Source organism: Bubalus kerabau, chromosome 14 (genome assembly GCF_029407905.1).
Source record: "Bubalus kerabau isolate K-KA32 ecotype Philippines breed swamp buffalo chromosome 14, PCC_UOA_SB_1v2, whole genome shotgun sequence".
Lineage (NCBI taxonomy): Eukaryota > Metazoa > Chordata > Mammalia > Artiodactyla > Bovidae > Bubalus > Bubalus kerabau.
The window spans coordinates 95,534-638,719 of NC_073637.1; the positions used below are offsets into that span (position 1 = coordinate 95,534).

A 543,186-nucleotide genomic window follows, 5' to 3' on the forward strand; every position below is an offset into this window, starting at 1 on the left:
TGTCCCTCTCCTGCTCCCAGCCCGCTGGCCGAGCACTCCTGGGCCTTCCCGCAGGACTGGGGTGGCCGTGCTCCAGTTCAGGCGGCTCAGTGCCCAGGAGCCCTTCTGCTGGGCACAGCAGAGCAGCGCCGTCCCCCTGGGGTTGGTGACCTGGGCGTGCCGCTCGCCCACTCTGTGGCCTGCTTTGCCCTCCTGTTCAGGGAGGACACAGCACTGCCCTTCCTAGCCACATGTGGCACCAGTGGGGCAGCTCCCATCCTGGGGGAGGGCAGCCAGGCTGCAGACCCAGAGGCCTTCCTCAGGAGGAGGCCCGGGGGAAGGGGCTGGCCTGGGCCCTGACTCCGAGGCAGGTGTTTGTCTCCACTGAGTCCATAGTCAACCCAGGTGTGTCACTTCCCTGCTCTGTTGGTTGTTGTTTTCTGATTTTTATAAATGCTTATTTTAACTTGAATTTGAGATTGATCCCTGTTCAGTTCCATGTGGAAAATTTCTAGCCTTTGTAGCCTTCTGTTGTCTGAGGGTTCTTGTCAGAGCTCAGGGGAGGGAGCCCAGTTTATCCAGCTGCTGTTAAATGAGTTCAGCTGTATTTTGCACTGTTACTTTGTTGTCACCAAGCTCCTCTGGGGCTGCATGGCATCAGTATTCTTTACAGAATCCCACCAAAAAGGCACAGGTTAGTTGGTTAAGACAACGCACTCATTGTTTATAACAATACATGCCATGCATGTTTCCTAAAACCTCCCCAGGTTTAGCCACACACCAAAATGTATCAGTGAGACCTGTTTGGACCCTGCAGGGTTAATCTGTTCCCACACTGTCTTTCCTTTCCTCACACCCAGGACCAGCGGAAACGCTGGGAGTCCAAGAGAGATCATCTTCTTCTTTTTTTTTTTTTTTAATTAGTTTATTTTTTAATTGAAAGATAATTGCTTTACAGAATTTTCTTTTCTGTCAAACCTCAACATGAATCAGCCATAGGTATCCATATATCTCCTCCCTTTTGAACCTCCCACCGCTCTAGGGTGATACAAGATCATCTGTTAGTGAAGACCTGGGGGTGCCTTATGGAAACCACTGTGAGCAAATGACACTCGAACGGCGTGTAAGTACTTCAGTGGGTAGTCCCCAGTCTGTATGTTACCGAGAAATACGATCCAGGCACATGGTGTTCGCGTGGAGGGGTTAGGTACCTTTTCTGTGTTTCCCTTGTTGTCATGGGTTCCAGTAACCTGCATCATCACTACAAATGATCTTGGATGGTGGCACAAGCTGTGTCTTTTTCTCCTTCAAACAGAAAGGTCTGGACGGCTTTGCTGAGAGGTTTCGTACTCTAGCTGTGGTGCTTCTGAGCAGCATCTGGCGATGAGCACAGTCCTGTCATCAGGGCAGTTCATGCCGTACAGGATCCACGGTGCCAGCATCGCTCTGCTGTCCTGCCCCGCAGGGCCATCTGGTCGCTGGATTCCAGGGAGGGCCGAGGCCGACTGCAGGGAGGCTCCCGTCCGGGGTCTCTGCACTCAGTCAGATGCTCTCGCTGCCCCATAGCCCCACTTTTTTTGAACAAGACAGTCCTTTAAGATGGCATTAAGCTATAACAAGGGTTTTTTTGTACTTGGGGGAAAGCATAGCTAATAGATTTTCAAATAAGTTTCTGGTTATAATGTAAAGCCTGTGTGATTGCCTTTTTCAGAACAGTCTATTGTTAGCCAATTTGACACTTAGCTCACTCCCTCAGCTGCCAGCTTTACGGGAAGAGGTAGAAGATGACAAGACCGCCATCAGATGTGAACCCTCGACCCTCGCCTGGCCGCGGTCCCTTCGGCTGGGCCGCCTGCACACGGGGGCGCTGCGCACAGCCACCCACGAGGACCTCAGGGACGCCCACAAGTAAGCGGCCTGTGTGTGCGTCGTCAGTTTCAGGAGCCCTGCGCCTCTTGTCTTGAAAGAGTTGCAAGGATGATTTTAAAGGAATACCACTGAGTTCGGTGCCTGTGTTTAGTGGTGAACTTCAGGTGCTGGGGAAGAAGAGCTCAGTGACCTCAGTGATTTTAGAAAACGTCCATCTCTACAGATTGACTCCTGTGGGAGCTTTCTTCCTGCTCTTGGTAGAGGTCTGCCCGGCCTGGGGCACGTTCCTGACGGTGACGGCCCCGTGCCTCTCGGGTTCGCTCTTGAGGGTCCCTCCCTTTCCTGCAGGGGTCTCCTCTCAGGAGACCCTGTCCCCTCCTGTGACTGACACTGTCCTCATTCAGACCACCACTTGCTGAGCTCCCGTCCTGAGCCAGGCAGCACTCGATGGAGGGCACATGTGGTCACCTGACCAGCGGCCCTGCACGGTGACCGTCGATCTCCTGCCACGGCCGGGGATGGTTACCCTGTGGGAGGCGGGGGGATCTACCCAGAGCAGGGGAGCTCGTCTTCTCCTGGAGCGTCGTCACCTGCCGAGCAGCGACCCTAAGGGAGGGTCAGAGCGCCCTCTGCACCAGCTGGCCTGGAGTCAAGCCCTCCTCGCGGGAGAGCTCGAGGCAGAGAATCTCAGCTTCCCAGTGCGGTTGTCTGACGCCGGGAGCCTGCATTGCTTGTGTGGAGTGTGGTTGGTGAAGGAGACTCCAACTGTCAGCTGCGAGGTTGAGGCGCGGGTGTTGCTGGGTGCCCGTTTCTATCAGTAGCTCTTGTGGAGGGGTGTGTGTTTGCACAAGGGTGCCAGTTAAAGGTCGTTTTCTCTCCCCGAAGCTCCACAGGCTCTCAGGACAGCCCCGGGAACAACCCCAGCAGCAGCACCAGCAGCCAGGGCTCGCTGCACAAAGCCCCAAAGAAGAAGGGCATCAAGTCCTCCATCAGCCGCTTGTTTCGCAAGAAGGAAAAGGACCGGCCTGAACACCCCAGCAAGGAGGCGTTAGGACCAGGTGGGTGCTTCACCGTTCAGAGGGAGGAGGGCCTGCAGGCATCTCCCTTCTGTGTCTCCCCCGTCGTCCCCACGAGGCTCCTGTCAATCACGCTGGGGGTCCTCCTGGGAGCAGGAGTGGAGGAGGCGTCTGTCTTCTCAATGGGTCTGAGATGATCGGCTGAGTTAATGAGTGGATGGTTGGGTGGATGGATGGATGGATGGATTAGTGAGGGGTGGATGGATGAACAGATGGCTGGCTGGATGGGTGGATGAATGGAGCATGGAATGAATAAAGCAGATGATTGTACTCCAGTGCTAGAAACATATTCTACGCAATTGATTGAGTAGGAGCTGGGCAATGATTGTTTCATCCTAGCAGTGACATGTGTTTGGAAACGGCCTAAGTGGTCCTCAGTGAGGGGTGAGGTACAATCTGTGGACACCCCACAAGGAACAGCCCGCCCTCCTTCCTGCCACCTTCCCCATCCCCAGGAGCTCATCAGGGGTTCTGCCCATGCCCCCACCCCACCCCACAGCCACACAGGTCCTCCTGGGGTCCCCTCATCACACAGGGTTATCATCAGGCCCCCATATCACTCAGCTTCCTCTCCTTGAGGACAGACAGCGTATGTTCCTGCCTCTTCAGCCACAAATTTGTTGAGTCTTGTTTGTGCTGGGTGTGGGATGTACAGGGGTAAGTAAAGCAGATGTGGTCTGGAGCACAGCTAAGTGACAAGAGAGAAAAAGGAGCAGATTATTAAATGCTATCCCTATTATTAGTAAATACAATGCTGAGATGGATGGTGCATTGATTATGTACCAGATGCTGTGTGTGCCTCTTAGCAAGCAGGTGCTGCCCCCTCCCGATTCACAGAGGAGGACACAGTGACAGTCACGTGGTTAGGGAGCGGTGAGGGCAGGTTCACACCCACCCAGTGGGACCAGGCACTTTGCCGAGCCCCAGCCACCTCTCTCGTGGATGAAACAGGAATGAGATGGGTCTATGGCATGATGGTTCAATGGACATGAGTTGGAGCAAACTCCAGGAGATAGTGAAGGACAGGAAAGCCTGGAGTGCTGCAATCCAAGGAGTGACAAGAGTCGGACACAACTGAGCGACTGAACTAAAACCTGAGTGTGTGCTAACCTGCTTCAGTCGTGTCTGACTCTGCGACCCCAGGGACTGTAGCCCGCTAGCTCCTCTGTCCATGGGATTCTCCAGGCAAGAAGACTGGAGTGGGTTGCCATGCTCTCTTCCAGGGCATCTTCTCAACCCAGGGATCGAACCCACATCTCTCGTTATCTATTGCATTGGCAGGCAGGATCTTTACCCCTAGCGCCACCTGGAAATCCCCAGTGAATGCTGACAACTAGAAACGCAGAACATAAGGGCCGCTCCTAAGTTAAACTGGAAGAGCAGCAAGCACAGGTTGTAAAGAGGAAAACACACGATGAGCGACAACAGCGAAGTATCTGTGCCATTCGGAAGAGGAGCCCGTCAGCCCTTGGAGGGACAGGGGAACCAGAATGAAAACCAAGGCCATGGTCAGCAGTGCCCACCACACGGCCTGGGTGGCGTGGTGTCACTCACCGGGCTTCCTGCATCCCCAGAGCTGCTGGCAGTAACCTCTCTGAGTGCCAGGCCGGGCAGCGTCCTCAAGTGAGCTCAGGCATCACCGCTCTCCTTCCAGTGCTGTTCCGGGGCCCTCTGTGGGCGGCCACCCTCATGCCCTGCCCTGCCACTTGCTGGGGCCCGGCTGTCCCCCTGGGATCCTTTCAGCCCTTGAGCTTGGGTGTTCCCAGCCCTCTGCCACACCGGACTGGGACGCAACTCAGGACTTGGGCTTGAGATATCAAGGAGACCGTGAATCTGGAAGGACACCACCCTGGGGCCTGTGAGAGAGCAGGAGAGCAAAGCCCCTACGGGGAGGAAGCAGAGCTGGGGAACGTGCACACAACGTCCACTGCCTCCTGCACAAGTGCCTTTTCTTTGTCTCTCCTTGACCTGAAACAAACGCCAGCTGCTGCTGCTCCGCAGGTGATTCCTAAAGATGCACCTCCTGCCAGAGCTATTGTCCTGCTGCTCTGGGGCTGCCTGAGTGTGCTCAGGAGTACCAGACAAGTTAGGGCTGCCACACCTCATACTGGAGGTGGGGGGCCTGATACTGGGGAAGGGTCGGAGGTGGGGGGAGGGTCTGAGGGTGGGGGAGGGCCTGATGCTGGACTGGGATCTGATGCTGGACTGGGGTCTGATGCTGGACTAGGGTCTGATGCTGAGGGAGGACCTGATGCTGGACTAGGGTGCATCATTCGGGTCCCCGTCAAGGTTGCCCTCGGACACCCCGCCCTGTGACCGATGGCGAGCCTCGACACCTGCACTTTGTTCCCACCCTCGGCCCGCTGCCCACGCCTCAGCAGCAGAGGGGCCCTGTCCCCGCAGATGCTGAAGTGATGGAGCCTCTTGTCTCCGGAGCCAAGGGAATGAACACACCGTCGGGCGCCCTCTAGGGACACCTATGCTTCCGCCTTCTGGCCTTTCCATTGCATCCGTCCGTTTCTCTTAAGAGAATGTCCGTGTGATGACACGGGCTCCCTTTACCAGCTCTGGTCTGTTCTCAGTGAGAGTACAGCTTACCCTCGGCACTCTTTATTGGCCCTGGGAAATTTTGCTTCAGTACTTGATTGAAAGAAAGCAATAAATAATACTGTGATAAAAATAGTTCAAAAGTAGACTGTACATACTTTGTCACATATTCGGGAAGTTCACAAAAGATTAATAGGAAAATAGAATGATAACAATGAATTGTACAAGTAAATTAAAGGCGGAACCCACATGTAAAGAGACATGCTGTCTCTGTCTACCAAGATACCAGCTGCATAATAAATATCACACTGTGACCTGAAAGCATCTCTTGCTGGCTTTTTTAATGTGCTGCTGAAAAAGTAAAGATTACATTTGCTATTTATACAATCCAGAATGGCTATGTCATCACAATCTAAAAATGTACGCCTAGGTCCATTCTTTACACGTTTACAAACATGTAAAAAGATGATTTACATAAAAATAAGGCCTTTGTCAGAGCTGCACTACCCTGTCTGTCTGGGAAGTGGCACCTTCACTGTCCAGCTCGATGGCTCTGCAGCAGGTGCAGGGCATCGCGATTGGTCCCCAAAGAGTCTCACGGGAGAGGAGGGATCCGGGTCCACAGAGACTAGGTTACAGGAGAGATCTTCATAGTCGTCTTCTAGGCATCCTTTCAGCCCAAATTTCATTAGAAGCTCACATTTAACACCCAGTACTTTTAAATCACTTCACGCTGTGGACAAAAACCATTTCTTGCTAGAAAAAGTACAGTTTAGGCCAGTCGTTAACATCCACCAACAATTGGTTGAAATTAAGTTTGCTTATTTCAGAGTGATTGTTGGAGAGCTTGGTTACATTCTGGAAGGATAATAATGCACACCGTGTCATGATGATTTTACCATCGCAGGAAAACCCCTTCTCTCATGGTTTAACATTGAAAAACAAGAATAATGACAATAAATGCATCATTTACAAAAGCCCTGTGTTTGTTCATAGGATTTATACAGACAAGCACTACAGTACATTCATTTGAAAGACTGAAATCAGGTATCAGAACATGAATGGATCTGAAAGGATATTCATAGCCTGAATATACAAGAAAAAGGAAGTAATTCTATAAATGAAGTCATAAGTTTACATAAATATCAGAAACATTAAATTCTAAAATATTTTTTCTCTATGGTCTTCATGAATTTTTCACTAATTAAAAACCCTGTAATATCTTCGGATCCATGTAACAAGTATTAACAGAGTAAAGATGACATCGAGTTCAAAATGTAGTCTTTGTTGTATACTGGATGCTGTATAAACATCTGGAGAATTCGTGCAGGTGAACTGGAAACAAACACACAGAAAAGTCAGTCCTGGGATGGCAGCTGGTGCCCCAGCCCCTGCCCCTCCTGACACCCCCACCCCCTACCCCATTTGGGGCTTCAGCTGCTTTGAGAATTCAGAGAAACATGGAGGACCAAGCAGATCAAGGAGAGAACTCTGTGGCTGACTTGATTCTGACATATAGCTAAAAGCTGCTGGTAAAAAAAAACCCTCAAAAGCCCAATCCAGCTTTCTAGCTGAGATGTGAACAGGACAGAGCAGACAGCCTCCTGCCCTCAGAGTTGCTCGAGCAGGGCTGGGCCCCAGGGCCGGACCCACCAGAGGACCACCCAGAGCAGTACCTGCAAGGGAGGGTGGCCCCTTAGTGGCCGCCGAGCCCCAGATGCCGGTGCACCTCCGTGTGAAATGCTGGCCTCTGCACGGAGAGGTCCAGGGCAGGGCAGCCTCGTGAACCCTGACGGTCTGGGCCCTGTTCCCTCCGAGAACGTGCACGCAGGGCGTGGCCGGCAGCACTGCCGCTGTGGGAGGGATACCCACGCGTCCCTATGCGAGGGGCCTTGGCCATGCTCTGACCACTCCGGCGGCAGTGGGGCGCCAAGGTCACGTTCTCTGCTGTGAGGGTTCTCCCAGGCTAACCTCCGGAGACCCGCTGACCCTCCACTCCCTGGGGCGTGGGCTCCGTGCCCCCGCAGGACCAGGCCGGCCTGTACTCACCCCGAAGCACATCAGGAGCAAGTCCTGACTGTAGCAGAATCCAGCCCCTGCATTCCCGCCACGCTGCCTGGTCCCATGAGTGCGGGAGGAAGGGTGCAAACACAGAGTGCGGTTAGTCGTGCAACGTCACATGGGGCACGAGGACACACAACGCACACCCGCAGCAGTGCCCACTCCTACTGAGGGTCTGGGGAAACTTGTAGAGGGTGGATGAGCTGGAGAGAGCGAGCCTGGAGGCTGCCACGTGGGGGTCCCTGCCCCCCGGGGTGGGGGGAGGGCGGTCAATGGCACATTTGATAACGTAAACGTGGTCATGGAGACAGATACTCCACATCGGCAGCTGCCAGTCTCTCCTTAGACCTACGGATTCACAGAGCTCCAGAATCACAGATTCCACATAGTCTATTGTTATTCAATTTTACACTTCCCTCATTCCCTCAGCTGCCAGCTTTACGAGAAAGAGGTACGCGATGACAAGCCCACCATCAAATGTGAGCCCTCGAGATCAGACGAGATCAGGCGCCTTCAGGGTGGTATGGCCGTAGACGGAGGCGGCTGCCGCCGGGCGCCCTAAGAGCCCTGCGCTGCGCCTCCCTTTCGCTCTGACCTGCCGGTCGGGCCAGCCGGCCGCACCTCTCCACGGGGGCGCGCGCTGTACCTGAGCTGAAGGACCCGCGACCAGACTCCGGCCGGCCAATGCCGCCACGCCCCCGAACACCGCCGCCCCGTGGCCAGCAAACGCCTGGCCAGGTTCGGCAGCCCGGAGGGCTTCCAGGACCCCCAGCGGCATGCCGGGCGTGCGTGCGTGCGTGCGTGCGGGGCCTGGGGGGTGGGCTGAGGGGCGCGGAGGTCTCGGTGCCCTCCCACCCCGGGCCTCTCCAGGCCCGGCTGCGCTCGGCGAACCGGGCCTCCCCGGATCCCGTTCGCTGCTCAGGGCCGTGCGGCCCAGAGGTGTCTGGCTTTCGGACCCGCCGCCACCCGCTCCCCCGCGGCCCGCGGGCCTCTGAGCCTCCTGTGGGCCTAGGCGCAGCCCAGCCAGGGCCCTGAGCGCCCATCCTGCCGGACACCTGCCCGGTGCCCAAACCCACCGGGAGCCACGGAGGCGCAGTCCTCCCGAGCGCCTCAGTCCCGCCCCTTCGCCCTACCGAGCCCCCCCCCACTTTCCCCCACGCCGCCGGACAAGCACACAACCTTCCTGAGAGAGCAAACGAGCGACAGGCAGTCACACGGACAGACACACAGACAGTCGACAGCCCGCCGTCGCAAGCTCGTCAGTCAGAGCCATAGCACCTGTGAGAGGCTGGGGCCAGAGGAACGGACGGGCCGCCGGGTGTCAGGAGAGACAGAGGCAGAAAGAGATGAAAGTTCAGAGACAGACTCCAAGACTGCGAGAGGGAGATACAGACAGACAGACAGACAGATGCATGCGCACGCGCGTGCACACACACACACACACACACACACACACACACGGAGGCAGAGACAGATGGAGACACAGAGCGAGTGACAGAGAGACAGCAAACAGGAGACAGGGGAGAGAGGATGGCATCGGATCTGAGACAGACACACTGGCACAGCCCGTGACGCACCTCAGAGGAAGGCCACGCAGAAGAAGCAGCTTCCCCAAGGGAGGGGGCGTCAGCCTTGGGCCGGGCCCCGGCTGGACGCAGTGCCCTGGGGCTGGCGGTCACCCGTGGGGACCCCAAGACTTCCTCGAAGCCGAGGTCTCAAAGGTCCCCTTCGGCCTGGCTACCTAAGGCGAGACCCAGCCCCCACCCCCAGGCCAGAGGGTGAGTGTGTGAGAGTGTGTGTGAGTGTGTCGGTGGGTGAGGGTGGGGTCGGGTCGACTTGGGGCCGGGTGGATACCCAGAGTGGAGGGGGAGGGTGTGGAGGCCGGGGGTTGGGAAGCTTGCGTGTCCTCTTGCTGTCTCTCTCTCCCTCTTTCTCCGTCTCCCTTACCTGTGGTTTCTAGCTCTTGACCTGTCTCGGCAGCAGGGTGTGTGTGTGTGTGTGTACCTCCAAACCCAAAGCAACTTTCTATGGAGACATAGTGAAGGGTAAATGCACTCTGACTCATCTGATATATGAGTCTAAAACACTGGACATGTCTGGACTCAAACTTCCAGGGCCGCCTTCCTGCCACCTCTGGCAAGCATTGATGGTGCCACTGTAATCCTCTAAAGGACCGAAAGTCCTGTACAAGTCCAGACATCTGCTCTGTACAGTCTCTTCCTACAGTACAGAAAAGTATAGAACAGAATGACACATTCTTTTTTAATTGTACAGATGAATCAGCTGCTATCTGCTGCCTAGTCAACATGGTCAACATGAGGGAGTCAAGCAAGAGTTCCAAATCTCTTGAATGTGGCCCTTGGAAATACTTCTGCTCTTAGTTGCTCAGTTGTGCCCAACTTTTATGCTACCCATGGACTGTGGCCCGTCAGGCTCCTCTGTCCGTGGCATTTCCCAGTCAAGAATACTGGAGTGGGTTGCCATTTCTTTCTCCAGGGGATCTTCCCGACCCAGGGATCAAACCTGAGTCTCCTGCAGGTGGATGCCTTCCCATCTGAGCCACAACTAATTGCCTACTCAAAATAGAAAGAAAAGAGCTAGTGTTCTACTAAGTGGAAAGATGATTTAAGAAACGGAAGCTTTCCTTTGTTGGTATATTTGAATCTTCATTTAGTTTTATTTTATTTTTACGATTAAGGCTACTTGAATTCACCGAAAAAAAAAAAAGGCTACTTGAACAAGGCAATGGAGAAACCCCAGAGTTGAAAAGCAATTGACTTTTTAAAAGAAACATGTGGCAGGTGAAACTTTCTTCATTTTTTAGAGTTGGTTCAATGCAAAATCTTTATTCGACAAATATGACTCTTGTGAACTTTATTTCAAATCTCCACGATGAATCACTAAGGCATCAAGGAAGAAAGGAGTAGAGGTGGAGAAAAAAAGAGCAACCTTTCCCCTTGGCTCCATCTCAACCAGCTGCTTAGTTCCTTCATCTCATGGACTATGATCTGGGATAATCTTGTTTGTCTGATTTTTGTTTGGGGACCATTTCTAGTCACAGGGCTAGAAACAGTGGAGGGAGTAAGCCCTTCTTTCCATTCCACATCAGAGACCCAGTGGGCAGTCCAGGCCCTGCCCACTGCATTGAGTCTGTAGCAACAGAATCACCAGTGATGTTGGTTAACAATGCATGTTCCTGGAATCCACTCCATTCTCTACTGACTCTTTGAGGTGGTGGTCTGGAACCTATACCTGGAAGCTTTCTTAATGATTCCAAATGACACCAAAGTCTGAGGACTATGGAAGATCTTCACATTTCTGGAAGAGCCACACACCTCCAGAAGGAACCACAAGACTTGCCTGAAATGGTAAAGGTATAAGTATTGGGCTGAAAGTTGGAAGGTCTCCACCTTTGCTATGTAAGAAAAATGATCTTTCTTTGAAATGAAAATGGATAATACTAAAAGTTCACATTGTTCTAGAGCATTAAAAAAAACCCTGAATTATAGAAATATGATGTACGAGTTCCTGGAAAGCAAGAACCTATATTTATTGATATGTCTTCATGCCTTAGATCGTGCCTTGAATATAGTGTGCACATCAACAGAAGAAAGAAAAGAACTGAATCGACAAAGATACAAAGAGATCAAAAGTGCTGAGCCAAGTGAAAAGTTGAGGCTTCACAGAACTTTTCCGTCTTTCACACACTGAATAAATATTGAGCACCTACTATGAGCTAGTAGGCATGCAATATGTTTCTGGAAATAGAATGCGGAGAGAAGAAGAAACACAGTTCCTTCTTTCCCTGCGACTAATCTAATGATAAATAACAGGCAGATCCTTTGAGAACTTCTATAGGAGCCTCTTCCCTCACCAAAAACTGGGTGTCAGAGAAGGCTTTTCAGACTAATAATTGAGTTGAGATCCATAGGTTGAACCAACGTAAACCAGGGTTGAGATGCAGGAAGAATTTCAGGCAGGTAAAATAGCATCTTGGAAGGCTACGTGACAAGGGAACCTTAGTACATTCAAGAAATGAAAAATGCCCTATGGGATGGAACCAAAAGAGTGCAGAGGGCATTCCAGTGAAAAGAAATCAGAGAAGAAAGTGGGGACCAAGCAATGAAGGGATTTGGTCATATCTTCACTATGATGGGAAAATACAAGAGCAGTTGGAGCAGGGAGGTGATAGAATTGCATCTGCATTTTAAAAAGGTCATCTTGCTCCACATCAGTCATGATTGGACAGACTCAACTCCAAACTACAACGAGGTACCACTTCACATTAGTCAGAATGATCCTCATGGAAAAGTCTGTAGATAACAAATGCTGGAGAGGATGTGGAGAAAAGGGAACTCGCCTCCACCGTTAGTAGGAATGTGAGTTGGTAGAGCCACTATGGAAAAGAGTATGGAGGTTCCTGAAGGAACTAAACCTAGAAGTACCATATGATTCAGCAGTCCCACTCCCAGGCACATATCCACCAAAAGTATAACTGAACAAGATACATGCACCGTCTGTGCACATATATCTGTGTGTGCACGCAGATGCGCGCGAGCTCGGGCGTTCGCCTGCGAGGATGGGGGGTGGGGGTGGGGCTGGGGGTAGGGCTGGGGCTGGGTCTGGGGCTGGAGCTGGTGCAGCCTCCCGGGGATTGCCTGAGGCACGCCAAGGGAGCCCCAGACGGAGACCCGCGGGACGGTCGTCTGGTTTCCTGGAAGCCAAATGCGGAGGGGCTCGCGGGCCGCGCGGAGGCACCCCAGGTCTGCAGCGGGAGTCGGTGCCCTGGCCACCCACCCCCAGGAGGGGTTGGGGTGCGGGAGCCCAAGAGTTGGGACGTGGGGGTGGGGGCTAAAGGAGAGGGAAGGCAAAGAGCCTACAGCATCCGGTATTCCCAGGCGGTCTCCCATCCAAGTAAGAACCAGGCCCGACCCTGCTTAGCTTCCCAGATCAGACGAGATCGGGCGCCTTCAGGCCCATACGGCCGGAGAGGGACGCGGCTGCCGCGGGGCGCCCTAAGAGCCCTGCGCTGCGCCTCCCTTTCGCTCTGACCTGCCGGTCAGCCATTCCGTCTACAAGTAATTTTACTCCCTCCCCTTTCTCTCCCTGCTTTCTGAGAGTCTCTCTCCTTCCATACTCGATGGTGTAATGAATGGATGCCTTAGATCATTTTCCCTCAACATTTTTTTCTCTTTATTTTTACATTGATTTCTATGAATTCATCTTCAAGTTTATGGATTATTTCTGCCAGCATCTCATATGTGCTATTGAACCTATCAATTTTTCATTTCAATTATTTTCGTTTTCAAATCCAGAATTTATGTTAGTTTCCTTTAAAAAAAATAATTTGTAGCTCTTCATTGGGTCTCTCTGTTTGTTGACTTAGTATCATACTGTCATCTAATTCTTCAAACATGGTTCCATTATTTCATTTTGTAGTTATCATTACATTGATATTTTATCTTTTGACCTTCATACTGAATTTATAAGTGATATACTTATATGAGTTATCAGTGGTATGTTATACAAATGCTTTACTCACCACCATTACAACATTAGAGTTTTCTGATTTTAACTGTATACTTACCTGTCCCAGCAGGTTGATAAAGAGTCCAAGCCTAAAGCCCCTTTAAGGAGGAGGCAAGCTTGCTTGCTTTTTCACATTCTTTGGCCTAAGACAAGTAGGCATTGTAGGGAGCAGTATCTCAGGTTCAAGGACATTCCTCTTTTTGAGCTTTGGATGTATGCTATAGGAAAGGGTCTGGGCAAAACGCTCACATCCTTGAGATGTTTTTTGTCTATTCTCAGAGGCTAGTTGAGACGTATATATGGCCCCACTTAAATTAGTGAGCCCCTTCTGATGTCTGTGTCAGAAGCTTTTTCTGTCACCTTCACTTTAAATAAAATATACACAAAGCTCTGAGTGACTGAGACTGTCTTTGGCCCCAGAGTAATATCTTCTTCTTCAGACACCATGAATCCAGTGGCATCGGTCACCGTTGACTGCTAGGTTATCATCTTGGGGGCTTGTCCAAGATCTTCAAGACAAGGTAAGAACACTCAGAGTTGAGATTCTTTTGCTCGTTTACTGTGGTCTCTACTTTACTACGGAGAAGGCAATGGCACCCCACTCCAGTACTCTTGCCTGGAAAATCCCATGGGCGGAGGAGCCTGGTAGGCTGCAGTCCATGGGGTCGCTAAGAGTTGGACACGACTGAGTGACTTCACTTTCCCTTTTTACTTTCCTGCATTGGAGAAGGAAAGGGCAATCCACTACAGTACTCTTGCCTGGAGAATCCCAGGGGCGGGGGAGCCTGGTGGGCTGCCAACTCTGGGGTCTCACAGAGTCGGACACGACTGAAGCAACTTAGCAGCAGCAGCAGCAGCAGCAGCTACTTTACTAAATCAGAAGCATGTGGACTGAACTTCTTTTCCCCAGTCAGCTTTTCCTGGTCCCTCTGACCATTTCATATCTGCTTGGGGAATTAAAGTTATTAACCTCGTGTGCCGGATTGTAGACTTTCAAGGGACTTGCAATCCATGCTGTTATTGTGCTTTTCTAGCAAGGCCCCCATTCCAAGTTTTACAGGACACTGCAGACAGGAGCACTTTAGGGAGCGAGCTGGAGCTCTAGCTCCAGGGACATCTCTCAGACTGGAAATCACCATCCTGACCCCACAGACACACAGGCAAGTTCTTGTCGTGGCTATGCCTCTGGACTATATGGATTGAGGCATTGCTGGTGAGCATGAGATTCCTGAGGACACAGATTGGGACACCCCAGATTTGGGCAGATTGAAAGTGCATTGGGCTTCTTCCCTTAGTAGCGCTAGCTCTTAGCAGAGCAGACGAAGCCCTCCAGTGGCTCTTGTCTCAACTCCTTAGGTATTCTTTTTGTACAGTCTGAGGGACAGGAATCAAAAGGATGATGTTGGCACTCCATGCATATGAAGGATTAGTTTTTCCTCGCAGGCGGGCCCTCCATCGCCTCCTTTGTTATTAAATAGACTCGTGTGGCCACTCTCAGGAGGATGTCTTGGGTTTTCTGTTCATCCCTTTATGACTTGCCACCTATACTGTTATGAGGAATGTGCGCAGGTACACAGAAGTTGGGTGCTTCCCCTAGTGGTCTTGGCTCGGCGAGCATCCGGAAAACTACTCTGTTCCACCCCAGGTGGTGCCGGAATAAAAGGGAAATCAAACCAAGGTTTTAATGGTGAGGACCTGGACATCAATCTGGGATGCCATCAGGTCTAACCCTGGTGCATCTCCACCATGCCTGGGTGGTAGAATGGGGGGGGTGGGAGTAGGACACCTTCACCTGTAAGAGACAGGTTAGCTCTGGCCAGGGAAGGAAGCTTAGGTGGAAAATCAGTCTCCAACCCCGTCTAGAGCAGGGGCAGACACCTCTGGTAGAAAAAAGCCATGGCACTGGGCACTGCTTTTTTCTCTCTTACAGATGGGGCTTAACAGTCCAGAACCACTCCCCCCCTTGAATAATATCTTGAAAAACTGGGATAATTTTGATCCTCAAGGCCTAAAAATCCCTTATATATGGGGTTTCTTTGCTTTAAGAGACGACCTCACCTGCCCAGAGAGATAATCCCTGCTGGGACATCTTCTCGATCAGTCTACCCCTGTCATCAGAGCCAATTTGAGCACTCTATGTTTTAAATTTTAGCTATGAAGCTATGACTACATGAAGGAGAAATGACATTTTGAACCCTGAATGGCCATGTGTATTCTTTAGACTCTGGAGAAAACTAGGTAAAATGGAATCTTTTTGAAATTGCAAAACTGGTTCCTTTTGCACATGTAATTACTAAAAGTTTGACTTGTGAAAATACTCTTTTGGGGAGCTCTGATCCTGCCTGAGAAACAGAAACATGCCTGGGGAAAAACCTGAGTTAACTCTTATCATGTCCTTGAGATACACAGCCCACTCGATCCGGGACTCCAGCCATGAGCTGGAACTCAAGCCAAGAAAATAAAAGGGACAAAGAGACAATTTAAATTTCAGGTGGAAAACTGTGAGGTTTCTGTCTGTCCAGATTTGTGTGTGTCTCGGTGTATGTCTCCATCCTTGGAAAAAATTGCTAAAGGCTATGTTGTTCAATGAGCTCTAATTAATTGGCCTAAAGAGAAGTAAGTGCTTACAAATCAAACAATTCTAAATTCAAGGAAATTAAAGTAAATGAATTTGAGGCTTGTGTGAACTGGGAAATAATCATTATTGTATTGATACATGATACTGATGTTTGTTTATTGATCTAATTAACAGAGACATTGTGCAGATACTTTTATAAATGATATAACTTTGGGTGATTTATCCTTACCAATCGACAGAATGATGATGTAAAGTACAAGTCATGGTTTCTGAAGAAAAGTAAGATGTGTGTTTTTAATAAAAAGTAATAAGGAATGGAATTACATTCTATTAAGGAAAAGCAAAGTAAGTCTAAACGTACAGGTGGCTGTCCTCTTAAGTGGACAAATGAAGTGACGAATACAGAAAGTGCAAAAAGGTGTGTTGCAAGTGAAAGAAGAGTTTTGTGCATGCTACAAGTTTGTTAAGACATTAAACTGCCTTTGAAGTCTTATTGTGACTATGACTAAGTGAATAACTATTGTTTCACAGTGAATATAAGCTGTTACCAAACTGGAATTTGGTTTTCTCTCACTGATTAAAAGAACAAAGTTTTCTTGGAATGTGGCTTTTGATAACAGACTACAGCACATATGAACAAAGCTCATTCTGCTTCTACAAAAGTTAACGCCTCTTCAGGGAATTTAAAATGGATTAAAAATGGCCATAAACCAAAGAGTTGGGGCTATGAGAGGTCCAACGTGGCCACTTGGCTTTTCCTGGCTCCCTGACAAACCTCATTTTTATTTGATAATGCCTTTCCTGGCTTCAGAATTAATATCTCAGAATAGAAAAAAATGGTTAAAAGGTGCTTTCCACAATCTCCAGTGATCAGGGCACCCACTTTGCTGGACAGGTCATACAGACATTCACAAAAGCTTCATGAGTTTCTTCGCGACTACTGCTTTCACTGATGTCCTTGGCCATTGGGCAAGGACAGCAGAACAAAGGGATCAATTGCATGGGATGGAGTAGACTGCTAAATATGACCGCAATTTTCACGACTTTTTGTCTGACATATTGTTGATTTTTACTCTGTGTTTTCAGATATAAAGAAGCACTTCTCCTCGAGTTACTGGTCATTTAAAACAATCTAGTGATTTACTCCTACGGGTAAAATTATACCTTTTTTCTCTCTGCCTCATCCCTCCAGAAGCTGGAGACACTTGGGTTCTGAACAGCCTTCTCAGGTAAATAAAAAGACTGTCTCCCGACATATACAGAAATCTCAACGTATACTGGGGAGCTCTAAAAGAAAAATCCACCTAACTGATGTCAGGCCTATGGCATCTATTACGTTTCACTGAATATTAAGTTCCAGTTTTTTAAGTTAAGGTCTGTATTTACTAAGACGCACTCCTTAGATAGTTCCTTGTGGTTATGTTACATTGCTAAGAGGTTTAATTAAGTTGTTAAAAAGGACATTCTGAGTTTGTTTCTAAAGCTTATCTCAATAACCAGTCTTTGAATCAAGATCAGATGCTCAGGATCTACAACCAGGATATCAACAGCAAGCTATAGTCATTTAGCAAACTAAGTCAGATGACATGGAGATGTCACTGGGCTACACCTACTAGAAGTTCTTGACTTAACTTCTTACTTATGATTCTACTATTACTGCTATTGTTTTCTATATTGCCTGTTTCAAGAAGTGTTGTTCCTTACATTATCAAGTGTGTGACTGAGCCACTAAGTGAGTCACTGTATGACTTAGCTGGAAAAAGAAGAGAAGTGAAAAGCAAAGGAGATAAGGAAAGATATAAGCATCTGAATGCAGAGTTCCAAAGAACAGCAAGGAGAGATAAGTGAAAGGTTGTTGTTGAATCACGCGAATACACCAGGATTCTTGGCTCCCGGAGGAGAAGAATTCAATCCGGGGCCAGAGACAAGGCTTGATTGCTCAGAGCTTTTGTGTAATAAAGTTTTTTTATTAAAGTATAAAGGAGATAGAGAAAGCTTCTGACATAGGCATCAGAAGGGGGCAGAAAGAGCACCCCCCTGCTAGTCTTCAGCTGGATGTTATATAGTCACTAGCAGTCTGTTAATGAAAGAAAGGAATGTCTTAAAATTTAGAATGGCACCAAATGGTTTATCTTGGGCCATAAAATAATTAACTTGAATCTTAAAGAAGGACAGACCACCATACAAATAGTTTCATTTACATAGATTAGGGGAACAATATCTGAGTATAACATACTGGTTTGTCAAGTAGGTTTTGGGCCAAGAGGCGGAACCGACTTGGAGACAGAGTTTGGGGTAAAGGCGTAGTACATTAGCATAGCTTAAGACAAACATTTCCATAAGAAAAAGGCATTGGTTATCTCTAGGCTCAAGAATAGCTAACTTCAGGTGAAACCAGGTGTCATTATGGCAACACAGTATTTTAAGAGAAACCTCTCTTTAAATTTGTATAGAGAAGGAAAAAAATATTGTTAGTTTGTTTCTTCCTGCCGCTTAAGAGAGATAAAAATGTCTGACACTTGCAGGCTATTTCCTCCATTTGGAGACCCCTGGCCTTCCTGCCTGTTACCCTCTCATTCCCCCCTTTTCTTTTAGGAGAATTATGTTGTCTAGGGAAAAGGGGCGTCGTTCTCATTCCATAACTACTTCCGAGCTGACAAGGGGCGTTGTCCCTAAATTGGTGAGGCAACATATTCTCCTAATCCTCATATTGAGGATATCTGATCCAGGGGCCCCAAATAGTAGTCGGAGGAAGCTACAGCAGTAGCAGGAGTTTGAGCAACCATTTGTAACTTAAAAGCTTTCATGCGGCTAGAAACAAATCCAGTTATACAATTACAGATGCAGGGAGCAAACAGCAAGAACAAAACAACCAGAATTATTAAAAGTCACATTATGTCCATAGTTAAAGTGCAAAGTGTTGCACCAGTCCATTTTAGGGTTGGTAGATGTCATCAGATGAAGAAGAGGCATCGCATGTGATTGTTGTCGAAGGTATTCACAGACTTGGAGAAAGTCTTTTCCTTGAAGTGGGGACGTCCACCACGGGAAGCCTTCCATTGACGAAGAGGGGAGTGCTCCACAGACCCAGCAGTTAGACCGATTGTGGAATGCAGCATAGGAGTGAGCCCAGGACAGGAAGACATTGTCTTGAGGATCCAACGGCAGACTCAGGATATTTGGAGTCAGCAGAAGTAAGCTCGCATAGGTTATCAGGTACATCTAAAAGGTACAAAGTCAGAGCATAGAAAGTAAAGACATAAAATGAAGTCACTTAATTTTGGTCAGGGTGCCACCTCTTAACTCGAGTATGATGTACCCACGAATCAATTTCTGGCACTTTGACAGCTGTGGGAGAAGAAAGAATAACCTGGTAAGGACCTTCCCAGAGAGGCTCGAGGGATGGGCCCCCAGATCCCAATGTTTTTATGAGGACCTCGGTTCCTGGCTCAAATAGAGGCTTGTTTGTCTCGGAGGCTGGGTCAGGAGTTGTCTCCCGGAGTTCTGTTAATGCCTGTTGAAAAGCTGAGAGCTGAGTTACATAATTAGTTAATTTCAAGGCTTCAGGGTCTATAACAATGTCTGTGCGTAAGAAAGGCCTTCCATAAATACATTTAAAGGGGGACAGTCCCTTCTTTTGGGGTGTAGTTCAAGCCCTCATTAAAGCTATGGGTAGGACTTTAATCCATTTGTCCTGCGTCTCTTGAGTTAATTTGCGCAGATGTCTTTTGATAATGTCATTTGTTTTTTCAACTTTTCCGGAGGATTGGGGTCTCCAGGAACAGTGTAAGTGATATTCTATTCCTAGAGCTTTAGACACCCCCTGAGTTACAGCAGCTTTAAAGGCGGAGCCATTGTCACTCTGAAGGCTCCGTGGCAGCCCAAACCTGGGGATAATTTCATGGATTAAAATCTTTATAACCTCCTTAGCCTGTTCACTACGACTGGGAAAAGCCTCAATCCATCCAGTAAAGGTATCTACCCAAACTTGTAAGCAAGAATATCCATTAGCTTTTGGCATGTGAGTAAAATCAATTTTCCAATCTTCTCCAGGATACTTCCCACTTCGTTGTAATCCAGATTTTGTTAGCTTTTCAGTCTTTGGGTTATTTTTTTGACAAATCTCACACCTTTTGATAATATTCTTTAAAGTTTTCATTACATTTTTACCTTCAAACAAACGAGAAACCATTTGGTAAGTACTCTCGGCACCCAAATGAAAACTCTGATGTAAACCCTTAAGAATTTTTCACTGAGCATTTTCAGGAATTATTAATTGTCCATCCTCAGACTGTAACCATCTTTTATCAGTAATCTTTGTTCCTCGTTTTTCATATCTTTTTAATTCTTCTTCAGTATATTGTGGTCTTTTCTGTTCCACAGGACCTGTCCAGATCAAAGGCGTCTGTAGTGAAGGGGTTTCGTAAAGTGCCGCTTTTCTGGCTTGGCAGTCAGCCAGATGATTACCTTCGGCTATTTTACTCCCATCCCTGCTGTGCCCTTTGCAGTGCATAACAGCTACTTCTTTAGGACAATATATAGCAGTTAAAAGTCTCTCGATCTCTCTGAAATGTTTAATAGGTTCTCCTGTTGCTGTTTTAAAGTGTCTCTCTTTCCATATTGCAGCATGAGCATGTAAAGTCAAATAGGCATACTTAGAATCTGTGTAGATATTTACCCGCTGCCCTTTGCTTAACTCTAGAGCTCGGGTCAGGGCCACAAGCTCCGCTAACTGAGCACTGGTTCCCTGGGGGAGAGATTTTGCTTCCAAAACCTGTTCAGCAGTCACCACGGCGTAACCTGCTTTACGCTTTCCATCCTGAACAAAAGAACTGCCATCTGTAAATATTTCCATGTCAGGATTGTCTAATGGGGTATCCTTTAGATCCTCTCGAGCTGCATAGTTTAAAGTTAGGAATTGAGAACAATCGTGATCAGGTGTTTCATTTTCCTTCTCAGGAAGGAAAGTGGCAGGATTTAAATTTTCACAAACTTTAAGCTTAGTTACTGGTCCTTCTAACAACAATGACTGATACTTAAGAAGCCTACTGTCTGTCATCCAAATATTAACCTTAGAATTTAAGATTCCACTCACATCATGAGAAGTCAGGACAGTAAGGTTTCGTCCATTAATTATTTTTAAAGCTTCAGGTGCTAATAAAGCCGCTGCCCCAATTACTCTTAGGCAGTGGGGCCACCCACGTGAAACTACATCTAATTCTCTGCTTAGATAAGCTACAGGTTGCTGGTGAGGCCCTCGGGGTTGTGTCAAAACTCCCAATGCCACACCTTTTCTTTCAGTGACAAACAAATTAAATTCTGACCCTGTGGGCAAGCTCAGAGCTGGAGCTTGCAGGAGAGCAGTCTGAAGAACCTTAAAAGCCTTTTGAGTTTCTGGAGACCAAACCGGTTTGTCGGTTTGGGCCTGCTGAGTTTCAGCTATAAGTTTATATAAAGGCCGGGCAAGTTCCCCGTAACCTGGAATCCAAATGCCACAGTAACCTGTGATTCCCAAAAATCCTCTCAATTGTCTTAAAGTCATAGGTAGGGGGTGATTTAGTATAGGTTTAATTTTCTCAGGGCCTATGGCCCTAGTCCCTTCTGATATGATTAGGCCCAGATATCTAACCGATTGTTGACAAAGCTGAGCCTTTTCTCTTGATGCCTTGTAACCACAGTCCGCCAGAAAGTTTAAGAAATCTTCAGAGGCTCGCGAACAAGCTTCCTCTGTCTCAGCACAGAGCAAAATATCATCTACATATTGTAACACCACTGTTTCAGAGCTATTAAAGTTTTGTAGATCTCGTGACAAACTTTGTCCGAATAAGTGAGGACTGTCACGAAATCCCTGGGGCAAAACTGTCCAGGTTAATTGAGAAGCTGGCTGCGTAGGGTCTTCAAAGGCAAATAGGAATTGACTTTCTTCCGCCAAAGGCACTGAATAGAAGGCATCTTTTAAATCAATTACTGAGAAATATTTGGCCCGTTCAGGAATTTCAGACAATAGAGTATAAGGATTAGGCACTACGGGGTGTAAAGGAACTACAGCCTCATTTATTATTCGTAAATCTTGAACTAGTCTCCATTTACCATTCGATTTCTTTATACCCAAAATAGGAGTGTTGCAAGGACTGTTACAGGAAATTAATAGTCCCTGTTCCTTTAAATTTTCAATGATGGGTTTTAACCCTTCCTTAACTTCAGGTTTCAGTGGATACTGCTTCTTATGTGGAAATACGTGCGGGTCTTTGAGCTTAACAACTACAGGAATAGCATTTTGAGCTCGACCCACAGATTTTCCATCCGCCCATACTCTAGGATTTACATTTTGTTCAACTAAAGGGAGAGAAAGGGAGGGCTCCATATTCATGAAAACAGAGGCATGGACCTTGCTCAGTATATCCCTTCCCAAGAGGGGTGAGGGAGATTCTGGCACAATCAGAAACTCGTGTGAAAACAGCACAGAATCCCAGTTGCAAGATAAAGAATAACTGAAATAATACCTTTTGGCTCGTCCAGACAGTCCCATTACGGAAGCGGATCGGGAAGAAAGTGGGCCAGGGGCTTCAGTGAGCACAGAATAAGTTGCCCCAGTATCTAAAAGGAAATCGACGGATTGGCCCCCCACAACTATTAATACCCAGGGTTCCTCAGGTGTAATTAGGACGGGAGCTTGTGTGGCGACCCCCGGGCACCTTCAGTCCTGATTGTCTTGAGAGTCCGACCCGGGAGACCTACGCCTCTGGGGGCAGTCTCTCTTCCAGTGTGGTCCTTTGCAGACCGGACATGGAGCCGGGGGCAGCTTAGATGCCTGAGGGCAATCCCGCTTGAGGTGTCCCCCCTTTCCACAGTAGTAGCAAGCCCATCTGTTTTCACCTGGGCCCCTCTGGGCACTTTTCTCAGGCTGTTTAAGAACGTTTTTCATAGCCATGGCGAAGGCTTCCGCCTTTTCCTTTGTCTTTTTTTGTCTTTTTTTCTTTTCCTCATATTCTCTACCGTAATAGACTGTCTGAGCCAGTTGTAACAGAGTATCTAAAGACTGATTTGGTCCATACGCCTGTTTTAATAGCTTACGGCGGATATCTGGAGCCGACTGAGTGAGAAATCTATCTTTTAAGATCACTTTTTTCTCTTCACTTTCGGGATCAATCTCAGTGAATCTGCGAAGGCCTTCTCTCAGTCTATCTAGGAATTTACCAGGAGCTTCTTTTTCCTCCTGTTCTATATCTGCCAATTTGCCATAGTTTAAAGGCTTAGAACGTGCCTGTCTAAGTCCTTCAGGAATACATCTAACAAAATGATTCTGATCCCATCTTCCTTTAGCTGTGTTGTAGTCCCAGTCTGGTTCTATAGTTGGGACCGCCTGATTCTCAGTGGGGAGGGCCGCTATCTCGTTCTCCCTCTTCTCTACTGATTCATTACCAAGCCATTCATCTCCATAAGCAACCGCTTTTCCCAAAACTCGAGTCTTTGACTCGGGAGTCAGCGTTTGTCCCAAGATATACATCACATCCTTCCAGGTGAGGTCATAAAGCAGAGTAACACCTTTGAAAGCTCTAATATATTTTTCTGGGTCATCTAAATAGTCTCCCAGATCTTCCTTGATTCTTTGTATTTCTTGATAAGAGAAAGGCTTATTAACTCTCACAGACTGATTATTTTTCCCGGTGGGTGTTTTATAAAGAGGCAACAGCTTTTGTGGCTGTTCCTCAGTCTCTCTGGCTGTTCTGCGCATATGATCCCAGGGATAGATTGGAGAAACCTGTTTTTCCTCTTCTCTTTGTCTCCTGTCCTCCATCTCATCTCTTACTTCGATGGTCTGAGTTTCTACTGAAACCAGAGTAGTCTGAGGTCGTACTGAGACAGGAGATGTTTGGACCTCCATGTGGGCAGTTTGAATCCCAGTTTGGAGTCCCCAGCACGGGGGCAAAGTAAGAGGACAGGAGGGAGCTGAAGGTTTCACGCCCAAATCTATACCCTTAGGACATAAGTCTGGCATATTTCGCAGAGAGTAAAAGGGCAACACATATGCTACTTCTACCCATTTCCCTTGTTCCTTACAGAACCGGTCTAATTGTAGAACAGTATTATACTTAAGAGACCCTCCAACCGGCCACCGTTCGCCGTCCTCCAATGGATACCGTGGCCATGCAGTATCACATAGGAAGACCAGGTGTGTCTTCTTTAAGCCCTGGGGATCAAATCTATCCCAGTTTTTCAGGATACAGTTCAAAGGAGTGAGGCTGGAATTGTTAGCTCCCATCTGTAAGAGAGAAAAAAAGCGACCAGCGCCATTTTTTCTACCGGAGGCGTCCCTCCCTGCTCTAGATGGGGGTGTAGACAGACGTTACACCAAAAGCTTTTCCTTCCTGGTCGGACTTAGTCTGTCCCTTACCGACGCAGGCGCCGTACTCGTCCCTCCCGGTTCTACCACCGAGATGGGGTGGGGATGTACCAGGGGTAGACTTGATAGCATCCCTATTTGACGTCCAGCTCTTCACCCTTAACCTTGCTTGTCTCTGATGTCACCCGGGGTGAATCAGAGTAACCTTCTGGAATGCCTCCCAAGCTAAGACCGCTGTGGGAAACATTTGTCACCTGAGTGCCTGTGCACGACCCTGAGCATTTCCTGACTACAATAAGACCGACGCGAACATAAAACTGAGATGTTCTTTTCAAGCATCACCACACCAGTATAACAGCCTCCTCTGATCCACTAAGAGCCGGCGTTACCCATCGCAGTCCCAATCTGCGTAACCTTTAACCTCAGAGATGTTCTGGGGGCTAGAGCTCCATCTAGCTTCCGAACTTTCGATTTCTAGCGAGGCTAGGCGCTTTCTTGAATTACCAGTCTAAGTTTGGGACCTAAGCCACAGTATACAGTAACAATATAGATCACAAGTCTCTCGAAAGTCTATGATCCGATAGATTAGGTTAGTACTTCTAATTCTCAAAGAGTTATGAAATGGTCAAAGAGACCGAAAAGTTTGACCGAGAAAGGAGAGTTCGGTCCACACGCTTTGCCCATTTCTGGTCGGTTCCCGAAGGAGACATTGAGTGCCTCTTGGCATTGGCAGGTCGGTATAACACCCCAACAGGTTTTTCCCATAAGCCCTATGAGATCACTGTGGAACCGCAGAGCAGGGCCCCTTACTTGCTTCACGCAGGGCCTGTCATTCATTCACACAAGCACACGGTAGAGTTAGTAAAGCACAGCAGAAAACGTGTTCGCTAAGAGAACAAAGAACTAAAGCTCTAAGCATCCTTACCTTGTCCTGAAGGATCCCGGACGAGCCCCCAAGATGAAAGGTTGTTGTTGAATCACGCGAATACACCAGGATTCTTGGCTCCCGGAGGAGAAGAATTCAATCCGGGGCCAGAGACAAGGCTTGATTGCTCAGAGCTTTTGTGTAATAAAGTTTTTTATTAAAGTATAAAGGAGATAGAGAAAGCTTCTGACATAGGCATCAGAAGGGGGCAGAAAGAGCACCCCCCTGCTAGTCTTCAGCTGGATGTTATATAGTCACTAGCAGTCTGTTAATGAAAGAAAGGAATGTCTTAAAATTTAGAATGGCACCAAATGGTTTATCTTGGGCCATAAAATAATTAACTTGAATCTTAAAGAAGGACAGACCACCATACAAATAGTTTCATTTACATAGATTAGGGGAACAATATCTGAGTATAACATACTGGTTTGTCAAGTAGGTTTTGGGCCAAGAGGCGGAACCGACTTGGAGACAGAGTTTGGGGTAAAGGCGTAGTACATTAGCATAGCTTAAGACAAACATTTCCATAAGAAAAAGGCATTGGTTATCTCTAGGCTCAAGAATAGCTAACTTCAGGTGAAACCAGGTGTCATTATGGCAACACAGTATTTTAAGAGAAACCTCTCTTTAAATTTGTATAGAGAAGGAAAAAAAATTATTAGTTTGTTTCTTCCTGCCGCTTAAGAGAGATAAAAATCTCTGACACTTGCAGGCTATTTCCTCCATTTGGAGACCCCTGGCCTTCCTGCCTGTTACCCTCTCATAAGCAAGCCTTCCTCAGCGATCAATGCAAAGAAATAGAGGAAAACAACAGAATGGGAAAGACTAGAGATCTCTTCAAGAAAATTAGAGATACCAAGGGGACATTTCATGCAAAGATGGGCTCGATAAAGGACAGAAATGGTATGGACCTAACAGAAGCAGCAGATATTAAGAAGAGGGGGCAAGAATACACAGAAGAACTGTGCAGAAAAGATCTTCACGACCCAGATAATCACGACGGTGTGATCACTGACCTAGAGCCAGACATGCTGGAATGTGAAGTCAAGTGGGCCTTAGAAAGCATCACTACGAACAAAGCTAGTGGAGGTGATGGAATTCCAGAGGAGCTGTTTCAAATCCTGAAAGATGATGCTGTGAAAGTGCTGCACTCAATATGCCAGCAAATTTGGAAAACGCAGCAGTGGCCTCAGGACTGGAAAAGGTCAGTTTTCATTCCAATCCCAAAGAAAGCAATGCCAAAGAATGCTCAGACTACCGCACAATTGCACTCATCTCACATGCTAGTAAAGTAATGCTCAAAATTCTCCAAGCCAGGCTTCAGCGATACACGAACCGTGAACTTCCAGATGTTCAAGCTGGTTTTAGAAAAGGCAGAGGAACCAGAGATCAAATTGCCAACATCTGCTGGATCATGGAAAAAGCAAGAGAGTTCCAGAAAAACATCTATTTCTGCTTTATTGACGATGCCAAAGCCTTTGACTGCATGGATCACAATAAACTGTATAAAATTCTGAAAGAGATGGGAATACCAGAACACCTGACCTGCCTCTTGAGAAATCTGTATGCAGGTCAGGAAGCAACAGTTAGAACTGGACATGGGAAAACAGACTGGGTCCAAATAAGAAAAGGAGTTCGTCAAGGCTGTATATTGTCACCCTGCTTATTTAATTTCTATGCAGAATACATCATGAGAAACGCTGGACTGGAAGAAACACAAGCTGGAATCAAGATTGCCGGGATAATATCAATAACCTCAGATATGCAGATGACACCACCCTTATGGCAGAAAGTGAAGAGGAACTCAAAAGCCTCTTGATGAAAGTGAAAGTGGAGAGTGAAAAACTTGGCTTAAAGCTCGACACGCAGAAAACGAAGATCACGGCATCTGGTCCCATCGCTTCATGGGAACTAGATGGGGAAATAGTGGAAACAGTATCAGACTTTATTTTGGGGGGCTCCAAAATCACTGCAGATGGTGACTGCGGCCATGAAATTAAAAGACGCTTACTCCTTGGAAGAAAAGTTATGAACAACCTAGATAGCATATTCAAAAGCAGAGACATTACTTTGCCAACAAAGGTCCGTCTAGTCAAGGCTATGGTTTTTCCAGTGGTCATATATGGATGTGAGAGTTGGACTGTGAAGAAGGCTGAGCACCGAAGAACTGATGCTTTTGAACTGTGGTGTTGGAGAAGACTCCTGAGAGTCCCTTGGACTGCAAGGAGATGCAACCAGTCCATTCTGAAGGAGATCAGCCCTGGGATTTCTTTGGAAGGAATGATGCTGAAGCTGAAACTCCAGTACTTTGGCCACCTCATGCAAAGAGTTGACTCTTTGGAAAAGACCCTGATGCTGGGAGGGATTGGGGGCAAGAGGAGAAGGGGACGACAGAGGATGAGATGGCTGGATGGCATCACTGACTCGATGGGCGTGAGTCTGAGTGAAGTCCAGGAGTTGGTGATGGAGAGGGAGGCCTGGCGTGCTGCGATTCATGGGGTCACGAAGAGTCGGACACGACTGAGCGACTGAACTGAACTGAACTGACATAACATAAGAAATCCCCACATAATAGGAATTAAACTCAATATATGAGTTTTCTCATACAGTGTGATTTACTAGCGAAAAGCAACCACCACCCCACAACCTGAACTGCTCATGAATCCAGACTGAATGAGGCAGGCAGAATAATGTCTTATTTTAAGCCTCATTCCGAGAGAGAGAGATTTGTATGAATGATGTCTCTGTGAAATGAAGCAATATATTCTGGCCTCTTTATTTCCTAGTACTTGTATTTATTAACAGGAGAGATAAGAATGGCATATATTGTAAGCATCTTTTTTAAAAATTCCTCACCCAAAATATCTGGTATTAAACTCCGTAGTTCATGGCTGAAGGTCATGGATTATGGTTTCTGCTTAATTTACACATGAAGGCAGAGCTGAGGTCTCTATGGAAGGCTGTTAAACACTATAAGCAAACATGGGGGGATGGGGATATTGAAAAATATCAGTTATTACCAGATATTCGCAACTATCTGGGAAGACGAATGGATGATCTTTATGAAAATGTAACTCCAAACAACTGATCCACTTGAGGAGATAATTCAATTGGGAAATTAAGTAAGATTTGGTTGATTTACATTATTTACAACATATTCATTCAGTTACTTTGATAACTTCTGCCTCCTTAAGATTATTATTTACAATTCTGAAACACCATTCTTTTTTGACATTTAAATATTCAGCAAAATATGCAAAATAATATTTGCAAAGTATCTTGCAAGTACAAAAATAAGACACATACATATTCAGTTCAGTTCAGGCCCTCAGTCGTGTCTGACTCTTTGAGACCCCATGTACTGCAGCACACCAGGCCTCCCCGTCCATCACCAACTCCCGGAGTCCACCCAAACCCATGTCCATTGAGTCAGTGATGCCATCCAGCCATCTCATCCTCTGTTGTCCCCTTCTCCTCCTCCCCTCAACCTTTCCAAGCATCAGGGTCTTTTCAAATGCGTCAGCTCTTCTCATCAGGTGGCCAAAGTGTTGGAGTTTTAGCTTCAACATCAGTCCTTCCAATGAACACCCAGGACTGATCTCCTTTAGGATGGACTGGTTGGATCTCCTTGCAGTCCAAGGGACTCTCAAGAGTCTTCTCCAACACCACAGTTCAAAAGCATCAATCCTTCGGCCCTCAGCTTTCTTTATAGTCCAACTCTCACATCCATACATGACTGCTGGAAAAACTATAGCTTTGACTAGACAGATCTTTGTTGCTCGTAAAGTAATGCTCAAAATTCTCCAAGCCAGGCTTCAGCAATACGTGCGCCATGAACTTCCAGATGTTCAAGCTGGTTTTAGAAAAGGCAGAGGAACCAGAGATCAAATTGCCAACACCTGCTGGATCATCGAAAAAGCAAGAGAGTTCCAGAAAAACGTCTATTTCTGCTTTATTGACTATGCCATAGCCTTTGACTGTGTGGGTCACAATAAACTGTGGAAAATTCTGAAGGAGACACACACATAATATAGCCAAATATTAATATGGCCTATCTTTGTGTGGAGAACAGTTAACAACATTTTTATGACATAGTAATAATATGATTCTTTAAAATCCATCATCTGTCCTATTAATTCTAAAAAATATTACATTATTTGAGAGAGAAACATTAGAAAATATCCTATTACCTAAAATAAATCTATAGTATTAAATATAGTTTAACTCATTATATAGAATACAAATCTATACTATTAATAGTTACATTTTATATCCAAAACTATGCACATTTTCATAAGAAAATGCAGCAATCTTAAAAATGTATTTCAAACAAAATGTATACTTTGCCCTAGAAAATCATGAAAATCCTATAGGTATGGATGTATACACATTAGACTTCCCTGGTAGCTCAACTGGTAAAGAATCCACCTGCAATGCAGGAGACCCCTGGTTGATTCCTGGGTCGGGAAAATCCCCTGGGGAAGAGATAGGCTACCCACTCCAGTATACTTGGGCTTCCCTGATGGCTCAGTTGGTAACGAGTCTGCCTGCAATGTGGGAGACCTGGGTTCAGTCCCTGGCTTGGGAAGATCCCCTGGAGGAGAACATGGCAACCCACTCCGATATTTGTGCCTGGAGAATCCCCATGGACAGAGAAGCCTGGTGGGCTACAGTCCATGTGGCCACAGAGTCAGAAACACCTAAGCACAGCAGCAGAATATATATATATATATATATATATATATATATATATATATATTCCCATCACTGAGTCTGATCTATATTTTGTCAAATATTATTTTAGGATTATTCTACACTTGAATTTAGATAGTAAGTGAAAGTCTTTTACTTTGAGATAAATCATCTGTTTTGAGGAACTAAAGGATTTATATTTTCTTCTGTTTTGTAGCAAAGTCAGTTGTAGTTTATTTATTCCTTGATCATGTATACTTAATGTCAAACCCAGTTCAAATAGCATGAGTTTGTGTATATATATATATATATATATATATATATATATATATACACACATATATTTCCCCCAATACTTACAATGTTACTTCACAAACAGATCACACAGTGACTTGCTTTTCAGACTGTAAGACTTGCCATGTCGACTATAAGGCTGGACTTTACACTATGTTGTATTTAGATCTATATATTCTTTTCACTTAAGTAAAATAATAGCAGTTCACAAATACACACAAAAAAATCTCTAGGTACTTGATTAAAAGAAATCTAGAGTTGTAGGATACGAGGCTAGGTATATAGTTCTGAAAGGAGTTTGCAGTATGTGATTGTTCTTATTTTCCTATAACTGCCTTTTTGTTTTTGTTTAGTCGCTGAATCATGTCCAGCTGTTTTGCATCCCCATGGGCTGTAGCCCACCAGATTCCTCTCTCCATGGGATTTCCCAGGCAAAAACACTGGAGTGGGTAGCCATTTCCTTCTCCAGAGGATCTTCCTGGCCCAAGGATTGAACATGTGTCTCCTGCATTAGCAGGTGGATTCTTTAACTGTCTTTTACCTTGTAACATATTATTACCTTTTATACCTTGAGGCCAAGTATTTTGAGAGCGAAGTCTCCCCCAGGTTTAGCCTTCAATACAGGCAGGATCACTCTCCCTCCAGATTTTTCAGTGTGTTTTTACTCTGTAAAAAGTTTCCTTTTCTTTTTTTTTTAAACAAAGGGGATTATTAGTGAAAAGTGAAATCAAGGAAAACGCATTGAGAGGAAAATAAAGAAGGAACCACTGAAGGCAAGCTGTTGTTGGAGGCTTGGCTTTTACACATTCTGCCTGATGTTCCCATTAGCAGGAGAGACTCAGCAACAGAGGGAGTGATGAGAAGACAGTCACTGGCGTCAGAGATGAATGACCTTCAGATCATTAAGCTCCCTTCCCAGAACCTTTTATTGCACCAAACTCTTCTTATGGAATTTTTCATCTCCATGTTTCTAAGTGTGTAGATAAGCGGGTTGAGCATGGGGACAATAATTGTGTAGAAGAGCGTAAACACTTTATCCTCTGGTAATGTTGTGGCAGGTCTAATGTAAACAAAGATGACAGGTGTGAAAAAGAGGATCACGGACTGTGATGTGGGAACTACAGGTGGAAAGTGCTTTATGGCGGCTTTCTGCAGAATATGTGCACACATTATACAGAATCAAAATGTAGGAGGCCATCAAAACCACAAAGAGCACCAGTCCCATCAAGCCAGAATTGGCAATGACAAAAAAGCCAATTTTGTGTGTATCAGTGCAGGCTAGTTTCAACAAAAGATATGCATCACAGAAATAGTGGTCTATTTCACTGGGGCCACAGAAAGGTAAAACAATCGCAAGAAGAAAGAGACCAAGAGAATGAAGACGTCCCCCTGCACACGACGCTATGAGAACTGAGTGACGTTTTTGCCTGTTCGTGGTGATGGCGTCGTGGAGAGGTTTGCTGATGACCACATAGCAGTCACAGGCCATCCCTGTGAGGGTGAAGACCTCATTCCCCCCTCCCCAAAGAAGTGGGTGGTGAAAAGCTGTGTCATGCAGTTTTTATAGGAAATGGCCTTTTTCTCCATCAGTAAGTCAGTCATGAGTTTGGGTGTCACAGTGGAGGTGTAGAAGAGATCTGAGAGTGCAAGGCAATTAAGGAAGAAGTACATGGGCTGGGTGATTAGCTGACTGCATGTAATAGAAATCACAATGATCAAATTCCCCAACCAAATAGCCAGGTAACAGAATAAGAAAAATAAAAAGCAGAGGATCTGGACTTTCTTGTCCATAGAGAGTTCTAAGAGGATAAATTCAGTAACATTATTTCTATCTTCCATGATCTGATGTTCAAGAAAGTTATCTGAAATGACAAAACCAATGAAACGAATCATTGATGAGAAAATGGAAACCTAATATCTACTTTAAATGGCACCAATGTGCCGGTGCTAGACGGCAAAGTCGATCAGGTCCCGAGAACGTGCACGGCGGGGCTGAGAAAAGAAACGAAAGCAAGAGAAATCTCCAACAAAGATGGGGTCGAGAGGTTCAGACACGTCTCCACGAAGGGACGCAGTCTGACACCAACTTTATTCAGCATCTCACATTTATACAGAAGAGCGTGAGAAAGACAAGACAGTTAACATTTTCTTTGTTTGACCTACACATCTTACAAACAGTCACAAGAAATCTTGAGAGCATGGGAATGGCACCCTGTTATTATTTCTTACACCAGATAATATTTCTCTGTGCGTGAGAAGTTTGCACAGAACTCCAGGTGCCTGCAGTAAATAAGCGCCTAATCTCTGGGGTGGCGGGACAGAGAGCTATGTTTGCAAGCAAACCCTCAAGGACTGAGGCAGCTCCCAGAGCTGTGTCCTTCGGACAAAGGACCCCGTTCTGACGGGCAGCTCCCCGCACCAATGCCTTTTAAAGACAAGTTCTTTTGAGACCCACTGAAATCATTTTCATTTAATACGAGTCTTTTGAATATCTAGTACTAATATTCCTCGAAGAGCTAAGAATACAGTGATAAATTAGACAAAGTTCCAGTTTTTATATAATTTAAATTATTTTGTGAGGAAGCCAGGAATTATGTTTATCAAGAATTTTTAAAAAAGAGATAATCTTAATAGTGTTAAGTAGGGCGACATATAATGTGCCAATTTAGGATGTAAAATAGAGGTAACTGTAGAATTTGCTTGATTAAGTGGTTTCTAATGAAGTCACAAAATTGGTGTAGGGTGTGTGGGTGGGCTTTGCAGTGCTGGCACAGAGTCAATGTTAAATAAATATCAATTAAATAAAAATCTGGAAAGTGAACAATGTGCTATAATTTTGAAGGAATAATACAATACATAATCATCCTTTAGTCAGGTAATTCATGATAAAACTGAAGAACAAATCATTTTTATGAGTGGACTCATGATCCTTTTTGACTTTTAAGGTAGTTAAGTTGCTCAGTAGTATCTGACTCTTCGCGACCCAGTGGACTGTAGCCCACCAGGCTCCTCCATCCATGGGATTCTCCAGGCAAGAATACTGGAGTGGGTTGCCATTTCCTTCTCCAGGGGATCTTTCTGACTCAGGGATCAAACCCAGGTCTTCTGCATTGCAGGCAGATGCTTTAACCTCTGAGCCACCAGGGAAGCCCTTTTGACTTTTAAGAGGAAATAATTCCTTCATGCGAAATACTCCATGAAACTTTCATATTTCTTAAACAATATTTGTACCATCTCTAGGTTAATATATTGACAACTATGCTTTTCCTGTTTGTCTATATTTCTCTTGCAAGATTATTTCCTCTTTCAAAATCAATTAACATTCAGAAGTTATTTGAGTTACATCTTATCAGACTGTAATTATACTTGCCTAGTTTGGAAATCATATACTGAGGAATGGGCTCCTCTAATTCCAAAATAGTTCCCCCAAAACACAATACAACAAACAAGATGTAGCACTCCTTCCCTTAATTTCTTAGAGAATTCACCCACACAATCTGCATGTGGAGTAGAGTTCCCTTTGGTCACATCTCCTCTAGCATTCGTTATTGACAGACTTTGCAATGAGGACTATTCGAACTCGTGGAAGTGGTCCCTCCTTGTAACTTGGAGTTGAGTCGCTCCAAATATTAGTGTTATGGAACAAGATGACATTTTGGAAATGCAGAGAAATTCTATCATCTCCCTGCCCCAACTGCTCTTGTATTTTTCCATCATATTGAATATATGATCACATCCCTTCATGCTTGTTCCCCACGTTAGTCTCTGATGTCTTTTAACTGGAATGCCCTCTGCACTCTTTGGCTTCCATCCCATAGGGCATTTTTCATTTCTTGAATGTTCTAAGTTTCCCTGGTCGCATAGCCTTCCAAGATGCTATTTTCCCTGCCTGAAATTCTTCCTGCATCTTAACCCTGGTTTACGTAGGTTCAACCTATGGACCTCAACTCAATTGTTACTCTGAAAAGCCTTCCCTGACACCCAGGTTTTGGTGAGACAAGAGGCCCCTCGATAAGTTCTCAAAGGATCTGCCTGTGATGTATCATTAGATTCGTCTCAGTGAAAGCAGGAACTCTGTGTCTGCTTCTCTCCGCCTTCTAGTTCCAGAAACTTATTACATGCCTCCCAGCTCATCGTAGGTGCTCAGGATTTACTTAGTGTGTGAAACACAGAAAAGTTCTTGGAAGCGTCAAGGTGTCACTTGGCTCGGCACTTTTGATCTCTTTGTATATTTGGCGATTCAATTCTTTATTTCCTGGGTTGACGTGTACACTATAATCAAGGCACAATCTAAGGCACTAAGACATATCCATAAATATAGGTTCTTGCTTTCAAGGAACTCGTACAGCAGATTTCTACAATTTAGGTTCTTGCTTTCAAGGAACTCGTACAGCAGATTTCTACAATTTAGGGCTTTTCAAATGCTCTACAAGAACGTGAACGTTGAGTATGATCCATTTTCACTTCAAAGAAAGATATTTTGATTTCCATAGAAAAGGTGGAGACCTTGCAACCTTTAGTCCAATACTTATACCTTGACCATTTCAAGCAAGTCTTGTGGTTCCTTCTGGAGGTGTGTGGCTCTTGCAGAAATGTGAAGATCTTCCATCGTCCTCAGACTTTGGTGTCATTTGCAATCATAAAGAAAGCTTCCAGATATAGGTTCCAGACCACCACCACACACAGTCAGTAGCCAAAGGAGTAGATTCCAGGAATATGCGTTGTTAACCAGCATCACCGTTGATATTTCTGCTGCACACTCAATGCAGTAGCAAGGGCCTGGATTGTCCACTGGGTCTCATGTGGAATGGAAAGAAGGGCTTCCCCCCCCTCCCAAACATCCACCCCACTCTTGACAGCCTTGTGACTAGAAACGGGCCCCAAAACAAGAATCAGACAAACCAGATAAGCCCAGATGGTAGTCCATGAGATGAAGGAACTAAGCAGCTGGTTGGGATGGCGCCAAGGGGAAAGGTTGCTCTTTTTGTCTCCCGCTCTACTCCTTTCTTCCTGGACGCCTTAGGGGTTCATCATGGAGATTTGAAATAAAGTTCACCAAAGTCATATGTGTTGAATCAAGATTTTGCGTTTCACCATCTCTCAAAAACGAAGAGTGCTTAACCTGCACAGGTTTCTTTCAAAAAAGTCAATTGCTTTTCAGTTCTGGGGTTTCTCTCTTGCCTTGTTCAAGTAGCCTTAAGAGTAAAAATCAACGAAAACTAAAGAAAGATTCAAAAATACCAACAAAGGACACCTTCTGTTTCTTCAATCATCTTTCCACTTAGTAGCACACGAGCTCTTTTCTTTGTATTTTGCCTAGGGAATTCGCAATGTGCTGGTTCAGATGGCAAGGCATCCGCCCGCAGGAGACTCGGGTTTGATCCCTGGGTCGGGAAGATCCCCTGGAGAAGGCAATGGCAACCCACTCCAGTATTCTCGCCTGGGAAATGCCACGGACAGAGGAGCCTGATGGGCCGCACTCCATGGGTCCTATAAGAGTTGGGCTCAACCCAGCAACTACGAACAGAAGTATTTCCAAAGACCACACTCGTGTGTGTGTGTGTGTGTGTCTGTCTGTGTGCCTGCCTGTGGTTCGTCTGCTCTCTCAGGAAGGTCGGGTGCTTGGCAGGAGGCGTGGGGACAAGGGGGGCGCCTCGGTAGGGCAAAGGGGCGGGGCTGAGGCGCTCCGGTCGACCGCGCCTCCGTGGCTCCCGGTGGGTTTGGGCAGCGGGCAGGTGCCGGGCAAGTTGGGCGCTCAAGATTCGCTGCGCCTAGGCCCGCAGGAGGTTCAGAGGCCCCCGGGCCGCGGGGATCGGGAGGCGGCGGGCCCCGAAGACCGACACCTCCGGGGTCGCGCGGCCCTGGACAGCGAACGGGATGGGGGGGGGGAGGCCCCGCTCAGCCAGCGCGGCCGGGTCTGGAGTGGCCGGGGGTGGGAGGGCGCCGAGACCTCCGCACCCCTCAGCCCACCCCCCAGGCCCCGCGCGCACGCACGCACGCCCTCCCGGTCACTGGGGGGTCCTGGAAGCCCATCGGGCCCCCGGGCCCGGCCAGGCGGTTGCTGGTCTGGTGTTGGCGGTGTTCGGGGGCCGGGCCGGCGTCAGCAGGCTGGAGTGCGGTCGCGGGTCGTGCGGCTCAAGTACAGCACGGCCCCCCGAGGAGAGGGCCGGCCCGTTGGCCCGACCTGCAGGTCAGAGCGAAAGGGAGGCGAAGCGCAAGGCTCTTAGGGCGCCCCGCGGCGGCCGCGGCCGTCTCCGGCCCTACCGGCCTGAAGGCGCCCGATCTCGTCTGATCTCGGAAGCTAAGCAGGGTCGGGCCTGTTTAGTATCTTGGATGGGAGACCACCTGGGAATTCCGGGTGCTGGAGGCTTTTTTGCCTACCAGAAGAGGTCCTTTAGCCCCCGCCCCGCGTCCCAATTCTTGGACCCACACCCCCCTCGCCCCCCCGCCCCCCCCGCAGCCCCAGCCCCTCCCGGGGCGGGGGGAGTGAGTGGGTGGCCGGGGCCCCGACTCCCGCTGCAGACCTGGGTTGCCTCCCCGCGGCCCGCGAGCCCCTCCGCATTCGCATTCGGCTTTCAGGAAACCAGACGACCGGCCGTCCCGTCTCCCTCTGGGGCTCCTTTGGCTTGCCTCAGGCAATCCCGGGGCTTGCACCGACTCCAGCCAGAGCCCCAGCCCCCGCCCCACCCCCAGCCTCGCAGGCGATCGCGCATGCGCATGCGAGCGCGCGCACAGATCGATGTGCCCAAACGGGGCATCTGGCTTGTTGGCTTGGACTGGGGGTGGATCTATGCCTGGGAGTGGGACTGCTGAACCATAGGCTACTTCTACTTTTAGTTCCTTCGCGAACCTCCATACTCTTTTCCATCCCGGCTGTACCAACTCCCATTCCTACTCAGCGTGGAGGAGAGTTCCCTTTGCTCCACAGCTTCTCCAGCATCTGCTATGGACAGACATTGCAATGAGGCCCAGTCGGACTCGGGCGAAGTGGTCCCTCCTTGGCGTTTGGAGTTGAGTCTCTCCAATCATTAGTGACGTGGAGCAAGATGACCGTTTGGAAATGCAGATGCAATTCTGTCACCATCCTGCTCCAACGGCTCTTGTATTTTCCCATCATATTGAAGATACGACCAATTCCCTTCATGCCTGCTCCTCACGTTCTTCTCGGATGTCTTTTCCCTGGAATGCCCTCTGCACTCTTTGGCTTCCATCCCATAGGGCATTTTCATTTCTTGAACGTCCTAAGTTTCCCTGGTCACGTAGACTTCCAGGATGCTGTTTTCCCTGCCTGAAATTCTTCCTGCATCTCAACCCTGGTTTACGTAGGTTCCACCTATGGACCTCAACGCAATGGTTACTCTGAAAAGCCTTCCCTGACACCCAGGTTTTGGTGAGGGTAGAGGCCCCTCGACAAGTTCTCCAAGGATCTGCCTGTGATGTATCATTAGATTCGTCTCAGTGAAAGCAGGAACTCTGTGTCTGCTTCTCTCCGCCTTCTAGTTCCAGAAACTTATTACATGCCTCCCAGCTCATCGTAGGTGCTCAGGATTTACTTAGCGTGTGAAAGACAGAAAAGTTCTTGGAAGCCTCAAGGTGTCACTTGGCTCGGCACTTTTGATCTCTTTGTATATTTGGCGATTCCATTCTTTCCTTTCCTGGGTTCATGTGTACGCTATATTCAAGGCACAATCTAAGGCACTAAGACATATCCATCAGTATGGGTTCTTGCTTTCAAGGAACTCGTACAGCAGATTTCTACAGTTTAGGGCTTTTCAAATGCTCTAGAAGAATGTGAACGTTCAGTGTGATCCATTTTCATTTCCAAGAAAGATCGTTTGACTTCCATAGCAAAGGTGGAGACCTTCCGACGTGTAGTCCAATACTTAGACCTTGACCATGTCAGGCAAGTCTTGCGGTTCCTTCTGGAGGTGTGTGGCTCTTGCAGAAACGTGAAGATCTTCCATCGTCCTCGGACTTTGGTGTCATTTACAATCATCAAGAAAGCTTCCAGGTATAGGTTCCAGACCACCACCGCACACACTCAGTAGCCAACGGAGTGGATTCCAGGAATATGCGTTGTTAACCAGCATCACCGTTGATATTGTTGCTGCACGCTCTATGCAGTGGCCAGGGCCTGGATTGTCCACTGGGTCTCATGTGGAATGGAAAGAAGGGCTTCCCCCACCCCCCACCCCACCCCCCACTCTTGACAGCCTTGTGACTAGAAACGGGCCCCGAAACAAGAATCAGACAAACCAGATAAGCCCAGATGGTAGTCCATGAGATGAAGGAACTAAGCAGCTGGTTGGGATGGCGCCAAGGGGAAAGGTTGCTCTTTTTGTCTCCCGCTCTACTCCTTTCTTCCTGGACGCCTTAGGGGTTCATCATGGAGATTTGAAATAAAGTTCACCAAAGTCATATGTGTTGAATCAAGATTTTGCGTTTCACCATCTCTCAAAAACGAAGAGTGCTTAACCTGCACAGGTTTCTTTCAAAAAAGTCAATTGCTTTTCAGTTCTGGGGTTTCTCTCTTGCCTTGTTCAAGTAGCCTTAAGAGTAAAAATCAACGAAAACTAAAGAAAGATTCAAAGATACCAACAAAGGACACCTTCTGTTTCTTCAATCATCTTTCCACTTAGTAGCACACGAGCCCTTTTCTTTGTATTTTGCCTAGGGAATTCGCAATGTGCTGGTTCAGATGGCAAGGCATCCGCCCGCAGGAGACTCGGGTTTGATCCCTGGGTCGGGAAGATCCCCTGGAGAAGGTAATGGCAACCCACTCCAGTATTCTCGCCTGGGAAATGCCACGGACAGAGGAGCCTGATGGGCCGCACTCCATGGGTCCTATAAGAGTTGGGCTCAACCCAGCAACTACGAACAGAAGTATTTCCAAAGACCACACTCGTGTGTGTGTGTGTGTGTGTGTGTCTGTCTGTGTGCCTGCCTGTGGTTCGTCTGCTCTCTCAGGAAGGTCGGGTGCTTGGCGGGCGGCGTGGGGACAAGGGGGGCGCCTCGGTAGGGCAAAGGGGCGGGGCTGAGGCGCTCCGGTCGACCGCGCCTCCGTGGCTCCCGGTGGGTTTGGGCAGCGGGCAGGTGCCGGGCAAGTTGGGCGCTCAAGATTCGCTGCGCCTAGGCCCGCAGGAGGTTCAGAGGCCCCCGGGCCGCGGGGATCGGGAGGCGGCGGGCCCCGAAGACCGACACCTCCGGGGTCGCGCGGCCCTGGACAGCGAACGGGATGGGGGGGGGGAGGCCCCGCTCAGCCAGCGCGGCCGGGTCTGGAGTGGCCGGGGGTGGGAGGGCGCCGAGACCTCCGCACCCCTCAGCCCACCCCCCAGGCCCCGCGCGCACGCACGCACGCCCTCCCGGTCACTGGGGGGTCCTGGAAGCCCATCGGGCCCCCGGGCCCGGCCAGGCGGTTGCTGGTCTGGTGTTGGCGGTGTTCGGGGGCCGGGCCGGCGTCAGCAGGCTGGAGTGCGGTCGCGGGTCGTGCGGCTCAAGTACAGCACGGCCCCCCGAGGAGAGGGCCGGCCCGTTGGCCCGACCTGCAGGTCAGAGCGAAAGGGAGGCGAAGCGCAAGGCTCTTAGGGCGCCCCGCGGCGGCCGCGTCCGTCTCCGGCCCTACCGGCCTGAAGGCGCCCGATCTCGTCTGATCTCGGAAGCTAAGCAGGGTCGGGCCTGTTTAGTATCTTGGATGGGAGACCACCTGGGAATTCCGGGTGCTGGAGGCTTTTTTGCCTACCAGAAGAGGTCCTTTAGCCCCCGCCCCGCGTCCCAATTCTTGGACCCACACCCCCCTCGCCCCCCCGCCCCCCCCGCAGCCCCAGCCCCTCCCGGGGCGGGGGGAGTGAGTGGGTGGCCGGGGCCCCGACTCCCGCTGCAGACCTGGGTTGCCTCCCCGCGGCCCGCGAGCCCCTCCGCATTCGCATTCGGCTTTCAGGAAACCAGACGACCGGCCGTCCCGTCTCCCTCTGGGGCTCCTTTGGCTTGCCTCAGGCAATCCCGGGGCTTGCACCGACTCCAGCCAGAGCCCCAGCCCCCGCCCCACCCCCAGCCTCGCAGGCGATCGCGCATGCGCATGCGAGCGCGCGCACAGATCGATGTGCCCAAACGGGGCATCTGGCTTGTTGGCTTGGACTGGGGGTGGATCTATGCCTGGGAGTGGGACTGCTGAACCATAGGCTACTTCTACTTTTAGTTCCTTCGCGAACCTCCATACTCTTTTCCATCCCGGCTGTACCAACTCCCATTCCTACTCAGCGTGGAGGAGAGTTCCCTTTGCTCCACAGCTTCTCCAGCATCTGCTATGGACAGACATTGCAATGAGGCCCAGTCGGACTCGGGCGAAGTGGTCCCTCCTTGGCGTTTGGAGTTGAGTCTCTCCAATCATTAGTGACGTGGAGCAAGATGACCGTTTGGAAATGCAGATGCAATTCTGTCACCATCCTGCTCCAACGGCTCTTGTATTTTCCCATCATATTGAAGATACGACCAATTCCCTTCATGCCTGCTCCTCACGTTCTTCTCGGATGTCTTTTCCCTGGAATGCCCTCTGCACTCTTTGGCTTCCATCCCATAGGGCATTTTCATTTCTTGAACGTCCTAAGTTTCCCTGGTCACGTAGACTTCCAGGATGCTGTTTTCCCTGCCTGAAATTCTTCCTGCATCTCAACCCTGGTTTACGTAGGTTCCACCTATGGACCTCAACGCAATGGTTACTCTGAAAAGCCTTCCCTGACACCCAGGTTTTGGTGAGGGTAGAGGCCCCTCGACAAGTTCTCCAAGGATCTGCCTGTGATGTATCATTAGATTCGTCTCAGTGAAAGCAGGAACTCTGTGTCTGCTTCTCTCCGCCTTCTAGTTCCAGAAACTTATTACATGCCTCCCAGCTCATCGTAGGTGCTCAGGATTTACTTAGCGTGTGAAAGACAGAAAAGTTCTTGGAAGCCTCAAGGTGTCACTTGGCTCGGCACTTTTGATCTCTTTGTATATTTGGCGATTCCATTCTTTCCTTTCCTGGGTTCATGTGTACGCTATATTCAAGGCACAATCTAAGGCACTAAGACATATCCATCAGTATGGGTTCTTGCTTTCAAGGAACTCGTACAGCAGATTTCTACAGTTTAGGGCTTTTCAAATGCTCTAGAAGAATGTGAACGTTCAGTGTGATCCATTTTCATTTCCAAGAAAGATCGTTTGACTTCCATAGCAAAGGTGGAGACCTTCCGACGTGTAGTCCAATACTTAGACCTTGACCATGTCAGGCAAGTCTTGCGGTTCCTTCTGGAGGTGTGTGGCTCTTGCAGAAACGTGAAGATCTTCCATCGTCCTCGGACTTTGGTGTCATTTACAATCATCAAGAAAGCTTCCAGGTATAGGTTCCAGACCACCACCGCACACACTCAGTAGCCAACGGAGTGGATTCCAGGAATATGCGTTGTTAACCAGCATCACCGTTGATATTGTTGCTGCACGCTCTATGCAGTGGCCAGGGCCTGGATTGTCCACTGGGTCTCATGTGGAATGGAAAGAAGGGCTTCCCCCACCCCCCACCCCACCCCCCACTCTTGACAGCCTTGTGACTAGAAACGGGCCCCGAAACAAGAATCAGACAAACCAGATAAGCCCAGATGGTAGTCCATGAGATGAAGGAACTAAGCAGCTGGTTGGGATGGCGCCAAGGGGAAAGGTTGCTCTTTTTGTCTCCCGCTCTACTCCTTTCTTCCTGGACGCCTTAGGGGTTCATCATGGAGATTTGAAATAAAGTTCACCAAAGTCATATGTGTTGAATCAAGATTTTGCGTTTCACCATCTCTCAAAAACGAAGAGTGCTTAACCTGCACAGGTTTCTTTCAAAAAAGTCAATTGCTTTTCAGTTCTGGGGTTTCTCTCTTGCCTTGTTCAAGTAGCCTTAAGAGTAAAAATCAACGAAAACTAAAGAAAGATTCAAAGATACCAACAAAGGACACCTTCTGTTTCTTCAATCATCTTTCCACTTAGTAGCACACGAGCCCTTTTCTTTGTATTTTGCCTAGGGAATTCGCAATGTGCTGGTTCAGATGGCAAGGCATCCGCCCGCAGGAGACTCGGGTTTGATCCCTGGGTCGGGAAGATCCCCTGGAGAAGGCAATGGCAACCCACTCCAGTATTCTCGCCTGGGAAATGCCACGGACAGAGGAGCCTGATGGGCCGCACTCCATGGGTCCTATAAGAGTTGGGCTCAACCCAGCAACTACGAACAGAAGTATTTCCAAAGACCACACTCGTGTGTGTGTGTGTGTGTGTCTGTCTGTGTGCCTGCCTGTGGTTCGTCTGCTCTCTCAGGAAGGTCGGGTGCTTGGCGGGCGGCGTGGGGACAAGGGGGGCGCCTCGGTAGGGCAAAGGGGCGGGGCTGAGGCGCTCCGGTCGACCGCGCCTCCGTGGCTCCCGGTGGGTTTGGGCAGCGGGCAGGTGCCGGGCAAGTTGGGCGCTCAAGATTCGCTGCGCCTAGGCCCGCAGGAGGTTCAGAGGCCCCCGGGCCGCGGGGATCGGGAGGCGGCGGGCCCCGAAGACCGACACCTCCGGGGTCGCGCGGCCCTGGACAGCGAACGGGATGGGGGGGGGGGAGGCCCCGCTCAGCCAGCGCGGCCGGGTCTGGAGTGGCCGGGGGTGGGAGGGCGCCGAGACCTCCGCACCCCTCAGCCCACCCCCCAGGCCCCGCGCGCACGCACGCACGCCCTCCCGGTCACTGGGGGGTCCTGGAAGCCCATCGGGCCCCCGGGCCCGGCCAGGCGGTTGCTGGTCTGGTGTTGGCGGTGTTCGGGGGCCGGGCCGGCGTCAGCAGGCTGGAGTGCGGTCGCGGGTCGTGCGGCTCAAGTACAGCACGGCCCCCCGAGGAGAGGGCCGGCCCGTTGGCCCGACCTGCAGGTCAGAGCGAAAGGGAGGCGAAGCGCAAGGCTCTTAGGGCGCCCCGCGGCGGCCGCGTCCGTCTCCGGCCCTACCGGCCTGAAGGCGCCCGATCTCGTCTGATCTCGGAAGCTAAGCAGGGTCGGGCCTGTTTAGTATCTTGGATGGGAGACCACCTGGGAATTCCGGGTGCTGGAGGCTTTTTTGCCTACCAGAAGAGGTCCTTTAGCCCCCGCCCCGCGTCCCAATTCTTGGACCCACACCCCCCTCGCCCCCCCGCCCCCCCCGCAGCCCCAGCCCCTCCCGGGGCGGGGGGAGTGAGTGGGTGGCCGGGGCCCCGACTCCCGCTGCAGACCTGGGTTGCCTCCCCGCGGCCCGCGAGCCCCTCCGCATTCGCATTCGGCTTTCAGGAAACCAGACGACCGGCCGTCCCGTCTCCCTCTGGGGCTCCTTTGGCTTGCCTCAGGCAATCCCGGGGCTTGCACCGACTCCAGCCAGAGCCCCAGCCCCCGCCCCACCCCCAGCCTCGCAGGCGATCGCGCATGCGCATGCGAGCGCGCGCACAGATCGATGTGCCCAAACGGGGCATCTGGCTTGTTGGCTTGGACTGGGGGTGGATCTATGCCTGGGAGTGGGACTGCTGAACCATAGGCTACTTCTACTTTTAGTTCCTTCGCGAACCTCCATACTCTTTTCCATCCCGGCTGTACCAACTCCCATTCCTACTCAGCGTGGAGGAGAGTTCCCTTTGCTCCACAGCTTCTCCAGCATCTGCTATGGACAGACATTGCAATGAGGCCCAGTCGGACTCGGGCGAAGTGGTCCCTCCTTGGCGTTTGGAGTTGAGTCTCTCCAATCATTAGTGACGTGGAGCAAGATGACCGTTTGGAAATGCAGATGCAATTCTGTCACCATCCTGCTCCAACGGCTCTTGTATTTTCCCATCATATTGAAGATACGACCAATTCCCTTCATGCCTGCTCCTCACGTTCTTCTCGGATGTCTTTTCCCTGGAATGCCCTCTGCACTCTTTGGCTTCCATCCCATAGGGCATTTTCATTTCTTGAACGTCCTAAGTTTCCCTGGTCACGTAGACTTCCAGGATGCTGTTTTCCCTGCCTGAAATTCTTCCTGCATCTCAACCCTGGTTTACGTAGGTTCCACCTATGGACCTCAACGCAATGGTTACTCTGAAAAGCCTTCCCTGACACCCAGGTTTTGGTGAGGGTAGAGGCCCCTCGACAAGTTCTCCAAGGATCTGCCTGTGATGTATCATTAGATTCGTCTCAGTGAAAGCAGGAACTCTGTGTCTGCTTCTCTCCGCCTTCTAGTTCCAGAAACTTATTACATGCCTCCCAGCTCATCGTAGGTGCTCAGGATTTACTTAGCGTGTGAAAGACAGAAAAGTTCTTGGAAGCCTCAAGGTGTCACTTGGCTCGGCACTTTTGATCTCTTTGTATATTTGGCGATTCCATTCTTTCCTTTCCTGGGTTCATGTGTACGCTATATTCAAGGCACAATCTAAGGCACTAAGACATATCCATCAGTATGGGTTCTTGCTTTCAAGGAACTCGTACAGCAGATTTCTACAGTTTAGGGCTTTTCAAATGCTCTAGAAGAATGTGAACGTTCAGTGTGATCCATTTTCATTTCCAAGAAAGATCGTTTGACTTCCATAGCAAAGGTGGAGACCTTCCGACGTGTAGTCCAATACTTAGACCTTGACCATGTCAGGCAAGTCTTGCGGTTCCTTCTGGAGGTGTGTGGCTCTTGCAGAAACGTGAAGATCTTCCATCGTCCTCGGACTTTGGTGTCATTTACAATCATCAAGAAAGCTTCCAGGTATAGGTTCCAGACCACCACCGCACACACTCAGTAGCCAACGGAGTGGATTCCAGGAATATGCGTTGTTAACCAGCATCACCGTTGATATTGTTGCTGCACGCTCTATGCAGTGGCCAGGGCCTGGATTGTCCACTGGGTCTCATGTGGAATGGAAAGAAGGGCTTCCCCCACCCCCCACCCCACCCCCCACTCTTGACAGCCTTGTGACTAGAAACGGGCCCCGAAACAAGAATCAGACAAACCAGATAAGCCCAGATGGTAGTCCATGAGATGAAGGAACTAAGCAGCTGGTTGGGATGGCGCCAAGGGGAAAGGTTGCTCTTTTTGTCTCCCGCTCTACTCCTTTCTTCCTGGACGCCTTAGGGGTTCATCATGGAGATTTGAAATAAAGTTCACCAAAGTCATATGTGTTGAATCAAGATTTTGCGTTTCACCATCTCTCAAAAACGAAGAGTGCTTAACCTGCACAGGTTTCTTTCAAAAAAGTCAATTGCTTTTCAGTTCTGGGGTTTCTCTCTTGCCTTGTTCAAGTAGCCTTAAGAGTAAAAATCAACGAAAACTAAAGAAAGATTCAAAGATACCAACAAAGGACACCTTCTGTTTCTTCAATCATCTTTCCACTTAGTAGCACACGAGCCCTTTTCTTTGTATTTTGCCTAGGGAATTCGCAATGTGCTGGTTCAGATGGCAAGGCATCCGCCCGCAGGAGACTCGGGTTTGATCCCTGGGTCGGGAAGATCCCCTGGAGAAGGTAATGGCAACCCACTCCAGTATTCTCGCCTGGGAAATGCCACGGACAGAGGAGCCTGATGGGCCGCACTCCATGGGTCCTATAAGAGTTGGGCTCAACCCAGCAACTACGAACAGAAGTATTTCCAAAGACCACACTCGTGTGTGTGTGTGTGTGTGTGTGTCTGTCTGTGTGCCTGCCTGTGGTTCGTCTGCTCTCTCAGGAAGGTCGGGTGCTTGGCGGGCGGCGTGGGGACAAGGGGGGCGCCTCGGTAGGGCAAAGGGGCGGGGCTGAGGCGCTCCGGTCGACCGCGCCTCCGTGGCTCCCGGTGGGTTTGGGCAGCGGGCAGGTGCCGGGCAAGTTGGGCGCTCAAGATTCGCTGCGCCTAGGCCCGCAGGAGGTTCAGAGGCCCCCGGGCCGCGGGGATCGGGAGGCGGCGGGCCCCGAAGACCGACACCTCCGGGGTCGCGCGGCCCTGGACAGCGAACGGGATGGGGGGGGGGGAGGCCCCGCTCAGCCAGCGCGGCCGGGTCTGGAGTGGCCGGGGGTGGGAGGGCGCCGAGACCTCCGCACCCCTCAGCCCACCCCCCAGGCCCCGCGCGCACGCACGCACGCCCTCCCGGTCACTGGGGGGTCCTGGAAGCCCATCGGGCCCCCGGGCCCGGCCAGGCGGTTGCTGGTCTGGTGTTGGCGGTGTTCGGGGGCCGGGCCGGCGTCAGCAGGCTGGAGTGCGGTCGCGGGTCGTGCGGCTCAAGTACAGCACGGCCCCCCGAGGAGAGGGCCGGCCCATTGGCCCGACCTGCAGGTCAGAGCGAAAGGGAGGCGAAGCGCAAGGCTCTTAGGGCGCCCCGCGGCGGCCGCGTCCGTCTCCGGCCCTACCGGCCTGAAGGCGCCCGATCTCGTCTGATCTCGGAAGCTAAGCAGGGTCGGGCCTGTTTAGTATCTTGGATGGGAGACCACCTGGGAATTCCGGGTGCTGGAGGCTTTTTTGCCTACCAGAAGAGGTCCTTTAGCCCCCGCCCCGCGTCCCAATTCTTGGACCCACACCCCCCTCGCCCCCCCGCCACCCCCGCAGCCCCAGCCCCTCCCGGGGCGGGGGGAGTGAGTGGGTGGCCGGGGCCCCGACTCCCGCTGCAGACCTGGGTTGCCTCCCCGCGGCCCGCGAGCCCCTCCGCATTCGCATTCGGCTTTCAGGAAACCAGACGACCGGCCGTCCCGTCTCCCTCTGGGGCTCCTTTGGCTTGCCTCAGGCAATCCCGGGGCTTGCACCGACTCCAGCCAGAGCCCCAGCCCCCGCCCCACCCCCAGCCTCGCAGGCGATCGCGCATGCGCATGCGAGCGCGCGCACAGATCGATGTGCCCAAACGGGGCATCTGGCTTGTTGGCTTGGACTGGGGGTGGATCTATGCCTGGGAGTGGGACTGCTGAACCATAGGCTACTTCTACTTTTAGTTCCTTCGCGAACCTCCATACTCTTTTCCATCCCGGCTGTACCAACTCCCATTCCTACTCAGCGTGGAGGAGAGTTCCCTTTGCTCCACAGCTTCTCCAGCATCTGCTATGGACAGACATTGCAATGAGGCCCAGTCGGACTCGGGCGAAGTGGTCCCTCCTTGGCGTTTGGAGTTGAGTCTCTCCAATCATTAGTGACGTGGAGCAAGATGACCGTTTGGAAATGCAGATGCAATTCTGTCACCATCCTGCTCCAACGGCTCTTGTATTTTCCCATCATATTGAAGATACGACCAATTCCCTTCATGCCTGCTCCTCACGTTCTTCTCGGATGTCTTTTCCCTGGAATGCCCTCTGCACTCTTTGGCTTCCATCCCATAGGGCATTTTCATTTCTTGAACGTCCTAAGTTTCCCTGGTCACGTAGACTTCCAGGATGCTGTTTTCCCTGCCTGAAATTCTTCCTGCATCTCAACCCTGGTTTACGTAGGTTCCACCTATGGACCTCAACGCAATGGTTACTCTGAAAAGCCTTCCCTGACACCCAGGTTTTGGTGAGGGTAGAGGCCCCTCGACAAGTTCTCCAAGGATCTGCCTGTGATGTATCATTAGATTCGTCTCAGTGAAAGCAGGAACTCTGTGTCTGCTTCTCTCCGCCTTCTAGTTCCAGAAACTTATTACATGCCTCCCAGCTCATCGTAGGTGCTCAGGATTTACTTAGCGTGTGAAAGACAGAAAAGTTCTTGGAAGCCTCAAGGTGTCACTTGGCTCGGCACTTTTGATCTCTTTGTATATTTGGCGATTCCATTCTTTCCTTTCCTGGGTTCATGTGTACGCTATATTCAAGGCACAATCTAAGGCACTAAGACATATCCATCAGTATGGGTTCTTGCTTTCAAGGAACTCGTACAGCAGATTTCTACAGTTTAGGGCTTTTCAAATGCTCTAGAAGAATGTGAACGTTCAGTGTGATCCATTTTCATTTCCAAGAAAGATCGTTTGACTTCCATAGCAAAGGTGGAGACCTTCCGACGTGTAGTCCAATACTTAGACCTTGACCATGTCAGGCAAGTCTTGCGGTTCCTTCTGGAGGTGTGTGGCTCTTGCAGAAACGTGAAGATCTTCCATCGTCCTCGGACTTTGGTGTCATTTACAATCATCAAGAAAGCTTCCAGGTATAGGTTCCAGACCACCACCGCACACACTCAGTAGCCAACGGAGTGGATTCCAGGAATATGCGTTGTTAACCAGCATCACCGTTGATATTGTTGCTGCACGCTCTATGCAGTGGCCAGGGCCTGGATTGTCCACTGGGTCTCATGTGGAATGGAAAGAAGGGCTTCCCCCACCCCCCACCCCACCCCCCACTCTTGACAGCCTTGTGACTAGAAACGGGCCCCGAAACAAGAATCAGACAAACCAGATAAGCCCAGATGGTAGTCCATGAGATGAAGGAACTAAGCAGCTGGTTGGGATGGCGCCAAGGGGAAAGGTTGCTCTTTTTGTCTCCCGCTCTACTCCTTTCTTCCTGGACGCCTTAGGGGTTCATCATGGAGATTTGAAATAAAGTTCACCAAAGTCATATGTGTTGAATCAAGATTTTGCGTTTCACCATCTCTCAAAAACGAAGAGTGCTTAACCTGCACAGGTTTCTTTCAAAAAAGTCAATTGCTTTTCAGTTCTGGGGTTTCTCTCTTGCCTTGTTCAAGTAGCCTTAAGAGTAAAAATCAACGAAAACTAAAGAAAGATTCAAAGATACCAACAAAGGACACCTTCTGTTTCTTCAATCATCTTTCCACTTAGTAGCACACGAGCCCTTTTCTTTGTATTTTGCCTAGGGAATTCGCAATGTGCTGGTTCAGATGGCAAGGCATCCGCCCGCAGGAGACTCGGGTTTGATCCCTGGGTCGGGAAGATCCCCTGGAGAAGGCAATGGCAACCCACTCCAGTATTCTCGCCTGGGAAATGCCACGGACAGAGGAGCCTGATGGGCCGCACTCCATGGGTCCTATAAGAGTTGGGCTCAACCCAGCAACTACGAACAGAAGTATTTCCAAAGACCACACTCGTGTGTGTGTGTGTGTGTGTCTGTCTGTGTGCCTGCCTGTGGTTCGTCTGCTCTCTCAGGAAGGTCGGGTGCTTGGCGGGCGGCGTGGGGACAAGGGGGGCGCCTCGGTAGGGCAAAGGGGCGGGGCTGAGGCGCTCCGGTCGACCGCGCCTCCGTGGCTCCCGGTGGGTTTGGGCAGCGGGCAGGTGCCGGGCAAGTTGGGCGCTCAAGATTCGCTGCGCCTAGGCCCGCAGGAGGTTCAGAGGCCCCCGGGCCGCGGGGATCGGGAGGCGGCGGGCCCCGAAGACCGACACCTCCGGGGTCGCGCGGCCCTGGACAGCGAACGGGATGGGGGGGGGGAGGCCCCGCTCAGCCAGCGCGGCCGGGTCTGGAGTGGCCGGGGGTGGGAGGGCGCCGAGACCTCCGCACCCCTCAGCCCACCCCCCAGGCCCCGCGCGCACGCACGCACGCCCTCCCGGTCACTGGGGGGTCCTGGAAGCCCATCGGGCCCCCGGGCCCGGCCAGGCGGTTGCTGGTCTGGTGTTGGCGGTGTTCGGGGGCCGGGCCGGCGTCAGCAGGCTGGAGTGCGGTCGCGGGTCGTGCGGCTCAAGTACAGCACGGCCCCCCGAGGAGAGGGCCGGCCCGTTGGCCCGACCTGCAGGTCAGAGCGAAAGGGAGGCGAAGCGCAAGGCTCTTAGGGCGCCCCGCGGCGGCCGCGGCCGTCTCCGGCCCTACCGGCCTGAAGGCGCCCGATCTCGTCTGATCTCGGAAGCTAAGCAGGGTCGGGCCTGTTTAGTATCTTGGATGGGAGACCACCTGGGAATTCCGGGTGCTGGAGGCTTTTTTGCCTACCAGAAGAGGTCCTTTAGCCCCCGCCCCGCGTCCCAATTCTTGGACCCACACCCCCCTCGCCCCCCCGCCCCCCCCGCAGCCCCAGCCCCTCCCGGGGCGGGGGGAGTGAGTGGGTGGCCGGGGCCCCGACTCCCGCTGCAGACCTGGGTTGCCTCCCCGCGGCCCGCGAGCCCCTCCGCATTCGCATTCGGCTTTCAGGAAACCAGACGACCGGCCGTCCCGTCTCCCTCTGGGGCTCCTTTGGCTTGCCTCAGGCAATCCCGGGGCTTGCACCGACTCCAGCCAGAGCCCCAGCCCCCGCCCCACCCCCAGCCTCGCAGGCGATCGCGCATGCGCATGCGAGCGCGCGCACAGATCGATGTGCCCAAACGGGGCATCTGGCTTGTTGGCTTGGACTGGGGGTGGATCTATGCCTGGGAGTGGGACTGCTGAACCATAGGCTACTTCTACTTTTAGTTCCTTCGCGAACCTCCATACTCTTTTCCATCCCGGCTGTACCAACTCCCATTCCTACTCAGCGTGGAGGAGAGTTCCCTTTGCTCCACAGCTTCTCCAGCATCTGCTATGGACAGACATTGCAATGAGGCCCAGTCGGACTCGGGCGAAGTGGTCCCTCCTTGGCGTTTGGAGTTGAGTCTCTCCAATCATTAGTGACGTGGAGCAAGATGACCGTTTGGAAATGCAGATGCAATTCTGTCACCATCCTGCTCCAACGGCTCTTGTATTTTCCCATCATATTGAAGATACGACCAATTCCCTTCATGCCTGCTCCTCACGTTCTTCTCGGATGTCTTTTCCCTGGAATGCCCTCTGCACTCTTTGGCTTCCATCCCATAGGGCATTTTCATTTCTTGAACGTCCTAAGTTTCCCTGGTCACGTAGACTTCCAGGATGCTGTTTTCCCTGCCTGAAATTCTTCCTGCATCTCAACCCTGGTTTACGTAGGTTCCACCTATGGACCTCAACGCAATGGTTACTCTGAAAAGCCTTCCCTGACACCCAGGTTTTGGTGAGGGTAGAGGCCCCTCGACAAGTTCTCCAAGGATCTGCCTGTGATGTATCATTAGATTCGTCTCAGTGAAAGCAGGAACTCTGTGTCTGCTTCTCTCCGCCTTCTAGTTCCAGAAACTTATTACATGCCTCCCAGCTCATCGTAGGTGCTCAGGATTTACTTAGCGTGTGAAAGACAGAAAAGTTCTTGGAAGCCTCAAGGTGTCACTTGGCTCGGCACTTTTGATCTCTTTGTATATTTGGCGATTCCATTCTTTCCTTTCCTGGGTTCATGTGTACGCTATATTCAAGGCACAATCTAAGGCACTAAGACATATCCATCAGTATGGGTTCTTGCTTTCAAGGAACTCGTACAGCAGATTTCTACAGTTTAGGGCTTTTCAAATGCTCTAGAAGAATGTGAACGTTCAGTGTGATCCATTTTCATTTCCAAGAAAGATCGTTTGACTTCCATAGCAAAGGTGGAGACCTTCCGACGTGTAGTCCAATACTTAGACCTTGACCATGTCAGGCAAGTCTTGCGGTTCCTTCTGGAGGTGTGTGGCTCTTGCAGAAACGTGAAGATCTTCCATCGTCCTCGGACTTTGGTGTCATTTACAATCATCAAGAAAGCTTCCAGGTATAGGTTCCAGACCACCACCGCACACACTCAGTAGCCAACGGAGTGGATTCCAGGAATATGCGTTGTTAACCAGCATCACCGTTGATATTGTTGCTGCACGCTCTATGCAGTGGCCAGGGCCTGGATTGTCCACTGGGTCTCATGTGGAATGGAAAGAAGGGCTTCCCCCACCCCCCACCCCACCCCCCACTCTTGACAGCCTTGTGACTAGAAACGGGCCCCGAAACAAGAATCAGACAAACCAGATAAGCCCAGATGGTAGTCCATGAGATGAAGGAACTAAGCAGCTGGTTGGGATGGCGCCAAGGGGAAAGGTTGCTCTTTTTGTCTCCCGCTCTACTCCTTTCTTCCTGGACGCCTTAGGGGTTCATCATGGAGATTTGAAATAAAGTTCACCAAAGTCATATGTGTTGAATCAAGATTTTGCGTTTCACCATCTCTCAAAAACGAAGAGTGCTTAACCTGCACAGGTTTCTTTCAAAAAAGTCAATTGCTTTTCAGTTCTGGGGTTTCTCTCTTGCCTTGTTCAAGTAGCCTTAAGAGTAAAAATCAACGAAAACTAAAGAAAGATTCAAAGATACCAACAAAGGACACCTTCTGTTTCTTCAATCATCTTTCCACTTAGTAGCACACGAGCCCTTTTCTTTGTATTTTGCCTAGGGAATTCGCAATGTGCTGGTTCAGATGGCAAGGCATCCGCCCGCAGGAGACTCGGGTTTGATCCCTGGGTCGGGAAGATCCCCTGGAGAAGGCAATGGCAACCCACTCCAGTATTCTCGCCTGGGAAATGCCACGGACAGAGGAGCCTGATGGGCCGCACTCCATGGGTCCTATAAGAGTTGGGCTCAACCCAGCAACTACGAACAGAAGTATTTCCAAAGACCACACTCGTGTGTGTGTGTGTGTGTGTCTGTCTGTGTGCCTGCCTGTGGTTCGTCTGCTCTCTCAGGAAGGTCGGGTGCTTGGCGGGCGGCGTGGGGACAAGGGGGGCGCCTCGGTAGGGCAAAGGGGCGGGGCTGAGGCGCTCCGGTCGACCGCGCCTCCGTGGCTCCCGGTGGGTTTGGGCAGCGGGCAGGTGCCGGGCAAGTTGGGCGCTCAAGATTCGCTGCGCCTAGGCCCGCAGGAGGTTCAGAGGCCCCCGGGCCGCGGGGATCGGGAGGCGGCGGGCCCCGAAGACCGACACCTCCGGGGTCGCGCGGCCCTGGACAGCGAACGGGATGGGGGGGGGGAGGCCCCGCTCAGCCAGCGCGGCCGGGTCTGGAGTGGCCGGGGGTGGGAGGGCGCCGAGACCTCCGCACCCCTCAGCCCACCCCCCAGGCCCCGCGCGCACGCACGCACGCCCTCCCGGTCACTGGGGGGTCCTGGAAGCCCATCGGGCCCCCGGGCCCGGCCAGGCGGTTGCTGGTCTGGTGTTGGCGGTGTTCGGGGGCCGGGCCGGCGTCAGCAGGCTGGAGTGCGGTCGCGGGTCGTGCGGCTCAAGTACAGCACGGCCCCCCGAGGAGAGGGCCGGCCCGTTGGCCCGACCTGCAGGTCAGAGCGAAAGGGAGGCGAAGCGCAAGGCTCTTAGGGCGCCCCGCGGCGGCCGCGGCCGTCTCCGGCCCTACCGGCCTGAAGGCGCCCGATCTCGTCTGATCTCGGAAGCTAAGCAGGGTCGGGCCTGTTTAGTATCTTGGATGGGAGACCACCTGGGAATTCCGGGTGCTGGAGGCTTTTTTGCCTACCAGAAGAGGTCCTTTAGCCCCCGCCCCGCGTCCCAATTCTTGGACCCACACCCCCCTCGCCCCCCCGCCCCCCCCGCAGCCCCAGCCCCTCCCGGGGCGGGGGGAGTGAGTGGGTGGCCGGGGCCCCGACTCCCGCTGCAGACCTGGGTTGCCTCCCCGCGGCCCGCGAGCCCCTCCGCATTCGCATTCGGCTTTCAGGAAACCAGACGACCGGCCGTCCCGTCTCCCTCTGGGGCTCCTTTGGCTTGCCTCAGGCAATCCCGGGGCTTGCACCGACTCCAGCCAGAGCCCCAGCCCCCGCCCCACCCCCAGCCTCGCAGGCGATCGCGCATGCGCATGCGAGCGCGCGCACAGATCGATGTGCCCAAACGGGGCATCTGGCTTGTTGGCTTGGACTGGGGGTGGATCTATGCCTGGGAGTGGGACTGCTGAACCATAGGCTACTTCTACTTTTAGTTCCTTCGCGAACCTCCATACTCTTTTCCATCCCGGCTGTACCAACTCCCATTCCTACTCAGCGTGGAGGAGAGTTCCCTTTGCTCCACAGCTTCTCCAGCATCTGCTATGGACAGACATTGCAATGAGGCCCAGTCGGACTCGGGCGAAGTGGTCCCTCCTTGGCGTTTGGAGTTGAGTCTCTCCAATCATTAGTGACGTGGAGCAAGATGACCGTTTGGAAATGCAGATGCAATTCTGTCACCATCCTGCTCCAACGGCTCTTGTATTTTCCCATCATATTGAAGATACGACCAATTCCCTTCATGCCTGCTCCTCACGTTCTTCTCGGATGTCTTTTCCCTGGAATGCCCTCTGCACTCTTTGGCTTCCATCCCATAGGGCATTTTCATTTCTTGAACGTCCTAAGGTTCCCTGGTCACGTAGACTTCCAGGATGCTGTTTTCCCTGCCTGAAATTCTTCCTGCATCTCAACCCTGGTTTACGTAGGTTCCACCTATGGACCTCAACGCAATGGTTACTCTGAAAAGCCTTCCCTGACACCCAGGTTTTGGTGAGGGTAGAGGCCCCTCGACAAGTTCTCCAAGGATCTGCCTGTGATGTATCATTAGATTCGTCTCAGTGAAAGCAGGAACTCTGTGTCTGCTTCTCTCCGCCTTCTAGTTCCAGAAACTTATTACATGCCTCCCAGCTCATCGTAGGTGCTCAGGATTTACTTAGCGTGTGAAAGACAGAAAAGTTCTTGGAAGCCTCAAGGTGTCACTTGGCTCGGCACTTTTGATCTCTTTGTATATTTGGCGATTCCATTCTTTCCTTTCCTGGGTTCATGTGTACGCTATATTCAAGGCACAATCTAAGGCACTAAGACATATCCATCAGTATGGGTTCTTGCTTTCAAGGAACTCGTACAGCAGATTTCTACAGTTTAGGGCTTTTCAAATGCTCTAGAAGAATGTGAACGTTCAGTGTGATCCATTTTCATTTCCAAGAAAGATCGTTTGACTTCCATAGCAAAGGTGGAGACCTTCCGACGTGTAGTCCAATACTTAGACCTTGACCATGTCAGGCAAGTCTTGCGGTTCCTTCTGGAGGTGTGTGGCTCTTGCAGAAACGTGAAGATCTTCCATCGTCCTCGGACTTTGGTGTCATTTACAATCATCAAGAAAGCTTCCAGGTATAGGTTCCAGACCACCACCGCACACACTCAGTAGCCAACGGAGTGGATTCCAGGAATATGCGTTGTTAACCAGCATCACCGTTGATATTGTTGCTGCACGCTCTATGCAGTGGCCAGGGCCTGGATTGTCCACTGGGTCTCATGTGGAATGGAAAGAAGGGCTTCCCCCACCCCCCACCCCACCCCCCACTCTTGACAGCCTTGTGACTAGAAACGGGCCCCGAAACAAGAATCAGACAAACCAGATAAGCCCAGATGGTAGTCCATGAGATGAAGGAACTAAGCAGCTGGTTGGGATGGCGCCAAGGGGAAAGGTTGCTCTTTTTGTCTCCCGCTCTACTCCTTTCTTCCTGGACGCCTTAGGGGTTCATCATGGAGATTTGAAATAAAGTTCACCAAAGTCATATGTGTTGAATCAAGATTTTGCGTTTCACCATCTCTCAAAAACGAAGAGTGCTTAACCTGCACAGGTTTCTTTCAAAAAAGTCAATTGCTTTTCAGTTCTGGGGTTTCTCTCTTGCCTTGTTCAAGTAGCCTTAAGAGTAAAAATCAACGAAAACTAAAGAAAGATTCAAAGATACCAACAAAGGACACCTTCTGTTTCTTCAATCATCTTTCCACTTAGTAGCACACGAGCCCTTTTCTTTGTATTTTGCCTAGGGAATTCGCAATGTGCTGGTTCAGATGGCAAGGCATCCGCCCGCAGGAGACTCGGGTTTGATCCCTGGGTCGGGAAGATCCCCTGGAGAAGGCAATGGCAACCCACTCCAGTATTCTCGCCTGGGAAATGCCACGGACAGAGGAGCCTGATGGGCCGCACTCCATGGGTCCTATAAGAGTTGGGCTCAACCCAGCAACTACGAACAGAAGTATTTCCAAAGACCACACTCGTGTGTGTGTGTGTGTGTGTCTGTCTGTGTGCCTGCCTGTGGTTCGTCTGCTCTCTCAGGAAGGTCGGGTGCTTGGCGGGCGGCGTGGGGACAAGGGGGGCGCCTCGGTAGGGCAAAGGGGCGGGGCTGAGGCGCTCCGGTCGACCGCGCCTCCGTGGCTCCCGGTGGGTTTGGGCAGCGGGCAGGTGCCGGGCAAGTTGGGCGCTCAAGATTCGCTGCGCCTAGGCCCGCAGGAGGTTCAGAGGCCCCCGGGCCGCGGGGATCGGGAGGCGGCGGGCCCCGAAGACCGACACCTCCGGGGTCGCGCGGCCCTGGACAGCGAACGGGATGGGGGGGGGGGAGGCCCCGCTCAGCCAGCGCGGCCGGGTCTGGAGTGGCCGGGGGTGGGAGGGCGCCGAGACCTCCGCACCCCTCAGCCCACCCCCCAGGCCCCGCGCGCACGCACGCACGCCCTCCCGGTCACTGGGGGGTCCTGGAAGCCCATCGGGCCCCCGGGCCCGGCCAGGCGGTTGCTGGTCTGGTGTTGGCGGTGTTCGGGGGCCGGGCCGGCGTCAGCAGGCTGGAGTGCGGTCGCGGGTCGTGCGGCTCAAGTACAGCACGGCCCCCCGAGGAGAGGGCCGGCCCGTTGGCCCGACCTGCAGGTCAGAGCGAAAGGGAGGCGAAGCGCAAGGCTCTTAGGGCGCCCCGCGGCGGCCGCGTCCGTCTCCGGCCCTACCGGCCTGAAGGCGCCCGATCTCGTCTGATCTCGGAAGCTAAGCAGGGTCGGGCCTGTTTAGTATCTTGGATGGGAGACCACCTGGGAATTCCGGGTGCTGGAGGCTTTTTTGCCTACCAGAAGAGGTCCTTTAGCCCCCGCCCCGCGTCCCAATTCTTGGACCCACACCCCCCTCGCCCCCCCGCCACCCCCGCAGCCCCAGCCCCTCCCGGGGCGGGGGGAGTGAGTGGGTGGCCGGGGCCCCGACTCCCGCTGCAGACCTGGGTTGCCTCCCCGCGGCCCGCGAGCCCCTCCGCATTCGCATTCGGCTTTCAGGAAACCAGACGACCGGCCGTCCCGTCTCCCTCTGGGGCTCCTTTGGCTTGCCTCAGGCAATCCCGGGGCTTGCACCGACTCCGGCCAGAGCCCCAGCCCCCGCCCCACCCCCAGCCTCGCAGGCGATCGCGCATGCGCATGCGAGCGCGCGCACAGATCGATGTGCCCAAACGGGGCATCTGGCTTGTTGGCTTGGACTGGGGGTGGATCTATGCCTGGGAGTGGGACTGCTGAACCATAGGCTACTTCTACTTTTAGTTCCTTCGCGAACCTCCATACTCTTTTCCATCCCGGCTGTACCAACTCCCATTCCTACTCAGCGTGGAGGAGAGTTCCCTTTGCTCCACAGCTTCTCCAGCATCTGCTATGGACAGACATTGCAATGAGGCCCAGTCGGACTCGGGCGAAGTGGTCCCTCCTTGGCGTTTGGAGTTGAGTCTCTCCAATCATTAGTGACGTGGAGCAAGATGACCGTTTGGAAATGCAGATGCAATTCTGTCACCATCCTGCTCCAACGGCTCTTGTATTTTCCCATCATATTGAAGATACGACCAATTCCCTTCATGCCTGCTCCTCACGTTCTTCTCGGATGTCTTTTCCCTGGAATGCCCTCTGCACTCTTTGGCTTCCATCCCATAGGGCATTTTCATTTCTTGAACGTCCTAAGGTTCCCTGGTCACGTAGACTTCCAGGATGCTGTTTTCCCTGCCTGAAATTCTTCCTGCATCTCAACCCTGGTTTACGTAGGTTCAACCTATGGACCTCAACGCAATGGTTACTCTGAAAAGCCTTCCCTGACACCCAGGTTTTGGTGAGGGTAGAGGCCCCTCGACAAGTTCTCCAAGGATCTGCCTGTGATGTATCATTAGATTCGTCTCAGTGAAAGCAGGAACTCTGTGTCTGCTTCTCTCCGCCTTCTAGTTCCAGAAACTTATTACATGCCTCCCAGCTCATCATAGGTGCTCAGGATTTACTTAGCGTGTGAAAGACAGAAAAGTTCTTGGAAGCCTCAAGGTGTCACTTGGCTCGGCACTTTTGATCTCTTTGTATATTTGGCGATTCCATTCTTTCCTTTCCTGGGTTCATGTGTACGCTATATTCAAGGCACAATCTAAGGCACTAAGACATATCCATCAGTATGGGTTCTTGCTTTCAAGGAACTCGTACAGCAGATTTCTACAGTTTAGGGCTTTTCAAATGCTCTAGAAGAATGTGAACGTTCAGTGTGATCCATTTTCATTTCCAAGAAAGATCGTTTGACTTCCATAGCAAAGGTGGAGACCTTCCGACGTGTAGTCCAATACTTAGACCTTGACCATGTCAGGCAAGTCTTGCGGTTCCTTCTGGAGGTGTGTGGCTCTTGCAGAAACGTGAAGATCTTCCATCGTCCTCGGACTTTGGTGTCATTTACAATCATCAAGAAAGCTTCCAGGTATAGGTTCCAGACCACCACCGCACACACTCAGTAGCCAACGGAGTGGATTCCAGGAATATGCGTTGTTAACCAGCATCACCGTTGATATTGTTGCTGCACGCTCTATGCAGTGGCCAGGGCCTGGATTGTCCACTGGGTCTCATGTGGAATGGAAAGAAGGGCTTCCCCCACCCCCCACCCCACCCCCCACTCTTGACAGCCTTGTGACTAGAAACGGGCCCCGAAACAAGAATCAGACAAACCAGATAAGCCCAGATGGTAGTCCATGAGATGAAGGAACTAAGCAGCTGGTTGGGATGGCGCCAAGGGGAAAGGTTGCTCTTTTTGTCTCCCGCTCTACTCCTTTCTTCCTGGACGCCTTAGGGGTTCATCATGGAGATTTGAAATAAAGTTCACCAAAGTCATATGTGTTGAATCAAGATTTTGCGTTTCACCATCTCTCAAAAACGAAGAGTGCTTAACCTGCACAGGTTTCTTTCAAAAAAGTCAATTGCTTTTCAGTTCTGGGGTTTCTCTCTTGCCTTGTTCAAGTAGCCTTAAGAGTAAAAATCAACGAAAACTAAAGAAAGATTCAAAGATACCAACAAAGGACACCTTCTGTTTCTTCAATCATCTTTCCACTTAGTAGCACACGAGCCCTTTTCTTTGTATTTTGCCTAGGGAATTCGCAATGTGCTGGTTCAGATGGCAAGGCATCCGCCCGCAGGAGACTCGGGTTTGATCCCTGGGTCGGGAAGATCCCCTGGAGAAGGTAATGGCAACCCACTCCAGTATTCTCGCCTGGGAAATGCCACGGACAGAGGAGCCTGATGGGCCGCACTCCATGGGTCCTATAAGAGTTGGGCTCAACCCAGCAACTACGAACAGAAGTATTTCCAAAGACCACACTCGTGTGTGTGTGTGTGTGTGTCTGTCTGTGTGCCTGCCTGTGGTTCGTCTGCTCTCTCAGGAAGGTCGGGTGCTTGGCGGGCGGCGTGGGGACAAGGGGGGCGCCTCGGTAGGGCAAAGGGGCGGGGCTGAGGCGCTCCGGTCGACCGCGCCTCCGTGGCTCCCGGTGGGTTTGGGCAGCGGGCAGGTGCCGGGCAAGTTGGGCGCTCAAGATTCGCTGCGCCTAGGCCCGCAGGAGGTTCAGAGGCCCCCGGGCCGCGGGGATCGGGAGGCGGCGGGCCCCGAAGACCGACACCTCCGGGGTCGCGCGGCCCTGGACAGCGAACGGGATGGGGGGGGGGGGAGGCCCCGCTCAGCCAGCGCGGCCGGGTCTGGAGTGGCCGGGGGTGGGAGGGCGCCGAGACCTCCGCACCCCTCAGCCCACCCCCCAGGCCCCGCGCGCACGCACGCACGCCCTCCCGGTCACTGGGGGGTCCTGGAAGCCCATCGGGCCCCCGGGCCCGGCCAGGCGGTTGCTGGTCTGGTGTTGGCGGTGTTCGGGGGCCGGGCCGGCGTCAGCAGGCTGGAGTGCGGTCGCGGGTCGTGCGGCTCAAGTACAGCACGGCCCCCCGAGGAGAGGGCCGGCCCGTTGGCCCGACCTGCAGGTCAGAGCGAAAGGGAGGCGAAGCGCAAGGCTCTTAGGGCGCCCCGCGGCGGCCGCGTCCGTCTCCGGCCCTACCGGCCTGAAGGCGCCCGATCTCGTCTGATCTCGGAAGCTAAGCAGGGTCGGGCCTGTTCAGTATCTTGGATGGGAGACCACCTGGGAATTCCGGGTGCTGGAGGCTTTTTTGCCTACCAGAAGAGGTCCTTTAGCCCCCGCCCCGCGTCCCAATTCTTGGACCCACACCCCCCTCGCCCCCCCGCCACCCCCGCAGCCCCAGCCCCTCCCGGGGCGGGGGGAGTGAGTGGGTGGCCGGGGCCCCGACTCCCGCTGCAGACCTGGGTTGCCTCCCCGCGGCCCGCGAGCCCCTCCGCATTCGCATTCGGCTTTCAGGAAACCAGACGACCGGCCGTCCCGTCTCCCTCTGGGGCTCCTTTGGCTTGCCTCAGGCAATCCCGGGGCTTGCACCGACTCCAGCCAGAGCCCCAGCCCCCGCCCCACCCCCAGCCTCGCAGGCGATCGCGCATGCGCATGCGAGCGCGCGCACAGATCGATGTGCCCAAACGGGGCATCTGGCTTGTTGGCTTGGACTGGGGGTGGATCTATGCCTGGGAGTGGGACTGCTGAACCATAGGCTACTTCTACTTTTAGTTCCTTCGCGAACCTCCATACTCTTTTCCATCCCGGCTGTACCAACTCCCATTCCTACTCAGCGTGGAGGAGAGTTCCCTTTGCTCCACAGCTTCTCCAGCATCTGCTATGGACAGACATTGCAATGAGGCCCAGTCGGACTCGGGCGAAGTGGTCCCTCCTTGGCGTTTGGAGTTGAGTCTCTCCAATCATTAGTGACGTGGAGCAAGATGACCGTTTGGAAATGCAGATGCAATTCTGTCACCATCCTGCTCCAATGGCTCTTGTATTTTCCCATCATATTGAAGATACGACCAATTCCCTTCATGCCTGCTCCTCACGTTCTTCTCGGATGTCTTTTCCCTGGAATGCCCTCTGCACTCTTTGGCTTCCATCCCATAGGGCATTTTCATTTCTTGAACGTCCTAAGGTTCCCTGGTCACGTAGACTTCCAGGATGCTGTTTTCCCTGCCTGAAATTCTTCCTGCATCTCAACCCTGGTTTACGTAGGTTCCACCTATGGACCTCAACGCAATGGTTACTCTGAAAAGCCTTCCCTGACACCCAGGTTTTGGTGAGGGTAGAGGCCCCTCGACAAGTTCTCCAAGGATCTGCCTGTGATGTATCATTAGATCCGTCTCAGTGAAAGCAGGAACTCTGTGTCTGCTTCTCTCCGCCTTCTAGTTCCAGAAACTTATTACATGCCTCCCAGCTCATCGTAGGTGCTCAGGATTTACTTAGCGTGTGAAAGACAGAAAAGTTCTTGGAAGCCTCAAGGTGTCACTTGGCTCGGCACTTTTGATCTCTTTGTATATTTGGCGATTCCATTCTTTCCTTTCCTGGGTTCATGTGTACGCTATATTCAAGGCACAATCTAAGGCATTAAGACATATCCATCAGTATGGGTTCTTGCTTTCAAGGAACTCGTACAGCAGATTTCTACAGTTTAGGGCTTTTCAAATGCTCTAGAAGAATGTGAACGTTCAGTGTGATCCATTTTCATTTCCAAGAAAGATCATTTGACTTCCATAGCAAAGGTGGAGACCTTCCGACGTGTAGTCCAATACTTAGACCTTGACCATGTCAGGCAAGTCTTGCGGTTCCTTCTGGAGGTGTGTGGCTCTTGCAGAAACGTGAAGATCTTCCATCGTCCTCGGACTTTGGTGTCATTTGCAATCATCAAGAAAGCTTCCAGGTATAGGTTCCAGACCACCACCGCACACACTCAGTAGCCAACGGAGTGGATTCCAGGAATATGCGTTGTTAACCAGCATCACCGTTGATATTGTTGCTGCACGCTCTATGCAGTGGCCAGGGCCTGGGTTGTCCACTGGGTCTCATGTGGAATGGAAAGAAGGGCTTCCCCCCCACCCCACCCCACCCCCCACTCTTGACAGCCTTGTGACTAGAAACGGGCCCCGAAACAAGAATCAGACAAACCAGATAAGCCCAGATGGTAGTCCATGAGATGAAGGAACTAAGCAGCTGGTTGGGATGGCGCCAAGGGGAAAGGTTGCTCTTTTTGTCTCCCGCTCTACTCCTTTCTTCCTGGACGCCTTAGGGGTTCATCATGGAGATTTGAAATAAAGTTCACCAAAGTCATATGTGTTGAATCAAGATTTTGCGTTTCACCATCTCTCAAAAACGAAGAGTGCTTAACCTGCACAGGTTTCTTTCAAAAAAGTCAATTGCTTTTCAGTTCTGGGGTTTCTCTCTTGCCTTGTTCAAGTAGCCTTAAGAGTAAAAATCAACGAAAACTAAAGAAAGATTCAAAGATACCAACAAAGGACACCTTCTGTTTCTTCAATCATCTTTCCACTTAGTAGCACACGAGCTCTTTTCTTTGTATTTTGCCTAGGGAATTCGCAATGTGCTGGTTCAGATGGCAAGGCATCCGCCCGCAGGAGACTCGGGTTTGATCCCTGGGTTGGGAAGATCCCCTGGAGAAAGAAATGGCAACCCACTCCAGTATTCTCGCCTGGGAAATGCCACGGACAGAGGAGCCTGATGGGCCGCACTCCATGGGGCCTATAAAAGTTGGGCTCAACCCAGCAACTACGAACAGAAGAATTTCCAAAGACCACACTCGTGTGTGTGTGTGTGTGTGTGTGTGTGTGTGTGTATCTCCCTCTCGCCGTCTTGGAGTCTGTCTCGGAAGCTTCATGGATTTCTTCCTCTGTCTCTCCCGACAGCCATCCGCCGGGCCTTTGGTCTGGCCCCGGCCTCTCCCTGGTGCTATGGCTCTGGCTGAGGAGCTCGCGCAGGCCAGCTGTCTCCCATGGCGTGGGTGCGTGCGAGTGTGTGTGTCTGTCTGTGTGCCTGCCTGTGGTTCGTCTGCTCTCTCAGGAAGGTCGGGTGCTTGGCGGGCGGCGTGGGGACAAGGGGGGCGCCTCGGTAGGGCAAAGGGGCGGGGCTGAGGCGCTCCGGTCGACCGCGCCTCCGTGGCTCCCGGTGGGTTTGGGCAGCGGGCAGGTGCCGGGCAAGTTGGGCGCTCAAGATTCGCTGCGCCTAGGCCCGCAGGAGGTTCAGAGGCCCCCGGGCCGCGGGGATCGGGAGGCGGCGGGCCCCGAAGACCGACACCTCCGGGGTCGCGCGGCCCTGAGCAGCGAAGGGGATGGGGGGGGAAGCCCCGCTCAGCCAGCGCGGCCGGGTCTGGAGTGGCCGGGGGTGGGAGGGCGCCGAGACCTCCGCACCCCTCAGCCCACCCCCCAGGCCCCGCGCGCACGCACGCACGCCCTCCCGGTCACTGGGGGGTCCTGGAAGCCCATCGGGCCCCCGGGCCCGGCCAGGCGGTTGCTGGTCTGGTGTTGGCGGTGTTCGGGGGCCGGGCCGGCGTCAGCAGGCTGGAGTGCGGTCGCGGGTCGTGCGGCTCAAGTACAGCACGGCCCCCCGAGGAGAGGGCCGGCCCGTTGGCCCGACCTGCAGGTCAGAGCGAAAGGGAGGCGAAGCGCAAGGCTCTTAGGGCGCCCCGCGGCGGCCGCGTCCGTCTCCGGCCCTACCGGCCTGAAGGCGCTCGATCTCGTCTGATCTCGGAAGCTAAGCAGGGTCGGGTCTGTTTAGTATCTTGGATGGGAGACCACCTGGGAATTCCGGGTGCTGGAGGCTTTTTTGCCTACCAGAAGAGGTCCTTTAGCCCCCGCCCCGCGTCCCAATTCTTGGACCCACACCCCCCTCGCCCCCCCGCCCCCCCCGCAGCCCCAGCCCCTCCCGGGGCGGGGGGAGTGAGTGGGTGGCCGGGGCCCCGACTCCCGCTGCAGACCTGGGTTGCCTCCCCGCGGCCCGCGAGCCCCTCCGCATTCGCATTCGGCTTTCAGGAAACCAGACGACCGGCCGTCCCGTCTCCCTCTGGGGCTCCTTTGGCTTGCCTCAGGCAATCCCGGGGCTTGCACCGACTCCAGCCAGAGCCCCAGCCCCCGCCCCACCCCCAGCCTCGCAGGCGATCGCGCATGCGCATGCGAGCGCGCGCACAGATCGATGTGCCCAAACGGGGCATCTGGCTTGTTGGCTTGGACTGCGGGTGGATCTATGCCTGGGAGTGGGACTACTGAACCATAGGCTACTTCTACTTTTAGTTCCTTCACGAACCTCCGTACTCTTTTCCATCCCGGCTGTACCAACTCCCATTCCTACTCAGCGTGGAGGAGAGTTCCCTTTGCTCCACAGCTTCTCCAGCATCTGCTATGGACAGACATTGCAATGAGGCCCAGTCGGACTCGGGCGAAGTGGTCCCTCCTTGGCGTTTGGAGTTGAGTCTCTCCAATCATTAGTGACGTGGAGCAAGATGACCGTTTGGAAATGCAGATGCAATTCTGTCACCATCCTGCTCCAACGGCTCTTGTATTTTCCCACCATATTGAAAATATGACCAATTCCCTTCATGCTTGCTCCTCACGTTCTTCTCGGATGTCTTTTCCCTGGAGATTATTTAGTATAGCTGATCTGGAACCCTTGTTTTTTAATTCTCAGCATTACTGTTCTTTGCTCGCTTTTACTTATATTTGTTTTTTAAATGGTTAAATATTGCAGTGTATAGGGTAAAAAAAAAAAAAAAAACTCTCTCTTCCAACAGACTTCCCTCCCACTCTTCCATGTTGTCCAACATTGTAGGGGAAACCACTATTGATAGTTGGGCTTCTCTGGTGGCTCAACCGGTAAAGAACCCACCTGCTGATGCAGGAGACATAAAGAGACGTGGGTTTAATCCCTGGGATGGGAAGATTCCCTGGAGGAGGGCATGGCGACCCACTCTAATATTCTTGCCTGGAAAATTCCACGGACAGAGGAGCCTGGAGGCCTACAGTCTGTGGAGTTGCAAAGAGTCAGACAAGACTGGGCACTTGTGCACTCACTATTATCAGTTTGCTGTATACATATGCAATTTCCATGTGTGTGTCTTAAGTACTGATACATTCATTCACATACATATGGGTATATACACGGTCCAAGATTTTTTAAATTTGTATTATATTTAATTTTTATTGAATTATAATTGACATACAATATAATGTTAGTTTCAGGTGTACAACATAGTGATTTGACAGTTTTTTAATTTTAATTATTTTTTTATTGAAGGATTTTGCTTGACAGAATTTTGTTGTTTTCTATCAAACCTCAACATGAATCAGCCATAGGTATGCATATATCCCCTCCCTTTGGAACCTCCCTCCCCTCTCTCTTGGAGAAGGCGATGGCACCCCACTCCAGTACTCTTGCCTGGAGAATCCCATGGACGGAGGAGCCTGGTAGGCTGCAGTCCATGGGGTCGCGAAGAGTCGAACACGACTGAGCGACTTCACTTTCACTTTTCACTTGCATGCATTGGAGAAGGAAATGGCAACCCACTCCAGTGTTCTTGCCTGGAGAATCCCAGGGACCGGGGAGCCTGTTGGGCTGCCGTCTATGGGGTCGCAGAGTCGGACACGACTGAAGTGACTTGGCAGCCCCTCTCTCTCCCCACCCCACCCCTCTAGGTTGATACAGTGCCCCTGTGTGAGTTTCCTGAGCCATGCAGCAAATTCCCATTGCCTATCTATTTTACATATGGCAGGCTAAGATTTTTGAAAATAGTTTTACTCCAAACTAGAACCTAACTAAACCAAACTAAAAATGGCGGGGGAGGGTGATAAAATGGGAGTTCTGAACAACAAAATAAATATCATTTCTAATAGAAATTGTTATTTCTCTTATCATTGCTCATCTAGAAATAATCATGAAATTTTTAAACATTTTTATTTATTTGACTGCACTGGGTCTTAGTTGTGCCATGTGGGTTCTTTAGCTGCAGCATGCAAACTCTTGCGGCATGTGGGATCTAGTTTCCTGAACGCAGATGGAACCCAGCCCCCTGCATTGGGAACACAGACTGAGCCACTGGGCCACCAGGGAATTCCCTAGAAATTCTCATAAAATTTGACAAAAGCTTTTCAGGCTTCCCAGGTGGAGCCAGTGTTAAAGAACTCACCTGCTGGGACTTCCCTGGTGGTCCAGGGGCTAAGACTCCATGCTCCCAATGCAGGGGGCCTGGGTTTGATTTCTGGTCAGGGAACTAGATCCCACATGCTTCAACTAAGGGTTCACATGCTTCAACAAAATTGCAACCAAATAAATTAAAAAAAGAAAACTCACTTGCTAATGCAGGTGATATAAAGGACACTGGGTTCGATCCGTGGGTCATGAAGATCCCTTGGAGGAGGTCATGGCAACCTACTCCAGTATTCTTGCCTGGAGAATCCCACAGACAGAGGAGCCTGGCCAGCTATAGTCCATGGGGTCTCCAAGAGTCGGACATGACTCGGTGACTAACACACATGAAGGGGTCCTCAGTGCTATGCATGGTGGGTAGGGTGGAATTTATTCTTTGGAACAGTCTGTTATCTCTTGCTTCATAGGATTAGTTTGGTACTTTAGAAAGATCATTCTGGGACCAGAATAGAGGATGGATTAGAGACAGTGAAACCAGCTGAGGGGTTACTGCAATGTGCCAGGCAAAGGGGGGTGAGTGTGTGAACTGAGAACGTGGAGCTGGATGTGCACAAGTCAAAGGAGAAAAGGGGTCTGGATGAAGAGACCTCGGAGGAAGACTCACAGAACCTGAAAACCAGTTGGATATGGAGGTGAAGGGGAGCTGGTAGACACTCTTCCTTCTCATCTCCTAAATCTTTAAAAAATGTTTATTAATTTATTTGGCTGTGCTGGGTCTTAGTTGCAGCACACAAGGTCTTTAGTTGCAGTATGTGGGATTGAATTTCCTGGCCAGTGATAGAACCTGGGCCCCAGCCCTGGGAGCAAAGAGTCTTAGCCACTGGACCACCAGGGAAGTCCCTAAGATCTTTCTTTCTAAGCAGGAACTTTGTATCTCTTGCCAACTCTGGCCAGGTAACTGGGGCTCAATTAAAGTTTTCTTTATTTTTGTTCTAAATGTATTTCAGTTTTTTTCAATTAAAATTTTTGAAGAAATCCTTCATTTTGTTTTTTGGTTTCTTTCTTTTTTTTTTTTTTATCCACTATACAATCCTAAGCAATTCCTGTTCATGTTTTGATTACCAAAATTTTAATGCTTTTTTTCCCTTCAAAGTATGATTTCAACTAATACAATAGTTCTTATTACTCACCCGGTCATTCAAAAGCTGATGGTTTAGGGGTGTCCAGGTACTCATCTTTGTCTGCATTTTGGGACCATTTGTGTTTTTTGGAGGTGGAAATGCCATCATGAAATAACTGAATATTCTTCTGTAAGAAAAACTATGTCTTCAGAAGAAATGAATCATACAATCTTCAGAATACTAAAAATACTAATACCATATAATCTTTTTCAGTACACTGGGACAGGGACTAGCGGGAGAGTGACATTTACTGGGAGTATTTTATATGTCAGGCACTTAACAGGTTTGTTCAGTTAAACCCATAACAATAAGGTAAGGTGGTGGGTTTTAGCTTATTTTACAGATGAAGAAAATGAGGCTCACTTTGCTTTGCCCAGAGTTATACAGACAGTAGGTGGTGAAACAGAGAATCAGACCCAGGTCTGTTTAACTCTGTTTGATTTTCACTGGACCAAGCGGGAAAAATCAGAATCACTCTTAGCTAAGAACATACCATATTGGTCAGAAAGAAGTATTTATAAAATCACTGTGCAATCTGATCTACTCCATTTTGTCCCTTGTGACCTCCTTCTTCCTCTGTTAACTTTCTGACATCTAGCTAACAAGGGCTCTAGCTTGCTACCATGTTTAAGAAGTAGAATAGTACAATGGACAAGGCCAAGAATTTATATATGGGCAGATTTGGGTTTATTGAGAAAAATACACTGGGGAAAATATACAGTACACCCAGTACTGTATATGTCTGCCTTCATTTTTGTGGCCTCACGGCATGTGGGATCTCAGTTCTCCCACCGGAGATGAACTCACATCCCTTGTATTGGAAATGTTGAGTCTTAACCATGACTGCTGTTGTTCAGTCACTAAGTTGTGCCCAGCTCTTTGCAACTCCATGGACTGAAGTACACCAGGCTTCCCTGTCCTTCACTATCTCCAAGTTTGCTCAGACTCATGTCCATTGAGTTCGTGATGCCATCCAACCATCTCATCCTCTTTTGCCTCCCTTCTCCTCCTGCCTTCAATCTTTGCCAGCATCGGGGTCTTTTCCAAGGAGTCAGCTCTTTGCATCAGGTGGCCAAAGTTCTGGAGCTTCAGCTGCAGCATCAGTCCTCCCAATGAATATTCAGGGTTGATTTCCTTTAGGATGGACTCATTTGATCTCCTTGCTGTCCAAGGGAGTCTCAAAGGTCTTCTCCAGTACCACAATTAAAAGGCATCGATTCTTCAACGCTCAACCTTCTTTATGATCCAATTCTAACCATTGGACAGCCAGGGAAGTCCCTATGTATGTCTTCATTGGATTAAAGCACTCTAATTTCCACGAGGGATTACTTTTCCCTCAGTGTTTAGGGTCTGCTGGGTTGGTTAATCGAGGTGGCCTCCCCTTGCCCAGTCATAAGACTAAGCTAGGCCAGGTAACTGATGCTGGCTTATCCTTGCTTTACAGCCAAGGTGATCATTCAAAGTACCATAGATGCTCTGAGTAGACTGTTAAGCTGTTCTTAGACTCTTCTTGGAGGGGCTTCCTTGGTGGTGCTAGTGGTAAAGAATCTGCCTGCCAATTCTGGAGACAGAAGAGATGCAGGTTTGATCCCTGGGCCAGGAAGATCCCCTGGAGGAGGCCATGGCAGCCCACTCCAGTATTCTTGCCTGGAGAATCCCTGGGGCAGAGGACCCTGGTGGGCTATGGTCCACAGGGTCACAAAGAATCAGACACGACTGAAGCAACTTAGCATGCATGCATGTCCTTTCTTATCCATTTTGTGGGCCACCTGATAGCCTTCAATAAATTTCACCTACATTAGCTAGAAGACCCTTCTTGCAGGGGCATCCCTGGTGGCTCAGATGGTAAGGAATCTGCCTGCAGTGCGGGAGACCTGAATTCGATCCCTGGGTTGGGAAGAGTCCTTGGAGGAGGGCATGGCAACCCACTCCAGCATTCTCGGCTGGAGAATCCCCATGGACGGAGGAGCCTGGCGGGCGACAAAGAGTTGGAAACAACTGAGCGACTAAGCACACAGCACACACACATTAGCTAGAATCTATTTCTGTTGTTTGCAACCAAAACTTTTTACATTACACAGTTTGGATCCTGGCTCTAAAACTTACTAGCTTTGAAACTTTTTGCAAGTAGTCACTCAGTCATGTCCGACTAACTCCATGGACTGCAGCATGCCAGGCTTCCCTGTCCTTTCCCATCTCCCGGAGGTTACTCAAACTCATGTCCATTGAGTCAGTTATGCCATCCAACCATCTCGTCCTCTGGCATCCCCTTCTCCTCCTGCCTTCAATCTTTCCCAGCATCAGGGTCTTTTCTAATGCGTGGGCTCTTCGCATCAAGTGGCCAAAGAATTGGAGCTTCAGCTTCAGCATCAGTCCTTCCAATGAATATTCAGAACTGATCTCCTCTAGGATTGACTTGGGCAGGTACACACTGCTATACTTAAAATGGATAACCAACAGGGACCCATGATATAGCACAAGGAACTGTGCTCAATGGCAGCCTGGCTGGGGGAGAATGGATACATGTATATGTATGGGTGAGACCCTTCATTGTTCATGTGAAACTACCACAACACTGTTAATTGGTTATACTCCAACACAAAATAAAAAGTTAAAAAAAAATAAAATAGCATCACCACAGACTTTCTTAGAACTTCCTGTTATTTCCAGAGTTCTTCAAAGCCTCTCCTTGAAGGGGGCACAACAAAATATTTTAAGGTAAAAATATTTAAAGCAGATGGATGGCATTTTTCAGTATATAGCTTCAGTGTTTCTGTTTGTTTGTGCCTTCTTCCTCTCTGAAGGTATGTTTCAGATCCAAAGCAGTGGTGCTGAGTTGGAGCCTGCACAGGATTTGCCTACCTGACCCAGGGCTCCAAAAAGTATAGCAACAAATATAAGACAATTTAAAAAAAGATTTCTTTTTATTTATTTATCTGGCTGAGCCAGCTCTTTGTTAGGGCATGTGGGATGTAGTTCCCTGACCAGGGATAGAACCCAGGTCCCCTGGACCACCAGGGAATTCACCCAGACAATATTTTGATCCACATGCCACAATGAAGACCTGGCACAGCCAAATAAATAAAAACAAATATATATTTTTTAAATTAACCGTTAGTTTTGGACTTACAGAGGATTCCCCCAAATGCTAGATCTGAAATTTTGTGACTCTCACTTGACAGGTAATATTCCCTCTCAGGTTTAAATTAGAGCTGAAGAGAAAGCCAATAGTTTTAAAACCTCAGGGTTTTAAACCATAGATAATGTCTTCCTGCAGTTGCCTGCTGATACCACTCCACTGGAATAAGGGGAAATAAAGGAGGTTCAGATGAGCCCTCACATTCTTAGCTCCTAACAGCTAAGTTGCAAAGATGTAAGAAATGATTTCATTACAGTATTATTAATTGGCTGCTATAAAAATACACATGAACAGGCAAATATATAAAGCATGGTCACTGAGTCTAGATCTGCTCAGTTAAAAATCACATATTTCCTTTTTTATTGCTATTTATTCATGGTTGATGTTTCTTCTATTTAAATTGATTGAAGTTGTGTGTACACAACAATTTTTATTTATCTGTTTAGGCTAAGCCACTCGGCTTGCAAAATCTTAGTCCCCAACCAGGGATTGACCCTGGTCCTCGGCAATGAACATACAGAGTCCTAACCTCTGGACTGCCAGGGAATTCCTTAAACCAATTGTTTTCCATCTTTTATTTTATTTTTTTCAGGCCTATAAAACTCTTTGAGGATATGATGAAAACTATGAATCTTCTCCCTAGAAAAATTCATATTAACATTGCTGCTGCTGCTGCTAAGTCACTTCAGTCGTGTCCAACTCTGTGTGATCCTACAGACGGCAGCCACCAGGCTCCCCCGTCCCTGGGATTCTCCAGGCAAGAACACTGGAGTGGGCTGCCATTTCCTTCTCCAATGCATGAAAGTGAAAAGTGAAAGGGAAGTCACTCAGTCATGTCCGACTCTTAGTGACCCCATGGACTGAAGCCTACCAAGCTCCTCCATCCATGGGATTTTCCAGGCAAAGTACTGGAGTGGGGTGCCATTGCCTTCTCCGCATATTAACATTACATTTTGCTTATACCAGGTTAAAACCGTCTGTTGTAAGCTCAGAAACTCTCTTTTCCCAGTTTGAGTAGAAAACAATCTGACTGATTCTAAGCACGATTTCTGATTAAGACAAAGTAGTTTTTCCAGGTCCTCCCTAAGGTTTTGCTGTTTCTTTTTGTTTTGTTTTTTTTTTTTTTCCTTCCTGGTTCTTCAGAGCTAGAAATCATTTGAATTAGGCTTTTTTTTTTTCAAGTCAATTTGAGTAAAGTTTGGTTTTCAGGAGATGGGCCTGGCTGAGCAAAAGAGCCCTCTTGGTAATAGTCTTCCTGAAGCAGGCATATGGAGGTATCCTGCCCTGGTTTTTGTCATTATCCTTTTACAGTTTTTTTCCTCTGTCCACTCTAGAAGATGGGCAGTGTGCATATCTGCATGTCCACACTGGTTCACAATATAGACCACTCAGACTCTTTCATACAACATACCAAAAAATTACAAGACAAAGCAAGTTGCCTTCCCTCCTTCTACATACAAACCTGGCTGTTGTTTTTTCATGACCTCTTTCCCCCTTAATGGCTGTCCTTGCATGTTCCCCTTTAATTTTTCTTTGGATAAAGGGGAAGAAAAAGGGCTTCTGGCCCTTACCCCCAGTGTGTGCTTCTAGTGTCATGCTTAAAGGCAAGGCTAGGTCCTCTGGTCAAGTTCCAGTGGTAACACACCTCCAATCCCATCTTCAAAGCCATTCTTCACACTGTCACCATTGCACAACTTCACTAAAGACTTCTTAGGTCTGTATTACAGGTATAAAGACAAGTCTTGCCTGTAATGGAGATTACAGTCTACTACAAGAGGGTTTTTTTAACAAAAAAAATGTATATATTTAAGGTGATGTTTTAGTATATGTACACATTGTGGGATGCTTACCACAATCAAACTATGTAACATATCCATCACCTCCCATAGTTACTGTGTGTGTGTGCACGTGTGCGTGTGTGTGCATGTGTGTGCTTCTGTGTGTGTGATTACCCTTGAGATCTACTCTTCTAGTAAATTTCAAGTATATAATATATTATTATTAACTATAGTCACCATGATCCCTGGGCAGGAAGATCCCCTGAAGAAGTTAATGGCAACCCACTCCAGTGTTCTTGCCTGGAGAATCCCATGGACAGAGGAACCTGGTGGGCTACAGTCCATGGGGTTGCAAGAGTGGGACACAACTTAGCGACTAAACTACCACCACCATCACCACATAGTCACCATGCTGTACATAAGGTCTCTAGAACTTATTCCTTTTATAACTGAAGGTTTGTACCCTTTGATCAATATCTCCACACTTCCCTCCTCCCCAACTTTGGCTAACCACTACTCTATTCAGGGAAGTATTTTTTTAAAGGTCTGTTTGTCATTTGTCAGCTCAAAAACCTTCAGAGACTCAGTAAGGGCTACAGAATCCTTAGCATGCTGATCTAGGTGCACCATGAATTTACCTTTTTGGTTCATCCTCCTTCCTCTCCCTTCATGCACTATCTGTACAGACACACTGAACTTCAGATCAGAGAATGTGGTACAAAACTGGTGCTTCTCTGCTAATGTGGTTTTCTGAATGTGCTCACCTGAATCCTAAACTCAGTAGTACACAGTAGGTGCTCAATAAAACCTTGTCTCAATCAGCGGAATGAATGAACACAATAGTGGAGGTGAGGTGGTTTAAGGATTAAAGCTAGTGGCAAAGAAGGTACAACTCAACATTAGGAACCGAACATTGGGGTTAGACTCAGGATAATCGGGTTTTTATTTGGCGTTTACAGAGCAGAACACGGTTGAGTTTCTCCACTAACACACAGCTCACCCATTGTAAGCTGCAGTATCATCAGAGAGGGAAATAGAGATTGCCAGGAAATGATCAGGAAATAGGGTACGGATGTGAGAGTTGGACTGTGAAGAAGGCTGAGCACCGAAGAATGGATGCTTTTGAACTGTGGTGTTGGAGAAGACTCTTGAGAGTCCCTTGGACTGCAAGGAGATCCAACCAGTCCATTCTGAAGGAGATCAGCCCTGGGATTTCTTTGGAAGGAATGATGCTAAAGTTGAAACTCCAGTACTTTGGCCACCTCATGCGAAGAGTTGACTCATTGGAAAAGACTCTGATGCTGGGAGGGATTGGGGGCAAGAGGAGAAGGGGACGACAGAGGATGAGATGGCTGGATGGCATCACTGACTCGATGGACGTGAGTCTCAGTGAACTCCGGGAGTTGGTGATGGACAGGGAGGCCTGGCGTGCTGCGATTCATGGGGTCGCAAAGAGTCGCACACGACTGAGCGACTGATCTGATCTGATCTGATCTAGATTTAAATATGAATTCATCTTATATTCAACTAGGTGGAAACAAAGAGAAACTATAAGACAATGCAAAGACCTAGTGCTTTGATAAGCACAGAAGTAATTATTTGTTGGTTGTTAATTTCATATATACGATGCACCTGGTCATTTAACTGCTAATACACAGCAAAATGTAATTCCCGGGGTCACTGCCAAGCCTCGTGAGAAGCCCAGGAGGACCTGAGAGAAGAGCTCTCAAAAGAGTCTCCATCTTTTTCATGCAGCGATCACTGCTCTCACCTCTTTAAGGCTTTCTCTTCAAGTCTTTCTCCTCAAGCCTCTAGCGCTGGTGTTGCCATAGCTCCTGTTTCTGTGACTCCGTCTAGCCCCCACCCCTTCCAGTAGGCCAATCACTACCTATAAATCTTTTCGCTGGCATCCGGGGTCTCTTAGGCAACAATGTGTGGTCTCTTGATTGGCTGGGAGATCCTGGAGGGCTGGCTCCAAATTTGGGCACGGGGACAAAATGGAAAAGTGGGAGGGCCCAGAGGGTGGGAAAGGCTGCCATCTCTCAATAGAGTGCTAGGACGAATAGGCAGCCAATCCTGAAACAAACAGCATTAAATGCCCCCTTTCAAGCTGTAAGTATGTTCCAAATCAAGCCAACCTACTGAGCATGCCCAGTTATATCGTTCTGGTCACACCGGGGTTCTGAAACGTAAACTCCGTTTCTCCGGGTTTTTAGAGTGGCCAACAGGTAAAAGAAGGTTGCAGGAAAAACAATTCTGGAGAGGTTCAATGAAAGAATAGCACCTGCACACAGGAAGTGAAAGAACGTGGGAAAATTGCCCAACACACAAACTCAGCAATGCTTCCACATGAATTGTACTTGATTGGATTAAGGAATTCAGGCCGACTAACAGATACACCAGGGAACCAGCAGATGGCATGCCTGAATAAGGATAACTCCAAATTTGGGGAATTTTTCAATCTGGTCTAATTTCATTAATGAAATTTATGAAGCATCTACCATGTAATGAGAGGCAGAGTGAGAATGCAAGAATAAAAAAAAAGAAATCTAATGAGGAGGATTTGAAAGTACAATGTAGAAATAACTACTGGTATAGAACTATAAACTAATGCTGGAGAAAAACAACATTTCAGAAGGGACATCTGGGAAGTGTAAAACAGTTCTTATGGGCAGCAGCTAACCAAATTCAAAAAAGAAGACTTTTCTCATTATCTCACGTTCTCTAAAATACATAAAAATGTACTCTCTTCCAAGGTAAATAAATGTAAACCCTATGTTTATATTGTTTCATTGTTTTGAAATAGGCAGCATTCGTATATCTCCCGTTTAAAAAACAATGAAAAGTAAAGCTCATAGAGGTTGCTGCCTTCTTTAGAGTTGACAAAGGCTCAGTAAGTGGCCAAACTGAAACTTATGGTGTCTGAATTCCATCCCAGTGGTTTTAAGTATGGTTGTATGTTTTATGATCAGGTTGTACGTAAAATGAATAAACAAAGACTTTTGCAGGGGTGGAGGCCTGGGGGAGGTAAGTAGATGCATTACTGAATTACCATGTATTACCGGTTAACATGGATGGTTTCAAAATGGGTTCATCCAGAAAGAGACCAGTTTTAACAACTCCCTGGGAGAGTGTTGGGTCTCAGTGAAGTTCCTGAGCTACCGGGGAAGCCCTAAAGACTTTCTATTGGTGGTTATAACATTGAATGAAAGAAAGATGGGATTAAAGAGAGCCCGACACTTTATCCCTGTTAGATCTGAATATTTTTATCCCTGAAAATAAGGTCCCTTTCATTGATCCTCTTAACTAGCATTCTCTGGACCTCTCCTTGTTCAGCCCTTCATCAGTGTGACTGCTGATCCCCCAGTGAACACCACCATTCACATTGTGTTCACGGTGAGCACATTGGCTCAATGTCCTTGAAAATTTAACATTACTTTCATTTAATTTTTTTTTTAATTCCTTTTAAAAATATTTATTTGGCTGCACTGGATCTTAGTTGCAGCACACAAGATCTTGGATCTTTAGTTGCAGTTTGTGGAATCTAGTTCCCAGTTGTTCTTCAGTCGCTAAGTCGTGTGTGACTCTGAAACCCCATCAACTGCAGCACTCCAGGCTTCCCTGTCTTTCACTAGTTCCCAGACCAGGGATTAAACCTAGGTCCTCTGCATTGGGAGGGTGGAATCTTAGTTACTGGACCACCAGGGAAGCCCCTCAACATTATTTTTAAAGGAAACATTTCAACCATAAAGAAAAGTTTACAGACTTGCCTAAGAAACACCCTTTTCTCCCTGCAGAGATTTTTTAAAAATGTTAACATTTTGCTTCATGTGTGTGATTAAGAGTTGAAGCCTGTTTTACATGCTGCCCAGATCTCATTTCCCACCCTGCCTGCCTAGAAGCATCCACTGTCATAAAATTTAGTGTGCTGCCTACTTGTCCACTTTTTTTGCTTATTATATATACATGTTTGGCCTTGTAAACAGTGTGACTGTTTTAAAGAGCTATCATAATTTACATACTTTGTAGTTCGCTTCTTTCACTCAGTGGTCTATTTCTGAGATGTGATCATGTTGATACATTCAACGATAATTTCTACATCATTCCCACCTCCCACTAGGAGCCAAGATATGTTCTATGCCTGACAGTTTTCACAAGACCATGTGTAAATTGCATAAAAATGCGAGAGCAGCACATCTCTAGAGGATCTGAAGGTACAAGGGATCTAGAAGTACCCGAAGCAGGTCTATACTGCTTTTCATAAATGCTCTTAGCTGCTTCACTCACCTTCAGTAGAGGCAGTGTTGGCTCCACAAGACACAATGACTTGATAAGAATCAGCCTATGGATCAATGTTATTTTTTTTTAGAAAGTATTACTGCATTAGTATTTATTAACGAAATTGAAAATGTCATTTCAGATCCCCTTTATGGTGCAATTCGCATAGCTCATCTGACATTAAACGATATTTATGACTGTCTAAGCTCAGTATTTATTGTCATTTAGGGAGCATCTTCAAAACAGATTGTTTCACTGGTGGCTCAAACAGTAAAGAATCTGGCTGCAATGCAGGAGACCTGGGTTCCATCCCTGGGTCGGGAAGATCCCCTGGAGAAGGGAATGGCAACCCACTTCAGTATTCTTGCCTGGAGAAGTCCATGGACAGAGGAACCTGGTGGGCTACAGTCCATTGGATCACTCACAAAGAGTCGGACACGACTGAGGGACTAACACTTCCACTTTTCTTTGTATAAAATAGTTGCCTATAATTAAAGAGGCCACAGAGATGTGTCCCAAGGGTTTGGACAAACCACAGATTATATAGCTGTTTTTGGTCAGTCTCCTAACATGGGGTGGCAAAGATTCAGACAGAAGATCATACTAAAATACACCATTTTAACCAAGTGTACAGTTGAAGAACCTTAAGTACAGTCATACTATGCTACAAGATCAAAGTATTTCTTTAAGTCCTGTGTGCTACCATAGAACAAAATGATGCCTGTGAAGTCTAGGTTGAAAAGGGAGGGAAAGGAAGAGAAAGGAAGGTAGGTAAAATGATAGAGGCAAAGGTAACAGCTTTGGCTTGGAATGAGTGAATCCAGACTCAGCCCTTAAAACGCTGCCTGGCTTTGGCTAAGTCTTTTTAACCTTTCTGGACCATTCTTTTCCACGTCTGAATAATGAGAGGTTAGGTTTAGATGATTTCTAAGGAATCTTTAAGTTCTGAAATAGCTTAGGTAGAAAAAAATTAAATCACTTACGAAGAAAAAGAGAGAAGAAACATTTCTCAAAGAACAGAAGATGGGGCATGTCACCAATAACCTCAAGCCCCACCTGCTCACTAAAGTGGGTGTTGGTAAAGAGGGTATCTGCTCTGCTGCTTCAGCCTGGAGCTCTGCAATATGAAAGCTGACTACCTCTATCTGCACCCAGTACCACTCTCAGCACCCGCCTCTTAATCAATTCCAATCCCCGGGTTCCCAGGGGGCACGCTGGTTCTCAAACAGGTTTTGGTGGTCTCTCAATAATAGCGTTCCAGGCTTGAGTGATGCGAGTCGCTGCACTGTCTCAGCAGGGAAGGGAGGGAGAGCTTTGCAAAGGGGACTGAGGGCATTTAAGAAAAGCTTCCAGAGCGCAGAACGACTCCGCCGGAGCAGGACAGGGCCGGGCATCAGCCTCGGCGCGAGGTCAAGAGCAACGAAACCTGCAGACGGGTATCCAGAAGCCGGTCTCAAACTAGGAGCGCTCGGCCGAGTGTGCGCAGCGCGCCTGCGCCGTACGTGCGTGCGCATGTGCCGCGGCCATCGCGAAAGCTCTCGGTCGCTTGGAGGCGCACGCTGGTGGTCCTCGCTGGCTCTGTTTACCTGAGGGAACTGCGGCTGCCCCCGGCCGGCGCCGCAGCCCCCCGGGAGCCCGGCCCCGATGTGTGAGGTGAGCCCCGGGTCGTGCAGGCCACTTCCTGTCCTGCTCAGCGGGAAAAGGACTTGGGAGTGGGGACTGAGGAGGTGCCGTGGCGGCTGCCCGCTCCTCGGTCTAAGCCTGTGCCGAAGAGCCACGAGCAGCTGTGGCACCTCCTCCTCAAGGATCGTTATTCTCGTCTCCGACAAAACAAAAGCCTTGGGCACTGTGCTGTGGAGGGGTGTCTCCGGGCTTTCTCGGGGTGGGTGGCGGGCCGGCGGGGGAGCCCGAGTTTGGCGCTGGGCGGGCTGTGCGCGCGGACTGGATTAACCCTCTCGGTCCCGAATCTGCGCCGAGCAACCGGTTCGAGTGTGGCCCGCGCTCCCTGCACGCCGCCCTCGGCCCAGCCCTGGGGCTCGGTCGGCGCCGCAGGGGCGTGTGGTGCTCCCGGGCCACTGGGGGCTGTGGGTGGAGCACGCAGCTGCTTGCCAGGGGGACGATGCACGGAGGGCTGGGTGCGGGGGTGCGGGCAGCATCGCAGCATCTGGACTGCTTCCTGTTTCTAATCCTGAAAGTTGTCCCCTCTCCTCCCTCCCATCAGTTTTGCAAAGTCTGCATATTCCTCCTCGAGGCTTTCCCCTCTGCCCCCTTGGACGCTCCGTGTGTTTGCCCTGGGGTACCTCGGGGAGGTTCATCCATAGCCTCAGAAATAAGGTTCTGTTAAACATTTCAAGACATTTTAACATCTTCCTAGAGGCCTTTTTCAGAATTAGTTGCCTTCCTCAATAAGAGAATAAGGGGTGGTTTTTTCTTTCTTTCTTTCTTAAAAGAACAAAAGCATATGCCACTAATTTAGGCAGAGGAGTCAACTCGAAGTTGCAAAATATCTAGGAAGGACAAAAGGTCTGGTTCTGGGCCCAGAATAAATGAAATTTTGAATTTTTGTTCCCTTCTGAATGTAGGCAGACAGAGCAGCAGAGCAGACCAGCAGCTATAGAAATAAATGACTGCTCGATAAGATTGGTCAAACAATATCTTATTTTATAGAAGTAGTTTGGAGAGACCTGTAACGTTTATGTACGGGAATTGGGTTACTTGGCAAAGCCAATACCGCAGGAGCAAGGAAACAAACACTTGACGAGGGGGATGTTAACCTCCCTCTTGAGCCTTCTTTTAGCCTTTAGTGGCATGCTAACAGTCAAAGGGATGGATAAATCCGTAGTTCTGTTATTAAGAACCATTTACTCCTCAAGATAATGATTTCCCTCCATCCTTTTTTTCCCCCTCATCGGTGCTTTTAAGCAAATCAATACCATCTTTTTACTCCATAAGAAGAAGGGGAAAAAAAAGTGTTTGTTTGAAGTACCAAACCACAACATAGAGGTAATAAGATAGGAAAGTGATGTAAAAGTTTAAGTGGGCAGGCTTGCAAGGATGTCACTAAAAATAAAAGATAATTAAGATGCAGTTCTTCTTGCAGTGTTGCCTTTTATTTAGTGAAATAAGAGATTCCTCCTCTACCCCCCTCCCCCCAAATGCTTTGAAATGTCAGGAAAATAAGGTAATTAGTTTTCAGGAAGCATTTAACAGGAGGCTTCCTGTGTGCTCTTTTGGATCTGTCAGAAATTCTCTGTTCCTTACTAATTCCTAAATACTCAAGTGTCTCCCGGGGGCTGAGAAATCCAGGCATTTCCTTCACTAGATTTTCTATATGAAGGTTAAGTACCCTCTTCCTTCTTGTGAACCATACGGTAAAAGTGATTGTTTACAACTCTCTCTCTCTTTAATATGGATCACCTATGTTTTGTAAGTCTGGAATTTTAATCTTTATCTTTGCTGAGAAAAACTACCTTGTAAGACAGTCTATATGCCCACACCATGTTAATTAAAACACCTTTGCTCCATCAGAGCTCTGATCCCCATGTCTTTCTTTTTCTCTCTCTATCAGGCTATTTCTTTGGAGCACAGAGGCCCTCTGAATTCACTTTTCTGCCCGGGCTTCTAAGACCCTCTTGAGAAGGCGCTTTTCTTGCTACCTGTAGGAGGGTATTTTTGTGTCCCTTGGCTTGTTATTTAATCAACAGCCAGTAAATCATTGATTCAAGTAGTAGTATTGTCAGCACACATTCATAGATTTAGCACTTAATGTTCCCATACATAAATAACATGCGACAGACTTTAAAATAACATTGCAGCATTTATAATACTTTACTACTTTTTTGTTTTGTTTTTGTTTTTTGACCACGCTGTGCAGCTTGTGGGACCTTAATTCCCTGACCAGTGATGAAATTCGAGCTCCCTGACGTAGAAGTGTGGAGTCCTAATCACTGGATTGCCAGGGAAGTCCCTATAATATTGTATTTTTAAACAGTTCAGGTAGTTTTATTCTGTTCTGTGTATGTATATTTTTGACAGAAGTGGGAGACTATATGCTGTTTTGTAAACCATTTAAAATTTTATTTTTCAGTTTTTGTAGTGTTACTGTCGTTTGAAGTCAGTATATACAGATCCTGCTCATCATTTTTAGTGAGTGTGTTATGGGTTGGTTGTACCTTAGTTTAACCAATTCCATATTGGCAGACTTTCAGATTGTCTCTGGGTTTTTGTACTAACATTTCAGTTATACATCATGTGTACTTGTGTTTACTTTCTTAGCATAAATTGTAGAATGGGTCTGCTGAATCAAATTATATACATTTTAAGGGCTTTTGATGTCCATAGCTATTTTTTTGAAATACCAACTACTTTGCTTTTCCTCCAGTAGTATTTGAAAATGGAGAATTTCCTGGCGGTCTAGTGGTTAGACACTCCACTACTCTAGCCCGGGTTCAGTCCTTGTTTGGGGAACTAAGATTCTGCAAGCCGTGTGGGACAGCCAAAAAAAAAAAAAAAGTACTTCCATGTGTTGGAATGTTGAATATATTCCTTTTTCTGCACCCTCTCCTATACTGTGTTCTGTTATTCTTACTTTGCTCATCTGATTGGCAAAAATGTTAAATATCATGTTTGTCTGTTTTTATTAGTAAAGTTGAGTATCTTTTCATATGTTTGTTGGCCATTTGTAAATTTATGTCCTTTTTCGATTTTTCTATTAAGGTAGTATTCTTTATCTGCTTTAAAAAAAATTCATTTTATATATTACTTTTGCTAAGCACATAATTATGTGCAAATATTCTGTACTGTTTTAAGTTATTCTATTTTAGGATAGCATTTCTCAAAATATAACTTATAGATCACTTGTAACAGTACAGAGATAATCATTAGAATGCATGTATATCATTCATTTTCCAGAGGTTTGGATTTCTTAGACCCGTGGGGTTGCTATGAATCTACTGCACATTAAAATGAGGGAACCTCTAATTTGGAAGAAATATGAATTCCTTAATATTTTTACTGTTCCTGTTTTTCTTCTTGTCTCATGGCATTCTACTGTTTTTTCTTATTTATCTTAATAATCGTAAACTACAGTCTTAATGTATTAAGGTTTTATCCTATCCCAGGCTAACAATAATTTTACAAAAATGTTTGGATATATGGAAATTTGAATGTTAAAGTGCATAAAGGAAAGCACTTTTGTAAGTCTGTGAGAAGCATTGTTTGTAAATGAGGCAAAAGGAATAACTGAGGGAAAAACAAGTAAAATAGAGTAGACAGAAGTATAAGGGGGTTTCTCATCTGGTTTAAAAAACTCAATATTACCTTGTTTCTGCCTCAAGTTTTGTGTGGTCATCTTCTTTGAACCGTAAATTTAGAACCCATACAGCTTGAATAATAGTCTAAATGAAAAATTTGAAATTCTCATTGTTATACACATATTCAGTAGGGAGCAATGTCCCCTTTAATTTTTTTTAAGTTGCAAGCAGATGAACATGCTGCATAAGGAGCAAACTACAAAAATGGAACTTCTATGGATGTTTGATACTGTAGCCAAATAAAGCTTTCAGGGCTTATTTGACACATGTAATGATATGCATAATTGGTACCGTGCTGCATGATAATTAAGCTTAAATATACATGACTGTGTTTAATATCTCTTTTCCATAGCCAGACATCACATTTCTGGGCCCAGCTTGAAGGAGGAAAGAAAATGGCAGGCCAAGAAGCTTTAACAAATATTTCTGATTTAGAGATTTCCGTATTAGAGAGATGAAACGTTTGGGGCAGAGGTTGCTTGTGACTTCGGTGTCTCTAATTCCTAAGGCTGTAGACTTTACTTTTCTCTTCTTCTACTCAAGACCATATGCTTGGGGGAGAAATTGGCAAGATTCAGCCATGGCTTTACTTTCTCCAAATAGTTTTTTCTGCCCAGTAATGAAAGCCTGGGAGGCAGAGGTCCCTGTCATTGGTAGTGCGCAAAGGACAGTTTCTTTCTCTGCTTTAGCCAAGACGGTTCAAGTTCTCTGTCACAGGCCCTAATATCTATTTGAGTTGTCCTGTTAACCTGGGTCTCTGAGAATTTCTGAACCTGACTTTCTCATGTTTTCCCCGCTGAGGTTGTGTACTTCAAACAGAAATATTTGACATCTGTGAAGCAAAAATAAAGTAAAAGCAGACTTAACATCATTACAAAACCAAATGGAAGTATGATAGTTTTAGAATATGCTTTTTTCCTACCAATCCTGCCTTCCGCTCTACCTACCCTTCCAGCCCCAAAAGAGATGCATATTTTTGTCCCTAGAAAAAAAGTGAATGTGAAAGTTGCATCCAACTCTCCGCGACCCCACGGACTGTAGCCTGCCAGGCTCCTCTGTCCATGGCATTCTCCAGGCAAGAATACTGGAGTGGGTTGCCATTTCCTCCTCCAGGGAATCTTCCCAACCCAGGGATCGAACCCATGTCTCTAGCATTGCAGGCGGATTCTTTACCGTCTGAGCCACCAGGGAAGCCCCCAGGAAAGGCAGTGTCAAATCCAACTCTGAAACTTGGTAGAAACTCTTAACTGGAAATCATTCCTATTCCATGCTGTAACTCTCTAGAGTTGACTCTTCTCTGCAGCCTGACTGTGTATAATGAGGCATTTGTTGATCAAACGTTTTCTCCATCTATGTACTGAATTTTTGTACTATCTAAAAGGATGAAGCATTGTTGGGAAAATGTCCTGATGCTACTTTTAGAATCTTCTGTTTGCCAGTTCAGTATTGGTTGATAGAAGTAAGTCTTTGTATCTGCTGTCATTCAGTAATAAAACGACCTAAAGTTTGATGTTGCTTTACCTTTTATAGAGGGCATTATTTTATAATTCACTCATACATCTTTGACAGGGAGGTGCAGTTTTTAGAAAGGAAAATTCTGAGCTCAGAGAAGTTAAGTGATTCACATAGTTGGAAAGAGGCTTCAATCCATATCTTTTGATTTCTTTAGAGTTTACACCTTTCACAGATACCATCTGCTGAATCATGTAATGATTAAAACGTATATAATAACATTTAAATAACTTGTTATTAAGTGTGGCAGATATTTAAATAAAATTTAGGACAGCAGCATGCAAGGTTTTCAAAATGGATCAATTATGTCTTGTGACAAATGAAAAACTACCACTGTAGATGGGAAATTAAACTATATGTTATATAAACAACTGAGGGAGGAAATAGTGCTTTCCTTTAAATGCTGTTTATGGATTCTCTTGTATATCTATAGCAAGAATGAGAAGGTAGAGAAACTGTCGTATCTTTTCTGAAATATCCATGTATTTTATCTGTAAGGCAGTCAAAGTTTGTGATCATTGCTGTTGTTGTTAGCCACACGCCTGGCACTTGGAATTTTAGTTCTCCACCAGGGAGTGCACTGGAGCTCATCAGTGGATGTGTGCAGTTTTAATCACTGGACCACCAGAAAGTCCCAAAGGCAGTATTTTAAAATTTCTCTTTCTAGTAGCTGATTGCTAGTGTGTAGAAACGCAACTGATTTTTGTATACTGATTTTGTATCCTGCAACTTTACTGAGCTAATCAAAGTTTTAATATCAAGCTTGTAATATTTTAAGAGGAAATTGCTAATTTCACCCATTTTTTTTCAATTATTTTTCAGATATTTCAGTCAAAGGAAGAAATAGCTCTTCTCCTAAGATGGAATCTGTTGTTTGGGAATGTGGTTGATCAACTTGACACGTTGGCCACATGGTACCCGATGTAAGAAAATGAAAAGGAGAGGCAAGATGATGTCATTTTCCCATATTGTGAAACCAAAAACAAATGCCTTTTGTGAGACCAAGCTAACAAACCTTTGACAGTGCAGAGTAATTCTGTTTGAAGAACTTAACAGTAAGATAGAAGAAGTACTTTCAAGCTGAGACCTGTAGGTGTACAAAGATCTAAAATACATCTTGAGTAGGCCTGATCATCTGAATCCCATTCAATCGAGAAAGCGTGGCTATGAGTTGGATCATCTCTTAACTGTGGCCCTTGACTATGTTTGTGGGCCATACAGGTAGGCACAGTTTATTTTCTTTGAGCCCATTACCTTGAGGGTGTGCCAGGATTTGCCTTATAACACTGCCTTCATGCCCAATCTTCTGAATCACTATGACCAACAGATGGTAGTTTCAGCAATGGAGGTAAGACTTCATCTATTATTTGGCATATTGTAGAAAATTATTCTTGTATTGCCCTTTTAATCAGTCTAATGAATGTGTTTGATAAACAACAGGAACAACTAACATGTTATTTTTAACTGCATCTTGTACATTAAAAAGTTATGTATTTACGCTCAGACTCTGATAGATTGACGATTTCATGTTTGGGGGATGTTACTTATCTTAGTTTTCAGATATTATTCTTTTATGAAGAACTTTGAAACATTGGAACTGGGGAAGTAATAGCTTTTCAGAAGTTTAAATTGTCCAAGTTATGGTTACATCTTTTCTGTTATTTGATAATAAGACTTTAAAGAGCAGACTATAATAATACTATTCATAATTCACTTAGTAAATATTGAAGGTAACATGATTTTGAAAATGGGTGCTTTGGTTCAGCCTTTAGGCTGGTGGGTTTACAGTATTTACATTGTCTTAAATACTTAAGATGGTATCCTGGTCTTACTATCTTTACATCAATTTAAGAACAGTAACTCCCAAGCAGTGATAGAGGTTTTGTTGTGTGAATTATCTGTTGTTGACCTCTCAATACGTCCTGAAAATCGGTTGCCTTACTTGAATTTTTCTAATGATAATTCTTTAGGCACTTTTATTTATTTATTTATTTTTATTATTATTATTTTTTGTTACTTTACAATATTGTATTGGTTTTGCCATACATCAACATGCATCCATCACGGGTATACACGTGTTCCCCATCCTGAAGCCCCCTCCCACCTCCCTTCCCATACCATCCCTCTGGGTCATCCCAATGCACCAGCCCCAAGCTTCCTGTATCCCGCATTGAACCCGGACTGGCGATTCATTTCTTATATGATATTATGCATGTTTTCATGCCATTTTCCCAAATCATCCCCCCCTCCCTCTCCCACAGAGTCCAAAAAACTGTTCTATACATCTGTGTCTCTTTTGCTGTCTTGCATACAGGGTTGTTGTTACCATCTTTAGGCACTTTTTAATTATCTTACTTTAGAAGCTATGACAAATTAATGGATACAGTTAATAATAGGTTTAAATAATTTTGTATGTGTTTCAACAGTGGTTTTAGAATTGTGGACAAAGGTATGTTTACCAGATAGGAATTAGGGGGCAGTAAACTGTGACGACAAGAGGTAAAAGCTTTGGAAGTGTATAAACTGCAGCAGCAGCTACCACTTTCTATCTGTATTACTTTGGTCAAGTTACTTGGGCTTTCTTACCATTGTCACTTTGCTTGTAAAATAGAGAACACTTTGGAAGCTACAAAATGAAGCGTTTATACAAAATGAAGCATTTATAAAGTATTTGGCACAGTGCTTTTGGAGTAAGTTCTGTGAAAGTGATAGCTTTTACCGTTTTCTCATATTCTAATATTAATGTAGCTACATAGTACCTAGAATTTAAAGTTGTTGTTGTTGTTGTTTTAATTTTAGTCTTTAATCCTTTGTTACAGTGCTTTCAGCAAATCGAATACTACTTGTTTTGGAATCTTCATTTTATTGTAAAATTCAAAGATTTAATACTTCCAAGTAAACTAGCATAAATCTGGGAAATTTTGTAGAAAGATGATTATTGATAGATTTTGAAACGTAGAGGGCAACTTGTATAGTCCAAATACTTGAAAATATTGTAGAGGTTGAATAAAATATTTCTGCTCTTCCACTGACCACACACAGTCTAACTGGTAAGGAGAGATTTGGTATAGACTGTGGGTATTGGTTTAATATAGGAATTTGGTTCCTTGCATGGTAGTCCCTGTTGGGTGTTAAAACTACCCAGTTCTCTCACCAAAAAAATGAAGGAGGACTATCTTTGGTTCTGGTATCATTTTAAGTCAGTATAATCCCTTTGGAAAGCAAATAGAGTTGTAAGAAAGAAGTCATAAAGATTTATATACTGATTTGGGTTTAACTTTTGCCTCTTTCACGTAGTAGCTTTCAGACTTTGAATTTTTTTTTTTTTTAGTTTATGTTTTATTTTGTTTTTAATTTTATTTTATTTTTAAACTGTACATAATTGTATTAGTTTTGCCAAATATCAAAATGAATCCGCCACAGGTATACATGTGTTCCCCATCCTGAACCCTCCTCCCTCCCCATACCATCCCTCTGGCTTTGAAATTAAGTCACCTAACATCTCTGTGATCTGGAGAAGGAAACCCACTCCAGTCCTCTTGCCTGGAAAAGCCCATGGACGGAGGAGCCTGGTAGGCTACAGTCCATGGGGTCGCAAAGAGTCAGACACGACTGAGTCACTTCACTTCACTTCAACATCTTTGTGAAAATCATTTGTGAAAAGGCACTAATAACAAAAATACTTTGAATGGCTATTAGGATTAAGTGAGAGATTTAAGTAGCTAGCACAATGCATGATGCAGAATAGATGGTCCAGAAGTGTTCATTCTATTCCAGATTTCATTTCTAAGTGACCCTAGAGAGAAAGTACTAGAAAGACGATGTATTTGTTTCATATGAATTTGCATCTCTCATTGTGGGCTCCTGGGGCTTTCATAATGGTGGTGGCATGGTGAGCTGTCTCTGTCCTCTCTTCAAACATGCCCATATAGGCTAGACATTTTGCTGGCAGTGAGACTGCATCTTTTTGAATTTCACTCATTCTAGGGAGAGCACCTAGATGTGTAAGAGAAAGCTCTGGTGATATGAAGTGATGTCGGGGATAGTTGGCTTGGTTGTCATATCAGGCCAGTGATGCCACTGACAGAGTCTCCTGACAGTCTGAGAGTGTAAAGTTTCCGTAATAGCAAAGGATATGGAAATTCAGCAATCAACACAGCACACTTGCAAATAGAAGTAAGGATTCTTAGATCCTTACAAGGACTTGTCTGCTGATGACACCGTCCTGTCTCTGATCCAGGAACTTTGGATCAGCTTGCCAGCTTTTAGTGGGAGCAAATAATTGGAGCAGGTAACCCCAGCACATTCTTGAGTGTTCTTTGTGGGACTGGATGAGTCGAAAGACATTTCCTAGGTAAAGCATCTTTCAGCAGACCCAGGCTTCAAGCCTGCCTTGGGTTCATTCCTGTACTGATGTTTGGTGAAATCAAAATGAGTGCTTCGAATGAAATAATACATGGTATTGAGCTAAGGATGCCAGGAGAGAAATTGCAGAATTTGGGTTATTTCAAATTTGCTTATTATTGTTCACAATCAACAAGTTGGGTGTTCTTTCATTGGGTATAGAGAATTCCTCCTCAATACTTCGATTGAAATTGGAACATGTTCAAATAAATGGGGTGAATGTCCATTTATTAAATTGGAGAAAAGATCCTTGTTAGTATGTTAGTATGTTTATTTCTCTTTACAAAACGTGCATTTATACACAAACACACGCATTAAATTTTTCTGAAGTTCTTAACTTGATGTCTGTCTTTTCCCCGAGTATTGTGGCTTTTGATAGAAACAAGATTGCTCATTCCTGAGTTTGGTACACCATTTTGAACTGTCTCAATTGCCAAGTACACGGTACAGTACAGTTGTCTCCAACGTACAATTGACGTTGTACAGGAGACAGGAATCAAGACCATCCCCAAGAAAAAGAAATGCAAAAAAGCAAAATGGCTGTCTGAGGAGGCCTTACAAATAGCTGTGAAAAGATGGGAAGGAAAAGCAAAGGAGTAAAGGACAGATATCCTCATTTGAATGCAGAGTTCCAAACAATAGCAAAGAGAGATCAGAAAGCCTTCCTCAGCGATCAGTGCAAAGAGATAGAGGAAAACAATAGAATGGGAAAGACGAGCGATCTCTTCAAGAAAATTAGAGATACCAAGGGAACATTTCATGCAAAGATGGGCTCAATAAAGGACAGAAATAGTAGGGACCTAACAGAAGCAGAGGATACTAAGAGGTGGCAAGAATACACAGAACTGTCCAAAAAAGATCTTCACGACCCAGGTAATCACGATGGTGTGATCACTCACCTAGAGCCAGGCATCCTGGAATGTCAAGTCAAGTGGGCCTTAGGAAGCATCACTACGAACAAAGCTAGTGAAGGTGATGGAATTGCAGTTGAGCTATTTCAAATCCTAAAAGATGACACTGTGAAAGTGCAGCACTCGATATGCCAGCAAATATGGAACACTCAGCAGTGGCCACAGGACCAGAAAAGGTCAGTTTTCATTCCAATCCCAAAGAAAGACAAAGGCAAAGAATGCTCAGACTACCGCACAATTGCACTCATCTCACACTCCAGTTCAGTTCAGTTCAGTTCAGTCACTCAGTCGCATCCGACTCTGCAACCCCATGAATCGCAGCACGCCAGGCCTCTCTGTCCATCACCAACTCCCGGAGTTCACTCAAACTCATGTTCATCGAGTCAGTGATGCCATCCAGCCATCTCATCCTCTGTCGTCCCCTTCCCCTCCAGCCCCCAATCCCTCCCAGCATCAGAGTCTTTTCCAATGAGTCAACTCTTCGCATGAGGTGGCCAAAATATTGGAGTTTCAGCTTCAGCATCAGTCCCTCCATTGAACACCCGGGACTGATCTCCTTTAGGATGGGCTGGGTGCATCTCCTTGCAGTCCAAGGGACTCTCAAGAGTCTTATCCAACACCACAGTTCAAAAGCTTCAATTCTTCAGCGCTCACCTTTCTTCACAGTCCAACTCTCACATCCATACATGACCACTGGGAAAACCATAGCCTTGAATAGACGGACCTTTGTTGGCAAAGTAATATTTCTGCTTTTGAATATGCTATCTAGGTTAGTCATAACTTTCCTTCCACGGAGTAAGCGTTTTTTAATTTCATGGCTGCAGTCACCATCTGCAGTGATTTTGGAGCCCAGAAAAATAAAGTCTGACACTGTTTCCACCATGTCCCCATCTCTCTGCCATGAAGTGATGGGACCGGATGCCATGATCTTTGTTTTCCGAATGTTGAGCTTTAAGCCAACTTTTTCACTCTCCTCTTTTACTTTCATCAAGAGGCTTTTTAGTTCTTCTTCACTTTTCTGCCATAAGGGTGGTGTCATCTGCATATCTGAGGTTATTGCTATTTCTCCCGGCAATCTTGATTGCAGCTTGTACTTCTTCCAGCCCAACGATTCTCATGATGTACTCTGCATAGAAGTTAAATAAGCAGGGTGACAATATACAGCCTTGACGTACTCCTTTTCCTATTTGGAACCAGTCTGTTGTTCCATGTCCAGTTCTAACTGTTGCTTCCTGACCTGCATACAGATTTCTCAAGAGGCAGGTCAGGTGGTCTGGTATTCCCATCTCTTTGAGAATTTTCCACAGTTTATTGTGGTCGACACAGTCAAAGGCTTTGGCATCGTCAATAAAGCAGAAATAGATGTTTTTCTGGAACTGTCTTGCTTTTTCCATGATCCAGCGGATGTTGGCAATTAAGTAATGCTTAAAATTCTCCAAGCCAGGCTTCAGCAATACGTGGAAAGAGAACTTCCAGATGTTCAAGCTGGTTTTAGACAAGGCAGAAGAACCAGAGATCAAATGGCCAACATCCGCTGGATCATGGAAAATGCAAGAGAGTTCCAGCAAAACATCTATTTCTGCTTTATTGACTATGCTAAAGCCTTTGGCTGTGTGGATCACAATAAACTGTGGAAAATTCTGAAAGGGATGGGAATACCAGACCACCTCACCTGCCGCTTGAGAAACCTGTATGCAGGTCAGGAAGAACTGGACATGGAACAACAGACTGGTTCCAAATAGGAAAAGGAGTATGTCAAGGCTGTATATTGTTACCCTGCTTATTTAACTTCTATGCAGAGTACATCATGAGAAACGCTGGGCTGGAAGAAGCACAAGCTGCAATCAAGATTGCCGGGAGAAATATCAATAACCTCAGATATGCAGATGACACCACCCTTATGGCAGAACGTGAAGAAGAATTAAAGAGCCTCTTGATGAACGTGAAAGAGGAGAGTGCAAAAGTTGGCTTAAAGGTCAACATGTAGAAAACGAAGATCATGGCATCCGGTCCCATCACTTCATGGCAGAGAGATGGGGACAGAGTGGAAACAGTGGCTGACTTTATTTTTGGGGGCTCCAGAATCACTACAGATAGTGATTGCTGCCATGAAATTAAAAGATGCTTACTCCTTGGAAGGAAAGTTATGACCAACCTAGACAGCATATTAAAAAGCAGAGACATTACTTTGCTAACAAAGGTCCGTCTAGTGAAGGCTATGGTTTTTCCAGTGGTCATGTATAGATGTGAGAGTTGGCCTATAAAGAAAGCTGAGTGCTGAAGAATTGATGCTTTTGAACTGTGGTGTTGGAGAAGACTCTTGAGAGTCCCTTGGACTGCAAGGAGATGCAACCAGTCCATTCTAACGGAGATCAGTCCTAGGTGTTGATTGGACGGACTGATGTTGAAGTTGAAACTCCAATACTTTGGCCACCTGATGCGAAGAGCTGACTCATTGGAAAAGACCCTGGTGCTGGGACAGATTGAGGGCAGGAGGAGAAGGGGACGGCAAAGGATGAGATGGTTGGATGACATCATTGACTCGATCGACATGGATTTGGGTAGACTCTGGGAGTTGGTGATGGGCAGCGAGGCCTGGCGTGCTGCGGTGCATGGGATCACGAAGAGTTGGACATGACTGAGCTACTGAACTGAACTGATATGCCTCTTAATTTATAGTTTCTCCTTCCGTTTCCCATCTTCCTTTTTTCTCGTAACACACTTGCCCTGCAGATTGTCTCAGACTTCATTTTGCTGTTTGCATCCCTGTGATGCTTTTGACCATGTTCCTCTGTCTGTTTTTGTTTTGAAAGAATAGTTCCAAGGCCCTGTAATAGCTGCTTGTTACTCTGTATAATTTTAGCAGCCGTCGATCTTTCCCTAGGTCTAGAATTTTATTAGGGGTTTGTAAAATGGTGATACTCTGTCATTCTTCGTTTCTCAGCTAGAATACTTTATAAACAGAAACTTCCTCATTTTGATTATTGGACTGTTGAGTTACTCTTGTGTTCAGTTTATATAAAAAAAGACAGTAAATATGCAGCTGTTCTCCTTTGTTAGTTTTTAGGATAATAAATTGATTCATAAGAATCTTTCAAAAGTGACTAATGAGATCTTTCTCCTTTCAAATATCATCATTCTCCTTTCAAGTATCATTATGAAGTCATGGATTTTTATCATATTTTATGGGTTTCAGTCCATTGCCGTTATTATTTTGTTGTGGCTCAGTCTGTTCTGCTTTTGGCAGTGAGCACCTCTTCAAGATAGCTCCTAAGTGTTTTTGATACTACCCTAGTGGTTTCTGATTGCTTCCTTGCTTTCTGGTATGATCCAACCTCATTTCATAAAATTCTGCCTCAGAACTTGAATTATCAGTTTCTTTTGTGAGCGCTGGTTCCTTTGAGTTGGAAGGAATTGTCACGGACGTTTACAGACTGCTCTCTGGGTGCTATGCTTATTGATCCTAGGTTAGGAATTTATAGGTCTCTTCAAAGATGGAGCTAGGAAATACTTTTTTAAAAAAAGAAAGTTCAGCATGAGTTTATACTGATAACTTGTAATGAAATATTATTGGAGAGTTTTTATTTAAAATTTTAGAATTTTTGTTTCTTCTCATACCGAAACCTTATGATATACAGACATGACATAATTTCAGCATAATATCAGTATCATTACTGAAAGCACTGTAAGGTTTCTTTGTATTTCTTATGTGCTTAGGATGCATTTCACCAAGGATGTGCAGTCAGATTGCTGTGTTTCAGAGTTAAGCACTCCTCTGTTTGGTTTAACTCAATATACAGTGTAGGTTTGTTTTTCATTTTGATTTTGAGGAACGACTTAAAAATTTTTTTTGTTTAAATTTATTTTATAATCATGTTTAAAAACTTGAGATCTATGACAAGGTACATTGAGAGGAGTCTAGTTTCTGGACTGTGTTTGTGCCTAGTCACTCATTTGTGTCTGACTCTTTGAGACCCACTGGACTGGAGCCTGTTAGGCTCCTGTGTCCGTGGGGATTCTGCAGGCAAGAATACTGGAGTGGGTAGTCATGCCCTCCTTCAGGGGATCTTCCCAACCCAGGGATTGAACTCAGGTTTCCCGAATTTCAGGCAAATTATTTACCATCTGAGCCACCAGGGAAGGCCATGAATACTGGAGTGGATAGCCTATCCTTTCTCCAAGGGATCTTCCCGACCCAGGAATGAACCCGAGTCTGCAGCTGGATTCTTTACCAGCTGAATCCTAACCTTATTCTTTCCTTCCCTTGGGGGTAGTTGGTTTTTTTTAAAGCTTTTTGTTTATCCTTCCATTAAAAGTTATAGTAATTGTAGAAAATGTCTATATAATATCTGTGTATAGCTATATATTCTTCCACGCTCTTTTGGTATAGTGTCATACTGTTTGTTTTCTCTACCTTGTTTTTTTTTTTACTTAACAATATATCCTGGCTATTTCATAGTAGCACTTACAGATAATATTCCTCAGAATTTTTTTTTAATTGTGGCAAAATATACATGTTGCACTAGTGGTAAAGCAACTGCCTGCCAATGCAGGAGATGTGGGTTCGAGCCTAGGGTCGGGGCGATCCCCTCGAGGGAGGGCATGGCTTCCCAATCCAGTATTCTTGCCTGGAGAATCCAATGGACAGTGGAGTGTGACAGGCTACAATCCATAGTGTTGCAAAGAGTTGGACATGACTGAAGTGACTTAGCATGCATGTACACAAAATATATATAACATAAAATTTACCATTTGAATCTTTTCTTGTTTGTTTTTTGGCATGCCATACAGTTTGTGGGATCTTAATTCCTCAGCCAGGGATTCAACCCAGTCCCCGGCAGTGAAAGTTCAGAGTCCTAACCGTGAAACCACCAAGGAATTCCCCCATTCCAGTCATCTTTAAGTGTGCAGTTCAGTGGCATTAAGTACAGTCACCTTGGTATGTCATTACCACTATCCTTTACTTTTTCAGCTTCTGAAACTGAAACACTGTACCTATTAAACACTAATTCCCTGTTCTCCCCTCCCCTCAACCTTTGGCAACCACCATTCTACTTTTTTTCTTTCTCTCTGAATTTGACTACTCCAGTACCTCATCTAAGTGAAATCATAAAATATTTGTCCTTTTGTGATTGGCTTATTTCACTTTGTCCAATGTCTTCAAGATTCATGCACGTCGTAACAAGTGTCAGAATTTCCTTCCTTTTTAAGACTGAATAATATTTCTTTGCATATTTATGCCCAACGTTTAGTTTAATCATTCATGCATCAGACACTTGAGTTCCTTCCACTTTTTGGCTATTACGAATATAGCTGCTGTGAACACAGATGTATAAATATTTGTTCCAGACATTGCTTTAAATTTTTTTTGGTTATTCTCAGAAGTGAAATTTTAGGATAGCATGATAATTCTGTTTAATTTTGTGAGGACCCTCCGAACTGTTTTGTATAGCAGCTGCTCCATTCTACATTTTTGCTAGCGATGCACAAGGGTTCCAGTATCTCTGTATCCTCACCAACACTAGTTATTTTCTGGGTTTTTGTTTTGGAATAATAGCCATTGTATTGGGTACGAACTCGTCCTCATTTTTTAGTTCAGGTCCTACTGCAGGACATTTGCTTTTGAAAGCAGAACTTGCTATTGAGGTCCTTATTCATCTTTGTAGGGCCAGCAGGTAACATAGTACCTAACACATCAATCAGATCAGATCAGATCAGATCAGTCGCTCAGTCGTGTGTGACTTTTTGCGACCCCATGAATCGCAGCACACCAGGCCTCCCTGTCCATCACCAACTCCCGGAGTTCACTCAGACTCATGTCCATCGAATCAGTGATGCCATCCAGCCATCTCATCCTCTGTCATCCCCTTCTCCTCCTGCCCCCAATCCCTCCCAGCATCCGAGTCTTTTCCAATGAGTCAGCTCTTCGCATGAGGTGGCCAAAGTACTGGAGTTTCAGCTTTAGCATCATTCCTTCCAAAGAAATCCCAGGGCTGATCTCTTTTAGGCAGGCAGGATAGGGAGCTCTGAACTATCATGGAAACAAGCCACAAATATGTTCCCTCAGATATCCACACATTCTTTCCTCTTAAATGGCAAAATGTGCATTGACTCCTATACTTGCAACAAAGTAAATGATTTTTGGAATTAAAAAAAAAAAACTCTTCCTGTGCTTAAAAAAAAAAAAAAAAAAAAAAATGAAATCCCAGGGCTGATCTCCTTTAGAATGGACTGGTTGGATCTCCTTGTAGTCCAAGGGACTCTGAAGAATCTTCTCCAACACCACAGTTCAAAAGCATCAATTCTTCAGCGCTCAGCTTTCTTCGCAGTCCGACTCTCACATCCATACATGACCACAGGAAAAACCATAGCCTTGACTGGATGAACCTTTGTTGGTAAAGTAATGTCTCTGCTTTTGAATATGCTATCTAGGTTGGTCATAACTTTCCTTCCAAGGAGTAAGTGTCTTTTAATTTCATGGCTGCAGTCATCATCTGCAGTGATTTTGGAGCCCAGAAAAATGAAGTCTGACACTGTTTCCCCATCTATTTCCCATGAAGTGTTGGGACCGGATGCCATGACCTTCGTTTTCTGAATGTTGAGCTTTAAGCCAACTTTTTCACTCTCCTCTTTCACTCTCATCAAGAGGCTTTTGAGTTCCTCTTCACTTTCTGCCATAAGGGTGGTGTCATCTGCATATCTGAGGTTATTGATATTTCTCCCGGCAATCTTGATTCCAGCTTGTGTTTCCAGTCCAGTGTTTCTCATGATGTACTCTGCATATAAGTTAACTAAACAGGGTGACAATATACAGCCTTGACATACTCCTTTTCGTATTTGGAACCAGTCATAGGTAACTGCTAAGTAAATGTTTGAGTGAGTTAATGAACTTCATAAACTGTGAATTCCAGAAGAGGTGGTGGTAGTTGTGTAGAGGTTGTAGAGCTGTACCCAAGCACATGATCTCCTGGAATTGTAAGTAGCTGTGGGTTTGTTGGGGTTAGTAATGGTAGCCCTGACAGGAGTACCAGAGATACCACTTTTCTGTGAACACCAGTGTTTTACTTGGGCCCCCCCCCCTTTTTTTTTTTGGAGCGGGGAGAGGTCAAAGTGACTTGAAGCTTTCGACAGTATGTGTTTACACTTGTAAGTAGTATAGTAAAGTAAAGGACTAAAACAAACCTGCTTTCTTATCTCTAGACCTCTCATTCTCTTTCTGCCTAAATAATCATCTCATCTCCATCTTTGCCTGTCAAATTCTAATGGTTATACTTGATGGATCCCTCCAGGCTTCTCTGTCAGTGGGATTTCCCAGGCAAGAACACGGGAGTGGCTTTGCCATTTCCTCCTCCAGGGACTCTCTGTGACCCAGGGATTGAACCAGAGTCTCCTGGTGGATTCTTTACTACTGAGCCACCAGGGAAGCCAAATCTGATACATTAATTAATAGGAAATAAATAGGAAGAGATCATAAAATACTATATATGGTATCATCCTGTTTTTGTTGAAGAAAAGAAGTGTATTCATGTTCATGTAGTGTAAGTGATCTGGAAAGATTTTTGTCAAGACCAACAGTGATTGTTCTTGCATTAGCACAGTTTATTGTGTTTTCTGTGGTTTTCATTTACTGTTTGTGTTTTCTGGTTTTTTTGTAAGAAACACATTGTATGTTTAAAATAGTAAAATTAGTACAGAAACTTTATTTTTAAAAATCCCAGCTGTCCTTTTTTGTCTAGCTCCCAGTTGCAGTGTCTAAGACTTAGTAACTTTTATTAAATATGTTTTTATCTGAATGACTGAAACTTAAGGAAGAACTTGGTAAATGCCATAAATAGGCATATAGTGCTGCGAGGATTCAAAGAGAAAAGGATCATGTGTGGAAAGGATCAGTTGCAGATGATGTTTGACTTGACCTTGAAAGACAGAGTTTTCTGTTGTTTTGTTTTTAAGAGGATACTGTAATTTAATACCCCTTTGTACCCGTGATTAACATTTTGTGGATAGGCATTTGAGGAAATGAAATTTGTTTGATTGTATTTATTCTTTAAGCTCATGGCTTATATTTTTAGGATACGTGCATGACCCAGCAGACTGACTTATTATCTTCTATTTGGGTTAGTATTATTACGGTGGTTTTCCCTAAGCAAACAACAGCCTGGTGAAATGGATTGAAGAGCCTATTGTGTGATAGGGAAACCAGCCAGGAATTAGGAATCTTCTAAATCGAAAAGTGTGGAAAATACACAAGTAGTGGAGAATTAATTGCATTTAGTGATTTCTGACTTTAAGAAGAAATAAGCTTTTAAAATTTTAATTGATTATCTTGCATTTTAGATCACTTTAAAAGAATGCCTTAAAATGCTTATTTTAAAGTATTAATTGTGATGAATTTGGTTTGTAAAGTTTTATCTTTTGAGTCAGACTATAATTCACAACCATTCATGATACTTGAAATGTTAAAAGTACTTCCTGAAGCAAAGTCAGATTTTATGGGCTGCTGCAGGAGCTCCCCTTTGACTTAAGATAAATATACTCCTGTGATAAAGTCATGTTTCTGCAAACTAGCTCACTGAACTAATATTGGAAAGTATTTAATATGTTGTCATAAGACATTAACAAAATAAATTTGTAAAAGAAAAGCAAATCTATGGGACTAGAGGTATTTTACAAACGTAGAATTTTTTATATAGTCTATATAAAGTAATTCTTAAAGTTTTAGACCTCATCTCTTTAGAATTTTTTTCTTACAAAAACGTTTTCAAAGGTCTTATTTTACGTCACTTAAAATTATTCTAAAAAATTGTTTAAAATAATTTCTTACTCTAATTTGGATCTAAAATAGAATGAATACCATTTTTGAATTTTCAAGGCCATTCCACATTTGGTTTCGCATTTAGTAAATTTAGTCATAATATTCCCAAACCCAGTAGGATACAGTTTCTGTGGTTCTCAGACCCTTTGTAGAGTGACAGAGATTGGAATTCTGAATCTCACGAGTCAAATTTTGGCCTTTGACTCTGTTCCCCTTTCACACTCCTTGCTAAGCTTGGAATGGAAATTTCAAAGAAGAAAGAGAATAGGAGCACAAAGGCTTGGTTGATTTGAACTTGAACAAAAAATAGAAGGTTCCCTGTCTTGCACCTTTGTTGAAGAAACCAGAAATTTAATATTAGAAAGTTATTTTTCAGTTTGTAAACTTCATATACCCTGGTCTCAATTTAGTGAAGAAAAGTGCTGCTGCTTAGGGGAGTACTCAGTAAGACTCTTCTAAAAACTTTATCAGCTGAAGATTCTTTTTTCCTCCTTTATAGAGCTTTGATAGTCTGTGTTCCTTATATATATTCTCAACTTGGCAGTATGCTGGCTAACATTTAATTTTTACTTTGATGAAGTTAAAATTTGTTAAGAGTTATAATCAGGGCAGTTTGCTTATTTGAAAAATATTAATGTTTTTTGTTTTGACATAATTCTGTTGAGGTATGATTTGTATACAGTTAACTGTACCCATTGAACAGCGTTCAGCTTGAGTTTTGACAGAAGTATGTATCTGTGAAACCATCATCACTATCAAGATATCATACATTTCCATCACCTCAAAAGCTTCCTAGGGATCTTCCCTGTGGCTCAGACACTAAAGAATCTGCCTGCAATGCAGGAGACCCAGGTTCAATTCCTGGTTTGGGAAGATCCTCTGGAGAAGGGAATGGCAATCCACTCCAGTATTGTTGCGTGGAGAATCCCACGGACAGAGGAGCCTGGTGGGCCACAGTCCGTGGGGTCACACAGAGTCCAACACAGCTGAGCGACTAACACTGCTGCTGCTGCTAGGTCGCTTCAGTCATGTCCGACTCTGTGCGACCCCATGGGCGGCAGCCCACCAGGCTTCCCCGTCCCTGGGATTCTCCAGGCAACTAACACTACTACGCTGCAAAAGCTTCCCTGTGCCCGTTGTAGTCCACCCCTCTGAGTTGACTCCCCGCGGAAGCAACCACTGATCTGCTTTCTGTCACTGTGGATGAGTGTGTTCATTTTCTAGAGTTTTATATGAATGTACATATAGCATCTACTTTTTTATGTCTGGTTCCTTTCACCCAGAATTGTGATTTAGATTTTAATGCATGTTTTATTTTGCTTTTTAAAAACACCATTCCAGTTGACAATTGACTTTTTCACTCGGTAGTTGAGCACAGGGAATTGAGCAGGGTTCCTGGTGCCCATCAAATAGGCCTTCTGCAGCTTTATTAATTTGTAACTCGTTCCTAATCTGTTTTTAAGCTGTCATTTACTAGGAGCTGTATCCTATTTTATATATTCTTCTTTGTATATGTTGTTGTTGTTTGGTCGCTAAGTTGTGTCCGACTCTTTGCAACCCCATGGACTGCAGCATGCCAGGCTTCCCTGTCCTTCACCATCTCCCGGAATTTGCTCAAACTCATCTCCATTGAGTCTGTGATGCCATCCAGTCATCTCATCCTCTGTCATCTCCTTCTCCTCCTGCCCTCAGTCTTTCCCAGCATCAGGGTCTTTTCTAGTGAGTCGGCTCTTCACATCAGGTGGCCAAAGTATTGGAGCTTCAGCATCAGTCCTTGCAGTGAATATTCAGGGTTGATTCCCTTTAGGATTGACTGGACTGGTTTGATCTCCTTAATACTTCTATATATATTAACACCATTTTATAGAGGAAAAGCTGAAATTTAGAGAGGTTACAGAGAACAAACTGGTTAATAAGCTCAAGGGCTCTGGACAAGAATGCCAAGGTTTAACTCTTGGGACTGTCTTTGTAGCTATGTGATCTTCGGCGAGCCACTTAGCGTTCTGTGTCTTCTTTTCTTCACATTTATTTTCAAGTGGTATGACTAATGATAGTACCTGCCTTATGGGATTGTTGAGAAGATTAAGTTAGGTGTGTGAAGCACTTACAGCGCTGCCCAGCCTGTAGTGAGTGTCCATCAATGCTAGCTGAGCCACAGCACAAGAGACTTACAGCTAGTGAGTGACAGAAGTGTACACTTAAAGCCTTATACTCAGTGCAAACAGCACAAAATGGTGATTCAAGTCAGTTTTATAATTCATGATGGGGCTCACAAATGCAGGTTTTACTAACATGGTAACATATCAATATCAGATTAGTTGGTATTGTGTAGTTGAGGACTAAGCAAGTTTGAGACTTACTTAGGGCATACATATGCTTGTATGTGTGATGTCTATACATACATCAGCATGTGAATATAATGCATTTTTAAGCTTTGATTTTTTTTTTTTTTGGTGGCACTGGGTCTTTGTTGCTGTGCACAGTCTTTCTCTAGTTGTGGTTTAAGAGCTTCTCCGTTGCAGGGGCTGCTCTTGTTCCAGGGCACAGGCTCGAAAGTGCCATGGCTTCAGTAGTCATGGAGCGTGGGCTCAATAGTTGCAACTTGCAGGCTCCAGAGCTCGGGCTCACTAGTTGTGGCCCACTGGCTCAGTTGCCCTGTGGCATGTGGGATCTTCCCAGACCAGGGATTGAACTGGTGTCCCTTGCATTACAAGGTGGATTCTTAACCACTGGACCACCAGGGACTCCCTAAACTTTAAAATAGTTATAGACTCACAGGGAGAAGGCAATGGCAACCCACTCCAGTACTCTTGCCTGGAAAATCCCATGGATGGAGGAGCCTGGTAGGCTGCAGGCCATGGGCTGGCTAAGAGTCAGACACGACTGAGCGACTTCACTTTCACTTTTCACTTTCATGCATTGGAGAAGGAAATGGCAACCCACTCCAGTGTTCTTGCCTGGAGAATCCCAGGGACAGGGGAGTCTGGTGAGCTGCCATCTATGGGGGTCGCACAGGGTCGGACACGACTGAAGCAACTTAGCAACAGCAGCAGCTCAGGAAATGAAAGGCGGGTAGAAATTCTATATACTGTAGCTAGTTTCACTGGGGGCGGGGGGCTGGGGAACTGTGTCTTGCTCTCTTATGTAGCCATTAGTATCAAAACTGGGACCTTGGACTTCCCTAGTGGTCAAGTGGTTAAGAATCCTCCTGCCAGTTTGATCCTGGGGGCACCAGTTTGATCCCTGATCCAGGAAGATCCCACATGCTTCGGGACAGCTAAGCCCAGGTACCATAACTACTGAAGCCTCTATTCCCTAGAGTCTGTGTTCTGCCACAAGAGAAGCCGCTGCAATGAGAAGCCCGCACACCGCAACTAGAGAGTAGCCCCCACTCACTGCAGCTAGAGAAAGCCTGCACTCAGCAGTGAAGACCCAGCACAGCCAAATAAATAAATAAAAAGTTTTAAAGGCACAGGTGATCTTAAAAAAAAAAAAAAAAAGGAAAGTTATCATAGGTATACGCTTTAGCCCTTTATCATATTTCACCCGTTTTTACATGTACTCATTTTTGTGTCTGTATATGCACATGTCCATGTATTTTTATTGTCTTTGCATTTGTATCACATGTATAAGTTCATGTAGCCATCACTTTGGTTAAGATACTGTGGAAGTTCCCTGGCAGTCCAGTGGTTAGGATTCTGTGCTTCCACTGCAGGGGGCACGAGTTCAGATCCCTGGTTGGGGAACTGAGATCCCACAAGACGCCCAGCGTGGCAAAAAGAAAACAAAACACCAAAACGATACAGAACTGTTTTTATCACCACATCTTTCTTGTGCTTCCTTTCTCCCTACCACTCTTTCCTGTTCCCAGGCAACCACTAATTTGTTCTCTGTCCCTCTAATTTTGTCAAGAATGTTGTATAAATAGATTCATACAGTGTATAATCTTTTGAGATTGACTTTTTTCGTTTAGCATAATACCTTGAGACCCATCCAAGTTGCTTCATGTACCAGTAGTGACTGTTTTTAATTGCTGAGTAGTATTCCGTTACAGAGATGTTTTGCAGTTTGTTTAATCATCCACTGAAGGATACTGAGTTGTTTCCAGCTTTTTGCTATTGCAAATAAAGCTGCTCTGAACATTCATGTACAGGTTTCTGTGCAGACATAAATTTTCCTTTCATGTAAATAAATGCCCAGGAGTGTGATTGCTGGGTTGCAGGATAAGCATGTATTTGAATTTTTAAGAAACTACTCAGCTATTTTCCATAGAAGTTCTACCATTTTACATTCCAACAGCAGTGTACGAGAGACGTATGTTCTCAGCATTCTTACCGCCGTTTGGTATTTTCACTATGTTTTATTCAGCTTTTCTCAGATGATGTGATTGATACCTTACATGATTTCAATTTGCATTTCCCTTACGACTAATAGTATTGAACATCTTCATGTGCCATTCATGTATCTTCTTTGATAAAATGTCTGTTCATGTCTATTGTTCACTTTCAGTTGAATTGCTTTTTACTTTTGAGCTTTGAGAGTTCTTTATAGATTCTAGATACAAATCCTTTGTTGGAAATACAGTTTATAAATAGTTTATTCTAGTCTATAGCTTGCTTTTTCAGCCTTTTAAGAAAGTCTAGGAGACTAGAAGTCTTAAATTTTAACACTGTCCAGTTTACCAAGTTTTTTTCCTTTTAGGGACTGCATTTTTGGTGTCGTTTCTAAGAATTCTTCAGTGGGTCTGCAAATTCTCTGAAGTTTTATAGCTTTATGTCTCACATTTAAATCTATGATCAATTTTGAGTTGATTTGTATCAAGTGAGTTTCGTTTTTTTGCCTGTGAATATCCACTAGCTTAAGCACCATTTGTTGGAAAGGCTATCTATCCTTCCACCATTGAACTGCTTTTGCTTCTTCCTCAGAAATCAGTTATCTGTCCTTGTATAGATTTATATTTGGGTTCTCTATTCTGTCTTGTTGATCTTTGTGCCTCTTTCACCACCACTACCACAGTGTCTTGATTTTTGGAGCGCCAAAGAATTGATGCTTTTGAACTGTGATGTTGGAGAAGACTCTTGAGAGTCCCTTGGACTGCAAGGAGATGCAACCAGTCCATTCTAAAGGAGATCAGTCCTGGGTGTTCTTTGGAAGGAATGATGCTAAAGCTGTAACTCCAATACTTTGGCCACCTCATGCGAAGAGTTGACTCATTGGAAAAGACTCTGAGGCTGGGAGGGATTGGGGGGCAGGAGGAGATGGGGACCACAGAGGATGAGACGGTTGGATGGCATCAGCAACTCAATGGACATGAGTTTGAGTAAACTCTGGGAGTTGCTGATGGACAGGGATACGTGGCTTGCTGCAATCCACGGGGTCTCAAAGAGTTGGACACGACTGAGCAACTAAACTGAACTGAATATTAAGTAATCTGGACTTCATAGAATTTGTTCGGATTAGTTCTCTGCTGTTTTCTGGAAGAGATTGTGTAGAATTGGTATTCCTTTAAAATTGTTAGATTTTACCAATGAAAGCATCGGGCCTGAACATCTTTGTTCAGGAGATTTTAAACTACAAATTCAATTTGTTGAATAGTTACAGGACTGTTCATATTATCAGTTTCATCTTGGGTGAGTTTGGGCAGTCTGACTTCTGAGGAATTGGTCTACTTCATCTAAATTGTCTGGTTTATATGTATAGAGTTGTTTGTAATATTACTTAGGTATTTTTAACATTTTTATTGGAAAGTGAAAGTTAGTTTTGGTTGTGCTGGGTTTCCATTGCTGCGTGCAGTCTTTCCCTAGTTGCAGAGTGTGGGGGCTACTCTTGGTTTTAGGCTTTTCATTGTGGTGGCTTCTCTTGTTGCAGAGCCTGGGCTGCAGAGTGTGTGGGCTTCAGTAGTTGTGGCACATGGGCATGTCACTCTGAAGCATGAGGGAATTTCCTGGACCAGGGATCGAACCCATGTCCCCTGCATTGGCAGGCAGATTCTTAACCACAGGGCCACTAGGGAAGTCCTTCCTTATTATATTTTTAATGTCGGTACAGTCTCTAGTGATACCCTCTTTTTCATTCTTGATATTGGTTAAGTTGTGTTTCTCTGTCGTTTTAAATGATTTGTACTAGAACCTTATCAATTGTACTAAAGTTTTTAAAGAACCCGCTCTGGGGTTGTGTGATTTTTTAAAAAAATTGATTTTCTGATTTCAGTGTCATTGAGTTCTCTTCTTTATTATTTCCTTTCCTTTGCTTGCTTTTGCTTTATTTTGCTCTTTATGGTTATTATGAATAACACTGCTCTGTTATGAACAGTCATATGCACATTTTTGCTTCAGTTCAGGTCAGTCGCTCAGCCGTGTCCAACTCTCTGCGACCCCATGGACTGTAGCATGCCAGGCCTCCCTGTCCATCACCAACTGCCACAGCTTGCTGAAACTTCTGTCCATTTAGTCGGTGATGCCATCCAACCATCTCATCCTCTGGCGTCCCCTTCTCCTCCCGTCTTCATTCTTTCCCAGCATCAAGGTCTTTCCCAGTGAGTCAGTTCTTCCCATCAGGTGGCCACAGTATTGGAGTTTCAGCTTCAGCATCAGTCCTTCCAATGAATATTCAGGACTGATTTCCTTTATGATGGAGTGGTTTGATCTCCTTGCTGTCCAAGGGACTCTCCAGAGTCTTCTTCAACACCACAGTTCAAAAGCCTCAATTCTTTGGCACTCAGCTTTCTTTATAGTTCAATTCTCACATCCATACATGACTACTGGAAAAACTACAGCTTTGATGAGACGGACCTTTGTTGGTAAGTAATGTCTCTGCTTTTTAATAAGCCGTCTAAGATGATCATAACTTTTCTTCCAAGGAGCAAGTGTCTTTTAATATCATGGTTGCAGTCAGCATCTGCAGTGATTTTGGAGGCCCCCAAAATAGTCTGTCACTGTTTCCATTGTTTTCCTGTCTATTTGCCATGAAGTGGTGGGACTGGATGCGGTGATCTTAGTTTTCTGAATGTTGAGTTGTAAGCCAACTTTTTCACTCTCCTCTTTCACTTTTCATCCAGAGGCTCTTCGGTCCTGCTTTGCTTTCTGCCATAAGGGTCGTGTCATCTGCACGTCTGAGGTTATTGATATTTCTCCCAGCAATCTTGATTCCGGCTTGTGTTTTGTCCAGTCTGGCATTTCACATGATGTACTCTGCATAGAAGTTAAATAAGCAGGATTATTTTTGCTTAGACATGATTTAAAATTATTTGGGGTATATTCCTAGGAGTGGAATTCTGGATCATGTGGCAGTTTTATGTTTAACTGCTTGAATAGTCACCATAGTGGTTGCCTCATTTTACATTCCTATCAGCAAATTTTTTTTTGTACCTAGTCCAGCAATCTTACTCTCTTATGTCGTCGATAGTTCATTTATATATAATGCGATTGGTGATGTATTTGGGTTAATATCTGCCATCTTATTCTTCGATTTCAGTTTTTCCAAACTGTTTTTCTTTTTCTCTCTCCTGTCTTGACTTCTTTTGTATTATTGTATTTCTCTCTCTGATTACCTAGTTAGTTGTGCATTCTTTTATTGCTTACCCCAGAAATTATGATATGTACTCTTGACTTACAGTATTCTAATACAAATAATAACTATGATCACTCCCCCATTAGTGTTCCTCTGACCCCTGTCTTTATCATTTTATTATTACACGTAATTATTTTGTATTTTATATGTCTCTTAAGGCATTCTTTTTTGTTTTTACAGAGAATATTCATTTCTGTTTTCCCACATCTTCCTATTTATTTAGGGGCTTCTAAGAGGCTCAAAGCATTTTATGAAAGAGTTACACATTTCAAAGTTTGTTGATATTTCTAGAAAGCCATTCACATGTAACATATTCATTAAAAACATGGGGTTTACAGTCCCATCTGTAACACTTTGAGTCTCAGTTTCCTCATGTAAATATAGGGAATAATATGTTAAATACAGTAATATCTACCTCATAGGTGGCTGTGAAGATTAAATGAGAAAATCAAGTTAAGCCTCTTACTTGAATGCCATACACAAAGAAACATTTCATTATTCTGTTGTGGCAAGTACATAATTCCTGAGGTTTAAAAAAGAATTGTTCTTATATTCTGTATTAGAATCATCATTTTGTCTTTTAAACATTGATTTTCAAAAGAACATGTTTCCTTTCCTAAAGTTTCCCCCTTCATTTTTTTCTCTTTCATCCATCTAATCCAGTTATCTATGTCCCAAGGAATTTTGATACTAGAACCTGTGTTTCAATAATAGAAATGTGTTACCGTAATAGAAGCAGCTTAGCCAAGACTGTCAGTTCACCTTAGAGCCATTTGTAGAATTAAAAAAAAAATTATTTGTGTAGAAAACAAACAACCCATTATTTCTATTTTCAGCCACAGAAGGCAGCCCATCTGTTGTTTATCTAATCTTGATTCAGAAACATACAAAAATAGAACAATAACATCATATCTAACTCATAATTTTAGTTTCATTTTCTGATAACAGTGTTTCCCCTTCACCAGACAATAACAGAAGGACCTGACAGAGGAGCACAGAACTAGAGAAACACTGTTTATGTGTTTAAAAGACAAACTAGAGAAGCATTGTTTATGAAAGGACCATAAGGAAATGGGTATGTTTTGCTCTTGCAACATTAATGACAGCAAGTAATTCTCTATAAATAGATAGTATATACTACTGATCTTTTTTTTTCCTGCTACTAATCTTTAAAGTTGGGAAGTATCCTGCCTGTGACTTCCTAGCACCAAACTGATTTTTCCTCAAAATTGTTCAGTGCCTGTAATAGAGGGAAAGAGGGAGAGTTACTGAAAAAATATTCAAAGTCTCTTATAGGAAAATATTTTGAAATATATTTTAGAAGTATAGACTATTAAATGTATTTTAAAAGTATTCATCCTCTTATGTACAGGCTGTAAAATGCTATCAAGGGGCACTTTTGGATAAATACTTTAAAATATACGAGTCATTTTGGCCTGTGTGAAACAGACTAAATAGCCTAAGCCATGAGTTCCGTTTTAGTCTTAATTCAGATCAACCGGTGGTGGTGGTGGTGGTGGTGGTGGTCATTCGTTAAGTCGTGTCCAACTCTTTGTGACCCATGAACTGCAGCACGCCAGGCTTCCCTGTCCTTCACCATCAAAGAGCCCTGTCTTCGTCTTTTTGGGCTACTGTTGTAAATCCCGTAGACTAGCTGATAAACAACAGAAAGTTGTTTCTTGTAGTCCTGGAGGCTGGGGAGTCCCAAGATCACCAGCAGGTGCCACGTCTGGTGAGTCATGTTTCCTGGTTCCTAGATGCCTGCTGCTTCTCCCTGTCCTCGCAGCACGGGAGCCCATTCCTTCCTGGCCTGACCCCTCCCAGAGTGCCTGCCTCCTAGGATCATCACCACGTGCGGGGTGAAGTTTGAGGGCCCATAAACTGTCAGCCCATTGCAGTCCCTAAGTATACTCTGCATTACTTCCGTCTTTTGAAATAATTCGAGCTTTCCTAATAGCCCAATACATGTTCTTTTTGTTTTATGTTCGTTGGGCTCTTGAAAATAATATGTATCAGTGGGAATGCAGTGTTCCGTGTGTATCAGTTACATCAGGTTTGTCACTCATGTAATTCAGATTCCAGTAGCCACCTTGAATAAAAGCAGAAGTAGGTGAAATTACCTGTAATATATTTTATTTTAACACACCCCAAATATTATCATTTCAGTGTGTAATCAACATGATAAAACCTAATGAAATATTTCACATTCTTTTTTTCATGCTAAGTCTTTAAAATCCAGTGTGTGTTTCAGGCTTGCAGCGCATCTCACTGTAGAGCAGCCACATTTCAGGTACTTCATGGCTGCAGGTGACTACGTACCAGGGAGCCCAGTTCCACGAGAGATGTGTCTTTAACATCTCCCACTGGGATTATGAACTCGACTGTTACTCCTTTTCTATTTCTGTCAGTTTTTATGTATTGATATTTTGAGGTTATGTTATTAGGTACATTCAAGTTTAGAATCCTCATCTTCTTGCTAGACTGAACTTGTATCAGTATGAGATGTTCTTTTTTATCGCTAGTAATGCTTCTTTCTTTAGACACTATTTGACAGTGATATTGCCACGTCAGTTTTCTATCCGTGTTAGCCTGGGTATCTTTTACTTTCACCTGTCTAAAAGACCCTCCATCTTAACATGTACCTCTGAATAGTGTATAGTTTTCACTGGAATCAGTTTGAGTATTGGCTCTGTTTATAATGTTGATATTCAGTGTGTAGACACCATGTTGCTGTGTGTTTTCTGTTTGTCCCACCTAGTCTGTGTTCTTTGCTCTTGCCTTCTTTTAGAAGTATGAAGTGTTTTCTGTAGTTCTGTGCTCCTCTGTCAGGTTGTTGGGTGTACATTCGCAGACACAGCGTGTGTTTTACATTCAAGTCTAACTTAGTACTCTTACTGCCTCCCTGACACGACTGTTTCCTCCTTGTCACTGTCACACTTTAAACTGTTAGATATATTTTTGGCGTTAACATCATTGTTTTGTAGAGTTAGTATTTACCCTCACAGTTACCTCATTGTTGGTCTTTACTTGTTTTTTATATTTCCGTCAGAGACTACTTTTCTTTTTCCCAAAGCACTGCCTGAATATTTTTTTTTAGTTCCTGTGTGTGGGTGATGAGTTGTCTCATTTCCATTTGCCCTACAAGTCTCTATTTTGCTTTCACTTTCGAAGAGAGTTTTTGTTGGATATAGAATTCCAGGTTGGTGGTTATTTGTTTTTCAGCATTTTACAGATGCCAGTCCATTATCTTCTGACTCCCTTGCTCTTGGAAAGTCAGCTCTCAGTGTTGTTGTGCCGTTAAAAGCCACACCCTTTTTCCTCTGAGCGCTTGAACATTTTCTTCTTGCCTTAGGCACCCGCAGAGCTGCTGAAACCAATGTGTGGTTTTCATTTTTGACTCAATGGTCTGATTCTTGAACCAGCTCTTGCCACTGTCCCTGTCAGTCAGTTCAGTCGCTCCACGTCTGACCCGTTGCAACCCCACGGACTGCAGCACGCCAGGCTTCCCTGTCCATCACCAACTCCTGGAGCTTGCTCAAGCTCATGTCCATCGAGTCGGTGATGCCATCCAACCAGCTCACCCTCTGTCGTCCCCTTCTCCTCCTGCCTTCAGTCTTCCCCATCATCAGGTTCTTTTCCAATGAGTCAGTTCTTTGCATCAGGTGGCCAAAGTATTGGAGCTTCAGCATCAGTCTTTCCAATGAATATTCAGGATTGATTTGCATTAGGATTGACTGACTGATTGGATCTCCTAGTAGCCCATGGGGCTCTCAAGAGTCTTCTCCAACTCCCCAGTTCAGAAGCATTGATTCTTTGGCGTTCAGCCTTCTTCATGGGCCAACTCTCACATCCATACATGACTACTGGAAAAACCATAGCTTTGACTAAATGAACCTTTGTTGGCAGAGTAATGTCTCTGCTTTTTAATATGCTGTCTAGGTTTGTCATAGGTTTCCTTCCGAGGAGCAAGCATCTTTTAATTTCACCATCTGCAGTAATTTCGGAGCCCAAGAAGATAAAGTGTGTGTCACTGTTTCCACTGTTTCCTCATTTATTTGCCATGAAGTGATGGGGCCGGATGCTATGATCTTCAGTTTTTGAATGTTGAGTTTTATGCCAGCTTTTTCACTCTCCCCTTTCACTTTCATTAAGAGGCTCTTTAGTTTCAACCCCTGGAGGCATGTCTTATTCCCCTTTCTGTCTTTTCTCCACCATGAGGGTCCCCATTTATAGTTTTTAACAACATAGTTTAACAGCAGACTCCTTCAATACATTCTATCCTTTTTCCCTCTTATATATATATATTGTAACCGATCCGTCCTTCAGTTCACTGATCCTCTCTTCAGCTACGTCCAATCTGATGTTAAGCCCAGAGACTGAGTTCTTAAATTCAGTCACTGTTATTGTAAAGTTCTAGATTGGTTTTGATTCTCAGAAATTTCCCCTTTTGTCAAGTATATTTTTGAACAGGTGACATTTGCATCTGATACCTCTAGCATGCCTCTGATATGCTGATACATATCTCATACCTCTGGATCTGGTTCAGTTCTTTTCCTCTTGGTCCTGTTTGTTGTTATACCCTCTTTTGCTTTTTTGGTTGCATGTTGGACATTATGTTTGGAAAACCCTAGAGGTTCTGAGTGATGCTGCCTTCTCCAGAGTTTCCTCTGACGCAGACCTCCAGTGGGGACAGAGCTGTCTGTTCACTCAGGGCCTGAGGGACTTGAGGCTTGGGGGTCCTTGTAAGCTCAGTCTCAGCAGCCTTCACCCACCTCCCCCCCCTCCCCCGACCCCAGGGAGGAGCTTTCCAGCGTCTCCAGTGTCTGGAAGCCTGGGGTGGCTCCCAGGGCCCCCCCTTCTCGGCAGGTCCTGAAGCCCACCGTCTCTCCTGAGCACCACGAGGTGACTGATAGTCAGCCCTCAGCCGGTTTGGGCAGAGTGTTGGGTACGTTTTCTGACATCCGGACTGACTCGTCAGGCCTGTGCTCGACTTTTTGTCTCCACAGCCCAAGGAACCTTCCAGAGCTGTGTTAGCCAGCCCCCTCTGCTTGACTTTTTCCCTTCCTTTTCTTCACAGAGTCAGCTTTGCTCAGATGCCCCGAGGGAAGGAGCGGCCCTCTCAGTCTCCAGCTCCCTCACTGGGCTTCGCTTTTGTTTGAAATCTTGGATTGTGGCTGCCTAAGGACCTCTTTTAAACCTTAAAAGCTAAAAGCTAAAGCTTTTCTTGCTCTTGGTAGGCTGACCTACAAGATGCTTGCATCTGTCACTGGAAGTGGAGACACCCTGGGGGTCTTCTGTCATCTGAAGCCACATGTAACAGCCACAGTAATTGTCTTGATCAAGTTTATTTGATACCAGGGAAAACAAGAACCAGGGGTCCTTGCTTGGTACCCACGGTTGTGTTTCTGGTCAGAATCCCCAGCTTGCCCGGGCTGTTTCAGTGCCACGTGAACTTGGGAAGGAGGTGGAGCAGGCGGCCCATGCGGCCTGGAGACAGAGGAGCCGGTCTCCCCTCTGCCCTTGCCCCTGGCGGCCCAGGGCAGGCCTTGCGATGACGGGCTGCTGGTGGTGGAGGCCAAGGCTGAGGAGGGAGGGGTTACGTGACCTGTATTCTGTGACATGGTCACATGTGGGTTTTCTTTTTCAGTTTGAAAAAATGACTGCTTTTAGTCTTCCCTCCAGTTTCACTTTAAGGTGGAAAATGAAGATTTTATTCGTAAAGTTGAGCACAGTGACTTTACAGTCTTTTTGAAAGCAACAGTTGATGTTTTAAGAACACATCTCAGAGAACTCCAGTAGATAAAGCTAAAAAAAGAGAATGTGTTCAGGGTGAACTGAGGGCGGGACCCCAAACCGTACTCTTGTCTCTCCCAGAGTGTGTAATTGCTGAGATGGGTGGATATAGGACCCCAAGCACCCTGGGGACCGAGGTCCTCAAATGACAGCAGGGGTCCGGGCTGAGCCAGGAGCAAGTGGCCTGTGCCCTGGCGAGTGGAGAGCCGCGAGGGTGGGAGTGGAGCCAGGAGAGGGGTGGGAGACTCAGGCGGGGTGTGGGAGGCGCTGGCTGTCGCAGCTCGAGGCAGGCACACCCCTGAACCTCCACCATGCAGCCCCCACGGGGCAGAGTCGTCTGGAAGCCAAGGGTCGAAGTTAAGAGGGCAAGTTCGCAGCAGGTTGAATGAACCCCTGCACGCACTGTGGGTTCATTTTAAGTGCCTGGAGCGAGGTGGGTCAAGCCCTTGCTGAGCTCGAGTGAGGGAGTCCGACAGGGAGGACCGAGCTCAGGGTGGGGGTGAGGGGCAGCTAGCGTGGTGAGTCCTCCTCAGCCGGGTGGGTTCTGGGGACGCCCTTGAGTTCAGGGCTGCCCTTTCAGTAGCCTCACTGGAGGCTTGTTTAGGGGGTAGAGGGGGCAGAAGCCCACTTAGAAGACGTGCTCATTCCCAGGGGTGGTGGTTTCTGAAGGAGTTTATACTGGTTGGTTCGACTGTGACCCAGTACCTTGCAGGGTCATGTTTGACAGGGGGCCTGAGCCGTGGGCACAGCCTGCCTTCTCCTGCACTCCACACTCAATTGTTGTCTTTTTGGCTGCCCCTCCCCCCTCTCTGCACCCTTGACAGTGGGCCTGAGCCCAGCCCCCCTGTTGCCACGGAGCCCCTTGTGACTGAGTGGGTTCCAGTTCTGGGCTCCTGGGAGATGTGCTGGAGGCAGAGCCTTCATGCCATTTGGTGGTCATAGTGTGAGAGCAGTGGTCATAGTGTGAGAACAGTGTGTGTGAGAGTGGTGTGTGAGAGCAGTGTGTGTGTGAGAGCGGTGGTCGTAGTGCGAGATTGGTGGTGATAGCTCAGTAGCCGAGGTATCCTACCGTGAAACAGCAGTTGCCCCCGAGTGGGGGGCTGTCCCCATCCGCGAGGATGGGTCGCAGAAGGGCCCGCCTGTGGGCGTTATTCCAGCGCTGCAACCCCAAGGCAAAGGCGAAGACTAGGAAGGACTTGGCCTCAGCCCACGTCCTGGAAGCAGAGCGGCCTGAGGTGAGAGCAGCCAGGGGCTGGGCCCGTCAGATTGGCCCTCACCCGGCGAAGCATTGGGGTTGTGTTTCATTTTGTTAGCATGGTTGTGGGCCCTGCCGGCCAGGGCGTTGTGGCCGTAGCGGGCAGGATCGACCCCAGCAGGTTTACCTTGTAAGAGATTGTGCAGTTGCTGCGTGGAGGATGGGCGGGGGCCCCACAAGAAGGGAAACACTGGCTGGAGAAGTCACTGGGGCACGTGGACTGAGCTATAGGGTCAGTCCTTGAAGCAGAAAGGCTAAGCCCCTTAATGTCTCCCTTCTTGCAAAGAAAGGATATACGGGCTGGAGGAATCTCTGGGGCATGAGGATCGAGCTAGAGAGTCAGTCCTTGAAGCAGAAAGGCTAAGCCCGTTAATGTCTCCCATCTTACAAAGCACAGACCAGTGTGTCCAGTATTTTAATGACAGGTACCTACTGTTTACGTGTATGACATACACCCTCATAGCTACACATGTCTACTACATGCCTCTTACAAGTGCTGGGCACTGTTCTGGGTGCTGAACACTCAGTATGTAGTAGGGGATACGTAGCCCAGGATTTTCTAATCTCTGCAAAGAAAAAGAGAAGAATGAAAGACTCCGTGTGGTTCAGTTTGAGCAAGTTCACCACGTGGACGGCCCCGCATGCACGCAAATTGTGGTAAAGTACATATAACATAAATTTAACATTTTAACCGGTTGATTGAATGACTGGGTGGCTTCCGTGGAGTCAGGCTAACAGATGGCTTTGAGGTGCCATCCGCCTTTTTCCCAGAGGAACACTCCAAAGCCTCGTGGCCTTGTAGACCTTCCTTTTTTTCTTCACTCTCCCCAGTGGCTCTAGGTCACTGGTCTGTGTGTCGTTTAAGAATCTCTTTATCCACTTTGTTGTTAGGTTTACGTTTTGGAAAGTTTCTCAAATGTCCCTGGGTCTTGAGAAGGCAGGCTTGGATTCCAGGTTCTCTCCTGCCACGTGCCTGCCAGGTCGAGGTGGAGGCCGAAGGCCGGTCTGAGTTGTGGTGGCCTGTGTTGTCTTGGGGTCAGTGGACCCCTCTTCTCTGGAGGGGCATGGAGATCCTTTGTGTGGAGCCTGGAGAGACTTGACAGGGTCAGTCTTCACTGTCTCGCTGTCTTTTTAATTTGTTTGCATTTAGTTTCTCATTGAACTGTTTTCTAGGCGTTTCCAGCTCCTGAAGAACTACACACATGGAGGCAGCAGCTGCGTGAAAGACAAGAGGAGATCGCTCAGCTAAAAGCTGAAAGAAACAACACCAGGGTCAGTAGGGGGATTCTCACGTGTTGACATTTGCCCCGTGGGGGTCACCGCTGGCCTCCGTGTGCTGTCTTTAAACTTTGTCTGATTTTCAAGTCATTTTTCACATCTTCCCACTGAGCAGACCAGGGTGGATCAGTTCGGGGTTCTCATAGCCTTGCTTCAAATTTCTGATGAGAGCTAATGTAATTTTAGTACATATGAGGGGGGAGTTCTCTTAACTTACATTTTTGTCCACGCTACACTTTGTGTGAGATCTTAGTTCCCTGACCAGGGGTTAAAACCCATGATCCTTGAAAAAGCGTGGAGTCTTAACTACTGGACCCCTGGGGAAGTCCACTCTAACTTTCGACTGCACTGGCGGGATTCCGACGTGCCTTAGCGTGTTTCCGGCTATAGCGTGAGGCTGAGAGGAGTTATCCGCCCGGAATTTGAGCATGAGGTTGAAGGTGTTCCTTTGGCCCTGCCCTGCAGCTGCTGCTGGAGCTCCTGGAGCGCCTGGTTTCCCGATATAGGCCACCCGTCGGGATGACAGCGTGCAAGCGGCAGGCACAGGCCCCAGCGGGCATGACGAGTGAGGTGGAGGTGCTCAGGGCGCTGAAATTGCTCTTTGAACACCACAAGGCCCTGGACGAGAAGGTACCAGCCATCCGGCCATCCTGGATTTGTACACTTGCTGCCTTGTTAGGTGGATGATGCACATATTTATGTAACTAGTTGAGTTTTGAGCGTCTTGAATTCTTGTATATACATTTTTTTCTGTAAGAAGTCAGAGTTTTATATGGTTAAAAAGCGTTGCCTGCGTACATGCTCAGTCATGTCCGAATCTTTGCAACCCTGTGGACTGTAGCCCACCACGCTCCTCTCTTCATGGGGCTTCCCAGTCATGCATACTGGAGTGCGTGGCCATCTTCTACTCCGGGGAATCTTCCTGACCCAGGGATCGAACCTGCCCTCTTGCATTGGCAGGCGGATTCTTTACCACTGAGCCACCTGGGAAGCCCCCAGTTAAAAAGTATTCGTTGGCATGAATGTCTCAAGATTTATTATATTCTGTATATCAATTTGCAGTTAAAAACTGGGTAATAATTAATTTAGGATAACATTTTGTTCTCTCAAACTTAGAATTTAAAGCTGTTAACAAGCAGATTCTCTTGACATTAAGATCAATGAGAGACATTAAAGGTATTCTGTGACAGTACCCATGTATTAGGGTGAGTATACACTAAGAAGTGTACTAACATATATACACACATCAACACACAGTGACTCGGCCCCTTTTATTTGAGTTGAGAGGTGATTACGAGTAGCACTCGAGAGCTGTAGTTTGTTCGAAGAATTAGGTGCCACACATAAAGAGGTAAGTTTGATCAGTCTTTGTGTAATTTCCGTGAAGGGTTTGTCATTTGAATCCTTTCATTTTAAAAAAGAATGAAGGCTGTAGTGGTGGGCATCAGATGTTATTTATCTTTCTGATTGAGGACCCGCCCACCAGGGTTACTTTAATGACTAGTAAACTAGACTTGTGGCTCAGAGCTGCAGGATCTCTTAAGTACCCCTTTGTCCAGTAGAAGACAAATTCTGACTCGAATCACCTGGTGGTATTCGGGATGGATAGCATCACCATGTATTTTCTTTTTATGTTGTGTTTTCAGTTTAGAGTTGAGTTTTCCAGGTGGAGTTTTGCTGTCTTTACTTAATTTCTTTACTCTGATTCAATGTTTTGGTTTTAGCAGATGATTCTTTCAGAGGAGAATAACCAGGAAAAGATACTAACGGACAGGGTGCTTGATGTACATCATGAGCAAGAAAACATGCCAAGCGCCAATGGAAAGGCAAGTCCTTGGTCTCGCTCTCTGTCTGGTTCTCGTCTTACCATCCAGTCTGTGCGGGGCTGTTGGGACCTCTCACCGATGCACCATGTAGGTCTGAGTGGCCGTGAGGGTCCTGTGAGCTCCCAGAGCGCAGAAGGCAGTTTTGACCTCACAGATTGCCCGGAAGTACTGTGTTCCCTCCCTCCCAAAACCAGGCTGTGTAAGGCTTCCTTTCCCCCTTAGAGACCCTCGGACGGCTTGGCGAAGGAGACAGAGCTCCAGGAAATCATACAGAGGCAGTTGCGGGAGCAGAGGCAGATGGAGGAGCGCCTGGCAGCCCTCTCTGCCCACGTGAAACATCTGGAGGAGGACCTGGACACGGCCAGGAAGGACCTCCTCCAGTCCAAGGACAGGAACAGAAAACTTGAGCGGGACGTCCGCGAAGTGAGTGACTGCAGCTGTGTCTGTTGTCCTGAGGTGGAATGTGGGTTTCTTGTTCTCCCGGGGATCTCAGCCTTGGGATGGCTGCGTGAGTAAGAGCAGAGCACTGGAGAGACCGCAACTGGCTGCCTCCCTGCCTCTGCGTCGAGGTCTCTGGGGGAGAAGAGGCCTGGTCTAGGCAGTCCATTGGCAGTGGAGCAACACGAGGGCAGCCCTGATGCTGTGCTGCACCCTGGGTGTGGACTCCTCCTTTGCACAAGTTCTAGGGGGCCCACTGTGTTCCTTTTCTAAAAATTCATTCATCCATTCATTCATTTATTGGCGTATAGTTGCTTTACACTGCTGTGTCAATTTCTGCTGTACAGCAAAGTGAATCAGTCATCTGTCTGTCTATCTATTTATGTATCTGTCTCTCTTTTAGATTTCCTGCCCATTTACTTCACCACAGAGCACTGAGTAGACTTCCCTGTGCTGTACACTAGGTCCTCACTCGTTGACTTTATGTGTAGTATCAGTGCTGTATATATGTCAACCCGAGTCTCCCGGTTCATCCCCGCCCCCCCGCAACTGCCTGTCCAATGTGTTCCTGATGATGCTGAAATTTGCTTCTGATTCACTCAGGCGAGTCTGGTGACACCTGTGGAGCCTGTTCTCTCGGAGAGATGGGAGCATGCTGTGTGGGCTCTGCTGAGGCAGCTTGCCTGGCCATCTTCTCGAGTTTTCTGAGGTTCCGCTCCTTGAAGGGATGTGTGACAGTGATACCGGCGGTCAGACAAGTCGAGTGGTGTTTGCTCATGCTCAGATCCTCAGGCCCGAGCTGTGTAACCATGTGGAATCGTGATGTCTCTGGCGGTCGTGTCTGCGGGTGTCATGATTTATGAGAAACTCCCTAGCGGTCACTGTGAAAACAGAAGAGTGCTGGGGACTCAGGCCTCTTCCTGTGAGCCTCGCCTCTCCTCTGTGCACAGACAGACAGCACCCACCCTGCCCACCCCTCCCCCGTGAGACCGTCTCAGAGAGAACCCCTCCAACATGTGGTACAGCAGGTGTACTTGTTCAGTAGCTTGGTGTGAGTAATTCTGTGTGAGAACTCAAACCAGAAATATTTGCACAGGTTTGTATAAGCTATTCACACTACTCTTTGGCAACAGGAGATTGGGTGTCCGAGTTGAATACGTATAGAATTCTAGAAAAAGCGTTTTCAAGACCTTTCACTTTTAAAGTTAGGACTTTGCCCACATTGGTTACTTAGTGACCAGGGAGGGACCTGAAGTGGATTTTGAGGTGGCGGACAGGAGTTGCACCAGCAGCAAGTTCTGGTCCTGGTTTGAGCGTTTCATCCATGTGGTGTAAGTCTGCTTTTGAAGAACTAGGCTTGAGAAGGCTGCTCCCAGTTGTGTACAATTTGACTTCTGTTTCCACTCGTTAATATGCTACTTTAATTCTGAGGAAATTGCATGAGACTTTTCCAACTTTTACTCGAGGAAACGAGCCTCAGAGCTCCCCGTTGGATCTGTTGAAGGTCCCTCCCTGTTCTGGGTCAAGCCCGCCTGTATGGTGTAGCAGACAGAGGTCCTGACTTCATGCCAGATACCTTCCCTCCTGGAATTCTTGCAATAACAGGGTAGTTTAGTATACTTTTCGTTTGCTGTTTGGGTTTGTTACGTAGAAAAGAAGCTTGGTCAACCAAGTGGCTGGACAGAACGTTAAGACAGATGGGTGCCAATCATGGCAAATGTGACCTTTGGGATAGGCGCATTTTTGCTCACGTCCGAGAAAACTGCCGTGTCTAGGACTTTTATTTTGAGGACGTTAACTTTATGTTTGATTTGAAACAGGACGACATCAATGATAAACTTGAAAATGAAATTGCAAATAAGGATTCTAGGCATCGACAGGTAATGGCCTTTCTGAACTGTGTCTGACTTTTATAGTAGTGAATTCCTGAGGAAGGAAGGTAAAGATCTTTTCATGTGACTCCCACATTGGAAATCAAGTCCCAGTGTAAAGTTCTTATGACCCTAAAATACTGTGTTCAAAAGTGTGGATGTACATCATGGTAAATCAGCTGTACTGGAAGGAAATACATTTTTTAAAAATTGCGGGTGACTGCAACTTACAGGTTTGCATTATTTGGGACTTGGTTTAACCATTTTGTGGAATTCCATTCCTGACTCTTTTGTTTTACTTGAACGTGAATCTGTTGGCTTGTTAGAGTTTTTACCGAAAGAGTAGAGAGCAGCAGGGAACTTCACGGCAGCTGGCTGCCTGTTGGGAACTGGGGTCACTGTGACAAAGGCAGGGTTAGAGCTCCGGTCTGATTAGGGATTCTACTTCCTGTGGTTTGGTGAGCCTTACTCGCTCCTGTTCCCGAGTGGTCTCAGATAATCAGGATTTAACCAGGAAAACCAAATCTGGCTTCTCCAAAACAAAGTGAGTCAGTCTGGTGTGTGCCAAAGTGTATCATTGTCCCCACCACAAAAATTAAATACTAGAAAGCCATTGAAATGTATGATGGGGAATGCTAACTAAAAGCATTACGATATACAAAATAATGGCTGTAAAAGGCAGATCAGAAAATACTATGTACCATATGCTATTGTTTTCTGAGGGTTTTAAAGCACAGCATATTGTTTGTGTACGTACATAGAGGAATACGCACACAGAAAAAGTAAGAAAGCTGCTTAGAAACAAATGCTAACCTCTCAGGAACCTGAGCTTATAGATACTTTAATTTTTTTCTTTTTTAAAAAAGAATCTGTCTGTTCTACATTGAAAGTTTTTCAGAGTAAGAAGATCTGTTAAAAGAATAATCGTGCATTTACAAATACTAGTTGACTGGCATTTCACCAGGCACGCTCTTATCAGGTCTGTATTTCAGAGGAGATGAAAGCCATATTTTGGCTTACACGCCCGTAGCCATCTGCGGTCGGTAGGGTTCCCTCTAAGTGATGATTCTGGTGATGTTTTAAGAAGGGTCCGTAGTGAACCCTTCTTCCCTTAACTTGTCAATAAGAATGAATAAGCTTCTACAGATCTTCTTTAATATATAAGAATTTGTTTTTTTTTTTTTAAGACGTCCTTGGGGAACGTTTAGGAAAAGCAAATACTCTGGCAGGAGGTGTTCTGCTCATTGAGCCCAAGCCCAGGAACACTGAGAGAAAATTTACCCTGACGGAGCTTCCGAAACAGAATGAATCCACTAGACACGTGCATTTAGGTTTTGTCTCAGCTTGCTTAAAGCGACAGTGGCTACACCTCTCGGCCTGTTTTGATCCTGTGCTCTCCCTTTGTAGACAGAGGATAAGAACCGCCAGTTGCAGGAGCGCCTGGAGCTGGTAGAGAAGCTGCAGCCGAGACTGCGGAGGGCAGAGACGCTGCCCGAGGTGGAGGCGGAGCAGGCGCAGAGGGTGGCCTCGCTCTCCAAGGTGCTGCTCTGGGTCCCTGGGGGGCGGGCGCAGGGAGGGCCTGTTCCCCTGCTCTCCCACCGCGCCCCTGCCGGAGCTGCTCAGTCCACACAGGAGCGCAGACGCGGGGGTCGTGCTGCCCGTCTGAGATGGGAGCGCTCCCTGAGTGTCAGGCAGGCCCCACTTCTGCGTCATCCCTATGTTAATTTCCCTCCAGTTTTGTCCCGAGTTGTGTGTGTCCCTAGGACGCTTCAGCTCCAAGTCACTGCTGCTCAGAGTTCAGTCAGCCACTCAAAGCCTAGCAGGATAGAGACCTAGAAAAATCCCATTCTCGTTTAAGAGATGGCCAAAATAGCTCTGTAATGAACACAGTTTTAAGTCATTATCCATACACTTGTTAAAGAAGTCCCAGCAGGGCACGTGCAGACCCGAGGCCCCACTCCCCACTCGCCGTCCCCAGGAGCCCGCGGGTGAGAGGCCATGCCCGTGGGATGTGGCGCTGCTGGGGGCATCGACCCCATTGCCAGCCAGCCAGCCATCCTGTCCTTGTGGCGGGAAAGGTGTTGCCCTGTGCTGCCGGTGGGCACTGGCTGAACATAGAGAGTCGGGCCGGGTCTGTGCTGACGCGGCTGTCGGAAGCCTTGCCAGGAGCTCAGTGAGCGCCCGAGGGGCCATCACGTCGCGGGAGGCTGCCGGTGTCCCGTGCTCGCCGACCCTCCCAGAGCAGGGTCACTAACAGCCGCCAGGGGGCACCCTTCTGCTGTGATCTTCCTCTCCAGGCTTGGTTTCTCCTCTCCCCTGGCATCTCTGCTGTCCATCCCCAGTCGGCCTTGTAGTCCGACCTTTTGTCTTCCGGAAGCTCTACCACTCAGGAGGCTAAACGGTTCGAACTTCCTTCCCGGCTTAGGAAGGTAGAACGTGTGCCTCGCATTTGCCGCTGTCTGCTGCCCGCGCGGGCTCGCCACAGGCAGTCCAAGGAGGGAGCGCAGCAGCCGTGGGTGTGGGGCCCGGGGCACGGGGAGCACGTCTCCTCTCACGAGCTGGTCACCAGCACCCTCCGTGAGCCATGTGTCACACACGAAGCCGCGCAGGCTGTGTGAGCAGGCATGCGGGCGTGCCCCCCGCGAACCCAGGGCCCGTGGTTCGCACAGAGCATGGCCCGCTTGCCGCCCCTGCGATCACAGCCCGCGTGCCGTCAGGACAGGGTTGTTGTAAGCGGAGCTGACGCTGTTCTTGGCCGACAGGCAGGAGAGAGAGACACAGCAGCATGGAGGATAGGCTGCGCCAGATGGAGGCCCAACTGGAGGAAAAGAACAAGGAGCTGCAGCGGGTGCCTGTGCTGACGGGGAGGTGGCGTCTGGGCAGGAGACGTGGCTTGGGCGGGGGCCAGCACTGCCTTTCTCCACCACTCCCGTCTCTGGCATCGAGTGTGTGCCTGTGTGGCCCCATCTGCTGATCCGGGCACCCACCTCCTCGGGAGCAGGGCCAGAGGTGGTCGCCCATAGGCAGTGGGCAGGAGCCAGGGCCTCCCCACATTCAAAGAGGCTGCTTGTTGCTCTGACCAGCCAGTCCGGGGAGCTGCTTGGGATACAGGTGGACCTCACGACTGCCCCTCAGACAAACCTGGGGTGCCAGCCCGGGGCCCATGAAACTGAAGGCATGGCGCCCAGGTGTGGAGCCTGCTTGCCTCGGACGTGGCGCTGGAGTCCCACATGCCAAACTGCTGGTCCAGACACGGTGTGTGTGTAGGATGGCTGCCTCTAGACAGGAGAACCGCAGTTGTGCTGCGACAGAAGGTGCATCACGACAGGAAAGGGTGATGGTGGAGGCTCGCGTCACCGAGTCCTGAGAGAGGTTTCCCGGAAAGGTTGGCCACACGGCAATACAGACCATCCAGGAAATGGAGTGGGGATCCCGGGTCCAGCCTCACGTGTCAGTACTGTCCCCACCATACCTGTGTTCTTGGGCTTGGACTGCAGAGCCTCACAGGCGGGCTTCCAGGGGGCAGTGGTTCTGACTCCCATCATGCGACCCGCGGTGAGGCGCCCTCCCCGCTTAGGCGGAGAGCTCAATATCTCCCGATCAGGGGTGCACTTCTTACTTTCATAACTGCTGCTCAGAGGCTGTTGAGATCGGGATGCTGTTTATGACTAGACTAAGCCAATTCAAAGTCAACTTTTGTTTTGCTTTAAAAATCTTTGAATGCCGATGCCTTATTGTGGAAGCTGTGACAGGTTTTGTTTCCTTGGGCTCAAAAATCACTGCAGACGGTGACTGCAGCCATGAGATTAAAAAATGCTTGCTCCTTGGAAAGCTATGACCAACATAGACAGCATATTGAAAAGTAGGGACATCACTTTGCCGACAAACCATATACTCAAAACTATGGTTTTTCCGGTAGTAACGTATGGGTGTGAGTTGGACCATAAAGAAGGCTGAGCACTGAAGAATTGATGCTTTCGAATTGTGTTGCTGGAGAAGACTCGGCTTTAACAGAAAATAAACTTTGAAAATGTATTACGATGGAAAATTGCAAACATGCACAAAAGTGGATGGAGTAGTATAATAAATACCCATGACCCGTCCCGTCAGTTCGTCTCAGCAGTTTCTCATACAGAGCCAATCTCAAATAGATGATTCTTTTGTCTTCTCTCCATTTTTTTTTTAATACAGTAGGTTCTGAAACAGCTTTTTAAACCTTGAAATTGATGCTCATTTTATAAAACACAGACTTGGCAACTTTGTTATTGCATTTAAAAATTGTTTGAGGTAATTATTTCCAGTTTTTTAATATGAATTTTCATACTGGAAAAGACCCTGATGCTGGGAAAGATTGAAGTCAGGAAGAGAGTGGATGACAGAGGATGAGACGGTTGGACGGCATCACCAACTCAGTGGACATGAGTTTGAGCAGATGCTTAGCAGAAGTCGAGTTACGTTCTCCTTATGGCGAATCCACTGTTGTAACACGTATAGCACTTCTGGTTTTGAACACTGAATGTGTTTGCATTATAGATGGATTTAGAGTGTGTGGCTGTTGTGTGTGGTTCAGAATTCTGAGTAGTCCTTTCTGGATTCACCCAGGAGCTGAGACAAAGCGTGAGCCATTCACGTGGGCTGTGCTGTGCGTCAGAAAGATAATATGAGCCACCTACACAATCTAAAATTTCCTAAAAACCAACGGGCTACTCGACGTCCTTCTTTCACCACGAGTCTTGAAATCCTCTGTGTGATTTCCACATCGGGCTTTGCAGCAGCCTGTCTCACGTGCTCAGGGGCTGCACGAGGCGAGTGACTGCCGTGGCCGACAGCACAGAGCTTCCAGGTTGAGTTGAGTGACTCACAGACTTGGCCCGTTTGACTTGTTTTACCCCATGAGCAAGTGAAGTGGGCTGTAGAGGAATGAATGTGAGGGATGCAGGTGAGCTCCATGGAGACAATTGAAAGCAGTGAGAGGAGGGAGGGCAATAGAGTGAGTCGTGTCCCCCTGACCCGAACCCCCCGCCTGAAGTCCAGCTTCTCTCTACAGACTTCATCGTTGTTAATGGCTTGCCATGTTTCCTCCAGAGAAACCTTTTCTACACCTGAGATGGAACTTCCTCCTCATTATGGTTTATAAGGGTTAATATTGTTCTGAGTGTTTCCATTTGCTAGGGACTCTTAGAGAACATTTTCTCAGAATTAAAATGTTGGGAGTTGATACCTATTCACGTAACCTGTTCTGCACATTTTGGTGCAAGTCACTTGACATCCAGAAAGCAAGCGGTGCAGGCTGTGTCATTTGCTGTTTTGTAGGACCAGCTGATTCTAAACCTGGAAACCCTGAGAGCCGAAGTGGACCAGACGAGACTGCGAGGGGCTCCCTTCCACCACAGGTAGGCTGCTCCCCCGGGCAGCTCCCCTCAGCGCTGTCGAGTGTGACAAGGGCCTGTCTGGTGTGTGGACAGTATGACTGGGTGTTGCTCATGGTCGCACCTCAAGGAGCCTGTAGCTTCGTGGCCAGCGAGAGGGAAGAGACAAGCATCGTTCCTTAGGGTCAAACTTGGTACCACGGAGTGGTAGTCACAGGATTGACAACACTCAAAACCACAGGCAGAGGTTTGGAAGTAGGGGGCTGACCAGTTGATATTTGGGCGTATTCATTTGAGGGGCCTGACAGACTGTGACACCGATGTTTCTGAAGAGTCGCAGAAGGTTAATGACCTGTAGTCTTTTGACTGCGGTGGGAGGAATCACCTGGCTTGTGAATGAGGCGAGCAGATTACTGAGCATCCTGCTTTTTTCTTCCTCATTGTTAGAGGGGCGGTAATTCTTATTGAGTATTTAAATGTTTCTTTGGCTTCTTCACGGAAAACGGTCACAAGTGAGAGAGAAACTCTAGCAAAGGTGATTAAGTGCTTACTGGTGACATTCATTCATCTGTAGGAAATCGACTACTGCTTGCAGCCTGACTTAGGAGACAGTTTGGAGCCCATACGCATATTTCTGTGTTTGTGTGCTTAGGGGATCCTCGCAGTCCAGAGCCCCCACCCAGCCTTCTTCTAGAGAAAAGGAGATGTCATTTGAGACAAAGGCAGAGCCAGAAACTGGTCCTGTGTCTGAAACCACGGCGGGTGGAGTTCAAGGAGAGCACGTGCCCTGTAGAACAGGAGGGGACGTGGCCGGACTTGGTGGCAGAGCTCCTCCAGGGTGAGGGGCTGGGGCTGTCAGAGGTGGGGAACCCCTGCTCCCGGGGTGGACGAGGTGAGTGTGAGGAGGACTGCGTAGACAGTGGAGGAAGAGGAGGTGGACACGGCCTCCTCCTCTTGGGGGTTTTTGGGTAACGAGGAGGGACCTGGTGCCAGGACCCGAGGCCTGACACAATTGGGGGCTTCAGATGGAGAAGCCTGGGTCCTGGTCACCAGTCCCGTGTGTGTCAGTGAGAGTGAGAGACGAGAAGAGGAAGCAGCCGCGGGGCAGGAGGAGCCGCTGTGCTCTGAAGACAGTGGGCCACAGCGGCTGGTGCGAGGGAGGGGTGTCTCCAGGAGGCAGCTCTGGAGGGGTCACAGCAGTGACTTAGCAGCACAGGTGGGGCCTCGGAGTGGGGCTTGTGGGCAGTGTGGGCTGGGTGGGGGGCACTGTGCTGCCTCAGGAGGGAGGGAGTGGGGACTGAAAACTGGCTCCCAGGCAGGGCAGGCACGGCGTATTTGGTGGGACCTCCCAGAGGAATTGGTCACCTTGTCTCTGAGACCTTCTCCCGGAGGAAAGAGCTTCGGGTGAGGAGGGGGAGAGAGATGAAGGCTGCACCCCGCGAGGGGACTGGGAGGCGATGGGTGGGGGGTGACCCAACCCGGAGGCCTCTGTGGCCCTCAGAGGACCCTCGAGGGCCCGCAGTCCACAGCAGGACTGTGTCGTACCCCCCACCCAGTTCCCAAGTGTGCTCTAGCCCCAGGCCCTTGGGTGGAAGTGGAGCAGAGAAGGGAACAGTTCTGTCAGGAGGGAGGGGAGACGGGAGGGAAGACAGGGTAGCTCCGGGAGATTCCAGACTTCCATCTCCTGTGCAGCACAGTGTTCCTTGCAAAACCGTCGAGCAGAGCAGCGTGTGACCCCGAGCAGGCTGAGCTGGTGGTCGGCCCTGGCCACTCTGCAGCGTATGGGGTGTCCTGTCCTCGGAGGAAGGCCCTGTCTCCTGGGTTTAGGGACTCCTGCACGTGAAGGCACCCCCCTCTTCCCAGAGAGAAGACTGAGCAGAGCCCGGGCGGTCCTGCAGTGCAGGCGGCTCACAGTCAAGGCGGGGCCGCCCTGCCTCCCAGCAGGCCCCTGCTGAGTGAGCTCCTGGCATCTGCAGGCCCAGGCCTTAGTGCTCAGGGCCTGAGCATCTGTACTGGGCCTTGTTCAGCCCAGAGTCCGGTGACACGCTCACCTCTGCTTTAATGGGAGACACCAATGGTGCTCAGCTCCGAGCTGTGGGTCTGAGGCTTTTCTGCTGCGGGTTGTCTGAGGCGCCTTTAAAAACACTGAGAGCCGTGCAGACAGTGTTCCAGGCAGACCGGTGATTGTGATCCACGGACTTCCCGTGGGAGAGGGAGGTCAGAGCAGGCGTGGGCCGAAGGGGAGGTGGGGTGCCAGGGGGAAAGCAGAGCAGGTGCAGGCCCTGCCCTGGGACCTGAGAGCGGGCTCCAGGGGGACCCTGGACGCCCCAACCCCAGACAGCCGATCCTGTCCTAGTCAGCTCCACACCCTCGCGTCAGCACTGCCTTCCCCACATACAGGAGTTTTCCAGCTGCTGGGGATGAGCCCTGAGTGTCTGCGGAGCAGCGGGCGGCCTGTTGCTATTGGAGCCAGGAGGGCAGTGCCCTCCCGGGGGCCCTTTTGCTGTGAAATTGCCGATCTTCCAAATGGACAGGCTTTGGCCCGTCTGACAGAGTGAGCTCTCTTTTCTTCTAACAGTGCTGCTCTTTGCCGTGTGTTTCAGCCGACCCCACTTGGGCAGCGCCCCGGACCTCAGGTTCCCTGTGGCGGACCGGCCGGCAGACTCCTTGGGCAACGGGGCGGTGCTGTGGTGCCCCCAGAAAGGCCGGCTGGCAGCGTTGCACGATGAGCCATCCGAGGCAAGGACCCCGCCGCCCCCTTCCCATCCCTGGTGGGCACCTTGTGAGGCACCTGCCCCCTCACACTGTGGTCCTGAGGTGGGTTTGGAACAAAGCGCTGATAGGTCGCTTTACGTCTTCCCATTTTCCTTTTTCTGGCTAAGAGTTTACTTTTAAGGCATGCTTTTTTTCCTTAACCAATTTTAATAATTTGTGGCCTATTGTGAGGCCCAGCATGGTACTAATTAGCACAGTTTTGAAATCGTCCTACGAGTAAATGGATACACATATCCCATCAGCTTATAGTGAGAGGAATTCTCATTGGAAGTTTAAGTGCCTTTATGTTTTCACCTCATTCATGCCATGTATTTGTTCATACATGTCTGTGTTTTGAGCTTCCACATTCAGTGAGCAGTTAGTTTGGGCCAGACATGGTCAGAAGTAGGACTCCAGCAGTGAATTAAAAACCGTGTGTGTTCTTGATCCACTGCTACGTAACGAATCATTGCAGAGCTTAGTGACTTCCCAGGGAGCAGCTCACAGTCCTCAGTGCCTGTGCATTGTAGCAAGCGGGCCTGGTTCAGGGCCTCCTGAGGGCACAGACGCGGGAAGGCACCCCAGGGCTGGATGGCAGGCTTTCAGACTCACCTGGCTGCTGGGGACAGGCCGAGGTCCCTGCCGTGTGGCTTTCCCATGGCCTGGCTTTCCGCGGAACACCCTCTGAGAGCAAGAGTGCGGGGTTTAGCCCGGGGCCCTTCACGCCCTGGTCTCGAGGCCGCACACCTTCACTTATGTTTGCGAGAGTGAGCTGCTAAGTCCTGCCTCGCTCAGGGGCTGAGCAGGAGTTGCCCCTTCTGCCTCTTGAAGGGAGGAGGATGGAAGAATTTGTGGACCCCTTTTTAAACCCGTGCAGCCTGTTGAACAGTAATGAGCAGGGAAAGGAGACCAGAGTGGCTGAGTTGTCCAAGGAGGAGGGGACGATCGTGTGTAAACAGGGTGGCCAGTGAGGTGACACCAGGAGGGTGACCTTGAACCAGAGACCTGGAGGCAGGAAGAGAAGTAGCCACTCGGAGATAGAAAAAGGGTCATGTCAACCAGCGGGGACAAGGGAGAGAGCGGGCCGCATCAGGGAGGAGCCTGGGCTCAGGCCTGAGCAGCTCGAGGCCAGAGCCTGTTTCCTGAGGTGAGGAGGGCTGCCGGGGCTGGGAGCTAAGAGCCGGGCCTCAGCCCTGTTGAGGTGGACAAGCCCATGGGGTGTCCCAGGGACGTGTCAGGAGAACAGCTGAGTGTTCCGGCCTGCATCCGGGAGAGGACTCATTCAGCTCAGGGTGGACTTGGGGTCGTGGGCATACAGATGGCATTTAAAGGCACGAGCATGGTAAAGTCACCAGGCAGGTGCCGGTGGAGAGAGATGGGGTGCAAGGGTAGAGCTGTGGGGCATCCTGCATTCCAAGGTTGAGAAGGGGCGCAAGGGACTGAGGAATAACCGCAGGGAGGGCAGGGCCTGGAGCCCAGGGAGAGACATGCTGGGGGGGGGGGTGTCGTGGGGGAGGGCAAGGAAGGGAGGGGGCTTGGTAACATGGGTTCCTCGAGCCCCCGGGGAGTTGCCCTGCAGGGCGGGGCTCACCGCCTGCTGGCAGAGAAGTGGAGACCGGGCGGGGAGGGGGACCGTAGAGGCCACTCCCAAGGAGCTTTCAGAGACCCGCAGTGGGCGCTGCAGGGAGCCCTGGAGGAGGAATCTGCTGGTTCCCCTTGTGCGATTGGAAGGCGAGAGAAGGGAGAGGACATGCCGACCGGGCTGATGGGGGTGAACCCATAGGCAGCTGGTTCGCTGGAGCAGAGCAGGAATGATGGCAGGTGGTCCTGGAGCCAGCGAATGGGGTAGCCCAGCCCTGGGGCGGGGTCGTGACGAAGACAGGAGGCGAGGGCACTGGCCACAGGGGACAGGGAGCCAGCAAGCCAGCACCTCGAGGCTGCCCCTCAGTTCCTTTGAGGTCATGTCTGGGAAAGAAGGCAGGACCTGGGTGACAGTGTGGCAGGGGGGACGTTTGCAGAGACAAGGGTGTGAGGTGTGAGAGCGGGAGGGTGGCACGGGGCACCGCAGGCACAATCCCATGTGTCTCTGATGACAGAGCCAGCCTTGCGGTGCGAGGAGCCATCCTCCAGAACAGCCCGAGGGCCTGTGTCCCGAGAGGAGAGCCGCGGAGGGGCTGGCCCTCCCGTCTCCTGGCTGCCCCTGCTCGCGCCTCTCTGTGGGTGTTCAGACCAGCCTGGGAAACGGAGGACTGGGAGCCTGCAAGGACGGCACACTCTGGTGAACTGGTACCAGTGATGGCCGCTGATAGGGACCCAGCGGCTGCCGAGCTGAAGGGTTCTTTTTTCTTATTTTCTTCCAGCCTGGCTGATGGAGGCATGGATGTATTTTTGTAATTTTCGGTTTCTGTCTCTGACTCCATCAGCCCACCCTTGTGAATAACCTCATAGGATTGCCTGCCGTCCATGCTGTGACCTGGGTGTCACCAGGCCATCTAGGAACTGGATTCTCCCCCTGCCTGTTTCTTGAGTCCTGTTCGCTTAAGAGATGGCAGTGTCTCATGAGCATGGCCCATTCATCCACAGTCAGGGCTTCCATGTAAAATTGGGTTCAGTTCCTGATAGACTTGAGCTGCCCTGAATGTCGCTGACGAGACGTGGTCCTCTCATGCCCAGGTGCAGACCCCGAAGGAGCAGGACTGGGAGCGCACGCAGCAAGCCAGCATGCTGGCCGATGTGGCCCAGGCGTTTGAGAGTGACGAGGGCGTGTCTGACGACGAGGGCGACAGGGTCACCCTCTTCAGCTCGGCCACTCAGCTGTCGCCCAGCAGGCAGGCCAATGCCAAGACTCTGACCGTGATGATGCAGGAGCAGCTGGACGCCATCAATGAAGAGATCCGGTGGGTGATCCTGAACTCAGGTCCCCAGAAACTCGGTTTCTCTGAGGAGCTGTCTTCTCCTAGGGACGTCTGAGTGTTCCATAGTAAGAAACCTGACCTCAGGTCTGCTTCAAGAATTTTCAGTTTTGAGATGGCCCTTGATTACAGAGCTCGGGCAGCCGGGGCGTTCTGTCCACGGTGTGGTGTCAGCGCTCTGTGGGGGCGGGGGGGGGGGCGGCGTTGTGGGGTGTCCCCCCTCAGCTCTGAGCCCCAAGGTGGGTGAGGTGCCGAGGCGGTGTCCCCTGCGGCCCGTGGACCCTCCTGTGTCCCTCAGAGCCCCCCACGTTTTGGTGAAAAGCCACCTGGTGAAAGCTGGGGTTTTGGGGTTGGCAAATTCCCACTCAGATCTGCCTTTTCCTTTTTAACTTAATGTAGTATGAAGATTGGCTTGTTGTAAGACAGTGGTCCAAGGACGTGTGTTTGAGTTTTTCTCATCTCATCAGTATATTTAAGATGTTTTCTTTAGACACCATCTTGGCAGGTATAACAATTTTCAAAACAGGATAGAATCCAAAGGCCTGCCTCGTGGTGAGCAGGGGGCCTTGGGTCTGGGTGCAGCCAGGTGGCTGGGGGCCCCGAGGCCTGCCTGGTGCCACACCTGCCCAGCTATGCCCGTGTCCCGAGTCCACGTTCAGAGTGGCCGCAGGCCGGTGACCCTGCACAGGACCAGGCAGAGCTGCTGCTCAGACTGGTCTCATCACGTCAGCCCAGGCCGAGGTGCCCGTTCCTGTCGGCCGAGCGCGGGGCTCCGGGGGAGAGGCAGGGGGTGAACGGGACAACCAGCAAACGCAGGTGGTGTCACCTGCCCATTTCACGCCAAGACAGACAGCTTTGTGGGCCGTGTTTGAGCACAGACGAGCTCAGAAAGATGGTCTTTCTGCATCCCTGCAGGAAATATGGAACGGTTATAGATTAATATTTTTATTTTTACAGCAAGTTTTCAGGTAAAAGTGATTTTTCCTTATGCGACAAGTTGACTTGATGTAAACGGTCAATTCTGTCCATCAACTTGTTATCAACAGTGAAAAACTTTCCAGATGTATGAGTTGAAGTGAAGCTGGAGAGTTTACTTCCTGTAAGAATCTTGTATTTTAATTTGAAAATCATTGTATTTGCATAATCGTATATTTAAACTGCTATATAAAAACATCCACCACACATTAGGGGAGAAGAGCAGAAACTGTGAATTCTAGGTTAATGCAGCACATTGACATGAATCCAGAAACTCACACAAAGCTGATGGAGAACTTCATCAAGTGATGCGTTTGTATGTATTCAACCTTAAAAAAAAAAAAAAAATGATCAACTCAGCACTTCATCTGGTCTGGAGACTTGTGTTTAGAAACTGCAGCTTGTTTGTGAATTGCTGTTTTGATTATACAGAGTTCCTGATTCCCAGTGGAAAAGACTTGAGGCACTGACGTGCATCTCTGCCCTGAGAGCAGGGGAGGTAAGGGTTGTCAATGAGGTATCTCTTCACAGGAAAGAGAGTTGCCACCGGGGCCCCTTCAGAATGTTAGAGTAAATAAGTGAAATCAAGCGTGGATGGTCAGGGCCAGTTTGTAAGACTCAAGGCTAAGTTATTCTAAGTTTGAGAATATTCCAAAGAGGAAAGGTAGAACCTTTTGGCTGAGATGTTAATTGAGCAACTGTTTCTGGAATTTGCTAATCATGACACAGAATGCTAGCCCAGATTTATTGTCCAGACAGGTTCCTCTGCTGACAAAGGCAGGTGACGCATTTTATTCTATTTTAGGTTGATCGAAGAAGAGAAGGAGAACACGGAGCAGCGGGCCGAGGAGACTGAGAGCAGGGAGGGCAGGGGGAGCTTAGGCAGCCTCCGTCGTTTTAAATCAGTGAGCTCCCTCAACCTGCTTCCCACCTCCTCGCATGCTGGCTCCTGCCCGCCCCTGCCCAAGCCCAGAAGGAGGCAGCAGAGCCTGGCGCAGGAGGGAGACCAGCTGGGCATCATGACTCTGGTATGTGACTGCCTCCTCCCTGCCGCATCCCTCCCCCAGCATGCTGTTTTTTGTTTGTTTTTTGTTTTTTCTCTTTATACCCAGAAGAAAATCAGGTACATTTGCTACGCTCAGAGGTCTAAAAGTTTTTAAACTGCCTCGTCTTTAATCATTCCACAATGGCACAGCGACAAATTAGTCTTGATATTTGGACCACCACTTAGCACGTCATCATGAACTCAGCCAGAGCCTGCCTCTGTAACGTTGGGCCTGGCCTTGTGCAGGGCACAGCAGCTGCAGGGAAGTTTCTGTTCTCAGGGAGCAGACAGCTTCGTGAAAGTAACCATAGGCATCTCTCATGACATGGGAAAGCCGTACAGCACATTTTCCACTGGGGATGCCTGGCTACAGGGTGCAGGGCATGCGGTGGGAACAAAACCAAGAATCTACATTGGTCTGCTTACTGATGGACCTGGCCACGCGCTCAGACCAGCTCTGCGTGTGAAACCAGGTTAAAAGCCCAGGGCCCCAGGGCCCCAGGGAAGACGTCGGGCTGCCTCACTTTTCCGAGTCTAAAACTGGGATGACGACCTAGGGCTTTTGGTGACAGAGTGTGTGGCTCTAAAGCACATGTTCCAGCTTTCTTGTGTGTTTAGCTTAGGTGTTGTGAGTGCATTGCTGTTCACCCCATGAAATCACGTGTACAACATCCTGCTTTGTAACTGGACTTGTATTGTCTCTTTTTTCTGTTACCACCCATTGCATGTTAGCTGCATTGTTAGTCAGCTTATAATTAAATTAACCGTGAATCATTTTAGCGGCCTGTGAAGTGGTAACTAGTCCATTTTGTGGTCTTTTGACACACTGTTTTTATAATTTGCATCATTGGCTAATTAGTTGATATTTAAAATTCTTTGATGATTTCTCTGTGGTTTCATGCTTGATTTCTTTCCGAATATTTGGAAAAGAACAGTTCTGCATGTTTTCCTTGCTGTTGGAGTTCTCTGACAGTGTGTCTGCTTTCATCATTGGTTTTGATTCCCTCTCTCATCCTGTTGTCTGCTTAGTCGTCATGAATCCAGATCCCCCCCCAGGCCCCGAGGCTGTAGTTTACCCATCCATCTCCCCTCCCCCGTCCCCTCACTTGCTCTGGTCATAGCCGTGCTGTGGTCCACAGCGTGTGTCCCCTTAGTCAGGTTTGTGCTTTGTCTTCATGTCTCATTAAATGGTGTTTTTCCCCCATAGCAGTAAGTTGAATTGGTGTATCACTATGCAGTTACAGGAGAAGGCAATGGCAACCCACTCCAGTACTCTTGCCTGGAAAATCCCATGGACGGAGGAACCTGGTAGGCTGCAGTCCATGGGGTCGCACAGAGTCGGACACGACTGAGCGACTGAACTGAACTGAACTGACACAATATCCTTTCTGTGTTGGTGCTTGTATTTAAGACTGTAAATCTCATCAGCTTTTGCACAGTTAATGTCTCTATTAGACTCGTTAAAAAAGTATCTTCTATGGTTAATAAAATGTAAAGACTGCACCTGCTATTGTGCTAGCTTTCATTCTTACATATTTTCACAGGGAACTTGCTTTAATGAATTTATTTTGAGAAGTTTTAAATCAAATTCTATGTCAGGATTTTACATGAATGTCCAAGAGGTGGTTAGATTTGTTCAATGTTAAACTAGGTATTATGGTAACTTCCTCATCAGTTAAATTACTAATTTAAAGTGTAACATGTTTTTGATTAAGAGAAGCTAACTTATAGAGAGATTTGGCTGAGAATAGACAGACACCTGTTAAGGCCCTTTGTTGTACAGAATGCTGTGCTTTAATAAATCATGATGTTGTAATAGAATGGTATCTTCCTGAGTAATAATTTATAGTGTTTCTCTAGTAAATCTTGAATAGCTTATTTAACTTCTGTGGTCAAAAAAATGTTCTGCTTCCAGTCACATTTCTCTAAATCTTCATGTCACTTACATGTTTGCCATCATTTTTGCTTTACTGTATTTGCCTCTACGGATTCTTGAAATTTTAGCTTCCAAGTCGCAATAAATCTGGTTTCTCTTCATTTCTTTGCATGCACCTATCAGCCTAGTGATTTAAGGAAGCAGCGTCGAAAGGTAAACTATTGAGTAATTTAGCAGGCCTTTGTTTCTCTGTGAAGTATTGAAGAGTCCTTATCGTTTAACGTGAATGAACACTGTGTGGTTATGTCCTGGTGAATAATTGACGGTTTAATGGAAGTGATGAAACTCACCCACCACTTAAAATGTGCTGATGGTTCTGTTGGAAATTGGTCATTCGTTGGGACAATTGTAACAGTGTGCCTTTCTCCCACTTGTTGGCCTTCTGATCATCTCATGCTTGTTTATAATAGACATAGTATTATTTATTATTTTTAAAAATTTCTGTACTTATGTTTTTGGCCGTGCTGCACAGCTTATGGGATCTTAGTTCCCCAACCAGGGATCAGACCAGTGTCCCGGCAGTGAAAGTGCCAAGTCTTAACCTTTGGACCACCATGGAATTTCCGCTTAGTGTTTTCATATAAGAAATGACTGAATCAGAGCCATAGATGTTAGATTTGCGGGAAGCCAATTTAATGATGGTGGGTAGCAGTGTGCAGGAGACTCTGTGTGCCAGGCACGTGCTTTCCGAGTCTGTCATCTCATCCCCAGGTGAGGTCCAGTCTACTGCTATCCCCATTCAGCAGACATAGACACTGAGGCTTAGGGAGGCCGGGCACCCTGCCCAGGTTCTCACACCCAGCAGCGTGGTGTGGACTGGTCTGATCAGAGCCTGGACACTTAACCGTGGTGCTGTCCAGCCCGCTTTCCTCCAGAGGCTCTCGTGTCCATCACGGCATCCCTGATGGAGGGAGCATCAGGAGGGAGCTCTCTGCCTCTCCCCTCGGGTCACTTGGATGAGCCCCTGTTGTTGGAGTCCAGTGCCCCAAGGGCTGGCCTTCCTTGTCCCTCTCCTGCTCCCAGCCCGCTGGCCGAGCACTCCTGGGCCTTCCCGCAGGACTGGGGTGGCCGTGCTCCAGTTCAGGCGGCTCAGTGCCCAGGAGCCCTTCTGCTGGGCACAGCAGAGCAGCGCCGTCCCCCTGGGGTTGGTGACCTGGGCGTGCCGCTCGCCCACTCTGTGGCCTGCTTTGCCCTCCTGTTCAGGGAGGACACAGCACTGCCCTTCCTAGCCACATGTGGCACCAGTGGGGCAGCTCCCATCCTGGGGGAGGGCAGCCAGGCTGCAGACCCAGAGGCCTTCCTCAGGAGGAGGCCCGGGGGAAGGGGCTGGCCTGGGCCCTGACTCCGAGGCAGGTGTTTGTCTCCACTGAGTCCATAGTCAACCCAGGTGTGTCACTTCCCTGCTCTGTTGGTTGTTGTTTTCTGATTTTTATAAATGCTTATTTTAACTTGAATTTGAGATTGATCCCTGTTCAGTTCCATGTGGAAAATTTCTAGCCTTTGTAGCCTTCTGTTGTCTGAGGGTTCTTGTCAGAGCTCAGGGGAGGGAGCCCAGTTTATCCAGCTGCTGTTAAATGAGTTCAGCTGTATTTTGCACTGTTACTTTGTTGTCACCAAGCTCCTCTGGGGCTGCATGGCATCAGTATTCTTTACAGAATCCCACCAAAAAGGCACAGGTTAGTTGGTTAAGACAACGCACTCATTGTTTATAACAATACATGCCATGCATGTTTCCTAAAACCTCCCCAGGTTTAGCCACACACCAAAATGTATCAGTGAGACCTGTTTGGACCCTGCAGGGTTAATCTGTTCCCACACTGTCTTTCCTTTCCTCACACCCAGGACCAGCGGAAACGCTGGGAGTCCAAGAGAGATCATCTTCTTCTTTTTTTTTTTTTTTAATTAGTTTATTTTTTAATTGAAAGATAATTGCTTTACAGAATTTTCTTTTCTGTCAAACCTCAACATGAATCAGCCATAGGTATCCATATATCTCCTCCCTTTTGAACCTCCCACCGCTCTAGGGTGATACAAGATCATCTGTTAGTGAAGACCTGGGGGTGCCTTATGGAAACCACTGTGAGCAAATGACACTCGAACGGCGTGTAAGTACTTCAGTGGGTAGTCCCCAGTCTGTATGTTACCGAGAAATACGATCCAGGCACATGGTGTTCGCGTGGAGGGGTTAGGTACCTTTTCTGTGTTTCCCTTGTTGTCATGGGTTCCAGTAACCTGCATCATCACTACAAATGATCTTGGATGGTGGCACAAGCTGTGTCTTTTTCTCCTTCAAACAGAAAGGTCTGGACGGCTTTGCTGAGAGGTTTCGTACTCTAGCTGTGGTGCTTCTGAGCAGCATCTGGCGATGAGCACAGTCCTGTCATCAGGGCAGTTCATGCCGTACAGGATCCACGGTGCCAGCATCGCTCTGCTGTCCTGCCCCGCAGGGCCATCTGGTCGCTGGATTCCAGGGAGGGCCGAGGCCGACTGCAGGGAGGCTCCCGTCCGGGGTCTCTGCACTCAGTCAGATGCTCTCGCTGCCCCATAGCCCCACTTTTTTTGAACAAGACAGTCCTTTAAGATGGCATTAAGCTATAACAAGGGTTTTTTTGTACTTGGGGGAAAGCATAGCTAATAGATTTTCAAATAAGTTTCTGGTTATAATGTAAAGCCTGTGTGATTGCCTTTTTCAGAACAGTCTATTGTTAGCCAATTTGACACTTAGCTCACTCCCTCAGCTGCCAGCTTTACGGGAAGAGGTAGAAGATGACAAGACCGCCATCAGATGTGAACCCTCGACCCTCGCCTGGCCACGGTCCCTTCGGCTGGGCCGCCTGCACACGGGGGCGCTGCGCACAGCCACCCACGAGGACCTCAGGGACGCCCACAAGTAAGCGGCCTGTGTGTGCGTCGTCAGTTTCAGGAGCCCTGCGCCTCTTGTCTTGAAAGAGTTGCAAGGATGATTTTAAAGGAATACCACTGAGTTCGGTGCCTGTGTTTAGTGGTGAACTTCAGGTGCTGGGGAAGAAGAGCTCAGTGACCTCAGTGATTTTAGAAAACGTCCATCTCTACAGATTGACTCCTGTGGGAGCTTTCTTCCCGCTCTTGGTAGAGGTCTGCCCGGCCTGGGGCACGTTCCTGACGGTGACGGCCCCGTGCCTCTCGGGTTCGCTCTTGAGGGTCCCTCCCTTTCCTGCAGGGGTCTCCTCTCAGGAGACCCTGTCCCCTCCTGTGACTGACACTGTCCTCATTCAGACCACCACTTGCTGAGCTCCCGTCCTGAGCCAGGCAGCACTCGATGGAGGGCACATGTGGTCACCTGACCAGCGGCCCTGCACGGTGACCGTCGATCTCCTGCCACGGCCGGGGATGGTTACCCTGTGGGAGGCGGGGGGATCTACCCAGAGCAGGGGAGCTCGTCTTCTCCTGGAGCGTCGTCACCTGCCGAGCAGCGACCCTAAGGGAGGGTCAGAGCGCCCTCTGCACCAGCTGGCCTGGAGTCAAGCCCTCCTCGCGGGAGAGCTCGAGGCAGAGAATCTCAGCTTCCCAGTGCGGTTGTCTGACGCCGGGAGCCTGCATTGCTTATGTGGAGTGTGGTTGGTGAAGGAGACTCCAACTGTCAGCTGCGAGGTTGAGGCGCGGGTGTTGCTGGGTGCCCGTTTCTATCAGTAGCTCTTGTGGAGGGGTGTGTGTTTGCACAAGGGTGCCAGTTAAAGGTCGTTTTCTCTCCCCGAAGCTCCACAGGCTCTCAGGACAGCCCCGGGAACAACCCCAGCAGCAGCACCAGCAGCCAGGGCTCGCTGCACAAAGCCCCAAAGAAGAAGGGCATCAAGTCCTCCATCAGCCGCTTGTTTCGCAAGAAGGAAAAGGACCGGCCTGAACACCCCAGCAAGGAGGCGTTAGGACCAGGTGGGTGCTTCACCGTTCAGAGGGAGGAGGGCCTGCAGGCATCTCCCTTCTGTGTCTCCCCCGTCGTCCCCACGAGGCTCCTGTCAATCACGCTGGGGGTCCTCCTGGGAGCAGGAGTGGAGGAGGCGTCTGTCTTCTCAATGGGTCTGAGATGATCGGCTGAGTTAATGAGTGGATGGTTGGGTGGATGGATGGATGGATGGATTAGTGAGGGGTGGATGGATGAACAGATGGCTGGCTGGATGGGTGGATGAATGGAGCATGGAATGAATAAAGCAGATGATTGTACTCCAGTGCTAGAAACATATTCTACGCAATTGATTGAGTAGGAGCTGGGCAATGATTGTTTCATCCTAGCAGTGACATGTGTTTGGAAACGGCCTAAGTGGTCCTCAGTGAGGGGTGAGGTACAATCTGTGGACACCCCACAAGGAACAGCCCGCCCTCCTTCCTGCCACCTTCCCCATCCCCAGGAGCTCATCAGGGGTTCTGCCCATGCCCCCACCCCACCCCACAGCCACACAGGTCCTCCTGGGGTCCCCTCATCACACAGGGTTATCATCAGGCCCCCATATCACTCAGCTTCCTCTCCTTGAGGACAGACAGCGTATGTTCCTGCCTCTTCAGCCACAAATTTGTTGAGTCTTGTTTGTGCTGGGTGTGGGATGTACAGGGGTAAGTAAAGCAGATGTGGTCTGGAGCACAGCTAAGTGACAAGAGAGAAAAAGGAGCAGATTATTAAATGCTATCCCTATTATTAGTAAATACAATGCTGAGATGGATGGTGCATTGATTATGTACCAGATGCTGTGTGTGCCTCTTAGCAAGCAGGTGCTGCCCCCTCCCGATTCACAGAGGAGGACACAGTGACAGTCACGTGGTTAGGGAGCGGTGAGGGCAGGTTCACACCCACCCAGTGGGACCAGGCACTTTGCCGAGCCCCAGCCACCTCTCTCGTGGATGAAACAGGAATGAGATGGGTCTATGGCATGATGGTTCAATGGACATGAGTTGGAGCAAACTCCAGGAGATAGTGAAGGACAGGAAAGCCTGGAGTGCTGCAATCCAAGGAGTGACAAGAGTCGGACACAACTGAGCGACTGAACTAAAACCTGAGTGTGTGCTAACCTGCTTCAGTCGTGTCTGACTCTGCGACCCCAGGGACTGTAGCCCGCTAGCTCCTCTGTCCATGGGATTCTCCAGGCAAGAAGACTGGAGTGGGTTGCCATGCTCTCTTCCAGGGCATCTTCTCAACCCAGGGATCGAACCCACATCTCTCGTTATCTATTGCATTGGCAGGCAGGATCTTTACCCCTAGCGCCACCTGGAAATCCCCAGTGAATGCTGACAACTAGAAACGCAGAACATAAGGGCCGCTCCTAAGTTAAACTGGAAGAGCAGCAAGCACAGGTTGTAAAGAGGAAAACACACGATGAGCGACAACAGCGAAATATCTGTGCCATTCGGAAGAGGAGCCCGTCAGCCCTTGGAGGGACAGGGGAACCAGAATGAAAACCAAGGCCATGGTCAGCAGTGCCCACCACACGGCCTGGGTGGCGTGGTGTCACTCACCGGGCTTCCTGCATCCCCAGAGCTGCTGGCAGTAACCTCTCTGAGTGCCAGGCCGGGCAGCGTCCTCAAGTGAGCTCAGGCATCACCGCTCTCCTTCCAGTGCTGTTCCGGGGCCCTCTGTGGGCGGCCACCCTCATGCCCTGCCCTGCCACTTGCTGGGGCCCGGCTGTCCCCCTGGGATCCTTTCAGCCCTTGAGCTTGGGTGTTCCCAGCCCTCTGCCACACCGGACTGGGACGCAACTCAGGACTTGGGCTTGAGATATCAAGGAGACCGTGAATCTGGAAGGACACCACCCTGGGGCCTGTGAGAGAGCAGGAGAGCAAAGCCCCTACGGGGAGGAAGCAGAGCTGGGGAACGTGCACACAACGTCCACTGCCTCCTGCACAAGTGCCTTTTCTTTGTCTCTCCTTGACCTGAAACAAACGCCAGCTGCTGCTGCTCCGCAGGTGATTCCTAAAGATGCACCTCCTGCCAGAGCTATTGTCCTGCTGCTCTGGGGCTGCCTGAGTGTGCTCAGGAGTACCAGACAAGTTAGGGCTGCCACACCTCATACTGGAGGTGGGGGGCCTGATACTGGGGAAGGGTCGGAGGTGGGGGGAGGGTCTGAGGGTGGGGGAGGGCCTGATGCTGGACTGGGATCTGATGCTGGACTGGGGTCTGATGCTGGACTAGGGTCTGATGCTGAGGGAGGACCTGATGCTGGACTAGGGTGCATCATTCGGGTCCCCGTCAAGGTTGCCCTCGGACACCCCGCCCTGTGACCGATGGCGAGCCTCGACACCTGCACTTTGTTCCCACCCTCGGCCCGCTGCCCACGCCTCAGCAGCAGAGGGGCCCTGTCCCCGCAGATGCTGAAGTGATGGAGCCTCTTGTCTCCGGAGCCAAGGGAATGAACACACCGTCGGGCGCCCTCTAGGGACACCTATGCTTCCGCCTTCTGGCCTTTCCATTGCATCCGTCCGTTTCTCTTAAGAGAATGTCCGTGTGATGACACGGGCTCCCTTTACCAGCTCTGGTCTGTTCTCAGTGAGAGTACAGCTTACCCTCGGCACTCTTTATTGGCCCTGGGAAATTTTGCTTCAGTACTTGATTGAAAGAAAGCAATAAATAATACTGTGATAAAAATAGTTCAAAAGTAGACTGTACATACTTTGTCACATATTCGGGAAGTTCACAAAAGATTAATAGGAAAATAGAATGATAACAATGAATTGTACAAGTAAATTAAAGGCGGAACCCACATGTAAAGAGACATGCTGTCTCTGTCTACCAAGATACCAGCTGCATAATAAATATCACACTGTGACCTGAAAGCATCTCTTGCTGGCTTTTTTAATGTGCTGCTGAAAAAGTAAAGATTACATTTGCTATTTATACAATCCAGAATGGCTATGTCATCACAATCTAAAAATGTACGCCTAGGTCCATTCTTTACACGTTTACAAACATGTAAAAAGATGATTTACATAAAAATAAGGCCTTTGTCAGAGCTGCACTACCCTGTCTGTCTGGGAAGTGGCACCTTCACTGTCCAGCTCGATGGCTCTGCAGCAGGTGCAGGGCATCGCGATTGGTCCCCAAAGAGTCTCACGGGAGAGGAGGGATCCGGGTCCACAGAGACTAGGTTACAGGAGAGATCTTCATAGTCGTCTTCTAGGCATCCTTTCAGCCCAAATTTCATTAGAAGCTCACATTTAACACCCAGTACTTTTAAATCACTTCACGCTGTGGACAAAAACCATTTCTTGCTAGAAAAAGTACAGTTTAGGCCAGTCGTTAACATCCACCAACAATTGGTTGAAATTAAGTTTGCTTATTTCAGAGTGATTGTTGGAGAGCTTGGTTACATTCTGGAAGGATAATAATGCACACCGTGTCATGATGATTTTACCATCGCAGGAAAACCCCTTCTCTCATGGTTTAACATTGAAAAACAAGAATAATGACAATAAATGCATCATTTACAAAAGCCCTGTGTTTGTTCATAGGATTTATACAGACAAGCACTACAGTACATTCATTTGAAAGACTGAAATCAGGTATCAGAACATGAATGGATCTGAAAGGATATTCATAGCCTGAATATACAAGAAAAAGGAAGTAATTCTATAAATGAAGTCATAAGTTTACATAAATATCAGAAACATTAAATTCTAAAATATTTTTTCTCTATGGTCTTCATGAATTTTTCACTAATTAAAAACCCTGTAATATCTTCGGATCCATGTAACAAGTATTAACAGAGTAAAGATGACATCGAGTTCAAAATGTAGTCTTTGTTGTATACTGGATGCTGTATAAACATCTGGAGAATTCGTGCAGGTGAACTGGAAACAAACACACAGAAAAGTCAGTCCTGGGATGGCAGCTGGTGCCCCAGCCCCTGCCCCTCCTGACACCCCCACCCCCTACCCCATTTGGGGCTTCAGCTGCTTTGAGAATTCAGAGAAACATGGAGGACCAAGCAGATCAAGGAGAGAACTCTGTGGCTGACTTGATTCTGACATATAGCTAAAAGCTGCTGGTAAAAAAAAACCCTCAAAAGCCCAATCCAGCTTTCTAGCTGAGATGTGAACAGGACAGAGCAGACAGCCTCCTGCCCTCAGAGTTGCTCGAGCAGGGCTGGGCCCCAGGGCCGGACCCACCAGAGGACCACCCAGAGCAGTACCTGCAAGGGAGGGTGGCCCCTTAGTGGCCGCCGAGCCCCAGATGCCGGTGCACCTCCGTGTGAAATGCTGGCCTCTGCACGGAGAGGTCCAGGGCAGGGCAGCCTCGTGAACCCTGACGGTCTGGGCCCTGTTCCCTCCGAGAACGTGCACGCAGGGCGTGGCCGGCAGCACTGCCGCTGTGGGAGGGATACCCACGCGTCCCTATGCGAGGGGCCTTGGCCATGCTCTGACCACTCCGGCGGCAGTGGGGCGCCAAGGTCACGTTCTCTGCTGTGAGGGTTCTCCCAGGCTAACCTCCGGAGACCCGCTGACCCTCCACTCCCTGGGGCGTGGGCTCCGTGCCCCCGCAGGACCAGGCCGGCCTGTACTCACCCCGAAGCACATCAGGAGCAAGTCCTGACTGTAGCAGAATCCAGCCCCTGCATTCCCGCCACGCTGCCTGGTCCCATGAGTGCGGGAGGAAGGGTGCAAACACAGAGTGCGGTTAGTCGTGCAACGTCACATGGGGCACGAGGACACACAACGCACACCCGCAGCAGTGCCCACTCCTACTGAGGGTCTGGGGAAACTTGTAGAGGGTGGATGAGCTGGAGAGAGCGAGCCTGGAGGCTGCCACGTGGGGGTCCCTGCCCCCCGGGGTGGGGGGAGGGCGGTCAATGGCACATTTGATAACGTAAACGTGGTCATGGAGACAGATACTCCACATCGGCAGCTGCCAGTCTCTCCTTAGACCTACGGATTCACAGAGCTCCAGAATCACAGATTCCACATAGTCTATTGTTATTCAATTTTACACTTCCCTCATTCCCTCAGCTGCCAGCTTTACGAGAAAGAGGTACGCGATGACAAGCCCACCATCAAATGTGAGCCCTCGAGATCAGACGAGATCAGGCGCCTTCAGGGTGGTATGGCCGTAGACGGAGGCGGCTGCCGCCGGGCGCCCTAAGAGCCCTGCGCTGCGCCTCCCTTTCGCTCTGACCTGCCGGTCGGGCCAGCCGGCCGCACCTCTCCACGGGGGCGCGCGCTGTACCTGAGCTGAAGGACCCGCGACCAGACTCCGGCCGGCCAATGCCGCCACGCCCCCGAACACCGCCGCCCCGTGGCCAGCAAACGCCTGGCCAGGTTCGGCAGCCCGGAGGGCTTCCAGGACCCCCAGCGGCATGCCGGGCGTGCGTGCGTGCGTGCGTGCGGGGCCTGGGGGGTGGGCTGAGGGGCGCGGAGGTCTCGGTGCCCTCCCACCCCGGGCCTCTCCAGGCCCGGCTGCGCTCGGCGAACCGGGCCTCCCCGGATCCCGTTCGCTGCTCAGGGCCGTGCGGCCCAGAGGTGTCTGGCTTTCGGACCCGCCGCCACCCGCTCCCCCGCGGCCCGCGGGCCTCTGAGCCTCCTGTGGGCCTAGGCGCAGCCCAGCCAGGGCCCTGAGCGCCCATCCTGCCGGACACCTGCCCGGTGCCCAAACCCACCGGGAGCCACGGAGGCGCAGTCCTCCCGAGCGCCTCAGTCCCGCCCCTTCGCCCTACCGAGCCCCCCCCCACTTTCCCCCACGCCGCCGGACAAGCACACAACCTTCCTGAGAGAGCAAACGAGCGACAGGCAGTCACACGGACAGACACACAGACAGTCGACAGCCCGCCGTCGCAAGCTCGTCAGTCAGAGCCATAGCACCTGTGAGAGGCTGGGGCCAGAGGAACGGACGGGCCGCCGGGTGTCAGGAGAGACAGAGGCAGAAAGAGATGAAAGTTCAGAGACAGACTCCAAGACTGCGAGAGGGAGATACAGACAGACAGACAGACAGATGCATGCGCACGCGCGTGCACACACACACACACACACACACACACACACGGAGGCAGAGACAGATGGAGACACAGAGCGAGTGACAGAGAGACAGCAAACAGGAGACAGGGGAGAGAGGATGGCATCGGATCTGAGACAGACACACTGGCACAGCCCGTGACGCACCTCAGAGGAAGGCCACGCAGAAGAAGCAGCTTCCCCAAGGGAGGGGGCGTCAGCCTTGGGCCGGGCCCCGGCTGGACGCAGTGCCCTGGGGCTGGCGGTCACCCGTGGGGACCCCAAGACTTCCTCGAAGCCGAGGTCTCAAAGGTCCCCTTCGGCCTGGCTACCTAAGGCGAGACCCAGCCCCCACCCCCAGGCCAGAGGGTGAGTGTGTGAGAGTGTGTGTGAGTGTGTCGGTGGGTGAGGGTGGGGTCGGGTCGACTTGGGGCCGGGTGGATACCCAGAGTGGAGGGGGAGGGTGTGGAGGCCGGGGGTTGGGAAGCTTGCGTGTCCTCTTGCTGTCTCTCTCTCCCTCTTTCTCCGTCTCCCTTACCTGTGGTTTCTAGCTCTTGACCTGTCTCGGCAGCAGGGTGTGTGTGTGTGTGTGTGTACCTCCAAACCCAAAGCAACTTTCTATGGAGACATAGTGAAGGGTAAATGCACTCTGACTCATCTGATATATGAGTCTAAAACACTGGACATGTCTGGACTCAAACTTCCAGGGCCGCCTTCCTGCCACCTCTGGCAAGCATTGATGGTGCCACTGTAATCCTCTAAAGGACCGAAAGTCCTGTACAAGTCCAGACATCTGCTCTGTACAGTCTCTTCCTACAGTACAGAAAAGTATAGAACAGAATGACACATTCTTTTTTAATTGTACAGATGAATCAGCTGCTATCTGCTGCCTAGTCAACATGGTCAACATGAGGGAGTCAAGCAAGAGTTCCAAATCTCTTGAATGTGGCCCTTGGAAATACTTCTGCTCTTAGTTGCTCAGTTGTGCCCAACTTTTATGCTACCCATGGACTGTGGCCCGTCAGGCTCCTCTGTCCGTGGCATTTCCCAGTCAAGAATACTGGAGTGGGTTGCCATTTCTTTCTCCAGGGGATCTTCCCGACCCAGGGATCAAACCTGAGTCTCCTGCAGGTGGATGCCTTCCCATCTGAGCCACAACTAATTGCCTACTCAAAATAGAAAGAAAAGAGCTAGTGTTCTACTAAGTGGAAAGATGATTTAAGAAACGGAAGCTTTCCTTTGTTGGTATATTTGAATCTTCATTTAGTTTTATTTTATTTTTACGATTAAGGCTACTTGAATTCACCGAAAAAAAAAAAAGGCTACTTGAACAAGGCAATGGAGAAACCCCAGAGTTGAAAAGCAATTGACTTTTTAAAAGAAACATGTGGCAGGTGAAACTTTCTTCATTTTTTAGAGTTGGTTCAATGCAAAATCTTTATTCGACAAATATGACTCTTGTGAACTTTATTTCAAATCTCCACGATGAATCACTAAGGCATCAAGGAAGAAAGGAGTAGAGGTGGAGAAAAAAAGAGCAACCTTTCCCCTTGGCTCCATCTCAACCAGCTGCTTAGTTCCTTCATCTCATGGACTATGATCTGGGATAATCTTGTTTGTCTGATTTTTGTTTGGGGACCATTTCTAGTCACAGGGCTAGAAACAGTGGAGGGGGTAAGCCCTTCTTTCCATTCCACATCAGAGACCCAGTGGGCAGTCCAGGCCCTGCCCACTGCATTGAGTCTGTAGCAACAGAATCACCAGTGATGTTGGTTAACAATGCATGTTCCTGGAATCCACTCCATTCTCTACTGACTCTTTGAGGTGGTGGTCTGGAACCTATACCTGGAAGCTTTCTTAATGATTCCAAATGACACCAAAGTCTGAGGACTATGGAAGATCTTCACATTTCTGGAAGAGCCACACACCTCCAGAAGGAACCACAAGACTTGCCTGAAATGGTAAAGGTATAAGTATTGGGCTGAAAGTTGGAAGGTCTCCACCTTTGCTATGTAAGTAAAATGATCTTTCTTTGAAATGAAAATGGATAATACTAAAAGTTCACATTGTTCTAGAGCATTAAAAAAAACCCTGAATTATAGAAATATGATGTACGAGTTCCTGGAAAGCAAGAACCTATATTTATTGATATGTCTTCATGCCTTAGATCGTGCCTTGAATATAGTGTGCACATCAACAGAAGAAAGAAAAGAACTGAATCGACAAAGATACAAAGAGATCAAAAGTGCTGAGCCAAGTGAAAAGTTGAGGCTTCACAGAACTTTTCCGTCTTTCACACACTGAATAAATATTGAGCACCTACTATGAGCTAGTAGGCATGCAATATGTTTCTGGAAATAGAATGCGGAGAGAAGAAGAAACACAGTTCCTTCTTTCCCTGCGACTAATCTAATGATAAATAACAGGCAGATCCTTTGAGAACTTCTATAGGAGCCTCTTCCCTCACCAAAAACTGGGTGTCAGAGAAGGCTTTTCAGACTAATAATTGAGTTGAGATCCATAGGTTGAACCAACGTAAACCAGGGTTGAGATGCAGGAAGAATTTCAGGCAGGTAAAATAGCATCTTGGAAGGCTACGTGACAAGGGAACCTTAGTACATTCAAGAAATGAAAAATGCCCTATGGGATGGAACCAAAAGAGTGCAGAGGGCATTCCAGTGAAAAGAAATCAGAGAAGAAAGTGGGGACCAAGCAATGAAGGGATTTGGTCATATCTTCACTATGATGGGAAAATACAAGAGCAGTTGGAGCAGGGAGGTGATAGAATTGCATCTGCATTTTAAAAAGGTCATCTTGCTCCACATCAGTCATGATTGGACAGACTCAACTCCAAACTACAACGAGGTACCACTTCACATTAGTCAGAATGATCCTCATGGAAAAGTCTGTAGATAACAAATGCTGGAGAGGATGTGGAGAAAAGGGAACTCGCCTCCACCGTTAGTAGGAATGTGAGTTGGTAGAGCCACTATGGAAAAGAGTATGGAGGTTCCTGAAGGAACTAAACCTAGAAGTACCATATGATTCAGCAGTCCCACTCCCAGGCACATATCCACCAAAAGTATAACTGAACAAGATACATGCACCGTCTGTGCACATATATCTGTGTGTGCACGCAGATGCGCGCGAGCTCGGGCGTTCGCCTGCGAGGATGGGGGGTGGGGGTGGGGCTGGGGGTAGGGCTGGGGCTGGGGCTGGGGCTGGAGCTGGTGCAGCCTCCCGGGGATTGCCTGAGGCACGCCAAGGGAGCCCCAGACGGAGACCCGCGGGACGGTCGTCTGGTTTCCTGGAAGCCAAATGCGGAGGGGCTCGCGGGCCGCGCGGAGGCACCCCAGGTCTGCAGCGGGAGTCGGTGCCCTGGCCACCCACCCCCAGGAGGGGTTGGGGTGCGGGAGCCCAAGAGTTGGGACGTGGGGGTGGGGGCTAAAGGAGAGGGAAGGCAAAGAGCCTACAGCATCCGGTATTCCCAGGCGGTCTCCCATCCAAGTAAGAACCAGGCCCGACCCTGCTTAGCTTCCCAGATCAGACGAGATCGGGCGCCTTCAGGCCCATACGGCCGGAGAGGGACGCGGCTGCCGCGGGGCGCCCTAAGAGCCCTGCGCTGCGCCTCCCTTTCGCTCTGACCTGCCGGTCAGCCATTCCGTCTACAAGTAATTTTACTCCCTCCCCTTTCTCTCCCTGCTTTCTGAGAGTCTCTCTCCTTCCATACTCGATGGTGTAATGAATGGATGCCTTAGATCATTTTCCCTCAACATTTTTTTCTCTTTATTTTTACATTGATTTCTATGAATTCATCTTCAAGTTTATGGATTATTTCTGCCAGCATCTCATATGTGCTATTGAACCTATCAATTTTTCATTTCAATTATTTTCGTTTTCAAATCCAGAATTTATGTTAGTTTCCTTTAAAAAAAATAATTTGTAGCTCTTCATTGGGTCTCTCTGTTTGTTGACTTAGTATCATACTGTCATCTAATTCTTCAAACATGGTTCCATTATTTCATTTTGTAGTTATCATTACATTGATATTTTATCTTTTGACCTTCATACTGAATTTATAAGTGATATACTTATATGAGTTATCAGTGGTATGTTATACAAATGCTTTACTCACCACCATTACAACATTAGAGTTTTCTGATTTTAACTGTATACTTACCTGTCCCAGCAGGTTGATAAAGAGTCCAAGCCTAAAGCCCCTTTAAGGAGGAGGCAAGCTTGCTTGCTTTTTCACATTCTTTGGCCTAAGACAAGTAGGCATTGTAGGGAGCAGTATCTCAGGTTCAAGGACATTCCTCTTTTTGAGCTTTGGATGTATGCTATAGGAAAGGGTCTGGGCAAAACGCTCACATCCTTGAGATGTTTTTTGTCTATTCTCAGAGGCTAGTTGAGACGTATATATGGCCCCACTTAAATTAGTGAGCCCCTTCTGATGTCTGTGTCAGAAGCTTTTTCTGTCACCTTCACTTTAAATAAAATATACACAAAGCTCTGAGTGACTGAGACTGTCTTTGGCCCCAGAGTAATATCTTCTTCTTCAGACACCATGAATCCAGTGGCATCGGTCACCGTTGACTGCTAGGTTATCATCTTGGGGGCTTGTCCAAGATCTTCAAGACAAGGTAAGAACACTCAGAGTTGAGATTCTTTTGCTCGTTTACTGTGGTCTCTACTTTACTACGGAGAAGGCAATGGCACCCCACTCCAGTACTCTTGCCTGGAAAATCCCATGGGCGGAGGAGCCTGGTAGGCTGCAGTCCATGGGGTCGCTAAGAGTTGGACACGACTGAGTGACTTCACTTTCCCTTTTTACTTTCCTGCATTGGAGAAGGAAAGGGCAATCCACTACAGTACTCTTGCCTGGAGAATCCCAGGGGCGGGGGAGCCTGGTGGGCTGCCAACTCTGGGGTCTCACAGAGTCGGACACGACTGAAGCAACTTAGCAGCAGCAGCAGCAGCAGCAGCTACTTTACTAAATCAGAAGCATGTGGACTGAACTTCTTTTCCCCAGTCAGCTTTTCCTGGTCCCTCTGACCATTTCATATCTGCTTGGGGAATTAAAGTTATTAACCTCGTGTGCCGGATTGTAGACTTTCAAGGGACTTGCAATCCATGCTGTTATTGTGCTTTTCTAGCAAGGCCCCCATTCCAAGTTTTACAGGACACTGCAGACAGGAGCACTTTAGGGAGCGACCTGGAGCTCTAGCTCCAGGGACATCTCTCAGACTGGAAATCACCATCCTGACCCCACAGACACACAGGCAAGTTCTTGTCGTGGCTATGCCTCTGGACTATATGGATTGAGGCATTGCTGGTGAGCATGAGATTCCTGAGGACACAGATTGGGACACCCCAGATTTGGGCAGATTGAAAGTGCATTGGGCTTCTTCCCTTAGTAGCGCTAGCTCTTAGCAGAGCAGACGAAGCCCTCCAGTGGCTCTTGTCTCAACTCCTTAGGTATTCTTTTTGTACAGTCTGAGGGACAGGAATCAAAAGGATGATGTTGGCACTCCATGCATATGAAGGATTAGTTTTTCCTCGCAGGCGGGCCCTCCATCGCCTCCTTTGTTATTAAATAGACTCGTGTGGCCACTCTCAGGAGGATGTCTTGGGTTTTCTGTTCATCCCTTTATGACTTGCCACCTATACTGTTATGAGGAATGTGCGCAGGTACACAGAAGTTGGGTGCTTCCCCTAGTGGTCTTGGCTCGGCGAGCATCCGGAAAACTACTCTGTTCCACCCCAGGTGGTGCCGGAATAAAAGGGAAATCAAACCAAGGTTTTAATGGTGAGGACCTGGACATCAATCTGGGATGCCATCAGGTCTAACCCTGGTGCATCTCCACCATGCCTGGGTGGTAGAATGAGGGGGGGTGGGAGTAGGACACCTTCACCTGTAAGAGACAGGTTAGCTCTGGCCAGGGAAGGAAGCTTAGGTGGAAAATCAGTCTCCAACCCCGTCTAGAGCAGGGGCAGACACCTCTGGTAGAAAAAAGCCATGGCACTGGGCACTGCTTTTTTCTCTCTTACAGATGGGGCTTAACAGTCCAGAACCACTCCCCCCCTTGAATAATATCTTGAAAAACTGGGATAATTTTGATCCTCAAGGCCTAAAAATCCCTTATATATGGGGTTTCTTTGCTTTAAGAGACGACCTCACCTGCCCAGAGAGATAATCCCTGCTGGGACATCTTCTCGATCAGTCTACCCCTGTCATCAGAGCCAATTTGAGCACTCTATGTTTTAAATTTTAGCTATGAAGCTATGACTACATGAAGGAGAAATGACATTTTGAACCCTGAATGGCCATGTGTATTCTTTAGACTCTGGAGAAAACTAGGTAAAATGGAATCTTTTTGAAATTGCAAAACTGGTTCCTTTTGCACATGTAATTACTAAAAGTTTGACTTGTGAAAATACTCTTTTGGGGAGCTCTGATCCTGCCTGAGAAACAGAAACATGCCTGGGGAAAAACCTGAGTTAACTCTTATCATGTCCTTGAGATACACAGCCCACTCGATCCGGGACTCCAGCCATGAGCTGGAACTCAAGCCAAGAAAATAAAAGGGACAAAGAGACAATTTAAATTTCAGGTGGAAAACTGTGAGGTTTCTGTCTGTCCAGATTTGTGTGTGTCTCGGTGTATGTCTCCATCCTTGGAAAAAATTGCTAAAGGCTATGTTGTTCAATGAGCTCTAATTAATTGGCCTAAAGAGAAGTAAGTGCTTACAAATCAAACAATTCTAAATTCAAGGAAATTAAAGTAAATGAATTTGAGGCTTGTGTGAACTGGGAAATAATCATTATTGTATTGATACATGATACTGATGTTTGTTTATTGATCTAATTAACAGAGACATTGTGCAGATACTTTTATAAATGATATAACTTTGGGTGATTTATCCTTACCAATCGACAGAATGATGATGTAAAGTACAAGTCATGGTTTCTGAAGAAAAGTAAGATGTGTGTTTTTAATAAAAAGTAATAAGGAATGGAATTACATTCTATTAAGGAAAAGCAAAGTAAGTCTAAACGTACAGGTGGCTGTCCTCTTAAGTGGACAAATGAAGTGACGAATACAGAAAGTGCAAAAAGGTGTGTTGCAAGTGAAAGAAGAGTTTTGTGCATGCTACAAGTTTGTTAAGACATTAAACTGCCTTTGAAGTCTTATTGTGACTATGACTAAGTGAATAACTATTGTTTCACAGTGAATATAAGCTGTTACCAAACTGGAATTTGGTTTTCTCTCACTGATTAAAAGAACAAAGTTTTCTTGGAATGTGGCTTTTGATAACAGACTACAGCACATATGAACAAAGCTCATTCTGCTTCTACAAAAGTTAACGCCTCTTCAGGGAATTTAAAATGGATTAAAAATGGCCATAAACCAAAGAGTTGGGGCTATGAGAGGTCCAACGTGGCCACTTGGCTTTTCCTGGCTCCCTGACAAACCTCATTTTTATTTGATAATGCCTTTCCTGGCTTCAGAATTAATATCTCAGAATAGAAAAAAATGGTTAAAAGGTGCTTTCCACAATCTCCAGTGATCAGGGCACCCACTTTGCTGGACAGGTCATACAGACATTCACAAAAGCTTCATGAGTTTCTTCGCGACTACTGCTTTCACTGATGTCCTTGGCCATTGGGCAAGGACAGCAGAACAAAGGGATCAATTGCATGGGATGGAGTAGACTGCTAAATATGACCGCAATTTTCACGACTTTTTGTCTGACATATTGTTGATTTTTACTCTGTGTTTTCAGATATAAAGAAGCACTTCTCCTCGAGTTACTGGTCATTTAAAACAATCTAGTGATTTACTCCTACGGGTAAAATTATACCTTTTTTCTCTCTGCCTCATCCCTCCAGAAGCTGGAGACACTTGGGTTCTGAACAGCCTTCTCAGGTAAATAAAAAGACTGTCTCCCGACATATACAGAAATCTCAACGTATACTGGGGAGCTCTAAAAGAAAAATCCACCTAACTGATGTCAGGCCTATGGCATCTATTACGTTTCACTGAATATTAAGTTCCAGTTTTTTAAGTTAAGGTCTGTATTTACTAAGACGCACTCCTTAGATAGTTCCTTGTGGTTATGTTACATTGCTAAGAGGTTTAATTAAGTTGTTAAAAAGGACATTCTGAGTTTGTTTCTAAAGCTTATCTCAATAACCAGTCTTTGAATCAAGATCAGATGCTCAGGATCTACAACCAGGATATCAACAGCAAGCTATAGTCATTTAGCAAACTAAGTCAGATGACATGGAGATGTCACTGGGCTACACCTACTAGAAGTTCTTGACTTAACTTCTTACTTATGATTCTACTATTACTGCTATTGTTTTCTATATTGCCTGTTTCAAGAAGTGTTGTTCCTTACATTATCAAGTGTGTGACTGAGCCACTAAGTGAGTCACTGTATGACTTAGCTGGAAAAAGAAGAGAAGTGAAAAGCAAAGGAGATAAGGAAAGATATAAGCATCTGAATGCAGAGTTCCAAAGAACAGCAAGGAGAGATAAGTGAAAGGTTGTTGTTGAATCACCCGAATACACCAGGATTCTTGGCTCCCGGAGGAGAAGAATTCAATCCGGGGCCAGAGACAAGGCTTGATTGCTCAGAGCTTTTGTGTAATAAAGTTTTTTTATTAAAGTATAAAGGAGATAGAGAAAGCTTCTGACATAGGCATCAGAAGGGGGCAGAAAGAGCACCCCCCTGCTAGTCTTCAGCTGGATGTTATATAGTCACTAGCAGTCTGTTAATGAAAGAAAGGAATGTCTTAAAATTTAGAATGGCACCAAATGGTTTATCTTGGGCCATAAAATAATTAACTTGAATCTTAAAGAAGGACAGACCACCATACAAATAGTTTCATTTACATAGATTAGGGGAACAATATCTGAGTATAACATACTGGTTTGTCAAGTAGGTTTTGGGCCAAGAGGCGGAACCGACTTGGAGACAGAGTTTGGGGTAAAGGCGTAGTACATTAGCATAGCTTAAGACAAACATTTCCATAAGAAAAAGGCATTGGTTATCTCTAGGCTCAAGAATAGCTAACTTCAGGTGAAACCAGGTGTCATTATGGCAACACAGTATTTTAAGAGAAACCTCTCTTTAAATTTGTATAGAGAAGGAAAAAAATATTGTTAGTTTGTTTCTTCCTGCCGCTTAAGAGAGATAAAAATGTCTGACACTTGCAGGCTATTTCCTCCATTTGGAGACCCCTGGCCTTCCTGCCTGTTACCCTCTCATTCCCCCCTTTTCTTTTAGGAGAATTATGTTGTCTAGGGAAAAGGGGCGTCGTTCTCATTCCATAACTACTTCCGAGCTGACAAGGGGCGTTGTCCCTAAATTGGTGAGGCAACATATTCTCCTAATCCTCATATTGAGGATATCTGATCCAGGGGCCCCAAATAGTAGTCGGAGGAAGCTACAGCAGTAGCAGGAGTTTGAGCAACCATTTGTAACTTAAAAGCTTTCATGCGGCTAGAAACAAATCCAGTTATACAATTACAGATGCAGGGAGCAAACAGCAAGAACAAAACAACCAGAATTATTAAAAGTCACATTATGTCCATAGTTAAAGTGCAAAGTGTTGCACCAGTCCATTTTAGGGTTGGTAGATGTCATCAGATGAAGAAGAGGCATCGCATGTGATTGTTGTCGAAGGTATTCACAGACTTGGAGAAAGTCTTTTCCTTGAAGTGGGGACGTCCACCACGGGAAGCCTTCCATTGACGAAGAGGGGAGTGCTCCACAGACCCAGCAGTTAGACCGATTGTGGAATGCAGCATAGGAGTGAGCCCAGGACAGGAAGACATTGTCTTGAGGATCCAACGGCAGACTCAGGATATTTGGAGTCAGCAGAAGTAAGCTCGCATAGGTTATCAGGTACATCTAAAAGGTACAAAGTCAGAGCATAGAAAGTAAAGACATAAAATGAAGTCACTTAATTTTGGTCAGGGTGCCACCTCTTAACTCGAGTATGATGTACCCACGAATCAATTTCTGGCACTTTGACAGCTGTGGGAGAAGAAAGAATAACCTGGTAAGGACCTTCCCAGAGAGGCTCGAGGGATGGGCCCCCAGATCCCAATGTTTTTATGAGGACCTCGGTTCCTGGCTCAAATAGAGGCTTGTTTGTCTCGGAGGCTGGGTCAGGAGTTGTCTCCCGGAGTTCTGTTAATGCCTGTTGAAAAGCTGAGAGCTGAGTTACATAATTAGTTAATTTCAAGGCTTCAGGGTCTATAACAATGTCTGTGCGTAAGAAAGGCCTTCCATAAATACATTTAAAGGGGGACAGTCCCTTCTTTTGGGGTGTAGTTCAAGCCCTCATTAAAGCTATGGGTAGGACTTTAATCCATTTGTCCTGCGTCTCTTGAGTTAATTTGCGCAGATGTCTTTTGATAATGTCATTTGTTTTTTCAACTTTTCCGGAGGATTGGGGTCTCCAGGAACAGTGTAAGTGATATTCTATTCCTAGAGCTTTAGACACCCCCTGAGTTACAGCAGCTTTAAAGGCGGAGCCATTGTCACTCTGAAGGCTCCGTGGCAGCCCAAACCTGGGGATAATTTCATGGATTAAAATCTTTATAACCTCCTTAGCCTGTTCACTACGACTGGGAAAAGCCTCAATCCATCCAGTAAAGGTATCTACCCAAACTTGTAAGCAAGAATATCCATTAGCTTTTGGCATGTGAGTAAAATCAATTTTCCAATCTTCTCCAGGATACTTCCCACTTCGTTGTAATCCAGATTTTGTTAGCTTTTCAGTCTTTGGGTTATTTTTTTGACAAATCTCACACCTTTTGATAATATTCTTTAAAGTTTTCATTACATTTTTACCTTCAAACAAACGAGAAACCATTTGGTAAGTACTCTCGGCACCCAAATGAAAACTCTGATGTAAACCCTTAAGAATTTTTCACTGAGCATTTTCAGGAATTATTAATTGTCCATCCTCAGACTGTAACCATCTTTTATCAGTAATCTTTGTTCCTCGTTTTTCATATCTTTTTAATTCTTCTTCAGTATATTGTGGTCTTTTCTGTTCCACAGGACCTGTCCAGATCAAAGGCGTCTGTAGTGAAGGGGTTTCGTAAAGTGCCGCTTTTCTGGCTTGGCAGTCAGCCAGATGATTACCTTCGGCTATTTTACTCCCATCCCTGCTGTGCCCTTTGCAGTGCATAACAGCTACTTCTTTAGGACAATATATAGCAGTTAAAAGTCTCTCGATCTCTCTGAAATGTTTAATAGGTTCTCCTGTTGCTGTTTTAAAGTGTCTCTCTTTCCATATTGCAGCATGAGCATGTAAAGTCAAATAGGCATACTTAGAATCTGTGTAGATATTTACCCGCTGCCCTTTGCTTAACTCTAGAGCTCGGGTCAGGGCCACAAGCTCCGCTAACTGAGCACTGGTTCCCTGGGGGAGAGATTTTGCTTCCAAAACCTGTTCAGCAGTCACCACGGCGTAACCTGCTTTACGCTTTCCATCCTGAACAAAAGAACTGCCATCTGTAAATATTTCCATGTCAGGATTGTCTAATGGGGTATCCTTTAGATCCTCTCGAGCTGCATAGTTTAAAGTTAGGAATTGAGAACAATCGTGATCAGGTGTTTCATTTTCCTTCTCAGGAAGGAAAGTGGCAGGATTTAAATTTTCACAAACTTTAAGCTTAGTTACTGGTCCTTCTAACAACAATGACTGATACTTAAGAAGCCTACTGTCTGTCATCCAAATATTAACCTTAGAATTTAAGATTCCACTCACATCATGAGAAGTCAGGACAGTAAGGTTTCGTCCATTAATTATTTTTAAAGCTTCAGGTGCTAATAAAGCCGCTGCCCCAATTACTCTTAGGCAGTGGGGCCACCCACGTGAAACTACATCTAATTCTCTGCTTAGATAAGCTACAGGTTGCTGGTGAGGCCCTCGGGGTTGTGTCAAAACTCCCAATGCCACACCTTTTCTTTCAGTGACAAACAAATTAAATTCTGACCCTGTGGGCAAGCTCAGAGCTGGAGCTTGCAGGAGAGCAGTCTGAAGAACCTTAAAAGCCTTTTGAGTTTCTGGAGACCAAACCGGTTTGTCGGTTTGGGCCTGCTGAGTTTCAGCTATAAGTTTATATAAAGGCCGGGCAAGTTCCCCGTAACCTGGAATCCAAATGCCACAGTAACCTGTGATTCCCAAAAATCCTCTCAATTGTCTTAAAGTCATAGGTAGGGGGTGATTTAGTATAGGTTTAATTTTCTCAGGGCCTATGGCCCTAGTCCCTTCTGATATGATTAGGCCCAGATATCTAACCGATTGTTGACAAAGCTGAGCCTTTTCTCTTGATGCCTTGTAACCACAGTCCGCCAGAAAGTTTAAGAAATCTTCAGAGGCTCGCGAACAAGCTTCCTCTGTCTCAGCACAGAGCAAAATATCATCTACATATTGTAACACCACTGTTTCAGAGCTATTAAAGTTTTGTAGATCTCGTGACAAACTTTGTCCGAATAAGTGAGGACTGTCACGAAATCCCTGGGGCAAAACTGTCCAGGTTAATTGAGAAGCTGGCTGCGTAGGGTCTTCAAAGGCAAATAGGAATTGACTTTCTTCCGCCAAAGGCACTGAATAGAAGGCATCTTTTAAATCAATTACTGAGAAATATTTGGCCCGTTCAGGAATTTCAGACAATAGAGTATAAGGATTAGGCACTACGGGGTGTAAAGGAACTACAGCCTCATTTATTATTCGTAAATCTTGAACTAGTCTCCATTTACCATTCGATTTCTTTATACCCAAAATAGGAGTGTTGCAAGGACTGTTACAGGAAATTAATAGTCCCTGTTCCTTTAAATTTTCAATGATGGGTTTTAACCCTTCCTTAACTTCAGGTTTCAGTGGATACTGCTTCTTATGTGGAAATACGTGCGGGTCTTTGAGCTTAACAACTACAGGAATAGCATTTTGAGCTCGACCCACAGATTTTCCATCCGCCCATACTCTAGGATTTACATTTTGTTCAACTAAAGGGAGAGAAAGGGAGGGCTCCATATTCATGAAAACAGAGGCATGGACCTTGCTCAGTATATCCCTTCCCAAGAGGGGTGAGGGAGATTCTGGCACAATCAGAAACTCGTGTGAAAACAGCACAGAATCCCAGTTGCAAGATAAAGAATAACTGAAATAATACCTTTTGGCTCGTCCAGACAGTCCCATTACGGAAGCGGATCGGGAAGAAAGTGGGCCAGGGGCTTCAGTGAGCACAGAATAAGTTGCCCCAGTATCTAAAAGGAAATCGACGGATTGGCCCCCCACAACTATTAATACCCAGGGTTCCTCAGGTGTAATTAGGACGGGAGCTTGTGTGGCGACCCCCGGGCACCTTCAGTCCTGATTGTCTTGAGAGTCCGACCCGGGAGACCTACGCCTCTGGGGGCAGTCTCTCTTCCAGTGTGGTCCTTTGCAGACCGGACATGGAGCCGGGGGCAGCTTAGATGCCTGAGGGCAATCCCGCTTGAGGTGTCCCCCCTTTCCACAGTAGTAGCAAGCCCATCTGTTTTCACCTGGGCCCCTCTGGGCACTTTTCTCAGGCTGTTTAAGAACGTTTTTCATAGCCATGGCGAAGGCTTCCGCCTTTTCCTTTGTCTTTTTTTGTCTTTTTTTCTTTTCCTCATATTCTCTACCGTAATAGACTGTCTGAGCCAGTTGTAACAGAGTATCTAAAGACTGATTTGGTCCATACGCCTGTTTTAATAGCTTACGGCGGATATCTGGAGCCGACTGAGTGAGAAATCTATCTTTTAAGATCACTTTTTTCTCTTCACTTTCGGGATCAATCTCAGTGAATCTGCGAAGGCCTTCTCTCAGTCTATCTAGGAATTTACCAGGAGCTTCTTTTTCCTCCTGTTCTATATCTGCCAATTTGCCATAGTTTAAAGGCTTAGAACGTGCCTGTCTAAGTCCTTCAGGAATACATCTAACAAAATGATTCTGATCCCATCTTCCTTTAGCTGTGTTGTAGTCCCAGTCTGGTTCTATAGTTGGGACCGCCTGATTCTCAGTGGGGAGGGCCGCTATCTCGTTCTCCCTCTTCTCTACTGATTCATTACCAAGCCATTCATCTCCATAAGCAACCGCTTTTCCCAAAACTCGAGTCTTTGACTCGGGAGTCAGCGTTTGTCCCAAGATATACATCACATCCTTCCAGGTGAGGTCATAAAGCAGAGTAACACCTTTGAAAGCTCTAATATATTTTTCTGGGTCATCTAAATAGTCTCCCAGATCTTCCTTGATTCTTTGTATTTCTTGATAAGAGAAAGGCTTATTAACTCTCACAGACTGATTATTTTTCCCGGTGGGTGTTTTATAAAGAGGCAACAGCTTTTGTGGCTGTTCCTCAGTCTCTCTGGCTGTTCTGCGCATATGATCCCAGGGATAGATTGGAGAAACCTGTTTTTCCTCTTCTCTTTGTCTCCTGTCCTCCATCTCATCTCTTACTTCGATGGTCTGAGTTTCTACTGAAACCAGAGTAGTCTGAGGTCGTACTGAGACAGGAGATGTTTGGACCTCCATGTGGGCAGTTTGAATCCCAGTTTGGAGTCCCCAGCACGGGGGCAAAGTAAGAGGACAGGAGGGAGCTGAAGGTTTCACGCCCAAATCTATACCCTTAGGACATAAGTCTGGCATATTTCGCAGAGAGTAAAAGGGCAACACATATGCTACTTCTACCCATTTCCCTTGTTCCTTACAGAACCGGTCTAATTGTAGAACAGTATTATACTTAAGAGACCCTCCAACCGGCCACCGTTCGCCGTCCTCCAATGGATACCGTGGCCATGCAGTATCACATAGGAAGACCAGGTGTGTCTTCTTTAAGCCCTGGGGATCAAATCTATCCCAGTTTTTCAGGATACAGTTCAAAGGAGTGAGGCTGGAATTGTTAGCTCCCATCTGTAAGAGAGAAAAAAAGCGACCAGCGCCATTTTTTCTACCGGAGGCGTCCCTCCCTGCTCTAGATGGGGGTGTAGACAGACGTTACACCAAAAGCTTTTCCTTCCTGGTCGGACTTAGTCTGTCCCTTACCGACGCAGGCGCCGTACTCGTCCCTCCCGGTTCTACCACCGAGATGGGGTGGGGATGTACCAGGGGTAGACTTGATAGCATCCCTATTTGACGTCCAGCTCTTCACCCTTAACCTTGCTTGTCTCTGATGTCACCCGGGGTGAATCAGAGTAACCTTCTGGAATGCCTCCCAAGCTAAGACCGCTGTGGGAAACATTTGTCACCTGAGTGCCTGTGCACGACCCTGAGCATTTCCTGACTACAATAAGACCGACGCGAACATAAAACTGAGATGTTCTTTTCAAGCATCACCACACCAGTATAACAGCCTCCTCTGATCCACTAAGAGCCGGCGTTACCCATCGCAGTCCCAATCTGCGTAACCTTTAACCTCAGAGATGTTCTGGGGGCTAGAGCTCCATCTAGCTTCCGAACTTTCGATTTCTAGCGAGGCTAGGCGCTTTCTTGAATTACCAGTCTAAGTTTGGGACCTAAGCCACAGTATACAGTAACAATATAGATCACAAGTCTCTCGAAAGTCTATGATCCGATAGATTAGGTTAGTACTTCTAATTCTCAAAGAGTTATGAAATGGTCAAAGAGACCGAAAAGTTTGACCGAGAAAGGAGAGTTCGGTCCACACGCTTTGCCCATTTCTGGTCGGTTCCCGAAGGAGACATTGAGTGCCTCTTGGCATTGGCAGGTCGGTATAACACCCCAACAGGTTTTTCCCATAAGCCCTATGAGATCACTGTGGAACCGCAGAGCAGGGCCCCTTACTTGCTTCACGCAGGGCCTGTCATTCATTCACACAAGCACACGGTAGAGTTAGTAAAGCACAGCAGAAAACGTGTTCGCTAAGAGAACAAAGAACTAAAGCTCTAAGCATCCTTACCTTGTCCTGAAGGATCCCGGACGAGCCCCCAAGATGAAAGGTTGTTGTTGAATCACGCGAATACACCAGGATTCTTGGCTCCCGGAGGAGAAGAATTCAATCCGGGGCCAGAGACAAGGCTTGATTGCTCAGAGCTTTTGTGTAATAAAGTTTTTTATTAAAGTATAAAGGAGATAGAGAAAGCTTCTGACATAGGCATCAGAAGGGGGCAGAAAGAGCACCCCCCTGCTAGTCTTCAGCTGGATGTTATATAGTCACTAGCAGTCTGTTAATGAAAGAAAGGAATGTCTTAAAATTTAGAATGGCACCAAATGGTTTATCTTGGGCCATAAAATAATTAACTTGAATCTTAAAGAAGGACAGACCACCATACAAATAGTTTCATTTACATAGATTAGGGGAACAATATCTGAGTATAACATACTGGTTTGTCAAGTAGGTTTTGGGCCAAGAGGCGGAACCGACTTGGAGACAGAGTTTGGGGTAAAGGCGTAGTACATTAGCATAGCTTAAGACAAACATTTCCATAAGAAAAAGGCATTGGTTATCTCTAGGCTCAAGAATAGCTAACTTCAGGTGAAACCAGGTGTCATTATGGCAACACAGTATTTTAAGAGAAACCTCTCTTTAAATTTGTATAGAGAAGGAAAAAAAATTATTAGTTTGTTTCTTCCTGCCGCTTAAGAGAGATAAAAATCTCTGACACTTGCAGGCTATTTCCTCCATTTGGAGACCCCTGGCCTTCCTGCCTGTTACCCTCTCATAAGCAAGCCTTCCTCAGCGATCAATGCAAAGAAATAGAGGAAAACAACAGAATGGGAAAGACTAGAGATCTCTTCAAGAAAATTAGAGATACCAAGGGGACATTTCATGCAAAGATGGGCTCGATAAAGGACAGAAATGGTATGGACCTAACAGAAGCAGCAGATATTAAGAAGAGGGGGCAAGAATACACAGAAGAACTGTGCAGAAAAGATCTTCACGACCCAGATAATCACGACGGTGTGATCACTGACCTAGAGCCAGACATGCTGGAATGTGAAGTCAAGTGGGCCTTAGAAAGCATCACTACGAACAAAGCTAGTGGAGGTGATGGAATTCCAGAGGAGCTGTTTCAAATCCTGAAAGATGATGCTGTGAAAGTGCTGCACTCAATATGCCAGCAAATTTGGAAAACGCAGCAGTGGCCTCAGGACTGGAAAAGGTCAGTTTTCATTCCAATCCCAAAGAAAGCAATGCCAAAGAATGCTCAGACTACCGCACAATTGCACTCATCTCACATGCTAGTAAAGTAATGCTCAAAATTCTCCAAGCCAGGCTTCAGCGATACACGAACCGTGAACTTCCAGATGTTCAAGCTGGTTTTAGAAAAGGCAGAGGAACCAGAGATCAAATTGCCAACATCTGCTGGATCATGGAAAAAGCAAGAGAGTTCCAGAAAAACATCTATTTCTGCTTTATTGACGATGCCAAAGCCTTTGACTGCATGGATCACAATAAACTGTATAAAATTCTGAAAGAGATGGGAATACCAGAACACCTGACCTGCCTCTTGAGAAATCTGTATGCAGGTCAGGAAGCAACAGTTAGAACTGGACATGGGAAAACAGACTGGGTCCAAATAAGAAAAGGAGTTCGTCAAGGCTGTATATTGTCACCCTGCTTATTTAATTTCTATGCAGAATACATCATGAGAAACGCTGGACTGGAAGAAACACAAGCTGGAATCAAGATTGCCGGGATAATATCAATAACCTCAGATATGCAGATGACACCACCCTTATGGCAGAAAGTGAAGAGGAACTCAAAAGCCTCTTGATGAAAGTGAAAGTGGAGAGTGAAAAACTTGGCTTAAAGCTCGACACGCAGAAAACGAAGATCACGGCATCTGGTCCCATCGCTTCATGGGAACTAGATGGGGAAATAGTGGAAACAGTATCAGACTTTATTTTGGGGGGCTCCAAAATCACTGCAGATGGTGACTGCGGCCATGAAATTAAAAGACGCTTACTCCTTGGAAGAAAAGTTATGAACAACCTAGATAGCATATTCAAAAGCAGAGACATTACTTTGCCAACAAAGGTCCGTCTAGTCAAGGCTATGGTTTTTCCAGTGGTCATATATGGATGTGAGAGTTGGACTGTGAAGAAGGCTGAGCACCGAAGAACTGATGCTTTTGAACTGTGGTGTTGGAGAAGACTCCTGAGAGTCCCTTGGACTGCAAGGAGATGCAACCAGTCCATTCTGAAGGAGATCAGCCCTGGGATTTCTTTGGAAGGAATGATGCTGAAGCTGAAACTCCAGTACTTTGGCCACCTCATGCAAAGAGTTGACTCTTTGGAAAAGACCCTGATGCTGGGAGGGATTGGGGGCAAGAGGAGAAGGGGACGACAGAGGATGAGATGGCTGGATGGCATCACTGACTCGATGGGCGTGAGTCTGAGTGAAGTCCAGGAGTTGGTGATGGAGAGGGAGGCCTGGCGTGCTGCGATTCATGGGGTCACGAAGAGTCGGACACGACTGAGCGACTGAACTGAACTGAACTGACATAACATAAGAAATCCCCACATAATAGGAATTAAACTCAATATATGAGTTTTCTCATACAGTGTGATTTACTAGCGAAAAGCAACCACCACCCCACAACCTGAACTGCTCATGAATCCAGACTGAATGAGGCAGGCAGAATAATGTCTTATTTTAAGCCTCATTCCGAGAGAGAGAGATTTGTATGAATGATGTCTCTGTGAAATGAAGCAATATATTCTGGCCTCTTTATTTCCTAGTACTTGTATTTATTAACAGGAGAGATAAGAATGGCATATATTGTAAGCATCTTTTTTAAAAATTCCTCACCCAAAATATCTGGTATTAAACTCCGTAGTTCATGGCTGAAGGTCATGGATTATGGTTTCTGCTTAATTTACACATGAAGGCAGAGCTGAGGTCTCTATGGAAGGCTGTTAAACACTATAAGCAAACATGGGGGGATGGGGATATTGAAAAATATCAGTTATTACCAGATATTCGCAACTATCTGGGAAGACGAATGGATGATCTTTATGAAAATGTAACTCCAAACAACTGATCCACTTGAGGAGATAATTCAATTGGGAAATTAAGTAAGATTTGGTTGATTTACATTATTTACAACATATTCATTCAGTTACTTTGATAACTTCTGCCTCCTTAAGATTATTATTTACAATTCTGAAACACCATTCTTTTTTGACATTTAAATATTCAGCAAAATATGCAAAATAATATTTGCAAAGTATCTTGCAAGTACAAAAATAAGACACATACATATTCAGTTCAGTTCAGGCCCTCAGTCGTGTCTGACTCTTTGAGACCCCATGTACTGCAGCACACCAGGCCTCCCCGTCCATCACCAACTCCCGGAGTCCACCCAAACCCATGTCCATTGAGTCAGTGATGCCATCCAGCCATCTCATCCTCTGTTGTCCCCTTCTCCTCCTCCCCTCAACCTTTCCAAGCATCAGGGTCTTTTCAAATGCGTCAGCTCTTCTCATCAGGTGGCCAAAGTGTTGGAGTTTTAGCTTCAACATCAGTCCTTCCAATGAACACCCAGGACTGATCTCCTTTAGGATGGACTGGTTGGATCTCCTTGCAGTCCAAGGGACTCTCAAGAGTCTTCTCCAACACCACAGTTCAAAAGCATCAATCCTTCGGCCCTCAGCTTTCTTTATAGTCCAACTCTCACATCCATACATGACTGCTGGAAAAACTATAGCTTTGACTAGACAGATCTTTGTTGCTCGTAAAGTAATGCTCAAAATTCTCCAAGCCAGGCTTCAGCAATACGTGCGCCATGAACTTCCAGATGTTCAAGCTGGTTTTAGAAAAGGCAGAGGAACCAGAGATCAAATTGCCAACACCTGCTGGATCATCGAAAAAGCAAGAGAGTTCCAGAAAAACGTCTATTTCTGCTTTATTGACTATGCCATAGCCTTTGACTGTGTGGGTCACAATAAACTGTGGAAAATTCTGAAGGAGACACACACATAATATAGCCAAATATTAATATGGCCTCTCTTTGTGTGGAGAACAGTTAACAACATTTTTATGACATAGTAATAATATGATTCTTTAAAATCCATCATCTGTCCTATTAATTCTAAAAAATATTACATTATTTGAGAGAGAAACATTAGAAAATATCCTATTACCTAAAATAAATCTATAGTATTAAATATAGTTTAACTCATTATATAGAATACAAATCTATACTATTAATAGTTACATTTTATATCCAAAACTATGCACATTTTCATAAGAAAATGCAGCAATCTTAAAAATGTATTTCAAACAAAATGTATACTTTGCCCTAGAAAATCATGAAAATCCTATAGGTATGGATGTATACACATTAGACTTCCCTGGTAGCTCAACTGGTAAAGAATCCACCTGCAATGCAGGAGACCCCTGGTTGATTCCTGGGTCGGGAAAATCCCCTGGGGAAGAGATAGGCTACCCACTCCAGTATACTTGGGCTTCCCTGATGGCTCAGTTGGTAACGAGTCTGCCTGCAATGTGGGAGACCTGGGTTCAGTCCCTGGCTTGGGAAGATCCCCTGGAGGAGAACATGGCAACCCACTCCGATATTTGTGCCTGGAGAATCCCCATGGACAGAGAAGCCTGGTGGGCTACAGTCCATGTGGCCACAGAGTCAGAAACACCTAAGCACAGCAGCAGAATATATATATATATATATATATATATATTCCCATCACTGAGTCTGATCTATATTTTGTCAAATATTATTTTAGGATTATTCTACACTTGAATTTAGATAGTAAGTGAAAGTCTTTTACTTTGAGATAAATCATCTGTTTTGAGGAACTAAAGGATTTATATTTTCTTCTGTTTTGTAGCAAAGTCAGTTGTAGTTTATTTATTCCTTGATCATGTATACTTAATGTCAAACCCAGTTCAAATAGCATGAGTTTGTGTATATATATATATATATATATATATATATATATATATACACACATATATTTCCCCCAATACTTACAATGTTACTTCACAAACAGATCACACAGTGACTTGCTTTTCAGACTGTAAGACTTGCCATGTCGACTATAAGGCTGGACTTTACACTATGTTGTATTTAGATCTATATATTCTTTTCACTTAAGTAAAATAATAGCAGTTCACAAATACACACAAAAAAATCTCTAGGTACTTGATTAAAAGAAATCTAGAGTTGTAGGATACGAGGCTAGGTATATAGTTCTGAAAGGAGTTTGCAGTATGTGATTGTTCTTATTTTCCTATAACTGCCTTTTTGTTTTTGTTTAGTCGCTGAATCATGTCCAGCTGTTTTGCATCCCCATGGGCTGTAGCCCACCAGATTCCTCTCTCCATGGGATTTCCCAGGCAAAAACACTGGAGTGGGTAGCCATTTCCTTCTCCAGAGGATCTTCCTGGCCCAAGGATTGAACATGTGTCTCCTGCATTAGCAGGTGGATTCTTTAACTGTCTTTTACCTTGTAACATATTATTACCTTTTATACCTTGAGGCCAAGTATTTTGAGAGCGAAGTCTCCCCCAGGTTTAGCCTTCAATACAGGCAGGATCACTCTCCCTCCAGATTTTTCAGTGTGTTTTTACTCTGTAAAAAGTTTCCTTTTCTTTTTTTTTTAAACAAAGGGGATTATTAGTGAAAAGTGAAATCAAGGAAAACGCATTGAGAGGAAAATAAAGAAGGAACCACTGAAGGCAAGCTGTTGTTGGAGGCTTGGCTTTTACACATTCTGCCTGATGTTCCCATTAGCAGGAGAGACTCAGCAACAGAGGGAGTGATGAGAAGACAGTCACTGGCGTCAGAGATGAATGACCTTCAGATCATTAAGCTCCCTTCCCAGAACCTTTTATTGCACCAAACTCTTCTTATGGAATTTTTCATCTCCATGTTTCTAAGTGTGTAGATAAGCGGGTTGAGCATGGGGACAATAATTGTGTAGAAGAGCGTAAACACTTTATCCTCTGGTAATGTTGTGGCAGGTCTAATGTAAACAAAGATGACAGGTGTGAAAAAGAGGATCACGGACTGTGATGTGGGAACTACAGGTGGAAAGTGCTTTATGGCGGCTTTCTGCAGAATATGTGCACACATTATACAGAATCAAAATGTAGGAGGCCATCAAAACCACAAAGAGCACCAGTCCCATCAAGCCAGAATTGGCAATGACAAAAAAGCCAATTTTGTGTGTATCAGTGCAGGCTAGTTTCAACAAAAGATATGCATCACAGAAATAGTGGTCTATTTCACTGGGGCCACAGAAAGGTAAAACAATCGCAAGAAGAAAGAGACCAAGAGAATGAAGACGTCCCCCTGCACACGACGCTATGAGAACTGAGTGACGTTTTTGCCTGTTCGTGGTGATGGCGTCGTGGAGAGGTTTGCTGATGACCACATAGCAGTCACAGGCCATCCCTGTGAGGGTGAAGACCTCATTCCCCCCTCCCCAAAGAAGTGGGTGGTGAAAAGCTGTGTCATGCAGTTTTTATAGGAAATGGCCTTTTTCTCCATCAGTAAGTCAGTCATGAGTTTGGGTGTCACAGTGGAGGTGTAGAAGAGATCTGAGAGTGCAAGGCAGTTAAGGAAGAAGTACATGGGCTGGGTGATTAGCTGACTGCATGTAATAGAAATCACAATGATCAAATTCCCCAACCAAATAGCCAGGTAACAGAATAAGAAAAATAAAAAGCAGAGGATCTGGACTTTCTTGTCCATAGAAAGTTCTAAGAGGATAAATTCAGTAACATTATTTCTATCTTCCATGATCTGATGTTCAAGAAAGTTATCTGAAATGACAAAACCAATGAAACGAATCATTGATGAGAAAATGGAAACCTAATATCTACTTTAAATGGCACCAATGTGCCGGTGCTAGACGGCAAAGTCGATCAGGTCCCGAGAACGTGCACGGCGGGGCTGAGAAAAGAAACGAAAGCAAGAGAAATCTCCAACAAAGATGGGGTCGAGAGGTTCAGACACGTCTCCACGAAGGGACGCAGTCTGACACCAACTTTATTCAGCATCTCACATTTATACAGAAGAGCGTGAGAAAGACAAGACAGTTAACATTTTCTTTGTTTGACCTACACATCTTACAAACAGTCACAAGAAATCTTGAGAGCATGGGAATGGCACCCTGTTATTATTTCTTACACCAGATAATATTTCTCTGTGCGTGAGAAGTTTGCACAGAACTCCAGGTGCCTGCAGTAAATAAGCGCCTAATCTCTGGGGTGGCGGGACAGAGAGCTATGTTTGCAAGCAAACCCTCAAGGACTGAGGCAGCTCCCAGAGCTGTGTCCTTCGGACAAAGGACCCCGTTCTGACGGGCAGCTCCCCGCACCAATGCCTTTTAAAGACAAGTTCTTTTGAGACCCACTGAAATCATTTTCATTTAATACGAGTCTTTTGAATATCTAGTACTAATATTCCTCGAAGAGCTAAGAATACAGTGATAAATTAGACAAAGTTCCAGTTTTTATATAATTTAAATTATTTTGTGAGGAAGCCAGGAATTATGTTTATCAAGAATTTTTAAAAAAGAGATAATCTTAATAGTGTTAAGTAGGGCGACATATAATGTGCCAATTTAGGATGTAAAATAGAGGTAACTGTAGAATTTGCTTGATTAAGTGGTTTCTAATGAAGTCACAAAATTGGTGTAGGGTGTGTGGGTGGGCTTTGCAGTGCTGGCACAGAGTCAATGTTAAATAAATATCAATTAAATAAAAATCTGGAAAGTGAACAATGTGCTATAATTTTGAAGGAATAATACAATACATAATCATCCTTTAGTCAGGTAATTCATGATAAAACTGAAGAACAAATCATTTTTATGAGTGGACTCATGATCCTTTTTGACTTTTAAGGTAGTTAAGTTGCTCAGTAGTATCTGACTCTTCGCGACCCAGTGGACTGTAGCCCACCAGGCTCCTCCATCCATGGGATTCTCCAGGCAAGAATACTGGAGTGGGTTGCCATTTCCTTCTCCAGGGGATCTTTCTGACTCAGGGATCAAACCCAGGTCTTCTGCATTGCAGGCAGATGCTTTAACCTCTGAGCCACCAGGGAAGCCCTTTTGACTTTTAAGAGGAAATAATTCCTTCATGCGAAATACTCCATGAAACTTTCATATTTCTTAAACAATATTTGTACCATCTCTAGGTTAATATATTGACAACTATGCTTTTCCTGTTTGTCTATATTTCTCTTGCAAGATTATTTCCTCTTTCAAAACCAATTAACATTCAGAAGTTATTTGAGTTACATCTTATCAGACTGTAATTATACTTGCCTAGTTTGGAAATCATATACTGAGGAATGGGCTCCTCTAATTCCAAAATAGTTCCCCCAAAACACAATACAACAAACAAGATGTAGCACTCCTTCCCTTAATTTCTTAGAGAATTCACCCACACAATCTGCATGTGGAGTAGAGTTCCCTTTGGTCACATCTCCTCTAGCATTCGTTATTGACAGACTTTGCAATGAGGACTATTCGAACTCGTGGAAGTGGTCCCTCCTTGTAACTTGGAGTTGAGTCGCTCCAAATATTAGTGTTATGGAACAAGATGACATTTTGGAAATGCAGAGAAATTCTATCATCTCCCTGCCCCAACTGCTCTTGTATTTTTCCATCATATTGAATATATGATCACATCCCTTCATGCTTGTTCCCCACGTTAGTCTCTGATGTCTTTTAGCTGGAATGCCCTCTGCACTCTTTGGCTTCCATCCCATAGGGCATTTTTCATTTCTTGAATGTTCTAAGTTTCCCTGGTCGCATAGCCTTCCAAGATGCTATTTTCCCTGCCTGAAATTCTTCCTGCATCTTAACCCTGGTTTACGTAGGTTCAACCTATGGACCTCAACTCAATTGTTACTCTGAAAAGCCTTCCCTGACACCCAGGTTTTGGTGAGACAAGAGGCCCCTCGATAAGTTCTCAAAGGATCTGCCTGTGATGTATCATTAGATTCGTCTCAGTGAAAGCAGGAACTCTGTGTCTGCTTCTCTCCGCCTTCTAGTTCCAGAAACTTATTACATGCCTCCCAGCTCATCGTAGGTGCTCAGGATTTACTTAGTGTGTGAAACACAGAAAAGTTCTTGGAAGCGTCAAGGTGTCACTTGGCTCGGCACTTTTGATCTCTTTGTATATTTGGCGATTCAATTCTTTATTTCCTGGGTTGACGTGTACACTATAATCAAGGCACAATCTAAGGCACTAAGACATATCCATAAATATAGGTTCTTGCTTTCAAGGAACTCGTACAGCAGATTTCTACAATTTAGGTTCTTGCTTTCAAGGAACTCGTACAGCAGATTTCTACAATTTAGGGCTTTTCAAATGCTCTACAAGAACGTGAACGTTGAGTATGATCCATTTTCACTTCAAAGAAAGATATTTTGATTTCCATAGAAAAGGTGGAGACCTTGCAACCTTTAGTCCAATACTTATACCTTGACCATTTCAAGCAAGTCTTGTGGTTCCTTCTGGAGGTGTGTGGCTCTTGCAGAAATGTGAAGATCTTCCATCGTCCTCAGACTTTGGTGTCATTTGCAATCATAAAGAAAGCTTCCAGATATAGGTTCCAGACCACCACCACACACAGTCAGTAGCCAAAGGAGTAGATTCCAGGAATATGCGTTGTTAACCAGCATCACCGTTGATATTTCTGCTGCACACTCAATGCAGTAGCAAGGGCCTGGATTGTCCACTGGGTCTCATGTGGAATGGAAAGAAGGGCTTCCCCCCCCTCCCAAACATCCACCCCACTCTTGACAGCCTTGTGACTAGAAACGGGCCCCAAAACAAGAATCAGACAAACCAGATAAGCCCAGATGGTAGTCCATGAGATGAAGGAACTAAGCAGCTGGTTGGGATGGCGCCAAGGGGAAAGGTTGCTCTTTTTGTCTCCCGCTCTACTCCTTTCTTCCTGGACGCCTTAGGGGTTCATCATGGAGATTTGAAATAAAGTTCACCAAAGTCATATGTGTTGAATCAAGATTTTGCATTTCACCATCTCTCAAAAACGAAGAGTGCTTAACCTGCACAGGTTTCTTTCAAAAAAGTCAATTGCTTTTCAGTTCTGGGGTTTCTCTCTTGCCTTGTTCAAGTAGCCTTAAGAGTAAAAATCAACGAAAACTAAAGAAAGATTCAAAAATACCAACAAAGGACACCTTCTGTTTCTTCAATCATCTTTCCACTTAGTAGCACACGAGCTCTTTTCTTTGTATTTTGCCTAGGGAATTCGCAATGTGCTGGTTCAGATGGCAAGGCATCCGCCCGCAGGAGACTCGGGTTTGATCCCTGGGTCGGGAAGATCCCCTGGAGAAGGCAATGGCAACCCACTCCAGTATTCTCGCCTGGGAAATGCCACGGACAGAGGAGCCTGATGGGCCGCACTCCATGGGTCCTATAAGAGTTGGGCTCAACCCAGCAACTACGAACAGAAGTATTTCCAAAGACCACACTCGTGTGTGTGTGTGTGTGTGTCTGTCTGTGTGCCTGCCTGTGGTTCGTCTGCTCTCTCAGGAAGGTCGGGTGCTTGGCGGGCGGCGTGGGGACAAGGGGGGCGCCTCGGTAGGGCAAAGGGGCGGGGCTGAGGCGCTCCGGTCGACCGCGCCTCCGTGGCTCCCGGTGGGTTTGGGCAGCGGGCAGGTGCCGGGCAAGTTGGGCGCTCAAGATTCGCTGCGCCTAGGCCCGCAGGAGGTTCAGAGGCCCCCGGGCCGCGGGGATCGGGAGGCGGCGGGCCCCGAAGACCGACACCTCCGGGGTCGCGCGGCCCTGGACAGCGAACGGGATGGGGGGGGGGGAGGCCCCGCTCAGCCAGCGCGGCCGGGTCTGGAGTGGCCGGGGGTGGGAGGGCGCCGAGACCTCCGCACCCCTCAGCCCACCCCCCAGGCCCCGCGCGCACGCACGCACGCCCTCCCGGTCACTGGGGGGTCCTGGAAGCCCATCGGGCCCCCGGGCCCGGCCAGGCGGTTGCTGGTCTGGTGTTGGCGGTGTTCGGGGGCCGGGCCGGCGTCAGCAGGCTGGAGTGCGGTCGCGGGTCGTGCGGCTCAAGTACAGCACGGCCCCCCGAGGAGAGGGCCGGCCCGTTGGCCCGACCTGCAGGTCAGAGCGAAAGGGAGGCGAAGCGCAAGGCTCTTAGGGCGCCCCGCGGCGGCCGCGTCCGTCTCCGGCCCTACCGGCCTGAAGGCGCCCGATCTCGTCTGATCTCGGAAGCTAAGCAGGGTCGGGCCTGTTTAGTATCTTGGATGGGAGACCACCTGGGAATTCCGGGTGCTGGAGGCTTTTTTGCCTACCAGAAGAGGTCCTTTAGCCCCCGCCCCGCGTCCCAATTCTTGGACCCACACCCCCCTCGCCCCCCCGCCCCCCCCGCAGCCCCAGCCCCTCCCGGGGCGGGGGGAGTGAGTGGGTGGCCGGGGCCCCGACTCCCGCTGCAGACCTGGGTTGCCTCCCCGCGGCCCGCGAGCCCCTCCGCATTCGCATTCGGCTTTCAGGAAACCAGACGACCGGCCGTCCCGTCTCCCTCTGGGGCTCCTTTGGCTTGCCTCAGGCAATCCCGGGGCTTGCACCGACTCCAGCCAGAGCCCCAGCCCCCGCCCCACCCCCAGCCTCGCAGGCGATCGCGCATGCGCATGCGAGCGCGCGCACAGATCGATGTGCCCAAACGGGGCATCTGGCTTGTTGGCTTGGACTGGGGGTGGATCTATGCCTGGGAGTGGGACTGCTGAACCATAGGCTACTTCTACTTTTAGTTCCTTCGCGAACCTCCATACTCTTTTCCATCCCGGCTGTACCAACTCCCATTCCTACTCAGCGTGGAGGAGAGTTCCCTTTGCTCCACAGCTTCTCCAGCATCTGCTATGGACAGACATTGCAATGAGGCCCAGTCGGACTCGGGCGAAGTGGTCCCTCCTTGGCGTTTGGAGTTGAGTCTCTCCAATCATTAGTGACGTGGAGCAAGATGACCGTTTGGAAATGCAGATGCAATTCTGTCACCATCCTGCTCCAACGGCTCTTGTATTTTCCCATCATATTGAAGATACGACCAATTCCCTTCATGCCTGCTCCTCACGTTCTTCTCGGATGTCTTTTCCCTGGAATGCCCTCTGCACTCTTTGGCTTCCATCCCATAGGGCATTTTCATTTCTTGAACGTCCTAAGTTTCCCTGGTCACGTAGACTTCCAGGATGCTGTTTTCCCTGCCTGAAATTCTTCCTGCATCTCAACCCTGGTTTACGTAGGTTCCACCTATGGACCTCAACGCAATGGTTACTCTGAAAAGCCTTCCCTGACACCCAGGTTTTGGTGAGGGTAGAGGCCCCTCGACAAGTTCTCCAAGGATCTGCCTGTGATGTATCATTAGATTCGTCTCAGTGAAAGCAGGAACTCTGTGTCTGCTTCTCTCCGCCTTCTAGTTCCAGAAACTTATTACATGCCTCCCAGCTCATCGTAGGTGCTCAGGATTTACTTAGCGTGTGAAAGACAGAAAAGTTCTTGGAAGCCTCAAGGTGTCACTTGGCTCGGCACTTTTGATCTCTTTGTATATTTGGCGATTCCATTCTTTCCTTTCCTGGGTTCATGTGTACGCTATATTCAAGGCACAATCTAAGGCACTAAGACATATCCATCAGTATGGGTTCTTGCTTTCAAGGAACTCGTACAGCAGATTTCTACAGTTTAGGGCTTTTCAAATGCTCTAGAAGAATGTGAACGTTCAGTGTGATCCATTTTCATTTCCAAGAAAGATCGTTTGACTTCCATAGCAAAGGTGGAGACCTTCCGACGTGTAGTCCAATACTTAGACCTTGACCATGTCAGGCAAGTCTTGCGGTTCCTTCTGGAGGTGTGTGGCTCTTGCAGAAACGTGAAGATCTTCCATCGTCCTCGGACTTTGGTGTCATTTGCAATCATCAAGAAAGCTTCCAGGTATAGGTTCCAGACCACCACCGCACACACTCAGTAGGCAACGGAGTGGATTCCAGGAATATGCGTTGTTAACCAGCATCACCGTTGATATTGTTGCTGCACGCTCTATGCAGTGGCCAGGGCCTGGATTGTCCACTGGGTCTCATGTGGAATGGAAAGAAGGGCTTCCCCCACCCCCCACCCCACCCCCCACTCTTGACAGCCTTGTGACTAGAAACGGGCCCCGAAACAAGAATCAGACAAACCAGATAAGCCCAGATGGTAGTCCATGAGATGAAGGAACTAAGCAGCTGGTTGGGATGGCGCCAAGGGGAAAGGTTGCTCTTTTTGTCTCCCGCTCTACTCCTTTCTTCCTGGACGCCTTAGGGGTTCATCATGGAGATTTGAAATAAAGTTCACCAAAGTCATATGTGTTGAATCAAGATTTTGCGTTTCACCATCTCTCAAAAACGAAGAGTGCTTAACCTGCACAGGTTTCTTTCAAAAAAGTCAATTGCTTTTCAGTTCTGGGGTTTCTCTCTTGCCTTGTTCAAGTAGCCTTAAGAGTAAAAATCAACGAAAACTAAAGAAAGATTCAAAGATACCAACAAAGGACACCTTCTGTTTCTTCAATCATCTTTCCACTTAGTAGCACACGAGCCCTTTTCTTTGTATTTTGCCTAGGGAATTCGCAATGTGCTGGTTCAGATGGCAAGGCATCCGCCCGCAGGAGACTCGGGTTTGATCCCTGGGTCGGGAAGATCCCCTGGAGAAGGCAATGGCAACCCACTCCAGTATTCTCGCCTGGGAAATGCCACGGACAGAGGAGCCTGATGGGCCGCACTCCATGGGTCCTATAAGAGTTGGGCTCAACCCAGCAACTACGAACAGAAGTATTTCCAAAGACCACACTCGTGTGTGTGTGTGTGTGTGTCTGTCTGTGTGCCTGCCTGTGGTTCGTCTGCTCTCTCAGGAAGGTCGGGTGCTTGGCGGGCGGCGTGGGGACAAGGGGGGCGCCTCGGTAGGGCAAAGGGGCGGGGCTGAGGCGCTCCGGTCGACCGCGCCTCCGTGGCTCCCGGTGGGTTTGGGCAGCGGGCAGGTGCCGGGCAAGTTGGGCGCTCAAGATTCGCTGCGCCTAGGCCCGCAGGAGGTTCAGAGGCCCCCGGGCCGCGGGGATCGGGAGGCGGCGGGCCCCGAAGACCGACACCTCCGGGGTCGCGCGGCCCTGGACAGCGAACGGGATGGGGGGGGGGGGAGGCCCCGCTCAGCCAGCGCGGCCGGGTCTGGAGTGGCCGGGGGTGGGAGGGCGCCGAGACCTCCGCACCCCTCAGCCCACCCCCCAGGCCCCGCGCGCACGCACGCACGCCCTCCCGGTCACTGGGGGGTCCTGGAAGCCCATCGGGCCCCCGGGCCCGGCCAGGCGGTTGCTGGTCTGGTGTTGGCGGTGTTCGGGGGCCGGGCCGGCGTCAGCAGGCTGGAGTGCGGTCGCGGGTCGTGCGGCTCAAGTACAGCACGGCCCCCCGAGGAGAGGGCCGGCCCGTTGGCCCGACCTGCAGGTCAGAGCGAAAGGGAGGCGAAGCGCAAGGCTCTTAGGGCGCCCCGCGGCGGCCGCGTCCGTCTCCGGCCCTACCGGCCTGAAGGCGCCCGATCTCGTCTGATCTCGGAAGCTAAGCAGGGTCGGGCCTGTTTAGTATCTTGGATGGGAGACCACCTGGGAATTCCGGGTGCTGGAGGCTTTTTTGCCTACCAGAAGAGGTCCTTTAGCCCCCGCCCCGCGTCCCAATTCTTGGACCCACACCCCCCTCGCCCCCCCGCCCCCCCCGCAGCCCCAGCCCCTCCCGGGGCGGGGGGAGTGAGTGGGTGGCCGGGGCCCCGACTCCCGCTGCAGACCTGGGTTGCCTCCCCGCGGCCCGCGAGCCCCTCCGCATTCGCATTCGGCTTTCAGGAAACCAGACGACCGGCCGTCCCGTCTCCCTCTGGGGCTCCTTTGGCTTGCCTCAGGCAATCCCGGGGCTTGCACCGACTCCGGCCAGAGCCCCAGCCCCCGCCCCACCCCCAGCCTCGCAGGCGATCGCGCATGCGCATGCGAGCGCGCGCACAGATCGATGTGCCCAAACGGGGCATCTGGCTTGTTGGCTTGGACTGGGGGTGGATCTATGCCTGGGAGTGGGACTGCTGAACCATAGGCTACTTCTACTTTTAGTTCCTTCGCGAACCTCCATACTCTTTTCCATCCCGGCTGTACCAACTCCCATTCCTACTCAGCGTGGAGGAGAGTTCCCTTTGCTCCACAGCTTCTCCAGCATCTGCTATGGACAGACATTGCAATGAGGCCCAGTCGGACTCGGGCGAAGTGGTCCCTCCTTGGCGTTTGGAGTTGAGTCTCTCCAATCATTAGTGACGTGGAGCAAGATGACCGTTTGGAAATGCAGATGCAATTCTGTCACCATCCTGCTCCAACGGCTCTTGTATTTTCCCATCATATTGAAGATACGACCAATTCCCTTCATGCCTGCTCCTCACGTTCTTCTCGGATGTCTTTTCCCTGGAATGCCCTCTGCACTCTTTGGCTTCCATCCCATAGGGCATTTTCATTTCTTGAACGTCCTAAGGTTCCCTGGTCACGTAGACTTCCAGGATGCTGTTTTCCCTGCCTGAAATTCTTCCTGCATCTCAACCCTGGTTTACGTAGGTTCCACCTATGGACCTCAACGCAATGGTTACTCTGAAAAGCCTTCCCTGACACCCAGGTTTTGGTGAGGGTAGAGGCCCCTCGACAAGTTCTCCAAGGATCTGCCTGTGATGTATCATTAGATTCGTCTCAGTGAAAGCAGGAACTCTGTGTCTGCTTCTCTCCGCCTTCTAGTTCCAGAAACTTATTACATGCCTCCCAGCTCATCATAGGTGCTCAGGATTTACTTAGCGTGTGAAAGACAGAAAAGTTCTTGGAAGCCTCAAGGTGTCACTTGGCTCGGCACTTTTGATCTCTTTGTATATTTGGCGATTCCATTCTTTCCTTTCCTGGGTTCATGTGTACGCTATATTCAAGGCACAATCTAAGGCACTAAGACATATCCATCAGTATGGGTTCTTGCTTTCAAGGAACTCGTACAGCAGATTTCTACAGTTTAGGGCTTTTCAAATGCTCTAGAAGAATGTGAACGTTCAGTGTGATCCATTTTCATTTCCAAGAAAGATCGTTTGACTTCCATAGCAAAGGTGGAGACCTTCCGACGTGTAGTCCAATACTTAGACCTTGACCATGTCAGGCAAGTCTTGCGGTTCCTTCTGGAGGTGTGTGGCTCTTGCAGAAACGTGAAGATCTTCCATCGTCCTCGGACTTTGGTGTCATTTACAATCATCAAGAAAGCTTCCAGGTATAGGTTCCAGACCACCACCGCACACACTCAGTAGCCAACGGAGTGGATTCCAGGAATATGCGTTGTTAACCAGCATCACCGTTGATATTGTTGCTGCACGCTCTATGCAGTGGCCAGGGCCTGGATTGTCCACTGGGTCTCATGTGGAATGGAAAGAAGGGCTTCCCCCACCCCCCACCCCACCCCCCACTCTTGACAGCCTTGTGACTAGAAACGGGCCCCGAAACAAGAATCAGACAAACCAGATAAGCCCAGATGGTAGTCCATGAGATGAAGGAACTAAGCAGCTGGTTGGGATGGCGCCAAGGGGAAAGGTTGCTCTTTTTGTCTCCCGCTCTACTCCTTTCTTCCTGGACGCCTTAGGGGTTCATCATGGAGATTTGAAATAAAGTTCACCAAAGTCATATGTGTTGAATCAAGATTTTGCGTTTCACCATCTCTCAAAAACGAAGAGTGCTTAACCTGCACAGGTTTCTTTCAAAAAAGTCAATTGCTTTTCAGTTCTGGGGTTTCTCTCTTGCCTTGTTCAAGTAGCCTTAAGAGTAAAAATCAACGAAAACTAAAGAAAGATTCAAAGATACCAACAAAGGACACCTTCTGTTTCTTCAATCATCTTTCCACTTAGTAGCACACGAGCCCTTTTCTTTGTATTTTGCCTAGGGAATTCGCAATGTGCTGGTTCAGATGGCAAGGCATCCGCCCGCAGGAGACTCGGGTTTGATCCCTGGGTCGGGAAGATCCCCTGGAGAAGGCAATGGCAACCCACTCCAGTATTCTCGCCTGGGAAATGCCACGGACAGAGGAGCCTGATGGGCCGCACTCCATGGGTCCTATAAGAGTTGGGCTCAACCCAGCAACTACGAACAGAAGTATTTCCAAAGACCACACTCGTGTGTGTGTGTGTGTGTGTCTGTCTGTGTGCCTGCCTGTGGTTCGTCTGCTCTCTCAGGAAGGTCGGGTGCTTGGCGGGCGGCGTGGGGACAAGGGGGGCGCCTCGGTAGGGCAAAGGGGCGGGGCTGAGGCGCTCCGGTCGACCGCGCCTCCGTGGCTCCCGGTGGGTTTGGGCAGCGGGCAGGTGCCGGGCAAGTTGGGCGCTCAAGATTCGCTGCGCCTAGGCCCGCAGGAGGTTCAGAGGCCCCCGGGCCGCGGGGATCGGGAGGCGGCGGGCCCCGAAGACCGACACCTCCGGGGTCGCGCGGCCCTGGACAGCGAACGGGATGGGGGGGGGGGGAGGCCCCGCTCAGCCAGCGCGGCCGGGTCTGGAGTGGCCGGGGGTGGGAGGGCGCCGAGACCTCCGCACCCCTCAGCCCACCCCCCAGGCCCCGCGCGCACGCACGCACGCCCTCCCGGTCACTGGGGGGTCCTGGAAGCCCATCGGGCCCCCGGGCCCGGCCAGGCGGTTGCTGGTCTGGTGTTGGCGGTGTTCGGGGGCCGGGCCGGCGTCAGCAGGCTGGAGTGCGGTCGCGGGTCGTGCGGCTCAAGTACAGCACGGCCCCCCGAGGAGAGGGCCGGCCCGTTGGCCCGACCTGCAGGTCAGAGCGAAAGGGAGGCGAAGCGCAAGGCTCTTAGGGCGCCCCGCGGCGGCCGCGTCCGTCTCCGGCCCTACCGGCCTGAAGGCGCCCGATCTCGTCTGATCTCGGAAGCTAAGCAGGGTCGGGCCTGTTTAGTATCTTGGATGGGAGACCACCTGGGAATTCCGGGTGCTGGAGGCTTTTTTGCCTACCAGAAGAGGTCCTTTAGCCCCCGCCCCGCGTCCCAATTCTTGGACCCACACCCCCCTCGCCCCCCCGCCCCCCCCGCAGCCCCAGCCCCTCCCGGGGCGGGGGGAGTGAGTGGGTGGCCGGGGCCCCGACTCCCGCTGCAGACCTGGGTTGCCTCCCCGCGGCCCGCGAGCCCCTCCGCATTCGCATTCGGCTTTCAGGAAACCAGACGACCGGCCGTCCCGTCTCCCTCTGGGGCTCCTTTGGCTTGCCTCAGGCAATCCCGGGGCTTGCACCGACTCCAGCCAGAGCCCCAGCCCCCGCCCCACCCCCAGCCTCGCAGGTGATCGCGCATGCGCATGCGAGCGCGCGCACAGATCGATGTGCCCAAACGGGGCATCTGGCTTGTTGGCTTGGACTGGGGGTGGATCTATGCCTGGGAGTGGGACTGCTGAACCATAGGCTACTTCTACTTTTAGTTCCTTCGCGAACCTCCATACTCTTTTCCATCCCGGCTGTACCAACTCCCATTCCTACTCAGCGTGGAGGAGAGTTCCCTTTGCTCCACAGCTTCTCCAGCATCTGCTATGGACAGACATTGCAATGAGGCCCAGTCGGACTCGGGCGAAGTGGTCCCTCCTTGGCGTTTGGAGTTGAGTCTCTCCAATCATTAGTGACGTGGAGCAAGATGACCGTTTGGAAATGCAGATGCAATTCTGTCACCATCCTGCTCCAACGGCTCTTGTATTTTCCCATCATATTGAAGATACGACCAATTCCCTTCATGCCTGCTCCTCACGTTCTTCTCGGATGTCTTTTCCCTGGAATGCCCTCTGCACTCTTTGGCTTCCATCCCATAGGGCATTTTCATTTCTTGAACGTCCTAAGGTTCCCTGGTCACGTAGACTTCCAGGATGCTGTTTTCCCTGCCTGAAATTCTTCCTGCATCTCAACCCTGGTTTACGTAGGTTCCACTTATGGACCTCAACGCAATGGTTACTCTGAAAAGCCTTCCCTGACACCCAGGTTTTGGTGAGGGTAGAGGCCCCTCGACAAGTTCTCCAAGGATCTGCCTGTGATGTATCATTAGATTCGTCTCAGTGAAAGCAGGAACTCTGTGTCTGCTTCTCTCCGCCTTCTAGTTCCAGAAACTTATTACATGCCTCCCAGCTCATCGTAGGTGCTCAGGATTTACTTAGCGTGTGAAAGACAGAAAAGTTCTTGGAAGCCTCAAGGTGTCACTTGGCTCGGCACTTTTGATCTCTTTGTATATTTGGCGATTCCATTCTTTCCTTTCCTGGGTTCATGTGTACGCTATATTCAAGGCACAATCTAAGGCATTAAGACATATCCATCAGTATGGGTTCTTGCTTTCAAGGAACTCGTACAGCAGATTTCTACAGTTTAGGGCTTTTCAAATGCTCTAGAAGAATGTGAACGTTCAGTGTGATCCATTTTCATTTCCAAGAAAGATCATTTGACTTCCATAGCAAAGGTGGAGACCTTCCGACGTGTAGTCCAATACTTAGACCTTGACCATGTCAGGCAAGTCTTGCGGTTCCTTCTGGAGGTGTGTGGCTCTTGCAGAAACGTGAAGATCTTCCATCGTCCTCGGACTTTGGTGTCATTTGCAATCATCAAGAAAGCTTCCAGGTATAGGTTCCAGACCACCACCGCACACACTCAGTAGCCAACGGAGTGGATTCCAGGAATATGCGTTGTTAACCAGCATCACCGTTGATATTGTTGCTGCACGCTCTATGCAGTGGCCAGGGCCTGGGTTGTCCACTGGGTCTCATGTGGAATGGAAAGAAGGGCTTCCCCCCCACCCCACCCCACCCCCCACTCTTGACAGCCTTGTGACTAGAAACGGGCCCCGAAACAAGAATCAGACAAACCAGATAAGCCCAGATGGTAGTCCATGAGATGAAGGAACTAAGCAGCTGGTTGGGATGGCGCCAAGGGGAAAGGTTGCTCTTTTTGTCTCCCGCTCTACTCCTTTCTTCCTGGACGCCTTAGGGGTTCATCATGGAGATTTGAAATAAAGTTCACCAAAGTCATATGTGTTGAATCAAGATTTTGCGTTTCACCATCTCTCAAAAACGAAGAGTGCTTAACCTGCACAGGTTTCTTTCAAAAAAGTCAATTGCTTTTCAGTTCTGGGGTTTCTCTCTTGCCTTGTTCAAGTAGCCTTAAGAGTAAAAATCAACGAAAACTAAAGAAAGATTCAAAGATACCAACAAAGGACACCTTCTGTTTCTTCAATCATCTTTCCACTTAGTAGCACACGAGCTCTTTTCTTTGTATTTTGCCTAGGGAATTCGCAATGTGCTGGTTCAGATGGCAAGGCATCCGCCCGCAGGAGACTCGGGTTTGATCCCTGGGTTGGGAAGATCCCCTGGAGAAAGAAATGGCAACCCACTCCAGTATTCTCGCCTGGGAAATGCCACGGACAGAGGAGCCTGATGGGCCGCACTCCATGGGGCCTATAAAAGTTGGGCTCAACCCAGCAACTACGAACAGAAGAATTTCCAAAGACCACACTCGTGTGTGTGTGTGTGTGTGTGTGTGTGTGTGTGTATCTCCCTCTCGCCGTCTTGGAGTCTGTCTCGGAAGCTTCATGGATTTCTTCCTCTGTCTCTCCCGACAGCCATCCGCCGGGCCTTTGGTCTGGCCCCGGCCTCTCCCTGGTGCTATGGCTCTGGCTGAGGAGCTCGCGCAGGCCAGCTGTCTCCCATGGCGTGGGTGCGTGCGAGTGTGTGTGTCTGTCTGTGTGCCTGCCTGTGGTTCGTCTGCTCTCTCAGGAAGGTCGGGTGCTTGGCGGGCGGCGTGGGGACAAGGGGGGCGCCTCGGTAGGGCAAAGGGGCGGGGCTGAGGCGCTCCGGTCGACCGCGCCTCCGTGGCTCCCGGTGGGTTTGGGCAGCGGGCAGGTGCCGGGCAAGTTGGGCGCTCAAGATTCGCTGCGCCTAGGCCCGCAGGAGGTTCAGAGGCCCCCGGGCCGCGGGGATCGGGAGGCGGCGGGCCCCGAAGACCGACACCTCCGGGGTCGCGCGGCCCTGAGCAGCGAAGGGGATGGGGGGGGAAGCCCCGCTCAGCCAGCGCGGCCGGGTCTGGAGTGGCCGGGGGTGGGAGGGCGCCGAGACCTCCGCACCCCTCAGCCCACCCCCCAGGCCCCGCGCGCACGCACGCACGCCCTCCCGGTCACTGGGGGGTCCTGGAAGCCCATCGGGCCCCCGGGCCCGGCCAGGCGGTTGCTGGTCTGGTGTTGGCGGTGTTCGGGGGCCGGGCCGGCGTCAGCAGGCTGGAGTGCGGTCGCGGGTCGTGCGGCTCAAGTACAGCACGGCCCCCCGAGGAGAGGGCCGGCCCGTTGGCCCGACCTGCAGGTCAGAGCGAAAGGGAGGCGAAGCGCAAGGCTCTTAGGGCGCCCCGCGGCGGCCGCGTCCGTCTCCGGCCCTACCGGCCTGAAGGCGCTCGATCTCGTCTGATCTCGGAAGCTAAGCAGGGTCGGGTCTGTTTAGTATCTTGGATGGGAGACCACCTGGGAATTCCGGGTGCTGGAGGCTTTTTTGCCTACCAGAAGAGGTCCTTTAGCCCCCGCCCCGCGTCCCAATTCTTGGACCCACACCCCCCTCGCCCCCCCGCCCCCCCCGCAGCCCCAGCCCCTCCCGGGGCGGGGGGAGTGAGTGGGTGGCCGGGGCCCCGACTCCCGCTGCAGACCTGGGTTGCCTCCCCGCGGCCCGCGAGCCCCTCCGCATTCGCATTCGGCTTTCAGGAAACCAGACGACCGGCCGTCCCGTCTCCCTCTGGGGCTCCTTTGGCTTGCCTCAGGCAATCCCGGGGCTTGCACCGACTCCAGCCAGAGCCCCAGCCCCCGCCCCACCCCCAGCCTCGCAGGCGATCGCGCATGCGCATGCGAGCGCGCGCACAGATCGATGTGCCCAAACGGGGCATCTGGCTTGTTGGCTTGGACTGGGGGTGGATCTATGCCTGGGAGTGGGACTACTGAACCATAGGCTACTTCTACTTTTAGTTCCTTCGCGAACCTCCGTACTCTTTTCCATCCCGGCTGTACCAACTCCCATTCCTACTCAGCGTGGAGGAGAGTTCCCTTTGCTCCACAGCTTCTCCAGCATCTGCTATGGACAGACATTGCAATGAGGCCCAGTCGGACTCGGGCGAAGTGGTCCCTCCTTGGCGTTTGGAGTTGAGTCTCTCCAATCATTAGTGACGTGGAGCAAGATGACCGTTTGGAAATGCAGATGCAATTCTGTCACCATCCTGCTCCAACGGCTCTTGTATTTTCCCACCATATTGAAAATATGACCAATTCCCTTCATGCTTGCTCCTCACGTTCTTCTCGGATGTCTTTTCCCTGGAGATTATTTAGTATAGCTGATCTGGAACCCTTGTTTTTTAATTCTCAGCATTACTGTTCTTTGCTCGCTTTTACTTATATTTGTTTTTTAAATGGTTAAATATTGCAGTGTATAGGGTAAAAAAAAAAAAAAAAACTCTCTCTTCCAACAGACTTCCCTCCCACTCTTCCATGTTGTCCAACATTGTAGGGGAAACCACTATTGATAGTTGGGCTTCTCTGGTGGCTCAACCGGTAAAGAACCCACCTGCTGATGCAGGAGACATAAAGAGACGTGGGTTTAATCCCTGGGATGGGAAGATTCCCTGGAGGAGGGCATGGCGACCCACTCTAATATTCTTGCCTGGAAAATTCCACGGACAGAGGAGCCTGGAGGCCTACAGTCTGTGGAGTTGCAAAGAGTCAGACAAGACTGGGCACTTGTGCACTCACTATTATCAGTTTGCTGTATACATATGCAATTTCCATGTGTGTGTCTTAAGTACTGATACATTCATTCACATACATATGGGTATATACACGGTCCAAGATTTTTTAAATTTGTATTATATTTAATTTTTATTGAATTATAATTGACATACAATATAATGTTAGTTTCAGGTGTACAACATAGTGATTTGACAGTTTTTTAATTTTAATTATTTTTTTATTGAAGGATTTTGCTTGACAGAATTTTGTTGTTTTCTATCAAACCTCAACATGAATCAGCCATAGGTATGCATATATCCCCTCCCTTTGGAACCTCCCTCCCCTCTCTCTTGGAGAAGGCGATGGCACCCCACTCCAGTACTCTTGCCTGGAGAATCCCATGGACGGAGGAGCCTGGTAGGCTGCAGTCCATGGGGTCGCGAAGAGTCGAACACGACTGAGCGACTTCACTTTCACTTTTCACTTGCATGCATTGGAGAAGGAAATGGCAACCCACTCCAGTGTTCTTGCCTGGAGAATCCCAGGGACCGGGGAGCCTGTTGGGCTGCCGTCTATGGGGTCGCAGAGTCGGACACGACTGAAGTGACTTGGCAGCCCCTCTCTCTCCCCACCCCACCCCTCTAGGTTGATACAGTGCCCCTGTGTGAGTTTCCTGAGCCATGCAGCAAATTCCCATTGCCTATCTATTTTACATATGGCAGGCTAAGATTTTTGAAAATAGTTTTACTCCAAACTAGAACCTAACTAAACCAAACTAAAAATGGCGGGGGAGGGTGATAAAATGGGAGTTCTGAACAACAAAATAAATATCATTTCTAATAGAAATTGTTATTTCTCTTATCATTGCTCATCTAGAAATAATCATGAAATTTTTAAACATTTTTATTTATTTGACTGCACTGGGTCTTAGTTGTGCCATGTGGGTTCTTTAGCTGCAGCATGCAAACTCTTGCGGCATGTGGGATCTAGTTTCCTGAACGCAGATGGAACCCAGCCCCCTGCATTGGGAACACAGACTGAGCCACTGGGCCACCAGGGAATTCCCTAGAAATTCTCATAAAATTTGACAAAAGCTTTTCAGGCTTCCCAGGTGGAGCCAGTGTTAAAGAACTCACCTGCTGGGACTTCCCTGGTGGTCCAGGGGCTAAGACTCCATGCTCCCAATGCAGGGGGCCTGGGTTTGATTTCTGGTCAGGGAACTAGATCCCACATGCTTCAACTAAGGGTTCACATGCTTCAACAAAATTGCAACCAAATAAATTAAAAAAAGAAAACTCACTTGCTAATGCAGGTGATATAAAGGACACTGGGTTCGATCCGTGGGTCATGAAGATCCCTTGGAGGAGGTCATGGCAACCTACTCCAGTATTCTTGCCTGGAGAATCCCACAGACAGAGGAGCCTGGCCAGCTATAGTCCATGGGGTCTCCAAGAGTCGGACATGACTCGGTGACTAACACACATGAAGGGGTCCTCAGTGCTATGCATGGTGGGTAGGGTGGAATTTATTCTTTGGAACAGTCTGTTATCTCTTGCTTCATAGGATTAGTTTGGTACTTTAGAAAGATCATTCTGGGACCAGAATAGAGGATGGATTAGAGACAGTGAAACCAGCTGAGGGGTTACTGCAATGTGCCAGGCAAAGGGGGGTGAGTGTGTGAACTGAGAACGTGGAGCTGGATGTGCACAAGTCAAAGGAGAAAAGGGGTCTGGATGAAGAGACCTCGGAGGAAGACTCACAGAACCTGAAAACCAGTTGGATATGGAGGTGAAGGGGAGCTGGTAGACACTCTTCCTTCTCATCTCCTAAATCTTTAAAAAATGTTTATTAATTTATTTGGCTGTGCTGGGTCTTAGTTGCAGCACACAAGGTCTTTAGTTGCAGTATGTGGGATTGAATTTCCTGGCCAGTGATAGAACCTGGGCCCCAGCCCTGGGAGCAAAGAGTCTTAGCCACTGGACCACCAGGGAAGTCCCTAAGATCTTTCTTTCTAAGCAGGAACTTTGTATCTCTTGCCAACTCTGGCCAGGTAACTGGGGCTCAATTAAAGTTTTCTTTATTTTTGTTCTAAATGTATTTCAGTTTTTTTCAATTAAAATTTTTGAAGAAATCCTTCATTTTGTTTTTTGGTTTCTTTCTTTTTTTTTTTTTTATCCACTATACAATCCTAAGCAATTCCTGTTCATGTTTTGATTACCAAAATTTTAATGCTTTTTTTCCCTTCAAAGTATGATTTCAACTAATACAATAGTTCTTATTACTCACCCGGTCATTCAAAAGCTGATGGTTTAGGGGTGTCCAGGTACTCATCTTTGTCTGCATTTTGGGACCATTTGTGTTTTTTGGAGGTGGAAATGCCATCATGAAATAACTGAATATTCTTCTGTAAGAAAAACTATGTCTTCAGAAGAAATGAATCATACAATCTTCAGAATACTAAAAATACTAATACCATATAATCTTTTTCAGTACACTGGGACAGGGACTAGCGGGAGAGTGACATTTACTGGGAGTATTTTATATGTCAGGCACTTAACAGGTTTGTTCAGTTAAACCCATAACAATAAGGTAAGGTGGTGGGTTTTAGCTTATTTTACAGATGAAGAAAATGAGGCTCACTTTGCTTTGCCCAGAGTTATACAGACAGTAGGTGGTGAAACAGAGAATCAGACCCAGGTCTGTTTAACTCTGTTTGATTTTCACTGGACCAAGCGGGAAAAATCAGAATCACTCTTAGCTAAGAACATACCATATTGGTCAGAAAGAAGTATTTATAAAATCACTGTGCAATCTGATCTACTCCATTTTGTCCCTTGTGACCTCCTTCTTCCTCTGTTAACTTTCTGACATCTAGCTAACAAGGGCTCTAGCTTGCTACCATGTTTAAGAAGTAGAATAGTACAATGGACAAGGCCAAGAATTTATATATGGGCAGATTTGGGTTTATTGAGAAAAATACACTGGGGAAAATATACAGTACACCCAGTACTGTATATGTCTGCCTTCATTTTTGTGGCCTCACGGCATGTGGGATCTCAGTTCTCCCACCGGAGATGAACTCACATCCCTTGTATTGGAAATGTTGAGTCTTAACCATGACTGCTGTTGTTCAGTCACTAAGTTGTGCCCAGCTCTTTGCAACTCCATGGACTGAAGTACACCAGGCTTCCCTGTCCTTCACTATCTCCAAGTTTGCTCAGACTCATGTCCATTGAGTTCGTGATGCCATCCAACCATCTCATCCTCTTTTGCCTCCCTTCTCCTCCTGCCTTCAATCTTTGCCAGCATCGGGGTCTTTTCCAAGGAGTCAGCTCTTTGCATCAGGTGGCCAAAGTTCTGGAGCTTCAGCTGCAGCATCAGTCCTCCCAATGAATATTCAGGGTTGATTTCCTTTAGGATGGACTCATTTGATCTCCTTGCTGTCCAAGGGAGTCTCAAAGGTCTTCTCCAGTACCACAATTAAAAGGCATCGATTCTTCAACGCTCAACCTTCTTTATGATCCAATTCTAACCATTGGACAGCCAGGGAAGTCCCTATGTATGTCTTCATTGGATTAAAGCACTCTAATTTCCACGAGGGATTACTTTTCCCTCAGTGTTTAGGGTCTGCTGGGTTGGTTAATCGAGGTGGCCTCCCCTTGCCCAGTCATAAGACTAAGCTAGGCCAGGTAACTGATGCTGGCTTATCCTTGCTTTACAGCCAAGGTGATCATTCAAAGTACCATAGATGCTCTGAGTAGACTGTTAAGCTGTTCTTAGACTCTTCTTGGAGGGGCTTCCTTGGTGGTGCTAGTGGTAAAGAATCTGCCTGCCAATTCTGGAGACAGAAGAGATGCAGGTTTGATCCCTGGGCCAGGAAGATCCCCTGGAGGAGGCCATGGCAGCCCACTCCAGTATTCTTGCCTGGAGAATCCCTGGGGCAGAGGACCCTGGTGGGCTATGGTCCACAGGGTCACAAAGAATCAGACACGACTGAAGCAACTTAGCATGCATGCATGTCCTTTCTTATCCATTTTGTGGGCCACCTGATAGCCTTCAATAAATTTCACCTACATTAGCTAGAAGACCCTTCTTGCAGGGGCATCCCTGGTGGCTCAGATGGTAAGGAATCTGCCTGCAGTGCGGGAGACCTGAATTCGATCCCTGGGTTGGGAAGAGTCCTTGGAGGAGGGCATGGCAACCCACTCCAGCATTCTCGGCTGGAGAATCCCCATGGACGGAGGAGCCTGGCGGGCGACAAAGAGTTGGAAACAACTGAGCGACTAAGCACACAGCACACACACATTAGCTAGAATCTATTTCTGTTGTTTGCAACCAAAACTTTTTACATTACACAGTTTGGATCCTGGCTCTAAAACTTACTAGCTTTGAAACTTTTTGCAAGTAGTCACTCAGTCATGTCCGACTAACTCCATGGACTGCAGCATGCCAGGCTTCCCTGTCCTTTCCCATCTCCCGGAGGTTACTCAAACTCATGTCCATTGAGTCAGTTATGCCATCCAACCATCTCGTCCTCTGGCATCCCCTTCTCCTCCTGCCTTCAATCTTTCCCAGCATCAGGGTCTTTTCTAATGCGTGGGCTCTTCGCATCAAGTGGCCAAAGAATTGGAGCTTCAGCTTCAGCATCAGTCCTTCCAATGAATATTCAGAACTGATCTCCTCTAGGATTGACTTGGGCAGGTACACACTGCTATACTTAAAATGGATAACCAACAGGGACCCATGATATAGCACAAGGAACTGTGCTCAATGGCAGCCTGGCTGGGGGAGAATGGATACATGTATATGTATGGGTGAGACCCTTCATTGTTCATGTGAAACTACCACAACACTGTTAATTGGTTATACTCCAACACAAAATAAAAAGTTAAAAAAAAATAAAATAGCATCACCACAGACTTTCTTAGAACTTCCTGTTATTTCCAGAGTTCTTCAAAGCCTCTCCTTGAAGGGGGCACAACAAAATATTTTAAGGTAAAAATATTTAAAGCAGATGGATGGCATTTTTCAGTATATAGCTTCAGTGTTTCTGTTTGTTTGTGCCTTCTTCCTCTCTGAAGGTATGTTTCAGATCCAAAGCAGTGGTGCTGAGTTGGAGCCTGCACAGGATTTGCCTACCTGACCCAGGGCTCCAAAAAGTATAGCAACAAATATAAGACAATTTAAAAAAAGATTTCTTTTTATTTATTTATCTGGCTGAGCCAGCTCTTTGTTAGGGCATGTGGGATGTAGTTCCCTGACCAGGGATAGAACCCAGGTCCCCTGGACCACCAGGGAATTCACCCAGACAATATTTTGATCCACATGCCACAATGAAGACCTGGCACAGCCAAATAAATAAAAACAAATATATATTTTTTAAATTAACCGTTAGTTTTGGACTTACAGAGGATTCCCCCAAATGCTAGATCTGAAATTTTGTGACTCTCACTTGACAGGTAATATTCCCTCTCAGGTTTAAATTAGAGCTGAAGAGAAAGCCAATAGTTTTAAAACCTCAGGGTTTTAAACCATAGATAATGTCTTCCTGCAGTTGCCTGCTGATACCACTCCACTGGAATAAGGGGAAATAAAGGAGGTTCAGATGAGCCCTCACATTCTTAGCTCCTAACAGCTAAGTTGCAAAGATGTAAGAAATGATTTCATTACAGTATTATTAATTGGCTGCTATAAAAATACACATGAACAGGCAAATATATAAAGCATGGTCACTGAGTCTAGATCTGCTCAGTTAAAAATCACATATTTCCTTTTTTATTGCTATTTATTCATGGTTGATGTTTCTTCTATTTAAATTGATTGAAGTTGTGTGTACACAACAATTTTTATTTATCTGTTTAGGCTAAGCCACTCGGCTTGCAAAATCTTAGTCCCCAACCAGGGATTGACCCTGGTCCTCGGCAATGAACATACAGAGTCCTAACCTCTGGACTGCCAGGGAATTCCTTAAACCAATTGTTTTCCATCTTTTATTTTATTTTTTTCAGGCCTATAAAACTCTTTGAGGATATGATGAAAACTATGAATCTTCTCCCTAGAAAAATTCATATTAACATTGCTGCTGCTGCTGCTAAGTCACTTCAGTCGTGTCCAACTCTGTGTGATCCTACAGACGGCAGCCACCAGGCTCCCCCGTCCCTGGGATTCTCCAGGCAAGAACACTGGAGTGGGCTGCCATTTCCTTCTCCAATGCATGAAAGTGAAAAGTGAAAGGGAAGTCACTCAGTCATGTCCGACTCTTAGTGACCCCATGGACTGAAGCCTACCAAGCTCCTCCATCCATGGGATTTTCCAGGCAAAGTACTGGAGTGGGGTGCCATTGCCTTCTCCGCATATTAACATTACATTTTGCTTATACCAGGTTAAAACCGTCTGTTGTAAGCTCAGAAACTCTCTTTTCCCAGTTTGAGTAGAAAACAATCTGACTGATTCTAAGCACGATTTCTGATTAAGACAAAGTAGTTTTTCCAGGTCCTCCCTAAGGTTTTGCTGTTTCTTTTTGTTTTGTTTTTTTTTTTTTTCCTTCCTGGTTCTTCAGAGCTAGAAATCATTTGAATTAGGCTTTTTTTTTTTCAAGTCAATTTGAGTAAAGTTTGGTTTTCAGGAGATGGGCCTGGCTGAGCAAAAGAGCCCTCTTGGTAATAGTCTTCCTGAAGCAGGCATATGGAGGTATCCTGCCCTGGTTTTTGTCATTATCCTTTTACAGTTTTTTTCCTCTGTCCACTCTAGAAGATGGGCAGTGTGCATATCTGCATGTCCACACTGGTTCACAATATAGACCACTCAGACTCTTTCATACAACATACCAAAAAATTACAAGACAAAGCAAGTTGCCTTCCCTCCTTCTACATACAAACCTGGCTGTTGTTTTTTCATGACCTCTTTCCCCCTTAATGGCTGTCCTTGCATGTTCCCCTTTAATTTTTCTTTGGATAAAGGGGAAGAAAAAGGGCTTCTGGCCCTTACCCCCAGTGTGTGCTTCTAGTGTCATGCTTAAAGGCAAGGCTAGGTCCTCTGGTCAAGTTCCAGTGGTAACACACCTCCAATCCCATCTTCAAAGCCATTCTTCACACTGTCACCATTGCACAACTTCACTAAAGACTTCTTAGGTCTGTATTACAGGTATAAAGACAAGTCTTGCCTGTAATGGAGATTACAGTCTACTACAAGAGGGTTTTTTTAACAAAAAAAATGTATATATTTAAGGTGATGTTTTAGTATATGTACACATTGTGGGATGCTTACCACAATCAAACTATGTAACATATCCATCACCTCCCATAGTTACTGTGTGTGTGTGCACGTGTGCGTGTGTGTGCATGTGTGTGCTTCTGTGTGTGTGATTACCCTTGAGATCTACTCTTCTAGTAAATTTCAAGTATATAATATATTATTATTAACTATAGTCACCATGATCCCTGGGCAGGAAGATCCCCTGAAGAAGTTAATGGCAACCCACTCCAGTGTTCTTGCCTGGAGAATCCCATGGACAGAGGAACCTGGTGGGCTACAGTCCATGGGGTTGCAAGAGTGGGACACAACTTAGCGACTAAACTACCACCACCATCACCACATAGTCACCATGCTGTACATAAGGTCTCTAGAACTTATTCCTTTTATAACTGAAGGTTTGTACCCTTTGATCAATATCTCCACACTTCCCTCCTCCCCAACTTTGGCTAACCACTACTCTATTCAGGGAAGTATTTTTTTAAAGGTCTGTTTGTCATTTGTCAGCTCAAAAACCTTCAGAGACTCAGTAAGGGCTACAGAATCCTTAGCATGCTGATCTAGGTGCACCATGAATTTACCTTTTTGGTTCATCCTCCTTCCTCTCCCTTCATGCACTATCTGTACAGACACACTGAACTTCAGATCAGAGAATGTGGTACAAAACTGGTGCTTCTCTGCTAATGTGGTTTTCTGAATGTGCTCACCTGAATCCTAAACTCAGTAGTACACAGTAGGTGCTCAATAAAACCTTGTCTCAATCAGCGGAATGAATGAACACAATAGTGGAGGTGAGGTGGTTTAAGGATTAAAGCTAGTGGCAAAGAAGGTACAACTCAACATTAGGAACCGAACATTGGGGTTAGACTCAGGATAATCGGGTTTTTATTTGGCGTTTACAGAGCAGAACACGGTTGAGTTTCTCCACTAACACACAGCTCACCCATTGTAAGCTGCAGTATCATCAGAGAAGGAAATAGAGATTGCCAGGAAATGATCAGGAAATAGGGTACGGATGTGAGAGTTGGACTGTGAAGAAGGCTGAGCACCGAAGAATGGATGCTTTTGAACTGTGGTGTTGGAGAAGACTCTTGAGAGTCCCTTGGACTGCAAGGAGATCCAACCAGTCCATTCTGAAGGAGATCAGCCCTGGGATTTCTTTGGAAGGAATGATGCTAAAGTTGAAACTCCAGTACTTTGGCCACCTCATGCGAAGAGTTGACTCATTGGAAAAGACTCTGATGCTGGGAGGGATTGGGGGCAAGAGGAGAAGGGGACGACAGAGGATGAGATGGCTGGATGGCATCACTGACTCGATGGACGTGAGTCTCAGTGAACTCCGGGAGTTGGTGATGGACAGGGAGGCCTGGCGTGCTGCGATTCATGGGGTCGCAAAGAGTCGCACACGACTGAGCGACTGATCTGATCTGATCTGATCTAGATTTAAATATGAATTCATCTTATATTCAACTAGGTGGAAACAAAGAGAAACTATAAGACAATGCAAAGACCTAGTGCTTTGATAAGCACAGAAGTAATTATTTGTTGGTTGTTAATTTCATATATACGATGCACCTGGTCATTTAACTGCTAATACACAGCAAAATGTAATTCCCGGGGTCACTGCCAAGCCTCGTGAGAAGCCCAGGAGGACCTGAGAGAAGAGCTCTCAAAAGAGTCTCCATCTTTTTCATGCAGCGATCACTGCTCTCACCTCTTTAAGGCTTTCTCTTCAAGTCTTTCTCCTCAAGCCTCTAGCGCTGGTGTTGCCATAGCTCCTGTTTCTGTGACTCCGTCTAGCCCCCACCCCTTCCAGTAGGCCAATCACTACCTATAAATCTTTTCGCTGGCATCCGGGGTCTCTTAGGCAACAATGTGTGGTCTCTTGATTGGCTGGGAGATCCTGGAGGGCTGGCTCCAAATTTGGGCACGGGGACAAAATGGAAAAGTGGGAGGGCCCAGAGGGTGGGAAAGGCTGCCATCTCTCAATAGAGTGCTAGGACGAATAGGCAGCCAATCCTGAAACAAACAGCATTAAATGCCCCCTTTCAAGCTGTAAGTATGTTCCAAATCAAGCCAACCTACTGAGCATGCCCAGTTATATCGTTCTGGTCACACCGGGGTTCTGAAACGTAAACTCCGTTTCTCCGGGTTTTTAGAGTGGCCAACAGGTAAAAGAAGGTTGCAGGAAAAACAATTCTGGAGAGGTTCAATGAAAGAATAGCACCTGCACACAGGAAGTGAAAGAACGTGGGAAAATTGCCCAACACACAAACTCAGCAATGCTTCCACATGAATTGTACTTGATTGGATTAAGGAATTCAGGCCGACTAACAGATACACCAGGGAACCAGCAGATGGCATGCCTGAATAAGGATAACTCCAAATTTGGGGAATTTTTCAATCTGGTCTAATTTCATTAATGAAATTTATGAAGCATCTACCATGTAATGAGAGGCAGAGTGAGAATGCAAGAATAAAAAAAAAGAAATCTAATGAGGAGGATTTGAAAGTACAATGTAGAAATAACTACTGGTATAGAACTATAAACTAATGCTGGAGAAAAACAACATTTCAGAAGGGACATCTGGGAAGTGTAAAACAGTTCTTATGGGCAGCAGCTAACCAAATTCAAAAAAGAAGACTTTTCTCATTATCTCACGTTCTCTAAAATACATAAAAATGTACTCTCTTCCAAGGTAAATAAATGTAAACCCTATGTTTATATTGTTTCATTGTTTTGAAATAGGCAGCATTCGTATATCTCCCGTTTAAAAAACAATGAAAAGTAAAGCTCATAGAGGTTGCTGCCTTCTTTAGAGTTGACAAAGGCTCAGTAAGTGGCCAAACTGAAACTTATGGTGTCTGAATTCCATCCCAGTGGTTTTAAGTATGGTTGTATGTTTTATGATCAGGTTGTACGTAAAATGAATAAACAAAGACTTTTGCAGGGGTGGAGGCCTGGGGGAGGTAAGTAGATGCATTACTGAATTACCATGTATTACCGGTTAACATGGATGGTTTCAAAATGGGTTCATCCAGAAAGAGACCAGTTTTAACAACTCCCTGGGAGAGTGTTGGGTCTCAGTGAAGTTCCTGAGCTACCGGGGAAGCCCTAAAGACTTTCTATTGGTGGTTATAACATTGAATGAAAGAAAGATGGGATTAAAGAGAGCCCGACACTTTATCCCTGTTAGATCTGAATATTTTTATCCCTGAAAATAAGGTCCCTTTCATTGATCCTCTTAACTAGCATTCTCTGGACCTCTCCTTGTTCAGCCCTTCATCAGTGTGACTGCTGATCCCCCAGTGAACACCACCATTCACATTGTGTTCACGGTGAGCACATTGGCTCAATGTCCTTGAAAATTTAACATTACTTTCATTTAATTTTTTTTTTAATTCCTTTTAAAAATATTTATTTGGCTGCACTGGATCTTAGTTGCAGCACACAAGATCTTGGATCTTTAGTTGCAGTTTGTGGAATCTAGTTCCCAGTTGTTCTTCAGTCGCTAAGTCGTGTGTGACTCTGAAACCCCATCAACTGCAGCACTCCAGGCTTCCCTGTCTTTCACTAGTTCCCAGACCAGGGATTAAACCTAGGTCCTCTGCATTGGGAGGGTGGAATCTTAGTTACTGGACCACCAGGGAAGCCCCTCAACATTATTTTTAAAGGAAACATTTCAACCATAAAGAAAAGTTTACAGACTTGCCTAAGAAACACCCTTTTCTCCCTGCAGAGATTTTTTAAAAATGTTAACATTTTGCTTCATGTGTGTGATTAAGAGTTGAAGCCTGTTTTACATGCTGCCCAGATCTCATTTCCCACCCTGCCTGCCTAGAAGCATCCACTGTCATAAAATTTAGTGTGCTGCCTACTTGTCCACTTTTTTTGCTTATTATATATACATGTTTGGCCTTGTAAACAGTGTGACTGTTTTAAAGAGCTATCATAATTTACATACTTTGTAGTTCGCTTCTTTCACTCAGTGGTCTATTTCTGAGATGTGATCATGTTGATACATTCAACGATAATTTCTACATCATTCCCACCTCCCACTAGGAGCCAAGATATGTTCTATGCCTGACAGTTTTCACAAGACCATGTGTAAATTGCATAAAAATGCGAGAGCAGCACATCTCTAGAGGATCTGAAGGTACAAGGGATCTAGAAGTACCCGAAGCAGGTCTATACTGCTTTTCATAAATGCTCTTAGCTGCTTCACTCACCTTCAGTAGAGGCAGTGTTGGCTCCACAAGACACAATGACTTGATAAGAATCAGCCTATGGATCAATGTTATTTTTTTTTTAGAAAGTATTACTGCATTAGTATTTATTAACGAAATTGAAAATGTCATTTCAGATCCCCTTTATGGTGCAATTCGCATAGCTCATCTGACATTAAACGATATTTATGACTGTCTAAGCTCAGTATTTATTGTCATTTAGGGAGCATCTTCAAAACAGATTGTTTCACTGGTGGCTCAAACAGTAAAGAATCTGGCTGCAATGCAGGAGACCTGGGTTCCATCCCTGGGTCGGGAAGATCCCCTGGAGAAGGGAATGGCAACCCACTTCAGTATTCTTGCCTGGAGAAGTCCATGGACAGAGGAACCTGGTGGGCTACAGTCCATTGGATCACTCACAAAGAGTCGGACACGACTGAGGGACTAACACTTCCACTTTTCTTTGTATAAAATAGTTGCCTATAATTAAAGAGGCCACAGAGATGTGTCCCAAGGGTTTGGACAAACCACAGATTATATAGCTGTTTTTGGTCAGTCTCCTAACATGGGGTGGCAAAGATTCAGACAGAAGATCATACTAAAATACACCATTTTAACCAAGTGTACAGTTGAAGAACCTTAAGTACAGTCATACTATGCTACAAGATCAAAGTATTTCTTTAAGTCCTGTGTGCTACCATAGAACAAAATGATGCCTGTGAAGTCTAGGTTGAAAAGGGAGGGAAAGGAAGAGAAAGGAAGGTAGGTAAAATGATAGAGGCAAAGGTAACAGCTTTGGCTTGGAATGAGTGAATCCAGACTCAGCCCTTAAAACGCTGCCTGGCTTTGGCTAAGTCTTTTTAACCTTTCTGGACCATTCTTTTCCACGTCTGAATAATGAGAGGTTAGGTTTAGATGATTTCTAAGGAATCTTTAAGTTCTGAAATAGCTTAGGTAGAAAAAAATTAAATCACTTACGAAGAAAAAGAGAGAAGAAACATTTCTCAAAGAACAGAAGATGGGGCATGTCACCAATAACCTCAAGCCCCACCTGCTCACTAAAGTGGGTGTTGGTAAAGAGGGTATCTGCTCTGCTGCTTCAGCCTGGAGCTCTGCAATATGAAAGCTGACTACCTCTATCTGCACCCAGTACCACTCTCAGCACCCGCCTCTTAATCAATTCCAATCCCCGGGTTCCCAGGGGGCACGCTGGTTCTCAAACAGGTTTTGGTGGTCTCTCAATAATAGCGTTCCAGGCTTGAGTGATGCGAGTCGCTGCACTGTCTCAGCAGGGAAGGGAGGGAGAGCTTTGCAAAGGGGACTGAGGGCATTTAAGAAAAGCTTCCAGAGCGCAGAACGACTCCGCCGGAGCAGGACAGGGCCGGGCATCAGCCTCGGCGCGAGGTCAAGAGCAACGAAACCTGCAGACGGGTATCCAGAAGCCGGTCTCAAACTAGGAGCGCTCGGCCGAGTGTGCGCAGCGCGCCTGCGCCGTACGTGCGTGCGCATGTGCCGCGGCCATCGCGAAAGCTCTCGGTCGCTTGGAGGCGCACGCTGGTGGTCCTCGCTGGCTCTGTTTACCTGAGGGAACTGCGGCTGCCCCCGGCCGGCGCCGCAGCCCCCCGGGAGCCCGGCCCCGATGTGTGAGGTGAGCCCCGGGTCGTGCAGGCCACTTCCTGTCCTGCTCAGCGGGAAAAGGACTTGGGAGTGGGGACTGAGGAGGTGCCGTGGCGGCTGCCCGCTCCTCGGTCTAAGCCTGTGCCGAAGAGCCACGAGCAGCTGTGGCACCTCCTCCTCAAGGATCGTTATTCTCGTCTCCGACAAAACAAAAGCCTTGGGCACTGTGCTGTGGAGGGGTGTCTCCGGGCTTTCTCGGGGTGGGTGGCGGGCCGGCGGGGGAGCCCGAGTTTGGCGCTGGGCGGGCTGTGCGCGCGGACTGGATTAACCCTCTCGGTCCCGAATCTGCGCCGAGCAACCGGTTCGAGTGTGGCCCGCGCTCCCTGCACGCCGCCCTCGGCCCAGCCCTGGGGCTCGGTCGGCGCCGCAGGGGCGTGTGGTGCTCCCGGGCCACTGGGGGCTGTGGGTGGAGCACGCAGCTGCTTGCCAGGGGGACGATGCACGGAGGGCTGGGTGCGGGGGTGCGGGCAGCATCGCAGCATCTGGACTGCTTCCTGTTTCTAATCCTGAAAGTTGTCCCCTCTCCTCCCTCCCATCAGTTTTGCAAAGTCTGCATATTCCTCCTCGAGGCTTTCCCCTCTGCCCCCTTGGACGCTCCGTGTGTTTGCCCTGGGGTACCTCGGGGAGGTTCATCCATAGCCTCAGAAATAAGGTTCTGTTAAACATTTCAAGACATTTTAACATCTTCCTAGAGGCCTTTTTCAGAATTAGTTGCCTTCCTCAATAAGAGAATAAGGGGTGGTTTTTTCTTTCTTTCTTTCTTAAAAGAACAAAAGCATATGCCACTAATTTAGGCAGAGGAGTCAACTCGAAGTTGCAAAATATCTAGGAAGGACAAAAGGTCTGGTTCTGGGCCCAGAATAAATGAAATTTTGAATTTTTGTTCCCTTCTGAATGTAGGCAGACAGAGCAGCAGAGCAGACCAGCAGCTATAGAAATAAATGACTGCTCGATAAGATTGGTCAAACAATATCTTATTTTATAGAAGTAGTTTGGAGAGACCTGTAACGTTTATGTACGGGAATTGGGTTACTTGGCAAAGCCAATACCGCAGGAGCAAGGAAACAAACACTTGACGAGGGGGATGTTAACCTCCCTCTTGAGCCTTCTTTTAGCCTTTAGTGGCATGCTAACAGTCAAAGGGATGGATAAATCCGTAGTTCTGTTATTAAGAACCATTTACTCCTCAAGATAATGATTTCCCTCCATCCTTTTTTTCCCCCTCATCGGTGCTTTTAAGCAAATCAATACCATCTTTTTACTCCATAAGAAGAAGGGGAAAAAAAAGTGTTTGTTTGAAGTACCAAACCACAACATAGAGGTAATAAGATAGGAAAGTGATGTAAAAGTTTAAGTGGGCAGGCTTGCAAGGATGTCACTAAAAATAAAAGATAATTAAGATGCAGTTCTTCTTGCAGTGTTGCCTTTTATTTAGTGAAATAAGAGATTCCTCCTCTACCCCCCTCCCCCCAAATGCTTTGAAATGTCAGGAAAATAAGGTAATTAGTTTTCAGGAAGCATTTAACAGGAGGCTTCCTGTGTGCTCTTTTGGATCTGTCAGAAATTCTCTGTTCCTTACTAATTCCTAAATACTCAAGTGTCTCCCGGGGGCTGAGAAATCCAGGCATTTCCTTCACTAGATTTTCTATATGAAGGTTAAGTACCCTCTTCCTTCTTGTGAACCATACGGTAAAAGTGATTGTTTACAACTCTCTCTCTCTTTAATATGGATCACCTATGTTTTGTAAGTCTGGAATTTTAATCTTTATCTTTGCTGAGAAAAACTACCTTGTAAGACAGTCTATATGCCCACACCATGTTAATTAAAACACCTTTGCTCCATCAGAGCTCTGATCCCCATGTCTTTCTTTTTCTCTCTCTATCAGGCTATTTCTTTGGAGCACAGAGGCCCTCTGAATTCACTTTTCTGCCCGGGCTTCTAAGACCCTCTTGAGAAGGCGCTTTTCTTGCTACCTGTAGGAGGGTATTTTTGTGTCCCTTGGCTTGTTATTTAATCAACAGCCAGTAAATCATTGATTCAAGTAGTAGTATTGTCAGCACACATTCATAGATTTAGCACTTAATGTTCCCATACATAAATAACATGCGACAGACTTTAAAATAACATTGCAGCATTTATAATACTTTACTACTTTTTTGTTTTGTTTTTGTTTTTTGACCACGCTGTGCAGCTTGTGGGACCTTAATTCCCTGACCAGTGATGAACTTCGAGCTCCCTGACGTAGAAGTGTGGAGTCCTAATCACTGGATTGCCAGGGAAGTCCCTATAATATTGTATTTTTAAACAGTTCAGGTAGTTTTATTCTGTTCCGTGTATGTATATTTTTGACAGAAGTGGGAGACTATATGCTGTTTTGTAAACCATTTAAAATTTTATTTTTCAGTTTTTGTAGTGTTACTGTCGTTTGAAGTCAGTATATACAGATCCTGCTCATCATTTTTAGTGAGTGTGTTATGGGTTGGTTGTACCTTAGTTTAACCAATTCCATATTGGCAGACTTTCAGATTGTCTCTGGGTTTTTGTACTAACATTTCAGTTATACATCATGTGTACTTGTGTTTACTTTCTTAGCATAAATTGTAGAATGGGTCTGCTGAATCAAATTATATACATTTTAAGGGCTTTTGATGTCCATAGCTATTTTTTTGAAATACCAACTACTTTGCTTTTCCTCCAGTAGTATTTGAAAATGGAGAATTTCCTGGCGGTCTAGTGGTTAGACACTCCACTACTCTAGCCCGGGTTCAGTCCTTGTTTGGGGAACTAAGATTCTGCAAGCCGTGTGGGACAGCCAAAAAAAAAAAAAAAAGTACTTCCATGTGTTGGAATGTTGAATATATTCCTTTTTCTGCACCCTCTCCTATACTGTGTTCTGTTATTCTTACTTTGCTCATCTGATTGGCAAAAATGTTAAATATCATGTTTGTATGTTTTTATTAGTAAAGTTGAGTATCTTTTCATATGTTTGTTGGCCATTTGTAAATTTATGTCCTTTTTCGATTTTTCTATTAAGGTAGTATTCTTTATCTGCTTTAAAAAAAATTCATTTTATATATTACTTTTGCTAAGCACATAATTATGTGCAAATATTCTGTACTGTTTTAAGTTATTCTATTTTAGGATAGCATTTCTCAAAATATAACTTATAGATCACTTGTAACAGTACAGAGATAATCATTAGAATGCATGTATATCATTCATTTTCCAGAGGTTTGGATTTCTTAGACCCGTGGGGTTGCTATGAATCTACTGCACATTAAAATGAGGGAACCTCTAATTTGGAAGAAATATGAATTCCTTAATATTTTTACTGTTCCTGTTTTTCTTCTTGTCTCATGGCATTCTACTGTTTTTTCTTATTTATCTTAATAATCGTAAACTACAGTCTTAATGTATTAAGGTTTTATCCTATCCCAGGCTAACAATAATTTTACAAAAATGTTTGGATATATGGAAATTTGAATGTTAAAGTGCATAAAGGAAAGCACTTTTGTAAGTCTGTGAGAAGCATTGTTTGTAAATGAGGCAAAAGGAATAACTGAGGGAAAAACAAGTAAAATAGAGTAGACAGAAGTATAAGGGGGTTTCTCATCTGGTTTAAAAAACTCAATATTACCTTGTTTCTGCCTCAAGTTTTGTGTGGTCATCTTCTTTGAACCGTAAATTTAGAACCCATACAGCTTGAATAATAGTCTAAATGAAAAATTTGAAATTCTCATTGTTATACACATATTCAGTAGGGAGCAATGTCCCCTTTAATTTTTTTTAAGTTGCAAGCAGATGAACATGCTGCATAAGGAGCAAACTACAAAAATGGAACTTCTATGGATGTTTGGTACTGTAGCCAAATAAAGCTTTCAGGGCTTATTTGACACATGTAATGATATGCATAATTGGTACCGTGCTGCATGATAATTAAGCTTAAATATACATGACTGTGTTTAATATCTCTTTTCCATAGCCAGACATCACATTTCTGGGCCCAGCTTGAAGGAGGAAAGAAAATGGCAGGCCAAGAAGCTTTAACAAATATTTCTGATTTAGAGATTTCCGTATTAGAGAGATGAAACGTTTGGGGCAGAGGTTGCTTGTGACTTCGGTGTCTCTAATTCCTAAGGTTGTAGACTTTACTTTTCTCTTCTTCTACTCAAGACCATATGCTTGGGGGAGAAATTGGCAAGATTCAGCCATGGCTTTACTTTCTCCAAATAGTTTTTTCTGCCCAGTAATGAAAGCCTGGGAGGCAGAGGTCCCTGTCATTGGTAGTGCGCAAAGGACAGTTTCTTTCTCTGCTTTAGCCAAGACGGTTCAAGTTCTCTGTCACAGGCCCTAATATCTATTTGAGTTGTCCTGTTAACCTGGGTCTCTGAGAATTTCTGAACCTGACTTTCTCATGTTTTCCCAGCTGAGGTTGTGTACTTCAAACAGAAATATTTGACATCTGTGAAGCAAAAATAAAGTAAAAGCAGACTTAACATCATTACAAAACCAAATGGAAGTATGATAGTTTTAGAATATGCTTTTTTCCTACCAATCCTGCCTTCCGCTCTACCTACCCTTCCAGCCCCAAAAGAGATGCATATTTTTGTCCCTAGAAAAAAAGTGAATGTGAAAGTTGCATCCAACTCTCCGCGACCCCACGGACTGTAGCCTGCCAGGCTCCTCTGTCCATGGCATTCTCCAGGCAAGAATACTGGAGTGGGTTGCCATTTCCTCCTCCAGGGAATCTTCCCAACCCAGGGATCGAACCCATGTCTCTAGCATTGCAGGCGGATTCTTTACCGTCTGAGCCACCAGGGAAGCCCCCAGGAAAGGCAGTGTCAAATCCAACTCTGAAACTTGGTAGAAACTCTTAACTGGAAATCATTCCTATTCCATGCTGTAACTTTCTAGAGTTGACTCTTCTCTGCAGCCTGACTGTGTATAATGAGGCATTTGTTGGTCAAACGTTTTCTCCATCTATGTACTGAATTTTTGTACTATCTAAAAGGATGAAGCATTGTTGGGAAAATGTCCTGATGCTACTTTTAGAATCTTCTGTTTGCCAGTTCAGTATTGGTTGATAGAAGTAAGTCTTTGTATCTGCTGTCATTCAGTAATAAAACGACCTAAAGTTTGATGTTGCTTTACCTTTTATAGAGGGCATTATTTTATAATTCACTCATACATCTTTGACAGGGAGGTGCAGTTTTTAGAAAGGAAAATTCTGAGCTCAGAGAAGTTAAGTGATTCACATAGTTGGAAAGAGGCTTCAATCCATATCTTTTGATTTCTTTAGAGTTTACACCTTTCACAGATACCATCTGCTGAATCATGTAATGATTAAAACGTATATAATAACATTTAAATAACTTGTTATTAAGTGTGGCAGATATTTAAATAAAATTTAGGACAGCAGCATGCAAGGTTTTCAAAATGGATCAATTATGTCTTGTGACAAATGAAAAACTACCACTGTAGATGGGAAATTAAACTATATGTTATATAAACAACTGAGGGAGGAAATAGTGCTTTCCTTTAAATGCTGTTTATGGATTCTCTTGTATATCTATAGCAAGAATGAGAAGGTAGAGAAACTGTCGTATCTTTTCTGAAATATCCATGTATTTTATCTGTAAGGCAGTCAAAGTTTGTGATCGTTGTTGTTGTTGTTAGCCACACGCCTGGCACTTGGAATTTTAGTTCTCCACCAGGGAGTGCACTGGAGCTCATCAGTGGATGTGTGCAGTTTTAATCACTGGACCACCAGAAAGTCCCAAAGGCAGTATTTTAAAATTTCTCTTTCTAGTAGCTGATTGCTAGTGTGTAGAAACGCAACTGATTTTTGTATACTGATTTTGTATCCTGCAACTTTACTGAGCTAATCAAAGTTTTAATATCAAGCTTGTAATATTTTAAGAGGAAATTGCTAATTTCACCCATTTTTTTTCAATTATTTTTCAGATATTTCAGTCAAAGGAAGAAATAGCTCTTCTCCTAAGATGGAATCTGTTGTTTGGGAATGTGGTTGATCAACTTGACACGTTGGCCACATGGTACCCGATGTAAGAAAATGAAAAGGAGAGGCAAGATGATGTCATTTTCCCATATTGTGAAACCAAAACCAAATGCCTTTTGTGAGACCAAGCTAACAAACCTCTGACGGTGCAGAGTAATTCTGTTTGAAGAACTTAACAGTAAGATAGAAGAAGTACTTTCAAGCTGAGACCTGTAGGTGTACAAAGATCTAAAATACATCTTGAGTAGGCCTGATCATCTGAATCCCATTCAATCGAGAAAGCATGGCTATGAGTTGGATCATCTTTTAACTGTGGCCCTTGACTATGTTTGTGGGCCATACAGGTAGGCACAGTTTATTTTCTTTGAGCCCATTACCTTGAGGGTGTGCCAGGATTTGCCTTATAACACTGCCTTCATGCCCAATCTTCTGAATCACTATGACCAACAGATGGTAGTTTCAGCAATGGAGGTAAGACTTCATCTATTATTTGGCATATTGTAGAAAATTATTCTTGTATTGCCCTTTTAATCAGTCTAATGAATGTGTTTGATAAACAACAGGAACAACTAACATGTTATTTTTAACTGCATCTTGTACATTAAAAAGTTATGTATTTACGCTCAGACTCTGATAGATTGACGATTTCATATTTGGGGGATGTTACTTATCTTAGTTTTCAGATATTATTCTTTTATGAAGAACTTTGAAACATTGGAACTGGGGAAGTAATAGCTTTTCAGAAGTTTAAATTGTCCAAGTTATGGTTACATCTTTTCTGTTATTTGATAATAAGACTTTAAAGAGCAGACTATAATAATACTATTCATAATTCACTTAGTAAATATTGAAGGTAACATGATTTTGAAAATGGGTGCTTTGGTTCAGCCTTTAGGCTGGTGGGTTTACAGTATTTACATTGTCTTAAATACTTAAGATGGTATCCTGGTCTTACTATCTTTACATCAATTTAAGAACAGTAACTCCCAAGCAGTGATAGAGGTTTTGTTGTGTGAATTATCTGTTCTTGACCTCTCAATACGTCCTGAAAATCGGTTGCCTTACTTGAATTTTTCTAATGATAATTCTTTAGGCACTTTTATTTATTTATTTATTTTTATTATTATTATTTTTTGTTACTTTACAATATTGTATTGGTTTTGCCATACATCAACATGCATCCATCACGGGTATACACGTGTTCCCCATCCTGAACCCCCCTCCCACCTCCCTTCCCATACCATCCCTCTGGGTCATCCCAATGCACCAGCCCCAAGCTTCCTGTATCCCGCATTGAACCCGGACTGGCGATTCATTTCTTATATGATATTATGCATGTTTTCATGCCATTTTCCCAAATCATCCCCCCCTCCCTCTCCCACAGAGTCCAAAAAACTGTTCTATACATCTGTGTCTCTTTTGCTGTCTCGCATACAGGGTTGTTGTTACCATCTTTAGGCACTTTTTAATTATCTTACTCTAGAAGCTATGACAAATTAATGGATACAGTTAATAATAGGTTTAAATAATTTTGTATGTGTTTCAACAGTGGTTTTAGAATTGTGGACAAAGGTATGTTTACCAGATAGGAATTAGGGGGCAGTAAACTGTGACGACAAGAGGTAAAAGCTTTGGAAGTGTATAAACTGCAGCAGCAGCTACCACTTTCTATCTGTATTACTTTGGTCAAGTTACTTGGGCTTTCTTACCATTGTCACTTTGCTTGTAAAATAGAGTTAACACTTTGGAAGATACAAAATGAAGCGTTTATACAAAATGAAGCATTTATAAAGTATTTGGCACAGTACTTTTGGAGTAAGTTCTGTGAAAGTGATAGCTTTTACCGTTTTCTCATATTCTAATATTAATGTAGCTACATAGTACATAGAATTTAAAGTTGTTGTTGTTGTTGTCTTAATTTTAGTCTTTAATCCTTTGTTACAGTGCTTTCAGCAAATCGAATACTACTTGTTTTGGAATCTTCATTTTATTGTAAAATTCAAAGATTTAATACTTCCAAGTAAACTAGCATAAATCTGGGAAATTTTGTAGAAAGATGATTATTGATAGATTTTGAAACGTAGAGGGCAACTTGTATAGTCCAAATACTTGAAAATATTGTAGAGGTTGAATAAAATATTTCTGCTCTTCCACTGACTACACACAGTCTAACTGGTAAGGAGAGATTTGGTATAGACTGTGGGTATTGGTTTAATATAGGAATTTGGTTCCTTGCATGGTAGTCCCTGTTGGGTGTTAAAACTACCCAGTTCTCTCACCAAAAAAATGAAGGAGGACTATCTTTGGTTCTGGTATCATTTTAAGTCAGTATAATCCCTTTGGAAAGCAAATAGAGTTGTAAGAAAGAAGTCATAAAGATTTATATACTGATTTGGGTTTAACTTTTGCCTCTTTCACGTAGTAGCTTTCAGACTTTGAACTTTTTTTTTTTAGTTTATTTTTTATTTTTTTTTAAATTTTATTTTATTTTTAAACTGTACATAATTGTATTAGTTTTGCCAAATATCAAAATGAATCCGCCACAGGTATACATGTGTTCCCCATCCTGAACCCTCCTCCCTCCCCATACCATCCCTCTGGCTTTGAAATTAAGTCACCTAACATCTCTGTGATCTGGAGAAGGAAACCCACTCCAGTCCTCTTGCCTGGAAAAGCCCATGGACGGAGGAGCCTGGTAGGCTACAGTCCATGGGGTCGCAAAGAGTCAGACACGACTGAGTCACTTCACTTCACTTCAACATCTTTGTGAAAATCATTTGTGAAAAGGCACTAATAATAAAAATACTTTGAATGGCTATTAGGATTAAGTGAGAGATTTAAGTAGCTAGCACAATGCATGATGCAGAATAGATGGTCCAGAAGTGTTCATTCTATTCCAGATTTCATTTCTAAGTGACCCTAGAGAGAAAGTACTAGAAAGACGATGTATTTGTTTCATATGAATTTGCATCTCTCATTGTGGGCTCCTGGGGCTTTCATAATGGTGGTGGCATGGTGAGCTGTCTCTGTCCTCTCTTCAAACATGCCCATATAGGCTAGACATTTTGCTGGCAGTGAGACTGCATCTTTTTGAATTTCACTCATTCTAGGGAGAGCACCTAGATGTGTAAGAGAAAGCTCTGGTGATATGAAGTGATGTCGGGGATAGTTGGCTTGGTTGTCATATCAGGCCAGTGATGCCACTGACAGAGTCTCCTGACAGTCTGAGAGTGTAAAGTTTCTGTAATAGCAAAGGATATGGAAATTCAGCAATCAACACAGCACACTTGCAAATAGAAGTAAGGATTCTTAGGTCCTTACAAGGACTTGTCTGCTGATGACACCGTCCTGTCTCTGATCCAGGAACTTTGGATCAGCTTGCCAGCTTTTAGTGGGAGCAAATAATTGGAGCAGGTAACCCCAGCACATTCTTGAGTGTTCTTTGTGGGACTGGATGAGTCGAAAGACATTTCCTAGGTAAAGCATCTTTCAGCAGACCCAGGCTTCAAGCCTGCCTTGGGTTCATTCCTGTACTGATGTTTGGTGAAATCAAAATGAGTGCTTCGAATGAAATAATACATGGTATTGAGCTAAGGATGCCAGGAGAGAAATTGCAGAATTTGGGTTATTTCAAATTTGCTTATTATTGTTCACAATCAACAAGTTGGGTGTTCTTTCATTGGGTATAGAGAATTCCTCCTCAGTACTTCGATTGAAATTGGAACATGTTCAAATAAATGGGGTGAATGTCCATTTATTAAATTGGAGAAAAGATCCTTGTTAGTATGTTAGTATGTTTATTTCTCTTTACAAAACGTGCATTTATACACAAACACACACATTAAATTTTTCTGAAGTTCTTAACTTGATGTCTGTCTTTTCCCCGAGTATTGTGGCTTTTGATAGAAACAGGATTGCTCATTCCTGAGTTTGGCACACCATTTTGAACTGTCTCAATTGCCAAGTACACGGTACAGTACAGTTGTCTCCAATGTACAATTGACGTTGTACAGGAGACAGGAATCAAGACCATCCCCAAGAAAAAGAAATGCAAAAAAGCAAAACGGCTGTCTGAGGAGGCCTTACAAATAGCTGTGAAAAGATGGGAAGGAAAAGCAAAGGAGTAAAGGACAGATATCCTCATTTGAATGCAGAGTTCCAAACAATAGCAAAGAGAGATCAGAAAGCCTTCCTCAGCGATCAGTGCAAAGAGATAGAGGAAAACAATAGAATGGGAAAGACGAGCGATCTCTTCAAGAAAATTAGAGATACCAAGGGAACATTTCATGCAAAGATGGGCTCAATAAAGGACAGAAATAGTAGGGACCTAACAGAAGCAGAGGATACTAAGAGGTGGCAAGAATACACAGAACTGTCCAAAAAAGATCTTCACGACCCAGGTAATCACGATGGTGTGATCACTCACCTAGAGCCAGGCATCCTGGAATGTCAAGTCAAGTGGGCCTTAGGAAGCATCACTACAAACAAAGCTAGTGGAGGTGATGGAATTCCAGTTGAGCTATTTCAAATCCTAAAAGATGACACTGTGAAAGTGCAGCACTCGATATGCCAGCAAATATGGAACTCTCAGCAGTGGCCACAGGACCAGAAAAGGTCAGTTTTCATTCCAATCCCAAAGAAAGACAAAGGCAAAGAATGCTCAAACTACCGCACAATTGCACTCATCTCACACTCCAGTTCAGTTCAGTTCAGTTCAGTCACTCAGTTGCATCCGACTCTGCAACCCCATGAATCACAGCACGCCAGGCCTCTCTGTCCATCACCAACTCCCGGAGTTCACTCAAACTCATGTTCATCGAGTCGGTGATGCCATCCAGCCATCTCATCCTCTGTCGTCCCCTTCCCCTCCAGCCCCCAATCCCTCCCAGCATCAGAGTCTTTTCCAATGAGTCAACTCTTCACATGAGGTGGCCAAAATATTGGAGTTTCAGCTTCAGCATCAGTCCCTCCATTGAACACCCGGGACTGATCTCCTTTAGGATGGGCTGGTTGCATCTCCTTGCAGTCCAAGGGACTCTCAAGAGTCTTCTCCAACACCACAGTTCAAAAGCTTCAATTCTTCAGCGCTCAGCTTTCTTCACAGTCCAACTCTCACATCCATACATGACCACTGGGAAAACCATAGCCTTGAATAGACGGACCTTTGTTGGCAAAGTAATATTTCTGCTTTTGAATATGCTATCTAGGTTAGTCATAACTTTCCTTCCACGGAGTAAGCGTTTTTTAATTTCATGGCTGCAGTCACCATCTGCAGTGATTTTGGAGCCCAGAAAAATAAAGTCTGACACTGTTTCCACCATGTCCCCATCTCTCTGCCATGAAGTGATGGGACCGGATGCCATGATCTTTGTTTTCCAAATGTTGAGCTTTAAGCCAACTTTTTCACTCTCCTCTTTTACTTTCATCAAGAGGCTTTTTAGTTCTTCTTCACTTTTCTGCCATAAGGGTGGTGTCATCTGCATATCTGAGGTTATTGCTATTTCTCCCGGCAATCTTGATTGCAGCTTGTACTTCTTCCAGCCCAACGATTCTCATGATGTACTCTGCATAGAAGTTAAATAAGCAGGGTGACAATATACAGCCTTGACGTACTCCTTTTCCTATTTGGAACCAGTCTGTTGTTCCATGTCCAGTTCTAACTGTTGCTTCCTGACCTGCATACAGATTTCTCAAGAGGCAGGTCAGGTGGTCTGGTATTCCCATCTCTTTGAGAATTTTCCACAGTTTATTGTGGTCGACACAGTCAAAGGCGTTGGCATCGTCAATAAAGCAGAAATAGATGTTTTTCTGGAACTGTCTTGCTTTTTCCATGATCCAGCGGATGTTGGCAATTAAGTAATGCTTAAAATTCTCCAAGCCAGGCTTCAGCAATACGTGGAAAGAGAACTTCCAGATGTTCAAGCTGGTTTTAGACAAGGCAGAAGAACCAGAGATCAAATGGCCAACATCCGCTGGATCATGGAAAATGCAAGAGAGTTCCAGCAAAACATCTATTTCTGCTTTATTGACTATGCTAAAGCCTTTGGCTGTGTGGATCACAATAAACTGTGGAAAATTCTGAAAGGGATGGGAATACCAGACCACCTCACCTGCCGCTTGAGAAACCTGTATGCAGGTCAGGAAGAACTAGACATGGAACAACAGACTGGTTCCAAATAGGAAAAGGAGTATGTCAAGGCTGTATATTGTTACCCTGCTTATTTAACTTCTATGCAGAGTACATCATGAGAAACGCTGGGCTGGAAGAAGCACAAGCTGCAATCAAGATTGCCGGGAGAAATATCAATAACCTCAGATATGCAGATGACACCACCCTTATGGCAGAACGTGAAGAAGAATTAAAGAGCCTCTTGATGAACGTGAAAGAGGAGAGTGCAAAAGTTGGCTTAAAGGTCAACATGTAGAAAACGAAGATCATGGCATCCGGTCCCATCACTTCATGGCAGAGAGATGGGGACAGAGTGGAAACAGTGGCTGACTTTATTTTTGGGGGCTCCAGAATCACTACAGATAGTGATTGCTGCCATGAAATTAAAAGATGCTTACTCCTTGGAAGGAAAGTTATGACCAACCTAGACAGCATATTAAAAAGCAGAGACATTACTTTGCTAACAAAGGTCCGTCTAGTGAAGGCTATGGTTTTTCCAGTGGTCATGTATAGATGTGAGAGTTGGCCTATAAAGAAAGCTGAGCGCTGAAGAATTGATGCTTTTGAACTGTGGTGTTGGAGAAGACTCTTGAGAGTCCCTTGGACTGCAAGGAGATGCAACCAGTCCATTCTAACGGAGATCAGTCCTAGGTGTTGATTGGACGGACTGATGTTGAAGTTGAAACTCCAATACTTTGGCCACCTGATGCGAAGAGCTGACTCATTGGAAAAGACCCTGGTGCTGGGACAGATTGAGGGCAGGAGGAGAAGGGATCGGCAAAGGATGAGATGGTTGGATGACATCATTGACTCGATCGACATGGATTTGGGTAGACTCTGGGAGTTGGTGATGGGCAGCGAGGCCTGGCGTGCTGCGGTGCATGGGATCACGAAGAGTTGGACATGACTGAGCTACTGAACTGAACTGATATGCCTCTTAATTTATAGTTTCTCCTTCCGTTTCCCATCTTCCTTTTTTCTCGTAACACACTTGCCCTGCAGATTGTCTCAGACTTCATTTTGTTGTTTGCATCCCTGTGATGCTTTTGACCATGTTCCTCTGTCTGTTTTTGTTTTGAAAGAATAGTTCCAAGGCCCTGTAATAGCTGCTTGTTACTCTGTATAATTTTAGCAGCCGTCGATCTTTCCCTAGGTCTAGAATTTTATTAGGGGTTTATAAAATGGTGATACTCTGTCATTCTTCGTTTCTCAGCTAGAATACTTTATAAACAGAAACTTCCTCATTTTGATTATTGGACTGTTGAGTTACTCTTGTGTTCGGTTTATATAAAAAAGACAGTAAATATGCAGCTGTTCTCCTTTGTTAGTTTTTAGGATAATAAATTGATTCATAAGAATCTTTCAAAAGTGACTAATGAGATCTTTCTCCTTTCAAATATCATCATTCTCCTTTCAAGTATCATTATGAAGTCATGGATTTTTGTCATATTTTATGGGTTTCAGTCCATTGCCGTTATTATTTTGTTGTGGCTCAGTCTGTTCTGCTTTTGGCAGTGAGCACCTCTTCAAGATAGCTCCTAAGTGTTTTTGATACTACCCTAGTGGTTTCTGATTGCTTCCTTGCTTTCTGGTATGATCCAACCTCATTTCATAAAATTCTGCCTCAGAACTTGAATTATCAGTTTCTTTTGTGAGCGCTGGTTCCTTTGAGTTGGAAGGAATTGTCACGGACGTTTACAGACTGCTCTCTGGGTGCTATGCTTATTGATCCTAGGTTAGGAATTTATAGGTCTCTTCAAAGATGGAGCTAGGAAATACTTTTTTAAAAAAAGAAAGTTCAGCATGAGTTTATACTGATAACTTGTAATGAAATATTATTGGAGAGTTTTTATTTAAAATTTTAGAATTTTTGTTTCTTCTCATACCGAAACCTTATGATATACAGACATGACATAATTTCAGCATAATATCAGTATCATTACTGAAAGCACTGTAAGGTTTCTTTGTATTTCTTATGTCCTTAGGATGCATTTCACCAAGGATGTGCAGTCAGATTGCTGTGTTTCAGAGTTAAGCACTCCTCTGTTTGGTTTAACTCAATATACAGTGTAGGTTTGTTTTTCATTTTGATTTTGAGGAACGACTTAAAAATTTTTTTTGTTTAAATTTATTTTATAATCATGTTTAAAAACTTGAGATCTATGACAAGGTACATTGAGAGGAGTCTAGTTTCTGGACTGTGTTTGTGCCTAGTCACTCATTTGTGTCTGACGCTTTGAGACCCACTGGACTGGAGCCTGTTAGGCTCCTGTGTCCGTGGGGATTCTGCAGGCAAGAATACTGGAGTGGGTAGTCATGCCCTCCTTCAGGGGATCTTCCCAACCCAGGGATTGAACTCAGGTCTCCTGAATTTCAGGCAAATTATTTACCATCTGAGCCACCAGGGAAGGCCATGAATACTGGAGTGGATAGCCTATCCTTTCTCCAAGGGATCTTCCCGACCCAGGAATTGAACCCGAGTCTGCAGCTGGATTCTTTACCAGCTGAATCCTAACCTTATTCTTTCCTTCCCTTGGGGGTAGTTGGTTTTTTTTAAAGCTTTTTGTTTATCCTTCCATTAAAAGTTATAGTAATTGTAGAAAATGTCTATATAATATCTGTGTATAGCTATATATTCTTCCACGCTCTTTTGGTATAGTGTCATACTGTTTGTTTTCTCTACCTTGTTTTTTTTTTTACTTAACAATATATCCTGGCTATTTCATAGTAGCACTTATAGATAATATTCCTCAGAATTTTTTTTTAATTGTGGCAAAATATACATGTTGCACTAGTGGTAAAGCAACTGCCTGCCAATGCAGGAGATGTGGGTTCGAGCCTAGGGTCGGGGCGATCCCCTCGAGGGAGGGCATGGCTTCCCAATCCAGTATTCTTGCCTGGAGAATCCAATGGACAGTGGAGTGTGACAGGCTACAATCCATAGTGTTGCAAAGAGTTGGACATGACTGAAGTGACTTAGCATGCATGTACACAAAATATATATAACATAAAATTTACCATTTGAATCTTTTCTTGTTTGTTTTTTGGCATGCCATACAGTTTGTGGGATCTTAATTCCTCAGCCAGGGATTCAACCCAGTCCCCGGCAGTGAAAGTTCAGAGTCCTAACCGTGAAACCACCAAGGAATTCCCCCATTCCAGTCATTTTTAAGTGTGCAGTTCAGTGGCATTAAGTACAGTCACCTTGGTATGTCATTACCACTATCCTTTACTTTTTCAGCTTCTGAAACTGAAACACTGTACCTATTAAACACTAATTCCCTGTTCTCCCCTCCCCTCAACCTTTGGCAACCACCATTCTACTTTTTTTCTTTCTCTCTGAATGTGACTACTCCAGTACCTCATCTAAGTGAAATCATAAAATATTTGTCCTTTTGTGATTGGCTTATTTCACTTTGTCCAATGTCTTCAAGATTCATGCACGTCGTAACAAGTGTCAGGATTTCCTTCCTTTTTAGACTGAATAATATTTCATTACATATTTATGCCCAACATTTAGTTTAATCCTTCATGCATCAGACACTTGAGTTCCTTCCACTTTTTGGCTATTACGAATATAGCTGCTGTGAACACAGATGTATAAATATTTGTTCCAGACATTGCTTTAAATTTTTTTTGGTTATTCTCAGAAGTGAAATTTTAGGATAGCATGATAATTCTGTTTAATTTTGTGAGGACCCTCCGAACTGTTTTGTATAGCAGCTGCTCCATTCTACATTTTTGCTAGCGATGCACAAGGGTTCCAGTATCTCTGTATCCTCACCAACACTAGTTATTTTCTGGGTTTTTGTTTTGGAATAATAGCCATTGTATTGGGTACGAACTCGTCCTCATTTTTTAGTTCAGGTCCTACTGCAAGACATTTGCTTTTGAAAGCAGAACTTGCTATTGAGGTCCTTATTCATCTTTGTAGGGCCAGCAGGTAACATAGTACCTAACACATCAGATCAGATCAGATCAGATCAGTCGCTCAGTCGTGTGCGACTTTTTGCGACCCCATGAATCGCAGCACACCAGGCCTCCCTGTCCATCACCAACTCCCGGAGTTCACTTAGACTCATGTCCATCGAATCAGTGATGCCATCCAGCCATCTCATCCTCTGTCATCCCCTTCTCCTCCTGCCCCCAATCCCTCCCAGCATCCGAGTCTTTTCCAATGAGTCAGCTCTTCGCATGAGGTGGCCAAAGTACTGGAGTTTCAGCTTTAGCATCATTCCTTCCAAAGAAATCCCAGGGCTGATCTCTTTTAGGCAGGCAGGATAGGGAGCTCTGAACTATCATGGAAACAAGCCACAAATATGTTCCCTCAGATATCCACACATTCTTTCCTCTTAAATGGCAAAATGTGCATTGACTCCTATACTTGCAACAAAGTAAATGATTTTTGGAATTAAAAAAAAAAAAAAAAAAACCTCTTTCTGTGGTAAAAAAAAAAAAAAAAAATGAAATCCCAGGGCTGATCTCCTTTAGAATGGACTGGTTGGATCTCCTTGTAGTCCAAGGGACTCTGAAGAATCTTCTCCAACGCCACAGTTCAAAAGCATCAATTCTTCAGCACTCAGCTTTCTTCACAGTCCAGCTCTCACATCCATACATGACCACAGGAAAAACCATAGCCTTGACTGGACGAACCTTTGTTGGTAAAGTAATGTCTCTGCTTTTGAATATGCTATCTAGGTTGGTCATAACTTTCCTTCTAAGGAGTAAGTGTCTTTTAATTTCATGGCTGCAGTCATCATCTGCAGTGATTTTGGAGCCCAGAAAAATAAAGTCTGACACTGTTTCCCCATCTATTTCCCATGAAGTGTTGGGACCGGATGCCATGATCTTTGTTTTCTGAATGTTGAGCTTTAAGCCAACATTTTCACTCTCCTCTTTCACTCTCATCAAGAGGCTTTTGAGTTCCTCTTCACTTTCTGCCATAAGGGTGGTGTCATCTGCATATCTGAGGTTATTGATATTTCTCCCGGCAATCTTGATTCCAGTTTGTGTTTCCAGTCCAGCGTTTCTCATGATGTACTCTGCATATAAGTTAAATAAAACGGGTGACAATATACAGCCTTGACGTACTCCTTTTCGTATTTGGAACCAGTCATAGGTAACTGCTAAGTAAATGTTTGAGTGAGTTAATGAACTTCATAAACTGTGAATTCCAGAAGAGGTGGTGGTAGTCGTGTAGAGGTTGTAGAGCTGTACCCAGGCACATGATCTCCTGGAATTTTAAGTAGCTGTGGGTTTGTTGGGGTTAGTAATGGTATCCTGAAAGGAGTACCAGAGATACCACTTTTCTGTGAACACCAGTGTTTTACTTGGCCCTTTTTTTTTTTTTTTTTTTTGGAGCGGGCAGAGGTCAAAGTGACTTGAAGCTTTCGACAGTATGTGTTTACACTTGTAAGTAGTATAGTAAAGTAAAGGACTAAAACATACCTGCTTTGTTATCTCTAGACCTCTCATTCTCTTTCTGCCTAAATAATCATCTTATCTCCATCTTTGCCTGTCAAATTCTAATGGTTATACTTGATGGATCCCTCCAGGCTTCTCTGTCAGTGGGATTTCCCAGGCAAGAACACGGGAGTGGCTTTGCCATTTCCTCCTCCAGGGACTCTCTGTGACCCAGGGATTGAACCAGAGTCTCCTGCTTGGCAGGTGGATTCTTTACTACTGAGCCACCATGGAAGCCAAATCTGATACATTAATTAATAGGAAATAAATAGGAAGAGATCATAAAATACTATATATGGTATCATCCTGTTTTTGTTGAAGAAAAGAAGTGTATTCATGTTCATGTAGTGTAAGTGATCTGGAAATATTTTTGTCAAGACCAACAGTGATTGTTCTTGAATTAGCACAGTTTATTGTGTTTTCTGTGGTTTTCATTTACTGTTTGTGTTTTCTGGTTTTTTTGTAAGAAACACATTGTATTTTTAAAATAGTAAAATTAGTACAGAAACTTTATTTTTAAAAATCCCAGCTGTCCTTTTTTGTCTAGCTCCCAGTTGCAGTGTCTAAGACTTAGTAACTTTTATTAAATATGTTTTTATCTGAATGACTGAAACTTAAGGAAGAACTTGGTAAATGCCATAAATAGGCATATAGTGCTTCGAGGATTCAAAGAGAAAAGGATCGTGTGTGGAAAGGATCAGTTGCAGATGATGTTTGACTTGACCTTGAAAGACAGAGTTTTCTGTTGTTTTGTTTTTAAGAGGATACTGTAATTTAATACCCCTTTGTACCCATGATTAACATTTTGTGGATAGGCATTTGAGGAAATGAAATTTGTTTGATTGTATTTATTCTTTAAGCTCATGGCTTATATTTTTAGGATACGTGCATTACCCAGCAGACTGACTTATTATCTTCTATTTGGGTTAGTATTATTACGGTGGTTTTCCCTAAGCAAACAACAGCCTGGTGAAGTGGATTGAAGAGCCTATTGTGTGATAGGGGAACCAGCCAGGAATTAGGAAACTTCTAAATCGAAAAGTGTGGAAAATACACAAGTAGTGGAGAATTAATTGCATTTAGTGATTTCTGACTTTAAGAAGAAATAAGCTTTTAAAATTTTAATTGATTATCTTGCATTTTAGATCACTTTAAAAGAATGCCTTAAAATGCTTATTTTAAAGTATTAATTGTGATGAATTTGATTTGTAAAGTTTTATCTTTTGAGTCAGACTATAATTCACAACCATTCATGATACTTGAAATGTTAAAAGTACTTCCTGAAGCAAAGTCAGATTTTATGGGCTGCTGCAGGAGCTCCCCTTTGACTTAAGATAAATATACTCCTGTGATAAAGTCATGTTTCTGCAAACTAGCTCACTGAACTAATATTGGAAAGTATTTAATATGCTGTCATAAGACATTAACAAAATACATTTGTAAAAGAAAAGCAAATCTATGGGACTAGAGGTATTTTACAAACGTAGAATTTTTTATATATTCTATATAAAGTAATTCTTAAAGTTTTAGACCTTTTCTCTTTAGAATTTTATTCTTACAAAAACGTTTTCAACGGTCTTATTTTACGTCACTTAAAATTATTCTAAAAAATTGTTTAAAATAATTTCTTACTCTAATTTGGATCTAAAATAGAATGAATACCATTTTTGAATTTTCAAGGCCATTCCACATTTGGTTTCGCATTTAGTAAATTTAGTCATAATATTCCCAAACCCAGTAGGATACAGTTTCTGTGGTTCTCAGACCCTTTGTGGAGTGACAGAGATTGGAATTCTGAATCTCACGAGTCAAATTTTGGCCTTTGACTCTGTTCCCCTTTCACACTCCTTGCTAAGCTTGGAATGGAAATTTCAAAGAAGAAAGAGAATAGGAGCACAAAGGCTTGGTTGATTTGAACTTGAACAAAAAATAGAAGGTTCCCTGTCTTGCACCTTTGTTGAAGAAACCAGAAATTTAATATTAGAAAGTTATTTTTCAGTTTGTAAACTTCATATACCCTGGTCTCAATTTAGTGAAGAAAAGTGCTGCTGCTTAGGGGAGTACTCAGTAAGACTCTTCTAAAAACTTTATCAGCTGAAGATTCTTTTTTCCTCCTTTATAGAGCTTTGATAGTCTGTGTTCCTTATATATATTCTCAACTTGGCAGTATGCTGGCTAACATTTAATTTTTACTTTGATGAAGTTAAAATTTGTTAAGAGTTATAATCAGGGCAGTTTGCTTATTTGAAAAATATTAATGTTTTTTGTTTTGACATAATTCTGTTGAGGTATGATTTGTATACAGTTAACTGTACCCATTGAACAGCGTTCAGCTTGAGTTTTGACAGAAGTATGTATCTGTGAAACCATCATCACTATCAAGATATCATACATTTCCATCACCTCAAAAGCTTCCTAGGGATCTTCCCTGTGGCTCAGACACTAAAGAATCTGCCTGCAATGCAGGAGACCCAGGTTCGATTCCTGGATTGGGAAGATCCTCTGGAGAAGGGAATGGCAATCCATTCCAGTATTGTTGCGTGGAGAATCCCACGGACAGAGGAGCCTGGTGGGCCACAGTCCGTGGGGTCACACAGAGTCCAACACAGCTGAGCGACTAACACTGCTGCTGCTGCTAGGTCGCTTCAGTCATGTCCGACTCTGTGCGACCCCATGGGCGGCAGCCCACCAGGCTTCCCCGTCCCTGGGATTCTCCAGGCAACTAACACTACTACGCTGCAAAAGCTTCCCTGTGCCCGTTGTAGTCCACCCCTCTGAGTTGACTCCCCGCGGAAGCAACCGCTGATCTGCTTTCTGTCACTGTGGATTAGTGTGTTCATTTTCTAGAGTTTTATATGAATGTACATATAGCATCTACTTTTTTATGTCTGGTTTCTTTCACCCAGAATTGTGATTTAGATTTTAATGCATGTTTTATTTTGCTTTTTAAAAACACCATTCCAGTTGACAATTGACTTTTTCACTCGGTAGTTGAGCACAGGGAATTGAGCAGGGTTCCTGGTGCCCATCAAATAGGCCTTCTGCAGCTTTATTAATTTGTAACTCGTTCCTAATCTGTTTTTAAGCTGTCATTTACTAGGAGCTGTATCCTATTTTATATATTCTTCTTTGTATATGTTGTTGTTGTTTGGTCGCTAAGTTGTGTCCGACTCTTTGCAACCCCATGGACTGCAGCATGCCAGGCTCCGCTGTCCTTCACCATCTCCCGGAATTTGCTCAAACTCATCTCCATTGAGTCTGTGATGCCATCCAGTCATCTCATCCTCTGTCATCTCCTTCTCCTCCTGCCCTCAGTCTTTCCCAGCATCAGGGTCTTTTCTAGTGAGTCGGCTCTTCACATCAGGTGGCCAAAGTATTGGAGCTTCAGCATCAGTCCTTGCAGTGAATATTCAGGGTTGATTCCCTTTAGGATTGACTGGACTGGTTTGATCTCCTTAATACTTCTATATATATTAACACCATTTTATAGAGGAAAAGCTGAAATTTAGAGAGGTTACAGAGAACAAACTGGTTAATAATAAGCTCAAGGGCTCTGGACAAGAATGCCAAGGTTTAACTCTTGGGACTGTCTTTGTAGCTATGTGATCTTCGGCAAGCTACTTAGCTTTCTGTGTCTTCTTTTCTTCACATTTATTTTCAAATGGTATGACTAATGATAGTACCTGCCTTATGGGATTGTTGAGATTAAGTTAGGTGTGTGAAGCACTTACAGCGCTGCCCAGCCTGTAGTGAGTGTCCATCAATGCTAGCTGAGCCACAGCACAAGAGACTTACAGCTAGTGAGTGACAGAAGCGTACACTTAAAGCCTTATACTCAGTGCAAACAGCACAAAATGGTGATTCAAGTCAGTTTTATAATTCATGATGGGGCTCACAAATGCAGGTTTTACTAACATGGTAACATATCAATATCAGATTAGTTGGTATTGTGTAGTTGAGGACTAAGCAAGTTTGAGACTTACTTAGGGCATACATATGCTTGTATGTGTGATGTCTATACATACATCAGCATGTGAATATAATGCATTTTTAAGCTTTGATTTTTTTTTTTTTTTTTTTTTGGTGGCACTGGGTCTTTGTTGCTGTGCACAGTCTTTCTCTAGTTGTGGTTTAAGAGCTTCTCCGTTGCAGGGGCTGCTCTTGTTTCAGGGCACAGGCTCGAAAGTGCATAGGCTTCAGTAGTCATGGAGCGTGGGCTTAATAGTTGCAACTTGCAGGCTCCAGAGCTCGGGCTCACTAGTTGTGGCCCACTGGCTCAGTTGCCCTGTGGCATGTGGGATCTTCCCAGACCAGGGATTGAACTGGTGTCCCTTGCATTACAAGGTGGATTCTTAACCACTGGACCACCGGGGACTCCCTAAACTTTAAAATAGTTATAGACTCACAGGGAGAAGGCAATGGCAACCCACTCCAGTACTCTTGCCTGGAAAATCCCATGGATGGAGGAGCCTGGTAGGCTGCAGGCCATGGGCTGGCTAAGAGTCAGACACGACTGAGCGACTTCACTTTCACTTTTCACTTTCATGCATTGGAGAAGGAAATGGCAACCCACTCCAGTGTTCTTGCCTGGAGAATCCCAGGGACAGGGGAGTCTGGTGAGCTGCCATCTATGGGGGTCGCACAGGGTCGGACACGACTGAAGCAACTTAGCAACAGCAGCAGCTCAGGAAATGAAAGGCGGGTAGAAATTCTATATACTGTAGCTAGTTTCACTGGGGGCGGGGGGCTGGGGAACTGTGTCTTGCTCTCTTATGTAGCCATTAGTATCAAAACTGGGACCTTGGACTTCCCTAGTGGTCAAGTGGTTAAGAATCCTCCTGCCAGTTTGATCCTGGGGGCACCAGTTTGATCCCTGATCCAGGAAGATCCCACATGCTTCGGGACAGCTAAGCCCAGGTACCATAACTACTGAAGCCTCTATTCCCTAGAGTCTGTGTTCTGCCACAAGAGAAGCCGCTGCAATGAGAAGCCCGCACACCGCAACTAGAGAGTAGCCCCCACTCACTGCAGCTAGAGAAAGCCTGCACTCAGCAGTGAAGACCCAGCACAGCCAAATAAATAAATAAAAAGTTTTAAAGGCACAGGTGATCTTAAAAAAAAAAAAAAAAGGAAAGTTATCATAGGTATACGCTTTAGCCCTTTATCATATTTCACCCGTTTTTACATGTACTCATTTTTGTGTCTGTATATGCACATGTCCATGTATTTTTATTGTCTTTGCATTTGTATCACATGTATAAGTTCATGTAGCCATCACTTTGGTTAAGATACTGTGGAAATTCCCTGGCAGTCCAGTGGTTAGGATTCTGTGCTTCCACTGCAGGGGGCACGAGTTCAGATCCCTGGTTGGGGAACTGAGATCCCACAAGACGCCCAGCGTGGCAAAAAGAAAACAAAACACCAAAACGATACAGAACTGTTTTTATCACCACATCTTTCTTGTGCTTCCTTTCTCCCTACCACTCTTTCCTGTTCCCAGGCAACCACTAATTTGTTCTCTGTCCCTCTAATTTTGTCAAGAATGTTGTATAAATAGATTCATACAGTGTATAATCTTTTGAGATTGACTTTTTTCGTTTAGCATAATACCTTGAGACCCATCCAAGTTGCTTCATGTACCAGTAGTGACTGTTTTTAATTGCTGAGTAGTATTCCGTTACAGAGATGGTTTGCAGTTTGTTTAATCATCCACTGAAGGATACTGAGTTGTTTCCAGCTTTTTGCTATTGCAAATAAAGCTGCTCTGAACATTCATGTACAGGTTTCTGTGCAGACATAAATTTTCCTTTCATGTAAATAAATGCCCAGGAGTGTGATTGCTGGGTTGCAGGATAAGCATGTATTTGAATTTTTAAGAAACTACTCAGCTATTTTCCATAGAAGTTCTACCATTTTACATTCTACCAGCAGTGTATGAGAGACGTATGTTCTCAGCATTCTTACCGCCGTTTGGTATTTTCACTATGTTTTATTCAGCTTTTCTCAGATGATGTGATTGATACCTTACATGATTTCAATTTGCATTTCCCTTACGACTAATAGTATTGAACATCTTCATGTGCCATTCATGTATCTTCTTTGATAAAATGTCTGTTCATGTCTATTGTTCACTTTCAGTTGAATTGCTTTTTACTTTTGAGCTTTGAGAGTTCTTTATAGATTCTAGATACAAATCTTTTGTTGGAAATACAGTTTATAAATAGTTTATTCTAGTCTATAGCTTGCTTTTTCAGCCTTTTAAGAAAGTCTAGGAGACTAGAAGTCTTAAATTTTAACACTGTCCAGTTTACCAAGTTTTTTTCCTTTTAGGGACTGCATTTTTGGTGTCGTTTCTAAGAATTCTTCAGTGGGTCTGCAAATTCTCTGAAGTTTTATAGCTTTATGTCTCACATTTAAATCTATGATCAATTTTGAGTTAATTTGTAAAAGTGAGTTTCGTTTTTTTGCCTGTGAATATCCACTAGCTTAAGCACCATTTGCTGGAAAGGCTATCTATCCTTCCACCATTGACCTGCTTTTGCTTCTTCCTCAGAAATCAGTTATCTGTCCTTGTATAGATTTATATTTGGGTTCTCTATTCTGTCTTGTTGATCTTTGTGCCTCTTTCACCACCACTACCACAGTGTCTTGATTTTTGGAGCGCCAAAGAATTGATGCTTTTGAACTGTGCTGTTGGAGAAGACTCTTGAGAGTCCCTTGGACTGCAAGGAGATGCAACCAGTCCATTCTAAAGGAGATCAGTCCTGGGTGTTCTTTGGAAGGAATGATGCTAAAGCTGTAACTCCAATACTTTGGCCACCTCATGCGAAGAGTTGACTCATTGGAAAAGACTCTGAGGCTGGGAGGGATTGGGGGGCAGGAGGAGATGGGGACCACAGAGGATGAGACGGTTGGATGGCATCAGCAACTCAATGGACATGAGTTTGAGTAAACTCTGGGAGTTGCTGATGGAAGGGATACCTGGCTTGCTGCAGTCCACGGGGTCTCAAAGAGTTGGACATGACTGAGCAGCTAAACTGAACTGAATATTAAGTAATCTGGACTTCGTAGAATTTGTTCGGATTAGTTCTCTGCTGTTTTCTGGAAGAGATTGTATAGAATTGGTATTCCTTTAAAATTGTTAGATTTTACCAATGAAAGCATCAGGCCTGAACATCTTTGTTCAGGAGATTTTAAACTACAAATTCAATTTGTTGAATAGTTACAGGACTGTTCATATTATCAGTTTCATCTTGGGTGAGTTTGGGCAGTCTGACTTCTGAGGAATTGGTCTACTTCATCTAAATTGTCTGGTTTATATGCATAGAGTTGTTTGTAATAGTACTTAGGTATTTTTAACATTTTTATTGGAAAGTGAAAGTTAGTTTTGGTTGTGCTGGGTTTCCATTGCTGCGTGCAGTCTTTCCCTAGTTGCAGAGTGTGGGGGCTACTCTTGGTTTTAGGCTTTTCATTGTGGTGGCTTCTCTTGTTGCAGAGCCTGGGCTGCAGAGTGTGTGGGCTTCAGTAGTTGTGGCACATGGGCATGTCACTCTGAAGCATGAGGGAATTTCCTGGACCAGGGATCGAACCCATGTCCCCTGCATTGGCAGGCAGATTCTTAACCACAGGGCCACTAGGGAAGTCCTTCCTTATTATATTTTTAATGTCGGTACAGTCTCTAGTGATACCCTCTTTTTCATTCTTGATATTGGTTAAGTTGTGTTTCTCTGTCGTTTTAAATTATTTGTACTAGAACCTTATCAATTGTACTAAAGTGCCGGGAGCCGGCATATTGCATATTGAGTGCATATTGCATATTGAGTGCAGCACTTTCCACAGCATCATCTTTCAGGATCTGGAATAGCTCAACTGGAATTCTATCACTGCCGGGAGCCAGCGTGAGGAACTCCGCCCATGACAAAGGTCATGAGGAAGGAGGCTCGGCATACGCAAAGGCGGGATCGAGCCTCAGGAGTCCCCCTGGAAATTCTCGAGCATCTACCCCCAAAACCAGAGTCTGCCTACTTTCTGCTTTGTGCTTTCACCCACACCTCTGACTTTATGGGGGGCTGTCCCCCACTACCTCTCTCTGGAAAAAGAGTTAGCTTACAGCTCCAGTTGATAATTCCTGGGTGTGACAGTGTTTAACCTACAAACTCCTTTGGAAATCCTCTAGCCTGCCTGAATGGGTTTTTCCGGCCACATGTGATTGTTCAGAGCCTCCCAACTGTGAGAGGCAGGAGATGTTCTAAACTGCCTAAACACAGATTCCTTTGAGTAGTTAAAAGATTGATTAGAAATTGTATTGGTGAAGGGTTTTTCACTTGTTGGGCCAATGTTTGCTGCTAAGTCTCCATACTCCTTACCTACTGTGTCCTTGGCAGTGTATTGATTGATATAATGGGTGTATAGAAATGTAAAATGCAGCTTTGTCCAATGCTTTTTGGAAGGCTGGTGCCTGACTTTGGAATAATCACCTTTAGAGAAAAATAAGTTTCTTAAAATGTTAACAGGCCTCCGGGCCAGAAGATGATGTCAATCACATGAACTTTTGCATATGATAAGTTTGAAAGCCTGGCTTCGATTAGAACCAGGAACTGCTGTCCTTGCATGACTCCACCCCTTCCCCCATTATCCTCTATGCATAACTTAAGGTATAAAAACTACTTTGGAAAATAAAGTGCGGGCCTTGTTCACCAAAACTTGGTCTCCCCATGTCACTCTCTCTTTCAACTTCCGGCTGAGTCTCCATCTGGAGCGCGGAACCCGCCATGCTTGCTAATTATGCCTGGGCTTCTAAGATCCGACCGGGGAGGCCTCAGTGTCTCCTCTCCTTTGGGAGAACGGAAGGATGCCTGCGGCCTACGTAAGTGGTGCAAACTTCTTGTCTTGAAGTTTTATTGGTCTCCCGCGTAAACCAAGCTACTCAGCCTCTTTTCTCCACTGAATTTTCCTACTGAGCTATCCTTATTTCAGCCACTTTTCTCCACTGAATTTCCTCACTAAGCTATCCTTATTCTATTACTCTTTGTATCCTTAATTAAAGTGTAATTAAGCAGTTGTTTCCTGACCCTCGCCTACGCCGTCTCTCCTTCGAATACCCTGGATCAGCCGGGGCTGGTCCCCGGCACTAAAGTTTTTAAAGAACCAGCTCTTGGGTTGTGTGATTTTTTAAAAAAATTGATTTTCTGATTTCAGTGTCATTGAGTTCTCTTCTTTATTATTTCCTTTCCTTTGCTTGCTTTTGCTTTATTTTGCTCTTTATGGTTATTATGAATAACACTGCTCTGTTATGAACAGTCATATGCACATTTTTGCTTCAGTTCAGGTCAGTCGCTCAGCCGTGTCCAACTCTCTGCGACCCCATGGACTGTAGCATGCCAGGCCTCCCTGTCCATCACCAACTGCCAGAGCTTGCTGAAACTTCTGTCCATTTAGTCGGTGATGCCATCCAACCATCTCATCCTCTGGCGTCCCCTTCTCCTCCCGTCTTCATTCTTTCCCAGCATCAAGGTCTTTCCCAGTGAGTCAGTTCTTCCCATCAGGTGGCCACAGTATTGGAGTTTCAGCTTCAGCATCAGTCCTTCCAATGAATATTCAGGACTGATTTCCTTTATGATGGAGTGGTTTGATCTCCTTGCTGTCCAAGGGACTCTCCAGAGTCTTCTTCAACACCACAGTTCAAAAGCCTCAATTCTTTGGCACTCAGCTTTCTTTATAGTTCAATTCTCACATCCATACATGACTACTGGAAAAACTACAGCTTTGATGAGACGGACCTTTGTTGGTAAGTAATGTCTCTGCTTTTTAATAAGCCGTCTAAGATGATCATAACTTTTCTTCCAAGGAGCAAGTGTCTTTTAATATCATGGTTGCAGTCAGCATCTGCAGTGATTTTGGAGGCCCCCAAAATAGTCTGTCACTGTTTCCATTGTTTTCCTGTCTATTTGCCATGAAGTGGTGGGACTGGATGCGGTGATCTTAGTTTTCTGAATGTTGAGTTGTAAGCCAACTTTTTCACTCTCCTCTTTCACTTTTCATCCAGAGGCTCTTCGGTCCTGCTTTGCTTTCTGCCATAAGGGTCGTGTCATCTGCACGTCTGAGGTTATTGATATTTCTCCCAGCAATCTTGATTCCGGCTTGTGTTTTGTCCAGTCTGGCATTTCACATGATGTACTCTGCATAGAAGTTAAATAAGCAGGATTATTTTTGCTTAGACATGATTTAAAATTATTTGGGGTATATTCCTAGGAGTGGAATTCTGGATCATGTGGCAGTTTTATGTTTAACTGCTTGAATAGTCACCATAGTGGTTGCCTCATTTTACATTCCTATCAGCAAATTTTTTTTTGTACCTAGTCCAGCAATCTTACTCTCTTATGTCGTTGATAGTTCATTTATATATAATGCGACTGGTGATGTACTTGGGTTAATATCTGCCATCTTATTCTTCGATTTCAGTTTTTCCAAACTGTTTTTCTTTTTCTCTCTCCTGTCTTGACTTCTTTTGTATTATTGTATTTCTCTCTCTGATTACCTAGTTAGTTGTGCATTCTTTTATTGCTTACCCCAGAAATTATGATATGTACTCTTGACTTACAGTATTCTAATACAAATAATAACTATGATCACTCCCCCATTAGTGTTCCTCTGACCCCTGTCTTTATCATTTTATTATTACACATAATTATTTTGTATTTTATGTGTCTCAAGGCATTATTTTTTGTTTTTACAGAGAATATTCATTTCTGTTTTCCCACATCTTCCTATTTATTTAGGGGCTTCTAAGAGGCTCAAAGCATTTTATGAAAGAGTTACACATTTCAAAGTTTGTTGATATTTCTAGAAAGCCATTCACATGTAACATATTCATTAAAAACATGGGGTTTACAGTCCCATCTGTAACACTTTGAGTCTCAGTTTCCTCATGTAAATATAGGGAATAATATGTTCAATACAGTAATATCTACCTCATAGGTGGCTGTGAAGATTAAATGAGAAAATCAAGTTAAGCCTCTTACTTGAATGCCATACACAAAGAAAAATTTCATTATTCTGTTGTGGCAAGTACATAATTCCTGAGGTTTAAAAAAGAATTGTTCTTATATTCTGTATTAGAATCATCATTTTGTCTTTTAAACATTGATTTTCAAAAGAACATGTTTCCTTTCCTAAAGTTTCCCCCTTCATTTTTTTCTCTTTCATCCATCTAATCCAGTTATCTATGTCCCAGGGAATTTTGATACTAGAACCTGTGTTTCAATAATAGAAATGTGTTACCGTAATAGAAGCAGCTTAGCCAAGACTGTCAGTTCACCTTAGAGCCATTTGTAGAATTAAAAAAAAAAATTATTTGTGTAGAAAACAAACAACCCATTATTTCTATTTTCAGCCACAGAAGGCAGCCCATCTGTTGTTTATCTAATCTTGATTCAGAAACATACAAAAATAGAACAATAACATCATATCTAACTCATAATTTTAGTTTCATCTTCTGATAACAGTGTTTCCCCTTCACCAGACAATAACAGAAGGACCTGACAGAGGAGCACAGAACTAGAGAAACACTGTTTATGTGTTTAAAAGACAAACTAGAGAAGCATTGTTTATGAAAGGACCATAAGGAAATGGGTATGTTTTGCTCTTGCAACATTAATGACAGCAAGTAATTCTCTATAAATAGATAGTATATACTACTGATCTTTTTTTTTTCTGCTACTAATCTTTAAAGTTGGGAAGTATCCTGCCTGTGACTTCCTAGCACCAAACTGATTTTTCCTCGAAATTGTTCAGTGCCTGTAATAGAGGGAAAGAGGGAGAGTTACTGAAAAAATATTCAAAGTCTCTTATAGGAAAATATTTTGAAATATTATATTTTAGAAGTATAGACTATTAAATGTATTTTAAAAGTATTCATCCTCTTATGTACAGGCTGTAAAATGCTATCAAGGGGCACTTTTGGATAAATACTTTAAAATATACGAGTCATTTTGGCCTGTGTGAAACAGACTAAATAGCCTAAGCCATGAGTTCCGTTTTAGTCTTAACTCAGATCAACCGGTGGTGGTGGTGGTGGTGGTCATTCGTTAAGTCGTGTCCGACTCTTTGTGACCCATGAACTGCAGCACGCCAGGCTTCCCTGTCCTTCACCATCAAAGAGCCCTGTCTTTGTCTTTTTGGGCTACTGTTGTAAATCCCGTAGACTAGCTGATAAACAACAGAAAGTTGTTTCTTGTAGTCCTGGAGGCTGGGGAGTCCCAAGATCATCAGCAGGTGCCACGTCTGGTGAGTCATGTTTCCTGGTTCCTAGACTGCCTGCTGCTTCTCCCTGTCCTCGCAGCACGGGAGCCCATTCCTTCCTGGCCTGACCCCTCCCAGAGTGCCTGCCTCCTAGGATCATCACCACGTGCGGGGTGAAGTTTGAGGGCCCTTAAACTGTCAGCCCATTGCAGTCCCTAAGTATACTCTGCATTACTTCCGTCTTTTGAAATAATTCGAGCTTTCCTAATAGCCCAATACATGTTCTTTTTGTTTTATGTTCATTGGGCTCTTGAAAATAATATGTATCAGTGGGAATGCAGTGTTCCATGTGTATCAGTTACATCAGGTTTGTCACTCATGTAATTCAGATTCCAGTAGCCACCTTGAATAAAAGCAAAAGTAGGTGAAATTACCTGTAATATATTTTATTTTAACACACCCCAAATATTATCATTTCAGTGTGTAATCAACATGATAAAACCTAATGAAATAGTTCACATTCTTTTTTTCATGCTAAGTCTTTTTTTTTTTAATTTTTTTTTAATTTTTAAACTTTACATAATTGTATTAGTTTTGCCAAATATCAAAATGAATCCGCCACAGGTATACATGTGTTCCCCATCCTGAACCCTCCTCCCTCCTCCCTCCCCATTCCATCCCTCTGGGTCGTCCCAGTGCCCCAGCCCCAAGCATCCAGTATCGTGCATCGAACCTGGACTGGCAACTCGTTTCATACGTGATATTTTACATGTTTCAATGCCATTCTCCCAAATCTTCCCACCCTCTCCCTCTCTCACAGAGTCCTTAAGACTGTTCTATACATCAGTGTCTCTTTTGCTGTCTCGTACACAGGGTTATTGTTACCATCTTTCTAAATTCCATATATATGCATTAGTATACTGTATTGGTGTTTTTCTTTCTGGCTTACTTCACTCTGTATAATAGGCTCCAGTTTCATCCACCTCGTTAGAACTGATTCAAATGTATTCTTTTTAATGGCTGAGTCTTTAAAATCCAGTGTGTGTTTCAGGCTTGCAGCGCATCTCATTGTAGAGCCAGCCGCATTTCAGGTACTTCATGGCTGCAGGTGACTACATACCAGGGGGCCCAGTTCCACGAGAGATGTGTCTTTAACGTCTCCCACTGGGATTATGAACTCGGCTGTTTCTCCTTTTCTATTTCTGTCAGTTTTTATGTATTGATATTTTGAGGTTATGTTATTAGGTACATTCAAGTTTAGAATCCTCATCTTCTTGCTAGACTGAACTTGTATCAGTATGAGATGTTCTTTTTTATTGCTAGTAATGCTTCTTTCTTTAGACACTATTTGACAGTGATATTGCCACGTCAGTGTTCTGTCCGTGTTAGCCTGGGTATCTTTTACTTTCACCTGTCTAAAAGACCTTCCATCTTAACACATACCTCTGAATAGTATATAGTTTTCACTGGAATCAGTTTGAGTATTGGCTCTGTTTATAATGTTGATATTTCAGTGTGTAGACACCATGTTGCTGCGTGTTTTCTGTTTGTCCCACCTAGTGTGTGTTCTTTGCTCTTGGCTTCTTTTAGAAGTATGAAGTGTTTCTCTAGTTCTGTGCTCCTCTGCCAGGTTGTTGGGTGCACATTTGCAGACACAGCGTGTGTTTTACATTCAAGTCTAGCTTAGTACTCTTACTGCCTCCCTGACACGACTGTTTCCTCCTTGTCACTGTCACACTTTAAACTGTTAGATATATTTTTGGCGTTAACATCATTGTTTTGTAGAGTTAGTATTTACCCTCACAGTTACCTCATTGTTGGTCTTTACTTGTTTTTTATATTTCCGTCAGAGACTACTTTTCTTTTTCCCAAAGCACTGCCTGAATATTTTTTTTTTAGTTCCTGTGTGTGGGTGATGAGTTGTCTCATTTCCATTTGCCCTAAAAGTCTCTATTTTGCTTTCACTTTCGAAGAGAGTTTTTGTTGGAAATAGAATTCCAGGTCGGTGGTTATTTGTTTTTCAGCATTTTACAGATGCCAGTCCATTATCTTCTAACTTCCTTATTCTTGGAAAGTCAGCTCTCAGTGTTGTTGTGCCGTTAAAAGCCACACCCTTTTTCCTCTGAGCGCTTGAACATTTTCTTCTAGCCTTAGGCACCCACAGAGCTGCTGAAACCAATGTGTGGTTTTCATTTTTGACTCAATGGTCTGATTCTTGAACCAGCTCTTGCCACTGTCCCTGTCAGTCAGTTCAGTCGCTCCACGTCTGACCCGTTGCAACCCCACGGACTGCAGCACGCCAGGCTTCCCTGTCCATCACCAACTCCTGGAGCTTGCTCAAGCTCATGTCCATCGAGTCAGTGATGCCATCCAACCAGCTCACCCTCTGTCGTCCCCTTCTCCTCCTGCCTTCAGTCTTCCCCATCATCAGGTTCTTTTCCAATGAGTCAGTTCTTTGCATCAGGTGGCCAAAGTATTGGAGCTTCAGCATCAGTCTTTCCAATGACTATTCAGGATTGATTTACATTAAGATTGACTGACTGATTGGATCTCCTAGTAGTCCACGGGGCTGTCAAGAGTCTTCTCCAACTCCCCAGTTCAGAAGCATTGATTCTTTGGCGTTCAGCCTTCTTCATGGGCCAACTCTCACATCCATACATGACTACTGGAAAAACCATAGCTTTGACTAAATGAACCTTTGTTGGCAGAGTAATGTCTCTGCTTTTTAATATGCTGTCTAGGTTTGTCATAGGTTTCCTTGCGAGGAGCAAGCATCTTTTAATTTCACCATCTGCAGTAATTTCGGAGCCCAAGAAAATAAAGTGTGTGTCACTGTTTGCACTGTTTCCCCATTTATTTGCCATGAAGTGATGGGGCCGGATGCTATGATCTTCATTTTTTGAATGTTGAGTTTTATGCCAGCTTTTTCACTCTCGCCTTTCACTTTCATTAAGAGGCTCTTTAGTTTCAACCCCTGGAGGCATTTCTTATTCCCCTTTCTGTCTTTTCTCCACCATGAGGGCCCCCATTTATAGTTTTTAACAACATAGTTTAACAACAGACTCCTTCAATACATTCTATCCTTTTTTCCTCGTATATATATATTGTAAACGATCCGTCCTTCAGTTCACTGATCCTCTCTTCAGCTACGTCCAATCTGATGTTAAGCCCAGAGACTGAGTTCTTAAATTCAGTCACTGTTATTGTAAAGTTCTAGATTGGTTTTGATTCTCAGAAATTTTCCCTTTTGTCAAGTATATTTTTGAACAGGTGACATTTGCATCTGATACCTCTAGCATACCTCTGATATGCTGATACATATGTCATACCTCTGGATCTGGTTCAGTTCTTTTCCTCTTGGTCCTGTTTGTTGTTACACCCTCTTTTGCTTTTTTGGTTGCATGTTGGACATTATGTTTGGAAAACCCTAGAGGTTCTGAGTGATGCTGCCTTCTCCAGAGTTTCCTCTGACGCAGACCTCCAGTGGGGACAGAGCTGTCTGTTCACTCAGGGCCTGAGGGACTTGAGGCTTGGGGGTCCTTGTAAGCTCAGTCTCAGCTGCCTTCACCCACCTCCCCCCCCCCCCCCGACCCCAGGGAGGAGCTTTCCAGCGTCTCCAGTGTCTGGAAGCCTGGGGTGGCTCCCAGGGCCCCCCCTCCTCGGCAGGTCCTGAAGCCCACCGTCTCTCCTGAGCACCACGAGGTGACTGATAGTCAGCCCTCAGCCGGTTTGGGCAGAGTGTTGGGTACGTTTTCTGACATCCGGACTGACTCGTCAGGCCTGCGCTCGACTTTTTGTCTCCACAGCCCAAGGAACCCTCCAGAGCTGTGTTAGCCAGCCCCCTCTGCTTGACTTTTTCCCTTCCTTTTCTTCGCAGAGTCGGCTTTGCTCAGATGCCCCGAGGGAAGGAGCGGCCCTCTCAGTCTCCAGCTCCCTCACTGGGCTTCGCTTTTGTTTGAAATCTTGGATTGTGGCTGCCTAAGGACCTCTTTTCAACCTTAAAAGCTAAAAGCTAAAGCTTTTCTTGCTCTTGGTAGGCTGACCTACAAGATGCTTGCGTCTGTCACTGGAAGTGGAGACACCCTGGGGGGTCTTCTGTCATCTGAAGCCACATGTAACAGTCACAGTAATTGTCTTGATCAAGTTTATTTGATACCAGGGAAAACAAGAACCAGGGGTCCTTGCTTGGTACCCACGGTTGTGTTTCTGGTCAGAATCCCCAGCTTGCCCGGGCTGTTTCAGTGCCACGTGAACTTGGGAAGGAGGTGGAGCAGGCGGCCCACGCGGCCTGGACACAGAGGAGCCGGTCTCCCCTCTGCCCTTGCCCCTGGCGGCCCAGGGCAGGCCTTGCGATGACGGGCTGCTGGTGGTGGAGGCCAAGGCTGAGGAGGGAGGGATTACGTGACCTGTATTCTGTGACATGGTCACATGTGGGTTTTCTTTTTCAGTTTGAAAAAATGACTGCTTTTAGTCTTCCCTCCAGTTTCACTTTAAGGTGGAAAATGAAGACTTTATTCATAAAGTTGAGCACAGTGACCTTACAGTCTTTTTGAAAGCAACAGTTGATGCTTTAAGAACACATCTCAGAGAACTCCAGTAGATAAAGCTAAAAAAAAGAGAACGTGTTCAGGGTGAACTGCGGGCGGGACCCCAAACTGTACTCTGTCTCTCCCAGAGTGTGTAATTGCTGAGATGGGTGGATGTAGGACCCCAAGCACCCTGGGGACCGAGGTCCTCAAATGACAGCAGAGGTCCGGGCTGAGCCAGGAGCAAGTGGCCTGTGCCCTGGCGAGTGGAGAGCCGCGAGGGTGGGAGTGGAGCCAGGAGAGGGGTGGGAGACTCAGGCGGGGTCTGGGAGGCGCTGGCTGTCGCCGCTCAAGGCAGGGACACCCCTGAACCTCCACTATGCAGCCCCCACAGGGCAGAGTCATCTGGCAGCCAAGGGTCGAAGTTAAGAGGGCAAGTTCGCAGCAGGTTGAATGAACCCCTGTACCCACTGTGGGTTCATTTTAAGTGCCTGGAGCGAGGTGGGTCAAGCCCTTGCTGAGCTCGAGTGAGGGAGTCAGTCAGGGAGGACCGAGCTCAGGGTGGGAGTGAGGGGCAGCTAGCATGGTGAGTCCTCCTCAGCCGGGTGGGTTCTGGGGACACCCTTGAGTTCAGGGCTGCCCTTTCAGTAGCCCCACTGGAGGCTTGTTTGGGGCTTAAAGGGGGGCAGAAGCCCACTTAGAAGACATGCTCATTCCCAGGGGTGGTGGTTTCTGAAGGAGTATATACTGGTCGGTTCGACTGTGACCCAGTACCTTGCAGGGTCATGTTTGACAGGGGGCCTGAGCCGTGGGCACAGCCTGCCTTCTCCTGCACTCCACGCTCAAGTGTTGTCTTTTTGGCAGCCCCTCCCCCCTCTCTGCACCCTTGACAGTGGGCCTGAGCCCAGCCCCCCTGTTGCCACGGAGCCCCTTGTGACTGAGTGGGTTCCAGTTCTGGGCTCCTGGGAGACGTGCCGGAGGCAGAGCCTTCATGCCATTTGGTGGTCATAGTGTGAGAGCAGTGGTCATAGTGTGAGAACGGTGTGTGTGAGAGTGGTGTGTGAGAGTAGTGTGTGTGTGAGAGCGGTGGTTGTAGTGTGAGATTGGTGGTGGTAGCCGAGGTATCCTACTGTGAAACAGCGGTTGCCCCCGAGTGGGGGGCTTCCCCCATCCGCGAGGATGGGTCGCAGAAGGGCCCGCCTGTGGGCGTTATTCCAGCGCTGCAACCCCAAGGCAAAGGCGAAGACTAGGAAGGACTTGGCCTCAGCCCACGTCCTGGAAGCAGAGCGGCCTGAGGTGAGAGCAGCCAGGGGCTGGGCCCATCAGATTGGCCCTCACCCGGCGAAGCATTGGGGTTGTGTTTCATTTTGTTAGCATGGTTGTGGGCCCTGCCGGCCAGGGCGTTCTGGCCTTAGTGGGCAGGATCGACCCCAGCAGGTTTACCTTGTAAGAGGTTGTGCAGTTGCTGTGTGGAGGATGGGCGGGGGCCCCACAAGAAGGGAAACACTGGCTGGAGAAGTCACTGGGGCACGTGGACTGAGCTATAGAGTCAGTCCTTGAAGCAGAAAGGCTAAGCCCCTTAATGTCTCCCTTCTTGCAAAGAAAGGATATACGGGCTGGAGGAATCTCTGGGGCATGAGGATCGAGCTAGAGAGTCAGTCCATGAAGCAGAAAGGCTAAGCCCGTTAATGTCTCCCATCTTACAAAGCACAGACCAGTGTGTCCAGTATTTTAATGACAGGTACCTGCTGCTTACGTGTATGACATACACCCTCATAGCTACACATGTCTACTACATGCCTCTTACAAGTGCTGGGCACTGTTCTGGGTGCTGAACACTCAGTATGTAGTAGGGGATAGTAGCCCAGGATTTTTTAATTTCTGCAAAGAAAAAGAGAAGAATGAAAGACTCCGTGTGGTTCAGTTTGAGCAAGTTCACCACGTGGATGGCCCCGCATGCACGCAAATTGTGGTAAAGTACATCTAACATAAATTTAACATGTTAACCGGTTGAGTGAATGACTGGGTGGCTTCCGTGGAGTCAGGCTAACAGATGGCTTTGAGGTGCCATCCGCCTTTTTCCCAGAGGAACACTCCAAAGCCTCGTGGCCTTGTAGACCTTCCTTTTTTTCTTCACTCTCCCCAGTGGCTCTAGGTCACTGGTCTGTGTGTCGTTTAAGAATCTCTTTATCCACTTTGTTGTTAGGTTTACGTTTTGGAAAGTTTCTCAAATGTCCCTGGGTCTTGAGAAGGCAGGCTTGGATTCCAGGTTCTCTCCTGCCACGTGCCTGCCAGGTCGAGGTGGAGGCCGAAGGCCGGTCTGAGTTGTGGTGGCCTGTGTTGTCTTGGGGTCAGTGGACCCCTCTTCTCTGGAGGGGCATGGAGATCCTTTGTGTGGAGCCTGGAGAGACTCGACAGGGTCAGTCTTCACAGTCTCGCTCTCTTTTTAATTTATGTTTGCATTTAGTTTCTCATTGAACTGTTTTCTAGGCGTTTCCAGCTCCTGAAGAACTACACACATGGAGGCAGCAGCTGCGTGAAAGACAAGAGGAGATCGCTCAGCTAAAAGCTGAAAGAAACAACACCAGGGTCAGTAGGGGGATTCTCACGTGTTGACATTTGCCCCGTGGGGGTCACCGCTGGCCTCCGTGTGCTGTCTTTAAACTCTGTCTGATTTTCAAGTCATTTTTCACATCTTCCCACTGAGCAGACCAGGGTGGATCAGTTCGGGGTTCTCATAACCTTGCTTCAAATTTCTGATGAGAGCTAATGTAATTTTAGTACATATGAGGGGGGAGTTCTCTTAACTTACATTTTTGTCCACGCTACACTTTGTGTGGGATCTTAGTTCCCCGACCAGGGGTTAAAACCCATGATCCTTGAAGAAGTGTGGAGTCTTAACTACTGGACCCCTGGGGAAGTCCACTCTAACTTTCGACTGCACTGGCGGGATTCCGACGTGCCTTAGCATGTTTCCGGGTATAGCGTGAGGCTGAGAGGAGTTATCGGCCCGGAATTCGAGCATGAGGTTGAAGGTGTTCCTTTGGCCCTGCCCTGCAGCTGCTGCTGGAGCTCCTGGAGCGCCTGGTTTCCCGATGTAGGCCACCCGTCGGGATGACAGCGCGCAAGCGGCAGGCGCAGTCCCCAGCCGGCATGACGAGTGAGGTGGAGGTGCTCAGGGCGCTGAAATTGCTCTTTGAACACCACAAGGCCCTGGACGAGAAGGTACCAGCCATCCGGCCGTCCTGGATTTGTACACTTGCTGCCTTGTTAGGTGGATGATGCACATATTTATGTAACTAGTTGAGTTTTGAGCGTCTTGAATTCTTGTATATACATTTTTTTTTCTGTAAGAAGTCAGAGTCATGGTTAAAAAGCGTTGCCTGCGTACATGCTCAGTCATGTCCGAATCTTTGCAACCCTGTGGGCTGTAGCCCACCACGCTCCTCTCTTCATGGGGCTTCCCAGTCATGAATACTGGAGTGGGTGGCCATCTTCTACTCCAGGGAATCTTCCTGACCCAGGGATCGAACCTGCCCTCTTGCATTGGCAGGCGGATTCTTTACCACTGAGCCACCTGGGAAGCCCCCAGTTAAAAAGTATTCGTTGGCATGAATGTCTCAAGATTTATTACATTCTGTATATCAACTTGCAGTTAAAAACTGGGTAATAATTAATTTAGGATAACATTTTGTTCTCTCAAACTTAGAATTTAAAGCTGTTAAACTTAGAATTTAAAGCTGTTAACAAGCAGATTCTCTTGACGTTAAGATCAATGAGAGACATTAAAGGTATTCTGTGACAGTATCCATGTATTAGGGTGAGTATACACTAAGAAATGTACTAACATATATACACACATCAACACACGGTGACTCGGCCCCTTTTATTTGAGTTGAGAGCGTGATTACGAGTAGCACTCGAAAGGTGTAGTTTGTTCGAAGAAGAATTAGGTGCCACACATAAAGAGGTAAGTTTGATCAGTCTTTGTGTAATTTCCGTGAAGGGTTTGTCATTTGAATCCTTTCATTTTAAAAAAGAATGAAGGCTGTAGTGGTGGGCATCAGATGTTATTTATCTTTCTGATTGAGGACCCGCCCACCAGGGTTACTTTAATGACTAGTAAACTAGACTTGTGGCTCAGAGTTGCAGGATCTCTTAAGTACCCCTTTGTCCAGTAGAAGACAAATTCTGACTCGAATCACCTGGTGGTATTCGGGATGGATAGCATCACCATGTATTTTCTTTTTATGTTGTGTTTTCAGTTTAGAGTTGAGTTTTCCAGGTGGAGTTTTGTTGTCTTTACTTATTTCTTTACTCTGATTCAATGTTTTGGTTTTAGCAGATGATTCTTTCAGAGGAGAATAACCAGGAAAAGATACTAACGGACAGGGTGCTTGATGTACATCATGAGCAAGAAAACATGCCAAGCGCCAATGGAAAGGCAAGTCCTTGGTCTCGCTCTCTGTCTGGTTCTCGTCTTACCATCCAGTCTGTGCGGGGCTGTTGGGACCTCTCACCGATGCACCATGTAGGTCTGAGCGGCCGTGAGGGTCCTGTGAGCTCCCAGAGCGCAGAAGGCAGTTTTGACCTCACAGATTGCCCGGAAGTACTGTGTTCCCTCCCTCCCAAAACCAGGCTGTGTAAGGCTTCCTTTCCCCCTTAGAGACCCTCGGACAGCCATCTAAGCAACGAGGAAGACGTGGCGAAGGAGATAGAGCTCCAGGAAATCATAGAGAGGCAGTTGCGGGAGCAGAGGCAGATGGAGGAGCGCCTGGCAGCCCTCTCTGCCCACGTGAAACATCTGGAGGAGGACCTGGACACGGCCAGGAAGGACCTCCTCAAGTCCAAGGACAGGAAGAGAAAACTTGAGCAGGACGTCCGCGAAGTGAGTGACTGCAGCTGTGTCTGTTGTCCTGAGGTGGAATGTGGGTTTCTTGTTCTCCCGGGGATCTCAGCCTTGGGATGGCTGCGTGAGTAAGAGCAGAGCACTGCAGAGACCACAACTGGCTGCCTCCCTGCCTCTGCGTCGAGGTCTCTGGAGTAGAAGAGGCCTGGTCCAGGCAGTCCGTTGGCAGTGGACCAACATGAGGGCAGCCCTGACGCTGTGCTGCACCCTGGGTGTGGACTCCTCCTTTCCACAAGTTCTAGGGGGCCCACTGTGTTCCTTTTTTAAAAATTCATTCATCCATTCATTCATTTATTGGCGTATAGTTGCTTTACACTGCTGTGTCAATTTCTGCTGTACAGCAAAGTGAATCAGTCATCTATCCATCTACCTATCTATTTACGTATCTGTCTCTCTTTTAGATTTCCTGCCCATTTACTTCACCACAGAGCACTGAGTAGACTTCCCTGTGCTGTACACTAGGTCCTCACTCGTTGACTTCCTGTGTAGTATCAGTGCTGTATATATGTCAACCCGAGTCTCCCGGTTCATCTCTCCCCACCCCCCCCCACCCCCCCCGCAACTGCCTGTCGAATATGTTCCTGATGATGCTGAAATTTGCTTCTGATTCACTCAGGCGAGTCTGGTGACACCTGTGGAGCCCGTTCTCTCGGAGAGATGGGAGCATGCTGTGTGGGCTCTGCTGAAGGAGCTTGCCTGGCCATCTTCTCGAGTTTTCTGAGGTTCCGCTCCTTGAAGGGATGTGTGCCAGTGATACCGGCGGCCAGACAAGTCGAGTGGTGTTTGCTCACGCTCAGATCCTCAGGCCCGAGCTGTGTAACCATGTGGAATCGTGATGTCTCTGGCGGTCGTGTCTGCGGGTGTCATGATTTATGAGAAGCTCCCTAGCGGTCACTGTGAAAACAGAAGAGTGCTGGGGACTCAGGCCTCTCTTCCTGTGAGCCTCGCCTCTCCTCTGTGCACAGACAGACAGCACCCACCCTGCCTACACCCTCCCCTGTGAGACTGTCTCAGAGAGAACCCCTCCAACATGTGGTACAGCAGGTGTACTTGTTTAGTAGCTTGGTGTGAGTAATTCTGTGTGAGAACTCAAAACAGAAATATTTGCACAGGTTTGTATAAGCTATTCACACTACTCTTTGACAACAGGAGATTAGGTGTCAGAGTTTAATACGTATAGATCTCTAGAAAAAGCGTTTTCAAGACCTTACACTTTTAAAGTTAGGACTTTGCCCACATTGGTTACTTAGTGATCAGGGAGGGACCTGAAGTGGATTTTGAGGTGGTGGACAGGAGTTGCACCAGCAGCAAGTTCTGGTCCTGGTTTGAGCGTTTCATCCATGTGGTGTAAGTCTGCTTTTGAAGAACTAGGCTTGAGAAGGCTGCTCCCAGTTGTGTACAATTTGACTTCTGTTTCCACTCGTTAATGTGCTACTTTAATTCTGAGGAAATTGCATGAGACTTTTCCAACTTTTACTCGAGGAAACGAGCCTCAGAGCTCCCCGTTGGATCTGTTGAAGGTCCCTCCCTGTTCTGGGTCAAGCCCGCCTGTATGGTGTAGCAGACAGAGGTCCTGACTTCATGCCAGATACCTTCCCTCCTGGAATTCTTGCAATAACAGGGTAGTTTAGTATACTTTTCGTTTGCTGTTTGGGTTTGTTATGTAGAAAAGAAGCTTGGTCAACCAAGTGGCTGGACAGAACGTTAAGACAGATGGGTGCCAATCGTGGCAAATGTGACCTTTGGGATAGGCGCATTTTTGCTCACGTCCGAGAAAACTGCCGTGTCTAGGACTTATATTTTGAGGACGTTAACTTTATGTTTGATTTGAAACTTAGGACGACATCAATGATAAACTTGAAAATGAAATTGCAAATAAGGATTCTAGGCATCGACAGGTAATGGCCTTTCTGAACTGTGTCTGACTTTTATAGTAGTGAATTCCTGAGGAAGGAAGGTAAAGATCTTTTCATGTGACTCCCACATTGGAAATCAAGTCCCAGTGTAAAGTTCTTATGACCCTAAAATACTGTGTTCAAAAGTGTGGATGTACATCATGGTAAATCAGCTGTACTGGAAGGAAATACATTTTTAAAAAATTGCAGGTGACTGCAACTTACAGGTTTGCATTATTTGGGACTTGATTTAACCATTTTGTGGAATTCCATTCCTGACTCTTTTGTTTTACTTGAACGTGAATCTGTTGGCTTGTTAGAGTTTTTACCGAAAGAGTAGAGAGCAGCAGGGAACTTCACGGCAGCTGGCTGCCTGTTGGGAACTGGGGTCACTGTGACAAAAGGCAGGGTTAGAGCTCCGGTCTGATTAGGGATTCTACTTCCTGTGGTTTGGTGAGCCTTACTCGCTCCTGTTCCCGAGTGGTCTCAGATAATCAGGATTTAACCAGGAAAACCAAATCTGGCTTCTCCAAAACAAAGTGAGTCAGTCTGGTGTGTGCCAAAGTGTATCATTGTCCCCACCACAAAAATTAAATACTAGAAAGCCATTGAAATGTATGATGGGGAATGCTAACTAAAAGCATTACGATATACAAAATAATGGCTGTAAAAGGCAGATCAGAAAATACTATGTACCATATGCTATTGTTTTCTGAGGGTTTTAAAGCACAGCATATTGTTTGTGTACGTACATAGAGGAATACGCACACAGAAAAAGTAAGAAAGCTGCTTAGAAACAAATGCTAACCTCTCAGGAACCTGAGCTTATAGATACTTTAATTTTTTTCTTTTTTAAAAAAGAATCTGTCTGTTCTACATTGAAAGTTTTTCAGAGTAAGAAGATCTGTTAAAAGAATAATCGTGCATTTACAAATACTAGTTGACTGGCATTTCACCAGGCACGCTCTTATCAGGTCTGTATTTCAGAGGAGATGAAAGCCATATTTTGGCTTACACGCCCGTAGCCATCTGCGGTCGGTAGGGTTCCCTCTAAGTGATGATTCTGGTGATGTTTTAAGAAGGGTCCGTAGTGAACCCTTCTTCCCTTAACTTGTCAATAAGAATGAATAAGCTTCTACAGATCTTCTTTAATATATAAGAATTTGTTTTTTTTTTTTTTAAGACGTCCTTGGGGAACGTTTAGGAAAAGCAAATACTCTGGCAGGAGGTGTTCTGCTCACTGAGCCCAAGCCCAGGAACACTGAGAGAAAATTTACCCTGACGGAGCTTCCGAAACAGAATGAATCCACTAGACACGTGCATTTAGGTTTTGTCTCAGCTTGCTTAAAGCGACAGTGGCTACACCTCTCGGCCTGTTTTGATCCTGTGCTCTCCCTTTGTAGACAGAGGATAAGAACCGCCAGTTGCAGGAGCGCCTGGAGCTGGTAGAGAAGCTGCAGCCGAGACTGCGGAGGGCAGAGACGCTGCCCGAGGTGGAGGCGGAGCAGGCGCAGAGGGTGGCCTCGCTCTCCAAGGTGCTGCTCTGGGTCCCTGGGGGGCGGGCGCAGGGAGGGCCTGTTCCCCTGCTCTCCCGCCGCGCCCCTGCCCGTGCTGCTCAGTCCACACAGGAGCGCAGACGCGGGGGTCGTGCTGCCCGTCTGAGATGGGAGCGCTCCCTGAGTGTCAGGCAGGCCCCACTTCTGCGTCATCCCTACGTTAATTTCCCTCCAGTTTTGTCCCGAGTTGTGTGTGTCCCTAGGACGCTTCAGCTCCGAGTCACTGCTGCTCAGAGTTCAGTCAGCCACTCAAAGCCTAGCAGGATAGAGACCTAGAAAAATCCCATTCTCGTTTAAGAGATGGCCAAAATAGCTCTGTAATGAACACAGTTTTAAGTCATTATCCATACACTTGTTAAAGAAGTCCCAGCAGGGCACGTGCAGACCCGAGGCCCCACTCCCCACTCGCCGTCCCCAGGAGCCCGCGGGTGAGAGGCCATGTCCGTGGGATGTGGCGCTGCTGGGGGCATCGACCCCATTGGCAGCCAGCCAGCCACCCTGTCCTTGTGGCGGGAAAGGTGTTGCCCTGCGCTGCCGGTGGGCACTGGCTGAACATAGAGAGTCGGGCCGGGTCTGTGCTGACGCGGCTGTCGGAAGCCTTGCCAGGAGCTCAGTGAGCGCCCGAGGGGCCATCACGTCGCGGGAGGCTGCCGGTGTCCCGTGCTCGCCGACCCTCCCAGAGCAGGGTCACTAACAGCCGCCAGGGGGCACCCTTCTGCTGTGATCTTCCTCTCCAGGCTTGGTTTCTCCTCTCCCCTGGCATCTCTGCTGTCCATCCCCAGTCGGCCTTGTAGTCCGACCTTTTGTCTTCCGGAAGCTCTACCATTCAGGAGGCTAAACGGTTCGAACTTCCTTCCCGGCTTAGGAAGGTAGAACGTGTGCCTCGCGTTTGCCGCTGTCTGCTGCCCGCGCGGGCTCGCCACAGGCAGTCCGAGGAGGGAGCGCAGCGGCCGTGGGTGTGGGGCCCGGGGCACGGGGAGCACGTGTCCTCTCACAAGCTGGTCACCAGCCCCCTCCGTGAGCCATGTGTCACACACGAAGCCGCGCAGGCTGTGTGAGCAGGCATGTGGGCGTGCCCCCCGCGAACCCAGGGCCCGTGGTTCGCACAGAGCATGGCCCGCTTGCCGCCCCTGCGATCACAGCCCGCGTGCCGTCAGGACAGGGTTGTTGTGAGCGGAGCTGACGCTGTTCTTGGCCGACAGGCAGGAGAGAGAGACACAGCAGCATGGAGGATAGGCTGCGCCAGATGGAGGCCCAACTGGAGGAAAAGAACAAGGAGCTGCAGCGGGTGCCTGTGCTGACGGGGAGGCGGCGTCTGGGCAGGAGACGTGGCTTGGGCGGGGGCCAGCACTGCCTTTCTCCACCACTCCCGTCTCTGGCATCGAGTGTGTGTCTGTGTGGCCCCATCTGCTGATCCGGGCACCCACCTCCTCGGGAGCAGGGCCAGAGGTGGTCGCCCATAGGCAGTGGGCAGGAGCCAGGGCCTCCCCACATTCAAAGAGGCTGCTTGTTGCTCTGACCAGCCAGTCCGGGGAGCTGCTTGGGATACAGGTGGACCTCACGACTGCCCCTCAGACAAACCTGGGGTGCCAGCCCGGGGCCCATGAAACTGAAGGCATGGCGCCCAGGTGTGGAGCCTGCTTGCCTCGGACGTGGCGCTGGAGTCCCACATGCCAAACCGCTGGTCCAGACACGGTGTGTGTGTAGGATGGCTGCCTCTAGACAGGAGAAGCGCAGTTGTGCTGCGACAGAAGGCGCATCACGACAGGAAAGGGTGATGGTGGAGGCTCGCGTCACCGAGTCCTGAGAGAGGTTTCCCGGAAAGGTTGGCCACACGGCAATACAGACCATCCAGGAAATGGAGTGGGGATCCCGGGTCCAGCCTCACGTGTCAGTACTGTCCCCACCATACCTGTGTTCTTGGACTTGGACTGCAGAGCCTCACAGGCGGGCTTCCAGGGGGCAGTGGTTCTGACTCCCATCATGCGACCCGCGGTGAGGCGCCCTCCCTGCTTAGGCGGAGAGCTCAATATCTCCCGATCAGGGGTGCACTTCTTACTTTCATAACTGCTGCTCAGAGGCTGTTGAGATCGGGATGCTGTTTATGACTAGACTAAGCCAATTCAAAGTCAACTTTTGTTTTGCTTTAAAAATCTTTGAAGGCCGATGCCTTATTGTGGAAGCTGTGACAGGTTTTGTTTCCTTGGGCTCAAAAATCACTGCAGACGGTGACTGCAGCCATGAGATTAAAAAATGCTTGCTCCTTGGAAAGCTATGACAAACATAGACAGCATATTGAAAAGTAGGGACATCACTTTGCCGACAAACCATATACTCAAACCATATACTCAAAACTATGGTTTTTCCGGTAGTAACGTATGGGTGTGAGAGTTGGACCATAAAGAAGGCTGAGCACTGAAGAATTGATGCTTTCGAATTGTGTTGTTGGAGAAGACTCTGCTTTAACAGAAAATAAACTTTTAAAATGTATTACGATGGAAAATTGCAAACATGCACAAAAGTGGATGGAGTAGTATAATAAATACCCATGACCCGTCCCGTCAGTTCATCTCAGCAATTTCTCATACAGAGCCAATCTCAAATAGATCATTCTTTTGTCTTCTCTCCATTTTTTTTTAATACAGTAGGTTCTGAAACAGCTTTATAAACCTTGAAATTGATGCTCATTTTATAAAACACAGACTTGGCAACTTTGTTATTGCATTTAAAAATTGTTTGAGGTAATTATTTCCAGTTTTTTAATATGAATTTTCATATTGGAAAAGACCCTGATGCTGGGAAAGATTGAAGTCAGGAAGAGAGTGGATGACAGAGGATGAGACGGTTGGACGGCATCACCAACTCAATGGACATGAGTTTGAGCAGATGCTTAGCAGAAGTCGAGTTACGTTCTCCTTATGGCTAATCCACTGCTGTAACACGTATAGCACTTCTGGTTTTGAACACTGAATGTGTTTGCATTATAGATGGATTTAGAGTGTGTGGCTGTTGTGTGTGGTTCAGAATTCTGAGTAGTCCTTTCTGGATTCACCCAAGAGCTGAGACAAAGCGTGAGCCATTCACGTGGGCTGTGCTGTGCGTCAGAAAGATAATACGAGCCACCTACACAATCTAAAATTTCCTAAAAACCAACGGGCTACTCGACGTCCTTCTTTCACCACGAGTCTTGAAATCCTCTGTGTGATTTCCACATCGGGCTTTGCAGCAGCCTGTCTCACGTGCTCAGGGGCTGCACGAGGCGAGTGACTGCCGTGGCCGACAGCACAGAGCTTCCAGGTTGAGTTGAGTGACTCACAGACTTGGCCCGTTTGACTTGTTTTACCCCATGAGCAAGTGAAGTGGGCTGTAGAGGAATGAATGTGAGGAATGCAGGTGAGCTCCATGGAGACAATTGAAAGCAGTGAGAGGAGGGAGGGCAATAGAGTGAGTCGTGTCCCCCTGACCCGAACCCCCCGCCTGAAGTCCAGCTTCTCTCTACAGACTTCATCGTTGTTAATGGCTTGCCATGTTTCCTCCAGAGAAACCTTTTCTACACCTGAGATGGAACTTCCTCCTCATTATGGTTTATAAGGGTTAATATTGTTCTGAGTGTTTCCATTTGCTAGGGACTCTTAGAGAACATTTTCTCAGAATTAAAATGTTGGGAGTTGATACCTACTCACGTAACCTGTTCTGCACATTTTGGTGCAAGTCACTTGACATCCAGAAAGCAAGCGGTGCAGGCTGTGTCATTTGCTGTTTCGTAGGACCAGCTGATTCTAAACCTGGAACCCCTGAGAGCCGAAGTGGACCAGACGAGACTGCGAGGGGCTCCCTTCCACCACAGGTAGGCTGCTCCCCCGGGCAGCTCCCCTCAGCGCTGTCGAGTGTGACAAGGGCCTGTCTGGTGTGTGGACAGTATGACTGGGTGTTGCTCATGGTCGCACCTCAAGGAGCCTGTAGCTTCGTGGCCAGCGAGAGGGAAGAGACAAGCATCGTTCCTTAGGGTCAAACTTGGTACCACGGAGTGGTAGTCACAGGATTGACAACACTCAAAACCACAGGCAGAGGTTTGGAAGTAGGGGGCCGACCAGTTGATATTTGGGCGTATTCATTTGAGGGGCCTGACAGACTGTGACACCGATGTTTCTGAAGAGTCGCAGAAGGTTAATGACCTGTAGTCTTTTGACTGCGGTGGGAGGAATCACCTGGCTTGTGAATGAGGAGAGCAGATTACTGAGCATCCTGCTTTTTTCTTCCTCGTTGTTAGAGGGGCGGTAATTCTTATTGAGTATTTAAATGTTTCTTTGGCTTCTTCACGGAAAACGGTCACAAGTGAGAGAGAAACTCTAGCAAAGGTGATTAAGTGCTTACTGGTGACATTCATTCATCTGTAGGAAATCGACTACTGCTTGCAGCCTGACTTAGGAGACAGTTTGGAGCCCATACGCATATTTCTGTGTTTGTGTGCTTAGGGGATCCTCGCAGTCCAGAGCCCCCACCCAGCCTTCTTCTAGAGAAAAGGAGATGTCATTTGAGACAAAGGCAGAGCCAGAAACTGGTCCTGTGTCTGAAACCACGGCGGGTGGAGTTCAAGGAGAGCACGTGCCCTGTAGAACAGGAGGGGACGTGGCCGGACTTGGTGGCAGAGCTCCTCCAGGGTGAGGGGCTGGGGCTGTCAGAGGTGGGGAACCCCTGCTCCCGGGGTGGACGAGGTGAGTGTGAGGAGGACTGCGTAGACAGTGGAGGAAGAGGAGGTGGACACGGCCTCCTCCTCTTGGGGGTTTTTGGGTAAGGAGGAGGGACCTGGTGCCAGGACCCGAGGCCTGACACAATTGGGGGCTTCAGATGGAGAAGCCTGGGTCCTGGTCACCAGTCCCGTGTGTGTCAGTGAGAGTGAGAGACGAGAAGAGGAAGCAGCCGCGGGGCAGGAGGAGCCGCTGTGCTCTGAAGACAGTGGGCCACAGCGGCTGGTGCGAGGGAGGGGTGTCTCCAGGAGGCAGCTCTGGAGGGGTCACAGCAGTGACTTAGCAAGCAGCACAGGTGGGGCCTCGGAGTGGGGCTTGTGGGCAGTGTGGGCTGGGTGGGGGGCACTGTGCTGCCTCAGGAGGGAGGGAGTGGGGACTGAAAACTGGCTCCCAGGCAGGGCAGGCACGGCGTATTTGGTGGGACCTCCCAGAGGAATTGGTCACCTTGTCTCTGAGACCTTCTCCCTGAGGAAAGAGCTTCGGGTGAGGAGGGGGAGAGAGATGAAGGCTGCACCCCGCGAGGGGACTGGGAGGCGATGGTTGGGGGGCGACCCAACCCGGAGGCCTCTGTGGCCCTCAGAGGACCCTCGAGGGCCCGCAGTCCACAGCGGGACTGTGTCGTACCCCCCACCCAGTTCCCAAGTGTGCTCTAGCCCCAGGCCCTTGGGTGGAAGTGGAGCAGAGAAGGGAACAGTTCTGTCAGGAGGGAGGGGAGACGGGAGGGAAGACAGGTGTGGCTCCGGGAGATTCCAGACTTCCATCTCCTGTGCAGCACAGTGTTCCTTGCAAAACCGTCGAGCAGAGCAGCGTGTGACCCCGAGCAGGCTGAGCTGGTGGTCGGCCCTGGCCACTCTGCAGCGTATGGGGTGTCCTGTCCTCGGAGGAAGGCCCTGTCTCCTGGGTTTAGGGACTCCTGCACGTGAAGGCACCCCCCTCTTCCCAGAGAGAAGACTGAGCAGAGCCCGGGCGGTCCTGCAGTGCAGGCGGCTCACAGTCAAGGCGGGGCTGCCCTGCCTCCCAGCAGGCCCCTGCTGAGTGAGCTCCTGGCACCTGCAGGCCCAGGCCTTAGTGCTCAGGGCCTGAGCATCTGTGCTGGGCCTTGTTCAGCCCAGAGTCCGGTGACACGCTCACCTCTGCTTTAATGGGAGACACCAATGGTGCTCAGCTCCGAGCTGTGGGTCTGAGGCTTTTCTGCTGCGGGTTGTCTGAGGCACCTTTAAAAACACTGAGAGCTGTGCAGACAGTGTTCCAGGCAGACCGGTGATTGTGATCCACGGACTTCCCGTGGGAGAGGGAGGTCAGAGCAGGCGTGGGCCGAAGGGGAGGTGGGGTGCCAAGGGGAAAGCAGAGCAGGTGCAGGCCCTGCCCTGGGACCTGAGAGCGGGCTCCAGGGGGACCCTGGACGCCCCAACCCCAGACAGCCGATCCTGTCCTAGTCAGCTCCACACCCTCGCGTCAGCACTGCCTTCCCCACATACAGGAGTTTTCCAGCTGCTGGGGATGAGCCCTGAGTGTCTGCGGAGCAGCGGGCGGCCTGTTGCTATTGGAGCCAGGAGGGCAGTGCCCTCCCGGGGGCCCTTTTGCTGTGAAATTGCCGATCTTCCAAATGGACAGGCTTTGGCCCGTCTGACAGAGTGAGCTCTCTCTTCTTCTAACAGTGCTGCTCTTTGCCGTGTGTTTCAGCCGAGCCCACTTGGGCAGCGCCCCGGACCTCAGGTTCCCTGTGGCGGACCGGCCGGCAGACTCCTTGGGCAACGGGGCGGTGCTGTGGTGCCCCCAGAAAGGCCGGCTGGCAGCGTTGCACGATGAGCCATCCGAGGCAAGGACCCCGCCGCCCCCTTCCCATCCCTGGTGGGCACCTTGTGAGGCACCTGCCCCCTCACACTGTGGTCCTGAGGTGGGTTTGGAACAAAGCGCTGATAGGTCGCTTTACGTCTTCCCATTTTCCTTTTTCTGGCTAAGAGTTTACTTTTAAGGCATGCTTTTTTTCCTTAACCAATTTTAATAATTTGTGGCCTATTGTGAGGCCCAGCATGGTACTAATTAGCACAGTTTTGAAATCGTCCTACGAGTAAATGGATACACATATCCATCAGCTTATAGTGAGAGGAATTCTCATTGGAAGTTTAAGTGCCTTTATGTTTTCACCTCATTCATGCCATGTATTTGTTCATACATGTCTGTGTTTTGAGCTTCCACATTCAGTGAGCAGTTAGTTTGGGCCAGACATGGTCAGAAGTAGGACTCCAGCAGTGAATTAAAAACCGTGTGTGTTCTTTATCCACTGCTACGTAACGAATCATTGCAGAGCTTAGTGACTTCCCAGGGAGCAGCTCACAGTCCTCAGTGCCTGTGCATTGTAGCAAGCGGGCCTGGTTCAGGGCCTCCTGAGGGCACAGACGCGGGAAGGCACCCCAGGGCTGGATGGCAGGCTTTCAGACTCACCTGGCTGCTGGGGACAGGCCGAGGTCCCTGCCGTGTGGCTTTCCCATGGCCTGGCTTTCCTCGGAACACCCTCTGAGAGCGAGAGTGCGGGGTTTAGCCCGGGGCCCGTCACGCCCTGGTCTGGAGGCCGCACACCTTCACTTATGTTTGCGAGAGTGAGCTGCTAAGTCCTGCCTCGCTCAGGGGCTGAGCAGGAGTTGCCCCTTCTGCCTCTTGAAGGGAGGAGGAGGATGGAAGAATTTGTGGACCCCTTTTTAAACCCGCGCAGCCTGTTGAACAGTAATGAGCAGGGAAAGGAGACCAGAGTGCCTGAGTTGTCCAAGGAGGAGGGGACGATCGTGTGTAAACAGGGTGGCCAGTGAGGTGACACCAGGAGGGTGACCTTGAACCAGAGACCCGGAGGCAGGAAGAGAAGTAGCCACTCGGAGATAGAAAAAGGGTCATGTCAACCAGCGGGGACAAGGGAGAGAGCGGGCCGCATCAGGGAGGAGCCTGGGCTCAGGCCTGAGCAGCTCGAGGCCAGAGCCTGTTTCCTGAGGTGAGGAGGGTTGCCGGGGCGGGGAGCTAAGAGCCGGGCCTCAGCCCTGTTGAGGTGGACGAGCCCATGGGGTGTCCCGGGGACGTGTCAGGAGAACAGCTGAGTGTTCCGGCCTGCATCCTGGAGAGGACTCATTCAGCTCAGGGTGGACTTGGGGTCGTGGGCATACAGATGGCATTTAAAGGCACGAGCATGGTAAAGTCACCAGGCAGGTGCCGGTGGAGAGAGATGGGGTGCAAGGGTAGAGCTGTGGGGCATCCTGCATTCCAAGGTTGAGAAGGGGCGCAAGGGACTGAGGAATAACCACAGGGAGGGCAGGGCCTGGAGCCCAGGGAGAGACATGCTGGGGGGGGGGGGGTGGCGTGGGGGAGGGCAAGGAAGGGAGGGGGCTTGGTAACATGGGTTCCTCGAGCCCCCGGGGAGTTGCCCTGCAGGGCAGGGCTCACCGCCTGCTGGCAGAGAAGTGGAGACCGGGCGGGGAGGGGGACCATAGAGGCCACTCCCAAGGAGCTTTCAGAGACCCGCAGTGGGCGCTGCAGGGAGCCCTGGAGGAGGAATCTGCTGGTTCCCCTTGTGCGATTGGAAGGCGAGAGAAGGGAGAGGACATGCCGACCGGGCTGATGGGGGTGAACCCATAGGCAGCTGGTTCGCTGGAGCAGAGCAGGAATGATGGCAGGTGGTCCTGGAGCCAGCGAATGGGGTAGCCCAGCCCTGGGGCGGGGTCGTGACGAAGACAGGAGGCGAGGGCACTGGCCACAGGGGACAGGGAGCCAGCAAGCCAGCACCTCGAGGCTGCCCCTCAGTTCCTTTGAGGTCATGTCTGGGAAAGAAGGCAGGACCTGGGTGACAGTGTGGCAGGGGGGACGTTTGCAGAGACAAGGGTGTGAGGTGTGAGAGCGGGAGGGTGGCACGGGGCACCGCAGGCACAATCCCATGTGTCTCTGATGACAGAGCCAGCCTTGCGGTGCGAGGAGCCATCCCCCAGAACAGCCCAAGGGCCTGTGTCCCGAGAGGAGAGCCGCGGAGGGGCTGGCCCTCCCGTCTCCTGGCTGCCCCTGCTTGCGCCTCTCTGTGGATGTTCAGACCAGCCTGGGAAACGGAGGACTGGGAGCCTGCGAGGACGGCACACTCTGGTGAACTGGTACCAGTGATGACCGCTGATAGGGACCCAGCGGCTGCCGAGCTGAAGGGTTCTTTTTTCTTATTTTCTTCCAGCCTGGCTGATGGAGGCATGGATGTATTTTTGTAATTTTCGGTTTCTGTCTCTGACTCCATCAGCCCACCCTGTGAATAACCTCATAGGATTGCCTGCCGTCCACGCTGAGACCTGGGTGTCACCAGGCCATCTAGGAACTGGATTCTCCCCCTGCCTGTTTCTTGAGTCCTGTTCGCTTAAGAGATGGCAGTGTCTCATGAGCATGGCCCATTCATCCACAGTCAGGGCTTCCATGTAAAATTGGGTTCAGTTCCTGATAGACTTGAGCTGCCCTGAATGTCGCTGACGAGACGTGGTCCTCTCGTGCCCAGGTGCAGACCCTGAAGGAGCAGGACTGGGAGCGCACGCAGCAAGCCAGCATGCTGGCCGATGTGGCCCAGGCGTTTGAGAGTGACGAGGGCGTGTCTGACGACGAGGGCGACAGGGTCACCCTCTTCAGCTCGGCCACTCAGCTGTCGCCCAGCAGGCAGGCCAATGCCAAGACTCTGACCGTGATGATGCAGGAGCAGCTGGACGCCATCAATGAAGAGATCCGGTGGGTGATCCTGAACTCAGGTCCCCAGAAACTCGGTTTCTCTGAGGAGCTGTCTTCTCCTAGGGACGTCTGAGTGTTCCATAGTAAGAAACCTGACCTCAGGTCTGCTTCAAGAATTTTCAGTTTTGAGATGGCCCTTGATTACAGAGCTCGGGCAGCCGGGGCGTTCTGTCCACGGTGTGGTGTCAGCACTCTGTGGGGGCGGGGGGGGGGCGGCGTTGTGGGGTGTCCCCCCTCAGCTCTGAGCCCCAAGGTGGGTGAGGTGCCGAGGCGGTGTCCCCTGCGGCCCGTGGACCCTCCTGTGTCCCTCAGAGCCCCCCACGTTCTGGTGAAAAGCCACCTGGTGAAAGCTGGGGTTTTGGGGTTGGCAAATTCCCACTCAGATCTGCCTTTTCCTTTTTAACTTAATGTAGTATGAAGATTGGCTTGTTGTAAGACAGTGGTCCAAGGACACGTGTTTGAGTTTTTCTCATCTCCTCAGTATATTTAAGATGTTTTCTTTAGACACCATCTTGGCAGGTATAACAATTTTCAAAACAGGATAGAATCCAAAGGCCTGCCTCGTGGTGAGCAGGGGGCCTTGGGTCTGGGTGCAGCCAGGTGGCTGGGGGCCCCGAGGCCTGCCTGGTGCCACACCTGCCCAGCTATGCCCGTGTCCCGAGTCCACGTTCAGAGTGGCCGCAGGCCGGTGACCCTGCACAGGACCAGGCAGAGCTGCTGCTCAGACTGGTCTCATCACGTCAGCCCAGGCCGAGGTGCCCGTTCCTGTCGGCCGAGCGCGGGGCTCCGGGGGAGAGGCAGGGGGTGAACGGGACAACCAGCAAACGCAGGTGGTGTCACCTGCCCATTTCACGCCAAGACAGACAGCTTTGTGGGCCGTGTTTGAGCACAGACGAGCTCAGAAAGATGGTCTTTCTGCGTCCCTGCAGGAAATATGGAACGGTTATAGATTAATATTTTTATTTTTACAGCAAGTTTTCAGGTAAAAGTGATTTTTCCTTATGCGACAAGTTGACTTGATGTAAACGGTCAATTCTGTCCATCAACTTGTTATCAACAGTGAAAAACTTTGCAGATGTATGAGTTGAAGTGCAGCTGGAGTTTACTTCCTGTAAGAATCTTGTATTTTAATTTGAAAATCATTGTATTTGCATAATCGTATATTTAAACTGCTATATAAAAACATCCACCACACATTAGGGGAGAAGAGCAGAAACTGTGAATTCTAGGTTAATGCAGCACATTGACATGAATCCAGAAACTCACACAGAGCTGGTGGAGAACTTCATCAAGTGATGCGTTTGTATGTATACAACCTTAAAAAAAAAAAAAAAAATGATCAACTCAGCACTTCATCTGGTCTGGAGACTTGTGTTTAAAGAAACTGCAGCTTGTTTGTGAATTGCTGTTTTGATTATACAGAGTTCCTGATTCCCAGCGGAAAAGACTTGAGGCACTTGACGTGCATCTCTGCCCTGAGAGCAGGGGAGGCAAGGGTTGTCAACTTGAGGTATCTCTTCACAGGAAAGAGAGTTGCCACCGGGGCCCCTTCAGAATGTTAGAGTAAATAAGTGAAATCAAGCGTGGATGGTCAGGGCCAGTTTGTAAGACTCAAGGCTAAGTTATTCTAAGTTTGAGAATATTCCAAAGAGGAAAGGTAGAACCTTTTGGCTGAGATGTTAATTGAGCAACTGTTTCTGGAATTTGCTAATCATGACACAAATTTATTGTCCAGACAGGTTCCTCTGCTGACAAAGGCAGGTGACGCCTTTTATTCTATTTTAGGTTGATCGAAGAAGAGAAGGAGAACACGGAGCAGTGGGCCGAGGAGACTGAGAGCAGGGAGGGCAGGGGGAGCTTAGGCAGCCTCCGTCGTTTTAAATCAGTGAGCTCCCTCAACCTGCTTCCCACCTCCTCGCATGCTGGCTCCTGCCCGCCCCTGCCCAAGGCCAGAAGGAGGCAGCAGAGCCTGGCGCAGGAGGGAGACCAGCTGGGCATCATGACTCTGGTATGTGACTGCCTCCTCCCTGCCGCATCCCTCCCCCAGCATGCTGTTTTTTGTTTGTTTTTTGTTTTTTCTCTTTATACCCAGAAGAAAATCAGGTACATTTGCTACGCTCAGAGGTCTAAAAGTTTTTAAACTGCCTCGTCTTTAATCATTCCACAATGGCACAGCGACAAATTAGTCTTGATATTTGGACCACCACTTAGCACGTCATCATGAACTCAGCCAGAGCCTGCCTCTGTAACGTTGGGCCTGGCCTTGTGCAGGGCACAGCAGCTGCAGGGAAGTTTCTGTTCTCAGGGAGCAGACAGCTTCGTGAAAGTAACCATAGGCAGCTCTCATGGCATGGGAAAGCCGTGCAGCAGATTTTCCACTGGGGATGCCTGGCTACAGGGTGCAGGGCATGCGGTGGGAACAAAACCAAGAATCTACATTGGTCTGCTTACTGATGGACCTGGCCACGCGCTCAGGCCAGCTCTGCGTGTGAAACCAGGTTAAAAGCCCAGGGCCCAGGGCCCCAGGGAAGACGTCGGGCTGCCTCACTTTTCCGAGTCTAAAACTGGGATGACGACCTAGGGCTTTTGGTGACAGAGTGTGTGGCTCTAAAGCACATGTTCCAGCTTTCTTGCGTGTTTAGCTTAGGTGTTGTGAGTGCATTGCTGTTCACCCCATGAAATCACGTGTACAACATTCTGCTTTGTAACTGGACTTGTATTGTCTCTTTTTTCTGTTACCACCCATTGCATGTTAGCTGCATTGTTAGTCAGCTTATAATTAAATTAACCGTGAATTGTTTTAGCGGCCTGTGAAGTGGTAACTAGTCCATTTTGTGGTCTTTTGACACACTGTTTTTATAATTTGCATCATTGGCTAATTAGTTGATATTTAAAATTCTTTGATGGTTTCTCTGTGGTTTCATGCTTGATTTCTTTCCGAATATTTGGAAAAGAACAGTTCTGCATGTTTTCCTTGCTGTTGGAGTTCTCTGACAGTGTGTCTGCTTTCATCATTGGTTTTGATTCCCTCTCTCATCCTGTTGTCTGCTTAGTCGTCATGAATCCAGATCCCTCCCCCAGCCCCCGAGGCTGTAGTTTACCTATCCATCTCCCCTCCCCCGTCCCCTCACTTGCTCTGGTCATAGCCGTGCTGTGGTCCACAGCGTGTGTCCCCTTAGTCAGGTTTGTGCTTTGTCTTCATGTCTCATTAAATGGTGTTTTTCCCCCATAGCAGTAAGTTGAATTGGTGTATCACTATGCAGTTACAGGAGAAGGCAATGGCAACCCACTCCAGTACTCTTGCCTGGAAAATCCCATGGACGGAGGAACCTGGTAGGCTGCAGTCCATGGGGTCGCACAGAGTCGGACACGACTGAAGCGACTTAGCAGCAGCAGCACGCAGTTATAAGCATAATGTATGTAGATGGATCCTAAACTACATATCATGTATAATTCATAAATGAGATTGTGCTTACATAAAGAAATGATCCTCTTAAGCGTAGAATTAGTAGAGTTTTAGATATGCAGATAACATCACCCTTAAGGCAGAAAGGGAGAGGAACTAGAAAGCCTCTTGATGAAAGTGAAAGAGGAGAGTGAAAAAGTTGGCTGAAAGCTCACCATTCAGAAAACTAAGATCATGGTATCTGGTCCCATCACTTCATAGGAAATAGATGGGGAAACAGTGTCAGACTTTATTTTGGGGGGCTCCAAAATCACTGCAGATGGTGACTGCAGCCATGAACTTAAAAGGCGCTTACTCCTTGGAAGCAAAGTTATGACCAACGTAGATAGCGTATTCAAAAGCAGAGACATTACTTTGCCAACAAAGGTCCATCTAGTCAAGGCTATGGTTCTTCCAGTTGTCATGTATGGATATGAAAGTTGGACTGTGAAGAAAGCTGAGCATCAAAGGATTGATGCTTTTGAGCTGTGGTGTTGGAGAAGACTCTTGAGAGTGAGTCCCTTGGACCGCAAGGAGATGCAACCAGTCCATTCTAAAGGAGATCAGTCCTGGGTGTTGATTGGAAGGACCGATGCTAAAGCTGAAACTCCAGCACTTTGGCCACCTCAAGTGAAGAGTTGACTTATTGGAAAAGACTCTGATGCTGGGAGGAATTGGGGGCAGGAGGAGAAGGGGACGACAGAGGATGAGATGGCTGGATGGCATCACCAACTCAATGGACATGAGTTTGGGTGAACGCCAAGAGTTGGTGATGGACAGGGGGTCCTGGCATGCTGCGATTCATGGGGTCACAAAGAGTCGGACACGACTGAGCGACTGAACTGAACTGAACTGACACAATATCCTTTCTGTGTTGGTGCTTGTATTTAAGACTGTAAATCTCATCAGCTTTTGCACAGTTAATGTCTCTATTAGACTCGTTAAAAAAGTATCTTCTATGGTTAATAAAATGTAAAGACTGCACCTGCTATTGTGCTAGCTTTCATTCTTACATATTTTCACAGGGAACTTGCTTTAATGAATTTATTTTGAGAAGTTTTAAATCAAATTCTATGTCAGGATTTTACATGAATGTCCAAGAGGTGGTTAGATTTGTTCAATGTTAAACTAGGTATTATGGTAACTTCCTCATCAGTTAAATTACTAATTTAAAGTGTAACATGTTTTTGATTAAGAGAAGCTAACTTATAGAGAGATTTGGCTGAGAATAGACAGACACCTGTTAAGGCCCTTTGTTGTACAGAATGCTGTGCTTTAATAAATCATGATGTTGTAATAGAATGGTATCTTCCTGAGTAATAATTTTTAGTGTTTCTCTAGTAAATCTCGAATAGCTTATTTAACTTCTGTGGTCAAAAAAATGTTCTGTTTCCAGTCACATTTCTCTAAATCTTCATGTCACTTACATGTTTGCCATCATTTTTGCTTTACTGTATTTGCCTCTACGGATTCTTGAAATTTTAGCTTCCAAGTCGCAATAAATCTGGTTTCTCTTCATTTCTTTGCATGCACCTATCAGCCTAGTGATTTAAGGAAGCAGCGTCGAAAGGTAAACTATTGAGTAATTTAGCAGGCCTTTGTTTCTCTGTGAAGTATTGAAGAGTCCTTATCGTTTAACGTGAATGAACACTGTGTGGTTATGTCCTGGTGAATAATTGACGGTTTAATGGAAGTGATGAAACTCACCCACCACTTAAAATGTGCTGATGGTTCTGTTGGAAATTGGTCATTCGTTGGGACAATTGTAACAGTGTGCCTTTCTCCCACTTGTTGGCCTTCTGTTCATCTCATGCTTGTTTATAATAGACATAGTATTATTTATTATTTTTAAAAATTTCTGTACTTATGTTTTTGGCCGTGCTGCACAGCTTATGGGATCTTAGTTCCCCAACCAGGGATCAGACCAGTGTCCCGGCAGTGAAAGTGCCAAGTCTTAACCTTTGGACCACCATGGAATTTCCACTTAGTGTTTTCATATAAGAAATGACTGAATCAGAGCCATAGATGTTAGATTTGCGGGAAGCCAATTTAATGATGGTGGGTAGCAGTGTGCAGGAGACTCTGTGTGCCGGGCACGTGCTTTCCGAGTCTGTCATCTCATCCCCAGGTGAGGTCCAGTCTACTACTATCCCCGTTCAGCAGACATAGACACTGAGGCTTAGCGAGGCCGGGCACCCTGCCCAGGCTCTCACACCCAGCAGCGTGTGCAGACTGGTCTGATCAGAGCCTGGACACTTAACCGTGGTGCTGTCCAGCCCGCTTTCCTCCAGAGGCTCTCGTGTCCATCACGGCATCCCTGATGGAGGGAGCATCAGGAGGGAGCTCTCTGCCTCTCCCCTCGGGTCACTTGGATGAGCCCCTGTTGTTGGAGTCCAGTGCCCCAAGGGCTGGCCTTCCTTGTCCCTCTCTTGCTCCCAGCCCGCTGGCCGAGCACTCCTGGGCCTTCCCGCAGGACTGGGGTGGCCGTGCTCCAGTTCAGGCGGCTCAGTGCCCGGGAGCCCTTCTGCTGGGCACAGCAGAGCAGCGCCGTCCCCCTGGGGTTGGTGACCTGGGCGTGCCGCTCGCCCGCTCTGTGGCCTGCTTTGCCCTCCTGTTCAGCGAGGACACGGCACTGCCCTTCCTAGCCACATGTGGCACCAGTGGGGCAGCTCCCATCCTGGGGGAGGGCAGCCAGGCTGCAGACCCAGAGGCCTTCCTCAGGAGGAGGCCCGGGGGAAGGGGCTGGCCTGGGCCCTGACTCCGAGGCAGGTGTTTGTCTCCACTGAGTCCATAGTCAACCCAGGTGTGTCACTTCCCTGCTCTGTTGGTTGTTGTTTTCTGATTTTTATAAATGCTTATTTTAACTTGAATTTGAGATTGATCCCTGTTCAGTTCCATGTGGAAAATTTCTAGCCTTTGTAGCCTTCTGTTGTCTGAGGGTTCTTGTTAGAGCTCAGGGGAGGGAGCCCAGTTTATCCAGCTGCTGTTAAATGAGTTCAGCTGTATTTTGCACTAAGTTACTTTGTTGTCACCAAGCTCCTCTGGGGCTGCACGGGATCAGTATTCTTTACAGAATCCCACCAAAAAGGCACAGGTTAGTTGGTTAACACAACGCACTCATTGTTTATAACAATACATGCCATGCATGTTTCCTAAAACCTCCCCAGGTTTAGCCACACACCAAAATGTATCAGTGAGACCTGTTTGGACCCTGCAGGGTTAATCTGTTCCCACACTGTCTTCCTTTCCTCACACCCAGGACCAGCGGAAACGCTGGGAGTCCAAGAGAGATCATCTTCTTCTTCTTTTTTTTTTAATTAGTTTATTTTTTAATTCAAAGATAATTGCTTTACAGAATTTTCTTTTCTGTCAAACCTCAACATGAATCAGCCATAGGTATCCATATATCTCCTCCCTTTTGAACCTCCCACCGCTCTAGGGTGATACAAGATCATCTGTTAGTGAAGACCTGGGGGCGCCTTATGGAAACCACTGTGAGCAAATGACACTCGAACAGCGTGTAAGTACTTCAGTGGGTAGTCCCCAGTCTGTATGTTACCGAGAAATACGATCCAGGCACATGGTGTTCGCGTGGAGGGGTTAGGTACCTTTTCTGTGTTTCTCTTGTTGTCATGGGTTCCAGTAACCTGCATCATCACTACAAATGATCTTGGATGGTGGCACAAGCTGTGTCTTTTTCTCCTTCAAACAGAAAGGTCTGGACGGCTTTGCTGAGAGGTTTTGTACTCTAGCTGTGGTGCTTCTGAGCAGCATCTGGCGATGAGCACAGTCCTGTCATCAGGGCAGTTCATGCCATGCAGGATCCACGGTGCCAGCATCGCTCTGCTGTCCTGCCCTACAGGGCCATCTGGTCGCTGGATTCCAGGGAGGGCCGAGGCCGACTGCAGGGAGGCTCCCGTCCGGGGTCTCTGCACTCAGTCAGATGCTCTCGCTGCCCCATAGCCCCACTTTTTTTGAACAAGACAGTCCTTTAAGATGGCATTAAGCTATAACAAGGGTTTTTTTGTACTTGGGGGAAAGCATAGCTAATAGATTTTCAAATAAGTTTCTGGTTATAATGTAAAGCCTGTGTGATTGCCTTTTTCAGAACAGTCTATTGTTAGCCAATTTGACACTTAGCTCACTCCCTCAGCTGCCAGCTTTACGGGAAGAGGTAGAAGATGACAAGACCGCCATCAGATGTGAACCCTCGACCCTCGCCTGGCCGCGGTCCCTTGGGCTGGGCCGCCTGCACACGGGGGCGCTGCGCACAGCCACCCACGAGGACCTCAGGGACGCCCACAAGTAAGCGGCCTGTGTGTGCGTCGTCAGTTTCAGGAGCCCTGCGCCTCTTGTCTTGAAAGAGTTGCAAGGATGATTTTAAAGGAATACCACTGAGTTCGGTGCCTGTGTTTAGTGGTGAACTTCAGGTGCTGGGGAAGAAGAGCTCAGTGACCTCAGTGATTTTAGAAAACGTCCATCTCTACAGATTGACTCCTGTGGGAGCTTTCTTCCCGCTCTTGGTAGAGGTCTGCCCGGCCTGGGGCACGTTCCTGATGGTGACGGCCCCGTGCCTCTCGGGTTCGCTCTTGAGGGTCCCTCCCTTTCCTGCAGGGGTCTCCTCTCAGGAGACCCTGTCCCCTCCTGTGACTGACACTGTCCTCATTCAGACCACCACTTGCTGAGCTCCCGTCCTGAGCCAGGCAGCACTCGATGGAGGGCACATGTGGTCACCTGACCAGCGGCCCTGCACGGTGACCGTCGCTCTCCTGCCACGGCCGGGGATGGTTACCCTGTGGGAGGCGGGGGGATCTACCCAGAGCAGGGGAGCTCGTCTTCTCCTGGAGCGTCGTCACCTGCCGAGCAGCGACCCTAAGGGAGGGTCAGAGCGCCCTCTGCACCAGCTGGCCTGGAGTCAAGCCCTCCTCGCGGGAGAGCTCGAGGCAGAGAATCTCAGCTTCCCAGTGCGGTTGTCTGACGCCGGGAGCCTGCATTGCTTGTGTGGAGTGTGGTTGGTGAAGGAGACTCCAACTGTCAGCTGCGAGGTTGAGGCGCAGGTGTTGCTGGGTGCCCGTTTCTATCAGTAGCTCTTGTGGAGGGGTGTGTGTTTGCACAAGGGTGCCAGTTAAAGGTCGTTTTCTCTCCCCGAAGCTCCACAGGCTCTCAGGACAGCCCCGGGAACAACCCCAGCAGCAGCACCAGCAGCCAGGGCTCGCTGCACAAAGCCCCAAAGAAGAAGGGCATCAAGTCCTCCATCAGCCGCTTGTTTCGCAAGAAGGAAAAGGGCCGGCCTGAACACCCCAGCAAGGAGGCGTTAGGACCAGGTGGGTGCTTCACCGTTCAGAGGGAGGAGGGCCTGCAGGCATCTCCCTTCTGTGTCTCCCCCGTCGTCCCCACGAGGCTCCTGTCAATCACGCTGGGGGTCCTCCTGGGAGCAGGAGTGGAGGAGGCGTCTGTCTTCTCAATGGGTCTGAGATGATCGGCTGAGTTAATGAGTGGATGGTTGGGTGGATGGATGGATGGATTAGTGAGTGGTGGATGGATGAACAGATGGCTGGCTGGATGGGTGGATGAATGGAGCATGGAATGAATAAAGCAGATGATTGTACTCCAGTGCTAGAAACATATTCTACGCAATTGATTGAGTAGGAGCTGGGCAATGATTGTTTCATCCTAACAGTGACATGTGTTTGGAAACGGCCTAAGTGGTCCTCAGTGAGGGGTGAGGTACAATCTGTGGACACCCCACAAGGAACAGCCCGCCCTCCTTCCTGCCACCTTCCCCATCCCCAGGAGCTCATCAGGGGTTCTGCCCATGCCCCCACCCCACCCCACAGCCACACAGGTCCTCCTGGGGTCCCCTCATCACACAGGGTTATCATCAGGCCCCCATATCACTCAGCTTCCTCTCCTTGAGGACAGACAGCATATGTTCCTGCCTCTTCAGCCACAAATTTGTTGAGTCTTGTTTGTGCTGGGTGTGGGATGTACAGGGGTAAGTAAAGCAGATGTGGTCTGGAGCACAGCTAAGTGACAAGAGAGAAAAAGGAGCAGATTATTAAATGCTATCCCTATTATTAGTAAATACAATGCATAGATGGATGGTGCATTGATTATGTACCAGATGCTGTGTGCGCCTTAGCAAGCAGGTGCTGCCCCCTCCCGATTCACAGAGGAGGACACAGTGACAGTCACGTGGTTAGGGAGCGGTGAGGGCAGGTTCACACCCACCCAGTGGGACCAGGCACTTTGCCGAGCCCCAGCCACCTCTCTCGTGGATGAAACAGGAATGAGATGGCTCTATGGCATGATGGTTCAATGAACATGAGTTGGAGCAAACTCCAGGAGATAGTGAAGGACAGGAAAGCCTGGAGTGCTGCAATCCAAGGAGTGGCAAGAGTCGGACACAACTGAGCGACTGAACTAAAACCTGAGTGTGTGCTAACCTGCTTCAGTCGTGTCTGACTCTGCGACCCCAGGGACTGTAGCCCGCTAGCTCCTCTGTCCATGGGATTCTCCAGGCAAGAAGACTGGAGTGGGTTGCCATGCTCTCTTCCAGGGCATCTTCTCAACCCAGGGATCGAACCCACATCTCTCGTTATCTATTGCATTGGCAGGCAGGATCTTTACCCCTAGCGCCACCTGGAAAGCCCCAGTGAATGCTGACAACTAGAAACGCAGAACATAAGGGCCGCTCCTAAGTTAAACTGGAAGAGCAGCAAGCACAGGTTGTAAAGAGGAAAACACACGATGAGCGACAAGAGTGCCAACAGAAACAAGGGATGCGTTCACCCACATAGAGGAAATATCTGTGCCATTCGGAAGAGGAGCCCGTCAGCCCTTGGAGGGACAGCTGGAACCGGAATGAAAACCGAGGCCATGGTCAGCAGTGCCCACCACACGGCCTGGGTGGCGTGGTGTCACTCACCGGGCTTCCTGCATCCCCAGAGCTGCTGGCAGTAACCTCTCTGAGTGCCAGGCCGGGCAGCGTCCCCGAGTGAGCTCAGGCATCACCGCTCTCCTTCCAGTGCTGCTCTGGGGCCCTCTGTGGGCGGCCACCCTCATGCCCTGCCCTGCTACTTGCTGGGGCCCGGCTGTCCCCCTGGGATCCTTTCAGCCCTTGAGCTTGGGTGTTCCCAGCCCTCTGCCACACCGGACTGGGACGCAACTCAGGACTTGGGCTTGAGATATCAAGGAGACCGTGAATCTGGAAGGACACCACCCTGGGGCCTGTGAGAGAGCAGGAGAGCAAAGCCCCTACGGGGAGGAAGCAGAGCTGGGGAACGTGCACACAACCTCCACTGCCTCCTGCACAAGTGCCTTTTCTTTGTCTCTCCTTGACCTGAAACAAACGCCAGCTGCTGCTGCTCCGCAGGTGATTCCTAAAGATGCACCTCCTGCCAGAGCTATTGTCCTGCTGCTCTGGGGCTGCCTGAGTGTGCTCAGGAGTACCAGACAAGTTAGGGCTGCCACACCTCATACTGGAGGTGGGGGGCCTGATACTGGGGAAGGGTCGGAGGTGGGGGGAGGGTCTGAGGGTGGGGGAGGGCCTGATGCTGGACTAGGGCCGTGACGCTGGACTGGGATCTGATGCTGGACTGGGGTCTGATGCTGGACCTAGGGTCTGATGCTGAGGGAGGACCTGATGCTGGACTAGGGTGCATCATTCGGGTCCCCGTCAAGGTTGCCCTCGGACACCCCGCCCTGTGACCGATGGCGAGCCTCGACACCTGCACTTTGTTCCCACCCTCGGCCCGCTGCCCACGCCTCAGCAGCAGAGGGGCCCTGTCCCCGCAGATGCTGAAGTGATGGAGCCTCTTGTCTCCGGAGCCAAGGGAATGAACACACCGTCGGGCGCCCTCTAGGGACACCTATGCTTCCGCCTTCTGGCCTTTCCATTGCATCCATCCGTTTCTCTTAAGAGAATGTCCGTGGGATGACACGGGCTCCCGTTACCAGCTCTGGTCTGTTCTCAGTGAGAGTACAGCTTACCCTCGGCACTCTTTATTGGCCCTGGGAAATTTTGCTTCAGTACTTGATTGAAAGAAAGCAATAAATAATACTGTGATAAAAATAGTTCAAAAGTAGACTGTACATACTTTGTCACATATTCGGGAAGTTCACAAAAGATTAATAGGAAAATAGAATGATAACAATGAATTGTACAAGTAAATTAAAGGCGGAACCCACATGTAAAGAGACATGCTGTCTCTGTCTACCAAGATACCAGCTGCATAATAAATATCACACTGTGACCTGAACGCATCTCTTGCTGGCTTTTTTAATGTGCTGCTGAAAAAGTAAAGATTACATTTGCTATTTATACAATCCAGAATGGCTATGTCATCACAATCTAAAAATGTACGCCTAGGTCCATTCTTTACACATGTTTACAAACATGTAAAAAGATGATTTACATAAAAATAAGGCCTTTGTCAGAGCTGCACTACCCTGTCTGTCTGGGAAGTGGCACCTTCACTGTCCAGCTCGATGGCTCTGCAGCAGGTGCAGGGCATCGCAATTGGTCCCCAAAGAGTCTCACGGGAGAGGAGGGATCCGGGTCCACAGAGACTAGGTTACAGGAGAGATCTTCATAGTCGTCTTCTAGGCATCCTTTCAGCCCAAATTTCATTAGAAGCTCACATTTAACACCCAGTACCTTTAAATCACTTCACGCTGTGGACAAAAACCATTTCTTGCTAGAAAAAGTACAGTTTAGGCCAGTCGTTAACATCCACCAACAATTGGTTGAAATTAAGTTTGCTTATTTCAGAGTGATTGTTGGAGAGCTTGGTTACATTCTGGAAGGATAATAATGCACACCGTGTCATGATGATTTTACAATCTCAGGAAAACCCCTTCTCTCATGGTTTAACATTGAAAAACAAGAATAATGACAATAAATGCATCATTTACAAAAGCCCTGTGTTTGTTCATAGGATTTATACAGACAAGCACTACAGTACATTCATTTGAAAGACTGAAACCAGGTATCAGAACATGAATGGATCTGAAAGGATATTCATAGCCTGAATATACAAGAAAAAGGAAGTAATTCTATAAATGAAGTCATAAGTTTACATAAATATCAGAAACATTAAATTCTAAAATATTTTTTCTCTATGGTCTTCATGAATTTTTCACTAATTAAAAACCCTGTAATATCTTCGGATCCATGTAACAAGTATTAACAGAGTAAAGATGACATCGAGTTCAAAATGTAGTCTTTGTTGTATACTGGATGCTGTATAAACATCTGGAGAATTCGTGCAGGTAAACTGGAAACAAACACACAGAAAAGTCAGTCCTGGGTTGGCAGCTGGTGCCCCAGCCCCTGCCCCTCCTGACACCCCCACCCCCTACCCCATTTGGGGCTTCAGCTGCTTTGAGAATTCAGAGAAACATGGAGGACCAAGCAGATCAAGGAGAGAACTCTGTGGCTGACTTGATTCTGACATACAGCTAAAAGCTGCTGGTAAAAAAAAACCCTCAAAAGCCCAATCCAGCTTTCTAGCTGAGATGTGAACAGGACAGAGCAGACAGCCTCCTGCCCTCAGAGTTGCTCGAGCAGGGCTGGGCCCCAGGGCCGGACCCACCAGAGGACCACCCAGAGCAGCACCTGCAAGGGAGGGTGGCCCCTTAGTGGCCGCCGAGCCCCAGATGCCGGTGCACCTCCGTGTGAAATGCTGGCCTCTGCACGGAGAGGTCCAGGGCAGGGCAGCCTCGTGAACCCTGACGGTCTGGGCCCTGTTCCCTCCGAGAACGTGCACGCAGGGCGTGGCCGGCAGCACTGCCACTGTGGGAGGGATACCCACGCGTCCCTATGCGAGGGGCCTTGGCCATGCTCTGACCACTCCGGCGGCAGTGGGGCACCAAGGTCACGTTCTCTGCTGTGAGGGTTCTCCCAGGCTAACCTCCGGAGACCCGCTGACCCTCCACTCCCTGGGGCGTGGGCTCCGTGCCCCCGCAGGACCAGGCCGGCCTGTACTCACCCCGAAGCACATCAGGAGCAAGTCCTGACTGTAGCAGAATCCAGCCCCTGCGTTCCCGCCACGCTGCCTGGTCCCATGAGCGCGGGAGGAAGGGTGCAAACACAGAGTGCGGTTAGTCGTGCAACGTCACATGGGGCACGAGGACACACAACGCACACCCGCAGCAGTGCCCACTCCTACTGAGGGTCTGGGGAAACTTCTAGAGGGTGGATGAGCTGGAGAGAGCGAGCCTGGAGGCTGCCACGTGGGGGTCCCTGCCCCTCGGGGTGGGGGGAGGGCGGTCAATGGCACATTTGATAACGTAAACGTGGTCATGGGGACAGATACTCCACATCGGCAGCTGCCAGTCTCTCCTTAGACCTAGGGATTCACAGAGGTCCAGATTCACAGATTCCACATAGTCTATTGTTATTCAATTTTACACTTCCCTCATTCCCTCAGCTGCCAGCTTTACGAGAAAGAGGTACGAGATGACAAGCCCACCATCAAATGTGAGCCCTCGAGATCAGACGAGATCAGGCGCGTTCAGGGTGGTATGGCCGTAGACGGAGGCGGCTGCCGCCGGGCGCCCTAAGAGCCCTGCGCTGCGCCTCCCTTTCGCTCTGACCTGCCGGTCGGGCCAGCCGGCCGCACCTCTCCCCGGGGGCTCGCGCTGTACTTGAGCCGAAGGACCCGCGACCAGACTCCGGCCGGCCAATGCCGCCACGCCCCCGAACACCGCCGCCCCGTGGCCAGCAAACGCCTGGCCAGGTTCGGCAGCCCGGAGGGCTTCCAGGACCCCCAGCGGCATGCCGGGCGTGCGTGCGTGCGTGCGTGCGGGGCCTGGGGGGTGGGCTGAGGGGCGCGGAGGTCTCGGTGCCCTCCCACCCCGGGCCTCTCCAGGCCCGGCTGCGCTCGGCGAACCGGGCCTCCCCGGATCCCGTTCGCTGCTCAGGGCCGTGCGGCCCAGAGGTGTCTGGCTTTCGGACCCGCCGCCACCCGCTCCCCCGCGGCCCGCGGGCCTCTGAGCCTCCTGTGGGCCTAGGCGCAGCCCAGCCAGGGCCCTGAGCGCCCATCCTGCCGGACACCTGCCCGGTGCCCAAACCCACCGGGAGCCACGGAGGCGCAGTCCTCCCGAGCGCCTCAGTCCCGCCCCTTCGCCCTACCGAGGCCCCCCCCCCCACTTTCCCCCACGCCTCCGGACAAGCACACAACCTTCCTGAGAGAGCAAACGAGCGACAGGCAGTCACACGGACAGACACACAGACAGTCGACAGCCCGCCGTCGCAAGCTCGTCAGCCAGAGCCATAGCACCTGTGAGAGGCTGGGGCCAGAGGAACGGACGGGCCGCCGGGTGTCAGGAGAGACAGAGGCAGAAAGAGATGAAAGTTCAGAGACAGACTCCAAGACTGCGAGAGGGAGATACAGACAGACAGACAGACGCATGTGCGCGCGTGCACACACACACACACACACACACACACACACAGGGAAGCAGAGACAGATGGAGACACAGAGCGAGTGACAGAGAGACAGCAAACAGGAGACAGACAGGGGAGAGAGGATGGCATCGGATCTGAGACAGACACACTGGCACAGCCCGTGACGCACCTCAGAGGAAGGCCACGCGGAAGAAGCAGCTTCCCCAAGGGAGGGGGCGTCAGCCTTGGGCCGGGCCCCGGCTGGACGCGGTGCCCTGGGGCTGGCGGTCACCCGTGGGGACCCCAAGACTTCCTCGAAGCCGAGGTCTCAAAGGTCCCCTTCGGCCTGGCTACCTAAGGCGAGACCCAGCCCCCACCCCCAGGCCAGAGGGTGAGTGTGTGAGAGTGTGTGTGAGTGTGTCGGTGGGTGAGGGTGGGGTCGGGTCGACTTGGGGCCGGGTGGATACCCAGAGTGGAGGGGGAGGGTGTGGAGGCCGGGGGTTGGGAAGCTTGCGTGTCCTCTTGCTGTCTCTCTCTCCCTCTTTCTCCGTCTCCCTTACCTGTGGTTTCTAGCTCTTGACCTGTCTCGGCGGCAGAGTGTGTGTGTGTGTGTGTGTGTACCTCCAAACCCAAAGCAACTTTCTATGGAGACATAGTGAAGGGTAAATGCACTCTGACTCATCTGATATATGAGTCTAAAACACTGGACATGTCTGGACTCAAACTTCCAGGGCCGCCTTCCTGCCACCTCTGGCAAGCATTGATGGTGCCACTGTAATCCTCTAAAGGACCGAAAGTCCTGTACAAGTCCAGACATCTGCTCTGTACAGTCTCTGCCTACAGTACAGAAAAGTATAGAACAGAATGACACATTCTTTTTTAATTGTACAGATGAATCAGCTGCTATCTGCTGCCTAGTCATCATGGTCAACATGAGGGAGTCAAGCAAGAGTTCCAAATCTCTTGAATGTGGCCCTTGGAAATACTTCTGCTCTTAGTTGCTCAGTTGTGCCCAACTTTTATGCTACCCATGGACTGTGGCCCGTCAGGCTCCTCTGTCCGTGGCATTTCCCAGTCAAGAATACTGGAGTGGGTTGCCATTTCTTTCTCCAGGGGATCTTCCCGACCCAGGGATCAAACCTGAGTCTCCTGCAGGCGGATGCCTTCCCATCTGAGCCACGATACAACTAATTGCCTAGTCAAAACACAAAGAAAAGAGCTAGTGTTCTACTAAGTGGAAAGATGATTTAAGAAACGGAAGCTTTCCTTTGTTGGTATATTTAAATCTTTATTTAGTTATATTTTATTTTTCCGATTAAGGCTACTTGAACAAGGCAATGGAGAAACCCCAGAGTTGAAAAGCAATTGACTTTTTAAAAGAAACATGTGGCAGGTGAAACTTTCTTCATTTTTTAGAGTTGGTTCAATGCAAAATCTTTATTCGACAAATATGACTCTTGTGAACTTTATTTCAAATCTCCACGATGAATCACTAAGGCATCAAGGAAGAAAGGAGTAGAGGTGGAGAAAAAAAGAGCAACCTTTCCCCTTGGCTCCATCTCAACCAGCTGCTTAGTTCCTTCATCTCATGGACTACCATCTGGGATTATCTTGTTTGTCTGATTTTTGTTTGGGGACCGTTTCTAGTCACAAGGCTAGAAACAGTGGAGGGGGGAAGCCCTTCTTTCCATTCCACATCAGACCCAGTGGGCAGTCCAGGCCCTGCCCACTGCATTGAGTCTGTAGCAACAGAATCACCAGTGATGCTGGTTAACAATGCATGTTCCTGGAATCCACTCCATTCGCTACTGACTCTTTGAGGTGGTGGTCTGGAACCTATACCTGGAAACTTTCTTGATGATTTCAAATCACACCAAAGTCTGAGGACTATGGAAGATCTTCACATTTCTGGAAGAGCCGCACACCTCCAGAAGGAACCACAAGACTTGCCTGAAATGGTAAAGGTATAAGTATTGGACTGAAAGTTGGAAGGTCTCCACCTTTGCTATGTAAGTAAAATGATCTTTCTTTGAAATGAAAATGGATAATACTAAAAGTTCACATTGTTCTAGAGCATTAAAGAAAAAAACCCTGAATTATAGAAATCTGATGTATGAGTTCCTGGAAAGCAAGAACCTATATTTATTGATATGTCTTCATGCCTTAGATCATGCCTTGAATATAGTGTGCACATCAACAGAAGAAAGAAAAGAACTGGATGGACAAAGATACAAAGAGATCAAAAGTGCTGAGCCAAGTGAAAAGTTGAGGCTTCACAGAACTTTTCTGTCTTTCACACACTGAATAAATATTGAGCACCTACTATGAGCTAGTAGGCATGTAATATGTTTCTGGAAATAGAATCCTGAGAGAAGACACAAAGTTCCTTCTTTCCCTGAGACTAATCTAATGATAAATAACAGGCAGATCCTTTGAGAACTTCTATAGGGGCCTCTTCCCTCACCAAAAACTGGGTGTCAGAGAAGGCTTTTCAGACTAATAATTGAGTTGAGATCCATAGGTTGAACCAACGTAAACCAGGGTTGAGATGCAGGAAGAATTTCAGGCAGGTAAAATAGCATCTTGGAAGGCTACGTGACAAGGAAAAGAAATGAAAAAATGCCCTATGGGATGGAACCAAAAGAGTGCAGAAGGCATTCCAGTGAAAAGAAATCAGAGAAGAAAGTGGGGACCAAGCAATGAAGGGATTTGGTCATATCTTCACTATGATGGGAAAATACAAGAGCAGTTGGAGCAGGGAGGTGATAGAATTGCATCTGCATCTTAAAAAGGTCATCTTGCTCCACATCACTCATGATTGGACAGACTCAACTCCAAACTACAACGAGGTACCACGTCACATTAGTCAGAATGGTCCTCATGGAAAAGTCTGTAGATAACAAATGCTGGAGAGGATGTGGAGAAAAGGGAACTCGCCTCCACCGTTAGTAGGAATGTGAGTTGGTAGAGCCACTATGGAAAAGAGTATGGAGGTTCCTGAAGGATCTAAACCTAAAAGTACCATATGATTCAGCAGTCCCACTCCCAGGCACATATCCACCAAAAGTATAACTGAACAAGATACATGCACCATCTGTGCACATATATCTGTGTGTGCACGCAGATGCGCGCGAGCTCGGGCGTTCGCCTGCAAGGATGGGGGGGTGGGGGTGGGGCTGGGGCTGGGGCTGGGGCTGGAGCTGGTGCAGCCCCCCGGGGATTGCCTGAGGCACGCCAAGGGAGCCCCAGACGGAGACCCGCGGGACGGTCCTCTGGTTTCCTGGAAGCCAAATGCAGAGGGGCTCGCGGGCCGCGCGGAGGCACCCCAGGTCTGCAGCGGGAGTCGGTGCCCTGGCCACCCACCCCCAGGAGGGGTTGGGGTGCGGGAGCCCAAGAGTTGGGACGTGGGGGCGGGGGCTAAAGGAGAGGGAAGGCAAAGAGCCTACAGCACCCGGTATTCCCAGGCGGTCTCCCATCCAAGTAAGAACCAGGCCCGACCCTACTTAGCTTCCGAGATCAGACGAGACAGGGCGCGTTCAGGGTGCTATGGCCTTAGACGGAGGCCGCTGCCGCCCGGCGCCCTAAGAGCCCTGCGCTGCGCCTCCCTTTTGCTCTGACCTGCCGGTCAGCCATTCCGACTACAAGTAATTTTACTCCTTCCCCTTTCTCTCCCTGCTTTCTGAGAGTCTCTCTCCTTCCATACTCGATGGTGTAATGAATGGATGCCTTAGATCATTTTCCCTCAACATTTTTTTCTCTTTATTTTTACATTGATTTCTATGAATTCATCTTCAAGTTTATGGATTATTTCTGCCAGCATCTCATATGTGCTATTGAACCTATCAATTTTTCATTTCAATTATTTTCGTTTTCAAATCCAGAATTTATGTTCGTTTCCTTTAAAAAAAATAATTTGTAGCTCTTCATTGGGTCTCTCTGTTTGTTGACTTAGTATCATACTGTCATCTAATTCTTCAAACATGGTTCCATTATTTCATTTTGTAGTTATCATTATTTTGATATTTTATCTTTTGACCTTCATACTGAATTTATAAGTGATATACTTATATGAGTTATCAGTGGTATGTTATACAAATGCTTTACTCACCACCATTACCACATTAGAGTATTCTGATTTTAACTGTATACTTACCTGTCCCAGCAGGTTGATAAAGAGTCCAAGCCTAAAGCCCCTTTAAGGAGGAGGCAAGCTTGCTTGCTTTTTCACATTCTTTGGCCTAAGACAAGTAGGCATTGTAGGGAGCAGTATCTCAGGTTCAAGGACATTCCTCTTTTTGAGCTTTGGATGTATGCTATAGGAAAGGGTCTGGGCAAAACGCTCACATCCTTGAGATGTTTTTTGTCTATTCTCAGAGGCTAGTTGAGACGTATATATGGCCCCACTTAAATTAGTGAGCCCCTTCTGATGTCTGTGTCAGAAGCTTTTTCTGTCACCTTCACTTTAAATAAAATATACACAAAGCTCTGAATGACTGAGACTGTCTTTGGCCCCAGAGTAATATCTTCTTCTTCAGACACCATGAATCCAGTGGCATCGGTCACCGTTGACTGCTAGGTTATCATCTTGGGGGCTTGTCCAAGATCTTCAAGACAAGGTAAGAACACTCGGAGTTGAGATTCTTTTGCTCGTTTACTGTGGTCTCTACTTTACTATGGAGAAGGCAATGGCACCCCACTCCAGTACTCTTGCCTGGAAAATCCCATGGGCGGAGGAGCCTGGTAGGCTGCAGTCCATGGGGTCGCTAAGAGTTGGACACGACTGAGTGACTTCACTTTCCCTTTTCACTTTCCTGCATTGGAGAAGGAATGGGCAATCCACTACAGTACTCTTGCCTGGAGAATCCCAGGGGCGGGGGAGCCTGGTGGGCTGCCAACTCTGGGGTCTCACAGAGTCGGACACGACTGAAGCAACTTAGCAGCAGCAGCAGCAGCAGCAGCAGCAGCAGCAGCTACTTTACTAAATCAGAAGCATGTGGACTGAACTTCTTTTCCCCAGTCAGCTTTTCCTGGTCCCTCTGACCATTTCATATCTGCTTGGGGAATTAAAGTTATTAACCTCGTGTGCCGGATTGTAGACTTTCAAGGGACTTGCAATCCATGCTGTTATTGTGCTTTTCTAGCAAGGCCCCCATTCCAAGTTTTACAGGACACTGCAGACAGGAGCACTTTAGGGAGCGAGCTGGAGCTCTAGCTCCAGGGACATCTCTCAGACTGGAAATCACCATCCTGACCCCACAGACACACAGGCAAGTTCTTGTCGTGGCTATGCCTCTGGACTATATGGATTGAGGCATTGCTGGTGAGCATGAGATTCCTGAGGACACAGATTGGGACACCCCAGATTTGGGCAGATTGAAAGCGCATTGGGCTTCTTCCCTTAGTAGCGCTAGCTCTTAGCAGAGCAGACGAAGCCCTCCAGTGGCTCTTGTCTCAACTCCTTAGGTATTCTTTTTGTACAGTCTGAGGGACAGGAATCAAAAGGATGATGTTGGCACTCCATGCATATGAAGGATTAGTTTTTCCTCGCAGGCGGGCCCTCCATCGCCTCCTTTGTTATTAAATAGACTCGTGTGGCCACTCTCAGGAGGATGTCTTGGGTTTTCTGTTCATCCCTTTATGACTTGCCACTTATACTGTTATGAGGAATGTGCACAGGTACACAGAAGTTGGGTGCTTCCCCTAGTGGTCTTGGCTCGGCGAGCATCCGGAAAACTACTCTGTTCCACCCCAGGTGGTGCCGGAATAAAAGGGAAATCAAACCAAGGTTTTAATGGTGAGGACCTGGACATCAATCTGGGATGCCATCAGGTCTAACCCTGGTGCATCTCCACCATGCCTGGGTGGTAGAATGAGGGGGGGTGGGAGTAGGACACCTTCACCTGTAAGAGACAGGTTAGCTCTGGCCAGGGAAGGAAGCTTAGGTGGAAAATCAGTCTCCAACCCCGTCTAGAGCAGGGGCAGACACCTCTGGTAGAAAAAAGCCATGGCACTGGGCACTGCTTTTTTCTCTCTTACAGATGGGGCCTAACAGTCCAGAACCACCACCCCCCCTTGAATAATATCTTGAAAAACTGGGATAATTTTGATCCTCAAGGCCTAAAAATCCCTTATATATGGGGTTTCTTTGCTTTAAGAGATGACCTCACCTGCCCAGAGAGATAATCCCTGCTGGGACATCTTCTCGATCCGTCTACCCCTGTCATCAGAGCCAATTTGAGCACTCTCTGGTTTAAATTTTAGCTATGAAGCTATGACTACATGAAGGAGAAATGACATTTTGAACCCTGAATGGCCATGTGTATTCTTTAGACTCCGGAGAAAACTAGGTAAAATGGAATCTTTTTGAAATTGCAAAACTGGTTCCTTTTGCACATGTAATTACTAAAAGTTTGACTTGTGAAAATACTCTTTTGGGGAGCTCTGATCCTGCCTGAGAAACAGAAACATGCCTGGGGAAAAACCTGAGTTAACTCTTATCATGTCCTTGAGATACACAGCCCACTCGATCCGGGACTCCAGCCATGAGCTGGAACTCAAGCCAAGAAAATAAAAGGGACAAAGAGACAATTTAAATTTCAGGTGGAAAACTGTGAGGTTTCTGTCTGTCCAGATTTGTGTGTGTCTCGGTGTATGTCTCCATCCTTGGAAAAAATTGCTAAAGGCTAAGTGGTTCAATGAGCTCTAATTAATTGGCCTAAAGAGAAGTAAGTGCTTACAAATCAAACAATTCTAAATTCAAGGAAATTAAAGTAAATGAATTCGAGGCTTGTGTGAACTGGGAAATAATCATTATTGTATTGATACATGATACTGATGTTTGTTTATTGATCTAATTAACAGAGACATTGTGCAGATACTTTTATAAATGATATAACTTTGGGTGATTTATCCTTACCAATCGACAGAATGATGATGTAAAGTACAAGTCATGGTTTCTGAAGAAAAGTAAGATGTGTGTTTTTAATAAAAAGTAATAAGGAATGGAATTACATTCTATTAAGGAAAAGCAAAGTAAGTCTAAACGTACAGGTGGCTGTCCTCTAAGTGGACAAATGAAGTGACGAATACAGAAAGTGCAAAAAGGTGTGTTGCAAGTGAAAGAAGAGTTTTGTGCATGCTACAAGTTTGTTAAGACATTAAACTGCCTTTGAAGTCTTATTGTGACTATGACTAAGTGAATAACTATTGTTTCCCAGTGAATATAAGCTGTTACCAAACTGGAATTTGGTTTTCTCTCACTGATTAAAAGAACAAAGTTTTCTTGGAATGTGGCTTTTGATAACAGACTACAGCACATATGAACACAGCTCATTCTGCTTCTACAAAAGTTAACGCCTCTTCAGGGAATTTAAAATGGATTAAAAATGGCCATAAACCAAAGGGTTGGGGCTATGAGAGGTCCAACGTGGCCACTTGGCTTTTCCTGGCTCCCTGACAAACCTCATTTTTATTTGATAATGCCTTTCCTGGCTTCAGAATTAATATCTCAGAATAGAAAAAATGGTTAAAAGGTGCTTTCCACAATCTCCAGTGATCAGGGCACCCACTTTGCTGGACAGGTCATACAGACATTCACAAAAGCTTCATGAGTTTCTTCGAGACTACTGCTTTCACTGATGTCCTTGGCCATTGGGCAAGGACAGCAGAACAAAGGGATCAATTGCATGGGATGGAGTAGACTGCTAAATATGACCGCAATTTTCACGACTTTTTGTCTGACATATTGTTGATTTTTACTCTGTGTTTTCAGATATAAAGAAGCACTTCTCCTCGAGTTACTGGTCATTTAAAACAATCTAGTGATTTACTCCTACGGGTAAAATTATACCTTTTTTCTCTCTGCCTCATCCCTCCAGAAGCTGGAGACACTTGGGTTCTGAACAGCCTTCTCAGGTAAATAAAAAGACTGTCTCCCGACATATACAGAAATCTCAACGTATACTGGGGAGCTCTAAAAGAAAAATCCACCTAACTGATGTCAGGCCTATGGCATCTATTATGTTTCACTGAATATTAAGTTCCAGTTTTTTAAGTTAAGGTCTGTATTTACTAAGACGCACTCCTGAGATAGTTCCTTGTGGTTATGTTACATTGCTAAGAGGTTTAATTAAGTTGTTAAAAAGGACATTCTGAGTTTGTTTCTAAAGCTTATCTCAATAACCAGTCTTTGAATCAAGATCAGATGCTCAGGATCTACAACCAGGATATCAACAGCAAGCTATAGTCATTTAGCAAACTAAGTCAGATGACATGGAGATGTCACTGGGCTACACCTACTAGAAGTTCTTGACCTAACTTCTTACTTATGATTCTACTATTACTGCTATTGTTTTCTATATTGCCTGTTTCAAGAAGTGTTGTTCCTTACATTATCAAGTGTGTGACTGAGCCACTAAGTGAGTCACTGTATGACTTAGCTGGAAAAAGAAGAGAAGTGAAAAGCAAAGGAGATAAGGAAAGATATAAGCCTCTGAATGCAGAGTTCCAAAGAACAGCAAGGAGAGGTAAGCAAGCCTTCCTCAGCGATCAATGCAAAGAAATAGAGGAAAACAACAGAATGGGAAAGACTAGAGATCTCTTCAAGAAAATTAGAGATACCAAGGGGACATTTCATGCAAAGATGGGCTCGATAAAGGACAGAAATGGTATGGACCTAACAGAAGCAGCAGATATTAAGAAGAGGGGGCAAGAATACACAGAAGAACTGTGCAGAAAAGATCTTCACGACCCAGATAATCACGACGGTGTGATCACTGACCTAGAGCCAGACATGCTGGAATGTGAAGTCAAGTGGGCCTTAGAAAGCATCACTACGAACAAAGCTAGTGGAGGTGATGGAATTCCAGAGGAGCTGTTTCAAATCCTGAAAGATGATGCTGTGAAAGTGCTGCACTCAATATGCCAGCAAATTTGGAAAACTCAGCAGTGGCCACAGGACTGGAAAAGGTCAGTTTTCATTCCAATCCCAAAGAAAGCAATGCCAAAGAATGCTCAGACTGCCGCACAATTGCACTCATCTCACATGCTAGTAAAGTAATGCTCAAAATTCTCCAAGCCAGGCTTCAGCGATACACGAACCGTGAACTTCCAGATGTTCAAGCTGGTTTTAGAAAAGGCAGAGGAACCAGAGATCAAATTGCCAACATCTGCTGGATCATGGAAAAAGCAAGAGAGTTCCAGAAAAACATCTATTTCTGCTTTATTGACGATGCCAAAGCCTTTGACTGCATGGATCACAATAAACTATATAAAATTCTGAAAGAGATGGGAATACCAGAACACCTGACCTGCCTCTTGAGAAATCTGTATGCAGGTCAGGAAGCAACAGTTAGAACTGGACATGGGAAAACAGACTGGGTCCAAATAGGAAAAGGAGTACGTCAAGGCTGTATATTGTCACCCTGCTTATTTAATTTCTATGCAGAATACATCATGAGAAACGCTGGACTGGAAGAAACACAAGCTGGAATCAAGATTGCCGGGATAATATCAATAACCTCAGATATGCAGATGACACCACCCTTATGGCAGAAAGTGAAGAGGAACTCAAAAGCCTCTTGATGAAAGTGAAAGTGGAGAGTGAAAAACTTGGCTTAAAGCTCGACACGCAGAAAACGAAGATCACGGCATCTGGTCCCATCGCTTCATGGGAACTAGATGGGGAAATAGTGGAAACAGTATCAGACTTTATTTTGGGGGGCTCCAAAATCACTGCAGATGGTGACTGCGGCCATGAAATTAAAAGACGCTTACTCCTTGGAAGAAAAGTTATGAACAACCTAGATAGCATATTCAAAAGCAGAGACATTACTTTGCCAACAAAGGTCCGTCTAGTCAAGGCTATGGTTTTTCCAGTGGTCATATATGGATGTGAGAGTTGGACTGTGAAGAAGGCTGAGCACCGAAGAACTGATGCTTTTGAACTGTGGTGTTGGAGAAGACTCCTGAGAGTCCCTTGGACTGCAAGGAGATGCAACCAGTCCATTCTGAAGGAGATCAGCCCTGGGATTTCTTTGGAAGGAATGATGCTGAAGCTGAAACTCCAGTACTTTGGCCACCTCATGCAAAGAGTTGACTCTTTGGAAAAGACCCTGATGCTGGGAGGGATTGGGGGCAAGAGGAGAAGGGGACGACAGAGGATGAGATGGCTGGATGGCATCACTGACTCGATGGACGTGAGTCTGAGTGAAGTCCAGGAGTTGGTGATGGAGAGGGAGGCCTGGCGTGCTGCGATTCATGGGGTCACGAAGAGTCGGACACGACTGAGCGACTGAACTGAACTGAACTGACATAACATAAGAAATCCCCACATAATAGGAATTAAACTCAATATATGAGTTTTCTCATACAGTGTGATTTACTAGCGAAAAGCAACCACCACCCCACAACCTGAACTGCTCATGAATCCAGACTGAATGAGGCAGGCAGAATAATGTCTTATTTTAAGCCTCATTCCGAGAGAGAGAGATTTGTATGAATGATGTCTCTGTGAAATGAAGCAATATATTCTGGCCTCTTTATTTCCTGGTACTTGTATTTATTAACAGGAGAGATAAGAATGGCATATATTGTAAGCATCTTTTTTAAAAATTCCTCACCCAAAATATCTGGTATTAAACTCTGTAGTTCATGGCTGAAGGTCATGGATTATGGTTTCTGCTTAATTTACACATGAAGGCAGAGCTGAGGTCTCTATGGAAGGCTGTTAAACACTATAAGCAAACACAGAGATGGGGATATTGAAAAATATCAGTTATTACCAGATATTCGCAACTATCTGGGAAGACGAATGGATGATCTTTATGAAAATGTAACTCCAAACAACTGATCCACTTGAGGAGATAATTCAATTGGGAAATTAAGTAAGATTTGGTTGCTTTACATTATTTACAACATATTCATTCAGTTGCTTTGATAACTTCTGCCTCCTTAAGATTATTATTTACAATTCTGAAACACCATTCTTTTTTGACATTTAAATATTCAGCAAAATATGCAAAATAATATTTGCAAAGTATCTTGCAAGTACAAAAATAAGACACATACATATTCAGTTCAGTTCAGGCCCTCAGTCGTGTCTGACTCTTTGAGACCCCATGTACTGCAGCACACCAGGCCTCCCCGTCCCGTCACCAACTCCCGGAGTCCACCCAAACCCATGTTCGTTGAGTCCGTGATGCCATCCAGCCATCTCATCCTCTGTTGTCCCCTTCTCCTCCTCCCCTCAACCTTTCCAAGCATCAGGGTCTTTTCAAATGCGTCAGCTCTTCTCATCAGGTGGCCAAAGTGTTGGAGTTTTAGCTTCAACATCAGTCCTTCCAATGGACACCCAGGACTGATCTCCTTTAGGATGGACTGGTTGGATCTCCTTGCAGTCCAAGGGACTCTCAAGAGTCTTCTCCAACACCACAGTTCAAAAGCATCAATCCTTCGGCCCTCAGCTTTCTTTATAGTCCAACTCTCACATCCATACATGACTGCTGGAAAAACTATAGCTTTGACTAGACAGATCTTTGTTGCTCGTAAAGTAATGCTCAAAATTCTCCAAGCCAGGCTTCAGCAATACGTGCGCCATGAACTTCCAGATGTTCAAGCTGGTTTTAGAAAAGGCAGAGGAACCAGAGATCAAATTGCCAACACCTGCTGGATCATCGAAAAAGCAAGAGAGTTCCAGAAAAACGTCTATTTCTGCTTTATTGACTATGCCATAGCCTTTGACTGTGTGGGTCACAATAAACTGTGGAAAATTCTGAAGGAGACACACACATAATATAGCCAAATATTAATATGGCCTATCTTTGTGTGGAGAACAGTTAACAACATTTTTATGACATAGTAATAATATGATTCTTTAAAATCCATCATCTGTCCTATTAATTCTAAAAAATATTACATTTTTTGAGAGAGAAACATTAGAAAATATCCTATTACCTAAAATAAATCTATAGTATTAAATATAGTTTAACTCATTATATAGAATACAAATCTATACTATTAATAGTTACATTTTATATCCAAAACTATGCACATTTTCATAAGAAAATGCAGCAATCTTAAAAATGTATTTCAAACAAAATGTATACTTTGCCCTAGAAAATCATGAAAATCCTATAGGTATGGATGTATACACATTAGACTTCCCTGGTAGCTCAACTGGTAAAGAATCCACCTGCAATGCAGGAGACCCCTGGTTGATTCCTGGGTCGGGAAAATCCCCTGGGGAAGAGATAGGCTACCCACTCCAGTATACTTGGGCTTCCCTGATGGCTCAGTTGGTAAAGAGTCTGCCTGCAATGTGGGAGACCTGTGTTCAGTCCCTGGCTTGGGAAGATCCCCTGGAGGAGAACATGGCAACCCACTCCGATATTTGTGCCTGGAGAATCCCCATGGACAGAGAAGCCTGGTGGGCTACAGTCCATGTGGCCACAGAGTCAGAAACACCTAAGCACAGCAGCAGAATATATATATATATATATATATATATATTCCCATCACTGAGTCTGATCTATATTTTGTCAAATATTATTTTAGGATTATTCTACACTTGAATTTAGATAGTAAGTGAAAGTCTTTTACTTTGAGATAAATCATCTGTTTTGAGGAACTAAAGGATTTATATTTTCTTCTTTTTTGTAGCAAAGTCAGTTGTAGTTTATTTATTCCTTGATCATGTATACTTAATATCAAACCCAGTTCAAATAGCATGAGTTTGTATATATTTATATATATATATACACATATATTTCCCCCAATACTTACAATGTTACTTCACAAACAGATCACACAGTGACTTGCTTTTCAGACTGTAAGACTTGCCATGTCGACTATAAGGCTGGACTTTACACTATGTTGTATTTAGATCTATATATTCTTTTCACTTAAGTAAAATAATAGCAGTTCACAAATACACACAAAAAAATCTCTAGGTACTTGATTAAAAGAAATCTAGAGTTGTAGGATACGAGGCTAGGTATATAGTTCTGAAAGGAGTTTGCAGTATGTGATTGTTCTTATTTTCCTATAACTGCCTTTTTGTTTTTGCTTAGTCGCTGAATCATGTCCAGCTGTTTTGCATCCCCATGGGCCGTAGCCCACCAGATTCCTCTCTCCATGGGATTTCCCAGGCAAAAACACTGGAGTGGGTAGCCATTTCCTTCTCCAGAGGATCTTCCTGGCCCAAGGATTGAACATGTGTCTCCTGCATTAGCAGGTGGATTCTTTAACTGTCTTTTACCTTGTAACATATTATTACCTTTTATACCTTGAGGCCAAGTATTTTGAGAGCGAAGTCTCCCCCAGGTTTAGCCTTCAATACAGGCAGGATCACTCTCCCTCCAGATTTTTCAGTGTGTTTTTACTCTGTAAAAAGTTTCCTTTTCTTTTTTTTTAAACAAAGGGGATTATTAGTGAAAAGTGAAATCAAGGAAAACGCATTGAGAGGAAAATAAAGAAGGAACCACTGAAGGCAAGCTGTTGTTGGAGGCTTGGCTTTTACACATTCTGACTGATTTTCCCATTAGCAGGAGAGACTCAGCAACAGAGGGAGTGATGAGAAGACAGTCACTGGCGTCAGAGATGAATGACCTTCAGATCATTAAGCTCCTTTCCCAGAACCTTTTATTGCACCAAACTCTTCTTATGGAATTTTTCATCTCCATGTTTCTAAGTGTGTAGATAAGCGGGTTGAGCATGGGGACAATAATTGTGTAGAAGAGCGTAAACACTTTATCCTCTGGTAATGTTGTGGCAGGTCTAATGTAAACAAAGATGACAGGTGTGAAAAAGAGGATCACGGACTGTGATGTGGGAACTACAGGTGGAAAGTGCTTTATGGTGGCTTTCTGCAGAATATGTGCACACATTATACAGAATCAAAATGTAGGAGGCCATCAAAACCACAAAGAGCACCAGTCCCATCAAGCCAGAATTGGCAATGACAAAAAAGCCAATTTTGTGTGTATCAGTGCAGGCTAGTTTCAACAAAAGATATGCATCACAGAAATAGTGGTCTATTTCACTGGGGCCACAGAAAGGTAAAACAATCGCAAGAAGAAAGAGACCAAGAGAATGAAGAAGTCCCCCTGCACACGACGCTATGAGAATTGAGTGACGTTTTTGCCTGTTCATGGTGATGGCGTCGTGGAGAGGTTTGCTGTTGACCACATAGCAGTCACAGGCCATCCCTGTGAGGGTGAAGACCTCATTCCCCCCTCCCCAAAGAAGTAGGTGGTGAAAAGCTGTGTCATGCAGTTTTTATAGGAAATGGCCTTTTTTCCATCAGTAAGTCAGTCATGAGTTTGGGTGTCACAGTGGAGGTGTAGAAGAGATCTGAGAGTGCAAGGCAGTTAAGGAAGAAGTACATGGGCTGGGTGATTAGCTGACTGCATGTAATAGAAATCACAATGATCAAATTCCCCAACCAAATAGCCAGGTAACAGAATAAGAAAAATAAAAAGCAGAGGATCTGGACTTTCTTGTCCATAGAAAGTTCTAAGAGGATAAATTCAGTAACATTATTTCTATCTTCCATGATCTGATGTTCAAGAAAGTTATCTGAAATGACAAAACCAATGAAACGAATCATTGATGAGAAAATGGAAACCTAATATCTACTTTAAATGGCACCAATGTGCCGGTGCTAGACGGCAAAGTCGATCAGGTCCCGAGAACGTGCACGGCGGGGCTGAGAAAAGAAACGAAAGCAAGAGAAATCTCCAACAAAGATGCGGTCGAGAGGTTCAGACACGTCTCCACGAAGGGACGCAGTCTGACACCAACTTTATTCAGCATCTCACATTTATACAGAAGAGCGTGAGAAAGACAAGACAGTTAACATTTTCTTTGTTTGACCTACACATCTTACAAACAGTCACAAGAAATCTTGAGAGCATGGGAATGGCACCCTGTTATTATTTCTTACACCAGATAATATTTCTCTGTGCGTGAGAAGTTTGCACAGAACTCCAGGTGCCTGCAGTAAATAAGCGCCTAATCTCTGGGGTGGCGGGACAGAGAGCTATGTTTGCAAGCAAACCCTCAAGGACTGAGGCAGCTCCCAGAGCTGTGTCCTTCGGACAAAGGACCCCATTCTGACGGGCAGCTCCCCGCACCAATGCCTTTTAAAGACAAGTTCTTTTGAGACCCACTGAAATCATTTTCATTTAATACGAGTCTTTTGAATATCTAGTACTAATATTCCTCGAAGAGCTAAGAATACAGTGATAAATTAGACAAAGTTCCAGTTTTTATATAATTTAAATTATTTTGTGAGGAAGCCAGGAATTATATTTATCAAGAATTTTTAAAAAAGAGATAATCTTAATAGTGTTAAGTAGGGCGACATATAATGTGCCGATTTAGGATGTAAAATAGAGGCAACTATAGAATTTGCTTGATTAAGTGGTTTCTAATGAAGTCACAAAATTGGTGTAGGGTGTGTGGGTGGGCTTTGCAGTGCTGGCACAGAGTCAATGTTAAATAAATATCAATTAAAAAAAATCTGGAAAGTGAACAATGTGCTATAATTTTGAAGGAATAATACAATATATAATCATCCTTTAGTCAGGTAATTCATGATAAAACTGAAGAACAAATCATTTTTATGAGTGGACTCATGATCCTTTTTGACTGTTAAGTTAGTTAAGTTGCTCAGTAATATCTGACTCTTCGCGACCCTGTGGACTGTAGCCCACCAGGCTCCTCCATCCATGGGATTCTCCAGGCAAGAATACTGGAGTGGGTTGCCATTTCCTTCTCCAGGGGATCTTTCTGACTCAGGGATCAAACCCAGGTCTTCTGCATTGCAGGCAGATGCTTTAACCTCTGAGCCACCAGGGAAGCCCTTTTGACTTTTAAGAGGAAATAATTCCTTCATGAGAAATACTCCATGAAACTTTCATATTTCTTAAACAATATTTGTAGCATCTCTAGGTTAATATATTGACAACTATGCTTTTCCTGTTTGTCTATATTTCTCTTGCAAGATTATTTCCTCTTTCAAAATCAATTAACATTCAGAAGTTATTTGAGTTACATCTTATCAGACTGTAATTATACTTGCCTAGTTTGGAAATCATATACTGAGGAATGGGCTCCTCTAATTCCAAAATAGTTCCCCCTAAACACAATACAATAAACAAGATGTAGCACTCTTTCCCTTAATTTCTTAGAGAATTCACCCACACAATCTGCTTGTGGAGTGGAGTTCCCTTTGGTCCACATCTTCTCTAGCATTCGTTATTGACAGACTTTGCAATGAGGACTATTCGAACTCGTGGAAGTGGTCCCTCCTTGTAACTTGGAGTTGAGTCGCTCCAAACATTAGTGTTATGGAGCAAGACGACATTTAGGAAATGCAGAGAAATTCTATCATCTCCCTGCCCCAACTGCTCTTGTATTTTCCCATCATATTGAATATATGATCACATCCCTTCATGCTTGTTCCCCACGTTAGTCTCTGATGTCTTTTCCCTGGAATGCCCTCTGCACTCTTTGGCTTCCATCCCATAGGGCATTTTCATTTCTTGAACGGCCTAAGTTTCCCTGGTCACGTAGACTTCCAGGATGCTGTTTTCCCTGCCTGAAATTCTTCCTGCATCTCAACCCTGGTTTACGTAGGTTCCACCTATGGACCTCAACGCAATGGATACTCTGAAAAGCCTTCCCTGACACCCAGGTTTTGGTGAGGGTAGAGGCCCCTCGACAAGTTCTCCAAGGATCTGCCTGTGATGTATCATTAGATTCGTCTCAGTGAAAGCAGGAACTCTGTGTCTGCTTCTCTCCGCCTTCTAGTTCCAGAAACTTATTACATGCCTCCCAGCTCATCGTAGGTGCTCAGGATTTACTTAGTGTGTGAAAGACAGAAAAGTTCTTGGAAGCCTCAAGGTGTCACTTGGCTCGGCACTTTTGATCTCTTCGTATATTTGGCGATTCAATTCTTTATTTCCTGGGTTGATGTGTACACTATAATCAAGGCACAATCTAAGGCACTAAGACATATCCATAAATATAGGTTCTTGCTTTCAAGGAACTCGTACAGCAGATTTCTACAATTTAGGGCTTCTCAAATGCTCTATAAGAACGTGAACGTTGATTATGATCCATTTTCACTTCAAAGAAAGATATTTTGATTTCCATAGCAAAGGTGGAGACCTTCCAACGTTTAGTCCAATACTTATACCTTGACCATTTCAAGCAAGTCTTGTGGTTCCTTCTGGAGGTGTGTGGCTCTTGCAGAAACGTGAAGATCTTCCATCGTCCTCGGACTTTGGTGTCATTTGCAATCATAAAGAAAGCTTCCAGATATAGGTTCCAGACCACCACCACACACAGTCAGTAGCCAAAGGAGTGGATTCCAGGAATATGCGTTGTTAACCAGCATCACCGTTGATATTTCTGCTGCACACTCAATGCAGTAGCCAGGGCCTGGATTGTCCACTGGGTCTCACGTGGAATGGAAAGAAGGGCTTCCTCCCCCTCCCAAACATCCACCCCACTCTTGACAGCCTTGTGACTAGAAACGGGCCCCGAAACAAGAATCAGACAAACCAGATAAGCCCAGATGGTAGTTCATGAGATGAAGGAACTAAGCAGCTGGTTGGGATGGCGCCAAGGGGAAAGGTTGCTCTTTTTGTCTCCCGCTCTACTCCTTTCTTCCTGGACGCCTTAGGGGTTCATCGTGGAGATTTGAAATAAAGTTCACCAAAGTCATATGTGTTGAATCAAGATTTTGCATTTCACCATCTCTCAAAAACGAAGAGTGCTTAACCTGCACAGGTTTCTTTCAAAAAAGCCAATTGCTTTTCAATTCTGGGGTTTCTCTCTTGCCTTGTTCAAGTAGCCTTAAGAGTAAAAATCAACGAAAACTAAAGAAAGATTCCAAGATACCAACAAAGGACACCTTCTGTTTCTTCAATCATCTTTCCACTTAGTAGCACACGAGCTCTTTTCTTTGTATTTTGCTTTGCTTAGGGAATTCGCAATGTGCTGGTTCAGATGGCAAGGCATCCGCCCGCAGGAGACTCGGGTTTGATCCCTGGGTCGTGAAGATCCCCTGGAGAAGGAAATGGCAACCCACTCCAGTATTCTCGCCTGGGAAATGCCACGGACAGAGGAGCCTGATGGGCCGCACTCCATGGGTCCTATAAAAGTTGGGCTCAACCCAGCAACTACGAACAGAAGTATTTCCAAAGACCACACTCAAGTGTGTGTGTGTGTGTGTGTGTGTGTGTGTGTGTGTGTGTGTGTGTCTGTATCTCCCTCTCGCCGTCTTGGAGTCTGTCTCGGAAGCTTCACGGATTTCTGCCTCTGTCTCTCCCGACAGCCGTCCACCAGGCCTTTGGTCTGGCCCCGGCCTCTCCCAGGTGCTATGGCTCTGGCTGAGGAGCTCGCGCAGGCCAGCTGTCTCCCATGGCGTGGGTGCGTGCGAGTGTGTGTGTCTGTCTGTGTGCCTGCCTGTAGTTCGTCTGCTCTCTCAGGAAGGTCGGGTGCTTGGCGGGCGGCGTGGGGACAAGGGGGGCGGGGGGCCTCGGTAGGGCAAAGGGGCGGGGCTGAGGCGCTCCGGTCGACTGCGCCTCCGTGGCTCCCGGTGGGTTTGGGCAGCGGGCAGGTGCCGGGCAAGTTGGGCGCTCAAGATTCGCTGCGCCTAGGCCCGCAGGAGGTTCAGAGGCCCCCGGGCCGCGGGGATCGGGAGGCGGCGGGCCCCGAAGACCGACACCTCCGGGGTCGCGCGGCCCTGAGCGGCGAACGGGATGGGGGGGAGGCGCCGCTCAGCCAGCGCGGCCGGGTCTGGAGTGGCCGGGGGTGGGAGGGCGCCGAGACCTCCGCACCCCTCAGCCCACCCCCCAGGCCCCGCGCGCACGCACGCACGCCCTCCCGGTCACTGGGGGGTCCTGGAAGCCCATCGGGCCCCCGGGCCCGGCCAGGCGGTTGCTGGTCTGGTGTTGGCGGTGTTCGGGGGCCGGGCCGGCGTCAGCAGGCTGGAGTGCGGTCGCGGGTCGTGCGGCTCAAGTACAGCACGGCCCCCCGAGGAGAGGGGCGGCCCGTTGGCCCGACCTGCAGGTCAGAGCGAAAGGGAGGCGAAGCGCAAGGCTCTTAGGGCGCCCCGCGGCGGCCGCGCCCGTCTCCGGCCCTATCGGCCTGAAGGCGCCCGATCTCGTCTGATCTCGGAAGCTAAGCAGGGTCGGGCCTGTTCAGTATCTTGGATGGGAGACCACCTGGGAATTCCGGGTGCTGGAGGCTTTTTTGCCTACCAGAAGAGGTCCTTTAGCCCCCGCCCCGCGTCCCAATTCTTGGACCCACACCCCCCTCGCCCCCCCGCCAACCCCGCAGCCCCAGCCCCTCCCGGGGCGGGGGGAGTGAGTGGGTGGCCGGGGCCCCGACTCCCGCTGCAGACCTGGGTTGCCTCCCCGCGGCCCGCGAGCCCCTCCGCCTTCGCATTCGGCTTTCAGGAAACCAGACGACCGGCCGTCCCGTCTCCCTCTGGGGCTCCTTTGGCTTGTCTCAGGCAATCCCGGGGCTTGCACCGCGACTCCAGCCAGAGCCCCAGCCCCCGCCCCACCCCCAGCCTCGCAGGCGATCGCGCATGCGCATGCGAGCGCGCGCACAGATCGATGTGCCCAAACGGGGCATCTAGCTTGTTGGCTTGTACTGGGGGTGGATCTATGCCTGGGAGTGGGACTGCTGAACCATAGGCTACTTCTACTTTTAGTTCCTTCGCGAACCTCCATACTCTTTTCCATCCCGGCTGTACCAACTCCCATTCCTACTCAGCGTGGAGGAGAGTTCCCTTTGCTCCACAGCTTCTCCAGCATCTGCTATGGACAGACATTGCAATGAGGCCCAATCGGACTCGGGCGAAGTGGTCCCTCCTTGGCGTTTGGAGTTGAGTCTCTCCAATCATTAGTGACGTGGAGCAAGATGACCGTTTGGAAATGCAGATGCAATTCTCTCACCATCCTGCTCCAATGGCTCTTGTATTTTCCCATCATATTGAAGATACGACCAATTCCCTTCATGCCTGCTCCTCACGTTCTTCTCGGATGTCTTTTCCCTGGAATGCCCTCTGCACTCTTTGGCTTCCATCCCATAGGGCATTTTCATTTCTTGAACGTCCTAAGTTTCCCTGGTCACCTAGACTTCCAGGATGCTGTTTTCCCTGCCTGAAATTCTTCCTGCATCTCAACCCTGGTTTACGTAGGTTCAACCTATGGACCTCAACGCAATGGTTACTCTGAAAAGCCTTCCCTGACACCCAGGTTTTGGTGAGGGTAGAGGCCCCTCGACAAGTTCTCCAAGGATCTGCCTGTGATGTATCATTAGATTCGTCTCAGTGAAAGCAGGAACTCTGTGTCTGCTTCTCTCCGCCTTCTGGTTCCAGAAACTTATTACATGCCTCCCAGCTCATCGTAGGTGCTCAGGATTTACTTAGTGTGTGAAAGACAGAAAAGTTCTTGGAAGCCTCAAGGTGTCACTTGGCTCGGCACTTTTGATCTCTTTGTGTATTTGGCGATTCCATTCTTTCCTTTCCTGGGTTCATGTGTACGCTATATTCAAGGCACAATCTAAGGCATTAAGACATATCCATCAGTATGGGTTCTTGCTTTCAAGGAACTCGTACAGCAGATTTCTACAGTTTAGGGCTTTTCAAATGCTCTAGAAGAATGTGAACGTTCAGTGTGATCCATTTTCATTTCCAAGAAAGATCGTTTGACTTCCATAGCAAAGGTGGAGACCTTCCGACGTGTAGTCCAATACTTAGACCTTGACCATGTCAGGCAAGTCTTGCGGTTCCTTCTGGAGGTGTGTGGCTCTTGCAGAAACGTGAAGATCTTCCATCGTCCTCGGACTTTGGTGTCATTTGCAATCATCAAGAAAGCTTCCAGGTATAGGTTCCAGACCACCACCGCACACACTCGGTAGCCAACGGAGTGGATTCCAGGAATATGCGTTGTTAACCAGCATCACCGTTGATATTGTTGCTGCACGCTCTATGCAGTGGCCAGGGCCTGGATTGTCCACTGGGTCTCATGTGGAATGGAAAGAAGGGCTTCCCCCACCCCCCACCCCACCCCCCACTGTTGACAGCCTTGTGACTAGAAACGGGCCCCGAAACAAGAATCAGACAAACCAGATAAGCCCAGATGGTAGTCCATGAGATGAAGGAACTAAGCAGCTGGTTGGGATGGCGCCAAGGGGAAAGGTTGCTCTTTTTGTCTCCCGCTCTACTCCTTTCTTCCTGGACGCCTTAGGGGTTCATCATGGAGATTTGAAATAAAGTTCACCAAAGTCATATGTGTTGAATCAAGATTTTGCATTTCACCATCTCTCAAAAACGAAGAGTGCTTAACCTGCACAGGTTTCTTTCAAAAAAGTCAATTGCTTTTCAGTTCTGGGGTTTCTCTCTTGCCTTGTTCAAGTAGCCTTAAGAGTAAAAATCAACGAAAACTAAAGAAAGATTCCAAGATACCAACAAAGGACACCTTCTGTTTCTTCAATCATCTTTCCACTTAGTAGCACACGAGCTCTTTTCTTTGTATTTTGCCTAGGGAATTCGCAATGTGCTGGTTCAGATGGCAAGGCATCCGCCCGCAGGAGACTCGGGTTTGACCCCTGGGTCGGGAAGATCCCCTGGAGAAGGTAATGGCAACCCACTCCAGTATTCTCGCCTGGGAAATGCCACGGACAGAGGAGCCTGATGGGCCGCACTCCATGGGTCCTATAAGAGTTGGGCTCAACCCAGCAACTACGAACAGAAGTATTTCCAAAGACCACACTCGTGTGTGTGTGTGTGTGTGTGTGTGTGTGTGTGTGTCTGTCTGTGTGCCTGCCTGTGGTTCGTCTGCTCTCTCAGGAAGGTCGGGTGCTTGGCGGGCGGCGTGGGGACAAGGGGGGCGCCTCGGTAGGGCAAAGGGGCGGGGCTGAGGCGCTCCGGTCGACCGCGCCTCCGTGGCTCCCGGTGGGTTTGGGCAGCGGGCAGGTGCCGGGCAAGTTGGGCGCTCAAGATTCGCTGAGCCTAGGCCCGCAGGAGGTTCAGAGGCCCCCGGGCCGCGGGGATCGGGAGGCGGCGGGCCCCGAAGACCGACACCTCCGGGGTCGCGCGGCCCTGAGCAGCGAACGGGATGGGGGTCGGAGGGGGAGGACCCGCTCAGCCAGCGCGGCCGGGTCTGGAGTGGCCGGGGGTGGGAGGGCGCCGAGACCTCCGCACCCCTCAGCCCACCCCCCAGGCCCCGCGCGCACGCACGCACGCCCTCCCGGTCACTGGGGGGTCCTGGAAGCCCATCGGGCCCCCGGGCCCGGCCAGGCGGTTGCTGGTCTGGTGTTGGCGGTGTTCGGGGGCCGGGCCGGCGTCAGCAGGCTGGAGTGCGGTCGCGGGTCGTGCGGCTCAAGTACAGCACGGCCCCCCGAGGAGAGGGGCGGCCCCGTTGGCCCGACCTGCAGGTCAGAGCGAAAGGGAGGCGAAGCGCAAGGCTCTTAGGGCGCCCCGCGGCGGCCGCGCCCGTCTCCGGCCCTATCGGCCTGAAGGCGCCCGATCTCGTCTGATCTCGGAAGCTAAGCAGGGTCGGGCCTGTTCAGTATCTTGGATGGGAGACCACCTGGGAATTCCGGGTGCTGGAGGCTTTTTTGCCTACCAGAAGAGGTCCTTTAGCCCCCGCCCCGCGTCCCAATTCTTGGACCCACACCCCCCTCGCCCCCCCGCCCCCCCCGCAGCCCCAGCCCCTCCCGGGGCGGGGGGAGTGAGTGGGTGGCCGGGGCCCCGACTCCCGCTGCAGACCTGGGTTGCCTCCCCGCGGCCCGCGAGCCCCTCCGCCTTCGCATTCGGCTTTCAGGAAACCAGACGACCGGCCGTCCCGTCTCCCTCTGGGGCTCCTTTGGCTTGCCTCAGGCAATCCCGGGGCTTGCACCGACTCCAGCCAGAGCCCCAGCCCCCGCCCCACCCCCAGCCTCGCAGGCGATCGCGCATGCGCATGCGAGCGCGCGCACAGATCGATGTGCCCAAACGGGGCATCTAGCTTGTTGGCTTGTACTGGGGGTGGATCTATGCCTGGGAGTGGGACTGCTGAACCATAGGCTACTTCTACTTTTAGTTCCTTCGCGAACCTCCATACTCTTTTCCATCCCGGCTGTACCAACTCCCATTCCTACTCAGCGTGGAGGAGAGTTCCCTTTGCTCCACAGCTTCTCCAGCATCTGCTATGGACAGACATTGCAATGAGGCCCAATCGGACTCGGGCGAAGTGGTCCCTCCTTGGCGTTTGGAGTTGAGTCTCTCCAATCATTAGTGACGTGGAGCAAGATGACCGTTTGGAAATGCAGATGCAATTCTCTCACCATCCTGCTCCAACGGCTCTTGTATTTTCCCATCATATTGAAGATACGACCAATTCCCTTCATGCCTGCTCCTCACGTTCTTCTCGGATGTCTTTTCCCTGGAATGCCCTCTGCACTCTTTGGCTTCCATCCCATAGGGCATTTTCATTTCTTGAACGTCCTAAGTTTCCCTGGTCACCTAGACTTCCAGGATGCTGTTTTCCCTGCCTGAAATTCTTCCTGCATCTCAACCCTGGTTTACGTAGGTTCAACCTATGGACCTCAACGCAATGGTTACTCTGAAAAGCCTTCCCTGACACCCAGGTTTTGGTGAGGGTAGAGGCCCCTCGACAAGTTCTCCAAGGATCTGCCTGTGATGTATCATTAGATTCGTCTCAGTGAAAGCAGGAACTCTGTGTCTGCTTCTCTCCGCCTTCTGGTTCCAGAAACTTATTACATGCCTCCCAGCTCATCGTAGGTGCTCAGGATTTACTTAGTGTGTGAAAGACAGAAAAGTTCTTGGAAGCCTCAAGGTGTCACTTGGCTCGGCACTTTTGATCTCTTTGTGTATTTGGCGATTCCATTCTTTCCTTTCCTGGGTTCATGTGTACGCTATATTCAAGGCACAATCTAAGGCATTAAGACATATCCATCAGTATGGGTTCTTGCTTTCAAGGAACTCGTACAGCAGATTTCTACAGTTTAGGGCTTTTCAAATGCTCTAGAAGAATGTGAACGTTCAGTGTGATCCATTTTCATTTCCAAGAAAGATCGTTTGACTTCCATAGCAAAGGTGGAGACCTTCCGACGTGTAGTCCAATACTTAGACCTTGACCATGTCAGGCAAGTCTTGCGGTTCCTTCTGGAGGTGTGTGGCTCTTGCAGAAACGTGAAGATCTTCCATCGTCCTCGGACTTTGGTGTCATTTGCAATCATCAAGAAAGCTTCCAGGTATAGGTTCCAGACCACCACCGCACACACTCAGTAGGCAACGGAGTGGATTCCAGGAATATGCGTTGTCAACCAGCATCACCGTTGATATTGTTGCTGCACGCTCTATGCAGTGGCCAGGGCCTGGATTGTCCACTGGGTCTCATGTGGAATGGAAAGAAGGGCTTCCCCCACCCCCCACCCCACCCCCCACTCTTGACAGCCTTGTGACTAGAAACGGGCCCCGAAACAAGAATCAGACAAACCAGATAAGCCCAGATGGTAGTCCATGAGATGAAGGAACTAAGCAGCTGGTTGGGATGGCGCCAAGGGGAAAGGTTGCTCTTTTTGTCTCCCGCTCTACTCCTTTCTTCCTGGACGCCTTAGGGGTTCATCATGGAGATTTGAAATAAAGTTCACCAAAGTCATATGTGTTGAATCAAGATTTTGCATTTCACCATCTCTCAAAAACGAAGAGTGCTTAACCTGCACAGGTTTCTTTCAAAAAAGTCAATTGCTTTTCAGTTCTGGGGTTTCTCTCTTGCCTTGTTCAAGTAGCCTTAAGAGTAAAAATCAACGAAAACTAAAGAAAGATTCCAAGATACCAACAAAGGACACCTTCTGTTTCTTCAATCATCTTTCCACTTAGTAGCACACGAGCTCTTTTCTTTGTATTTTGCCTAGGGAATTCGCAATGTGCTGGTTCAGATGGCAAGGCATCCGCCCGCAGGAGACTCGGGTTTGACCCCTGGGTCGGGAAGATCCCCTGGAGAAGGTAATGGCAACCCACTCCAGTATTCTCGCCTGGGAAATGCCACGGACAGAGGAGCCTGATGGGCCGCACTCCATGGGTCCTATAAGAGTTGGGCTCAACCCAGCAACTACGAACAGAAGTATTTCCAAAGACCACACTCGTGTGTGTGTGTGTGTGTGTGTGTGTGTGTCTGTCTGTCTGTGTGCCTGCCTGTGGTTCGTCTGCTCTCTCAGGAAGGTCGGGTGCTTGGCGGGCGGCGTGGGGACAAGGGGGCCGCCTCGGTAGGGCAGAGGGGCGGGGCTGAGGCGCTCCGGTCGACCGCGCCTCCGTGGCTCCCGGTGGGTTTGGGCAGCGGGCAGGTGCCGGGCAAGTTGGGCGCTCAAGATTCGCTGCGCCTAGGCCCGCAGGAGGTTCAGAGGCCCCCGGGCCGCGGGGATCGGGAGGCGGCGGGCCCCGAAGACCGACACCTCCGGGGTCGCGCGGCCCTGAGCAGCGAACGGGATGGGGGGGGAGGGGGAGGCCCCGCTCAGCCAGCGCGGCCGGGTCTGGAGTGGCCGGGGGTGGGAGGGCGCCGAGACCTCCGCACCCCTCAGCCCACCCCCCAGGCCCCGCGCGCACGCACGCACGCCCTCCCGGTCACTGGGGGGTCCTGGAAGCCCATCGGGCCCCCGGGCCCGGCCAGGCGGTTGCTGGTCTGGTGTTGGCGGTGTTCGGGGGCCGGGCCGGCGTCAGCAGGCTGGAGTGCGGTCGCGGGTCGTGCGGCTCAAGTACAGCACGGCCCCCCGAGGAGAGGGGCGGCCCGTTGGCCCGACCTGCAGGTCAGAGCGAAAGGGAGGCGAAGCGCAAGGCTCTTAGGGCGCCCCGCGGCGGCCGCGCCCGTCTCCGGCCCTATCGGCCTGAAGGCGCCCGATCTCGTCTGATCTCGGAAGCTAAGCAGGGTCGGGCCTGTTCAGTATCTTGGATGGGAGACCACCTGGGAATTCCGGGTGCTGGAGGCTTTTTTGCCTACCAGAAGAGGTCCTTTAGCCCCCGCCCCGCGTCCCAATTCTTGGACCCACACCCCCCTCGCCCCCCCGCCCCCCCCGCAGCCCCAGCCCCTCCCGGGGCGGGGGGAGTGAGTGGGTGGCCGGGGCCCCGACTCCCGCTGCAGACCTGGGTTGCCTCCCCGCGGCCCGCGAGCCCCTCCGCCTTCGCATTCGGCTTTCAGGAAACCAGACGACCGGCCGTCCCGTCTCCCTCTGGGGCTCCTTTGGCTTGCCTCAGGCAATCCCGGGGCTTGCACCGACTCCAGCCAGAGCCCCAGCCCCCGCCCCACCCCCAGCCTCGCAGGCGATCGCGCATGCGCATGCGAGCGCGCGCACAGATCGATGTGCCCAAACGGGGCATCTAGCTTGTTGGCTTGTACTGGGGGTGGATCTATGCCTGGGAGTGGGACTGCTGAACCATAGGCTACTTCTACTTTTAGTTCCTTCGCGAACCTCCATACTCTTTTCCATCCCGGCTGTACCAACTCCCATTCCTACTCAGCGTGGAGGAGAGTTCCCTTTGCTCCACAGCTTCTCCAGCATCTGCTATGGACAGACATTGCAATGAGGCCCAATCGGACTCGGGCGAAGTGGTCCCTCCTTGGCGTTTGGAGTTGAGTCTCTCCAATCATTAGTGACGTGGAGCAAGATGACCGTTTGGAAATGCAGATGCAATTCTCTCACCATCCTGCTCCAACGGCTCTTGTATTTTCCCATCATATTGAAGATACGACCAATTCCCTTCATGCCTGCTCCTCACGTTCTTCTCGGATGTCTTTTCCCTGGAATGCCCTCTGCACTCTTTGGCTTCCATCCCATAGGGCATTTTCATTTCTTGAACGTCCTAAGTTTCCCTGGTCACCTAGACTTCCAGGATGCTGTTTTCCCTGCCTGAAATTCTTCCTGCATCTCAACCCTGGTTTACGTAGGTTCAACCTATGGACCTCAACGCAATGGTTACTCTGAAAAGCCTTCCCTGACACCCAGGTTTTGGTGAGGGTAGAGGCCCCTCGACAAGTTCTCCAAGGATCTGCCTGTGATGTATCATTAGATTCGTCTCAGTGAAAGCAGGAACTCTGTGTCTGCTTCTCTCCGCCTTCTGGTTCCAGAAACTTATTACATGCCTCCCAGCTCATCGTAGGTGCTCAGGATTTACTTAGTGTGTGAAAGACAGAAAAGTTCTTGGAAGCCTCAAGGTGTCACTTGGCTCGGCACTTTTGATCTCTTTGTGTATTTGGCGATTCCATTCTTTCCTTTCCTGGGTTCATGTGTACGCTATATTCAAGGCACAATCTAAGGCATTAAGACATATCCATCAGTATGGGTTCTTGCTTTCAAGGAACTCGTACAGCAGATTTCTACAGTTTAGGGCTTTTCAAATGCTCTAGAAGAATGTGAACGTTCAGTGTGATCCATTTTCATTTCCAAGAAAGATCGTTTGACTTCCATAGCAAAGGTGGAGACCTTCCGACGTGTAGTCCAATACTTAGACCTTGACCATGTCAGGCAAGTCTTGCGGTTCCTTCTGGAGGTGTGTGGCTCTTGCAGAAACGTGAAGATCTTCCATCGTCCTCGGACTTTGGTGTCATTTGCAATCATCAAGAAAGCTTCCAGGTATAGGTTCCAGACCACCACCGCACACACTCAGTAGGCAACGGAGTGGATTCCAGGAATATGCGTTGTCAACCAGCATCACCGTTGATATTGTTGCTGCACGCTCTATGCAGTGGCCAGGGCCTGGATTGTCCACTGGGTCTCATGTGGAATGGAAAGAAGGGCTTCCCCCACCCCCCACCCCACCCCCCACTCTTGACAGCCTTGTGACTAGAAACGGGCCCCGAAACAAGAATCAGACAAACCAGATAAGCCCAGATGGTAGTCCATGAGATGAAGGAACTAAGCAGCTGGTTGGGATGGCGCCAAGGGGAAAGGTTGCTCTTTTTGTCTCCCGCTCTACTCCTTTCTTCCTGGACGCCTTAGGGGTTCATCATGGAGATTTGAAATAAAGTTCACCAAAGTCATATGTGTTGAATCAAGATTTTGCATTTCACCATCTCTCAAAAACGAAGAGTGCTTAACCTGCACAGGTTTCTTTCAAAAAAGTCAATTGCTTTTCAGTTCTGGGGTTTCTCTCTTGCCTTGTTCAAGTAGCCTTAAGAGTAAAAATCAACGAAAACTAAAGAAAGATTCCAAGATACCAACAAAGGACACCTTCTGTTTCTTCAATCATCTTTCCACTTAGTAGCACACGAGCTCTTTTCTTTGTATTTTGCCTAGGGAATTCGCAATGTGCTGGTTCAGATGGCAAGGCATCCGCCCGCAGGAGACTCGGGTTTGACCCCTGGGTCGGGAAGATCCCCTGGAGAAGGTAATGGCAACCCACTCCAGTATTCTCGCCTGGGAAATGCCACGGACAGAGGAGCCTGATGGGCCGCACTCCACGGGTCCTATAAGAGTTGGGCTCAACCCAGCAACTACGAACAGAAGTATTTCCAAAGACCACACTCGTGTGTGTGTGTGTGTGTGTGTGTGTCTGTCTGTCTGTGTGCCTGCCTGTGGTTCGTCTGCTCTCTCAGGAAGGTCGGGTGCTTGGCGGGCGGCGTGGGGACAAGGGGGCCGCCTCGGTAGGGCAGAGGGGCGGGGCTGAGGCGCTCCGGTCGACCGCGCCTCCGTGGCTCCCGGTGGGTTTGGGCAGCGGGCAGGTGCCGGGCAAGTTGGGCGCTCAAGATTCGCTGAGCCTAGGCCCGCAGGAGGTTCAGAGGCCCCCGGGCCGCGGGGATCGGGAGGCGGCGGGCCCCGAAGACCGACACCTCCGGGGTCGCGCGGCCCTGAGCAGCGAACGGGATGGGGGGGGAGGGGGAGGCCCCGCTCAGCCAGCGCGGCCGGGTCTGGAGTGGCCGGGGGTGGGAGGGCGCCGAGACCTCCGCACCCCTCAGCCCACCCCCCAGGCCCCGCGCGCACGCACGCACGCCCTCCCGGTCACTGGGGGGTCCTGGAAGCCCATCGGGCCCCCGGGCCCGGCCAGGCGGTTGCTGGTCTGGTGTTGGCGGTGTTCGGGGGCCGGGCCGGCGTCAGCAGGCTGGAGTGCGGTCGCGGGTCGTGCGGCTCAAGTACAGCACGGCCCCCCGAGGAGAGGGGCGGCCCGTTGGCCCGACCTGCAGGTCAGAGCGAAAGGGAGGCGAAGCGCAAGGCTCTTAGGGCGCCCCGCGGCGGCCGCGCCCGTCTCCGGCCCTATCGGCCTGAAGGCGCCCGATCTCGTCTGATCTCGGAAGCTAAGCAGGGTCGGGCCTGTTCAGTATCTTGGATGGGAGACCACCTGGGAATTCCGGGTGCTGGAGGCTTTTTTGCCTACCAGAAGAGGTCCTTTAGCCCCCGCCCCGCGTCCCAATTCTTGGACCCACACCCCCCTCGCCCCCCCGCCCCCCCCGCAGCCCCAGCCCCTCCCGGGGCGGGGGGAGTGAGTGGGTGGCCGGGGCCCCGACTCCCGCTGCAGACCTGGGTTGCCTCCCCGCGGCCCGCGAGCCCCTCCGCCTTCGCATTCGGCTTTCAGGAAACCAGACGACCGGCCGTCCCGTCTCCCTCTGGGGCTCCTTTGGCTTGCCTCAGGCAATCCCGGGGCTTGCACCGACTCCAGCCAGAGCCCCAGCCCCCGCCCCACCCCCAGCCTCGCAGGCGATCGCGCATGCGCATGCGAGCGCGCGCACAGATCGATGTGCCCAAACGGGGCATCTAGCTTGTTGGCTTGTACTGGGGGTGGATCTATGCCTGGGAGTGGGACTGCTGAACCATAGGCTACTTCTACTTTTAGTTCCTTCGCGAACCTCCATACTCTTTTCCATCCCGGCTGTACCAACTCCCATTCCTACTCAGCGTGGAGGAGAGTTCCCTTTGCTCCACAGCTTCTCCAGCATCTGCTATGGACAGACATTGCAATGAGGCCCAGTCGGACTCGGGCGAAGTGGTCCCTCCTTGGCGTTTGGAGTTGAGTCTCTCCAATCATTAGTGACGTGGAGCAAGATGACCGTTTGGAAATGCAGATGCAATTCTCTCACCATCCTGCTCCAACGGCTCTTGTATTTTCCCATCATATTGAAGATACGACCAATTCCCTTCATGCCTGCTCCTCACGTTCTTCTCGGATGTCTTTTCCCTGGAATGCCCTCTGCACTCTTTGGCTTCCATCCCATAGGGCATTTTCATTTCTTGAACGTCCTAAGTTTCCCTGGTCACCTAGACTTCCAGGATGCTGTTTTCCCTGCCTGAAATTCTTCCTGCATCTCAACCCTGGTTTACGTAGGTTCAACCTATGGACCTCAACGCAATGGTTACTCTGAAAAGCCTTCCCTGACACCCAGGTTTTGGTGAGGGTAGAGGCCCCTCGACAAGTTCTCCAAGGATCTGCCTGTGATGTATCATTAGATTCGTCTCAGTGAAAGCAGGAACTCTGTGTCTGCTTCTCTCCGCCTTCTGGTTCCAGAAACTTATTACATGCCTCCCAGCTCATCGTAGGTGCTCAGGATTTACTTAGTGTGTGAAAGACAGAAAAGTTCTTGGAAGCCTCAAGGTGTCACTTGGCTCGGCACTTTTGATCTCTTTGTGTATTTGGCGATTCCATTCTTTCCTTTCCTGGGTTCATGTGTACGCTATATTCAAGGCACAATCTAAGGCATTAAGACATATCCATCAGTATGGGTTCTTGCTTTCAAGGAACTCGTACAGCAGATTTCTACAGTTTAGGGCTTTTCAAATGCTCTAGAAGAATGTGAACGTTCAGTGTGATCCATTTTCATTTCCAAGAAAGATCGTTTGACTTCCATAGCAAAGGTGGAGACCTTCCGACGTGTAGTCCAATACTTAGACCTTGACCATGTCAGGCAAGTCTTGCGGTTCCTTCTGGAGGTGTGTGGCTCTTGCAGAAACGTGAAGATCTTCCATCGTCCTCGGACTTTGGTGTCATTTGCAATCATCAAGAAAGCTTCCAGGTATAGGTTCCAGACCACCACCGCACACACTCGGTAGGCAACGGAGTGGATTCCAGGAATATGCGTTGTTAACCAGCATCACCGTTGATATTGTTGCTGCATGCTCTATGCAGTGGCCAGGGCCTGGATTGTCCACTGGGTCTCATGTGGAATGGAAAGAAGGGCTTCCCCCACCCCCCACCCCACCCCCCACTGTTGACAGCCTTGTGACTAGAAACGGGCCCCGAAACAAGAATCAGACAAACCAGATAAGCCCAGATGGTAGTCCATGAGATGAAGGAACTAAGCAGCTGGTTGGGATGGCGCCAAGGGGAAAGGTTGCTCTTTTTGTCTCCCGCTCTACTCCTTTCTTCCTGGACGCCTTAGGGGTTCATCATGGAGATTTGAAATAAAGTTCACCAAAGTCATATGTGTTGAATCAAGATTTTGCATTTCACCATCTCTCAAAAACGAAGAGTGCTTAACCTGCACAGGTTTCTTTCAAAAAAGTCAATTGCTTTTCAGTTCTGGGGTTTCTCTCTTGCCTTGTTCAAGTAGCCTTAAGAGTAAAAATCAACGAAAACTAAAGAAAGATTCCAAGATACCAACAAAGGACACCTTCTGTTTCTTCAATCATCTTTCCACTTAGTAGCACACGAGCTCTTTTCTTTGTATTTTGCCTAGGGAATTCGCAATGTGCTGGTTCAGATGGCAAGGCATCCGCCCGCAGGAGACTCGGGTTTGACCCCTGGGTCGGGAAGATCCCCTGGAGAAGGTAATGGCAACCCACTCCAGTATTCTCGCCTGGGAAATGCCACGGACAGAGGAGCCTGATGGGCCGCACTCCATGGGTCCTATAAGAGTTGGGCTCAACCCAGCAACTACGAACAGAAGTATTTCCAAAGACCACACTCGTGTGTGTGTGTGTGTGTGTGTGTGTGTGTGTGTGTCTGTCTGTCTGTGTGCCTGCCTGTGGTTCGTCTGCTCTCTCAGGAAGGTCGGGTGCTTGGCGGGCGGCGTGGGGACAAGGGGGGCGCCTCGGTAGGGCAAAGGGGCGGGGCTGAGGCGCTCCGGTCGACCGCGCCTCCGTGGCTCCCGGTGGGTTTGGGCAGCGGGCAGGTGCCGGGCAAGTTGGGCGCTCAAGATTCGCTGAGCCTAGGCCCGCAGGAGGTTCAGAGGCCCCCGGGCCGCGGGGATCGGGAGGCGGCGGGCCCCGAAGACCGACACCTCCGGGGTCGCGCGGCCCTGAGCAGCGAACGGGATGGGGGTCGGAGGGGGAGGACCCGCTCAGCCAGCGCGGCCGGGTCTGGAGTGGCCGGGGGTGGGAGGGCGCCGAGACCTCCGCACCCCTCAGCCCACCCCCCAGGCCCCGCGCGCACGCACGCACGCCCTCCCGGTCACTGGGGGGTCCTGGAAGCCCATCGGGCCCCCGGGCCCGGCCAGGCGGTTGCTGGTCTGGTGTTGGCGGTGTTCGGGGGCCGGGCCGGCGTCAGCAGGCTGGAGTGCGGTCGCGGGTCGTGCGGCTCAAGTACAGCACGGCCCCCCGAGGAGAGGGGCGGCCCCGTTGGCCCGACCTGCAGGTCAGAGCGAAAGGGAGGCGAAGCGCAAGGCTCTTAGGGCGCCCCGCGGCGGCCGCGCCCGTCTCCGGCCCTATCGGCCTGAAGGCGCCCGATCTCGTCTGATCTCGGAAGCTAAGCAGGGTCGGGCCTGTTCAGTATCTTGGATGGGAGACCACCTGGGAATTCCGGGTGCTGGAGGCTTTTTTGCCTACCAGAAGAGGTCCTTTAGCCCCCGCCCCGCGTCCCAATTCTTGGACCCACACCCCCCTCGCCCCCCCGCCAACCCCGAGCCCCAGCCCCTCCCGGGGCGGGGGGAGTGAGTGGGTGGCCGGGGCCCCGACTCCCGCTGCAGACCTGGGTTGCCTCCCCGCGGCCCGCGAGCCCCTCCGCCTTCGCATTCGGCTTTCAGGAAACCAGACGACCGGCCGTCCCGTCTCCCTCTGGGGCTCCTTTGGCTTGCCTCAGGCAATCCCGGGGCTTGCACCGCGACTCCAGCCAGAGCCCCAGCCCCCGCCCCACCCCCAGCCTCGCAGGCGATCGCGCATGCGCATGCGAGCGCGCGCACAGATCGATGTGCCCAAACGGGGCATCTAGCTTGTTGGCTTGTACTGGGGGTGGATCTATGCCTGGGAGTGGGACTGCTGAACCATAGGCTACTTCTACTTTTAGTTCCTTCGCGAACCTCCATACTCTTTTCCATCCCGGCTGTACCAACTCCCATTCCTACTCAGCGTGGAGGAGAGTTCCCTTTGCTCCACAGCTTCTCCAGCATCTGCTATGGACAGACATTGCAATGAGGCCCAGTCGGACTCGGGCGAAGTGGTCCCTCCTTGGCGTTTGGAGTTGAGTCTCTCCAATCATTAGTGACGTGGAGCAAGATGACCGTTTGGAAATGCAGATGCAATTCTCTCACCATCCTGCTCCAACGGCTCTTGTATTTTCCCATCATATTGAAGATACGACCAATTCCCTTCATGCCTGCTCCTCACGTTCTTCTCGGATGTCTTTTCCCTGGAATGCCCTCTGCACTCTTTGGCTTCCATCCCATAGGGCATTTTCATTTCTTGAACGTCCTAAGTTTCCCTGGTCACCTAGACTTCCAGGATGCTGTTTTCCCTGCCTGAAATTCTTCCTGCATCTCAACCCTGGTTTACGTAGGTTCAACCTATGGACCTCAACGCAATGGTTACTCTGAAAAGCCTTCCCTGACACCCAGGTTTTGGTGAGGGTAGAGGCCCCTCGACAAGTTCTCCAAGGATCTGCCTGTGATGTATCATTAGATTCGTCTCAGTGAAAGCAGGAACTCTGTGTCTGCTTCTCTCCGCCTTCTGGTTCCAGAAACTTATTACATGCCTCCCAGCTCATCGTAGGTGCTCAGGATTTACTTAGTGTGTGAAAGACAGAAAAGTTCTTGGAAGCCTCAAGGTGTCACTTGGCTCGGCACTTTTGATCTCTTTGTGTATTTGGCGATTCCATTCTTTCCTTTCCTGGGTTCATGTGTACGCTATATTCAAGGCACAATCTAAGGCATTAAGACATATCCATCAGTATGGGTTCTTGCTTTCAAGGAACTCGTACAGCAGATTTCTACAGTTTAGGGCTTTTCAAATGCTCTAGAAGAATGTGAACGTTCAGTGTGATCCATTTTCATTTCCAAGAAAGATCGTTTGACTTCCATAGCAAAGGTGGAGACCTTCCGACGTGTAGTCCAATACTTAGACCTTGACCATGTCAGGCAAGTCTTGCGGTTCCTTCTGGAGGTGTGTGGCTCTTGCAGAAACGTGAAGATCTTCCATCGTCCTCGGACTTTGGTGTCATTTGCAATCATCAAGAAAGCTTCCAGGTATAGGTTCCAGACCACCACCGCACACACTCGGTAGGCAACGGAGTGGATTCCAGGAATATGCGTTGTTAACCAGCATCACCGTTGATATTGTTGCTGCACGCTCTATGCAGTGGCCAGGGCCTGGATTGTCCACTGGGTCTCATGTGGAATGGAAAGAAGGGCTTCCCCCACCCCCCACCCCACCCCCCACTGTTGACAGCCTTGTGACTAGAAACGGGCCCCGAAACAAGAATCAGACAAACCAGATAAGCCCAGATGGTAGTCCATGAGATGAAGGAACTAAGCAGCTGGTTGGGATGGCGCCAAGGGGAAAGGTTGCTCTTTTTGTCTCCCGCTCTACTCCTTTCTTCCTGGACGCCTTAGGGGTTCATCATGGAGATTTGAAATAAAGTTCACCAAAGTCATATGTGTTGAATCAAGATTTTGCATTTCACCATCTCTCAAAAACGAAGAGTGCTTAACCTGCACAGGTTTCTTTCAAAAAAGTCAATTGCTTTTCAGTTCTGGGGTTTCTCTCTTGCCTTGTTCAAGTAGCCTTAAGAGTAAAAATCAACGAAAACTAAAGAAAGATTCCAAGATACCAACAAAGGACACCTTCTGTTTCTTCAATCATCTTTCCACTTAGTAGCACACGAGCTCTTTTCTTTGTATTTTGCCTAGGGAATTCGCAATGTGCTGGTTCAGATGGCAAGGCATCCGCCCGCAGGAGACTCGGGTTTGACCCCTGGGTCGGGAAGATCCCCTGGAGAAGGTAATGGCAACCCACTCCAGTATTCTCGCCTGGGAAATGCCACGGACAGAGGAGCCTGATGGGCCGCACTCCATGGGTCCTATAAGAGTTGGGCTCAACCCAGCAACTACGAACAGAAGTATTTCCAAAGACCACACTCGTGTGTGTGTGTGTGTGTGTGTGTGTGTCTGTCTGTCTGTGTGCCTGCCTGTGGTTCGTCTGCTCTCTCAGGAAGGTCGGGTGCTTGGCGGGCGGCGTGGGGACAAGGGGGCCGCCTCGGTAGGGCAGAGGGGCGGGGCTGAGGCGCTCCGGTCGACCGCGCCTCCGTGGCTCCCGGTGGGTTTGGGCAGCGGGCAGGTGCCGGGCAAGTTGGGCGCTCAAGATTCGCTGAGCCTAGGCCCGCAGGAGGTTCAGAGGCCCCCGGGCCGCGGGGATCGGGAGGCGGCGGGCCCCGAAGACCGACACCTCCGGGGTCGCGCGGCCCTGAGCAGCGAACGGGATGGGGGGGGAGGGGGAGGCCCCGCTCAGCCAGCGCGGCCGGGTCTGGAGTGGCCGGGGGTGGGAGGGCGCCGAGACCTCCGCACCCCTCAGCCCACCCCCCAGGCCCCGCGCGCACGCACGCACGCCCTCCCGGTCACTGGGGGGTCCTGGAAGCCCATCGGGCCCCCGGGCCCGGCCAGGCGGTTGCTGGTCTGGTGTTGGCGGTGTTCGGGGGCCGGGCCGGCGTCAGCAGGCTGGAGTGCGGTCGCGGGTCGTGCGGCTCAAGTACAGCACGGCCCCCCGAGGAGAGGGGCGGCCCGTTGGCCCGACCTGCAGGTCAGAGCGAAAGGGAGGCGAAGCGCAAGGCTCTTAGGGCGCCCCGCGGCGGCCGCGCCCGTCTCCGGCCCTATCGGCCTGAAGGCGCCCGATCTCGTCTGATCTCGGAAGCTAAGCAGGGTCGGGCCTGTTCAGTATCTTGGATGGGAGACCACCTGGGAATTCCGGGTGCTGGAGGCTTTTTTGCCTACCAGAAGAGGTCCTTTAGCCCCCGCCCCGCGTCCCAATTCTTGGACCCACACCCCCCTCGCCCCCCCGCCCCCCCCGCAGCCCCAGCCCCTCCCGGGGCGGGGGGAGTGAGTGGGTGGCCGGGGCCCCGACTCCCGCTGCAGACCTGGGTTGCCTCCCCGCGGCCCGCGAGCCCCTCCGCCTTCGCATTCGGCTTTCAGGAAACCAGACGACCGGCCGTCCCGTCTCCCTCTGGGGCTCCTTTGGCTTGCCTCAGGCAATCCCGGGGCCTGCACCGACTCCAGCCAGAGCCCCAGCCCCCGCCCCACCCCCAGCCTCGCAGGCGATCGCGCATGCGCATGCGAGCGCGCGCACAGATCGATGTGCCCAAACGGGGCATCTAGCTTGTTGGCTTGTACTGGGGGTGGATCTATGCCTGGGAGTGGGACTGCTGAACCATAGGCTACTTCTACTTTTAGTTCCTTCGCGAACCTCCATACTCTTTTCCATCCCGGCTGTACCAACTCCCATTCCTACTCAGCGTGGAGGAGAGTTCCCTTTGCTCCACAGCTTCTCCAGCATCTGCTATGGACAGACATTGCAATGAGGCCCAGTCGGACTCGGGCGAAGTGGTCCCTCCTTGGCGTTTGGAGTTGAGTCTCTCCAATCATTAGTGACGTGGAGCAAGATGACCGTTTGGAAATGCAGATGCAATTCTCTCACCATCCTGCTCCAACGGCTCTTGTATTTTCCCATCATATTGAAGATACGACCAATTCCCTTCATGCCTGCTCCTCACGTTCTTCTCGGATGTCTTTTCCCTGGAATGCCCTCTGCACTCTTTGGCTTCCATCCCATAGGGCATTTTCATTTCTTGAACGTCCTAAGTTTCCCTGGTCACCTAGACTTCCAGGATGCTGTTTTCCCTGCCTGAAATTCTTCCTGCATCTCAACCCTGGTTTACGTAGGTTCAACCTATGGACCTCAACGCAATGGTTACTCTGAAAAGCCTTCCCTGACACCCAGGTTTTGGTGAGGGTAGAGGCCCCTCGACAAGTTCTCCAAGGATCTGCCTGTGATGTATCATTAGATTCGTCTCAGTGAAAGCAGGAACTCTGTGTCTGCTTCTCTCCGCCTTCTGGTTCCAGAAACTTATTACATGCCTCCCAGCTCATCGTAGGTGCTCAGGATTTACTTAGTGTGTGAAAGACAGAAAAGTTCTTGGAAGCCTCAAGGTGTCACTTGGCTCGGCACTTTTGATCTCTTTGTGTATTTGGCGATTCCATTCTTTCCTTTCCTGGGTTCATGTGTACGCTATATTCAAGGCACAATCTAAGGCATTAAGACATATCCATCAGTATGGGTTCTTGCTTTCAAGGAACTCGTACAGCAGATTTCTACAGTTTAGGGCTTTTCAAATGCTCTAGAAGAATGTGAACGTTCAGTGTGATCCATTTTCATTTCCAAGAAAGATCGTTTGACTTCCATAGCAAAGGTGGAGACCTTCCGACGTGTAGTCCAATACTTAGACCTTGACCATGTCAGGCAAGTCTTGCGGTTCCTTCTGGAGGTGTGTGGCTCTTGCAGAAACGTGAAGATCTTCCATCGTCCTCGGACTTTGGTGTCATTTGCAATCATCAAGAAAGCTTCCAGGTATAGGTTCCAGACCACCACCGCACACACTCGGTAGCCAACGGAGTGGATTCCAGGAATATGCGTTGTTAACCAGCATCACCGTTGATATTGTTGCTGCATGCTCTATGCAGTGGCCAGGGCCTGGATTGTCCACTGGGTCTCATGTGGAATGGAAAGAAGGGCTTCCCCCACCCCCCACCCCACCCCCCACTGTTGACAGCCTTGTGACTAGAAACGGGCCCCGAAACAAGAATCAGACAAACCAGATAAGCCCAGATGGTAGTCCATGAGATGAAGGAACTAAGCAGCTGGTTGGGATGGCGCCAAGGGGAAAGGTTGCTCTTTTTGTCTCCCGCTCTACTCCTTTCTTCCTGGACGCCTTAGGGGTTCATCATGGAGATTTGAAATAAAGTTCACCAAAGTCATATGTGTTGAATCAAGATTTTGCGTTTCACCATCTCTCAAAAACGAAGAGTGCTTAACCTGCACAGGTTTCTTTCAAAAAAGTCAATTGCTTTTCAGTTCTGGGGTTTCTCTCTTGCCTTGTTCAAGTAGCCTTAAGAGTAAAAATCAACGAAAACTAAAGAAAGATTCCAAGATACCAACAAAGGACACCTTCTGTTTCTTCAATCATCTTTCCACTTAGTAGCACACGAGCTCTTTTCTTTGTATTTTGCCTAGGGAATTCGCAATGTGCTGGTTCAGATGGCAAGGCATCCGCCCGCAGGAGACTCGGGTTTGACCCCTGGGTCGGGAAGATCCCCTGGAGAAGGTAATGGCAACCCACTCCAGTATTCTCGCCTGGGAAATGCCACGGACAGAGGAGCCTGATGGGCCGCACTCCATGGGTCCTATAAGAGTTGGGCTCAACCCAGCAACTACGAACAGAAGTATTTCCAAAGACCACACTCGTGTGTGTGTGTGTGTGTGTGTGTGTGTGTGTGTGTCTGTCTGTCTGTCTGTGTGCCTGCCTGTGGTTCGTCTGCTCTCTCAGGAAGGTCGGGTGCTTGGCGGGCGGCGTGGGGACAAGGGGGGCGCCTCGGTAGGGCAAAGGGGCGGGGCTGAGGCGCTCCGGTCGACCGCGCCTCCGTGGCTCCCGGTGGGTTTGGGCAGCGGGCAGGTGCCGGGCAAGTTGGGCGCTCAAGATTCGCTGAGCCTAGGCCCGCAGGAGGTTCAGAGGCCCCCGGGCCGCGGGGATCGGGAGGCGGCGGGCCCCGAAGACCGACACCTCCGGGGTCGCGCGGCCCTGAGCAGCGAACGGGATGGGGGTCGGAGGGGGAGGACCCGCTCAGCCAGCGCGGCCGGGTCTGGAGTGGCCGGGGGTGGGAGGGCGCCGAGACCTCCGCACCCCTCAGCCCACCCCCCAGGCCCCGCGCGCACGCACGCACGCCCTCCCGGTCACTGGGGGGTCCTGGAAGCCCATCGGGCCCCCGGGCCCGGCCAGGCGGTTGCTGGTCTGGTGTTGGCGGTGTTCGGGGGCCGGGCCGGCGTCAGCAGGCTGGAGTGCGGTCGCGGGTCGTGCGGCTCAAGTACAGCACGGCCCCCCGAGGAGAGGGGCGGCCCCGTTGGCCCGACCTGCAGGTCAGAGCGAAAGGGAGGCGAAGCGCAAGGCTCTTAGGGCGCCCCGCGGCGGCCGCGCCCGTCTCCGGCCCTATCGGCCTGAAGGCGCCCGATCTCGTCTGATCTCGGAAGCTAAGCAGGGTCGGGCCTGTTCAGTATCTTGGATGGGAGACCACCTGGGAATTCCGGGTGCTGGAGGCTTTTTTGCCTACCAGAAGAGGTCCTTTAGCCCCCGCCCCGCGTCCCAATTCTTGGACCCACACCCCCCTCGCCCCCCCGCCCCCCCCGCAGCCCCAGCCCCTCCCGGGGCGGGGGGAGTGAGTGGGTGGCCGGGGCCCCGACTCCCGCTGCAGACCTGGGTTGCCTCCCCGCGGCCCGCGAGCCCCTCCGCCTTCGCATTCGGCTTTCAGGAAACCAGACGACCGGCCGTCCCGTCTCCCTCTGGGGCTCCTTTGGCTTGCCTCAGGCAATCCCGGGGCTTGCACCGCGACTCCAGCCAGAGCCCCAGCCCCCGCCCCACCCCCAGCCTCGCAGGCGATCGCGCATGCGCATGCGAGCGCGCGCACAGATCGATGTGCCCAAACGGGGCATCTAGCTTGTTGGCTTGTACTGGGGGTGGATCTATGCCTGGGAGTGGGACTGCTGAACCATAGGCTACTTCTACTTTTAGTTCCTTCGCGAACCTCCATACTCTTTTCCATCCCGGCTGTACCAACTCCCATTCCTACTCAGCGTGGAGGAGAGTTCCCTTTGCTCCACAGCTTCTCCAGCATCTGCTATGGACAGACATTGCAATGAGGCCCAGTCGGACTCGGGCGAAGTGGTCCCTCCTTGGCGTTTGGAGTTGAGTCTCTCCAATCATTAGTGACGTGGAGCAAGATGACCGTTTGGAAATGCAGATGCAATTCTCTCACCATCCTGCTCCAACGGCTCTTGTATTTTCCCATCATATTGAAGATACGACCAATTCCCTTCATGCCTGCTCCTCACGTTCTTCTCGGATGTCTTTTCCCTGGAATGCCCTCTGCACTCTTTGGCTTCCATCCCATAGGGCATTTTCATTTCTTGAACGTCCTAAGTTTCCCTGGTCACCTAGACTTCCAGGATGCTGTTTTCCCTGCCTGAAATTCTTCCTGCATCTCAACCCTGGTTTACGTAGGTTCAACCTATGGACCTCAACGCAATGGTTACTCTGAAAAGCCTTCCCTGACACCCAGGTTTTGGTGAGGGTAGAGGCCCCTCGACAAGTTCTCCAAGGATCTGCCTGTGATGTATCATTAGATTCGTCTCAGTGAAAGCAGGAACTCTGTGTCTGCTTCTCTCCGCCTTCTGGTTCCAGAAACTTATTACATGCCTCCCAGCTCATCGTAGGTGCTCAGGATTTACTTAGTGTGTGAAAGACAGAAAAGTTCTTGGAAGCCTCAAGGTGTCACTTGGCTCGGCACTTTTGATCTCTTTGTGTATTTGGCGATTCCATTCTTTCCTTTCCTGGGTTCATGTGTACGCTATATTCAAGGCACAATCTAAGGCATTAAGACATATCCATCAGTATGGGTTCTTGCTTTCAAGGAACTCGTACAGCAGATTTCTACAGTTTAGGGCTTTTCAAATGCTCTAGAAGAATGTGAACGTTCAGTGTGATCCATTTTCATTTCCAAGAAAGATCGTTTGACTTCCATAGCAAAGGTGGAGACCTTCCGACGTGTAGTCCAATACTTAGACCTTGACCATGTCAGGCAAGTCTTGCGGTTCCTTCTGGAGGTGTGTGGCTCTTGCAGAAACGTGAAGATCTTCCATCGTCCTCGGACTTTGGTGTCATTTGCAATCATCAAGAAAGCTTCCAGGTATAGGTTCCAGACCACCACCGCACACACTCGGTAGGCAACGGAGTGGATTCCAGGAATATGCGTTGTTAACCAGCATCACCGTTGATATTGTTGCTGCACGCTCTATGCAGTGGCCAGGGCCTGGATTGTCCACTGGGTCTCATGTGGAATGGAAAGAAGGGCTTCCCCCACCCCCCACCCCACCCCCCACTGTTGACAGCCTTGTGACTAGAAACGGGCCCCGAAACAAGAATCAGACAAACCAGATAAGCCCAGATGGTAGTCCATGAGATGAAGGAACTAAGCAGCTGGTTGGGATGGCGCCAAGGGGAAAGGTTGCTCTTTTTGTCTCCCGCTCTACTCCTTTCTTCCTGGACGCCTTAGGGGTTCATCATGGAGATTTGAAATAAAGTTCACCAAAGTCATATGTGTTGAATCAAGATTTTGCATTTCACCATCTCTCAAAAACGAAGAGTGCTTAACCTGCACAGGTTTCTTTCAAAAAAGTCAATTGCTTTTCAGTTCTGGGGTTTCTCTCTTGCCTTGTTCAAGTAGCCTTAAGAGTAAAAATCAACGAAAACTAAAGAAAGATTCCAAGATACCAACAAAGGACACCTTCTGTTTCTTCAATCATCTTTCCACTTAGTAGCACACGAGCTCTTTTCTTTGTATTTTGCCTAGGGAATTCGCAATGTGCTGGTTCAGATGGCAAGGCATCCGCCCGCAGGAGACTCGGGTTTGACCCCTGGGTCGGGAAGATCCCCTGGAGAAGGTAATGGCAACCCACTCCAGTATTCTCGCCTGGGAAATGCCACGGACAGAGGAGCCTGATGGGCCGCACTCCACGGGTCCTATAAGAGTTGGGCTCAACCCAGCAACTACGAACAGAAGTATTTCCAAAGACCACACTCGTGTGTGTGTGTGTGTGTGTGTGTGTGTGTGTGTGTGTCTGTCTGTCTGTCTGTCTGTCTGTCTGTGTGCCTGCCTGTGGTTCGTCTGCTCTCTCAGGAAGGTCGGGTGCTTGGCGGGCGGCGTGGGGACAAGGGGGGCGCCTCGGTAGGGCAAAGGGGCGGGGCTGAGGCGCTCCGGTCGACCGCGCCTCCGTGGCTCCCGGTGGGTTTGGGCAGCGGGCAGGTGCCGGGCAAGTTGGGCGCTCAAGATTCGCTGAGCCTAGGCCCGCAGGAGGTTCATAGGCCCCCGGGCCGCGGGGATCGGGAGGCGGCGGGCCCCGAAGACCGACACCTCCGGGGTCGCGCGGCCCTGAGCAGCGAACGGGATGGGGGTGGGAGGGGGAGGACCCGCTCAGCCAGCGCGGCCGGGTCTGGAGTGGCCGGGGGTGGGAGGGCGCCGAGACCTCCGCACCCCTCAGCCCACCCCCCAGGCCCCGCGCGCACGCACGCACGCCCTCCCGGTCACTGGGGGGTCCTGGAAGCCCATCGGGCCCCCGGGCCCGGCCAGGCGGTTGCTGGTCTGGTGTTGGCGGTGTTCGGGGGCCGGGCCGGCGTCAGCAGGCTGGAGTGCGGTCGCGGGTCGTGCGGCTCAAGTACAGCACGGCCCCCCGAGGAGAGGGGCGGCCCGTTGGCCCGACCTGCAGGTCAGAGCGAAAGGGAGGCGAAGCGCAAGGCTCTTAGGGCGCCCCGCGGCGGCCGCGCCCGTCTCCGGCCCTATCGGCCTGAAGGCGCCCGATCTCGTCTGATCTCGGAAGCTAAGCAGGGTCGGGCCTGTTCAGTATCTTGGATGGGAGACCTCCTGGGAATTCCGGGTGCTGGAGGCTTTTTTGCCTACCAGAAGAGGTCCTTTAGCCCCCGCCCCGCGTCCCAATTCTTGGACCCACACCCCCCTCGCCCCCCCGCCCCCCCCGCAGCCCCAGCCCCTCCCGGGGCGGGGGGAGTGAGTGGGTGGCCGGGGCCCCGACTCCCGCTGCAGACCTGGGTTGCCTCCCCGCGGCCCGCGAGCCCCTCCGCATTCGCATTCGGCTTTCAGGAAACCAGACGACCGGCCGTCCCGTCTCCCTCTGGGGCTCCTTTGGCTTGCCTCAGGCAATCCCGGGGCTTGCACCGACTCCAGCCAGAGCCCCAGCCCCCGCCCCACCCCCAGCCTCTCAGGCGATCGCGCATGCGCATGCGAGCGCGCGCACAGATCGATGTGCCCAAACGGGGCATCTAGCTTGTTGGCTTGTACTGGGGGTGGATCTATGCCTGGGAGTGGGACTGCTGAACCATAGGCTACTTCTACTTTTAGTTCCTTCGCGAACCTCCATACTCTTTTCCATCCCGGCTGTACCAACTCCCATTCCTACTCAGCGTGGAGGAGAGTTCCCTTTGCTCCACAGCTTCTCCAGCATCTGCTATGGACAGACATTGCAATGAGGCCCAATCGGACTCGGGCGAAGTGGTCCCTCCTTGGCGTTTGGAGTTGAGTCTCTCCAATCATTAGTGACGTGGAGCAAGATGACCGTTTGGAAATGCAGATGCAATTCTCTCACCATCCTGCTCCAACGGCTCTTGTATTTTCCCATCATATTGAAGATACGACCAATTCCCTTCATGCCTGCTCCTCACGTTCTTCTCGGATGTCTTTTCCCTGGAATGCCCTCTGCACTCTTTGGCTTCCATCCCATAGGGCATTTTCATTTCTTGAACGTCCTAAGTTTCCCTGGTCACCTAGACTTCCAGGATGCTGTTTTCCCTGCCTGAAATTCTTCCTGCATCTCAACCCTGGTTTACGTAGGTTCAACCTATGGACCTCAACGCAATGGTTACTCTGAAAAGCCTTCCCTGACACCCAGGTTTTGGTGAGGGTAGAGGCCCCTCGACAAGTTCTCCAAGGATCTGCCTGTGATGTATCATTAGATTCGTCTCAGTGAAAGCAGGAACTCTGTGTCTGCTTCTCTCCGCCTTCTGGTTCCAGAAACTTATTACATGCCTCCCAGCTCATCGTAGGTGCTCAGGATTTACTTAGTGTGTGAAAGACAGATAAGTTCTTGGAAGCCTCAAGGTGTCACTTGGCTCGGCACTTTTGATCTCTTTGTGTATTTGGCGATTCCATTCTTTCCTTTCCTGGGTTCATGTGTACGCTATATTCAAGGCACAATCTAAGGCATTAAGACATATCCATCAGTATGGGTTCTTGCTTTCAAGGAACTCGTACAGCAGATTTCTACAGTTTAGGGCTTTTCAAATGCTCTAGAAGAATGTGAACGTTCAGTGTGATCCATTTTCATTTCCAAGAAAGATCGTTTGACTTCCATAGCAAAGGTGGAGACCTTCCGACGTGTAGTCCAATACTTAGACCTTGACCATGTCAGGCAAGTCTTGCGGTTCCTTCTGGAGGTGTGTGGCTCTTGCAGAAACGTGAAGATCTTCCATCGTCCTCGGACTTTGGTGTCATTTGCAATCATCAAGAAAGCTTCCAGGTATAGGTTCCAGACCACCACCGCACACACTCGGTAGCCAACGGAGTGGATTCCAGGAATATGCGTTGTTAACCAGCATCACCGTTGATATTGTTGCTGCACGCTCTATGCAGTGGCCAGGGCCTGGATTGTCCACTGGGTCTCATGTGGAATGGAAAGAAGGGCTTCCCCCACCCCCCACCCCACCCCCCACTGTTGACAGCCTTGTGACTAGAAACGGGCCCCGAAACAAGAATCAGACAAACCAGATAAGCCCAGATGGTAGTCCATGAGATGAAGGAACTAAGCAGCTGGTTGGGATGGCGCCAAGGGGAAAGGTTGCTCTTTTTGTCTCCCGCTCTACTCCTTTCTTCCTGGACGCCTTAGGGGTTCATCATGGAGATTTGAAATAAAGTTCACCAAAGTCATATGTGTTGAATCAAGATTTTGCATTTCACCATCTCTCAAAAACGAAGAGTGCTTAACCTGCACAGGTTTCTTTCAAAAAAGTCAATTGCTTTTCAGTTCTGGGGTTTCTCTCTTGCCTTGTTCAAGTAGCCTTAAGAGTAAAAATCAACGAAAACTAAAGAAAGATTCCAAGATACCAACAAAGGACACCTTCTGTTTCTTCAATCATCTTTCCACTTAGTAGCACACGAGCTCTTTTCTTTGTATTTTGCCTAGGGAATTCACAATGTGCTGGTTCAGATGGCAAGGCATCCGCCCGCAGGAGACTCGGGTTTGACCCCTGGGTCGGGAAGATCCCCTGGAGAAGGTAATGGCAACCCACTCCAGTATTCTCGCCTGGGAAATGCCACGGACAGAGGAGCCTGATGGGCCGCACTCCATGGGTCCTATAAGAGTTGGGCTCAACCCAGCAACTACGAACAGAAGTATTTCCAAAGACCACACTCGTGTGTGTGTGTGTGTGTGTGTGTGTCTGTCTGTCTGTCTGTGTGCCTGCCTGTGGTTCGTCTGCTCTCTCAGGAAGGTCGGGTGCTTGGCGGGCGGCATGGGGACAAGGGGGGCGCCTCGGTAGGGCAAAGGGGCGGGGCTGAGGCGCTCCGGTCGACCGCGCCTCCGTGGCTCCCGGTGGGTTTGGGCAGCGGGCAGGTGCCGGGCAAGTTGGGCGCTCAAGATTCGCTGAGCCTAGGCCCGCAGGAGGTTCAGAGGCCCCCGGGCCGCGGGGATCGGGAGGCGGCGGGCCCGGAAGACCGACACCTCCGGGGTCGCGCGGCCCTGAGCAGCGAACGGGATGTGGGGGGGGAGGCCCCGCTCAGCCAGCACGGCCGGGTCTGGAGTGGCCGGGGGTGGGAGGGCGCCGAGACCTCCGCACCCCTCAGCCCACCGCCCAGGCCCCGCGCGCACGCACGCACGCACGCCCTCCCGGTCACTGGGGGGTCCTGGAAGCCCATCGGGCCCGGGCCCGGCCAGGCGGTTGCTGGTCTGGTGTTGGCTGTGTTCGGGGGCCGGGCCGGCGTCAGCAGGCTGGAGTGCGGTCGCGGGTCGTGCGGCTCAAGTACAGCACGGCCCCCGAGGAGAGGTGCGGCCCGTTGGCCCGACCTGCAGGTCAGAGCGAAAGGGAGGCGAAGCGCAAGGCTCTTAGGGCGCCCCGCGGCGGCCGCGGACGTCTCCGGCCCTATCGGCCTGAAGGCGCCCGATCTCGTCTGATCTCGGAAGCTAAGCAGGGTCGGGCCTGTTTAGTATCTTGGATGGGAGACCACCTGGGAATTCCGGGAGCTGGAGGCTTTTTTGCCTACCAGAAGAGGTCCTTTAGCCCCCGCCCCGCGTCCCAATTCTTGGACCCACACCCCCCTCGCCCCCCCCCCGCCACCCCCGCAGCCCCAGCCCCTCCCGGGGCGGGGGATAGTGAGTGGGTGGCCGGGGCCCCGACTCCCGCTGCAGACCTGGGTTGCCTCCCCGCGGCCCGTGAGCCCCTCCGCATTCGCATTCGGCTTTCAGGAAACCAGACGACCGGCCGTCCCGTCTCCCTCTGGGGCTCCTTTGGCTTGCCTCAGGCAATCCCGGGGCTTGCACCGACTCCAGCCAGAGCCCCAGCCCCCGCCCCACCCCCAGCCTCGCAGGCGATCGCGCATGCGCATGCGAGCGCGCGCACAGATCGATGTGCCCAAACGGGGCATCTAGCTTGTTGGCTTGTACTGGGGGTGGATCTATGCCTGGGAGTGGGACTGCTGAACCATAGGCTACTTCTACTTTTAGTTCCTTCGCGAACCTCCATACTCTTTTCCATCCCGGCTGTACCAACTCCCATTCCTACTCACCGTGGAGGAGAGTTCCCTTTGCTCCACAGCTTCTCCAGCATCTGCTATGGACAGACATTGCAATGAGGCCCAGTCGGACTCAGGCGAAGTGGTCCCCATTGGCGTTTGGAGTTGAGTCTCTCCAGTCATTAGTGATGTGGAGCAAGATGACCGTTTGGAAATGCAGATGCAATTCTGTCACCATCCTGCTCCAACGGCTCTTGTATTTTCCCATCATATTGAAGATACGACCAATTCCCTTCATGCTTGCTCCTCACGTTCTTCTCGGTTTTCTTTTCCCTGGAGATTATTTAGTATAGCTGATCTGGAACCCGTGTTTTTTAATTCTCAGCATTACTGTTCTTTGCTCGCTTTTACTTATATTTGTTTTTTAAATGGTTAAATATTGCACTGTATAGGATAAAAAAAAAAACAAAAACTCTCTCTTCTAACAGACTTTCCTCCCACTCTTCCATGTTGTCCAACTTTTTAGGGGAAACCACTATTGATAGTTGGGCTTCTCTGGTGGCTCAACCGGTAAAGAACCCACCTGCCGATGCCGGAGACATAAAGAGACGTGGGTTTAATCCCTGGGATGGGAAGATTCCCTGGAGGAGGGCATGGCGACCCACTCTAATATTCTTGCCTGGAAAATTCCACGGACAGAGGAGCCTGGAGGCCTACAGTCTGTGGAGTTGCAAAGAGTCAGACAAGACTGAGCACTTGTGCACTCACTATTATCAGTTTGCTGTATACATATGCAAATTCCATGTGTGTGTCTAAGTACTGATACATTCATTCACATACATATGGGTATATACACGGTGCAAGATTTTTTTTATTTGTATTATATTTAATTTTTATTGAATTATAATTGACATACAATATAATGTTAGTTTCAGGTGTACAACATAGTAATTTGACAATTTTTTAATTTTAATTATTTTTTTATTGAAGGATTTTGCTTGACAGAATTTTGTTGTTTTCTATCAAACCTCAACATGAATCAGCCATAGGTATGCATATATCCCCTCCCTTTGGAACCTCCCTCCCCTCTGTCTTGGAGAAGGCGATGGCACCCCACTCCAGTACTCTTGCCTGGAGAATCCCATGGACGGAGGAGCCTGGTAGGCTGCAGTCCATGGGGTCGCGAAGAGTCGAACACGACTGAGCGACTTCACTTTCACTTTTCACTTGCATGCATTGGAGAAGGAAATGGCAACCCACTCCAGTGTTCTTGCCTGGAGAATCCCAGGGACCGGGGAGCCTGTTGGGCTGCCGTCTATGGGGTCGCACAGAGTCGGACAAGACTGAAGTGACTTGGCAGCCCCTCTCTCTCCCCACCCCACCCCTCTAGGTTGATACAGTGCCCCTGTGTGAGTTTCCTGAGCCATGCAGCAAATTCCCATTGCCTATCTATTTTACATATGGCAGGCTAAGATTTTTGAAAATAGTTTTACTCCAAACTAGAACCTAACTAAACCAAACTAAAAATGGGGGGGGGGGTGATAAAATGGGAGTTCTGAACAACAAAATAAATATCATTTCTAATAGAAATTGTTATTTCTCTTATCATTGCTCATCTAGAAATAATCATGAAATTTTTAAACATTTTTATTTATTTGACTGCACTGGGTCTTAGTTGTGCCATGTGGGTTCTTTAGCTGCAGCATGCAAACTCTTGCGGCATGTGGGATCTAGTTTCCTGAACGCAGATGGAACCCAGCCCCCTGCATTGGGAGCACAGACTGAGCCACTGGGCCACCAGGGAATTCCCTAGAAATTCTCATAAAATTTGACAAAAGCTCTTCAGGCTTCCCAGGTGGAGCCAGTGTTAAAGAACTCACCTGCTGGGACTTCCCTGGTTGTCCAGGGGCTAAGACTCCATGCTCCCAATGCAGGGGGCCTGGGTTTGATTTCTGGTCAGGGAACTAGATCCCACATGCTTCAACTAAGGGTTCACATGCTTCAACAAAATTGCAACCAAATAAATTAAAAAAAGAAAACTCACTTGCTAATGCAGGTGATATAAAGGACACTGGGTTCGATCCGTGGGTCATGAAGATCCCTTGGAGGAGGTCATGGCAACCTACTCCAGTATTCTTGCCTGGAGAATCCCACAGACAGAGGGGCCTGGCCAGCTATAGTCCATGGGGTCTCCAAGAGTCGGACATGACTCGGTGACTAACACACATGAAGGGGTCCTCAGTGCTATGCATGGTGGGTAGGGTGGAATTTATTCTTTGGAACAGTCTGTTATCTCTTGCTTCATAGGATTAGTTTGGTACTTTAGAAAGATCATTCTGGGACCAGAATAGAGGATGGATTAGAGACAGTGAAACCAGCTGAGGGGTTACTGCAATGTGCCAGGCAAAGGGGGGTGAGTGTGTGAACTGAGAACGTGGAGCTGGATGTGCACAAGTCAAAGGAGAAAAGGGGTCTGGATGAAGAGACCTCGGAGGAAGACTCACAGAACCTGAAAACCAGTTGGATATGGAGGTGAAGGGGAGCTGGTAGACACTCTTCCTTCTCATCTCCTAAATCTTTAAAAAATGTTTATTAATTTATTTGGCTGTGCTGGGTCTTAGTTGCAGCACACAAGGTCTTTAGTTGCAGTATGTGGGACTGAATTTCCTGGCCCATGATAGAACCTGGGCCCCAGCCCTGGGAGCAAAGAGTCTTAGCCACTGGACCACCAGGGAAGTCCCTAAGATCTTTCTTTCTAAGCAGGAACTTTGTATCTCTTGCCAACTCTGGCCAGGTAACTGGGGCTTAATTAAAGTTTTCTTTATTTTTGTTCTAAATGTATTTCAGTTTTTTTCAATTAAAATTTTTGAAGAAATCCTTCATTTTGTTTTTTGTTTTTGTTTTTTTTTTTTATCCACTATACAATCCTAAGCAATTCCTGTTCATGTTTTGATTACCAAAATTTTAATGCTTTTTCTCCCTTCAAAGTATGATTTCAACTAATACAATAGTTCTTATTACTCACCCGGTCATTCAAAAGCTGATGGTTTAGGGGTGTCCAGGTACTCATCTTTGTCTGCATTTTGGGACCATTTGTGTTTTTTGGAGGTGCAAATGCCATCATGAAATAACTGGATATTCTTCTGTAAGAAAAACTATGTCTTCAGAAGAAATGAATCATACAATCTTCAGAATACTAAAAATACTAATACCATATAATCTTTTTCAATACACTGGGACAGGGACTAGGGGGAGAGTGACATTTACTGGGAGTATTTTATATGTCAGGCACTTAACAGGTTTGCTCAATTAAACCCATAACAATATGGTAAGGTGGTGGGTTTTAGCTTATTTTACAGATGAAGAAAATGAGGCTCACTTTGCTTTGCCCAGAGTTATACAGACAGTAGGTGGTGAAACAGAGAATCAGACCCAGGTCTGTTTAACTCTGTTTGATTTTCATTGGACCAAGCGGGAAAAATCAGAATCACTCTTAGCTAAGAACACACCATATTGGTCAGAAAGAAGTATTTATAAAATCACTGTGCAATCTGATCTACTCCATTTTGTCCCTTGTGACCTCCTTCTTCCTCTGTTAACTTTCTGACATCTAGCTAACAAGGGCTCTAGCTTGCTACCATGTTTAAGAAGTAGAATAGTACAATGGACAAGGCCAAGAATTTATATATGGACAGATTTGGGTTTATTGAGAAAAATACACTGGGGAAAATATACAGTACACCCAGTACTGTATATGTCTGCCTTCATTTTTGTGGCCTCACGGCATGTGGGACCTCAGTTCTCCCACCGGAGATGAACTCACATCCCTTGTATCGGAAATGTTGAGTCTTAACCATGACTGCTGTTGTTCAGTCACTAAGTTGTGCCCAGCTCTTTGCAACTCCATGGACTGAAGTACACCAGGCTTCCCTGTCCTTCACTATCTCCAAGTTTGCTCAGACTCATGTCCATTGAGTTCGTGATGCCATCCAACCATCTCATCCTCTTTTGCCTCCCTTCTCCTCCTGCCTTCAATCTTTGCCAGCATCGGGGTCTTTTCCAAGGAGTCGGCTCTTTGCATCAGGTGGCCAAAGTTCTGGAGCTTCAGCTGCAGCATCAGTCCTCCCAATGAATATTCAGGGTTGATTTCCTTTAGGATGGACTCATTTGATCTCCTTGCTGTCCAAGGGAGTCTCAAAGGTCTTCTCCAGTACCACAATTAAAAGGCATCGATTCTTCAATGCTCAACCTTCTTTATGATCCAATTCTAACCATTGGACAGCCAGGGAAGTCCCTATGTATGTCTTCATTGGATTAAAGCACTCTAATTTCCACGAGGGATTACTTTTCCCTCAGTGTTTAGGGTCTGCTGGGTTGGTTAATCGAGGCGGCCTCCCCTTGCCCAGTCATAAGACTAAGCTAGGCCAGGTAACTGATGCTGGCTTATCCTTGCTTTACAGCCAAGGTGATCATTCAAAGTACCATAGATGCTCTGAGTAGACTGTTAAGCTGTTCTTAGACTCTTCTTGGAGGGGCTTCCTTGGTGGTGCTAGTGGTAAAGAATCTGCCTGCCAATTCTGGAGACAGAAGAGATGCAGGTTTGATCCCTGGGCCAGGAAGATCCCCTGGAGGAGGCCATGGCAGCCCACTCCAGTATTCTTGCCTGGAGAATCCCTGGGGCAGAGGACCCTGGTGGGCTATGGTCCACAGGGTCACAAGGAATCAGACACGACTGAAGCAACTTAGCATGCATGCATGTCCTTTCTTATCCATTTTGTGAGCCACCTGATAGCCTTCAATAAATTTCACCTACATTAGCTAGAAGACCCTTCTTGTAGGGGCATCCCTGGTGGCTCAGATGGTAAGGAATCTGCCTGCAGTGCGGGAGACCTGAATTCGATCCCTGGGTTGGGAAGAGTCCTTGGAGGAGGGCATGGCAACCCACTCCAGCATTCTTGGCTGGAGAATCCCCATGGACGGAGGAGCCTGGCGGGTGACAAAGAGTTGGAAACAACTGAGCGACTAAGCACACAGCACACACACATTAGCTAGAATCTATTTCTGTTGTTTGCAACCAAAACTTTTTACATTACACAGTTTGGATCCTGGCTCTAAAACTTACTAGCTTTGAAACTTTTTGCAAGTAGTCCCTCAGTCATGTCCGACTAACTCCATGGACTGCAGCATGCCAGGCTTCCCTGTCCTTTCCCATCTCCCGGAGGTTACTCAAACTCATGTCCATTGAGTCAGTTATGCCATCCAACCATCTCGTCCTCTGGCATCCCCTTCTCCTCCTGCCTTCAATCTTTCCCAGCATCAGGGTCTTTTCTAATGCGTGGGCTCTTTGCATCAAGTGGCCAAAGAATTGGAGCTTCAGCTTCAGCATCAGTCCTTCCAATGAATACTCATAACTGATCTCCTTTAGGATTGACTTGGGCAGGTACACACTGCTATACTTAAAATGGATAACCAACAGGGACCCATGATATAGCACAAGGAACTGTGCTCAATGGCAGCCTGGCTGGGGGAGAATGGATACATGTATATGTATGGGTGAGACCCTTCATGGTTCATGTGAAACTACCACAACACTGTTAATTGGTTATACTCCAACACAAAATAAAAAGTTAAAAAAAAAATAGCATCACCACAGACTTTCTTAGAACTTCCTGTTATTTCCAGAGTTCTTCAAAGCCTCTCCTTGAAGGGGGCACAACAAAATATTTTAAGGTAAAAAATATTTAAAGCAGATGGATGGCATTTTTCAGTATATAGCGTCAGTGTTTCTGTTTGTTTGTGCCTTCTTCCTCTCTGAAGGTTTGTTTCAGATCCAAAGCAGTGGTGCTGAGTTGGAGCCTGCACAGGATTTGCCTGCCTGACCCAGGGCTCCAAAAAGTATAGCAACAAATATAAGACAATTTAAAAAAAGATTTCTTTTTATTTATTTATCTGGCTGAGCCAGGTCTTTGTTAGGGCATGTGGGATGTAGTTCCCTGACCAGGGATAGAACCCAGGTCCCCTGGACCACCAGGGAATTCACCCAGACAATATTTTGATCCACATGCCACAACGAAGACCTGGCACAGCCAAATAAATAAAAACAAATATATATTTTTTAAATTAACCGTTAGTTTTGGACTTACAGAGGATTCCCCCAAATGCTAGATCTGAAATTTTGTGACTCTCACTTGACATGTAATATTCCCTCTCAGGTTTAAATTAGAGCTGAAGAGAAAGCCAATAGTTTTAAAACCTCAGGGTTTTAAACCATAGATAATGTCTTCCTGCAGTTGCCTGCTGATACCACTCCACTGGAATAAGGGGAAATAAAGGAGGTTCAGATGAGCCCTCACATTCTTAGCTCCTAACAGCTAAGTTGCAAAGATGTAAGAAATGATTTCATTACAGTATTATTAATTGGCTGCTATAAAAATACACATGAGCAGGCAAATATATAAAGCATGGTCACTGAGTCTAGATCTGCTCAGTTAAAAATCACATATTTCCTTCTTTATTGCTATTTATTCATGGTTGATGTTTCTTCTATTTAAATTGATTGAAGTTGTGTGTACACAACAATTTTTATTTATCTGTTTAGGCTAAGCCACTCGGCTTGCAAAATCTTAGTCCCCAACCAGGGATTGACCCTGGTCCTCGGCAATGAACATACAGAGTCCTAACCTCTGGACTGCCAGGGAATTCCTTAAACCAATTGTTTTCCATCTTTTATTTTATTTTTTTCAGGGCTATAAAACTCTTTGAGGATACGATGAAAACTATGAATCTTCTCCCTAGAAAAATTCATATTAACATTGCTGCTGCTGCTGCTAAGTCACTTCAGTCGTGTCCAACTCTGTGTGATCCTACAGACGGCAGCCACCAGGCTCCCCCATCCCTGGGATTCTCCAGGCAAGAACACTGGAGTGGGCTGCCATTTCCTTCTCCAATGCATGAAAGTGAAAAGTGAAAGGGAAGTCACTCAGTCGTGTCCGACTCTTAGTGGCCCCATGGACTGAAGCCTACCAAGCTCCTCCATCCATGGGATTTTCCAGGCAAAGTACTGGAGTGGGGTGCCATTGCCTTCTCCGCATATTAACATTACATTTTGCTTATACCAGGTTAAAACCTTCTGTTGTAAGCTCAGAAACTCTCTTTTCCTAGTTTGAGTAGAAAACAATCTGACTGATTCTAAGCACGATTTCTGATTAAAACAAAGTAGTTTTTCCAGGTCCTCCCTAAGGTTTTGCTGGTTTTTTTGTTTTGTTTTTGTTTTTTCATTCCTGGTTCTTCAGAGCTAGAAATCATTTGAATTAGGCTTTTTTTTCAAGTCAATTTGAGTAAAGTTTGGTTTTCAGGAGATGGGCCTGGCTGAGCAAAAGAGCCCTCTTGGTAATAGTCTTCCTGAAGCAGGCATATGGAGGTATCCTGCCCTGGTTTTTGTCATTATCCTTTTACAGTTTTTTTCCTCTGTCCACTCTAGAAGATGGGCAGTGTGCATATCTGCATGTCCACACTGGTTCACAGTATAGACCACTCAGACGCTTTCATACAACATACCAAAAAATTACAAGACAAAGCAAGTTGCCTTCCCTCCTTCTACATACAAACCTGGCTGTTGTTTTTTCATGACCTCTTTCCCCCTTAATGGCTGTCCTTGCATGTTCCCCTTTAATTTTTCTTTGGATAAAGGGGAAGAAAAAGGGCTTCTGGCCCTTACCCCCAGTGTGTGCTTCTAGTGTCATGCTTAAAGGCAAGGCTAGGTCCTCTGGTCAAGTTCCAGTGGTAACACACCTCCAATCCCATCTTCAAAGCCATTCTTCACACTGTCACCATTGCACAACTTCACTAAAGACTTCTTAGGTCTGTATTACAGGTATAAAGACAAGTCTTGCCTATAATGGAGATTACAGTCTACTACAAGAGGGTTTTTTTTTTAATGTATATATTTAGTACATATATTAATATGTACATATTATGTGTACATATTATATGTGTACATGTATATATATGTACATGTATACATACATGTATACATACATGTATACATGTGTACATAATATATGTATATAATTAATATACATATATTAAAATGTATACATGTATGTATACATGTATACATATGTACATGTATACGTGTACATGTATACACGCATGTATACATGTGTACATAATGTATGTATATAATTAATATACATATATTAAAATGTATACATGTATGTATACATGTATACACATGTACATGTATACATGTACATGTATACATACATGTATACATGTGTACATAATGTGTGTATATAATTAATATACATATATTAAAAATGTATATATTTAAGGTGATATTTTAGTATATGTACACATTGTGGGATGCTTACCACAACCAAACTATGTAACATATCCATCACCTCCCATAGTTACTGTGTGTGTGTGCATGTGTGTGCATGTGTGTGCTTCTGTGTGTGTGAATACCCTGGAGATCTACTCTTCTAGCAAATTTCAAGTATATAATATATTATTATTAACTATAGTCACCATGATCCCTGGGCAGGAAGATCCCCTGAAGAAGTTAATGGCAACCCACTCCAGTGTTCTTGCCTGGAGAATCCCATGGACAGAGGAACCTGGTGGGCTACAGTCCATGGGGTTGCAAGAGTGGGACACAACTTAGCGACTAAACTACCACCACCATCACCACATAGTCACCTTGCTGTACATAAGGTCTCTAGAACTTATTCCTTTTATAACTGAAGGTTTGTACCCTTTGATCAATATCTCCACACTTCCCTCCTCCCCAACTTTGGCTAACCACTACTCTATTCAGGGAAGTATTTTTTTAAAGGTCTGTTTGTCATTTGTCAGCTCAAAAACCTTCAGAGACTCAGTAAGGGCTACAGAATCCTTAGCATGCTGATCTAGGTGCACCATGAATTTACCTTTTTGGTTCATCCTCCTTCCTCTCCCTTCATGCACTATCTGTACAGACACACTGAACTTCAGATCAGAGAATGTGGTACAAAACTGGTGCTTCTCTGCTAATGTGGTTTTCTGAATGTGCTCACCTGAATCCTAAACTCAGTAGTACACAGTAGGTGCTCAATAAAACCTTGTCTCAATCAGCGGAATGAATGAACACAATAGTGGAGGTGAGGTGGTTTAAGGATGAAAGCTAGTGGCAAAGAAGGTACAACTCAACATTAGGAACCGAACATTGGGGTTAGACTCAGGATAATCGGGTTTTTATTTGGCGTTTACAGAGCAGAACACGGTTGAGTTTCTCCACTAACACACAGCTCACCCATTGTACGCTGCAGTATCATCAGAGAAGGAAATAGAGACTGCCAGGAAATGATCAGGAAATAGGGTACGGATGTGAGAGTTGGACTGTGAAGAAGGCTGAGCACCGAAGAATGGATGCTTTTGAACTGTGGTGTTGGAGAAGACTCTTGAGAGTCCCTTGGACTGCAAGGAGATCCAACCAGTCCATTCTGAAGGAGATCAGCCCTGGGATTTCTTTGGAAGGAATGATGCTCAAGTTGAAACTCCAGTACTTTGGCCACCTCATGCGAAGAGTTGACTCATTGGAAAAGACTCGGATGCTGGGAGGGATTGGGGGCAAGAGGAGAAGGGGACGACAGAGGATGAGATGGCTGGATGGCATCACTGACTCGATGGACGTGAGTCTCAGTGAACTCCGGGAGTTGGTGATGGACAGGGAGGCCTGGCGTGCTGTGATTCATGGGGTCGCAAAGAGTCGCACACGACTGCGTGACTGATCTGATCTGATCTGATCTAGATTTAAATATGAATTCATCTTATATTCAACTAGGTGGAAACAAAGAGAAACTATAAGACAATGCAAAGACCTAGTGCTTTGATAAGCACAGAAGTAATTATTTGTTGGTTGTTAATTTCATATATACGATGCACCTGGTCATTTAACTGCTAATACACAGCAAAATGTAATTCCCGGGGTCACTGCCAAGCCTCGTGAGAAGCCCAGGAGGACCTGAGAGAAGAGCTCTCAAAAGAGTCTCCATCTTTTTCATGCACCGATCACTGCTCTCACCTCTTTAAGGCTTTCTCTTCAAGTCTTTCTCCTCAAGCCTCTAGCGCTGGTGTTGCCATAGCTCCTGTTTCTGTGACTCCGTCTAGCCCCCACCCCTTCCAGTAGGCCAATCACTACCTATAAATCTTTTCGCTGGCATCCGGGGTCTCTTAGGCAACAATGTGTGGTCTCTTGATTGGCTGGGAGATCCTGGAGGGCTGGCTCCAAATTTGGGCACGGGGACAAAATGGAAAAGTGGGAGGGCCCAGAGGGTGGGAAAGGCTGCCATCTCTCAATAGAGTGCCAGGACGAATATGCAGCCAATCCTGAAACAAACAGCATTAAATGCCCCCTTTCAAGCTGTAAGTATGTTCCAAATCAGGCCAACCTACTGAGCATGCCCAGTTATATCGTTCTGGTCACTCCGGGGTTCTGAAACGTAAACTCCGTTTCTCCGGGTTTTTAGAGTGGCCAACAGGTAAAAGAAGGTTGCAGGAAAAACAATTATGGAGAGGTTCAATGAAAGAATAGCACCTGCACACAGGAAGTGAAAGAACGTGGGAAAATTGCCCAACACACAAACTCAGCAATGCTTCCACATGAATTGTACTTGATTGGATTAAGGAATTTAGGCCGACTAACAGATACACCAGGGAACCAGCAGATGGCATGCCTGAATAAGGATAACTCCAAATTTGGGGAATTTTTCAATCTGGTCTAATTTCATTAATGAAATTTATGAAGCATCTACCATGTAATGAGAGGCAGAGTGAGAATGCAAGAATAAAAAAAAAGAAATCTAATGAGGAGGATTTGAAAGTACAATGTAGAAATAACTACTGGTATAGAACTATAAACTAATGCTGGAGAAAAACAACATTTCAGAAGGGACATCTGGTTAGTGTAAAACAGTTCTTATGGGCAGCAGCTAACCAAATTCAAAAAAGAAGACTTTTCTCATTATCTCACGTTCTCTAAAATACATAAAAATGTACTCTCTTCCAAGGTAAATAAATGTAAACCCTATGTTTATATTGTTTCATTGTTTTGAAATAGGCAGCATTCGTATATCTCCCGTTTAAAAAGAAAATGAAAAGTAAAGCTCATAGAGGTTGCTGCTTTCTTTAGAGTTGACAAAGGATCAGTAAGTGGCCAAATTGAAACTTATGGTGTCTGAATTCCATCCCAGTGGTTTTAAGTATGGTTGTAAGTTTTATGATCAGGTTGTACGTAAAATGAATAAACAAAGACTTTTGCAGGGGTGGAGGCCTGGGGGAGGTAAGTAGATGCATTACTGAATTACCATGTATTACCGGTTAACATGGATGGTTTCAAAATGGGTTCATCCAGAAAGAGACCAGTTTTAACAACTCCCTGGGAGAGTGTTGGGTCTCGGTGAAGTTCCTGAGCTACCAGGGAAGCCCTAAAGACTTTCTATTGGTGGTTATAACATTGAATGAAAGAAAGATGGGATTAAAGAGAGCCCGACACTTTATCCCTGTTAGATCTGAATATTTTTATCCCTGAAAATAAGGTCCCTTTCATTGATCCTCTCAACTAGCATCCTCTGGACCTCTCCTTGTTCAGCTCTTCATCAGTGTGACTGCTGATCCCCCAGTGAACACCACCATTCACATTGTGTTCACGGTGAGCACATTGGCTCAATGTCCTTGAAAATTTAACATTACTTTCATTTAATTTTTTTTAATTCCTTTTAAAAATATTTATTTGGCTGCACTGGATCTTAGTTGCAGCACACAAGATCTTGGATCTTTAGTTGCAGTTTGTGGAATCTAGTTCCCAGTTGTTCTTCAGTCGCTAAGTCGTGTGTGACTCTGAAACCCCATCAACTGCAGCACTCCAGGCTTCCCTGTCTTTCACTAGTTCCCAGACCAGGGATTAAACCTAGGTCCTCTGCATTGGGAGGGTGGAATCTTAGTTACTGGACCACCAGGGAAGCCCCTCAACATTATTTTTAAAGGAAACATTTCAACCATAAAGAAAAGTTTACAGACTTGCCTAAGAAACACCCTTTTCTCCCTGCAGAGTTTTTTAAAAATGTTAACATTTTGCTTCATGTGTGTGATTAAGAGTTGAAGCCTGTTTTACATGCTGCCCAGATCTCATTTCCCACCCTGCCTGCCTAGAGGCATCCACTGTCATAAAATTTAGTGTGCTGCCTACTTGTCCACTTTTTTTGCTTATTATATATACATGTTTGACCTTGTAAACAGTGTGACTGTTTTAAAGAGCTATCATAATTTACATACTTTGTAGTTCGCTTCTTTCACTCAGTGGTCTATTTCTGAGATGTGATCATGTTGATACATTCAACGATAATTTCTACATCATTCCCACCTCCCACTAGGAGCCAAGATATGTTCTATGCCTGACAGTTTTCACAAGACCATGTGTAAACTGCATAAAAATGCGAGAGCAGCACATCTCTAGAGGATCTGAAGGTACAAGGGATCTAGAAGTACCCGAAGCAGGTCTATACTGCTTTTCATAAATGCTCTTAGCTGCTTCATTCACCTTCAGTAGAGGCAGTGTTGGCTCCACAAGACACAATGACTTGATAAGAATCAGCCTATGGATCAATGGTATTTTTTTTTTTAAGAAAGTATTACTGCATTAGTATTTATTAACGAAATTGAAAATGTCATTTCAGATCCCCTTTATGGTGCAATTCGCATAGCTCATCTTCTGACATTAAACGATATTTATGACTGTCTAAGCTCAGTATTTATTGTCATTTAGGGAGCATCTTCAAAACAGATTGTTTCACTGGTGGCTCAAACAGTAAAGAATCTGGCTGCAATGCAGGAGACCTGGGTTCCATCCCTGGGTCGGGAAGATCCCCTGGAGAAGGGAATGGCAACCCACTTCAGTATTCTTGCCTGGAGAAGTCCATGGACAGAGGAACCTGGTGGGCTACAGTCCATTGGATCACTCACAAAGAGTCGGACACGACTGAGGGACTAACACTTCCACTTTTCTTTGTATAAAATAGTTGCCTATAATTAAAGAGGCCACAGAGATGTGTCCCAAGGGTTTGGACAAACCACAGATTATATAGCTGTTTTTGGTCAGTCTCCTAACATGGGGTGGCAAAGATTCAGACAGAAGATCATACTAAAATACACCATTTTAACCAAGTGTACAGTTGAAGAACCTTAAGTACAGTCATACTATGCTACAAGATCAAAGTATTTCTTTAAGTCCTGTGTGCTACCATAGAACAAAATGATGCCTGTGAAGTCTAGGTTGAAAAGGGAGGGAAAGGAAGAGAAAGGAAGGTAGGTAAAATGATAGAGGCAAAGGTAACAGCTTTGGCTTGGAATGAGTGAATCCAGACTCAGCCCTTAAAACGCTGCCTGGCTTTGGCTAAGTCTTTTTAACCTTTCTGGACCATTCTTTTCCACGTCTGAATAATGAGAGGTTAGGTTTAGATGATTTCTAAGGAATCTTTAAGTTCTGAAATAGCTTAGGTAGAAAAAAATAAAATCACTTACGAAGAAAAAGAGAGAAGAAACATTTCTCAAAGAACAGAAGATGGGGCATGTCACCAATAACCTCAAGCCCCACCTGCTCACTAAAGTGGGTGTTGGTAAAGAGGGTATCTGCTCTGCTGCTTCAGCCTGGAGCTCTGCAATATGAAAGCTGACTACCTCTATCTGCACCCAGTACCACTCTCAGCACCCGCCTCTTAATCAATTCCAATCCCCGGGTTCCCAGGGGGCACGCTGGTTCTCAAACAGGTTTTGGTGGTCTCTCAATAATAGCGTTCCAGGCTTGAGTGATGCGAGTCGCTGCACTGTCTCAGCAGGGAAGGGAGGGAGAGCTTTGCAAAGGGGACTGAGGGCATTTAAGAAAAGCTTCCAGAGCGCGGAACGACTCCGCCGGAGCAGGACAAGGCCGGGCATCAGCCTCGGCGCGAGGTCAAGAGCAACGAAACCTGCAGATGGTATCCAGAAGCTGGGCTCAAACTAGGAGCGCTCGGCCGAGCGTGCGCAGCGCGCCTGCGCCGTACGTGCGTGCGCATGTGCCGCGGCCATCGCGAAAGCTCTCGGTCGCTCGGAGGCACACGCTGGTGGTCTTCGCTGGCTCTGTTTACCTGAGGGAACTGCGGCCGCCCCCGGCCGGCGCTGAAGCCCCCCGGGAGCCCGGCCCCGAGGTGTGAGGTGAGCCCCGGGTCGTGCAGGCCCCTTCCCGTCCTGCTCAGCGGGAAAAGGACTTGGGAGTGGGGAATGAGGAGGTGCCGCGGCAGCTGCCCGCTCCTCGGTCTAAGCCTGTGCCAAAGAGCCACGAGCAGCTGTGGCACCTCCTCCTCAAGGATCGTTATTCTCGTCTCCGACAAAACAAAAGCCTTGGGCGCTGTGCTGTGGAGGGGTGTCTCCGGGCTTTCTCGGGGTGGATGGCGGGCCGGCGGGGGAGCCCGAGTTTGGCGCTGGGCGGACTGTGTGCGCAGACTGGATTAACCCTCTCGGTCCCGAATCTGCGCCGAGCAACCTGTTCGAGTGTGGCCCGCGCTCCCTGCACGCTGCCCTCGGCCCAGCCCTGGGGCTCGGTCGGCGCCGCAGGGGCGTGTGGTGCTCCCGGGCCACTGGGGGCTGTGGGTGGAGCACGCGGCTGCTTGCCGGGGGGACGATGCACGGAGGGCTGGGTGCGGGGGTGCGGGCGGCATCGCAGCATCTGGACTGCTTCCTGTTTCTAGTCCTGAAAGTTGTCCCCTCTCCTCCCTCCCGTCAGTTTTGCGAAGTCTGCATATGCCTCCTTGAGGCTTTCCCCTCTGCCCCCTTGGACGCTCCGTGTGTTTGCCCTGGGGTACCTCGGGGAGGTTCATCCATAGCCTCTGAAATAAGGTTCTGTTAAACATTTCAAGACATTTTAACATCTTTCTAGAGGCTTTTTTCAGAATTAGTTGCCTTCCTCAATAAGAGAATAAGGGGTGGTTTTTTCTTTCTTTCTTTCTTAAAAGAACAAAAGCATACATATGCCACTAATTTAGGCAGAGGAGTCAACTCGAAGTTGCAAAATATCTAGGAAGGACAAAAGGTCTGGTTCTGGGCCCAGAATAAATGAAATTTTGAATTTTTGTTCCCTTCTGAATGTAGGCAGACAGAGCAGCAGAGCAGACCAGCAGCTATAGAAATAAATGACTGCTCGATAAGATTGGTCAAACAATATCTTATTTTATAGAAGTAGTTTGGAGAGACCTGTAACGTTTATGTACGGGAATTGGGTTACTTGGCAAAGCCAATACCGCAGGAGCAAGGAAACAAACACTTGACGAGGGGGATGTTAACCTCCCTCTTGAGCCTTCTTTTAGCCTTTAGTGGCATGCTAACAGTCAAAGGGATGGATAAATCCATAGTTCTGTTATTAAGAACCATTTACTCCTCAAGATAATGATTTCCCTCCATCCTTTTTTTCCCCCTCATCGGTACTTTTAAGCAAATCAATACCATCTTTTTACTCCATAAGAAGAAGGGGGAAAAAAAGTGTTTGTTTGAAGTACCAAACCACAGCATAGAGGTAATAAGATAGGAAAGTGATGTAAAAGTTTAAGTGGGCAGGCTTGCAAGGATGTCGCTGAAAATAAAAGATAATTAAGATGCAGTTCTTCTTACAGTGTTGCCTTTTATTTAGTGAAATAAGAGGTTCCTCCTCTACCCCCCTCTCCCCAAATGCTTTGAAACTGTCAGGAAAATAAGGTAATTAGTTTTCAGGAAGCATTTAACAGGAGGCTTCCTGTGTGCTGTTTTGGATCTGTCAGAAATTCTCTGTTCCTTACTAATTCCTAAAGACTCAAGTGTCTCCCCGGGGGCTGAGAAATCCAGGCATTTCCTTCACTAGATTTTCTATACGGAGGTAAGTACCCTCTTCCTTCTTGTGAACCATACGGTAAAAGTGATTGTTTACAACTCTCTCTCTCTTTAATATGGATCACCTATGTTTTGTAAGTCTGGAATTTTAATCTTTATCTTTGCTGAGAATAACTACCTTGTAAGACAGTCTATATGCCCACACCATGTTAATTAAAACACCTTTGCTCCATCAGAGCTCTGATCCCCGTGTCTTTCTTTTTCTCTCTCTATCAGGCTATTTCTTTGGAGCACAGAGGCCCTCTGAATTCACTTTTCTGCCTGGGCTTCTAAGACCCTCTTGAGAAGGCGCTTTTCTTGCTACCTGTAGGAGGGTATTTTTGTGTCCCTTGGCTTGTTATTTAATCAACAGCCAGTAAATCGTTGATTCAAGTAGTAGTATTGTCAGCACACATTCATAGATTTAGCACTTAATGTTCCCATACATAAATAACATGTGACAGACTTTAAAATAACATTGCAGCATTTATAATACTTTACTACTTTTTTGTTTTGTTTTTGTTTTTTGACCACGCTGTGCAGCTTGTGGGACCTTAATTCCCTGACCAGTGATGAAATTCGAGCTCCCTGACATAGAAGTGTGGAGTCCTAATCACTGGATTGCCAGGGAAGTCCCTATAATATTGTATTTTTAAACAGTTCAGGTAGTTTTATTCTGTACCGTGTATGTATATTTTTGACAGAAGTGGGAGACTATATGCTGTTTTGTAAACCATTTAAAATTTTATTTTTCAGTTTTTGTAGTGTTACTGTCTTTTGAAGTCAGTATATACAGATCCTGCTCATCATTTTTAGTGAGTGTGTTATAGGTTGGTTGTACCTTAGTTTAACCAATTCCATATTGGCAGACTTTCAGATTCTCTCTGGGTTTTTGTACTAAAATTTCAGTTATACATCATGTGTACTTGTGTTTACTTTCTTAGCATAAATTGTAGAATGGGTCTGCTGAATCAAATTATATACATTTTAAGGGCTTTTGATGTCCATAGCTACTTTTTTGAAATACCAACTACTTTGCTTTTCCTCCAGTAGTATTTGAAAATGGAGAATTTCCTGGCGGTCTAGTGGTTAAACACTCCACTACTCTGGCCCGGGTTCAGTCCTTGTTTGGGGAACTAAGATTCTGCAAGCCGTGTGGGACAGCCAAAAAAAAAAAAGTACTTCCATGTGTTGGAATGTTGAATATATTCCTTTTTCTGCACCCTCTCCTATACTGTGTTCTGTTATTCTTACTTTGCTCATCTGATTGGCAAAAATGTTAAATATCATGTTTGTCTGTTTTTATTAGTAAAGTTGAGTATCTTTTCATATGTTTGTTGGCCATTTGTAAATTTATGTCCTTTTTCGATTTTTCTATTAAGGTAGTATTCTTTATCTGCTTTAAAAAAATTCATTTTATATATTACTTTTGCTAAGCACATAATTATGTGCAAATATCCTGTACTGTTTTAAGTTATTCTATTTTAGGATAGCATTTCTCAAAATATAACTTATAGATCACTTGTAACAGTACAGAGATAATCATTAGAATGCATGTATATCATTCATTTTCCAGAGGTTTGGATTTCTTAGACCCGTGGGGTTTCTATGAATCTACTGCACATTAAAATTAGGGAACCTCTAATTTGGAAGAAATATGAATTCCTTAATATTTTTACTGTTCCTGTTTTTCTTTTTGTCTCATGGCATTCTACTGTTTTTTCTTATTTATCTTAATAATCGTAAACTACAGTCTTAATGTATTAAGGTTTTATCCTATCCCAGGCTAACAATAATTTTACAAAAATGTTTGGATATATGGAAATTTGAATGTTAAAGTGCATAAAGGAAAGCACTTTTGTAAGTCTGTGAGAAGCATTGTTTGTAAATGAGGCAAAAGGAATAACTGAGGGAAAAACAAGTAAAATAGAGTAGACAGAAGTATAAGGGGGTTTCTCATCTGGTTTAAAAAACTCAATATTACCTTGTTTCTGCCTCAAGTTTTGTGTGGTCATCTTCTTTGAACCGTAAATTTAGAACCCATACAGCTTGAATAATAGTCTAAATGAAAAATTTGAAATTCTCATTGTTATACACATATTCAGTAGGGAGCAATGTCCCCTTTAATTTTTTTTAAGTTGCAAGCAGATGAACATGCTGCATAAGGAGCAAACTACAAAAATGGAACTTCTATGGATGTTTGATACTGTAGCCAAATAAAGCTTTCAGGGCTTATTTGACACATGTAATGATACGCATAATTGGTACCGTGCTGCATGATAATTAAGCTTAAATATACATGACTGTGTTTAATATCTCTTTTCCATAGCCAGACATCACATTTCTGGGCCCAGCTTGAAGGAGGAAAGAAAATGGCAGGCCAAGAAGCTTTAACAAATATTTCTGATTTAGAGATTTCCGTATTAGAGAGATGAAACGTTTGGGGCAGAGGTTGCTTGTGACTTCGGTGTCTCTAATTCCTAAGGTTGTAGACTTTACTTTTCTCTTCTTCTACTCAAGACCATATGCTTGGGGGAGAAATTGGCAAGATTCAGCCATGGCTTTACTTTCTCCAAATAGTTTTTTCTGCCCAGTAATGAAAGCCTGGGAGGCAGAGGTCCCTGTCATTGGTAGTGCGCAAAGGACAGTTTCTTTCTCTGCTTTAGCCAAGACGGTTCAAGTTCTCTGTCACAGGCCCTAATATCTATTTGAGTTGTCCTGTTAACCTGGGTCTCTGAGAATTTCTGAACCTGACTTTCTCATGTTTTCCCAGCTGAGGTTGTGTACTTCAAACAGAAATATTTGACATCTGTGAAGCAAAAATAAAGTAAAAGCAGACTTAACATCATTACAAAACCAAATGGAAGTATGATAGTTTTAGAATATGCTTTTTTCCTACCAATCCTGCCTTCCGCTCTACCTACCCTTCCAGCCCCAAAAGAGATGCATATTTTTGTCCCTAGAAAAAAAGTGAATGTGAAAGTTGCATCCAACTCTCCGCGACCCCACGGACTGTAGCCTGCCAGGCTCCTCTGTCCATGGCATTCTCCAGGCAAGAATACTGGAGTGGGTTGCCATTTCCTCCTCCAGGGAATCTTCCCAACCCAGGGATCGAACCCATGTCTCTAGCATTGCAGGCGGATTCTTTACCGTCTGAGCCACCAGGGAAGCCCCCAGGAAAGGCAGTGTCAAATCCAACTCTGAAACTTGGTAGAAACTCTTAACTGGAAATCATTCCTATTCCATGCTGTAACTCTCTAGAGTTGACTCTTCTCTGCAGCCTGACTGTGTATAATGAGGCATTTGTTGATCAAACGTTTTCTCCATCTATGTACTGAATTTTTGTACTATCTAAAAGGATGAAGCATTGTTGGGAAAATGTCCTGATGCTACTTTTAGAATCTTCTGTTTGTCAGTTCAGTATTGGTTGATAGAAGTAAGTCTTTGTATCTGCTGTCATTCAGTAATAAAACGACCTAAAGTTTGATGTTGCTTTACCTTTTATAGAGGGCATTATTTTATAATTCACTCATACATCTTTGACAGGGAGGTGCAGTTTTTAGAAAGGAAAATTCTGAGCTCAGAGAAGTTAAGTGATTCACATAGTCGGAAAGAGGCTTCAATCCATATCTTTTGATTTCTTTAGAGTTTACACCTTTCACAGATACCATCTGCTGAATCATGTAATGATTAAAACGTATATAATAACATTTAAATAACTTGTTATTAAGTGTGGCAGATATTTAAATAAAATTTAGGACAGCAGCATGCAAGGTTTTCAAAATGGATCAATTATGTCTTGTGACAAATGAAAAACTACCACTGTAGATGGGAAATTAAACTATATGTTATATAAACAACTGAGGGAGGAAATAGTGCTTTCCTTTAAATGCTGTTTATGGATTCTCTTGTATATCTATAGCAAGAATGAGAAGGTAGAGAAACTGTCGTATCTTTTCTGAAATATCCATGTATTTTATCTGTAAGGCAGTCAAAGTTTGTGATCGTTGTTGTTGTTGTTAGCCACACGCCTGGCACTTGGAATTTTAGTTCTCCACCAGGGAGTGCACTGGAGCTCATCAGTGGATGTGTGCAGTTTTAATCACTGGACCACCAGAAAGTCCCAAAGGCAGTATTTTAAAATTTCTCTTTCTAGTAGCTGATTGTTAGTGTGTAGAAACGCAACTGATTTTTGTATACTGATTTTGTATCCTGCAACTTTACTGAGCTAATCAAAGTTTTAATATCAAGCTTGTAATATTTTAAGAGGAAATTGCTAATTTCACCCATTTTTTTTCAATTATTTTTCAGATATTTCAGTCAAAGGAAGAAATAGCTCTTCTCCTAAGATGGAATCTGTTGTTTGGGAATGTGGTTGATCAACTTGACACGTTGGCCACATGGTACCCGATGTAAGAAAATGAAAAGAAGAGGCAAGATGATGTCATTTTCCCATATTGTGAAACCAAAAACAAATGCCTTTTGTGAGACCAAGCTAACAAACCTCTGACGGTGCAGAGTAATTCTGTTTGAAGAACTTAACAGTAAGATAGAAGAAGTACTTTCAAGCTGAGACCTGTAGGTGTACAAAGATCTAAAATACATCTTGAGTAGGCCTGATCATCCGAATCCCATTCAATCGAGAAAGCGTGGCTATGAGTTGGATCATCTTTTAACTGTGGCCCTTGACTATGTTTGTGGGCCATACAGGTAGGCACAGTTTATTTTCTTTGAGCCTATTACCTTGAGGGTGTGCCAGGATTTGCCTTATAACACTGCCTTCATGCCCAATCTTCTGAATCACTATGACCAACAGATGGTAGTTTTAGCAATGGAGGTAAGACTTCATCTATTATTTGGCATATTGTAGAAAATTATTCTTGTATTGCCCTTTTAATCAGTCTAATGAATGTGTTTGATAAACAACAGGAACAACTAACATGTTATTTTTAACTGCATCTTGTACATTAAAAAGTTATGTATTTACGCTCAGACTCTGATAGATTGACGATTTCATGTTTGGGGGATGTTACTTATCTTAGTTTTCAGATATTATTCTTTTATGAAGAACTTTGAAACATTGGAACTGGGGAAGTAATAGCTTTTCAGAAGTTTAAATTGTCCAAGTTATGGTTACATCTTTTCTGTTATTTGATAATAAGACTTTAAAGAGCAGACTATAATAATACTCTTCATAATTCACTTAGTAAATATTGAAGGTAACATGATTTTGAAAATCGGTGCTTTGGTTCAGCCTTTAGGCTGGTGGGTTTACAGTATTTACATTGTCTTAAATACTTAAGATGGTATCCTGGTCTTACTATCTTTACATCAATTTAAGAACAGTAACTCCCAAGCAGTGATAGAGGTTTTGTTGTGTGAATTATCTGTTCTTGACCTCTGAATACATCCTGAAAATCGGTTGCCTGACTTGAATTTTTCTAATTATAAATCTTTAGGCACTTTTATTTATTTATTTATTTTTATTATTTTTTTTTTTTTTACTTTACAATATTGTATTGGTTTTGCCATACATCAACATGCATCCATCACGGGTATACACGTGTTCCCCATCCTGAAGCCCCTCCCACCTCCCTCCCCATACCATCCCTCTGGGTCATCCCAGTGCACCAGCCCCAAGCTTCCTGTATCCCGCATCGAACCCGGACTGGCGATTCGTTTCTTATATGATATTATGCATGTTTTCATGCCATTTTCCCAAATCATCCCCCCCTCCCTCCCCCACAGAGTCCAAAAAACTGTTCTATACATCTGTGTCTCTTTTGCTGTCTCGCATACAGGGTTGTTGTTACCATCTTTAGGCACTTTTTAATTATCTTACTTTAGAAGCTATGACAAATTAGTGGATACAGTTAATAATAGGTTTAAATAATTTTGTATGTGTTTCAACAGTGGTTTTAGAATTGTGGACAAAGGTATGTTTACCAGATAGGAATTAGGGGGCAGTAAACTGTGACGACAAGAGGTAAAAGCTTTGGAAGTGTATAAACTGCAGCAGCAGCTACCACTTTCTATCTGTATTACTTTGGTCAAGTTACTTGGGCTTTCTTACCATTGTCACTTTGCTTGTAAAATAGAGAACACTTTGGAAGATACAAAATGAAGCGTTTATACAAAATGAAGCATTTATAAAGTATTTGGCACAGTACTTTTGGAGTAAGTTCTGTGAAAGTGATAGCTTTTACCGTTTTCTCATATTCTAATATTAATGTAGCTACATAGTACCTAGAATTTAAAGTTGTTGTTGTTGTTGTTTTAATTTTAGTCTTTAATCCTTTGTTACAGTGCTTTCAGCAAATCGAATACTACTTGTTTTGGAATCTTCATTTTATTGTAAAATTCAAAGATTTAATACTTCCAAGTAAACTAGCATAAATCTGGGAAATTTTGTAGAAAGATGATTATTGATAGATTTTGAAACGTAGAGGGCAACTTGTATAGTCCAAATACTTGAAAATATTGTAGAGGTTGAATAAAATATTTCTGCTCTTCCACTGACTACACACAGTCTAACTGGTAAGGAGAGATTTGGTATAGACTGTGGGTATTGGTTTAATATAGGAATTTGGTTCCTTGCATGGTAGTCCCTGTTGGGTGTTAAAACTACCCAGTTCTCTCACCAAAAAAATGAAGGAGGACTATCTTTGGTTCTGGTATCATTTTAAGTCAGTATAATCCCTTTGGAAAGCAAATAGAGTTGTAAGAAAGAAGTCATAAAGATTTATATACTGATTTGGGTTTAACTTTTGCCTCTTTCACGTAGTAGCTTTCAGACTTTGAAATTTTTTTTTTTTAGTTTATTTTTTATTTTGTTTTTAATTTTATTTTATTTTTAAACTGTACATAATTGTATTAGTTTTGCCAAATATCAAAATGAATCCACCACAGGTATACATGTTTTCCCCATCCTGAACCCTCCTCCCTCCCCATACCATCCCTCTGGCTTTGAAATTAAGCGACCTAACATCTCTGTGATCTGGAGAAGGAAACCCACTCCAGTCCTCTTGCCTGGAAAAGCCCATGGACAGAGGAGCCTGGTAGGCTACAGTCCATGGGGTCGCAAAGAGTCAGACACGACTGAGTCACTTCACTTCACTTCAACATCTTTGTGAAAATCATTTGTGAAAAGGCACTAATAACAAAAATACTTTGAATGGCTATTAGGATTAAGTGAGAGATTTAAGTAGCTAGCACAATGCATGATGCAGAATAGATGGTCCAGAAGTGTTCATTCTATTCCAGATTTCATTTCTAAGTGACCCTAGAGAGAAAGTACTAGAAAGACGATGTATTTGTTTCATATGAATTTGCATCTCTCATTGTGGGCTCCTGGGGCTTTCATAATGGTGGTGGCATGGTGAGCTGTCTCTGTCCTCTCTTCAAACATGCCCATATAGGCTAGACATTTTGCTGGCAGTGAGACTGCATCTTTTTGAATTTCACTCATTCTAGGGAGAGCACCTAGATGTGTAAGAGAAAGCTCTGGTGATATGAAGTGATGTCGGGGATAGTTGGCTTGGTTGTCATATCAGGCCAGTGATGCCACTGACAGAGTCTCCTGACAGTCTGAGAGTGTAAAGTTTCCGTAATAGCAAAGGATATGGAAATTCAGCAATCAACACAGCACACTTGCAAATAGAAGTAAGGATTCTTAGATCCTTACAAGGACTTGTCTGCTGATGACACCGTCCTGTCTCTGATCCAGGAACTTTGGATCAGCTTGCCAGCTTTTAGTGGGAGCAAATAATTGGAGCAGGTAACCCCAGCACATTCTTGAGTGTTCTTTGTGGGACTGGATGAGTCGAAAGACATTTCCTAGGTAAAGCATCTTTCAGCAGACCCAGGCTTCAAGCCTGCCTTGGGTTCATTCCTGTACTGATGTTTGGTGAAATCAAAATGAGTGCTTCGAATGAAATAATACATGGTATTGAGCTAAGGATGCCAGGAGAGAAATTGCAGAATTTGGGTTATTTCAAATTTGCTTATTATTGTTCACAATCAACAAGTTGGGTGTTCTTTCATTGGGTATAGAGAATTCCTCCTCAATACTTCGATTGAAATTGGAACATGTTCAAATAAATGGGGTGAATGTCCATTTATTAAATTGGAGAAAAGATCCTTGTTAGTATGTTAGTATGTTTATTTCTCTTTACAAAACGTGCATTTATACACAAACACACGCATTAAATTTTTCTGAAGTTCTTAACTTGATGTCTGTCTTTTCCCCGAGTATTGTGGCTTTTGATAGAAACAAGATTGCTCATTCCTGAGTTTGGCACACCATTTTGAACTGTCTCAATTGCCAAGTACACGGTACAGTACAGTTGTCTCCAACGTACAATTGACGTTGTACAGGAGACAGGAATCAAGACCATCCCCAAGAAAAAGAAATGCAAAAAAGCAAAATGGCTGTCTGAGGAGGCCTTACAAATAGCTGTGAAAAGATGGGAAGGAAAAGCAAAGGAGTAAAGGACAGATATCCTCATTTGAATGCAGAGTTCCAAACAATAGCAAAGAGAGATCAGAAAGCCTTCCTCAGCGATCAGTGCAAAGAGATAGAGGAAAACAATAGAATGGGAAAGACGAGCGATCTCTTCAAGAAAATTAGAGATACCAAGGGAACATTTCATGCAAAGATGGGCTCAATAAAGGACAGAAATAGTAGGGACCTAACAGAAGCAGAGGATACTAAGAGGTGGCAAGAATACACAGAACTGTCCAAAAAAGATCTTCACGACCCAGGTAATCACGATGGTGTGATCACTCACCTAGAGCCAGGCATCCTGGAATGTCAAGTCAAGTGGGCCTTAGGAAGCATCACCACGAACAAAGCTAGTGAAGGTGATGGAATTGCAGTTGAGCTATTTCAAATCCTAAAAGATGACACTGTGAAAGTGCAGCACTCGATATGCCAGCAAATATGGAACACTCAGCAGTGGCCACAGGACCAGAAAAGGTCAGTTTTCATTCCAATCCCAAAGAAAGACAAAGGCAAAGAATGCTCAGACTACCGCACAATTGCACTCATCTCACACTCCAGTTCAGTTCAGTTCAGTTCAGTGACTCAGTCGCATCCGACTCTGCAACCCCATGAATCGCAGCACGCCAGGCCTCTCTGTCCATCACCAACTCCCGGAGTTCACTCAAACTCATGTTCATCGAGTCGGTGATGCCATCCAGCCATCTCATCCTCTGTCGTCCCCTTCCCCTCCAGCCCCCAATCCCTCCCAGCATCAGAGTCTTTTCCAATGAGTCAACTCTTCGCATGAGGTGGCCAAAATATTGGAGTTTCAGCTTCAGCATCAGTCCCTCCATTGAACACCCGGGACTGATCTCCTTTAGGATGGGCTGGGTGCATCTCCTTGCAGTCCAAGGGACTCTCAAGAGTCTTATCCAACACCACAGTTCAAAAGCTTCAATTCTTCAGCGCTCAGCTTTCTTCACAGTCCAACTCTCACATCCATACATGACCACTGGGAAAACCATAGCCTTGAATAGACGGACCTTTGTTGGCAAAGTAATATTTCTGCTTTTGAATATGCTATCTAGGTTAGTCATAACTTTCCTTCCACGGAGTAAGCGTTTTTTAATTTCATGGCTGCAGTCACGATCTGCAGTGATTTTGGAGCCCAGAAAAATAAAGTCTGACACTGTTTCCACCATGTCCCCATCTCTCTGCCATGAAGTGATGGGACCGGATGCCATGATCTTCGTTTTCCGAATGTTGAGCTTTAAGCCAACTTTTTCACTCTCCTCTTTTACTTTCATCAAGAGGCTTTTTAGTTCTTCTTCACTTTTCTGCCATAAGGGTGGTGTCATCTGCATATCTGAGGTTATTGCTGTTTCTCCCGGCAATCTTGATTGCAGCTTGTACTTCTTCCAGCCCAACGATTCTCATGATGTACTCTGCATAGAAGTTAAATAAGCAGGGTGACAATATACAGCCTTGACGTACTCCTTTTCCTATTTGGAACCAGTCTGTTGTTCCATGTCCAGTTCTAACTGTTGCTTCCTGACCTGCATACAGATTTCTCAAGAGGCAGGTCAGGTGGTCTGGTATTCCCATCTCTTTGAGAATTTTCCACAGTTTATTGTGGTCGACACAGTCAAAGGCTTTGGCATCGTCAATAAAGCAGAAATAGATGTTTTTCTGGAACTGTCTTGCTTTTTCCATGATCCAGCGGATGTTGGCAATTAAGTAATGCTTAAAATTCTCCAAGCCAGGCTTCAGCAATACGTGGAAAGAGAACTTCCAGATGTTCAAGCTGGTTTTAGACAAGGCAGAAGAACCAGAGATCAAATGGCCAACATCCGCTGGATCATGGAAAATGCAAGAGAGTTCCAGCAAAACATCTATTTCTGCTTTATTGACTATGCTAAAGCCTTTGGCTGTGTGGATCACAATAAACTGTGGAAAATTCTGAAAGGGATGGGAATACCAGACCACCTCACCTGCCGCTTGAGAAACCTGTATGCAGGTCAGGAAGAACTGGACATGGAACAACAGACTGGTTCCAAATAGGAAAAGGAGTATGTCAAGGCTGTATATTGTTACCCTGCTTATTTAACTTCTATGCCGAGTACATCATGAGAAACGCTGGGCTGGAAGAAGCACAAGCTGCAATCAAGATTGCCGGGAGAAATATCAATAACCTCAGATATGCAGATGACACCACCCTTATGGCAGAACGTGAAGAAGAATTAAAGAGCCTCTTGATGAACGTGAAAGAGGAGAGTGCAAAAGTTGGCTTAAAGGTCAACATGTAGAAAACGAAGATCATGGCATCCGGTCCCATCACTTCATGGCAGAGAGATGGGGACAGAGTGGAAACAGTGGCTGACTTTATTTTTGGGGGCTCCAGAATCACTACAGATAGTGATTGCTGCCATGAAATTAAAAGATGCTTACTCCTTGGAAGGAAAGTTATGACCAACCTAGACAGCATATTAAAAAGCAGAGACATTACTTTGCTAACAAAGGTCCGTCTAGTGAAGGCTATGGTTTTTCCAGTGGTCATGTATAGATGTGAGAGTTGGCCTATAAAGAAAGCTGAGTGCTGAAGAATTGATGCTTTTGAACTGTGGTGTTGGAGAAGACTCTTGAGAGTCCCTTGGACTGCAAGGAGATGCAACCAGTCCATTCTAACGGAGATCAGTCCTAGGTGTTGATTGGACGGACTGATGTCGAAGTTGAAACTCCAATACTTTGGCCACCTGATGCGAAGAGCTGACTCATTGGAAAAGACCCTGGTGCTGGGACAGATTGAGGGCAGGAGGAGAAGGGGACGGCAAAGGATGAGATGGTTGGATGACATCATTGACTCGATCGACATGGATTTGGGTAGACTCTGGGAGTTGGTGATGGGCAGCGAGGCCTGGCGTGCTGCGGTGCATGGGATCACGAAGAGTTGGACATGACTGAGCTACTGAACTGAACTGATATGCCTCTTAATTTATAGTTTCTCCTTCCGTTTCCCATCTTCCTTTTTTCTCGTAACACACTTGCCCTGCAGATTGTCTCAGACTTCATTTTGCTGTTTGCATCCCTGTGATGCTTTTGACCATGTTCCTCTGTCTGTTTTTGTTTTGAAAGAATAGTTCCAAGGCCCTGTAATAGCTGCTTGTTACTCTGTATAATTTTAGCAGCCGTCGATCTTTCCCTAGGTCTAGAATTTTATTAGGGGTTTGTAAAATGGTGATACTCTGTCATTCTTCGTTTCTCAGCTAGAATACTTTATAAACAGAAACTTCCTCATTTTGATTATTGGACTGTTGAGTTACTCTTGTGTTCAGTTTATATAAAAAAGACAGTAAATATGCAGCTGTTCTCCTTTGTTAGTTTTTAGGATAATAAATTGATTCATAAGAATCTTTCAAAAGTGACTAATGAGATCTTTCTCCTTTCAAATATCATCATTCTCCTTTCAAGTATCATTATGAAGTCATGGATTTTTATCATATTTTATGGGTTTCAGTCCATTGCCGTTATTATTTTGTTGTGGCTCAGTCTGTTCTGCTTTTGGCAGTGAGCACCTCTTCAAGATAGCTCCTAAGTGTTTTTGATACTACCCTAGTGGTTTCTGATTGCTTCCTTGCTTTCTGGTATGATCCAACCTCATTTCATAAAATTCTGCCTCAGAACTTGAATTATCAGTTTCTTTTGTGAGCGCTGGTTCCTTTGAGTTGGAAGGAATTGTCACGGACGTTTACAGACTGCTCTCTGGGTGCTATGCTTATTGATCCTAGGTTAGTAATTTATAGGTCTCTTCAAAGATGGAGCTAGGAAATACTTTTTTAAAAAAAGAAAGTTCAGCATGAGTTTATACTGATAACTTGTAATGAAATATTATTGGAGAGTTTTTATTTAAAATTTTAGAATTTTTGTTTCTTCTCATACCAAAGCCTTATGATATACAGACATGACATAATTTCAGCATAATATCAGTATCATTACTGAAAGCACTGTAAGGTTTCTTTGTATTTCTTATGTCCTTAGGATGCATTTCACCAAGGATGTGCAGTCAGATTGCTGTGTTTCAGAGTTAAGCACTCCTCTGTTTGGTTTAACTCAATATACAGTGTAGGTTTGTTTTTCATTTTGATTTTGAGGAACGACTTAAAAATTTTTTTTGTTTAAATTTATTTTATAATCATGTTTAAAAACTTGAGATCTATGACAAGGTACATTGAGAGGAGTCTAGTTTCTGGACTGTGTTTGTGCCTAGTCACTCATTTGTGTCTGACTCTTTGAGACCCACTGGACTGGAGCCTGTTAGGCTCCTGTGTCCGTGGGGATTCTGCAGGCAAGAATACTGGAGTGGGTAGTCATGCCCTCCTTCAGGGGATCTTCCCAACCCAGGGATTGAACTCAGGTCTCCCGAATTTCAGGCAAATTATTTACCATCTGAGCCACCAGGGAAGGCCATGAATACTGGAGTGGATAGCCTATCCTTTCTCCAAGGGATCTTCCCGACCCAGGAATTGAACCCGAGTCTGCAGCTGGATTCTTTACCAGCTGAATCCTAACCTTATTCTTTCCTTCCCTTGGGGGTAGTTGGTTTTTTTTAAAGCTTTTTGTTTATCCTTCCATTAAAAGTTATAGTAATTGTAGAAAATGTCTATATAATATCTGTGTATAGCTATATATTCTTCCACGCTCTTTTGGTATAGTGTCATACTGTTTGTTTTCTCTACCTTGTTTTTTTTTTTACTTAACAATATATCCTGGCTGTTTCATAGTAGCACTTATAGATAATATTCCTCAGAATTTTTTTTTAATTGTGGCAAAATATACATGTTGCACTAGTGGTAAAGCAACTGCCTGCCAATGCAGGAGATGTGGGTTCGAGCCTAGGGTCGGGGAGATCCCCTCGAGGGAGGGCATGGCTTCCCAATCCAGTATTCTTGCCTGGAGAATCCAATGGACAGTGGAGTGTGACAGGCCACAATCCATAGTGTTGCAAAGAGTTGGACATGACTGAAGTGACTTAGCATGCATGTACACAAAATATATATAACATAAAATTTACCATTTGAATCTTTTCTTGTTTGTTTTTTGGCATGCCATACAGTTTGTGGGATCTTAATTCCTCAGCCAGGGATTCAACCCAGTCCCCGGCAGTGAAAGTTCAGAGTCCTAACCGTGAAACCACCAAGGAATTCCCCCATTCCAGTCATCTTTAAGTGTGCAGTTCAGTGGCATTAAGTACAGTCACCTTGGTATGTCATTACCACTATCCTTTACTTTTTCAGCTTCTGAAACTGAAACACTGTACCTATTAAACACTAATTCCCTGTTCTCCCCTCCCCTCAACCTTTGGCAACCACCATTCTACTTTTTTTCTTTCTCTCTGAATTTGACTACTCCAGTACCTCATCTAAGTGAAATCATAAAATATTTGTCCTTTTGTGATTGGCTTATTTCACTTTGTCCAGTGTCCTCAAGATTCATGCACGTCGTAACAAGTGTCAGAATTTCCTTCCTTTTTAAGACTGAATAATATTTCATTGCATATTTATGCCCAACATTTAGTTTAATCATTCATGCATCAGACACTTGAGTTCCTTCCACTTTTTGGCTATTACGAATATAGCTGCTGTGAACACAGATGTATAAATATTTGTTCCAGACATTGCTTTAAATTTTTTTTGGTTATTCTCAGAAGTGAAATTTTAGGATAGCATGATAATTCTGTTTAATTTTGTGAGGACCCTCCGAACTGTTTTGTATAGCAGCTGCTCCATTCTGCATTTTTGCTAGCGATGCACAAGGGTTCCAGTATCTCTGTATCCTCACCAACACTAGTTATTTTCTGGGTTTTTGTTTTGGAATAATAGCCATTGTATTGGGTACGAACTCGTCCTCATTTTTTAGTTCAGGTCCTACTGCAGGACATTTGCTTTTGAAAGCAGAACTTGCTATTGAGGTCCTTATTCATCTTTGTAGGGCCAGCAGGTAACATAGTACCTAACACATCAGATCAGATCAGTCGCTCAGTCGTGTGCGACTTTTTGCGACCCCATGAATCGCAGCACACCAGGCCTCCCTGTCCATCACCAACTCCCAGAGTTCACTCAGACTCATGTCCATCGAATCAGTGATGCCATCCAGCCATCTCATCCTCTGTCATCCCCTTCTCCTCCTGCCCCCAATCCCTCCCAGCATCAGAGTCTTTTCCAATGAGTCAACTCTTCGCATGAGGTGGCCAAAGTACTGGAGTTTCAGCTTTAGCATCATTCCTTCCAAAGAAATCCCAGGGCTGATCTCTTTTAGGCAGGCAGGATAGGGAGCTCTGAACTATCATGGAAACAAGCCACAAATATGTTCCCTCAGATATCCACACATTCTTTCCTCTTAAATGGCAAAATGTGCATTGACTCCTATACTTGCAACAAAGTAAATGATTTTTGGAATTAAAAAAAACAAAAAACTCTTTCTGTGCTAAAAAAAAAAAAAAAAAAAAAATGAAATCCCAGGGCTGATCTCCTTTAGAATGGACTGGTTGGATCTCCTTGTAGTCCAAGGGACTCTGAAGAATCTTCTCCAACACCACAGTTCAAAAGCATCAATTCTTCAGCGCTCAGCTTTCTTCGCAGTCCGACTCTCACATCCATACATGACCACAGGAAAAACCATAGCCTTGACTGGATGAACCTTTGTTGGTAAAGTAATGTCTCTGCTTTTGAATATGCTATCTAGGTTGGTCATAACTTTCCTTCCAAGGAGTAAGTGTCTTTTAATTTCATGGCTGCAGTCATCATCTGCAGTGATTTTGGAGCCCAGAAAAATGAAGTCTGACACTGTTTCCCCATCTATTTCCCATGAAGTGTTGGGACCGGATGCCATGACCTTCGTTTTCTGAATGTTGAGCTTTAAGCCAACTTTTTCACTCTCCTCTTTCACTCTCATCAAGAGGCTTTTGAGTTCCTCTTCACTTTCTGCCATAAGGGTGGTGTCATCTGCATATCTGAGGTTATTGATATTTCTCCCGGCAATCTTGATTCCAGCTTGTGTTTCCAGTCCAGTGTTTCTCATGATGTACTCTGCATATAAGTTAACTAAACAGGGTGACAATATACAGCCTTGACATACTCCTTTTCGTATTTGGAACCAGTCATAGGTAACTGCTAAGTAAATGTTTGAGTGAGTTAATGAACTTCATAAACTGTGAATTCCAGAAGAGGTGGTGGTAGTTGTGTAGAGGTTGTAGAGCTGTACCCAAGCACATGATCTCCTGGAATTGTAAGTAGCTGTGGGTTTGTTGGGGTTAGTAATGGTAGCCCTGACAGGAGTACCAGAGATACCACTTTTCTGTGAACACCAGTGTTTTACTTGGGCCCCCCCCCCTTTTTTTTTTGGAGCGGGGAGAGGTCAAAGTGACTTGAAGCTTTCGACAGTATGTGTTTACACTTGTAAGTAGTATAGTAAAGTAAAGGACTAAAACAAACCTGCTTTCTTATCTCTAGACCTCTCATTCTCTTTCTGCCTAAATAATCATCTTATCTCCATCTTTGCCTGTCAAATTCTAATGGTTATACTTGATGGATCCCTCCAGGCTTCTCTGTCAGTGGGATTTCCCAGGCAAGAACACGGGAGTGGCTTTGCCATTTCCTCCTCCAGGGACTCTCTGTGACCCAGGGATTGAACCAGAGTCTCCTGGTGGATTCTTTACTACTGAGCCACCAGGGAAGCCAAATCTGATACATTAATTAATAGGAAATAAATAGGAAGAGATCATAAAATACTATATATGGTATCATCCTGTTTTTGTTGAAGAAAAGAAGGGTATTCATGTTCATGTAGTGTAAGTGATCTGGAAAGATTTTTGTCAAGACCAACAGTGATTGTTCTTGCATTAGCACAGTTTATTGTGTTTTCTGTGGTTTTCATTTACTGTTTGTGTTTTCTGGTTTTTTTGTAAGAAACACATTGTATTTTTAAAATAGTAAAATTAGTACAGAAACTTTATTTTTAAAAATCCCAGCTGTCCTTTTTTGTCTAGCTCCCAGTTGCAGTGTCTAAGACTTAGTAACTTTTATTAAATATGTTTTTATCTGAATGACTGAAACTTAAGGAAGAACTTGGTAAATGCCATAAATAGGCATATAGTGCTGCGAGGATTCAAAGAGAAAAGGATCATGTGTGGAAAGGATCAGTTGCAGATGATGTTTGACTTGACCTTGAAAGACAGAGTTTTCTGTTGTTTTGTTTTTAAGAGGATACTGTAATTTAATACCCCTTTGTACCCATGATTAACATTTTGTGGATAGGCATTTGAGGAAATGAAATTTGTTTGATTGTATTTATTCTTTAAGCTCATGGCTTATATTTTTAGGATACGTGCATGACCCAGCAGACTGACTTATTATCTTCTATTTGGGTTAGTATTATTACGGTGGTTTTCCCTAAGCAAACAACAGCCTGGTGAAATGGATTGAAGAGCCTATTGTGTGATAGGGAAACCAGCCAGGAATTAGGAAACTTCTAAATCGAAAAGTGTGGAAAATACACAAGTAGTGGAGAATTAATTGCATTTAGTGATTTCTGACTTTAAGAAGAAATAAGCTTTTAAAATTTTAATTGATTATCTTGCATTTTAGATCACTTTAAAAGAATGCCTTAAAATGCTTATTTTAAAGTATTAATTGTGATGAATTTGGTTTGTAAAGTTTTATCTTTTGAGTCAGACTATAATTCACAACCATTCATGATACTTGAAATGTTAAAAGTACTTCCTGAAGCAAAGTCAGATTTTATGGGCTGCTGCAGGAGCTCCCCTTTGACTTAAGATAAATATACTCCTGTGATAAAGTCATGTTTCTGCAAACTAGCTCACTGAACTAATATTGGAAAGTATTTAATATGCTGTCATAAGACATTAACAAAATAAATTTGTAAAAGAAAAGCAAATCTATGGGACTAGAGGTATTTTACAAACGTAGAATTTTTTATATATTCTATATAAAGTAATTCTTAAAGTTTTAGACCTCATCTCTTTAGAATTTTTTTCTTACAAAAACGTTTTCAAAGGTCTTATTTTACGTCACTTAAAATTATTCTAAAAAATTGTTTAAAATAATTTCTTACTCTAATTTGGATCTAAAATAGAATGAATACCATTTTTGAATTTTCAAGGCCATTCCACATTTGGTTTCGCATTTAGTAAATTTAGTCATAATATTCCCAAACCCAGTAGGATACAGTTTCTGTGGTTCTCAGACCCTTTGTAGAGTGACAGAGATTGGAATTCTGAATCTCACGAGTCAAATTTTGGCCTTTGACTCTGTTCCCCTTTCACACTCCTTGCTAAGCTTGGAATGGAAATTTCAAAGAAGAAAGAGAATAGGAGCACAAAGGCTTGGTTGATTTGAACTTGAACAAAAAATAGAAGGTTCCCTGTCTTGCACCTTTGTTGAAGAAACCAGAAATTTAATATTAGAAAGTTATTTTTCAGTTTGTAAACTTCATATACCCTGGTCTCAATTTAGTGAAGAAAAGTGCTGCTGCTTAGGGGAGTACTCAGTAAGACTCTTCTAAAAACTTTATCAGCTGAAGATTCTTTTTTCCTCCTTTATAGAGCTTTGATAGTCTGTGTTCCTTATATATATTCTCAACTTGGCAGTATGCTGGCTAACATTTAATTTTTACTTTGATGAAGTTAAAAATTGTTAAGAGTTATAATCAGGGCAGTTTGCTTATTTGAAAAATATTAATGTTTTTTGTTTTGACATAATTCTGTTGAGGTATGATTTGTATACAGTTAACTGTACCCATTGAACAGCGTTCAGCTTGAGTTTTGACAGAAGTATGTATCTGTGAAACCATCATCACTATCAAGATATCATACATTTCCATCACCTCCAAAGCTTCCTAGGGATCTTCCCTGTGGCTCAGACACTAAAGAATCTGCCTGCAATGCAGGAGACCCAGGTTCGATTCCTGGATTGGGAAGATCCTCTGGAGAAGGGAATGGCAATCCACTCCAGTATTGTTGCGTGGAGAATCCCACGGACAGAGGAGCCTGGTGGGCCACAGTCCGTGGGGTCACACAGAGTCCAACACAGCTGAGCGACTAACACTGCTGCTGCTGCTAGGTCGCTTCAGTCATGTCCGACTCTGCGACACCATGGGCGGCAGCCCACCAGGCTTCCCCGTCCCTGGGATTCTCCAGGCAACTAACACTACTACGCTGCAAAAGCTTCCCTGTGCCCGTTGTAGTCCACCCCTCTGAGTTGACTCCCTGTGGAAGCAACCACTGATCTGCTTTCTGTCACTGTGGATGAGTGTGTTCATTTTCTAGAGTTTTATATGAATGTACATATAGCATCTACTTTTTTATGTCTGGTTTCTTTCACCCAGAATTGTGATTTAGATTTTAATGCATGTTTTATTTTGCTTTTTAAAAACACCATTCCAGTTGACAATTGACTTTTTCACTCGGTAGTTGAGCACAGGGAATTGAGCAGGGTTCCTGGTGCCCATCAAATAGGCCTTCTGCAGCTTTATTAATTTGTAACTCGTTCCTAATCTGTTTTTAAGCTGTCATTTACTAGGAGCTGTATCCTATTTTATATATTCTTCTTTGTATATGTTGTTGTTGTTTGGTCGCTAAGTTGTGTCCGACTCTTTGCAACCCCATGGACTGCAGCATGCCAGGCTTCCCTGTCCTTCACCATCTCCCGGAATTGGCTCAAACTCATCTCCATTGAGTCTGTGATGCCATCCAGTCATCTCATCCTCTGTCATCTCCTTCTCCTCCTGCCCTCAGTCTTTCCCAGCATCAGGGTCTTTTCTAGTGAGTCGGCTCTTCACATCAGGTGGCCAAAGTATTGGAGCTTCAGCATCAGTCCTTGCAGTGAATATTCAGGGTTGATTCCCTTTAGGATTGACTGGACTGGTTTGATCTCCTTAATACTTCTATATATATTAACACCATTTTATAGAGGAAAAGCTGAAATTTAGAGAGGTTACAGAGAACAAACTGGTTAATAAGCTCAAGGGCTCTGGACAAGAATGCCAAGGTTTAACTCTTGGGACTGTCTTTGTAGCTATGTGATCTTCGGCGAGCTACTTAGCTTTCTGTGTCTTCTTTTCTTCACATTTATTTTCAAATGGTATGACTAATGATAGTACCTGCCTTATGGGATTGTTGAGAAGATTAAGTTAGGTGTGTGAAGCACTTACAGCGCTGCCCAGCCTGTAGTGAGTGTCCATCAATGCTAGCTGAGCCACAGCACAAGAGACTTACAGCTAGTGAGTGACAGAAGCGTACACTTAAAGCCTTATACTCAGTGCAAACAGCACAAAATGGTGATTCAAGTCAGTTTTATAATTCATGATGGGGCTCACAAATGCAGGTTTTACTAACATGGTAACATATCAATATCAGAATAGTTGGTATTGTGTAGTTGAGGACTAAGCAAGTTTGAGACTTACTTAGGGCATACATATGCTTGTATGTGTGAAGTCTATACATACATCAGCATGTGAATATAATGCATTTTTAAGCTTTGATTTTTTTTTTTTTTTTTTTTGGTGGCACTGGGTCTTTGTTGCTGTGCACAGTCTTTCTCTAGTTGTGGTTTAAGAGCTTCTCCGTTGCAGGGGCTGCTCTTGTTTCAGGGCACAGGCTCGAAAGTGCATAGGCTTCAGTAGTCATGGAGCGTGGGCTTAATAGTTGCAACTTGCAGGCTCCAGAGCTCGGGCTCACTAGTTGTGGCCCACTGGCTCAGTTGCCCTGTGGCATGTGGGATCTTCCCAGACCAGGGATTGAACTGGTGTCCCTTGCATTACAAGGTGGATTCTTAACCACTGGACCACCAGGGACTCCCTAAACTTTAAAATAGTTATAGACTCACAGGGAGAAGGCAATGGCAACCCACTCCAGTACTCTTGCCTGGAAAATCCCATGGATGGAGGAGCCTGGTAGGCTGCAGGCCATGGGCTGGCTAAGAGTCAGACACGACTGAGCGACTTCACTTTCACTTTTCACTTTCATGCATTGGAGAAGGAAATGGCAACCCACTCCAGTGTTCTTGCCTGGAGAATCCCAGGGACAGGGGAGTCTGGTGAGCTGCCATCTATGGGGGTCGCACAGGGTCGGACACGACTGAAGCAACTTAGCAACAGCAGCAGCTCAGGAAATGAAAGGCGGGTAGAAATTCTATATACTGTAGCTAGTTTCACTGGGGGCGGGGGGCTGGGGAACTGTGTCTTGCTCTCTTATGTAGCCATTAGTATCAAAACTGGGACCTTGGACTTCCCTAGTGGTCAAGTGGTTAAGAATCCTCCTGCCAGTTTGATCCTGGGGGCACCAGTTTGATCCCTGATCCAGGAGGATCCCACATGCTTCGGGACAGCTAAGCCCAGGTACCATAACTACTGAAGCCTCTATTCCCTAGAGTCTGTGTTCTGCCACAAGAGAAGCCGCTGCAATGAGAAGCCCGCACACCGCAACTAGAGAGTAGCCCCCACTCACTGCAGCTAGAGAAAGCCTGCACTCAGCAGTGAAGACCCAGCACAGCCAAATAAATAAATAAAAAGTTTTAAAGGCACAGGTGATCTTAAAAAAAAAAAAAAAAAAGGAAAGTTATCATAGGTATACGCTTTAGCCCTTTATCATATTTCACCCGTTTTTACATGTACTCATTTTTGTGTCTGTATATGCACATGTCCATGTATTTTTATTGTCTTTGCATTTGTATCACATGTATAAGTTCATGTAGCCATCACTTTGGTTAAGATACTGTGGAAGTTCCCTGGCAGTCCAGTGGTTAGGATTCTGTGCTTCCACTGCAGGGGGCACGAGTTCAGATCCCTGGTTGGGGAACTGAGATCCCACAAGACGCCCAGCGTGGCAAAAAGAAAACAAAACACCAAAACGATACAGAACTGTTTTTATCACCACATCTTTCTTGTGCTTCCTTTCTCCCTACCACTCTTTCCTGTTCCCAGGCAACCACTAATTTGTTCTCTGTCCCTCTAATTTTGTCAAGAATGTTGTATAAATAGATTCATACAGTGTATAATCTTTTGAGATTGACTTTTTTCGTTTAGCATAATACCTTGAGACCCATCCAAGTTGCTTCATGTACCAGTAGTGACTGTTTTTAATTGCTGAGTAGTATTCCGTTACAGAGATGGTTTGCAGTTTGTTTAATCATCCACTGAAGGATACTGAGTTGTTTCCAGCTTTTTGCTATTGCAAATAAAGCTGCTCTGAACATTCATGTACAGGTTTCTGTGCAGACATAAATTTTCCTTTCATGTAAATAAATGCCCAGGAGTGTGATTGCTGGGTTGCAGGATAAGCATGTATTTGAATTTTTAAGAAACTACTCAGCTATTTTCCATAGAAGTTCTACCATTTTACATTCCAACAGCAGTGTACAAGAGACGTATGTTCTCAGCATTCTTACCACCGTTTGGTATTTTCACTATGTTTTATTCAGCTTTTCTCAGATGATGTGATTGATACCTTACATGATTTCAATTTGCATTTCCCTTACGACTAATAGTATTGAACATCTTCATGTGCCATTCATGTATCTTCTTTGATAAAATGTCTGTTCATGTCTATTGTTCACTTTCAGTTGAATTGCTTTTTACTTTTGAGCTTTGAGAGTTCTTTATAGATTCTAGATACAAATCCTTTGTTGGAAATACAGTTTATAAATAGTTTATTCTAGTCTATAGCTTGCTTTTTCAGCCTTTTAAGAAAGTCTAGGAGACTAGAAGTCTTAAATTTTAACACTGTCCAGTTTACCAAGTTTTTTTCCTTTTAGGGACTGCATTTTTGGTGTCGTTTCTAAGAATTCTTCAGTGGGTCTGCAAATTCTCTGAAGTTTTATAGCTTTATGTCTCACATTTAAATCTATGATCAATTTTGAGTTGATTTGTATCAAGTGAGTTTCGTTTTTTTGCCTGTGAATATCCACTAGCTTAAGCACCATTTGTTGGAAAGGCTATCTATCCTTCCACCATTGAACTGCTTTTGCTTCTTCCTCAGAAATCAGTTATCTGTCCTTGTATAGATTTATATTTGGGTTCTCTATTCTGTCTTGTTGATCTTTGTGCCTCTTTCACCACCAATACCACAGTGTCTTGATTTTTGGAGCGCCAAAGAATTGATGCTTTTGAACTGTGCTGTTGGAGAAGACTCTTGAGAGTCCCTTGGACTGCAAGGAGATGCAACCAGTCCATTCTAAAGGAGATCAGTCCTGGGTGTTCTTTGGAAGGAATGATGCTAAAGCTGTAACTCCAATACTTTGGCCACCTCATGCGAAGAGTTGACTCATTGGAAAAGACTCTGAGGCTGGGAGGGATTGGGGGGCAGGAGGAGATGGGGACCACAGAGGATGAGACGGTTGGATGGCATCAGCAACTCAATGGACATGAGTTTGAGTAAACTCTGGGAGTTGCTGATGGACAGGGATACGTGGCTTGCTGCAATCCACGGGGTCTCAAAGAGTTGGACACGACTGAGCAACTAAACTGAACTGAATATTAAGTAATCTGGACTTCATAGAATTTGTTCGGATTAGTTCTCTGCTGTTTTCTGGAAGAGATTGTGTAGAATTGGTATTCCTTTAAAATTGTTAGATTTTACCAATGAAAGCATCGGGCCTGAACATCTTTGTTCAGGAGATTTTAAACTACAAATTCAATTTGTTGAATAGTTACAGGACTGTTCATATTATCAGTTTCATCTTGGGTGAGTTTGGGCAGTCTGACTTCTGAGGAATTGGTCTACTTCATCTAAATTGTCTGGTTTATATGTATAGAGTTGTTTGTAATATTACTTAGGTATTTTTAACATTTTTATTGGAAAGTGAAAGTTAGTTTTGGTTGTGCTGGGTTTCCATTGCTGCGTGCAGTCTTTCCCTAGTTGCAGAGTGTGGGGGCTACTCTTGGTTTTAGGCTTTTCATTGTGGTGGCTTCTCTTGTTGCAGAGCCTGGGCTGCAGAGTGTGTGGGCTTCAGTAGTTGTGGCACATGGGCATGTCACTCTGAAGCATGAGGGAATTTCCTGGACCAGGGATTGAACCCATGTCCCCTGCATTGGCAGGCAGATTCTTAACCACAGGGCCACTAGGGAAGTCCTTCCTTATTATATTATTAATGTCGGTACAGTCTCTAGTGATACCCTCTTTTTCATTCTTGATATTGGTTAAGTTGTGTTTCTCTGTCGTTTTAAATGATTTGTACTAGAACCTTATCAATTGTACTAAAGTTTTCAAAGAACCCGCTCTGGGGTTGTGTGATTTTTTTTAAAAAATTGATTTTCTGATTTCAGTGTCATTGAGTTCTCTTCTTTATTATTTCCTTTCCTTTGCTTGCTTTTGCTTTATTTTGCTCTTTATGGTTATTATGAATAACACTGCTCTGTTATGAACAGTCATATGCACATTTTTGCTTCAGTTCAGGTCAGTCGCTCAGCCGTGTCCAACTCTCTGCGACCCCATGGACTGTAGCATGCCAGGCCTCCCTGTCCATCACCAACTGCCAGAGCTTGCTGAAACTTCTGTCCATTTAGTCGGTGATGCCATCCAACCATCTCATCCTCTGGCGTCCCCTTCTCCTCCCGTCTTCATTCTTTCCCAGCATCAAGGTCTTTCCCAGTGAGTCAGTTCTTCCCATCAGGTGGCCACAGTATTGGAGTTTCAGCTTCAGCATCAGTCCTTCCAGTGAATATTCAGGACTGATTTCCTTTATGATAGAGTGGTTTGATCTCCTTGCTGTCCAAGGGACTCTCCAGAGTCTTCTTCAACACCACAGTTCAAAAGCCTCAATTCTTTGGCACTCAGCTTTCTTTATAGTTCAATTCTCACATCCATACATGACTACTGGAAAAACTACAGCTTTGATGAGACGGACCTTTGTTGGTAAGTAATGTCTCTGCTTTTTAATAAGCCATCTAAGATGATCATAACTTTTCTTCCAAGGAGCAAGTGTCTTTTAATATCATGGTTGCAGTCAGCATCTGCAGTGATTTTGGAGGCCCCCAAAATAGTCTGTCACTGTTTCCATTGTTTTCCTGTCTATTTGCCATGAAGTGATGGGACTGGATGCGGTGATCTTAGTTTTCTGAATGTTGAGTTGTAAGCCAACTTTTTCACTCTCCTCTTTCACTTTTCATCCAGAGGCTCTTTGGTCCTTCTTTGCTTTCTGCCATAAGGGTCGTGTCATCTGCACGTCTGAGGTTATTGATATTTCTCCCAGCAATCTTGATTCCGGCTTGTGTTTTGTCCAGTCTGGCATTTCACATGATGTACTCTGCATAGAAGTTAAATAAGCAGGATTATTTTTGCTTAGACATGATTTAAAATTATTTGGGGTATATTCCTAGGAGTGGAATTCTGGATCATGTGGCAGTTTTATGTTTAACTGCTTGAATAGTCACCAGACTGTTCTCCATAGTGGTTGCCTCATTTTACATTCCTATCAGCAAATTTTTTTTTGTACCTAGTCCAGCAATCTTACTCTCTTATGTCGTCGATAGTTCATTTATATATAATGCGATTGGTGATGTACTTGGGTTAATATCTGCCATCTTATTCTTCGATTTCAGTTTTTCCAAACTGTTTTTCTTTTTCTCTCTCCTGTCTTGACTTCTTTTGTATTATTGTATTTCTCTCTCTGATTACCTAGTTAGTTGTGCATTCTTTTATTGCTTACCCCAGAAATTATGATATGTACTCTTGACTTACAGTATTCTAATACAAATAATAACTATGATCACTCCTCCATTAGTGTTCCTCTGACCCCTGTCTTTATCATTTTATTATTACACATAATTATTTTGTATTTTATATGTCTCTTAAGGCATTATTTTTTGTTTTTACAGAGAATATTCATTTCTGTTTTCCCACATCTTCCTATTTATTTAGGGGCTTCTAAGAGGCTCAAAGCATTTCATGAAAGAGTTACACATTTCAAAGTTTGTTGATATTTCTAGAAAGCCATTCACATGTAACATATTCATTAAAAACATGGGGTTTACAGTCCCATCTGTAACACTTTGAGTCTCAGTTTCCTCATGTAAATATAGGGAATAATATGTTAAATACAGTAATATCTACCTCATAGGTGGCTGTGAAGATTAAATGAGAAAATCAAGTTAAGCCTCTTACTTGAATGCCATACACAAAGAAAAATTTCATTATTCTGTTGTGGCAAGTACATAATTCCTGAGGTTTAAAAAAGAATTGTTCTTATATTCTGTATTAGAATCATCATTTTGTCTTTTAAACATTGATTTTCAAAAGAACATGTTTCCTTTCCTAAAGTTTCCCCCTTCATTTTTTTCTCTTTCATCCATCTAATCCAGTTATCTATGTCCCAAGGAATTTTGATACTAGAACCTGTGTTTCAATAATAGAAATGTGTTACCGTAATAGAAGCAGCTTAGCCAAGACTGTCAGTTCACCTTAGAGCCATTTGTAGAATTAAAAAAAAAAATTATTTGTGTAGAAAACAAACAACCCATTATTTCTATTTTCAGCCACAGAAGGCAGCCCATCTGTTGTTTATCTAATCTTGATTCAGAAACATACAAAAATAGAACAATAACATCATATCTAACTCATAATTTTAGTTTCATCTTCTGATAACAGTGTTTCCCCTTCACCAGACAATAACAGAAGGACCTGACAGAGGAGCACAGAACTAGAGAAACACTGTTTATGTGTTTAAAAGACAAACTAGAGAAGCATTGTTTATGAAAGGACCATAAGGAAATGGGTATGTTTTGCTCTTGCAACATTAATGACAGCAAGTAATTCTCTATAAATAGATAGTATATACTACTGATCTTTTTTTTTTCTGCTACTAATCTTTAAAGTTGGGAAGTATCCTGCCTGTGACTTCCTAGCACCAAACTGATTTTTCCTCGAAATTGTTCAGTGCCTGTAATAGAGGGAAAGAGGGAGAGTTACTGAAAAAATATTCAAAGTCTCTTATAGGAAAATATTTTGAAATATTATATTTTAGAAGTATAGACTATTAAATGTATTTTAAAAGTATTCATCCTCTTATGTACAGGCTGTAAAATGCTATCAAGGGGCACTTTTGGATAAATACTTTAAAATATACGAGTCATTTTGGCCTGTGTGAAACAGACTAAATAGCCTAAGCCATGAGTTCCGTTTTAGTCTTAACTCAGATCAACCGGTGGTGGTGGTGGTGGTGGTCATTCGTTAAGTCGTGTCCGACTCTTTGTGACCCATGAACTGCAGCACGCCAGGCTTCCCTGTCCTTCACCATCAAAGAGCCCTGTCTTCGTCTTTTTGGGCTACTGTTGTAAATCCCGTAGACTAGCTGATAAACAACAGAAAGTTGTTTCTTGTAGTCCTGGAGGCTGGGGAGTCCCAAGATCATCAGCAGGTGCCACGTCTGGTGAGTCATGTTTCCTGGTTCCTAGACTGCCTGCTGCTTCTCCCTGTCCTCGCAGCACGGGAGCCCATTCCTTCCTGGCCTGACCCCTCCCAGAGTGCCTGCCTCCTAGGATCATCACCACGTGCGGGGTGAAGTTTGAGGGCCCATAAACTGTCAGCCCATTGCAGTCCCTAAGTATACTCTGCATTACTTCAGTCTTTTGAAATAATTCAAGCTTTCCTAATAGCCCAATACATGTTCTTTTTGTTTTATGTTCATTGGGCTCTTGAAAATAATATGTATCAGTGGGAATGCAGTGTTCCGTGTGTATCAGTTACATCAGGTTTGTCACTCATGTAATTCAGATTCCAGTAGCCACCTTGAATAAAAGCAAAAGTAGGTGAAATTACCTGTAATATATTTTATTTTAACACACCCCAAATATTATCATTTCAGTGTGTAATCAACATGATAAAACCTAATGAAATACTTCACGTTCTTTTTTTCATGCTAAGTCTTTTTTTTTTTAATTTTTTTTTAATTTTTAAACTTTACATAATTGTATTAGTTTTGCCAAATATCAAAATGAATCCGCCACAGGTATACATGTGTTCCCCATCCTGAACCCTCCTCCCTCCTCCCTCCCCATTCCATCCCTCTGGGTCGTCCCAGTGCCCCAGCCCCAAGCATCCAGTATCGTGCATCGAACCTGGACTGGCAATTCGTTTCATACATGATATTTTACATGTTTCAATGCCATTCTCCCAAATCTTCCCACCCTCTCCCTCTCTCACAGAGTCCTTAAGACTGTTCTATACATCAGTGTCTCTTTTGCTGTCTCGTACACAGGGTTATTGTTACCATCTTTCTAAATTCCATATATATGCATTAGTATACTGTATTGGTGTTTTTCTTTCTGGCTTACTTCACTCTGTATAATAGGCTCCAGTTTCATCCACCTCATTAGAACTGATTCAAATGTATTCTTTTTAATGGCTGAGTCTTTAAAATCCAGTGTGTGTTTCAGGCTTGCAGCGCATCTCATTGTAGAGCCAGCCGCATTTCAGGTACTTCATGGCTGCAGGTGACTACATACCAGGGGGCCCAGTTCCACGAGAGATGTGTCTTTAACGTCTCCCACTGGGATTATGAACTCGGCTGTTTCTCCTTTTCTATTTCTGTCAGTTTTTATGTATTGATATTTTGAGGTTATGTTATTAGGTACATTCAAGTTTAGAATCCTCATCTTCTTGCTAGACTGAACTTGTATCAGTATGAGATGTTCTTTTTTATTGCTAGTAATGCTTCTTTCTTTAGACACTATTTGACAGTGATATTGCCATGTCAGTGTTCTGTCCGTGTTAGCCTGGGTATCTTTTACTTTCACCTGTCTAAAAGACCTTCCATCTTAACACATACCTCTGAATAGTGTATAGTTTTCACTGGAATCAGTTTGAGTATTGGCTCTGTTTATAATGTTGATATTTCAGTGTGTAGACACCATGTTGCTGCGTGTTTTCTGTTTGTCCCACCTAGTCTGTGTTCTTTGCTCTTGCCTTCTGTTAGAAGTATGAAGTGTTTCTCTAGTTCTGTGCTCCTCTGCCAGGTTGTTGGGTGCACATTCGCAGACACAGCGTGTGTTTTACATTCAAGTCTAGCTTAGTACTCTTACTGCCTCCCTGACACGACTGTTTCCTCCTTGTCACTGTCACACTTTAAACTGTTAGATATATTTTTGGCGTTAACATCATTGTTTTGTAGAGTTAGTATTTACCCTCACAGTTACCTCATTGTTGGTCTTTACTTGTTTTTTATATTTCCGTCAGAGACTACTTTTCTTTTTCCCAAAGCACTGCCTGAATATTTTTTTTTAGTTCCTGTGTGTGGGTGATGAGTTGTCTCATTTCCATTTGCCCTAAAAGTCTCTATTTTGCTTTCACTTTCGAAGAGAGTTTTTGTTGGAAATAGAATTCCAGGTCGGTGGTTTTTTGTTTTTCAGCATTTTACAGATGCCAGTCCATTATCTTCTGACTCCCTTGCTCTTGGAAAGTCAGCTCTCAGTGTTGTTGTGCCGTTAAAAGCCACACTCTTTTTCCTCTGAGTGCTTGAACATTTTCTTCTAGCCTTAGGCACCCACAGAGCTGCTGAAACCAATGTGTGGTTTTCATTTTTGACTCAATGGTCTGATTCTTGAACCAGCTCTTGCCACTGTCCCTGTCAGTCAGTTCAGTCGCTCCACGTCTGACCCGTTGCAACCCCACGGACTGCAGCACGCCAGGCTTCCCTGTCCATCACCAACTCCTGGAGCTTGCTCAAGCTCATGTCCATCGAGTCGGTGATGCCATCCAACCAGCTCACCCTCTGTCGTCCCCTTCTCCTCCTGCCTTCAGTCTTCCCCATCATCAGGTTCTTTTCCAATGAGTCAGTTCTTTGCATCAGGTGGCCAAAGTATTGGAGCTTCAGCATCAGTCTTTCCAATGACTATTCAGGATTGATTTACATTAAGATTGACTGACTGATTGGATCTCCTAGTAGTCCACGGGGCTGTCAAGAGTCTTCTCCAACTCCCCAGTTCAGAAGCATTGATTCTTTGGCGTTCAGCCTTCTTCATGGGCCAACTCTCACATCCATACATGACTACTGGAAAAACCATAGCTTTGACTAAATGAACCTTTGTTGGCAGAGTAATGTCTCTGCTTTTTAATATGCTGTCTAGGTTTGTCATAGGTTTCCTTGCGAGGAGCAAGCATCTTTTAATTTCACCATCTGCAGTAATTTCGGAGCCCAAGAAAATAAAGTGTGCCACTGTTTGCACTGTTTCCCCATTTATTTGCCATGAAGTGATGGGGCCGGATGCTATGATCTTCATTTTTTGAATGTTGAGTTTTATGCCAGCTTTTTCACTCTCGCCTTTCACTTTCATTAAGAGGCTCTTTAGTTTCAACCCCTGGAGGCATTTCTTATTCCCCTTTCTGTCTTTTCTCCACCATGAGGGCCCCCATTTATAGTTTTTAACAACATAGTTTAACAACAGACTCCTTCAATACATTCTATCCTTTTTCCCTCGTATATATATATTGTAACCGATCCGTCCTTCAGTTCACTGATCCTCTCTTCAGCTACGTCCAATCTGATGTTAAGCCCAGAGACTGAGTTCTTAAATTCAGTCACTGTTATTGTAAAGTTCTAGATTGGTTTTGATTCTCAGAAATTTTCCCTTTTGTCAAGTATATTTTTGAACAGGTGACATTTGCATCTGATACCTCTAGCATGCCTCTGATATGCTGATACATATCTCATACCTCTGGATCTGGTTCAGTTCTTTTCCTCTTGGTCCTGTTTGTTGTTACACCCTCTTTTGCTTTTTTGGTTGCATGTTGGACATTATGTTTGGAAAACCCTAGAGGTTCTGAGTGATGCTGCCTTCTCCAGAGTTTCCTCTGACGCAGACCTCCAGTGGGGACAGAGCTGTCTGTTCACTCAGGGCCTGAGGGACTTGAGGCTTGGGGGTCCTTGTAAGCTCAGTCTCAGCCGCCTTCACCCACCTTCCCCCCCCGACCCCAGGGAGGAGCTTTCCAGCGTCTCCAGTGTCTGGAAGCCTGGGGTGGCTCCCAGGGCCCCCCCTTCTCGGCAGGTCCTGAAGCCCACCGTCTCTCCTGAGCACCACGAGGTGACTGATAGTCAGCCCTCAGCCGGTTTGGGCAGAGTGTTGGGTACGTTTTCTGACATCCGGACTGACTCGTCAGGCCTGCGCTCGACTTTTTGTCTCCACAGCCCAAGGAACCCTCCAGAGCTGTGTTAGCCAGCCCCCTCTGCTTGACTTTTTCCCTTCCTTTTCTTCGCAGAGTCGGCTTTGCTCAGATGCCCCGAGGGAAGGAGCGGCCCTCTCAGTCTCCAGCTCCCTCACTGGGCTTCGCTTTTGTTTGAAATCTTGGATTGTGGCTGCCTAAGGACCTCTTTTCAACCTTAAAAGCTAAAAGCTAAAGCTTTTCTTGCTCTTGGTAGGCTGACCTACAAGATGCTTGCATCTGTCACTGGAAGTGGAGACACCCTGGGGGGTCTTCTGTCATCTGAAGCCACATGTAACAGTCACAGTAATTGTCTTGATCAAGTTTATTTGATACCAGGGAAAACAAGAACCAGGGGTCCTTGCTTGGTACCCACGGTTGTGTTTCTGGTCAGAATCCCCAGCTTGCCCGGGCTGTTTCAGTGCCACGTGAACTTGGGAAGGAGGTGGAGCAGGCGGCCCACGCGGCCTGGACACAGAGGAGCCGGTCTCCCCTCTGCCCTTGCCCCTGGCGGCCCAGGGCAGGCCTTGCGATGACGGGCTGCTGGTGGTGGAGGCCAAGGCTGAGGAGGGAGGGGTTACGTGACCTGTATTCTGTGACATGGTCACATGTGGGTTTTGTTTTTCAGTTTGAAAAAATGACTGCTTTTAGTCTTCCCTCCAGTTTCACTTTAAGGTGGAAAATGAAGATTTTATTCGTAAAGTTGAGCACAGTGACTTTACAGTCTTTTTGAAAGCAACAGTTGATGTTTTAAGAACACATCTCAGAGAACTCCAGTAGATAAAGCTAAAAAAAGAGAATGTGTTCAGGGTGAACTGAGGGCGGGACCCCAAACCGTACTCTTGTCTCTCCCAGAGTGTGTAATTCGTGAGATGGGTGGATATAGGACCCCAAGCACCCTGGGGACCGAGGTCCTCAAATGACAGCAGAGGTCTGGGCTGAGCCAGGAGCAAGTGGCCTGTGCCCTGGCGAGTGGAGAGCCGCGAGGGTGGGAGTGGAGCCAGGAGAGGGGTGGGAGACTCAGGCGGGGTCTGGGAGGCGCTGGCTGTCGCGGCTCGAGGCAGGGACACCCTTGAACCTCCACCATGCAGCCCCCACGGGGCAGAGTCGTCTGGCAGCCAAGGGTCGAAGTTAAGAGGGCAAGTTCGCAGCAGGTTGAATGAACCCCTGTACGCACTGTGGGTTCATTTTAAGTGCCTGGAGCGAGGTGGGTCAAGCCCTTGCTGAGCTCGAGGGAGGGAGTCTGACAGGGAGGACCGAGCTCAGGGTGAGAGTGAGGGGCAGCTAGCGTGGTGAGTCCTCCTCAGCCGGGTGGGTTCTGGGGACGCCCTTGAGTTCAGGGCTGCCCTTTCAGTAGCCTCACTGGAGGCTTGTTTAGGGGGTAGAGGGGGCAGAAGCCCACTTAGAAGACGTGCTCATTCCCAGGGGTGGTGGTTTCTGAAGGAGTTTATACTGGTTGGTTCGACTGTGACCCAGTACCTTGCAGGGTCATGTTTGACAGGGGGCCTGAGCCGTGGGCACAGCCTGCCTTCTCCTGCACTCCACACTCAATTGTTGTCTTTTTGGCAGCCCCTCCCCCCTCTCTGCACCCTTGACGGTGGGCCTGAGCCCAGCCCCCCTGTTGCCATGGAGCCCCTTGTGACTGAGTGGGTTCCAGTTCTGGGCTCCTGGGAGACGTGCTGGAGGCAGAGCCTTCATGCCATTTGGTGGACATAGTGTGAGAGCAGTGGTCATAGTGTGAGAACAGTGTGTGTGAGAGTGGTGTGTGAGAGCAGTGTGTGTGTGAGAGCGGTGGTCGTAGTGCGAGATTGGTGGTGATAGCTCGGTAGCCGAGGTATCCTACCGTGAAACAGCAGTTGCCCCCGAGTGGGGGGCTGTCCCCATCCACGAGGATGGGTCGCAGAATGGCCCGCCTGTGGGCGTTATTCCAGCGCTGCAACCCCAAGGCAAAGGCGAGGACTAGGAAGGACTTGGCCTCAGCCCACGTCCTGGAAGCAGAGCAGCCTGAGGTGAGAGCAGCCGGGGGCTGGGCCCGTCAGATTGGCCCTCACCCGGCGAAGCATTGGGGTTGTGTTTCATTTTGTTAGCATGGTTGTGGGCCCTGCCGGCCAGGGCATTCTGGCCTTAGTGGGCAGGATCGACCCCAGCAGGTTTACCTTGTAAGAGGTTGTGCAGTTGCTGTGTGGAGGATGGGCGGGGGCCCCACAAGAAGGGAAACACTGGCTGGAGAAGTCACTGGGGCACGTGGACTGAGCTATAGAGTCAGTCCTTGAAGCAGAAAGGCTAAGCCCCTTAATGTCTCCCTTCTTGCAAAGAAAGGATATACGGGCTGGAGGAATCTCTGGGGCATGAGGATCGAGCTAGAGAGTCAGTCCTTGAAGCAGAAAGGCTAAGCCCGTTAATGTCTCCCATCTTACAAAGCACAGACCAGTGTGTCCAGTATTTTAATGACAGGTACCTACTGTTTACGTGTATGACATACACCCTCATAGCTACACATGTCTACTACATGCCTCTTACAAGTGCTGGGCACTGTTCTGGGTGCTGAACACTCAGTATGTAGTAGGGGATAGTAGCCCAGGATTTTCTAATTTCTGCAAAGAAAAAGAGAAGAATGAAAGACTCCCTGTGGTTCAGTTTGAGCAAGTTCACCACGTGGACGGCCCCACATGCACGCAAATTGTGGTAAAGTACATATAACATAAATTTAACATTTTAACCGGTTGATTGAATGACTGGGTGGCTTCCGTGGAGTCAGGCTAACAGATGGCTTTGAGGTGCCATCCGCCTTTTTCCCAGAGGAACACTCCAAAGCCTCGTGGCCTTGTAGACCTTCCTTTTTTCTTCACTCTCCCCAGTGGCTCTAGGTCACTGGTCTGTGTGTCGTTTAAGAATCTCTTTATCCACTTTGTTGTTAGGTTTACGTTTTGGAAAGTTTCTCAAATGTCCCTGGGTCTTGAGAAGGCAGGCTTGGATTCCAGGTTCTCTCCTGCCACGTGCCTGCCAGGTCGAGGTGGAGGCCGAAGGCTGGTCTGAGTTGTGGTGGCCTGTGTTGTCTTGGGGTCAGTGGACCCCTCTTCTCTGGAGGGGCATGGAGATCCTTTGTGTGGAGCCTGGAGAGACTCGACAGGGTCAGTCTTCACAGTCTCGCTGTCTTTTTAATTTGTTTGCATTTAGTTTCTCATTTAACTGTTTTCTAGGAGTTTCCAACTCCTGAAGAACTACACACATGGAGGCATCAGCTTCATGAAAGACAAGAGGAGATCGCTCAGCTAAAAGCTGAAAGAAACAACACCAGGGTCAGTAGGGGGATTCTCACGTGTTGACATTTGCCCCGTGGGGGTCACCGCTGGCTTCCATGTGCTGTCTTTAAACTTTGTCTGATTTTCAAGTCATTTTTCACATCTTCCCACTGAGCAGACCAGGGTGGATCAGTTCGGGGTTCTCATAGCCTTGCTTCAAATTTCTGATGAGAGCTAATGTAATTTTAGTACATATGAGGGGGGAGTTCTCTTAACTTACATTTTTGTCCACGCTACACTTTGTGTGGGATCTTAGTTCCCCGACCAGGGGTTAAAACCCATGATCCTTGAAAAAGTGTGGAGTCTTAACTACTGGACCCCTGGGGAAGTCCACTCTAACTTTCGACTGCACTGGCGGGATTCCGACGTGCCTTAGTGTGTTTCCGGCTATAGCGTGAGGCTGAGAGGAGTTATCGGCCCGGAATTCGAGCCTGATGTTGAAGGTGTTCCTTTGGCCCTGCCCTGCAGCTGCTGCTGGAGCACCTGGAGCGCCTGGTTTCCCGACACTTTCCAGCCGTCGGGATGACAGCGGGCAAGTGGCAGGCGCAGTCCCCAGCCGGCATGACGAATGAGGTGGAGGTGCTCAGGGCGCTGAAATTTCTCTTTGAATACCACAAGGCCCTGGACGAGAAGGTACCAGCCATCCGGCCGTCCTGGATTTGTACACTTGCTGCCTTGTTAGGTGGATGATGCACATATTTATGTAACTAGTTGAGTTTTGAGCATCTTGAATTCTTGTATATACATTTTTTTCTGTAAGAAGTCAGAGTTTTATATGGTTAAAAAGCGTTGCCTGCGTACATGCTCAGTCATGTCCGAATCTTTGCAACCCTGTGGACTGTAGCCCACCACGCTCCTCTCTTCATGGGGCTTCCCAGTCATGCATACTGGAGTGCGTGGCCATCTTCTACTCCAGGGAATCTTCCTGACCCAGGGATCGAACCTGCCCTCTTGCATTGGCAGGCGGATTCTTTACCACTGAGCCACCTGGGAAGCCCCCAGTTAAAAAGTATTCGTTGGCATGAATGTCTCAAGACTTATTATATTCTGTATATCAATTTGCAGTTAAAAACTGGGTAATAATTAATTTAGGATAACATTTTGTTCTCTCAAACTTACAATTTAAAGCTGTTAACAAGCAGATTCTCTTGACGTTAAGATCAATGAGAGACATTAAAGGTATTCTGTGACAGTACCCATGTATTAGGGTGAGTATACACTAAGAAGTGTACCAACATATATACACACATCAACACACAGTGACTCGGCCCCTTTTATTTGAGTTGAGAGGTGATTACGAGTAGCACTCGAGAGCTGTAGTTTGTTCGAAGAAGAATTAGGTGCCACACATAAAGAGGTAAGTTTGATCAGTCTTTGTGTAATTTCCGTGAAGGGTTTGTCATTTGAATCCTTTCATTTTAAAAAAGAATGAAGGCTGTAGTGGTGGGCATCAGATGTTATTTATCTTTCTGATTGAGGACCCGCCCACCAGGGTTACTTTAATGACTAGTAAACTAGACTTGTGACTCAGAGTTGCAGGATCTCTTAAGTACCCCTTTGTCCAGTAGAAGACAAATTCTGACTCTAATCACCGGGTGGTGTTCGGGATGGATAGCATCACCATGTATTTTCTTTTTATGTTGTGTTTTCAGTTTAGAGTTGAGTTTTCCAGGTGGAGTTTTGCTGTCTTTACTTAATTTCTTTACTCTGATTCAATGTTTTGGTTTTAGCAGATGATTCTTTCAGAGGAGAATAACCAGGAAAAGATACTAACGGACAGGGTGCTTGATGTACATCATGAGCAAGAAAACATGCCAAGCGCTAATGGAAAGGCAAGTCCTTGGTCTCGCTCTCTGTCTGGTTCTCGTCTTACCATCCAGTCTGTGCGGGGCTGTTGGGACCTCTCACCGATGCACCATGTAGGTCTGAGCGGCCGTGAGGGTCCTGTGAGCTCCCAGAGCGCAGAAGGCAGTTTTGACCTCACAGATTGCCCGGAAGTACTGTGTTCCCTCCCTCCCAAAACCAGGCTGTGTAAGGCTTCCTTTCCCCCTTAGAGACCCTCGGACGGCTTGGCGAAGGAGACAGAGCTCCAGGAAATCATACAGAGGCAGTTGCGGGAGCAGAGGCAGATGGAGGAGCGCCTGGCAGCCCTCTCTGCCCACGTGAAACATCTGGAGGAGGACCTGGACACGGCCAGGAAGGACCTCCTCCAGTCCAAGGACAGGAACAGAAAACTTGAGCGGGACGTCCGCGAAGTGAGTGACTGCAGCTGTGTCTGTTGTCCTGAGGTGGAATGTGGGTTTCTTGTTCTCCCGGGGATCTCAGCCTTGGGATGGCTGCGTGAGTAAGAGCAGAGCACTGGAGAGACCGCAACTGGCTGCCTCCCTGCCTCTGCGTCGAGGTCTCTGGGGGAGAAGAGGCCTGGTCCAGGCAGTCCGTTGGCAGTGGAGCAACATGAGGGCAGCCCTGACGCTGTGCTGCACCCTGGGTGTGGACTCCTCCTTTGCACAAGTTCTAGGGGGCCCACTGTGTTCCTTTTCTAAAAATTCATTCATTCATTTATTGGCGTATAGTTGCTTTACACTGCAGTGTCAATTTCTGCTGTACAGCAAAGTGAATCAGTCATCTATCTATCTATTTATGTATCTGTCTCTCTTTTAGATTTCCTGCCCATTTACTTCACCACAGAGCACTGAGTAGACTTCCCTGTGCTGTACACTAGGTCCTCACTCGTTGACTTTATGTGTAGTATCAGTGCTGTATATATGTCAACCCGAGTCTCCCGGTTCATCCCCGCCCCCCCGCAACTGCCTGTTGAATGTGTTCCTGATGATGCTGAAATTTGCTTCTGATTCGCTCAGGCGAGTCTGGTGACACCTGTGGAGCCTGTTCTCTCGGAGAGATGGGAGCATGCTGTGTGGGCTCTGCTGAAGGAGCTTGCCTGGCCATCTTCTCGAGTTTTCTGAGGTTCCGCTCCTTGAAGGGATGTGTGACAGTGATACCGGCGGTCAGACAAGTCGAGTGGTGTTTGCTCACGCTCAGATCCTCAGGCCCGAGCTGTGTAACCATGTGGAATCGTGATGTCTCTGGCGGTCGTGTCTGCGGGTGTCATGATTTATGAGAAGCTCCCTAGCGGTCACTGTGAAAACAGAAGAGTGCTGGGGACTCAGGCCTCTTCCTGTGAGCCTCGCCTCTCCTCTGTGCACAGACAGACAGCACCCACCCTGCCCACCCCTCCCCCGTGAGACCGTCTCAGAGAGAACCCCTCCAACATGTGGTACAGCAGGTGTACTTGTTCAGTAGCTTGGTGTGAGTAATTCTGTGTGAGAACTCAAACCAGAAATATTTGCACAGGTTTGTATAAGCTATTCACACTACTCTTTGGCAACAGGAGATTGGGTGTCCGAGTTGAATACGTATAGAATTCTAGAAAAAGCGTTTTCAAGACCTTTCACTTTTAAAGTTAGGACTTTGCCCACATTGGTTACTTAGTGACCAGGGAGGGACCTGAAGTGGATTTTGAGGTGGCGGACAGGAGTTGCACCAGCAGCAAGTTCTGGTCCTGGTTTGAGCGTTTCATCCATGTGGTGTAAGTCTGCTTTTGAAGAACTAGGCTTGAGAAGGCTGCTCCCAGTTGTGTACAATTTGACTTCTGTTTCCACTCGTTAATATGCTACTTTAATTCTGAGGAAATTGCATGAGACTTTTCCAACTTTTACTCGAGGAAACGAGCCTCAGAGCTCCCCGTTGGATCTGTTGAAGGTCCCTCCCTGTTCTGGGTCAAGCCCGCCTGTATGGTGTAGCAGACAGAGGTCCTGACTTCATGCCAGATACCTTCCCTCCTGGAATTCTTGCAATAACAGGGTAGTTTAGTATACTTTTCGTTTGCTGTTTGGGTTTGTTACGTAGAAAAGAAGCTTGGTCAACCAAGTGGCTGGACAGAACGTTAAGACAGATGGGTGCCAATCGTGGCAAATGTGACCTTTGGGATAGGCGCATTTTTGCTCACGTCCGAGAAAACTGCCGTGTCTAGGACTTTTATTTTGAGGACGTTAACTTTATGTTTGATTTGAAACTTAGGACGACATCAATGATAAACTTGAAAATGAAATTGCAAATAAGGATTCTAGGCATCGACAGGTAATGGCCTTTCTGAACTGTGTCTGACTTTTATAGTAGTGAATTCCTGAGGAAGGAAGGTAAAGATCTTTTCATGTGACTCCCACATTGGAAATCAAGTCCCAGTGTAAAGTTCTTATGACCCTAAAATACTGTGTTCAAAAGTGTGGATGTACATCATGGTAAATCAGCTGTACTGGAAGGAAATACATTTTTAAAAAATTGCGGGTGACTGCAACTTACAGGTTTGCATTATTTGGGACTTGGTTTAACCATTTTGTGGAATTCCATTCCTGACTCTTTTGTTTTACTTGAACGTGAATCTGTTGGCTTGTTAGAGTTTTTACCGAAAGAGTCGAGAGCAGCAGGGAACTTCACGGCAGCTGGCTGCGTGTTGGGAACTGGGGTCACTGTGACAGAAGGCAGGGTTAGAGCTCCGGTCTGATTAGGGATTCTACTTCCTGTGGTTTGGTGAGCCTTACTCGCTCCTGTTCCCGAGTGGTCTCAGATAATCAGGATTTAACCAGGAAAACCAAATCTGGCTTCTCCAAAACAAAGTGAGTCAGTCTGGTGTGTGCCAAAGTGTATCATTGTCCCCACCACAAAAATTAAATACTAGAAAGCCATTGAAATGTATGATGGGGAATGCTAACTAAAAGCATTACGATATACAAAATAATGGCTGTAAAAGGCAGATCAGAAAATACTATGTACCATATGCTATTGTTTTCTGAGGGTTTTAAAGCACAGCTTATTGTTTGTGTACATACATAGAGGAATACGCACACAGAAAAAGTAAGAAAGCTGCTTAGAAACTAATGCTAACCTCTCAGGAACCTGAGCTTATAGATACTTTAATTTTTTTCTTTTTTAAAAAAGAATCTGTCTGTTCTACATTGAAAGTTTTTCAGAGTAAGAAGATCTGTTAAAAGAATAATTGTGCATTTACAAATACTAGTTGACTGGCATTTCACCAGGCACGCTCTTATCAGGTCTGTATTTCAGAGGAGATGAAAGCCATATTTTGGCTTACACGCCCGTAGCCATCTGCGGTCGGTAGGGTTCCCTCTAAGTGATGATTCTGGTGATGTTTTAAGAAGGGTCCGTAGTGAACCCTTCTTCCCTTAACTTGTCAATAAGAATGAATAAGCTTCTACAGATCTTCTTTAATTTATAAGAATTTGTTTTATTCTTAAGACGTCCTTGGGGAACGTTTAGGAAAAGCAAATACTCTGGCAGGAGGTGTTCTGCTCACTGAGCCCAAGCCCAGGAACACTGAGAGAAAATTTACCCTGACGGAGCTTCCGAAACAGAATGAATCCACTAGACACGTGCATTTAGGTTTTGTCTCAGCTTGCTTAAAGCGACAGTGGCTACACCTCTCGGCCTGTTTTGATCCTGTGCTCTCCCTTTGTAGACAGAGGATAAGAACCGCCAGTTGCAGGAGCGCCTGGAGCTGGTAGAGAAGCTGCAGCCGAGACTGCGGAGGGCAGAGACGCTGCCCGAGGTGGAGGCGGAGCAGGCGCAGAGGGTGGCCTCGCTCTCCAAGGTGCTGCTCTGGGTCCCTGGGGGGCGGGCGCAGGGAGGGCCTGTTCCCCTGCTCTCCCACCGCGCCCCTGCCGGAGCTGCTCAGTCCACACAGGAGCGCAGACGCGGGGGTCGTGCTGCCCGTCTGAGATGGGAGCGCTCCCTGAGTGTCAGGCAGGCCCCACTTCTGCGTCATCCCTATGTTAATTTCCCTCCAGTTTTGTCCCGAGTTGTGTGTGTCCCTAGGACGCTTCAGCTCCAAGTCACTGCTGCTCAGAGTTCAGTCAGCCACTCAAAGCCTAGCAGGATAGAGACCTAGAAAAATCCCATTCTCGTTTAAGAGATGGCCAAAATAGCTCTGTAATGAACACAGTTTTAAGTCATTATCCATACACTTGTTAAAGAAGTCCCAGCAGGGCACGTGCAGACCCGAGGCCCCACTCCCCACTCGCCGTCCCCAGGAGCCCGCGGGTGAGAGGCCATGTCGGTGGGATGTGGCGCTGCTGGGGGCATCGACCCCATTGGCAGCCAGCCAGCCACCCTGTCCTTGTGGCGGGAAAGGTGTTGCCCTGCGCTGCCAGTGGGCACTGGCTGAATATAGAGAGTCGGGCCGGGTCTGTGCTGACGCGGCTGTCGGAAGCCTTGCCAGGAGCTCAGTGAGCGCCCGAGGGGCCATCACGTCGCGGGAGGCTGCCGGTGTCCCGTGCTCGCCGACCCTCCCAGAGCAGGGTCACTAACAGCCGCCAGGGGGCACCCTTCTGCTGTGATCCTCCTCTCCAGGCTTGGTTTCTCCTCTCCCCTGGCATCTCTGCTGTCCATCCCCAGTCGGCCTTGTAGTCCGACCTTTTGTCTTCCGGAAGCTCTACCACTCAGGAGGCTAAACGGTTCGAACTTCCTTCCCGGCTTAGGAAGGTAGAACGTGTGCCTCACGTTTGCCGCTGTCTGCTGCCCGCGCAGGCTCGCCACAGGCAGTCCGAGGAGGGAGCGCAGCGGCCGTGGGTGTGGGGCCTGGGGCACGGGGAGCACGTCTCCTCTCACGAGCTGGTCACCAGCCCCCTCCGTGAGCCATGTGTCACACACGAAGCCGCGCAGGCTGTGTGAGCAGGCATGCGGGCGTGCCCCCCGCGAACCCAGGGCCCGTGGTTCGCACAGAGCATGGCCCGCTTGCCGCCCCTGCAATCACAGCCCGCGTGCCGTCAGGACAGGGTTGTTGTGAGCGGAGCTGACGCTGTTCTTGGCCGACAGGCAGGAGAGAGAGACACAGCAGCATGGAGGATAGGCTGCGCCAGATGGAGGCCCAACTGGAGGAAAAGAACAAGGAGCTACAGCGGGTGCCTGTGCTGACGGGGAGGCGGCGTTTGGGCAGGAGACGTGGCTTGGGCGGGGGCCAGCACTGCCTTTCTCCACCACTCCCGTCTCTGGCATCGAGTGTGTGCCTGTGTGGCCCCATCTGCTGATCCGGGCACCCACCTCCTCGGGAGCAGGGCCAGAGGTGGTCGCCCATAGGCAGTGGGCAGGAGCCAGGGCCTCCCCACATTCAAAGAGGCTGCTTGTTGCTCTGACCAGCCAGTCCGGGGAGCTGCTTGGGATACAGGTGGACCTCACGACTGCCCCTCAGACAAACCTGGGGTGCCAGCCCGGGGCCCATGAAACTGAAGGCATGGCGCCCAGGTGTGGAGCCTGCTTGCCTCGGACGTGGCGCTGGAGTCCCACATGCCAAACCGCTGGTCCAGACACGGTGTGTGTGTAGGATGGCTGCCTCTAGACAGGAGAACCGCAGTTGTGCTGCGACAGAAGGCACATCACGACAGGAAAGGGTGATGGTGGAGGCTCGCATCACCGAGTCCTGAGAGAGGTTTCCCGGAAAGGTTGGCCACACGGCAATACAGACCATCCAGGAAATGGAGTGGGGATCCCGGGTCCAGCCTCACGTGTCAGTACTGTCCCCACCATACCTGTGTTCTTGGGCTTGGACTGCAGAGCCTCACAGGCGGGCTTCCAGGGGGCAGTGGTTCTGACTCCCATCATGCGACCCGCGGTGAGGCGCCCTCCCCGCTTAGGCGGAGAGCTCAATATCTCTTGATCAGGGGTGCACTTCTTACTTTCATAACTGCTGCTCAGAGGCTGTTGAGATCAGGATGCTGTTTATGACTAGACTAAGCCAATTCAAAGTCAACTTTTGTTTTGCTTTAAAAATCTTTGAAGGCCGATGCCTTATTGTGGAAGCTGTGACAGGTTTTGTTTCCTTGGGCTCAAAAATCACTGCAGACGGTGACTGCAGCCATGAGATTAAAAAATGCTTGCTCCTTGGAAAGCTATGACAAACATAGACAGCATATTGAAAAGTAGGGACATCACTTTGCCGACAAACCATATACTCAAACCATATACTCAAAACTATGGTTTTTCCGGTAGTAACGTATGGGTGTGAGAGTTGGACCATAAAGAAGGCTGAGCACTGAAGAATTGATGCTTTCGAATTGTGTTGTTGGAGAAGACTCTGCTTTAACAGAAAATAAACTTTTAAAATGTATTACGATGGAAAATTGCAAACATGCACAAAAGTGGATGGAGTAGTATAATAAATACCCATGACCCGTCCCGTCAGTTCGTCTCAGCAATTTCTCATACAGAGCCAATCTCAAATAGATCATTCTTTTGTCTTCTCTCCATTTTTTTTTTTAATACAGTAGGTTCTGAAACAGCTTTTTAAACCTTGAAATTGATGCTCATTTTATAAAACACAGACTTGGCAACTTTGTTATTGCATTTAAAAATTGTTTGAGGTAATTATTTCCAGTTTTTTAATATGAATTTTCATATTGGAAAAGACCCTGATGCTGGGAAAGATTGAAGTCAGGGAGAGAGTGGATGACAGAGGATGAGACGGTTGGACGGCATCACCAACTCAGTGGACATGAGTTTGAGCAGATGCTTAGCAGAAGTCGAGTTACGTTCTCCTTATGGCTAATCCACTGCTGTAACACGTATAGCACTTCTGGTTTTGAACACTGAATGTGTTTGCATTATAGATGGATTTAGAGTGTGTGGCTGTTGTGTGTGGTTCAGAATTCTGAGTAGTCCTTTCTGGATTCACCCAAGAGCTGAGACAAAGCGTGAGCCATTCACGTGGGCTGTGCTGTGCGTCAGAAAGATAATACGAGCCACCTACACAATCTAAAATTTCCTAAAAACCAACGGGCTACTCGACGTCCTTCTTTCACCACGAGTCTTGAAATCCTCTGTGTGATTTCCACATCGGGCTTTGCAGCAGCCTGTCTCACGTGCTCAGGGGCTGCACGAGGCGAGTGACTGCCATGGCCGACAGCACAGAGCTTCCAGGTTGAGTTGAGTGACTCACAGACTTGGCCCGTTTGACTTGTTTTACCCCATGAGCAAGTGAAGTGGGCTGTAGAGGAATGAATGTGAGGAATGCAGGTGAGCTCCATGGAGACAATTGAAAGCAGTGAGAGGAGGGAGGGCAATAGAGTGAGTCGTGTCCCCCTGACCCGAACCCCCCGCCTGAAGTCCAGCTTCTCTCTACAGACTTCATCGTTGTTAATGGCTTGCCATGTTTCCTCCAGAGAAACCTTTTCTACACCTGAGATGGAACTTCCTCCTCATTATGGTTTATAAGGGTTAATATTGTTCTGCGTGTTTCTATTTGCTAGGGACTCTTAGAGAACATTTTCTCAGAATTAAAATGTTGGGAGTTGATACCTACTCACGTAACCTGTTCTGCACATTTTGGTGCAAGTCACTTGACATCCAGAAAGCAAGCGGTGCAGGCTGTGTCATTGGCTGTTTCGTAGGACCAGCTGATTCTAAACCTGGAACCCCTGAGAGCCGAAGTGGACCAGACGAGACTGCGAGGGGCTCCCTTCCACCACAGGTAGGCTGCTCCCCCGGGCAGCTCCCCTCAGCGCTGTCGAGTGTGACAAGGGCCTGTCTGGTGTGTGGACAGTATGACTGGGTGTTGCTCATGGTCGCACCTCAAGGAACCTGTAGCTTTGTGGCCAGCGAGAGGGAAGAGACAAGCATCGTTCCTTAGGGTCAAACTTGGTACCACGGAGTGGTAGTCACAGGATTGACAACACTCAAAACCACAGGCAGAGGTTTGGAAGTAGGGGGCCGACCAGTTGATATTTGGGCGTATTCATTTGAGGGGCCTGACAGACTGTGACACCGATGTTTCTGAAGAGTCGCAGAAGGTTAATGACCTGTAGTCTTTTGACTGCAGTGGGAGGAATCACCTGGCTTGTGAATGAGGCGAGCAGATTACTGAGCATCCTGCTTTTTTCTTCCTCGTTGTTAGAGGGGCAGTAATTCTTATTGAGTATTTAAATGTTTCTTTGGCTTCTTCACGGAAAACGGTCACAAGTGAGAGAGAAACTCTAGCAAAGGTTATTAAGTGCTTACTGGTGACATTCATTCATCTGTAGGAAATCGACTACTGCTTGCAGCCTGACTTAGGAGACAGTTTGGAGCCCATACGCATATTTCTGTGTTTGTGTGCTTAGGGGATCCTCGCAGTCCAGAGCCCCCACCCAGCCTTCTTCTAGAGAAAAGGAGATGTCATTTGAGACAAAGGCAGAGCCAGAAACTGGTCCTGTGTCTGAAACCACGGCGGGTGGAGTTCAAGGAGAGCACGTGCCCTGTAGAACAGGAGGGGACGTGGCCGGACTTGGTGGCAGAGCTCCTCCAGGGTGAGGGGCTGGGGCTGTCAGAGGTGGGGAACCCCTGCTCCCGGGGTGGACGAGGTGAGTGTGAGGAGGACTGCGTAGACAGTGGAGGAAGAGGAGGTGGACACGGCCTCCTCCTCTTGGGGGTTTTTGGGTAACGAGGAGGGACCTGGTGCCAGGACCTGAGGCCTGACACAATTGGGGGCTTCAGATGGAGAAGCCTGGGGCCTGGTCACCAGTCCCGTGTGTGTCAGTGAGAGTGAGAGACAAGAAGAGGAAGCAGCCGCAGGGCAGGAGGAGCCGCTGTGCTCTGAAGACAGTGGGCCACAGCGGCTGGTGCGAGGGAGGGGTGTCTCCAGGAGGCAGCTCTGGAGGGGTCACAGCAGTGACTTAGCAGCACAGGTGGGGCCTCGGAGTGGGGCTTGTGGGCAGTGTGGGCTGGGTGGGGGGCACTGTGCTGCCTCAGGAGGGAGGGAGTGGGGACTGAAAACTGGCTCCCAGGCAGGGCAGGCACGGCGTATTTGGTGGGACCTCCCAGAGGAATTGGTCACCTTGTCTCTGAGACCTTCTCCCGGAGGAAAGAGCTTCGGGTGAGGAGGGGGAGAGAGATGAAGGCTGCACCCCGCGAGGGGACTGGGAGGCGATGGGTGGGGGGTGACCCAACCCGGAGGCCTCTGTGGCCCTCAGAGGACCCTCGAGGGCCCGCAGTCCACAGCGGGACTGTGTCGTACCCCCCACCCAGTTCCCAAGTGTGCTCTAGCCCCAGGCCCTTGGGTGGAAGTGGAGCAGAGAAGGGAACAGTTCTGTCAGGAGGGAGGGGAGACGGGAGGGAAGACAGGTGTGGCTCCGGGAGATTCCAGACTTCCATCTCCTGTGCAGCACAGTGTTCCTTGCAAAACCGTCGAGCAGAGCAGCGTGTGACCCCGAGCAGGCTGAGCTGGTGGTTGGCCCTGGCCACTCTGCAGCGTATGGGGTGTCCTGTCCTCGGAGGAAGGCCCTGTCTCCTGGGTTTAGGGACTCCTGCACGTGAAGGCACCCCCCTCTTCCCAGAGACAAGACTGAGCAGAGCCCGGGCGGTCCTGCAGTGCAGGCGGCTCACAGTCAAGGCGGGGCCGCCCTGCCTGCCAGCAGGCCCCTGCTGAGTGAGCTCCTGGCACCTGCAGGCCCAGGCCTTAGTGCTCAGGGCCTGAGCATCTGTGCTGGGCCTTGTTCAGCCCAGAGTCCGGTGACACGCTCACCTCTGCTTTAATGGGAGACACCAATGGTGCTCAGCTCCGAGCTGTGGGTCTGAGGCTTTTCTGCTGTGGGTTGTCTGAGGCGCCTTTAAAAACACTGAGAGCCGTGCAGACAGTGTTCCAGGCAGACCGGTGATTGTGATCCACGGACTTCCCGTGGGAGAGGGAGGTCAGAGCAGGCGTGGGCCGAAGGGGAGGTGGGGTGCCAAGGGGAAAGCAGAGCAGGTGCAGGCCCTGCCCTGGGACCTGAGAGCGGGCTCCAGGGGGACCCTGGACGCCCCAACCCCAGACAGCCGATCCTGTCCTAGTCAGCTCCACACCCTCGCGTCAGCACTGCCTTCCCCACATACAGGAGTTTTCCAGCTGCTGGGGATGAGCCCTGAGTGTCTGCGGAACAGCGGGCGGCCTGTTGCTATTGGAGCCAGGAGGGCAGTGCCCTCCCCGGGGCCCTTTTGCTGTGAAATTGCTGATCTTCCAAATGGACAGGCTTTGGCCCATCTGACAGAGTGAGCTCTCTTTTCTTCTAACAGTGCTGCTCTTTGCCGTGTGTTTCAGCCGACCCCACTTGGGCAGCGCCCCGGACCTCAGGTTCCCTGTGGCGGACCGGCCGGCAGACTCCTTGGGCAACGGGGCGGTGCTGTGGTGCCCCCAGAAAGGCCGGCTGGCAGCGTTGCACGATGAGCCATCCGAGGCAAGGACCCCGCCGCCCCCTTCCCATCCCTGGTGGGCACCTTGTGAGGCACCTGCCCCCTCACACTGTGGTCCTGAGGTGGGTTTGGAACAAAGCGCTGATAGGTCGCTTTACGTCTTCCCATTTTCCTTTTTCTGGCTAAGAGTTTACTTTTAAGGCATGCTTTTTTTCCTTAACCAATTTTAATAATTTGTGGCCTATTGTGAGGCCCAGCATGGTACTAATTAGCACAGTTTTGAAATCGTCCTACGAGTAAATGGATACACATATCCATCAGCTTATAGTGAGAGGAATTCTCATTGGAAGTTTAAGTGCCTTTATGTTTTCACCTCATTCATGCCATGTATTTGTTCATACATGTCTGTGTTTTGAGCTTCCACATTCAGTGAGCAGTTAGTTTGGGCCAGACATGGTCAGAAGTAGGACTCCAGCAGTGAATTAAAAACCGTGTGTGTTCTTTATCCACTGCTACGTAACGAATCATTGCAAAGCTTAGTGACTTCCCAGGGAGCAGCTCACAGTCCTCAGTGCCTGTGCATTGTAGCAAGCGGGCCTGGTTCAGGGCCTCCTGAGGGCACAGATGCGGGAAGGCACCCCAGGGCTGGATGGCAGGCTTTCAGACTCACCTGGCTGCTGGGGACAGGCCGAGGTCCCTGCCGTGTGGCTTTCCCATGGCCTGGCTTTCCTCGGAACACCCTCTGAGAGCAAGAGTGCGGGGTTTAGCCCGGGGCCCTTCATGCCCTGGTCTCGAGGCCGCACACCTTCACTTATGTTTGCAAGAGTGAGCTGCTAAGTCCTGCCTCGCTCAGGGGCTGAGCAGGAGTTGCCCCTTCTGCCTCTTGAAGGGAGGAGGATGGAAGAATTTGTGGACCCCTTTTTAAACCCGCGCAGCCTGTTGAACAGTAATGAGCAGGGAAAGGAGACCAGAGTGCCTGAGTTGTCCAAGGAGGAGGGGACGATCGTGTGTAAACAGGGTGGCCAGTGAGGTGACACCAGGAGGGTGACCTTGAACCAGAGACCCGGAGGCAGGAAGAGAAGTAGCCACTCGGAGATAGAAAAAGGGTCATGTCAACCAGCGGGGACAAGGGAGAGAGCGGGCCGCATCAGGGAGGAGCCTGGGCTCAGGCCTGAGCAGCTCGAGGCCAGAGCCTGTTTCCTGAGGTGAGGAGGGTTGCCGGGGCGGGGAGCTAAGAGCCGGGCCTCAGCCCTGTTGAGGTGGACGAGCCCATGGGGTGTCCCGGGGACGTGTCAGGAGAACAGCTGAGTGTTCCGGCCTGCATCCGGGAGAGGACTCATTCAGCTCAGGGTGGACTTGGGGTCGTGGGCATACAGATGGCATTTAAAGGCACGAGCATGGTAAAGTCACCAGGCAGGTGCCGGTGGAGAGAGATGGGGTGCAAGGGTAGAGCTGTGGGGCATCCTGCATTCCAAGGTTGAGAAGGGGCGCAAGGGACTGAGGAATAACCGCAGGGAGGGCAGGGCCTGGAGCCCAGGGAGAGACATGCTGGGGGTGGGGGGGTGGCGTGGGGGAGGGCAAGGAAGGGAGGGGGCTTGGTAGCATGGGTTCCTCGAGCCCCCGGGGAGTTGCCCTGCAGGGCGGGGCTCACCGCCTGCTGGCAGAGAAGTGGAGACTGGGCGGGGAGGGGGACCGTAGAGGCCACTCCCAAGGAGCTTTCAGAGACCCGCAGTGGGCGCTGCAGGGAGCCCTGGAGGAGGAATCTGCTGGTTCCCCTTGTGCGATTGGAAGGCGAGAGAAGGGAGAGGACATGCCTACCGGGCTGATGGGGGTGAACCCATAGGCAGCTGGTTCGCTGGAGCAGAGCAGGAATGATGGCAGGTGGTCCTGGAGCCAGCGAACGGGGTAGCCCAGCCCTGGGGCGGGGTCGTGACGAAGACAGGAGGCGAGGGCACTGGCCACAGGGGACAGGGAGCCAGCAAGCCAGCACCTCGAGGCTGCCCCTCAGTTCCTTTGAGGTCATGTCTGGGAAAGAAGGCAGGACCTGGGTGACAGTGTGGCAGGGGGGACGTTTGCAGAGACAAGGGTGTGAGGTGTGAGAGCGGGAGGGCGGCACGGGGCACCGCAGGCACAATCCCATGTGTCTCTGATGACAGAGCCACCCTTGCGGTGCGAGGAGCCATCCCCCAGAACAGCCCGAGGGCCTGTGTCCCGAGAGGAGAGCCGCGGAGGGGCTGGCCCTCCCGTCTCCTGGCTGCCCCTGTTCGCGCCTCTCTGTGGGTGTTCAGACCAGCCTGGGAAACGGAGGACTGGGAGCCTGCGAGGACGGCACACTCTGGTGAACTGGTACCAGTGATGACCGCTGATAGGGACCCAGCGGCTGCCGAGCTGAAGGGTTCTTTTTTCTTATTTTCTTCCAGCCTGGCTGATGGAGGCATGGATGTATTTTTGTAATTTTCGGTTTCTGTCTCTGACTCCATCAGCCCACCCTTGTGAATAACCTCATAGGATTGCCTGCCGTCCATGCTGAGACCTGGGTGTCACCAGGCCATCTAGGAACTGGATTCTCCCCCTGCCTGTTTCTTGAGTCCTGTTCGCTTAAGAGATGGCAGTGTCTCATGAGCATGGCCCATTTATCCACAGTCAGGGCTTCCATGTAAAATTGGGTTCAGTTCCTGATAGACTTGAGCTGCCCTGAATGTCGCTGACAAGACGTGGTCCTCTCATGCCCAGGTGCAGACCCCGAAGGAGCAGGACTGGGAGCGCACGCAGCAAGCCAGCATGCTGGCCGATGTGGCCCAGGCGTTTGAGAGTGACGAGGGCGTGTCTGACGACGAGGGCGACAGGGTCACCCTCTTCAGCTTGGCCACTCAGCTGTCGCCCAGCAGGCAGGCCAATGCCAAGACTCTGACCGTGATGATGCAGGAGCAGCTGGACGCCATCAACGAAGAGATCCGGTGGGTGATCCTGAACTCAGGTCCCCAGAAACTCGGTTTCTCTGAGGAGCTGTCTTCTCCTAGGGATGTCTGAGTGTTCCATAGTAAGAAACCTGACCTCAGGTCTGCTTCAAGAATTTTCAGTTTTGAGATGGCCCTTGATTACAGAGCTCGGGCAGCCGGGGCGTTCTGTCCACGGTGTGGTGTCAGCGCTCTGTGGGGGCGGGGGGGGGGGCGGCGTTGTGGGGTGTCCCCCCTCAGCTCTGAGCCCCAAGGTGGGTGAGGTGCCGAGGCGGTGTCCCCTGCGGCCCGTGGACCCTCCTGTGTCCCTCAGAGCCCCCCACGTTTTGGTGAAAAGCCACCTGGTGAAAGCTGGGGTTTTGGGGTTGGCAAATTCCCACTCAGATCTGCCTTTTCCTTTTTAACTTAATGTAGTATGAAGATTGGCTTGTTGTAAGACAGTGGTCCAAGGACATGTGTTTGAGTTTTTCTCATCTCATCAGTATATTTAAGATGTTTTCTTTAGACACCATCTTGGCAGGTATAACAATTTTCAAAACAGGATAGAATCCAAAGGCCTGCCTCGTGGTGAGCAGGGGGCCTTGGGTCTGGGTGCAGCCAGGTGGCTGGGGGCCCCGAGGCCTGCCTGGTGCCACACCTGCCCAGCTATGCCCGTGTCCCGAGTCCACGTTCAGATGGCCGCAGGCCGGTGACCCTGCACAGGACCAGGCAGAGCTGCTGCTCAGACTGGTCTCATCACGTCAGCCCAGGCCGAGGTGCCCGTTCCTGTCGGCCGAGCGCGGGGCTCCGGGGGAGAGGCAGGGGGTGAACGGGACAACCAGCAAACGCAGGTGGTGTCACCTGCCCATTTCACGCCAAGACAGACAGCTTTGTGGGCCGTGTTTGAGCACAGACGAGCTCAGAAAGATGGTCTTTCTGCGTCCCTGCAGGAAATATGGAACGGTTATAGATTAATATTTTTATTTTTACAGCAAGTTTTCAGGTAAAAGTGATTTTTCCTTATGCGACAAGTTGACTTGATGTAAACGGTCAATTCTGTCCATCAACTTGTTATCAACAGTGAAAAACTTTCCAGATGTATGAGTTGAAGTGAAGCTGGAGAGTTTACTTCCTGTAAGAATCTTGTATTTTAATTTGAAAATCATTGTATTTGCATAATCGTATATTTAAACTGCTATATAAAAACATCCACCACACATTAGGGGAGAAGAGCAGAAACTGTGAATTCTAGGTTAATGCAGCACATTGACATGAATCCAGAAACTCACACAAAGCTGGTGGAGAACTTCATCAAGTGATGCGTTTGTATGTATACAACCTTAAAAAAAAAAAAAAATGATCAACTCAGCACTTCATCTGGTCTGGAGACTTGTGTTTAGAAACTGCAGCTTGTTTGTGAATTGCTGTTTTGATTATACAGAGTTCCTGATTCCCAGTGGAAAAGACTTGAGGCACTGACGTGCATCTCTGCCCTGAGAGCAGGGGAGGTAAGGGTTGTCAACTTGAGGTATCTCTTCACAGGAAAGAGAGTTGCCACCGGGGCCCCTTCAGAATGTTAGAGTAAATAAGTGAAATCAAGCGTGGATGGTCAGGGCCAGTTTGTAAGACTCAAGGCTAAGTTATTCTAAGTTTGAGAATATTCCAAAGAGGAAAGGTAGAACCTTTTGTCTGAGATGTTAATTGAGCAACTGTTTCTGGAATTTGCTAATCATGACACAGAATGCCAGCCCAAATTTATTGTCCAGACAGGTTCCTCTGCTGACAGAGGCAGGTGACGCATTTTATTCTATTTTAGGTTGATCGAAGAAGAGAAGGAGAACACGGAGCAGCGGGCCGAGGAGACTGAGGGCAGGGAGGGCAGGGGGAGCTTAGGCAGCCTCCGTCGTTTTAAATCAGTGAGCTCCCTCAACCTGCTTCCCACCTCCTCGCATGCTGGCTCCTGCCCGCCCCTGCCCAAGCCCAGAAGGAGGCAGCAGAGCCTGGCGCAGGAGGGAGACCAGCTGGGCATCATGACTCTGGTATGTGACTGCCTCCTCCCTGCCGCATCCCTCCCCCAGCATGCTGTTTTTTGTTTGTTTTTTGTTTTTTCTCTTTATACCCAGAAGAAAATCAGGTACATTTGCTACGCTCAGAGGTCTAAAAGTTTTTAAACTGCCTCGTCTTTAATCATTCCACAATGGCACAGCGACAAATTAGTCTTGATATTTGGACCACCACTTAGCACGTCATCATGAACTCAGCCAGAGCCTGCCTCTGTAACGTTGGGCCTGGCCTTGTGCAGGGCACAGCAGCTGCAGGGAAGTTTCTGTTCTCAGGGAGCAGACAGCTTCGTGAAAGTAACCATAGGCAGCTCTCATGGCATGGGAAAGCCGTGCAGCAGATTTTCCACTGGGGATGCCTGGCTACAGGGTGCAGGGCATGCGGTGGGAACAAAACCAAGAATCTACATTGGTCTGCTTACTGATGGACCTGGCCATGCGCTCAGGCCAGCTCTGCGTGTGAAACCAGGTTAAAAGCCCAGGGCCCAGGGCCCCAGGGAAGACGTCGGGCTGCCTCACTTTTCCGAGTCTAAAACTGGGATGACGACCTAGGGCTTTTGGTGACAGAGTGTGTGGCTCTAAAGCACATGTTCCAGCTTTCTTGCGTGTTTAGCTTAGGTGTTGTGAGTGCATTGCTGTTCACCCCATGAAATCACGTGTACAACATCCTGCTTTGTAACTGGACTTGTATTGTCTCTGTTTTCTGTTACCACCCATTGCATGTTAGCTGCATTGTTAGTCAGCTTATAATTAAATTAACCGCGAATCATTTTAGCGGCCTGTGAAGTGGTAACTAGTCCATTTTGTGGTCTTTTGACACACTGTTTTTATAATTTGCATCATTGGCTAATTAGTTGATATTTAAAATTCTTTGACGATTTCTCTGTGGTTTCATGCTTGATTTCTTTCCGAATATTTGGAAAAGAACAGTTCTGCATGTTTTCCTTGCTGTTGGAGTTCTCTGACAGTGTGTCTGCTTTCATCATTGGTTTTGATTCCCTCTCTCATCCTGTTGTCTGCTTAGTCGTCATGAATCCAGATCCCCCCCCAGCCCTCGAGGCTGTAGTTTACCCATCCATCTCCCCTCCCCCGTCCCCTCACTTGCTCTGGTCATAGCCGTGCTGTGGTCCACAGCGTGTGTCCCCTTAGTCAGGTTTGTGCTTTGTCTTCATGTCTCATTAAATGGTGTTTTTCCCCCATAGCAGTAAGTTGAATTGGTGTATCACTATGCAGTTACAGGAGAAGGCAATGGCAACCCACTCCAGTACTCTTGCCTGGAAAATCCCATGGACGGAGGAACCTGGTAGGCTGCAGTCCATGGGGTCGCACAGAGTCGGACACGACTGAAGCGACTTAGCAGCAGCAGCATGCAGTTATGAGCATAATGTATGTAGATGGATCCTAAACTACATATCATGTATAATTCATAAATGAGATTGTGCTTACATAAAGAAATGACCCTCTTAAGTGTAGACTTAGTAGAGTTTTAGATATGCAGATAACATCACCCTTAAGGCAGAAAGGGAGAGGAACTAGAAAGCCTCTTGATGAAAGTGAAAGAGGAGAGTGAAAAAGTTGGCTGAAAGCTCACCATTCAGAAAACTAAGATCATGGTATCTGGTCCCATCACTTCATAGGAAATAGATGGGGAAACAGTGTCAGACTCTATTTTGGGGGGCTCCAAAATCACTGCAGATGGTGACTGCAGCCATGAAATTAAAAGGCGCTTACTCCTTGGAAGCAAAGTTATGACCAACATAGATAGCGTATTCAAAAACAGAGACATTACTTTGCCAACAAAGGTCCATCTAGTCAAGGCTATGGTTCTTCCAGTTGTCATGTATGGATATGAAAGTTGGACTGTGAAGAAAGCTGAGCATCAAAGAATTGATGCTTTTGAGCTGTGGTGTTGGAGAAGACTCTTGAGAGTGAGTCCCTTGGACTGCAAGGAGATGCAACCAGTCCATTCTAAAGGAGATCAGTCCTGGGTGTTGATTGGAAGGACCGATGCTAAAGCTGAAACTCCAGCACTTTGGCCACCTCAAGTGAAGAGTTGACTTATTGGAAAAGACTCTGATGCTGGGAGGAATTAGGGGCAGGAGGAGAAGGGGACGACAGAGGATGAGATGGCTGGATGGCATCACCAACTCAATGGACATGAGTTTGGGTGAACGCCAAGAGTTGGTGATGGACAGGGGGTCCTGGCATGCTGCGATTCATGGGGTCACAAAGAGTCGGACACGACTGAGCGACTGAACTGAACTGAACTGACACAGTATCCTTTCTGTGTTGGTGCTTGTATTTAAGACTGTAAATCGCATCAGCTTTTGCACAGTTAATGTCTCTATTAGACTCGTTAAAAAAGTATCTTCTATGGTTAATAAAATGTAAAGACTGCACCTGCTATTGTGCTAGCTTTCATTCTTACATATTTTCACAGGGAACTTGCTTTAATGAATTTATTTTGAGAAGTTTTAAATCAAATTCTATGTCAGGATTTTACATGAATGTCCAAGAGGTGGTTAGATTTGTTCAATGTTAAACTAGGTATTATGGTAACTTCCTCATCAGTTAAATTACTAATTTAAAGTATAACATGTTTTTGATTAAGAGAAACTAACTTATAGAGAGATTTGGCTGAGAATAGACACCTGTTAAGGCCCTTTGTTGTACAGAATGCTGTGCTTTAATAAATCATGATGTTGTAATAGAGTGGTATCTTCCTGAGTAATAATTTATAGTGTTTCTCTAGTAAATCTTGAATAGCTTATTTAACTTCTGTGGTCAAAAAAATGTTCTGTTTCCAGTCACATTTCTCTAAATCTTCATGTCACTTACATGTTTGCCATCATTTTTGCTTTACTGTATTTGCCTCTACGGATTCTTGAAATTTTAGCTTCAAAGTCGCAATGAATCTGGTTTCTCTTCATTTCTTTGCATGCATCTATCAGCCTAGTGATTTAAGGAAGCAGCGTCGAAAGGTAAACTATTGAGTAATTTAGCAGGCCTTTGTTTCTCTGTGAAGTATTGAAGAGTCCTTATCGTTTAACGTGAATGAACACTGTGTGGTTATGTCCTGGTGAATAATTGACAGTTTAATGGAAGTGATGAAACTCACCCACCACTTAAAATGTGCTGATGGTTCTGTTGGAAATTGGTCATTCGTTGGGACAATTGTAACAGTGTGCCTTTCTCCCACTTGTTGGCCTTCTGTTCATCTCATGCTTGTTTATAATAGACATAGTATTATTTATTATTTTTAAAAATTTCTGTACTTATGTTTTTGGCCATGCTGCACAGCTTATGGGATCTTAGTTCCCCAACCAGGGATCAGACCAGTGCCCCGGCAGTGAAAGTGCCAAGTCTTAACCTTTGGACCACCATGGAATTTCCGCTTAGTGTTTTCATATGAGAAATGACTGAATCAGAGCCATAGATGTTAGATTTGCGGGAAGCCAATTTAATGATGGTGGGTAGCAGTGTGCAGGAGACTCTGTGTGCCAGGCACGTGCTTTCTGAGTCTGTCATCTCATCCCCAGGTGAGGTCCAGTCTACTGCTATCCCCATTCAGCAGACATAGACACTGAGGCTTAGGGAGGCCGGGCACCCTGCCCAGGCTCTCACACCCAGCAGCGTGGTGTGGACTGGTCTGATCAGAGCCTGGACACTTAACCGTGGTGCTGTCCAGCCCGCTTTCCTCCAGAGGCTCTCGTGTCCATCACGGCATCCCTGATGGAGGGAGCATCAGGAGGGAGCTCTCTGCCTCTCCCCTCGGGTCACTTGGATGAGCCCCTGTTGTTGGAGTCCAGTGCCCCAAGGGCTGGCCTCCCTTGTCCCTCTCCTGCTCCCAGCCCGCTGGCCGAGCACTCCTGGGCCTTCCCGCAGGACTGGGGTGGCCGTGCTCCAGTTCAGGCGGCTCAGTGCCCAGGAGCCCTTCTGCTGGGCACAGCAGAGCAGCGCCGTCCCCCTGGGGTTGGTGACCTGGGCGTGCCGCTCGCCCGCTCTGTGGCCTGCTTTGCCCTCCTGTTCAGCGAGGACACGGCACTGCCCTTCCTAGCCACATGTGGCACCAGTGGGGCAGCTCCCATCCTGGGGGAGGGCAGCCAGGCTGCAGACCCAGAGGCCTTCCTCAGGAGGAGGCCCGGGGGAAGGGGCTGGCCTGGGCCCTGACTCCGAGGCAGGTGTTTGTCTCCACTGAGTCCATAGTCAACCCAGGTGTGTCACTTCCCTGCTCTGTTGGTTGTTGTTTTCTGATTTTTATAAATGCTTATTTTAACTTGAATTTGAGATTGATCCCTGTTCAGTTCCATGTGGAAAATTTCTAGCCTTTGTAGCCTTCTGTTGTCTGAGGGTTCTTGTCAGAGCTCAGGGGAGGGAGCCCAGTTTATCCAGCTGCTGTTAAATGTGTTCAGCTGTATTTTGCACTAAGTTACTTTGTTGTCACCAAGCTTCTCTGGGGCTGCACGGGATCAGTATTCTTTACAGAATCCCACCAAAAAGGCACAGGTTAGTTGGTTAAAACAACGCACTCATTGTTTATAACAATACATGCCATGCATGTTTCCTAAAACCTCCCCAGGTTTAGCCACACACCAAAATGTATCAGTGAGACCTGTTTGGACCCTGCAGGGTTAATCTGTTCCCACACTGTCTTTCCTTTCCTCACACCCAGGACCAGCGGAAACGCTGGGAGTCCAAGAGAAATCATCTTCTTTTTTTTTTTTTTTTAATTAGTTTATTTTTTAATTGAAAGATAATTGCTTTACAGAATTTTCTTTTCTGTCAAACCTCAACATGAATCAGCCATAGGTATCCATATATCTCCTCCCTTTTGAACCTCCCACCGCTCTAGGGTGATACAAGATCATCTGTTAGTGAAGACCTGGGGGTGCCTTATGGAAACCACTGTGAGCGAATGACACTCGAACGGCCTGTAAGTACTTCAGTGGGTAGTCCCCAGTCTGTATGTTACCGAGAAATACGATCCAGGCACATGGTGTTCGCGTGGAGGGGTTAGGTACCTTTTCTGTGTTTCTCTTGTTGTCATGGGTTCCAGTAACCTGCATCATCACTACAAATGATCTTGGATGGTGGCACAAGCTGTGTCTTTTTCTCCTTCAAACAGAAAGGTCTGGACGGCTTTGCTGAGAGGTTTTGTACTCTAGCTGTGGTGCTTCTGAGCAGCATCTGGCGATGAGCACAGTCCTGTCATCAGGGCAGTTCATGCCATACAGGATCCACGGTGCCAGCATCGCTCTGCTGTCCTGCCCTACAGGGCCATCTGGTCGCTGGATTCCAGGGAGGGCCGAGGCCGGCTGCAGGGAGGCTCCCGTCCGGGGTCTCTGCACTCAGTCAGATGCTCTCGCTGCCCCATAGCCCCACTTTTTTTGAACAAGACAGTCCTTTAAGATGGCATTAAGCTATAACAAGGGTTTTTTTGTACTTGGGGGAAAGCATAGCTAATAGATTTTCAAATAAGTTTCTGGTTATAATGTAAAGCCTGTGTGATTGCCTTTTTCAGAACAGTCTATTGTTAGCCAATTTGACACTTAGCTCACTCCCTCAGCTGCCAGCTTTACGGGAAGAGGTAGAAGATGACAAGACCGCCATCAGATGTGAACCCTCGACCCTCGCCTGGCCGCGGTCCCTTCGGCTGGGCCGCCTGCACACGGGGGCGCTGCGCACAGCCACCCACGAGGACCTCAGGGACGCCCACAAGTAAGCGGCCTGTGTGTGCGTCGTCAGTTTCAGGAGCCCTGCGCCTCTTGTCTTGAAAGAGTTGCAAGGATGATTTTAAAGGAATACCACTGAGTTCGGTGCCTGTGTTTAGTGGTGAACTTCAGGTGCTGGGGAAGAAGAGCTCAGTGACCTCAGTGATTTTAGAAAACGTCCATCTCTACAGATTGACTCCTGTGGGAGCTTTCTTCCCGCTCTTGGTAGAGGTCTGCCCGGCCTGGGGCACGTTCCTGACGGTGACGGCCCCGTGCCTCTCGGGTTCGCTCTTGAGGGTCCCTCCCTTTCCTGCAGGGGTCTCCTCTCAGGAGACCCTGTCCCCTCCTGTGACTGACACTGTCCTCATTCAGACCACCACTTGCTGAGCTCCTGTCCTGAGCCAGGCAGCACTCGATGGAGGGCACATGTGGTCACCTGACCAGCGGCCCTGCACGGTGACCGTCGCTCTCCTGCCACGGCCGGGGATGGTTACCCTGTGGGAGGCGGGGGGATCTACCCAGAGCAGGGGAGCTCGTCTTCTCCTGGAGCGTCGTCACCTGCCGAGCAGCGACCCTAAGGGAGGGTCAGAGCGCCCTCTGCACCAGCTGGCCTGGAGTCAAGCCCTCCTCGCTGGAGAGCTCGAGGCAGAGAATCTCAGCTTCCCAGTGCGGTTGTCTGACGCCGGGAGCCTGCATTGCTTGTGTGGAGTGTGGTTGGTGAAGGAGACTCCAACTGTCAGCTGCGAGGTTGAGGCACGGGTGTTGCTGGGTGCCCATTTCTATCAGTAGCTCTTGTGGAGGGGTGTGTGTTTGCACAAGGGTGCCAGTTAAAGGTCGTTTTCTCTCCCCGAAGCTCCACAGGCTCTCAGGACAGCCCCGGGAACAACCCCAGCAGCAGCACCAGCAGCCAGGGCTCGCTGCACAAAGCCCCAGAGAAGAAGGGCATCAAGTCCTCCATCAGCCGCTTGTTTCGCAAGAAGGAAAAGGGCCGGCCTGAACACCCCAGCAAGGAGGCGTTAGGACCAGGTGGGTGCTTCACCGTTCAGAGGGAGGAGGGCCTGCAGGCATCTCCCTTCTGTGTCTCCCCCGTCGTCCCCACGAGGCTCCTGTCAATCACGCTGGGGGTCCTCCTGGGAGCAGGAGTAGAGGAGGCATCTGTGTTCTCAATGGGTCTGAGATGATCGGCTGAGTTAATGAGTGGATGGTTGGGTGGATGGATGGATGGATTAGTGAGGGGTGGATGGATGAACAGATGGCTGGCTGGATGGGTGGATGAATGGAGCATGGAATGAATAAAGCAGATGATTGTACTCCAGTGCTAGAAACATATTCTACGCAATTGATTGAGTAGGCGCTGGGCAATGATTGTTTCATCCTAACAGTGACATGTGTTTGGAAACGGCCTAAGTGGTCCTCAGTGAGGGGTGAGGTACAATCTGTGGACACCCCACCAGGAACAGCCCGCCCTCCTTCCTGCCACCTTCCCCATCCCCAGGAGCTCATCAGGGGTTCTGCCCATGCCCCCACCCCACCCCACAGCCACACAGGTCCTCCTGGGGTCCCCTCATCACACAGGGTTATCATCAGGCCCCCATATCACTCAGCTTCCTCTCCTTGAGGACAGACAGCATATGTTCCTGCCTCTTCAGCCACAAATTTGTTGAGTCTTGTTTGTGCTGGGTGTGGGATGTACAGGGGTAAGTAAAGCAGATGTGGTCTGGAGCACAGCTAAGTGACAAGAGAGAAAAAGGAGCAGATTATTAAATGCTATCTCTATTATTAGTAAATACAATGCTGAGATGGATGGTGCATTGATTATGTACCAGATGCTGTGTGCGCCTTAGCAAGCAGGTGCTGCCCCCTCCCGATTCACAGAGGAGGACACAGTGACAGTCACGTGGTTAGGGAGCGGTGAGGGCAGGTTCACACCCACCCAGTGGGACCAGGCACTTTGCCGAGCCCCAGCCACCTCTCTCGTGGATGAAACAGGAATGAGATGGCTCTATGGCATGATGGTTCAATGGACATGAGTTGGAGCAAACTCCAGGAGATAGTGAAGGACAGGAAAGCCTGGAGTGCTGCAATCCAAGGAGTGACAAGAGTCGGACACAACTGAGCGACTGAACTAAAACCTGAGTGTGTGCTAACCCGCTTCAGTCGTGTCTGACTCTGCGACCCCAGGGACTGTAGCCCGCTAGCTCCTCTGTCCATGGGATTCTCCAGGCAAGAAGACTGGAGTGGGTTGCCATGCTCTCTTCCAGGGCATCTTCTCAACCCAGGGATCGAACCCACATCTCTCGTTATCTATTGCATTGGCAGGCAGGATCTTTACCCCTAGCGCCACCTGGAAAGCCCCAGTGAATGCTGACAACTAGAAACGCAGAACATAAGGGCCGCTCCTAAGTTAAACTGGAAGAGCAGCAAGCACAGGTTGTAAAGAGGAAAACACACGATGAGCGACAACAGCGAAATATCTGTGCCATTCGGAAGAGGAGCCCGTCAGCCCTTGGAGGGACAGCTGGAACCAGAATGAAAACCGAGGCCATGGTCAGCAGTGCCCACCACACGGCCTGGGTGGCGTGGTGTCACTCACCGGGCTTCCTGCATCCCCAGAGCTGCTGGCAGTAACATCTTTGAGTGCCAGGCCGGGCAGCATCCCCGAGTGAGCTCAGGCATCACCGCTCTCCTTCCAGTGCTGCTCCGGGGCCCTCTGTGGGTGGCCACCCTCATGCCCTGCCCTGCCACTTGCTGGGGCCCGGCTGTCCCCCTGGGATCCTTTCAGCCCTTGAGCTTGGGTGTTCCCAGCCCTCTGCCACACCGGACTGGGACGCAACTCAGGACTTGGGCTTGAGATATCAAGGAGACCGTGAATCTGGAAGGACACCACCCTGGGGCCTGTGAGAGAGCAGGAGAGCAAAGCCCCTACGGGGAGGAAGCAGAGCTGGGGAACGTGCACACAACCTCCACTGCCTCCTGCACAAGTGCCTTTTCTTTGTCTCTCCTTGACCTGAAACAAACGCCAGCTGCTGCTGCTCTGCAGGTGATTCCTAAAGATGCACCTCCTGCCAGAGCTATTGTCCTGCTGCTCTGGGGCTGCCTGAGTGTGCTCAGGGGTACCAGACAAGTTAGGGCTGCCACACCTCATACTGGAGGTGGGGGGCCTGATACTGGGGAAGGGTCGGAGGTGGGGGGAGGGTCTGAGGGTGGGGGAGGGCCTGATGCTGGACTGGGATCTGATGCTGGACTGGGGTCTGATGCTGGACTAGGGTCTGATGCTGAGGGAGGACCTGATGCTGGACTAGGGTGCATCATTCGGGTCCCCGTCAAGGTTGCCCTCGGACACCCCGCCCTGTGACCGATGGCGAGCCTCGACACCTGCACTTTGTTCCCACCCTCAGCCCGCTGCCCACGCCTCAGCAGCAGAGGGGCCCTGTCCCCGCAGATGCTGAAGTGATGGAGCCTCTTGTCTCCGGAGCCAAGGGAATGAACACACCGTTGGGCGCCCTCTAGGGACACCTGTGCTTCCGCCTTCTGGCCTTTCCATTGCATCCGTCCGTTTCTCTTAAGAGAATGTCCGTGTGATGACACGGGCTCCCGTTACCAGCTCTGGTCTGTTCTCAGTGAGAGTACAGCTTACCCTCGGCACTCTTTATTGGCCCTGGGAAATTTTGCTTCAGTACTTGATTGAAAGAAAGCAATAAATAATACTGTGATAAAAATAGTTCAAAAGTAGACTGTACATACTTTGTCACATATTCGGGAAGTTCACAAAAGATTAATAGGAAAATAGAATGATAACAATGAATTGTACAAGTAAATTAAAGGCGGAACCCACATGTAAAGAGACATGCTGTCTCTGTCTACCAAGATACCAGCTGCATAATAAATATCACACTGTGACCTGAACGCATCTCTTGCTGGCTTTTTTAATGTGCTGCTGAAAAAGTAAAGATTACATTTGCTATTTATACAATCCAGAATGGCTATGTCATCACAATCTAAAAATGTACGCCTAGGTCCATTCTTTACACATGTTTACAAACATGTAAAAAGATGATTTACATAAAAATAAGGCCTTTGTCAGAGCTGCACTACCCTGTCTGTCTGGGAAGTGGCACCTTCACTGTCCAGCTCGATGGCTCTGCAGCAGGTGCAGGGCATCGCGATTGGTCCCCAAAGAGTCTCACGGGAGAGGAGGGATCCGGGTCCACAGAGACTAGGTTACAGGAGAGATCTTCATAGTCGTCTTCTAGGCATCCTTTCAGCCCAAATTTCATTAGAAGCTCACATTTAACACCCAGTACTTTTAAATCACTTCACGCTGTGGACAAAAACCATTTCTTGCTAGAAAAAGAACAGTTTAGGCCAGTCGTTAACATCCACCAACAATTGGTTGAAATTAAGTTTGCTTATTTCAGAGTGATTGTTGGAGAGCTTGGTTACATTCTGGAAGGATAATAATGCACACCGTGTCATGATGATTTTATCATCGCAGGAAAACCCCTTCTCTCATGGTTTAACATTGAAAAACAAGAATAATGACAATAAATGCATCATTTACAAAAGCCCTGTGTTTGTTCATAGGATTTATACAGACAAGCACTACAGTACATTCATTTGAAAGACTGAAATCAGGTATCAGAACATGAATGGATCTGAAAGGATATTCATAGCCTGAATATACAAGAAAAAGGAAGTAATTCTATAAATGAAGTCATAAGTTTACATAAATATCAGAAACATTAAATTCTAAAATATTTTTTCTCTATGGTCTTCATGAATTTTTCACTAATTAAAAACCCTGTAATATCTTCGGATCCATGTAACAAGTATTAACAGAGTAAAGATGACATCGAGTTCAAAATGTAGTCTTTGTTGTATACTGGATGCTGTATAAACATCTGGAGAATTCGTGCAGGTAAACTGGAAACAAACACACAGAAAAGTCAGTCCTGGGTTGGCAGCTGGTGCCCCAGCCCCTGCCCCTCCTGACACCCCCACCCCCTACCCCATTTGGGGCTTCAGCTGCTTTGAGAATTCAGAGAAACATGGAGGACCAAGCAGATCAAGGAGAGAACTCTGTGGCTGACTTGATTCTGACATATAGCTAAAAGCTGCTGTTAAAAAAAACCCCTCAAAAGCCCAATCCAGCTTTCTAGCTGAGATGTGAACAGGACAGAGCAGACAGCCTCCTGCCCTCAGAGTTGCTCGAGCAGGGCTGGGCCCCAGGGCCGGACCCACCAGAGGACCACCCAGAGCAGCACCTGCAAGGGAGGGTGGCCCCTTAGTGGCCGCCGAGCCCCAGATGCCGGTGCACCTCCGTGTGAAATGCTGGCCTCTGCACGGAGAGGTCCAGGGCAGGGCAGCCTCGTGAACCCTGACGGTCTGGGCCCTGTTCCCTCCGAGAACGTGCACGCAGGGTGTGGCCGGCAGCACTGCCACTGTGGGAGGGATACCCACGCGTCCCTATGCGAGGGGCCTTGGCCATGCTCTGACCACTCCGGCGGCAGTGGGGCACCAAGGTCACGTTCTCTGCTGTGAGGGTTCTCCCAGGCTAACCTCCGGAGACCCGCTGACCCTCCACTCCCTGGGGCGTGGGCTCCGTGCCCCCGCAGGACCAGGCCGGCCTGTACTCACCCCGAAGCACATCAGGAGCAAGTCCTGACTGTAGCAGAATCCAGCCCCTGCGTTCCCGCCACGCTGCCTGGTCCCATGAGCGTGGGAGGAAGGGTGCAAACACAGAGTGCGGTTAGTCGTGCAATGTCACATGGGGCACGAGGACACACAACGCACACCCGCAGCAGTGCCCACTCCTACTGAGGGTCTGGGGAAACTTGTAGAGGGTGGATGAGCTGGAGAGAGCAAGCCTGGAGGCTGCCACGTGGGGGTCCCTGCCCCCCGGGGTGGGGGGAGGGCGGTCAATGGCACATTTGATAACGTAAACGTGGTCATGGGGACAGATACTCCACATCGGCAGCTGCCAGTCTCTCCTTAGACCTAGGGATTCACAGAGCTCCAGATTCACAGATTCCACATAGTCTATTGTTATTCAATTTTACACTTCCCTCATTCCCTCAGCTGCCAGCTTTACGAGAAAGAGGTACGAGATGACAAGCCCACCATCAAATGGGAGCCCTCGAGATCAGACGAGATCAGGCGCGTTCAGGGTGGTATGGCCGTAGACGGAGGCGGCTGCCGCCGGGCGCCCTAAGAGCCCTGCGCTGCGCCTCCCTTTCGCTCTGACCTGCCGGTCGGGCCAGCCGGCCGCACCTCTCCACGGGGGCGCGCGCTGTACCTGAGCCGAAGGACCCGCGACCAGACTCCGGCCGGCCAATGCCGCCACGCCCCCGAACACCGCCGCCCCGTGGCCAGCAAACGCCTGGCCAGGTTCGGCAGCCCGGAGGGCTTCCAGGACCCCCAGCGGCATGCCGGGCGTGCGTGCGTGCGTGCGGGGCCTGGGGGGTGGGCTGAGGGGCGCGGAGGTCTCGGTGCCCTCCCACCCCGGGCCTCTCCAGGCCCGGCTGCGCTCGGCGAACCGGGCCTCCCCGGATCCCGTTCGCTGCTCAGGGCCGTGCGGCCCAGAGGTGTCTGGCTTTCGGACCCGCCGCCACCCACTCTCCCGCGGCCCGCGGGCCTCTGAGCCTCCTGTGGGCCTAGGCGCAGCCCAGCCAGGGCCCTGAGCGCCCATCCTGCCGGACACCTGCCGGGTGCCCAAACCCACCGGGAGCCACGGAGGCGCAGTCCTCCCGAGCGCCTCAGTCCCGCCCCTTCGCCCTACCGAGCCCCCCCCCCCTTTCCCCCACGCCGCCGGACAAGCACACAACCTTCCTGAGAGAGCAAACGAGCGACAGGCAGTCACACGGACAGACACACAGACAGTCGACAGCCCGCCGTCGCAAGCTCGTCAGCCAGAGCCATAGCACCTGTGAGAGGCTGGGGCCAGAGGAACGGACGGGCCGCCGGGTGTCAGGAGAGACAGAGGCAGAAAGAGATGAAAGTTCAGAGACAGACTCCAAGACTGCGAGAGGGAGATACAGACAGACAGACAGACAGACGCATGCGCACGCGCGTGCACACACACACACACACACACACACAGGGAGGCAGAGACAGATGGAGACACAGAGCGAGTGACAGAGAGACAGCAAACAGGAGACAGGGGAGAGAGGATGGCATCGGATCTGAGACAGACACACTGGCACAGCCCATGACGCACCTCAGAGGAAGGCCACGTGGAAGAAGCAGCTTCCCCAAGGGAGGGGGCGTCAGCCTTGGGCCGGGCCCCGGCTGGACGCGGTGCCCTGGGGCTGGCGGTCACCCGTGGGGACCCCAAGACTTCCTCGAAGCCGAGGTCTCAAAGGTCCCCTTCGGCCTGGCTACCTAAGGCGAGACCCAGCCCCCACCCCCAGGCCAGAGGGTGAGTGTGTGAGAGTGTGTGTGAGTGTGTCGGTGGGTGAGGGTGGGGTCGGGTCGACTTGGGGCCGGGTGGATACCCAGAGTGGAGGGGGAGGGTGTGGAGGCCGGGGGTTGGGAAGCTTGCGTGTCCTCTTGCTGTCTCTCTCTCCCTCTTTCTCCGTCTCCCTTACCTGTGGTTTCTAGCTCTTGACCTGTCTCGGCGGCAGGGTGTGTGTGTGTGTGTGTGTGTGTACCTCCAAACCCAAAGCAACTTTCTATGGAGACATAGTGAAGGGTAAATGCACTCTGACTCATCTGATATATGAGTCTAAAACACTGGACATGTCTGGACTCAAACTTCCAGGGCCGCCTTCCTGCCACCTCTGGCAAGCATTGATGGTGCCACTGTAATCCTCTAAAGGACCGAAAGTCCTGTACAAGTCCAGACATCTGCTCTGTACAGTCTCTTCCTACAGTACAGAAAAGTATAGAACAGAATGACACATTCTTTTTTAATTGTACAGATGAATCAGCTGCTATCTGCTGCCTAGTCAACATGGTCAACATGAGGGAGTCAAGCAAGAGTTCCAAATCTCTTGAATGTGGTCCTTGGAAATACTTCTGCTCTTAGTTGCTCAGTTGTGCCCAACTTTTATGCTACCCATGGACTGTGGCCCGTCAGGCTCCTCTGTCCGTGGCATTTCCCAGTCAAGAATACTGGAGTGGGTTGCCATTTCTTTCTCCAGGGGATCTTCCCGACCCAGGGATCAAACCTGAGTCTCCTGCAGGTGGATGCCTTCCCATCTGAGCCACAACTAATTGCCTACTCAAAATACAAAGAAAAGAGCTAGTGTTCTACTAAGTGGAAAGATGATTTAAGAAACAAAAGCTTTCCTTTGTTGGTATATTTGAATCTTCATTTAGTTTTATTTTATTTTTACGATTAAGGCTACTTGAATTCACCGAAAAAAAAAAAAAAGGCTACTTTAACAAGGCAATGGAGAAACCCCAGAGTTGAAAGGCAATTGACTTTTTAAAAGAAACATGTGGCAGGTGAAACTTTCTTCATTTTTTAGAGTTGGTTCAATGCAAAATCTTTATTCGACAAATATGACTCTTGTGAACTTTATTTCAAATCTCCACGATGAATCACTAAGGCATCAAGGAAGAAAGGAGTAGAGGTGGAGAAAAAAAGAGCAACCTTTCCCCTTGGCTCCATCTCAACCAGCTGCTTAGTTCCTTCATCTCATGGACTATGATCTGGGATAATCTTGTTTGTCTGATTTTTGTTTGGGGACCGTTTCTAGTCACAGGGCTAGAAACAGTGGAGGGGGTAAGCCCTTCTTTCCATTCCACATCAGACCCAGTGGGCAGTCCAGGCCCTGCCCACTGCATTGAGTCTGTAGCAACAGAATCACCAGTGATGTTGGTTAACAATGCATGTTCCTGGAATCCACTCCATTCGCTACTGACTCTTTGAGGTGGTGGTCTGGAACCTATACCTGGAAACTTTCTTAATGATTCCAAATGACACCAAAGTCTGAGGACTATGGAAGATCTTCACATTTCTGGAAGAGCCACACACCTCCAGAAGGAACCACAAGACTTGCCTGAAATGGTAAAGGTATAAGTATTGGGCTGAAAGTTGGAAGGTCTCCACCTTTGCTATGTAAGTAAAATGATCTTTCTTTGAAATGAAAATGGATAATACTAAAAGTTCACATTGTTCTAGAGCATTAAAAAAAACCCTGAATTATAGAAATATGATGTACGAGTTCCTGGAAAGCAAGAACCTATATTTATTGATATGTCTTCATGCCTTAGATCGTGCCTTGAATATAGTGTGCACATCAACAGAAGAAAGAAAAGAACTGAATCGACAAAGATACAAAGAGATCAAAAGTGCTGAGCCAAGTGAAAAGTTGAGGCTTCACAGAACTTTTCCGTCTTTCACACACTGAATAAATATTGAGCACCTACTATGAGCTAGTAGGCATGCAATATGTTTCTGGAAATAGAATGCGGAGAGAAGAAGAAACACAGTTCCTTCTTTCCCTGCGACTAATCTAATGATAAATAACAGGCAGATCCTTTGAGAACTTCTATAGGAGCCTCTTCCCTCACCAAAAACTGGATGTCAGAGAAGGCTTTTCAGACTAATAATTGAGTTGAGATCCATAGGTTGAACCAACGTAAACCAGGGTTGAGATGCAGGAAGAATTTCAGGCAGGTAAAATAGCATCTTGGAAGGCTACGTGACAAGGGAACCTTAGTACATTCAAGAAATGAAAAATGCCCTATGGGATGGAACCAAAAGAGTGCAGAGGGCATTCCAGTGAAAAGAAATCAGAGAAGAAAGTGGGGACCAAGCAATGAAGGGATTTGGTCATATCTTCACTATGATGGGAAAATACAAGAGCAGTTGGAGCAGGGAGGTGATAGAACTGCATCTGCATTTTAAAAAGGTCATCTTGCTCCACATCAGTCATGATTGGACAGACTCAACTCCAAACTACAACGAGGTACCACTTCACATTAGTCAGAATGATCCTCATGGAAAAGTCTGTAGATAACAAATGCTGGAGAGGATGTGGAGAAAAGGGAACTCGCCTCCACCGTTAGTAGGAATGTGAGTTGGTAGAGCCACTATGGAAAAGAGTATGGAGGTTCCTGAAGGAACTAAACCTAGAAGTACCATATGATTCAGCAGTCCCACTCCCAGGCACATATCCACCAAAAGTATAACTGAACAAGATACATGCACCGTCTGTGCACATATATCTGTGTGTGCACGCAGATGCGCGCGAGCTCGGGCGTTCGCCTGCGAGGATGGGGGGTGGGGGTGGGGCTGGGGGTAGGGCTGGGGCTGGGGCTGGGGCTGGGGCTGGGGCTGGAGCTGGTGCAGCCTCCCGGGGATTGCCTGAGGCACGCCAAGGGAGCCCCAGACGGAGACCCGCGGGACGGTCGTCTGGTTTCCTGGAAGCCAAATGTGGAGGGGCTCGCGGGCCGCGCGGAGGCACCCCAGGTCTGCAGCGGGAGTCGGTGCCCTGGCCACCCACCCCCAGGAGGGGTTGGGGTGCGGGAGCCCAAGAGTTGGGACGTGGGGGCGGGGGCTAAAGGAGAGGGAAGGCAAAGAGCCTACAGCACCCGGTATTCCCAGGCAGTCTCCCATCCAAGTAAGAACCAGGCCCGACCCTGCTTAGCTTCCCAGATCGGACGAGATCGGGCGCCTTCAGGCCCATAAGGCCGGAGAGGGACGCGGCTGCCGCGGGGCGCCCTAAGAGCCCTGCACTGCGCCTCCCTTTCGCTCTGACCTGCCGGTCAGCCATTCCGTCTACAAGTAATTTTACTCCCTCCCCTTTCTCTCCCTGCTTTCTGAGAGTCTCTCTCCTTCCATACTCGATGGTGTAATGAATGGATGCCTTAGATCATTTTCCCTCAACATTTTTTTCTCTTTATTTTTACATTGATTTCTATGAATTCATCTTCAAGTTTATGGATTATTTCTGCCAGCATCTCATATGTGCTATTGAACCTATCAATTTTTCATTTCAATTATTTTCGTTTTCAAATCCAGAATTTATGTTAGTTTCCTTAAAAAAAAATAATTTGTAGCTCTTCATTGGGTCTCTCTGTTTGTTGACTTAGTATCATACTGTCATCTAATTCTTCAAACATGGTTCCATTATTTCATTTTGTAGTTATCATTACTTTGATATTTTATCTTTTGACCTTCATACTGAATTTATAAGTGATATACTTATATGAGTTATCAGTGGTATGTTATACAAATGCTTTACTCACCACCATTACAACATTAGAGTTTTCTGATTTTAACTGTATACTTACCTGTCCCAGCAGGTTGATAAAGAGTCCAAGCCTAAAGCCCCTTTAAGGAGGAGGCAAGCTTGCTTGCTTTTTCACATTCTTTGGCCTAAGACAAGTAGGCATTGTAGGGAGCAGTATCTCAGGTTCAAGGACATTCCTCTTTTTGAGCTTTGGATGTATGCTATAGGAAAGGGTCTGGGCAAAACGCTCACATCCTTGAGATGTTTTTTGTCTATTCTCAGAGGCTAGTTGAGACGTATATATGGCCCCACTTAAATTAGTGAGCCCCTTCTGATGTCTGTGTCAGAAGCTTTTTCTGTCACCTTCACTTTAAATAAAATATACACAAAGCTCTGAGTGACTGAGACTGTCTTTGGCCCCAGAGTAATATCTTCTTCTTCAGACACCATGAATCCAGTGGCATCGGTCACCGTTGACTGCTAGGTTATCATCTTGGGGGCTTGTCCAAGATCTTCAAGACAAGGTAAGAACACTCGGAGTTGAGATTCTTTTGCTCGTTTACTGTGGTCTCTACTTTACTACGGAGAAGGCAATGGCACCCCACTCCAGTACTCTTGCCTGGAAAATCCCATGGGCGGAGGAGCCTGGTAGGCTGCAGTCCATGGGGTCGCTAAGAGTTGGACACGACTGAGTGACTTCACTTTCCCTTTTCACTTTCCTGCATTGGAGAAGGAAAGGGCAATCCACTACAGTACTCTTGCCTGGAGAATCCCAGGGGCGGGGGAGCCTGGTGGGCTGCCAACTCTGGGGTCTCACAGAGTCGGACACGACTGAAGCAACTTAGCAGCAGCAGCAGCAGCAGCAGCAGCAGCAGCTACTTTACTAAATCAGAAGCATGTGGACTGAACTTCTTTTCCCCAGTCAGCTTTTCCTGGTCCCTCTGACCATTTCATATCTGCTTGGGGAATTAAAGTTATTAACCTCGTGTGCCGGATTGTAGACTTTCAAGGGACTTGCAATCCATGCTGTTATTGTGCTTTTCTAGCAAGGCCCCCATTCCAAGTTTTACAGGACACTGCAGACAGGAGCACTTTAGGGAGCGAGCTGGAGCTCTAGCTCCAGGGACATCTCTCAGACTGGAAATCACCATCCTGACCCCACAGACACACAGGCAAGTTCTTGTCGTGGCTATGCCTCTGGACTATATGGATTGAGGCATTGCTGGTGAGCATGAGATTCCTGAGGACACAGATTGGGACACCCCAGATTTGGGCAGATTGAAAGCGCATTGGGCTTCTTCCCTTAGTAGCGCTAGCTCTTAGCAGAGCAGACGAAGCCCTCCAGTGGCTCTTGTCTTAACTCCTTAGGTATTCTTTTTGTACTGTCTGAGGGACAGGAATCAAAAGGATGATGTTGGCACTCCATGCATATGAAGGATTAGTTTTTCCTCGCAGGCGGGCCCTCCATCGCCTCCTTTGTTATTAAATAGACTCGTGTGGCCACTCTCAGGAGGATGTCTTGGGTTTTCTGTTCATCCCTTTATGACTTGCCACTTATACTGTTATGAGGAATGTGCGCAGGTACACAGAAGTTGGGTGCTTCCCCTAGTGGTCTTGGCTCGGTGAGCATCCGGAAAACTACTCTGTTCCACCCCAGGTGGTGCCGGAATAAAAGGGAAATCAAACCAAGGTTTTAATGGTGAGGACCTGGACATCAATCTGGGATGCCATCAGGTCTAACCCTGGTGCATCTCCACCATGCCTGGGTGGTAGAATGAGGGGGGGTGGGAGTAGGACACCTTCACCTGTAAGAGACAGGTTAGCTCTGGCCAGAGAAGGAAGCTTAGGTGGAAAATCAGTCTCCAACCCCGTCTAGAGCAGGGGCAGACACCTCTGGTAGAAAAAAGCCATGGCACGGGGCACTGCTTTTTTCTCTCTTACAGATGGGGCCTAACAGTCCAGAACCACCACCCCCCCTTGAATAATATCTTGAAAAACTGGGATAATTTTGATCCTCAAGGCCTAAAAATCCCTTATATATGGGGTTTCTTTGCTTTAAGAGATGACCTCACCTGCCCAGAGAGATAATCCCTGCTGGGACATCTTCTCGATCAGTCTACCCCTGTCATCAGAGCCAATTTGAGCACTCTCTGGTTTAAATTTTAGCTATGAAGCTATGACTACATGAAGGAGAAATGACATTTTGAACCCTGAATGGCCATGTGTATTCTTTAGACTCCGGAGAAAACTAGGTAAAATGGAATCTTTTTGAAATTGCAAAACTGGTTCCTTTTGCACATGTAATTACTAAAAGTTTGACTTGTGAAAATACTCTTTTGGGGAGCTCTGATCCTGCCTGAGAAACAGAAACATGCCTGGGGAAAAACCTGAGTTAACTCTTATCATGTCCTTGAGATACACAGCCCACTCGATCCGGGACTCCAGCCATGAGCTGGAACTCAAGCCAAGAAAATAAAAGGGACAAAGAGACAATTTAAATTTCAGGTGGAAAACTGTGAGGTTTCTGTCTGTCCAGATTTGTGTGTGTCTCGGTGTATGTCTCCATCCTTGGAAAAAATTGCTAAAGGCTAAGTGGTTCAATGAGCTCTAATTAATTGGCCTAAAGAGAAGTAAGTGCTTACAAATCAAACAATTCTAAATTCAAGGAAATTAAAGTAAATGAATTCGAGGCTTGTGTGAACTGGGAAATAATCATTATTGTATTGATACATGATACTGATGTTTGTTTATTGATCTAATTAACAGAGACATTGTGCAGATGCTTTTATAAATGATATAACTTTGGGTGATTTATCCTTACCAATCGACAGAATGATGATGTAAAGTACAAGTCATGGTTTCTGAAGAAAAGTAAGATGTGTGTTTTTAATAAAAAGTAATAAGGAATGGAATTACATTCTATTAAGGAAAAGCAAAGTAAGTCTAAACGTACAGGTGGCTGTCCTCTAAGTGGACAAATGAAGTGACGAATACAGAAAGTGCAAAAAGGTGTGTTGCAAGTGAAAGAAGAGTTTTGTGCATGCTACAAGTTTGTTAAGACATTAAACTGCCTTTGAAGTCTTATTGTGACTATGACTAAGTGAATAACTATTGTTTCACGGTGAATATAAGCTGTTACCAAACTGGAATTTGGTTTTCTCTCACTGATTAAAAGAACAAAGTTTTCTTGGAATGTGGCTTTTGATAACAGACTACAGCACATATGAACACAGCTCATTCTGCTTCTACAAAAGTTAACGCCTCTTCAGGGAATTTAAAATGGATTAAAAATGGCCATAAACCAAAGAGTTGGGGCTATGAGAGGTCCAACGTGGCCACTTGGCTTTTCCTGGCTCCCTGACAAACCTCATTTTTATTTGATAATGCCTTTCCTGGCTTCAGAATTAATATCTCAGAATAGAAAAAATGGTTAAAAGGTGCTTTCCACAATCTCCAGTGATCAGGGCACCCACTTTGCTGGACAGGTCATACAGACATTCACAAAAGCTTCATGAGTTTCTTCGAGACTACTGCTTTCACTGATGTCCTTGGCCATTGGGCAAGGACAGCAGAACAAAGGGATCAATTGCATGGGATGGAGTAGACTGCTAAATATGACCGCAATTTTCACGACTCTTTGTCTGACATATTGTTGATTTTTACTCTGTGTTTTCAGATATAAAGAAGCACTTCTCCTCGAGTTACTGGTCATTTAAAACAATCTAGTGATTTACTCCTACGGGTGAAATTATACCTTTTTTCTCTCTGCCTCATCCCTCCAGAAGCTGGAGACACTTGGGTTCTGAACAGCCTTCTCAGGTAAATAAAAAGACTGTCTCCCGACATATACAGAAATCTCAACGTATACTGGGGAGCTCTAAAAGAAAAATCCACCTAACTGATGTCAGGCCTATGGCATCTATTATGTTTCACTGAATATTAAGTTCCAGTTTTTTAAGTTAAGGTCTGTATTTACTAAGACGCACTCCTTAGATAGTTCCTTGTGGTTATGTTACATTGCTAAGAGGTTTAATTAAGTTGTTAAAAAGGACATTCTGAGTTTGTTTCTAAAGCTTATCTCAATAGCCAGTCTTTGAATCAAGATCAGATGCTCAGGATCTACAACCAGGATATCAACAGCAAGCTATAGTCATTTAGCAAACTAAGTCAGATGACATGGAGATGTCACTGGGCTACACCTACTAGAAGTTCTTGACCTAACTTCTTACTTATGATTCTACTATTACTGCTATCGTTTTCTATATTGCCTGTTTCAAGAAGTGTTGTTCCTTACATTATCAAGTGTGTGACTGAGCCACTAAGTGAGTCACTGTATGACTTAGCTGGAAAAAGAAGAGAAGTGAAAAGCAAAGGAGATAAGGAAAGATATAAGCATCTGAATGCAGAGTTCCAAAGAACAGCAAGGAGAGGTAAGCAAGCCTTCCTCAGCGATCAATGCAAAGAAATAGAGGAAAACAACAGAATGGGAAAGACTAGAGATCTCTTCAAGAAAATTAGAGATACCAAGGGGACATTTCATGCAAAGATGGGCTCGATAAAGGACAGAAATGGTATGGACCTAACAGAAGCAGCAGATATTAAGAAGAGGGGGCAAGAATACACAGAAGAACTGTGCAGAAAAGATCTTCACGACCCAGATAATCACGACGGTGTGATCACTGACCTAGAGCCAGACATGCTGGAATGTGAAGTCAAGTGGGCCTTAGAAAGCATCACTACGAACAAAGCTAGTGGAGGTGATGGAATTCCAGAGGAGCTGTTTCAAATCCTGAAAGATGATGCTGTGAAAGTGCTGCACTCAATATGCCAGCAAATTTGGAAAACTCAGCAGTGGCCACAGGACTGGAAAAGGTCAGTTTTCATTCCAATCCCAAAGAAAGCAATGCCAAAGAATGCTCAGACTACCGCACAATTGCACTCATCTCACATGCTAGTAAAGTAATGCTCAAAATTCTCCAAGCCAGGCTTCAGCGATACACGAACCGTGAACTTCCAGATGTTCAAGCTGGTTTTAGAAAAGGCAGAGGAACCAGAGATCAAATTGCCAACATCTGCTGGATCATGGAAAAAGCAAGAGAGTTCCAGAAAAACATCTATTTCTGCTTTATTGACGATGCCAAAGCCTTTGACTGCATGGATCACAATAAACTATATAAAATTCTGAAAGAGATGGGAATACCAGAACACCTGACCTGCCTCTTGAGAAATCTGTATGCAGGTCAGGAAGCAACAGTTAGAACTGGACATGGGAAAACAGACTGGGTCCAAATAGGAAAAGGAGTACATCAAGGCTGTATATTGTCACCCTGCTTATTTAATTTCTATGCAGAATACATCATGAGAAACGCTGGACTGGAAGAAACACAAGCTGGAATCAAGATTGCCGGGATAATATCAATAACCTCAGATATGCAGATGACACCACCCTTATGGCAGAAAGTGAAGAGGAACTCAAAAGCCTCTTGATGAAAGTGAAAGTGGAGAGTGAAAAATTTGGCTTAAAGCTCGACACGCAGAAAACGAAGATCACGGCATCTGGTCCCATCGCTTCATGGGAACTAGATGGGGAAATAGTGGAAACAGTATCAGACTTTATTTTGGGGGGCTCCAAAATCACTGCAGATGGTGACTGCGGCCATGAAATTAAAAGACGCTTACTCCTTGGAAGAAAAGTTATGAACAACCTAGATAGCATATTCAAAAGCAGAGACATTACTTTGCCAACAAAGGTCCGTCTAGTCAAGGCTATGGTTTTTCCTGTAGTCATGTATGGATGTGAGAGTTGGACCATGAAGAAGGCTGAGCACCGAAGAACTGATGCTTTTGAACTGTGGTGTTGGAGAAGACTCCTGAGAGTCCCTTGGACTGCAAGGAGATGCAACCAGTCCATTCTGAAGGAGATCAGCCCTGGGATTTCTTTGGAAGGAATGATGCTGAAGCTGAAACTCCAGTACTTTGGCCACCTCATGCAAAGAGTTGATTCTTTGGAAAAGACCCTGATGCTGGGAGGGATTGGGGGCAAGAGGAGAAGGGGACGACAGAGGATGAGATGGCTGGATGGCATCACTGACTCGATGGACGTGAGTCTGAGTGAAGTCCAGGAGTTGGTGATGGAGAGGGAGGCCTGGCGTGCTGCGATTCATGGGGTCACGAAGAGTCGGACACGACTGAGCGACTGAACTGAACTGAACTGACATAACATAAGAAATCCCCACATAATAGGAATTAAACTCAATATATGAGTTTTCTCATACAGTGTGATTTACTAGTGAAAAGCAACCACCACCCCACAACCTGAACTGCTCATGAATCCAGACTGAATGAGGCAGGCAGAATAATGTCTTATTTTAAGCCTCATTCCGAGAGAGAGAGATTTGTATGAATGATGTCTCTGTGAAATGAAGCAATATATTCTGGCCTCTTTATTTCCTAGTACTTGTATTTATTAACAGGAGAGATAAGAATGGCATATATTGTAAGCATCTTTTTTAAAAATTCCTCACCCAAAATATCTGGTATTAAACTCTGTAGTTCATGGCTGAAGGTCATGGATTATGGTTTCTGCTTAATTTACACATGAAGGCAGAGCTGAGGTCTCTATGGAAGGCTGTTAAACACTATAAGCAAACACAGAGATGGGGATATTGAAAAATATCAGTTATTACCAGATATTCGCAACTATCTGGGAAGATGAATGGATGATCTTTATGAAAATGTAACTCCAAACAACTGATCCACTTGAGGAGATAATTCAATTGGGAAATTAAGTAAGATTTGGTTGATTTACATTATTTACAACATATTCATTCAGTTACTTTGATAACTTCTGCCTCCTTAAGATTATTATTTACAATTCTGAAACACCATTCTTTTTTGACATTTAAATATTCAGCAAAATATGCAAAATAATATTTGCAAAGTATCTTGCAAGTACAAACATAAGACACATACATATTCAGTTCAGTTCAGGCCCTCAGTCGTGTCTGACTCTTTGAGACCCCATGTACTGCAGCACACCAGGCCTCCCCGTCCCGTCACCAACTCCCGGAGTCCACCCAAACCCATGTCCATTGAGTCAGTGATGCCATCCAGCCATCTCATCCTCTGTTGTCCCCTTCTCCTCCTCCCCTCAACCTTTCCAAGCATCAGGGTCTTTTCAAATGCGTCAGCTCTTCTCATCAGGTGGCCAAAGTGTTGGAGTTTTAGCTTCAACATCAGTCCTTCCAATGAACACCCAGGACTGATCTCCTTTAGGATGGACTGGTTGGATCTCCTTGCAGTCCAAGGGACTCTCAAGAGTCTTCTCCAACACCACAGTTCAAAAGCATCAATCCTTCGGCCCTCAGCTTTCTTTATAGTCCACTCTCACATCCATACATGACTGCTGGAAAAACTATAGCTTTGACTAGACAGATCTTTGTTGCTCGTAAAGTAATGCTCAAAATTCTCCAAGCCAGGCTTCAGCAATACGTGCACCATGAACTTCCAGATGTTCAAGCTGGTTTTAGAAAAGGCAGAGGAACCAGAGATCAAATTGCCAACACCTGCTGGATCATCGAAAAAGCAAGAGAGTTCCAGAAAAATGTCTCTTTCTGCTTTATTGACTATGCCATAGCCTTTGACTGTGTGGGTCACAATAAACTGTGGAAAATTCTGAAGGAGACACACACATAATATAGCCAAATATTAATATGGCCTATCTTTGTGTGGAGAACAGTTAACAACATTTTTATGACATAGTAATAATATGATTCTTTAAAATCCATCATCTGTCCTATTAATTCTAAAAAATATTACATTATTTGAGAGAGAAGCATTAGAAAATATCCTATTACCTAAAATAAATCTATAGTATTAAATATAGTTTAACTCATTATATAGAATACAAATCCATACTATTAATAGTTACATTTTATACCCAAAACTATGCACATTTTCATAAGAAAATGCAGCAATCTTAAAAATGTATTTCAAACAAAATGTATACTTTGCCCTAGAAAATCATGAAAATCCTATAGGTATGGATGTATACACATTAGACTTCCCTGGTAGCTCAACTGGTAAAGAATCCACCTGCAATGCAGGAGACCCCTGGTTGATTCCTGGGTCGGGAAAATCCCCTGGGGAAGAGATAGGCTACCCACTCCAGTATACTTGGGCTTCCCTGATGGCTCAGTTGGTAAATAGTCTGCCTGCAATGTGGGAGACCTGGGTTCAGTCCCTGGCTTGGGAAGATCCCCTGGAGGAGAACATGGCAACCCACTCCGATATTTGTGCCTGGAGAATCCCCATGGACAGAGAAGCCTGGTGGGCTACAGTCCATGTGGCCACAGAGTCAGAAACACCTAAGCACAGCAGCAGAATATATATATATATATATATTCCCATCACTGAGTCTGATCTATATTTTGTCAAATATTATTTTAGGATTATTCTACACTTGAATTTAGATAGTAAGTGAAAGTCTTTTACTTTGAGATAAATCATCTGTTTTGAGGAACTAAAGGATTTATATTTTCTTCTTTTTTGTAGCAAAGTCAGTTGTAGTTTATTTATTCCTTGATCATGTATACTTAATGTCAAACCCAGTTCAAATCGCATGAGTTTGTGTGTATATATATACATACACATATATTTCCCCTAATACTTACAATGTTACTTCACAAACAGATCACACAGTGACTTGCTTTTCAGACTGTAAGACTTGCCATGTCGACTATAAGGCTGGACTTTACACTATGTTGTATTTAGATCTATATATTCTTTTCACTTAAGTAAAATAATAGCAGTTCACAAATACACACAAAAAAATCTCTAGGTACTTGATTAAAAGAAATCTAGAGTTGTAGGATACAAGGCTAGGTATATAGTTCTGAAAGGAGTTTGCAGTATGTGATTGTTCTTATTTTCCTATAACTGCCTTTTTGTTTTTGTTTTTGTTTAGTCGCTGAATCATGTCCAGCTGTTTTGCATCCCCATGGGCTGTAGCCCACCAGATTCCTCTCTCCATGGGATTTCCCAGGCAAAAACACTGGAGTGGGTAGCCATTTCCTTCTCCAGAGGATCTTCCTGGCCCAAGGATTGAACATGTGTCTCCTGCATTAGCAGGTGGATTCTTTAACTGTCTTTTACCTTGTAACATATTATTACCTTTTATACCTTGAGGCCAAGTATTTTGAGAGCGAAGTCTCCCCCAGGTTTAGCCTTCAATACAGGCAGGATCACTCTCCCTCCAGATTTTTCAGTGTGTTTTTACTCTGTAAAAAGTTTCCTTTTCTTTTTTTTTAAACAAAGGGGATTATTAGTGAAAAGTGAAATCAAGGAAAACGCATTGAGAGGAAAATAAAGAAGGAACCACTGAAGGCAAGCTGTTGTTGGAGGCTTGGCTTTTACACATTCTGACTGATTTTCCCATTAGCAGGAGAGACTCAGCAACAGAGGGAGTGATGAGAAGACAGTCACTGGCGTCAGAGATGAATGACCTTCAGATCATTAAGCTCCTTTCCCAGAACCTTTTATTGCACCAAACTCTTCTTATGGAATTTTTCATCTCCATGTTTCTAAGTGTGTAGATAAGCGGGTTGAGCATGGGGACAATAATTGTGTAGAAGAGCGTAAACACTTTATCCTCTGGTAATGTTGTGGCAGGTCTAATGTAAACAAAGATGACAGGTGTGAAAAAGAGGATCACGGACTGTGATGTGGGAACTACAGGTGGAAAGTGCTTTATGGTGGCTTTCTGCAGAATCTGTGCACACATTATACAGAATCAAAATGTAGGAGGCCATCAAAACCACAAAGAGCACCAGTCCCATCAAGCCAGAATTGGCAATGACAAAAAAGCCAATTTTGTGTGTATCAGTGCAGGCTAGTTTCAACAAAAGATATGCATCACAGAAATAGTGGTCTATTTCACTGGGGCCACAGAAAGGTAAAACAATCGCAAGAAGAAAGAGACCAAGAGAATGAAGAAGTCCCCCTGCACACGACGCTATGAGAATTGAGTGACGTTTTTGCCTGTTCATGGTGATGGCGTCGTGGAGAGGTTTGCTGATGACCACATAGCAGTCACAGGCCATCCCTGTGAGGGTGAAGACCTCATTCCCCCCTCCCCAAAGAAGTAGGTGGTGAAAAGCTGTGTCATGCAGTTTTTATAGGAAATGGCCTTTTTCTCCATCAGTAAGTCAGTCATGAGTTTGGGTGTCACAGTGGAGGTGTAGAAGAGATCTGAGAGTGCAAGGCAGTTAAGGAAGAAGTACATGGGCTGGGTGATTAGCTGACTGCATGTAATAGAAATCACAATGATCAAATTCCCCAACCAAATAGCCAGGTAACAGAATAAGAAAAATAAAAAGCAGAGGATCTGGACTTTCTTGTCCATAGAAAGTTCTAAGAGGATAAATTCAGTAACATTATTTCTATCTTCCATGATCTGATGTTCAAGAAAGTTATCTGAAATGACAAAACCAATGAAACGAATCATTGATGAGAAAATGGAAACCTAATATCTACTTTAAATGGCACCAATGTGCCGGTGCTAGACGGCAAAGTCGATCAGGTCCCGAGAACGTGCACGGCGGGGCTGAGAAAAGAAACGAAAGCAAGAGAAATCTCCAACAAAGATGGGGTCGAGAGGTTCAGACACGTCTCCACGAAGGGACGCAGTCTGACACCAACTTTATTCAGCATCTCATATTTATACAGAAGAGCGTGAGAAAGACAAGACAGTTAACATTTTCTTTGTTTGACCTACACATCTTACAAACAGTCACAAGAAATCTTGAGAGCATGGGAATGGCACCCTGTTATTATTTCTTACACCAGATAATATTTCTCTGTGAGTGAGAAGTTTGCACAGAACTCCAGGTGCCTGCAGTAAATAAGTGCCTAATCTCTGGGGTGGCGGGACAGAGAGCTATGTTTGCAAGCAAACCCTCAAGGACTGAGGCAGCTCCCAGAGCTGTGTCCTTCGGACAAAGGACCCCGTTCTGACGGGCAGCTCCCCGCACCAATGCCTTTTAAAGACAAGTTCTTTTGAGACCCACTGAAATCATTTTCATTTAATACGAGTCTTTTGAATATCTAGTACTAATATTCCTCGAAGAGCTAAGAATACAGTGATAAATTAGACAAAGTTCCAGTTTTTATATAATTTAAATTATTTTGTGAGGAAGCCAGGAATTATGTTTATCAAGAATTTTTAAAAAAGAGATAATCTTAATAGTGTTAAGTAGGGCGACATATAATGTGCCAATTTAGGATGTAAAATAGAGGTAACTATAGAATTTGCTTGATTAAGTGGTTTGTAATGAAGTCACAAAATTGGTGTAGGGTGTGTGGGTGGGCTTTGCAGTGCTGGCACAGAGTCAATGTTAAATAAATATCAATTAAATAAAAATCTGGAAAGTGAACAATGTGCTATAATTTTGAAGGAATAATACAATACATAATCATCCTTTAGTCAGGTAATTCATGATAAAACTGAAGAACAAATCATTTTTATGAGTGGACTCATGATCCTTTTTGACTTTTAAGTTAGTTAAGTTGCTCAGTAGTATCTGACTCTTCGCGACCCAGTGGACTGTAGCCCACCAGGCTCCTCCATCCATGGGATTCTCCAGGCAAGAATACTGGAGTGGGTTGCCATTTCCTTCTCCAGGGGATCTTTCTGACTCAGGGATCAAACCCAGGTCTTCTGCATTGCAGGCAGATGCTTTAACCTCTGAGCCACCAGGGAAGCCCTTTTGACTTTTAAGAGGAAATAATTCCTTCATGTGAAATACTCCATGAAACTTTCATATTTCTTAAACAATATTTGTAGCATCTCTAGGTTAATATATTGACAACTATGCTTTTCCTGTTTGTCTATATTTCTCTTGCAAGATTATTTCCTCTTTCAAAATCAATTAACATTCAGAAGTTATTTGAGTTACATCTTATCAGACTGTAATTATACTTGCCTAGCTTGGAAATCATATACTGAGAAATGGGCTCCTCTAATTCCAAAATAGTTCCCCCCAAACACAATACAATAAACAAGATGTAGCACTCCTTCCCTTAATTTCTTAGAGAATTCACCCACACAATCTGCATGTGGAGTGGAGTTCCCTTTGGTCCACATCTTCTCTAGCATTCGTTATTGACAGACTTTGCAATGAGGACTATTCGAACTCGTGGAAGTGGTCCCTCCTTGTAACTTGGAGTTGAGTCGCTCCAAACATTAGTGTTATGGAGCAAGATGACATTTTGGAAATGCAGAGAAATTCTATCATCTCCCTGCCCCAACTGCTCTTGTATTTTCCCATCATATTGAATATATGATCACATCCCTTCATGCTTGTTCCCCACGTTAGTCTCTGATGTCTTTTAACTGGAATGCCCTCTGTACTCTTTGGCTTCCATCCCATAGGGCATTTTTCATTTCTTGAATGTTCTAAGTTTCCCTGGTCACATAGCCTTCCAAGATGCTATTTTCCCTGCCTGAAATTCTTCCTGCATCTTAACCCTGGTTTGCATAGGTTCAACCTATGGACCTCAACTCAATTGTTACTCTGAAAAGCCTTCCCTGACACCCAGGTTTTGGTGAGACAAGAGGCCCCTCGATAAGTTCTCAAAGGATCTGCCTGTGATGTATCATTAGATTCGTCTCAGTGAAAGCAGGAACTCTGTGTCTTCTTCTCTCCGCCTTCTAGTTCCAGAAACTTATTACATGCCTCCCAGCTCATCGTAGGTGCTCAGGATTTACTTAGTGTGTGAAAGACAGAAAAGTTCTTGGAAGACTCAAGGTGTCACTTGGCTCGGCACTTTTGATCTCTTTGTATATTTGGCGATTCAATTCTTTATTTCCTGGGTTGACGTGTACACTATAATCAAGCCACAATCTAAGGCACTAAGACATATCCATAAATATAGGTTCTTGCTTTCAAGGAACTCGTACAGCAGATTTCTACAATTTAGGGCTTCTCAAAAGCTCTACAAGAACGTGAACGTTGAGTATGATCCATTTTCACTTCAAAGAAAGATATTTTGATTTCCATAGCAAAGGTGGAGACCTTCCAACGTGTAGTCCAATACTTATACGTTGACCATTTCAAGCAAGTCTTGTGGTTCCTTCTGGAGGTGTGTGGCTCTTGCAGAAATGTGAAGATCTTCCATCGTCCTCAGACTTTGGTGTCATTTGCAATCATAAAGAAAGCTTCCAGATATAGGTCCCAGACCACCACCACACACAGTCAGTAGCCAAAGGAGTGGATTCCAGGAATATGCGTTGTTAACCAGCATCACCGTTGATATTGCTGCTGCACACTCAATGCAGTAGCCAGGGCCTGGATTGTCCACTGGGTCTCATGTGGAATGGAAAGAAGGGCTTCCCCCCTCCCCTCCCAAACATCCACCCCACTCTTGACAGCCTTGTGACTAGAAACAGGCCCTGAAACAAGAATCAGACAAACCAGATAAGCCCAGATGGTAGTTCATGAGATGAAGGAACTAAGCAGCTGGTTGGGATGGCGCCAAGGGGAAAGGTTGCTCTTTTTGTCTCCCGCTCTACTCCTTTCTTCCTGGACGCCTTAGGGGTTCATCGTAGAGATTTGAAATAAAGTTCACCAAAGTCATATGTGTTGAATCAAGATTTTGCATTTCACCATCTCTCAAAAACGAAGAGTGCTTAACCTGCACAGGTTTCTTTCAAAAAAGTCAATTGCTTTTCAATTCTGGGGTTTCTCTCTTGCCTTGTTCAAGTAGCCTTAAGAGTAAAAATCAACGAAAACTAAAGAAAGATTCAAAGATACCAACAAAGGACACCTTCTGTTTCTTCAATCATCTTTCCACTTAGTAGCACACGAGCTCTTTTCTTTGTATTTTGCCTAGGGAATTCGCAATGTGCTGGTTCAGATGGCAAGGCATCCGCCCGCAGGAGACTGGGGTTTGATCCCTGGGTCGGGAAGATCCCCTGGAGAAGGAAATGGCAACCCACTCCAGTATTCTCGCCTGGGAAATGCCACTGACAGAGGAGCCTGATGGGCCGCACTCCATGGGTCCTATAAGAGTTGGGCTCAACCCAGCAACTACGAACAGAAGTATTTCCAAAGACCACACTCGTGTGTTTGTGTGTGTGTGTGTGTGTGTGTGTGTGTGTCTGTCTGTCTGTCTGTCTGTGTGCCTGCCTGTGGTTCGTCTGCTCTCTCAGGAAGGTCGGGTGCTTGGCGGGCGGCGTGGGGACAAGGGGGGCGCCTCGGTAGGGCAAAGGGGCGGGGCTGAGGCGCTCCGGTCGACCGCGCCTCCGTGGCTCCCGGTGGGTTTGGGCAGCGGGCAGGTGCCGGGCAAGTTGGGCGCTCAAGATTCCCTGCGCCTAGGCCCGCAGGAGGTTCAGAGGCCCCCGGGCCGCGGGGGTCAGGAGGCGGCGGGCCCCATAGACCTACACCTCCGGGGTCGCGCGGCCCTGAGCAGGGAACGGGATGGCGGGGGGGAGGCCCCGCTCAGCCAGCGCGGCCGGGTCTGGAGTGGCCGGGGGTGGGAGGGCGCCGAGACCTCCGCACCCCTCAGCCCACCCCCCAGGCCCCGCGCGCACGCACGCACGCCCTCCCGGTCACTGGGGGGTCCTGGAAGCCCATCGGGCCCCCGGGCCCGGCCAGGCGGTTGCTGGTCTGGTGTTGGCGGTGTTCGAGGGCCGGGCCGGGGTCAGCAGGCTGGAGTGCGGTCGAGGGTCGTGCGGCTCAAGTACAGCACGGCCCCCGAGGAGAGGGGCGGCCCGTTGGCCCGACCTGCAGGTCAGAGCGAAAGGGAGGCGAAGCGCAAGGCTCTTAGGGCGCCCCGCGGCAGCCGCGTCTGTCTCTGGCCTTATAGGCCTGAAGGCGCCCGATCTCGTCTGATCTCGGAAGCTAAGCAGGGTCGGGCCTGTTTAGTATCTTGGATGGGAGACCACCTGGGAATTCCGGGTGCTGGAGGCTTTTTTGCCTACCAGAAGAGGTCCTTTAGCCCCCGCCCCGCATCCCAATTCTTGGACCCCCACCCCCCCGCCCCCCCCGCAGCCCCAGCCCCTACCGGGGCGAGGGGAGTGAGTGGTGGCCGGGCCCCGACTCCCGCTGCAGACCTGGGTTGCCTCCCCGCGGCCCGCGAGCCCCTCCGCATTCGCATTTGGCTTCCAGGAAACCAGACGACTGGCTGTCCCGTCTCCATCTGGGGCTCCTTTGGCTTGCCTCAGGCAATCCCGGGGCTTGCACCGACTCCAGCCAGAGCCCCAGCCCCCGCCCCACCCCCAGCCTCGCAGGCGATCGCGCATGCGCATGCGAGCGCGCGCACAGATCGATGTGCCCAAACGGGACATCTAGTTTGTTGGCTTGTACTGGGGGTGGATCTATGCCTGGGAGTGGGACTGCTGAACCATAGGCTACTTCTACTTTTAGTTCCTTCGCGAACCTCCATACTCTTTTCCATCCCGGCTGTACCAACTCCCATTCCTACTCAGCGTGGAGGAGAGTTCCCTTTGCTCCACAGCTTCTCCAGCATCTGCTATGGACAGACATTGCAATGAGGCCCAATCGGACTCGGGCGAAGTGGTCCCTCCTTGGCGTTTGGAGTTGAGTCTCTCCAATCATTAGTGATGTGGAGCAAGATGACCGTTTGGAAATGCAGATGCAATTCTGTCACCATCCTGCTCCAACGGCTCTTGTATTTTCCCATCATATTGAAGATACGACCAATTCCCTTCATGCTTGCTCCTCACGTTCTTCTCGGATGTCTTTTCCCTGGAATGCCCTCTGCACTCTTTGGCTTCTATCCCATAGGGCATTTTCATTTCTTGAACGTCCTAAGTTTCCCTGGTCACCTAGACTTCCAGGATGCTGTTTTCCCTGCCTGAAATTCTTCCTGCATCTCAACCCTGGTTTACGTAGGTTCAACCTATGGACCTCAACACAATGGTTACTCTGAAAAGCCTTTCCTGACACCCAGGTTTTGGTGAGGGTAGAGGCCCCTCGACAAGTTCTCAAAGGATCTGCCTATGATGTATCATTAGATTCGTCTCAGTGAAAGCAGGAACTCTGTGTCTTCTTCTCTCCGCCTTCTAGTTCCAGAAACTTATTACATGCCTCCCAGCTCATCGTAGGTGCTCAGGATTTACTTAGTGTGTGAAAGACAGAAAAGTTCTTGGAAGCCTCAAGGTGTCACTTGGCTCGGCCCCTTTGTTCTCTTTGTATATTTGGCGATTCCATTCTTTCCTTTCCTGGGTTCATGTGTATGGTATATTCAAGGCACAATCTAAGGCATTAAGACATATCCATCAGTATGGGTTCTTGCTTTCAAGGAACTCGTACAGCAGATTTCTACAATAGGGCTTTTCAAATGCTCTAGAAAAATGTGAACATTCAGTGTGATCCATTTGCATTTCCAAGAAAGATCGTTTGACTTCCATAGCAAAGGTGGAGACCTTCCGACGTGTAGTCCAATACTTAGACCTTGACCATGTCAGGCAAGTCTTGTGGTTCCTTCTGGAGGTGTGTGGCTCTTGCAGAAACGTGAAGATCTTCCATCGTCCTCGGACTTTGGTGTCATTTGCAATCATCAAGAAAGCTTCCAGGTATAGGTTCCAGACCACCACCACACACACTCAGTAGCCAACGGAGTGGATTCCAGGAATATGCATTGTTAACCAGCATCACCGTTGATGTTGCTGCACGCTCTATGCAGTGGCCAGGGCCTGGATTGTCCACTGGGTCTCATGTGGAATGGAAAGAAGGGCTTCCCCCACCCCCCCACCCCACCCCCCACTGTTGACAGCCTTGTGACTAGAAACGGTCCCTAAAACAAGAATCAAACAAACCAGATAAGACCAGATGGTAGTCCATGAGATGAAGGAAGTAAGCAGCTGGTTGGGATGGCACCAAGGGGAAAGGTTGCTCTTTTTGTCTCCCGCTCTACTCCTTTCTTCCTGGACGCCTTAAGGTTTCATCATGTAGATTTGAAATAAAGTTCACAAAAGTCATATGTGTTGAATCAAGATTTTGCATTTCACCATCTCTCAAAAACGAAGAGTGCTTAACCTGCACAGGTTTCTTTCAAAAAAGTCAATTGTTTTTCAATGCTGGGGTTTCTCTCTTGCCTTGTTCAAGTACGCTTAATAGTAAAAATCAACGAAATCTAAAGAAAGATTCAAAGATACCAACAAAGGACACCTTCTGTTTCTTAAATCATCTTTCCACTTGGTAGAACACGAGCTCTTTTCTTTGTATTTTGCCTAGGGAATTAGCAGTGTCCTGGTTTAGATGGCAAGGCATCCGCCCGCAGGAGACTGGGGTTTGATCCCTGGGTCGGGAAGATCCCCTGGAGAAGGAAATGGCTACCCACTCCAGTATTCTCGCCTGGAGAATCCCATGGACAGAGCAGCTACTGTTCTACAGTCCCTGGGGTCTCAGAGTCAGTCACGACTGAAGCAAGTTAGCACACACTCAGGTTTTAGTTCAGCCACTCAGGTGTGTCCCCCTCTTTGCCACTCTGTGGACTGCAGCACTCCAGGCTTTCCTGTCCTTCACTATCTCCTGGAATTTGCTCCAACTTACGTCCATTGAATCATCATGCCATAGAACCATCTCATTCCGGTGGCATCCACCAGAGAGGTGGCTGTGGTTTGGCAAAATGCCTGGTCCCGCTGCGTGGGTGTGAACCTGCCCTCACCACTCCCTGACCGTGTGACCGTTCACCATGTCCTCCTCTGTAAATTGTGAGGGGGCAACACCTGCTTGGGAAGGGGCACACACAGCATCTGGTATATAATCAATGCACCATCCATCGCAGCATTGTATATATTAATAATAGGGATCGCATTTAATAACCTGCTCCTTTTTCTCTCTTGTCACTTAACTGTGCTCCAGATCACATCTGCTTTACTTACCCCTGTAAATCCCACACCCAGCACAAATAAGACTCAACAAATTTGTGGCTGAAGAGGCAGGAACATATCCTGTCTTCAAGAAGATGAAGCCAAGTGAGATGAGGGCCTAGTGATAACCCTGTGTGATGAGGGGACCCCAGGAGGACCTGTGTGGCTGTGGGGTGGGGTGGGGGCATGGGCAGAACCCCTGATGAGCTCCTGGGATGGGGAAGGTGGCAGGAAGGAGGGCGGGCTATTCCTTTTGGGGTGTCCACAGATTGTACTTCACCCCTCACTGATGAGCACTTAGGCAGTTTCCAAACACGTGTCACTGTTAGGAGGAAACAATCATTGCCCAGCTCCTATTCAATCAATTTCGTACAATATGTTTCTAGCATTGGAGTACAATCATCTGCTTTATTCATTCCATGCTCCATCCATCCACCCAGCCAGCCAGCCATCTGTTCATTCATCCACCACTCACTAATCAATCCATCCATCCACTTGTTAACTCATCTGATCATCTCAGACTCATTGAGAAGACAGACCCCTCTTCCGCTCCTGCTCCCAGGAGGACTCCCAGCGTGAGTGACTGGAGCCTCGTGGGGACAACAGGGGAGACACAGAAGGGAGATGCCTGCAGGCCCTCCTCCCTCTGAACGGTGAAGCACCCACCTGGTCCTAATGCCTCCTTGTTGGGGTGTTCAGCTGGCCCTTTTCCTTCTTGCGAAACAAGCAGCTGATGGAGGACTTGATTGATGCCCTTTTTCTTTGGGGCTTTGTGCAGCGAGTCCTGCCTGCTGGTGCTGCTGCTGGGGTTGTTCCCGGGGTTGTCCTGAGAGCCTGTCGAGCTTTAGGGAGAGAAAAGGACCTTTAACTGGCACCCTCGTGCAAACACACAGCCCTCCACAAGAGCTACTGATAGAAACAGGCACCCAGCAACACCCGCGCCTCAACCTCGCAGCAGGCAGTGGAGTCTCCTTCACCAAACACACTCCACACGAGCAATGCAGGCTCCGAGACACAGAGAACCACCCCAGGAAGTTGAGATTCTCTGCCTTGAGCTCTCCCCTGAGGAGGGCTTGACTCCAGGCCAGCTGGTGCAGAGGGCACTCCGACCCTCCATCAGGGTCGCTGCTCAGCAGGTGAAAATGCTCCAGCAGAAGGCAACCTCCCCTGCTCTGGGCAGTTCCCCCCACCTCCTGCAGGGTGACTGTCCCCAGCCATGGCAGGAGAGCAACGGTCACCATGCAGGTCAGCTGGCCAAGTGACCACATGTGTCGTCCATCGAGTGCTGCCTGGCTCAGGACGGGAGCTTAGGTGGTGGTCTCAATGAGGACAGTGTCAGTCACAGGAGGGGACAGAGTCTCCTGAGAGGAGACCCCTGAGGAAACAGGAGGGACACTCAAGAGCGAACCTGAGAGGCACAGGGCCGTCACTGTCAGGAACGTGCCCCGGGCCGGGCAGACCTCTACCAAGATCAGGAAGAAAGCTCCCACAGGAGTCAATCTGTAGAGAAGGACGTTTTCTAAAATCACTGAGGTCACTGAGCTCTTCTTCCCCAGCACCTGAAGTTCACCACTAAATACAGGCACTGAACCCAATGGTATTCCTTTAAAATCATCCTTGCAACTCCTTCAAGACAAGAGGCGCAGGGCTCCTGAAACTGACGACGCGCACACAGGCCGCTTACTTGTGGGCGTCCCTGAGGTCCTCGTGGGTGGCTGTGTGCAGCGCCCCCGTATGCAGGCGGCTCAGCTGAAGGGACTGCGGCGAGGCGGGGGTCGAGGTTTCACATTTGATGGCGGTCTTGTCATCTCCTACCTCTTCCCGTAAAGCTGGCAGCTGAGGGAGTGAGCTAAGTGTCAAATTGGCTAACAATAGACTGTTTTGAAAATGGCAATCACACAGGCGTTACATTATAACCAGAAACTTATTTGAAAATCTATTAGCTATGCTTTCCCCCAAGTACAAAAAACCCCCTTGTTCTAGCTTAATGCCATCTTAAAGGACTGTCTTGTTCAAGAGAAGCAGGGCTATGGGGCAGCGAGAGCATCTGACTGAGTGCAGAGACCCTGGTTGGGAGCCTCCCTGCAGCCGGGCTCGGCCCTCTCTGGAATCCAGCGACCAGATGGCCCTGCCGGGCAGGACAGCAGAGCGACCCTGGCACCGTGGACCCTGCATGGCATGAACTGCCCTGATGACAGGACTGTGCTCATCGCCAGATGCTGCTCAGAAGCACCACAGCTAGAGTACGAAACCTCTCAGCAAAGCCGTCCAGACCTTTCTGTTTGAAGGAGAAAAAGACACAGCTTGTGCCACCATCCAAGATCATTTGTAGTGATGATGCAGGTTACTGGAACCCATGACAACAAGAGAAACACAGAAAAGGTACCTAACCCCTCCACGCCAACACCATGTGCCTGGATCATATTTCTCGGTAACATACAGACTCGGGGCTCCCCACTGAAGTACTTACAGGCAGTTCGAGTGTCATTCGCTCACAGTGGTTTCCATAAAGCACCCCCTGGTCTTCACTAAGAGATGATCTTGTATCACCCTAGAGGGGTGGGAGGTTCAAAAGGGAGGAGATATATGGGTACCTATGGCTGATTCATGTTGAGGTTTGACAGAAAAGAAAATTCTGTAAAGCAATTATCTTTTAGCTAAAAAACAAAAGAATTAAAAAAAAACAAAAAGAGAGATGATCTCTCCTGGACTCCCAGCTTTTCTGCTGGTCCTGGGTGTGAGGACAGGAAAGACAGTGGTGGCAACAGTGTGGGGACAGATTAACCCATCAGGGTCCAGACAGGTCTCACTCATACATCTGGGTGTGTGGTTAAGCCAGGGGAGGTTTTAGGAGACATGCATGGCATGTATTTTTATAAACAATGAGTGTGCTGTTTTAACCAACTAACCTGTGCCAATTTAGTGGGATTCTGTAAAGAATACGGACCCTGTGCAGTCCCACGGGAGCTTGGTGACAACAAAGTGACAGTGCAAAATGCAGCTGAACTCGTTTAACAGCAGCTGGATAAACTGGGCTCCCTCCCCTGAGCTCTAACAAGAACCCTCAGACAACAGAAGGCTACAAAGGCTAGAAATTTTCCACATGGAACTGAACAGGGATCAATCTCAAATTCAAGTTAAAATAAGCATTTATAAAAATCAGAAAACAGCAACGAACAGAGCAGGGAAGTGACACACCTGGGTTGACTATGGACTCAGTGGAGACAAACACCTGCCTCAAAGTCAGGGACTTTGGCCAGCCCCTTCCCCCGGGCCTCCTCCTGAGGAAGGCCTCTGGGTCCACAGCCTGGCTGCCCTCCCCCAGGATGGGAGCCACACCACTGGTGCCCACGTGGCCAGGATGGGCAGCACCATGTCCACTTAACAGGAGGGCAAAGCAGGCCACAGAGCAGGCGAGCGGCACACCCAGGTCACCAACCCCAGGGGGACGGCGCTGGTCTGATGTGCCCAGCAGAAGGGCTCCCGGGCACTGAGCTGCCTGAACTGGAGCACAGCCACCCCAGTCCTGCGGGAAGGCCCAGGAGTGCTCGGTCAGCGGGCTGGGAGCAGGAGAGGGACAAGGAAGGCCAGCCCTTGGGGCACTGGACTCCAACAACAGGGGCTCATCCAAGTGACCCGAGGGGAGAGGCAGCGAGCTCCCTCCTGATGCTCCCTCCATCAGGGATGCCGTGATGGACACGAGAGCCTCTGGAGGAAAGGTGGCTGGATGGCACCATGTTTAAGTGTCCAGGCTCTGATCAGACCAGTCTGCACCACGCTGCTGGGTGTGAGAGCCTGGGCAGGGTGCCCGGCCTCCCTAAGCCTCAGTGTCTATGTCTGCTGAATGGGGATAGCAGTAGACTGGACCTCACCTGGGGATGAGATGACAGACTCGGAAAGCACGTGCCCGGCACACAGAGTCTCCTGCACACTGCTACCCACCATCATTAAATTGGCTTCCCACAAATCTAACATCTATGGCTCTGATTCAGTCATTTCTTATAAGAAAACACTAAGTGGAAATTCCATGGTGGTCCAGAGGTTAAGACTTGGCACTTTCACTGCCAGGACACTGGTCTGATCCCTGGTTGGGGAACTAAGATCCCATAAGCTGTGCAGCATGGCCAAAAACATAAGTAAAGAACATTTTAAAAATAATAAATAATACTATGTCTATTATAAACAAGCATGAGATGATCAGAAGGCCAACAAGTGGGAGAAAGGCACACTGTTACAATTGTCCCAACGAATGACCAATTTCCAACAGAACCATCAGCACATTTTAAGTGGTGGGTGAGTTTCATCACTTCCATTAAACCGTCAATTATTCACCAGGACATAACCACACAGTGTTCATTCACGTTAAACGATAAGGACTCTTCAATACTTCACAGAGAAACAAAGGCCTGCTAAATTACTGAATAGTTTACCTTTTGACGCTGCTTCCTTAAATCACTAGGCTGACAGATGCATGCAAAGAAATGAAGAGAAACCAGATTCATTGCGACTTGGAAGCTAAAATTTCAAGAATCCATAGAGGCAAATACAGTAAAGCAAAAATGATGGCAAACATGTAAGTGACATGAAGATTTAGAGAAATGTGACTGGAAGCAGAACATTTTTTTTTGACCACAGAAGTTAAATAAGCTATTCAAGATTTACTAGAGAAACACTATAAATTATTACTCAGGAAGATACCATTCTATTACAACATCATGATTTATTAAAGCACAGCATTCTGTACAACAAAGGGCCTTAACAGGTGTCTATTCTCAGCCAAATCTCTCTATAAGTTAGTTTCTCTTAATCAAAAACATGTTATACTTTAAATTAGTAATTTAACTGATGAGGAAGTTACCATAATACCTAGTTTAACATTGAACAAATCTAACCACCTCTTGGACATTAATGTAAAATCCTGACATAGAATTTGATTTAAAACTTCTCACAATAAATTCATTAAAGCAAGTTCCCTGTGAAAATATGTAAGAATGAAAGCTAGCACAATAGCAGGTGCAGTCTTTACATTTTATTAACCATAGAAGATACTTTTTTAACGAGTCTAATAGAGACATTAACTGTGCAAAAGCTGATGAGATTTACAGTCTTAAATACAAGCACCAACACAGAAAGGATATTGTGTCAGTTCAGTTCAGTTCAGTCGCTCTGTCGTGTCCGACTCTTTGTGACCCCATGAATCGCAGCACACCAGGCCCCCCTGTCCATCACCAACTCTCGGAGTTCAACCAAACTCATGTCCATCGAGTCGGTGATGCCATCCAGCCATCTCATCCTCTGTCATCCCCTTCTCCTCCTTCCCCCAATCCCTCCCAGCATCAGAGTCTTTTCCAATGAGTCAACTCTTCACTTGAGGTGGCCAAAGTACTGGAGTTTCAGCTTTAGCATCGGTCCTTCCAATCAACACCCAGGACTGATCTCCTTTAGAATGGACTGGTTGCATCTCCCTGCAGTCCAAGGGACTCACTCTCAAGAGTCTTCTGCAACACCACAGCTCAAAAGCATCAATTCTTCGGCACTCGGCTTTCTTCACATCCCAACTTTCATATCCATACATGACCACTGGAAAAACCATAGCCTTGACTAGATGGACCTTTGTTGGCAAAGTAATGTCTCTGCTTTTTAATACCCTATCTTGATTGGTCATTAATTTTCCTTCCAAGGAGTAAGCGTCTTTTTAATTTCATGGCTGCAATCACCATCTGCCGTGATTTTGGAGCCCGCAAAAATGAAGTCTGACACTGTTTCCCCATCTATTTCCCATGAAGTGATGGAACCAGATGCCATGATCTTAGTTTTCTGAATGGTGAGCTTTAAGCCAACTGTTTCACTCTCCTTTTTCACTTTCATCAAGAGGCTTTCTAGTTCCTCTTCACTTTCTGCCATAAGGGTGGTGTCATTTGCATAGCTAAAAGTCCATTAATTCTACACTTAAGAGGATCATTTCTTTATGTAAGCACAATCTCATTTATGAATTACACATAATATGTAGTTTAGGATCCATCTACATTATGCTTATAACTGCATGCTGCTGCTGCTAAGTCCCTTCAGTCCTGTCCGACTCTGTGTGACCCCATGGACTGCAGCCTACCAGGTTCCTCCGTCCATGGGATTTTCCAGGCAAGAGTATTGGAGTGGGTTGCCATTGCCTTCTCCTGTAACTGCATAGTGATACACCAATTCAACTTACTGCTATGGGGGAAAAACACCATTTAATGAGACATGAGGACAAAGCACAAACCCGACTAAGGGGACTCACGCTGTGGACCACAGCATGGCTATGACCACAGGCAGTGGGGGGACGGGGGAGGGGAGATGGATGGGTAAACAACAGCCTCCGGGGCTGGGGGGAGGGGTCTGGATTGACGACGACTAAGCAGACAACAGGATGAGACAGGAAATCAAAACCAATGATGAAAGCAGACACACTGTCAGAGAACTCCAACAGCAAGGAAAACATACAGAACTGTTCTTTTCATAAATATTCGGAAAGAAATCAAGCATGAAACCACAGAGAAATCGTCAAAGAATTTTAAATATCAACTAATTAGCCAATGATGCAAATTATAAAAACAGTGTCAAAAGACCACAAAATGGACTAGTTACCACTTCACAGGCCTCTAAAATGATTCACGGTTAATTTAATTATAAGCTGACTAACAATGCAGCTAACATGAAATGGGTGGTAACAGAAAAAAGAGATAATACAAGTCCAGTTACAAAGCAGAGTGTTGTACACGTGATTTCATGGGGTAAACAGCAATGCACTCACAACACCTAAGCTAAACACGCAAGAAAGCTGGAACATGTGCTTTAGGGCTGCACACTTTGTCACCAAAAGCCCTAGGTTGTCATCCCAGTTTTAGACTCGGAAAAATGAGGCAGCCCGATGTCTTCCCTGGGGCCCTGGGGCCCTGGGCTTTTAACCTGGTTTCACATGCAGAGCTGGCCGGAGTGCATGGCCAGGTTCATCAGCAAGCAGACCAGTGTAGATTCTTGGTTTTGTTCCCACCGCATGCCCTGCACCCTGTAGCCAGGCATCCCCAGTGGAAAATCTGCTGCACGGCTTTCCCATACCATGAGAGCTGCCTATGGTTACTTTCACGAAGCTGTCTGCTCCCTGAGAACAGAAACTTCCCTGCAGCTGCTGTGCCCTGCACAAGGCCAGGCCCAACGTTACAGAGGCAGGCTCTGGCTGAGTTCATGATGACGTGCTAAGTGGTGGTCCAAATATCAAGACTAATTTGTCGCTGTGCCATTGTGGAATGATTAAAGACGAGGCAGTTTAAAAACTTTTAGACCTCTGAGCGTAGCAAATGTACCTGATTTTCTTCTGGGTATAAAGAGAAAAAACAAAAAACAAACAAAAAACAGCATGCTGGGGGAGGAATGCGGCAGGGAGGAGGCAGTCACATACCAGAGTCATGATGCCCAGCTGGTCTCCCTCCTGCGCCAGGCTCTGCTGCCTCCTTCTGGGCTTGGGCAGGGGCGGGCAGGAGCCAGCATGCGAGGAGGTGGGAAGCAGGTTGAGGGAGCTCACTGATTTAAAACGACGGAGGCTGCCTAAGCTCCCCCTGCCCTCCCTGCTCTCAGTCTCCTCGGCCCGCTGCTCCGTGTTCTCCTTCTCTTCTTCGATCAACCTAAAATAGAATAAAAGGCGTCACCTGCCTCTGTCAGCAGAGGAACCTGTCTGGACAATAAATTTGGGCTGGCATTCTGTGTCATGATTAGCAAATTCCAGAAACAGTTGCTCAATTAACATCTCAGACAAAAGGTTCTACCTTTCCTCTTTGGAATATTCTCAAACTTAGAATAACTTAGCCTTGAGTCTTACAAACTGGCCCTGATCATTCACGCTTGATTTCACTTATTTACTCTAACATTCTGAAGGGGCCCCGGTGGCAACTCTCTTTCCTGTGAAGAGAAACCTCAAGTTGACAACCCTTGCCTCCCCTGCTCTCAGGGCAGAGATGCACGTCAGTGCCTCAAGTCTTTTCCACTGGGAATCAGGAACTCTGTATAATCAAAACAGCAATTCACAAACAAGCTGCAGTTTCTAAACACAAGTCTCCAGACCAGATGAAGTGCTGAGTTGATCATTTTTTTTTTTAAGGTTGTATATATACAAATGCATCACTCGATGAAGTTCTCCACCAGCTTTGTGTGAGTTTCTGGATTCATGTCAATGTGCTGCATTAACCTAGAATTCACAGTTTCTGCTCTTCTCCCCTAATGTGTGGTGGATGTTTTTATATAGCAGTTTAAATATACGATTATGCGAATAAAATGATTTTCAAATTAAAATACAAGATTCTTACAGGAAGTAAACTCTCCAGCTTCACTTCTACTCATACATCTGCAAAGTTTTTCACTGTTGATAACAATTTGAAGGACAGAATTGACCATTTACATCAAGTCAACTTGTCGCATAAGGAAAAATCACTTTTACCCGACAACTTGCTGTAAAATAAAAATAATATATAACCGTTCCATATTTCCTGCGGGAACGTGGAAAGACCATCTTTCTGAGCTCATCTGTGCTCAAACACGGCCCACAAAGCTGTGTGTCTCGGCGTCAAACGGGCAGGGGCACCACCTGCGTTTGCTGGCTGTCCCATTCACCCCCTGCCTTTCCCCCAGCCCCCACGCTCGGCCGACAGAAACGGGCACCTTGGCCTGGGCTGACGTGACGAGAACAGTCTGAGCAGCCACTCTGTCTGGTCCTGTGCAGGGTCACCGGCCTGCGGCCACTCTGAACGTGGACTTGGGACACGGGCATAGCTGTGCGGGTGTGGCATCAGGCGGCCTCGGGGCCCCCAGCCACCCAGCTGCACCCAGACCCAAGGCCCCCTGCTTACCACCAGGCGGGCCTTTGGATTCTATCCCATTTTGAAAATTGTTATAACTGCCAAGACGGTGTCTAAAGAAAACATCTTTTTTTTTTTTTTTTTTAATTTTATTTTATTTTTAAACTTTAAAGAAAACATCTTAAATATACTGATGAGATGAGAAAAACTCAAACACATGTCCTTGGACCACTGTCTTACAACAAGCCAATCTTCATACTACATTAATTTAAAAAGGAAAAGGCAGATCTGAGTGGGAATTTGCCAACCCCAAAACCTCAGCTTTCACCAGGTGGCTTTTCAGCAGAACGTGGGGGGCTCTGAGGGACACAGGAAGGTGCATGGGCCGCAGGGGACACCGCCTCGGCACCTCACCTACCTTGGGGCTCAGAGCTGAGGGGGGACACCCCACAATGCCCCCCCCCACAGAGTTCTGACACCACACCGTGGACAGAACGCCCCGGCTGACCGAGCTCTGTAATCAAGGGCCATCTCAAAACTGAAAATTCTTGAAGCAGACCTGAGGTCAGGTTTCTTACTATGGAACACTCAGGTGTCCCTAGGAGAAGACAGCTCCTCAGAGAAACCGAGTTTCTGGGGACCTGAGTTCACGATCACCCACCAGATCTCTTCGTTGATGGCGTCCAGCTGCTCCTGAAGCAACACAGTCAGAGTCTTGGCATCGGCCTGCCCGCTGGGTGACAGTTGAGTGGCCAAGCTGAAGAGGGTGACCCTGTCGCCCTCACCGTCAGACATGCCCACGTCACTCTTGAACGCCTGGGCCACGTCGGCCAGCACGCTGGCTTGCTGCGTGTGCTCCCAGTCCTGCTCCTTTGGGGTCTGCACCTGGGCACGAGAGGACCAGGTCTCGTCAGCGACATTCAGGGCAGCTCAAGTCTATCAGGAACTGAACCCAATTTTACATGGAAGCCCTGACTGTGGATAAATGTGCCATGCTCATGAGATACTGCCATCTCTTAAGCGAGCAGGACTGAAGAAACGGGCAGGGCAAGAATCCACTTCCTATATGGCCTGGTGACACTCAGGTCTCATCGTGGACGGCAGGCAATCCTATGAGGTTTTTCACACGGGTGTGCTGATGGAGTCAGAGACAGAAACCATAAATTACAAAAATACATCCATGCCTCCATCAGCCAGGCTGGAGGAAAATAGGAAAAAAGAACCCTTCAGCTCGGCAGCCGCTGGGTCCCCTTCAGTGGTCATCACTGGTCCTTGTTCACTGGAGAGTGCCATCCTCCGTTTCCCAGGCTGGTCTGAACACCCACAGACAGGATCGAGCAGGGGCAGCCAGGGGATGGGAGGGCCAGCCCCACTGTGGCTCTCCTCTCAGGGCACAGGCCCTCGGGCTGTTCTGGGGGACGGCCCCTCACACCACAAGGGCGGCTCTGTCATCAGAGGCACACAGGGCAGTGCCCACAGTGCCCCGTGCTGGCCTCCCATTCTCACACCTCACACCCTTCTCTCTGCAAATCTCCCCCCTGTCACAATCTCAACCCAGGTCCTGTCTTCTTTTCCCAGACATGACCTCAAAGCAACCGAAGGGCAGCCTTGAGGTGCTGGCTTGTTGGCTCCCTGTCCCCTATGGCCAGTACCCTCGCCTCCTGTCTTCATCACGACCCCGCCCCAGGGCGGGGCCACCCCATCACTGGCTCCAGGACCACCTGCCATCATTCCTGCTCCACTCCAGAGAACCAGCTGCCTATGAGTTCACCCCCATCAGCCCAGTCAGCACGTCCTCTCCCTTCTCTTGCCTTCTGATCAACCAAGGGGAACCAGCAGATTCCTCGTCCAGGGCTCCCTGCAGCGCCCACTGCGGGTCTCTGAAAGCTCCCTGGGAGCAGCCTCTACGGTCCCCCTCCCCACCCAGTCTCCAAGTCTCTGCCAGCAGGCAGTGTGCCCCGCCCTGCAGGGCAGCTCCCTGGGGGCTCTAGGAACCCACGTTACCAAACCCCCCTCCCCTGTTGCCCTCCCCCACGCCTGCCCCAGCATGTCTCTCCCTGGGCTCCAGGCCCCACCCTCCCTGGGGTTATTCCTCAGTCCCTTGCACCCCTTCTCAACCTTGGAATGTGGGGCACCCCACGGCTCTACCCTTGCACCCCATCTCTCTCCACCAGCACCCGCCTGGTGACTTTACCGTGCTCGTACCTTTAAATGCCATCTGTATGCCCATGACCTCAGTCCACCCTGAGCTGAGTGAGTCCTCTCCCGGATGCAGGCCGGAACACTCAGCTGCTCTCCTGACACGTCCCCTGGACATCCCATGGGCTCGTCCACCTCAACAGGGCTGAGGCCCGGCTCTTAGCTCCCCGCCCCGGCAGCCCTCCTCACCTCAGGAAACAGGCTCCGGCCTCGAGCTGCTGAGGCCTGAGCCCGGGCTCCTCCCTGATGCGGCCCGCTCTCTCCCTTCTCCCTGCTAGTTGACATGACCCTTTTTCTATCTCCGAGTGGCTACTTCTTTTCCTGCCTCCTGGTCTCTGGTTCAAGGTCATCCTCCTGGTGTCACCTCACTGGCCACTCTTCACACACAATCATCCCCTCCTCCTCAGACAACTCGGGCACTCTGGTCTCCTTTCCCTGCTCATTACTGTTCGACAGGCTGCAATGGGCTTAAAAAGGGGTCCACAAATTCTTCCATCCTCCTCCTTTCAAGAGGCAGAAGGGGCGACTCCTGCTCAGGCCCTGAGCGAGGCAGGACTTTGCAGCTCACTCTCGCAAACAGAAGTGAAGGTGTGTGGCTTCGAGACTGGGGAGCGAAAGGCCCCGGGCTACACCCCACAATCTTGCTCTCAGAGGGTGTTCCAAGGAAAGCCAGGCCATGAAGAGGTCCACCCAGCAGGGACCTGGGCCTGTCCCCAGCAGCCAGGTGAGTCTGAAAGCCTGCCATCCAGGCTGTCTGTGCCCTCAGGAGGCCCTGAACCAGGCCCGCCTGCTACAATGCACAGGCACTGTGGACTGTGAGCTGCTCCCTGGGAAGTCACTAAGTTTGCCGTGATCCATTACATAGCAGTGGATAAAGAACACACACAGTTTTTAATTCACTGTTGGAGTCCTACTTCTGACCATGTCTGGCCCAAACTAACTGTTCAACAATATAGAAGCTCAAAACACAGACATGTATGAACAAATACATGCCATGAATGAGGTGAAAAGATAAAGGCACTTAAACTTCCAATGAGAATTCTTCTCACTATAAGCTGATGGATATGTGTATCCATTTACTCGTAGGACGATTTCAAAACTGTGCTAATTAGTACCATGCTGAGCCTCACAGTAGGCCACAAATTATCAAAATTGGTTAAGAAAAAAAAGCATGCCTTAAAAGCAAACTCTTAGCCAGAAAAAGGAAAATGGGAAAATGTAAAGCGATCTATCAGTGCTTTGTTCCAAACCCACCTCAGGACCACAGTGTGAGGGGGCAGGTGCCTCACAAGGTGCCCACCAGGGATGGGAAGGGGGCGGCGGGGTCCTTGCCTTGGATGGCTCGTTCTGCAGCGCTGCCAGCTGGCCTTTCTGGGGGGCACCGCAGCAGCGCCCTGTTGCCCGAGGAGTCTGCCGGCCGGTCCGCCACAGGGAATCTGAGGTTTGGGGCACTGCCCAAGTAGGGTCGGCTGCCGGGAGCCGGCATATTGCATATTGAGTGCATATTGCATACTGAGTGCAGCACTTTCCACAGCATCATCTTTCAGGATCTGGAATAGCTCAACTGGAATTCTATCACTGCCGGGAGCCAGCGTGAGGAGCTCCACCCATGACAAAGGTCATGAGGAAGGAGGCTCGGCATACACAAAGGCGGGATCGAGCCTCAGGAGTCCCCCTGGAAATTCTCGAGCATCTACCCCCCAAAACCAGAGTCTGCCTACTTTCTGCTTTGTGCCCTGGCGAGCTCCCTCCCGCTCTGCGCAAACCTTTAAAAAAAAAAAAACACAAAAACTTATCCACCACTTTCTGATTTAAGGCCATCGCCGCCACCTCCGTTTGCGCCTTTCAGGGCTCAAGAGTTCCCCACTTTGCCCCCAAAGCCTCTCAAAGTGTTGCCTAAGCCTGAGGAAAATAAAAAGTTTTTGAACAGTGGAGCTTTTAAAATAGATTGCGTGCACAATATGCAGAGCGTGCTCCTTGGAGAAAACCCCCTCAGGGGGGTCTCACCCAGGCTAAGGGGATTTAGCAACAATATTAACCCCTGACATGCCCCGATTCCAATGGGAGTGGCTGGGCCCCTGCCTGAGGGCATTGTAGGACTTGTGCTAGGGCGTAGCTGGCTTTCTTTTCAAGAAATTTTGGTGGTGTATGGTGTGGTAGATTCTGATTATATTGGAGAAATTAAAGTTTTGATCTCGCCGCCTACCAAAACTGTGCAAATTAATAAAGGTCAAAGAATAACACAGTTTTTGCTTTTACCTTATCAGACAGGAAAAAATTTGACTTCTCAAGCTAAGAGCCACAGAGCGTTTAGATCTAGTGATCTAGCCTTTTGGGTGCAGGAAATTACAGCTCCAAGGCCTTTAAAAGATCTTTTAATTCAAGAAAATAAAATGTCAGGGCTATTAGACACAGGAACAGACGTCTCTTAACATTTCTGGGAAAGACTGACCCAGCTCCTGGCCAACACATACTACTGAAAATGAGTTGGTAGGATTAGAGAAAGTGGTATGCAGGGTGGGAATGCTGTAGAGAAAAAGGTGAGGGAGAGTTTAAAACCTTGAAGAGTAGTGAGTTCCCCGTTGCTGGAAGTATTCAAGCAAAGATTAAATGGTTGCTTGTTATCTAAAAAGCTATAGACCAGATTTAGGTTACAAAACGATAACTGGAGAAACTTATAAAGATGTTGTGCAACACCTCTTTACTTGCTTCTCATATTTAGGTCTGCCAAAAGTTTTAAAAACTGATAATGCCCCTTTGAAGCTGCGGAGAGATTGTTTACTAACTTTAAATGATTTCCAAAAATTATTAGGGGACATTAATTGGATATGCCTACATTTAAAACTGACTACTGCAGATTTAAAGCCTTTGTTTGATTGCTTAAAAAGCGATCCTAATTCCAGTTCTAAGAGAAAGTTGACTAATGAGACAGAATCGGCTCTTGTTAAAGTAGATGAGACTTTAAATGATCAGTTAATTAGGATTAATATTACCAAAAGATGAGATTAAATTATTCTTGCCACAAAACATACACCTACAAGGTGCTTGTGACAAAAAGGCCCATTGGTTCCATCTACCAGTGACTCCAAGAAAAATAGTTTTATCTTATCCCAGCTCGGTGGCACAATTAATTATAAAAAGAGGAAAAAAGTGTGGAACTTTTTAGAAAAGAAGTAGCAAATATAATCATTTCACTCAATAAGGATCAACTGCAAGTCTTTTACAAAATAGTGATAATTGGCAAGTTGCCCTGATAGATTTCAGGGGTCAAATTTTGTTTCATTTGCCCTCAAGCCCCCACAGTAGTTAAAAGTTCAAAAATGTTAGATTGGCAGTTTGAGGATACCTGTGGAGCTTTCCAACCCTATGTAGTTCCTACGCTCCCCTTTACCCTATGGGGGAGGGACATGCTATCTCAAATAAGAGATATTCAGAGAAGGAGTTTTCTCAGTTTCTTAGTTATCAACAGGAGGTACAATTAACAAGACTTTATATGTTGTTATAAATACATAATATAAATATATTTGCATAATTACAGTTTGCCTAATTAGGTATGGGTATAAATAAAATATAATAAAGGTATACCTAATTCTATTTATAGATCTATACTTAATTAATTTGTATATAAATTAATATGTATGCTATATATGCATATTATATATATACTGTATAATTAAATGTATATTGCAGTAATATAATGTGTGTGTGTGGCTGATATTAATTGGTATAGATTGATGTGCTGTGATGATATATGTTCTATATACTGTATAATTATATATGTGTGACATGTATTATTGCAGTACATTGGTTTGTGTTGGTTGGTATTAGCTGTGTACGTGTTGTATTGCTGTAATATATATATTAATTAATATATTAATTATAAAGATTAATTCAAGTATATCGATTTATATATATTATATGGCAACAAGTATAAACTATATAAATACATTTTGCATTTAGGTATATCTGTATACTAAAATGAGATAAGGAGGTTATACATTTATTATTTAAATTTATACAGAGACCTAAACTAAGCATTAGACCTAAATTAACATATCTCTAAATTTATGTTGTTAAAACGTAAATTTTAAAAATTAAACTGACAACTGCTTGACAATTCCTTTGCCATAAAACCCCCATAGGTGTAATTTGGGTAACCAGACAAAAAATTGGTTTTATGGCAAAACGGCCCCCTAGAGTGGGTCCATCTTCCCGCTCAAACTAAAAAAGTAGCGGCTTCTTATCCAGGATTGATAGCTACTTTGATACTAAAGGAAAAAAGCGGAACATTAAATTACTTGTTAAAGAGCCATCAGAAATTGTAATTCCATATAATAAAGAACAACTTGATGCTCTTCTAATGTTTGATGAGGACTGGCAGATTGCCGTCGGAAATTATTGTGGTCAAATTCTGCATCATTTACCTTCGCATGTTTTGCTGAATTTTATATCCAGACATCCAGTTATTTTTCCTGTCAGATGTAAACAGTCTCCTATTCCAAATGCTCAGATAGCCTTTACTGACAGGTTAGCAAATAGTAAAGCTTCCATAGTGACTAAAAATCACCAAAAGGTTTTAGAAACACAGGAAACTTCAGCTCAAAGAGCTGAAATAACAGCAGTCATAGAGGCTTTTGCTATGTTTGCAGATGAGGAATTTAACCTTTATTCTGATTCTCAGTATATTGTCAGGTTGTTTCCACATATTGAAACTGCGGTTTTGCCTGAAAATAAAACTACCATATTTCATTTGTTAACTAAATTACAACAACAAATTTGGAAAAGAAATAAAATATTTTTCACTGGACACATTTGGGCTCATTCCGGATTGCCCGGCCCTTTAAATGCCTTTAATGATTTGGCTGACTTGTTAACCAGAAATACAGTGGCTGCTGTGATCGAGGAGGCCAGAGCCTCTCACTCACTTCATCATCAATACGCTACTGCCTTAAGGTATCAATTCCAAGTTCCCAGAGAGACTGCTCGAGAGATTGTGCGTTCTTGCTTACACTGCCCTACTGTTTCTAATAGTCTACCTATGGGAGTTAATCCTCATGGTCTCAAACCTAACGAACTCTGGCAAATGGATGTAACTCATGTTTCTTCATTTGGAAAACTGTCCTTTGTTCATGTAACTGTAGATACCTTTTCTCACGTTATTATTGCAACTGCTTGTACCGGAGAGGCAGTTAAAGATGTGATACAACATCTCTTTACTTGTTTTTCATATTTGGGCCTGCCAAAAGCTCTGAAAACTGACAGTGCTCCTGCTTACACTTCTAAGTCTTTTCAGGAATTTTGTATAAAGTTTCAAATTAAACATAATACAGGCATCCCTTATTATCCACAGGGACAAGCCATTGTGGAAAGAGCACATCAAACATTAAAAATCCAAATTCAAAAATTAAAAGAAGGGGAGTTTAAGTATAGCTCTCCCCATCAAATCTTGCAACATGCTCTTTTCATAATAAATATTCTAAATACTGATCTGGCTGGAACTACTGCAGTGCTTTGTCATTGGTGCCTGGAGCAATTAAATGCAAAACCATTAGTCAAATGGAAGGACCTCCTCTCAGGACAATGGAAGGGTCCTGACCCATTATTAACTAGCGGTCGAGGATGTGCTTGTATTTTTCCACAGGATGCAGATTCTCCAATTTACATCCGGGACAGGCTGATTCGCCATGTTGCAGTCCCCCAGACATCCAGTTCCCCCACTGCTTCGATCACAAAAGAGGAGCCCGCCAGAAGGGGAGGCAAGATAAACATCGAGATCCCGGCGAGACCGACAGGGCTGCTGCAGCGCGAACTCCAGCCAAAAAATAATTCTACTTATTCTGTTTTGGCTTGTCTACCCTCTTCTTATGTTTTTCTCTTTACCAATGATTCTGGAAAACTTAATCTACATATGACTTTCACTGGTGGACCCAATGTAGTGACTTGTGAACAATGCATGCTCTCATCTTGTTTAAACCCTCAATATAATGTTTGCTCCTTTGTAGTATTACAACGTCCACCTTATCTTATGATGTAACCACTTATTGATATGATAATTTTGATCTTGCTGTATTACAACAACTACAGGATTTAATGCGATCGTGACAGTTTGTGGGTCTACTTATTTTAGGAATATCAGCTTTAATAGCAGCTTTAGTAGCAGCAATATCATTGACTCAACAAGTGCATACTGCCCAATATGTTGATACCATGTCTAAAAATGTTTCTTTAACTCTAGCAACACAGGAAGCTATAGATAGGAAATTAGAGATGAGAGTAGACGCCTTAAAAGAGGCAATAATGCATATTGGGACTGAGTTACAGGCTTTAAAAGTGAAAATGGCTTTGTCTTGCCACGCTGATTAGCGGTGGATATGTGTGACATCTTTAAAGGTAAATGAGACAGATTATGAATGGGAGAAAATAAAAAATCATATCTCAGGTGTTTGGAACAGCTCTGACATTGGCCTGGACTTAGGGAAACTTCATAATCAAATACAGACCCTGGAACACTCTCGACTGGATTTTACCGCCGCTGGAGCAGCTAATGACTTTTTTCACACCTTCTATAACTTTATTTCTGGAAAAAAACATTCTGTCTAATCTTCTCATAATCATTTTTCCTTGTATTGTCAGGATTCTTCGGCAGAACATTCAGAAGCTTGTGACTGAGCTGCATCTGGCTGTTTTAAGAAATAAAAAAGGGGGAGATGCTGGGAGCCGGCATATTGCATATTGAGTGCATATTGCATATTGAGTGCAGCACTTTCCACAGCATCATCTTTCAGGATCTGGAATAGCTCAACTGGAATTCTATCACTGCCGGGAGCCAGCGTGAGGAGCTCCACCCATGACAAAGGTCATGAGGAAGGAGGCTCGGCATACACAAAGGCGGGATCGAGCCTCAGGAGTCCCCCTGGAAATTCTCGAGCATCTACCCCCCAAAACCAGAGTCTGCCTACTTTCTGCTTTGTGCTTTCACCTGCACCTCTGACTTTACGGGGGGCTGTCCCCCACTACCTCTCTCTGAAAAAAGAGTTGGCTTACAGCTCCAGTTAACAATTCCTGGGTGTGACAGTGTTTCAACCTACAAACTCCTTTGGAAATCCTCTAGCCTGCATGAATAGGTTTTTCCGGCCACATGTGATTGCTCAGAGCCTCCCAGCTGTGAGAGGCATGAGATGTTCTAAACTGTCTAAACACAGATTCCTTTGAGCAGTTACAAGATTGATTAGAAATTGTATTTGGTGAAGGGATTTTCACTTGTTGGGCCAATGTTTGCTGCTAAGTTTCCATATCCCTTACCTGCTGTGTCCCTGGCAGTGTATTGATTAATAAAATTGGTGTAAGTAGTAGCTTTAATGTTTGTAACCTGGGACCCTTGAGTTAATTCTTTTTCTTGTTATAGCCCACCACACCTTTGCTCTGTAGGAATGCAACTTTAATGCTTTTGGAGGGTGGCTCCTGACCAATCACCTTTAGAGAAAAATAAGCCTTCTGAAGAAAGGGTCTTAAAATGTTAACAGGCCTCCGGGCCAGAAGATGATGCAAATCACCTAAGCTTTTGCATATGATAAGTTTGCAGGAAGAAAGCCTGGCTTGCTGCATGACTCTACCCCTTCCCCCATTATCCTCTATGCATAACTTAAGGTATAAAAACTACTTTGGAAAATAAAGTGCGGGCCTTGTTCACCAAAACTTGGTCTCCCCATGTCGTTTTTCCTCTCATCTTCTGGCTGAATTATTCAGCCTCTTTTCTCCACTGAATTTCCTCACTGAGCTATTCTTATTTCAGCCTCTTTTCTCCACTGAATTTCCTCACTGAGCTATCCTTATTCTATTACTCTATATCCTTAATTAAAGTTTAATTAAGCAGTTGTTTCCTGATCCTCGCTGACGCCGTCCCCGCTTCGAATTCCCTGGATCCACCGGGGCTGGACCCCGGCAGTCGGCTGAAACACACGGGAAAGAATAGCACTGTTAGAAGAAAAGAGTTCACTCTGTCAGTCGAGCCAGAGCCTGTCCATTTGGAAGATCGGCAATTTCACAGCAAAAGGGCCCCTGGGAGGGCCCTCCTGGCTCCAACAGCAACAGGCTGCCCACTGCCCCACATACACTGAGGGCTCAGCCCCACCAGCTGGAAAACTTCTGTATGTGGGGAAGGCAGCGCTGATGCGAGGGTGTGGAGCTGACTAGGACAGGATCGGCTGTCTGGGATGGGGCGTCCAGGGTCGCCCCAGAACCCACCCTCAGGTCCCAGGGCGGGGCCTGCACCTGCTCTGCTTTCTCCTTGGCACCCCACCTCCTCTTCGGCCTGCGCCTGCTCTGATCTCCAGGAGAAGGTTTCAGAGACAAGGTGACCAATTCCTCTGGGAGGTCCCACCAAATACGCCGTGCCTGCCCTGCCTGTGAGCCAGGTTTTCAGTCCCCACTCCCTTTCTCCTGAGCCAGCATAGTGCCCCCCACCCAGCCCACAGTGCCCACAAGCCCCACTCCGAGGCCCCACCTGTGCTGCTAAGTCACTGCCATGACCCCTCGAGAGCTGCCTCCTGGAGACACCCCTCCCTCGCACCAGCCGCTGTGGCCCATTGCTTCCTCTTCTCATCTCTCACTCTCACTGACACACAGGGGACTGGTGACCAGGCCCCAGGCTTCTCCATCTGAGCCCCCCAACCATGCCAGGCCTCGGGTCCTGGCACCCGGGCCCTCCTCTTTACCCAAAAACCCCCAAGAGCAGGAGGGCATGTCCACCTCCTCTTTCTCCACTGTCTACACAGTCCGCCTCACACTCACCTTGTCCACCCCGGGAGCAGGGGTTCCCCATTTCTGACAGCACCAGCCCCTCACCTTGGGGGAGCTCTACCAGCAAGTCCGGCCATGTCCCCTATCCGTTCTGCAGGGCACGGGCTCTCCTTGAACTCCACCCACTGTGGTTTCGGACTCCACCTGCCAGTTTCTGGCTCTGCCTTTGTCTCAAATGATATCCCCTTACTCTAGAAGAAAGCTGGGTTGGGGCCCTGGACTTCGAGGATCCCCTAAGCACACAAACACAGAAATATGCATATGGGCTCCAAACTGTCTCCTAAGTCAGGCTGCAAGCAGTAGTCGATTTCCTACAGATGAATGAATGTCACCAGTTAAGCACTTAATGACCTTTGCTAAAGTTTATCTCTCACTTGTGACCATTTTCCATTAAGAAGCCAAAGAAACATTTAAATACTTAATAAGAATTATCGCCCCTAGAACAACAAGTAAGAAAAAATCAGAATGCTCAGTAATCTGCTCGCCTCATTCACAAGCCAGGTGATTCCTCCCACCACAGTCAACGGCAAGTCATGTCTCAGTCTCCATTCATGTAAAAATGACTACAGGTCATTAACCTTCTGCGACTCTTCAGAAACATCAGTGTCACAGTCTGTCAGGCCCCTCAAATGAATACGCCCAAATATCAACTGATCGCCCCCACACTTCCAAACCTCTGCCTGTGGTTTTGAGTGTTCTCAATCCTGTGACTACCACTCCATGGTACCAAGTTTGACCCTAAGGAACGATGCTTGTCTCTTCCCTCTCGCTGGCCACAAAGCTACAGGCTCCTTGAGGTGCGACCATGAGCAACACCCAGTCATACTGTCCACACACCAGACAGGCCCTTGTCACACTCGACAGCGCTGAGGGGAGCTGCCCCGGGGGAGCAGCCTACCTGTGGTGGAAGGGAGCCCCTCGCAGTCTCGTCTGGTCCACTTCAGCTCTCAGGGTTTCCAGGTTTAGAATCAGCTGGTCCTACGAAACAGCAAATGACACAGCCTGCACCGCTTGCTTTCCGGATGCAAAATGACTTGCACCGAAATGTGCAGAACAGGTTACGTGAGTAGGTATCAACTCCCAACATTTTAATTCTGAGAAAATGTTCTCTAGGTGTCCCTAGAAAATATAAACACTCAGAACAATATTCACCCATAAACCATAATGAGGAGGAAGTTCCATCTCAGGTGTAGAAAAGGTTTCTCTGGAGGAAACATGGCAAGCCATTAACAACGACGAAGTCTGTAGAGAGAAGCTGGACTTCAGGCGGGGGTTCGGGTCAGGGGGACACGACTCACTCTATTGCCCTCACTCCTCTCATTGCTTTAAACGGTCTCCATGGAGCTCACCTGCATTCCTGGGCATTCCTCACATTCATTCCTCTACGCCCACTTCATTTCCTCATGGGGTAAAACAAGTCAAACGGGCCAAGTTTCCGAGTCACTCGACTCAACCTGGCAGCTCTGTGCTGTCGGCCATGGCAGTCACTCGCCTCTTGCCGCCCCTGGGCACGTCAGACAGGCTGGTGCAACACTAGATGTGGAAATCACACAGAAGATTTCAAGACTCACAGTGAAAGAAGGATGTCAAGTAGCCCGATGGGTTTTAGGAAATTTTAGATTGTGTAGGTGGCTCGTATTATCTTCCTGATGCACAGCACAGTCCACGTGAAGGGCTCATGCTTTGTCTCAGCTTTCGGGTGATCCCAGAAAGGACTACTCAGAATTCTGAACCACACATAATGGCCACACACTCTAAACCCAACTATAATGCAAACACATTCAGTGTTCAAAACCAGAAATGCTATACGTGTTACAGCAGTGGATTAGCCATAAGGAAAATGTAACTCGACTATTGCTAAGCATCTGCTCAAACTCATGTCCATTGAGTTGGTGATGCCGTCCAACCATCTCATCCTCTGTCATCCACTCTCTTCCTGCCTTCAATCTTTCCCAGCATCAGGGTCTTTTCCAATATGAAAATTCATATTAAAAAACTGGAAATAATTACCTCAAGCAATTTTTAAAGTAATAACAAAGTTGGCAAGGCTGTGTTTTATAAAATGAGCATCAATTTCAAGGTTTAAAAAGCTGTTTTAGAACCTACCGTATAAAAAAAAATGGAGAGAAGACAGAAGAATGATCTATTTGAGATGGGCTTTGTGTTAAAAATTGCTGAGACTAATTGACGGGTCATGGGTATTTATTATACTACTCCATCCACTTTTGTGCCTGTTTGAAATTTTCCATTATAATACATTTAAAAACAGTTTATTTTCTGTTAGAACAGAGTCTTCTCCAGCAACACAATTCGAAAGCATCAGTTCTTCAGGGCTCAGCCTTCTTTATGGTCCAATTCTCACACCCATCCGTGACTACTGGAAAAACCATAGCTTTGACTATATGGATCTTTGTCGGCAAAGTGATGTCTCTACTTTTCAATATGCTGTCTATGTCTTGTCATGGCTTTCCAAGGAGCAAGCATTTTTTAATCTCATGGCTGCAGTCACCGTCTGCAGTGATTTTTGAGCCCAAGGAAACAAAACCTGTCACAGCTTCCACAATAAGGCATTGGCATTCAAAGATTTTTAAAGCAAAACAAAAGTTGACTTTGAATTGGCTTAGTCATAAACAGCATCCTGATCTCAACAGCCTCTGAATAGCAGTTCTGAAAGTAAGGAAGAGCACCCCTGATCGGGAGCCATTGAGCTCTCTGCCTAAGCCGGGAGGGCGCCTCACCACAGAGCTCACTATGGGAGTCAGAACCATTGCCCCCTGGGAGTCCATCTTTGAGGCTCTGCAGTCCAGGCCCAAGAACACAGGCATAGTGGGGACAGTACTGACATGTGAGGCTGGACCCGGGATCCCCACTCCATTTCCTGAATGGTCTGTATCGCCGTGTGGCCAACCTTTCCAGGAAACCTCTCTCAGGACTCGGTGACGCGAGCCTCCACCATCACCCTTTCCTGACGCGCCTTCTGTCGCAGCGCAACTGCGCTTCTCCTGTCTAGAGGCAGCCATCCTACACACACACCGTGTCTGGACCAGCGGTTTGGCATGTGGGACTCCAGCGCCACGTCCGAGGCAAGCAGGCTCCACACCTGGGCGCCATGCCTTCAGTTTCATGGGCCCCGGGCTGGCACCCCAGGTTTGTCTGAGGGGCAGTCGTGAGGTCCACCTGTATCCCAAGCAGCTCCCCGGACTGACTGGTCAGAGCAACAAGCAGCCTCTTTGAATGTGGGGAAGCCCTGGCTCCTGCCCACTGCCTATGGGCGACCACCTCTGGCCCTGCTCCCGAGGAGGTGGGTGTCCAGATCAGCAGATGGGGCCACACAGGCACACACTTGGAGGCAGAGACGGGAGCAGCGAAGAAAGGCAGCACTGGCCCCCACCCAAGCCTCATCTCCCGCCCAGACGCTGCCTCCCCATCAGCACAGGCACCCGCTGCAGCTCCTTGTTCTTCTCCTCCAGTTGGGCCTCCATCTGGTACAGCCTATCCTCGATGCTGCCGTGACTCTCTCCCACCTGTTGGCCAAGAACAGCTTCAGCTCCGCTCGCAACGACCCTGTCCTGACGGCACGCGGGCTGTGACTGTACGGGCGGCAAGTGGGCCATGCTCTGTGCGGACCACGGGCCCCGGGCTCGTGGGGGGCATGCCCGCGTGCCTGCTCACGCAGCCTGTGTGGCTTTGTGTGTGACGCCTGGATCACGGAGGGTGCTGGTGACCGGCTCGTGAGAGGAGACGTACTCCCTCTGCCCCGGCCCTGCAACCGCGGCCGCTGCGCCCCCTCTTCGGACTGCCTGTGGCAAGCCAGCACAGGCAGCAGGCAGCGCCAAGTGCGGGACGCGCGAGGCACACATTCTACCTTCCTAAGCTGGGAGGGAAGTTCGAACCGTTTAGCCTCCTTAGAGGCAGAGCTTCCGAAGACGAAAGGTCGGACTACAAGGCCAACCTGGGACAGACAGCAGACATGCCAGGGGAGAGGAGAAACCAAGCCTGAAGAGGAATATCACGGGCGAAGGGCGCCCCCTGGCGGCTGTTAGTGACCCTGCTCTGGGAGGGTTTGCGAGCGCGCCTGACACCGCAGGCCGCCCACCAACGGACGGCCCCACAGCTGCTCACGGGGCTCCGGGCAACGCTCCCAACAGCCGCGCCAGCACAACCCCGCCTGACTCTCCATCCCCAGCCACTGCCCCCTGGCAGCGCGGGGCAACACTTCCCCACCAGAAGGACAGGGTGGCTGGCTGGCTGGCTGGCTGGCAGTGGGGACGATTCCCCCAGCAGCGCCACATCCCCGGGATGTTTCTCATAAATCATGACCCCCGCAGACACGACCGCCAGAAACATTATGATTCCACACGGTCACACAGCTCGGGCCTGAGGATCCCAGGGTGAGCAGACGCCACGACTTGTCTGACCGCCGGTATCACTGGCACACATCCCTTCAAGGAGCGGAACCTCAGAAAACTAGAGAAGATGGCCAGGCAAGCTGCCTCAGCAGAGCCCACACAGCATGCTCCCATCTCTCTGAGAGAACGGGCTCCACAGATGTCACCAGACTCGTCTGAGGGAATCAGAAGGAAATTTCAGCATTCAACAGGCAGGTGGAGGCGGGGATGAACTGGGAGACTGGGGTTGACATATATACAGTACTGATACTACACATAAAGTCCATGAGTAAGGACCTAGTGTACAGCACAGGGAAGTCTACTCAGTGCTCTGTGGTGAAGTAAATGGGCAGGAAATCTAAAAGAGAGGCAGATAGATAGATAGATAGATAGATGATTGATTCACTTTGCTGTACAGCAGAAATTGGCATAGCAGTGTAAAGCCACTATACGCCAAGAAATGAATGAATGGATGAATGACTTTTTACAAAAGGAGCACACTGGGCCCCCTAGAACTTGTGGAAAGGAGGAGTCCACACCCAGGGTGCAGCACAGTGCCAGGGCTGCCCTCGTGTTGGCCCACTGCCAACGGACTGCCTGGACCAGGCCTCTTCTACCCCAGAGAGCTCGACGCAGAGGTGGGGAGGCAGCCAGTTGTGGTCTCTGCAGTGCTCTGCTCTTACTCACGCAGCCATCCCAAGGCTGAGATCACCGGGAGAAGAAGGGACCCACAGTCCACCTCAGGCAGACACGACCGCCGTCACTCACTTCGCGGATGTCCCACTGCAGTTTCGTGTTCCTGTCCTTAGACTTGAGGAGGTCCTTCCTGGCCGTGTCCAGGTCTTCCTCCAGATCTGTAACGTGGAAAGAGAGGGCTGCCAGGCGCTCCTTCAACTGGCTCTCCTCCTGTGACTGCTTTTCTATGACTTCCTGAGTGCAATCACCTTAGTCAGGTCTTCCTCATGGCTTAGAGAGCCGTAGGAGAGTCCCTAAGGGGGAAAGGAAGCCTTAGCCCTGTTTTGAGAGGGAAGGAACACAGCACTTCCAGGCACTCGGTGAGGTCAAAACAAGGCACTAAGTGTACAAATCCAGGATGGATGGGTGGCTGGTACCTTCTCGTCCAGGGCCTTGTGGTGCTCAAACAGCAGTTTCAGTGCCCTGAGCACCTCCACCTCGCTGGTCATGTTAGCTGGGGACTGTGCCTGCCGCTTGCCCACTGTAATCCGGAAGGATGGAATGTACCGGGCAACCAGTAACCCCAGGTGCTCCAACAGCAGCTGCAGGGCAGGGCCAAAGGGGCACTTTCAACCTCATGCTTGACTTCAGGCCCGATAGCTCCTTTCAGCCTCACGCTACAGCTGGAAACATGCTAAGGCACGTTGGAATCCTGCCAGTTCAGTCTGAAGTTAAGAGTGGACTTCCCCAGGGGCCCAGTAGTTACGACTCCACCCTTCTGCAGGGGTCATGGGTTTTAATCCCTGATTGGGGAACTAAGATCCCACACAAAGTGTAGCATGGACAAAAATGTAAGCTGAGAACTCCCCTCTCAAAGGCACTAAAATTACATTAGCGCTCATCATAAATTTGAAGTAAGGTATGAGAACCACAAACTGATCCACCCTGGTCTTCTCAGTGGGAAGATGTGAAAAATGACTTGAAAATCAGACAAGAGTTTAAAGACAGCAACACGGAGGCTAGCGGTGACCCACGTGGGGCAAATGTCAACACGTGAGAATCCCCCTGCTGACCCTGGTGTTGCTTCTTTCTGCTTTCAGTTCAGCAATTTCTCCTTCTCTTTTAAGAAGCTGCTCCCTGCATGTTTTGAGTTCTACACTAGGAGTTGGAAACTCCTAGAAAACACTTAAATGAGAAACTAAATGCAAACATAAATTAAAAAGAGAGCAAGACTGTGAAGACTGACCCTGTCAAGTCTCTCCAGGCTTCACACAGAGGATCTCCTTGCCCCTCCAGAGAAGAGGGGGTCCACTGACCCCAAGACCACACAGACCACCACAACTCAGACTGGCCTTTGGCCTCCACCTCGACCTGGCAGGCACGCAGCAGGGGAGAACCCGGAATCCAAGCCTGCCTTCTCAAGACCCAGGGACGCCTGAGAAGCTTTCCAAAACATAAACCTAGCAACAAAGTGGATAAAGAGATTCTTAAATGACACACAGACCAATGACCTAGAGCCACTGGGGACAGTGAAGAATAAAGGGAAGGTCTACAAGGCCACCAAGCTTTGGAGTGTTCCTCTGGGACAAAGGCAGATGGCACCCCAAGGCCATCTGTTAGCCTGACTCCACTGAAGCCACCCAGTCATTCAGTCAACTGGGTAAAATGTAAAATTTATGTTATATGTATTTTACCACAATTTACATGCTGTTAGTGACCCTGCTCTGGGAGGGTTTGCGAGCGCGCCTGACACCGCAGGCCGCCCACCAACGGACGGCCCCACAGCTGCTCACGGGGCTCCGGGCAACGCTCCCAACAGCCGCGCCAGCACAACCCCGCCTGACTCTCCATCCCCAGCCACTGCCCCCTGGCAGCGCGGGGCAACACTTCCCCACCAGAAGGACAGGGTGGCTGGCTGGCTGGCTGGCTGGCAGTGGGGACGATTCCCCCAGCAGCGCCACATCCCCGGGATGTTTCTCATAAATCATGACCCCCGCAGACACGACCGCCAGAAACATTATGATTCCACACGGTCACACAGCTCGGGCCTGAGGATCCCAGGGTGAGCAGACGCCACGACTTGTCTGACCGCCGGTATCACTGGCACACATCCCTTCAAGGAGCGGAACCTCAGAAAACTAGAGAAGATGGCCAGGCAAGCTGCCTCAGCAGAGCCCACACAGCATGCTCCCATCTCTCTGAGAGAACGGGCTCCACAGATGTCACCAGACTCGTCTGAGGGAATCAGAAGGAAATTTCAGCATTCAACAGGCAGGTGGAGGCGGGGATGAACTGGGAGACTGGGGTTGACATATATACAGTACTGATACTACACATAAAGTCCATGAGTAAGGACCTAGTGTACAGCACAGGGAAGTCTACTCAGTGCTCTGTGGTGAAGTAAATGGGCAGGAAATCTAAAAGAGAGGCAGATAGATAGATAGATAGATAGATGATTGATTCACTTTGCTGTACAGCAGAAATTGGCATAGCAGTGTAAAGCCACTATACGCCAAGAAATGAATGAATGGATGAATGACTTTTTACAAAAGGAGCACACTGGGCCCCCTAGAACTTGTGGAAAGGAGGAGTCCACACCCAGGGTGCAGCACAGTGCCAGGGCTGCCCTCGTGTTGGTCCACTGCCAACGGACTGCCTGGACCAGGCCTCTTCTACCCCAGAGAGCTCGACGCAGAGGTGGGGAGGCAGCCAGTTGTGGTCTCTGCAGTGCTCTGCTCTTACTCACGCAGCCATCCCAAGGCTGAGATCACCGGGAGAAGAAGGGACCCACAGTCCACCTCAGGCAGACACGACCGCCGTCACTCACTTCGCGGATGTCCCACTGCAGTTTCGTGTTCCTGTCCTTAGACTTGAGGAGGTCCTTCCTGGCCGTGTCCAGGTCTTCCTCCAGATCTGTAACGTGGAAAGAGAGGGCTGCCAGGCGCTCCTTCAACTGGCTCTCCTCCTGTGACTGCTTTTCTATGACTTCCTGAGTGCAATCACCTTAGTCAGGTCTTCCTCATGGCTTAGAGAGCCGTAGGAGAGTCCCTAAGGGGGAAAGGAAGCCTTAGCCCTGTTTTGAGAGGGAAGGAACACAGCACTTCCAGGCACTCGGTGAGGTCAAAACAAGGCACTAAGTGTACAAATCCAGGATGGATGGGTGGCTGGTACCTTCTCGTCCAGGGCCTTGTGGTGCTCAAACAGCAGTTTCAGTGCCCTGAGCACCTCCACCTCGCTGGTCATGTTAGCTGGGGACTGTGCCTGCCGCTTGCCCACTGTAATCCGGAAGGATGGAATGTACCGGGCAACCAGTAACCCCAGGTGCTCCAACAGCAGCTGCAGGGCAGGGCCAAAGGGGCACTTTCAACCTCATGCTTGACTTCAGGCCCGATAGCTCCTTTCAGCCTCACGCTACAGCTGGAAACATGCTAAGGCACGTTGGAATCCTGCCAGTTCAGTCTAAAGTTAAGAGTGGACTTCCCCAGGGGCCCAGTAGTTACGACTCCACCCTTCTGCAGGGGTCATGGGTTTTAATCCCTGATTGGGGAACTAAGATCCCACACAAAGTGTAGCATGGACAAAAATGTAAGCTGAGAACTCCCCTCTCAAAGGCACTAAAATTACATTAGCTCTCATCATAAATTTGAAGTAAGGTATGAGAACCACAAACTGATCCACCCTGGTCTTCTCAGTGGGAAGATGTGAAAAATGACTTGAAAATCAGACAAGAGTTTAAAGACAGCAACACGGAGGCTAGCGGTGACCCACGTGGGGCAAATGTCAACACGTGAGAATCCCCCTGCTGACCCTGGTGTTGCTTCTTTCTGCTTTCAGTTCAGCAATTTCTCCTTCTCTTTTAAGAAGCTGCTCCCTGCATGTTTTGAGTTCTACACTAGGAGTTGGAAACTCCTAGAAAACACTTAAATGAGAAACTAAATGCAAACATAAATTAAAAAGAGAGCAAGACTGTGAAGACTGACCCTGTCAAGTCTCTCCAGGCTTCACACAGAGGATCTCCTTGCCCCTCCAGAGAAGAGGGGGTCCACTGACCCCAAGACCACACAGACCACCACAACTCAGACTGGCCTTTGGCCTCCACCTCGACCTGGCAGGCACGCAGCAGGGGAGAACCCGGAATCCAAGCCTGCCTTCTCAAGACCCAGGGACGCCTGAGAAGCTTTCCAAAACATAAACCTAGCAACAAAGTGGATAAAGAGATTCTTAAATGACACACAGACCAATGACCTAGAGCCACTGGGGAGAGTGAAGAATAAAGGGAAGGTCTACAAGGCCACCAAGCTTTGGAGTGTTCCTCTGGGACAAAGGCAGATGGCACCCCAAGGCCATCTGTTAGCCTGACTCCACTGAAGCCACCCAGTCATTCAGTCAACTGGGTAAAATGTAAAATTTATGTTATATGTATTTTACCACAATTTACATGCTGTTAGTGACCCTGCTCTGGGAGGGTTTGCGAGCGCGCCTGACACCGCAGGCCGCCCACCAACGGACGGCCCCACAGCTGCTCACGGGGCTCCGGGCAACGCTCCCAACAGCCGCGCCAGCACAACCCCGCCTGACTCTCCATCCCCAGCCACTGCCCCCTGGCAGCGCGGGGCAACACTTCCCCACCAGAAGGACAGGGTGGCTGGCTGGCTGGCTGGCTGGCAGTGGGGACGATTCCCCCAGCAGCGCCACATCCCCGGGATGTTTCTCATAAATCATGACCCCCGCAGACACGACCGCCAGAAACATTATGATTCCACACGGTCACACAGCTCGGGCCTGAGGATCCCAGGGTGAGCAGACGCCACGACTTGTCTGACCGCCGGTATCACTGGCACACATCCCTTCAAGGAGCGGAACCTCAGAAAACTAGAGAAGATGGCCAGGCAAGCTGCCTCAGCAGAGCCCACACAGCATGCTCCCATCTCTCTGAGAGAACGGGCTCCACAGATGTCACCAGACTCGTCTGAGGGAATCAGAAGGAAATTTCAGCATTCAACAGGCAGGTGGAGGCGGGGATGAACTGGGAGACTGGGGTTGACATATATACAGTACTGATACTACACATAAAGTCCATGAGTAAGGACCTAGTGTACAGCACAGGGAAGTCTACTCAGTGCTCTGTGGTGAAGTAAATGGGCAGGAAATCTAAAAGAGAGGCAGATAGATAGATAGATAGATAGATGATTGATTCACTTTGCTGTACAGCAGAAATTGGCATAGCAGTGTAAAGCCACTATACGCCAAGAAATGAATGAATGGATGAATGACTTTTTACAAAAGGAGCACACTGGGCCCCCTAGAACTTGTGGAAAGGAGGAGTCCACACCCAGGGTGCAGCACAGTGCCAGGCCTGCCCTCGTGTTGGTCCACTGCCAACGGACTGCCTGGACCAGGCCTCTTCTACCCCAGAGAGCTCGACGCAGAGGTGGGGAGGCAGCCAGTTGTGGTCTCTGCAGTGCTCTGCTCTTACTCACGCAGCCATCCCAAGGCTGAGATCACCGGGAGAAGAAGGGACCCACAGTCCACCTCAGGCAGACACGACCGCCGTCACTCACTTCGCGGATGTCCCACTGCAGTTTCGTGTTCCTGTCCTTAGACTTGAGGAGGTCCTTCCTGGCCGTGTCCAGGTCTTCCTCCAGATCTGTAACGTGGAAAGAGAGGGCTGCCAGGCGCTCCTTCAACTGGCTCTCCTCCTGTGACTGCTTTTCTATGACTTCCTGAGTGCAATCACCTTAGTCAGGTCTTCCTCATGGCTTAGAGAGCCGTAGGAGAGTCCCTAAGGGGGAAAGGAAGCCTTAGCCCTGTTTTGAGAGGGAAGGAACACAGCACTTCCAGGCACTCGGTGAGGTCAAAACAAGGCACTAAGTGTACAAATCCAGGATGGATGGGTGGCTGGTACCTTCTCGTCCAGGGCCTTGTGGTGCTCAAACAGCAGTTTCAGTGCCCTGAGCACCTCCACCTCGCTGGTCATGTTAGCTGGGGACTGTGCCTGCCGCTTGCCCACTGTAATCCGGAAGGATGGAATGTACCGGGCAACCAGTAACCCCAGGTGCTCCAACAGCAGCTGCAGGGCAGGGCCAAAGGGGCACTTTCAACCTCATGCTTGACTTCAGGCCCGATAGCTCCTTTCAGCCTCACGCTACAGCTGGAAACATGCTAAGGCACGTTGGAATCCTGCCAGTTCAGTCTGAAGTTAAGAGTGGACTTCCCCAGGGGCCCAGTAGTTACGACTCCACCCTTCTGCAGGGGTCATGGGTTTTAATCCCTGATTGGGGAACTAAGATCCCACACAAAGTGTAGCATGGACAAAAATGTAAGCTGAGAACTCCCCTCTCAAAGGCACTAAAATTACATTAGCTCTCATCATAAATTTGAAGTAAGGTATGAGAACCACAAACTGATCCACCCTGGTCTTCTCAGTGGGAAGATGTGAAAAATGACTTGAAAATCAGACAAGAGTTTAAAGACAGCAACACGGAGGCTAGCGGTGACCCACGTGGGGCAAATGTCAACACGTGAGAATCCCCCTGCTGACCCTGGTGTTGCTTCTTTCTGCTTTCAGTTCAGCAATTTCTCCTTCTCTTTTAAGAAGCTGCTCCCTGCATGTTTTGAGTTCTACACTAGGAGTTGGAAACTCCTAGAAAACACTTAAATGAGAAACTAAATGCAAACATAAATTAAAAAGAGAGCAAGACTGTGAAGACTGACCCTGTCAAGTCTCTCCAGGCTTCACACAGAGGATCTCCTTGCCCCTCCAGAGAAGAGGGGGTCCACTGACCCCAAGACCACACAGACCACCACAACTCAGACTGGCCTTTGGCCTCCACCTCGACCTGGCAGGCACGCAGCAGGGGAGAACCCGGAATCCAAGCCTGCCTTCTCAAGACCCAGGGACGCCTGAGAAGCTTTCCAAAACATAAACCTAGCAACAAAGTGGATAAAGAGATTCTTAAATGACACACAGACCAATGACCTAGAGCCACTGGGGAGAGTGAAGAATAAAGGGAAGGTCTACAAGGCCACCAAGCTTTGGAGTGTTCCTCTGGGACAAAGGCAGATGGCACCCCAAGGCCATCTGTTAGCCTGACTCCACTGAAGCCACCCAGTCATTCAGTCAACTGGGTAAAATGTAAAATTTATGTTATATGTATTTTACCACAATTTACATGCTGTTAGTGACCCTGCTCTGGGAGGGTTTGCGAGCGCGCCTGACACCGCAGGCCGCCCACCAACGGACGGCCCCACAGCTGCTCACGGGGCTCCGGGCAACGCTCCCAACAGCCGCGCCAGCACAACCCCGCCTGACTCTCCATCCCCAGCCACTGCCCCCTGGCAGCGCGGGGCAACACTTCCCCACCAGAAGGACAGGGTGGCTGGCTGGCTGGCTGGCTGGCAGTGGGGACGATTCCCCCAGCAGCGCCACATCCCCGGGATGTTTCTCATAAATCATGACCCCCGCAGACACGACCGCCAGAAACATTATGATTCCACACGGTCACACAGCTCGGGCCTGAGGATCCCAGGGTGAGCAGACGCCACGACTTGTCTGACCGCCGGTATCACTGGCACACATCCCTTCAAGGAGCGGAACCTCAGAAAACTAGAGAAGATGGCCAGGCAAGCTGCCTCAGCAGAGCCCACACAGCATGCTCCCATCTCTCTGAGAGAACGGGCTCCACAGATGTCACCAGACTCGTCTGAGGGAATCAGAAGGAAATTTCAGCATTCAACAGGCAGGTGGAGGCGGGGATGAACTGGGAGACTGGGGTTGACATATATACAGTACTGATACTACACATAAAGTCCATGAGTAAGGACCTAGTGTACAGCACAGGGAAGTCTACTCAGTGCTCTGTGGTGAAGTAAATGGGCAGGAAATCTAAAAGAGAGGCAGATAGATAGATAGATAGATAGATGATTGATTCACTTTGCTGTACAGCAGAAATTGGCATAGCAGTGTAAAGCCACTATACGCCAAGAAATGAATGAATGGATGAATGACTTTTTACAAAAGGAGCACACTGGGCCCCCTAGAACTTGTGGAAAGGAGGAGTCCACACCCAGGGTGCAGCACAGTGCCAGGGCTGCCCTCGTGTTGGCCCACTGCCAACGGACTGCCTGGACCAGGCCTCTTCTACCCCAGAGAGCTCGACGCAGAGGTGGGGAGGCAGCCAGTTGTGGTCTCTGCAGTGCTCTGCTCTTACTCACGCAGCCATCCCAAGGCTGAGATCACCGGGAGAAGAAGGGACCCACAGTCCACCTCAGGCAGACACGACCGCCGTCACTCACTTCGCGGATGTCCCACTGCAGTTTCGTGTTCCTGTCCTTAGACTTGAGGAGGTCCTTCCTGGCCGTGTCCAGGTCTTCCTCCAGATCTGTAACGTGGAAAGAGAGGGCTGCCAGGCGCTCCTTCAACTGGCTCTCCTCCTGTGACTGCTTTTCTATGACTTCCTGAGTGCAATCACCTTAGTCAGGTCTTCCTCATGGCTTAGAGAGCCGTAGGAGAGTCCCTAAGGGGGAAAGGAAGCCTTAGCCCTGTTTTGAGAGGGAAGGAACACAGCACTTCCAGGCACTCGGTGAGGTCAAAACAAGGCACTAAGTGTACAAATCCAGGATGGATGGGTGGCTGGTACCTTCTCGTCCAGGGCCTTGTGGTGCTCAAACAGCAGTTTCAGTGCCCTGAGCACCTCCACCTCGCTGGTCATGTTAGCTGGGGACTGTGCCTGCCGCTTGCCCACTGTAATCCGGAAGGATGGAATGTACCGGGCAACCAGTAACCCCAGGTGCTCCAACAGCAGCTGCAGGGCAGGGCCAAAGGGGCACTTTCAACCTCATGCTTGACTTCAGGCCCGATAGCTCCTTTCAGCCTCACGCTACAGCTGGAAACATGCTAAGGCACGTTGGAATCCTGCCAGTTCAGTCTGAAGTTAAGAGTGGACTTCCCCAGGGGCCCAGTAGTTACGACTCCACCCTTCTGCAGGGGTCATGGGTTTTAATCCCTGATTGGGGAACTAAGATCCCACACAAAGTGTAGCATGGACAAAAATGTAAGCTGAGAACTCCCCTCTCAAAGGCACTAAAATTACATTAGCTCTCATCATAAATTTGAAGTAAGGTATGAGAACCACAAACTGATCCACCCTGGTCTTCTCAGTGGGAAGATGTGAAAAATGACTTGAAAATCAGACAAGAGTTTAAAGACAGCAACACGGAGGCTAGCGGTGACCCACGTGGGGCAAATGTCAACACGTGAGAATCCCCCTGCTGACCCTGGTGTTGCTTCTTTCTGCTTTCAGTTCAGCAATTTCTCCTTCTCTTTTAAGAAGCTGCTCCCTGCATGTTTTGAGTTCTACACTAGGAGTTGGAAACTCCTAGAAAACACTTAAATGAGAAACTAAATGCAAACATAAATTAAAAAGAGAGCAAGACTGTGAAGACTGACCCTGTCAAGTCTCTCCAGGCTTCACACAGAGGATCTCCTTGCCCCTCCAGAGAAGAGGGGGTCCACTGACCCCAAGACCACACAGACCACCACAACTCAGACTGGCCTTTGGCCTCCACCTCGACCTGGCAGGCACGCAGCAGGGGAGAACCCGGAATCCAAGCCTGCCTTCTCAAGACCCAGGGACGCCTGAGAAGCTTTCCAAAACATAAACCTAGCAACAAAGTGGATAAAGAGATTCTTAAATGACACACAGACCAATGACCTAGAGCCACTGGGGACAGTGAAGAATAAAGGGAAGGTCTACAAGGCCACCAAGCTTTGGAGTGTTCCTCTGGGACAAAGGCAGATGGCACCCCAAGGCCATCTGTTAGCCTGACTCCACTGAAGCCACCCAGTCATTCAGTCAACTGGGTAAAATGTAAAATTTATGTTATATGTATTTTACCACAATTTACATGCTGTTAGTGACCCTGCTCTGGGAGGGTTTGCGAGCGCGCCTGACACCGCAGGCCGCCCACCAACGGACGGCCCCACAGCTGCTCACGGGGCTCCGGGCAACGCTCCCAACAGCCGCGCCAGCACAACCCCGCCTGACTCTCCATCCCCAGCCACTGCCCCCTGGCAGCGCGGGGCAACACTTCCCCACCAGAAGGACAGGGTGGCTGGCTGGCTGGCTGGCTGGCAGTGGGGACGATTCCCCCAGCAGCGCCACATCCCCGGGATGTTTCTCATAAATCATGACCCCCGCAGACACGACCGCCAGAAACATTATGATTCCACACGGTCACACAGCTCGGGCCTGAGGATCCCAGGGTGAGCAGACGCCACGACTTGTCTGACCGCCGGTATCACTGGCACACATCCCTTCAAGGAGCGGAACCTCAGAAAACTAGAGAAGATGGCCAGGCAAGCTGCCTCAGCAGAGCCCACACAGCATGCTCCCATCTCTCTGAGAGAACGGGCTCCACAGATGTCACCAGACTCGTCTGAGGGAATCAGAAGGAAATTTCAGCATTCAACAGGCAGGTGGAGGCGGGGATGAACTGGGAGACTGGGGTTGACATATATACAGTACTGATACTACACATAAAGTCCATGAGTAAGGACCTAGTGTACAGCACAGGGAAGTCTACTCAGTGCTCTGTGGTGAAGTAAATGGGCAGGAAATCTAAAAGAGAGGCAGATAGATAGATAGATAGATAGATAGATGATTGATTCACTTTGCTGTACAGCAGAAATTGGCATAGCAGTGTAAAGCCACTATACGCCAAGAAATGAATGAATGGATGAATGACTTTTTACAAAAGGAGCACACTGGGCCCCCTAGAACTTGTGGAAAGGAGGAGTCCACACCCAGGGTGCAGCACAGTGCCAGGGCTGCCCTCGTGTTGGTCCACTGCCAACGGACTGCCTGGACCAGGCCTCTTCTACCCCAGAGAGCTCGACGCAGAGGTGGGGAGGCAGCCAGTTGTGGTCTCTGCAGTGCTCTGCTCTTACTCACGCAGCCATCCCAAGGCTGAGATCACCGGGAGAAGAAGGGACCCACAGTCCACCTCAGGCAGACACGACCGCCGTCACTCACTTCGCGGATGTCCCACTGCAGTTTCGTGTTCCTGTCCTTAGACTTGAGGAGGTCCTTCCTGGCCGTGTCCAGGTCTTCCTCCAGATCTGTAACGTGGAAAGAGAGGGCTGCCAGGCGCTCCTTCAACTGGCTCTCCTCCTGTGACTGCTTTTCTATGACTTCCTGAGTGCAATCACCTTAGTCAGGTCTTCCTCATGGCTTAGAGAGCCGTAGGAGAGTCCCTAAGGGGGAAAGGAAGCCTTAGCCCTGTTTTGAGAGGGAAGGAACACAGCACTTCCAGGCACTCGGTGAGGTCAAAACAAGGCACTAAGTGTACAAATCCAGGATGGATGGGTGGCTGGTACCTTCTCGTCCAGGGCCTTGTGGTGCTCAAACAGCAGTTTCAGTGCCCTGAGCACCTCCACCTCGCTGGTCATGTTAGCTGGGGACTGTGCCTGCCGCTTGCCCACTGTAATCCGGAAGGATGGAATGTACCGGGCAACCAGTAACCCCAGGTGCTCCAACAGCAGCTGCAGGGCAGGGCCAAAGGGGCACTTTCAACCTCATGCTTGACTTCAGGCCCGATAGCTCCTTTCAGCCTCACGCTACAGCTGGAAACATGCTAAGGCACGTTGGAATCCTGCCAGTTCAGTCTGAAGTTAAGAGTGGACTTCCCCAGGGGCCCAGTAGTTACGACTCCACCCTTCTGCAGGGGTCATGGGTTTTAATCCCTGATTGGGGAACTAAGATCCCACACAAAGTGTAGCATGGACAAAAATGTAAGCTGAGAACTCCCCTCTCAAAGGCACTAAAATTACATTAGCTCTCATCATAAATTTGAAGTAAGGTATGAGAACCACAAACTGATCCACCCTGGTCTTCTCAGTGGGAAGATGTGAAAAATGACTTGAAAATCAGACAAGAGTTTAAAGACAGCAACACGGAGGCTAGCGGTGACCCACGTGGGGCAAATGTCAACACGTGAGAATCCCCCTGCTGACCCTGGTGTTGCTTCTTTCTGCTTTCAGTTCAGCAATTTCTCCTTCTCTTTTAAGAAGCTGCTCCCTGCATGTTTTGAGTTCTACACTAGGAGTTGGAAACTCCTAGAAAACACTTAAATGAGAAACTAAATGCAAACATAAATTAAAAAGAGAGCAAGACTGTGAAGACTGACCCTGTCAAGTCTCTCCAGGCTTCACACAGAGGATCTCCTTGCCCCTCCAGAGAAGAGGGGGTCCACTGACCCCAAGACCACACAGACCACCACAACTCAGACTGGCCTTTGGCCTCCACCTCGACCTGGCAGGCACGCAGCAGGGGAGAACCCGGAATCCAAGCCTGCCTTCTCAAGACCCAGGGACGCCTGAGAAGCTTTCCAAAACATAAACCTAGCAACAAAGTGGATAAAGAGATTCTTAAATGACACACAGACCAATGACCTAGAGCCACTGGGGAGAGTGAAGAATAAAGGGAAGGTCTACAAGGCCACCAAGCTTTGGAGTGTTCCTCTGGGACAAAGGCAGATGGCACCCCAAGGCCATCTGTTAGCCTGACTCCACTGAAGCCACCCAGTCATTCAGTCAACTGGGTAAAATGTAAAATTTATGTTATATGTATTTTACCACAATTTACATGCTGTTAGTGACCCTGCTCTGGGAGGGTTTGCGAGCGCGCCTGACACCGCAGGCCGCCCACCAACGGACGGCCCCACAGCTGCTCACGGGGCTCCGGGCAACGCTCCCAACAGCCGCGCCAGCACAACCCCGCCTGACTCTCCATCCCCAGCCACTGCCCCCTGGCAGCGCGGGGCAACACTTCCCCACCAGAAGGACAGGGTGGCTGGCTGGCTGGCTGGCTGGCAGTGGGGACGATTCCCCCAGCAGCGCCACATCCCCGGGATGTTTCTCATAAATCATGACCCCCGCAGACACGACCGCCAGAAACATTATGATTCCACACGGTCACACAGCTCGGGCCTGAGGATCCCAGGGTGAGCAGACGCCACGACTTGTCTGACCGCCGGTATCACTGGCACACATCCCTTCAAGGAGCGGAACCTCAGAAAACTAGAGAAGATGGCCAGGCAAGCTGCCTCAGCAGAGCCCACACAGCATGCTCCCATCTCTCTGAGAGAACGGGCTCCACAGATGTCACCAGACTCGTCTGAGGGAATCAGAAGGAAATTTCAGCATTCAACAGGCAGGTGGAGGCGGGGATGAACTGGGAGACTGGGGTTGACATATATACAGTACTGATACTACACATAAAGTCCATGAGTAAGGACCTAGTGTACAGCACAGGGAAGTCTACTCAGTGCTCTGTGGTGAAGTAAATGGGCAGGAAATCTAAAAGAGAGGCAGATAGATAGATAGATAGATAGATGATTGATTCACTTTGCTGTACAGCAGAAATTGGCATAGCAGTGTAAAGCCACTATACGCCAAGAAATGAATGAATGGATGAATGACTTTTTACAAAAGGAGCACACTGGGCCCCCTAGAACTTGTGGAAAGGAGGAGTCCACACCCAGGGTGCAGCACAGTGCCAGGCCTGCCCTCGTGTTGGTCCACTGCCAACGGACTGCCTGGACCAGGCCTCTTCTACCCCAGAGAGCTCGACGCAGAGGTGGGGAGGCAGCCAGTTGTGGTCTCTGCAGTGCTCTGCTCTTACTCACGCAGCCATCCCAAGGCTGAGATCACCGGGAGAAGAAGGGACCCACAGTCCACCTCAGGCAGACACGACCGCCGTCACTCACTTCGCGGATGTCCCACTGCAGTTTCGTGTTCCTGTCCTTAGACTTGAGGAGGTCCTTCCTGGCCGTGTCCAGGTCTTCCTCCAGATCTGTAACGTGGAAAGAGAGGGCTGCCAGGCGCTCCTTCAACTGGCTCTCCTCCTGTGACTGCTTTTCTATGACTTCCTGAGTGCAATTACCTTAGTCAGGTCTTCCTCATGGCTTAGAGAGCCGTAGGAGAGTCCCTAAGGGGGAAAGGAAGCCTTAGCCCTGTTTTGAGAGGGAAGGAACACAGCACTTCCAGGCACTCGGTGAGGTCAAAACAAGGCACTAAGTGTACAAATCCAGGATGGATGGGTGGCTGGTACCTTCTCGTCCAGGGCCTTGTGGTGCTCAAACAGCAGTTTCAGTGCCCTGAGCACCTCCACCTCGCTGGTCATGTTAGCTGGGGACTGTGCCTGCCGCTTGCCCACTGTAATCCGGAAGGATGGAATGTACCGGGCAACCAGTAACCCCAGGTGCTCCAACAGCAGCTGCAGGGCAGGGCCAAAGGGGCACTTTCAACCTCATGCTTGACTTCAGGCCCGATAGCTCCTTTCAGCCTCACGCTACAGCTGGAAACATGCTAAGGCACGTTGGAATCCTGCCAGTTCAGTCTGAAGTTAAGAGTGGACTTCCCCAGGGGCCCAGTAGTTACGACTCCACCCTTCTGCAGGGGTCATGGGTTTTAATCCCTGATTGGGGAACTAAGATCCCACACAAAGTGTAGCATGGACAAAAATGTAAGCTGAGAACTCCCCTCTCAAAGGCACTAAAATTACATTAGCTCTCATCATAAATTTGAAGTAAGGTATGAGAACCACAAACTGATCCACCCTGGTCTTCTCAGTGGGAAGATGTGAAAAATGACTTGAAAATCAGACAAGAGTTTAAAGACAGCAACACGGAGGCTAGCGGTGACCCACGTGGGGCAAATGTCAACACGTGAGAATCCCCCTGCTGACCCTGGTGTTGCTTCTTTCTGCTTTCAGTTCAGCAATTTCTCCTTCTCTTTTAAGAAGCTGCTCCCTGCATGTTTTGAGTTCTACACTAGGAGTTGGAAACTCCTAGAAAACACTTAAATGAGAAACTAAATGCAAACATAAATTAAAAAGAGAGCAAGACTGTGAAGACTGACCCTGTCAAGTCTCTCCAGGCTTCACACAGAGGATCTCCTTGCCCCTCCAGAGAAGAGGGGGTCCACTGACCCCAAGACCACACAGACCACCACAACTCAGACTGGCCTTTGGCCTCCACCTCGACCTGGCAGGCACGCAGCAGGGGAGAACCCGGAATCCAAGCCTGCCTTCTCAAGACCCAGGGACGCCTGAGAAGCTTTCCAAAACATAAACCTAGCAACAAAGTGGATAAAGAGATTCTTAAATGACACACAGACCAATGACCTAGAGCCACTGGGGAGAGTGAAGAATAAAGGGAAGGTCTACAAGGCCACCAAGCTTTGGAGTGTTCCTCTGGGACAAAGGCAGATGGCACCCCAAGGCCATCTGTTAGCCTGACTCCACTGAAGCCACCCAGTCATTCAGTCAACTGGGTAAAATGTAAAATTTATGTTATATGTATTTTACCACAATTTACATGCTGTTAGTGACCCTGCTCTGGGAGGGTTTGCGAGCGCGCCTGACACCGCAGGCCGCCCACCAACGGACGGCCCCACAGCTGCTCACGGGGCTCCGGGCAACGCTCCCAACAGCCGCGCCAGCACAACCCCGCCTGACTCTCCATCCCCAGCCACTGCCCCCTGGCAGCGCGGGGCAACACTTCCCCACCAGAAGGACAGGGTGGCTGGCTGGCTGGCTGGCTGGCAGTGGGGACGATTCCCCCAGCAGCGCCACATCCCCGGGATGTTTCTCATAAATCATGACCCCCGCAGACACGACCGCCAGAAACATTATGATTCCACACGGTCACACAGCTCGGGCCTGAGGATCCCAGGGTGAGCAGACGCCACGACTTGTCTGACCGCCGGTATCACTGGCACACATCCCTTCAAGGAGCGGAACCTCAGAAAACTAGAGAAGATGGCCAGGCAAGCTGCCTCAGCAGAGCCCACACAGCATGCTCCCATCTCTCTGAGAGAACGGGCTCCACAGATGTCACCAGACTCGTCTGAGGGAATCAGAAGGAAATTTCAGCATTCAACAGGCAGGTGGAGGCGGGGATGAACTGGGAGACTGGGGTTGACATATATACAGTACTGATACTACACATAAAGTCCATGAGTAAGGACCTAGTGTACAGCACAGGCAAGTCTACTCAGTGCTCTGTGGTGAAGTAAATGGGCAGGAAATCTAAAAGAGAGGCAGATAGATAGATAGATAGATAGATGATTGATTCACTTTGCTGTACAGCAGAAATTGGCATAGCAGTGTAAAGCCACTATACGCCAAGAAATGAATGAATGGATGAATGACTTTTTACAAAAGGAGCACACTGGGCCCCCTAGAACTTGTGGAAAGGAGGAGTCCACACCCAGGGTGCAGCACAGTGCCAGGCCTGCCCTCGTGTTGGCCCACTGCCAACGGACTGCCTGGACCAGGCCTCTTCTACCCCAGAGAGCTCGACGCAGAGGTGGGGAGGCAGCCAGTTGTGGTCTCTGCAGTGCTCTGCTCTTACTCACGCAGCCATCCCAAGGCTGAGATCACCGGGAGAAGAAGGGACCCACAGTCCACCTCAGGCAGACACGACCGCCGTCACTCACTTCGCGGATGTCCCACTGCAGTTTCGTGTTCCTGTCCTTAGACTTGAGGAGGTCCTTCCTGGCCGTGTCCAGGTCTTCCTCCAGATCTGTAACGTGGAAAGAGAGGGCTGCCAGGCGCTCCTTCAACTGGCTCTCCTCCTGTGACTGCTTTTCTATGACTTCCTGAGTGCAATCACCTTAGTCAGGTCTTCCTCATGGCTTAGAGAGCCGTAGGAGAGTCCCTAAGGGGGAAAGGAAGCCTTAGCCCTGTTTTGAGAGGGAAGGAACACAGCACTTCCAGGCACTCGGTGAGGTCAAAACAAGGCACTAAGTGTACAAATCCAGGATGGATGGGTGGCTGGTACCTTCTCGTCCAGGGCCTTGTGGTGCTCAAACAGCAGTTTCAGTGCCCTGAGCACCTCCACCTCGCTGGTCATGTTAGCTGGGGACTGTGCCTGCCGCTTGCCCACTGTAATCCGGAAGGATGGAATGTACCGGGCAACCAGTAACCCCAGGTGCTCCAACAGCAGCTGCAGGGCAGGGCCAAAGGGGCACTTTCAACCTCATGCTTGACTTCAGGCCCGATAGCTCCTTTCAGCCTCACGCTACAGCTGGAAACATGCTAAGGCACGTTGGAATCCTGCCAGTTCAGTCTGAAGTTAAGAGTGGACTTCCCCAGGGGCCCAGTAGTTACGACTCCACCCTTCTGCAGGGGTCATGGGTTTTAATCCCTGATTGGGGAACTAAGATCCCACACAAAGTGTAGCATGGACAAAAATGTAAGCTGAGAACTCCCCTCTCAAAGGCACTAAAATTACATTAGCTCTCATCATAAATTTGAAGTAAGGTATGAGAACCACAAACTGATCCACCCTGGTCTTCTCAGTGGGAAGATGTGAAAAATGACTTGAAAATCAGACAAGAGTTTAAAGACAGCAACACGGAGGCTAGCGGTGACCCACGTGGGGCAAATGTCAACACGTGAGAATCCCCCTGCTGACCCTGGTGTTGCTTCTTTCTGCTTTCAGTTCAGCAATTTCTCCTTCTCTTTTAAGAAGCTGCTCCCTGCATGTTTTGAGTTCTACACTAGGAGTTGGAAACTCCTAGAAAACACTTAAATGAGAAACTAAATGCAAACATAAATTAAAAAGAGAGCAAGACTGTGAAGACTGACCCTGTCAAGTCTCTCCAGGCTTCACACAGAGGATCTCCTTGCCCCTCCAGAGAAGAGGGGGTCCACTGACCCCAAGACCACACAGACCACCACAACTCAGACTGGCCTTTGGCCTCCACCTCGACCTGGCAGGCACGCAGCAGGGGAGAACCCGGAATCCAAGCCTGCCTTCTCAAGACCCAGGGACGCCTGAGAAGCTTTCCAAAACATAAACCTAGCAACAAAGTGGATAAAGAGATTCTTAAATGACACACAGACCAATGACCTAGAGCCACTGGGGAGAGTGAAGAATAAAGGGAAGGTCTACAAGGCCACCAAGCTTTGGAGTGTTCCTCTGGGACAAAGGCAGATGGCACCCCAAGGCCATCTGTTAGCCTGACTCCACTGAAGCCACCCAGTCATTCAGTCAACTGGGTAAAATGTAAAATTTATGTTATATGTATTTTACCACAATTTACATGCTGTTAGTGACCCTGCTCTGGGAGGGTTTGCGAGCGCGCCTGACACCGCAGGCCGCCCACCAACGGACGGCCCCACAGCTGCTCACGGGGCTCCGGGCAACGCTCCCAACAGCCGCGCCAGCACAACCCCGCCTGACTCTCCATCCCCAGCCACTGCCCCCTGGCAGCGCGGGGCAACACTTCCCCACCAGAAGGACAGGGTGGCTGGCTGGCTGGCTGGCTGGCAGTGGGGACGATTCCCCCAGCAGCGCCACATCCCCGGGATGTTTCTCATAAATCATGACCCCCGCAGACACGACCGCCAGAAACATTATGATTCCACACGGTCACACAGCTCGGGCCTGAGGATCCCAGGGTGAGCAGACGCCACGACTTGTCTGACCGCCGGTATCACTGGCACACATCCCTTCAAGGAGCGGAACCTCAGAAAACTAGAGAAGATGGCCAGGCAAGCTGCCTCAGCAGAGCCCACACAGCATGCTCCCATCTCTCTGAGAGAACGGGCTCCACAGATGTCACCAGACTCGTCTGAGGGAATCAGAAGGAAATTTCAGCATTCAACAGGCAGGTGGAGGCGGGGATGAACTGGGAGACTGGGGTTGACATATATACAGTACTGATACTACACATAAAGTCCATGAGTAAGGACCTAGTGTACAGCACAGGGAAGTCTACTCAGTGCTCTGTGGTGAAGTAAATGGGCAGGAAATCTAAAAGAGAGGCAGATAGATAGATAGATAGATAGATAGATGATTGATTCACTTTGCTGTACAGCAGAAATTGGCATAGCAGTGTAAAGCCACTATACGCCAAGAAATGAATGAATGGATGAATGACTTTTTACAAAAGGAGCACACTGGGCCCCCTAGAACTTGTGGAAAGGAGGAGTCCACACCCAGGGTGCAGCACAGTGCCAGGCCTGCCCTCGTGTTGGTCCACTGCCAACGGACTGCCTGGACCAGGCCTCTTCTACCCCAGAGAGCTCGACGCAGAGGTGGGGAGGCAGCCAGTTGTGGTCTCTGCAGTGCTCTGCTCTTACTCACGCAGCCATCCCAAGGCTGAGATCACCGGGAGAAGAAGGGACCCACAGTCCACCTCAGGCAGACACGACCGCCGTCACTCACTTCGCGGATGTCCCACTGCAGTTTCGTGTTCCTGTCCTTAGACTTGAGGAGGTCCTTCCTGGCCGTGTCCAGGTCTTCCTCCAGATCTGTAACGTGGAAAGAGAGGGCTGCCAGGCGCTCCTTCAACTGGCTCTCCTCCTGTGACTGCTTTTCTATGACTTCCTGAGTGCAATCACCTTAGTCAGGTCTTCCTCATGGCTTAGAGAGCCGTAGGAGAGTCCCTAAGGGGGAAAGGAAGCCTTAGCCCTGTTTTGAGAGGGAAGGAACACAGCACTTCCAGGCACTCGGTGAGGTCAAAACAAGGCACTAAGTGTACAAATCCAGGATGGATGGGTGGCTGGTACCTTCTCGTCCAGGGCCTTGTGGTGCTCAAACAGCAGTTTCAGTGCCCTGAGCACCTCCACCTCGCTGGTCATGTTAGCTGGGGACTGTGCCTGCCGCTTGCCCACTGTAATCCGGAAGGATGGAATGTACCGGGCAACCAGTAACCCCAGGTGCTCCAACAGCAGCTGCAGGGCAGGGCCAAAGGGGCACTTTCAACCTCATGCTTGACTTCAGGCCCGATAGCTCCTTTCAGCCTCACGCTACAGCTGGAAACATGCTAAGGCACGTTGGAATCCTGCCAGTTCAGTCTGAAGTTAAGAGTGGACTTCCCCAGGGGCCCAGTAGTTACGACTCCACCCTTCTGCAGGGGTCATGGGTTTTAATCCCTGATTGGGGAACTAAGATCCCACACAAAGTGTAGCATGGACAAAAATGTAAGCTGAGAACTCCCCTCTCAAAGGCACTAAAATTACATTAGCTCTCATCATAAATTTGAAGTAAGGTATGAGAACCACAAACTGATCCACCCTGGTCTTCTCAGTGGGAAGATGTGAAAAATGACTTGAAAATCAGACAAGAGTTTAAAGACAGCAACACGGAGGCTAGCGGTGACCCACGTGGGGCAAATGTCAACACGTGAGAATCCCCCTGCTGACCCTGGTGTTGCTTCTTTCTGCTTTCAGTTCAGCAATTTCTCCTTCTCTTTTAAGAAGCTGCTCCCTGCATGTTTTGAGTTCTACACTAGGAGTTGGAAACTCCTAGAAAACACTTAAATGAGAAACTAAATGCAAACATAAATTAAAAAGAGAGCAAGACTGTGAAGACTGACCCTGTCAAGTCTCTCCAGGCTTCACACAGAGGATCTCCTTGCCCCTCCAGAGAAGAGGGGGTCCACTGACCCCAAGACCACACAGACCACCACAACTCAGACTGGCCTTTGGCCTCCACCTCGACCTGGCAGGCACGCAGCAGGGGAGAACCCGGAATCCAAGCCTGCCTTCTCAAGACCCAGGGACGCCTGAGAAGCTTTCCAAAACATAAACCTAGCAACAAAGTGGATAAAGAGATTCTTAAATGACACACAGACCAATGACCTAGAGCCACTGGGGACAGTGAAGAATAAAGGGAAGGTCTACAAGGCCACCAAGCTTTGGAGTGTTCCTCTGGGACAAAGGCAGATGGCACCCCAAGGCCATCTGTTAGCCTGACTCCACTGAAGCCACCCAGTCATTCAGTCAACTGGGTAAAATGTAAAATTTATGTTATATGTATTTTACCACAATTTACATGCTGTTAGTGACCCTGCTCTGGGAGGGTTTGCGAGCGCGCCTGACACCGCAGGCCGCCCACCAACGGACGGCCCCACAGCTGCTCACGGGGCTCCGGGCAACGCTCCCAACAGCCGCGCCAGCACAACCCCGCCTGACTCTCCATCCCCAGCCACTGCCCCCTGGCAGCGCGGGGCAACACTTCCCCACCAGAAGGACAGGGTGGCTGGCTGGCTGGCTGGCTGGCAGTGGGGACGATTCCCCCAGCAGCGCCACATCCCCGGGATGTTTCTCATAAATCATGACCCCCGCAGACACGACCGCCAGAAACATTATGATTCCACACGGTCACACAGCTCGGGCCTGAGGATCCCAGGGTGAGCAGACGCCACGACTTGTCTGACCGCCGGTATCACTGGCACACATCCCTTCAAGGAGCGGAACCTCAGAAAACTAGAGAAGATGGCCAGGCAAGCTGCCTCAGCAGAGCCCACACAGCATGCTCCCATCTCTCTGAGAGAACGGGCTCCACAGATGTCACCAGACTCGTCTGAGGGAATCAGAAGGAAATTTCAGCATTCAACAGGCAGGTGGAGGCGGGGATGAACTGGGAGACTGGGGTTGACATATATACAGTACTGATACTACACATAAAGTCCATGAGTAAGGACCTAGTGTACAGCACAGGGAAGTCTACTCAGTGCTCTGTGGTGAAGTAAATGGGCAGGAAATCTAAAAGAGAGGCAGATAGATAGATAGATAGATAGATAGATGATTGATTCACTTTGCTGTACAGCAGAAATTGGCATAGCAGTGTAAAGCCACTATACGCCAAGAAATGAATGAATGGATGAATGACTTTTTACAAAAGGAGCACACTGGGCCCCCTAGAACTTGTGGAAAGGAGGAGTCCACACCCAGGGTGCAGCACAGTGCCAGGGCTGCCCTCGTGTTGGTCCACTGCCAACGGACTGCCTGGACCAGGCCTCTTCTACCCCAGAGAGCTCGACGCAGAGGTGGGGAGGCAGCCAGTTGTGGTCTCTGCAGTGCTCTGCTCTTACTCACGCAGCCATCCCAAGGCTGAGATCACCGGGAGAAGAAGGGACCCACAGTCCACCTCAGGCAGACACGACCGCCGTCACTCACTTCGCGGATGTCCCACTGCAGTTTCGTGTTCCTGTCCTTAGACTTGAGGAGGTCCTTCCTGGCCGTGTCCAGGTCTTCCTCCAGATCTGTAACGTGGAAAGAGAGGGCTGCCAGGCGCTCCTTCAACTGGCTCTCCTCCTGTGACTGCTTTTCTATGACTTCCTGAGTGCAATCACCTTAGTCAGGTCTTCCTCATGGCTTAGAGAGCCGTAGGAGAGTCCCTAAGCGGGAAAGGAAGCCTTAGCCCTGTTTTGAGAGGGAAGGAACACAGCACTTCCAGGCACTCGGTGAGGTCAAAACAAGGCACTAAGTGTACAAATCCAGGATGGATGGGTGGCTGGTACCTTCTCGTCCAGGGCCTTGTGGTGCTCAAACAGCAGTTTCAGTGCCCTGAGCACCTCCACCTCGCTGGTCATGTTAGCTGGGGACTGTGCCTGCCGCTTGCCCACTGTAATCCGGAAGGATGGAATGTACCGGGCAACCAGTAACCCCAGGTGCTCCAACAGCAGCTGCAGGGCAGGGCCAAAGGGGCACTTTCAACCTCATGCTTGACTTCAGGCCCGATAGCTCCTTTCAGCCTCACGCTACAGCGGGAAACATGCTAAGGCACGTTGGAATCCTGCCAGTTCAGTCTGAAGTTAAGAGTGGACTTCCCCAGGGGCCCAGTAGTTACGACTCCACCCTTCTGCAGGGGTCATGGGTTTTAATCCCTGATTGGGGAACTAAGATCCCACACAAAGTGTAGCATGGACAAAAATGTAAGCTGAGAACTCCCCTCTCAAAGGCACTAAAATTACATTAGCTCTCATCATAAATTTGAAGTAAGGTATGAGAACCACAAACTGATCCACCCTGGTCTTCTCAGTGGGAAGATGTGAAAAATGACTTGAAAATCAGACAAGAGTTTAAAGACAGCAACACGGAGGCTAGCGGTGACCCACGTGGGGCAAATGTCAACACGTGAGAATCCCCCTGCTGACCCTGGTGTTGCTTCTTTCTGCTTTCAGTTCAGCAATTTCTCCTTCTCTTTTAAGAAGCTGCTCCCTGCATGTTTTGAGTTCTACACTAGGAGTTGGAAACTCCTAGAAAACACTTAAATGAGAAACTAAATGCAAACATAAATTAAAAAGAGAGCAAGACTGTGAAGACTGACCCTGTCAAGTCTCTCCAGGCTTCACACAGAGGATCTCCTTGCCCCTCCAGAGAAGAGGGGGTCCACTGACCCCAAGACCACACAGACCACCACAACTCAGACTGGCCTTTGGCCTCCACCTCGACCTGGCAGGCACGCAGCAGGGGAGAACCCGGAATCCAAGCCTGCCTTCTCAAGACCCAGGGACGCCTGAGAAGCTTTCCAAAACATAAACCTAGCAACAAAGTGGATAAAGAGATTCTTAAATGACACACAGACCAATGACCTAGAGCCACTGGGGAGAGTGAAGAATAAAGGGAAGGTCTACAAGGCCACCAAGCTTTGGAGTGTTCCTCTGGGACAAAGGCAGATGGCACCCCAAGGCCATCTGTTAGCCTGACTCCACTGAAGCCACCCAGTCATTCAGTCAACTGGGTAAAATGTAAAATTTATGTTATATGTATTTTACCACAATTTACATGCTGTTAGTGACCCTGCTCTGGGAGGGTTTGCGAGCGCGCCTGACACCGCAGGCCGCCCACCAACGGACGGCCCCACAGCTGCTCACGGGGCTCCGGGCAACGCTCCCAACAGCCGCGCCAGCACAACCCCGCCTGACTCTCCATCCCCAGCCACTGCCCCCTGGCAGCGCGGGGCAACACTTCCCCACCAGAAGGACAGGGTGGCTGGCTGGCTGGCTGGCTGGCAGTGGGGACGATTCCCCCAGCAGCGCCACATCCCCGGGATGTTTCTCATAAATCATGACCCCCGCAGACACGACCGCCAGAAACATTATGATTCCACACGGTCACACAGCTCGGGCCTGAGGATCCCAGGGTGAGCAGACGCCACGACTTGTCTGACCGCCGGTATCACTGGCACACATCCCTTCAAGGAGTGGAACCTCAGAAAACTAGAGAAGATGGCCAGGCAAGCTGCCTCAGCAGAGCCCACACAGCATGCTCCCATCTCTCTGAGAGAACGGGCTCCACAGATGTCACCAGACTCGTCTGAGGGAATCAGAAGGAAATTTCAGCATTCAACAGGCAGGTGGAGGCGGGGATGAACTGGGAGACTGGGGTTGACATATATACAGTACTGATACTACACATAAAGTCCATGAGTAAGGACCTAGTGTACAGCACAGGGAAGTCTACTCAGTGCTCTGTGGTGAAGTAAATGGGCAGGAAATCTAAAAGAGAGGCAGATAGATAGATAGATAGATAGATGATTGATTCACTTTGCTGTACAGCAGAAATTGGCATAGCAGTGTAAAGCCACTATACGCCAAGAAATGAATGAATGGATGAATGACTTTTTACAAAAGGAGCACACTGGGCCCCCTAGAACTTGTGGAAAGGAGGAGTCCACACCCAGGGTGCAGCACAGTGCCAGGCCTGCCCTCGTGTTGGTCCACTGCCAACGGACTGCCTGGACCAGGCCTCTTCTACCCCAGAGAGCTCGACGCAGAGGTGGGGAGGCAGCCAGTTGTGGTCTCTGCAGTGCTCTGCTCTTACTCACGCAGCCATCCCAAGGCTGAGATCACCGGGAGAAGAAGGGACCCACAGTCCACCTCAGGCAGACACGACCGCCGTCACTCACTTCGCGGATGTCCCACTGCAGTTTCGTGTTCCTGTCCTTAGACTTGAGGAGGTCCTTCCTGGCCGTGTCCAGGTCTTCCTCCAGATCTGTAACGTGGAAAGAGAGGGCTGCCAGGCGCTCCTTCAACTGGCTCTCCTCCTGTGACTGCTTTTCTATGACTTCCTGAGTGCAATCACCTTAGTCAGGTCTTCCTCATGGCTTAGAGAGCCGTAGGAGAGTCCCTAAGGGGGAAAGGAAGCCTTAGCCCTGTTTTGAGAGGGAAGGAACACAGCACTTCCAGGCACTCGGTGAGGTCAAAACAAGGCACTAAGTGTACAAATCCAGGATGGATGGGTGGCTGGTACCTTCTCGTCCAGGGCCTTGTGGTGCTCAAACAGCAGTTTCAGTGCCCTGAGCACCTCCACCTCGCTGGTCATGTTAGCTGGGGACTGTGCCTGCCGCTTGCCCACTGTAATCCGGAAGGATGGAATGTACCGGGCAACCAGTAACCCCAGGTGCTCCAACAGCAGCTGCAGGGCAGGGCCAAAGGGGCACTTTCAACCTCATGCTTGACTTCAGGCCCGATAGCTCCTTTCAGCCTCACGCTACAGCTGGAAACATGCTAAGGCACGTTGGAATCCTGCCAGTTCAGTCTAAAGTTAAGAGTGGACTTCCCCAGGGGCCCAGTAGTTACGACTCCACCCTTCTGCAGGGGTCATGGGTTTTAATCCCTGATTGGGGAACTAAGATCCCACACAAAGTGTAGCATGGACAAAAATGTAAGCTGAGAACTCCCCTCTCAAAGGCACTAAAATTACATTAGCTCTCATCATAAATTTGAAGTAAGGTATGAGAACCACAAACTGATCCACCCTGGTCTTCTCAGTGGGAAGATGTGAAAAATGACTTGAAAATCAGACAAGAGTTTAAAGACAGCAACACGGAGGCTAGCGGTGACCCATGTGGGGCAAATGTCAACACGTGAGAATCCCCCTGCTGACCCTGGTGTTGCTTCTTTCTGCTTTCAGTTCAGCAATTTATCCTTCTCTTTTAAGAAGCTGCTCCCTGCATGTTTTGAGTTCTACACTAGGAGTTGGAAACTCCTAGAAAACACTTAAATGAGAAACTAAATGCAAACATAAATTAAAAAGAGAGCAAGACTGTGAAGACTGACCCTGTCAAGTCTCTCCAGGCTTCACACAGAGGATCTCCTTGCCCCTCCAGAGAAGAGGGGGTCCACTGACCCCAAGACCACACAGACCACCACAACTCAGACTGGCCTTTGGCCTCCACCTCGACCTGGCAGGCACGCAGCAGGGGAGAACCCGGAATCCAAGCCTGCCTTCTCAAGACCCAGGGACGCCTGAGAAGCTTTCCAAAACATAAACCTAGCAACAAAGTGGATAAAGAGATTCTTAAATGACACACAGACCAATGACCTAGAGCCACTGGGGAGAGTGAAGAATAAAGGGAAGGTCTACAAGGCCACCAAGCTTTGGAGTGTTCCTCTGGGACAAAGGCAGATGGCACCCCAAGGCCATCTGTTAGCCTGACTCCACTGAAGCCACCCAGTCATTCAGTCAACTGGGTAAAATGTAAAATTTATGTTATATGTATTTTACCACAATTTACATGCTGTTAGTGACCCTGCTCTGGGAGGGTTTGCGAGCGCGCCTGACACTGCAGGCCGCCCACCAACGGACGGCCCCACAGCTGCTCACGGGGCTCCGGGCAACGCTCCCAACAGCCGCGCCAGCACAACCCCGCCTGACTCTCCATCCCCAGCCACTGCCCCCTGGCAGCGCGGGGCAACACTTCCCCACCAGAAGGACAGGGTGGCTGGCTGGCTGGCTGGCAGTGGGGACGATTCCCCCAGCAGCGCCACATCCCCGGGATGTTTCTCATAAATCATGACCCCCGCAGACACGACCGCCAGAAACATTATGATTCCACACGGTCACACAGCTCGGGCCTGAGGATCCCAGGGTGAGCAGACGCCACGACTTGTCTGACCGCCGGTATCACTGGCACACATCCCTTCAAGGAGTGGAACCTCAGAAAACTAGAGAAGATGGCCAGGCAAGCTGCCTCAGCAGAGCCCACACAGCATGCTCCCATCTCTCTGAGAGAACGGGCTCCACAGATGTCACCAGACTCGTCTGAGGGAATCAGAAGGAAATTTCAGCATTCAACAGGCAGGTGGAGGCGGGGATGAACTGGGAGACTGGGGTTGACATATATACAGTACTGATACTACACATAAAGTCCATGAGTAAGGACCTAGTGTACAGCACAGGGAAGTCTACTCAGTGCTCTGTGGTGAAGTAAATGGGCAGGAAATCTAAAAGAGAGGCAGATAGATAGATAGATAGATAGATGATTGATTCACTTTGCTGTACAGCAGAAATTGGCATAGCAGTGTAAAGCCACTATACGCCAAGAAATGAATGAATGGATGAATGACTTTTTACAAAAGGAGCACACTGGGCCCCCTAGAACTTGTGGAAAGGAGGAGTCCACACCCAGGGTGCAGCACAGTGCCAGGCCTGCCCTCGTGTTGGTCCACTGCCAACGGACTGCCTGGACCAGGCCTCTTCTACCCCAGAGAGCTCGACGCAGAGGTGGGGAGGCAGCCAGTTGTGGTCTCTGCAGTGCTCTGCTCTTACTCACGCAGCCATCCCAAGGCTGAGATCACCGGGAGAAGAAGGGACCCACAGTCCACCTCAGGCAGACACGACCGCCGTCACTCACTTCGCGGATGTCCCACTGCAGTTTCGTGTTCCTGTCCTTAGACTTGAGGAGGTCCTTCCTGGCCGTGTCCAGGTCTTCCTCCAGATCTGTAACGTGGAAAGAGAGGGCTGCCAGGCGCTCCTTCAACTGGCTCTCCTCCTGTGACTGCTTTTCTATGACTTCCTGAGTGCAATCACCTTAGTCAGGTCTTCCTCATGGCTTAGAGAGCCGTAGGAGAGTCCCTAAGGGGGAAAGGAAGCCTTAGCCCTGTTTTGAGAGGGAAGGAACACAGCACTTCCAGGCACTCGGTGAGGTCAAAACAAGGCACTAAGTGTACAAATCCAGGATGGATGGGTGGCTGGTACCTTCTCGTCCAGGGCCTTGTGGTGCTCAAACAGCAGTTTCAGTGCCCTGAGCACCTCCACCTCGCTGGTCATGTTAGCTGGGGACTGTGCCTGCCGCTTGCCCACTGTAATCCGGAAGGATGGAATGTACCGGGCAACCAGTAACCCCAGGTGCTCCAACAGCAGCTGCAGGGCAGGGCCAAAGGGGCACTTTCAACCTCATGCTTGACTTCAGGCCCGATAGCTCCTTTCAGCCTCACGCTACAGCTGGAAACATGCTAAGGCACGTTGGAATCCTGCCAGTTCAGTCTGAAGTTAAGAGTGGACTTCCCCAGGGGCCCAGTAGTTACGACTCCACCCTTCTGCAGGGGTCATGGGTTTTAATCCCTGATTGGGGAACTAAGATCCCACACAAAGTGTAGCATGGACAAAAATGTAAGCTGAGAACTCCCCTCTCAAAGGCACTAAAATTACATTAGCTCTCATCATAAATTTGAAGTAAGGTATGAGAACCACAAACTGATCCACCCTGGTCTTCTCAGTGGGAAGATGTGAAAAATGACTTGAAAATCAGACAAGAGTTTAAAGACAGCAACACGGAGGCTAGCGGTGACCCACGTGGGGCAAATGTCAACACGTGAGAATCCCCCTGCTGACCCTGGTGTTGCTTCTTTCTGCTTTCAGTTCAGCAATTTCTCCTTCTCTTTTAAGAAGCTGCTCCCTGCATGTTTTGAGTTCTACACTAGGAGTTGGAAACTCCTAGAAAACACTTAAATGAGAAACTAAATGCAAACATAAATTAAAAAGAGAGCAAGACTGTGAAGACTGACCCTGTCAAGTCTCTCCAGGCTTCACACAGAGGATCTCCTTGCCCCTCCAGAGAAGAGGGGGTCCACTGACCCCAAGACCACACAGACCACCACAACTCAGACTGGCCTTTGGCCTCCACCTCGACCTGGCAGGCACGCAGCAGGGGAGAACCCGGAATCCAAGCCTGCCTTCTCAAGACCCAGGGACGCCTGAGAAGCTTTCCAAAACATAAACCTAGCAACAAAGTGGATAAAGAGATTCTTAAATGACACACAGACCAATGACCTAGAGCCACTGGGGAGAGTGAAGAATAAAGGGAAGGTCTACAAGGCCACCAAGCTTTGGAGTGTTCCTCTGGGACAAAGGCAGATGGCACCCCAAGGCCATCTGTTAGCCTGACTCCACTGAAGCCACCCAGTCATTCAGTCAACTGGGTAAAATGTAAAATTTATGTTATATGTATTTTACCACAATTTACATGCTGTTAGTGACCCTGCTCTGGGAGGGTTTGCGAGCGCGCCTGACACCGCAGGCCGCCCACCAACGGACGGCCCCACAGCTGCTCACGGGGCTCCGGGCAACGCTCCCAACAGCCGCGCCAGCACAACCCCGCCTGACTCTCCATCCCCAGCCACTGCCCCCTGGCAGCGCGGGGCAACACTTCCCCACCAGAAGGACAGGGTGGCTGGCTGGCTGGCTGGCTGGCAGTGGGGACGATTCCCCCAGCAGCGCCACATCCCCGGGATGTTTCTCATAAATCATGACCCCCGCAGACACGACCGCCAGAAACATTATGATTCCACACGGTCACACAGCTCGGGCCTGAGGATCCCAGGGTGAGCAGACGCCACGACTTGTCTGACCGCCGGTATCACTGGCACACATCCCTTCAAGGAGTGGAACCTCAGAAAACTAGAGAAGATGGCCAGGCAAGCTGCCTCAGCAGAGCCCACACAGCATGCTCCCATCTCTCTGAGAGAACGGGCTCCACAGATGTCACCAGACTCGTCTGAGGGAATCAGAAGGAAATTTCAGCATTCAACAGGCAGGTGGAGGCGGGGATGAACTGGGAGACTGGGGTTGACATATATACAGTACTGATACTACACATAAAGTCCATGAGTAAGGACCTAGTGTACAGCACAGGGAAGTCTACTCAGTGCTCTGTGGTGAAGTAAATGGGCAGGAAATCTAAAAGAGAGGCAGATAGATAGATAGATAGATAGATGATTGATTCACTTTGCTGTACAGCAGAAATTGGCATAGCAGTGTAAAGCCACTATACGCCAAGAAATGAATGAATGGATGAATGACTTTTTACAAAAGGAGCACACTGGGCCCCCTAGAACTTGTGGAAAGGAGGAGTCCACACCCAGGGTGCAGCACAGTGCCAGGCCTGCCCTCGTGTTGGTCCACTGCCAACGGACTGCCTGGACCAGGCCTCTTCTACCCCAGAGAGCTCGACGCAGAGGTGGGGAGGCAGCCAGTTGTGGTCTCTGCAGTGCTCTGCTCTTACTCACGCAGCCATCCCAAGGCTGAGATCACCGGGAGAAGAAGGGACCCACAGTCCACCTCAGGCAGACACGACCGCCGTCACTCACTTCGCGGATGTCCCACTGCAGTTTCGTGTTCCTGTCCTTAGACTTGAGGAGGTCCTTCCTGGCCGTGTCCAGGTCTTCCTCCAGATCTGTAACGTGGAAAGAGAGGGCTGCCAGGCGCTCCTTCAACTGGCTCTCCTCCTGTGACTGCTTTTCTATGACTTCCTGAGTGCAATCACCTTAGTCAGGTCTTCCTCATGGCTTAGAGAGCCGTAGGAGAGTCCCTAAGGGGGAAAGGAAGCCTTAGCCCTGTTTTGAGAGGGAAGGAACACAGCACTTCCAGGCACTCGGTGAGGTCAAAACAAGGCACTAAGTGTACAAATCCAGGATGGATGGGTGGCTGGTACCTTCTCGTCCAGGGCCTTGTGGTGCTCAAACAGCAGTTTCAGTGCCCTGAGCACCTCCACCTCGCTGGTCATGTTAGCTGGGGACTGTGCCTGCCGCTTGCCCACTGTAATCCGGAAGGATGGAATGTACCGGGCAACCAGTAACCCCAGGTGCTCCAACAGCAGCTGCAGGGCAGGGCCAAAGGGGCACTTTCAACCTCATGCTTGACTTCAGGCCCGATAGCTCCTTTCAGCCTCACGCTACAGCTGGAAACATGCTAAGGCACGTTGGAATCCTGCCAGTTCAGTCTAAAGTTAAGAGTGGACTTCCCCAGGGGCCCAGTAGTTACGACTCCACCCTTCTGCAGGGGTCATGGGTTTTAATCCCTGATTGGGGAACTAAGATCCCACACAAAGTGTAGCATGGACAAAAATGTAAGCTGAGAACTCCCCTCTCAAAGGCACTAAAATTACATTAGCTCTCATCATAAATTTGAAGTAAGGTATGAGAACCACAAACTGATCCACCCTGGTCTTCTCAGTGGGAAGATGTGAAAAATGACTTGAAAATCAGACAAGAGTTTAAAGACAGCAACACGGAGGCTAGCGGTGACCCACGTGGGGCAAATGTCAACACGTGAGAATCCCCCTGCTGACCCTGGTGTTGCTTCTTTCTGCTTTCAGTTCAGCAATTTCTCCTTCTCTTTTAAGAAGCTGCTCCCTGCATGTTTTGAGTTCTACACTAGGAGTTGGAAACTCCTAGAAAACACTTAAATGAGAAACTAAATGCAAACATAAATTAAAAAGAGAGCAAGACTGTGAAGACTGACCCTGTCAAGTCTCTCCAGGCTTCACACAGAGGATCTCCTTGCCCCTCCAGAGAAGAGGGGGTCCACTGACCCCAAGACCACACAGACCACCACAACTCAGACTGGCCTTTGGCCTCCACCTCGACCTGGCAGGCACGCAGCAGGGGAGAACCCGGAATCCAAGCCTGCCTTCTCAAGACCCAGGGACGCCTGAGAAGCTTTCCAAAACATAAACCTAGCAACAAAGTGGATAAAGAGATTCTTAAATGACACACAGACCAATGACCTAGAGCCACTGGGGAGAGTGAAGAATAAAGGGAAGGTCTACAAGGCCACCAAGCTTTGGAGTGTTCCTCTGGGACAAAGGCAGATGGCACCCCAAGGCCATCTGTTAGCCTGACTCCACTGAAGCCACCCAGTCATTCAGTCAACTGGGTAAAATGTAAAATTTATGTTATATGTATTTTACCACAATTTACATGCTGTTAGTGACCCTGCTCTGGGAGGGTTTGCGAGCGCGCCTGACACTGCAGGCCGCCCACCAACGGACGGCCCCACAGCTGCTCACGGGGCTCCGGGCAACGCTCCCAACAGCCGCGCCAGCACAACCCCGCCTGACTCTCCATCCCCAGCCACTGCCCCCTGGCAGCGCGGGGCAACACTTCCCCACCAGAAGGACAGGGTGGCTGGCTGGCTGGCTGGCAGTGGGGACGATTCCCCCAGCAGCGCCACATCCCCGGGATGTTTCTCATAAATCATGACCCCCGCAGACACGACCGCCAGAAACATTATGATTCCACACGGTCACACAGCTCGGGCCTGAGGATCCCAGGGTGAGCAGACGCCACGACTTGTCTGACCGCCGGTATCACTGGCACACATCCCTTCAAGGAGTGGAACCTCAGAAAACTAGAGAAGATGGCCAGGCAAGCTGCCTCAGCAGAGCCCACACAGCATGCTCCCATCTCTCTGAGAGAACGGGCTCCACAGATGTCACCAGACTCGTCTGAGGGAATCAGAAGGAAATTTCAGCATTCAACAGGCAGGTGGAGGCGGGGATGAACTGGGAGACTGGGGTTGACATATATACAGTACTGATACTACACATAAAGTCCATGAGTAAGGACCTAGTGTACAGCACAGGGAAGTCTACTCAGTGCTCTGTGGTGAAGTAAATGGGCAGGAAATCTAAAAGAGAGGCAGATAGATAGATAGATAGATAGATGATTGATTCACTTTGCTGTACAGCAGAAATTGGCATAGCAGTGTAAAGCCACTATACGCCAAGAAATGAATGAATGGATGAATGACTTTTTACAAAAGGAGCACACTGGGCCCCCTAGAACTTGTGGAAAGGAGGAGTCCACACCCAGGGTGCAGCACAGTGCCAGGCCTGCCCTCGTGTTGGTCCACTGCCAACGGACTGCCTGGACCAGGCCTCTTCTACCCCAGAGAGCTCGACGCAGAGGTGGGGAGGCAGCCAGTTGTGGTCTCTGCAGTGCTCTGCTCTTACTCACGCAGCCATCCCAAGGCTGAGATCACCGGGAGAAGAAGGGACCCACAGTCCACCTCAGGCAGACACGACCGCCGTCACTCACTTCGCGGATGTCCCACTGCAGTTTCGTGTTCCTGTCCTTAGACTTGAGGAGGTCCTTCCTGGCCGTGTCCAGGTCTTCCTCCAGATCTGTAACGTGGAAAGAGAGGGCTGCCAGGCGCTCCTTCAACTGGCTCTCCTCCTGTGACTGCTTTTCTATGACTTCCTGAGTGCAATCACCTTAGTCAGGTCTTCCTCATGGCTTAGAGAGCCGTAGGAGAGTCCCTAAGGGGGAAAGGAAGCCTTAGCCCTGTTTTGAGAGGGAAGGAACACAGCACTTCCAGGCACTCGGTGAGGTCAAAACAAGGCACTAAGTGTACAAATCCAGGATGGATGGGTGGCTGGTACCTTCTCGTCCAGGGCCTTGTGGTGCTCAAACAGCAGTTTCAGTGCCCTGAGCACCTCCACCTCGCTGGTCATGTTAGCTGGGGACTGTGCCTGCCGCTTGCCCACTGTAATCCGGAAGGATGGAATGTACCGGGCAACCAGTAACCCCAGGTGCTCCAACAGCAGCCGCAGGGCAGGGCCAAAGGGGCACTTTCAACCTCATGCTTGACTTCAGGCCCGATAGCTCCTTTCAGCCTCACGCTACAGCTGGAAACATGCTAAGGCACGTTGGAATCCTGCCAGTTCAGTCTGAAGTTAAGAGTGGACTTCCCCAGGGGCCCAGTAGTTACGACTCCACCCTTCTGCAGGGGTCATGGGTTTTAATCCCTGATTGGGGAACTAAGATCCCACACAAAGTGTAGCATGGACAAAAATGTAAGCTGAGAACTCCCCTCTCAAAGGCACTAAAATTACATTAGCTCTCATCATAAATTTGAAGTAAGGTATGAGAACCACAAACTGATCCACCCTGGTCTTCTCAGTGGGAAGATGTGAAAAATGACTTGAAAATCAGACAAGAGTTTAAAGACAGCAACACGGAGGCTAGCGGTGACCCACGTGGGGCAAATGTCAACACGTGAGAATCCCCCTGCTGACCCTGGTGTTGCTTCTTTCTGCTTTCAGTTCAGCAATTTCTCCTTCTCTTTTAAGAAGCTGCTCCCTGCATGTTTTGAGTTCTACACTAGGAGTTGGAAACTCCTAGAAAACACTTAAATGAGAAACTAAATGCAAACATAAATTAAAAAGAGAGCAAGACTGTGAAGACTGACCCTGTCAAGTCTCTCCAGGCTTCACACAGAGGATCTCCTTGCCCCTCCAGAGAAGAGGGGGTCCACTGACCCCAAGACCACACAGACCACCACAACTCAGACTGGCCTTTGGCCTCCACCTCGACCTGGCAGGCACGCAGCAGGGGAGAACCCGGAATCCAAGCCTGCCTTCTCAAGACCCAGGGACGCCTGAGAAGCTTTCCAAAACATAAACCTAGCAACAAAGTGGATAAAGAGATTCTTAAATGACACACAGACCAATGACCTAGAGCCACTGGGGAGAGTGAAGAATAAAGGGAAGGTCTACAAGGCCACCAAGCTTTGGAGTGTTCCTCTGGGACAAAGGCAGATGGCACCCCAAGGCCATCTGTTAGCCTGACTCCACTGAAGCCACCCAGTCATTCAGTCAACTGGGTAAAATGTAAAATTTATGTTATATGTATTTTACCACAATTTACATGCTGTTAGTGACCCTGCTCTGGGAGGGTTTGCGAGCGCGCCTGACACCGCAGGCCGCCCACCAACGGACGGCCCCACAGCTGCTCACGGGGCTCCGGGCAACGCTCCCAACAGCCGCGCCAGCACAACCCCGCCTGACTCTCCATCCCCAGCCACTGCCCCCTGGCAGCGCGGGGCAACACTTCCCCACCAGAAGGACAGGGTGGCTGGCTGGCTGGCTGGCTGGCAGTGGGGACGATTCCCCCAGCAGCGCCACATCCCCGGGATGTTTCTCATAAATCATGACCCCCGCAGACACGACCGCCAGAAACATTATGATTCCACACGGTCACACAGCTCGGGCCTGAGGATCCCAGGGTGAGCAGACGCCACGACTTGTCTGACCGCCGGTATCACTGGCACACATCCCTTCAAGGAGCGGAACCTCAGAAAACTAGAGAAGATGGCCAGGCAAGCTGCCTCAGCAGAGCCCACACAGCATGCTCCCATCTCTCTGAGAGAACGGGCTCCACAGATGTCACCAGACTCGTCTGAGGGAATCAGAAGGAAATTTCAGCATTCAACAGGCAGGTGGAGGCGGGGATGAACTGGGAGACTGGGGTTGACATATATACAGTACTGATACTACACATAAAGTCCATGAGTAAGGACCTAGTGTACAGCACAGGGAAGTCTACTCAGTGCTCTGTGGTGAAGTAAATGGGCAGGAAATCTAAAAGAGAGGCAGATAGATAGATAGATAGATAGATGATTGATTCACTTTGCTGTACAGCAGAAATTGGCATAGCAGTGTAAAGCCACTATACGCCAAGAAATGAATGAATGGATGAATGACTTTTTACAAAAGGAGCACACTGGGCCCCCTAGAACTTGTGGAAAGGAGGAGTCCACACCCAGGGTGCAGCACAGTGCCAGGGCTGCCCTCGTGTTGGCCCACTGCCAACGGACTGCCTGGACCAGGCCTCTTCTACCCCAGAGAGCTCGACGCAGAGGTGGGGAGGCAGCCAGTTGTGGTCTCTGCAGTGCTCTGCTCTTACTCACGCAGCCATCCCAAGGCTGAGATCACCGGGAGAAGAAGGGACCCACAGTCCACCTCAGGCAGACACGACCGCCGTCACTCACTTCGCGGATGTCCCACTGCAGTTTCGTGTTCCTGTCCTTAGACTTGAGGAGGTCCTTCCTGGCCGTGTCCAGGTCTTCCTCCAGATCTGTAACGTGGAAAGAGAGGGCTGCCAGGCGCTCCTTCAACTGGCTCTCCTCCTGTGACTGCTTTTCTATGACTTCCTGAGTGCAATCACCTTAGTCAGGTCTTCCTCATGGCTTAGAGAGCCGTAGGAGAGTCCCTAAGGGGGAAAGGAAGCCTTAGCCCTGTTTTGAGAGGGAAGGAACACAGCACTTCCAGGCACTCGGTGAGGTCAAAACAAGGCACTAAGTGTACAAATCCAGGATGGATGGGTGGCTGGTACCTTCTCGTCCAGGGCCTTGTGGTGCTCAAACAGCAGTTTCAGTGCCCTGAGCACCTCCACCTCGCTGGTCATGTTAGCTGGGGACTGTGCCTGCCGCTTGCCCACTGTAATCCGGAAGGATGGAATGTACCGGGCAACCAGTAACCCCAGGTGCTCCAACAGCAGCCGCAGGGCAGGGCCAAAGGGGCACTTTCAACCTCATGCTTGACTTCAGGCCCGATAGCTCCTTTCAGCCTCACGCTACAGCTGGAAACATGCTAAGGCACGTTGGAATCCTGCCAGTTCAGTCTGAAGTTAAGAGTGGACTTCCCCAGGGGCCCAGTAGTTACGACTCCACCCTTCTGCAGGGGTCATGGGTTTTAATCCCTGATTGGGGAACTAAGATCCCACACAAAGTGTAGCATGGACAAAAATGTAAGCTGAGAACTCCCCTCTCAAAGGCACTAAAATTACATTAGCTCTCATCATAAATTTGAAGTAAGGTATGAGAACCACAAACTGATCCACCCTGGTCTTCTCAGTGGGAAGATGTGAAAAATGACTTGAAAATCAGACAAGAGTTTAAAGACAGCAACACGGAGGCTAGCGGTGACCCACGTGGGGCAAATGTCAACACGTGAGAATCCCCCTGCTGACCCTGGTGTTGCTTCTTTCTGCTTTCAGTTCAGCAATTTCTCCTTCTCTTTTAAGAAGCTGCTCCCTGCATGTTTTGAGTTCTACACTAGGAGTTGGAAACTCCTAGAAAACACTTAAATGAGAAACTAAATGCAAACATAAATTAAAAAGAGAGCAAGACTGTGAAGACTGACCCTGTCAAGTCTCTCCAGGCTTCACACAGAGGATCTCCTTGCCCCTCCAGAGAAGAGGGGGTCCACTGACCCCAAGACCACACAGACCACCACAACTCAGACTGGCCTTTGGCCTCCACCTCGACCTGGCAGGCACGCAGCAGGGGAGAACCCGGAATCCAAGCCTGCCTTCTCAAGACCCAGGGACGCCTGAGAAGCTTTCCAAAACATAAACCTAGCAACAAAGTGGATAAAGAGATTCTTAAATGACACACAGACCAATGACCTAGAGCCACTGGGGACAGTGAAGAATAAAGGGAAGGTCTACAAGGCCACCAAGCTTTGGAGTGTTCCTCTGGGACAAAGGCAGATGGCACCCCAAGGCCATCTGTTAGCCTGACTCCACTGAAGCCACCCAGTCATTCAGTCAACTGGGTAAAATGTAAAATTTATGTTATATGTATTTTACCACAATTTACATGCTGTTAGTGACCCTGCTCTGGGAGGGTTTGCGAGCGCGCCTGACACCGCAGGCCGCCCACCAACGGACGGCCCCACAGCTGCTCACGGGGCTCCGGGCAACGCTCCCAACAGCCGCGCCAGCACAACCCCGCCTGACTCTCCATCCCCAGCCACTGCCCCCTGGCAGCGCGGGGCAACACTTCCCCACCAGAAGGACAGGGTGGCTGGCTGGCTGGCTGGCTGGCAGTGGGGACGATTCCCCCAGCAGTGCCACATCCCCGGGATGTTTCTCATAAATCATGACCCCCGCAGACACGACCGCCAGAAACATTATGATTCCACACGGTCACACAGCTCGGGCCTGAGGATCCCAGGGTGAGCAGACGCCACGACTTGTCTGACCGCCGGTATCACTGGCACACATCCCTTCAAGGAGCGGAACCTCAGAAAACTAGAGAAGATGGCCAGGCAAGCTGCCTCAGCAGAGCCCACACAGCATGCTCCCATCTCTCTGAGAGAACGGGCTCCACAGATGTCACCAGACTCGTCTGAGGGAATCAGAAGGAAATTTCAGCATTCAACAGGCAGGTGGAGGCGGGGATGAACTGGGAGACTGGGGTTGACATATATACAGTACTGATACTACACATAAAGTCCATGAGTAAGGACCTAGTGTACAGCACAGGGAAGTCTACTCAGTGCTCTGTGGTGAAGTAAATGGGCAGGAAATCTAAAAGAGAGGCAGATAGATAGATAGATGATTGATTCACTTTGCTGTACAGCAGAAATTGGCATAGCAGTGTAAAGCCACTATACGCCAAGAAATGAATGAATGGATGAATGACTTTTTACAAAAGGAGCACACTGGGCCCCCTAGAACTTGTGGAAAGGAGGAGTCCACACCCAGGGTGCAGCACAGTGCCAGGGCTGCCCTCGTGTTGGCCCACTGCCAACGGACTGCCTGGACCAGGCCTCTTCTACCCCAGAGAGCTCGACGCAGAGGTGGGGAGGCAGCCAGTTGTGGTCTCTGCAGTGCTCTGCTCTTACTCACGCAGCCATCCCAAGGCTGAGATCACCGGGAGAAGAAGGGACCCACAGTCCACCTCAGGCAGACACGACCGCCGTCACTCACTTCGCGGATGTCCCACTGCAGTTTCGTGTTCCTGTCCTTAGACTTGAGGAGGTCCTTCCTGGCCGTGTCCAGGTCTTCCTCCAGATCTGTAACGTGGAAAGAGAGGGCTGCCAGGCGCTCCTTCAACTGGCTCTCCTCCTGTGACTGCTTTTCTATGACTTCCTGAGTGCAATCACCTTAGTCAGGTCTTCCTCATGGCTTAGAGAGCCGTAGGAGAGTCCCTAAGGGGGAAAGGAAGCCTTAGCCCTGTTTTGAGAGGGAAGGAACACAGCACTTCCAGGCACTCGGTGAGGTCAAAACAAGGCACTAAGTGTACAAATCCAGGATGGATGGGTGGCTGGTACCTTCTCGTCCAGGGCCTTGTGGTGCTCAAACAGCAGTTTCAGTGCCCTGAGCACCTCCACCTCGCTGGTCATGTTAGCTGGGGACTGTGCCTGCCGCTTGCCCACTGTAATCCGGAAGGATGGAATGTACCGGGCAACCAGTAACCCCAGGTGCTCCAACAGCAGCCGCAGGGCAGGGCCAAAGGGGCACTTTCAACCTCATGCTTGACTTCAGGCCTGATAGCTCCTTTCAGCCTCACGCTACAGCTGGAAACATGCTAAGGCACGTTGGAATCCTGCCAGTTCAGTCTGAAGTTAAGAGTGGACTTCCCCAGGGGCCCAGTAGTTACGACTCCACCCTTCTGCAGGGGTCATGGGTTTTAATCCCTGATTGGGGAACTAAGATCCCACACAAAGTGTAGCATGGACAAAAATGTAAGCTGAGAACTCCCCTCTCAAAGGCACTAAAATTACATTAGCTCTCATCATAAATTTGAAGTAAGGTATGAGAACCACAAACTGATCCACCCTGGTCTTCTCAGTGGGAAGATGTGAAAAATGACTTGAAAATCAGACAAGAGTTTAAAGACAGCAACACGGAGGCTAGCGGTGACCCACGTGGGGCAAATGTCAACACGTGAGAATCCCCCTGCTGACCCTGGTGTTGCTTCTTTCTGCTTTCAGTTCAGCAATTTCTCCTTCTCTTTTAAGAAGCTGCTCCCTGCATGTTTTGAGTTCTACACTAGGAGTTGGAAACTCCTAGAAAACACTTAAATGAGAAACTAAATGCAAACATAAATTAAAAAGAGAGCAAGACTGTGAAGACTGACCCTGTCAAGTCTCTCCAGGCTTCACACAGAGGATCTCCTTGCCCCTCCAGAGAAGAGGGGGTCCACTGACCCCAAGACCACACAGACCACCACAACTCAGACTGGCCTTTGGCCTCCACCTCGACCTGGCAGGCACGCAGCAGGGGAGAACCCGGAATCCAAGCCTGCCTTCTCAAGACCCAGGGACGCCTGAGAAGCTTTCCAAAACATAAACCTAGCAACAAAGTGGATAAAGAGATTCTTAAATGACACACAGACCAATGACCTAGAGCCACTGGGGAGAGTGAAGAATAAAGGGAAGGTCTACAAGGCCACCAAGCTTTGGAGTGTTCCTCTGGGACAAAGGCAGATGGCACCCCAAGGCCATCTGTTAGCCTGACTCCACTGAAGCCACCCAGTCATTCAGTCAACTGGGTAAAATGTAAAATTTATGTTATATGTATTTTACCACAATTTACATGCTGTTAGTGACCCTGCTCTGGGAGGGTTTGCGAGCGCGCCTGACACCGCAGGCCGCCCACCAACGGACGGCCCCACAGCTGCTCACGGGGCTCCGGGCAACGCTCCCAACAGCCGCGCCAGCACAACCCCGCCTGACTCTCCATCCCCAGCCACTGCCCCCTGGCAGCGCGGGGCAACACTTCCCCACCAGAAGGACAGGGTGGCTGGCTGGCTGGCTGGCTGGCAGTGGGGACGATTCCCCCAGCAGCGCCACATCCCCGGGATGTTTCTCATAAATCATGACCCCCGCAGACACGACCGCCAGAAACATTATGATTCCACACGGTCACACAGCTCGGGCCTGAGGATCCCAGGGTGAGCAGACGCCACGACTTGTCTGACCGCCGGTATCACTGGCACACATCCCTTCAAGGAGCGGAACCTCAGAAAACTAGAGAAGATGGCCAGGCAAGCTGCCTCAGCAGAGCCCACACAGCATGCTCCCATCTCTCTGAGAGAACGGGCTCCACAGATGTCACCAGACTCGTCTGAGGGAATCAGAAGGAAATTTCAGCATTCAACAGGCAGGTGGAGGCGGGGATGAACTGGGAGACTGGGGTTGACATATATACAGTACTGATACTACACATAAAGTCCATGAGTAAGGACCTAGTGTACAGCACAGGGAAGTCTACTCAGTGCTCTGTGGTGAAGTAAATGGGCAGGAAATCTAAAAGAGAGGCAGATAGATAGATAGATAGATAGATGATTGATTCACTTTGCTGTACAGCAGAAATTGGCATAGCAGTGTAAAGCCACTATACGCCAAGAAATGAATGAATGGATGAATGACTTTTTACAAAAGGAGCACACTGGGCCCCCTAGAACTTGTGGAAAGGAGGAGTCCACACCCAGGGTGCAGCACAGTGCCAGGGCTGCCCTCGTGTTGGCCCACTGCCAACGGACTGCCTGGACCAGGCCTCTTCTACCCCAGAGAGCTCGACGCAGAGGTGGGGAGGCAGCCAGTTGTGGTCTCTGCAGTGCTCTGCTCTTACTCACGCAGCCATCCCAAGGCTGAGATCACCGGGAGAAGAAGGGACCCACAGTCCACCTCAGGCAGACACGACCGCCGTCACTCACTTCGCGGATGTCCCACTGCAGTTTCGTGTTCCTGTCCTTAGACTTGAGGAGGTCCTTCCTGGCCGTGTCCAGGTCTTCCTCCAGATCTGTAACGTGGAAAGAGAGGGCTGCCAGGCGCTCCTTCAACTGGCTCTCCTCCTGTGACTGCTTTTCTATGACTTCCTGAGTGCAATCACCTTAGTCAGGTCTTCCTCATGGCTTAGAGAGCCGTAGGAGAGTCCCTAAGGGGGAAAGGAAGCCTTAGCCCTGTTTTGAGAGGGAAGGAACACAGCACTTCCAGGCACTCGGTGAGGTCAAAACAAGGCACTAAGTGTACAAATCCAGGATGGATGGGTGGCTGGTACCTTCTCGTCCAGGGCCTTGTGGTGCTCAAACAGCAGTTTCAGTGCCCTGAGCACCTCCACCTCGCTGGTCATGTTAGCTGGGGACTGTGCCTGCCGCTTGCCCACTGTAATCCGGAAGGATGGAATGTACCGGGCAACCAGTAACCCCAGGTGCTCCAACAGCAGCCGCAGGGCAGGGCCAAAGGGGCACTTTCAACCTCATGCTTGACTTCAGGCCCGATAGCTCCTTTCAGCCTCACGCTACAGCTGGAAACATGCTAAGGCACGTTGGAATCCTGCCAGTTCAGTCTGAAGTTAAGAGTGGACTTCCCCAGGGGCCCAGTAGTTACGACTCCACCCTTCTGCAGGGGTCATGGGTTTTAATCCCTGATTGGGGAACTAAGATCCCACACAAAGTGTAGCATGGACAAAAATGTAAGCTGAGAACTCCCCTCTCAAAGGCACTAAAATTACATTAGCTCTCATCATAAATTTGAAGTAAGGTATGAGAACCACAAACTGATCCACCCTGGTCTTCTCAGTGGGAAGATGTGAAAAATGACTTGAAAATCAGACAAGAGTTTAAAGACAGCAACACGGAGGCTAGCGGTGACCCACGTGGGGCAAATGTCAACACGTGAGAATCCCCCTGCTGACCCTGGTGTTGCTTCTTTCTGCTTTCAGTTCAGCAATTTCTCCTTCTCTTTTAAGAAGCTGCTCCCTGCATGTTTTGAGTTCTACACTAGGAGTTGGAAACTCCTAGAAAACACTTAAATGAGAAACTAAATGCAAACATAAATTAAAAAGAGAGCAAGACTGTGAAGACTGACCCTGTCAAGTCTCTCCAGGCTTCACACAGAGGATCTCCTTGCCCCTCCAGAGAAGAGGGGGTCCACTGACCCCAAGACCACACAGACCACCACAACTCAGACTGGCCTTTGGCCTCCACCTCGACCTGGCAGGCACGCAGCAGGGGAGAACCCGGAATCCAAGCCTGCCTTCTCAAGACCCAGGGACGCCTGAGAAGCTTTCCAAAACATAAACCTAGCAACAAAGTGGATAAAGAGATTCTTAAATGACACACAGACCAATGACCTAGAGCCACTGGGGAGAGTGAAGAATAAAGGGAAGGTCTACAAGGCCACCAAGCTTTGGAGTGTTCCTCTGGGACAAAGGCAGATGGCACCCCAAGGCCATCTGTTAGCCTGACTCCACTGAAGCCACCCAGTCATTCAGTCAACTGGGTAAAATGTAAAATTTATGTTATATGTATTTTACCACAATTTACATGCTGTTAGTGACCCTGCTCTGGGAGGGTTTGCGAGCGCGCCTGACACCGCAGGCCGCCCACCAACGGACGGCCCCACAGCTGCTCACGGGGCTCCGGGCAACGCTCCCAACAGCCGCGCCAGCACAACCCCGCCTGACTCTCCATCCCCAGCCACTGCCCCCTGGCAGCGCGGGGCAACACTTCCCCACCAGAAGGACAGGGTGGCTGGCTGGCTGGCTGGCTGGCAGTGGGGACGATTCCCCCAGCAGCGCCACATCCCCGGGATGTTTCTCATAAATCATGACCCCCGCAGACACGACCGCCAGAAACATTATGATTCCACACGGTCACACAGCTCGGGCCTGAGGATCCCAGGGTGAGCAGACGCCACGACTTGTCTGACCGCCGGTATCACTGGCACACATCCCTTCAAGGAGCGGAACCTCAGAAAACTAGAGAAGATGGCCAGGCAAGCTGCCTCAGCAGAGCCCACACAGCATGCTCCCATCTCTCTGAGAGAACGGGCTCCACAGATGTCACCAGACTCGTCTGAGGGAATCAGAAGGAAATTTCAGCATTCAACAGGCAGGTGGAGGCGGGGATGAACTGGGAGACTGGGGTTGACATATATACAGTACTGATACTACACATAAAGTCCATGAGTAAGGACCTAGTGTACAGCACAGGGAAGTCTACTCAGTGCTCTGTGGTGAAGTAAATGGGCAGGAAATCTAAAAGAGAGGCAGATAGATAGATAGATAGATAGATGATTGATTCACTTTGCTGTACAGCAGAAATTGGCATAGCAGTGTAAAGCCACTATACGCCAAGAAATGAATGAATGGATGAATGACTTTTTACAAAAGGAGCACACTGGGCCCCCTAGAACTTGTGGAAAGGAGGAGTCCACACCCAGGGTGCAGCACAGTGCCAGGGCTGCCCTCGTGTTGGCCCACTGCCAACGGACTGCCTGGACCAGGCCTCTTCTACCCCAGAGAGCTCGACGCAGAGGTGGGGAGGCAGCCAGTTGTGGTCTCTGCAGTGCTCTGCTCTTACTCACGCAGCCATCCCAAGGCTGAGATCACCGGGAGAAGAAGGGACCCACAGTCCACCTCAGGCAGACACGACCGCCGTCACTCACTTCGCGGATGTCCCACTGCAGTTTCGTGTTCCTGTCCTTAGACTTGAGGAGGTCCTTCCTGGCCGTGTCCAGGTCTTCCTCCAGATCTGTAACGTGGAAAGAGAGGGCTGCCAGGCGCTCCTTCAACTGGCTCTCCTCCTGTGACTGCTTTTCTATGACTTCCTGAGTGCAATCACCTTAGTCAGGTCTTCCTCATGGCTTAGAGAGCCGTAGGAGAGTCCCTAAGGGGGAAAGGAAGCCTTAGCCCTGTTTTGAGAGGGAAGGAACACAGCACTTCCAGGCACTCGGTGAGGTCAAAACAAGGCACTAAGTGTACAAATCCAGGATGGATGGGTGGCTGGTACCTTCTCGTCCAGGGCCTTGTGGTGCTCAAACAGCAGTTTCAGTGCCCTGAGCACCTCCACCTCGCTGGTCATGTTAGCTGGGGACTGTGCCTGCCGCTTGCCCACTGTAATCCGGAAGGATGGAATGTACCGGGCAACCAGTAACCCCAGGTGCTCCAACAGCAGCCGCAGGGCAGGGCCAAAGGGGCACTTTCAACCTCATGCTTGACTTCAGGCCCGATAGCTCCTTTCAGCCTCACGCTACAGCTGGAAACATGCTAAGGCACGTTGGAATCCTGCCAGTTCAGTCTGAAGTTAAGAGTGGACTTCCCCAGGGGCCCAGTAGTTACGACTCCACCCTTCTGCAGGGGTCATGGGTTTTAATCCCTGATTGGGGAACTAAGATCCCACACAAAGTGTAGCATGGACAAAAATGTAAGCTGAGAACTCCCCTCTCAAAGGCACTAAAATTACATTAGCTCTCATCATAAATTTGAAGTAAGGTATGAGAACCACAAACTGATCCACCCTGGTCTTCTCAGTGGGAAGATGTGAAAAATGACTTGAAAATCAGACAAGAGTTTAAAGACAGCAACACGGAGGCTAGCGGTGACCCACGTGGGGCAAATGTCAACACGTGAGAATCCCCCTGCTGACCCTGGTGTTGCTTCTTTCTGCTTTCAGTTCAGCAATTTCTCCTTCTCTTTTAAGAAGCTGCTCCCTGCATGTTTTGAGTTCTACACTAGGAGTTGGAAACTCCTAGAAAACACTTAAATGAGAAACTAAATGCAAACATAAATTAAAAAGAGAGCAAGACTGTGAAGACTGACCCTGTCAAGTCTCTCCAGGCTTCACACAGAGGATCTCCTTGCCCCTCCAGAGAAGAGGGGGTCCACTGACCCCAAGACCACACAGACCACCACAACTCAGACTGGCCTTTGGCCTCCACCTCGACCTGGCAGGCACGCAGCAGGGGAGAACCCGGAATCCAAGCCTGCCTTCTCAAGACCCAGGGACGCCTGAGAAGCTTTCCAAAACATAAACCTAGCAACAAAGTGGATAAAGAGATTCTTAAATGACACACAGACCAATGACCTAGAGCCACTGGGGAGAGTGAAGAATAAAGGGAAGGTCTACAAGGCCACCAAGCTTTGGAGTGTTCCTCTGGGACAAAGGCAGATGGCACCCCAAGGCCATCTGTTAGCCTGACTCCACTGAAGCCACCCAGTCATTCAGTCAACTGGGTAAAATGTAAAATTTATGTTATATGTATTTTACCACAATTTACATGCTGTTAGTGACCCTGCTCTGGGAGGGTTTGCGAGCGCGCCTGACACCGCAGGCCGCCCACCAACGGACGGCCCCACAGCTGCTCACGGGGCTCCGGGCAACGCTCCCAACAGCCGCGCCAGCACAACCCCGCCTGACTCTCCATCCCCAGCCACTGCCCCCTGGCAGCGCGGGGCAACACTTCCCCACCAGAAGGACAGGGTGGCTGGCTGGCTGGCTGGCTGGCAGTGGGGACGATTCCCCCAGCAGCGCCACATCCCCGGGATGTTTCTCATAAATCATGACCCCCGCAGACACGACCGCCAGAAACATTATGATTCCACACGGTCACACAGCTCGGGCCTGAGGATCCCAGGGTGAGCAGACGCCACGACTTGTCTGACCGCCGGTATCACTGGCACACATCCCTTCAAGGAGCGGAACCTCAGAAAACTAGAGAAGATGGCCAGGCAAGCTGCCTCAGCAGAGCCCACACAGCATGCTCCCATCTCTCTGAGAGAACGGGCTCCACAGATGTCACCAGACTCGTCTGAGGGAATCAGAAGGAAATTTCAGCATTCAACAGGCAGGTGGAGGCGGGGATGAACTGGGAGACTGGGGTTGACATATATACAGTACTGATACTACACATAAAGTCCATGAGTAAGGACCTAGTGTACAGCACAGGGAAGTCTACTCAGTGCTCTGTGGTGAAGTAAATGGGCAGGAAATCTAAAAGAGAGGCAGATAGATAGATAGATAGATAGATGATTGATTCACTTTGCTGTACAGCAGAAATTGGCATAGCAGTGTAAAGCCACTATACGCCAAGAAATGAATGAATGGATGAATGACTTTTTACAAAAGGAGCACACTGGGCCCCCTAGAACTTGTGGAAAGGAGGAGTCCACACCCAGGGTGCAGCACAGTGCCAGGGCTGCCCTCGTGTTGGCCCACTGCCAACGGACTGCCTGGACCAGGCCTCTTCTACCCCAGAGAGCTCGACGCAGAGGTGGGGAGGCAGCCAGTTGTGGTCTCTGCAGTGCTCTGCTCTTACTCACGCAGCCATCCCAAGGCTGAGATCACCGGGAGAAGAAGGGACCCACAGTCCACCTCAGGCAGACACGACCGCCGTCACTCACTTCGCGGATGTCCCACTGCAGTTTCGTGTTCCTGTCCTTAGACTTGAGGAGGTCCTTCCTGGCCGTGTCCAGGTCTTCCTCCAGATCTGTAACGTGGAAAGAGAGGGCTGCCAGGCGCTCCTTCAACTGGCTCTCCTCCTGTGACTGCTTTTCTATGACTTCCTGAGTGCAATCACCTTAGTCAGGTCTTCCTCATGGCTTAGAGAGCCGTAGGAGAGTCCCTAAGGGGGAAAGGAAGCCTTAGCCCTGTTTTGAGAGGGAAGGAACACAGCACTTCCAGGCACTCGGTGAGGTCAAAACAAGGCACTAAGTGTACAAATCCAGGATGGATGGGTGGCTGGTACCTTCTCGTCCAGGGCCTTGTGGTGCTCAAACAGCAGTTTCAGTGCCCTGAGCACCTCCACCTCGCTGGTCATGTTAGCTGGGGACTGTGCCTGCCGCTTGCCCACTGTAATCCGGAAGGATGGAATGTACCGGGCAACCAGTAACCCCAGGTGCTCCAACAGCAGCCGCAGGGCAGGGCCAAAGGGGCACTTTCAACCTCATGCTTGACTTCAGGCCCGATAGCTCCTTTCAGCCTCACGCTACAGCTGGAAACATGCTAAGGCACGTTGGAATCCTGCCAGTTCAGTCTGAAGTTAAGAGTGGACTTCCCCAGGGGCCCAGTAGTTACGACTCCACCCTTCTGCAGGGGTCATGGGTTTTAATCCCTGATTGGGGAACTAAGATCCTACACAAAGTGTAGCATGGACAAAAATGTAAGCTGAGAACTCCCCTCTCAAAGGCACTAAAATTACATTAGCTCTCATCATAAATTTGAAGTAAGGTATGAGAACCACAAACTGATCCACCCTGGTCTTCTCAGTGGGAAGATGTGAAAAATGACTTGAAAATCAGACAAGAGTTTAAAGACAGCAACACGGAGGCTAGCGGTGACCCACGTGGGGCAAATGTCAACACGTGAGAATCCCCCTGCTGACCCTGGTGTTGCTTCTTTCTGCTTTCAGTTCAGCAATTTCTCCTTCTCTTTTAAGAAGCTGCTCCCTGCATGTTTTGAGTTCTACACTAGGAGTTGGAAACTCCTAGAAAACACTTAAATGAGAAACTAAATGCAAACATAAATTAAAAAGAGAGCAAGACTGTGAAGACTGACCCTGTCAAGTCTCTCCAGGCTTCACACAGAGGATCTCCTTGCCCCTCCAGAGAAGAGGGGGTCCACTGACCCCAAGACCACACAGACCACCACAACTCAGACTGGCCTTTGGCCTCCACCTCGACCTGGCAGGCACGCAGCAGGGGAGAACCCGGAATCCAAGCCTGCCTTCTCAAGACCCAGGGACGCCTGAGAAGCTTTCCAAAACATAAACCTAGCAACAAAGTGGATAAAGAGATTCTTAAATGACACACAGACCAATGACCTAGAGCCACTGGGGAGAGTGAAGAATAAAGGGAAGGTCTACAAGGCCACCAAGCTTTGGAGTGTTCCTCTGGGACAAAGGCAGATGGCACCCCAAGGCCATCTGTTAGCCTGACTCCACTGAAGCCACCCAGTCATTCAGTCAACTGGGTAAAATGTAAAATTTATGTTATATGTATTTTACCACAATTTACATGCTGTTAGTGACCCTGCTCTGGGAGGGTTTGCGAGCGCGCCTGACACCGCAGGCCGCCCACCAACGGACGGCCCCACAGCTGCTCACGGGGCTCCGGGCAACGCTCCCAACAGCCGCGCCAGCACAACCCCGCCTGACTCTCCATCCCCAGCCACTGCCCCCTGGCAGCGCGGGGCAACACTTCCCCACCAGAAGGACAGGGTGGCTGGCTGGCTGGCTGGCTGGCAGTGGGGACGATTCCCCCAGCAGCGCCACATCCCCGGGATGTTTCTCATAAATCATGACCCCCGCAGACACGACCGCCAGAAACATTATGATTCCACACGGTCACACAGCTCGGGCCTGAGGATCCCAGGGTGAGCAGACGCCACGACTTGTCTGACCGCCGGTATCACTGGCACACATCCCTTCAAGGAGCGGAACCTCAGAAAACTAGAGAAGATGGCCAGGCAAGCTGCCTCAGCAGAGCCCACACAGCATGCTCCCATCTCTCTGAGAGAACGGGCTCCACAGATGTCACCAGACTCGTCTGAGGGAATCAGAAGGAAATTTCAGCATTCAACAGGCAGGTGGAGGCGGGGATGAACTGGGAGACTGGGGTTGACATATATACAGTACTGATACTACACATAAAGTCCATGAGTAAGGACCTAGTGTACAGCACAGGGAAGTCTACTCAGTGCTCTGTGGTGAAGTAAATGGGCAGGAAATCTAAAAGAGAGGCAGATAGATAGATAGATAGATAGATGATTGATTCACTTTGCTGTACAGCAGAAATTGGCATAGCAGTGTAAAGCCACTATACGCCAAGAAATGAATGAATGGATGAATGACTTTTTACAAAAGGAGCACACTGGGCCCCCTAGAACTTGTGGAAAGGAGGAGTCCACACCCAGGGTGCAGCACAGTGCCAGGGCTGCCCTCGTGTTGGTCCACTGCCAACGGACTGCCTGGACCAGGCCTCTTCTACCCCAGAGAGCTCGACGCAGAGGTGGGGAGGCAGCCAGTTGTGGTCTCTGCAGTGCTCTGCTCTTACTCACGCAGCCATCCCAAGGCTGAGATCACCGGGAGAAGAAGGGACCCACAGTCCACCTCAGGCAGACACGACCGCCGTCACTCACTTCGCGGATGTCCCACTGCAGTTTCGTGTTCCTGTCCTTAGACTTGAGGAGGTCCTTCCTGGCCGTGTCCAGGTCTTCCTCCAGATCTGTAACGTGGAAAGAGAGGGCTGCCAGGCGCTCCTTCAACTGGCTCTCCTCCTGTGACTGCTTTTCTATGACTTCCTGAGTGCAATCACCTTAGTCAGGTCTTCCTCATGGCTTAGAGAGCCGTAGGAGAGTCCCTAAGGGGGAAAGGAAGCCTTAGCCCTGTTTTGAGAGGGAAGGAACACAGCACTTCCAGGCACTCGGTGAGGTCAAAACAAGGCACTAAGTGTACAAATCCAGGATGGATGGGTGGCTGGTACCTTCTCGTCCAGGGCCTTGTGGTGCTCAAACAGCAGTTTCAGTGCCCTGAGCACCTCCACCTCGCTGGTCATGTTAGCTGGGGACTGTGCCTGCCGCTTGCCCACTGTAATCCGGAAGGATGGAATGTACCGGGCAACCAGTAACCCCAGGTGCTCCAACAGCAGCCGCAGGGCAGGGCCAAAGGGGCACTTTCAACCTCATGCTTGACTTCAGGCCCGATAGCTCCTTTCAGCCTCACGCTACAGCTGGAAACATGCTAAGGCACGTTGGAATCCTGCCAGTTCAGTCTGAAGTTAAGAGTGGACTTCCCCAGGGGCCCAGTAGTTACGACTCCACCCTTCTGCAGGGGTCATGGGTTTTAATCCCTGATTGGGGAACTAAGATCCCACACAAAGTGTAGCATGGACAAAAATGTAAGCTGAGAACTCCCCTCTCAAAGGCACTAAAATTACATTAGCTCTCATCATAAATTTGAAGTAAGGTATGAGAACCACAAACTGATCCACCCTGGTCTTCTCAGTGGGAAGATGTGAAAAATGACTTGAAAATCAGACAAGAGTTTAAAGACAGCAACACGGAGGCTAGCGGTGACCCACGTGGGGCAAATGTCAACACGTGAGAATCCCCCTGCTGACCCTGGTGTTGCTTCTTTCTGCTTTCAGTTCAGCAATTTCTCCTTCTCTTTTAAGAAGCTGCTCCCTGCATGTTTTGAGTTCTACACTAGGAGTTGGAAACTCCTAGAAAACACTTAAATGAGAAACTAAATGCAAACATAAATTAAAAAGAGAGCAAGACTGTGAAGACTGACCCTGTCAAGTCTCTCCAGGCTTCACACAGAGGATCTCCTTGCCCCTCCAGAGAAGAGGGGGTCCACTGACCCCAAGACCACACAGACCACCACAACTCAGACTGGCCTTTGGCCTCCACCTCGACCTGGCAGGCACGCAGCAGGGGAGAACCCGGAATCCAAGCCTGCCTTCTCAAGACCCAGGGACGCCTGAGAAGCTTTCCAAAACATAAACCTAGCAACAAAGTGGATAAAGAGATTCTTAAATGACACACAGACCAATGACCTAGAGCCACTGGGGAGAGTGAAGAATAAAGGGAAGGTCTACAAGGCCACCAAGCTTTGGAGTGTTCCTCTGGGACAAAGGCAGATGGCACCCCAAGGCCATCTGTTAGCCTGACTCCACTGAAGCCACCCAGTCATTCAGTCAACTGGGTAAAATGTAAAATTTATGTTATATGTATTTTACCACAATTTACATGCTGTTAGTGACCCTGCTCTGGGAGGGTTTGCGAGCGCGCCTGACACCGCAGGCCGCCCACCAACGGACGGCCCCACAGCTGCTCACGGGGCTCCGGGCAACGCTCCCAACAGCCGCGCCAGCACAACCCCGCCTGACTCTCCATCCCCAGCCACTGCCCCCTGGCAGCGCGGGGCAACACTTCCCCACCAGAAGGACAGGGTGGCTGGCTGGCTGGCTGGCTGGCAGTGGGGACGATTCCCCCAGCAGCGCCACATCCCCGGGATGTTTCTCATAAATCATGACCCCCGCAGACACGACCGCCAGAAACATTATGATTCCACACGGTCACACAGCTCGGGCCTGAGGATCCCAGGGTGAGCAGACGCCACGACTTGTCTGACCGCCGGTATCACTGGCACACATCCCTTCAAGGAGCGGAACCTCAGAAAACTAGAGAAGATGGCCAGGCAAGCTGCCTCAGCAGAGCCCACACAGCATGCTCCCATCTCTCTGAGAGAACGGGCTCCACAGATGTCACCAGACTCGTCTGAGGGAATCAGAAGGAAATTTCAGCATTCAACAGGCAGGTGGAGGCGGGGATGAACTGGGAGACTGGGGTTGACATATATACAGTACTGATACTACACATAAAGTCCATGAGTAAGGACCTAGTGTACAGCACAGGGAAGTCTACTCAGTGCTCTGTGGTGAAGTAAATGGGCAGGAAATCTAAAAGAGAGGCAGATAGATAGATAGATAGATAGATGATTGATTCACTTTGCTGTACAGCAGAAATTGGCATAGCAGTGTAAAGCCACTATACGCCAAGAAATGAATGAATGGATGAATGACTTTTTACAAAAGGAGCACACTGGGCCCCCTAGAACTTGTGGAAAGGAGGAGTCCACACCCAGGGTGCAGCACAGTGCCAGGGCTGCCCTCGTGTTGGCCCACTGCCAACGGACTGCCTGGACCAGGCCTCTTCTACCCCAGAGAGCTCGACGCAGAGGTGGGGAGGCAGCCAGTTGTGGTCTCTGCAGTGCTCTGCTCTTACTCACGCAGCCATCCCAAGGCTGAGATCACCGGGAGAAGAAGGGACCCACAGTCCACCTCAGGCAGACACGACCGCCGTCACTCACTTCGCGGATGTCCCACTGCAGTTTCGTGTTCCTGTCCTTAGACTTGAGGAGGTCCTTCCTGGCCGTGTCCAGGTCTTCCTCCAGATCTGTAACGTGGAAAGAGAGGGCTGCCAGGCGCTCCTTCAACTGGCTCTCCTCCTGTGACTGCTTTTCTATGACTTCCTGAGTGCAATCACCTTAGTCAGGTCTTCCTCATGGCTTAGAGAGCCGTAGGAGAGTCCCTAAGGGGGAAAGGAAGCCTTAGCCCTGTTTTGAGAGGGAAGGAACACAGCACTTCCAGGCACTCGGTGAGGTCAAAACAAGGCACTAAGTGTACAAATCCAGGATGGATGGGTGGCTGGTACCTTCTCGTCCAGGGCCTTGTGGTGCTCAAACAGCAGTTTCAGTGCCCTGAGCACCTCCACCTCGCTGGTCATGTTAGCTGGGGACTGTGCCTGCCGCTTGCCCACTGTAATCCGGAAGGATGGAATGTACCGGGCAACCAGTAACCCCAGGTGCTCCAACAGCAGCCGCAGGGCAGGGCCAAAGGGGCACTTTCAACCTCATGCTTGACTTCAGGCCCGATAGCTCCTTTCAGCCTCACGCTACAGCTGGAAACATGCTAAGGCACGTTGGAATCCTGCCAGTTCAGTCTGAAGTTAAGAGTGGACTTCCCCAGGGGCCCAGTAGTTACGACTCCACCCTTCTGCAGGGGTCATGGGTTTTAATCCCTGATTGGGGAACTAAGATCCCACACAAAGTGTAGCATGGACAAAAATGTAAGCTGAGAACTCCCCTCTCAAAGGCACTAAAATTACATTAGCTCTCATCATAAATTTGAAGTAAGGTATGAGAACCACAAACTGATCCACCCTGGTCTTCTCAGTGGGAAGATGTGAAAAATGACTTGAAAATCAGACAAGAGTTTAAAGACAGCAACACGGAGGCTAGCGGTGACCCACGTGGGGCAAATGTCAACACGTGAGAATCCCCCTGCTGACCCTGGTGTTGCTTCTTTCTGCTTTCAGTTCAGCAATTTCTCCTTCTCTTTTAAGAAGCTGCTCCCTGCATGTTTTGAGTTCTACACTAGGAGTTGGAAACTCCTAGAAAACACTTAAATGAGAAACTAAATGCAAACATAAATTAAAAAGAGAGCAAGACTGTGAAGACTGACCCTGTCAAGTCTCTCCAGGCTTCACACAGAGGATCTCCTTGCCCCTCCAGAGAAGAGGGGGTCCACTGACCCCAAGACCACACAGACCACCACAACTCAGACTGGCCTTTGGCCTCCACCTCGACCTGGCAGGCACGCAGCAGGGGAGAACCCGGAATCCAAGCCTGCCTTCTCAAGACCCAGGGACGCCTGAGAAGCTTTCCAAAACATAAACCTAGCAACAAAGTGGATAAAGAGATTCTTAAATGACACACAGACCAATGACCTAGAGCCACTGGGGAGAGTGAAGAATAAAGGGAAGGTCTACAAGGCCACCAAGCTTTGGAGTGTTCCTCTGGGACAAAGGCAGATGGCACCCCAAGGCCATCTGTTAGCCTGACTCCACTGAAGCCACCCAGTCATTCAGTCAACTGGGTAAAATGTAAAATTTATGTTATATGTATTTTACCACAATTTACATGCTGTTAGTGACCCTGCTCTGGGAGGGTTTGCGAGCGCGCCTGACACCGCAGGCCGCCCACCAACGGACGGCCCCACAGCTGCTCACGGGGCTCCGGGCAACGCTCCCAACAGCCGCGCCAGCACAACCCCGCCTGACTCTCCATCCCCAGCCACTGCCCCCTGGCAGCGCGGGGCAACACTTCCCCACCAGAAGGACAGGGTGGCTGGCTGGCTGGCTGGCTGGCAGTGGGGACGATTCCCCCAGCAGCGCCACATCCCCGGGATGTTTCTCATAAATCATGACCCCCGCAGACACGACCGCCAGAAACATTATGATTCCACACGGTCACACAGCTCGGGCCTGAGGATCCCAGGGTGAGCAGACGCCACGACTTGTCTGACCGCCGGTATCACTGGCACACATCCCTTCAAGGAGCGGAACCTCAGAAAACTAGAGAAGATGGCCAGGCAAGCTGCCTCAGCAGAGCCCACACAGCATGCTCCCATCTCTCTGAGAGAACGGGCTCCACAGATGTCACCAGACTCGTCTGAGGGAATCAGAAGGAAATTTCAGCATTCAACAGGCAGGTGGAGGCGGGGATGAACTGGGAGACTGGGGTTGACATATATACAGTACTGATACTACACATAAAGTCCATGAGTAAGGACCTAGTGTACAGCACAGGGAAGTCTACTCAGTGCTCTGTGGTGAAGTAAATGGGCAGGAAATCTAAAAGACAGGCAGATAGATAGATAGATAGATAGATGATTGATTCACTTTGCTGTACAGCAGAAATTGGCATAGCAGTGTAAAGCCACTATACGCCAAGAAATGAATGAATGGATGAATGACTTTTTACAAAAGGAGCACACTGGGCCCCCTAGAACTTGTGGAAAGGAGGAGTCCACACCCAGGGTGCAGCACAGTGCCAGGGCTGCCCTCGTGTTGGCCCACTGCCAACGGACTGCCTGGACCAGGCCTCTTCTACCCCAGAGAGCTCGACGCAGAGGTGGGGAGGCAGCCAGTTGTGGTCTCTGCAGTGCTCTGCTCTTACTCACGCAGCCATCCCAAGGCTGAGATCACCGGGAGAAGAAGGGACCCACAGTCCACCTCAGGCAGACACGACCGCCGTCACTCACTTCGCGGATGTCCCACTGCAGTTTCGTGTTCCTGTCCTTAGACTTGAGGAGGTCCTTCCTGGCCGTGTCCAGGTCTTCCTCCAGATCTGTAACGTGGAAAGAGAGGGCTGCCAGGCGCTCCTTCAACTGGCTCTCCTCCTGTGACTGCTTTTCTATGACTTCCTGAGTGCAATCACCTTAGTCAGGTCTTCCTCATGGCTTAGAGAGCCGTAGGAGAGTCCCTAAGGGGGAAAGGAAGCCTTAGCCCTGTTTTGAGAGGGAAGGAACACAGCACTTCCAGGCACTCGGTGAGGTCAAAACAAGGCACTAAGTGTACAAATCCAGGATGGATGGGTGGCTGGTACCTTCTCGTCCAGGGCCTTGTGGTGCTCAAACAGCAGTTTCAGTGCCCTGAGCACCTCCACCTCGCTGGTCATGTTAGCTGGGGACTGTGCCTGCCGCTTGCCCACTGTAATCCGGAAGGATGGAATGTACCGGGCAACCAGTAACCCCAGGTGCTCCAACAGCAGCTGCAGGGCAGGGCCAAAGGGGCACTTTCAACCTCATGCTTGACTTCAGGCCCGACAGCTCCTTTCAGCCTCACGCTACAGCTGGAAACATGCTAAGGCACGTTGGAATCCTGCCAGTTCAGTCTAAAGTTAAGAGTGGACTTCCCCAGGGGCCCAGTAGTTACGACTCCACCCTTCTGCAGGGGTCATGGGTTTTAATCCCTGATTGGGGAACTAAGATCCCACACAAAGTGTAGCATGGACAAAAATGTAAGCTGAGAACTCCCCTCTCAAAGGCACTAAAATTACATTAGCTCTCATCATAAATTTGAAGTAAGGTATGAGAACCACAAACTGATCCACCCTGGTCTTCTCAGTGGGAAGATGTGAAAAATGACTTGAAAATCAGACAAGAGTTTAAAGACAGCAACACGGAGGCTAGCGGTGACCCACGTGGGGCAAATGTCAACACGTGAGAATCCCCCTGCTGACCCTGGTGTTGCTTCTTTCTGCTTTCAGTTCAGCAATTTCTCCTTCTCTTTTAAGAAGCTGCTCCCTGCATGTTTTGAGTTCTACACTAGGAGTTGGAAACTCCTAGAAAACACTTAAATGAGAAACTAAATGCAAACATAAATTAAAAAGAGAGCAAGACTGTGAAGACTGACCCTGTCAAGTCTCTCCAGGCTTCACACAGAGGATCTCCTTGCCCCTCCAGAGAAGAGGGGGTCCACTGACCCCAAGACCACACAGACCACCACAACTCAGACTGGCCTTTGGCCTCCACCTCGACCTGGCAGGCACGCAGCAGGGGAGAACCCGGAATCCAAGCCTGCCTTCTCAAGACCCAGGGACGCCTGAGAAGCTTTCCAAAACATAAACCTAGCAACAAAGTGGATAAAGAGATTCTTAAATGACACACAGACCAATGACCTAGAGCCACTGGGGAGAGTGAAGAATAAAGGGAAGGTCTACAAGGCCACCAAGCTTTGGAGTGTTCCTCTGGGACAAAGGCAGATGGCACCCCAAGGCCATCTGTTAGCCTGACTCCACTGAAGCCACCCAGTCATTCAGTCAACTGGGTAAAATGTAAAATTTATGTTATATGTATTTTACCACAATTTACATGCACGCAGGGCCCTCCACTTGGTGAACTTGCTCAAGCTGAACCACAAGGAGTGTTTCGTTCTTCTGTTTTTCTTTGCAGAAACAGAAAGATCCTGGGCTACGTATCCCCTACTACATACTGGGTGTCCAGCACCCAGAACAGTGCCCAGCACTTGTAAGAGGCATGTAGTAGACATGTGAAGCTATGAGGGTGTATGTCATACATGTAAGCAGTAGGTACCCGTCATTAAAACACTGGACACATTGCTCTGTGGTTTGTAAGATGGGAGACATTAACGGGCTTAGCCTTTCTGCTTCAAGGACTGACTCTCTAGCTCGATCCTCATGCCCCAGAGACTCCTCCAGCCAGTGTATTCTTTCCTTGGAAGAAGGGAGACGTTAAGGGGCTTAGCCTTTCTGCTTCAAGGCCTGACTTGATAGCTCAGTCCACATGCCCCCGTGACTCCTCCAGCCAGTGTTTCCCTTCTTGTGGGGCCCCCGCCCATCCTCTACGTGGCACCTGCACAACCTCTTACAAGGTAAACTGCTGGGGTCGATCCTGCCCACTAAGGCCAAAATGCCCTGGCCAGCAGGGCCCACAACTATGCTAACAAAATGAAACTCAACCCCAATGCTTCACTGGGTGAGGGCCAATCCGATGGGCGTAGTCCCTGGCTGCTCTCACCTTGTTGAAGTCCTTTAATGGACTGGAACCTGGTGGTCTAGAGTCGACGATAAGAAGGTAAAGGAGAGAAAAAGGCTGATATTCCTTGATTTATGCAGAAAGCCAATAAAGCCCCTGAGACGGGACTTGCTCTGTTCACGGAGGCCTCAGGTGCCCTCTCGATGGAGTGAAGATGGAGAGCGCCTTCTCGAGAGGGTCTTAGAAGCCCGGGTAGGAAAGTGAACTAAGAGAGCCTCTGCTCTCCAAGGGATCAGCCTGAAAAAGAGAGAGAGAGAGAGAGAGAGAGAGAGAGAGAAATACACGGGGACCAGAGCTCTGATGGAGCAAAGGTGTTTTAATCAAACATGGTGTGGGCATATAGACTGTCTTACAAGGTAGTTGTTCTCAGCAAAGATAAAGATTAAAATTCCAGACTTACAAAACATAGGTGATCCATATTAAAGGGAGAGAGAGTTGTATACAATCACTTTTACCATATGGTTCACAGGAAGGAAGAGGGTACTTATCACTGTATAGAAAAACTAATGAAGGAAATGCCTGGATTCTTCAGCCCGCGGGAGAGGCTTGCCTCTCCTCTTCAGGAATTAATAAGGAGCAGAGAATTCCTGACAGATCCAAAACAGCACACAGGAAGCCTCTTGTTAAATGCTTCCTGACAATTCCCTCTATTTTATTAAATTTGTAAAAAAAAGGTCTTGACCAAATGAGTTTGGTTAGTATTAACCAACCTTATAGAAAGGCGATGGTAAACAACAAATATAATTATCAAGACAATCACCAAAGCTACAGTTCCAGACCCGATACTGTGGGTAATACTTTGAAACCATCCTCGTGGGTCTAGCCCAGGTAATTTGTTCAGCTAAGGTTTCCAAATTAGGGGAAGAGGGCAGATTTTTAGAAAAGGTTTTAAAGATTTTCTTTTATAGTAATTGTACATTCAGAGAGGTATTATCACGTATATTTTGTAAATGAAATTTGATTTGTTCCCAGTTGTAGGCACTATGATTGACGTGAACAGGAATAACACAAAAAGCTTAAAGAAATAGAGGAGTTAATACAAGTATATAGTTTGCAATTAATACAAGTTACAGAACGTAAAAGTCTTATTAAATTGTAAATTTTCTATGGCTATAACAAAAGGAAGTGGGACACAGGCCTGTATAAAATATGACTGACTGTAGCAAAAGAAATAGTTACTATGACGACTGGTCCCTATGAAATGTCCGGTCCAAGTTCCAAGTTCTTCGGTGCTCTGATGCTCGCAGCAAGTTTCCAAATGGCCCATTGTTCAGACCCACTCTGTTTATCGAGGATGATCTTAGGAGGAGGTGGGGCTAATCCACGGTCAAGCCACTCAAGAAGTCGTTTGTCATAGTAATGTTCCATCATAGTGTCAGTGACCTTCCATATCACACACAGTGTTGTTAATATCATCTGAGCAGTCAGATAACCACATACCATGGGGCCCCCAATCAACAATTGTATGATTAGCCACAAACATTGATTTTCTTGATTTGGTTTGACATTTGTCCCAAGGAATGGGAGTATAAGTAAAGTTTTTATACGTAAACCCTTTGCATAAAGTTCTTTGTTCTTTCCCTAACTCTTTCCCTAAAGTTTCAGTAGTATAAACATGGTTTACAGATGAAGAAAGGGCAGTAAATAATCCAAGCAGTGTCTGAAAGTCTTCTTTTGGAGGCAGGACGAAAGCCCAAGTTTGTCAGCCCAAATTTGTCAGCTGACGTTTATGCACAATTTTGCTGGGCCCATGCACAAGGGAAGGACTTCATAGCCTAAAGAAATATTAATTAGTTTTCTTTCCTGCCCAGGGTGTGAAGGCCCTTTCATGTACTAGGGGAGAAAGCATATGTATAGAGTCATTAGTTGAAATGATTGGTCCTCTCTGTCCATTCGACCACCTGTAATAGAGGGGGGTTGGGTGTTAGTCTGAGCTTGAGCAGGGGGAGGCACAGGCCAAAAGACTGAGCATTGCCAGGAGAATGTATTCAGGACTCGGAGGCAACCCTTGTTGAGAGACCAAATTTTCAGCTTGATTAGTAGGGCTTTTATTTGTCTCCAAGTGAGGAGATCATCGGGGTGATGCCGCCGAGGGTGGTGCTTTCTGGAGATTTTTGGAGCAGACATGGCCCGTATTGGAATTTCTTCTTCCTGGGGTTCTTATTTCATCTCCATTTTGAATGCTGGGGCCCCCCTTGGGTCGAATCTTAAGAAGAGGTTAAAAAATTTAAAACAAATAAAGCTGTAGTAACAATAGTTATAGGTTTAGAAAATGTTAGAACCTAGTAAAGTCTGCTTTAGATAAGGAAGACAGTAGTGTACCTGTGTATTCCCCTTTTAAAATTTTTTTTATTTGTAACTTTAGTGTGTGATGTATTTGTTTTGACTATGTCTTGTGTCTGTGGATTATAAGGAATACCTGTAATATGTATTTATTGATAGGTATTACAATTTTATGAGGATCGGAGCCAATTAAGAGTTTTAGTCCTAATTCTTCCACTGATAACGATTAGAGCAATTAAATCAAGGTCGGGTGTAAGTGACTTTATTTCCATAAAACGGGTATAGATCCATTTTACTGGGTGTTCTTGTTGGGCAATAAGTCCTGTGGGAGAATTAGAGGGGAGTATAAACAATTCTAGAGGTAAATCTATTTTGATGCGAGTAAGAAATTGTTTTTGTAATTTATTTTGCACCAAACAGAGTTCTTCTCGTGCCTCTTGAGAAAGTGAATGAGGGCTATTTAAATCAGGATCTCCTTTTAAAGTACTAAATAGACTATTCAGTTGATAATTAGCAATGCCTAAAGAAGGTCTAATCCAATTAATATCACCTAAGAGCTTTTGAAAATCATTTAAGGTTGATAATTTATCAGCACGGATCTGAGTTAGTTCGGGAGTAATGTGTTGCCTATTAACAACGAACCCCAAGTAATAGTAAGGTGTAGAGGTTTGAATTTTTTCAGGGGCAATGATTAATCTAGAGTTTTTAAAGCATAGTTGAGCTACATCAAACATGTGTTCAGTGTTTAAGATAGATGGAGCCGAAAACAATATATCATCCATATAGTGAATAACAAGAAAGTTAGGAAATTGCTTTCTCACAGGCTCAAGGGTTTTGGCTACGTAGTACTGACACATGGTGGGAGAATTCATCATCTCTTGTGGCAGTACAGTCTATTGGTACCGTTTATGAGGTCTAATATGATTAGGAGAAGAGAGAGAGAGAAAGCGAATCTCTATTGGTCTAAAGGGTGTAAAGGTATATTAAAAAAGCAATCTTGTCCTGGTTGCAATGCACCCATAGGCTTCACAGATGCACTAACTTTTCTAAGGTCTGTTAGGAGACGCCATTTGTTAGATTTTTTTTTTTTTTATGACAAAAATAGGAGAGTTCCAAGGAGAACAAGATTCTTCAATATGTTTTAAATCTAGTTGTGCATCTATAAGTTCCTTAGCCGCCTGTAATTTCTCTTTCGTGAGGGGCCACTGCTCTGTCCAAATAGGCTCGTCATTCTTCCAAGTTATTTTAATAATTGTATTGTTTGTTAAATGAGCAGTGGCCCCCAGGGAAAAGGTGAGATGTATATCTCAGTATGTCATATCTTATATCTTTTTATTAAAAGCATATATCTCACTTTTCCTTAGCAACTATGAAGTGTCTTGTATATTAGCATTTTATAGATTGGTGAATATATTTATATTTATATATATCAATATATTATACATTATAAAATATATTTATTAATAGTTTAAAATCTCTTTAGTTTTTCTGTAAGAAAAACTTTTTGTAAGAGGAATTTAATGTTTAGTAATTAATGTTTTAAAATCTTATTTTATTTGGAAATGACCTAGCTGTTTAATAAACTTTTATTATTTAGTTTTAGTACAACTCTAGAAATTTAAGTTATTCTAATCCTAAGAGACTATTTTAGATTACAATAACAGATTATAATAATAGATTATTCTATTAAAACTATAATTACTTTTAACAGTTTATCCAAAAGTTTTTATCTCATACATATATATATCTATATATATATATCTATATATAGATATATATATATAAAGAGTTACCTTTTTGTTGACAAATTTAGTTTACCTTAAACCTAGGCATAAGAAAAGTATTATATAATGTTGATGACTTAATACATGTCTTAATTAGATTAGCAAACAATTATATTTAAATTATATTCATATTTAAATAATTATATATATTTAATATTTTTCAGTTCACGTGAATTTGAATTTAAGTAGAGCTCGTTAACTTCATAGTATCTAAAACCAAAGCTGGTATATCGATGGCAACACTGCCAGATGTTGAGGGTTTCAGGTAAAAGATGGAATTTGTCTCAGGTTTTTGCTGAAGGGGACCTGGGGGGTCCCTGCTTGCAGTTTTCTGGAATAGGTTTCCTTTCAATGCCAGATTTAGACTTACAATCTTTAGCCCAATGCATTCCTCTACTGTAGCGAGGGCAGATTTTTGGAGGTCTTTTATCTTTATATATTTTTCTTTTCTTTTTTTTTTAAGCTTTCTTAGGGCCATCCCTTTTTAAATGGTTCTTATTTCCACATGTAAAGCATCCTTTATTTCCCTTTCTTAAGGCAGCAGCTATTGTTTCAGCTACCGTTTGCATCTTTTGAGTTTCTAATCCTAGATTGCGACAAGCCTTGAAATAATCAATAGTCCCTTTCTCATGAATTGGAGCTATAGCTTTTTGACATCCCTGATTTGCATTATCACATAATGCAAGTAATTTGCAAGTAATTAAAGGCGTTTTAATCAACATGGTGTGGGCATATATACTGTCTTACAAGGTAGTTATTCTCAGCAAAGATAAAGATTAAAATTCCAGACTTACAAAACATAGGCGATCCATATTAAAGAGAGAGAGAGTTGTAAAGCAAATAATTTCTCTAGTTGCCTTTTGGCTTCTCCAAATACACTACGGGAAATAGCAGTTTCTAATCTAGCTAAAAAATCAGCATGCATTTCCTTAGATCCCTGAACTTTAAATAAGTGATGAAGTAAAGTAGAAAAGTGATGGGGCTTTCCAGCCTTTTTACCCATGTCTTAGTACTTACTGGCCTCAATAGGCCCTGTGGTCACTCCGTCCAAGAATCTGCCTACGTGTACCAAGTCCCTGTTCTGGGTGCCACTTGTTGAGGTCCTTTAATGGACCAGAACTTGGTGGTCTGGAGTTGACGATAAGAAGGTAAGGGACAGAAAGAGGCTGATAGTCCTTGGCTTATGCAGAAAGCCAATAAAGCCCCCGACACGGGACTTGCTCTGTTCACGGAGGCCTCAGGTGCCCTCTCAATGGAGTGAACACACAGAGTGCCTTCTTGAGAGGGTCTTAGAAGCCCGGGCAGGAAAGTGAACTCAGAGAGCCTTTGCAGAGCTCCAAGGGATCAGCCTGAAAAAGAGAGAGAGAGAGAGAGAAAGAAAGACACGGGGACCAGAGCTCTGATGGAACAAAGGTGTTTTAATCAACATGATGTGGAAATATATACTGTCTTACAAGGTAGTTATTCTCAGCAAAGATAAAAATTAAAATTCCAGACTTACAAAACATAGGCGATCCATATTAAAGAGAGAAAGAGTTGTAAGCAGTCACTTTTACCGTATGGTTCACAAGAAGGAAGAGGGTACTTATCACTGTATAGAAAAATTAATGAAGGAAATGCCTGGATTCTTCAGCCCGCGGGAGAGGCTTGCCTCTCCTCTTAATTCCTGAGTATTCAGGAATTAATAAGGAGCAGAGAATTCCTGACAGATCTAAAACAGCACACAGGAAGCCTCCTGTTAAATGCATCCTGACATCCCCTCAGGCCACTCTCCTTACAGGACTTGGGCCGAGGCCAAGTTCTTCCTTGTCTTGGCCTTTGCCTTGGGGTTGCAGCACTGAAAAAGCGCCCACAGGCGGGCCCTGCTGCAACCCATCCTCGCGGATGGGGTCAGCCCTCCACTCGGGGGCAACTGCTGTTTCACGGCAGGATACCTCTGCTCCTGAGCTATAACCACCAATCTCACACTACAACCACTGCTATTCACACTATGACCACCGCTCTCACACACACTGCTCTCACACACCACTCTCACACACACCGCTCCCACACTATGCCCGCTGCTCTCACACTATGACCACTAGCACCACTGTCTCAAGGAGAAATGGCATGAAGGCTCTGCCTCCAGCACGTTTCCTAGGAGCCCGGAACCGGAACCCACTCAGTCACAAGGGGCTCTGTGGTAACAGGGGGGCTGGGCTCAGGCCCACCGTCAAGGGTGCAGAGAGGGGGGACGGGCTGCCAAAAAGACGACAGGTGAGTGTGGGGTGCGGGAGAAGGAAGGCCGTGCCCGTGGCTCAGGCCCCCAGTCAAACATGACCCTGCAAGGTACTGAGTCACAGTCGAACCGACCAGTATGAACTCCTTCAGAAACCACCACCCCTGGGAATGAGCACATCTTCTAAGTGGGCTTCTGCCCCCCTTTAAGCCCCAAACAAGCCTCCAGTGAGGCTACTGAAAGGGCACCCATGAACTCAAGGGCGTCCCCAGAACCCACCCGGCTGAGGAGGACTCACCACGCTAGCTGCCCCTCACTCTCACCCTGAGCTCGGTCCTCCCTGACTGACTCCCTCCCTCGAGCTCAGCAAGGGCTTGACCAACCTCGCTCCAGGCACTTAAAATGAACCCACAGTGGGTACAGGGGTTCATTCAACCTGCTGTGAACTCACCCTTTTAACTTCGACCCTGGGCTGTCAGACGACTCTGCCCCGTGGGGGCTGCAAGGTGGAGGTTCAGGGGTGTCCCTGCCTCGAGCCGCGACAGCCAGCGCCTCCCAGAGCCCACCAGGTGCTGCACCACCCTCCGCCCCTGAGTCTCCCACCCCTCTCCTGGCCCCACTCCCACCCTCGCGGCTCTCCACTAGCCAGAGCACAGGCCACTTGCTCCTGGCTCAGCCTGGACCTCTGCTGTCATTTGAGGACCTCGGTCCCCAGGGTGCTTGGGGTCCTATATCCACCCACCTCACGAATTACACACTCTGGGAGAGACAGAGTACAGTTTGGGGTCCCGCCTGCAGTTCACCCTGAACACGTTCTCTTTTTTTGGCTTTATCTACTGGAGTTCTCTGAGATGTGTTTTTAAAACCTCAACTGTTGCTTTCAAAAAGACTGTAAAATCACTGTGCTCAACTTTAAGAATAAAATCTTCATTTTCCACCTTAAAGTGAAACTGGAGGGAAGACTAAAAGCAGTCATTTTTCCAAACTGAAATAGAAAACCCACATGTGACCATGTCACAGAATACAGGTCACGTAACCCCTCCCTCCTCAGCCTTGGCCTCCACCACCAGCAGCCCGTCATCGCAAGGCCTGCCCTGGGCCGGCAGGGGCAAGGGCAGAGGGGAGACCGGCTCCTCTGTGTCCAGGCCGTGTGGGCTGCTTGCTCCACCTCCTTCCCAAGTTCACGTGGCACTGAAACAGCCCGGGCAAGCTGGGGATTCTGACCAGAAACACAACCGTAGGTACTACGCAAGGACACCTGGTTCTTGTTTTCCCCAGTATCAAAGTTGATCAATACAAGTACTGTGACTGTTACATGTGGCTTCAGATGACAGAATACACCCAGGGTGTCCCCACTTCCAGTGACAGATGCAAGCAGCTTGTAGATCAGCCTACCGAGAACTAGAAAAGCTAAACACAGTTTAAAAAGAGGTCCTTAGGCAGCCACAATCCAAGATTTCAAACAAAAGGGAAGCCCAGTGAGGGAGCTGAAGACTGAGAGGCCCGCTCCTTCCCTCGGGCCATCTGAACAAAGCCGACTCTGCGAAGAAAAGGCAGGAAAAAAGTCAAGCGGAGGGGACTGGATAACACAGCTCTGGACGGTTCCTTGGGCTGGGAAGACAAAAATTTGAGTGCAGGCCTAGTGAATCAGTTCGGATGTCAGAAAATGGACCCAACACTCTGCCCAAACTGGTTGAGCACTATCTGTCACCTTGTGGTGCTCAGGAGACAGATGGTGGGCTTCAGGACCTGCTGAGAAGAGGGCGGCCCTGGGAGGCAGCCCAGGCTTCCAGATGGAGACGCGGGAAAGCTCCTCCCTGGGCTCAGGGGGAAAGGTGGGTGAAGGCTGCTGAGACTGAGCTTACAAGGAACCCCCAGCCTCAAGTCCATCAGGCCCTGAGTGAACAGACAGCTCTGTCCCCACTGGAGGTCTGTGTCAGAGGAGACTCTGGCGAAGACAGCATCACTCAGAACCTCTAGGGTTTTCCAAACATAATGTCCAACATGCAATCAAAAAACCAAAGAGGGTGTAACAACAAACAGGACCAAGAGAAAAAAAAAACTGAACCAGATCCAGAGGTATCAGATGTATATCAGCATATCAGAGGTATGCTAGAGGTATCAGATGCAAATGTCACCTGTTGAAAAATATACTTGACAAAAGGAAAAATTTCTGAGAATCAAAACCGACTCTCGAACTTTACAATAACAGTGACTGAATTTAAGAACTCAGTCTCTGGCCTTAACATCACATTGGACATAGCTGAAGAGATGATCAGTGAACTGAAAGATGGGTCAGGTAAAAAATATATATAAGAGAGAAAAAAAGGATAGAATATAGTGAAGGAGCCCCTTGTTAAACTACGTTGTTAAAAAGTATAAATGGGGACTCTCATGGTGGAGAAAAGAGAAAGGGGAATAAGAAATGCCTCCAGGGGTTGAAACGAAAGACCCTCTTGATGAAAGTGAAAGAGGAGAGTAAAAAAGCTGGCAAAACTCAACATTCAAAAAAATGAAGATCATGGCATCCGGCCCCATCACTACGTGGCAAATAAATGGGGCAACAATGGAAACAGTGACAGACTTTATTTTGGGGGCTCCAAAATTACTGTAGACAGTAAAATTAGAAGATGCTTGCTCCTTGGAAGGAAAGCTATGACAAACCTAGACAGCATATTAAAAAGCAGAGACATTATTTTGCCGACAAAGGTCATTTAGTCAAAGCTATGGTTTTTCCAGTAGTCATGTATGGATGTGAGAGTTGGCCCATGAAGAAGGCTGAACGCCAAAGAATCGATGCTTCTGAACTGGGGAGTTGGAGAAGACTCTTGAGAGCCCCGTGGACTGCCAGGAGATCCAACAAGTCACTCCTAAAGCAAATCAGACCTGAATATTCACTGCAAAGACTGATGCCGAAGCTCCAATACTTTGGCCACCTGATGTGAAGGACTGACTCATTAGAAAAGAACCTGATGCTGGGGAAGACTGAAGGCAGGAGGAGAAGGGGACGACAGAGGATGAGCTGGTTGGATGGCATCAATGACTCGATGGTCATGAGCCTGAGCAAGCTCGGGGAGTTGGTGATGGACAGAGAAGCCTGGTGTGCTGCAGTCCATGGGGTCGCAATGGGTCAGACACTGAGCGACTCAACTGGCTGACAGGGACAGTGGCAAGAGTTGGTTCAAGAATCAGACCACTGACTCAAAAATGAAACCACACATTGGTTTCAGCAGCTCTGCAGGTGCCTAAGGCAAGAAGAGCATGTTCAAGTGCTCAGAGGAAAAAAAGTGTGGCTTTTAGTGGCACAGCAACACTGAGAGCTGACTTTCCAAGAACAAGGAAGTCAGAAGATAATGGACTGACATCTGTAAAATGCTGAAAAACAAATAACCACCAACCTGGAATTCTATACTCAACAAAAATACTCTTCGAAAGTGAAAGCAAAATAGAGACTTTGAGGGCAAATGGAAATGAGACAACTCATCACCCACACACATGCACTAAAAAAATACTCAGGCAGTGCTTTGGGAAAAAGAAAAGTAGTCTCTGACGGAAATACAAAAAACAAGTAGAGACCAACAACGAGGTAACTGTGAGGGTAAATATTAACTCTACAAAACAATGATGTTAACGCCAAATATATATCTAACAGTTCAAAGTGTAACAGTGACAGGAGGAAACAGTCGAGTCAGGGAGGCAGTAAAAGTACTAAGTTAGTCTTGAGTGTAAAACACATGCTGTGTCTGCAAATGCGCGCCTAACAACCTGACAGAGGAGCACAGAACTAGAGAAACACTTCATAGCTTTAAAAGAAGGCAAGAGCAAAGAACACAGACTAGGTGGGACAAACAGAAAACACACAGCAGCATGGTGTCTACACACTGAATATCAACCTTATAAACAGAGCAAATACTCTCATTAAAAGATAAAGTGTCAAACTGATTCCAATGAAAACTACACACTATTCACAGAGCTACATGTTAAGATGGAATATCTTTTAGACAGGTGAACCTAAAAGATACCTAGGCCAACAAGGACAGAAAACTGATGTGGCAATATCACTGTCAAATAGTGTCTAAAGAAAGAAGCATTATTAGTGATAAAAAGGAGCATCTCATACTGACACAAGTTCAGTCTAGCAAGAAGATGAGGATTCTAAATTTGAATGTACCTAATAACATAACCTCAAAATATCAATACATAAAAACTGACAGAAATAGAAAAGGAGTAACAGCCGAGCTCATAATCCCAGTGGGAGACGTTAAAGACACATCTCTCATGGAACGGCCCCCTGGTATGTAGTCACCTGCAGCCATGAAGTACCTGAAATGCGGCTGGCTCTACAATGAGATGCGCTGCAAGCCTGAAACACACACTGGATTTTAAAGACTTAGCATGAAAAAAAGAATGTGAACTATTTCATTAGGTTTTATCATGTTGATTACACACTGAAATGATATTTTATGTGTGCTAAAATAAAATATATTACAGGTAATTTCACCTACTTCTGCTTTTACTCAACGTGGCTACTGGAATCTGAATTACATGAGTGACAAGCCTGATCTGACTGATACACATGGAACATTGCATCCCACTGATACATATTATTTTCAAGAGCCCAACGAACATATAACAAAAAGAATATATATTGGGCCATTAGGAAAGCTCAAATTATTTCAAAGGACTGAAATAATGCAGGGTATACTTAGGGACTGCAACGGGCTGACGGTTTATGGGCCCTCAAACTTCACCCGGCAGGTGGTGATGATCCTAGGAGGCAGGCACTCTGGGAGGGGTCAGGCCAGGGGGGAATGGGCTCCTGTGCTGCGAGAACAGGGAGAAGAAGCAGGCAGTCTAGGAACCAGGAAACAGGCCTCACCAGACGAGGCACCTGCTGGTGATCTTGGGACTCCCCAGCCTCCAGGCCTACAAGAAACAACTTTCTGTTGTTTATCAGCTAGTCTACGGGATTTATAACAGTAGCCCAAAAAGACGAAGACAGGGCTCTTCATGGAATTAAGCTAGAAATCAAAAAAGGGTCACTAGAAAAACCTCCCCAAACATTCCGAAGTTAAATGACATACTGCTTGAAGAATTTCCTGATTAATAATTTTAAAAAACACAATGAAAATTAGAAAATACTTTTCCTTAAAAGATAATGAAAATCTGGCTTATTCAAACTTGTGGGATGCAGCGAACTATGTTTAGAGGGTAACTTAAAGCCTTAAACACGTATACTGGAAAAGAAGGAAGGCTAAAAATCAATTAAGCCTCTCTCCCAAGAAACCAGAAAAAACACCATAGCGAATGAAACACAAGGCAGATGGGAAAAAAAAAAAAAAAAAAGAGCAGAAAACAAGGAAACAGAAAGCAAATATGAAGTTTCTTTAAAAAGAAAGCCAAAAGTTGGCACTTTGAAAGGAATGATAAAACTGATAAACCCCTAGAAAGACTTATTAAGAAAAAGAGACAAAGCACAAATCACCAGCATCAAGGATTTTTAAAAGGGGAGACAACACATCTTGCAGATAAGAAAGATATTATGAACCACAGTTCACTTACTAATTGGAGAGTCTGCTCATCTCAATAAATTCCTAGCAGGGGGGAAATGCTTTACTGAAATAGACCCAAGAAGACATACAATATGAGAAAATTTTATTTGCATGAAAAAAATTACATCTGAAATTAAAAGCCTCCCCACAATGAAACCAACTGGTTTTGCCAATCAACTCTTCCAAAATTCTAGGGAAGAAAACAGTCATCTCACAGGAATTCTTGCAGTAAACAAGGAACACTCTCCAACCTTGTTTTATAAGACTAGCATAACCTTGATACTAAATCCAACCAGGAAGAAGTACAAGAAAGTAAAATTACAGACTCTGAGTATAGATGAAATAATCCTAAATAAAACACTAAGAAATAAAGTCCAACTGAAGGAGAATACATTGAGATCAGGTTGGGGTTGTTTTAGAATCACAAAATTTTTAAAAGTTAAATCACCACATAAAAGAAAAATCACCTGTTTCAAAATCTGCAGAAGATAAACTTAAGAATTTTTAATGTAATAATTTTAGCTCATGACTAAGAAAAAACTGCTTAGTAAACTAACAGAGAAGAATTTACATATTTTGATAAAAATATCTACAAAAAAGCTAATATCCTGTGTGATGGTGAAATAGTGAAAGCTTTTCCTCTGATAATTGGACAGAGACAAGGATACTTATTCTCACTACTTCTGTTCACCACTGTACTGGAGATCCTAGTCCATACAATAAGTCAAGAAAAAGGAAAGGGTTATCACAGTTGCAAAGGGGAAAAAAAGAACTTATTTGCAGACATAATTGTGTATACATAAAAAAATACAATTAGAATGATTTGAAGTAAGTGGATTTACCAAGGGGATATAGAAAAGTCAATTCTATCTCTATTAGGAATTTATAATGGCACTGAAAATATCAAGTTATCTAATTAAACATGTGCAAGACATACAGCAAACTATAAACTTCTAAGATAAATAAGATCTAAAAAAATGGAGAGCTATCTGTATTGTGTTCATGGATTATAAGAATAACATAAAAGGCACACACACACACAGAGTTAATCATGTGAGGCGATGCGTATGTGGGGCAATCATTCCACGACGTCTATGGGCATCAAGTCATCACAATGTAGACTTGAAATACACACAAACTGTATCTGTCAATGACTCCTTAGTGAAGCTGGGGGTCTAAAATCAGCACCTGCACCTGGTAGCTGGCAGGTGTGGGAACCCGGGTTCACGTGCAGGCTGTACACACTCTTAATCACAGGTGAGACTTGAGGCAACCCAGCAACTCTCCATTTTTTTCTCTGTTTTGCTCTGTTCCCCTTGCCATTTGTGTTTAACAGATTCCCAGTATCGAGTGAGCAGCGTCAATGCAGCAATAACGTTTCCCCATCTAAGGCGGGAGCATGTAACACCAACAGACTTCCCATCGCCCCGAGATAACTGGGGTGCCCCATCACAACAGAAAGCAAAGAAACACGACAGTCCCCGAGAGAGAGCTGCCCCACGGCAGGGGGAACTAGGTCCACCAGACGTCCCAAGGAGACCCCCAGGGGCTTGGAGCCCAGGCTGGGCCCCTCAGCTTGAGGCCACACTTGCCTTTCCACCATTCTGGGGGTCCTGGCAGAAGAAAGCCAGGCCAAGGAAGGGGGAGGGTGTGGCCGGCCCGTGGGACTCAGGGCAGGACTGACTTGGGTCTGTGCTGGGCTCCACGTCCAGTCACCACCCTTGGAGTGTACAAAGCTCTTGGGATCATTGTATGTTTTTGGCAAAAAAGCAATGGAGCTGAAGTCACTTAGGATGGCTTTTAAGGAAAAAAATCCTCACTGAGGATTCCCTCAGCGCCAGCCTCGGCCCCTAGTGAGATGCAGACTCCTGGTCATCCATGGCTGTGCCCGCAGCCCACCAGCTCCAGGAAAGGACTCCGCCTTCTCTTCTCTGTGTGCCGTGAACCTGCACAGTGGGCCTTCAGAACCTCAGGAGACTCACCCCACCCCCAATGTAGCCAGAACCCTCCCCAGGCATTAAAACAGCTGTGGAGTCACTTTGGCCCAAGCCCTGGTTACGGATCCCTGGAGCCCACTACAGCCTCTACAGCATGATTAATCAGGCCCTTTATACACAGATTCCTGCCTGTCAGATCTGAGCTTTGGATTCATGGTCAGCTCTGTCCCTCCCGTGGCAGCCAGGTGGGCCGCAATGCAGACAAAGGAGCTCAGGAGCTGAGTGTCAAGGGAAGCACTGAAAGGACAGCGATGGATGCAACCTGTTGCAAACTGAAGGAGGGTCCCTGCATGCCTCAGAAACGGCCTCTGGTGTGCAGGTGTGGAGGAGGGCCCCCACAGTGCAAAGCAAAGAGAGGTACTCAGGGGCAAAGGCTCTTGGCCTCTCCGGTAGCAGCTCCAGGTGGTAGCTCGTGAACAGTGGACAGCCAATGTGGTCACATGAGCGTGACACTTATTCCCTTACAAAGAAAGAGAAAGGGGGCAGGGTGTGGGAGTACCCGGAGGGTGTGGTGGGGGGGATGAAGAGAGGTGTCCCTCCTCTCTTCAGTGCAAATTGCTTTTGTGAGTCTCAGAGCTGCCAGAAGGCAGTTACCAAGTCAGGTCCCCACAGTATCCAGTGTGGGCTGGGTGCCTTAGCCCCCGTCACATGGACAAGCCACACCACATGGCTTCCCTGAGGTCTAACAGAAGATCTGGGGGGTTTGTCTAGGTACACACTTCCTTACTGTAGCTGTGTTACCCACTTCTGTGAGCCCCCGTTTTGTCCTCTAGATAAAGGACATCAATTTCTACCTTAGCAGGTTGCCAGCTTAATCCCATGAAGACTAATTAGGGTCTACAATTAATTAATCCTACAATTAATATCTGGCCTTAAGAGATATCAATGAATAGCTGGCCTTAAGAGATATCAATGAATAGCTGGCCTTAAGAGATACTGGGCTTCCCTGATAGCTCAGCTGGTAACGAATCCTCCTGCCATGAGGAGACCCTGGTTTGATTCCTGGGCTGGGAACGCTGAGCCGCTACAGAAGGGACAGGCTACCCACTTCAGTATTCTTGGACTTCTCTTGGGGCTCAACTGGTAAAGAATCTTCCTGCATTGCAGGAAACCTGGGTTCAATCCCTGGACTGGGAAGATCCCCTGGAGAAGGGAAAGGCTACCCACTCCAGTATTCTGGCCTGCAGAATTCCATGGACTGTATAGCCCATGGGGTTGCCAAGAGTTAGACACGACTGAGGGACTTTCACTTCACTTTCAAGAGACATGACCTGAATCCAGATTAAACTGGAGTCTCCCAGTGTCATCTGGCATTTCTTCCCTGAAGCCAGCCAAAATTCACATAGGAGCATTTCCAGGGTCTCCACGTAGCCAGCTGGACAGAAAATCCAGTGTGGTTCAAACAAGCTGACAGACAAGCAGGAGAGGACTCACGGGCAGATGGCCTCCCTCCGGTCTCAGGGGAGCTCCGGGACCACAGCAGGAACCGGCGCTCTCAACCCCCGGGCTCAGCAGCGCCCTCCTTATCAGGCCGGCGGCTCTGCCCTGACGGGCGCAGGAAGGCCACCAACTGCCCCAGGCTGAACTCACTCCCCTCCCACGGCTGTAGCCTGACCTCACCCGGCCTCACCCCTTCCGGCAGAACCAGCCCTCCTCTTCCCTTGATTCCAGTGTGAGGCCCGGCCCTGGGCCCTGATTGGTCACCGCCCCAGTCCTGAGCCACTCACGGTGGCCAGGGAGGATGGAACACACCGATTGGCCAGGTCCAGGTCATGTGACCATACTCTCCAGGATACGTGCGAGCTGCTCACCCTGTGTCCGGGGTAGAGAGAGTGTGATGCCCCCAGAGCAGAGCTGAGAGTCCAGTCCATGTGTCCGTGTGCTCAGTGTCCTGGGACGTGCCTGCACATCCTCTCTACACACCGCTTTGTCCTCTGCAGACAAAATATTCATGACACACCTCTTCCTTTCCCAAGCGCTGTTTCACACACCCACATTCAAGGGAGCAAGACCTCCTGTTTGAAGGTAGGTTTGGAGATCCTCTCTTAACCTCTGGACTTGTTTCTTGTATTGCTACCACTGCTACTGCCAAGTCACTTCAGTCGTGTCTGACTCTGTGCGACCCCATAGACGGCAGCCCACCAGGCTCCCCTGTCCCTGGGATTCTCCAGGCAAGAACACTGGAGTGGGGTGCCATTGCCTTCTCCAGTTTCTTATATTGTTAGAATAATTTATTCAGTCTAAAAACCCCCCACAAGCACCACCATATGCTTGCTGCTTTGCCTATTCAGGATTCTTAGCTGTTCTGACAGAGAAGGCAATGGCAACCCACTCCAGCACTCTTGCCTGGAAAGTCCCATGGGCAGAGGAGCCTTGTAGGCTGCAGTCCATTGGGTCGCGGAGAGTCGGACAGGACTGAGCGACTTCCCTTTCACGTTTCTCTTTCATGCATTGGAGAAGGAAATGGCAACCCACTCCAGTGTTCTTGCCTGGAGAATCCCAGGGACAGGGGAGCCTGGTGGGTCTATGGGGTCACACAGAGTCCGACATGACTGAAGCAACTTAGCAGCAGCAGCTGTTCTGAGGGCATGGCCCAGGGACCTCCCAAAGGGAATGCATTTTGTCCAAGGAAGCACCTGAGAGGCTGAATCACTGAATCACTTTGCTGTACACCTTAAACAAACAAATTATTATAAATCAACAATACCTCAATTTAAAGAAAAGATATTCCCTCATCAAAAATTGTTCCAAATTTTGTAAAGTTTTTCCTTCAATTGTTGGTTTTTAATATGTGTCTAATTGGTTTGGTGGTGTTTTGTGAGGTAGGGATCCAACTTACCTTCCCACATGGATACCAGATTGTCCCAATGGGACGATTCCTTTGTCCTTGAATAATTGAATATTTTTTAATTTAATAATGGAAATTATTAAATTAAATTATTGAATTAATTTAATCATTAAATATTAAATTATGTATTATATTAATATTATAAAGTAATCTATTATATTGATTAAATTAACTATTGAATTAATTTATTTAAATTAATATTTAATTTATTTTAATTTAAATAATATTTCAATTATTGTGCTTGATTTATTCATATTTTCTATTTGTTCCTGGTTCAGTCTTTAGAAGATTGTACTTTTCTAAGAATTTGTCCTTTTGTTCCAGGATATCCATTTTCTTGTCATGCAGTTATTTCTAATTGTCTCTTATGACCCTTTGTCTTTTTTTGTGGTCTGTTGTAACATCTCCTTTTTCATTTCAAGTTGCTTTGAGTCTTCTCCTTGTTTTTCTTGATGAGTCCAGCTAATGATTTGTCAAGTTTGTTTATGTTCTCCAAGACGTATCTTATTGTTTTATTCATCTTTGCTCGTGTTTCCTTCATTTCCATTTATTTCTGCTCTGATCTTTATGATTTCTTTCCTTCTGCTAACTTTGGAGGGTTTGTGGCCATTTTCCTCTTTTTCTAGGTTCTTTAGGTGTTAGATTAGGTTGTTTATTTGATGTTCTTTTCATTTCTTGAGGTAGGCTTCTTGTATTGCTATAAACTTCCCTCTTAGCATTGATTTATTGCGTCACATAGGTTTTGGGTTGTCATTTATTCATTGCCATTTGTTTTTAGGTATTTTTAAATTTCCTCTTTGATTTCTTCAGTGACCTGTTTGATTTCTCCATGTGTTTGTGTTTTTTACAAATTTTCCTATAAATGATCCCTAATCATGTATCAGTGTGATCAGAAAAGATGCTTGCTGTGATTTCAGTTTCTTAAATTTTGCAAGGCTTGATTTATGACCCAAGATGTGATCCATTCCAGAGAGTGTTTCATGTGCACTTGAGAAAAAAAAAATGTATTCTGCTGTTTGGTGATGGAATATGCTAAAGATATCAATAAGGTCCATCTAGTCTAATGTGTGATTTAAGGCTTATGTTTCTATATTAATCTTCTTTGTGGATGATCTGTCCATTGGTATAAGTGGGGTGGTAAAGTCCCCTGGTATTATTTTCTTACTGTCGATTCCCTGTTTTATGGTTATTTGTATTTGTCTTACGTATTTAGGTGCTCCTGTGTTGGATGTGTGTGTATTATTATTGCACTATCCTCTTCCTGGATCGATCTCTTTATCATTATGTAGTGTCTTTCCTTGTCTCTTGTAATAGTCTTTATTTAAAAGTCTATTTTATCTGAGATGAGAATTGCTACTCCAGCTTTCTTTTGATTTCCATTTGCATGGAATACCTTTTTTCCAGGCCCTCCGTTTTAGTCCGTGTGTGTCCCTAGGTCTGAGGTGGATGTATTATGGACAACATTTATATGGGGCTTGTTTTTGTTTCCATTCAGCCAGTCTGTGTTTCAGTTGGACCATTTTATCCATTTATAGGTAAAGTAATTATTGCTATGCATGATACTATTATTTACTTTATTATTCTGTTTTTTTTCCATGTCTATTCACTCCCTTCTATTTCCTGCCTAGAGAGCATCCTTTAATATTTGTTGTAAAGCTACTTTGGTGGTGCTGAATTTTTTAACTTTTGCTTATTTGTAAAGGTACTGAGTTCTTTGAATCTGAGTGAGGTCGTAGCTGGTTGGAGTAGTCTTGCTGGTAAGTTTTTCCCTTTCATAACTTTAAGTATATCATGCCACACCCTTCTGGCCTGCAGCGTTTCTTCAGAAAGATCAGCTGTTAAACTTATGGGGATTCCCTTGTTATTTGTTGCTTTTCCCTTTCTGCTTTTACTATTTTCTCTTTTTGCTAAGTTTTTCTTAGTTTGATCAGTACATGTCTTGGCATGTTTCTCCTTTGGTTTACCCTGTGTTGGACTCTCTGTGCTTCTTGGACCTGGGTGTGTTTCCTTCAACAATATAGGGAAATTTTCAGTCATTGTTTCTTCAAGGGAGAGTTTATCTTTCTCTCTTCTCCTTGAATTCCTATAATGTGAATGTTAGTATGTTTGATATCCACCAAATGGCCTTAAACTATCCTCAATTTTTTGGCTTATTTTCTTCTTTTTGGTGCTCAGATCGGGTGATTTCCACTACTCTGTATTTCTTTGTCTTTTTTTAAAATATACATATTTATTTTAATTGGAGGCTAATTACTTTACAGTACGGTAGTGGTTCTGCCGTACATTGACATGAATCCGCCATGGGTGCACATGTGCTCCCCGTCCTGAGGCCCCGCCCCCTGCCTCTGGGTCAGCCCAGTGCACCGGCACTGCTCTGTGTGTCAGCTTACTGATCTGTCCTCTGAATCATCCAATCTCTTGACTCATCTGCTGTATTTTTCGTGTCAGTTATTGTATTCTTCCATTATAATCAGTTCTTTTTTATACTTATTGCCTCTTTGTGGAGTTCTCACTCTGTTCTTTCATGCTTCCCCTGATAGAAGTCAATATCTTTTATTCGTTTATTTAATGGGTCCACTGGGGCTTGCTGTGTCATTGGCTTTCTCTAGTTGCATAGAGTGGGGGCTGCACTCAGTTTTGGTGCGTGGGCTTCCCATCGTTCTGTCTTCTCTTGTGGAGCACAGGCTCTAGGGTACATGAGTTCAACAGCTGTGACATGCAGCTTTACTTGCCCCGCAGCCTGGGATCTTAGTTCCCAGACCACGGGTTGAACCCTTGTTGCCTACATTGTCCGGAAAATCTTAACAAATGAACCAGCAGGGAAGATCCAGTAAATATCTTTATGACCCTTACTTTGCAGTCATTTGATGTAGATTATTTATCTCCATCTTGTTTAGTTCTTTTTCTGAGTTTATGTCTTAGCTGTTCATTTAGCATAGATTCTTTGTCTCTTTATTTTGCCTTTTTGTTTCTATGCATTAATATTAGGTAGATGAACTATGTCTCCATGTTGAATAAGTGGATGTTTGTAGAGTGTCTCCTAGGCGGCCCAAAGGAACAGCTCCCCCAGGTCACCAGAGACAGGAAATCCAGGGTGTCTCCTGTGTAGGCTGAGTTTGGTGTTCTGTTAGATGGACCTGCATTTGCTTTGGGCATGCTGGTGGGTCTGGCTGGCCCCCAGTGCAGCTGAATGTAAGCCCCACCTCAACAGTTGCAGGTGTACTTCTGGCTGGAGCTGACCTGGAGTGGGACTCACCTTGAGGGGATGCAAGTCACGGCTGAGTCCACCCACCGTGAATGGTAGGAAAGGAGGCGATTGCGTGGGAATCCAGGCCCTTGAGGGCAAAGCCATTTTGGAGGAGCGTTGTGGGCGTGGCTGGGCTGGGTATGTCTGTTCCACAGGGAACACAGAGACATAGCAGGGCAAGCAGTGCTAGCAAGGTAAGTGAGGAATGTCAGAAAAGTCTCCTTCTAGCACTGGGACAGCTGGGTACAGGGAGGATTTTTTTAAATGTCAAGTGATTTCATCCCTGGATAAAGTTTCAAGAAATCCTTGCCCCTTTGGCACGTGTCCTAAAATTAGTATATAATTCTCTTTCCCATGTGACCTGTGGCTACATTGAGCATCATTACCGACAACATTCAGCGTCAGTAAGTTTGGCACTAACCTACGAAGCATGGGGTCTTGGCTTACCACAGCCCCCAGCTCTCTCCCAGACGTAGCTCTGCTGGTTTCAAATCAAGATATGGGGGCTTGTCTTCCTCATTCAGGTCACCGGGGCTCAGGTGCTCAGCATGTCCTCCCAGGGAAGATACCAAGTTGGTAATGTCCCCTCCTAATTCTGGGTCACCCATCAGGAGTATGGGTCCTGACTAGACTCTATCTCTCCCTTCCAATGCATCTCCATATTGTTTTTTCTTTACAACCTTAGTTGTGGAAGAGCTACTCTGCTAATTTTCAAGTTGGCATCTGGGTTTTCCATGTGAGGAAGCTCTCAGAATAAAATAGAGTAAGTGTCTCAAAAAGTGCCGTTTCAGTTTCTGTGGAAGCTGTCTCCTTGTGTAAGTCAGTGGTTCTCAAAGTGTCATCACTGGACCAGCCGTGTTAGCATCACCTGGGAAGTGGTTAAAACTGGAGTTTCTTAAGGTCCACCCTGATCTACTGTATGAGATGCTCTGAATCATTCCTCCAAGCCATACACATGCTCAATCCTAAATTAACCTGAAACACATCTCCCCCAAGGTTCTGGGCCCACCGTGCCCCTTAGCTTTAACCAGGCACTACTGTTCTGCAATTCTGAGGAATTTTAGGAATTTGGGGGGCATGTTTCACCACTCTCACTTGGAAGATACTAAGGAATATCTAATAAGTTGGACACGATACTTCTCTCTCGTCACCCATTGTGAGAGTTCTTAGTACATAAAGTAAAAATAAAGAACAATTTGATTGGTAAAGAAAATCCTACAGCAGGTTGGAAAGGTGCAGATGCTGCATTAAGATCAAGGTCTTGTACAAGGTTCATGGGAGTACAGGATGTACAGATATTTTGTAAACTTCATGGAAAAGAAACAAGGGTGGAGCAGAGTAGCCACTGGGCTTCAGTGACCCCCTACTGCTTAGCTGTGCACCTTCCTGCAGGTGTGATCACCACTGAACCCTGGGAAGAGCGCTTCACACCTTGAACTGTAAGGCTCCCCAGCAGGCTGGCCTGTGACCTCCTGGGCACCATCACCTTCTGCTGCTTCCTGAACTGGCCATGTTTTCTCCCTCTGCCTTCATCTCCTCTGCCTTTATCGCCTCGTCTTTTGTGGGGTTGCCAGTACCTTGTGGTCTGTGCTGGGCCAAGGAAGACACACGTTTGCACTTCTGAACCCTACTGGCCATCTGATGACACGTCATCCTCCCGTGATCGTTAACTCTGGCCCTGATGGGAGAGAGCTGTGTTCACTCACCACTGATGTACTCTCTTTTAGCTAAAGAAGGAATCCGTTCTAATCATGCTTTTTAGGTGGCTGGATTTACCAAACAGAAATACACGAATCCCAGTTAAATTTGAATTTTGGGGAAACAATGAAAACTTTTTTTTTCTTTTTTTAGTAGAAGTCCATCTCCTGCAATACTTGGGATGTACTTATACTAAAAAATTATTCACTGAGAACCAAATTTAACTAGATGTCTTGTGTTTTACCTGACAGGCTTACTCCCAAGGTAAAGGGGTTCCCATTTTAGCTTCCCATCCTAGGAGTGGCACTTTGTCTTAGAAAGGAATGTATTTAGTCATCAAAATAAGGTCAGACTTACCTGCACGCCAGCCATGACTTGTGACATATTGATCACATGTTGAAATGATAATACTTTTTGTTTACTGGATTAAAATATAATTTGAAAATTAATTTCATCTGCTTCTTTATGTTTTTAAATGTGGTTAGTAGAAAATTTAAGGTATTATATGGAGCTTGAGTTTGTAGTCCATAGTACACTTCACTGGACAGCTTTGGCCTAGAGCAAAAGCCATGCTGGGGGACCTAACGACCATCGGGCTGGGAGTGGGGCACCCCTCTCCCCAGAAAGAGTTAGACTCTCCCCTTTGGAGTCGTTTGTGGCTGAACTGGTTGGGGGCATACAGATTCCTTGAGTGTAGTTTGTCTTTACAAAGATTTTATTGTTTGAATTTTTCAGTTCTGACCAAATCTTGGTGGTTTTTGATTGACGAGAGACCAAACAGGCCTGGAGTGCATTTCCTGTTAAGTATATTTGTAGCAGGGTGCTTCCCAGGTGACTCTGGTGGTATAGAACCCATCTGCCAATTTAGGACACACCGAAGACTAGGGATAAAAGTTTGATCCCTAGGTCAGGAAGATCGCCTGGAGGAGGGCAAGACAACCCACTCCAGTATTGTTGCATGGAGAATCCCATGGACAGAGAATCCTGGTGGGCTACAGTCCATAGGGATGCACTGAGTCGGACATGCCTGAAATGACTGAGCACACACGTGTATTTGCAGTTGAATTATGACAGCAGATTGCGACACATGGGAAGAAGCAAGATGGGTGTGGAAAGGAGGTGGTTTGGGAAAGGGTCTGGTTTCTGGAAGCTGTGCCGTGTTGTCCTTTTTACTCCTCTTTTTCTTCTTTTGGTTTTATGATTGCATACTGGTGGTGGCAAGACAACACTGACTGCATTTGCTAGAAGCAGATGTCCCCACTAATTTAGATTTTAGAGGCTGAAAAGTAAGGAGGATGCATTATGCAATATGAAAGAAGGAAATGAAAATTTCTTTGGCAACATTAAAACTCTGAATATCTCCTGAGTTGGGTTCGTGGAGGTGGAAGTCTTTTTATATAAGTCTTATATAAGATATAAGACAATATCTTAGGATCATAGTTTAGTTGTAGGACTACAATTCTCCTTGATGATTCACTGCTTTCCTCTCCCTACCCCCTAACCTTCTGAAGTTCTTGGAAAGTCAAGAAACAGTAGTGAGAGCAAAGCAAATGAAAATTCAAGAGCTTTCAGAGGCCAAGGGCTTGGTCTCTGGTCAAATAACCTGACCTTTACTCAGTTCCATTTACAATCTCTCTTCTGGGAAGGCTTGGACGGTAAAAGAATCTGCCTACAATGCAGGAGACGTGGGTTCGATCCCTGGGTCGGGAAGATCCCCTACTCCAGTATTCTTGACTGGAGAATCCCCATGGATAGAGGAGCATGGAGGGCTACAGTTCATGGGGTCGCAAAGAATCAGACATGACTGAGCAACTAAGCGTAGCACATGCCAAGCACAGCAACTCGGAGAACCTGCTCTTGCTGCAGGATCCACCTTCTGTCCACTTCCACTTTTCCCTGCAGGTCTCACTACCTGCTGATCATGTTGCCAGAGTGTCCCTCATAGGTGTCTTGTCACCAGTTTGAGGGCATGACCTCCAAGATGTCAGGCCAGTGGGAAGTTGATGCCACATACCTTAGCAGCTGGCAGTCTGGTGCATCTGGTGATAATTTCATTAAGCTCAGCCATCCCCCACCCTAGGTCTTCTTGTTGGCATTGTTGTTAATTTGAGGATTTCTATAGGACACGTGTGACACATGGCGCTTCAGTAAGAGGAGCTGATAGCCTTGGCTGGCAGAATGAGGCATGGGGCTGTGTGCTAGGTTCCATTTTCTGAGAAGGAGAACACCTCAATTTCATGAGGCCTTGAGCTCTCAGACCCAAAGGAGAGAAACCAAGGGTGTAGAAGGTTGACAGGTGCTGACGGAAATCTGTGTGAGAAGGTGTTACTGCTGGCTGTGTCCTGTGTCTCATGCTGAGCGCAGAAAAACTGATGCTTTTGAACTGTGGTGTTGGAGAAGACTCTTGAGTGTCCCTTGGACTACAAGGAGATCCAACCAGTCCACCCTAAAGGAAATCAGTCCTGGGTGTTCATGGGAAGGACTGATGTGGAAGCTGAAACTCCAACATTTTGGCCACCTGATGCGAAGAGCTGACTCATTTGAAAAGACCCTGATGTTGGGAAAGATTGAAGGCTGGAGGAAAAGGGGACCACAGAGGGTGAGATGGTTAGATGGCATCACTGACTCAATGGACATGCTTGGGGTAAACTCCAGGAGTTGGTGATGGACAGGGAGGCCTGGTGTGCTGTGATTCATGGGGTCGCAGAGTCAGATTCGACTGAGCGACTGAACTGACTGACTGACTGACTGACCACCACCATCATCGTGCACGGTCACTGGCCCTTGTTCAAGTCCAACAGGTCCAACTCCCCTTATCCCCTGGCAGCCTTATTCTACTTTGTGTTTGCAGTGGACTTATCTGGACATCTCACAGTGGAATCATAGATTATTTGTCCATTACTGTTTAGCTTGTTTCACTTGGCATATGACTTCAAACTTTACTCAATTTGCAACACATGTCAGAATTTCCTTAGTTGTTAAAAATAAACAGCACACAGGCTCACCATCATGTACAATCGGGGAATTACAAATTAAAATCGTGATCTATCACACCACACCTCTTAGGACTGCTAAACTCCAAATATAAGATAATACTAATTGCTGGAGGGTGAGGAACAACAGCAATTCCTCATTGCTGGTGGAATGCATGTACAGCCCCCATGAGAGACAGTCTGGTAGTTTTCCCCAAAGCTCAACAGGTTTCACCTTGGGATCCAACAATCATGCTTTCAGTATTTACGCAGTTGCTCTGAAATTGTACATCCAAATGCAAACGAGGATGCAGTTTTGCACAGCAGTTCTATTCACAATGGCTACAAACTTGAAGAAATCAGGATATCTTTCAGTAGATGAATGTGCAAGCAAATTGGTGTACACAGATATCAAGGGGACCAGAACACACCACCCCGAATTATGTCTGACATGAGTTAGTTTAGTTTAATTTAAAATAATAATAATAATAAAAGAATCTGAGTAGAGGTTGCCCTATTTTTTTTTTAATGTGTTCCTTTCTTTATGGCCATGCTGTGTCTTCGTTGCTTTGAGAGGGCTTTCCCTGGTTGTGGAGAGCTAGTTCTGCTCTTGTTGCAGAGCATGTGCTCTAGGTGTGCGGGCTTCAGTAGTTGTGGTGCCTGCATGTAGTAGTTGTGGCTCCCCAGCTCTAGAGCGCTGGCTCAGTAGTTGTGGTGCATGAGCTCAGCTGCTCTGAGGCATGTGGGATACTCCTGGATCAGGGATAGAACCTGTGTCCACCGCATTAGCAGGCAGAGTTTTAGCAGCTAGCTCACCAGGGAAGACTGAGGTTACCCTTTTGTGAGGTACATTTACATTTATGAGAGAAATCTCCATTTGTAAGGGTGTCCCCCTTTGAACCTAGGAGAGGAATAATTACATCTCAAGGAAGGAACACTTACCAGTGAAGAAGTCAGGACTTAAATCTGCAAACAATCATCTGTTTGTTTACTGTGCTTTGCATGATAACCTGCCATAAATGGCCTCTGCCTTCCCCTCAAGGTCTTTCTTCTGTTTGGGGTTGAAGAGCTATTTATGGTGAAGTCTTTGGTCATTTCAGGGAGGACTCAGTTTTCCTTGGCATCTCCTCTCTATGCAAAAGGTATACATGTTCATTAAACTTCTTTCTCCTGATAATTTGTGTTTAATGATGGAGAAGGAGGGCTCAACCAAGAACCTGGAAGGGGAGAGGGAAATTTATTTTCCTCCTATATACATGCAAAGGAATAACACTCAACAGTGGAAAGGAATGAAACATCAACCCTTGAAAGGGATAAATCTTAGATGCACATGGCTAAGTGAAAGAATCCAGTTGAAAAGGCTGCACCCAGTATGACCCCATTGTGACATTCTTGGAAAGGTAAAGCTACATAGATGATAAGCAGATCACGGAGTGGGGAATTGGAAGTGATCGTTTAGGATGGATACCTGTCAATATGCATTTGTCAAAGCCTGTCACTTTATGTAGTGCAAAGGGTCAATCAGAATCTATTCAAATGTACTTACCCATTGTATAAATAAGTCATAGGATGGAATACCAAACACAACAGCATCTCAACATCACTCACTATTCTATCACTATTCAGTTCAGTTCAGTTCAGTCGCTCAGTCATGTCTGACTCTTTGTGACCCCATGAATTGTTGGTGGGAATGTAAATTGACATAGCCACTTTGGGGGGCAGTATGTAGGTTCCTTAAAAAACTGAAAAGAGAACTACCATACCACCCAGTAATCCCACTGGGTTTGCTGAGACTGCCATAATTCAAAAAGACATATGCACGCTCATGTTCATTGCAGCCCTATTTACAATAACTAGGACATGAAATCTGGAGAAGGAAATGGCAGCCCACTCCAGTAGTCTTGCCTGGAAAATCCCATGGATGGAGGAGCCTGGTAGATTACAGTCCATGGGGACAGGAAGAGCCAGACAGGACTGAGTGAGTTCACTTTCACTTTTCACTTTCATGCATTGGAGAAGGAAATGGGAACCCACTCCAGTATTCTTGCCTGGAGAATCCCAGAGACGGGGGAACCTGGTGGGCTGCCGTCTATGGGGTTGCACAGAATCAGACACGACTGAAGTGACTTAGCAGCAGCAGGACATGGAATCAACCTAAATGTCCAGCAACTGTGAAATGGGTAAGGGAGAGTGCTACATATATACAGTGTAATATTATGTAGGCATTAAAGGAATGAAAGTGGGTCCTCTGAAGAAATGTGGATGGACGGTCAGTCATAAAGTGAAATGAGACAGAAAAACAAAAACATATATTGTATCTTTATATATATATATATATATATATATATATATATACACACACACACATATATATATATTCGTATATATGAATTTATACGTTTATCTGTCTATCTATAGGCTTCCATAGTAGCTCAGCTGGTAAAGAATCTTCCTGTAATGCCGGAGACCCTGGTTCAATTCCTGGGTTGGCAATATCCCCTAAGAAAGGATAAGCTACCCGTTCCACTATTGTTGGGCTTCCCTTGTGGCTCAGAGAGTAAAGAATCTGCCTGCAGTGTGGGAAACCTGAGTTTGATCCCTGGTTTGGGAAGACACCCTGGAAAAGGGCATGGCAACCCACTCTAGTATCCTTGTGTGGAGAATCCCCTTTGGCAGAGGAGCCTTGCAGGCAACAGAATGAACAGGATTGAGCAGCTAAGCACAGCGTATATGGAAAATGGTGCTGAGGCTCTTATCTCCAGAGCCCACATAGAGGCACAGACACAGAGAAGGACCTCGACGACGCAGCAGGGGAGGGAGGAGGGGCAAACTGAGAGGCCAGCAGGGACATGCATGCCCTGCTAGGATGTACGTTTCCTGTTGTTGCTTTTGTTTGTTTTTAAATTTCCTTTATTTATTTCTAATAATCCTCAGGTCTTTAACCAGACAGCTAGTGGAGAGCAGCCGTCTAATATACGGAGCTCAGCTTGGTGCTCTCCATTGACCTAAAGAAGAGGAATGAGGGGGTGGGTGGGAAGCTCAAAGGGGAGCAGATATATATGCACATATAAATGATTTACTTCATTGTACAGCAGAGAATAATGTAACATTGTAAAATGACTATAACACAATTTAAAAAAGAGAGAAAACAAATAGGTGGTCCTGGTGCTACGACTCTGCACTCCCAAAGCAGGGAGCCCAGATTTGATTCATAGTCAGGGAACTGTATCCCACAAACTGCAACTGAGACCCAGCATAGCCAAATTTAAAAAAAAAATGAAAAATTACGAATGCCACAGACAGCATAAAAAATAAAATAGTATCCATATATTTCTGATAAATGTTGTAAAAAATGGGAACATTTCCTTTTCAGGAAAAGCCCTGATGGTTATTAGAAATAAATTAAGGAAATTTAAAAACAAACAAAAAGCAACAACAGAAAACCTATTATGCCAAACAAAAGAAGTCTGACACAAATGCAAACCCATGATCCGGTTTTTATGAAATCCTAGACAATAGATCTAATCTCTCGAAACCAGCAAATCATTGGCTGCCTGGTGTTGATCAAAATGGTTGGGAAAAGGACAAGAGAAGATTTGTGGTGATGGAAACATTCTGTATCTTGCTTGTGGTGGCTGTACATGGGTGTATTTATCTGTCAGAAATCATAAAACTATACCCTTAAATTTTACTGCATGTGGATTATACTAAGGTCATGAAATGATACTTAACATGATTTGTCACTAGAGAAATGCAAGTTAAAACCACAATGAGAAACTATCTCACATCTAAGATAGCTTCAATGTAAAGATCAGAAACAACAGAATATGACAAGAGTGCACAGGATTAACAAGTGGTGGGAGAACGTGGAGACACAGGAACCCTGTATCTTGCTGGGGAGAATGGAAGATGATGTGGCCACTGTGGAAAAAAGTTCACACATTCCTCAAAAAGTTAAAATTGACCTATGAGCTGGCAAAACTGTTAGGGGAAGCACACTAATTGAAACTGCCCACCCTGGCCAGGCACCATAGTAACAATTTGCATGAGTTGTTTTATGACAGGAGATCCTGATAAGGAATACGAAACTAATAAGCCACCACCAACAGGAAGAGTTCGGGAAGGGTTAAAAGGAGACACCGTGTGTCCGTCCACTTCCCAGAATCCCTCTCGCTAGCATCCATCTTGGCTGAGCGATGCGTGTGCCACCAGGAAAGACTCTGAATTAGAATGATTGGCCAAAGACCACCCAGAAACTAATCCCATCACCATAAACCCCTAGACTGCGAGCCACGCGGCAGAGCAGTTCTCCTGGGTTCCCTTACCCTACTGCTCTCCACCCGGGTGCCCTTTCCCAATAAAATCTCTTGCTTTGTCAGCACATGTGTCTCCTTGGACAATTCATTTCTGAGTGTTAGACAAGAGCCCAGTTTCGGGCCCTGGAAGGGGTCCTCCTTCCTGAAACAAAACTACTCTAGGTCTAAACCCCAAAGAATTGCCAGTAGGGACTCCAACAGACACTTGTACACGAATATTCATACCAGCACCATTCACAACAGACAAAAGGGAGATGCAACCCAAACGTTCATCCATGGGCAATGGATAAGCAAAATGCTTTACAAACACAGTTACCCCTCAAACAACACAGATTTGAACTGCACAGGTCCACTTACACCTGTATTTTTTTCAATAAATATATCTATGGCATGTCCCATGGTTTTTGAATCCACAGACATTAAACCGAGGTTATAGAGGGCTGACTGTAAAGTGTACACAGATTTTTGACTACATGGAGGATCTTAATACTTTTTTGCTTTCAGAGAACTAATTTTGTAAAGGGAATGGTGCTCAGAGATATAACTTGATACTTTCATCTCCACCTGCCTACCTCCCATCTTCATTCTGAAGTCTAAGATCTGCCTCAGTATCAGCAGGGCCACAGCCATGACTTTCCGCCTCTACTCTGTTCCTGCAGGTGCCCCCCCCCCCACCCCTCCCCCCATAGTAGTCACTGCTTACTGTTTCTCCGGCCCAAACAACGATTCCATTCTTGGCTCCTTCCTTCCACCAGCTCCAGACATGAATTGAAGAAAACAAAGTTGATTCTGTCTTTGAGACATATCTAGTTCTGCCCATACACGAGTACTTGCTTTACTACACTACTGGTACCAGTGACTTCCCTGATAGCTCAGATGGTCAAGAATCTGCATGCCATGTAGGAGACCCCAGTTCGATTCCTGGCTTGGGAAGATCCGCTAGAGAAGGGATAGGCTACCCACTCCAGTATTCTGGCCTAGAGAATTCCATGGAGTGTACAGTCCAGGTGGTTGAAAAGAGTCAGACACGACGAAGTGCCTTTCATTCATTCACTCACTGACTCAGTACCAGTGAGCAGGCAAGTAGATTTAAAGTAAATGCTGCTTAATTAACTGCCCATCTAGATGGAATAAAATCGATCCAACAAAAGTCAGTTCCAAGTGAATAGTGAACCTAAGTGGAAAGGAAAGAAAAACCGGTAGATGACATAGGGGAATATCTTCATGACCTCAGGTAGCCAAAAGTCCAAGGGCAGGAATTTGTGTCTGCTGCGTTCATGCCGCATCTCCAGTATAGATGCCCAGTGTTTCCAGAGGGAACATAAAGGAAACTTCAACACCATCTGGAGGAAACTACACACATGCAAGCACTTGGGTCATTGTGAAGACACGCAGTGTTCTTAATGATCAGATTGAATGTCATATAAATGTCACTTCTCGTTAGTCTAACATCTAATGCAATCCTAATTAACAGCCATTCAGACTGATTTTCAGGATAAACTGATTCTAAGTTTCACATGAAAAATGAGCAAGAATACCTAGGAAAGCCTGAGGGGAAAAAGCCAGGTCCAGTGATGAGGTGTGATAAGGCCTACCAGGAGATAAGACAGATTTTTAAAGGCAGGATTATTATCATTTTTTTTGAAGAATCCAGGCCACTACTGTTACAAGTTTCGTTATTGGCTCGGATACCACTACATAAAACACTATTCCGAAGACTCTTGACTTGTTAGGTGCCTCCCGATTCAGAGATTGGGAGGGCCCTGGGAGGCGCAAACGGAGGCGGCGGCGATCGCCTTAAATCAGAAAGTGGTGGATAAGTTTTTAAAGGTTTGCGCAGAGGGGCAGGGGGCTCGCCAGGGCACCCAGCTGCAGTGCCCTGTAAGCCCCCTCCTTTCTCAGGAGGTAAAGCACAGTCTCCCTCCTTTTCTTCATCAATGGCAGAAAAATATGATCTGCGCAGAAAGTGGAGACCCACCACCATCCACCGCCATAGCCTCCCCCACAGGCTCTCTAACAGCCTCATGACGGGGGTCCAGGACATTTCTAATCACATTCCACAGAGCAAAAGCATCTACAGGAACCCTTTTTGGCCCATGTTTCTCTTTCCCTGTTCCGGAGATCTTTTAACTGTTTGGTGACTGAATCTTATGGATGGTCTGATTGGGGATGTTTCTCTTAAGCTCTTAGGAGCATTTTTAGCTTAAAAAGACCAATCTTTATTAGAATGGTATCGGGCTGCTGCCTCTTTTAAATCTTTTTCATCTTGAGGTGAAGTATATTAATTATAAACAATTAACAAATTGCTTTTATTAATAATTTATAATTATTTATGCATTGTCATAAATAAATATATGTATTTATATAATTGTACATTTTAATTAATTAAAGTAATATACTGTAAATATAAGTATTTACAATAAATTTTTGTAATATTATGTATGTAATGTAAATGATTACAATGTAATTCATAGCTATTATTAAATATTAATCATATATAATGTATATGTATATACATAAGTATAATGAATATATATATAATAATGTAATAATAGCATTATTTAATAAATGTAATACATTTATATATTATTAGATTCATAAACACTTATTAATATTAAAATTATATTATTTAATTACAAAATAATAACAATACATTTTAATAAATTAATGTAAATTATTTATATATTTTATTACTAAATCACGTTGGCAATTAATGTAGTGGATTAACCAGATTCATGAGCAGGATCTAAAGCGTCTCTAATCATATTTCATAGAGAAAAGGTGTCAGTGGGGACCTTTTCTGGGCCATGTAAAGTGTAGTAAGTTTTTAGGGGCTTCCCTACCTTTTCCCAGATATCTAGGTTAACAGTGCCCTCTTCTGGAAACCAAGGACATTGCTCTTGTACAAATGTAAAAACGATTGAACATTAGCTTTCTTAAACTTAATTCCTCTTTTGTTTAACAGTTGTAAGATTACTCCTATAAAGAGTTGTCATTCTTTTGACTCACTGTTACCCGTATCAGAAAATTATCTTTTTTACCTCTTCGTCAAAAAGATTTTTACTTCCCACTGTTTTTTACTCTGCCTATTTTATGCAGGGGGGTCTGCGGCATCCTGAGTGGGGTCCTAGCCGTCCGAAAAACTGTACAATGGGGGAGACTTACCTTCGGGACCCTGTTTCGGGTACCACTTTGCGGGGTCCAGCCCCAGTTGGATCCAGGGATTCTCTCAGGAGAACGGTGTCGGCAAATGGAGAAAGTAAAGAAGAGAGATAAAAGGGGAAAAAAATAGGCTTAATCTTCCTTGGTTTACACAGAAAGCCAATAAAGTTCTTAACACAGAACTTGTTCTGTTCACGGAGTCTGCAGGCGCCCTCTCAGATGGGGTTAGGACGCAGGACGCCCTCTCCCTGGTGAAGACGCAGGGCGCCTTCCCGATAGAGTCTTAGAAGCCCAGGCAAAAAGTGAACAGAGAGCCCCTGTGTTTTAAGTAGTCATCCTAAAAAAAGAACAGAGAGAAAAAAAGAGTGAAAAGGAAAAAAAAAAAAATGACACAGGGAGACCAAGCTCTGATGAAGCCGGGTCTGTAGCTTTATTTTCAAAAGGAGCTTTTATACCCTAAGTTACACATTTCCAGAAGTGAAAGATACAGAGTTATATCGAGTCAGCTCAACATTACATCAGTTTCACCCTTATCAAAAGCAGGACATTTTTTGCATAGCTTTTTATAAACAAGGGTCTTATGTTGTGCACACCATCTTCTGGCCCTGTGGCCTGTTAACATTTTGTAACTCTTTTGTGATAAAGGTTGGTCGCCCAGAAAACCTGTTTTCCCTTTATCTTTTTAGTCTGCAGTCCCCCTCAAGAAACAGAGATACATTCTTATGGAACAAAGGCACAGTGGGTTACAACAAAGAAAGAACTTACCAACTCAAGGGTTTTCTGTTGCTAATGCCAAGGCTACTGCTTGTTTTTCTTGCATACCAACTATTTTTGTTAATGTACTCCCAGGCGCACATTGGGTAAAGGACAAGGAAACTCAGCAGCAAACATTGGCTCAACAATGCAGTATTATTTTAATAAAGCTTTTTTATCGCTCAAAGGTTATGCTTGGGGTGTTGTGAACAATCATGTGCATTAGTTGTAAGAATGTGGATAAACCTGCCAAACAAGCTAAAATAGTAACAGAGGGGTTAAAGTAAAAATGTTCCTTTCAAGCCCAGGAGACTTAGTAACTACAGCCTTAAGTTGATTTGTTTCAGAAAAAGGTGGTCAGGGATAGCCCCCTGTAAATGTCAAAAAAGTTGGTGAAAAGCATAATATAATAAACAGTAGACAGACAGATTTTAGTTTTGGGGTAGATGCTGGAGCAGATCCAGGGAATCCCTTGAGTCCTGTTTCGCCTTTGTCTGTCAGGTCCTCTCCACATGACGTTTGTCATGGTTGGGATCTCTCATGGTGGCTCCCGACATACATCAGAAGCTTTCTCTATCTCCTTTATACTTTAATAAAACTTTATTTATAACTTTATATATAAAAAGCTTTATATATATATATATATAAACTTTATATATATAAAACTTTATATATAAAAAGCTCTGAGCAATCAAGCCTCATCACTGGCCCTGGATCGAATTCCTTTCCTCCAGAGGCCAAGAATCCTGGCATCTGTCACAGCTCATCGCAGCAACATTTCAATACTGAAGAGATCCTCCAAGAACTAAGAGTCTTTTAATAGTACAAAGCCATAGATTACAAAATGAAAATACATATGACCCCCCCCCCTAATTTGTGCAGCTTCACAGGTGCCACTATGAGGGTCAGGAAGATCCCCTGGAGGAGGGCATGGCAATCCACTCCATTGTTCTTGCCTGGAGAATACCATGGATAGAGGAGCCTGGCAGGCTACAGCACATAGGGTCGCACAGAGTGGGACACGAATGAAGTGACTTTACACTCACGCACCTTAATTTGTCAAGAAATAGCTGGAGTAACAGCAAATTTAGCCTTGGAGTACAGAATGAAGCAGGGCATAGACTAATAGAGTTTTGCCAGGAGAACACGCTGGTCATAGCAAACACCCTCTTCCAACAACACAGGAGAAGACTCTACACATGGACATCACCAGATGGTCAACACCACAATCAGACAGATTATACTCTTTGCAGCCAAAGATAGAGAAGCTCTATACAGTCAGCAAAAACAAGACCGGAAGCTGACTGTGGCTCAGATCGTGAACTCTTTATTGCTAAATTCAGACTTCTATTGAAGAAAGTCGGGAAAACCACTAGACAATTCAGGTATGACCTAAATCAAATCCCTTACAGTTATGTAGTGGAAGTGATAAAAGAGATTCAAGGGAATAAATCTGATAGAATGCCTGAAGAATTATGGGCGGAAGTTGGTGACATTGTACAGGAAACGATCATCAAGACCATCCCCCCAAAAAAAGAAATGCAAAAAAGGCAAAATGGTTTTCTGAGGAGGCCACACAAATAGCTGTGAAAAGAAGAGAAGCGAAAGGCAAAGAGAAAAGGAAAGATATACCCATTTGAATGCAGAGTTCCAAAGAATAGCAAGGAGAGATAAGAAAGCCTTCCTCAGTGATCAATCCTAAGAAATAGAGGAAAGCAATAGAATGGGAAAGACTAGAGATCTCTCCAAGAAAATTAGAGACACCAAGGGAACTTTTCCTGCAAAGATAGCACAGTAAAGGACAGACATGGTATAGACCTAACAAAAGAAGAAGATATTAAGAAGAGGTGGCAAGAATACACAGAAGAACTGTACAAAAAAGATCTTCACAACCAAGATATTCACGATGGTGTGATCACTCACCTAGAGCCAGACATCCTGGAGTGTGAAGTCAAGTGGGCCTTAGGAAGCATCACTACAAACAAAGCTAGTGGAGGTGATGGAATTCCAGTTGAGCTATTTCAAATCCTGAAAGATGATGCTGTGAAAGTGCTGAACTCAATATGCCAACAAATTTGGAAAACTCAGCAGTGGCCACCGGACTGGAAAAGGTCCGTTTTCATTCCAATCCCAAAGAAAGGCAATGACAAAGAATGCTCAAACTACTGCACAATTGCATTCATCTCACACGGTGGCAAAGTAATGCTCAAAATTCTCCAAGGCAGGTTTCAGTAGTATGTGAACTATGAACTTCCAGATGTTCAAGCTGGATTTAGAAAAGGCAGAGGAATCAGAGATCAAATTTCCAACATACGTTGGGTCATTGAAAAAGCAAGAGACTTACAGAAAAGCACATACTTCTGCTTAATTGACTACACCAGAGCCTTTGACTGTGTGTATCACAAAAAAACTGTGGAAAATTCATCAAGAGATGGGAATACCAGACCACCTGACCTGCCTCCTAAGAAATTTGTATGCAGGTCAAGAAGCAACAAATAGAACTGGATATGGAACAACAGACGGGTTCAAAATCAGGAAAGGAGTAAGTCAAGGCTGTATATTATCGTCCTCCTTATTTAACTTACATCCAGAGTACATCATGAGAAATGCTGGACTGGATGAAGAAAAAGCTAGAATCAAGATGATCAGGAGAAATATCATTAACCTCAGATATGCAGATAACACCACCCTTATGGCAGAAAGCCACGAGGACCTTGATGAAGAGCCTCTTGATGAAGGTGAAAAAGAGTGAAAAAGATGGCTTTAAACTGAACATTAAAAAAAAAACTAAGATCATTATTTTGCCATCAAAGGTCCACCTACTTAAAGAAACGGATTTTCCAGTAGTCATGTATGGATGTGAGAGTTGGACCGTGAAGAAGGCTGAGCATCAAAGAATTGATGCTTTTCAACTGAGGTGTTGGAAAAGACTGTTGAGAGTCCCCTGGACTGTATGGCAATCAAACCAATGAATCCTAAAGGAAATCAGTCCTGAATATTCATTGGAAGGACTGATGCTGAAGCTGCAGATTCAATACTTGGGCACCTGATGTGAAGAACACACTCCTTGGAAAAGATCCTGATGCTGGGAAAGAGCGAAGGCAGGAGGAGAAGGTGCGACAGAGGACGAGATGGTTGGATGGCATCACTGACTCGATGGACATGAGTTTGAGCAACTTCTGGGAAATAGTGAAGGACAGGGAAGCCTGGCGTGCTGCAGTCCATGGGGTCACAAAGGGTCAGACATGACTGAGCAACTGAACAACAGCAATTATTTCAAAGAATTCAAGTGATGTTGCATGTAAAGAAAAATATGTGAAAGCCTATCTCCACTGGCTTTTTTTCCAAAATGAATTTTCTCACCTTTTGCTTTATAAATTGAATTCATTTTACCCCCTTAATCCAGACTCAAGCTTCTGTTTGTATACTGGGAAATTCCTCCACCAACATGTGTGTAAGCTGATCCCCTTTAAAGTCTGTTTGTTTCTGAGTGTAAATCTGCTTGCTCCCCAAGCCCCTGTGACGAGTAATGTCTGGTGACAGTAAGGTCCACCAGGTGCTCTGCCAAAGAGAAGCATTGGGAGTGACCTTTGACAAGTGAAGTCCCTGCCTCCCTCTGTACCTGCCTGTCTGCTCTGGTGATGCTTAAGAGCCCACCAGAGGTGGCCATGGGAGGGGACCGCCTCGGGAACCAGGACATAGGCCGCTCATGTCACGGCTCCCTGGTGTTTTAAAAGAAAGACCATATTTGCTCTTGAAGTTTATGAGTTTGTGTTTTTCCTGTTTTGGGCGATGCAGAGATTAAAAATGAAGAGCACAATAAACACTTATCAGATACCGTGGATAAGCTTCTATCCGAATCAGATGAGAAGCTTCAGCTTCATCTGAAGGAGAGAATGGCAGCTTTGGAGGATAAGGTGAGCCAGCCCCACGGCCTCTTTAGAAAGAGGCACATCTGGCCTGGCCTGGCCTGGCCTGGCCTGGTCTGTGTGTGGGGAATCTCCAGGATAGCAGTTGGAAAACTCTTCCCATAGAGGGCCCCGGAGTGAATGTCTTTACTGGTATGAATAATTGAGTAGCAGCATTTCATGCTAGTGAATAAGCGTGACAGCATCCACAGGCAGTGTGTAAAGGAACAGACATAGATGTGTGCTTGCAACCTTTACAGAAAGCATCAGAGAGCCGGATCCACTGATGGCCCCAGTGTTACCAGCCACCATGCTAGAACTTTCTTCTAGGTCCACCCTCACCCTTTCGTTTCTTTCTTAGAAGTTTATTTCTGGGGCTTTGCTGGCAGTCCAGTGACTGAGAGTCTGCCTTGCAAGGTCAGGGACGCAGGTTCAATGGCTGGTTGGGGAGCTAAGATCCCACAGACCACGTGGCAACCACGACAAAGGAATCCCGCATGACGCAGCTAAGCTAAGGCCTGACACAGTCAAATCAATAAGTTTAGTTCAGGATCTTTTACGTAAAGTGATAGAAAAGACTGAATCAACTAAAAGCAAGTATTCTCATATTCCAACTCCAGCCTTCTCTCTTTTCATTTGCTTTGAAAAATGGCTGAGAACCTCCACCAGAGCAGCTCAGTGGGCAACACTCTGGTTCAGGTTCGGTGAAAACCTGTCCCAGCTGCACCAGTGCCCTAAAGACAAGGCCCAGAACCTTCCCTGAGGTTGGCGTTTGGGCAACGATTGTCTGAGAGAGACCAATGGTCACTACAAGTTCTGTGGCATGTTTTCCCCCCACAAAACCCAAGATGAAACACACACCTCACTAGAGACCACACAGTGTGGTCCTCTCACTTCACCCTGACCTGTGGGCTGGCCCTGAGGTGGGATAGTTTTGTCTCAGGTTTGAATTTGGCATGTGAAACCTGCGCCAGTTTCCTGAGTGACCACTGAACTGCAAAAAGCTATAAGCAGTTTCACTTCTCCCGGGACCTGGCCTCCTTGTATCTAGAAGATCAGTCGGGGAAGGAGGAGATTGTCTGCGTACAAGTTGATGTTAAAAGTTGTCATCCAGCCTCGTGCTGGCACTTCACTCTGGGCGCGAGGTCCGCCACTCATCCCGAGGTGCTTTATGCTTTCAGACAGAAGAGTAGCCATCCCACAGTCCATGCAACGTCCGTTAAGAATGGACACTAAAGCTGTTTGTATCTTTTTCAGAATTCTCTCCTATGGGAAGCTGAAAATGCTAAAAAGCAATTAGAAGAAATGCAAAACAACAAGCTACATAAATCTCTAAATCGTTTAGAAATTTGCTAAGAGCTGAATTGAGCTGGGTTCGTTGTTCCAGTCACTAAAGATGCTTAGCAGATGTCGAGTTACATTTTCCTTATGGCTAATCCACTGCTGTAACACGTATAGCATTTCTGGCTTTGAACACTGAATGTGTTTGCATTGTAGATGGATTTAGAGTGTGTGGCTAAATTCTGTTTGTGTGTGGTTCAGAATTCTGAGTAGTCCTTTCTGGGTTCACCCGAAAGCTGAGACAAAGCGTGAGCCTTTCACGTGGACTGTGCTGTCCGTTAGAAAGATAATATGAGCCACATATGCAATCTAAACTTTCTTAAAAACCAACAGGCTATTTGACGTCCTTTTTTCACTGCGAGTCTTGAAATCCTGTGTGATTTCCACATCGAGGTTTGCACCAGCCTGTCTCACGTGCTCAGGGGCTGCAGGAGGCAAGTGACTGCTGTGGCCGACAGCACAGAGCTGCCAGGTTGAGTCAAGTGACTCAGAAACTTGGCCCGTTTGACTTGTTTTACCCCGTGAAGAAGGGGGGTGTAGAGGAATGAATGTGAGGAATGCCCAGGAATGCAGGTGAGCTCCATGGATACAGTTTAAAGCAATGAGAGGAGTGAGGGCAATAGAGTGAGTCCTGCCCCCCTACCCGAACCCCCACCCCAAGTCCAGCTTCTCTCTACAGACTTCATCATTGTTAATGGCTTGCCGTGTTTCCTCCAGAAGCTTTTCTACACCTGAGATGGAACGTCTTATTCATTATGGTTTATAGGGTTTACTATTGTTCTGAGTGCTTCTATTTGCTATGGGACACTTAGAGAATATTTTCTCACAATGAAAATATTCGGAGTTGATAACTACTCCTGTAACCTGTTCTGCACATTTTGGTGCAAGTCATTTTACATCCAGAAAGCAAGCAGTGCAGGCTGTGTCATTTGCTGTTTCATAGGACCAGCCTGGAAACCCTGAGAGCCGAACTGGACCAGACGAGGCTACGAGGGGCTCCCTTCCACCATGGGTAGGCCGCTCCCCCAAGCAGCTCCCCTCAGCGCTGTCGAGTGTGACAAGGGCCTGTCTGGTGTGTGGACAGTATGACTGGGTGTTGCTCATGGTCGCACCTCAAGGAGCCTGTAGCTTCGTGGCCAGCGAGAGAGAAGAGACAAACATTGTTCCTTAGGGTCAAACATGGTACCACGGAGTGGTAGTCACAGGATTGACAACACTCAAAAGCACAGGCAGAGGTTTGGAGCTGGGGGGGGGGGGCGACCAGTTGATATTTGGGCGTATTCATTTGAGGGGCCTGACAGACTGTGACAGTGCTATTTCTTAAGAGTCGCAGAAGGTTAATAACCTGTAGTCTTTTTTACGTGAATGGAGACTGAGACATGACTTGTCCTTGACTACGGTGGGAGGAATCACCTGGCTTGTGAATGAGGCAAGCAGATCAAAGTGTAACACAACTGGGCGCAGATTTCTCAAGCCTAGTTCTTCTAAAGCAGAGTTACACCATATGTATGAAATGCTCAAACCAGGACCAGAACTTGCTGCTGGTACAACTCCTGTGCGCCAGTTCAAAATCCATTTCAGGTCCCTCCCTGGTCATTAAGTAACCAATGTGGGCAAAGTCCTAACATTAAAAGTGAAAGGTCTTAAAAACGCTTTTCCCAGAATTCTGTATGTATTAAACTCTGCCACCTAATCTCCTGTTGCCAAAGAGTAGTGTGAATAGCTTATACAAACCTGTGCAAATATTTCTGTTTTGAGTTCTCACACAGAATTACTCACACCAAGCTACTGAACAAGTACACCTGCTGTACCACATGCTGGAGGGGTTCTCTCTGAGATGGTCTCACGGGGGAGGGGTGGGCAGGGTGGGCGCTGTCTGTCTGTGCACAGAGGAGAGGCGAGGCTCACAGGAGGAGGCCTGAACCCCCAGCACTCTTCTGTTTTCACAGTGACCGTTATAGGTAGTTTCTCATAAATCATGACACCCGCAGACACGACCGCCAGAAACATCATGATTCCACATGGTCACTCAGCTCAGGCCTGAGGATCTGAGGGTGAGCAAATGCCACTTGACTTGTCTGGCCGCCGGTATCACTGTCACACATCCCTTCAAGGAGCGGAACCTCAGAAAACTCGAGAAGATGGCCAGGCTAGCTGCCTCAGCAGAGCCCACACAGCATGCTCCCATCTCTCCGAGAGAACGGGCTCCACAGACGTCACCAGACTCGCCTGAGTGAATCAGAAGGAAATTTCAGCATCATCAGGAACACATTTGACAGGGAGTTGCGGGGGGGTGGGGGTGGGGGTGGGGGAGGATGAACCGGGACTCAGGTTGACATATATACAGCACCGATACTACACATAAAGTCAACGAGTAAGGACCTAGTGCATAGCACAGGGAAATCTACTCAGTGCTCTGTGGTGAAGTAAATGGGCAGGAAATCTAAAAGAGAGGCAGATACGTAGATAGATAGATAGATAGATAGATGACTGATTCACTTTGCTGTACAGCAGAAATTGACACAGCAGTGTAAAGCAACTATACGCCAATAAATGAATGAATGGATGAATGAATTTTTAGAAAAGGAACACACTGGGCACCCTAGAACTTGTAGAAATGAGGAGTCCACACCCAGGGTGCAGCACAGCGCTAGGGCTGCCCTAATGTTGGTTCACTGCCAACGGACTGCCTGGACCAGGCCTCTTCTACCCCAGAGATCTCAACGCAGAGGCGGGGAGGCAGCCAGTTGCGGTCTCGCCAGAGCTCTGCTCTTGCTCACGCAGCCATGCCAAGGCTGAGATCACTGGGGAACAAGGGACCCACAGTCCACCTCAGGACAACAGACACAGCTGCCGTCACTTACTTCGTGAACATCCTGCTGCAGTTTCCTGTTCACGTCCTCGGACTTGAGGAGGTCCTTCCTGGCCGTGTCCAGGTCCTCCTTCAGCTCTGTCACATGGGCAAAGAGGGCTGCCAGGCGCTCCTCCATCTGGCTCTGCTCCTGCTTGTCTATGACTTCCTGGAGGTTGATCACCTTAGCCAGGTCCTCCTCGTGGCTTAGAGGGTCTCTAAGGGGGAAAGGAAGCCTTAGACAGCCTTGTTTTGAGAGGGAGGGACCACAGCACTTCCGGGCAATCGGTGAGGTCAAAACTGCCTTCTGCGCTCTGGGAGCTCACAAGACCCTCACAGCCACTCAGACCTACATGGTATGTTGGTGAGAGGTCCCGACAGCCCCACACAGACTGGATGGTAAGACAAGAACCAGACAGAGGGTGAGACCAAGGACTTGCCTTTCCATTGGCGCTTGGCATGTTTTCTTGCTCATGATTTACATCTAGCACCCTGTGCGTTAGTATCTTTTCCTGGTTATTCTCCTCTTTAAGAATCATCTGCTAAAACCAAAAAGTTGAATTAGAGTCAAGAAATAAGTAAAGACAGCAAAACACCTGGAAATATTCAAGTCTAAACTGAAAATGCAACATATAAAGAAAATACATGGTGATGCTATCCATCCCGAATACCACCAGGTGATTAGAGTCAGAATTTGTTTTCTGCTGGACAAAGGGGGTACTTAAGAGATCCTGCAGCTCTGAGCCACAAGTCTAGTTTACTAGTCATTAAAATAACCCAGGTGGGCAGGTTCTCAATCAGAACGATAAATAACATCTGATGCCCACCACTACAGCTTTCATTCTTTTTTAAAATCAAAGGATTCAAATGACAAACCCTTCACGGAAATTATACAATGACTGATCAAACTTAACTCTTTATATGTGGCACCTAATTCTTCTTCTAACAAACTACACCTTTCGAGTGCTACTTGTAATCACGCTCTCAACTCGAATAAAAGGGGCCAAGTCACCTTGTGTTGATGTGTGTATATACGTTAGTACACTTCTTAGTGTATACTCACCCTAATACATAGATACTGTCACAGAATACCTTTAATGTCTCTCATTGGTCTTAACGTCAAGAGAATCTGCTTGTTAACAGCTTTAAATTCTAAATTTGAGAGAACAAAATGTTATCCTAAATTAATTCTATTACCCAGTTTTTAACTGCAAGTTGATATACAGAATATAATAAATCTGGAGACATTTATGCCAACTAATACTTTTTAACTGGGGGTTTCCCAGGTGGCTCAGTGGTAAAGAATCCGCTTGCCAATACAAGAGGGCAGGTTCGATCTCTGGGTCGGGAAGATTGCCTGGAGTGGAAGATGGACACCCACTCCAGTATTCACGCCTGGGAAGCCCCATGAAGAGAGGAGCGTGGTGGGCTACAGTCCACAGCGTCACAAAGATTTGGACATGACTGAGCATGTACACAGGCAATGCTTTTTAACTATATAAAACTCTGACTTCTTACAGAAAAAAATATATATACAAGAATTCAAGAAGCTCAAAAGTCAAGTAGTTACATAAATACATGCATCATCCACCTAACAAGACAGCAAGTGTACAAATCCAGGACGGTTGGGTGGCTGGTACCTTCTCGTCCAGGGTCTTGTGGTGCTCAAACAGCAATTTCGGTGCCCTGAGCACCTCCACGTCGCTGGTAATGCTGGCTAGCTTGCTGCTGCTTGCGCCTGCTGCATGCCCACCGTCATCTGGAGGGACGGCACATACCAGGAAACCAGGCACTCCAGGAGCTCCAGCAGCAGCTGCGCCTGCTGCTTGCCCACCGTCATCTGGAGGGACAGCACATACCAGGAAACCAGGCACTCCAGGTGCTCCAGCAGCAGCTGCAGGGCAGGGCCAAAGGAGCACCATCAACCTCATGCTTGATTCAGGGCCAATAACTCCTCTCAGACTCACCCTATAGCAGAAAGCATGCTAAGGCACATCGGAATCCCGCCAGTTCAAGCTAAAGTTAGAGTGGACTTTCCCAGGGGCCCAGTAGTTAAGACTCCACACTTCTGCAGGGGTCATTGGTTTTAATCCCTGATCGGGGAACTAAGATCCCACACAAAGTGTAGCATGGACAAAAATGTAAGTTAAGAGAACTCCCCCCTCAAATGTTCTAAAATTACATTAGCTCTCATCATAAATTTGAAGTAAGGTATGAGAATCCCGAACTGATCCACCCTGGTCTGCTCAGTGGGAAGGTGTGAAAAATGACTTGAAAATCAGACAGAGTTTAAAGACACCAAAACGGAGGCCAGTGGTGACCCCCCGTGGGGCAAATGTCAACACTTGAGAATCCCCTTACTGACCCTGGTATTGCTTCTTTCCACTCTAAGCTCAGTGATTTCTTCTTAATCTTTCAAGAAGCTGCTCCCTGCATATTTTTAGTTCTTCAGTAGCAGTTGGAAACTCCTAGAAAACAGTTAAATGAGAAACTAAATGCAAACATAAATTAAAAATGAGAGCGAGACTGTGAAGACTGACCCTGTCAAGTCTCTCCAGGCTCCACACAAAGGATCTCCTTGCCCCTCCACAGAAGACGGGGTCCACTGACCCCACGACCACACAGACCACCACAACTCAGACTGGCCTTCGGCCTCCACCTCGACCTGGCAGGCACGTGGCAAGGGAGAACCTGGAATCCAAGCCTGCCTTCTCAAGACCCAGGGAGGTCTGAGAAGCTTTCCAAAACATAAACCTAACAACAAAGTGGATAAAGAGATTCTTAAATGACACACAGACCAATGACCTAGAGCCACTGGGGAGAGTGAAGAATAAAGGGAAGGTCTACAGGGCCACCAAGCTTTGGAGTGTTCCTCTGGGAGAAAGGCGGATGGCACCTCAGGGCCATCTGTTAGCTTGACTCCACTGAAGCCACCCAGTCATTCAATCAAGTGGTTAAAATGTTAAACTTATGTTATATGTATTTTACCACAATTTGCGTGCACATGGGGCCCTCCACATGGTGAACTTTCTCAAACTGAACCACATGGAATCTTTCGTTCTATTTTTCTTTGCAGAAATAAAAAAATCCTGGGCTACGTATCCCCTACTACATACTGAGTGTCCAGCACCCAGAACAGTGCCCAGCACTTGTAAGAGGCATGTAGTAGACATGTGTAGCTATGAGGGTGTATGTCATACATGTAAGCAGTAGGTACCCATCATTAAAATACTGGACACACTGGTCTGTGCTTTGTAAGATGGGAGACATTAACAGGCTTAGCCTTTCTGCTTCAAGGACTGACTCTCTAGCTCGATCCTCATACCCAGAGACTCCTCCAGCCAGTGTATCCTTTCTTTGGAAGAAGGGAGACGTTAAGGGGCTTAGCCTTTCTGCTTCAAGGACTGACTTTATAGCTTAGTCCACGTGCCCCAGTGACTCCTCCAGCCAGTGTTTCCCTTCTTGTGGGGCCCCCGCCCATCCTCCACACAGCAACTGCACAACCTCTTACAAGGTAATCCTGCTGGGGTCGATCCTGCCCACTAAGGCCAAAGCGCCCTGGCCGGCAGGGCCCACAACCATGCAAACAAAATGAAACACAACCCCAACACTTCGCTGGGTGAGGCCCAATCTGACGGGCCCAGCCCCCGGCTGCTCTCACCTCAGGCCACTCTGCTTCCAGGACTTGGGCCGAGGCCAAGTTCTTCCTGGTCTTGGTCTTTGCCTTGGGGTTGCAACACTGAAAAAGTGCCCACAGGCGGGCCCTTCTGTTACACAGCCTCGCGGATGGGGGCAGCCCCCCACTTCAGGACCTGCCGAGAAGGGGGGCGCCCTATGGGGCAGCCCAGGCTTCCAGACCGAGACGCTGGAAAGCTCCTCCCTGGGGTGGTGATGGAAGGTGGGTGAAGGCTGCTGAGACTGAGCTTACAAGGACACCGCCCCCTCCCCAGCCTCAAGTCCCTCAGGCCCTAAGTGAACAGACAGCTCTGTTCCCACTGGACGTGTGTGTCAGAGGAAACTCTGGAGAAGGCAGCATCACTCAGAACCTCTAGGGTTTTCCAAACATAATGTCCAACATGCAACCAAAGAAGCAAAAAAGGGTGTAACAACAAACAGGACCAAGAGAAAAAGAGCTGAACCAGATCCAGAGGTATCAGATGTATATCAGCATATCAGAAGTGTGCTAGAGGTATCAGATGCAAATGTCACCTGTTCAAAAATATACTTGACAAAAGGAAAAATTTCTGAGAATCAAAACCAACTCTAGAACTTTACAATAACAGTGACTGAATTTAAGAACTCAGTCTCTGGGCTTAACATCAAATCGGACGTAGCTGAAGAGAGGATCAGTGAACTGAAGGATTGGTCAGGTAAAAATATATATAAGAGAGAGAGAAAAAAAGGATAGAATATATTGAAGGAGCCCCTTGTTAAACTACGTTGTTAAAAAGTATAAATGGGGACTCTTGGTGGAGAAAAGACAGAAAGGGGAATAAGAAATGCCTCCAGGGGTTGAAACTAAAGAGCCTGTTAATGAAAGTGAAAGAGGAGAGTGAAAAAGCTGGCATAAAACTCAACATTCAAAAAATGAAGATCATGGCATCCGGCCCCATCACTTCATGGCAAATAAATGGAGAAACAATGGAAACAGTGACAGACTTTATTTTCTTGGGCTCCAAAATTACTGCAGATGGTGAAATTAAGAGATGCTTGCTTCTTGGAAGGAAACCTATGACAAACCTAGACAGCATATTAAAAAGCAGAGACATTACTTTGCCGACAAAGGTTCACTGAGTCAAAGCTATGGTTTTTCCAGTAGTCATGTATGGACGTAAGAGTTGCCCCATGAAGAAGGCTGAATGCTGAAGAATCGATGCTTCTGAACTGGGGAGTTGGAGAAGACTCTTGAGAGCCCCTCGGACTGCCAGGAGAGCCAACAAGTCACTCCTAAAGCAAATCAGACCTGAATATTCACTGCAAAGACTGATGCCGAAGCTCCAATACTTTGGCCACCTGATGCGAAGAACTGACTCATTGGAAAAGAACCTGATGCTGGGGAAGGCTGAGGGCAGGAGGAGAAGGGGCAACAGAGGATGAGATGGTTGGATGGCATCACCGACTTGATGGTCATGAGCCTGAGCAAACTCCGGAGTTGGTGATGGACAGAGAAGCCTGGTGTGCTGCAGTCCATGGGGTCGCAACGGGGCAGATACTGAGCGACTGAACTGGCTGACAGGGACAGTGGCAAGATTTGGTTCAAGACTCAGACCACTGACTCAAAAATGAAAATCACCTATTGGTTTCAGCAGCTCTGTGGGTGCCTAAGGCTAGAAGAACATGTTCAAGCGTTCAGAGGAAAAATGGTGTGGCTTTTAATGGCACAGCAACACTGAGACCTGACTTTCCAAGAACAAGGAAGTCAGAAGATAATGGACTGGCATCTGTAAAATGCTGAAAAACAAATAACCACCAACCTGGAATTCTATACCCAAGAAAAACACTCTTTGAAAATGAAAGCAAAATAAAGACTTTTAGGGCAAATGGAAATGAGACAACTCATCACCCACACACATGCACTAAAAAAATATTAAGGCAGTGCTTTGGGGAAAAAAAAAAGTAGTCTCTGATGGAAATATAAAAAACAAGTAGAGACCAACAATGAGGTAACTGTCAGGGTAAATACTAACTTTACAAAACAATGATGTTAACGCCAAATATATATCTAACAGTTCAAAGTGTAACAGTGACAAGGAGGAAACAGTCGTGTCAGGGAGGCAGTAAAAGTACTAAGTTAGACTTCAATGTAAAACACACGCTGTGTCTCTGAATGTGCACCCAACAATCTGACAGAGGAGCACAGAACTAGAGAAACATTTCAAACTTCTAAAAGAAGGCAAGAGCAAAGAACACAGACTAGGTGGGACAAACAGAAAACACACAGCAACATGGTGTCTACTGAATATCAACATTATAAACAGAGCAAATACTCTCATTAAAAGATAAAGTGTCAAACTGATTCCAATGAAAACTACACACTATTCACAGAGCTACATGTTAAGATGGAATATCTTTTAGACAGGTGAACCTAAAAGATACCCAGGCCAACAAGGACAGAAAACCGATGTGGCAATATCACTGTCAAATAGTCTCTAAAAAAGAAGCATTTCTAGCGATAAAAAGAAGCATCTCATACTGATACAAGTTCAGTCTAGCAAGAAGATGAGGATTCTAAATTTGAATGTACCTAATAACATAACTTCAAAATATCAATACATAAAAACCAACAGAAATAGAAAAGGAGTAACAGCCGAGTTCATAATCCCAGTGGGAGACGTTAAAGACACATCTCTCGTGGAACTGGGCCCCCTGGTATGTAGTCACCTGCAGCCATGAAGTACCTGAAATGTGGCTGCTCTACAATCAGATACGCTGCAGGCATGAAACACACACTGGATTTTAAAGACTTAGCGTGAAAAAAAGAACCTGAACTATTTCATTAGGTTTTATCATGTTGATGACACACGGAAATGATAATATTTGGGGTGTGTTAAAATAAAATATATTACAGGTAATTTCACCTACTTCTGCTTTTATTCAACGTGGCTACCGGAATCTGAATTACATGAGTGACAAGCCTGATCTGACTGATACACATGGAACATTGCATTCCCACTGATACATATTCAAGAGCCCAAGGAACATATAACAGAAAGAATATGTATTGAGCCATTAGGAAAGCTTGAATTATTTCAAAGGACTGAAATAATGCAGAGTATATTTAGGGATTGCAATGGGCTGACGGTTTATGGGCCCTCAAACTTCACCCAGCACGTGGTGATGATCCGAGGAGGCAGGCACTCTGGGAAGGGTCAGGCCAGGAGGGAATGGGCTCCTGTGCTGCGAGGACAGGGAGAAGCAGGAGGCAGTCTAGGAACCAGGAAACAGGCCTCACCAGATGTGGCACCTGCTGGTGATCTTGGGACTCCCCAGCCTCAGGACTACAAGAAACAACTTTCTGTTGTTTATCAGCTAGTCTACGGGATTTATAACAGTAACCCCAAAAGCCTATGACGGGGCTCTTCATGGAATTAAGCTAGAAATCAAAAAAGGATCACTGGAAAAAGCTCCCCAAACATTGCGAAGTTAAATGACATACTGCTTGAAGAATTTCATGGATAATGGTTTTGAAAAACACAATGAAAATTAGAAAATACTTTTCCATAAAAGATAATGAAAATCTGGCTTATTCAAACCTGTGGGACACAGCGACTGTGTCTAGAGGGTAACTTAAAGCCTTAAACACATACACTGGAAAAGAAGGAAGGCTAAAAATCAATTAAGCCTCTCTCCCAAGAAACCAGGGAAAAAACATAGCAAACGAAACACAACATAGATGGGGAAAAAAGGGAGCAGAAAACAAGGAAACAGAAAGCAAATATGAAGTTTTTTAAAAACAAAGCCAAAAGTTTGCTCTTTGAAAGAACTGATAAACCCCTAGAGAGACTTATTAAGAGAAAGAGACAAAGCTCAAATCACCAGCATCAGGGGTTTTTAAAAGGGGAGACAACACATCTTGCAGATAAGAAAAATATTATGAACCACAGTTCACTTACTAACTGGAGAGTCTGCTCGCCTCAATAACTTCCTAGCAGGAGGGAAATGCTTTACTGAAATAGACCCAAGAAGACATACAAAATCAGAAAATTTTATTTGCATGAAAAAAATTACATCTGAAATTAAAAGCCTCCCCACAATAAAACCAACTGGTTTTGCCAATCAATTCTTCCAAAATTCTAGGGAAGAAAACAGTCATCTCACAGGAATTCTTGCAGTAAACAAGGAACACTCTCCAACCTTGTTTTATAAGACTAGCATAACCTTGATACTAAATCCAACCAGGAAGGAGTACAAGAAAGTAAAATTACAGACTCTGAGTATAGATGAAATAATCCTAAATAAAACACTAAGAAATAAAGTCCAACTGAAGGAGAATACATTGAGATCAGGTTGGGGTCGTTTTAGAATCACAAAATTTTTTAAAAGTTAAATCACATAAAAGAAAAATAATCACATACAAGAAAAATTACCTGTTTCAAAATCTGCAGAAAATAAACAAGAAAATTTAATGTAATAATTTTAGTGCACGACTAAGAAAAAACTCTTAGTAAACTAACAGAGAAGAATTTACATATTTTGATTAAACTGTCTACAGAAAAGCTAATATCATGTGTGATGGTGAAATACTGAAAGCTTTTCCTCTGATAATGTGAAAGAGACAAGGATACTTATTCTCACTACTTCTGTTCACCAATGTACTCAGGACTGGAGATCCTAGTCCATACAATAAGGCAAGAAAAAGTAAAGGGTTATCACAGTTGCAAAGGGGAAAAAAGAACTTATTTGCAGACATAATTGTGTATACATAAATAAATACAATTAGAATGATTTGAAATATATGGATTTACCAAGTGAATATATAAAAGTAAATTCTGTATCTATTAGGAATTTATAATGGCACTGAAAATATCAAGATATCTAATTAAACATTTGTAAGACATACAGCAAACTATAAACTTCTAAGATAAATTAAAGAAGATCTTAAAAAATGGAGAGCTATCTATATTGGGTTCACGGATTATAAGAACAACATAAAGACACACACACACAGAGTTAACCGTGTGAGGTGATGCGTATGTAAGGCAATCATTCCATGACATCTGTGGGCATTAAGTCATCACAATGTAGACTTTAAATACACATAAACTGTATCTGTCAATGACTCCTTAGTGAAGCTGGGAGTCTAAAATCAGGGCCTGGCACCTGGTAGTTGGCAGGTGTGGGAACCCAGGTTCACGTGCAGGCTGTACACACTCTTAATCACAGGTGAGACCTGAAGCAACCCAGCGACTCTCTATTTTTCTTTTTCTGTTTTGCTCTGTTCCCCTTGCCATTTGTGTTTAACTGATTCCCAGTATCGAGTGAGCAGTGTCAATGCAGCAATAACGTTTCCCCATCTAAGGCGGGAGCATGTAACACCAACAGACTTCCCATCGCCCCGAGATAACTGGGGTGCCCCATCACAACAGAAAGCAAAGAAACACAACAGTCCCCGAGAGAGAGCTGCCCCACGGCAGGGGGAACTAGGTCCACCAGACGTCCCAAGGGGACCCCCAGGGGCTTGGAGCCCAGGCTGGGCCCCTCAGCTTGAGGCCACACTTGCCTTTCCACCATTCTGGGGGTCCTGGCAGAAGAAAGCCAGGCCAAGGAAGGGGGAGGGTGTGGCCGGCCCGTGGGACTCAGGGCAGGACTGACTTGGGTCTGTGCTGGGCTCCACGTCCAGTCGCCACCCTTGGAGTGTACAAAGCTCTTGGGATCATTGCAGGTTTTTGGCAAAAAGCAATGGAGCTGAAGTCACTTAGGATGGTTTTTTTAAAAAAAATCCTCACTGAGGATTCCCTCAGTGCCAGCCTCAGCTCCTAGTGAGATGCAGACTCCTGGTCATCCATGGCTCTGCCTACAGCCTGCCATGGCAAGGGGAGGCTACCGGACACTGGGTGCCACATGGGGTTCTTCCCTCACTTTGAGTGAAGGGCTGCACCCCCCCCCCCAGGATGAACCCAGCTCAACCCTCCACCTCTGATGCTGAGGCGCTCATGCCTCCCACGACCGGAGGATCCAGCCTCTCCCGGGGCCTCCGTGTCACCGCACAAGCCTCGTCCATGCGGCCCCAGCAGACAGGGTGAGTCCTGTGCGGAGCCTCCCAGCTCGCTGGCCTCGCTGCCCACATCAGGCCCTTTTATGTCCACTGAATGAGTGGATGAGGGCCCCTCACAATGACGGTGATGGTGACGAGGAGGAGGAAGTGAAGCGGGCTGAGATCTAAGTGTCAGTCCCTGATTCAGCCATCTGTGTGTATGAACTCATTTAACCTCATGACAAGATTGTGTGTTGGGGTTGGGGGGTAGGGGGTGGGTCCTGCCACTGTTCTCACCTTGGAGCCAGCAAGTTCACTCTCAGTGTCCAGGGGTGGCTGCAGCCACTGGCCACAGACTGGACAGCTTTAACACAAATTCATTCCCCCCCCCCCCAGTTCTGGAGTCAGAAACCTGTGATCAAGGTGTGGGCAGGGCTGAGCTCCCTCCAGAGGCTCCAGCGGAGGGTCCCTCTGGCCTGGTCCAGTCCTTGGGGGACGCCAGGCCTCCCTGGGCTTCTGGCCACATCACCCCGACCTCTGCGTCCATCTGCACAAACCTTCTCCCCTGGGTGGCTCAGTGCCTCAGATCACCCCCTCTTTTCTTCCAAGGACACCTGTCGTTGGATTTAGGGTCCACATGCATCCCGGGTGATCTGGTGCAGGGATCAGGAACTTACTTCCATCTGCCGAGACCTTTCATCGGAATAAGGCCACCTCTGGAGGCTGCAGAAGGATGGATGGCTTTCGGAGCCACCACTCAGCCCAACATACTTGTCATGAAGCCACAGGGCAGAGCCTCACTGGGCTTGGTGAAGGGAGCTTCGAGGAAGCAGGGCCCAGTCCTGGGGCTGCCTCAAGAAAACAGTTAGGATCAGGACACTCGGGCACAGAGACCAGATGGGCAGGGCTCGGAGGTGTGCTGGTGGGCGTGGGGCTCACCTGCAGGGAGCCTGGAGCCTGACATGACGGCCCAGGGCTGGGGGACACAGTGCATGATTTGGG

The 543,186-nt window shown here is 47.8% G+C and overlaps 1 protein-coding gene, 3 long non-coding RNA genes and 24 pseudogenes across 4 annotated transcripts; 24 read left to right on the plus strand and 4 right to left on the minus strand.

Annotated features, from left to right (window-relative positions):
* The first annotated feature begins 36,144 nt into the window (after positions 1 to 36,144).
* On the plus strand, positions 36,145 to 36,264 carry LOC129627530 (uncharacterized; annotated as a pseudogene).
* Positions 36,265 to 39,502: 3,238 nt separating this feature from the next.
* On the plus strand, positions 39,503 to 39,622 carry LOC129627380 (uncharacterized; annotated as a pseudogene).
* Positions 39,623 to 42,857: 3,235 nt separating this feature from the next.
* On the plus strand, positions 42,858 to 42,977 carry LOC129627391 (uncharacterized; annotated as a pseudogene).
* A 3,239-nt stretch (positions 42,978 to 46,216) lies between these two features.
* On the plus strand, positions 46,217 to 46,336 carry LOC129627403 (uncharacterized; annotated as a pseudogene).
* Positions 46,337 to 49,570: 3,234 nt separating this feature from the next.
* On the plus strand, positions 49,571 to 49,690 carry LOC129627415 (uncharacterized; annotated as a pseudogene).
* Positions 49,691 to 52,924: 3,234 nt separating this feature from the next.
* On the plus strand, positions 52,925 to 53,044 carry LOC129627427 (uncharacterized; annotated as a pseudogene).
* A 3,235-nt stretch (positions 53,045 to 56,279) lies between these two features.
* Positions 56,280 to 56,399, plus strand: LOC129627439 (uncharacterized; annotated as a pseudogene).
* Positions 56,400 to 59,635: 3,236 nt separating this feature from the next.
* On the plus strand, positions 59,636 to 59,755 carry LOC129627474 (uncharacterized; annotated as a pseudogene).
* Positions 59,756 to 63,186: 3,431 nt separating this feature from the next.
* LOC129627417 (uncharacterized) lies at positions 63,187 to 63,306 on the plus strand (annotated as a pseudogene).
* An 87,253-nt stretch (positions 63,307 to 150,559) lies between these two features.
* On the minus strand, positions 150,560 to 422,086 carry LOC129626435 (liprin-alpha-1-like). Its single transcript, XM_055545433.1, has 7 exons — positions 421,889 to 422,086; positions 419,097 to 419,320; positions 417,046 to 417,268; positions 412,081 to 412,161; positions 411,295 to 411,446; positions 410,277 to 410,452; positions 150,560 to 151,835 (listed from the first exon to the last, which is right to left on the minus strand). The coding sequence occupies exons 2-7, from the start codon at positions 419,228 to 419,230 to the stop codon at positions 151,708 to 151,710; spliced, it is 894 nt and encodes a 297-aa protein (XP_055401408.1). The 5' UTR covers positions 419,231 to 419,320; positions 421,889 to 422,086; the 3' UTR covers positions 150,560 to 151,707.
* On the plus strand, positions 169,106 to 169,225 carry LOC129627442 (uncharacterized; annotated as a pseudogene).
* On the plus strand, positions 172,462 to 172,581 carry LOC129627451 (uncharacterized; annotated as a pseudogene).
* Positions 175,818 to 175,937, plus strand: LOC129627462 (uncharacterized; annotated as a pseudogene).
* LOC129627418 (uncharacterized) lies at positions 179,369 to 179,488 on the plus strand (annotated as a pseudogene).
* On the minus strand, positions 264,400 to 264,518 carry LOC129627426 (uncharacterized; annotated as a pseudogene).
* Positions 280,101 to 280,220, plus strand: LOC129627379 (uncharacterized; annotated as a pseudogene).
* Positions 283,479 to 283,598, plus strand: LOC129627381 (uncharacterized; annotated as a pseudogene).
* LOC129627382 (uncharacterized) lies at positions 286,851 to 286,970 on the plus strand (annotated as a pseudogene).
* LOC129627383 (uncharacterized) lies at positions 290,219 to 290,338 on the plus strand (annotated as a pseudogene).
* LOC129627384 (uncharacterized) lies at positions 293,599 to 293,718 on the plus strand (annotated as a pseudogene).
* Positions 296,970 to 297,089, plus strand: LOC129627385 (uncharacterized; annotated as a pseudogene).
* On the plus strand, positions 300,354 to 300,473 carry LOC129627386 (uncharacterized; annotated as a pseudogene).
* Positions 303,753 to 303,872, plus strand: LOC129627378 (uncharacterized; annotated as a pseudogene).
* Positions 307,122 to 307,241, plus strand: LOC129627419 (uncharacterized; annotated as a pseudogene).
* On the minus strand, positions 385,351 to 386,766 carry LOC129626438 (uncharacterized). The gene is made up of 3 exons (XR_008701956.1): positions 386,652 to 386,766; positions 386,169 to 386,235; positions 385,351 to 385,454 (listed from the first exon to the last, which is right to left on the minus strand). It is a non-coding gene; the product is annotated as an uncharacterized LOC129626438 (long non-coding RNA).
* LOC129627432 (uncharacterized) lies at positions 406,564 to 406,683 on the plus strand (annotated as a pseudogene).
* A 71,435-nt stretch (positions 422,087 to 493,521) lies between the features above and the next one.
* Positions 493,522 to 506,973, minus strand: LOC129626437 (uncharacterized). The gene is made up of 2 exons (XR_008701955.1): positions 506,829 to 506,973; positions 493,522 to 493,766 (listed from the first exon to the last, which is right to left on the minus strand). It is a non-coding gene; the product is annotated as an uncharacterized LOC129626437 (long non-coding RNA).
* Positions 506,974 to 507,143: 170 nt separating this feature from the next.
* LOC129626436 (uncharacterized) lies at positions 507,144 to 513,632 on the plus strand. Its single transcript, XR_008701954.1, has 2 exons — positions 507,144 to 507,419; positions 512,882 to 513,632. It is a non-coding gene; the product is annotated as an uncharacterized LOC129626436 (long non-coding RNA).
* The last annotated feature ends 29,554 nt before the right edge of the window (positions 513,633 to 543,186 follow it).

What these genes read in the sequence shown, in the direction of transcription:
- LOC129626435 (XM_055545433.1), bottom strand. Translation starts at nt 419,230, where the DNA reads ATGTCTGACGGTGAGGGCGACAGGGTCACCCTCTTCAGCTTGGCCACT. An exon ending in GAATGACACTCGAACTGCCT is followed by an intron (nt 411,447 to 412,080) that starts GTAAGTACTTCA and finishes TCACTCCCTCAG; the next exon opens with CTGCCAGCTTTACGGGAAGA. An exon ending in CAAGGAGGCATTAGGACCAG is followed by an intron (nt 151,836 to 410,276) that starts GTGGGTGCTTCA and finishes TGTACCTTTTAG; the next exon opens with ATGTACCTGATAACCTATGC.